Here is a 470,926-nt window from a genome sequence, read left to right on the forward strand (position 1 = left end):
TTAGCTGTTGCCCATCAAGTTTTCATCAGGTGGCGATGAACGGCAAAGAAAACATGTCTGCGGGAATTGATGAATTTGAAACTGGTATACTTCTCGGAAACTACCTGATAGAAAGCTTCCAAAGGGATGATTGAAAACGTTCGTCACGCGAATATTAGTTATTTCAGCGCTATGGATAGAGTGAAATAAGCGAAAATGTGGACATTAATCATAATTCACGAATTTATCATCAAGAGTATGCAAATTTATTTTTTGGGTCTTGTTGACGCTAACTCCTTGCAAATAATAAGGGATTTTTAATTTTCTTTGCGGTGATAAATTATGGATTTTGCTCCGCGAATGATTGATTAAGCTATGGACAAAACGCATTCCCATTAGTCAAACGCCAACAGACTTTGCCAAAGCACATGCCTCATTTGTTCATTATCGCTGTTTATTCTCGTTACCAAGCGCCCCCTTTAAGCCAGAAACTTTTATTGCGGGGTAGTTGACAGATGAAAAATTTAGCATATAATGAAGCGCAGACAGCTCGTTTGAGAGAAGTGAAGAGTGAAAATTAATGTGGAGTATTTTTGCAGCAATGCAACTCAGAATTGCAGATGAAGTGGTACTAAAATATTGCATGACTATTGCATAGATGCACAGGTGGAATTTAATCATAAAATTTGCCCCAGTAATCTGGTTTTCTTAACTCTCCAAGAGACAGCAACCTATCTTATGCCCTCGTTAATTAAAAAGTAACCAAAGAATGTGCAACACTGTAATTCCTTTAAACGAAAAAAGGTAAATAATTACACAATTAATAAGATACACTGAAGATACCTGCTCTAATTTCAGCAAATGTAAAAAGTCAATTATTTTTAATGAGCTTATTCCTCTAATGAATACGTATACCAATGGAATACTAAACCTAGAGCATACATGTATTTTTACAGATATCCGCCGGGGACTTTCATCATTCACCAATTATATTATAACTACATAAAATAATTTAATATAAATATAATAATAGATAATTATTACTATTATGATTAAAACATTTTTTCGAATTGGCCAATTTTTCCGAATGTGACAAATAAAATTGCATCTAAATGTTTTTAAAATAAAAAGAAAAAATAAAGGAATAAAAATAGGAATAAGAAGACAAAGTTACAGTATCTCTCGTTAAAAATTTCTTAAAGCTATTCCCAGTTTTTGGGAAGGGATCGAAAAGTTTTGCTGATATATCGTTCGATTCAAGTACGGTTCTATTCGAGAACGAAAACATTTTATTATCCGTTCTTTGCGACCGGAACTTTATCTTGAACTGGTGATCAATTTTCCCCACAGTATTTCAATTTGTCCTTCCCAATTTATTCCCATGCTTTTTCCCCACTGATTACGACTAGGAAAAACTTTTTTTTAAGAAACCTACCTCAGTCATCTTTTCCGAAATAAATCAAGAAATTTCAAAAGAAATAGGTATTATAAGCAAACGCTGAAAAGTACCTCAGGTTGACACCCAAGCTTCAGTCCTTGTCATACTTCGTGAGCCTATTGTTGAATATCATGACATTTCATAATCATATACTACTGTAAGGACACCATAGATACTGAAATACGTAGATATCGTCAATGAATAATATCTAAAATATGCCATAAGCATACACGAGTAAAACAAATAGTGGATGCTTAACTAGACATATAAAGGGCTAAAGTCGAATTTCGCTTCGCATAAACCTTAAGGTTTCACAAATTTCGCTTAGCCATTTCTAAATCAAAACAAATCACCACCGCATGCTTATCGATTCCGGGTTTTAGATTAAGAGGTTGCAGGCACCAGACGACTCGACTCCAATATTGGGCACCGACAATACAAAAACAACGCAGATACTTTTTCAATAATTTAATATGATATTTTTTTTAGTTTAAATCACTAACAAAAGGATTTATCGTTTCCTTAGCGCAGAGTTTCGCGTGATGTAATGAAAGGTCTAGGATGGGAAAAGGCCAAATCACTACTCGAGTCGTAAATCAGGATACTATGTGATTAAAGGAAAAAAAGTAATACCAGCTTAAGGTTTTACGGCAGAAATAACGACCTCTTTTAACTTCACTAGTGCCATAGACGATGAAACAGGGCTCGCCCACAAGGGCGCACTAAATACTGCACGCGACCAGGAGAAGCGAGCATAGAAATTCCGCTCAAAAGCCGTCTAACCACGGGAGGGCACGCAGTACAATATTTCGTATCCCTATTGATAAAGCTAAAATAGAAAAAAAACGGTGGCAATATGGTGCCATTACATCAGCTACCAAAAGAAAAAGCCTTCATTTCAATTCGAAATAAAGTATTATAATGATAACAACAATTTTTTTTCTCTGATCCTTCCATAACCATAAAATTCCGCACAGTCATTCCCAACTTTCTCTTCTCCCTTTCAAATGAATGACTTTGACTTCATTACAAATCTGTACGCGGTCAGATTATGATCTTCCTATTCCTTTCAAGCCGGGAAATAACGCATGGAACGCGAAATTAGAATACGAAAGAAGCGTAAGTACTGGTGATTAGTATAATCAAAAAGCACGCCAGCGGAAATAAAAGCAATGATCCCATAGAGGAAATGAGCTAATCAGTTTGTTCGATTCCGACTGATTCTTTCAAACACTTTTTAAACTCAATTTATCCGTCTCAATGGGAACGCGGATCCCATAGTAGATTTGATACATCGAATTCTGTAGAGTATAAATCCATTTACTGATGGCAACCCTATCGATACAATAAAATCAGAGCAATTGGAAATGCTATCAGTAAATAATATATAAGGTAATCTGGTACTATTGCTAAATAAGTTTTTAATTCAGGTTCTACGGGTATGGGTAATCTTAGCATTCCTTAAATTCCATTATTTGGAACTTCATCGCATTAAAAAAAATTTACTTAAGTGGTAATTTTGGTAAATCATCGGAAAAAATGGATTGATGCCTTTAAACTTCTTTTCGTTGGACTCAACAACTCCAAAACCATCATTAATGAAAATTGCAAAACCATCACTGATGCATTAATTTTGTCCACCTAAGCTAAAACGGTTCACAATGCACTTTTAACTATAGAGCACAAAGCATTTATTTACGAAAAAAAATTAGAATATTATCTGCACTCAAATAGGTTGCTGGAAGAATGTACATGATTTCATACAGAACGATATAGTTCGATGAAATGCTGACTTCCAGAACTGTGCTTTTATTATATCATTTCATACACAAGCCATCAACTATAAAAGCGTTTTAAGAAATGTATCTCGAGGTAAACTGAATCACAAATCACATGGCGAGATAAAACGAACTTCGAAGCGTTTTCCGCGATTAAATCCATTTTGCAAAGCATGTAGGAGCGCGGAAATGAGAGAGATCTCGAGGTTTTTAAACCACCTGCAGTAATTACTCTAAGATACGCTCATGAATTGCGCCGCTCGGTGGGCATCCGGTTCCAAAATCCTTTCCACGCCACGAAATATGTTTGTTTCCTTTTTTACATTTCTGTGGCATTCTCACCTTTTTTCTTCTCTTAGACGCTCGACTACAGAGGTCATTTGCACCTCAGGCAGATGAGATGCATGCTAAAAAGGAGAAAAGGCCAAAAATGGAGGGAAACTTGGCGTTTGAGGTGACCTAGTTCCGACGGCAGTCACACCACATGAGTATCTCCGAGCAAACGGACCAGAAAATGAAACCGCGGTCATGGAGTTCCCGGTCGTTTATATTTAGACTGCGAGTCACCGCTCGGATTTCAGTTGATGCTCGCAGTAGTAGCCGATTGCTGTCCTACAGTTGGCGATCGTTAATTACCCGCATCACTGAATTCCGTCGGACTTCATCGGTGGCAAAGAGTACGGCTGAAGTTCCACGGACGGCATCGGGAGAATTCCTGACTGAATTATTCGCTGAAAATTGGCTCTCATATCTTCTCTTCAAATTAACAATTTTTGCTGCCGAAAAAATAAATTATTTCACACCACCTGATGTCAATATTTTTGTCAAAAATCCTTAAGTTATTCCCGATTGTCAATTCTCGCCAAAATTTTCTCGGTTTGAAAAAAGGCAGTCATATTCTGACATTGTCACAAGGGAATAGTAGAGGATAGTGAACGAGCTAACGCAATTTACCGATGGTAAAAACGATAATCCATATGAAAAATCCAATGAGAAAAATCTATTCTACGCATTACATATTTTTTCGTCCAAGTTCTTGAAATGGTAGAAATTTTAAGACTTACCTGAAAACGTGGACAATATTGTTTCAGCAAATTTTTCGCAAATATTTTGAAACTTTCGAGTAATGGACTCTCATTACAGATTTCTCAGGTAATAACGTTAATTTTCCGTAGTTTTAGAAAAAATACTTGCCTCTCAAAAAGATCTCAGCTGCAAATTTATTAGAAATAAATAATATCATCATTATCTGGCTTAGTTATTTCCATACGCCACAATAAAAGGTGATACTGGAAGAACTGCGTTACTATAAGATACTAATTGTAACAATCAATTTCGTGTTTTATTTGAGTTGAGTCGGAGAATGTTGATGTGACAATTGGTGGGAGAGGAACAATGAGGCAAGTGTTGGTGGACGGAGATTGTTGTGGACGGCAAGGAGGAGTAGGCATGGGCGGTCCTTAAAAATGTACCGGTATTTTTGTGATGAGTATTAAAAAGCAATAATAGTACTCTCCCGGTAGTACCGGCGAAAAAATACCGGTACACCGGTACTTTCTTAATTGATAAAATATGTTAATAAGTTGAGATTTAACGCTTGTCTTACCCTAATTATCCGGTATTTCGGCAAATTAGCGTAACATACAGAAAGAATACACTGAAAAAATTATTAACTGGATTTTTTTACGAAAATTTATCGGAAAAATACATGAAGGCTAGATTCTCTAATAGTGAGAAGGGTGATAGCGATGAAGTTTTATTTCTTGGAAATGGCCTATTTTGTTTGATATATTATCAAAACTCAATTGTTTAAGTAGCTGGGTAGGTAGTTGATTGATAACACATAAGATGGCAGAGCCGTCGAAGTACCGGTATTTCTAGTACCGATACTCCGGTAGTACCGCCAAAAAAATACTGGCCGGTACTACCGAAGTAGAAAAAAAATAGTACTCGGTACTACCGAATACCGGTATTTTTTGCCCATGCCTAAAGAGGAGGAGTTGGATTGTAATCGTCACGGTGTGCAAATGTGTTTTGGCTCCCGAGTTTCAAATGATAAAACATGTTATACAGTGTAATAACAATAAGACATTAAACATTTGTAAGACATTAAAGTGAAGATAATAATTAAAACGTTACATAATATTAGCGAGCAAGTCAGAAAAACATCCACTCTCCTACACGATAGCTTTTACAGCAATTCATTTTTGTACCCCTTTTGGCCTATCTTTAAGGATCTTAGGCGATAGAGGAATCTTCCTCACAATTTTATTTTCGCAAAATTTCAGTATCTCACGGCCTAAGACCTTGATTCTAATTAATCATAGCCCTAAAAATTCAAGTTAAAAACTACATTATCCATTTAATAATTATTATTCTTGCTTTTATTTACAAAGATTTTCAACGAACACCACACACCACTATTTGCAATAGATTTTAACTATGTAACGTGCGTATAACGAACGTCAGTTCAATTTTCTTCAGATGAATTGACGAAGAAAATTTTTGATACTATTTTCCCCAAAAAGAACTGATGACGTTGACTCAACGCTCTCCGACGATTCCCTTTTTTAGTTTTTTCCTCAATTTTGTGTTTCTTTAGGATTCAATTCAGCAGCCATCATATTTCGTTTCTTCGCTGAACTCTAAAAACGCTTCATCATTAGGGGGAACCTTATGCTCCTTCTTGAACTTACACGCGAAAATATAGCTTAATTTCAAATGTTCCTTTAAAACTTTTTGAATTTTTTTAGTGTAATCCTTCTTCTGGCCTATTCGCATTTTCCGTAAGTTTTAATACTTCCTATGGTACCGCTAAATCCATTGAGTCACAGACATCATGGAAGAGAAGCGCGTCAATATAGTTCGCACACCTTTATAGCCACTCGAGAGGCCTCTTCATAGACCGTAGGCTCCTTGCCTACGATCTCGGATCTAAAAATATTTCATCACTTCTCTAAAAGTTGGTAACATCGATTTGTTTAACACCTACGAGACGCCAAATAAGGACCAAGTCTTCTCACTAAGCATTCTTTTTTACCTTCTACCATGTACCAATTTATACTATCAAAGATGAACGCCCTCCTAGCAGCACACGCAGGATGTATTTTGCTGTATTGGAGGCGTGGTAGGGAGAGAAGCGAACGGGGAGGGGACTGGATCGGCCCGCCGCTCTTCTATCCGCGACGGTGCGTGGGCGTTGGAATTTTTCTTCGCGGACGCGGACTCAAATTTGGCATTTTTGGCATAACTATGGCAGATACGTCAAAAAGCACGAAATATTTGAACTAGAAGGAAAGTAACTCGGCAAAATTTATAGGGAATGACCTTAAAATATTAAATTTTTCGAATTTTTAACCCTTTCCCCCCCCCCCCCCCAAAGTGGCATTTGAGCGAGGATCAGGGGTTCACCTAGAGGTCTCAATTTTTTCAGGCCTTATTTTTGATTAGTCCCACAACTTTTTTTCATAGCGCCAAACGGATTTGAAAAAATCGATTTTTCCGATCCACCCTACTGCATATAGGAGGACCAATCCTTCCCATAGAAGGCTAACTTCTGTTTCCAATTCGGTCGCATTTTAATCTTTTCAGAGATTTCCGCAGCATGGTGATGAGGGCATTGCGATCCACTTTTTTATATTTTGCAGTACAAATTTTGCACCTGCGAGGAATAGTATTGAGCTTTTGTGAATTTGATAGACCACATCATCATGTATATAAATTTCGATTAAAACCACTGATTATACCTTATTTCCCCATGAAACTCGGATCAATTTATCCGTCGGCGACGCGAGTGGCGACTTTTTTAAACCAATTTAAATGCGCGGTGGTTGACAACGCATTTAGAGACCGACTTGAGGATCCTCTTTTGTAATATTCGTGCCCAATTCATTCAAAACTTCGTCATTTCGAAGCATAATATCACTGGTAGCGAAATAAACATCAGCGTGAGCAGCCTTTCAATAGAGAGCAAAATGCAAACCCAGACTCATATACGTGAAATCACTGCACGCAAATCTCGAGGCGCAAATACCTGTATCTATTTCACATATTTTATTTTCCATGTGTCACTTAATTACCTGCTTTAGACCTTTGTGTGTTAGAGACTACAATTAAATGAAAGTTATTTTTGCCTACTCGTCACCTAATCCTTAGAATAGACCGTTGCACGTAAGCAACGCTGAGCAGTCAAGAAGTCAACTTGACGCAAGATAATTTTCGTCCCTTTTTGAATTGGTACCTACCTAAATTTTTTCTTTGCAGTCTATATTTTTCGTTGTGAAAATTGAGAAACAGAGATATTTATAAATAGAGAACAAAAGTGATTGATTAAAATTAAAGTAAATAGACAACTAGAACGTGATTAAGTACTCTTAGTAACAAAAAACAAAGGAAAGATATAAAGCAATAAATTATAATAAGAGGCAATAGGGTAGTTTCCTTCATCAAAGAAAACGAAAGGCATTGATAGCGATTCGTTACCCACCATTAGTGTATTCATAATATACAAATTATTTGGTTTTAGAAATACCGCTTTAGACGAATGGCAATGGTCAATTTTTATTCTAATTTGAAAACGGCCAGATTGGCGCCCATGCGATGCCACTCCACGTGACGTCACAGGGACCTAGTTTCTATACGAGTAGATAGGAGTTCTACATCGTCTGAGTTTACCAGTGCATGCATGAGGCACAGAGCTCAGGGAAACATGTCTTAATAATCACTTATTAAAACTGGCTAAGGTCGGAAAGTTTTCTTCGTTTGATAAGGTATTAATAATCCTTATTTAAGCCAAGCGCTACCAGCTAGCTTGGTACTCTGCTACTTGCTAGCATCCTGCGTCGTATCAGCGCTCAAAGCCTCGCCCCAAGGTCACCTCACTTGCGGCAGCGGGAACCAGAACGACGTCACACGGAGTTTTCCCGGCATTCATACTTAGCCGTCGCGTTTTCGCGCGCTTGAATATTTTCATTTTTCATTTAATCACGAAAAAATAGATATCGTCATTTAAAAATCTAAAAGAGTGAAATACGTTCTCCAGGAGTAAAAATCTTTCCATTTAGGCAATAAAAAAATAATAGGAAACCACCCTATTGTAGTTAAATAAAAAATATCAGATCCATCTCACACGGAATAGGCTTTTAAGGCATTATACCCTTCAAAGCACTAGACGGTAATGCAACGAAAAGGAAAATCTAGTTTCTCTCTAAAGAATAAAAGTTCGGAAAAATACGAACTTGGCGCACGGCGATAGCGGAGAACATCCTGTGGCTCAACCGAACATCCCCGGGCAGAGTCAGTCTCTCCACGCATCTACATTCACCTTCCATTCAGTCCAACCCTATTTCCCTTTTAACATCATGCGGGCGGGCGAATTAATATTCTACAGTCCCAGAAAAGAACACGGCCCGCAGAAGGGGAATGGATCCGGGAGGGGTGGAAACGGGAAGTGTTCGACCGTTTCCGTTACAACAAAATAATAGAGAAAAAAAGAGGAACGAGATATCAAACTCACCGCTAGCAACGCCGTTTCCCGCATAGCGTTCCATTTTCACCCCGCAAACTCGTGGGGTTGAAAATGTTATCGTGAAATTGATGGCACTCCTCCCATCCGAAGGAAAAGAGTAGCAACAGAAAATATCAGATCATACTCGCATACAAGCACGATTTGAAGCGTGAATGATATGATATATCTGTCGAAAAAAAAACGTTAGAGTAAGCTTGATTTGACAGAAAATAAATCTAAAAATTACTTTTGGGCATCCAACTATATTTCATTCGTGATTACCACATTAAGGCAATTCCGGAAAAGCTATGTAAAACATTTCACATCGCAAATTTTCTCTAGGCACATAAATGGTATCGAAATAATGTGATATAGGAGTCATCATTTTCTTAAGAATGATCTAAGTAGGTATCAACGAATGAAAAGAGGATAGCAAGAACGGAAAATGAATGTTTTGAATAGAATATATGGAACGCAAGGTATGATAAGAGAGAGAACTATATGTGAAAAATTAACTAATTAAAGAACTGATTGGAGACCTTCATCAAACTACCTATATTTGGATTGAAAGACCGGTGATGATGATCTGAGTAGTAATATGTCTTGGTGATGAAGTAACCACGGTATATCAGCATTTTCTAAGGCGTTGACTAGATAATATATAAATACAATCCATATGTTAGATTTAAAATTAAACACTAAGTATTTAGAGCTACTTCGCAGGCAGCTGGCTCATGGCAAACTGGTTTCGCCTCATATTGTCTCCTCATAATTTAGCCTTAATGACCTACTTAACTACATGAAGGTACAAATGACCCCATAATTAGGGTGCCTCTAGAATAATCAAACCAATCAAGCTGTCCGCCATGGCATGCTTCAGCTGATATGGCGATACGTACTGTTTCACGATTGGATACCTGTGAAGGCAGCTGAATGATAAGATCATGTGAACTAGTGAGGAGGGAAGGTCGGTAAGGGATGTGATGCAATTGGAGCACAGAAAATCAAATTCAGCATTCAACTATTCCACCAAGGATATCGCGGTATTATAATCCGACTAAAACTTTATACCGGAGGAGAAGTTTGGAAATCTACTAAAATTTAAATAAAAAACCCGACTCTCGGCCTTGTGATCAACTTGGTGCATACAAAAAGAAAGGTAATAGCACAGTTATTATTCAATGCACGTAGCAGCCGGTTAATCAAAACGGGTGCCGAATTATTTCGCATCCACAGCCTTCTTTTTAATAACAAACGTGCTAAACTTTTCACTTATCTCACTCACTGATTCCACCTGAAAGTTGGTTAGAATAGTTAAGGGTAGAGCTCACCTCGAAATAACCCACTTGATTGTGAGTTTCAAGGTAGGGGGTAGTTCCTTTCCCTGGATCACCTATCAAATCCAGGTTTTTGTTTGGGGGTGTCACCTGGGATTCGTACCAGGGAGTACCCCTCGATCAGCAGGTAAGACCTATACCCATTTGGTTACCACGCTCTCCTTATTTAGTCTAATCTTTCTCTTTTATTTGAATTATCCTCCTGATTCTTGAAACCCATCCCAAAAGCTTAATTCGTTTGTTATAAGTGGGCCTTCATTTTTCTCTGAGAAATTGAGTCCATCCTTATCTTTTTCGGTAATAAAATGACTTAAATTAATCAATAAGACCTAGTTCCTTCGTCTTATTTCAATATGAATCCGCATTAAATTTATATCCGTGCTTTAAACATGCGGCATGCATGTGCAATATCAACGCCCTTCTTTAACTTAGAAAAATTATTGTTTACATAATCACTCTTATTCAACAAAATATCAATCAATAGGAGTGATATCAAATTCAACCTTTAAATTACTGTTGTAAGAATCCTCTTCAAAATCATTTCCATTGTCATAATAAAAACCCAAGCACCTGAATCTGAGAAAAGAAATCCAGCGAATTTTTCATCGTGCAGTTCCGACCTCCGACGTTGAAATTGTATTTTGATAACAATTCTCTGAGGGATAATTATTTTTTAAACATTATATCAATAAGGATGCCATGTTTTAGTGCCAAATTCTTTCACCACTAATGCTACTGCTGCGACCTGTTATCAAGAGAAAATTATCACTTTTAGTTAACGAATGCTACTAGCTATCGGACATAATTGTACACAAGGTAGCAGCATTGTACACAATTTGAGCCACAGTCCAGCAGGATAGAACTTAAAACATGCGATACATGCCCTTGTAAAAATCCCAGGATTTTAGAGCCCACTGAATTGTATGTATGAGACTATAGTTGCCTCGTCAAACACCCTGCTGGTATCGAAACTGTAGAACTCGAAAAATGAACGCGGACACGACCAACGTGAAACATTCCTCATACCTGCTCAATGTATGTAATGCTTGCCTTAGGGCATTCTCGTCCTTATTCAGGCGACATTGAACAGATAATAGGAGTTTCTAAGAAGATTAAGAGAAAAGAAAAGTCTTCTAAAACCCATAAGAAGAAGACGGGACAACACACCTGGCCGCATCATGAGGTGTGATAGACTGATGGAAACATGGATGAAAGACGGGATCAAGAGCAAGACACAACCCCGATTTAGTAATACAGGACATGTTATTAGGGGTGTAACAGAGAATAAATACGTCACTATCAAAAGGCTGGCTGATAAGAGATCGGAATGGAGAACTGCGTCAAACCAGTCTTAAAATTGTTGGTATTATGATGATGGTAATGGACAGCTATCATGGAGACTACTTAACTCAAAATTATCCTTGGTGTGTGTCGTGTGAAATGGACTTGAAGATATCACATCGAAAACGTTGTTAGCAAGTGGTTGATGGATGCTGCGTTTAGCTTATAGTAGCTAAACTAGGGCTGCATGCCTTGACAATTTTCCCATCTCCTCTCCATGTAAAAGTTAGAACACCGATTTGTCACTATCAATAACTCGAAAATAAGGAAACAAATCACAACTGGAAAAATATTTCTATAATTTTCACACTCTATAGGATAATATGGCAAAATCTTTATGAAATAACCCTTCCAAACCTTCTACTCCATAGTATCGAATAATCCCTGGATTTGAAGGTGGATACAGCTTTATACAAGTCTCAAGGGACCAAAAATAGATAACACGGGCTACTTTACCTACTTTTCTGCTCCAATATCAAGGTTTTAGCCGTCTCTCTTTACTCGCTCTATTTAGGTTTTTTATCATTTTTAGTATCAGCTTATAAATTTCACTTGCAAATGTATCAATTCAAGTTCCCTTTCTTATTCTCATCTGTCGTATAATAATATGAAAAATATCAGCAAATAATGACCTCAGAATAGGCTTGTAAGCCGCCGCACCGCACCAGTTACGACAATTTAAATCGTTGCGAACAAGGCCGAAGGGTTAGAGAGAGGAGAGAAAGAAGAGAAAGAGGGCAAAGGGGTCGTCTGTCGATCGAATACTCTTCACGACTGCTCTCTCTCCCCCTCCTTCCGCTTTCTCCCTTCGGCCCAATTCTGGCGAGGAGGCGGCCGCCGCCGTACAAGGAAGGAAGGAGGCGGCGGCGGCTGCGGTGGTGACTTCGGCGGGGGCGGCAAAGCAAGTGGCGGCGGCGAGAGGGGACGGCATCGCATCGACACTAAGCGGCCTTTCCCTTCACAGCTCCTCGCGAATCCTCCTTACCACATCCTGACGCCATGTCCTCCTCTCCCGAAGGATCATTCCCAAAACCACGAATATTACAAAAGAGTGGACCTTCAAGTCGGCCTCTAAATTTGTAGTCAGCCACCGCGCATTAAAATGGGTTTCAAAAGTCGCCACTCGCGTCGCTGACGGACAAAGTGATCCGAGTTGCAAAGAAAAATAAGGCATAATTAGTGGGTTTTAACCAAAATTTATCTACATGATGATGTGATCTATCAAGTTCATAAAAGCTCAATGCTATTCCTCGAAATAACAAACATTATACTGAAAAATAATAGAAAAAAGTGATTTGCATTGCACTCATCACCTCGCCACGAACATTGTTGAAAACCGATTAAAATGGGACCGAAGAGGCAACAGAAATCAGCCTTCTATGAGATGGAATTGAGCCTCCTCCACGCAGTCCCCTTGCTTAAAACGGTGATCTGCTGCGAGATAGGTACCCAAAGAAGTTTTTTTTTCATAAAATAAAAGGAATCAAGCATGATGGAGTGGAATTTTTCAATATTGAAATTATCATTATAGTATTATTCCGATTAAGGTAGGTTTCCATGGAGTACTTAAAAAGTATTCTGTCAACCTCCCCTTCCTCCACTTACTTCCCTCTTCAAGTCACAATAGGGCCTAGTCTCTTTCATCTTATCTAAAAATCCTTTTCTCTTCCTTCCTCTCCCTAGCTTACCTAACGTTCAACCCTCGAACACTGTTTTCTAAATCCCCTTCACGCAAACTACTCCCTCCATCCATACCTTATGTCTCCTCCGTACCTCATGTAAAACCTCCCTCTCCTCACCCACCATGCCCAGCACTTCGTCGTTTCTCCTCTTTTCCGTCCACTTCCCCTTCTCCATTCTTCGCCACAACCACATTCCAAACGCCTCCAGTCTTCTCTCATCACATTTAAATAAACACTTGCAATTTTCCACGATTATAAACATTCATTCCGACCCAAGATTCGATGTTGCTACATCATCTTCAAGGTACAAATAGTGCGTAGTTCATTCGGTGGTGGAAAGAAGGGGAGAGAGGTGAGGGAGGAGATGCAACAATCTGCAGAAGAAAGTGAACGAAATAGAGAGGAGAATAAGAGAGGGAAGATGATGCCTGTAAAATCCGTAGAAAGAGGTGTTGGGGTTTAGTAAAAGCGGAGGCACGGGAAATGCAGGGTTTTTTACATTAATTCTCCGAAAAATTACTACGGCTCCAGTATCCTCAAAAATTATCCGAGCGCTTATAATAACAATAAAAAAATCCATCTTAATTGTGCGAGATTGGGACTAGACAGTCCCATCCTCGATCTAACCCCTAGTCACACATTGAGATATTATCAGAGGAATAAATTGCCAAGTTACCCTTCAAATTAAATGAAGTGAGATTAGTACAGCTCCTCAAAAACAGGTATGGATTTTTTATAGCGATAGTTTCAGTTCAAAATAATTTAAAGCGTTATCCCTTGTGCATCAGGCACGGCTCCTAAATAGGCTTAAAAACCTCTGTTGCTTTCTCGTGCTGTTTCAGGTAACACTGAAGGGCTATCATGTAGTAGCTAGTATACTCAAATTTTTCCTTGATCGAGAGTTGTGTGAAATGGCCTTTAAGGGCAAATTGATGCTCAATCTTTGGTGAATTTCTAAAAACCGCCGTCAATTCCGCGATTTTTCTTTTTTTCTCTCAGTCTCCGTATCAATGCTATGCAGATAACGCCAATAATACACCAAAAATATGGTCTTAATCACAAAACCAACTTAGAAATTTTTAGAGTAAACAATATTTCAGCAAATTATTTCCACTAAGGTGTATTTAGATATACCTTGACTATGGCATTCATTCGCTGAAACCCGGGCTGGTTGTTTACATTCATTGCGAACATTTTCAAGATATTTTAGCGATAGTGATTGCTTCACATTTCCATAAGTTAGCGCCTGAAACCTCACAATTTGATCCAAAAAATATAAGCCCCAGCCAATAACCGAACGGATGGTCCAAACACCAAAAAAGGCCCATCACTATCACTCGAATCAAGTACGAGTGAGTCATCATCATCAAAGACTAATAACCAAAAGTTATGACCTCAAAGTCGAAGCGCCAGCATTTTTATGATTGCACGAGCACCGAAACTAATTTCGTCCAAAAGAATCACCTTGATTGCTTTCCTTCGGATGGCGTGATTTATGATCTTTTAGATAAGTAAATGTATATGGAAGCCTGATTTGGTAAAGAAGAGGGTTGCGTTTGAAATTCGATTCATTCCGCAATTAATTATTTTAAAGAGATATTTCAGCAGACGCCCACATTCTTTATTTTTAACTTTCTCAAACATACAAGACGCCAGCAATTCTTACACCACAGGAAAGTGCAAAAATTATCTGAGCGCTTATAATAATAATTCGTCTTTATTGGGCGATATTGGGACGAGAAAGCCCTCCATCTCCTCCTCCGCCTCCAGCTCCTCCACCTCCAAGGGACTAGAAAATCTTCCATCTAACCCCTCGTCATACATTAAATAGTAGCAGAGGAATGCTTTGTAAAGTTACTCTTGACATTAAATGAAGTCAATTCATAACAATAGAGGCAAAGAAGTATGCTAAAACGAAAAAAAATCAAAAGTGAACAAACTTTCATTTATCAAGTGTAAAAAGATGTGAAAAACTTGGGAAAAACCTAAGGGAATTGACTTTCGTCCTTATTGGTAAAAAACCCACAGCAGGAAAACGCCCACTCAAGAAAGGGGGGGTGAAAAACCAGCGAAAACCTTAATGCGCAACGCTAACAAGCCATGGCTTAAAAGTTACTCTACTCCGATTCATTTACAATCATTACCTGTACTTGTGTAGTCTATTTTTTAGTTTACTGCTCCGTGAAAAGAACTTTTATTGCCCAAAGTTTCGTTCTACGCAGCAGTAAACCTGAAAATGGATTACACTTGTGCAACTAAAGGCTGCGAAAATCTCAAAACAAAAATTACCTTTACTGTTAGTTGTTCATTCTAATAGCCTTGAAGAGGTGGCAAAACTGCGCACTGAAAGCTGAACCAACGCCAGTGAGGCCACTGAATACTGAGGGGCAGAATTTCTGCTATGATTACGCTAAAATATTAAAGCGAAAAAATACTATTTTTAAGCACTCAATTCCTGTCTAAGATGAAATCCGCTATGAATTAGACACATTTCTTTATTTGTGATCCCTATGTATGTGGTACATTTAATTTTATTCAGACACGCTCCTACGAAATCTAGAAGCAGCAAAAGATTAACTACACGGAATTACAGAAACTGGCGCCCACAAATATAAGTACAAAATACCAAGCTTCTTATTCATCATTATGTTAAACAAAGGAGTTCTATTCACCACTTTTGATGGCTATATACCCGAAATATTTTTATTGTAATTCGCAAATCACACATTTATAACGGAATAATTGTACAATAATTCAATAAACTTATGTATAAATTGTACAGCTATTTTTATCAAACGCAATAACGGCGACTATTTTTGTGATATAACGCAGTTCGATACATGCAAATTCCTGAAAATCTGTCCGTAATATCTTCATTGCCCGTAGACTTATTATGCAAAAAATTTCCTAATGGCATTATTCAAGGAAAAACCGCAGATTAGTCAGCAGTTGCTTTTTTACAGAGATACCAGCAAGTACACATTAAATTGCAGAGATTCTAAGAAAAAAACCAGGATTCAGAATATCCGAGTTCAAATTCCGGCCAAGAAAAATAAGTTTTTCTCTGTGGAATTGCTGCACATTTCAAAAAGCACTAATAAGCATTTGGAAATCGGCCAAAAATAAGTGCACGATTAATACCACCACTAACTAGCACTCTAATTCAAATCATAGTGATTCACAACCACGGCGAAATGCAATAAATGAGTAGAACTCTGCGTAATATTAAGTAATTAAAATACTTAATAGCCTTACGGAATATTTCTCCGTTTCCTCTGGGTGGTAACTGAACCAATTAGTCCTCCAAGCAAACCGTTTTCCTGAACTGTAAGTCCTAAATTCGACTTGAAGACGCTAACTTGATGACCCACTGAAAATCTAATTTCCTCAATTATTAAATCGCTATCTTGATAGCCCCTCCTCAGACCCACAAGGAAAAATCAACGAATCAACGCCGCGGAAAACTCTGAGCCAATGGAAAATTGAGGGGATGTTGATTGATTGTTCAGAAAAAATAAAAGGAAAAAACTGGAGTAGATATTGCGGAGAAGTAGACGCTCCATCGCTAGGGTGACATAAATGAGGCCAAAAGTTCTTATTATACAAGTTCAACAGAGTTTAACTTCGATGCTATCTTTCCAATAAGAGAAAGAGGGCTGATAAAATGTATCCAAAATATTATCAGAAAATATAAATACAGATTGCTCTATTAACGAAGGCTACGGCAACCACAGTTCTATTTTTACATGAGGACCAAAACCGTATTAGATCAAGTATCTTTATAAAATATGTAGTCTCATTGAGGGAATGCCAATGAAACTCGCCAGAGCTATATCACAGATAATGAAGACAACAAGCAGCGATGATGCTACCAAATTCAATCCGGAAGGATAATACTTCACAAACAACTAATTAGTTATTTTCCTCGCTATTGACAATACCAATTCAATTGTCAAACCGTGTACTAAACAATCAACTACGGGTTTTGGTCTGATTTCCCGCGGACTTATGCAAAATTAGATAGGCTTAATATCAACTCCAATACATGCAATCATTTGGATGGATACCATTCCTACCCGAGACCCTGACACTAATGCACATTTATTTGGGTTGTTGTGACTGCTAGGGTTCTGGCTATCCTCTTATTAGGCCATGACTCGTATTTTAGACCTCCCAACTGCATTCTGTGATCTTTTCTGGGACATCACGTTTAAAGCTCCATCCTCTCTCACCATCCGCCTGATGAGACGTAAAAAAGTAACTGTTGGGACTGGTTGGGACCTTCTGGCAAAAGGGATATTCTTTAGACACTTGTCTCCTTTCATCATTCTTTTCCTCCAAAAGTAACTCTATATTTCTCATGCTTACTACCCAAACCTATTTGGGTGCTCTGCGGAAAGCACTTTGGGAGGAATACAGCGCCCATGTGGAATGGGACGTAAAAAGTTTAAGACCCACTGACGCCTATCGTAAAGACCGCACCATAGTTGGCGCCGGGTTTCACTCAACTCCTCTGACCCAATTTCCCAAATAATCTTTCCCTTACCATCTTGCGGGCAAATTATAACGACGCAAAAGGCCAAGTATTACGGTCGTCTCCCTCAACAGCTGAACAATATCCTGCCGCATTATCTTCCCTTGACTCCATTCCCACCCATGCACTCGTTTCAAATTAAGACTTCACTTAGACCCGAAAGCACAATTCATTAAAAGAATATAGATGGAAGAGGAAGATAAGTTACGACGTAAGAAAATAATCCTCATGCTTCTGAAGTGGTAAATCATTTTTAGCGCAAGTAATGCGTTTAATAAAATATTACTCAAAACTCATTGTGGTAAGTTCCCCATATTTTCTCTGTTATATATTTCATTGGGCTATAGCCTTATTGATATTGTATGAAGATTAGGAGCATTTGTTCATTAATATATATTTCAACCTGTTTTCGCATTTATAGCTGTGCACTACATTACTTATGGGAAAAGTTCGGTAAAACTATTTAGAAAGGAAATACAAAACAGAGTACATATAGGGAATCTACCGCAAATAGCTTCGAGTAATCTATTGTTAAACGTAATACCAGTGCTAAAAATATTTTACCACTTTAGAAACTTTTTGCACACTTCTTGTGCCCGTGCCCTTGTGCCTTCTTTTGGTCATACGGCTGAAAAAAAAACGCCGTTGAAAATGAAATTGGTGATATCTTTACTGATTTGGATTAGAATCACACTTTCCACTCACGTTGAAAACATGATTATATTTCAGCAATACGATCAGCACTGGCTAACTAAGAAAAATTAAACTAATTCATGAACCAATTCTCATAGGAAACCCTAAAACAGATTTGCAATATCCTGCCGCTCTGTCCTCTCTATGTCTCAGATCTATTTTTGATTTCTCAATACCTAAGGCAGTGCAAACAGATGGAAAAAATCTAGTACCAAAATGTATAGTGGCACATAAATAAAGATGAATCTACATAATAATTTCGAAATCTCCCTATCTAACGCAGTTTCTTCAACCCTTATCCTCTCCACAGGGAAAATCACACGGAAGGGGAACACAGAGGAGATACCGAGAGGTAGGTACGCAACTTCAAAAACAAGCGCACTTTATTTCCATTTCTCTTATTTTATGGCTATTCAATGTATGGCCATTCTAGCTATTTCTATTCTAGCATTTACATCCGTATCAGTCCATTTCTACCTGTTTCTGTCCATTTTTGCCCTTTTCATAAGTCTGCTTCAAATTTCCATTTCAGTCGATTCCAATCCCTTTCTATCCGTTTTTGGCCATTTCACAAGTTTACACCGCACATCCATTTCTGTCTGTTTCCTAACGTTTAATCAACGTACTCCGACAATCAGAGATGCACAGTATATTATGCAAACGCTTATCAACTCACAACGTTCATCAGAGATGTATAGTATGCATTGCAATATGCATGCAATGCATGCTATACATCTCTGATGAACGGTGTGCGTTGAGAGATACCGAAGAGGACATGATAGTTAAAGGGAGAGAAATGAGCACGAGAGAACTTACGTGTTCGTCATCGTATATATGTTTTTTATGCACGTGTACGAAGGGATAGGATGTGACGTCTGGTGACGTCCTTGCCTTTCGTTTTCGGCTCCGTTTTCCGCTCGTGAGAGTGTGAAGCCTAGAAGGAGCTGAAAATAGTCACCCGATGACCGAGGCTCGTGTTTCCCTTTGAATCACCAGGTGGAAAGAAAACAAGGGGTGCTAAAAAAATAAAAAGACGGTCTAAAAATTCGACGGTGGTCTTTCTTCCTGGCGGGTTCTCCCTTAAGCTCTATGGGGACACGACCACCACGATGTCACCGTCAACTACCGCCAAACCGAAAACGAGCATATTTTTCGGCGCGTGCCAGTCCCTATTTTCCGCGTGTCGCGACGTTTACAAAAGCCACAACCCCACGCCTACCATCCAGTGGCCGCGAAACGTGTATGCATACAAAATAAAAGTCAATGGATACGTATGTAAGTAACAAGGCGAAGAGAGAGGGAAGGATAGTCGCAATGGGATTTAGCGGTTGAAATTCCCCGCAACAAAAAAGACGCACTGCAGAAAAACGCCCACGTCACACACACAGGAGGTGTCAGGCGGGAAAAAATGTAATATTTTAAAAACTTATGAAAATACGACAACGCGATAAAAGCAAGGGTTTGAATTTTTCACAAAAATGACCTCCTCTCGCACCTACAAGTAAAAAATGTATACTTCCATCTTCAAGAGCATGACAGTGAAAAAAAACAGAAACTAAATACATGAGCAATGGCATTTTAATAAAATTCATAACAGAAGTATCCGTTCCTCTTATGTCTAAAAAAGGATTATAAATAGTACGTCAATGAACAAAGGATACCAATAAATACATGGAGTACAAATCAATAGGATGCGAAAAAATGAAGAATAAGTACGAGCTCAAAATTGTATCTGATACAAAAATAAATTCCTGGCAGAAACAGAAATGAATATACAAGTAAAAACGCCCTAGTTTTATAATTTCTCCGGAAAATGACGTCGATAAAGAAAGATTTTTAATAATAACTATGAAATATAGTTTTCGTGAAAGAATTTGTGCCTAAGCACGCTTAAAAAGGTCACAAAAAGATTGGATTCGGACAAAGGAAAGAAGTTATCAAATGAGATGGAAATATATGGAAAAATGACACGAAATATATCAACGTAAAAATACCCAATCAATCAAAGCAACAAAGCCAACGCTGTGGCTAAAATAATAAAGTAAGCCTATCCATGCGAGAGAAAGGGGTAGTAACTAAGAAAAACGATGCCGATGAGTAAAGACAAATAACAAAAATAATCATCAAAATGAGAGGATACTAAAATAAAATGGGAAATAGCGAGAAGTCAGATAGAGTGCGGGGGTGACGTTCCTCGAGAGAGGGTTCAGAGTGGGGAAGGAGAGCCGGTCGTGTGAGGAGCGAGTGAGTGAGCGAACGCTGGAATATAAAAGGGCACACTCCGCATATATGTGCCTATATATATACTCACCAACACACATGCACATGCGAGGGGTAGAAGAGGAGGAGTGTGGTAGGCATCTAGGGGGCTCTCGTCCGGGGGGGAAGGGGTTCCTGGGCGTCAGGGGCGGCGAGGCAAGCGGGGAGCAAATCAATAAGACTGGCGGCGGGGGAGTGAGGGGAATTGGGAGAAGGGGGAGGTGGTGGTATACGAGCCCTGCCACGCGGAGGGGAGGGGCTGCAGCAGCTAGGATTCGGGTCGTACCCGCGACGAAGTGGGGGGGCGGGGGGTGGAGAGAGGAGAAGGGGTCACGTGGGGGGGGGGGGGGGTAGGGTTTGAGATGGGAGGGGAAAGGAAAAACCCCACTCCCTACTATAGTTGTGCTTAAGGGGCGTTGTCGCAGGGAGGGTTTGAATCGTCTCCTTAGTCCCTCCTCTTCTCCTTCCCTTTTGGCCTTGCATGAAGAAGAACCAGAAGGAGGAGGAGGAGGAAAACCTTGCCTTCTCCTCCACCATCATCTCCTCCGCAACTCCTTTCCTCCGTGTGAGGGTCGGGGTGTGAGTCCGGGGCCAAGTCGGAGAGAGGGAACAGGAGATAGGGGAAGGGGTGAGAAATAAAGGGGGAAACTTTACAGCGAGGAGGGTGGAAGGGGGCTAAAAATCAGCCCTGCCACCTTCTAAACGCGAAACTCGCAGTAAATAAAACTAAAACGCACACGAGGAGAGAATTGACGTGCTGACGGGTTTGCAGGTGGGTTTCCTCGACAAAAGACACCCGCACCGCGACGAATTTCGACTGAATCGCTCCCGAGTTCGATCGGTCCCGGTGACGCAGTTAGTCGATGACCGGAGACATCTTCGAGAAGTTGGGGATTACGTCAAGGTACGCGAGTGGGTGAGCCCCGTCTTTACTCTTCGTACCTCAGCGTCTTGAAAAGGTTTGCGTTCGAGTGTAGTCGGTGACGCATATCAACGTAGGGAGCGCGCGGAGCCACCTCTTCCCGTTTCCTGAGACACGGAGGCTGTTCATATCTTGAGGTTGCGAGGATGATGATACCGGAGGGTTGGCAGGCCCGCGGACGGAGGATGGGGCAATGAGGAGGGCATCAGAGGGGCAGGGCGCCCCTCCTCCCGCACCCCCCGCCCCGCGCCTCCCCCCCGCCGCCGCTGCCAACATGGCGGACACGGAGTTCGAGGAATTTCGGAGATTCTTCGACAGGCTGCCCCAGCACATCAAAGCACCGGCCCACATCTACACGTAAGCGCAAACAGCCGTTCTGTCTCCTCATAGTGTTTATCATTCCGTAACCTCGTTGTCCCCTTTTCCCCACCCAATATCCCCTCCATATATATAACCCTCCTCCCTACCTGACACGTTCTGAAGAACTGGATATATATATATAAAAAGAAATCCCTACCATACATCCCTCGTTTTTGTCCTTGTGTTTAGAGTGAGTGTGTACGGAAAAAACCCAACCATATATATCAGGGGAGAGATTTTATATTCCTCCCTAGCCGAGGGCTAAGAATAATAGTGCGCTGGATTATCTTTAGTAAGGTTTGTGTTGTTTTGGAGAGGATACTAGGGTTACGTGTGTGAGTGAGTGTGTGCGCGCGCGAGAGTGTGTAACTGGGAAAGGGATCCAGGGGTGGACAAAGGGGGAAAGGGACAGCTAAAGGGAACGTGTGCTGTGCCGTTTCCCCGAGTCGGGTTTTTTCCCGGATTCGGGGACGGCGTGATGGCACCGGTGTGGGCCGCGGGATCCGTTGGGTCCCCATACGCCCCCAGGTACTGCATCCCTGCCGAGCACCAAGGCTGCGGCGGCGGCGGAGGTGGCGGAGGCAGTAGGAGGGTCGTGGTCAACGGGGGTCGGGACACCCAGGCCTACGGTGCCAACGAATACGCGCCGTGGAGGAACGTAACCTGGAACCATTACGAGCGAAGAACGGAGCATGAAGTCGGGCTGGCCACCACACTCGATAACGCGAATTCCAAACGGTACGGCAAAATTTAACGAAATGAATATGAATGAATAACAATTTTTTTGGTGCAATACCCACAGAGTCATTGTGTTTGAACGTAGTGCCGATCTCATTCACTTCCCTAATAATGCTGACTGTCGTTGGATTGATTCTCATGGATGAGTTTCGCGAGGAAGGAAGGGGATAGTCCACTAATTATCTTCTCTCTTCTTTTTTGAATCATCTCCTTCATTTTGAATAAAGCATCGTCATTTTTGTCTCTCACATACTATACCTTGGCCTCAATCACATCACTGCCAATTCATGGCACTCTTTTAAGTAAGGAGGAAAAATCTATACAGTCCCTCGTGAGCACGTGAGGTGCTTGCGATGGATGAATGTTATTCTTTGACACTTACTGTCTCCATATCTGTCGAGTTAAATTAGGGAGAATCGGTCATACTTGTTCTTAATCATGTCTCTATATTTTTTCTGCAAAAATTATTCTCTACTCTGAGTGTTTTTGCTCTTCTTTTCTCTCTCTCTTCTTTATATTATAAGTAACTTTGTTTCTTTCTTTTTCTTCTCATTTTTATATGGATCTGTATTCGGTGCATCTCTGACAGCATGACATTAAGCGAGCATCCTCTACATATTCATTGCGACTTGACAATTTATTTTAAAATAGCATGGTTTTTACGGACAATGCTTTACGCTGACTTTTCCTGCATTTTCTGGAGTACTTATTCTTTTCAGCCTACGTTCCATCACTTTCAAGCCTACAACGTTAACATGCCAATCACTAGAAGAGCACAAAATGAAGACAAGAGCAACTGTGACCACATTAAGGCCTGTTTACACGGTATATTAACCGTTCAAGTCAACATCTAAATGTATGAACGCGTGAGTGGACACATAAATGCACCGTGTGACCACCCAACTTGTGCGAATGCATGTACAGGAAATAGAGCCTATTCTAATGTAGTTCATGCATTCGTACATGTTCCGTTCCGATCCACAAAATTCGTTCATGCAAACAGACATTAACTCGTACGTGATAATGTATCGTGTAAACAGGTCTTTACAGACCCATTTTCTTTCGTGCTTGCCCTATTTTTCAGCTGATTTCGCACGGTTTCGGGGGAATAGTACGGGTTGAACTTGGAAACCCGCTCCCAATAATCGGCAGTCTGACAGTTTAGAGAAGCCTTTCTTTTCCTTTCCTGGAAGGGTTGAGGGCAAATCCTAAAAAAAAATAGGAATAAACGTGTTGCATGAGGCGTAAAATCACGGAATGGCGGGATCGTTACGATCTCTTCCCCCCGTTCCGTATCAAGACGTTCGTTCCGAAAAAGGAAGAAATACAGTGACTGATCAATAGCCCTACTCCACGCTGCCTTCTTTTTTCCTCAATGGCGAAGGATTTTTCAGACAGGCGAGGTAGGGCGGAAGCTGGACACGGATGGTAGAGGAAAAAAAATCAGACGAGTGTTTACGCAAATCGCGCGAGGCCTCCGTTTTGGGTGGGGGGTGACTCATCTCGATCCGTGAACTGGAGATGGACATATTGACGGAAGGATGCCACTTGCAACCGTCGTGTTCCGATGACGGTTTAATTTACCGACGGGTCAATTTGACACTCCGGACTCATTCGCCCGCGTAGCTACGTGGAATACAGGCCCGACGCCGACGTCACCAGAACTGCATTCATTGAAAAGGGACCAGACGCAAGTCATACGCGCATTGCGTACACTCGTCTTGACCCGAATCGAAAACGGCAAACCAGGGCTCGCCAAGTATCGATAATTCCACCCATCACCCATACTTAAGGCCGAATTCTCTAACGGCAAAGAATAGTTCCAATTTTGAGCACAAATAATGTACTAAGAACGTATCAGGAGAAGAACAGAGTGAAGTGAGTGAATAATAAATACCGATTCTTCACAAAGGCAGTAATCTTAAGGATTTGATTTCAAAGCATATGGAATTTTACTTACCATAAACGAGCGGGTAAAACGAGATTGATAAATCGTAGTATATGGAGTTAAAATCTACAGAACCCATTTAATTACCATTGCAGCAGTCCAATACAATGACAGTGAAGAGCAATCCTGGAAACATTGGCTTCTAAAACACACATATTCATAGGAAGCATGAGCCAAGAAAAGTAACAAAACGTTTTGTTTGTGAATGTTTTACTACTTTCATGCATGAAACTACCTTGCGCTTGTTTACCTCACCTACAACTATATTACCCAAATGCATAACATGACTAATGATGGATTTTACCTTATTTATAGGCTGGTGCATGATGTGTACCTCGACGACGACGAAGAGGGAGAAAGGGACAACCAAGCCATGGATTCCTCCTCCGTGGAATTTAAGACAATAAACAACAACAACAGCAACAATAACAACGGTCAAAACAACAATGGGCAGAACAACAATAACAATGACCAACATATAATAGAAGACTTGTGTAATATAGAGACATTCTCCATGGGAATTAAAGGCCAAATGAGGAAGGACATTGAGCAGCCCTCTGGGGCAATGTCAATTGACTCGGCAATAGGAAGCATGGACGAGGGGAAAACTGACATGACAATTGATTATCCCAGTTTGTATGGTGCGGAAAAAAGCCTCGCAGAGAGTGAACCAGGACCCGATACAGAGATGGAATCATCATCTGCAATTACCTCGTCATCTTCATCCTCGCACTCGGCCACTTCCACAACTACGGTGATGCAGATGGACCAGGATGCTCCAACCGCTCAGGCACCAGCCACCTGCTCACAACCGATGCTCTGGAGGAGTGACCTGGGCAACTCGGTGGTTGTGGCAACGGCAGTGGAGCCACCAACCCAAAGGCCACAACTGACAGGAACTGGGGAGAGGAGGAGACGGAAACTTCCTGAGATACCAAAGACAAAAAAAGGTGAAGTCATTCTTTATTGCTATTTACTTGAATGAAGTTGTGTTGCTTCTCTGATTACAATATAGTGACCTTAATATACATTAATGTTGAAGACATTCTGGAAGAAACTCATCTTCAAAGACATTTCACTAAATTAGCCTTCACCATCATATCTCTTTTGTTCAAAGAAAAATTTTACAAAATTAAAAGAGATAAAACAACAACAAGCCCTTTCCACTAAAAAAATTAAATATTCACCAAATTCCTAAATAAATCTGAATAATTTAAATAATATTAAGAAACATCTTGCTAACGCAGGAAATTTTGTGGAAGATTTTAAAGCTCTGGATGGAATTACTCAAAGAATTATTCGCATAATTTTTCCATTATTAAGAGATAGCACGTGATAAGTACACATAAGATGCATCACTTATCACTGAGGATTTTTTCTAGATTGCAAACTTGATCTCTAAAGTAATGATCATTCATTTTCCTGATTTTTATTAGTTTTGGTCAATCTGTACTATTAAGTATTTCATTGCAATCAAGGAAATATCTCATCAAAATTTTCCATAGCTATGAAAGACGATAAATTACCATAGGTTTCCTGAAATATAGGTGTAATTACTGGGGGTTCCACAAATCTACAACTTCATTGATAATATGGATACCTTGAATAAATAAGAAGGAAATTTAATGATACATTTGAGGAGTTCACAATACGTCAAATACATGATAAATAGCATGATATGATAGCTTTTCCATAGGAATAACACTCACATCATCAACAAAATGTCTAGTTTGTCAGGTGGGAAATAGGCTTAATATTTATTTGCTTATGGATGATTTCTTCCCTAATGCCATATCTAATTTCTAGCGATGAGATAAATGAAAACTATTCAATAGTTTTAAGTGGTAAAGTAAGAAGATGCACATTTTTTTATTCCCTTCAGTTTAAGCACCTCCGCCTATTCCTCATAGAAACTTCCCTTCCACATTTTCCATCATCATGTTCTTAATAAATTACTTTCATCTCAACCGGTGCCTAAATCACCCCTTTATTCCCTAATGAACTGCATTCCGCATATATAGATCCTGCTCCTCTTACTCAGCCACAATTTTGGATCACAATTGATTTTTACTAATCAGTACATTTGATCTGCAGAATCCTTCTTGACCACCATGCCTAGATGAAATCTATTACCCTTTTGCCTTATGTTCATACTGAAAGCCAAGATAAATACTATGCCAATATATGCTTTTACAACTCACAGCTTGTGCATTATTTCCATTAACCCTCCCTAGCTTCATTAGAAAAAATAGTCAATATTATATCCAATAAATAATGTCTCTCCAACATCATTATCTTCTGCTATTTACCACTTTTTCTCGTGATTTCAAAAATTTCAACTCCATAAGAAAAGGTGATATTTTTGACAAATGCTCCAGACAATAAAATGCTACATTGTGCTGTAAGTTGTAAGTTGTGAAGATTAATTTTAATGACATGTATTAATAGTGTAAGCACCAGCGTTAATTATTTGCTAAAACTGCTATACATATACTATTTTTCTGATATTTATTTGATATATGCTATACAAATATTTAATTTTAAATTCAGAAGAAATCAAAATATAAAATTGAATGTGCAATTCTTAATGACTAAAACATTTCCAAAAAAAGGTAAGGAATTAACTTGACAGTTGCTCTGCACGAATCACATGATTCTTCTGAAGCTTTTGTTTCTCATTTAGTGTCTGTGTTTCATAAAAAATAACATTTCATGTTTGAAGGATTGAAACTGAAAAAGAATTGTATTTTTTATTGGAATAAAAGTACAGATTTTCATACTAAAATGTTAAAGTAGTACAGTAGACAATTTTAATTAAGAAGCACTCAATGAAAGATTCCAATGAGGAAAAAACTGATTTCATGCTTAAACTGAAACTTATATGATCAAAGGGTTGCACTCTGCAAATGTAATATCTTGCACAAATCCACTTAGGAGCAGTACAAGAAGTATAGAAATATTGAGGTTCTCTTTCAGGGTATTTTTCCCATTATCATAAAAAGTTCTATAGTATTCAAACAATAAATGATCATCCAACTCCCTTGAATCCATCAAGATTAACATCCAATTATTTTGCTCTTGATTTTAATATGCTGATTGGTTTTAATATGAAAATTTCCTTTTTTACACCCAACAATCAGAAGCGTTGACTTGACTTCTAGTATAACTTAAAATAGTAATATAATAATCCATATTAGATTATTTAGAAAGCACATCAATTTTGCAGTTAATATACCACAAATCCACTCCTATGCCATTTCCATTTTAACCTCGTAGCCATCACAGCCAGCCCACTGTGCTATTAAAAGTAGCTAAGTGTCAGCATATACTTCATATACTTTTCTCCTTTTTATTTATGATAGATTAATAGTGTCTACAAATATGAAATTTTTGTTAAACAAATGGCATACCACAAGTCTGAGTTTTGTATGAGTAGGGTGGCCATAGATGAATACTATGAAGATAAGGGAATAGGGTAGTTTCCTTCAACAAAGAAAACGAAAGGTATTGATTGCTATTCGTTACTCACCATTAGTGTATTCATATTATATAAATTATTTGGTTTTAGAAATCCCAGTTTAGACGAATAGCAATGGTCAATTTTAACCGCATTCGAAAAAGTCCAGATTGGCACCCATGCGATGCCACTCCACGTGAAGTCACAGGGACCTAGTTTCTGTACGAGTAGTTAGGAGTTATACATCGTCTGAGGTTACCAATGCATGCATGAGGCACAGAGCTCAGGGAAACATCTCTTAATAATCACCTATTAAAACTGCCCAATGTCGGAAAGTTTTCTTCGTTTGATAAGGTATTAATAATCTTTATTTAAGCCAAGTGCTACCTGTTAGCAGAGCACTCTGCTACCTTCTAGCAGCCTGCATTGTATCAGCACTCACAGCCTCGCCCCAAGGTCAACATACGGTTATCATAATGGTGAAATTCACTTAAAATACCAAGGTCTAACCAAGATAGGACACTTTTGCACCTCATCTTTCTCTATTGAGATAGAACTCCAACATAAATAACATTAAACCTAATATAAATATTGAATTGGTGGTGCTTGGTATTGAATGTCAAGGATTGGGTATTTTCATGAAACTTTCACCCCCCCCCCCCCTGGGCACCCATTTTTATTCAATATTCCTTGAAAACACCAACCTTGAAGCTTTGACTGAGAGATTAAATGCAACATTGCAAGGAAGTGGTAGCAATTGCGGTGAAGTTAGAGTGAACTTCTTTGGACTCAAGTTACATATCAGATATTGAAGTAAACCTGACAATACTTCACCAATCCTATTTTAAATTCTACCTAGAAATAGGTCACTTTCTGCTATTTGTAGTCACAAAATTCAAGACAAAAGTTGGATTAGTTGTAGTTACCGCGGAAGTTTACTAAAGAGAGCGCCAGTTCCTGTTGCTATTCCAGATAGTGGGAAATTGAATTTTCTGATGAAGAACATTTTCATTCAGATATTAACCTGAAATACAAAGTCTTGCATCCAAAATCATATTGATGATGAATAAAAATGTCAAAAGCAGTAACGTAAGCATAATGTCACAACTGATCAGCATGTAACATTCCTTATTTTATCTGGCAACAAACAACCCTAAGTAAACTGAAATATCCACTATGCATAATGGGGATTACAAAAAATAGATCAGTAATAAAGCATTAGGAAAAATAAATTACATCATCACAAATTTAAATCATCAAAGACAGTCCTCATTACTCAAATTTTCACTTTTGTTTTAAATCATGAAATTTAACTTAAAGTAAAATATTTTTTTTCTTAAATCAAATTACTGAAGAAATGCTAGTTCTTCATTAGTGAAAGCAAAATCTGAGGGTAGGTAGGGTGCTTTCTTGCACTGATAGTGGACCTGAAGAATCATCTGATACTCAACATGATTTTTGATGAGATAGTTTAACTTCATAGGGGGAATCACTCATAACCATCACTTAACAAGTGGGTCACCCCATGTAACCCATTCAAATAGATACTGATAAAAGATACTAACAGACACAATACTTAACATGGTTTTATGGATCACCTTAAGTTATTTTTTGGCAGTATTGAAAATATATATTTCCTCTTTATACAATGCTAATGATGATACATGGGGAGATCGAAGGACAGACACATAAAAATGTATGGATGGATGGAATAAATATAGCAACAGAAACCAAACCAAATAATACAGCAGTCTTCATTGCTGAGTTAATTACCAAAGGTAGTCCAAAAGGCACATTTACTCCAGAATCACAAGTTCCAATCTCCATCACATTGCCTGCTTGGCAAAAATCAATTTGCACCCAAGCATCATTGATTAGGAATGTGCTTCAAGTTGAAAATCTAAAAAAAAATCCATTTCTTCCACATTTAACAGAAATTAAATGAGTGATAGTTATCCCATGGTTGCAAGACGCTGCCTTTTTCTCAGATTTGTTCTTCCCTGATTAATTCATTTTTATTTTTCTATTTTTATGCTATCATATTCATCTCTGGTAAACAATGACAGCCTGGAATAGAGGCTGTACCAGTGGGGGGCTGTCACTAGCTGAAGAGCTAGGAGAGGCACTCGGTGGAGCAGTAGGAGGAATGAGTTACACAACTTCATTCAAGAACCTCACAGGGATGGGGACATCCCAACATTCTAGCCACTATGACATGGTAATGATGACTGGTTACCACTCACAAGGGTCAATGCAAGGACCTGCTTACTTCAAAAGCAGCTCTTCCAGTATGTATTTAAAGGGTGAGTACTGATCGATGCACTTCTACGCTGCAAATCATAGTTAAATAGTAATTAGGAAAAGAGCCTACCCAACTAGCACAGAGTAAGTCGTCAATGTAAGCCAGTGGCGAATCTAGGATAGGGACAAGGGGGGGCTAAGTTGGGGTTAAAATTTCAGCGTAGGTGGGGGTTGGAAAAAAATTACCATTCTATCTAGTGTAAATTGGATACCCAAGGGGGGGAAAAGCTATAGCCCCCTTAGCCTCCTCCCCAATAGATCCGCCCTATTGAAAATCTCAGTGGGATTTCGTTTTCCAATAGTAATTTGACAATGGGAAATGATTTTTCCTACAGGAAACTTTTATATTCCTATAGGAAACTTCTATGTTCCTATAGGAAAATTATATGTTTTTATAGGAAATTCAAATTTTCCTCTAGGAACATGATTCCTATAGGAAATTTTTGTTCCTATAGGAAAATTTGATTTTCCGATAGGAACATAACATTTTTTTATAGGAACATAATATTTTCCTATAGGAACAAAAAAATTTCCTATAGGAACAAACGTTTCCCATTGTCAAATTACTATAGGAAAACGAAACCCCATAGAGATTTTCAATAGGGCGCCACTGATGTAAGCTCCAAGGATGAAATAGATTAGCTGCTCACAGATTATGTGTCTTAATTTCTTAGATCAATGATTTTAAACGTAAGAATAATGGCACAAAGCATGCCTGAATTTCTGCACCTATAGCAGTACATACTGCAATTATTCTATCACTTCATAGAATTTAGAAGATTTTTTCGACAAATATTGTTTCCATTCTTGGGATATTTCTGTTTTGAAATCAATTAGCTATATGAGATCCTAATTTCAAAAGCATTTGCATACTGATCAGTAGAAGCCAGGGTTGCAGGAAAAGAGAACATACTCAAATGAATAGCAATGTACACATGATGGAAAACTATGTCACAAATATGAACTCTAATTTACACAGTTAACTTATAAAATATACTGTGATAAGATTAAATAAATTAAGCAATAGCTTAATTTGTTTGGTTAAATGTGCACTATAAAATAAGGAAAATGGGTAACAATACCCTAAACATCTCATTAGCAATGGTGGCATAGAAGTAATTCATTCAGCTAATTACCAAGACCACACATTTGTAACTCATGTAGGCACTCAATTTTTTCTTACTCTATTTCACATAAAAATCATTTTTTCCCTTGCTTTGTATCTAAAAATACAGGCTTTCTGGATTGTTGAAGAGTTAAACTAGTAATAAAAATAAAAATCAGTTTCGAGCTGTTAAGCTGTGATAAAGGTTTACTTATTTTTTTCAGAAAACTTACATTTAAGTATCATTGCATCGTGCATTGAGCTATTGTGATTCCAGAAAATTTTCACAATTTATTAAAACTTTAGCACAAACAGCTACCCATATCAGGTATCATAAGCAGATATTAACTCTCAGAGGCTCATGACAAAAACACAGGAGGGTAAAAATACTGTAATTAATGAAATTTGCATGCACAGATGTCTGAAACATCAACAAAAAATGTTACCAAAAAACATTTTGGCCTTTAAATAGCATCAAGGACTACAGGACTCTAAACTTTGAGATGGATTGAAAATGGTTTACATTTTGAAATTTATATTCAAAATACATAGGTAATTAAATTTCTATTGCACATTCCAAATTTAATTTACAGCATATGGAGAACAGTGTTGTCAAACCTTTACCTGATCGTCCCAGCTTTAAACAACAACAGAGCATTGAAATTGCCTTTTACCATTATCTCACTAAAAATTGGTTAAAATTTGTGATTGACTCACCAATTTCAACCAAAGTATGTAATAATTACTGACATATTAGTATTAACAGCCATAAAAACTTTTCCTTTTCTATTTCAGATGAAGATAGCTCACCTGAGTCTGAACTTTCACGTAGTTGCTTTGCAATGGGTGAAGACTCTGGGAATTCAACAGCACACTCTCCAGATGGTCTCAGATCAAACTCCCCACCAGGAATGATTTTCCAGACCCAATTTCTTGGTTGTCCAAGTGAAGGTATCATATCTCCAAGAGCTAGAGTTGGAATGGACAGCCGTGAGTATATTTCGGTATTATTTGCTGACCAGCTTAAAAAAACCAACTTCAACCTAATAAACCTATCAAATTTGCTCATAATTTTTACTAATAAGCATTAATATATTAAAGTAATTGCTTGCACAGCAGAATTATGTCATAATGAATATAATAAAGACCAAATATCGATCATAGTAGATAAAATTCATTGCAGCTGATATAAGTATTAATTTCCTATTGTAATTCACAATGCAACATCTGTACTTCACACACATTACACTCTGGGAAGGACCTGAACCTATTGTGGAGGGATGGGGAGATCATGTGACTCCTGTGAACTATAGAGGGTAATTGAAAGGAGTAGGAGGAATGGGCAGGGGTGATTCTTGAATGGCTTTATGTAAGCCTACCTTATCCATTACAATTCATAAATAACAATTAAACATTGTGCAAAAGGTGGTAATTCTCTGACATTCAGACAGTAGAAACTAAAATAATTTTGCCTCTATACTACAAATCACAATGATTTAATGGCCTGCTTGAAATAGTAATTACAAGGAGGAAGAAGTGAATAATTGATCTCTCTACAGCACAGTGAGGTGAAGCAAGATCAGATGTTCTGTAGATGTGTCTCAGCACTGAGAATAGAGATTCACTCAGCCTCAGGAACACAATCGAATATAGAGTTTGACTCCCACAGTAATAGTTAACAGCTTTTATCATACATGTAGTTGAGGTAATAGGACCCTTCAAGCATTCCTAGAGATCATTCTGGACAATGAATCTGAAAATCCAATAACAGGAAGATACATTCGCCCAAGCAATATGGCGTATGTAAGAAGCCATTGCAAATAGATGATTTCTGAGTATTTTTCCATATGAGTAAACAAACAACCATTGTAAAAAAAATCATTAGACAAAATATTTTTGAAGGCTGTAGACGATGAATTTTACTATCCAACGAACTCCTTTCGACATGCAACCTTGCACAACATGGGTGAGTAGCAAGAAGCATGCCATTAAGGATACATTTTGGTGAAATCAATTACGTATGTAGGTATGTATTTCCAGTCCGACCTTGACCCGAAGTCAGCTTGTAAAAAAGTTATAAAAAATCCAAGAGACTTCGACATCTAGAGTCAAATAATTCAAACTAAACTATAATATATTCTTACTGGGTATCATAATAGGTTAATATATGTGCAATGACCAATTTTTCACATGAAGACTTTTCCATAATCCATAGGACTGATGATGCCAATGCACTAAGCATTATAAGTTAGGTAAAGTTTCTCCTTCAGGTAGGTCTTAATGGCATTACAGTTGGAACAAACGAATGGACCTAGTTAAAATCCCTATATATTCAAAAGGAAAGCCTTGAGTCTTTCATCAATTTAAATGAGATTGCAAATCAAAATCAGAGCAGCCAATAAACTGCTTCATTAGAATAAGCTTGCATACATAACAAGAAAAAACACCATACTATTTTTTAAGGTAATAAAAAAAGATAAATGAAGTTTTCTGCACAGTCAACACTATATAATTAGGGGTCTTAGCGCATATCTATTAGGAATTCACAGAGAATAGTGCTGTATCTAGACCAGAGCATAATCATTAATTATAAACCTCTAATTGATTTGCATATAACAGGGGTGTTACATTAATCAAAACAAATTCAAATAAAATCATTTTCACTTATATTATTTCCCATAGCTACATACCTTGATAATCCAGTGCTGGTTCTGTCTTCAGGTTGAGATAACATCTATAATATAGTCAATATATTAATATCTCGGGTTTCTTTTCACAGTTTCTCCTCCAATTTCTCCAACATCATCTTGCTTGTCGGTAGGAAGCACAGATGCTGGATTTAGTCTTGGAATGAATAGTGACAGCCAAAGAATCATAACAGGAGGAGGAGTCATACCACAGTCACGGCTCAAATTACTGGAGCCAACTCACAGAGGTCTGCACAAATTTCTTCCCAGGCATCATGATGAAATAGAGGTAGAAATTGGGGATCCCATATATGTGCAGAAAGAAGCAGATGACCTATGGTGTGAAGGTGAGTGAGAAGTCAATAAAAAAATCATGTACATGATGAAAAAAGTAGTTCATATTTGATTAATTGGTATTAGTTCCCCTCTTCATTAAAACTCTTACTATATCGCTACACATGGTGGAGAAAAATCGTGTAATGAAATTTCAACCTTGTATAGCTGATGCCAGTAGGAACCAAAATTACCAATGATATTTTGGTCGAAAATGCACCATTTTTAAACCACAGAAATTGAGCCAATTTCTCCACTTGGCCGCGAGTTTGCTCCGTTGTTGGATGCCCTGGATACATAGCGATCTCCGGCAGGTAAAGAATTCGCAGTCATAAGTGGTCCAGGTTTTAAAATGGTGTGTTTTCCACATAAACATCATTAATAAATTTGGTCTATACAGACATCAGCTATCAAGGGTTGAAATTTTGCGACAAAATGTTTCTCCACCCTATATACCTAATTTGGTTGGTAGAGTAACTGATTATTACTGTAAAAGCCTTAAGTATGTACACTGAGAGCTTCTACTATGAGTGTTGAGGTTAAGAAGGAAGAACAAGCTTTTTCTGGTTTCTCTTATTCCTTTTATGTAAAATAATGCATGTATGCAAAAAATACTTTTCCAATATTACATGCTTTCACCACAAAACAGTAAATGCTGAAAAACACAAAGTAACGCTCATGTTTTCATTAAGATTAGGTAACTAGGTATTGAAATAATTCATAGGATTTAATAATATACCAATCTTAACCTAATTTATTACTGAGGTTTTGAGAAAAATTGAAAGTTTTTTTTTTTTGCTTTTAAAGGTATCAACCTCAGGACAGGGAGGAAAGGTATATTTCCCTCAGCCCATGTTGTGGATGTGGAGTATGCTGACTTTGACCCATCAGCTCCAAAGGTACCTTCTATTCAACACCTATGTCAGTAAATCAAGAAAGACATAGTCTCAGTGAAATTCATTATAAATGTCCAAGATTATAATGCTTGAGATTCACCATGGTATCTCAAGCATCTCAAGCTTGAGATACCATGGTGAATCTCAAACCACTTGATACTGTTGACAGCATTTTTTATCCATTTAAAAATCCACTACACCATATCTGCTGGCTCATACTACAACAATTTATACCAGAGTTTTAATAATCAAGATAAAACATAATGGGATTTTGAGTGGTCTATACTATTGCAATAAGAACACCTAATTTTTTTGCACCAAAAATCCAGAAAGAGACAAGAACAAAATATAGATTTAAATTTAAGTATGACAGAAGACACTAAATAATTATATTTCTAAAAAAAGTTTTCATTGACCACTTGGGAAGTAAATTTGCACAGTACCATCACAAGATAAATAAGCCCAAAATATATTATTCTTCCTAAAAAACATCAGAAGATTAACTTATACACATTCATCAATAATGCTACATAAATTTTTGGAATTCATAACTCTTAATACTTAAAATGGAATAAAATATAATTTTCCATATTTTTGTCATTAGTTGCTCAGTGACCATGAAAGAATGAATATATATTTTATAGTTTTCGTATGCATTAAAATTTGGCTCATATTTTTCCTTTTTGAAAAACATCCTCAGGAGAAATATTATGTCCGCATATGAATATTTTGTTAGTTCTACATAACCCTTAGTTGGGTGAGTGCACTGTGAACTTTTGACGCCATATCGCAAACTTGAGATTGTTTTCTTCCATTGCCTACATGGGTTTCCCTCTTTGAAGACACCACAAAAAACATGTATCTTCATATCTGAAAATGAGTGAAGATAAAAAAAATAAGTCATTATCTCTTTAAGCCCTAAGGTAAAAAATTTGACTTTGCTGAAATACAAATTTTTTCATCATTTAGACTTGTAAGTGTTTCATTTTAACAAAGTTATTGAAATAAGTTGTTCCGCTAAACATTTTTCTATTTTTTAAGAATTATTTTGTCATCATGTATTGATGACACTCGCATCTAAGAAAATTAATAAGCTGCGGCATAAGCATTTTTACTCTAAGTATTTTTACGTAGATCACTTATACATGAATATTCATAATGTATAATTACACTGAAGTACAGCTGTATTACATGGTAAATGCATGGTACATTTCTGCAGTACGGATATACAGTGATACATCATGTATTTTCTGATAACGGAAATACACCTGTATTGCATTAAAAAATACATATTGTAAAATATACATGAACGATGCATCATGCATGCCACAAATTGTGATGTGTGAGGCAGCACAGCTATGGTATGTGGGTCCTCTGTAAACCCTACAATCATTGGGGCATTGAACCATTTGGTTCCAGGCCTGTGGTAACTTACCCCACTCTCAACAGCCCTGACTATATCCAACAGATTATATATTAACTTATTTACTTATTAGCATTTATAGCTATTTGTTCACTGCTACTCATAGCTACATTTTAATTATAAGAAGGAGCAATATTGATTTTTTTATCTAATTGTACTTGACAATTAGTTGCCTATACACTAACTGCTGAGCTCGAAACAGTTAGTTCCTCTCATCTCTTTCTACTTCAAGAATTAACCTTCACTCTAAATTATGGAGAATGGATCTATAAACCTGGGATTATCAATATTGCAAAATAATGATCCCTTTTTACAAAAAGATTTATGCATTATATTTGATGAAATTTCATCACCTATTTGGAATATGGACCGAAAATGAAACTGGTCAGTTCTTATAACAATTGCAGCATTTTATTACTTAAATATTTGTGTAGATAATACTGTTACCTACCCATTCAAAATTGCAATACATTTTTCTCATTCTCAACAGATTCGCCGCGAAAGGTATTTACTCGGATACCTTGGAAGTGTTGAAGCACTGGCCCATAAAGGAAATCGAGTTTTACGGCAAGCTGTGAATAAAATAGTTAGTAATGGGTTGAACAAGAAGGGTGAGCAGTCTGGGGAAGCAGCATACCAAAGGAGACCACAATCCTGTATACTCGAGGTCTCAGACCAAGGGATTCGCATGGTAGACAAGAGTAAACCCAGAGTAAGTGCCCTTATTGCAAACCTACAACAAATACAAACAGAACCCAACCATACTTGTAATAACATGTACACAAATAAATATGATACTGATACAATTGAGAAATGAAAATCCTCAAAGAAACCCATGAAGAACATAAATTTTCACAGGTCATCATTTTTCAAAACAATACCTAACACAGTAAACTGATTCAAGAGGATTGAATCACAAATTGGAGTTGAAGATTGAATAGTAAATACATAAGTACAGTCTTCAAGAACAAGAGCTGCATACAAAGAACCATTATGACCAGGGATATGCGAGTACTCAAATATTCGAGTCGAGTTGAGTGGTTGGTACTCGAGTATTTCAAGTAGTATAACGAATGTCAAGTCGAGTGGAGTAATTTCGGTGACCGAGCTGTCGAGGCCAGTAAGTTCATTTATCTGCCGACAGGAGTCACTATCAGAAAATTCATATAATAACACCATTTTTAAGGTCGATAAGTCGCTCTTGTCCCTTAGCCTATGAGATTCAGCTTGTTGTGTACCTATCAATCAACCACCATAGTAGTCGACACCCGCAGCGAATACTTTTTTGTCAGATGCAGTGGCCGACCATCTTCTGACCTGGCGGCGTAATCGGAGTGGACTGCTGTACCGCTCATATTTTCTTATGCGATACTTTTGTTTCCTATCATTCTTTCTTTGCTTTGCTAATTCTGACAAGATTTACATCAAAGTTCCTCATTATATTTTCCTTTTTACATAAAGCTAAGCATTTAGAATACAATGTGCGCTAGGGGATTGGAAAAAAAGAGAATATGCTGGACCATGCATTACTGTATTGCCTGGTCCAGAAATTACCATACTCGACTTGACTCGATACACAAGAGTAGTTTTCAACTCAACTCGAGATCAAAAAGTGCTACTCGCACATCCCTAAATATGACATTGCATCTTTTTTCATCTATCGAAATCACCATGGGAAATAAGAGACCTTGGTGGCACTGTAGTTTTAGTCATTAGTACAGTTATCCCAAGATGTTTCTATCTTCATTATAGACTGATTCACAAATTCTGAACAGTGAAATTAGTTCATAGCTCAAACCAGTGGCGTAGCCATGGGGGGATGAGGGGATAGATCCCCCCCAAAAGCCCAAGAGATGTATTTTAAAGTATACATACTAATATTTTCCCTGTTGAGATGATATCCCACGGAATTACTAGTGAAACCCAAATTTTAAGTGCCAAAATGATGTAAAATGCATTTCCAGGCATGCCATTTTTCAAAAATTTTCCTCTGCTCCCCCGGTTGGCTGGGGAGAGGGGGTTGCCCCCCCCCCCCCCCAGACCTCCCATCCCCCCACAAAGCATATTCCTAATAACAACACTGGCTCGAACTATATTTTGGATAAACATATTTTGCAAATGAAATATTGGATAATTTCTGCTGACCATTGCCTTAATGGCTTCTTAAGCAACCCAACTTACGGAGCCCGAGGAATTTGCAGAGCCCATAACTCAGAAGGGACCCCCGACAGCCTTCACCAACTGCTCTATCTGGGAGAGAGTTATAATTGAATGAAACTATTTTACTGAACAACTAAGCCCTAAGGGTTTCTATTCATAGACCAAATAGTGATGTCAACCAAGAATTTTGAGTTTGTTGGCCATCGTGATCAAAAAGACCTCAACACATTCCATAACTTTCAATGAATGAAATCTACATTACATGGTCAATAGTTGTTTGGCCCTTGTGGCCCTACCATTATAGCAACACAAGGGAATATAGGTATCTAACATTTAGCACCTTGAATTGAATTAAATCAAGGAATCAGGATAGCATATCCTACATGTGGTCCATGCAGTGACATGAAAAGTCAAAGGTCCATGTTTTGATTCCCACCCTAGGAGAACATTTTCCCAGGGCAATTAATGTGGAGAAAGAGTTCCATCATTTTGTCCTCTAAAGCCCACAAAAAATTGCAGATGAGCAAGATGCCTTGGGTTTTTAAGCAGTAGAATACCTGGCACAAATTCAGAAGATATGGGTCAGAATTCCAGTCAAGGCTAACAAATTTTTCTCTCTTGAATTTTCTCACAGAATGTGCATGGCGCACTTTTGGGTGACTGAATTAACTATTCCATCACCTTTTCTCACACTAAGCCATAGACACCATGCTGACTAGTCCACCATAATTTCCTTGAGCAAAGAGTAAGTCCATCTATTCCGAGATTTTGGAAAGGATTCAACATTTTGACTATAGCTCTCTCTCTCTGAGCATCCAAGGCTTTCTTAAAACTTTTCAGCAAGTCAAAACAGCAATAGCAATTTTGGAGCCTGATGAGTGAAAATACAAGAACATTTTATAATTATTTTGAATTAATAACTGCTCGTTCATTGTACTGAGGTATTTATCATGCAAAGAAAAGTCAAGGAAATAGTCAAAACTCAACCATTTTTTCATCTTTGCCTGGAAAAACACTGCAGAAAGCATCAATAGGACATCATCAGCTGTACAAAAGATATTTCTCCTCTTGATTTCATAACCAAAATGCTAATCTCTTACAAATGGAAGGGATTATCAATGATCATTGGCTTTTTTCTCTTTTTGATAGGAATAAACTTCTGAACTGAAAATAATTCATTGTTACACACATAGTAGTAATTAATATGTAATTCTACATTGCTTAAACAGCTCCTACTATATGGGCAACTCTGAGGAATAAATTGAATTGCAAAGTGACCTTCATCTCTATGTACATTTACAAAATTTTTTTGATCGATACACTGGTCCTAGAGTACATCCAAGAAAGAAAAATACGAATTAAATACTACATATGTATTAGCAAAGGAACTAAATGGCTAACCATTATACGTTGTTATGTAAGCAATGTTTGTGAGTCACCTGGTGGCATTATAACTATCGTCTAACCTACAAATACAACTTCTAAAATAAAACAAAGCTTATATTCATGATACTACGTATGATTAATACGTAATTTTTATCTCGTTACAGCCTCATCAGAAGCCATGCCACGACTACTTCTATTCACTGAAACATGTCTCATACTGTGGTTACCTGCCCTCTGACCCTCGCTACCTGGGATTTATCACAAAGCATCCGCGTCTTTACCGCTTTGCCTGTCACGTCTTCCTAGCAGATCAGTCCACAAGGCCTGTTGCTGAGGCAGTTGGGTAAGGAAATCAAAATACCAAAAAGAACTAGTGAAAGCAGTATAAAATTAATATAAATTTTACTTCTTTACCAATGCAGTATACAATTGAAAAATATTTAAATCAGAATATGCATAATGCATTGATTGATAAAGCAAGTGCTCTTTGACAGAGAAACTTGAAGATTCTTAATAACATCACACAGCATTGAAAAGTGAAAAGTTACATTTTTAACCATTAACGTTGACTTTTATAACTAAAACCTCTTGAATTAGAGCTGAATGAAAACTGAACCAATCGATGATAATCAATTTCCAAATATGTAACTAGGAAATATTAACATAATCTGAATAATGAAGAGCATAAAAATATCATTCCTTACATTTCAGGAGGGCATTCCAGAGGTTTTACCAGAAATTCATTGAGACTGCATATCCTATTGAAGATATTTACTTGGAATGAATGTAATTTCAAAGCTATTATTCCTTCAAGTTCTTCAAATCCCTACTTACATTCTTGGTCTATTATACTAAAATTCATCACTATACCCATAACAGTCATCATTTTTCATATGTGGTCAAGAGTCAATGGTGCTGATAAAGAAGTCAATTTGGATCTGGTAACAGTTTCCAAAACTGGCTCAAAGGATCCGGGTATGTTTGTTACTCTTCTGTCAATGAAAATGGATACTGTGTCATGAACATTTTGAGACGACAAGCAATCATCAAAAGCACTCAAGAATTCCTGCTTCAATAATCTCGTTATTTGTAGTAAAGATCCTCTGTCAGCACGTAAATGCTACAGACAAAACGTGGTACTACAAAATTAACTATTATACTCAATAAAATATCATATCCTCTCAGCTTAAAGGAGCCTGCTTCTTGTAGTATTTATTACCTTTTTATATCTTTTGCCAACACAAAAATCACCAATGCTATTTAAACATTACCTAATCCTCACCCTGGAACAGTGATGGTTTTGTAATAGCATTACCACTGTGTAAAATTATCAGCATGTGCACAAATCAAAATATTCAGGCCAAACAATGCAGCTCATACCAAAAGAAACAAATCAACTCTGAATTAACATATGTGTAGCCATTTCTGTTTTCCAATCAATATGTGCTGCCAGAAAGAAAAAAAAGTATAGAAACAGACACATAAGAAGACCGGTGAGTATCTCCATACCAAAAGAAGTTATTGCATTCACTGGGTGAGCTTAAGGATGATATGAGAGGCTGGCAACAGCCAAAAATATTTTGTTTTAATATCTTGTAAATTGAATGCCCATTTAATGATATGAATAAAAAGAAGGGGTAAACAACATTTAACCTAAATTTCTGTACAGTTTGTTGAGCAGAATTGTTTTGGGGGCTTGGGAAGATGGTACAGACACACCCCAAATGCCCATCTGCTACCTCCTGCTTACATCTAACTATAATTCATGAGCTCACCAAGACTCAGAGGCATTGAAGGTGAGAGAGGGCAACACAGCATACAGGCTGATTTCCGACTAAAATAAATACAGGCTGATTTCCGACTTAAGTATCACTGATGGTTAACTAGTTAAAGAGCAATTAGCATATCGTTTTTATCACAAGCAAATTATTTTACAAACCTCCTCAGTGTATAGGGATTGACTTTTAGGGTCCAATGGTCTAGATTACTCACTTAGAATCCTTCTGCTTCCCCACTTTACAAGATTTCCGATATGGAAAGCACCTATTGTGAAAAAAAATAAGGGGTTCAAGAAGTTTTTTTTTGGGTCATCCACTCGGTCAGGGCATCCATTTGGGCCAATGTTTCCATGCTTGATTCAAGGATAATTTTCAAGGAAGGAAGGACGAATGTCATCCCTGGAATTCCAGTCTTACATAGGTGCCCTCACAAGTCAAGTGAGTCATGATCATCATTGGAGGAAAGCATGCCAAAGGAGCCCCCTGAATGGCAGACATTATTCAGCCTGTTTTCCATTCTTCTCTTCTCAATCTCTCTCAGCACCATATTCCAGGTGCTGTTTAGGGTGTAGCCTGAATCCCTGTTTGTGTTTTTCTTTCACATATGAATTTCATTGGCTTCTTTGTAGACTCATGGTCCCACTACCCAGCAGGGTGGGTGAGTTTTCAGGCATCATCAAGGTTTGATGCACTGATCCCTAGTGAGGCTGTACTCAGCAATTGCTGATTTTCCAATCTGCCCCGGTGTAAAAGGGTTTCTTGAGCTCCTTTAAGGGGTTCTTGATGGTCTCACCAGTCTTCTCCACTCCACATTCACATGGCATCTCACAAATGCAAGGAGCCTTTAAGCAAGAGACGCTTAAATTGCATTATTACTTTAATATTTGCATCTTAAACAAAATCTATGGCTTTCACTCATAACCATCACTGAAAACAATGATTTACAAAGTTAAACAAAAAGCCACTAATGTTGTTAAGATAATGTCAGTGTCGGTATGTGTTCAGTTTTGGCGATAGAGTAGAAACTTTGCAAGAGCTTAACATCACGGAAAAGAGGGATTTTGCAAGCTGGATGAAAAGCTTTTCCCCAAAAGTGCTGGGATTCTCTGAGGATAAGACCAAATCTGTGCTAGCTGAGTAAATAACTTAATTGAAGACAAACTCATTGACTCAAAAGGTTTCGGAACCATACCCTAAAAGAATAAGAACTACATATTGCTTCATGTTAAGGCTGCCTACAGTTTTTCCTGCTCAACATTCATGATGAATTCAGCTTATTGAACAAGATAGCCATCCGCTGAATTTGATCCTTTACTTAATGTGAAATAGATATGCTATGATAAATTTAGAATAATATTGAATGAAGAAATTTCATAATAATAGCACTTTATTGAAAACAGACCTCAACATGTCAAATATCATCCAAAAAAGACATATGCAAAGCACAACCCAACAAGCAAACACTAAACGACAGCGGGCTTACAATGCATATGAAAATATTGTGATCTAAACCAAAATAACCGCATTACTGACTATCAAACACATTCAATGTTATAACATTATTAACTCATGATAAAGAGAAGTACAAATATATCAAAGTGGTTGCTGAATATTAAATAATTGCTGCACAAGTATGTACAAGGAAAACTAATTGTTCCTGTCATAAGTTACTTTTTAAAAATCATATCCACTTAAATAATGAAAAACCACTTCAAATATCCATAATTTACTCACAGAAGAATAACTTTTAAAAATCACCATTAAATTTTCATATATTTCAGCATATGGCTCAAGAATTGCCATGTATACATTTGCTTTGCATATCAAGCTACGATTAGGTAACCATGTTCGATCATTTGTCAGGCAATTCATGAATTCAGACTGCTATTTCAATGCAGTCAATTACATTTACAATAAATAGACATCCTTAAGAGTGTCATGAACAATAGATTATTACACAAAAGTGTAAAATTGTCACTGTAGTATATTGCTCAAAATCCTGGTTATGGATATAAGAGGCTACGATAAGATTCCACACGTCACATAACTTATCAAAACTACATCCTACCTCCTGCTCCCAGCCAATATATTTATCAGAATGGATGGAAAAAGCAAGTAACTAAATGTCACCTTAGTGAGTAGCGACGAAAAAACTGAAGTTCAAGTCAATCCCCCATCTTCAGAAACAGAATAACACCAACAACTGCAGCACAGAACAAAACAATGATTGAGACCATCCAATAACTGGTCCACCATTTCCCCTCGTCTCCAGACTCTTCAAATTCTCGCCTCCTACGACCCCTCCCTCGCTTGCCCTCCATTTTCAACTTGTACTTCTCCAACTCCTCTGCATTTCTCCTCTCCTCTTCAGCCCTCTTTCTCTCAAGGGAGGCCTCCCTCGCCTGATAAAAAATTGAATATTGCAAGTTAAAATGGAGTTGGTCCACCATATGACAAGAATAAAATGGACAGATTGGAGACAGAAAAAGTATCAATGGAAATACCAAGTATTAGCCTAGATCAGAACAGCTGTCTACATAGGATTTGAATAAAAAGTTTGAAACCAAAATGTTCGAGTGCTATTTGACCGCAAAAAAATTCACTCCTGCATTAGAGGTTGAAAATGAAGTGAGCCATAGCAGTGATCGTATGGAATGAAACACAAGAATAATGATTGCATAACTCTAGGTTTTTCGCTTCCAATCTGTAGGTAGGGAAAATATAAGGGGAATTAAGCCAGGTCAGGACAACAAAAAAACTGGAAAGACTGGAAAACTATAAATGGAGAGTGAAAAGGAAATATATACATACATAGTTAGAAAATAAAATACAGATTCGAATAAATCAAGAGCATACAGAGCAGTAAAAAATTATTTGTATACATACAAATGAGAAGCGAATGGAAGTATTCCAGTAGGATCGACTCAATACAACTGCACAAATTTGATAACAAACCATGTTCTAAGTTCTTTAGAGGAATCTATATTAATGTCAGAAAGGTCTAAAAGTTCAATGGTTTCACAATCTTTTTCTTGTCAAATTATGAGATTCCTTTTAAAAGGTGTACAAAGATAATGTCGCAAAAATATTTTTCTTCAGAGCTTGAATTTATATAAAAAATTCCAGGAGAAAGAGACAATACCTATTAAATGGAATAATAAAAACACCTGATGGTAATAATTTGATGCAATAACACTCGATGAAAAATGTATTCATACCACAAAATTGTAGTATCATGTCTTTCAACACTACATAATATGCCTGAAAAGTTTTGCCAGTTACAACAGCAGATAATTCATGATCATTGCACCAAAGATGCTGGTGATCAGATACCACTTTCTTCTGAGATAGTCCCCCCCAATTTTTGAGGACTCAATTTTGGAAAAAAATAAAAGTTTGCATGCACCCTATTAGAGTACCCCAATTACTTTTGTCAGAGTGCTTTTGGGCAAAAAGGGGAACATCTATTCCAAAAAATAGCGTATTAAGCACTAATTACAAAAATACTAATTGATTGAGGAGTTTGAAACATCACCACTCATGTTTTAAATGTCCCTATTTATAAAATAACACTTTTAAAAATTTGATGATTTTTGATGGACAAAATGATTAGTTAAATTCATTATTATGTTTAATATTATAAAAAAATTTACCCTTATAAACTGGGTTTTACAAAAAATAATATTTAGAGCTAAGTATTTGTACTTGGGACAGGCAACTTACCCTTGATTCTTCATCCACACGGAGTTTACATTCCTCATCACACTTGAGCAACACCAAAGTTTTAGGGCCTTTTCCATCCTTCGCTTGAACATTATGGTCAGAAGGAGCAACATCTTTGCAAATCCTTCTTTGCTTGATTCGCCCACAGGGACAAGTAACTCGCACTTTTTGAACACAGCCAGCGTTTTTTCCAGTGGCCACCTCCTCACTTTGAGAATCTGCAGGACAAGTTCCCGAGTGGCAAATTGCTTCACATCGATGACCACACGATAGCTAGAGGGAGGTAATATAGAATAAATGCACTTCTGGTGACACAAGTGGAATCTTACCGCATTTCATATCAAGACTATGTTAATTAAAATTATGAACATTTAACGCTATATTCAATCACTAAAACGGCATGTCTCCAAGGAACCACATAAAGCACAATCAAGGTAAAGGCCATTGTGGGGAGCATTGATGCCAAGTGATTGGATGAGGCTGAAAACAAAGTTGATTAATTTAAAATGTATTGATTTCAAATGAAAAACTATTATTACTCAGAAATATACACCTATATTAGATACAATATAGATAGATAAGTCAGGTTAGAGTCATGCCATTTCATTTTTCACACACTTTTTTGAACCAGCTTTTTTTTTTCTAAACAAAAGTGGAACCATTTCCATGAAAAGCTAACAGAAGAAGCATCACATGAAAAAAGTAAAAAGTTGGTAATTTCCTCAACATATCCTTTCAAGATGTTTGGCATGACTCAATTGAAATCTGTGTATATACAAAAAACATTTCGCAGAAATTAACGTCGTGGAAATCAAATTCGAGATAAAATTATTTATAGCCTTACCAATTTTGGGCATTGATTTGAGCATGAGAGAAGCACTTCAACATTACTCCCAACTTTTCCAGGGGAATTCTCTTTATCGGTTATGTTATCCTCCCTCAAGGCAGCAGTCCAGCGACGACATTCAATGAATATAGAAGGTGTAAGGCCACAGTGACACTTCTGTTTCACTGTCTGTTTGCAGGGTGGGCATTCACCCCGGTGACAACATTGTGTCCCACAGGGGTGAGGACAACCATATGGTCTAGTCTTCAAGCAAGGATGATTGCATTGCTCACAATTCCTACCAGCAGGACTCTATATAAAAATACATCAAGAAATGAGTTAATTCTTCGACATAAGCCCATCTAGCCTAGGTATGTTAGTTTTAGTTAATAAATAGTGGACTTAACTCCTAGTTAACTCACTCCCCACCATGAATCAATACGACAAAGGAGGCAGCAATTAATTATTCTAGGGATGTGCGATTACTCAAAAATTTGAGTCTAGCCATTGGTACTAGACTTGAGTGCTTCAAGTACTGTTATGACTGAATCCATCCTACTAGTTTTGGTTATGGAGCTGTGGAGGCCTGTATTTACAGAAATCTACCAATATGAAGCTCAATAATCAAATTCCTGTACAAATCCTTTGCAAAGTTAATAGATTGTTTACTTTCCTTGTCTTGGGTATTTCAGTTACTTAAAAAAGAAGCTAATAAGGAAAGATCCGGTCCACTGAAAATATCAAATTTTACATGATTCATCTTTTTTGTAATTGTGCAAATGTCTTTACTCTGGACTCTTCCTAGGAGTTTGGATTAATAGTATAATTACATTGTCAAAAAATTACATGAGATAAATTCATTTCAACTGTCCAATTGGAACTGTTCAGGACACATTCATTTTCATTCCTCAACTAATTCTGACACAATCAATGTTCACCTTTGTCATCACATTTTCCACTTTACATTAGGCCAAGTGTTCAAGAAAAAATGCACCAGGTGTTTGAAAAATTTTTAATATGTTCATGCATGCATTATTATATTGTCTAGTCCAGAAATTACTGTAGACCATATGATTCAAGTTGACTTAGACCCACTACTAATGAGTAGATAAAACTCAAGATCAAAAACTACTACTCCAGGGTTCCCACTCTACCTGACCAATGAAATTCACGGCTTTTTCCAGGTTTTCACGGTAATTTTTCACGTTTTCACGGTTTTTTTCAGGTTTTCACGGTCACAATTTCGCTAAATTCACGGTCAGTTAATAAGCCAACAATAAGAAAATCACTGGCCGTATATCAACAGAAAATTAACGTACGCGGCAAACGCTGTGAATGTTAACGCCGCAATAAAAAGTGATATCTGTTATGACGTGATCTATCGTTAGCAAAATTCAGGCCCGACAAAAGGACCAGCCCAACCGCGCTCCTGCCTGGACGCCGAATACCCTTCGGACCTCCTTCCGTCCGGACACCCGAGGTCCTTTTTTAATTCCTCGCCGAGAGATTGTTTTTTGCGCACGTTGTTATTACTGCACAGTAACCGAATTTCTCCCACCCCAATCTTTCTTATTTAACGGAAAATATTTTATTTAAATTGTTTATAGAATATAATAAATTAATTCTTTCTTATTTAACGGAAAATATTTTATGAAAATTGTGTATAAAACATAATAAATCGAAAAACACTTTCATACACCATATTAGCACGAATCTAAGACGAACACGATTCTAAGACTACCCTCCTTTTTTGGAACTCCACTAGGGGAAATTTTATTTCCTAATAACGATACGATTATAAAATGAATGCGGAAAAACGATCAATGCTTTATATTTTTGCTACGTTGCCTATGTCCCAGGAAACGCAGGATTTTGGCGAGTAATTAAGATATTCATTAAAGGTTTCAAACTATATTTTAGATAATAACAGGAATAGTAGTACTTTATCAAGACACATAGGTCATATTGTTGATCGACCCATGTCTCTTTCGAAATTCTGAATGTTTGCTCTCCACTCGGCATTTACACTGCTATTATGGATTTCAGTCAGATGTAAAAATTCTTATCCATCAAACACCATTTCCAGTACACGTATTCACGAGAGCAATGTGCATGTTGTGCCTAAAACAACCGCATTCGCCAGTGCAGTGACTGGTTGTGAGATGGATCACGAAGGCCAAAAATAGTCAATTACTTGAATTGTTCCTGTCCAATGAATATATTTTTAATACAATTGAGGTAGTGTGTAAAGCGTGAACAATGTTGCGTTAATCGTCAGCGGCACGCCCACCTGGATCTTCGCCTTCATATCTCTACTTGTTTTCTCCAGGTAGCTCACTCTACCCCCACCCCTACCATCATGTGCTAGCGGACAACCCAAGGCGCTCAGCAATATTCACGCGCATCTAGCCCGGATTCTTTTCTTCGTGTTCAATTATTTTCAGTCCATCTCTTAAAGTTCTCAATAGTTTCTTCGGAGTGGCCAAGGTCCGAAGACGAATAAAATTAAACTAGTGAAAATGAAACCTGACTTTATTAAACCCACATGGAAAGCACTCGGTGGTTCGAAGTCCAGCCACCCTCGAAAGTAGGGAACCACTCGTACGAGGTGAAGTTCAGAACTGATGCTATCGCGTACGGGGGTACGCAGAGCATACTGCAGAGGGCGAAGCGTGACCATATGACTGCGCCATCAAATTTTTTACCCTAAAGATACCCATTCTTTTCTAACTATCGTAGCGCCAGATGAGCGGATGAATTCGGATTGTTAGTAGGGAGAAACAAAAATCCTGAGAAGATATCCCTTCGTCAGTAACTCTGACAAGTGAGACTTATAGTATAGCTCGTAAATTGATAACTGATAACAACCTGATATCATGTTTCCGAAACAAAATGCCGAATTAACTGCCGAGAAGCTCAGCTACGACAATATCGCGTTTCGCCAAAAAGCACCATTGTATTTTTTCATCTATTTCCTTGCTTAAAATACGTCGTGTTTGGTCTCGTTTTTCTTTTAATTACGTGCAAATGACTAACATTTCAATCTAATAAAAGCATAATAGCAAAAGCTGAATATCATTGTTAGATACCTTTTGGGCTGATAGGGGACTCATGCAGCAGTTGACCTCCAGGAACTGGGAACTTTGAAGGAGTTAGGCTGAAAAAGGTCAGTGGGTGAGAAGAGGGGGGAGCGCGAAACACGTTTCTATTGTTCTCGTGTAACTCGATATTTTTTTCGAAGCTAAGGTAATACAATCCCTGCGCGAGCTGGGGCCTTTTTTTATTTTGAAGAAGAGGAAAGCGTCAGAAGGGGGGAGGCGAATGGAGGGGGATAACGGATCTTGGGAAATGCGCTAATGTTACTTTCCCACGGCACTGAGCTTCTCCCAATGGTAGTTCCATCTCTTGGGGAAGATTCCAACTATCTGCTTTTCGTTATTAGCCAAAAATTAGACATTGTATTTATTTCGTCTCATTTTCGTCTAACGATGGATGCGGGAAAATTATGCGTCGGAACCACGATCTTCAAACGATCAATGCAAGAAACGATACTTCGGGGAACGATAGATGCGGGAAAAAATTACTTTGTCTATAAGGAACTTTATTTGGGATCAGAAACGGCGAACAATCAATGCGGGAACGATAGATCGAGGTTCCACCGTATAACTTTTCTTTTGAAAGCGGCAGTGCAAACTTCTCTGCTACCGTAATACTCTGAAACCAAAACTGAATCGATCTCTCTAATCAGAGGCAAATCATGTTCCCTTCATACTGTTGTTCTGGGAAAAATGGAACGACTTTGTAGCAGTTTATATCGCGACGGCATTGAAGCTTTAACGTTACGATCCTAGGCGGATCTAGGGAGGGGCAAGGGGGCACATACCCCCCAGTCACTTAAAAAATATGCAAGATTTTGAATGCGGTCACATTATCATTGCGCTCGTTTTGTATCATGAGGTATCCTTGTGCCCCCCCAGAACAAAATCCTGGATACGGCTTTGCTTGTGCTCCCCACTCCCCAGAAAGAAATCCTGGATCCGCCTCTGGTTAAAATTTAGGTAAATTGTAATCAATCACACAAAAATTTTGTAAGTTGATCAAGCTCTAACTTGAATGGAGCCGAACCCAGGGGGAAAGCAGGCGATCTCGCGGACACGGCAGAAGTGCACCCGGCGATTGATTGGCACGCACGCTTTACCTGCTGCCTAAAATGGCAATAGTTTTTCACTTAAACACAAAATTAAATAAGCTAAATTACTGTTAAGTTATTTTTGACGTTGATTTTTCATTGTATAGCTATATATATTAGGTTGCAACCTCAGGTATCGATAATTTTTTCCGACGAAAATTATGCAACCCGATTGACGTCGAGAATTTTGCATTCGATTGTAAGTTCTCTTTTCTGCAGGAGTTAGGAGGAAAAAAAAACTTGTCTTAGATAGGTGCAAATAGGTACATTATAATTCACTTGGTTTGAAATACATATATAAAGACATAATAAATACCTGCTGAAACATGTTATTTTCATTTTCACTTTACTTTATCACTCGTCCAATATTTCCACACAAACTTTACGGTTGCGACGTAAAACTGGCAAGGCCCAGGTCGACGCATGCGAAGATCGTGTAATGCTGTGTTGCCATAAGCGGAAATCTTCTCTCGTTTTCAGGCCGCAACGCGCGAGAATTAGTAACGTCGCGTCGCGCCGAAAGGTCGCTGTCGCCCGGTTCAAACGCAAGGAGCATAGTGTCCACAGCGCATAGCAGGTTGTCCAGGTTAGCGGTCTTCCAATCACAGGTTTGAGGGTGTTGAATAAACGTTCAAATTTTTCGAAACAAATGCCATCTAGATTTAGTTTTGAAAGTGGTCGCTGCAGCCAGTGGGAAGCCTAATTGGGTGGAAGGGGACTAAGCAGTGACCGAGGGAGGGGAAACCAAGCCAGTCGAGGAAAGTAAACAAGCTGATGAGAAGTGGTGTCATATTTCAGGAGGGGGGAGAGAAAAGGCCTGCGCTGGGAAAAGATGTTTTTTTTCTTCAGGCAACATTCGTTCCCACGCTTTTCTGACCCATGCGACGATGCTCGCCACAATTAATAGAAGTGCGCTCGCCACGAACGAAGTTGAAAATTTCTGGGAAGGTATTATTATCAAGATTGAGAGATTTTTAAGGTTATAGGACGAAATTCACGGCTTTTTCCAGGTTTTTTCACGGTAGACGAAATTCACGGCTAATTCACGGTTTTAAGGTTTTCACGGTTGAGTGGGAACCCTGTACTCACACATACCTAAATTATTCATTTTCAAAAGGCTATACACCGGTTACCTTTACTCTGTTATCAATTTAAGAGGAGTTTTTAAGAAAATATATACATGAAATAAACACTATGTGGTTGGAAAGCAAATTAAGAATTATTAAGGAGAAGTGATGTAAACCCAAGCTCCACCAATATTCCATTCCCGACCACCAAATGATCCTAAGTATGTGGATCAATAATGGTCCATTTTATCACGTAAACACTTCAAATTTGACATTCACAAGGTTTGAATTGGTTTAAATGATAGAATGAAAATGGAAATATCAATAATATCATCATCAATTTCCACATGCACTTCAAGCTCATATATATAATTGAAAACACAGCTATCAAAATAAAATAGGTATTACTAACATGTCCACTGATGCTCGAATCTTGTAAGGTGGATGACCCTTTGACATGATGGCAAGGAAATGTGCAGAAGTGTGATTCACAGGGGAGCACACGCCCACACTCCCGTCCACAGGAGTAAGGGGCAGCAGAATGGCATGGCTGTGAGCTTCTTTCATGCCCACCCAGGCAATCAACTTCAACACCAGCCTGAAAATTGCAAAAGAAAATTGCAAATACAACACGGAAATAAGTATGTATGTATAAGATGGATTAACATAGTAAAAAAACATTATTTACTTCATGCATTGATTTAAATGCATTGAGATTAGGATGCTTGGATAAATAATTTCATAGCATTCCATATCTTGAAAAATGAAAGCATGGTTTAGAAAGAAATGCGATTTTTTAGATAAACTGTATGCATTTGTTTATGTTTACTTATTATTAAAAATATAGTGTTTCAAAGTTAAATTTTAATGCTTATTTAAGTATTTCTGTTCTTAGTTATTGATGTAACATAACATATCATAGTAAAACCAATATAAATCAAACCCCCACACAAAGAAATTTTAGGAAAACCTTCTTTTTTCGTAGTCATAGCCTGATTCCGGACCCTTCCAATGGTCAATGTAAAAAAACCTTCTGTAACAAACATCTCTAAATACAAAAATTCTACATATGACTGTGAAAGTTAAGTAGATTTTTTTGAATGAGTGTCCGGAGATCGGCAGCTTGCACCAGGAGTAGGCAACCCGCTACTCACCTATTTTGAATAAGAATGTTTTTTCTCAAATTTGCCATACGTGGTATTTGATGTTAAGTAATTATTGCTTATATTCACTACAGGAAGGTTTTCCATGGTGAATGAATCAAGATCACCTAACTTGCATTGTATAACATTCAGAATACTTGTAAGCCTCTGGTAAGATGCAACCCACATATCACCTCCATACAACAAAAGCCCCCGCAACAAAGTAATGATTCTTCCAATCCCAATAAATTCATTACATGGTGATTTTACTATACATACAGTAGTAGTGTTGCTCTTTACCAAAACATTTCATCCACCACCCTCTCGTCAAATCACTTCCTCCAACCTTATAAAGAGGCTCTCAAGGTAAGTAATAATTGCAGCGAGTGCAGACAAAAATATTTGCATACAAATGAGATAATGTAAGTCAGCATATTCTAGTTCTCTAATACATCCTGAAGATGAATTTGAGTTGGTATATGCTATGTACTATAAAAATATAATCGGTATTTGTTCACTTTGAAGCAACAACTAGATACAAAAACATTACGCCCTCTAAAAAAACGATAAAATAAGTGGTATAACTAAAGCTATCCAACCAAGATACCTTATTATGCCCTCTTTTGACAACTTACAGTGCAAGGAGGACATGGAAGGCACTTCTTCACCATCTTTGGCTCTGGTGGTTTTTCCCACGGCCCCTCAGGCTTCTTCTTCGGACCAACATCCTCCTTAACCCACACAGAGGTGTGACAAATGGCAGTGCATGCATGGCTACATCCTTCCTTTCTGACAATGTTGCACATCTCACGGCATGGAGGGCAATCTCCAGAGTGACAACTGTGGGGCTTCCGGGGATGCTGACATTCAGATGGCCTCCTGAATTTGGAGTCACACATTATGAGCCATCCAAAACAAAAAATTAGTGCAAAAGAATTCATAACAACCACAGAATTCTAACACTTTTAGCTAGAAGCTGCGACCAGTTTTGACATTTAACTCACTGTCAAGCAACTAAATTTTAGTTGATAGGATTTGTAATATACTCATGTCAAGGAATTAGGAGGTCAAGGAGTTGAATATTCATCAACTTCACAAAACTCACATTTTTTCATGCATTAGGAGTTGAAAAGACTTAAATGAAATTATCAAAATCAATATTGGCTCCAATGAAACTTTAAGAAATTAGAATTGATTAGATATAGAATATATCATACAAGTAGAGCAGATATGAAAATTCATTAGTGATTTCCTAAACTGACAGAATCAAAGCATGGTTCCATATGATTCCACTGTAAATTTTCACTACTGTGAAGCTTATTAGACTACATCAAATATATAAATATGCACATGTTATAATCGAATTTCTATTATTGATCAGAGCAATTCGTCTTTTCAAACAATAATTCTTTGTTCAGAAAAAGAAAACAAAAATATAACTTTCTACTAAAAAAAACATGTCTTAACTTTCTATTTAAAAATCAGTCTTATATTTGAATCAAAATGTCAACTAAGGTTGGTTTTAAAACACCTTTTGGGAAAATTCATTGTATCAAAAGTATTAATACTAAGAAATTTCAATAAAAATTAATGCAAAGGAAGTAACAACAGCTGTATCCAAAGGTTTTTGACACTAGCATTAAGTTGGTAAAGTAGCTTCTACATGGAAAGGTATAGATTGGCATAGAGGGTCATGCTCCACTTAGCTTCCTCTTCTGCATTTACCGCCGATATTAAAGTGAAATACAGTTATATTTCTATCTCCATTTTTACCCTCTGATTCATAGCTTTTTCCATCTACCACAACACTGCATCAATACCAAGGAGTATCATCAAATGAGTTTTCAAAAGTCATGTTACAGCTTCAAATTCCAGCAAATGTTACATCTTCAACACTCACAGTTACACTCAACATTTTAGTTACAGTGGCTCTACCACCCTAATTGACTCTAAAGTCTCTGTTAGTGCAGAATCATTTCCAAATAGTAATTTTATTAACTTCTTACATGTATGCTAATTATAAAAAAGAAATTTTTTTCTAAATCCAGTAATATCTTCCACAAATTATAAGGAATAATTATGGTTTTTTAGACATTTTTCATTCGGGAGTATTTGCATGAATTGAAGTGATTCTGCATGGCAATCAAAAGGCTTTAATAAATCCATGTCAAAATGATTTACAACAATGTTAAAAGACAGAAGAGTTTCATTCTGTCATGAAGAGTAAACCTACTTGCATGGCTTCCGGCACTTAACCACAACACCTCTTCCCCTTTTGGCATCGCCCTTGATTCGACGTTCCTGGCCACATGGAACTTTTACAGAAGTAGCCTGGCAGGGGCATGAAATTGCCACCATCAATGGGCACGGGTAACATGGTCCACGGTGGCATGGAGCTTGGCAACGATGTTGCCCGCAGGATAAAGTTCGCGAGCAGATTTTGTCACAAGGTGGGCAGCGGCCATCACAACACTATAGAAACCACTAAATTATGTAGTAACTGGAGTCTTAATAAGTAGCAGCAACAATTAAATGAAATATCCAAAATTAAATAGCAAAAGATAGAATGAACTACCCATTTCAACCAAAAAGTAAGTCCACTAATTTTTCACAGCATAGAGCTTTTCCCTAAAGCAGGGTTTCATGTTCTTTATTTTCACTTTGCATTCATTATAATTCATTACATGTTAGCTACACTTTTACATAAACGTAGTGAAATTGATAATAATGATGCTAACAACTCCAGGGGTTTTTATTTTCGTTCAGTTTCCATTTTCCAAAATAAAAACCAGTTGAACCAAGAACTCAGTCAGCTTAAATAGTAATTTCTAATGATGAACTTTGATTTAAATAAAAAAAACAGGTTTTTAAAAAGAATATAGCATTTACATACAGCAAAGTAAAATTACAAGCTAACTACAAAAAATGCCCTATGCCAGATCTGCAAAGTATTATCCTACATTATAAAAAAGCACCTAGTTATAAATTACTAAAAAATTACACACAATAATAAATATGAAGGATGGAATGACTTTCTGATAAATACAAACCTTTCGGCTGCAAGGATGACGTAAGCAGTTCCTTGTTCTTCTACACTTGTTTTCACAAAGAAATTCTTTTTGGCAAGGAAGCTCCTTTGAATATTGGCCGCAACGACATGTCTGAACTCTCATTTGCAAGCACTATGAATTAGGAAAGAATGATAGACAAGACATTTTTCAATTTATTTTCACTCTAAAAGTACAACCATAATTACAGGTGATATACAGAGGAAGTTGTAGGACCAATGCTCAGGGTTTACTTAATGGAAGTTATGTTAACCCTAGATATCATTTTCCAATAAGTAAGCCTTTTTCCTCCATTCCCCACTCAAGTGCAAAAGAGGGGTTACACCATACAGCATGGCTTCAAATATCTGACCTAATGGAGGGGAAAGCCCACATGGATAATTAAATGAGATACAATCCAATCATGATTATTTTCTAGGAAATTTTTTCTTTGGTTCCTGTGTCATGCTTCCTCTGCACCTTTTGCCACCATTTAATTGCTTTATAAGTACAAATATATGTTATATTTAGCTAACATCAAACTAATTGTTATTTACATGCATTTTATAAAATACATTCAAGATTTAGTGAAACATATAGGCAACCAAAACTAATCATTTTAACATCAGTGAATCACTTTTAATCATTTTAAAGACAAATCGAATGCAGTTTTACCAATAAAATATAGTACATTATCCCACCACGATTAATAAATCATTTTTTTTAATACATATATGAAATATATTTGTACTTTTTTTCTGTAAAAGGTTGAGTTAAACACTAGAAGAAAAATCAATGAAAACAGTTTATCTGCTTGGCTCCTAAATGATACAAGGTAACTCTACAAGGCGACTCCCGAACATATGAGGAATGACGACATCAAATTCCACATCAAAAGACGAGAAGGAAGGGGAAAGTTGGGAAGAGTATTTAAATACATGCTCCATTGTGGAGAGAGGCATCCCTAGTGTGTCCATTGAATAATCCTCAGTCACTTCTGTGCCAGCATTGGAGACGACAAGATATCTATGAGCTAGGCCAGAATTTTCATCATGGAAACCTTGTAATGCAATCACGACAATGTAGGCTGCATTTTCTGTGTTTCACCGCGTCGTGGTTGTGTGAAACCCAGAACAACCACACAACCACAATGCGATGAAACCCGGAAAATGCAGCCTACATTACCAGCGCACCGCAGAAGCCTTTGCAGCAACATAATCAGGACAGCTAGACTAGGCCTAAATTGACACATAAATTTCTTGTTTTTACTTTTTGGGCATGTGCTAGAAATGGCCTATATTTATACGTGCCATTTTTGTGTGTCCATTATTAGTAGGCCCTTTGCCGAGGGCAAAGCCCAGATCTCAAAAATTCAAGACTTGCAGAGCCCCTACATAGCAGAGAGATTTCGCTCACCGAGTGATTCAACCAATAGGTTGGATTGGATAGGGGAGGGTGGAGCTCACCCTGATATAAGCCTAGGGAATGTGAATTTCACATGCTTGGGCTGAGTGGGCCACCTCATAATTGGAGGATGTTCGTTTGGGGATAACCGAAGGGTTCACCAAAGATTTGACCCAGTGACCTCCGGTAGGATCACCAGCTAAGATCTCTACCCAATAGGCCACCGTACTCCCAATAAATGTAATTATAATTGCTATTTTTATACTAAAATACAGCAAAAACAAGAATAGGTGAGGTTGCCAGAAACAGCTGAAGTAGTTGATAGTAACTGTAATATTTAACTGGGATATTTAAAATATGGTCATTCTATTAAACTAAAAGAACTTACAGCTCCACAATCATCTCTATGACACCGTCGTGCACATGTGTGCACTGCGCAAGAGAGCATTCGTCCGCAAGTATCACCACAAGTAGGGACTGGCTCCGATGACTGAAAAGAGAAATAGTGAAATAAATATTTACTTCAAAATATTAATTTAAAACTATTTTCAGTATAACAAATGTAATTCTTTATGGTTTTCCAAAATAAAATTAAGAAATGCTTAGTATTTTATTTGAAATTTTCATTTTGAATCAAGTCAGGATTTTTTAATAAACCACAAAAATCTGAAAAATAAAAAAACTATTTCACCAATTGACATAGATAACACGCTGGATCCTAACCTCAACTTCCAACAACAGCAAGCTCGATTCTAGCTGCAGATTGACTTGCACACTAGATTTAAAAGGTGGATTCTAACCACAATCTAGCTTGCCTTGTTATGTGGACATATTACCACATGGTTAAGTTAGGGATTTGAAATAAAGATTCTCATGAGAGTTGTAATTGAAAGAAAAGTTAATGAAAACCATTCCCACCCTTCTACTGGTTACCTTGATCGATCTAACCTTATACACAATCTTTCAATGATGACACATGCCCATCAATAATACACAAGAAATTTCAATTGAAAAAAAAACACAGTGATCATCTTATCCATTCATAAACATACATTTCATTTATTCAAAGAAATAATTGCACCCAATGTACAGCATAATGTAAATACATATGTACATACATTCATTAACAAATACATAGAAATATTCCTTGATTACAGTGGAACCCCGATCTATCGTTCCCACATTCATCATTCGCCTTTTCTGGTCCCAAATAAAGTTCCATAAAGACAATGTAATTTTTTCCCGCATCCATCGTTCCCCGAAGTATCATTTTCCCGCATTGATCGTTTGAAGATCGCAGTCCAGTCCTATAATTTTCCCACATCCATCGTTTGACGAAAATGAGACGAAGTGTTTACAACGTGTTATTTGTGGCTAATAACAACAGACACTTAGTTTGAATCTTCCCGAGGAGATTGAAATACTATAGGGAGAAGCTGAGTGCCATGGGATAGTTACATTAGCGCATTTCCCAAGATCCGCTATCCCCCTCCATTCAGCACTTGCCTCCCCCCTCTGAAGCTTTCCTCTTCTCGGAAACAAAAAAAAGGTCCCAGCTCGCACAGGGATCGTTCTACGAAGACCTTAGCTTCGAAAGAAATTATTATCAAGTTACACGAGAACAATAGAATCGTGTTTCACGTCTCTCCGATTCTCGCCCACAGAATTTTTTCAGCCTATGAATCACCTACAGTGCAACCTCGATATAACGACACCCCACGGTGCACTAATAAACACTCGCTATAGCGAATTGTCGCTTTACCGGAGGTGGAGCAAATAATAGCCAATATACCTGTTGCGAACAGATATACAGGAACAGGAGTGGTGCGGCGACAGATAAACATCTATCCGATAAACGTAAGCATAAATCCAGACGAAAGGCGATTTTTTTTTGCATCACTAAATTTCCTTACTCAAATAACGACTAACTATTCAAACAATTTATAAGCGCCGCACTGAATAAAAATCATGCAAAGCATTGTTTTGTCAATCATTATATTTACCGAACGACAGTTTACCACATAAATTTGAGACTGAGCACTCCATTAACTTCATTTCTAACCGATCGCTAGCAATTACAGAGGTTAAGGAGTCTTGATGAAAGTCTTCCGGCGGTGAAACCCTCGCTATGGCGAGAGCCAACACCGAAAGGGTCTCGTAAAAACGAATTTTTTAACACGCTTATTATAGGGTCAATTGACGGTGCATCGGCTATCTCTCGTAATAGCGGGGGTGTCGCTATAGCCCGTACTCGCTTTAACGAGGTTCCACTGTATTTGTCTAACAATGAATTTCGGCAATTGGTATTATACTTTTATTAGATTGAAATATTAGTAATATACACGTGATTCAAAAAAGAATGAGACCAAACACGACGTATTTCTGATGTTATTTAAGCAAGGAAATAGTTGGAATAATACGATGGTGATTTCTGGCCAATCTCGATATCCTCGCAGCTGATTGTGAGCTTCTCAGCAATTGACGCGGCATTTTTTTCTAAAACAGGGCATCAGGTGACAATTTACGAGTTATGCTACAAGTCTCACTTGTCAGAGTTGCTAACAAAGCGATGCCTTCTCATGATATTTTGTTTCTCCCGACTAGCTATCTGAATTCATCTGCTCATCTAGAGCTACGGTACTAATTGATAGAAATTAGTGGGTAAATTGCCTTCTCTATAGGACAAAAAATTTCATTGCGCAGTCATATGGTCATGCTCCACCCTCTGCAGTAAACTCTGCTTACGCCTTATGAGATTCAGTTCCGAACTTCACCTCGTATGAGTGGTTCCATACTTTCCAGGGTGAGTTGACTTAAAATAAGCGAGTGTTTTCTGTATGGGTTCAATAAAGTCCGGTTTCACTTTTTATAAGTTTTATTTTTGTTCATCTTCGGACCATGGCCCTTCCATAGAAACAAGTGATAACTTTAAAAGATGGACTGAAAATAATTGAAGATGAAGAAAATAATCTGGGATAGAAGCACGTGAATATTGCAGAGAGCCTCGGGTTGTCCGCTAGCACATGACGGCAGGGGTGGGGGTAGAGCAAGATACCTGGCAAAAATAGTAAGTGGGATGAAGCCGAGGATCAGGTGGGCGTGCCGCTGACAATTAATGCAACATTGTTAATGCTTTATACATTGCCTCAATCATATTAAAAATTTAATTGTTAGAAAGGAACATTTCAAATAATTAACTATTTTTGGCCTTTTTGATCTCCATCTCACAACCAATCACTGGGTCGGCGAAAGCGGTTGTTTTCGGCATAACATGCACATTGCTCTCGTAAATACGTGTACTTGAAATGGCATTTGATGTATAAGAATTTTTAAGTCAGACAGAAATCCATAATAGCAGTGAAAATTCCAAGTGGAGTGCAAACATTTTTTAGCAAGGTGGCGTGTTCCTCTAGGATATTTGAAAGAGATATAAGACGAATCAACAATATGACCTAAGTGTTTCTATAAAGTAATACAGTAAACTCTTGATTTTACGAAGCAGGATTTTACGAAGTTTTCGATTATACGAAGTGATATTGCGGTCCCGGCGAAAAGCCTATGCTAAATACATGGCGCTATTCGATTACACGAAGTTTCGATTATACGAAATTTTTTGAATTTACGAACCTCGGCTCGGTCCCTAGGAGCAAATGGCATTCGTTTATACGAACTACGGCGAAAAATTTGTCAACAAAACTAGTTACGCCGGCGTAAGTAGCTAAAAAATCAGCGCTTTCAACTGTGGTCCATCAAAAGTGCGAAATCGTAAATGATAATGCAACTTTGGAGAGAAATGGGTCGCCAAAAACCTCACTGTGGGAATTTAGGGGGAGTAGGAGTTCAGTTAAAATAACGCGGCTGACATTATGCCCCTATTTACGTGCCTGTTCGTAAACATAGCATCGACAATAATTCGTAGTTTAACATGTCAGGAAGGTCGCGCGGAGTATTTCGTACACCCCTAATTAACCCTTTGCACTGCTGTGAACGTACTTCGAAGACTACTTGACTACTTTTCGCCGAAGCACTTCGAAGGGTCCCTAATCCGGGACCCTTTCCTCGACGAGCTCACCCTCGCTGGCCCCTGAAACTGGGCTATTTTTTAATGCATTACCTGACGCAACCCTGGGTTTCAAAGGGAAATGGTGCCATGGGGGGAAAAAGAGTAAAGTGCGTGTTACTGTGGGGCTGTGCGTCAACCAAACGGGCACGGACAAAATAAGCAAATAATGTCATTGGGAAATTTGAAAGGCCACGGTGCTTAAAACATGTAAAATTGGAAGCCCTCCCAGCTTTTTACCATGCAAATAAAAACAGCTGGATGACCCGAGAAATTTTCCAGCAAATGGTTATACGTCTACAGAGAAAAATTGCTGGAGAGAACCGCAAAATTGTTTTAATAATGGATAATGCCACCGTCCATAAATTCGTGGAAGATCTAAAATTGGCTAATGTTCGAGTCCTCTTTTTACCCCCGAACTCGACTAGCAAGTCCCAGCCCTTGGACCAAGGCATTATCCAGGATTTTAAAATCCTGTACCGGAAGAAGCTTGTGCGGTATTACTTGCGATGGATCGGTATGTATACATTCATCTATTTTGCTCATGTGCGTTTGGATATCGATTTAGATATTTTTATTCATGATTATCATTCTTTCAAATCTATTTGCTACTTTTATAAATGGGAACAGAAATTTATAACATCCCAAAATGGACGTTGATACATGCAATCCGCGCCATAATATCTTTTCGTGTATATATTGGCCTTTGTGAATAAACGACTTAAATATCTTAAGTATTGGGCTCTATTTACCGCCAATTTATATTTCAAGCTTCTCGTAATGAAGACGCACTTCCAAGTCTAACCATGAACTTTCTTCTCACGCGCTTCCCCGTTCTCCCATGCTGGGGTTCTTTCTTTCCAAAGCCATTGTTTACTCCCTCCTGCAGCCTTTGGCTGATCTTGCTGACACCCACCTTATGCTTCCCAAACCCCTCCTTCCCCAGCATTTCCCATTCACTCCCTCCCTAAGGTGACTGAGCTTGTGTGCGTCGCAAAAAAATACGGCCCCCAAAAGTAGACTGAGGCAGAGCTCAAGGCCATTTCCCCACCCTTCTTTCTCCTGCCCCCTTCACCAGTCCTTATGCTGACCACACTTCTTCCCTCAGGCAATCCCCATCCCACTCTTATTCACCCCACCCACTGGGAACGTTCCCCGATTGTGGAGAAGGGCATGGTTCATCTTTACCTGCAATGGGGGGGAAGTTATTAACCGGAGAGAGACTGAAGAAGTATCTTCCACTATCGGGAAAATGGTGCCACGCTTATAATTGTCTCTCTTCTTTTCAGCTGACTTTTCAATTGAAATTATTTTCTTTGCTCTTTCCACACTATATTTATTTACGATTATGGCGCGACTATTTTTTAGTGCTAAAACTAAGAAAATCTTTTCTCTATGTCAATGATCCTTTGCATAACTTTCAATACGGCGGAGAAAGGAACACGAAAACTAAATGAGGTGACGGTACAGCTTTTGCATGTCATTTTTTGGGAATTCACGCTAGTGAACTAATACTTAACCACGTTGAGAAATGATAAAACGTCTCTTGAAGGAAAACAATCAATGTGGATAATAACGTTTCTATCTCTATTTCTCCGATACTGTAAGATGTTTCTCCTGTCATTTTCCGGTTGGAACCTTGCTCCAGTCGGCATAAAAGGAGAGAAACATACTATATGAACAGGTCACCTCACACCCGGTATGAAGAATATGGTCCTGATGAAGAATTAAGTCTTTTATGGCAACGTCTGCGAAGATGATGGAACACAGTAGTCGGACGGAGAACTCAAACAGAATTTACTTCAAATATTCGCCGGAAGCGATAATCACATCCTACGCTATTTACGATCGTAATTGAATCTCAGTGGAAATAAGAGCACATTCTGCTGAAAATACGAAGTAACTCGAAATATTAACTTACGAAGGTTATTTTGGAAACGGGGTAAGACCCTTGTTTTTCTTTTTTTCTCGTCACTGAGCGATAGAGGGCGACATAAATGGCGGTAAGGCCGGCTGCCGCTAAAATTCCGTGGGTGTCAGAAACAAATATCTATCTTTTGCATACTTAATAGTAGCTATTGGCTCCTAACCACAAATTTATAACATTAAATTCTTATAATAAACATTGCAGTTCATTATTTGAGTACGTTTTCTAAACTGGTCGGGAATTTCTTTAGCGATCGTGGATGTTGAAGTATGATCAAGAAATGGGAATGTTATGGTGGTATATGGTGGTATTTAACGATTTATCACATAAATCGATAGCAAAAAGCCTTTTCTATGAATTATACCGAGAATAACCACCGAAAACAGTTAAATAAGACAACTAAAGACAAAAAACGGCGGAAGAAACAAAAGCGAACATTTTTTTCGTGACTTATGAAAAAGGTTTGAATTTACGAAACTCGATTTTACGAAGTGCCAATTTTCCGGTCCCACTGACTTCGTAAAATCAAGAGTTTACTGTAATATACTTGTAATCAGCTAAAATCTTGTTTGAATCCATTAATGAATATCATAATTCGCAAAAATCCAGCATTTCCTGGGACATAGGCAACCCGGTCAAACATTCCCGCATTTATCGTTTTTTTTTCGTCAATCCCCCTGAAAAAACGATAGATCAAAGTTCCACTGTATTTGACAAGAATGGAGGTAAATTCCTCAAATTCCTTACACAATTTCTTCTCAATCTCTCTCTTTTTGTACTTATCAAGATCTAATAAGGGTAATGAGCGTTGATTTTATTGCTAACCGCAGGATCTCACTCCTCAAAGCCGAGGTGGAGTGAGCCTTCACGTCTCTTCTTTTGTTCAGTATCGCGGAATTTTTTAAAATATTGTTCAATGGATTCCTCTCCCAACAATTAAAGAAGAGACAGGACTTGGAAAAATAAAGAATTCCTTTTATATGAGAAAATTAATGCAATAAGGTTACTAACCTTATCATCTCCTATCCCTGGACCACAAGTAAGGCCAGGAAATGTTGCTTTTCCACAGGCACAGTGTCTAGGAAGACGCCTAGGACAGGGTTCACACCCACTCTTGGAATTGTGGCACACGACACTGCATTTGTGCTGCCCACAATCCAAGGTTTTTCCACAAACCTAAATGGAACAAAGAACAATGGTTGAATGTGTTTTGTGCATAGTTCACTGGAGATACATATATACTTATTTTCTCAATAAATGACTGTACACTGTGCATTCTAGATGTTAATTAAATCTCTCTTTTTTTGAACTGTCTAGAGTGTGTTGGTGAATTTCTGTATGTAAACTGCGTCATTTCTGGTGTGGTGTTAGAATATTTTTTGGTTTGCATTCAGCACGATGGGTGAGTGCAGCTTAATTTATAATTTTTCTAGCATTCTTCATTTCAACAACTTAAAATGTAATCAGGAGTGGAATTAATATACTACAATAATCAGGATGATTGTTTAACATTTGGAGTTGGCCTAAGAGCACTGAATGCAATGACTATTATTTTTCTCAGATATGGCAAATGACATCATTTCAAAGGCTAAAAAGAAAAGTGGCAATCCTATAAACCCAAAGTTCACTCAGTTTTTATGTCCCGGTAATGGTTTTCGAGGAATAAAATATTTTAGCATCAAATGTGGCCACATGCTCCCTTTAACTGCTGCACCGAGTGCTTGCGAGTTGCTCACGTGGTCAGCTGATTGGTCCTATACCCCCCATTACCCTACACCCCTCCTAGCAACCTATCTGCCAAGGGCCAAAGAATTGATTTTGCAAGGGGAAGCAGGCAACAAAAGCAGAATGTCAGTTATCTGCAAAACATTGGTCACTCCAACAGTTCTAATTTAATCACGTGCATATTAAAGTCATGAGCCTTTACAAATTTGCTCTCAAGATAAATGCTCAAGAAAGTGTTTCAATGAGTAGGTCACACTTCTAAAATTTCCTTTTTTTCTTAACTTACTTGTAAAATTTATTTGGTAACGAATTGCTAATTTTTGCAACACATATATACAAATACTTATACATATTTTAAAAGAAAAACATTTCGCATATTTGCAAAAGCATTGTTTACTAGAGTAGCAGCAGTGCATTTCATAAGCCACAAGACCACTTCAGAAATGCGGCACAGGAACGGAAGTAATGGATTTTTAAAAATCTTTTTTCTTTTCTCAAATAATCATTTCCCAATTTTAATCTTTGTAGATAATTACATTGAAAACATAAATGCAAACATATAAACATAGCCGATTATGAAAAGTAAATAAATAAATTATTTAACAATTTCTTCGGAATTTGGACATTTTGCAAAACAAAACTAAAAACTTATTTGGTTTTTATTTTTTTATTCCATAAGGAATCAATATCCAAAGACAAAGACAATATTTTACTGACGACATTTGTTTCTAAACCTAGATGATGCTTTCACATACTAGTAGACAGTTAACTGTGACTATTGTGATTTTTGAAAGAAATATACAAAAATTTCCTTAAAGTACTATTGAAAATTTTGGACTTGAATTTGACAAAAGTCTGGGGGTGAAAGAGTTATAGATCCCCAAAATGAGGGCATGATCTTAAAAATCATGAACCCCCAATTTGAAAGACAATGCAGGACTTAAGGAAGGTATAAAGGGAATTTCTGGATGTACATGTGAATGCAGGGATGAGATGTTACACTTTAACAAACAGTCCAAGTTAAAAATAGTCCAGCTACAATAATGAAAGTCCTCAATAAATACCTTATCACACTTCCAGTTTGAACTGGAACAAGGTCTCACAGTTGTAGATCTACCACAGTCACATGGCTGGTTGCTTTCCTTTGGGCATGGAGGGCATGGGCCGACATGGCATATTTCCATACACAAGTGAACCTCACTATCACCACCAACTTGACCCTTGTGGACATCAAGTTCCTTAAATAACTTTCCACGGCCCCTTCCTACTGAAGAAGGCTCCCTGAAAAAAAGTTAAAGTTCAAATCGCAGGCACTGTTATATCCCAAAATATGGGAGACTGAATCTAAAATACTAATTTTAGATTTACAAGAACCATGTTCATGTGGAGATCACGAAAAGCATGCCTCAGACAGTGGCGGCTTGCCCATAAGGATTCTCAGATGCCACCCCTCCCATAGATTTGAAAAAGGAAAAAAATTAAATACCCATTCAATTAACCAAAGTGTTATACATCTTCTTAACCAAAGTGTTTTTCAATCGCATACATCGAAAACGTAGGAAAAACACGCAAAATTAGTGCGAGAAGTTCGCATTTGTAGCCGCGGATGTCACTGGCCAGAACATCCCAATCCATCACCATGAAGTTACATGAAGAGTGGTAGTGGTGGGGACTGCTGGTGCTATGACGCGTCTAAGCTTGTGCCTTATGGAAGTCTTGGGATGCTGCCCGAGCATGCGCAGAGCGACGTATCTAGTTAGTTGACATCGCTGCACCAGCAGGCGGCCGTATAATCTTGGTGCTGCAGTGTTGCAGAATACCTTGTTTTGGTGACTAGTTGACTTATTATGTGTAAATTGTTTTAATGTAAATAGGCTTAGTTGTAGTTGAGTTATTCGAGTCAGTTATTGTTAGTGTTTTTGTGTTAGCGATTGTTTTGTGTATTACTGAGTCATAATGGTCTCTAGATTCCTTTAAAAACTCTCTAAAATTTACAAAATTTTCAAAAATGTTGACCACCCAGTGGAGTGTGCCCCTCCCAGCATTTGACTCACAAGCCACCACTGGCCTCAAGGGAAACAACAGCTCTGCACCCACACCACTCGCAGTGCATTCAGCAAAAGCAATAAATGACATTTTTTGTGACAGTGAGTGGCTGAGGATGGACAAGCTCCGAGACAGAGAAGGCTGAATCCTCAACAGGATATCAGAGCACAAAAAATTGAGGAGTGCATGACTCACTAAGCACAGAGGCATATACTGAGAGGAAATTGCAATTGAACAGTTCTCTACACCCATTGGCGAATTTAGGGGAGGCGCATATAACCACACAGGCACTTAAAAAATAGACAAGATTTTTAGTATGGTTATAATTATGTTCATTTTGTTTTGTATATTATGTAGCCTTAATAATTTCATTTCATATTAATAACTTTCATATAAAAATAAAGACAATATTTCATGCAGCAACATTTGTATGTTGTTTGAAAAGAAGAAAAATGAGAAGTCCATTTGCTTGCCACAGACCCTTGTGGCCTCCCAAGAAAAAAAATCCTGGATCCGCCCTTGTGTACACGCCAGCACATTTTAAAAGGGTGAGGAATACAGCATAAAGATGTCTATCACCCAAGTGCTCACCTCAGAGATGGGCCACTGCATGGAAGGACTTTCCTACATGGCTGACCACAGGACCATACTTTAGCACTGCAACGCACAGTCCGCTCTGGTTGACATCCACACTGACAGCTAGCAGACACTTGACGAGGGCATGGTGGGCAAGGACCTTCAAGAAAAAGAAAATAATAAGTTTCAAGATAAATTTGCAACACAACAAATATCTTTAAGTATTAGCTCAAAAAAGTTGGTTGAACCTTGAAATCAAATAAAATCTTTCAAAATATGGATATGTATTAATAATTGGTACCCTGTGGAAAAAACTTTGAATACAAACAGCTATAAAATTTAGGCCAGTTAAAGTTTGCGTAACTTTTTTTTTTTATCACACTCCCCGTAAACAGCACATAACGGCCTTTTACAACGAGGGTTTCCAATATTAACAAATTACAACACAAACATCCATGCCCTGGATAGGGATCACCTACCCAGGCGGGATTCGAACCCACGACCTACGGTTTGGCATGCGAGGACTTTACCCCACCGCCACCGAGGCCGGCATAATTTTGATAATTAGTATTAGAAGATACAATCACCGGCATTGTTAACAACAGCTAAGTCAACGTTTAGAAATAGAGAAATTATGCATCACCCTTTTCTGCAAATGCATTCAAATCAGGGTTTCCACCTACATAAAAAAATATATGTATTTGCAAAACTCATAGATATAAATCTAACAAAAACATAAAATACAACATAGAGCACAATTATTTTTATTGCCACTTAACCCTTAGATGCCCAGGGTCCCAAATTATTGGCTTGCAGTATTTTCCTTAAAACACTCAAGGGGCTGATATATCGATCCTGTGTTTAATCCCACATAAAAATGTTTGTTTATAATATTTTGAATTAGTTTCACTTTTTTACTAGATATTATATACATTTTTCTCCTGATTAAATGGTATACATATCTTCAACAGTACTTAGTGTTCTATATAAACAAAAGAATTTTTTCTGTCGCATTTTTTACTCAAGCTTGAGCTTTCTGGAAGTGAAAATGAGTCATTCCATGTCAAACAGGGTCCCATGCCCACCATCTTAGATTTTGATCATTTTTTCCCTGTAGTTAGTTTCAACCTTATTTAATAAAAATCCAAAATATTAAAGACCCATTGCAAGTATTTTCAAAGACATGAGTGTTTGAAGTCAATGAGGCACAGACAAAAATTCTGCCCACCGGTCAAATTATTCAAAACTACCACATTTGTGCCCCTGTAAAACCTAAACCAAATGAGCCAAGCTAATAAAAGTTTTAGAGGCTATAAACACACTGCTTTAGTTTTCAAAAATGTTATCAAAATGATTTTCACTTGAAAACTTTTTTTTCATAAATGTTCAAAAATTACTCATTTGACTAAAAAGTGACATTTTCAAACACATGAATCACATGAAAGCCATATAACAATCCCTGTAAACATGGTAAAGACCACCAACTTTAAAATTGTGATTTTTTTGGCAATTTTGTATTTATTTGTTGATAAATCTTATGATAATGATCATTCCGCTAATGTTTTTGTTGAAAAATGCCACTTTTTTCAACTTCTAATAACAGAAAAGGGACACCAATTAGGTGACTGAGTTTTTAATATAACTTGCACTAACTTGCTCTTTCAGGAAAATTAAATCTGAAGTTGCTCCCATGATTGATAACGCTTCTACGATTTCTTTTAGTGATGGTTGTAAAATGGTGGGCTACAGCACTTATGTTTCAGGGCTTCCCCCAAAAGGTGAGTTGAATTTGAGTTTTGAGGTTCCTGTAAACTCTAAATTGAAAAATGCGGAGCAAGGTACGTGGTCTCCCCTTGTCGATAAATAATCCAATCAGTCATAAAACAAAAGTATACGCAAGTATGAGTGTGTATAGTAGGAAGAGAATATTGGCATCGTGGACCTAAATTGGCATAAAATGAAAAATAATACAATGAATAAAAACAACAAATTCCAAATAAAAAGCAACAACAGCCATTTTCTATTGCAGAACCTTGAGTATATTGCAGTTCAGCAGTCATGAAAAGCTATCGAAACAGTCAGATTAGGAAATGATTATTCATTAATAATACTAATTTCCATTTCTTCACAAACATAAACTAACATTAAACTGTGACTCTAAAATGGTTGGTTGTTTCCTGGTTATAACCAAAATATCTTTCAGTAACTTCCTTCTTTATAATGAATATAAATATCTTTCATCAGTAAGAAAGCCTAGATTTCAAAAATAGCTCATACATTTTTATTTGAAAATATGTTGATCTTATTCTATAACTATTGGGTTGATACTGAACAACTCGTCCTTGGTGGCAGTGGGGAAAAATCCTTCCCAGCCAACACATAGGTCACAGGTTTGAGTAGAGCCTGGGTAAAGGATTTTCCCAACCACGACTTTGAAGTTGAAATTTGAGACCCTCAATGAGGATATTTCCCAGAGCAATGAAAATGAACAAAACAAAAACCTTCAACACAATAGAAAAAATCAATATTTGTCACAGAAAATTAGGATACCATACTAAAGAAACACCAAAGGGTGTCATCAAGGAGAAAATACCAACCAGGATGACAAAGAAGGATGCATTTATGTCCACAATCAGGCTTGAGTTCATGATTACAGTTTTCCCCACAAGAATGAGGTATATTCCATCCATTGTATTTAGGAGGGTCCTCCTCCTTCCCGCAAAAACATACATATCGAACAGGAATCTCTGACTCAGCATAGCTATGTCGACATTTTGGGCTGGAAAATAATTATATAATATCAATATACATAATTCCCCAACCATTTACCACAGCACATCCAAGTAAAAATTAAATAGCCAAGAAAATAGTAATTACAAGGGCCAATATATTTGTTGTGACAATTATTACACCTTGTATACTATTTTAAAATCTGAAAAGAAAACTTAACAATGGAAGTATCTTTCCCTTTGTACAGTTTTTTTTTCTAAACTTCAATAACTGGCTTCTATCAAAGAAGAAAATTACCTATAATGCTCCTTTATCAAAAACTTTGATGCCATAAACCAATACTTATGAATAAAAACAATTGAATCTTGCTCACCAGCTCCAGTTGAAATCAGGAGTAGTATTCAAAGGTTGTTCCTCCAAGGCTCTCTTCTGGTGAGCAATACTCTCCTGAGCCCATCTCTGAAGACAGTTGAGGTGGAAAAAACAGAAGCACAGTCCACAACTCCAAATCTGCAAAAAAAAATAAATTTGGTGAAACAGAATACTTCACATCACAGATGTTCATGCCTGATATCTCATGAATATCATTAATTTTATTCTTTTTTTCAAATTGCATTTCTGGTTAAGCAGTATGTATTTGAGTATGCTAAAGTACTTTAAGTACTAATTGCAGAAGGAAAAATTAGTTCTTTTATAGTTAAATTCTAGTCTAGCATGTCTACCTGTGGCAGATTAAGACTTCTGACTATGACTAAGCTTAAGAAACCAACACCTTTCCTATTGTTCCTTTAACTTTGTCAATGAAATGGATTCCAAGGCTTGAGATTGGGCGATTGAAAGCAGAAAAACAAAATTTGAAATGAGCAGACATGCACAAATACACAGATATAAAAAAAATACATGATTAAAGGGCTTTCCTAGAACATTTCCACTGGATTCCACCAAGGTTTCTCAAGTGTTGCAACTGTCATCAATTCAAAACATGCAATTACAGTGAGAACCAAAAAATAAGGAGTTCACCTATTATTCCCACATAGCCCATTGTTCAAAGTGTTATGTATTTTTCATGTACTACAACATCGTAAAGTGGTTTAATTTGCAACCTCAAATTCTAATAAGGAATAGGGAGAGGGGACCAATGTGAGGAACCAATAAGTAATAACCAGGCAAAATCTTGAAGCTTTAATGAAAAAAATAATAATTTCCAAAATCTTGGCTTAGTAATTGATAAGTCATTTAAATATGGACCCATAATCAGATAGGAGTTTGTTTTGTGAGGGATAAAGCAGTTATATTGGAGCTTCTTGTTCGAAGCACCACCACTAGGGATTGCCAACTGGATGAGCAAAGACACCGGGGTACGGGAAGCTTAGTGCCAGGAAGGCACCACAGAGACTAACGAATAACAGCTGAGCGAGAGAGGACTTTCTCCCATGTGAGACGACCAGTAGTGCATTGAGACTTATCAGACTGTATCACTCACCATCAATTAAGTGTGGTATGACTTCACTTCAATTATTTCATTGAAGCAAGGTTAATTACTGTCCTAATCTAACCGCTTCAGTGGTATTTGGTACTTAAGTAAGTAAATTGGTAATTTCAACCAAACGTTTTGGTGTCTACACAGCAACAAGAATATGTGAGAACCATTTAGGAAAAAGCAATCTACTGTGATAGATGCATGACAGTATACTGAACCTGAAGAAGTTATACGAAGAAGCTACTGGTACTACACCTCAAAAATCCCCGACTGAGGGCAGAGAGGAGGGCACTTTGAGAACAGAGCTGGGCAATGGGTTTACAAGTACTGCAATCTGTGAAACAGCAATCGTGTACATCATGTATTACTTTTCAATTCTTTTTCTAATTCTTTAACCTGATGGTAATTAAAGAGGCTGAGCAAATGTCAGCTAATTTTCCACTCTGTTATCATTTTCTTTTAATACTTTCCGTTGTTTTGACTTTGACTTTCTTAAACTGTACAATGCATTGCCCAATGAATTGAAATGCATTAATAGTTCTTCTATATTTAAGACCATAATCAAGGAAATTTTACCCATAAAATCTACTACAAAGTTGATGATCTCATTAATGACCGAATATAATATTGTTTAGGAGTTTTTTTCATTCTTGCAATTTTGTTAATTAAACTGTAACATGTCTACCCAAGAAAGCCTAGACAAAAACTTGTTGATGGGCTGTGCATAGTGTGTATGAAATTTGAAAACAAAAGAACCTTATAATGGTTGAAAATTATACATACAGCATCATTTTTTCCTACGCTGGAAATACAAATTAAGCACGTTGCAGAGCCAGACTGGAATATCTCCTCCAAAAACAAACGGGTTCTACCCAGATCTGCAGATGAACCAGCAAAAGTGGAGTACGACTGAAGAACATTGTCTGGAATGAGGATGAGAATAAGTCTACGAGTAGTGGCACGAATAACGAACATCATAACCTATAGAAATAGCAAAATAATGATTAAAAATACACAGGAATGAATTATTCATAAGAATACCTAAAATTTTTCCACAGTTATTATCGTCATCTTCGTCTTCTGATGACGAGTAGTTCCGTGATAAGGCAACTTCTGGTAGAGGTTTAGCAGACGGTTTGGGAATTACGGAAGGAACCACAGAATGCGTGGCAACACTTGGGCCACTCGGACGATTCCATGGGTTTCCACGCTTTCCTCGACCCCTGCCTGCCATGGCTGCAGGAACTCCTTTTTGCCTAACAATATACGAAGTGGCCGGATGGAGGGCTGGGGCAAACTAACATTTGTCATCTGAAATAAATCCATGAAATAACAATATAACGCTACAAACCACAATCAAGAGTGCATTAGTGATAGAAAAAAGGATCGCCGATTTGAAATGGTTTCATAGTCATCGAGAATGAAATTATTAAAAAGGTAAATGTACCTTCCACGTAAACACTTCCAACTCCTGCCACTCTTGAAACGGCGAAAGTCATCGAGGACCGCTTCTTATGGTAAACCTAACGGTAATTACTAAGATAAATATACGGTTAAATGAGCTAACGCCTGAAATAATATACTGTAGAGCCGTTAACCCCTTCAGCTGTATATAAAAAGACAAACAAGTGGGAGAAGATGTTATTCAAAATTTAATGCGGCCAAAATGCAACCTCGCACTGTAACAAATGAGTACCAACAAGCGATTTTTCCGCGGGAGCGTTTGAATCATTTCTTTTGATGCACTCTGAAACAAAACAACTTCGAGTTTAAGAACGATGAAATGAGTATGAGTAGAAATGAGTAATCGAAAACATTATAATACATTAGAATTATTTTTTTTCGCAAATCCTGTTAGGATCGGTCACCCTCATTCGTTCCACGTACCAACTAAACCAAAAATACACCCTTATTCATAGGATCCTACCCTAGTATCACACTCCCAAAACGTCCCCAATGCTTTCCCAACGATGCCTACCAAAAAACAACGTTGGGCCAACAGACTTTGTTGCTAGGGTAGAAGGCCAGATCTCTTTTTAAAAAATGTCATTCCGGCACCTAAGGAGGGAAATTAATATATGATATTTCTTGATTTTTTTCATCCTTCCCCAATTAGTGTGGTGCGTTGATCCGAATCCAGTCCCTACAGATTCAATATCAGAGATATTTGTCAGAGATCATTCTCCTAATTTTGTGGGGCATAAAAATCTTTCTTTATGATAGGTGTATCAGTCGAAATCGGAAGGCATACAGTGGCGGATCCAGAGAGGGGCTCTTGACCCCCTGGAGACGTCACAGGCATGGTGTGTGTTGAGTACATGGCTAATTAAGTTCAAATTTGAACCATGGGCATACCCAGAAACAAAACTAGTTTTGGTCGTTCAAGGTGTACCTTTTTTGCACAGAAAAAGGTTAATGAAACCAAAATTTTAAGGTTCCATATCTTATACCAATATCATTTTCCTTCAAAAGGAAAATTTGTTTATAAGATTTGTTCTGAACTTAATTTATTTTCGCTTCTAGGGGGGCACCTGCTGGGTGTGCTTATGATTTGAACAAAGAAAAGGTTGAAATAAGAATTATCTACATGCAGCAAAAATATATCAAGTTATAAAGAAGATTTTAGTAAGAAATAATTTGATATAATTATCAAAGGGGAAATCAACCAGAGGACAAATATGGGTTTAAATATGAATTTTATTTAGGCTGATGATTTTATTTAGGAAAATCAACTGATTTGGGCGTTACTCGGTGGAACAATGAAATGTTCATGGTGAAACAAAACTCAGTACTGTTCCACAAACTTTTTATTATTAGCTGTCAACTAGTTTCGACGTTTATAGCATCATTACCAAAACTAACTTTCTGTTAGTCTTGATAATGATATGGTATAAACATCGAAACTAGTTGACAGCTAATAACATAAAGCTTGTGAAACAGTACTGGGTTTTGTTTCACCATGATCAGCCTAAATATTTTTTTAATAAATTTTAGGAGTGCTGATGCACTTAAGCTTCTTAACCTTTATCGTCCCTGCAGTCCCAAAAGGGACCACCTAATGTTTTCGTTTATGGCCTTGCAGTCCCTTTAGGGACCACTGAGACACACTTGGGTTAAAATAGGCTTATAATGAGTTTCATAGCTCAAGAGTTAACTGGAGAGCTGCTTATATTTTAAACCTAGGCCCAGTAGCCTAGCCAGGAATTTCGTTCAGGAAGGTCCAAAACCAGGGGGAAATGTTTTTGAAAAACAGAGTACTAAGTAATGGGTTTTTAACTACCTAATTTTAACTCTTTTCATAATCGAAAAAACTTCACTTCCTACAGAAATATTTAGTAAATTCCTGATTTTTCAATATTTTGTTTCCTTTTATGAAGGAAAATAATTCGGGGGGTTTCGGAAGGTTTGTATATTTTGGAGGGGGTCCGGACCCCCTGAACTCCCCCCTGGCTTCACCACTGCCTAGGCCAATTTAATGCCTGGCCATGCAGTGATACACAAAGCCATCCTTTAAAGGTTAATCTGATTGCGGTAGAGAAAGAGGAATTGAGGATCATGGGACAGCCACCACTTGGATCCACTGCAGTAAAGTAATACTCCAGGGGCTCTCTGCTGAGGTACTGCGAGTACAGTGGTTCTACAATACACTGCACCCACATGTTCACCACTAAGTTTTTTTAATACATCGCCATCTGATCATCAGACTTAAGCTGGTGCCAGATGGAGTCACCTAGACTACAGGAGTGGATTAAGGTTGCCATTTTGGGAGTAGGGGATTCACTACTTACCACAGTGCCTGAGTGGTATGCAATGCCTCACAACAATAATGCTTCTTTCTCATTGGCGTAACTAGGAATATGCCTTGAGGGGGGATAGAAGGGGCAACAACCCCCCTTCAGGCAACGAGGGGGGCCCCAGGGGTTAGTCACCAGTTGGTATTCAGTGGCTCGTCTCACTGCCAAAATATTAATCAATTGATCTTTAACTTTAAGCAGATGCAGTTATTATACAGAGCACGTTCCGAAAGTAATGCAATTGAATTTCCTGTACCACTCCAATTGGTCGGAGTGGGATTCAACCACTTGGAGATAGGTGGAGTCAACGCTAAGCTTTTCAACAAAACCAGTTTGTGCTCTTCAAGCTATGAAAGCAGCAGGACGTCAGTTATTGTATACTTCTGTACGTAACCTGTGTCACAAAAAGAATGGAATCAACAATCGAGTAAAATTTATGTTTTGTGCAAAACTGAAAAAATCTCTTAAGGAGACAAAAAAATGATTCATGAGGCTTACAGGGACTCTGCTCTGTCCTCACAAGTTTTGAGGTGGTTAAAAGCCTCAAACAAGGGTCAGGAAGAGGTATATTCCCAAAATGGCAAGAATGAGCAAATCAAAAGTGAAATCAGTGCTCATTGTCTTTTTAGACAGCAAAGGAGTGGTCTCTAGTTATTTGTGGAAATGTTTTAAAGTTGGTTACAATGACGATGGTTCTCGTATGCAAACTTTACATTTCACTTGGTCAACAATGTTTGAAGATATGTAATTGGAGATCTTAAAGCTGCTTGTGCAGGGAGAGCAGTGGCAGAGGAGATAGTTCCCCCCCCCCTCCCCCCCCCCCAAGGCCGCAGAGTAATAAAAAAATATTTAAAACTATTGTCTAGTTTTGACATACAGGGTGCATTCCATAGTAATGCAATTTATTTTTTTTAGAGAAATTTATTGAACATATTTGCACAATCACTTTAAATTCTTCCAAGTACATACTGCCCTTGTACTTCTACATATGTATTTTTTCCAGTGACTCTGTCATGACCCGTATGCACCCAGGAAAGCTTTAAAAATTTAAGAGGCATAATATGCGTACGAGGGTTGTAACAAAAGTAAGGTTCCCATATTTTTTACAAATAAAAAACTTTTTTTATTGATATTAATTTTCACATCGTTGAAAAGCTTACTTTAGCCTATTTTTCAACGCAGTCTCCATTTATTTCGGCACACTTTTAAAGTCAGTGCCCCAGCTTTTTTATCCCTAAGTTGAAGAAGTCTCCCGCCAACCCATTGAGGAAGTGTGTGACCTCTGCTCGGACTTCATCGTTGCTCTTGAAGCGTTTGCCACCAAAGAGTTTTGTTCCAGGGATATAATTAAATATGTACCCACGCTTCATCTCTGGTGACAGTAAAGACCAACAACTTCTCCTTGTTGCCCCCCATGTAAAAAATTGTTGAGGAAATTTGCGAGCTCATGTGTCAAGGCGTTGCTCCATGAGTCCGTCAGTCAGCATCTGGGGGACCCAGCAAGCACACATCTTGCAATAACCCAACGTTTCTGTTAAAGTTCTTTCAATTGTGCCGTGATAAGCTTCAGAAATGCGTTCAACAAATTCACGGACAGTGACCCTCCGATCTTTGAGCAGCCCACTGTTGACGTTATGGAAGATCCAAAAGCGGCGGTCTTCCACTCCGTTCTTCATCATGAACTTCCGTGCAGCCCTCAGCAAAAGCCCTGCAACATTTGCATATGTGCTGCATGGACATCCACTCTTCACCATAAAGTTCAGTCAGCTGCTGATTAATCTCCGATGGCGGTAACTTCCTTGCAAGGAGAAATCGGATCCTCACACTTGGCGGGAACAGGGATCATCACTTTCATTGTTGACGGTGAATCCCGGACGGGCGGACTCGGAGAGTAGGGGAACCACTGCGCACGGTAATGCTGTGGGATTTAGCCTAGCACCTTTGCTCAACATTGTAGCTCATTGGGAACCTTACTTTTGTTGCAACCCTTGTACTAATGTATACATATGCCTCCTGACCAAGAGAGAACACCATATTCTTTCTCCAATTCTCTGTTGCAGATTATGGTGCTGGAGTTTTGAATTTTGTCTTAGAAAAGGACATTCTTTTCCATGCTGTTATTTGCCAACTATCAATAAAAATTTCAACTTTGATTTATACGAATTCATTTCTTAAGGTGAGAGACATGTGATGGCCAAGTTTCAGAGCAGCAAGAATATTCACTGTAATCACAGTTGCCTCAGTGAAAGAAGTCTGACGACAACTAGAAAGTAGGAGGATGGGTGAGGATGCATCTTTGCCAGTTATTGTTGTAATGTGAAAATTAATATTTTGTAGGGTTTTGCATTTTTACGTTCAAGGTGATGATGAATGTTTGTTTTGTTTTTTATTTACGTTGCCAATATCAAAGTGATTGTTGTGCGGCCTAGGGATATAGAAGACGAATAAAATAGTTTTTTGAAACGAAGACGTAAAGAAGACTTTTTTCGTTTTTGACAGTTATCTCGTATAAGCAAAGGTATTTATGGTCAGTAACTCATAAAGAGACTTAAGAGAGAAAGTTATGCGGCAATATGTGACAATGCCAGGTTCGGCAAGCGGATGATGTGGTGAAGGGGCTTGACTATACCATTGTGCCACGTAAACAGCAGTGAAATTACATAAATTGCCACAGGAAAAAAATTCCCTTGGATCAGGATTGTAACTCTGAACCATTGGTATTCCAAGGCCCTCATTGCCATTCCACTCACAAAATTACAATTGGAATCAAGGATCAACTTGAATAGCATAATGGTCTGCCCAGTGACCCAGAAAGACACATGTTCATGGTTTGATTCACGGTCCACAGAAAATGTTGAAATACATGTCAGAATGATAGTCAGAATAGAGAGTAACAATACAAGGAGCAGAGGGAGGGATTAAATGGATTGGCAAAGAAAGGTATAATTAAGTTAGCTAGTCAAGAGCACAAATCAATGCAGGACTTGGCAAAGATTCCTCCCCGATGCAGAATGTCATTACAAAAAATAAACAGTAAGGTTGTGTGCAGAGATAGAATCCAAGACAGAGGATTTATGCACCATTACGCACTACTATTAAAGAGCAAGTCCTCATAAGAACAAATAATGATGTAAATTAGGTCTAACAAGGGGATTGGGTGGCTAGAGTGTCGGATTCCCACCTGGTCCGTCTGGGCACAAATCTCTTAGGTGGTAGAGATTTTTCAGAGGCTGCCCGATCCCAGCATGAGTGCCTATGGGAGGGCACTTCCAAGTGCAGCACTTCATCTGTTGGATGGAATGTTAAGGTCCTCTTGGTGCCTTCCACTAAGAGGAGGCCAAGTTTCTCTCCACCATTCCTTCATGGTGCAAATGACCTGGGATGTTGGTTGCCTCCTTCAAGAACCATACCGTAGTTAGGTCAAACAATTACTATAAATATTGGCGTTTGACTTACATTCAATAATGACCAGCCATAAATGCAATGACCAGTAATAATTGCAGTGGTTCAGTGCAGGTTTTCCAGAGCATCAGCACATGTTATGAAGGCAAAGTATTTGCACGTAGAGATGTTTTCCATTAACAGCAGACATACATGGATTTGATCAATTCTTTTAATATAGTTTACAGCAAAAAAAATATTTCGCTACACTGAGCCTAAAACTCAAAATACAATACTGTGAATATACGTGATGTGAATTCATATAATTTTATTATTTGCACTGGAGTATGTCAAACCAAAAGAAAAGAATTGATGAGAAAACTTAACCAAGAATATTCTGGTAGTAAATCAACAGGTCATGATAAATAATTCATACTCGATTTCGCCCTTTCAAGATCATGAAGGAATGCATAAAACTGGGGCAAAGTCATTTCAAACTGAAGCTCTTTGTCGCCTCCGTCACCTTGATAAACTAGTTTCATGTGCAGATATGTTTTTCCAACCACTTTCATTTCGCTGCTAGCAGCCGTCACTGTAAAGATGTTCAAAATCTATTATCAGCATTTCGCCATTTCTTGTACAAGAAAGCCAATACTAGGGCATATAAATAAATTAGATGTATTTTAATACCGTCATTGATACTCTATGAAAAGTATTGATACGGTTAAATTATAGACATTTCACTATCAACAAAATAATTTATCATGATGCTATTTTGAGAATAATTCTATTTTTAACGATTTTTCCTACTTCACTGCACCGGCTACTGGTTTCTACAACACTTTTTTGCGGGGTAAATCACAATTGTAACCCTCCAAAGCCAACTTATATAAGAGCACAAACCTCCAAAATTCCATTCGACGTCCACTACTTTCGGAGTCGCCACGAGGTCCTGCATCATTTAAATATTGTGGTCACAATACAGACATGCAATTACGAACTTAAGTATGTATCTCCTACGTAGGAGATAGGATATGTTTATCAACACCACATCACACACAGAAAAAGTTAATTAATTGTCAAGCACTCTGATTGCTATGAAGAGACACATAGGAGATTCACAACCTTCAGCATTCAAGCTTAAATCTATTCAATCTTTGAACAAGGCGAAATATAATGCTAACAAAATATCACACCTCTACCCTCGAAGCTTATCTTGCGAACTAACTGAAAAAAGTTATAACCCACAGAACCGAGGTAATAACTCCAAACCGACCTCAAATCGTGGTCAGAAATACTGCAAATGCTGTGTGGAACAAAGAGATAAAATCTCATAAACTCTATGGAGGGCTTAGCTCAATCTACGACATCACACATCACGGGTTACAATCGGTTCCACTTCCACTGTCTGCTGCATTCCACTCGATTCCACTGGCTTCCTAACGCGGGTATCGCTCGTCATCTTCACAACATGCATATCGAGGGCGGACCCCGAATTATAATATCCATGGCCTTTTCCTCGCAATCTCGACCACCACAGTCCTATTTTTCAAATTTGGTGCAGTCAATCAATCGAACATTGGTCCCCCTGTTTAAACTCAGTATAACCTATTCGGTAATTTAATGAGCGCTAACCTATGGATTTTATGTCCAGATCTCGTCTTCTTGTATAATGAAAAAAATATTTAAAAAACTTAGTATAAAAATTTATCAAGGCTGATATCATCCGACCTTGGAGGTCTTGTTTCCTCATTACGGCATACTAGCACTGAAATTCCTGATTTTTGTACAACATAATTATGGCAGTCAGTAATGACATATTAATTATTCGAGCAACTTCAATCTGCCCTCGAATATTTAGATATCGATTTCAAGCCCAACGGTAAAAAGGGTGGATTTTTTAAAGAAATACTTAAGAATTTCGCATTTATGAATGAAAAATTAATAAATAACAAAAATATAAACCACCGTTACTAGCAGACGAAACTTTTGGCATGTCAAAATGTTGCGCAGATCCCGCGTCAGTTGTTCGAGTCACCTTCCTTTGCCCTTTGCCTTGTTCGCCTGCCTGAATCCTTCTATAAGGTCAATCATTCCAGTGAAGAGACTCATCAGTGCTGGTGTGAGATTAAGGTTGGTATTGAATAGAAGTAGCTTGTTGTAAACTTTATAATTGATTAGCTTCATCGTCGATTGGAGTATTTCTTATTATAGTAGTATACCATTCTTTTGAAGCGTCTTTCATGGAAATTTCACTTTCACTTGAAAAACACCGGCTCACCCGAAAAACTCTATCATTGAACGCCGGATTGCTTTATGTTATCCAATTATGTTTATACTGTTTCCTAATGTCGTTATCGATTTCCATTTCAAATGCCGCATGAAGGTTATTATCTCAATTTTTGGACATTTCTCCATAACCTTTCGCGAAATTTTCATACTTTGCTCCTTTAGTCGTTTGGTAGACGCCTGAACGGGCCGTATGGGTCGTAGTCTTTTATGCGAGTAATTTGTATCTTTAATTGAAATAGGGTATATTATAACAACCATCTCCGATGAGGATTGAGACGCCTCGTTATGAAGTTTCCGTTGACCACCTAAGTGGGGGGTACATTTTGGTCGTTTCTTTTTTACTTCGGATTAAAACTCTCTGGGAAATCTCATGCACTGCGTGTTTAGTTAAAAAAAAGCATGATATAGTAACAGAACAATAGTGGTAGAACAGCGATAATTGTTTTTGTCGTGAGGGGGTAATTGTCTCCTGATAGATGCTGAATGACCTTAAACTAACCTTTTAAATGCTAGTGCTTCTTTCTCTCTCAGGTGTGCCCTTTTCAAAGTTCTCTCTCAACTCCTCAGAACTACTGAAAAGTCGTAATTTTCTTCGTCGTCACACCCGCGCTAATCCGTAGATTTTTAAGGAATGCTCGTGGCCGACTTTTTCCTGCTCAATTTACTATCGAATTCCTTTTTCTCAAATAATTTTAGGTTGATACGTATGGCCCTGTGAAAAATGAAGAAAACGCTATTGGAAGCCCGCTAAGACTCCGCAGGCACTTTCGTTGCTTGCGAATTGTTCAATTTCTTTTGTGACGTAAGCCACCACATATATTGATTTAGGCGAAGTTGAGGAATTATTTTTAGCCAGGTTTGAAGTCTTATCCACTTTTCATTCAATAAAATCTTTTTCTAGAGGTCCCTATGAACTTGACCTTGAATGACCTTGTTGAATCCGTGAAAATCTCTCCTTGCGACTGCTTTTGACAGTTCTATTGAATTCTACTGCTGTATCAGGGGTTCATAATTTAATATTTAATTCATTTTTCCATTTAGAAGGCGGAAAATTGACTGCCCTATCTTAAATTTTAGAATAAGACGTTGCTATTCGTGACGAGGAGTCATTCGGTCATCTCAGTATCGAGGTCATCGTGTTACCCTTTTGCGCTATGGGGTGACATTGACCGCTTGACTTTATTTCCGTGATAAATTTTTATGAGAGTTGTCTTCAACATGAATCTCCGCACTTCTGCCGGTATAGGTCCGGTGGAGAGGAATTGAGGATATATGTTGGTTTTAGTAGCCACCAATTTGCACACTCCCCATGTACACTTGCGTAGCTCAACTGAACTGTTTCCTAAAAGAATTTTTAATTATTTATTTTTGCTGTTACAGATAATTTATGCTAATGCTAATTTTTATCCATGATAAATTACATTTTACTCTGGGTAATTTAACATGCATATGGATTAGTGTGTTTGTTGCTAATTTTTTTCTTGAATTTGCAGCAATAGCCTGTCCAAAATGCCCATTCAGAAGATTCATGCCCGCCAAATCTTTGATTCCCGTGGAAACCCCACTGTGGAAGTTGATCTCATAACTGAGAAGGGACTTTTTAGAGCAGCTGTTCCTTCTGGTGCCAGTACTGGAATCTATGAGGCACTGGAACTGCGGGATGGTGACAAGGCCAACTACCATGGGAAGAGTGTGCTGAAGGCTATTGATCATGTGAACAAAGGAATTGCTCCAGAACTGCTGAAAAAGGTTAATTAAATCCACTAAACAATTAATTGAAGCCAATAATTTTTTTGTCGGGGTAGCTTGTACATTTATTATTTAATTACATTCTGCATGGTATTACTCTACCTTCACTTCAAATCCATACATATTCTGATGTGAAATTTTCTTCGGCTTTGCAAACACCATCAATGCTTTTCATGGAAGCCATCTACGTGTGTGTACCTGAGAAAATCAAGGGGTGGAAAATATATACTTTTTCTTGCTTAAAGTGTGAAAGCCATACAGTAATTCTTGTTTGATCTTAAATTGTTATGAATTTGCCTTTAATTTATATGTAATGCTATGACTTTTCTATATTGAAATATTTTCAAGGAAATCTAGAAGTGAATCTCACTGAAGAAGTGTCCGTAACCATGTAATTCCCTCTCTTGCACCTCTTTTTCTTACTTGGCAAAGTCTTGTATTTGTTGTTATTATTTTGTCCATGGAACTGGCAAGTTTTTCTTTGGTTTTTTACATTGCCCCCCCTGCATAATACATTTTTTAGTGAATACAGAGTGATTTATAAGAGAGCATGTAGTGATTAGTTCAACTAGAGTGAAGAATTTCTGATAGAACAAACTGACTAATGGATAATTAATGTATTTTAGTTTTCAAAATAAAAATCTGAGGCTGTTGTCAATAAGCTGAAGGCCAGTATACATGGTGAGTGATCATGCAAATAAAATCATTCGCTGTGAATAACGGACAAATTCGCAAATGAACTGTCATTCAATGAAAATAAGAACATTTTCTATTTTGCTCGCATGATCCCGTGAATGATAGCATGATCATTCAGTGTTTAGTGGCCGAAAGATACACAGTGGTCACTTGAAAGAAGGATGATGGCAAGGTGAGGAAATATGAATCGATGCCCATTTTGTAGTAAGCAAGCCTTACTTATCCATAAAGGATATTAAGCTCTTGAAAGTCATCATTAACATCAGTAATATATTTGATTTCTTTTTGGGTGGTCTTGATAGGTTGGCTTGTCAGCCATCACTATTGTTTAGTTTATTTTGGTAAAAAAACATATTTTTTGAGGGTTTAAGGTAGAGAAAGATGGGAATAATGGGTTTAAAAAGAGGTCATCTCAAATTTGAGAGATTGGAGGAGGTAGTATTAGTGACTCAACAGAGGTTGGGAAGAGCAGGGTATAAAGTCTAATTGAGAGTGGTGAAGAATTCACCTTCTTTTTCTTCATTGTTTTGTTAACTGGAAATAGAATTTCAAACATTTGAGTTATAAGTAATAGTAGCTGTGATAGTTGGTGTGACTTGGTGAAAATCCTGTATAGTGGGGCTTGAAGAAAGAAAACTTTTAAAGTGAAGTTTTTATTCCTTCAACTCCTGCTATAGAAGCAGCAATTTTAAGAGTCTGATCACTGAATAGTGTGTGGCTGACTGTGCACATATATTGCTCCAACAATGTGTGTAAGGGTAGAATGTTTAGTTTTGGTGGCACATGTATCTTGCTTACTCCTTGATTTTTTTTCCTTATCCATTAATTTTTATGAATATCCATAAACTACTTATTCCGCGATACAGTAGACTCTCGTTCTTAAAGAGTTCTCGGGACTGAGAAACCAGAGGTTCATAATAACGAAGTTCGTATGAACGTTTCCTTTGGGAATCGTCGGAAAAAACCGTTTACAATATAGGCGATTAAATTACGCGCAAATATATAAACAAGAAATTCGTTTCATTTTCTCAATAGAAGAATGCAGCATGACGCAATCCAGGTTTGATATTTTCTCAAATACAGTAAGTCCTCGATATACGAACTAGATGTGTTCAGAGACCTTGTTCATAAGTTGATAAACCTACAGTCCGGCCGCCAAGAGTTTTCCATTGATAGGCAGAATGGTCTAGATCGGGGAAGGTGGCAAGGTTGCCAGGTAAGAAAGGGAAGCGCCTACTTCACTTGTAAACAAAAGGGTTCCGTGAAGAAAGAAGCCGAAAGGGACGACGAGCCTGAAGGACCCAAAGGAAGAATCACTTGTTCTGGTGATGTGAAGAAAGGGCTTGTTTTAGTGGATCAGGCTTATTTCGGTGCTCCATATGCATTTGACAACGTTGTATGACGAGGCGAGGATGTGAGTTGCGTTTGGGGAACAGTGATTGGCTGCAAATCGTGCTGGCGCAGGGTTTTCCGTCCCTCCTATTGGGCTGTCATCGGACAACTTTCGCCGGCCGGATTGCATGTAAGACATTGAGGAGTACGGTTATCCTGCAGAATGCAACACTGCAACACAATTTAGCGCTAACTCACGATTGTGACGAACTGATTTGGCTGGGCGTGCAACCCTGCCGGAGTCGAAAATAATCGCTCTCCGCGGAAAGGGCGAAACGCTGAACAGTTCCCAACTTCACACCGGATTCAATGATACTTCGTTCAGTTTATGTCCAATGTGCGAGTTCCTCTACGCCGCACCGCGTAGCATCGGCCGAATCGAAAGGCGCCAAATTTGAAATGCCGGTATCTCTGAAAGTTCGTAAATCGAACGTGCGTAGAAAGAGTACGTCCAATTTACGAGGGTTTATGAGTGGGTAACCATGATTCCTCCGGAATGAAGCTTACTATATGATGTTGCGTGTATGGTGAAGAAAGAACCATAATTGATGCTCCTGGGAACAGTACACGAGGAGAACTTAAACGTGGCGCAATTGTTTAAACTTAGCGTTGTATATATCCACCCAAATGCCGTTGCATATTCGTGGAACTTCGTTATAAAGTTCATTTTGTAACTGTCGGACCGGGACTGAGGTTCTTAATTTTGTAATAACGTGTCTTTTACTATATATTGGATAGGCCTTTTCGCCAGGACCAAAGATTTTATTCGTAATAACGAAGACTTCGTAATAACGTTGTTCGTATTAACGAGAGTCTACTCAATGAATTTTATAATGTTCATGTGTCTAAAATTTGTAATAAAAATAGGCATTTCTTTTTTATTTTTTTCGTGACAGAGTTTTGAGCCTACCCAGCAGAAGGAAATTGATGAATTCATGCTGCAGCTTGATGGTACTGAAAACAAGTCAAAGTTTGGAGCTAATGCTATTTTGGGTGTATCTCTTGCTGTGTGCAAGGCCGGCGCTGCCCATAAAGGAATTCCACTGTACAAGTGAGAAAAAATATCAGTATTCCATTTGTAATTATGGTATGGTTACATATCTATCATTTAAAAAGTTAGTGTTTCATTCTTACGTATTACCATACCTTGTTGTTAATTTGTAATTATGCTAAGTTGATTTTATTACTGAAGCAAGACTGGACACTTATCTTTGCCTAGTGTATTTTACTGTACTGCTGTCAACAACCTGTTCAACTGCTTCTATATTTGGCATCTATTGTCCTTGGTTGAACTGTGCCCAAGCATAGTGTATGGGTGAAATTAGATTTTAGACTTCATTGATCCCAAATACGGCTTTTTTCTTACCATACTCATTGGCCTTTGACCATACTGAACTTAACAATTTCCACATTATTTTTATTTCATTATCATAGAGATAAATATGTCTGTGACCTACTTGTGTTATCAAAGGTTTCACAGGGTTAGTTTCAACCACCTAGTTACTACTGGTAAAACCATATATGGGGCAATCACCTTTCACTCCAAGCATTTTTATCGTGGGCAGGATTAAAGCAAGAATCTACTCATTTTTATTTAGCCATGCAAAAAAAATATGTGAGAATAAGATGAAGGCCTCGGGAATTCATTGGGACATGGAAGAAAATTGTTTAGGTTTTATCAAAAGTGAGTGAAGGAAGGATATTTTTTTACTACTCTGCGATATGTAGAGTGGTTACGTAATGCTCGCAAGAGAATAAAGAATGTTATGTCGTCAAGAAATGAAATACTAAGTAGTATATTGTGTCAATCATTTCAGATTGCTTTGAAACCTTCATTTAATAAAGGTCCATACTTTTTTCATCTAATTTTTAGGCACATTGCTGACCTCGCAGGAAACAAAAATATCATTCTGCCTGTACCAGCATTTAACGTAATCAACGGTGGATCACACGCTGGTAACAAGTTGGCCATGCAAGAATTCATGATCTTGCCTACAGGTAAATAATGGGGGCTTTTTTGCCATGAATATCCCATCTTTTCCTTACCTCATAATCTGATATCAAAGAATGTTTTCTACAGTCAAGGTATCTGATAGTTATTCCTTCAGTGATTTAATCTTAGCTGTGCACTAGTTTAACCATTGATGCCCATTGTTTCAGTGTCAATTTAAAGTATACTTCAGAGTGAAAACTGAATCTAATTTATTCTCTCATTTTTAATCTCAGTCGGTGGCGGATCCAGGATAGGGAAAAGAGGGGCTAAGTGAGGGTCACAAAAACTACCATTCTATCTAGTGTAAATTGGATACCAAATGGGCTGTAACCCCAAGTTCTAAGGTCTCCTACCCACCATACCGTACAATTAGAGTTTGAAATATCTCCCATGGACCTTACTTCTCCTGCATGCTTTGTCTGTATTCCTCTCTAGAGAAGATTTCACGTGCCATGGTCTCATTGCTATCAATAACCAATTATTGATAAGTATAACAAATACATTACATATCCCATGCTCAGCCATTTATTCATGTGTCATCATTTAGTCTTTTTCTCTGTTACATGAACTCTCAAACTGTAGAATAGGAGTGTTATAAACACTACTGTTGTACTATAAAAAATCGTTTACATCATTATGAGCATTGTTGGAATATTTTTATATTGTTTGGTGATAAGAAATTTTTGGGGATGTTGCAGCCCTGTAAGAGTATGCATGAGAGTAAGAGTTGCAGCCCAATGGAAGTAAAAAATGCTTTGGGGCATCATATTAGATATAATTTTTAATGTTTTTTAGCATCCCCCAAAAGGGATGAGAAATGCATTTTCTCATCCCTTCATAGTCTCATTGAAGAGAATCCACTTGCATATTTTTGGTGGATGAACACATGTATTTCCTTAACCCCAATATGGGTTTGCACCTAACAGTAATGCTAGCATTTTTTTGTAATAATTGTGCATAATAAGTGTTAATTCCTTTTCTTCTATTTTCTAGGAGCTGCCTCTTTCACTGATGCAATGAAAATGGGATCAGAGGTGTATCACCATCTCAAGGCAATTATCAAGTCACGGTTTGGCCTTGATTCAACGGCAGTTGGAGATGAAGGTGGCTTTGCTCCCAGACTCCTAGACAATAAGGAAGGTGTGTGTGTAACCTTTTCTAAGAATAACCAGTGATGGAAATTTTGTTCGCTAAAATGTGTATACTATTATTCTTTATTACCTGATATATATTCAGGAAAAAAAATTCTACCAAGTATGCTATTGGTTTACTAAAGTTTTGTAAAGTCTGTTGTGGTAGGTTTCTCTATACCTCTAATTCACCTCTCCAATACTTTAAAAGGATCATTGTTAAATGAATGAAATATCGCATGCATCTATTTGGATAAATGCCTATAGTGCCTGGGAATGTCTGCCTTTGATAACCACTTTTTTCATTTCCTGATTACTTAGAAAAATCACGAAAATTTTTGTCCCATTCCATCTGACATAGAGAATGGTTTTCCTACTTGTCCCTTATAATTATGATTTTGAATCTCAAGGATGAGTACTTGTGTTCAATGCACATAAGAATGAAGTATAATCTCATTAAACATTTTATCTCACGGTATTCAATGAAAATCTCTGTAATTTCTCAAATGAGTGATCTGTTTTGGCACTGTTTTCAGTAATTTAAGTTAAACATCATCACTGTCATTATTTACCATTTCTTCCTTTGTAGCACTTATCCTTATATCTGATGCCATTGCTGCTGCTGGTTATACTGGAAAGGTTGACATTGGAATGGATGTTGCTGCCTCTGAATTTTACAAGTAAGTACTTTTATACCAGTCTGTAAATGTAACTTTATTGATTCTTCTACTCATAATCTTTTCATGGTTGTAGTGATTGTGCGATATGAAATTTTATTCTTTTTGATCATATTTTGTAGATGAAGTTCATGAACGAAAGGTATATGTCTATCATAAAATAATAAAAGGAGCAATAATAATGACTAGCACTCAATACAGTTAATAAGACATTTTTGGTATATTCATATTAGTAATTTTAATGCTTGTGCAAGGATATTGGAAGTAAGCTAGAGCCGACGAAAAGGCCTATCTAAGCTATAGGAAAAGAAACGTTTTTACGAAATTACGATCCTCAGTCCCGATCCCGGAGGTTACAAAGTGAACTTTATTACAAAGTTCTACGCATAAGCTATGCCATTTAGATGGATATTCACTACGCTACGCTTTAATTATCACGCCGCGTTTAAGTTCTCCTCGTGTATTGTAACCAAGAGCGTCATATATGGTTCTTTCTTCACTATGCACACAACGTCATATAACAAGCTTCATTCCTGGGGAATCATGGTGACAGACTCATTACAGCGCGTAAATTTGAAGTACAGTTAGTTCTCTTCCTACGCACTTTCGATTTACGAAATTTCAGAGATGACAGCATTCAAAAATTTCAAATTTCGAATTTGGTGCGTTTTGATTTGGCCGTTGCTACGTGTTGCGGCGTAGAGGAACACGTACGCTGGGCATAATCTGAACTACGTATCATTGAATCCAGTGTGAAGTTAGGAACTGTTTAGCGTTTCGCCTGTTGTTCCTTGCCGCGGAGCGATTTTATTTTGGGTTCCGGCTGCGTTGCACGCCCAGCTAGATCAGTTAGCCGCAATCGTGAGTTAGCGCACAATTGTTATGAAGTGTTGCATTCCGTAGGATAACCGTACTCCTCGATGCTTTGCGTACAGGCCGGCCAGCGAGTTTTCTGATAACGGCACAATAGGAGGTGCGGATAACCCTGTGCCAGCACATTAATAATGAAATACACTTTGTTACTTCCTCAAAATTATGTGGAAGTAACAAAGTGTATTTCATTATTAATATGGAGACCTTCCACCACGTAAAAGCTTCAAGTTTTGATTTAATTACTGTGCCAGCACGGTATGCAGCCAATCTCTGTCCCCCAAAAGCACCTTAAACCATCTCCTAGTCATACAACGTTGTCAAATGCATAAAGAGCAGCGAAATAAGCCTGACCTACTAAAGCATGCCCTATCTTCGAATCCCCAAAACAAGGGATTCTTCCACTGGGTCCTTCACGCTCGTCTTCCTTTCCGTCTCCTTTCTTCACGGAGCCCTTTGAAGGCATTTCACTTTCTTACCTGGCAACGCTGCCCCAACCTAGACCATTCTGCCTGTCCTCGGACAACTCTCGGCGGCCGGACCGTAGGTTTATCAACTTAGGAACAAGGTCTTGGAACGCATCTAGTTCGTAAATCGGATTTTCTGTACTTGGGAAGATATCAACCCTCAATTACGTCATGCCAGATGCCGAAACTGAAACGAATTTTCCTGTTTATACATATTTCCGCGCAATGTAATCGCGTTTATCACATACGGTTTTTTCCGACGATTCCTCAAAGAAATGTTCATTCTAACTTCGTTATTACGAACCTCCATTTTTTCGGTCCCATGAACTTCGTAATAATGAGGGTCTAGTGTAAAGGCCGTTTTACACGGGGCATGGAATTGCGCAGGTTAGAGCTGCATTAATTTCTAAAATGGCGTGGAATGCATGAACGAAATTAGAACGGGCTATTTTGCCGTCTCGCATCCACGTATGTGTTCTAGCAATTCACCGCTTTACACGACACAATTTTGATTGAGCCTTCGCACGTACGTCAGATTGCGCAATACGTGTAAAATGGCCTTAATACTTTGTTTGTCTTGCATTTACAGCATCTTATTTGAAATTGGAGTCTTTATAGCCAGTGGAAAATGAATAAATGCTGTGCACTGCCCGTGGTGTTGAGGCTATTATATGTTAATCATATAGATGGATGTGTACAGCATGCAGAAATTTACTCTGCTTTCCCATTATTAAACTGAGATATTGAAATTGTTTGTAAGTGCTAAATGAAAAGTTCCCAAAATTTATTCTGAGCTATGTGCGTCATTATTTTACTTTGTAATAGTTGATCGTTTATCATTTTGATATCGATATGTATATTATGACCAATTTTACATTCATATTTTTTTACATAGGGATGGTGTGTATGATTTGGACTTCAAATCTTCTGACTCAGACAAGAGCTTGTGGATTGATGGAGACAAACTAACTGATCTTTACAAGGAATATGTTAAGGACTTCCCAATTGTTTCCATTGAGGATCCATTTGACCAAGATCATTGGGACGCATGGTCAAACATGACTGCCACTACCTCAATCCAGGTTAGAGGCCCTATTGTTTTTCACACACAAGAATAATTTTGGTGGGGGAAATTTTATCTTAAATGATAAATATCTACATTGTTCTACAGATTGTTGGAGACGATCTTACTGTTACAAACCCTAAAAGAATCCAGACAGCAGTGGAAAAGAAGGCATGCAATTGCCTGCTGCTGAAAGTTAACCAAATTGGTAGCGTAACGGAAGCCATTTCAGCTCACCTTCTGGCTAAGGAAAATGGATGGGGCACCATGGTCTCTCACCGCTCCGGAGAAACTGAGGACACATTCATTGCTGATCTTGTTGTGGGACTTAGCACTGGACAGGTAAGCCATTGATGACAACCAGGGACAAAATGTGATGTATCATAAAATCAGTATGGGTCATTACTCTAATGCAGGGGTCTCCAATTTACTAGGCCACGAGGGCCACATTCCAAGTTCCGAATCGCCCCGCGGGCCGGATAGCAATTTTGCCGATGACTGAAGTTTTCAATTGTAACGTCTACTGAAGTATACGGTGGCGTATTTCTTATTTACGAGCAATTGAAGGCGACTTTGACGTGTAGTACAGCGCTGCAATGCTCCTAGCGGCGTCTCACAGAGTTATACGAGCGAGAATTACGCACTACTTGATACGAGTGTGCGGGCCGTAGTTTGGAGACCCCTGCTCTAATGTGAATGTTTCGTGTTGAAGTTGCCTGATTAGATTGTGTATATAATGACAATAATGTTCTAAGGCTCCATTTGAAATGTAATATAATTTCAACTCAGAGTGAATTACAATATCATTATCTTCGTATTTTTGATAATATGCATATGTTTTTGTCTGATTGAATGAGAGATTACCCTCAGTTTATGCTCATTTATTAGCTGGTTACTCTATACTAACAAACCAATAATGCCCATAGTCGTTGTGTTTAGGCTCGGTGAAATGGATAATAACACTTTACTAGTTTATTGCTGTGTTTGTAAGTATTGATTATCCATCATGATTCATGATATATGAAGGAACTGAAATCCAATTTTTAGGAACATTCAATATTCTTTCGCTATGTATTTTTTGCTTGAATTCATTTAATTCATAATCAATGGCTATGTAGTTGCTGTCTGCTGATATGTCTCTATTAGTTGGACCGGTAATGTACCCGGGCATGTATTTGAAAGTTTATGTACATATTATAATCATTTGAAAGAAGTGGTCATTGGAAAGTTTTCTATTGCTGTATTTCTGAAAAAACATTGCTGTCAAATTATTACGTTGAGGCAATATCCTCAAGATTGCAAGAGAAATATCTTATGAACTTCTATTATCTATCATAATGGATTTTATTTTTCTCCCTTAGATCAAGACGGGAGCTCCTTGCCGCTCTGAACGTTTGGCTAAGTACAACCAGATTCTCCGTATTGAGGAAGAGTTGGGTGCAGCTGCAAAGTATGCTGGCAAGAACTTTGCTCATCCTCAGTAGTCAAAAGTGGAAGGAAGAATTGAGTCTTGCTAACTGTCTTTTGGTTAAAACCTGCACCATAACTTTTAATGTGGGATGTCTTTAGACTGTTAATGGCATTTAATGGTTTATTCTTTTTGCATTGCTTCCCTGTTAAAATTTTAAAAGCAAATGTTAAGAATTGGTGTATTGTAGGACCTCTGAAATTGAGTTGTTGAAATTATCGCAATGTGAACAAATCTAAAGTCATTAGTGTGAATTCGTCTGTCTTGTGCAATAAATGTTCTTCCTTTCTGTTTATTTTTTATTTTGAATTTATTTTGAACATGAAAAATTGATGTTTAAAAAATTATTCATTCAGATATCTGATATCACATTCCTCTATCAAAAATAATTTCAAAAATCTCTCAGATCTTCAAGGGCAGAATTACAAGTCCTTGCAAGGTAGTAATAGCTCAGCAGACTGGTCTTAGTGAGAAAATTATCAAATTTTGGCAAGGGGTGACATAACATAATCAAATTTTACATTGGTGATGGAGCATACATTTCCATCACGCTATGAACATTTTACTTTGTAATGAGCTAATAAATGAAGAAATGTGATATTCCCCTTGAAAAACTATGTATGTATCCCTAAATTACACTATGTGACCATTCTTTGAGGGGAATAATAATGAAGTTTTTTAATGTGCACTGGATAGAGATGGGTCGAATAGCAGATTTCTCGAATTCGAGCACTAAATCATTGCTCGAATACTTCAAATACTAAACGATGAATGTGGGAATGTTTGACTCGGTAGCCTATGCAGCAGGAAACACAAGATTTTGGCGAGTAGTTGTGATTTCCTTTAAAGGATTCAAACAGGAATTTAGCTGATTAATGGAATATTTTAATTTTATGGAAACAATTGGGCTTGTAGTTGATTCAACTAACATCTCTTTCAAATATTATAAGAGGACTCACCACCTCTCGAAAAAATGATTGCATGCCGTCTCGGCATTTACACTGCTATGATGGATTTTTATATGATGTATACATTCTAATCGGCCAAATGCCATTTCAGCGGCACGCCCATTTGATACTCGGCTTCATCTAATTTCTTATTTTATAACAGATAGCTCGCTTAACCCCCACTCCTGCTGTCAAGTGCTAGCAAACAATCAGAGGCGTTTTGCAAAATACACGTGCTTCTCCACCGGATTTTCTTCTTCAATTATTTACAGTCTATCTTTGGAAGTTCTCACGAGATATACGATGAATTGGAATTGCTAGCAGGGAGAAACCAAATATCCAGAGAGAATATCCCTTCATCTGTGACAACAAAGGTTTACAGCATAACTCATAAATTTTAACTTGATACATGTTTTCGGAAAAAAATACCCCATCAACTTCTGAGAAGCTCAGTAGCGAGGACATCGAGTTTCGTCAAAATTCTAAGTCTCCGTCGTATTTTGACATTTATTTCCTGCGTAAAATGCTGGAGTAAAGTCAGAAATATGTCGTGTTTGGTCTTATTCTTTTTTAAATGACGCGCACATTACTAATATTTCAATTCAATAAAGGTGTAATATCAATTGCCGAAAGTCATTGCTAGACATCTTTTGGACTTGTAGATGACTGATGCAGCAGTTGACCTCCATAAATGGGGAACTTCAAAGCAGGTAGGAAGAAAAAGGTCAGTGGGGGAGAAAGAGGGAAGGGTGAAACTCGATTCTATTATTCTCCTGTAACTTGATATTTTCTTTTGAAGCTTTTGATTTATGGTCTTCATAACACAAACCCTGCCCGAGCTGGGGCCTTTTCTTTGATTTTGGAGAAGAGGAAATCATCAGAGGAGGGGACGAAGGCTGATGGATGGAGGGGGTAGCGGATTTTGGTAATTGTGCTGCGTAGTTACTATCCTACGGCACTGAGGTTCTCCTGGTGGAGGAAACCGGGTATTTTCGGATTTATTCACTCGGTCATTTTCGGTTCCCCACATCGAACTCTTTTACCCACTCTAATCCGCGAATTTGATGTAGTTCGTCAACTTACCTATAACAGCACTACATGCACTGAACGACTAGAGTTCTTTACATTTTTCTGAGTCAACTACCAACGACATGCGTGCGACAGTGTATGGCTCAAAATTCAAAGTATTCGAGGTATTTGAGATCTCAAATACTATCTAGTATTCGCACATATCTAGCACTGGATATTGAAGTACATGATGGATTACTAAAATCATCTACCATTCAAATCCTCCAATAAGTAGGCAGTTAGCTAACTACTAAAAAGGAAAAGGTTTTCTTTGGTCAGATGCCTAAGCTTATAATTTTTATTACATTTTTCTGTCATTTCATTTTGATTCAGTTGAATATTTACTCAAGAAGGTTTCCATAAAAATCTAATTGAAGATTTTTCAATACTTAACCCTCAAGTAATTATTTCCTGTCTCTAATTCATTGATAATTTTGAAGACAATGCTACCTAGAGAGTATTGGAGGTTGGGGATATATTTAGTTTTTATGATGCAAATATCCATATCCATACGTGCTAAAATTGAGTTGCACACTAAGGCACCAATTTTCTGAACCATACCCTTCACTCTGACTAGAGACGTTGAAGTTTCCTTCATCAAAGAAAACGAAAGGCATTGATTGCGATTCCTTACCCACCATTAGTGTATTCATAATATACTAATTATTTGGTTTTAGAAATCCCAGTTTAGACAAATGGCAATGGTCAATTTTAACCTCACTTGAAAAAGGCACCCATGCGATTCCACTCCATGTGACGTCACAGGGACCTAGTTTCTATATGAGTAGATAGGAGTTTTACATTGTCTGAGATTACCAATGCATGCATGAGGCTCAGAGCTCAGGGAAACATCTCTTAATAATCACCCATTAAAATTACCTAAGTTTGGAAAGTTTCCTTGGTTTGATAGGGTAATAATTATCCTTCTTTAAGCCAAGCGCTACCTGCTAGCAGGGTACTCTGCTCCCTGCTAGCAGCCTGCATCGTATCAGCGCTCAAGCCTCACCCCAAGGTCACCTCGTACGGCAATTGCTGGATCCAGAAATACGGTACACGGGCTTTTCCCAGCATTCCTCCTTAGCCGTCGATTTTTCGCGCTCTTGAAAATTTTCACTTTTCGTTTAATCGCGAAAAATAGATATCGTCATTCGAAAATCTAAGAGAGTGAAATGCGTACTTCAGGAGTAATAATCTTTCGATTTAGGCAATAAAAAAGTAATAGGAAGCCACCCTATTGAGATTGATTTGAGGGGTGAGGGTAATGCTGTTCCCCTTCTTCAGCGATTGGCTATTTACCATTGGCAGTCAAACGTTTACCAACCAAGCAGAGATCAGTATAGTACATAGCTGACTCCGGGTTGGTAAATGTAGCCGTCAAAATGGACTTCTAAGAGAGGGCCAAATAAGCTCACTTTAAAAACCAGTCTGCAATCTTGGCTCGCGCCAACCTGGGCCAGTCTGAGTGCGAAACACATAAAGCTCCATCCAGCTCAGTTGCACACACGGATTGTCTATGGTCCAAACTTTCCTTTGAAAAGGCACAACATATTTTTTTAGCAGAATCGTCCATGGCATGCACTTGAGTTCTATTGGAGGGTGGCTTTGGTCATTCGACACTTACTTATCCAATAATTTTTATTGAAATTGTGTGCAATAGCCACTTCCCACCAATGACCACTCCAGACTTACAATATTTCGGAGTTCTCATCATATGCTCCCACGAAGAGCACATGGTGAATCTTCTATTGAGATTCCCTATAAAAGGCAAATAATCTCTGCCGGCATTGCCTTTTCATTCTATTCACTAGCACCTTATATTGTTTTAAATTTGCCATTTAAAGTGCCTGGCTAATGATGTAAAGAAAATGAGAGGAGTAGGAAAGACTTACAGAGAGATGCAAGCACACAGGATGAAGGCTAATGGAAGGACATCAGAGTCAATGGGTGAAGATTCGTGCCAAATCTATGATGGAAAAAACAGCCAGTCTGCTCACTTTCTTTTTTCAGATAAAATGGTAAATGTAGTAAATCAAACGACTAACACTGACGGGCTGATATACCATATTTCTCCAAATATAGAACCCCCCCCCCCCCCCCATAATTTTGAGACTTCAGTTTCAGGGAATAATTTGAAAAATGCATTTGAATATACTCCTCCCTTTACTTTTAACACGGACATTTTTGGAAAAAAGGGGGGACTATATTCAGACATATACGTTATTACTAGTTGTTTTCAGAGAACATTATCACCATGAGGAAGAGTATCTTAATCGTAAAATAAAAAACAACCTTCTTCAGGAGAATATGGCTTATTTAAAAAAAAGTAACAATAAAATATGTTGAAAAATAAACAGATTTGGTGACAGGCACAGTCTGGTGAGCAAAATGAAAATTTTTAAGTTTCACTCCAACAAATTGTGAATCAAGGTGAAGACACAGAAAAATTTTTGTTACATGATAATAAATTTAGCAGATTATAACAAGGTAAATTTCAACTTTCTTTGGTAAAGTTGAAATTATGTAAACCTAAGGTGCACTTTTTAAAAGAGCTATAAATAAGTTATAACAGATTCAATAACATAACAAAGTATTCAAACAAATGCACATGTTAGTATGCCACAGATAAAGTAATTAAAGATACCAATTGAGTATTTTACTGGGCTGAGTACACTCTTGGACTATAAGATATAATATCAATTATCACTTTTCTCCAGGATTCTTTTAAAAACCATAAAACCAGTGCAGCCAAATCCCACTGAACTAATTCCTTTTCCTAATGAGGTATGAAATGTATCATGCTCTTAGCAAGAAAAATGATAGCCTTGAGGTAAAAACTCATGGCAAAAGCTTTCTGACATCACAGCTTACTGGAAATGTGTGTGGATAGTCAGACTGCAAGCTTCTTCTGCAAATTTTCAGCAAGCTTGTCCATAAATGCAAACGTATCCAGATAATCACCCTTCTTCACACTGCAATCAAAATAATCAAGATTAATAAAATATCATGCAAGAAATAATAATCCTTTGCCTTCAATTGAATACAGATTGCAATCAGCAAATATTTCCCAGCAAAGCATACTTAGGAGAAACAGACAAAAAGTACACAAAATTCAAGTGAGGAAAACATAGTATATTGGATGAAAATTAATTTGAAGAGTTAAGGTTGCAACTGGCATGAAATGCTCACATTCTATTTCACACTTAGCACTATCAGTGATGTATTGAATACACTATATAAAATTTAACCCTATGATGAGGCAATAAAATTCCAGGAATGTGTATGACATCCCACAGAAGTAAATATTTAATTCATTACAGGACAGATTCACTAAATATGAACGTAACAACTACATCAACATTCAGGGCTCCAATTAGCTGAACTGGGCACTTAGAAATGTATTTATGGGCATAGTACCCAGGCCCTACATATGCCCTTATAAGGAACATTCACAAAGTGTTTCCCACATATTCTTTTTTCCGAAATTTGCAGAATGGTAATGTACCGTGACAAATGAACAAAGGCAAAATTTCCCCTGCCATTGTGACCAAGGAGCCAAGGTACTCTCATGCCCACAATAAGGCAGCAAGTCCCGGGGGTAATGCTACCAGGCGGGCAAGGCCCTGATGATATGAACAAAATAGGTGCAAAGTTTCTGTTGATATAAAGGATGACAATGTAGCGTATTCTAAATTTGAATGCAATCAGAGGTGGACACTTCAAGAAAGTTCCTCATTAGTCAAACAATCACAGCAGCCCAGGCTCCTAAGGGATTCTGCCTGGCATGGGCCTCTCAACATGATAAAAATAATAAATATTTTGCAGAAATATATCTCAATAAACCAAAATAACTCACTTTGCCATTCCCTTGATGCAAATAGCCAGGTCTTTTGTCATAAATCCTGACTCTATTGTTTCGATACACACTTGTTCCAGAACTTCAGCAAATCTTTTCAGAGGTTCATTATTATCCAGTTTTGCTCGGTGTAACAATCCACGAGTCCATGCAAATATGGAAGCTGAAATGGGAATTAAAATTTATACTAAGTAGAAATGAAGTCAGATTATATTCCATGAATCCAGAGATTAGTTGATTTTCAAAAACATTATGCCTCTTTCTTGATTTTCTGTTAAAGGAATACAACCCATCGAACTCCCCATCTATCTTATTTTAGATTACCTCAATCATGACATGCAATTAACATGAAAGATGTATACTTTTTGACAACTAAAGCTTTATGTGACACATTTCAATTTTAACAATACCAGTGATAAAAGGTCAAGTTCATACCCAAACAATCAACTACAGAAATTAACTCACCAATAGGATTAGTGGATGTTTCACCACCCTTCTGATGAACTCGATAATGCCTCGTCACAGTACCGTGAGCAGCCTCTGCTTCAACAGTTTTTCCATCAGGACATATTAAAACAGAAGTCATCAAACCAAGAGAACCTGAAAAAGAGAATTTTTTATTGATGACCCCAAAACTTTATTATATTATTAAACAGTAGAAACCTGATTTAAGGTTTTTTTTCTGGTGGGACAATATTTTTAACACTAAATGAGGACCATCCAATTTTTTGAGGGTTTCGAGCCAGTAATAATAGGAACAGCTCATAAATAAAAATGTAATTTACGTCACCAAAAGATGTCACAAGCAAATACAAAATTTTCATCAATTTAATGGTGATATTTTATGAGAATTAAATTACCTATCAGTCAAATTAAAAACATAACCACTCAGAATGCTATTGTGGACGGTATTCAACAGCAATAACTTTATTTTTTGCATTTTCCTATGAACCTGATGCATGTTTACAATTTTATTCCGAGAAAAGTGAGAAAATTATAGAGCCTATGAACTCAAAAAATCATCATCATTGCATTATCAAAGACGAGCAATTATAATCCTGAACTACAGAATATCTGTTAAATGGAAGATTTCCTAGAATTTTGCCAGCTTAATGTTTTTCTGTTGGCATATGTTGAACATGTTTCTCATATAAGTCATGTAAATTCCACCTCTTTTCAGCAGCCACCTCCTTCATTGACCAGCGGCCACATTATTTTCAGCCATCTCAATGCTTAAAACACCTCCTAACCTTTATTTTAACAAAATACTTCATCTTTTGCATGGGAATTTCTCCCCTCTAAGCCAAAGACTACATTCTATCAGAATGAATTTAGGCAATTACTTTAATCTTGTCAAAACTCTACATTCTAGTCAGTGTCTAGGGAGAGGTACATATTTAATTTCCGCTCATTCTGTTTCCAACGTAACTATGGTCAACCCCAAAATGCTGCTTTGTAGACATTGAAGTAAACTAAATTGGTGTTCTGATTGCATTTCAAAATACATTAGCACATTGACTGCCATCGTATTTTAGTATCTACTTCCTGTGAGGCCATGGATGTTTTATTATCAGATTCATATTATTGGCTCATAGCATGTAGAAATATTGCAATTTAAACAATAATTAATTTTTCTCTTTTCTGAAGTACTGCAGAATGAGCTCTTGGTCACAATCCATTTCTAAGCAATTGATTCTGATCACCAGTAGGGTCCAAAATCCACTGAAATTTAGTGTCACCGTGGCCGGTTAGTATGACCAGCATGGCATGGTAGAAACTTTCATTGATGGTCACTATGGCCAGCATGGCAGTCAACACGTTAATGCCTTACATTAACTCTAATCATTCCTGTAAGCCTTACATCTCTAATTTATATTCTGCACACACTCCTTAAGTGGCTACCATACTTTCCAGCTCAGTGGCTGCTAAATAGAGGTTTAATAATCAAAATTCATTACCATAGCCTTGAGCAACAGAGTCAGACTGCACATCACCATCATAATTCTTGCAGGCCCACACAAAACCACCTTCAGATTTCATTGCATAAGCAACCATGTCATCAATCAACCTGTGCTCATACCAGATGTTCTTTGCTTCAAACTGCTTCCGGTACTTCCTTAAATATCAAACAAAAAACAAAGCTGAAACTAAACTACAAGTGAACCACTTGTCTTAAGTAAAAAAATATTTAGAATACACTATTTGTACATAATTATCAACCAAAAATTTGTCACAGTGAGAAAATTTTTAGCTCACAAACTAAAGGCCTTTAATTCCTAGGACCACCTCTCATACCAGTAAGATACTACATACATTACATTTAACACATTGTAATTATATAAAATGTACTTCATATGCGGATAATCACACGCTTTCAGCTTCAACCTTTTTCGACCCCTCCCAGCGAGGACTCCGCATTATCTCGGACTCCGAGGGTAGTTGTGCTCCCTCCTTTCTGGGTTTACGACCATACTTGTGGCATTGGTTCACGGTCAACTTATGGATATCTTACATGTATTTGACACATGGATAATTGTTGCTTGCATGTAAATTGCAGACTTTGAATTGAATTCCTCATTTTCTCCGAGCACTGTCAACTTTTAAACAAAGTTCTAAAATCAATATTAATGCATTTAATGCTGCAACAATTTACATGTTGATGTTTACACAGAACTCGAGATATAAGTTAATATTTATCGTAGAATTTAGTTTAAAAATTGTAAATGCTGCTCAAAAGACAAAGAATTCAATTCTTAGTTTATATTTCTTGAAAAAAGAACAAATATTTTAAAAGCTGACTGGATAAATAATTGGATGACCGCGGTCCCTTACCTCTAAGACGGGTAATAAAAGACGAGGGGTCAGGGTACCTGCTCCTGGATTCCGAGGATAAAGCCTGAACCCTGCAGTATTGGGTCCCGAAACAAAGATGTCGTACACCCGTGACCGTCGTAAAAGGGGGAGAGCTAGGAAACATATACATTCCACATTCTTTCACTTGTGTAAGAAAATCTCAGACGAAAATATATGGCTTTCGTCTCCCAGGTCAAGAAACATCCACACGTATATTTACGTCTTTAGTAGGGAAAAGGTTAAATCAATGAACCATTAATTTTTTACAAGGAGACTGCAGGCATGACTTAATTGAATAAAATTTTTCTACCCAAACCCATGAGATTGTTTAATTTTTTATACAAATTACTCACTTTTCATAAATATCCTGGAATATATCCTTGAATCGACCATCATAGGCCTTCAAAATAGTATTCTTGGTGCTAAGGTACAATGGATATCCTCTATCTAAGGCAAAAGTGAATGATGACTCAGCAAAAGCCCTGAAAATAAGAAATAAATTATCAATTAAATGAACAATCATATTCCTCGATGAATGCAGCTTTGTGATAATTTATCAACACAATGCCATCCAATTAAATACAATTTCAAATTAAAAATGAATAAAACCCACGCGGGTATAATGATTATTCAAGTAACAATATCTTTGATATTGTACTTCATAAATATTTATGATTAGACAGGGAAGATCTAGCCAACCAAGCTGAATAATTGATTGGGTGAATTATGAGGTCTCCCAAATCGTTTATTGATCCCAGTTTATCCCTATTATAATAATTACTTTTGGTTTGGCATGTAATTAATGACACCTTGAAGAAGAAAAATCCTGCAAAAGAAAATCCTAGAAAAGAAGAAACCTGCAAAGAGGCAAAAATGATTAATTTGCTTAATAAATTACAAACAATACATAAATTCTAACTTCAACAAGAAATTAAAATTTTTAAATAGGTACTTTCCAATCAACTCCTCAAATTTCTGTTTCACCACTGGCAGATATAGGTCATAACTTAGGGGAGGGGACGACACAAAGGAAAACAAGCAGCCAAAAGCCATATGTATGTTACCTTGATCGTTTGGCCATAGCCATATCGGAGGACAGAGGTGGCTGTGTAACACCTCCTTTGGCTCAAAAGTTACACTAAGTTACACATAAGAGAAATAATTTTGGAGTACCATTATGTACAAGTATTTCGTAATACTTTTAGGCAATTATTTATGATAACAAACTGAATCACCAATTAACTTTAAAATTATAATAAAAAGTTTCTGTCTTTAACATCACTGTTTTTTTAATCTCGGTCTATGATGGTCTCAATTAATCTTTTTCTGATGTAGTGAACTAAAACCTCTAATGTACAAACATATATAGATTTGAAACTTACGCTATTGATTCATCCGTATTAAACATAGCCAATGCAACTCCAGGCCCTTTAAAAACATTCACCACTCGCTGGATATTATCTCCAGATTCATTCTTCCATATTACTTCCAACGTTCCTGCCCCTGGCACCACAAAATCAGTTGCCTTGTACTGGAAAATACGAATAATGACATAGTTATCAGAAAAATTATTAAGTTCACATGACAAACCCTACTCACAGAAACTTCAGGGAATGATGTCTGGATGACACAAGTATTATCAGTATATTTTACAAACTATTCTTTATTATATGTGAGATAAATGTAACATCTATCCAAAATAACATAATAAGCCATTTCAAAACTACAGCAGTAATTTTTTCCCAAATCATTTACTATCAAGGCATAATCAAGTGACTTCCCCTATCTATATAACCTATTTTTACATTTTGTTTCCATGACTAATGACACAGAAAAACTTGCCTTAATCAGATTATTTACTGTAGGAATGTAAAAAGGCACACATGTGCTACAGGTTGTCAAGAGCATGCACAGATTTTAGTCATTTAATTAGTGAAAAATGGGGATGAGGTTTGAGGTTTTAATGCAAATACTTTTCATACATGATGTCTCTTTTACATACAAATATTTTCACAGAACAAACCAATTAATGGCAATTTTGCCCTCTTTAAACTTTAAGACAAAAATTCTGACAAGATATTGATTGATTTGGGAAAAAAACGTATTTCTAATTTTGATAAGAATCGGCAAGTTTAGCTAGGCATTGCAATTCTCTTGGAGAAAAAAATGGCAAAACTAGACACTCAAAATAAGAATAAGAAATGCTGGCCTGGAAAGCAGGTGTTTTTTTTGGGGGTCAACATTTTTTCACAGGTTCATAGCTCACCAGCCATCCACAAGAATTCATCCGAACACCTAACCTGAGGTCCAACCTATCCAAGAAAACTCCAGTAAATGACCAACGCCCTTCCACAATTTCACCCGCACTTCAACTGCAATGAATATTCAAATTAAAAAATCCAATTTTTTTGCCGTCTTCAACCTCATTAACTGATAAGACTTAACTCATTGACAAACAGAAGCCTCCACATAAGAGACAGTATCCATCTGGGACCGGAGACAATGCTTCATGGATTCAAAAAAAGATGATGCAAAAGATAGTGGGATACTCCACACCCAACCATTATGCCTCCACCCTTCTCTCCCTCTACCCAAAAATACCCATTCCCACCTTAAGGTTTTACCCGTCGCACCCTATTCCTTCCCACTGCATAAGGTATTAATGCCACACATGAGATTGAGCAAACCAGACACAAAATGATACAAGGTATCTAAAACTAGCCTTCCCACAAAATTAGTTTTTTTTAAGTGGAAAGTTACATTTTTTCAACAGAAGTATTTAATGGGTTTCATTTAAGAGAACAAATGAATTAATTGAGTTTGCCTGAGCCTTTTCAACTTACTTAGCTAAAAAAACTACAGTTGCAAACACATGTAAATACCCTATATATTTGTTATACATGACAAAATGCTCTCTTTATAAAAATTTGCAATTCTACCTGGTCAGCATGTGCATGACGGCCAATAATGATTGGTTTATCCCAGCCAGTGACAAGTCGAGGAATGTTTTTACAAATAATAGCCTCTCGAAAGACTGTTCCACCAAGAATATTTCTAATGGTTCCATTGGGTGATTTCCACATTTGGGACAAGTTGAATTCTGCAGAGGAAAAGAAAATTTAAGTTTCAAAATATGGTTTAATAAATTTTAAAGTCTAAAAATATGTTTATAACACTCATTGGTTGCTAAAAAAAATTATATGCCCATAATTAAACATTACCTTCCACTCTCTTCTCATCTGGAGTGATTGTAGCACACTTAATGCCAACATTATACTTTTTTATAGCTTCTGCACAGTCAATTGTAACTTGATCCTTTGTTTTTTCCCTGTGTTCAATACCCAGGTCGTAGGTTTTAAGCTCTATGTCCAAGAAGGGGAGAATTAGTTTCTCTTTGATGAGGTCCCATATTATCCTAAAGTGGAAATAATGAAGATAAATGGTAAATTAATGTTAAAGCTCATTGTTCTATACAAAAGACATCAAATTTTAAAATAAAAAGCTATGGAAGGGACTTTATGAAATATGAATGATACCATTAAAAGTGGAAAGGCCCATTCAACCTTTTATTTCTCTGGTCATCCACTGTAGAAAAGACCATGAAAACATTTTAGATACTTTTACTATTTTGTTATATTACTTTTCAGATCTAGGTTTTCAAGGTTCAAACTCAATTGTTCGTTTTTCTACACAATATTTAAGTCACAAACAGCAAAATTAACACTAACTGCAACAGTTAATACTTTAGACATACATAATGCAGAAAATAAAAAATGACAATAAATTACTGGGGGAAATTGAAACTAATTTTCAATGAATTGCTGGCCCAACGAGAGCCACAGCAGACACCAAGACAAATTAATGTTGAGTACTTTTGTCCTCCATGACAGGCCCAGAACTAGGTGCAGAAGGAGCACTTTTCCCAGATTTCAGGGGACGAAAAATTTGAAAAGTTTATTTTAAAAAGTTATTTAATTTTTCTAATTAAATTATTTAAAAATAGTTATTAATTTATAAATTATTAAACATCTAATACGTATAAAACTTCTTAATAGCAAACATATGGAATGTAATTTCAGCTACAAGACCTAAAAAAATTGCTTATGGAGGTTTTCTTTTATAGTGGTAGGGAAGAGGAAAGGAGGGAGCGTTGGGGGATCAGGAGAGGACTGATCTTTGCCCCCCTGAAAAAAGTCCTAATTTCGGCCCTGATCCGTACGCCGCAACAATCCTTATATCTCCGGCCCTTAAAATTTTTACCCCCGCCCCTTCTCCATTTCCCCCCTAACCTCGGCGGGCATGATTCATCACAGTTGGTTTGAAAGCTTCCAAATTTTTTAAAAACTATCTAGGCACCTCGGTTACGTTCACGCATGTAAAAGCTAAAACTTACGTAGGTTTACTTAATGACATTTGGTTTCTTTATAAATAAAAAAATAATGAATTACATGAAACATTGAGTCTTCCAAAACTTTTTTACGGCATTGTAAAAATACTTCATTTACGTGATTCGACAAAATAATAGCGGCAATTATAAGTTCTATAACAATAACAACTAAAATCAAGCATCGAGTTCAAATTCACAGGCTAACATAACGGTTGTAAATTTTAACGTGAAAGTGGATATTTCCAAGGGCTCAGCTAGAAGTGGCCATTCGATTTCTCTGCTAATTGACGACGCAACAATAGACGCGTCCATTGCCGTAGCCGCATTTTCAAAGTCGTCGGGCGTTTTTTTTTTTTTGCCGTGGCATCCTTACTGATCATCATCATATTTCTGTTATTGTCTTTCCATCAATTGTTAGACATATAGACGCTGACATGTCATAATTCGAATTCTTAACATGCCTTTGAGGTTGGGTATAAAGTGATTCTACGAAAGAGTGACGCATGTTTAAGTTCTCTTATAGAGATTACTTGAAATCTTGGCAGCATAATCGCGCCTAAAATTGATATCAGTTGAAATAAACATTAAAAAATTATTTTGTAACCAAAACGAATATAATTCTATGATTTATCATGGCACATAAGTACCCGAAATTCTCACGCAACGTAATAAATTTGAACTTTTTCGGCACAGCTATAAAACAGCTCTTCTGGTAACTTACCTCTCCTTCAGAGGTCCCTATTTTTTTTAGACCGGTTTCGATAGTAAACAAAAACCTCTAATTTATCGGGAACATTTACAAGTAGAGAGAGGATTTCAAAAATTCCTGTTTTCTTTTCCAAGTCTTACAAGTTTTGTCTTGGTAAAACAAGAATTTGAGGACTAACAGCCTCGAATATTCGACAGTTATAAGCACAACAACATGGTTCAAATCTGAAAGATATTCATGATATGATAGAAAGTTTACCGCATTGTAGCGTTTCAAAATTCAACTCATACCGGACGAATATACCGGAAGAGTATATGATGAAAACGTGGCACGCATCTCGAATGGTTAGGTACAGGGGACCACCATCGTAGCCAGCAGAGGTAGAGGGGAATGAAGTGGAGGTGGAGTGAAGCATCCTCCCAGACATTTTGTTGAGGAAGCAGTATTACCTGAAAACCCCCCAGAAACACCCCAAATAGCACTTCCCTCCGATTTGAACCATCATAAATACATTATTTAGTCTTAGAATCCATATGATCACGTCAACATTTAACTATATATTACAAATGTGTAATTCGATCCCTCAGAGAAAAAAATAAGGAAAAATTTTCGTATTTAAGACAGGAAAATATTGACAAGGGTACACTCTATGCATCCGGAAAAATTAAAGATAACAGCGTTCATTTTAATATGATGCGGGAATGATGCATCCTCTTAAGGGTGAAGAATGATGCATCCTCTTAATACGACACCGCGATCCTCTTTTCTAAGTCCAGAGTTATGTATCTATGGGAGTCCTATTTTCCAGCAAATATCGCTCTTTCACATTATAGTTATCATTTACATTTTTGACGGTTTAAAATTTCCGCCCAACATCTCGGAAGAATGCTATCTAAAGTTAGTAAAAAAAACTTGATATGAAAATGTTCGCGATCTCTCCGATAATAACACATTCCCTTGAGGGTCGTGCCAATCTTAAGACACTATTTCTCACCCACCACCTCGGAATAACCTGGAAATGATTAAAGTTTGATGCCACTCATTTCTTCCGATTACATACCTCTATAACGATTATACGATCAGAAATCTGCCACCTTTGGGAATAATACCTCACATTTCTCCTATTTTTTTAACATCGCCACCCAAATCGGTACATTTTGTTCATTTGCTTCCATTTCTTCTCACTTTTCCACATTTCTTTCATAGGTAGATAATCATCCCAATCATCGCCAATTTATGTCAATAATGACCATGTCTTGGTATTTATACCATTTCGCTCACTACTTGTCCCTGCAACACAGCCAGGGGGGGGGGGGCTTCAGCTCCAATCCCCAATTTTTTCCCTTGCGGCGACTGCCCCCATAAATCCCCTATGCAGACACCATCCCCTAAGACTTTGATAGACGCAGCGAAAATGACCTCTGCACATATCGCGTAGAAATTGAGGGCAGTACAGTGTCATGAGCTCACAACCACTGCAAACTCGAACATCGGAATGCAATCCGCCGGGGATTTCGTTTTAAAAATTTGTCCCACGGCATTCACTGAACACAGCCTTCTTTCGTGCTAGTTTTTTATTATTTTATTTTTTACTTTTTAGCCCAGGAGCACTTATCCTCTGACTTAAAACTCTTTTAACTATCAAGAGCTGTGGACTGACAATGAGATAATAACCACGGCCGTATTGGCTCAAACCGACGACGACTATAATTTTCAGCTTATTTACGAAACGACGAAATAACTTATTTCACGAAAATTATAATTTTCCCCGTGTGGAAACCGACAAAAAATACCAGTATAAACTACTCGCATACCAACCCCGAAACAAAATTGTGCCTGATTTCTACATCATATTTTCAAAATGTCTACTCGAATTGCATCATTTCTTCGAGTTGAATACCCCACGGTTCACTATAGTCAAGAAGGACTGTTTACTTCTAATTGCTTAACAGTGATAAAATATAGTTCCCTTCTAGATAAAGATACCACTCCCTTCTGTCGATGTGATGCCTATATCACACTGACACATTTATTTTTAACGGCTAAACAACATAGATCGTAAGGATCGCAGAGCATGACCTCTGTACATATTGCGTAGATATATTGAGGGCACTACTGCGTCACAAACATCGCAAACTCGAACATTGTAATGCAATCCGCCGGATATTTCATTCGACGGATTTGACCCACGACATTCACTGAGTAAAACCTTTTTTCGAAAGCAAAGGAGATAATTCTAAGGCACATGCAGGGAGCTGTCATTTTCAGAAGCGCATCAAGGAGAGGGGTTTGTAGGGTTAACCCCCCCCCCCCCCCCCCAGAGCTCAGAGAAATTTTTTAATCCATTTTACTTAAGTGGATTGATATTACTAACAGAATAGTGTAAGGATTTATTTATAGATCTCGTACCTATCGCTTATCCTGGTGGGTATTCCATACTCCACACACCCCGGTATTAGTTGCACCTAAACCCCCCTCAGCCTTAATTCCTAGCTGCGCCCCTGGTCATTTTCACCCAAGAGGCACTGACAGACAACCTTGATGGAGTAGCAAGCGATGAAAAAGATGCGCACCGCCGCTCTAGTAACTGAATATGCGCATATTTTAACTACAGCTATACAATCAACATACGGCCTAAACCCGATTTATACCTTGAATTCAGTCTGCAACATTGGATTTTGGTATATATATCGTCATATGAAGGCAAAGAATAAGGAAAAGATTAATAGTGGTCACTAGTTACTCCATCAATATTTAAATATAAGTTTTTCCATTGTTCAAGCAATTCACCTAAGCAAGGATCAAATATTTATCTATGTAAAGCAAGTCAAAACGCCGATGTTAAAGTATGGAGCGAGTCAATAACGACCTAAATACATGAATAGTAGCTTCCTTCGTCTACAGAACTCACGAAGGGGATTTAAACATAATCAAATCTCGCTCTCACGCTGACTATAGCTACTAAGGGAGGGGAACGAATAAGTATGAAGAAAAATATTAAATTAATTTACCTATGCCGATATATTTACATAGATTGCCGACGAAATTCAACCGTAAGCGAAATCGTTTCCTCTTGCTAGATTGCATCTGATAGCCACAAAAAAACCGCACAAAATATTTAATGACTTCCGAGCGTATTAACTCTGATTGTTTTAACATTTTTAACTCACCGACTAAGGAGAATAGAGGGAGTTTGAGGGGAAGAGAGAGAGAAAATTCATACGATACGGGGCAACGACGTCTTATAAGCGCAACAGCAACACGCGGAACTTCATAGGTTAGGAAAAAAATAGCGACCTCACCATTAAAGGCACCCGCTCTTTTTTCACGAACCCTACAGCTAAAATTAATTCTTCCTCCGCATACCACCTGCCGTGAATCCTGGTGGGAGGTTCAAAACAAATTTTAACAACTCCTCGAATATTTCAATTGGCTCGAGCAGAATTCTGTAGTTCTTAAGCAACCATTGATGCCACGAACTCCTTGTTAGAATCTCAGGTTAAAATACGTCAAACGATTGACAAACAATAATATATTCGCGAGAGCAAACACGAAGACTGTAAGTATACATACATCCGCTTAAGCTATACTTAATTAGACTTAGTTCACATCACATCGATGACTTTTAAATTAGCCAATATACCACTAATCGAAATTTACGGAGATTGCAGGTCAAACGGGTAAAGTCTGGTAACTTATTTTCTAGGGTAAGTATCAAAATCATGTAATACGTATGTTTTTGACCTGCATATGATTAATTGAATGTTCACAAATATTCTTAGAATGCTTATTAATAATGCCAACGCCCTAATATCCTCCATTAGCACTCTTAGATCCCTGGAACAAGGCAATGAAAATGGAAAACTATAAAAGTAATTACACATTACATTTTTCCTTGAATGTACTCGGTAATTAAAAGAAAAAAAAACATCTGAAACTACGGAGCCATGAAATGAACGAAGAAAAAAAATCATTGATCACGTGCACATTATTCTTCGACAGCTTATTAAAATATTACATCCCGATGGGCCTCATATTGCTATAGCTAGCTTACTTTTTCCAATAACGGCGTCTAGGAAATGGCTTTGAAGGAAAAAGAAAGGGAGGTTATTTTAGAAATAACGTAAGTGAATTTGTAAATTTCTGAGCATTTAATAGGTTCGTCAAAGACCCTTAACTTCATTTTATTCAATTCGTCCAATTCAATTTTATCCAAAGAAATTTTCTGTCATCATTATTGCCTCACAACCGAGCGTCACTTGAATAGGGGATAACCTCAGAGTAAGGATTGGGGTAGAGGGCGCTTTCAGGCTGCGCAGTAGCAGATTCTGTGGTCAACATGGTTACCACGTGATCGTGGGAAGAAGTGCGGGAGTCCTTACTTTTCTTGTGGGAAGAAGTGCGGGAGTCCTTACTTTTCTTGTGGGAAGAAGTGCGGGAAGTGTGGGATGTAAGTGCGGGATCTTGACTACATGCGCAGTAGCCAAAGCGCACTCTCCCCCATCCTTACTCTGAGGGGATAACCAGTAACCACTCCCTTTCCCTAACGACGGCCACAGCATTACGTCACTTAAAACTATAAGAAGCAGGACTATCAGAACGTAAACAGTACGATCACTATCGAAACTGTGAATGCATCCCTGTATCTTCCAATTCACAAGTCCTCCTGGAAGTCGATAGATCGAAGCGAACATTGATAAAATGAAAAAAAAAAAATCTTTTGAAAAATTCAAGGGATTACAATCAGAAGATAATACCACAAAGAATATAGGGTACTTCACTAGGGGAAAAGCCCAATATTCTGAAAATACTAAAAGTAATTTAATAGCAAATTCATCGCATCATCGCCCATAGTTTTAAGGTAAACGGATATTTCACCTTCCTACATGGTAATTAGGAATAAATAAAAACAAATCTAGTCTCGAAAAAGTCGGAGTAAAAAACTTAACAATGAAATACTACAATCAGGAGTGTTACTTCAAATAACAAAACAGTACAGCTGAAATGAAATAACCTTAAAAAACGTAATTTAACAGCTATTGAGCAGATATTTCGAGGGAAAAGACAAAAACTAAAAGTTGCAACTTATAATCGACATGTAATCGTCATACAGACAACCTATCATACAGAAATATTAATTTTAGAGAAATATCTGAAGTCAATTCAAAGAGAGAGTAATTTCCTCAGTAGGAATTTTGGAAGAAACGTTCATGAAACATGAACGTACACAATCATAGGTAAACGAATGAAAACTAAAACGCCAGGTCCCTAAGAGTGGAAAATAAAGCCCGGGACTAAAACCCGCGACCCTGACACTGGTACACTCGGACCTAACCCCACCGTAGCAGGGATCTGCTTAATACCACCAATTCCGATTTTGATGCATGCACCACACGGCCAAAAGTCGAATTTTCTGACTAACGCCAACCCACCCGCCATAAATAAATCCCTAGATTGGTTGTTACCTATAAATTATTTCATACTGAATCCCGTGATGGCTGCCTTGCCCCCATTGAAGAGGAAAAAATAAGCGCGTCTAATTCACAAAATCGTTAGCCTCAAAAGCTTTCCATTACCAATCATGGCAATCGCCATAGCGCCCAGTGGATGGATGTACTTGTGTCTCTAGAAGTCGATACGGTTATTCGAAAGCTTATCTCAGCCGAAGCGCACAAACACCATAAGCATTCCGGATAGCCTTGACGATAAATGGTGAGCGGAAAGTGGTTTGGATTGCTCGACGTACGCATCGAGGCGAAAGCCACACGGGGAAGAAGGGGGGGAGGAGAGCTAATAAAAACAGCGAAAAAGCGAGATAGATTACTATAACGAATGAGTTGCATTTAACCTTGCGGGATAAAATGCTCACCTAATGATATGTACAGCACCGTGTGAATAAAATACCTTTAGAGAACGCATCTCTTTCGCTCGCCCTGTCGTATATAATCCTTCATATTGTGACGCATTGCCAGAAAAAAAACCTACGCTAATGAAATATTCAGAGTAAACGAGCAAACCCTTACAATATTTTCACAGTATCACAATGATATTAATATTACTTTCGAGAAAATATGAGGTTGATTTTCGCATTTAACATACAGGAAAACGTTGTATACTCCTTCGCACTCAGAAATTTTCAATATGACAGCTAGAGTTTTAAATTAGTAAAACGAGACGAAAAAAAGATCGGTCCAGCGGGAGTGATGCGTTCATCTTAGCTCTCAACACGTGAAAGTATCAACACTCAACGGGAAGAGTGTACAATTAGAGCGGTCTCTTCCCTTGAGAACCGAGTATTTTCCAAATATACCCACACGTTCAATGGAACTAACAATACGATAACTCCGAAATTTTCGAACCGCGAAATGCAAATCAAACATAACGAAAATACCTTAAATCGCCTAAGTCGCGGTATGCTATTTTCACGGACGACACGTAATAATTAGCAAGTCCAGCTTCCGAGCACGAGAGTCGCGCGTAAGGTATGAGGAGATCGCAGACAAACAAGAGGAGTGGGAATGGGGCGGCATTTGAAAGTTAAAAAATTAGATTGAGATAAAACATAAGTTTCTATTTTAGAGCGGATTACAAATTCATATTTCAAAACATCTGAAGCGCTCCTTTAAATGGGAAGTTGTGGTTTGTATCATTAAAAAATGCTCTGGCTTGGGCATAAAAAATTCGCATCTATTCACATTTTCTCAAAACCTTCAGGGTATGTTTTTGCCATGCAAAAGACATACAAACGAAGAAACATGCAAAAGACAATATACAAAACTGAAGTGCCGGCGGCCATGTGAGTAAAGGGCGTAAAGATATACACTGCCGTACTTTATGGTACAATGCATGGTTAAATTTTCAGTTTTCGTATGCATCATCGGAAGCTGACTAGAAATACCCCCGTGTACGTAAGCCCTACACACATACTATAGGTCATGTCATCCCGATTAAATATTGGAGGAAATTAAGGCCACTTTTCATTATAATGTGCATCATGTTTATCATAAAAAATTAATTGGTTGTGGTCCACACAACAAATACGTATTTTAAAAAAATTGCAAACTTCCACTAAGTTAAGCCGGAACTAATTACTTACACATCATGCTTTCAAGAAATGGTGCCAAAAGGTAGGTGCGTATTAATTCTCTCTTGTTACAGGGTCTAGATAGAGTGGTTCTTTATCGAACGTAGTTTTCATTAAATATAGCATATTCGTAAGGTTATGATTTCTATCAAAATTTAAATACCGTAATGATAGTGATTACGAATTCGCCGTACTTAGTTTGATAATTAAGTTAATGGATAAGTAAATAAGTTATCCCAAAACCTTCCTCATTTTCTACCACATTAACTTTGGACTTTCATCCAGCACCAAAAATGCAGCGCATTGATTTTTGCCATTCCGTTCAAATGCAGCGAGTAATGAGTTAAGCGCTAACATTTTCTATCAGGCGATGAACAGGCGTCTCTTAGTCGTCACATGTTATTTACTCTCAAAGTCGGATATACACCTATGGCTGATCCTATTTTACGCGGTCTGTCACCTAACCAGAGTGACATAAAATATGATCCGTCGATATATCTCCGTCTTAGGGCAAATAGAATGTGACGACAAAGAGCCGCATACAGCGCAGAAGTGGGTGGTGCGTGTTTATCAAGAAGATTATCAGTTAAGCTAGCGACAGCCGCGACACTTCAACAGCCATCAGACATTTATACCTCTCTAAGGCTCAAAGATCTGGTTGGATAGACTATTGAATACTATATGCCTTCATACCGAGGGCGCATTCGCAGGATATTCGAAGAAACAATTCTTCGCCACCAATAATAATATCGAAATAATTTTCGCTAAAACTAATGCCGAAACTATTTCGAAAATGTTACTCATGCGATTCACCTTGTTTCATCTGTATTTACCCAGAAACAAAAAAACAAGGGGAAGGTCTGACAGTAATCTAAAATGGCAAAACGAGTAATTAAAAAATCCCATTACAATAATTTCATATAGGTATTACAATACTGAGAGGGCACTGAAAAATATAAAATTAAATAACCATACGATTAATTTTTATTGCAGTCACGTTAAGTGTTGCCGTAATTCAATAATTAATTATAACAGCATCGGAATAAAGATGGTCCGAAAATGATAACGATATCAGTTCTCTTTACCAAATCTTTAAAAATGCATTTTCAAAATGTTTTACTAAGTACATTATTTTTTTTTACATTCACTGCGATTCTATAAGAGCGGAATATATACTTAACCTCAGAGTAATTAACACTAATAATAAATGAATATCTAAAAATCACCATGAGATAACTGTTACCTTATCAACGATGATTATGGTGAAAAAAGAAGCTGGATGCGACGTGAGATGACATCATTTCAGGATTATCGAGAGATAATATCTGCATAGCCAGTTCAGTAATAATAGGCATAACACGCATAAATTTACAAAAAGAATACTTCCGTGTAAAAACGACGTGTCAGACGTAATGGGTATTGATTTCTAAACAACTAACACCTGATAAATTTATGAAAATTTATTACTAAATATCGATCTAGGCTTCACTGTTAAGCATGATTATAACTACACATTCGCCATTCGAAGTCTAATATACAGCACTAATATATACGATTCGAATGAAACACACACACAATAATTATGTTTCATTATCCTCAAGACAGGGTACCAAGGAATATATTCAGCTCTTTGTAATGGACTGAATATTTATGGGTATAAGCGGATGATTAACATAACGTCAGCATGGTCGCACGTGTCTCTCCCGCAACCTTTATATGGCCAGGACTTCCGAGGTCAGAGTAGCCATAGAAAATTCAGGTCGGTGGAGACAACTTAAAACTTGGTCATCCACTAAGCACTGCATTTTAGCCAAGGTCGTATTAAAACACACAATAGTACTTCGACCATGAGAGCAACATCCCCTTTGTCTCTGGCCTTACCTTTATTATTCACCGCAGATGCCATTTGAAAAGCATGGCGGTATAACAAGTTAAACATTAGGATTTCCGCATAAGTACAACTGATTCAGGGGTATATTGTATATCGACAAATTGAAATAAAATGAATTTGCACTTTTCCACAATAATGCAATTTGTACGACGAGTTTCGTCTCAAGACCAAAGGATGGCTCCGTGAGCCGAAACGCGTCGTACGAATTAAATTATTGTGGAAAAGTGCAAATTAATTTCATTTCAATATTCGGATTTCCCAAAATCCTTGACTAAAACTGCCGAGCTAAAGTAACAAGCTATTCTGAACAAATGAAGACGGTAATGTAAGGGGCAGAGTAAAAATGAGCGGCACAATATCAAATGACGACTTGAGCGGCGGTCTTCGCCGGACAAACCGTAGGTCGTAGGTTCGAATCCCGCATGGGTAAGCGGTCCATTTCCAGGGTATGATTGTCTCTGTTGTTCTTTGATAATCCTCCGTTGTAAAGGCCTTAATGTGCGGTTTACAGGGAAGTTGGAAATAAATTTTAAAAATAAAATATAAAATAAAAACGATTCTCACAATGTGCGCTGGAAATAGGAAACACTATACGCAGTAAGCACGCAAGTAAGTCATTGAATCCGGTGGTTTAGTTCACCTAAATCCTCAGCAAACTTTGCAAGGCAACTCTATGGTGTTCAGTTCATGAATAAATTGAATTCTGACGGAAAGACGCTCATCATGAAGACGCAACAACAAAAAATAATGTGACACGATTGCGGAAGCAAATACTACGCAAATAAAAGATAAAGAAGATGAACCCAAGAAAACATTCACGAACTCATTGAGGCGAGCATGCAACGCAAGAAAGACTCGATAACCTTGAGGAGAAGGAAGGAGACGTTTGGAGAGTGAGGAATGGCAGAAAAATTAATCAAGAGCCTTTCGCTTCTGGCTTTACAAACATTTCATCACGCGTAACATTAAAACGCCATCAATTATCAGAGTAGGTTTGCATAAAGCCGATCCATATGAATTAGAGCAGCTGTGAGATGTATTTTCCACATTGGTGGATTTAGAATAAAGTATTTGGAGACAAACCCATATCGGAGGGATCAATAATCAATATCCACTAGTATGATATGTTACCGGGTGAGGAAGGGGTATGGATACCATATAGAATGTTATAGGCACCAAGGGAGGCGATCTTTTTCGTGTATGGGAGGAGTTGCCCAGGATCCGCCTCTGGTCTTCTAAAGGTTCTTCAGCCTAGAATGCGCATTGCTTCGTAATCCCTTCCATAGAGGATTTCATATTCCTTTTGCACGCCCGCATACCAAACACAACTCCTTTCATCACGCATTCCAGCATCTCTTAGCACTTTGCTATCTCCTCTAACCCCGTACTCAAGTTCCGAGCTATCTATCTTGTCACAGGAGTCTCCACCTACCGACTAAGGAGAAGCATATGGTGCATATCTCCCTACCATACACTCTTATCTAATTTAACTTTTGCAAACGAAACTCTTACTTAACTTATTTACGAAACTTATTTCTTTCGTTTCGCTCAGTTATTCTCTCCTAGCTGGTGAGAAAACAGAAATATAAACGCAGAAAAATATTTACAGACTTCGTTAAAACTTTCGCGGGTGCTCGTCAGTATGAATAAAAACTTTTGGGCTATGTCGCCGCGTTAATTCTTGGGTGGCCCCTACGTTTCCAGACCGATGCTGGTCGTTTTTTCAAGGGATTATGATCACATAAAAACTTTTGGGCTATGTCGCCGCGTCAATTCTTGGGTGGCCCCTACGTTTCCTGATCGATGCCGGTCGCTTTTTCAAGGGATTATGATCCCATAATGATATTTACAGACGTCCCATAATGATATTTACATGATTCATCATGATATTTACAGGCGTTAAAATTTGAAGTAAATAACTATAAAATTTTGATTGAAATACGCCGGGATACTTGTTAGAAGTAAAGAACGTACGAAGATCACCGAGAATACATGAAAAGAGCTACTTCGGATAATGACAATAGCCTCCAAAACTATCATTACACTAAGCCCAGAAGAAAGAATAGAATTTTAAGAGTACGTTTTTTCATTTCTCCCATGAGATAATTTAATTCCTTTAGAGTTCACATTTGGTAGGTTCACCATCTTTTAGGGGATGGAACAGGCGTGCAGGCCATAATTTGTTGTCCTTCCATTCCGTGGGCGTGGATTAAAAACCCGTCTGTGTCAGAGGTTTTTCAGGGGTAACGGATCCCAAATCAGTGTTTTGTGGAGGGGTATTTCAAGTTCATCTCTCCAACCGTCGAATGGGAATTCCAGTGGTCCCGTTGACATCTTTTGTGGCGAGTAGGTTAATGCTGCCACACGGTTGCTCTCCACCCCACCTCAACGACCCTTCCAAAATATCGCATATAACCTTGGTCTTTAGTCGCCGCCTCTAAATACCAACACTAATCATTAATTGTCCACATATTTACATCAATTTTGAATATAAATTATACCACTATTACTTCTGGATAAATTACTTTATAATAATTATTAATTAATTAATCGGACACTCAGTGTAATATTTGCATGTGAGTTTGCAGTTTCTTTTTTTTCATAATAAAAGATATATTACCATTATAGTGAAAACTAGTTAATTCTTGCGACGAGATAATATCCCACTCCACTCAGAGGAAAACCTCGGGAAGAAGCAGCACGATTTCGAACCTCGGTGAGAAGCCATTCAAGTGCAATGTAAGTTGACCACTTCCATTCTCCAACACTCCTCAGCCATATAAAAACATCCTTAAAATATGGTTGAACTCCTTGCACTTGTTCTGCACTCAAAAAGAAAATTTTAATTCTTTACTCTACCACGTACCTCCACATAAGTTGGCATTATAGATGTATCTTTATATTTTCGGACTCAGTATTTTATTTGTAACATGTAATTTGGATCATTAATTGTAAGTAAAGGCAATCATATCCGAGAAATCAAACAGAAATGATTAAGATAATACCTTTCTGGCCAAAAATTCAGTTTATTTCACAAAAATTCGTTAAAATAAATAAATTGTGATACCACAATTAACATCTTCAACAAATTAAATATGTACCCTATAAGATGATTTTACATGGCTCCTACGTATGACTACTGACACTGAAAGAGATTTCCTAATGTAGTTCGCACAAAAAATATAGTAAATCTCGATCGTTTAGCACTCCAGCGGCTTCTCGCAAAACATGGCACTTCCATGACAGAAAACTAAACAGGAAATAGTCACATGATACAAACAGCAATCGCATTCCGAAGTAGCACAGGGACTGTCTAATACTGCACGACAATACAAGTGTTTACCATAAAATTATGATATTATTCCTACCAACAGCCATTTGAATAGGCATAAGCCGATGAGCGATGCGATGGAACCACACAAAACGTGAGAGATCGGGTGTACGTATACATATACCTTCTAATATGTACAATTCCCATACCCGTGGTGAACACGCATTTTCTTCGCGAATTTTCACAATAAGAATTATTCCACTCATAAGGATGAGAACTTTTCGCACGGGCGAAATACTATAAGAGCATAATACCTGCCGAATTCAAGTTTACCTCATGAAACCACTTTCAGATACGAGAGGGGTGTCAGCAAATCTTCCACTCTGCTCCTAACTATATCAGCCGAAATGTTAAAACCATCGATTGGAAATTTTTCACCATACAAATTTATTAATTTATTGTATAATTTAAATTATAAAAATTCCATGAACGACAAAATTTTAATATCTCACAACGATGTGAAAGTACGCTATTCACTACAGAATTGCAAATTGAAGAACTGGAACGTCAATAACTTAATACATTCATCACCCGAATTAAAAGTATCAAAAATAAACAGCCGATATGGATGGACAACCCGTCTAAAACCTGACCGCAACCAGTAAAGTATGTAGAAGTAGAAGTCATTTTTACTCCCTATATCTGATGTCACAAGAGGCACATTAAGTTCAACAACGAAGTCAATTAATATTGCCAGACAGGAAATCATACAAGAGCGCCGATGGCCTAATGTTCGCCAAAAATGGTAAGGGAAAAAAACTAGGGGTCGCACGGCACGGACTCTGAAGCCAATCTAGCGACGGGACATTCGAAGTCCTCGCACTCAAATACCACGCCCCCGTGCCCCGCCTACATCTCGGTGGTCCTAAGAGCTTTGATGCTAATGCTCCCACAGGCCGTTCGAGTTATATGGAAACATTGCAATTCCATTATAATTTGTATCACATGTAAACCACCAGTGGCAGTCTCACACGAAACACCACACTAATTTTACTCTTCACATGGCCTGCCCTCATCCCCACAAATAATATCCCTCTCTAGCTCGACATAACTATCAGTGCATTTCATTCCATCCATGAACTCGGTTCTTTTCCACATGTTTACCCACTTATCCAATATCCTTCCCTCTATTAATGCTTTCAGGACCATATCACAAATCAGTATCCGCTCCATCTTCGCCCTTTGTCTCCTTATCTCCTCTTGGAAGTTTCCTCTCTTCACTCATCACGTCATGAGCTTTCTCGTTCCACACCCACCCCTTCAATTTCAAATTTCCCATTCTTCTCCACACCCACACCTCCAACTTCTCAAAATTATCCACGTCCGCTTACCTCTGCGTCCACGTTTCCGCCCCATGGAGTTCTATTCTCTTGATACGACTTTCGTTTGTGATTTCTTTACACTCTTACATATCGACTAGGTCAAAAACCTCTTCCAATTCATTATCGCTTTCTCTGACAACACCATTCTTTTCCTGATAGCCTCACGGAGCGACCGTTTTCCTCTACTATGCGGCCCAAATATTGAAATTTTGCCTCAATTAAAATACTTAAATCTAAGAAAGCAAACAGATATGATTAAGATATTATCCAACTAGCTAAAACTTCAGCTACATGATCATACAACGAAATAGCATCAAAAATTAAAGATCGCATAAGATGGGATGATTTCATTGGGTTCCTACCTGTGCCTGAAAGACATTTTCTAAAAAGTTATCTCATCGTACTCTTCACTAGTACATCGAAACTTCCATGATTTCACATACTGCACCACGAAATAATGGCAAAAATACTCCCAAATCCACGAATCCAAATGCTAACATGAATCCATGAATTGCAATTTTAAAATTTTAGGATAATATTCACTCTAGCTGTGTCGTGATAAGCAACTATTCAAAATATTAGGGATGATATAAAAAAAAGGAGGCATGATGGTATACAACTGCAGTCTTAATGCGTCTCAAGACCTCTGGAATCAAAAAGAATTACCTTTTCAATATGTACTTGGTACCGCAGTAATGGTAAGTGTCAATAAAGGATCAAAATCGCTCATTTCTTTGTTTACGTATCTCTAACACATGTGATTCTTTACATAAGAACTTTAAATACAACATTTAGACAAACAAGCAAGTACGATTCAGGTGGCCTTAGGAAAATTTTCGGAAAAATGGTAGCGCAGATGAATAAGAGAGGTTGATTTAATACACAATATTTTTCACTTCATAGCAAACATGATAAAATGATAGGCGTGAAAGCGAAACCTAGTTAGTAAAATCAAGAGCCGCTATCGAACACTATTTTTTCAATGACAAAAACGTATACTACGCGTTTTTGTTTCGAATCAAATATCGTTTTAACATATTACGAGACGCCGTGGGATAACTTACTATTAAATCACGCGTAAACTTAATCATTTATTTACTCACACAATAGCATTCATAAGGTAGAGCTCAATACAAAGCTCTTCAAACCACAGCAACACAAAGAAAGTCACCCAGTTACATGATAAAGGCGCTTCTTATCGCTAGGTGACTGACTCAATTCTCAGATAACGAAAGCCGGCGGGTGATAATAGGGTCGGGTGTCATAAGTAACAGACCTCTGCGAGAGAATCTGTCGAGAGACGCAAGTGCCTAAGGAAACAAATCCGATCACCTGTTCCGAGAGAAACATTCATGAAGTCACTCGAAAGTAATTTTTCGGTGAAATCAATTTATTCAGTTTCACTTCTAAAAGCAAACGATTCAACTGAATACGACGTAACTCACAGGAAAGCTTCCCATGAAAACAAGGATGCAAGCAAAAAGTCGACTAGCTCGTTACCTTCGCCAAGCAGCCTGTTGGCAGCGGATGGAGAGGGATCCAGGGGTATCCCCAGAAATGTAAACATGTACACACTAAATTTGAGTGAGCGACTGACTGTCATAAGCCCAAGAGAAAATGTAGCCTGGATTAAAATTTATAGCTTATTATACATCTTAAGGCATTAAATTTCCCGCGAAGGAAGAGATATGTGCAATACGTATTCCAATGAAAATTACCTTCTTTGCTACTACCACATAAAAGTCACTCGCCGAAAAATTAAGTTCAGTTAGCGGTGTCCAGTTTCAAAGTAGATATCTTAGTTTCTCCGAGAAGTGCGATACTATAAGCCAATTCAAGTATTTTTTCTGTTACTCACATAAAAAATGGCAATAAAATACGTGCGGAGTTTACAATTGTGTTTTATAAAGAAGACTAACTTCTACAAATTACCTCCTGAGGCGATTTCTTATATTATATATGATAATGCAATAGTCTGTATGTCTAGCGCAGCTTTTCAATGAGAATCGTTCGGAAATTATAGACAGATTTTGCTCTATTGCGGATTTTTACATGTTAAACATCTATGTTGGAAGCTATTTCTTAATACAAGTGCAAAACATGATGATCAACTAACAATCAGGAATATTCATGATCGCAGCTATGAATGCAAGCGAAGTAATGCGCTGGTAATTATATACGTTATGAGTTAAAATTTTCCAACTAGGTACATTTTCTGTAGTTTTTTAGGATTGACCAAAACGAAAAAAATCAGAAAAGGCAAATAAATAAAGGAGAGATCAACAGAACTGAAAACTTATAATTTACCATAAATTTTATCTAAATAATATTTTAATGGCTGGTTGTACTTGTGTAACCGTATAGTATTGTATGGGCCGTTATAGTAAACGTGAATATTATACAATTTCACCCTTAATTTGAGATTATTTGAAGTTATAGTAAACTATTATAGTTCAGATTAACGATTAATTCCATTGGTGTAATGAAAAATTAAATCCGATTTTCCGACTGATAAAAATATTTAATAGACATAACCAATTATTACTTTTATTTAGCCGGCCGTAATGGTACAATGGAAATTTTCGCACTTTACGATATGGCTCGTTAAGGTGATTATAAATGCAATGGTTACGTATATGGGTTCCACATTTGGTTGCCAACATAGTTCGCATGACTATGCTTCTGAGGGGATTCTTTCTCCTAGATGATCTCTATAGGCCACCCAATGCGTAGTCGACAAATCATAAAATACAGCAAGTTGCGCTCTACAACATAATAGATAGAAGACACGCCACTTAATTGAAAGATAATTTTTTTCCATAAAGTTAATTTTAAAAAATATAATTTTTTCACTATTTCCTAATACGAAAGCGGCTGTTTCGATTTTTTCTTCTTTGCTCGTTTTCCGCTTACTGCTTTTCTTCACTGAATTGAAACTCTCACCAAGTTACTAGAATCCTCTTCTGCATTGTGAAATATCATTGATAAATTGAGAAGAAATTTTTTATACGTAAGTAAATGAATAATTTTGTTAGGTAAAAAGTAGTCGCCTACTAACTGACGATTACTACGATTTAGGTTTTACATATGCCACTTATGAAATCGGGAGAAAACTATGAATTGATTTTGTTTTTTTTTATATCATAAATTTATCTCAATTCGGGACGCTCCCCGGGGCAGCACGTCAGAAAATGAGAATGGCAATTACAACACACATTATTTTTAGTAAATCCTTATTTTGATAGCACATTATCAAAATTTTCCCTGTAGTCAGCATCATACATTTGTTTTAAACTCTACCGATAAATGCGCATGGAATACAAGCTATAGCAACCTCTGCATTACGAAGTTACAAGATATATAATGCAATTGGAACAGAATTCATTTCTTGAGTAGGCACCTTAAGTTTCCGCTGTGGTAATTCTCGCTTTGGAAGGGGGCGTCACGAACAAAGACGGTGGATCTCGAAAAAGTTGCGTCGCCGAATACATAACGCAACCATAGAGTATTTATGCACGAAACCATACAAATAGATTTAACAGCAGTGTTGTCGCAGGCAATGTTGCTTGTATCTACCAATTATCGCCAAGCGTGGAAGTAGCTTAGTGGCACTGTGGAACGAAACAACGAGCGTCAAAATTCCTGGATGAATTCACCTGGAGACCACTAAGGTTAGTCATTCAAAAAATATCACAGCGTCAAAAAAAACTTACGGAGGTAAAACCACCGGATTTCCATAATAGGTCACCACTTCCAGGACTTACGAAATTTTTCTCTTAGCTTATTGAGTAAACAGGTAAAAAAAATACTCTAAAGGAGAAATAACAACATGAATAATCAGACGGTCATTTAAAATATTAAATCTTTTACGATCGAGTCAGCCTAGCGGGAAAGAAAACTGAAGGTCAAACCATGAAGTTCCGGGATGATATGTCGCGGCAGATATTGAGAAAATGAGATCTCATATTACGGCCAACAAACCTCAAACAAGCCAAACGGAACGATTTTGTGATTAGGTACACGAAGCAGGGCTGGAACTTGAAGTTTTGTCAGGGGGAGGGGGTAGAGATCATTCCTCCTCCCCTGACTCCCCCTCGCTCCCTCCCTCTCTAACCTGTAAAATATAATACATCCGTAAACTATTTTTTTAACGATGTGGTAGTTGAACTTACACACCGTATGTTTAATATTAAGGTTTATTAATATTATTACTTTGCTTTACAATTTTACAATTATTGTTAAATAATTTAATTAAATAGTTTTAATTAGATAATTAAATTAAATAGTTTTTTTTTACAATTCAAATGTTACCGCCCCCTGAAATCTGGCGCCAGGGGAACATGCCCCCTCCGCCCCGCCCTAGTTCCGGGCCTGACATGAAGCACACATGAGTAGGAGAAAACTAACAACTAAGCGACACGTCCTGTCGATTGTTTTACACCGCTTTAGGAAGAGTCTTCATCTAACGCAATCATCAGAATCAGATTCGCTGAGGATAACACAAAAATAGACAAAAATTTTAATACGGTTATCATTAAGTTCGTTTTGTTTTGTGTTTTACAGAGCCTCAATTATATAACTTCATAAAAATAAATAGAATATTACGTGCAGTAATTGTGGTACCACATATATTTTTTTAATCTCAAGTATTAGATTGTCGTTTGCCTGTCAGATCCTTGTACCCCCCAAAAAAAATCCTGGATTCGCCCTTGAACACAATCATAGATGATTTACGCGCGTGTTGGCTACATTCAATGAATATCCGTCTACAAACACACGAAATAAGGATTAGATGGAGGAACCCTTAACTAGTTAGTGGAATCAGGGGTTAAGAACGAAATTTTTGGGGAAACACTGCCCTACATGGTACAAACGACCATGGAAGTGACGGTGGCATGAGGAGAATGTGGGTGGGTAGAATCAGAACGGGGGTACGACGAGTCTTTTAATGCCACCAAAATAAAGTTATCACGAATATAAATGCATAAAAAATGAGAATTTTGGAGTGAAAGTAGTTGAAAAGCTGATTTATTTTGGTAAGATTCGCTGAGGATAACAAAAAATCATTAACAGAAAAAATATGTGGATACAATATACACAAAATATGGTAAAAGCTGTATGATGATTAAATGTAATATGTATAAATCACGTTGATTCCATAGGGAATAGAAGCTCATGGCGTTTACTAATAATTGAAGGGGAACCAAAGAAAAACAAGATTATATGGTCATTAAGCTGAAAGAGAAGAGTAGAAGTGGAGGTAAGAGTAGAATGTGGCTAAATACGATAAGAGCCTTCAGTCATGAAAAGAATAATAAAGCTTGATGCTAAGGGAAACGTTATACGATGCTGAAACGAGGGAATTAGATACGTGAGTGTGGAGGAAAATGGAGGAGCCACGGAGGGAAGAGAGAACTGACGAGGCGTGACAAAGTGAGGAAAAAGACTAAGTAGTCGGTGGGGAAATCCAAGAAGTCGTTTTGAGACTAAATAGTAGAACTTCCGACCAGCTAGAAGGAGCACCACATATTTAAGCAGATTTCTTCATGAATAAACCCAAAACAGATGCGTGATAAATGTCTACTTCTTCGATTTATTTGCACTACCGAAAATCCACAGGGTTGGCATCTATCTATGACTGCATCCTAATGCATCTAGATAAATCTCGGGCTTGCGGTAAGCAGCCCACCGCTCTACCGCAACTATTACTCTACCCACTCCACCAAACCGACCGATATCCACAGTGACATCGAATTCACTCCGGCACACACAGATTTAAATGAATACCGTTAGGGCGTCCCAAGGCAGACTGGCTTAGTATCCTCTCTCGCGTGAATTAAGGTGAAGTGAGGGGTGCTAACGGTGCTTCCAGGTAAGAATGGAAAATATGAGGACTTCACTGAAGGAAGTTACGACGGATAAGTAGCGAACAGCGAGATCCAAGGTTTGAGAATAGACGCACATTCCACCACATCGTTGCACCGTCGAATCTCTAATTCCACGCATTCCAGACCTTGGAACTAATGATACAGAAATTTTTTTTTTCGTAAGCTCGCAAATGAGAAATGAGACGGTTGTTCCACATATTTATTTCTAATCATTACCGCTAATAATAAATTCCATTTAGATTCGTTAAAAACGAAGCAGTCACAAAAAATTCAGAATGGTGAAAAAAATATTTTTTCGTTGCTAGAAAAGCCTGACGCAACTAGCCAGAGGAATCAAAACCCATGAAATGAATTTCTTCCCTTCCCAAAGTAAATTTATATGTAACGCATACGGGAGCATATGTGAAGAATACTTCATCTTCCTTGAAATTCATTCTTAGAATTGAAGTCTGCGCTCCGAGCCTAATTTTTCATCGTGAAACTAGACATCAATCAGGGAGACTGGAAATGCATGATATAGTATAACTGTCAACTCTGGACATAGTGGGTGTACACTCTTCTTAGTTTGATGAGGTAGCGCACCCACCGCAGCTATTAAGTATGAAGGCAATGCTCAATATAAGTTAAAATGAAAAATTAAGACTACTCTGCAAAAATCGATAAATATATATTGAAAAAAGCTTCTACATATCAAAACGACAAAGCAATATAGGGTTCTCACGGACAAAAACCAGAGTCTAGGTTTGATAGGCGACGGCCGTACTCAACCCGGAATAATCAAAAATGAATTTTCAACATTCCGGATTGGTAAGTCTGATCCTTGGGCAAGGAATAGTGCATTACTGTGAACAGTGGCAGATCCAGAGAGGAGCTGTAGCCTTCCCCCTTTGGGTATCCAATTTACACTAGATAAAATAGAAATTTTGACGGACCCCCACTACTGCTGTGAGGCTACCCCCCAAGACCCTGCACCTAGCCTCCCCTTGTCCCTATCCTGCATCCGGGGCTGATCTATGAGTGAGGTTTCTGTTGCGCCTGGTGTTATTTGACAATTGGAAGATTAAAAGGAGAGGCTTTTTACTACGGAGATTCACAAAGGCGCTAGCTGGATTTGAACGCAATACCAAAGGAGTTGCCAGGGTCCACACAACACTACTGCAATGGAAGGGGACAAATTCAAGTGTAAAGCCATGTCAAGCAGATGTGGAATGAAAGAACATCCGTTTCAGGGGACTGCCGTTCCCCCGTCCTCATTGGCCACTTAAATTCCAAATTAGCAAGGCTCTCTACAAAAATGACCACCACGCTGCCAAAAGTAAAAATTAAAACGAAAGAAAATTTTCAGCCCTACATCCCCCGTTATACAAAAAGTCATACGTGACGGCAGCGGGGTGAAAGCGATTCCATCACTCAAAAAATAACAGCATGAAGGGAAAAACTCGACTCAGAGAACGTCCTCATTGACAAGGTGTTGAAACAGGTTGTCTTCAAATCGCAGTAGAAAAGCCACAACAATATTAGCTCTAACGTCTAATGAAACTGAAGATAACACACATTACATTAACTTTTCCGTAAAGCCTCGCATAGGCAAATGTTAGGAGGCATTTTAGGTAATCACATGGCAAACTCCAACATTGTGATGAAGTTAGCAAGATTTAAATGTTACGCTAAAATGCTGATTCTGCCATCTATCGACGTAAACTGCATCATCATGACATAGCCATTTTTCAAGGCTATTAATCGCGAAATATGAAATGCTCATTGGATGCCCGCAATACGTACACCAGCTCCACCGCAAGTATATATACTTAAAATCAACCCTTTCAGTGGGATGCAAAGAAAACATCAACACTACGCATGGTAAGGAGAATGTTAATCCTTGAATTATGCTCCGGATTTTAATCGTCAAAAACTTAATCATTAAATAAGTCCGACAGCTATACACGACAAAACAAAAATAATACTAGGCAGAACGTGTATAAGACGTCTGTATTTAAACTCAATGTGACAATCGTGCAGCAAAGTACGGCCGTTAAGATTGTTGGGAAAAAACTGTGGGCCAAGGTAACACAAGTCAACCAAATGCATTGTTTGAGGTTCACAAGAAATTCAATACCACTAAGTATTTCGCCGGAATACAAAATGTGTACACATCGCTCACTACGTGAAATAAATACACCTACAATAAGATGAAAATGCTCGTAAATTGTCAGCAATTCTTCAGTAATAATAATGTAGTAATTCTTCATGTTGGAATGGCATGTCGGCATAGTTGGTTTAGCACGATTAATCCATGAAGACGGCAATGCAAGAAATAGAATACGATAGCAACACGAATGAATACAACGATAGGCAGACTATACTTATAGGAAGAGAAAGAAAATAAGATAAAAGCTCTATGCAACGAAAGCCTTTCATTTGCTGCGTTCGATTACCCGTAGCACTCCTCATCAAAAAATGTTAAATGATGTGCATCTACAGCTGACTGAGGTATGTAATTCGGTATATAACTACTGCTCATGAATTGCAGGACTTACCTGGTCATTTCATCTCCAAGAATGTCCACAACTGGTCCAGCTACAGAAGAAAATTTAAGTTAATTTATATGTTGATAAATAATACCAAATTTATATAGAAATGATTTTTAAGTCTAAGCGAGTTGGCACAACTATAAAATAACAGGACTGACACTCGTAAAATAAAGATATATAGCATAAGAATGGAAGTACACAACAGGCAGAAAGAAATTGTCATGCTGAGAGAAAATTATTGTAGCTCCAGAAATAACTCATACCTTTAATTTTCATCTTGAAAATGCCTCAAAGGAAACAATTTTATAATTAAAAACCGTACAAAAGATATGATTGCACAAAGAATAACTTTCAACCGACGCACTCAAAGCCTCAACTGCATTAGGCAACGCACAATTTTGCTCTAAGACAGCCAGCCGACCACCACGTACCAATAACGTTCACAATCGAACGAGTCGTTCGTTTGAATTTTTTTGAACGGGTCATTTTGTTGATCGCTATTCGCGTTTCAGTTGACTCCCTCATAACAATTCTTGCAAGTCTAACTTGTTTAACCGTAAAAAATGACAAAAAAATCTATACATCAATGGACTAATCATACGTATTAATTGGGATAGGACATACACAGATTGTTCTTATCAGCCTAGCTCCAAATACGGAAACATTAAACAAGAACTAGCTGACATTGAATGAACCGTTCATTGGGTGAAGAACGACCTATTTCACCATCGCTATTCACATTTCAATTGCCGCTTAGTTGAAATATCATTTAGTCCAGCAGAACTTGTCCAAATCAATTTTTTCCGTGCCCATTGCTTAAATGCATTATAACAGCACAGAAAATTATCCAGAACACTAATATTGATTTGTAACAATGACAATATATGTATTGGACTCATTTGCCAATTGAATGTAACCTGAAATTCTAAATATAATATTGAAAGCATATTTTTAATAGCATAGATTTAGGATCATTGGCTGAGATATTCCTCATCAATGCATGGCAAGTTTTTTTTCTCCTTTATATGTTAGAATTTCTTCTTAATCATAGTGCCACGAATGTAGGCTGATTCAACGGTAATTTCACCAGTTTCATTGGATAGGAAGGAATTGGAGTCTTTACTGTTGGCCTATGATTGTCTTAAAATCATAAATGCGAGTTAACAGCAATGTTCTCAGAAGCAGGTTTGCTTTTCAAGAGTTTTTTTTCTGTGACTAGAGAAAGATACTCCATGAAATGCAGCAAACATACTACCAAATGCAACAAAAAAATTAGAACTGGGTGAAGAAATGTTTGAGATTACTTTAACTATCACATAACCACCTAAGTACTCAACTTTGGCAAACTGTAAGAGCCAAATTTCAGTGGAGTAAAGAGTTTTTACTCGCATATCAAGGAGTGGTATTTAAGGAGTTATGTTAAAAAATGTGACTTCTAAGGTACCTCTTCATATGCCCCCCTCTTACAAAACATGGGTATGTATAACTTCCAATGGCCTAAATAGTAAAAATCCATTTAACCAAAGACATATTTAAAGTATTTAACCAACCATGCAAATCGAAAATTTACTGCTGAAATCAATACATTTCTCTTGATTCAATCCATTGATCATTTAACTAAATGTGAAATATACCTCATATCTCTCCCTTCATATTGTCTACTTCTAACCATTGAGGCTAAAATTCTGTCAATAACTGAATCTCATACCCAAACAAACATATCTAATGCTCCCACACACATGGGACCAAAAATCCTCCAGCAGTTTCTCTGCAGTAAAATTATGACTAGACGATTGAAACAAAATGCCTGCATGAAAGAAAAACAACGAAAATGGGCCAAATAAATACAAATTTTTAAACCTAACTACGGGTAATAATATGTCTAATCATTGTCTTAAAAGATGGTATGCCCAAGTAACTCCTTACAATAAAGAGGATTAGACGGTAAAGTGCACAATTATAAACAAAAATATTTCATTCAATAAACTTAAGAATGTATTATCACAACAACAATAAAAAATCTAATTTACATATTTATGCAACATAATTCTCCTTTCCTGTAGAGAATCTATTATCAGACAGAGGAGTTGTTTCAGACTGAATTTGGTATCTTAGCAAGCTTAATTTCATGCTAATTATACATTCTGTACCCTTCTCCATCGGTCCATTTGTATAACTGATAAGGAAATGGGCACACAGTGGATGCATATTGGCTGGTAGAGAAACTCCCACCATCCCTGTAAAATGAGTTTAGCTTAAAAGTGATGATATTCATGGCTTGGTGATATGCAACTGCAAGATAATTTTGCCTGAGGTAAGAAGAAAGAAGTCTTGGCCACAATCATTTGTACAGGTGACACTGAAGATGGTGTAACACTCCAGATGACACAACCACAGCCAAAATGAAACTTGTAATTAACACACACAAGTCAAATTTGTCACAAGAAAGGAGCACAGAGCTTATTTTTCCAACCATGCAATCATCAAAACACATTACTATTAAACAGTATTATACAAAGCAGTTCCACACAGCCGGGACCCGCCTGGCGTGCATGTGGGCAGCCGCAGAGGGTGTGTCCTCGATCCCAAGGCAGCAGCACTCGATGACTCATCCCCAGAGGACGCTGGTGATCGCCCAAGGCTAGACTTTCTTGGTGGCACAGCAGGGGGAGGAACTTTGCGTCCCTGTTCCCCCTCTGACAACACCCTCCGCCTAGGTGGGGGAGGGGAGGGACGGGGGAGCTCTTCAGGTAAAGGCGGTACCAGCCGCCGACGGCCCACTTCAAACCTATCCACCAGTGATCGTACTGAGAGATCCTCGGGGGAACATGTTGCCTCAGGGGATGAAGGCAAACTGCGTACCCTCTCATTATTTGACTGGGTGCCTCGGGGAACCTCTCCTTGACGTGCCTCAAACTCCTTCCTCAAGCTTCGAACCATACCAGCCTCAGAGCGCTCGTTGGACCCTCGAGTCGTGTCCGAGGGAGGGCGAGGGCAGGGCTCGTGGGTTGCAGCTGAATGTCGGGAGAGAGAACTAGGAGGAGGAGGATTGCGATGGGGGGATCGAGGTGCTTCGCTGATACGCCGAGGGTTCCTGGCCAGCAGGAGAGCTTGGAGGGCCAGGTGGGTGCCACCTCCCCTGGGATTGCTGAATGATGATGGAGCAGGGGATGAAGATTCACTAGAGGTCGACTGCTCACGGGGTGATGGGCAACGGGGCAGAGGTGGAGTGTCCGGGGGTTGAGGGGGTGCCAGCCTCGAGTCGACCTCCGGCCTCACCCTCTTTGCCCCTGCTGGGGCCTCACTTAGTGTCCAAACACTGCCATTCGTGGGGCCACCAACCTCTTCCAGCCTCTGTTTGGTGCGCTTAACAGTTCCTGGGTGCCATGGTATTGCCTCCCTATCATATGAAAAGGATGACCTAAGAACATTCTCCTCCCCCTTACGATTCTGAGTCCGTATATCACAAGAGCCCCAGGAACCATTTCTCGAGGGAGGGATAGGCCCTCGAACCCACCTTGCGTCGCCAGAGCCCCATGAACTCTGCCGTGAAGGAGTCTCACCATGGGCTTCGCCTTGGAAACCCAAGACAACAGCACTATCGAAAGAACTCCAAGAACCCTGCCGAGAGGGGCAGTCACCACCTATGCTTAAAACTTGTGTCTCAGAGCGACTTTGCTTCCGTTCCTCCCTATCGAAGACTTGGTCTAGTCTAGCAGAAAATGGATCATCACGTCGTGGTGGAGTACTAGTCTCACTCCGACATGACCAAGACACTTCACCACGAGAAATAATTTCACTGGGTAATGACCTAGAACTTTCGAGTTCCCCAGAGCCTTCTTTCCTGAGGGGCGAAGGACGAGGGCCACGAGTACTCGGCTGAGTTTCACTGACTGGTTGCTGCTGCTGATCCTCCCAATCTCTACACCCAATTCCCCCACTATCATTATTGCCCTCTTCAGGGGAGAGGGGGGGTTCAGGAACTGGTATTTTGGGGCATCCTTCACGTTCCCTGGCAGCTCGGCGAACAGCAGCTGCCACAGCATGCTTCCTTGCTTCCAGCTCAGTGACTCTTCTCCGGACAGAGGCAACACCCTCGGGTGGGTGAGGGGGTGAAGACTGAGAAGAACAGGGAAGGTGCACCACTTTGTTTTGAGAAACACTATACGCTTGTCCATTGTCACACGGCATGCGGACATTCAAATTGAGTCGAGAGTCATCCCGGCGTTCCCTTCTGACAGAAGATGAACTACTAGAAGTACTCAGCCGCTCCAGAGAGGCAGTCATTGGGACTGAAAAGAGATAAGACATGTTTTCATATAAAAAGGGAAAAGACTAGGCAAGAATTTCTAATTATAAGAGATATCAATATTTTTAAAAACTTAGAGAACAAAAAGTGAGGCTCAAATGGTAACCTTCACACAAGGTGCTCAAATGAAGTTAGTTTAGATCAAGTTGATTTTACAGGTTAAAAAAAAACTGCAATGCAAATGGAGTAAAAATTTAAAAAAGTGGGACATGCATGCAAAACTGAGTTATGCCTGATAAACATTTGTAGTAGCAGTGACTAAGGAAATGACATTACTACCCACTAATCCACACATCATCATCCCAATCATTTAGAGGGACCTCAATTTTCTCAATAGCCACATTACAGGAAATATCAAACATAACACAATTTAAACGAAGTATATACCTGAAAACAGATGTTAATAAAAACATATGAACCTAACACAGCAAACACAGTTCCTGAAAATGCCCACTCATGACAAGCATTTGGGTGAAAATAAAATGTTGACTTTTTTCTGTTTCCGACATATGTATATCCTTATTTCCTTGAAACATAAACTTATATAAAATAAAAGACAATATATTTTTCAAATTAAAACGTAACATTAGATGATGTTATAAATTACACTTAAAATTTTCTCAAAATGTAGCTGTTAAAAATTCAATACACCCATGTCTCGTATAGCGCAATTTCGATTAGCGCAATTTCGATATAGCGCAAAGTCGTTCCTCCAGGAAACATTGCAACGCAGTGTAGCCTAATCAAAAATCTTAAACGCTCTCGTGATAAAACGTGAACTTGCGCTAAGTACACACGAAATTTCTATCATTTTACGCATATTAATATTATTGCTTGCCTCAAATCTTCTTTTTTGTTTATATATTAATCGAAATCCATTGCTGTGCAATAGCCAAAAGTATTACTCGTCATTGGGTCCAGATAGCCGGCCTACCGAAGTAATTTATCTCGTCTCCTTAACAGAATGAGTTAATTTAGATCATTAATTAAGCGTGGGGCTAGTGGTGATTTCAATAGAGCCATGTGGAGCAAAAACCAAGAGAAAATGGCAAAAAATAGGAATGCGGGTAGAAAAATCGAGAACTTATCAAGAAAAACCATAAACCTTGAAGAGAAATTGATATGGGTCAATTGCTTTGAAAATGGAGAACGTCAAAGCGATATTGTGCGGAAGTTTAAACGCACGATGCCTTATTCTGAATAAAGACGAAGTTAAAACATCAGTGACCTCAGCCGCACCAACTTCAACCAAGTGGTCTACACATACGGAAAGTTCATAGTGAATCAGTACAAAAAGACGAGAGTGGTAATCGCTCCGAGACATTTAGTGAAAGCTCCGGTTGGTTCCAGAATTTAAACGGCAAGCAGGTATTTTCAGTGCGGCGATATCAGGTGAATCTGCAAGTGTTGATAGCGCAGTCACCGCAACATTTTCTGATGAACTCCAAGCTGTGATTGAAAGTGGCTCCTTTCCCCCTCAACTAGTTTTTAGTGTTGACGAGACGATATTCTTTGGGAAAAGAATGCATTTTCGTTCATTCATTTTCAGGGAAGAAAAACCTGGGTCAGGTTTCAAGGCATTTAAAGACTGTTTCACGTAGCTGCTAATGACTCGGAGGACTTCAAATTAAAATGATTTATCATTCTTAAACTCCGCTAGCTACGAAATGGCATTCAAAGTAGCATTTGCCTGTCATTTCAATGAGCGACAAAAGGGCCTGGGTGACACAATAGATGTTTTTAGACTGGTTTGAAAAATCGTCAACTGCCGGTAATGCATTACGAACCCCTGAGATAGCAGATGTTAGCCCACCCGCACGACAGGAGGGAATTTCAAAAGCACGTAAGAATTTTTTTTAACGTGAATAAAAGTCTTCAAATGCGTGCATACTATCTTTAAAGATGTTTTAAACTATAAACATTTATATAATTAATGTTTTCTAAGGCTATTTATGGGAATATATATGTTTTAGAGGAAATTCAATACCCAAGACCTATGCTACCAGGAACGCATCCCTATCTTCTCAATGTTAAAATGCTCTCGTATAACGCAAATTCGTATAGCGCAAAGACCCCAAGGAACGCATCCCTTGCGCTATACGAGACATGGGTGTATCTTCAATCAAAAACAGATTTATCAACTTTTAGATATGGATATATCATATATATTCCCTTTAATTACAAAAAAGTCCTCCTTAAAAAAAACTAAACACAGTTATGCTATCAATAATCTATGCAGAAAATAAAATTATCACCAACTCTCATAACATTCATATGGTATACTAGACTTATCAATGTTTTTTTATGTCATTATTACTCAATGTAACCACTCTGAAATCAACCTGATATTTCTGGAAATTACCAGAAACTCCAGACTATTTTCAAAAATTTCCAGGCAATTTTATAATAAGTATTTTACAAAAAATTCAATTTCATGTGAGATAAAATATGAATAAACGTAGAAAAATTATAACCTCATCACAAAATAAGCAGATTCAAAATATAAAAGTCAATTTTAAAGCTTTTGTAGATCATCTGAGGGACATTTTGGGATAAGGATGGTCAGATATTGAAGAAGTACTTTTGACTAATAGAATGAGTAAAAAATTTTCCACTTATTTCAAATGTTACCTCACATTACATAAATTTCCCTGCCTTCCCTGTTTTTCCAGAGTGGAGGCCAATCTGTATTTGGGGCAGATATTTTAAAGAACAAAGTACCTTCCACATCCTGCCTTCTCCCACCCATGGAGGAGATCCGGTCTTCATCTGATGCCCTCCTTGAGCCAAGGTCAGGAACAGATGAAACAGATGGAGGTCCATCATCTGGTGACCATGAACGAGGACGACCACGGTTTCCAGTGGATGGACGTCGGTGAACAAAGTTATCCTCTGCTGTGACTCCTGATCGGCCACGATTCCCATTGCTAGGGGGGCAGCCAACAGGTGTCTCCTCAGGAGGCATGGTGGGTAAGGGTTCAGTGCCTGAACCCTCTTCCGACGGAACACGTCGAGTATTATTGCTCCCTCCTCCATCTGCCAGAGTGATTGAACTTGGAGACTTGAGATTTGTTTCAGACTTGGAACGCTGCAACTTTTCACGGTTCTTCATAGCATCCAGGATGCCCTGAGAATACAAAGAATCAATATTTATAACAAATTATAAAAAAACAAAGTGCATTTACTACTTAAATAGTATCAAGGTTAGCAGAATAAATACCTTTTCTTTGGAAATCTCCATTATTTTGTGATAGGTCATATACTGGGGTTTAAGATATAAACAGGGAAAATGAACACACATAGCTTATGTTACTAGTAGGAAAAACTTTTATTTCAGTCAAAAGCTAATATGGTACGCTGATGTTAATATGACGGAATAAAATGTCATTGTGGCTCAGTAAAACAACACAATATTTTACCTATTCAGATCCTTAGCAATACATGTATTACTATTAATATTATTATTAAGGAATATCCAATAAAATTGACTTTTTATCAAACACATTTCACTTTTATTTAAAAATTAAATTTTAATCCTGAATAAATAAATGCTCCTTTAGTTTTGTAGAACCTCTACAGCCAAAATGATCCAGTTGGAAACTTCCACCAACCCCTCTACCTTAGTTACAGGAACCAAAAATTTGCAGTGGAATAACTGTTAGTTTTTTCATTTGAGGCTAACTCATCTAAAATGTAAATGAATATAATTTAAGAGTATTCTTCAGGATTCCATTAAATTGCAGTTTTCATAGGAAAAAATTATAAGTACAGCAGACTCCCCACTATCCGGCTGTGGTATACCCGTGTTGCGGTTTATCCTTGCATGATTTTCACTCTCGCTCAATATTTTCTGCAATCTTTATAAAAAAAAATCAGATGCAAAATCACCAGAATTACTGCATTAACGCTAGGATACACTGAGCTTATTATTTCCATTAGAAACCCCTTCGTAAAACGGAAGCGATCGCACACTAGCAGCATTCATGGGAGCACCGTGTTCCTGTTTTCCAAGCCTTGCAGCACATGACCGCGCTCCGTGATCACGGATACTCGTTCCGCAGCAGTTGCAGCCCGGGAAACTTGTGCGAGAGGCGACTACGTGGTGTGGTGCCTGACAGAGTAGTGTCCGACGTCGAGCATTGGTTTTGAAGCATTAGTGCAAACCACTTTTCTGTATCCGTGATCACTAAGCCGCGTATGAGCGGTTTTCGAAACCAGGCCTTACTTGGAGCATTACCAATACAAGTACAAACATGTTATCGCCGCTAAAAAGATCGCGAACTGGGGAAGAAAGCTCTCAATGAGTCCTGGAAGCACTCTAAAATAACAATATAACTGTATAAATAATAATATATTGTTTGTTTTACATAAATTATGAACATTGCAAGACAATGTAGTAAAAGTTTGGGTTATCCCTGTTTTCTGATTATTCGTGCCGTCTATCCCCATCATTAGCCCACATAATCGGGAGTGTGCTGTACATACATTTGGCATAACAGCTTAACAATTTTCACTTTCGAAAAGCCATAATTCTAAAATCATCGAGAGATTCTCAATGATAATAAGTAACTGACCTGATAAGTTTCTAACTGAGCCATGAAGGCAGCATTTGGTTTTATGCAACTTCGCTTTTGTTTCACATGCTCAACAGCAGTTTTGAGATCCCAATCATATGCCTTCATAGCATATGCAATGACAACGGATGCCGAACGTGATACTCCCATTTTACAGTGCACGAGGACCTTGGATCCATCTTTCCTGAAAAACAAGAAGAAAATTTTTTAAATGTAGTGGAAAAAAATTGCAGCTACCCACCTAATAATCACTAAACTCATGTGGACTTCGGCCTTTGTCATGATATGATGTCCTAGAAGCTACTCGAAACAAATTTCCCCAACCTATGTATCCAAAAGATAAACAAAACAACAATTCAAGGTACAACAGAAGAATTTTTTCTATACATATACTTAGCATTGGGTTTAGCCTCCACGCAACATATTTTCATATTAAGTTCCTTTGGACTGAAATATTGATGAATACGGTAATGATGCCAAGAGTAAAAATCTGGTCAAATTAAGCAACATCAGGGAAAATGGCAAGTAACTTTTAGAACTCAATTCTACAACAACTTGCACTATAAATTTATATTTCAGTAATAAAAAACTAGCTGAAGAATTACTTTCACCCTAATTACATTTGTACAATTATGTATACATACATATATTTTCGCAGAAAATTATGATTACAAAGTAAAAAAAAAAGGACAAATCATTCTTGGCTATTCACTAAAATATTTTAAAAAGTTAGCTATTTTATTCACTTAAGACTTACTTAGCTCGGGAGATATATCGAAAGGTGTTGTCCCAATGCTTGAGCAGGTCTGTCTTCTCATCATCATACACACGAACATTTAAATAATCAAAAACACCAGGAAAAAAGTTATCTATTTCTCTAGTAACATTGAGTATGTGTCCAATTCTGAAAAACAAATGAAATGAAAACTTGAACATTACAATTCATAAAAGAGAGAGCCTTACAAATAATAATCACTTCAGTCAATTTATCGATTGATTTGAGGGTGCACAAGTAGAAGACAGATATTGAAAAACAAAATTAAGTGTCACAAGAGTAGTAATGAGTATAAATAACTTTTCATTTTTGAGTTTGAGAGTCTTAGAGGCAGCAAGAGACCAATGGCTATCCAATATTTTCTTTCTCCCTTACTTTTTAAGTTGGCAGTACCAAAACATTGAGATTCCAGCAATTTCAAGGAGTGGTGAGAAAAGTTGCTGACATCGCTTGGTACTCAATTCATTGATATTCAATTTACAAATGTGCCACCCAAAATCAATTCCCTTTGCTCAATTTCTCTTGGATTAATGAGGCCATCACAAAATTTTCAAAATTAAAATAACATTGGCAGTACAAAATTTAAAAGTTAAAAACTTCCTAGTTAAGAATAGTTAATAAAAAAGTCAATCAGTCACTTCAGTCAATCAGTGTAAACTGGATTGAGGTCAAAGTAAACAACTCTATCAAAAATCATGAGCATAACAAAGGTTGAAGAACTCACCCATTTTTTTGAAGTTCTTCTAAATTAGAGGCATTCCACTCTGAGCCCAGGTACACATGATCAAACACAGGAGTGGCAGCATCCATTTGGCCCAAAATGGTTAACATCTCCTCATCTATAAAAGCCTTGTACTCACTAAGGTGCACACCAAGCATTTCTTCAAGACGGCCTCTCAGCCATTTGCAAGTTACTTCATCTAAATCAACAGACATCATTATCTCCTTCAAAGCTGTGCGAATAACCCTTTCCGTCTCTTCTCTTTCCCGTGGCCTTAAATTAATAGGAATGAATTATGGTTAAGTTTTTTTCAGAACAAATTATGGATGGTAAAATTGAGTATAGATGGGCAAATTTACACAGAACAAGCCCAGTTATAACACCCATGAGACTATCACTACGGTCCAGTCGGCGAGAGTCGTCCAATGACGGTTCAGAACAAGGGGCAGAGAACCCTGCGGCAGCAAGGTTTGCAGCCAATCGCTATCCCCCAAACGCATCTCACACCCTTGCCTAGTCATACAATGTTGTCACATGCATATGAAGCATTGAAACAAGTCATTTCTTAGAATCATCAAAATGAAGGATTCTTTCTTTGGGTCCTTCACATGTTCATTGTCCCTTTGGGCTCCTTTCTTCAAGGAACCCTTTTTTTCACATGTGAGGTGGGTGTTTCCCTTTCTTAACTGGCAACCTTGCCCCTACCCCGAGCTAGACTCTTCTGTCTGTCATCAGACATCTCTTCGCGACTGCACTGTACTAAAGTCCAACATATTTTCAACTTATTTCTAGAATATGATAGTTACCCCTAGGGCATATTTTTTTGAGTATCTAAGAAACAGAACAAAGTAACATAATCAAAATAGTTACCATTGCACCAAAATTTCTTCTTAAGGATTATAAGGTATTCAGGTTTCAAAATTTACTGAGTTTCTGAACTATATCAGTAATTTTGAGAAATTTTTACTCCACTACATTCCCACAAACCTTTTAGTGACACTGATTCTAGCAGAAATTCGAACCTGGGAGAATCATGTGAGAAAGGATTGCACATTTATTTTGGGAGTCCACTACATGTTTTTTTAATATGGGCCCTCCATTTTTGACAAAATGTCACCCAAAAAATGAGGAAGTGAGGGTATTCACTGACCATATGAAAACCAATGCCAATGTTTCACTGTGAATATATATCCAAAATCAAATAGGAAATCAGGGAATTATAGGAAGAAGTACTAATGGCTGAAAAAGCAAATGTCCAGTATATAATTCAAGCAATTATAAAACTGTGCCACTCAAAGTGAATTTTGGCAAAGAACCAAAATTGGCATAAAAAAGGAAAAATATTACTATCAATAGGAACAGATTAATGCGACGAAATTCTTTGAGATTTCAAATTTTTTTGCAGAGCTGAATTTTGGCTAGACAGTCCACTACCTGCACCCAACCAGTCAAAAGTTCTGAACCAGAATCATAACAACCGCTCCACTTGCCAAAGCATGCTGCATGATTCACACTTTTTAAAGGCCTGTGGACAGCAGGCAATAATGCTACTGCTACGGCAGACAACAAGATTAGCTCTGGAGGCTGTGAGACAATCTCTGGAGCATCCAAACTCCTCAGTTAAGGAAACCCACCACAAGTAATTAATCGGCAATAACTACAACATATTTTTTGGGCAAGAATTCTTGCGTATTAGGTTCAATTATAACATTAGAATGTTTCAATTTTTTACTGACTACATGGTATTACAGATACATATCCTTGACTTCTAGCAGACCTCTACAATTCACTCACATTTCCAGGTTCTTATGATGCTTACAAACACTGTTACTCATTCAACATCTCTACAGCCAGTTATTGTTATTATCCAAGTATTCTACCGATTAAGGTAGGTTACTAAGGAGTACTTAAGAAGCATTCTGGCAGCCTCCTATTCCTTCATGTATCACAATTCAAAATAAGACCTATACAAACCATAGGATGTAACTTACACATTATAAGGGTAGAAATCTATACAGGATTGGAAGAAACTTACTTCGTTCGTACAGCATCGGGAGATGGAGGTCGGCGGGATTCAAGAGAATCCATGGCATGCCACTCATTGAGGCACGACTGATCAGAGTCAACGCGGCTCTCATAGTAGCCCACCCAGTCCAGCTGTGGCAGTGAGGAGGAGTCAGATGTATCACGGATTGCAGGAGAGGATAGAAAATGAGTGCCCCTTTCCCTAGCTCTCTGACTAACACGATGCAATGTCTGAAGAGCAGACCTGAAAACAAAGGGTTTTTCATAATTATTATTCCATAATAAAATATGCACAAAATAATAATAGTATTAAAACAACACAAGCACTTTCATTATCTCTATTTCTATTGAATAATTTGCCACTCTCATATCTATGGGGGGATCCCTTTACCCTCAACCTTGTGTGATCACTTTTGCAGTGTTACTAACTCCTAAAAAAATTCCCCTAAGAAAAAGACTATTTTTTCAACTTTTACTATTTTGCAATGTTTATTCTGTTATACCGGGCCAAGATGAATCCAAAAAACCAAATACCATTAAAAACAGTACAGCCGTTCTCAAGTTTTACGTGGCATAACTAACACAATTTTTTACTTTCTTTTATACAGTGCAACCTCGATATAACGACACCCCACGGTGCACTAATAAACACTCGCTATAGCGAATTGTCACTCTACCGGAGGTGGAGCAAATAATAGCCAATATACCTGTTGCGAACTGATATACAGGAACAGGAGTGGTGCGGCGACAGATAAACATCTATTCGATAAACGTAAGCATAAATCCAGACGAAAGGCGATGTTTTTTTGCATCACTAAATTTCCTTACTCAAACAACGACTAACTATTCAAACAATTTATAAGCGCCGCACTGAATAAAAATCATGGAATGCATTGTTTCGTCAATCATTATGCCAATGCACAACCGACGAAGCCATTTTTCTATGCACTTAATTAGTTCATTTACGTGATCATTCTATTATTTTGGTATTTTCCACTGAAAATTCAAAAATTAACTGATAAAACAGTATCGCGGTTATTTAATGCCTCAAATGTTTCCATTGGTGTATGCTTATTGTTTCTGTACGTTAAGCAGCAGTGAAGTGAAATAATGCATTACATTTGTTTCTACAGGCGAAAACGGTGGAAGGTTGTATAAAGTTCACGCCTTGGAAGACTTTTTTTATCAAATAATGTAATATCTACATCATCTATGGTAAAAAGTTTGCTAAGCTTGAAAAATGATGTGATTAAAATTGCCGTTGTTGAAAAAAAGTTTCTTTTTGAGTGTTATGCTCGCAACGTATTTGAAATAATACACCGAGTTTACCACGGCACTGCAAACGAGAGTTAGTTGTTCTATGAGTTCTTCCAGCGGCCACCAGGAGATGCTCGGCTACCCACGTGACAGAAGAAAGCACCAGTACGACTCCGACCACTGACGCGAATAGTTCACCCTTGTAAATCCGCAACGGAGAATAAATACGTCCATCCGGACAATTCACGCTGAGTATCATTGCTTCGTACATCCTACATCATCTCTAAGGCGCACTACTTACCTTTAGAGGCATCATTGCAAGAAATACCTCATACTGCAAGGGTTTTGTCGGGGAGTTGTATGTAAAAAAGTTCCAATTCGTCTATGTTATATGACGCGGGGAATACTTCTAAAGATACTTATGATCGGAGTCCTTTCTTCCACGACTTCGGGTTTACATCGGAGGCATCACCAGCAATTATGAGGGGAGATAACGCTTTGGTGCTTCGCAGTGGTATAATCAACCTTCTGCACTCTTAAAATTCTCGATTCGCAATCTATTCCTGAAATATTACGCTTTAGGCTTGGGCGTAGCCCCTTTCTCAGAAGTTCCCGCAGATTTGAATGGGCAAAACCACCCGAACAAAGCTCCTTATAACTATTCATCGTCTGCATTCCTTGGGCGCTTCTGTTTTTTTTAATTTTGCAGAGCGAATAGGAAGATAAATTAATTTCGACACCCTCATATTACTCCTTTATTTTTATTTTCCCGCTTAGACGTGTTTGGTGTTTTTTTGGCCATGGTGACTGCCATCAAATGCTTTCTATTCACGCAACTCACGGACGTGCGGGTATGCTGCCGACTGCTTTCTGCCGCCCGAGGAACAAAAGAAGATGAAGCATTCGCGAATGCTAATGCCACAATATTTTCACCAAAATTAACTTACTTATTTATCGAACGACAGTTTACCACATAAATTTGAGACTGAGCACTCCATTAACTTCATTTCTAACAGATCGCTAGCAATTACAGAGGTTAAGGAGTCTTGATGAAAGTCTTCCGGCGGTGAAACCCTCGCTATGGCGAGAGCCAACACCAAAAGGGTCTCGTAAAAACGAATTTTTTAACACGCTTATTATAGGGTCAATTGACGGTGCATTGACTATGTCTCGTTATAGCGGGAGTGTCGCTATAGCCCGTACTCACTTTAACGAAGTTCCACTGTATATCATAAGTAGATACCATATTAAACATACCCATTTGGTCAGGACCATGACTTGACTTTGTAACAATGGAAACATCATGATAAATCTATTTGTACAAACTGGAGTCTAGATTATGTTTCACCCAAGAGACAAAATTTGCACTATCCAATCAATCTTGAGGTTGGCCATTTTTTCACAAATACAGTAGAACCTCACTTATGAAACTTTCAGCGGAAAACCAAAAAAAGTCTCATAAGTGAGGAAGTTTCATATGTGAGGTTTTTTGGTATTTAGCATGAAATCCTTTCCTATAGGGGCTGGTTTGTCTCCAGGATGCAATTACTCATTTGGAGGCAAGAAATTGAAGCCTAATGATCTTATTTTCTCAAAAGTAACACCCGAGATGATGTGTTACTTTAAGAGAAATATAATTTTACATTCCTGAACAACTTTACCGACGGTTGAACAACTAGCATTTCTGGTACTAAGCTGCAAGGCTATCACACTGGAGAGATTTCGGAATGATGACACTAAATGTTCACAGAGAAGCCAATTTTTTTAAAAAGTTGACTCATAAAAAGCAGTTTTCAGGAAATTCATTTTACCACCTATAGGCAAACCCCAGATTGGAGATTGAAGAAATGAAATACCTGAGGAAAGTCATCCAAATTAACCCCGTAATTATACCATTTTTCTGAACTGACGGCGGCTGACCTTGAGCGTGCTCGCAACCCACCCACTCTTCTAGCCAATCACAGAAGAGCGACAGGAGAAAGTGTGGAAGAGCCCGCAGTCTCTCTCCGAACTCCGAGCAGTGCACATCGCTCTCCAGCTAGCAGTGTTGCCAAGCCGAATCTTTGGAGATCGCACAGCACTCGTTCTGCCGCCCCCAAAAGTACCGTTATTCCCAAGGATGGCAACGCCGGTCGGCCAGATGGAGGGGAGTGGAGGGGAAAAGGGAAGGGGATGGAGGGGTGGAAGGGGCAGCGCTTCTCATTGGCTAGTTTCTATTTTCCACCCAGCCGCCGTCAGTTCGGAAAAATGGTATAGGGAGCAAAATTTCACTAATGCATCACGAAGGCTTCACACCCTATGGACCCGGGTTAATGGCAGAGGCAGAAAGTTTTCAGAGATGGCTCTATCCCTGCTTGAGAGTAGTGTGGACGGAACTTCCAGTGCAACACACTGTCGGGCAGATGGGACATTAAGCCCTGGTTAAGCCTATCGTTACAACCTGGCTAATTCCAACACAGGGTTTCTATACTCCCTCTCTTACCTCATGGCGCAAATGACCCCAGCTGTCAGTTTTCTCCCTCTAAATACCATGCCATAGATAATATGGAGCACCTGGCAGTGGCATAATTATGGTTGGGGGATGAGGGGATGGATCCCACTCCAAAGCCTCAGAGAAATTTTAAAAAAATTTAAACACAAGTCTAGCTTTGATAAACAGCAACTGCATCTACTTAAAGTTATTTTATGTGCCAAAATGATGTAGAACATATTTACAGGCATGCCATTTTTTTAAATTTTACGGGAATCCCCATTGCTTCCGAGGGGTGGGGGGTGAAGCCGCCCCCCAGGTACTACCGTCACCCCCAAAGCATATTCCTAGTTACGCCACTGGTACCCCGGATATTCCGTGACTAAGTTCACTTTTCCGGTGCTTAGAAAACTTTTAAGTGAGCATTTGAAATAATCGCACAACTGCTGTCAGTGATGAATGGACAAAAACAGATTAAGAGCCCGGAAAAATCTCCCCTCTCAATAATGTTTACGCACTAAAAAAGAATTTTCCCATGACATTTTAGTAATAATAGATTGAATCTACCGGGTATAGCTTCTCTGCCGGCATTCTTCCGCGAATTCAGCGCCGGGAACTTCGACTCACAAGCCGTGTGACTCATCTTCACGTAATATTTTGCTTCCCCATATCTGAAAACAACACCACACTGTTTTTGTACTTCGATATAATGCTTATAAGTCATTCCTGAGTCGAAAGGAACTGCCTTCTCTCTCGCGTTTTGAATTTGACTTTAATGATTACGTTACTACTGACGACGCAAGTTATTCTCCGAGGGCTTTCGTACTAACTCTCGTTCAGTTACAAAATAAACGCTTGCCACCAGGCAGTCAAGGTCAAACTATATTTCATTTAAACCCGCAGATACAAGTTGGGTCAGTTTTGATCTGCGCGCCGCGTAAGCAACTTTCCTCCGGCTCAATTCGTCCCGCGGATGAGGGATTAGCCCGCGGAATGAGTCCACGCATGCTGTTTTCGCCATCGTGTTGAATCACCAACGGCTTACGTCCATACTACAAATTCGATAATCTTTTTTGGATGACCTTGGAAGCCAAAATTTTGATACGCGAGGATTTTTAACGGCTCATTTAGGTGTTATTTCGCTGGGCGACGGGAAGCATAACCTTGGAAAATTCTACACAATCTTCCGTTAGAGATAGATATTCCGGATTAACGATCATCTACTGCAGTTAAAATTAATATCTAATAAACAGCATAGCTCATAATTAAAACTTATTATTCTTCATTGACATATCTATGCAATGAGCGCATACTACCCCCGCTCCTGTGACTAAAATCGGCGCGCCTACCGCAATCTTCTCATAGATCAGTTCTCTGACAAGTCGTATAAGTGAGGTATTTTATCACATTGGACTGGAAAAATGCGTTTCATAACGGAGGTCGTCGTATAGGTGAAGAGTTTCATAACTGAGGTTGGAAATACATGGGTTCATATGGGGTTATTCACCGGACCAAAAAAAATCGGCGTATAAGTGAGGTCATCGTATAACTGAGGGTCGTATAACCGAGGTTCTACTGTATATTTTGCATGCAAAACACGGCTTAGCCATAAATTACCAACAAAAATTCTTTTACTGACTGGCAAGACCAATAAAACCTACAAGGGTACCTATTCATGGCAATGAGAGAATAGAAAAATGTCACTAAATTTTATTAGACTCACCACATTGCTTGCACTGAGACTGGTTTGAAAATGTGCTGCCTCCCACATACATTCACGCCAAAACCCCTGCAGATGGGTAATAAGCAAAAATGTAAGTTTTGAATAAAATAACATGGAAACCAAATGTTATATGTATGAATTAACCCTTTTAGTGTCTATCTATCGGCCCGAGGGGTATGTGCGAAGAATGCCACGGGCCGATCTATCAGCCGGGTGTATTTAAATTAATTTAAAAAATTAAATATTTTTCCCAAATTGTACAGAAGAGATAACAACATAGGTGAAATTTTTAATCAATGACGTAAGTATTAGAAGTTTAAATAAAAAAAATTGTCTTCAACACATTCATATTAGAATTTTTATAAAATTTTAAGTAAAATCGTGCAAATTCATCAAAAGAGCCCTGGCATTCTTCTCGTATACCAGGTAAAAATGGCTGGCACTAAAAGGTTTAAGGAATAAATAAATTCACCAGAAGAATATGTAGCAACAAGAGGCTTTAAAAATTTTCACCCCATTGAAAAGTAGAATTTAAAAGAAAAAACTAATGATGCCAGAACCAATTTCATGAAGCCCATACTTCTATGCAAGTAAAATTTTTTTCATCTAGGACATAGAATTAAAAGAAATAACCAAAAGCTTGATTTTTATACTGTGACACATTATGGAATTAAGAAATATTAATGCAAACATAACAACCAACCTAGTACCATCAATGGGTATGTGACTTCAATGACTTCTATTACAAATCAGATTCTATTAAGCAACAAAAAATGGTACACGCTTCAGGAGGAATAAAATTATACTCATTGAATCAAGATATTTTACAAAAAGAAATTCAAAATTGTTTATCAGGTTTCTTCAAACTTTTCCGAGGATCTCGTGATTTTTTTCAAATTTCAAATTATGTACTTTTAAACCATATTTCTCATCAATATGCTTTCATGAGTATCATTGAATTGCTAGTTAAATCTTCTGAATGGGCAAAATGAAGAAATTTAGTGCACTAGAGCAGTCTGCAAATGCAAAAAGAGGTGAGTGGGGAAGGATTGGAAGGTATAAATGGGAGGAAAGGGAATGGTGAGAGAGAATGATTTAGGGTTGCATTGTGAAATGAATGTCAGGGCCTCGCGTCAAGAAGGGAGGGATATTTAGGGTTAGCTCTGAATGCACAATGCAGCTCAAGATAATCCAATTGTACAGTAACCATTACGGACAGTCTGATTGGATACATTAGATTCAAAATTCCACAGATATTGAATCTCCCCAGATAATGAAATTGGATCCGGTATTTTATACTAATACCTCCATGGGAATAGCATCTCATGAGAGGAAGAACAAAGATCCAATTCTTTCATGCAACAACACATTGGCTTTCTTCTCCTTCTTGTACAAATATTTGTCTCTATTGGGACTATTATATGTATTTAAAAATACAGTAAAACCTCAATACAACTAACCACCATACAGCAAAATTTTAGGGAAACCTCCCTATTTTGACGTCACAACCTCCTATAACGAAGTTGTAGGTTTTATATAGTGCTATTTTAATTAACACTCAAAATACCAAAATGAATCACCTCATGGCAATAATTAAGAAATGGGTGGAAGTAACAAGGAATTCCCAACTCAAGAGTGAAATTCTTTGGCTTTATCAACTGGGTAAATATCATGCACTTTGTTAGCACTCCACCTATAATAGCACATTACAAACACTCTACCCAAAGCGAACCATAGTTATCTAAAAAAAAAACTGAAAATTCATAAGAAATTCTTTCGAAATTCAATCTTAAATCAGATCATATTTTTACTCCATAAGAACTTCATCACTTTTTATTTCAATGACAACTACATTAAAAAGAAATAACCATAACCCTGGATTTATTGAGATGCATGAGGTAAGGATCATGTAAGTGTAAAACTGATTCAACAAATTATAACTACAGAATTTTTTAGAACCTAAGATTGATAAGCTGTATGAAATACACCCATGTCTCGTATAGCGCAGTTTTGATTAGCGCAATTTCGATATAGCGCAAATATGTTCCTCGAGGAAACATTGCAACACAGTGTAGCCTAATCAAAAATCTTAAACGCTCTCCTGATAAAACGTGAACTTAAGTTCGCAAGCGCGCAATTGCGCGAATTACACACGAAATTTCTATCATTTTACGCATATTAATATTATTACTTGCTCAAAGCTTCTTTTTTGCTTATATATTAATCGAAATCCATTGCTGTGCAATGGCCAAAATTATTACTCGTCATTGGGTCCAGATGGCCGGCCTACCGAAGTAATTTATCTCGTCTCCTTAACAGAATGATAATAAATAATTTAGATCGTTAATTAAGCGTGGGGCTAGTGGAAATGAGTTTTTTTTCAGCAATACGGTTTGAGACGTATTTTTGCCGTCATAGGTTATCGGGCGATTGACTTCCAGGTAGAGGGTCTACGCTAGAGCCTTTAAGGTCATCGGTATGCACGGGGGAGAAATGGAGCGGTGGCTGAGTTGCGCATGAATAGCATCAACACATAAAGGGTCCGCTATAGAGACTCAAACACAATGGCTTCGTTCCCTCCCCGCAGTCGTAGGCCTTCTGCATCTCAGGAATACAGTTCAGCAGTGGAAGGTGATTTAGATAGAGCCATACAGAGTAAAAACCAAAAGAATATGGCAAAAAATAGGAATGCATGTAGAAAAATCAAGAATTTATCAAGAAAAACTATAAACCTAGAAGAGGAATTGAAAGAGGTCAATTGCTTTGAAAATGGAGAGCGTCAAAGCGATATTGCGCGGAAGTTTAAACGCACGATGCCTTATTCTGAATAAAGACGAAATTAAAACATCAGTGACCTCAGCCGCACCAACTTCAACCAAGCAGTCAACACATACGGAAAGTTCATTGAGAATCAGTACAAAAAGACGAGAGTGGTAATCGCTCCGAGACATTTAGTGAAAGCTCCGGTTGGTTTCAGAATTTAAACGGCAAGCAGGTATTTTCAGTGCGGCGATATCAGGTGAATATGCAAGTGTTGATAGCGCAGTCACCGCAACATTTTCTGATGAACTCCAAGCTGTGATTGAAAGTGGCTCCTTTCCCCCTCAACCAGTTTTTAGTGTTGACGAGACGATATTCTTTTGGAAAAGAATGCAATCTCGTTCATTCATTTTCAGGGAAGGAAAACCTGGGTCAGGTTTCAAGGCATTTAAAGACTGTTTCACGCAGCTGCTAATGACTCGGAGGACTTCAAATTAAAATGATTTATCATTCATAAACTCCGCTAGCTATGAAATGGCATTCAAAGTAGCATTTTCCTGTCATTTCGATGAGCGACAAAAGGGCCTGGGTGACACAATAGTTGTTTTTAGACTAGTTTGAAAAATCGTCAACTGGCGGCAACGCATTACGTTCCCCTGAGATAGCAGATGTTAGCCCACCCGCACGACAGGAGGGAATTTCAAAAGCACGTAAGAATTTTTTTTAACGTGAATAAAAGTCTTTGAATGCATGCATACTATCTTTATAGATGTTTTAAACTATAAAAAATTATATAAATAATGTTTTCTAAGGCTATTTATGGGAATATATATTTTTTAGAGGAAATTGAATACCCAAGACCTATGCTACCAGGAACTCAACCCTATCTTCCCAATGTTAAAACGCTCTCGTATAATGCAAATCCGTATAGTGCAAAGACCCCAAGGAACCCATCCCTTGCGCTATACAAGACATGGGTGTAGAAGGAAAACATTGAAGAGAATGAATTATTTTCAGCTAGAATTCCAGCCTTTTCTTTGGACCAGAATAGCATCTAAAAAAACGTTACCTTCATTTTCACCATCAGCCAGTATGAAACTCAAAAACATGAGTATGTACATTGGTTGTATGCTTTCTGTTGTGTTTTTCAACTAAATTATCCCATTTGAAATGAATTACTTTTCCTCCTTCAGAATATATAAATTTCACTTCATCAGACTTAAATTATACACAATTATTGCATTTTTATCCTCTGATTTCTAATAATGAGGAGTAAAATAATGCCAACATTTAGCCATGTCTAAAGGTAGAGATGATGACATTTCTGAACTTTTAAAATTTAGGGTCACCTCAATGTATACTAATATGAAATGGCACTAATTGATTAAATAAATACCGAATAGCTGTACTTTAAATTCTTTTCAAGAGCATCTAATGTTTAACCTCCATATCGAATGAAATCAAGCAATTTAAAACCTCCCTCCTCCCCAAATAGATATTTGAGAAAGATATGATATTATAGTGGAAACAGAGAACTAGATATAATGCTAGGTGTTAACTTAGGGAATCATACATTGACACCTGAGAATGAGATTGCATACAAAGTCATTTGTTTATCCAGCTTTTTGAAAACATCAATACTCAAATAACATTTCAATGGAACAAGATGTTCATAGCAAGTGAAAGCAAATGAGATTAAATATAGAGCAATGATTAAGTGCATAAAATTGGAATGAAACAAGAATAAAAAGAACACACAAATTTGGTTTACAATTAACTGAAAATAATGATTAGTAGTAATATAAATCACAAAAAACATGAGTCGATAAGATCCCGATGAATAAAAATTATGCCAAGCGGAATCACAGTGCAGGTATCAGAGAACAATTCACATATTTATATTAACTTAGAATCGTGCTCATTTAAAAAGAATTTTGCAAATTTAACTGAGCTACATATGTTAAATCCTTACCAATTGTGCAAAAGTGTTTTTAATGCAGAAGAAAATAAAAGTGACAACTTGTTACAATATGACTTTAAAGTAAAATATATCTGTTACCTAATTTCTTGAAAAAAAAACACTTAGCATCAATTTAAAAAATCCCATACATGTTAATATAATTTTGGTTGGAAAAAATGGATCCTTGACACATAACAATGAGTAATTATTCAATGATAAACATGCTAAGTGATTGGAACACAATTACATACCCGTCTCCATCCAAGGAAATGGTGGTGTCAGATAAAACTCTAAGCACCAAGCCAATAGTTGTGTGCTCATTGCAGTCAATGCCTAAAAGGCAACTCTCCTCTTCACCAGATGATGATACACCATCTCGAAGTCCAACAATCCTTGACACAACCACTAAATAACGCGTCCTTCCTGGATGAACACTTTCCAGCTTCACAGCCTAAAATATGAATTACATCACAATTATAATCAGAGACTTAACTGGCGCTTCCACTTGTAAGTACTTCATAAATTCAACATTCAAATTCTATGAAATATATCATGAATGGATGAAGAATAAATAATATTAATTAAAAACATATCACCTATTGCCATTTATTTTGGGAAATTATCATTACAAACAAGTATCATTCCCACTGATACCTGGAAAGAGACTATATTTCAGAATAAATAATTCCTCAATAACTAATATGTATTACATACTTCTTAAGGAAGGTATGGTGCCCCTTATCATATAGAAGGATAAAACTTTAGAGAGTAATTATACAATGCAAATGCAAATGGCAGGCCAATGAGAGAAAAAGACTATGATCACAGAGGCAAAGTCTAAGACAATGGAAAAGAAAGTCACACTTTGACATTACCAGCTAGTGCTTTCACGCTAGCAGGTATACAAATAGTATAACCAGCATATCAAAAAAGTATTCCAAAAATTGGTGGATGAAATTCAGCTTAAGGAAAATTAGATATGTTCAAAAACAAATTCACTTATGGTGACATATATATGTATTAGAATAAAACAGCAAAATCACTGATAGCGGCCATTTCGACTAAGAATAATGCAACGGGCGTTTCACACATTGTAATGCTTTGTATGGCATTCACATTTACATTAATTGATGGCCAGTCATATCAAGGAGTCTTAAATTATTCTAAATTATAATTAAATTCAAATTAATGGCAGTATAAAATTGAAATTGTATAAAACTACAAAGTATTTGATTACATAAAAAATGCATTTTTATTAATATTGCGGAAAAGATATGTTCTTACGAAGTTCCTTAATACAACCCCCTGAATTTTAGGCCCAGTGAACTTTGTAATAACAAGAGTCCACTGTAATCATTTCTCACTACACATACTTATTTCAAGATAAAATGAAATTGCACTTGACATTTTAGGTATTCTAGTTGTTAAGGAAAATAAATTGGTTATCTTCCAAAATTTATGCTTCAAGATATTGTGAGAAAACTACATTTGGACAAAATGGATATATTCTAACACATGATGGTTAACAATGAATACAACAGGTGAAAACTGGCATTTTGTTCAATCCATACTGCTGAGCTAACTCAGCACCAATAATGTTGCACCAAGGCAACAGTTGAGTGAATGATTTGCTACTCCAATAATTATGGGTCAAGTATGACAGTTATTAAATCATGCAGGCCTTTAAGCATTAGTAAGCACCAAAACTCAATCCAACCAATGCAACAGTCTCCAATAGAATGATTTGATTTGAACTAGGAGTAAAATCCATTTCATACATGTTCCCACCATAGTTAGCAGCAAGTAAAACTTACAAATAAGACTACCATAATTTTTTTCATGCTCACTTTCCACGCAATCAACATTTGTTTTTATTATCAAAGGGAGAGGAATTAACAACCAATTATTCTCAGCACAAAATATTGTTACACGGAAAAAAATGTTTTACTAAAATTTTTTACTAAAATTTTTTTTTCAAGCCCAAGAACATATTAATTTTACTCAATTGTACAATTTACAGGTTTCACTGCAACTTCTGAAGGCTTCCTGATCTAACATGTACATAATAAGAAGATTGATTTTTTAACACACTGACCTCAATGCCATTCACAGGACAATGACTGCCCACAGAATGACTAAATCCTGGTAGATTTCTGTCAAAATGTATTAAAGTGTCCCGATAGATTGTTCAGACACAGATTGTAACCAAAGTGGTCATTATGACAATGCTATCGCAACATGTTATGAACCAATAATATGCTACTCATAAAAAAACACTGATGGTGTCACAGGAAAAATATACACTAAAACACCAAGATGATCACTATGTTAATAAAAAACTTGAGTACATATTTATGTCCCCAATATTACAGATAAAACGTATTTTTAAAGCTTTTCCTTTATTTCCTAAAAGCTTTTACTGCCAAGGATTTATTACAAATTAGGAAAGTTTTGATTTAGAAGAATTACCGATAATGAAGAAATGAGGAGCATTGATAAATTAAAGAGAAATGATCACCACAAATTGAGTTAAGTATAAAAAACGTTTGAGCAATATTAAGAGGAGCAGAAAGAACAGGGAACAAAAATCAATATTTTATATTCAACGACGATTTTGAAAGCTTTCAAAATATTTATTTTAGAGAGTGTGTAACTTAGACAACAATATAGTATTCCTCCGAATATAGTCCCCCTCTGAATATAGTCCCCCCCCCCCCTAATATTGAGGCTTGAGTTTCGGGAAAAAATTAAAAAAATGGGTTTGAATATAGTCCCCCCCCCCCCCATAACTTTTATCACGGGCATTTTTGGAAAAAAAGGGGGGGGGCTATATTCAGACATATACGGTAGTTACTTTAGCCAGCCATTTTATTGTGTATCAAAGAGTCAGATCAAAGATTTTAAAAAACATCCAAATATATTAATATGTTACATAGTAAACATTCATGATAAAATCCCCAATGAAGTTCATTAAAGAAAGGAACACATTAAAGGAATTTTTAAAATAGATATTACAAGTAACATCAGTAAAAGAGTTTTGATAAGGTGAAATGAAAACCATTTAGAATAATAAATGAATTTTCCAATAGATTCACAATATATAGTTTTGGTGATCATTGATTATGATCTCAAATTGAAGTGCATAATGTGCACTTAATAAAAGTGGAAAATTTTGAAATGGTTAAATAAAACAGAAAGGAAGACATAAAAAAATCCCCAAGTCCTAACATTTAAATGCAGACTGGCAGCTTTGATTGGCAAACTCACCATCTTCAACGTCTCCTCAGGCCGTAAGAGATAGAACATAGAACGCAGATGGCGTTGGATGTCAGAAGACATTCCAGCCGTCCCCCTACGACCCGCTGCTGGCACTCCACCCCCGACAATGGGCTCCTCCTTTCTGAGGGTGCGACCCAACACCACCACTTCATCCTCCTTCCACTCCCTCCCACCCCCCTCCCCACCCTTCCGCCCTCCCCTCTGACCTGGACCCAACCCCGGCAATGACCTACCCTTCCCACCCCCATTCAGGGTCCCTACGTCCACGGTTACATGTTTAGGAGGTGGTGCACTGATGGACAGGTGACATGGCAGGGATGAAGCTGACGAACTCCCCTTTGCTGCAAAATAGCATTCGCCAAGGCTGCACGACGGAGAGAGGGAGATAGAAAGAGAGAAGAATGCCTCTTAACAAAAAGGGAAAAATGTAAAATGCAAGAGCAATAGCCCATACAAATGATCATGATGAAAAATCATTACTAGAAGTTAAAAAGGTGGCAAGGAAACATTTTGTCCTTGGACGCAATGAAGAATGGAAAAGCTTGCACTTACACAGAGGTACATTGCAGCAAAATTAGATTATCCCAGAGACTTGCAAAAAGCACAGGAAACATGTTAGCCTGGGTTATTTGAAAGACATTAAAGCAAATAAGCTGCTAAGCACACATGTGGAATAAAGAATGAGGACGGCAAAATAAATTCTTGAGAAATAACTGAAAGGCACAGCTATAACACCAGATAAACATCTTAAAGATAGCAGTTTTCCAGAACCAATCACAACTACCAATAATTAATTAGTATGCAACCAAAATAATAACTTGCTATTTCATTTATTTTGTCTTGCCTTCATACATTCACATTCCAAAGCACACTGTCATAAAATATGGGTAAAATAGTAAACATTTAATAAGTGCCAAGCAGTCTCCTAACTTAACCAGGAAAGGCAAAGATATGGGCTCAAAACAGCTACATAGTTAAGGGCTGAAACCATTCATAAAACTTGATGTGAAGCAGAAGGAACCATAATAACTAATAAGAAAGAAAATTCTGCAGAAAATTCTAATACCTGCTGATGCTGCATGATACACTAGAGATTTTTCCGCTGTTCCATAACCATTGCTGATCACTTATTCATAGAAATGAATAAGTGACCAGCAATTGGTACATCAATTTTGTCATCATATGCCACGAAAGCTTCAATAAGGAAATAGGATGATTAAGGCTTTTACAGACAAATATGGACTAACCTTCTACCAGGAGAGCGACTAGGGGGAGTAGTTTCCTCTTCATCCACAGAAGCTCCAGCTCCAGAATCCTGCAAAGAATATTCAGACAAGGTTCTCATGAATGCATATGAGATGGGCTTGGAGTAAAATATGAATAAATAAAATGACTTTTCCTGAGTTTATCAACTGCTGTACTACAGCATCGCATTATAACAATATAAGTAGAACATGGAATTAAGCCTTTAACCCTTTCAATGCAGCACCGTAAGATGATAACTTTGTCAGTACATATCTCAAAGTTTTTATCAGCTGTAGCAGAAAATAATGACCTTTACAGTCCCCGCAACATGCCAGGCATTGTGATTCTTATTTTCATCCACGATTCAATTCCTGTTGAATGTCAAGTCATGATAGTTATTTCTGCAGCTAAGAAATCCAAAGTGATCCCATGACTATCAATAAATATTCACTGCATATAAGAGTTGAGCGGAAAAAAATAAAATTTACAAAAACGTCCCACTTGCATCATTTTTCTTTGTATTCATCCACAGTGAAAGGCAGTGTGAATCAAATTCAAGGTTCAGATTAAAATAATTATCAATTTATAAGCAAAGGTCCTGCAAAAAAAAGTCATGAGTCCGATTTTCGTGAAGTACGAGTACATGAGAAATTTCCTCCCTTCAAATGATGAGATGAAGATTCCCTTTAATAATATAAAATATTCATTCCTGTTATGATATAACATCCGGTTTTGAAATGTACCCTTTGTGGCCTCTGATTACAAGAAATGTAATATATATAATAGTGTGCCTTGGCCCATACAGTTATTTTAAAAATTCTCTCTTTCTTCTCTTTACCTTTACTCAAATATGTACTCCTTATAGTAGTCCCGAAATGCTCCTGAAATCAGTGGTACGAGGGTTCACATTTGCATGATGACTAATTATGTATTTCTTACTCTGGGAGCCATTTCCTCGTCCAACGTTCCAAGAAGAACCGTGGGGTTCCTACCCCACCCCCCAAGCCTTTCCCTGCTTGGTCGAAGGCATGTTGGGACGACATAAATCGCTGCCTCGACCTCATACCCTGGGGTATCCTTACTTCTATGTCTGTGGTCTTTCTTTACTCTATCCTTGAGAGTGTGGTCAAAGATTTTGTGCCCATTGTGATACCTAAGTCAAAAAATTCCCCTCTTGGTTCAAAGCAGATACCATTCACTCACTTGGAAACAAGAATCGTGCTTGGTATCTATACAAATCTTTCCCAAACGAGGAAACTCGAACTACATTCACTAACCTTCGTCGCTGTTCCAAAACGCTAATTCGCCGTGATCACAAGGAGTATGTACAGGGCATGTGTTCATCCATTTCTTCCAACCCAAGAAAATTCTGGTCCCTCGTGAATAGCCGCCGAAAGTCTCCACGCATCCCCCTTAATGTGACCTATCACAATCTCGAGGCTGGGGGCCCAGATAGACCTAACTTATTCAATAAATTCTTTCCAGATTGCTTAGCTCCTTCATCTATTCTCTCTAATAAAATTGATCACTTCCCCACGCAAATTCGTGACCATTGTCTATCTAACATTATCACAGATCCCAGAGAAGTATTTGAGTATCTCTGCAAAATCCCTCTCCATCGTGCCCCTGGTCCCGATGGTTTGAGCCCCAAACTAATTAGACAATGGAAACGAAACCCTTGGGTCGGGTTCGCGGGATACACTCCTGGGGCGAGGACTATAAGCGATTAGCTTTTCTCCTCTGCCCCCAGAAGGGGAAGGACGGGAAGGAACAAGGAAAGGAGGCGCCGCCGCAATAGGAGCCCGACGACGCCTCCAAGGAAAGGACGGGGAAGGAAGGAAGGGACGAGGAATCCTGCACCGTCACAAGGCGGGCAGGTCCTACTATCAGCGAAACCATGCATACGCAATTGATATTCTAACAACCTTGGAGGATTATTCTATGAGGAAGAATAATCCAACGATCAAATCGTTAGATAAACTAATTAGACAATGAAAACGAAACCCTTGGGTCGGGTTCGCTGGATACACTCCTGAGGCGAGGACTATAAGCGATCAGCTTTTCTCCTCGACCCCAGAAGGGGAAGGACAGAAAGGAACAAGGAAAAGGAGGCACCGCCGCGATAGGAGCCCGGGGACGCCTCCAAGGAAAGGACGGGGAAGGAAGGAAGGGACGAGGAATCCTGCACCGTCACAAAGGCGGGCAGGTCCTACTACTAACGAAACCAAGCAATACGCAATTAATATGCTACCAATTTTAGTAGATTTTCCTACGAGGAAGAAAAATCTATCGATCAAATCGGTAGATAACTAAAAAAATCCATTTTCCGCCAGTTCTCAAAATTCATTCCCTAATATGGCATTAAAAATTCAGTGGAGTTCGCGAGGGATCTCTCAAGTGAAATACTCCCCCCTAAATGTCTCCTAGTGTCTTTTGATGTTGTGAATCTGTTCACTAGCGTTCCCAAATCTGCAGCCTTACATCTAGCCGAAATTGCTCTAGTGAAAGCCAAATCACCACCCCTTGTAATTGCCGAGTTGTGCCACCTACTGAAAGTGTGTGTTAACCAAAACTATTTCCAATTCAACAATACGATATATGAACAACCTGACGGCCTCGCCATGGGATCCCCGCTGTCTCCACTCCTTGCTGACATATATATGGACAGCTACGAAGAATGTGTTTTCAATTCTAATAGCACCCTTGTGAAAAATGTTTTTCGGTGGTATCGATACGTCGACGACATTTTCTGCGTGTGGAATGGCTCACTAAGACAGTTAGAAAACTTCGTGTCATTTTTAAATTCTTTGGACAAAAACATCAAAATCACTAGTGAAGTTGAATGTAAAGGAAGGTTGAATTACTTAGATTTAACCATTCAAAATGTAAACCAAAAATGTGAATTCTCGATTTTCAGAAAAAATTGTTACACTGACCAAATAATACACCGCAATTCACGACACCACTTCTCTCACAAACTATCAGCAATACATTGTATGCTTCACAGACTATGTATGATTCCATTGTCGAATTACAACAGGATGAAGGAGCTAAACACAATCAAACTAATTGCATCCAATAATGGGTACTCCGAAGCTCTCATTGATAAACTGTACCACCAAAAACAAAAACGACTCGCACTCAACCTTATTTACACAGATAGAGGGAAAGATGATGACACGAAATGGCGTAGAATTCCCTATCTCGGTCGTATATCCAACAAAACTGGAAAATTACTACCTAAAGATCAAGTGAAGGCTGCCTTCTACAGTAGAAATACACTGGGCAAACTGTTGGGCAGTGCCAAGGACAAAATTAGTGCCGGAGAACACAGCGGAGTATATAAACTCCGTTGCAATGACTGCAATTCCTGTTACATAGGAAAAACTGGACGGAATTTCAACATCCGGGCCAAGGAACATCGTTCATGTTTTATTAACAACAAAGAAACCTCACACTTTGCCAAACACCTCTTGGATTCCGACCACACAAGCGATTTCGAACCGATAATCCTACATAAAGAAAACAACGGCCCAAGGCTTGACGCACTCGAGCAGTTGGAAATTTTAGTGGGCCAAACCTCACCCAATATAACATTAGTTAACGAGCAGTTGTATTCTCACCATTCACCACTTTTCAATGTTTTTTCTGAGAAACCATTACGGATGACACTCACCACTCCATAACACCCCTTCCGGTATTTCGTCATCATACACCAACCCTCGGCTACACCGTGCAGTGACCCATCAGCGACGTACTTCCCAAACCTACCTTCCCTTCCCTTACCCCCTCCACCAAATAATACACCGCAATTCAAGACACCACTTCTCTCACAAACTATCAGCAATACATTGTATGCTTCACAGATTATAATTGATTCCATTGTCGAATTACAACAGGATGAAGGAGCTAAACACAATCAAACTAATTGCATCCAATAATGGGTACTCCGAAGTTCCCCCCTTTCTCCACCTCCACTCTACCACCCCTCTAACGCCTTCAAGGGTATAAATTCTGTGTACTGATACTTGTAATTGCCAGATGATGATACGCTGTATCGAAACCGGTCGCAATATATTTTATTTTGTGAAACAGCTAAGTGTTTTCTTAACCTTTGTGCATCGGTAGATAACTAATTAGACAATGGATACGAAACCCTTGGGCGGGCTCGCGGGGTTACTCTCCTGGGCCGAGGTCTGAAGCGTTAGCTTATCACCTCTGCACCGCAGAAGGGGGAGGACTGGAAGGAACAAGGAAGGAGGCGCCGCCGCGATAGGAGCCCGACGACGCCTCCAAGGAAAGGACGGGGAAGGAAGGACGGGACGAGGAATCCTGCACCGTCACAAAGGCGGGCAGGTCCTACTACTAACGAAACCAAGCTATACGCAATTAATATGCTACCAATTTTAGTAGATTTTCCTATAAGGAAGAAAAATCTATCGATCAAATCGGTAGATTAACTAATTAGACACTGTGCCTCCTCCCTCTCTCTTCCATTGAGCCTCCTACTGAACTGTTGCTTTTCCCTCAGCACCTTCCCCTCCGAATGGAAAACTGCCAACATCATTCCCATACATAAAAATGGCCCTAAAGATGAAGTCTCAAACTACCGCCCAATATCATTACTTCCGATACTATCTTCAGTTTGTGAAAGGATTATTCTTAACAGGCTCTGCTACTTCACTTCTCCTTTTTTATCAAATAATCAGCATGGTTTCCTTCCGGGACACTCTTGCCTGACCAACTTAGCTCTTTTTCAGCATCATGCAGTCGTTTCCATCTCCAATACAGCTCAACTTGACGCAATATTCGTAGATTTCTCGAAAGCCTTCGACTCTCTAGACCACCCTCTTCTCCTTCACAAACTCTCTCATCGCTTTAACCTGCATGGAAATTTTCTAAACCTAGTAGACTCTTTCCTCAACAATAGATTCCAGCGTGTAATACTTCCTGGCTGCTCATCCCAATGGTTACCCACAACATCCGGAGTACCTCAGGGAAGTGTTCTCGAGCCATATTAATTTAATCTTTTCATTGATGATCTGGCCTCCCTTGTACATCCCTCTCAAGCCCATGCCCTTTTTTACGCTGATGACTGCAAATTTTTTAAGCAAATTAACAATGTCGCAGACTGCCATAACCTACAGGATGCCTTGAACAAGGTATCAGAGAGGTCCAACACCTGGAAACTCCGCCTAAACGCTAATAAATGCAACATAATTTCCATTTCGCAAAAAATTCCCCTTATGATTTCAAGTACAGTTTAAACTCCCTTTCCCTCAGACGAGTCTCCACCATCAAAGACTTAGGTGTTTTAATGGATCAAAAATTAAATTACTGTGAGCATATTACAAAAATTAAAAATACAGCTACATATGTCTCTTCTTGGCCTCCTCTACCGCTTCTCAGAAATCGCAGACCCGATAGCATTATGCGCTTATTTTTCAACTACTTTTTTCCCGTTATAATGTATTGCTCCCTCATTTGGACCATCTCAACCCCATATAATACTTTGGCTCTTAAAAGTGTGCCAATTTTTTCACTGATATAGTTAAGTGCAGAGCCCCTCGTCTTCGTAACATGTCCGCTGATACTGTTTTGCACACACTCTCTATATCTAATATTCCAAATTTAATCCTCAAATCTGATTTAAAACTAATAAATAGCATTCTAAACTCTACCATAGACTGTCTCAATCTCGTCTCCAATTTAACTTTTAAAGTTCCATGTAGACCCACTCGCTCCTCCATATGCCCACTCCCAGATTGTCACTAACCAAACGTTCCATCCTCTCCCGCCTCTCTTCCCTCATAAATTCCCTTCCAGATCACATTGACCCGTTCTCCTTTCCAAACCGTGCTCTTTCCAACCTTAATAGAAACTCTTGAGGTCAATGAGTTTACTTTCAATGTATTGTTATTTATTTAAACTTATTATGCTTGATCGTGTTTGTACTTTTTAAGTTTGTTATACTGTGCCACTATGAAATGGCAAACTACGCTGTATGTGGACAATTTGATAAATAAATAAATAAATTATCATATACTATAGTGACATAATGCGTGCAATGCTGGACTCATAGTTTCTTTCCAAGGACCTTTGCTCATACATTGATGATTATTTTAAACTGCATTTAATGAGTCTATATTCGCATGTCTTTCTTTGAGGATATACATATACAGTACAACTGCCTCTTGTGTGACAGGCAGGACCTTCAACTTCTCCCATAATATTTCACAGTTTCTATCAGTGAGATCACGAAGGATAATTCCATTTGCAGATCCACGACTTAGCAGCATATCAAAGAGTAGCATTAATAAAATCCTCAACAAATTTATTATTACATGGCTTTAGAATACAATAGGTAAGTAACAGAAAAATCAAAATATAAAACCTTCACCAGGTCATATTTTTAACCACACCTATTTGTTCTCTGCATGAAATCATAGTGGCTGATAATGATGCAGTATCTCATTTCAAATTGAAAATTATGTATAGCTACATTTTTTATCGTTTTCTGTGAATCAGCCATCAAGATATCTACCATCTACCATTTTTAAAGCTATTATTTAAATTAAGTAGATAACATCAAAAGATGGAGGTATAGGAGAAGAGTGGAAAACATGCTAAGCTTCCCTGCAGTGGAAGTAGAGGTGAAGTTGTTAACGGATGGCAAAAGATGGCAATGAAATAAGGCTAAGAATGGAAGGATATTAAAGAAATAAGAAGAGGTCAGGATTAGGCAAATGTAATACACGGACGATCTATATGAAAGCAGAAGCAGGCTAGAGAAATTGAACATAGCAGGGGGGACAGAGGAGGAGGAGAATACTCACAGGGATCTTGGATTGGAAACCAAGAGAGAAGGAGGGATCTAAGGTTTTCCCAGCGAATAGACTGGAGGAAGAGTTCTCGGATTTCAAGCCGGGTCCAGGGGTTTTTCAGCACCGACGTTTCAAGGGCGAAGTCTGCCATCGTCTTCAGGGTGAAAAGCATTCACCCTCAAGACGATGGCAAACTTCGCCCTTGAAACGTTGGTGCTGAAAAACCCCTGGACCCAGCTGTAAACCCGAGAACTCTTCCTCCAAGAGAGGAGTCATTCATGGAATGAAGGCAAGTAAAGCAATTGGCATGGATACTATTCTATTTGAGCTTAAGAAGAATTAAGGGAATATGAGGATATAGGTTTTTCAAAGTTGTAAATAGGATCCATGGGGAGGGGTCTTGTCCATAGGATTTCATGGAGACATTACTAATTCCATTGCCAAAAATGAAGAAGATTAATATGTTGAAAATATAGGACTACAAAGTAATCCAAAAATTGTGATACTTTAAGGAGAAGATGGGAAAACTTAGTTGGCCACATTATGAGACATGATTGCATGATGAGACTATCATAGAAGGACAGGTGGAAGGGAAGAAGGGCAAGGGATGGCCCTGAATGAGTTACATAGGACATGTTGTAACGGAAGTAAAAGAGAAGAAATATGTCACTATGAAAAGGCTGGTGGATAGAAGAGAGGAATGGAGAGCTACTTCAAACCAATCTTAGGATTGTTGACTAATCTGTTGATGACGACTGAGGGTTTTGAATAGATGATTGAAGGCAATGATAACTGATTATTTGGGTGATGACCAGTTTGATTTCAGGTCAACCCACAATGGATTAGCAGTAATGCAACTTCTAGTAAGAATCCTTGAATGCAACCAGAACATGTATACTTCCTTCATGAATTTTGAGAATGCCTTTGATAGAGTGGGGTGAAGTTTATGGGCATGCTTAAGAAAGTAGGCATAGATTGGAGGGATACCCAACTCATTTGTCACCTGTATATTGCCCAGATGAACAAGTGAGTGGGTTACCGGAGGAGCATCAGAGTGGGCAAATATTGACTGAGGTATGACACTAGGATGTCTAATTCTGCCTTGGCTGTTTTAATGAGATAAAATGCAGATGCAGAGAAAATTATGAGAGATTTATATGATCTATTATATATTAAAACAAAGGAGTCGAGCAAGATAGAACAGGTTTCGTCTGTCTGCATTGGAATATTGATGTACAATTTTACACAAAAAACAACATTTAATTCATGCCAGGTTTAATCCCAGTCGAAAGGAAGAAGAAATGGATGTTCATACCATAGAGGTTTGCAGATAATAACACATTGATTAGGTAGTCTGATAAAGAGGGTTGCAGGCCCTAGTTCACCAGTTTAGTAAATGGTGTGAGGAATATGGCATGACTAGTAATGACAAGAACACTAAGAGTGGCTTTTTAAAGCAATGCAGGCAAGGAATGTAAGGCCCAAGATGTACAGTCTGGCCACCGAGAGTTGTCCGTTGACGGCTAGAAGGGGTAGAGGGCAAGGTTGCCAGGTAAGAAAGGGAAACACCCACATCACATGTAAACAAAAGGGTTCCGTGAAGAAAGAAGCCAGAAGGGACGACGAGAGTGAAGGATCCAAAGGAAGAATCCTTTGTCATGGCGATTCGCAGAAAGGGCTTGTTTTGGTGGTTCAGGCTTGTTTTAGTGCTTCATATGCATGTGACAATGTTGTATGACCAGGCAAGGGTGTAAGGTGCATTTGGGGGACAGTAATTGGTTGCAAACCATGTTGGCACAGGGTTCTCCGCCCCTCCTTTTAAAGTGTCATCGGACAACTCTCGCCAGCTAGACTGTAAGTAGGTGATCACATGGTAGAACAGGAGAGGCAGTTCAACTATTCGGGTGCTCTAATACAGGATAACAGACACATTAAGAAGGGAATCAAGAAGAGAACTGTGTCACAAAGAGGATGTGTGGATGAATAGGAAGGAACTAATCGATTATCATCAAGCAAATAAAAGGCTAGTGAAGAGACTGATCTGGAGTGCAGCTCAATACAGCGTGGAAATGTAGACTCTTAGAAAATAGGATGAGAAAAGACTAGAGACATTTGAGATGAGGCTGTGGAGGAAAGAGGAAAAGGTGAAATGGACAGTGAAGAAATGGAATGATGTAGAGAAGAACAAAGTGGGGTAGGAGAGGAAACCTCTTGTTGAGATACAAGGTGAGATATAGGGTCTGGAAGGAGTGAATAGTTGGGGAGAGAGGTTACTAAACACCAAGCTAAAGGGAAGAATGTTAGGTAAGCAGGGAAAGGGGAGGATTATGATAGGATTTTCAGACTGAATGAATGAAAGTACATCTTATTGAGAGCCAAAACATTTGGATGTGCAAAAATCTGTGTAAACCTGCCAAAACTCGCAGAATACCTTCATAATTATTATTTGAAAGATAAATATACAAGCAATATGGTAAACAGAGAAAGAACATTCTTTTAATCCCTCCAAACTTGGCTCTCAATAAGATGAACCACAAAAAAACGTAAGGTAAATATGCGAAGGTAGAATAATTTAAGAAAATCTAAAGAGAAGGAATAATTTCTAATAGGAAAAAATTAAATGATAGAAACCATTAGGATATGATGAGAAGGTGGTTTTTGAGGTAATAAGGGTAGGAAATTTTTTTAAGTAAGTAAAAATTCATACATGGCCATAATTTTGAAACAGAGAAGAAATATAAGTTTGAGAGCAGGTGCACACCAGCAAAAAAGGCTAAAAATATTTTGTTGGCCATGAAAAAATATTTTATAAAAAGTGATTACATCAAAATCAACTGGTCAAATTTTAGGGGTGTATAGGCGATGACAAACAAGGAATAAAATACTCTTTTCTATAAAATGAAAACAATGATAACAGTAGAGTACTTACTCTACTAGTACTATTTCACACTTCTGTCAAACAAAACTGCCGACCTTATAAATTGCCCTAAATTGTAATCTGACTAAGCAATCAATCACGATTGCAATTAGTTAAGTAACTTAAGTACCTTTATTGCAATTTATGACACTACCAATCTGGTACTACTGTCATAAGTTATTCATTCGTGACTTTACGAACTAAATTCATTTTTTGCTAAAATACTTAAATTAAGATTGATAACAAGCACAATACGTATACTAAAATGTTAAAATGACACTTTCAAACCAAAAAGTCTTCATCACGTTTGGACTTAAAATGAACGCTGACAATAAAGTGTAAATAACCAGTCACCAACAACATCGTCTAATAAGCTAAGGGCATTAAGTAATTATTGAAAAGGGAGACGTGGAGAGCGTTCAAACAATTATAAGAACATCAATATCAATCATAAGCAATAATGTTAAATCCCGTGAGTATTGATGAAGAATGCGATGCACTAAAAATTGAGCTAATTCTAACTTTTTAAATAACACAAACATAACTAATTGTACACTTTTCCCCCAAAAATGGTAATATTAATACATACTCATTAATCCCAAAAAGGAGATTACAAGCTGTAACAAATCCGCCACTAAAAACTGTAGAACAGCGAGATTATATGAAATGACTATTAATATCTTGATTTCACAGGGTCAATAATGAATTTCTGCATCAGTTTCTGACAACAGCTAGTAACTCGATGGCTTATGACATAAGGCCTTTTAAATAAAAAATAAGCATTTTCATGGACTCTTAAACCTTTAAAAATACTCATACAGCAAAGACAATCATGCGCGAACATTAAAAAGGCTTTCATTTTAACTTAGGACAGAATAAAAGTAATGATGCATAAATGGGTGGATTCATTGTCGTTCACTATGCCTTACTAGGGCACGGTGTGAGCAGACTTCAGAGAACACTTTAAGACTATTATGAGCTAAAATTCGATAAATTACCGTTTTTGCTTTACAGACAAGAAGAAATATTCACCTAAGTACTCTTAACAGAAAATATTACAGCAAAACAGTTGACTGTTTCACTTACAGAACTGCTGGTGCTTGGTGACCTTTGCACGGTAACGAGGGCCATAACTATCCCTTCCAGCAATATAAAGCGGGAAACGAATGAAGAAACATCGTCCATTTACACTATTGTTGCATCCTAACTTCCACATGATAAATATAATACTTTCTTCTGGGTAAAATACCACACAGAATAATGCATGAAACCATTGCCAATTTCCTTTTCCATTCGTAAACAACTGCACCTCAAGTAGCGCCAAGATTATTATGAGTATGAGAATGTTACAAGTCAAGATAGTTTTTTATCATATCAATACTTGTAAATTAAGCTGATATTTTGGCTCGGACGGACAAAAAAATCTAACTGCGTCTATATTACACTCTATTTGGATTAATATGTGACACCCAAAGGATTTTTATGTAAAATAATGTCGAATGCGAAAGGTGCAATTCGGATGTTCGCATGATACCTGGAGCTTCACAACATTAAGGTTATTTTTGTGTTCGATTTCCAAATTAAGGCAAGATATGGAGTGGAACTTCACAAATGGCTCGCCACTTCCGCCTCGTTGCGAAAAAAAATTGTCAAGGAGTTTAGAGAATGATCAAGGAGTTAGATAATGGTTGTAAAATAGACTCCGTATGTGGACGTTTAATTTATCCTGTATTGATTGACATGCTAAATTTCTAATATTATTATTGCTCTAGCGATATGCCTTATATGAGACCTTGGTACGCTTTTATCATAAAAGGAGTAAACTCCTAACGTGATGATGCTTCAATGTGATTTTTTTTCTCAAACAGCTTATTTGTATCCTTGTTTTTCAAAATTGTGAGTATTAAGTTCTATTCATTTCCCTTCCCATAGATGGTAAGCCCAGCGCAAGGGTCCCAGTGATACGTTGTAGCTAATTCCCGCTATCACTCCCTTTTTATTTTCTTAAATTCAAGTGTTTCAGGTACTCGTGTCGTATTGAAAAATTTTTTGGCGTAGCTATGTAAGTCTCCATCTACCGTGCAACTGGCGTTGTCCACTTAAAACATTTTCATTTGTCTATATTGCTTTTCAACTTTACGCCTGTAAATTTTGGATTCCTAGTAGCAGTCGCTGTAATTCAATCTATTTCGTGCAAACGAGGGGCGAGGAAAACTCCAGTTTGAGATAGAGGAAGTCTAGTTGATGATCTGTGTGCCTGGTGGTTTTATCTGTCATAAATTGAGATCAATTCGCCAAGTGTCCATTATTTTATCTCTCTTTCTGAGGAGAATATTAGTGATCCGTCAGCAACAGTTACATCTTGCTAACATTGTTTCGAGGTCCTGTACTCACATCCAATGATGGTATCTGATTTCATCAATTATCACCCGAATTACTTAGCTTCCCTAGGGTCATCCCGCTGTACACTGTTCCATCTTCATTCCAATTCCTTCTACTCAAGATGTTGGTTGGCATCTCTTAACTATTGGAATTCATGCCTGCAAAGGGTTGAATTTTGCTTTTGATACAGTCTTTCACTCTTCAATTTCCTTAATTTATTCTTTGATTTATGATCTGTGTCCAGTACCAGATACAGTATCATACTGCTTAAGACAGAAAAGGTGTCGCAAAGCAAGTTGAGGAATTTGGAGTTCTCCAAAGCTAAGAAACAGTGTGAAATTCTTGAGGTAAAGTCAGGTTGGGAAGGTTCATAGATCCATGGCACACTTCATTAGATGTATAGATTGCTATTACAGGAGTTGTCCACTGTAATCAGTCATTTAACTAGAAATTGGCTTTGGGTGGTGTGCAGGGTGCTTGTACTGATATTTTGTTAACATTTTGCTGAAAGTGAAATTCTTCATCCATAATTGACAGACATAAAGAAATGAAGCCACACATCTCCTAGGTAGATGTATGGTATGGAGTCGCCACAAGGGGAAAATATTTCATGGTACACTGAAGCCCCCTCCTTCTGGCTACATGACTGTAATGATTTTCAGACTGCCGGATCCTAATCTGTAGTTAGAAGTTGCTTTTATCTATTTAAAGTGATAACCATAAATTTATGTGTGATGTCATGTGTCTTCATTAAAAGGTTTTATCAAAACTGATGGAAAAAAATTTAACCTGGTAAATAAGATAGCATACATGTGTATACACAGTTGTATAAAACTTGACTTCAAAAATGGGTCAATTTTTTGTTCATGTGGCTTAATTTCCAGTACCCAATTCAACTAATGATTATAACACCAAAAAAATTGGAATTCTTTCAAATTTCTGTCCGTTACTTTTGGGTCCGTCCTGGTATTACTCCTACTTCTTCAGTTGGTTACTAGACACGAATAATTAAAGAAATTCAGTAAAAAGATTATTGAGTTTTAAGTTGTCAGAACATGGTGTTGTAAGTATCAACCCTTTACCACCAAATGACCATCTTTTCCAAATCCCTAGCCTGAGGCTTGTGGTGTGGAAGACTATTCTTTTGGAGAAGGCGATAAAAATGGTCTTCATTACTGCCAATCCTTAAACCCAACAGAGATTGAAACTAATAATCAATTTGTAACAATAAAATGATACATAAGATCCCTTGGTACCAGTCTTTGACCATTTCGTTAATACTAACGCTGGATTTTTATCAACCCTCTCCTGCCATGTTACTCTCTTTAACAAATCCCTAAACTTAAAAATGTTGTCATCCATAAAAAGTATACCAATTCCGAACTTCTATTGAACTCACAACCATAAAAAGTATGTAATGCAATTACAGTGAATTAATGGTGATTTGAATCCTGTAAATAAATACAAAATGAGTGAATGAGCAGAGAAAAAATTTTAACTTAAGTATCTCATGACATAGACCCAATCCATCAACCATCACATTCATCTCAGCACATGTTCTCTAGACCACCGCAGCTACTTGCACTACAACTCATATAATATTTAAAAAGATCAAAGTGACCAGGGAACGTACACAGTATATTCACACGAAATAATCATTATCCAACAAAAATGGAAACGATAAATTTGCCATAATGAAGTTCTTCCTTTGAGTGCATAAATATTTATGCACAAGTATTTTAGGTGAGAACCAAGAACAGCAAATGGAGTTAGGGTAACTATATTTCCTTCAGAAGCAGAATTAGTACCACAAACTTGGTTCTAAAACTTTTGAAAGTGACTGTACATTAGGCCGGCCCTTATTTTTCAGAATTGAGAGAAGTTATGTTTTCCTAGTCTCAAAATAATCCAAATGAGGTTTATATTCACGTGTTAAAATTTGGTTACTTTAAAATAACGGGAACCCGTGCAAATAGGAGCAAAGACTTTGCTGACGGAGGGGAGGGGGTGTAGGGGAAGTCTCTAGTAAGTGGTGCGGGCTGTACGTCAGCGGCGCCGCAGTGCGGGGTAGCGCCTTATAGGGTGGATTACATTACGACACACAATCTCGTAAACGATTAGAGATAGGTCAAAACAAACAAAAAATCGGCCCTAAAGATCTTTACTTTTACGTTTTACATAGGAATAGCACCTTTTCGGCCCCAAAAAACTCAGTTGAGGGTCCTCAGTACTTAGGGCCCTTGGGGCACGGGTTCCCGTTATTTTAAAGTAACCAAATTTTAACATGTGAATACAAACCTCATTTGGATCATTTTGAGACTAGGAAAACATAACTTTTCTCAATTCTAAAAAATAAGGGCCGGCCTACTGTACATGTGTATCAAAACCGAGATCAATAATAACGTGACCCAAAGAGTCAAAATCATAGAAAACCTGAAGTATCCACAAGACTTGGTAAGTAAATCCAAATTAAAAGTATTACATCATGCATACATATATAACCTGCTGGGTATGTAAACAGCTGATTAGCAACGGAACGCTGTTCAAGATTAAAACAATATTTGAATAGAAAAAATGAGACAATGTTGCATATGAATATGTAATTACAGTATAATATTACGAATGTATTAAGCATTCATTTTCCATATTTCTGAGGTGCCAACACAACCTATCAAGCCATAACTCTTCACCACGCTGAATTGCTGAGAAGATAACCCTACACAGCATTTATCAGTATACATCAAGTAATGTAGTACTAAATTAACAAAGCAGAAGTTTTTATATGGTACTTTTATTGCCATTGTATACATAAATATGTTGAATATGCTGATAATTATGCAAAGGAACTTGCTTTGAGACTTAAAGAATAAAAATTAGTATGACTACTTTCCACAGATAATTATTTTAAATTTTCAGGATTACATATATGCTTGACAAAACTTTTATAAAAATTTCATAGGTATGACAGGCATTAAGGATCAAGCAAGCATGGATTAAGGGTATCCCAAGAGTGCAGTACTGTTAAACACAACAGAAATTTTCCAGTTGAAATATCAAGCCAATAAACTCCATTATAATTGCTTAGTTATTGGTCAGCAGAAATTCTCACACATTTTTGCAGATAGTGCCCGAGACGAGTACCTAAGTACATTATTCTCCTTTTATCAGTCATATTCAACATTTTCTTAGCTAGGATCATCATTGAATTTTACCCTTTATACATGGTTTTCTTGCTATTTACAATCAAGAATCCCTGGTCCCCCAAAAACATAACGAAGCTTCTTGAGCCAAAACCATGGAATACCAGAAGTATCCATTGATGTAAGTGGAATAATCCACATCATTATTAATATACTAATAAATCTTGTATAAATAGACAACACATGAGCTTGCTGATGGGCATTAGAATGCACTTCAGAATAAAAAAATATACATCACAAAAAAATGAAGAGAGATGTTATATAATGTGGATGATCAAATTTCATTTATATATTTTATGAAATAAATTATTTCGCAAAATAACATGGATTCCAGCCACAAACTTCTATATATAGAATATTTCAGAGTAAGAAAGGACATTTTCATAATCAAACATTTGATTGATTATAATATGAGGCTCACATTTAAGAAATTTCATACCATAAATATCACAAAAAATGATGAGTTGCAACCAATAAATATTCCACAATCTTGTTCCCTTTTCAGAAACAAGTAAATTTGACAGTTAAATGTGGGAGAGCATAGCAGCATGCATGATAAAAGATCAAGAATTACAGGACATTATGCACTTACCAAACCACAGCCCATTCATAAACAACAGCTCTAAATCAAACACATGGATGTGCTAGATACTTTTATCTATTATGCATTTATAAGTCTTAATACTGATGTATTAACCTTTAAACTAGTAAACAAATGCATAGGAGGCCATATTACGTTGATAAGTATAGTCTGTGGTAGTCATTGGCACCAAAAGCAGCATTACACTTGGGACACTTTCTTTGACGAGTTTCATATCTAGTTCGTAAACAATCATAACAGAACACATGAAAGCATTTACTAAGCACAGCATCCTTCCTCTTAACTTTACATGAGGGGCATGTAAGTGTCTCTTTGTATTCTCTGATTTCCTCTGCCATCACTTCATCTGCAGTTCCAGCCATTTCTATCTTCTTCATTCGCTCCACTTTTCTCCTCAACTGAGCAATTTCTTCCTGTAATATAAAATAATGGGTTCTTTGGTGAGCATAAAAGATGATATCGTGGGCGGATTTAGAAGGGGGCACATGCCCCCCCTCACCCCCCAGATGCTTAAAAAAATAGACATGATTTTAATACAAGTATTAGCAAATGTTTTAATTTAAAATACAAGTTATTAATATAATCAGCGCACACTGTGCATGTTGGATTCGTGAGCGGTGGAAGTCGGACTCCATGCGGACTCTTTCCACATACGTTTTCCATGAGAGGCTCATCGCACAAGGGAGCACATGGCACTTTTTGCTGGTAACCCACTGCTCACCTTTTCACGTCGCTTGAAAGATTCTCCTGATTCACCTGACTCTAAAGAACCTCAAAAGACCCTTATTATAATTCTATCCCCTGCATTTTCCATGCATTGTGAAAGAAAAAGGGTTGAAGATGCTCATGAAAAAATTTTCCTCAACTGAAAATTTATGAAAATAATACGAGACAAAAATGAAAAATTATTCTAACACAAACAACTAAGACCAATCGAAGAAATTAATTATGAATTGTTACCATGATCATGTAGTTTGGAAGAGAATATTTTGTTACAACAGAATTTTTTAAATTGTCATCTCTAAGCACAGGAGACAGAATACATTTTCAGTCTTCCATGAAAGATACAATGTATTGGCAGAAATGGTTCCTAAGTTATATCACCTGTTAAGGGTTGTGACTACGCGATACGTGATTGATTTGAAATCCATTTTTAAAATTGCGATCTAGGAAATGTTGCATTTTAAATGTTCGTTCAGAAATCTCCTCGCTCACCACCTTCCCCTCTTCACCATTCTTCCACTCTCCTCTTCCCCCTCACCTCAACCCAGAAACGCTTTGCTGAGTTGCACTGTGTGAGTGGAAAAAGAGTTGTTTAAGCTATCACTACTCAGACCCTGGTGCCCCTGGAGAAAAAAATCCTGGATTCGTCCTTGAATAATATATAGCAGAAATAATAGGATTATTAAATTCTCAACGGGAAACTTAGAAGTAATTAGGGCTAGGAATCCTCATACCAAGTCAGAAAAATTCTCAAATGCCTAATATCAGCCTATGGTCCATCAGAAATTAAAGAGCAAAAAACAGCAAATATTTCCCTTTTTAAGAACATTAGCATCATTGCATTGTCAGGAAATAAAATGTTATTTGATATTATAGCTCAAAATAGGGTGGTTTCCTATTATTTTTTTATTACCTAAATCAAAAGATTATTCCTCTAGAGTACGTATTTCACGCATTTAGATTTTTAAATGACTATATCTATTTTTCGTGATTCAATGAAAAGTGAAAATTTTCAATCATGCGAAAACGCAACGGGTAAGTATGAATGCCGGGAAATCTCTCCGTGTGACGTATTTCTCGTTCCCGCTGCCGCCTTGTGAGGTGACCTTGAGGGAGGCTTGAGCGCTGATACGACGCAGGCTGCTAGCAGGTAGCCGAGTACCCTGCTAGCTGGTAGCGCTTGGCTTAAATAAGGATTATTAATACCTTATCAAACGAAGAAAACTTTCCGACCTTAGCCAGTTTTAATAAGTGATTATTAAGACATGTTTCCCTGAGCTCTGCGCCTCATGCATGCATTGGTAATCTCAGACGATGTATAACTCCTATCTACTCGTATAGAAACTAGGTCCCTGTGACGTCACGTGGAGTGGCATCGCTTGGGCGCCAATCTGGCCGTTTTCAAATGAGGATAAAAATGGACCATTGCCATTCGTCTAAACCGGTATTTCTAAAACGAAATACTTTGTATATTATGAATACACTAATGGTGGGTAACGAATCGCAATCAATGCCTTTCGTTTTCTTTGATGAAGGAAACTACCCTATTCTTGATTCTAGGCTCAAATTACCAACAGTTCTTAACTGTAAATATTTCCTTATTTAATTGAGACCCTGCTGTGAATTTCACACTTCTAAATTTACCTCTAGTGCCTCACTAGGTGCCCCACTACCTATGAATCATAAATACAAGGTGTGATAAAAAAAAGCGGACTGATTTTATTATGTGCAAACCATTCCACGGATCGAAATGAAACAAAGTGCGCCATGTTGCGACAAATCTGAAGACTAAATCGAGAGGTATTGCATTTCTTTACATTGAGTCGTTACTTAACAGCTGCAGTACATGTCTTAACCTGTTTGTCACCGTGGGCAACAGCAGCAATGAAGGAGAGATAGAGGAACAGCGTGTGTGTGCGCAAAATTTTATTTCAAACTTGGCGAAAGTGCTATGGAGACGTTTGGAATGATTCAGTAAGCCTTTGTCATTGAAACTATGAGTCAAAGCTAGTGTTTTGAGTGGTACAGTCGTTTTGATTTGGACAAAACCTCGATAGATGAAGATTCGCGAGTGGGACGGCCTTCCACATCCACAGACCCCAACCATGTCAAATTGGTGAACGAATCGGTGCAGGAAAATCACAGTTTAAACGTTAGGGAGGAAGCCAAAGAAGTGAACATTAGTTTTGGATCCTATCAGACAATTTTGATAGACTTTTCTTGATCTTTTTTTGATCACACCTTGTATACACCAAAAAACTGTTTATTGTTAGTGCATTTTTAATTTATTTGCAATTTTTCTATGATACATAATTTATAAATATATAGATATTTGTGAATGTTAATAATTACTATTAATATCATGTTGCCAAACGGGGCCACGCCAAGCTAGTGCCTGCTACCAGGAAGCAAAGTTTCGCATGCAAGGCGTGGCAACGCAGCATTCGTTCCCTCCGGTGTATTTTTTTAACGCCCATATGTAATCTATACTACATAAAAATCATGTATTTTCGGATCATAGGAAAATTACAAATAAATTAAGAAGTGTTTCTATTAATTTTATTTTTTCTTTTGGGGTAAACTGTAGGACTAGATAGTACGGATGGTCGGATCGGATACCATGGATCCAAATATCTGCGGATATTGCCCTTCATCAGATACATTGGATCCTAAGTCACGGAAGACATTGGATCTGGACCCGAAATTTTAAATAATAGCTTCAGGGAATGCAACCCCCCATAAGGGTGGAAAGAGTTCTGATTCTCTCTTCTAATGTGCCATTGCATGTGATTCTTGTCCTACTCATGAACTGTTTAGTTTGAAAGCTCTCGCAGAGGTTACGTAGTAGAATTTCAGGTGTGGAAATTAAAAAAGGCAAAATACGACTAGTACAGTGTGTGACTCTTGCCAAGAGATTGAACAATCATCGGCGGAATCTCAGCATCGTAGGATAATAACCACGTCACAAGTAACTACGTCGCAGATTTGAGAAAAACGCGTAGGCCGTCCATTAGCCTGTGCCTGTGTTGTTTTTCTGTTTCCAAAATCACTCAGACCATAAATCAGTTTCTTCTAAGGAAAATATCAAATTACATGAGAACAATTGAAGTGTGTTTCATCCCTACCACGTCTAACCAACTGACCTTTTTTGGCCTTCCTGCTTCAATTCTCCGTTTCAAGACGACAAATGGTGAGTGACTTTCTGGGCCCGAAGATTTAAAAAAGACTTAGACCAAACGCAACGCATTCTTGACGATATTTCTGTTTATTTTTCAGCTCTTTCTGATTGCCACTAAGTTTTCTACTTACAATTAGACTAAAATAATATGCAACATTGTCCAAACAGCACAATTTTCAAAGAAACAAGTGCAGCATTAACCCCTCAAAGAATCCCTCATTTGTAGCCTTGTTGCTTGAAATACGGAGGGAGTGCGCTCCTTCTCCTCCACCTCTCCTTTATGCGCTTCTGCTGCCCATCCCTTCCTCATGCTGAGCAGTCGAGCACCTCGTCGCACGTGACGTTAATGCTGTTTTAAATACTGTTAATTGTGTCACTGAATGCACAGTGGCTATTTAATTTAATGATATACTGATAAAAATGTCTTTCATTGTGAAGAAACATTTCTATTGAGATAAGGAGAACCAATGTATGCCATGTGCGTGCACTGTGTGTGAAATTATCGCAGCGTAGAGCTAAATCCACCTCACCATACTGAAGCATTTTCAGGTGAAACACAAGTTGGTATGCAATGAGAAAGTGTCAAAATTCGGGGAAAACGTGCGAGAGGAAAATTTGAATTCAGTTGATGGCAGTGGGGTAGCCAGGAATTTTGTTGGGGGGGGGATCCAAAACCAGGGGGGAAAATTTTAAAACAACAGGGTACAAAGTAGAGGGTCTCAAACTAATTTTAACACCCTTAATAATAATAAAAAAATACTTCATTTTTCAAGGAAATCTATTGTAAATTCACGATTTTTCAATATTTTGTTTCCTTTTAAGAAGGAAAGTAATTGTGTTTTTATATTTCGGGGGGTTCGGACCCCCCGGACTTCCCCCTCTTGCTATGCCACTGTCAGTGGTTTATCCGAAGATTTTTCCTATTTTCATTTCCAAACCCAAGCGTAACAGTTTAAGTCCTGAGCGTGTAAAGATGCTTTTAAAAAACAACTTGAAAGCCTGTAAAAATGATTTTTAATTCATAAAATACTAAAATGTGTATGAAAATCTAAAAAAACATTCCTTTGATTGTATGTACCCAGATTAAACTTGAATAATTACTTCATTTTATAGCAGGAAATTGAAAATTCATTTGGATCGGAAAATATCCAATCGGAAAGGTCCGGCTACGAAAATCAAAGATCCAATCCGCATCCGGATCCAAAAAAAATCCTGGATTCGTCCATCCCTACTAGATAGTGTTTAAACATATTTGTTATGTTGCAATAAAATATGCATTCTAAAAATATGCAAAAGCCATTTTATTAATTTAAATTAATGTTTGCAACTTATTGTAAAAGATGAATGTTGTGGACGTAGTAGTTTTCCCTACGTTGAGTTACAAAGTTCATTAAGTTGACAAAACGGCTAATTTCATGGTGCGCCGAGTCATTTATTGAACTGGCATGTCTTAAATTTTCATAAAACAAAAACTAAACCAGAATTGAGAATAAAATTTACTTTAAAATGACATATAATTCATTATTATGGCATGCACTGAAGTCCAGATATAAATTTGCAAAGTACAGCAGCACATTATTTTGACGCCGACAGTAAGAACATTTTTCTTATGTTTAAAAACAGAAATAGGCCAACAACTCAATGCAGTAAATTTTGACTTTATTACCTGCTTTATAAGACCACAATGTCTAAAATTTCAAAAATTAAGACAAAAATTAAAAAATTCATTGAAAAAAAATCTGTGTATATGTGCCCCGTTCTACCCTATGTAGATTGAATAAAGAAAATGTCTTTCTAACCAGCCATTGTAATACTCATTTTTGAAGTTTTATTGATTTTTTCTTATTTTATTACCAGTAAAAAATTATTAAAATCGGCACAGCCACTGTTGATTTATAAATAGACTGTTCATTGATTATTAGGTGGTATGAAGTTCACCGGGTCAGCTAGTATAATACATATATGATAAATGTAGACTAAAAATAGCAAAATTATGGAGAACCTTGAAAATACATAATCCACAGGCATTAATTTTGGCGATCCTTCGACTTCAGGTATCATTATCACTGATCAACAACCATAAGATTGGTTAGACGCATTTCAGATATGTATAAACTGAAATAAGCGATGAAGCGTAAGAGGTTTTATGGTGATTGAAACAAGAATGAGACACCTACTTGATTTGTATCATATATCATTTTCAACACTAGACCTTTCAGAAAATTAGCTTAATTCATGTCAGTGAACAAGATAAAATGATTTTACTTATGTTAATTTTAAAAAAATTACTTAAATGCCATCACCAACACTCTTTAACAGAAAGCATCTCTGTGCAAAAAACACAATAGATTAGAGCTATAAAAATCAAACAAATTGTGGCTTCATTGTGCGGATGAGTAAAATAACATAGAAGGTGTCCTTATTTAAAACCAACCTGTTTATCTTTTTTTTAACTTTTACTTTTTTACTTTATACTTTTACTGATAACTAATAATATTTAAAACTATGCAGGTATCTTTGCTTCGTACACCAAAATTAAGAAACTATCCCCTTCACATACACACCTGAAGTCTTTTTGTTTTATATGCCTCTGCTTCAAGTGCACTTGTTTTTTCAGCTACCACACATTGAGCTTCCTTCATTTGGGCATGATATTTTTCTGTGGAATAAAATATGGTTAAAAATCTTTTATTAAATGAGATTATTCATGCGAGCTCATGAGATTATTTTAAAAGTTAAAGCACAGATATTTGCTCTTAACCCTAACTATTAAAGCTAAAATCTTGTCCGTGCACATAATGGAAGTAGAGCAGGACTCATGAAGAAAGTAAGTAGCATTAATGAATGTATGACTAAACCTTCATTAATTGAAGTATGTGCATGCACCTCAATACAATATTGCTTTTTTGACCAAAATCACAGAATAAATGACGATAAAGTATGTATAGGTCCTTTCCCAGCACATTTTTTTCCCCGAAAACTTACAGGATTCCTTGACTTAACCCAGCTTCCCTAATTATCATCACCCGGTAACTGATGAGATCTAAGGGAAGAAAGCTTTTATACGCACCGATATTTATTGAAAGAGCAAGGATCAAATTAAGACAAGGATTACTTTCTAACAAGCAAGCAAATGAGAGTGAATTTTGAAAAAGCAAGATTTTCATTCAGACTGAAAACATGGAGGCACTAAAGTAAAATACCCCTCATCTGTTTCTTTCCTAATTGCTTATTTTATTTTCCAACTGCTTCCTTCAAATATATATCAGAATAGCTTATTTTTGAAGATGATGACAAAGAATGTTGAATATATATATCTGCAGCAAGAAATATACAGCAGACTCCCGATTATTTGACTACGGTTTATACGGGTTGCAGATTATTCGTGCATGATTTTCACTCTCGCTCAATTTTTTTTGTGATTTTTATAAAAAAATAAAATGAAATCAGTCGCAAAATCATCGGAATGACTACATTAATGCTAGGATACACCGGGCTTATTATTTCCGTTAGAATCCCCTTTGTAAAACGGAAGCAATCGCACACTAGCTGCATTCATGGGAGCACCATGTTCCTGTTTTCCAAGCCTTGCAGCACACGACCGCACTACGTGATCACAGATACATGTCCCGCAGCATTTGCAACCTATGCAACTTCTTTCATTGATACCATGTTGAAAGATTTCATTGATTCCGGGAAGCACTCTAAAATAACAGAATAACTGCATAAATAATAATATATTGTTTTTTTTAGGTAAATTATGAACATTGCAAGTGAAAGTTTGAGTAATCTGTGTTTTCCAATTATGTATTCATGCCGTCTCTCCCCATCATTAGCCCGGATAATCGGGAGTGTACTGTATTAAGGTTGCTTTATCCCTCTAATTTCTAATCACCAACTTAATCAAACCACATAATATTTAAAAAACCATAAGACTGTCAAATGCAGCCCAATCTATAACAACTGCATCAATGCTTTAATTGAACAAAACAATACTGGACACAAAAAAAACTGGATCCCAAGAAATTTAACCCTTACCCAAATGCAATTTTAAATCTGCAGCTGACTGAGCACTTTCAATCGCCTTCCTCTTGTGCACTTCCATAGCTTGCTGCCTTAGTGCAAGCTCTTTCTCAACAGTGGCAACAGAATTTTGTAATATTCTTTCCTTTTCTTCAAGTTTACGAACTACTTGATTTTGAGCTTCAACTTGAGTGGCTAGGGTCACAACCTGAAACCAAAAGATACTCTTTACATTAAAATAAAATCTAGCGACAATAAACCATAAATCTTCCCTGAAAATTGAATCGCAATGAAATTACCTCTGCACTATATTTTCAAGCAATTAACTTCAATCAAGAGGTTCATCAATATTAAAAAGAAGATGAAATATCAAACTTCAATGTCAGACTAGACAATGCCTAAAACGATCAGTTTTATTCCCAACAAAAATCACTTGCATACTAAAAAAAAACTTTATAGAGATTTACATGAATTCATGTATCAGCTTTACAGTAATAACACAATAAAATATAAAGAAATCGGAAGTCAATCAGTAATACTTGTAATTGCATGTACAGTGAAACCTCTCTTAAACGAAACTCAAGGGACCTAAATTTTGCCGTTACATTGATCGGGAGTCCGTTCCCCAGAGGTGATTCGCACGTTGCATAATCCTAGGGGCACAAAAATTGAAGCAAGTCTGCATGCATTACCTTCATTCAACCTTCACAAACTTCAATACCTTGGAAAAACAATGCTGATTCCTTCAACTACAAAGAAAATCGTGGGCAATAGACCATATTAAGGACTCCTCAATTCATATTATTCCATCACTTTGAGTGTTTTTCAATCTGTTTTCAAAAATGTGCGCAGCATTGTGATGAGAGCGAGATGATCCTATTATTCTCAATATCTGAAATAGAGTACATGTACTTGCGCAGTTTACAATGAAAAATTATGAATTCGACAGATTTTACCATCACTAATATAAATTTAAGTCAACAGCACCAATTATAGCTTCATCCCCAGGAAAGTCAGATCACTCTACCATAACGACGCAAGTTGCGACTTTTGTCCACCCTTTAAAATGCACAGTAGGTGGCAGCATTTCTTTATAGTAGTCGAATCAAGAGAACTCTATTGTAAAATTAGCGGTCGTGGGCTTCGTAAATAATAAATTGTATTAGCATCATTTCCTTCGTACTCCTGATAGACAACAGCCGATTAGGAAGCAGCTTGAATGGCCTCATGCAGGAGTTCTTGAATTAAAATAAGTCAGGACTTGAATGAGTTTCCCAGAAATTATTTCCACAATCCACTGTTCACCGGCTGTGCAGGAAATTAAATTTGAGTCTACTCTGGCGAACTCATCAAACGACCCTTCAATATTCATGTCTTTTGAGCAACCATTCCAGAATTCACTGAAGCCATCACTCTCCATTGCATGGTCGTAGGTTTCACTGTTGCCTGCAAACCCGGCTTTTTGAAAATAATTATACATGGTGACAGGGGAGACACACAAAGCTGCTGCATTACGTAAAAATGGCCTGCTTCAAATTTTGCCAATACCTTACACCCATTTGGTAAACCAAAAATTCCACTTAAATGCGACGGTAATGCCACTTCGTCACAGAAATGATCTAAGACTTATTGTACATCGTCTCCAAGAGGACTCACTCCTATTTCCGCTAGTGACTCGACTGTTGCAACTTCTAGTCTAAAATTAACATGCAGCTTATCTCGCAAAAGATTCCTTGTAAACCTTCCTAGACCAGTAGATATTACTTAAAAAACAGTCCAATACAAGGACTATAAGTAGAAATGGGAAGATAATCCCAATCAACCAGGAACCAGTGAGTTAACCACCAATTTTTTGTACATTTTACGACAGTTATTCTGTAAAGTTGTAATTCACAATTCAAAAAAAGGCTATTTAAACATACTAATAAAAAATAATGATATTAATAACTTTTTCCAATCCCTAGTTGTAAGCTGAATTTGTATTTTTGAAGCAAACTATAGCAATGCAGAGGATGCACAAAGGTTAAGAAAAGACTTAGCTGTTTCACAAAATAATTATTATTGTAATAATAATTGTATCTGTTTCACAAAATAATTATTATTGTAATAATAATTATTTTGTGAAACAGCTAAGTCTTTTCTTAACCTTTGTGCATCATGAAGGAGTTTCACCATGTTACGCCAACCACCATCGCATTTAATGCAGAGGATGTTTTTTTGATAACTTATCCCCTTTGAAAGGGAGAGGGACCTTTGAAAGCATCGAAGGATATGGATAGCATCCAATAGAACAGGAAAACCTTTAATTTGAGGCTGTTTTGCAAGAGGTAGTAAGTAGTGTTTTATGGTTTCCCTTACTTTGTATTCTTCGATATTTTTTTTGATAAAGGTGCGTTGAAAATCCATCCAAAGAAATGAAAAAGACAAGAAGTTGAAGATGACTGAGAGATACCTAGTGATCATACCAGGTCATTCGAAGATCGATAATTCCTAAGAGGATAAGGGGAAAGCAAAATTTGCATAGCACGGTTACACTTGTCAGCCTTGTTAATTGGGATGGATCAGCAATGAGGAAATAGGAATGATCTCTTACAATAAGCTACATTAGATTAGGCAATATTCACTATTATTGCGTGATTAAATAATTAAATTTAGGCAGTCAAAAATAATAAAAACACCAGTTGCCAACAGGTAATTCAGAAGGCCAATTGCTGGTGATTGCCTCAAGTGGGACCAATGGCATTTGTTCTTACATCAGTTTTTTGTACAGTCAGAGTTTGTAAGGCAGAGGCTTTACTCAATATGAAAAATATATCAAAGATAGTAGTAAAGATTCTGGAGTTTAGCCTGAGAGGACATGTATTGATTGAACATGCATGTGTGAAAACTTTGAATAAATTACCATGAGAAAAAGATCACCTGGACTGAGAATCAAAAACAGACCTTAAGGTTTCCAAGCTAATGTACAGGATCATTGAACTACACAGGTTCCTTGATTCTCATGGCAATTTTAGAGGCAATTCCACAGACCTAGCTGCTGTCCTTGCAGTTCACCATTATGGCATAGCAAGGGGAAAGCAGGAGTTGAAGAATCCCCCCAACCAATTCCTGAAAAAGTTGATGGGAGCTGAATTAACTTTGTGAAAGACTATACTCACTATGATGAAGAACAACAGCTATATTGCTGAGAAAATGAAAAAAAAAATTTACTTAAATAAATTGGTGGAATAAAAAAATATTTTTTCATTTTATCATTAAGATGAACTTCCACAAAGTTGAGCCTGAGATGATGTAGATAGGCTATTTTACTATTCACCCTTGTTTTAAAGCAGTTTGGATACAGTTTTCACTCAACTATGTATTAAAAATTGCATAACTGAGTAGTTAAATAAGCGTGGAAAATAGGAAATAAAAGTCTTTTTCTTATTCATCATATCACCTCTTCTAGGTCCATCAGTTTGTCTTGAATTACATAGGTCAAGGTCACACCAGCCCAAATTTCAAACATACAAGTTCATTCTACTCTGAGGGAAACTTATCAAATATAAAAGAGCAGCATCATTTTGGCACTCCCTTAGAGATCACAAATAGCTTGATTCATGAGACTCACAGTAATAGAGGTAAAGGTTTTTCTTCAACCTCTGATGGGCCATGAAAAGGAGACGAAGTGAATGATGAAAATTACTTCATAGCTAAAAATTATGCATAAGAACTTGTGGCTACTTTTGGATGTATTTACCTCAATGATTGAGACATAGGTTATACCTGTTGGCAAGCTATACAATTCCCTCTTCATAGAATGTAGCCCCAAATGAATAAGTTCCCCTGTTGACCTGATGCTCATCAACCATTTGAAAATGCTGCCTTCCTAGCCACATCTCCAGCAAAAAGAAGGAAGTCAATAGGTCAGAATTAAGGACTTCCATTGCCAGAGATTATAGGAATTCCAGAAATAGGCATATCTCTTCTTTTGTTTTGAATGGCTCTTGCCATTATCATAATTTTCTGCACCATATAGCAGTATACAGTGGAACCTCGTTAAAGCGAGTACGGGCTATTGCGAGACCCCCGTCATAACGAGATATAGCCAAGGCACCGTCATTTGACCCTATAATAAGCATGTAAAAAAAAATTCATTTTTACGAGGCCCTTTTGGTGCCGGCACTCGCCATAGCGAGAGTTTCCATCGCCGGAAAACTTTCACCAAGAGTGAAGAAAGATCTGAGGTTTTCCCGGCATATGATGATGTTGAAGTTGTTGCGGGTTTCGTTTCCCAGCGGATGAGGTTCTCCATCTCTGCCGACGTTTCGGTGGTTGTGTCGTTCATCGTTATCAGGGCTTGTCTTCGAGTTGAGTGATCCGACTTATATAGTATGGGCTCCTGGTCAGGTGACTTGTGATTGGTCCGGCTTTTCCCACCTTTTTTCCCAGGCCTCACTGATGTAATTAAGCACCGGTTTCCAGGAGTTGCTAAGGGCGTAACCAGCATCACGATTCATGGTGTTAGTCGTCGTCCAAATTTCAATTGCTTCCTTGGTCAGCCTTTCGCAGAAATTGTCCACACGGCACAGGACCTTCGTGTTCTCCCAGCGAATGGCATGGTCGCGCGATATGCTGTGCTAAGCCACGGCGGATTTTTTCAGTTGGCCAAGCCTGAAATGCCGTTGGTATTCTTTTATCCTGGTAGCAATAGTCCTTCCTGTCTCACTGACACATACCTGGCCACATTCACATGGAATCTGGTAGACCCCTGGTGTCATAAGGCCACAGGGATCCTTGGCCGTCACGAGTTGGTTTCTCAGTTTTGCAGGTGGGCAAAAATATGTTTTAATATCATGCCTCTTGAGTATTCAAGCTATTTTACAGTTACTAGTATGTTTCTTCTTCTATTTCCCTTAATGAATGTATAAATAAAAAGGTATAGAGTGGAACCTCAATCTATTGTTTTTCAAGGGGATGGACGAAAAAAAAAACGATGAATGCAGGAATGTTTGACAGGGTTGCCTATGCAGCAGTACAACTCAGGATTTAGGCGAGTAATTGTGATTTCCTTTAAAGGATTCAAACAGGAACTAAGCTGATTAATGGAATATTTTAATTTTATGGAAACAGTTTGGGCATATAGTTGATTCAACTAACATCTCTCTCAAATATCCTAAGGGGACACACCACCTTGCAAAAAAATGATTTCATGCCGTCTCGGCATTTACACTGCTACGATGGATTTCTGTCTGATGTATACATTCTTATCTACCAAACGCCATTTTAGCAGCACAAGGCAGCCATAATTGACCATAATTTTGATATGTGGAAGTGGAGTTTGTGGAATGTAAATAGAATCCTTATTATATCAATATTCTGCATTTCAATAATAAAGTTACAACAATCAACTTCTGCATTATAATATCTCAGCACAAACAATTTTCTGTGGTCCTGACAAAATTTGCATGCAAAAGCATAGGCAAGCTTCGTCATTACCAAATTTCAGGATTACCAGTGATGTCTATCTGAGTCAGTTTTTATATCAATTGTACAAGCTGTACATTATAGCAAAATGTGGAGGGAAAAGTACAACTAGGGAATGCCACTTAGAGAGGAACACAAACCTAGGTCAGTGCTCCATCTAAGCCCTCAACAGGTCCAAGCCACAACATCACTGCCCCAAACTATATCGTGAATCCCACCAAATTTACTCATTCAAGGATGAGCACTTGTTATTTCATCCTTATTTTGAACTTCATAAGGATTGGAACTCAATTTTCAATTTCCAATAACCAATTTGTGATGGGAAACCATCGGAAAGGAAGCTGGTGCACTAGGGATGTGCGAGTAGTACTTTTTGACCTTGAGTCGAGTATCGAGTCGAGTATGATAATTCTTGAACTAGGCAATACAGCAATGCATGCTCCAACACATTCTCATTTCTTTCAATCCCCTAACGAATTCTCTATTTCGAATGCTTAGCTTGAGGTAGAAAGGAAAATATAACAGCGAACGTTGATGATAATTGAGTCACAATCAGGAGATGAATGAAAATTAATGTGTCTAAAACAGTTCCGTAACCACAATTGAAATGAATTACCCTCTAGTAATATTTCGTCAATGTATGTATCTAAACTGCTCAGATGAACAAAGATACTTGTACAATTTTAATTAAGATTGTATATGTAAGTGTATCATGCAATATTTGATCCTTTCAAATTCTCATGCAGAAAAACCAATTGTTCTACATGCTCAGGCAGTAGGTTTTGACGTCTCCATGTTACATTATTACTGCCTGGAAAAAAATGTCTTTTGCAACTCACTTGTGTAACTGGACAAGTACTTTGTTTCCAAAGTACCAAAGTTTGGGAACCTTGGGAATTTTGATTAAAAGTTATATCAACGATTTATATGGATCTTGAATATTAAAGGTAATTTTAGTGGACGAAGCGAACAAACTATAGAACTTAGCTTTAGCTTTATGCATCAAAAAAAGACGTTTCCTTTATTTCTCACTTCGTTTAGTCAACCATAGCATCTATATTCTTTTATTTCAAGAGGGAAAATAAACACAACAAAGGAATAAACGAAAATTAACATGGGACGTTTTAGTGCTCATAAAGGCTAAAAGATGGCATCAATTATGATGTCAAACACTGGGAAAAACCGGCATTGCCCGCTGAAACGTAAAAGTTGCATTTTTTCCATAGAAATCCTAGCAATTTTTACATATTCACTCGGCATTTGAATAAAGAAAGTATGGTAGGGCATAAAAGTATCGAATAAGAAAGTATGAGCGATGCTGTGGTCCACTATGATTACTCCGAATACGCCACCTGGGTGGAAGACGGTCGGACGCCTCGGCTGATGAAAAAGTATTCGGCACCTAGGTCGACTACTGTAGTGGTTGACTGCTACGTAGCTGTAACTCCTAGGCCAAGGCATTAGAACGACTTAATAAACGATAGTACCACACGAGTTTCATGATAGCACCTACTGTCAGCAGATTTCTGAACTTACTGCCCTCGAATGCTCTGTAACCTAAACTACTCGACTTGATTCGACATTCGTAATACTACTCAAATCACCGGAGCCTAGTACCAACTACTCGACTCGATTTGAATTTTCGAGTACTCGCAAATCCCTATGGTGCACTGCTCTACTCGGTAAAAATAACCCCATTAGCCACCACCATCGAATTCTACACTCATAACACATATCATAACAGCACTGAACAAGTGTCGAAATGACACAATAATTGTCCTACCAGTGAGCTTGGAGTCTTCTTTGATCCTCAGGTTATTTTTGAGATGATAAGTGCCATAACTTCACATTAGAAAAAGATTCAAGACTACTTGCTGAGCTGTCTGGCACTGTATCAATTAGCAACAAGAGCTTATGGAAGCCGTGAGCTAGAATTTTTGGCGCCACAATAAGGAAATTGCATGAATTCATGCCTACATTGAACGATGTTTTGGACTTCGGCATGATTTCCAATTTTTCACTGGCATGAAGGAAAGCTTGGGAATAACCAAGAAGGTTGTCAATTACATTCAGGTTTGTCAGAAGCTGGAGTTAGACCTAAAGCCTCTCCTTTTCATGCAAAGTCCCTGCTGGTCGGCAGCCCACTTGCATGACTGCATACCAATTGACAAGTCGGGAGCTCTGTGCTATAGGTTTTCAAGCATTGAGGATGTAGACTTGAGATTCTTTGTAATGGAAAAATTTAACATCTCACCTAGAATTCTGGAAATTTCTATGTGAGACATTAAAAATTTATCAACATATTTATGTGACGCCATGAAATGAAATTTTTTTCTTCTTGTAATAATAAGGTGGATAAGCCTAGATGGTAAAATTAAGTTTTTTGGTTTAAACATCTATCACGGAAAAACTAAAATGTATTAAACTCTAACCACTCTTACTAATAGTACTTGTAAACTTATTATGCTTATTGTCACAAAAAATACCTGTTCATTTAAAACTTCCTTTTCTTCTCTAGCTAACTTGTGTAATTGATTAGATTTTATCCTCTCAGACATCAGCTTGAAGTTTGCATCATCCTTCTCCCTAAGTTGTTGGATCAGTCGAGAATTTTGCTCCTGCATGTCTTCAAATGCTTGACCAGTAACCTCCATTTCATTCAAAAGAGCTTCCTCCTCCTACAAAAACAGAAATATGCCAGTTATTAATGGCATGTATTTGTACATCCAATACTAATGGAACACTTCCACAGAAAAGAGTTATGAAAAGTTAGTACATTCCATAAAACATATACCTTAAAAAATTAAAATTAATTAATTAATTTTTTCCAAAAATAAGCTGAAAAATATTTAAGAATAAATAATTCAAAGAAAAAATCCAAAATTGAAAATCAATAGTATATCCACAGCTGATAAAACACCACAGAAACCACATGCAATGTCATTGCATATCCCAAAAACCATAAATGCACACCACATCAACATACACAAAATTTAGTAATGTGAAAGCTGCATTCAGTGCTTATTAGGCATTAAAGCAAAACAAATTAAAATGCACCAGGAAAAATAATAAGACTTGCATTGCATAAAAATAATCACAAAAATGGACATCCATACATCTTGCCAGAATTGAATAAAAACTTTTTTTACTATCTACTTTCGTCTTGCCGTAGGATTTTGCACACAGCCAACATATCATATAGCAGCATTTTAAATCTTGTACAAAAGCATAAATAAACTATGGCAAAGGCTAAAACATTCAAGGTAATTAACTAAATATATCTAGTCAAATGACCTTAAGGTATATACCTGGAAAATGTGAAAAATAAGAATGGCAATAGGAAAAATAGTGAAACCTAAATACTAAGGATGGGTTCAATAACTCTTTTTTGATGATTATGATTTCGAGACAACAGAATCCAATCAAGTATAATAGAAGCTATATCAGGTTTGAGGTTTTTTTTTTGACTCGATAACAACTGAAAGCATGATACCCACAAAAAGTTATTACTTACCTAACCTAGATATACATAGAAGTATCAATATTTCTCAGTTGACCCTCTAAGGTCTTGCTGGAGACGATCACTTGTTATTGCACTTTGCATTGTATTTGGGTCAATGTGTCATACATAAGCTAGGTTAGCATTATGATTCATCGCAAAATACATACACAGTAGACTCCCGATTATCCGGGATAATGATGGGGATGGACGGCATGAATAATCGCAAAACACAGATAACCCAAACTAAGTCTTGAAATGTTCATAATTTACGTAAAAAAAACAAGATATTATTATTTTTGCCGTTATTCTGCTATTTTCGAGTGCTTCCTGTACTCAATGAGAGCTTTCTTTGCCAGTACGTGATCTTTTTAGCGACGATAACATGGTTTTACTCGTATTATTGCTCAATGTACGGCCTAGTTTCAAAAACCACATATCCGTGGCTTTGTGATCACGGATACAGAAATGTGGTTTGCACAAATGCTTCAAAACCACTGCCTGACATTGGAAACTAGATTGTCAGGCACCACGTAACGCAGTCGCATCTCGCACAAGTTGCCCGGGTTGCAACTGCTGCCGGATGTGTATCCGTGATCACGGAGCACGGTCGTGCACTGCGAGGCTTGGAAAACACTAACATTGTGCTCCCGTGAATGCAGATAGCGCGCGATCCCTTCCGTTTTACAAAGGGGATTCTGATGGAAATGATAAGTGCGGTGCATCCTAGCATTAATGCAGTGATTCCGATGATTTCGCGTACGATTTAATTGTTTTATAAAGATCACGTCAAAAATTGAGCGAGAGTGAAAATCATGCACGGATAATCCGAAACCCGGATAAACCACAGCCGGATAATCGGGAGTCTGCTGTAACTGAAATAATATTAAATGTAGTTACATTCTATCTAATTGATTATAGCTTTCGCAGATCAATGATTATAACATAAACTTCATTTCTGGTTGTTTTTCAAGTATGTACAAACATCGACGTGAGGTTCGACATCGACGACAGTTTTCCTCATCAACTATGAGGAAAACACCATAAAACAAAGTTTATTTCTAATGCTATACCTCTTTCCTAAAGTGGATCAACCTACTTCATGCCCTCCATATTAAAATCAGGAAGCTTGTCCTAGTTCAACACTATTGTGTAAACTATAAAATCGAAAATTAGTCGCTCTTTGGCTTTATTTGAGCTATCACTAAGCTGTTACAGATTGCTCATTGGGAGAGCACTATGCCAACACATGGCAGTATTGAATTAACGTATAAGCGCGTGTAAGAGGCGCACCTTTTTTCCCAGAAATTAAAGCTGAAAATGGGGGAGTGCCTAATACACAAACTTCTTATCTTCCCCTCCCCATCACCACGCGCAAGTCCAAGGGGAACCGAGTGGCCTTGGTTTTCAGCATGAGTCAGTCATCTGAAACGTAGGTCAAAAACGAGTGGCAAGCAGGTGAGTTTCTCCCTTAGTGACATTTTTAAAATGCTGTTTGTTTTTCTTACTTGTAAGCATCGCGCCTTCACGTTGGTAGCTTAGAGGTATACATGGAAAAGATCGCGCAGGGTTTATTTGTATGGAGGGTGAACTAAATTTTCTGCCACGAGTGGGTATCCCGCGCCATTTATACTGCAATTACTAATCGTATATTAAACGTATCGCTGTTATGAGGATTATTGCAACTGAAAATTATACTGGTGTCAAAACCTGCAGTTTAAAAACTCGAACGAGTGAGTACATTGTTGAACTAAATGGTGGATGGAAGAAATCGGAAATGCTTATAAGTGAAGAGCGCTGAAGGAGAGGGAGAAGGAGGACGTTGTTGCCTTCAAAGCGAAGGCGTAGCAATGTGATATACGCAGTTTGTGTTGCCTTAACCTTCCAGTCCGTCTCCTCTTGTTTGAATGTGCTCATGCTACGCTTGTTTCTTCCGAAATGGTCCTGTTTGGACTATGTTGAATATTAGTAGCCTTGTTGCGACTATAAATCTTTGGGTAAATAAATTTAATAAAATTAGAGCTAAAAAAACTAAAATTCTGTCAGATATGCATCACCTTAGGTCTCATACTTCTTTGAACCTCGTGCCCATCATACAATTGCTGAAAGCTATGGAGATATCTTCGAGCTCAGTAGGTGACTCACCTAGCATTTGGTCTCCAGAAACTGGGAGAATTGAACCTGGTAGACCGAAAAAGGTCAGTTGGTGAGATGGGGTAGGGATGAAACACGTTTCCATTATTCCCGTGTTACTTGATATTTTCCTTTGAGACCAGTGATTTATGGTCCGTGGAGTCACGGAAAGGAAAAAAAACGGCAGAGGCATTGCTGATGGAGGGTCGATTGTGGTTCCGTGAACTCTACAACATGGTTATAATCCTACGATGCTGAGATTCCCCCGATTGTGGTTCAATCTGGGAGGGTTCATGCAATGTGCCTGTCGTGTTTTGCCTTAAAATGTTCCACAGCAGCAATTCTATTACAATACTCCGATGAGAGCTTAAACAAAATTGTTCGTGAGTAGGACAAGCATCACACAGCAACGACATATGTGAAGAGAGGATTAGAACTCTTTCTACTCCCTCTTATGGGACATTGCATTCTCGAAAGCATTGATTTAAAATTTAGGATTCAAATTCAATTTCTTCGATGAATTTGGATCCAGAGTATAAGGTGAAGGGCACTATCCGTGGGTCTGTGGGATCCAAGGTATCCGATCCAACCATCCCTAGTAAGCATCATAAGGTTAAGACTACAAGTGAATACCTACATATCTCTGAGCACCATACATATCGTGTAAATTTAGCTGAAAAAATTCTGCGTTAATTTTTAGTATTGAAAGAGGAAATTTGGATAACTATCGAAAGTCCAGGCATAAGTATGCAACACCGCATGATAAATTTTAAAAAATGCCGCAAGTTTTTTCTTCTTTAGCTTCGATGCTGAAAGTAGGGGTGTGTCTGTTACACATGTGTGGCTCTTACACTTGCTTATACGGTATTACTAGTGTCTTTACTTATTCCTTGGCTTGTTTTTAAACGAATGCCTCAGTTGGGATAGTCACATTGATTATCTTGCCTTGGGTGTTATTTGATCAGAAGGATGATAATACTAACAAATACCGACACAGCCATTAGTTTATACTATGCATATCTTTATAGCAGATTGAAACATGGCATGGGAAAATTGCCCTGAATCTCAAAGAATTGTTGAACTTCAAAATTGGGCGATAAGAATCATTTGTAAGGCGAGACAATAAGAGTTGTAGAGATCAATTTAAAAAAATTGAGATCATGCCTTTATCTTAAATCAATATGTACGAATCAATATCACTAGTAAAAACTTTAAAAGGTAAATTTAACTTGAAGACAAATAAAAGTGTTCATAACCATGACACATGAAAAAAATCCAATTGTGTAACCAGCACACACAATCTTACTCTGTTCAGCAAAGGGCCTACATAGACAGAGTGCAAATGGGGAACTTGCATGGGTCGTCAATTGCTCTAAAAACTATTTTGAATAAGTAAAATGGATATATTAGCTCGCAAAAATACCTTTAGTTTCTCCATTCAACATCAAAAGAAATAAAAAAATTGCATTTAAAATCGAGAAAAATTTCTCTGAGCCGACCACTGCACGAAGACACCCGAACATTGCCTAGGCCAGGCGTGACGTCATAGGGACTAAAAAACCATAGGGAGTTGGGAAATACGCTGAGCGCATGCTGTAAAATTTGTTTTGAGGGAGTATTTAGCCGCTCATCGTTGCTTTATTATGTTCTGTTATTCTTGGGCAAGTGTTCCTATTGCTATTGTGCTACGATTATAACTTGGGATATTAATAATGCGACATCGGGATGATGAAGTACAAGCGTTTCACTTCGTATGTTTTAGTTATCAGAAAAATGGATGATAATGTTGCCGCTCTTTCAAATAGTACACCTGAAATTCATCTACATCTACATAATACCCCGCAAGCCGCCTAAAAGGCGTGTGGCATGGGGTGTTGGGACACCAGCATTTTATTTAGGACACCAAAAATTGATGCCACGACCCTCATGGAATTTGTTTTGACAAACGTCAGCGGCAAATCAAGATGTAAAAAAACTTGTAATACTGGAGGATAACGATCGTAAGCTGTGCTGTTGACAGTAGAGTAAGCTGTGCTGTTGAATTTGGCAACGCCGAATTAGCGGAGAAGGTAGTCCTATCCTACGTTATGAATCCACAGCAAAACAGTCTGCACACAATCCACATGTGAGATCGCGAATCGGTTCCGCTGCCAACACACACACAAGCTACAACCTATTTCGATGATATAGGTAAATCCATAAACAATATACTAGCATATACCATAAAAATATAGTGGGAAATAGGCAAATACTCTTATCAAAAACTGGAAGTCACTGTCACATTTTTATATTCATCACCTACAACTTACAATAACAGAGCACGTTATGATGAAAACAACTATTTATTCCCTGATTTAAAGCCTTAAATTAGCCCACACAAGTGACACAGGTGACTTTTCTCACTAGTATTCGTTGAATAAATGGAATAACAAACTTCACACACAGTTTTTATTTCAATAGCTTGATCATGAAATATCATATCTACGGTGAACAACGGAGGTTAATACGACACTGACAATTTTTACACTATTGTTAGACATTTATCGTAGCGTAATATCACTTTTTACAATTCAATCACGATGGAACACTGATAACTCTTGGCCGATATTTTTCAACCTAGTCAAACTTTGTGCATTACCACTGGCAACTGTGATTATTAGCATTAGCTTAACAGGATATGTCACATTGAAAATAACATTATTTTGGCACAAAAATATTCCTAGATGTCTCCAATCAGTGAGCAAAAGTTGCATTGACTGGAATTCACCTCATAATACAAGCACTAAACGACGAATTCTACGGTACCTAGAAATATGAAGTTATTGTATTAAAGCTAAGCGGACAATAGTAAACATCAAAATCGTTCTAATTACATACTTAAATGAATGATATGCCGTCGATAACATCAACTTACAATTAACATATCCCCCTTCCAACGGACGTGGCTCAGACTCCTACAACGATGTTATTTAGGTAAAATTTTTGGTTTAACTGCTTAAGTTTTATATTTTATGCCCTTACTCAGATATTAATAATATAAATAATACAAAATATGAGGGCTTCCGAGCATCTATCGTTGGATATTTATCTTTAAATAGAAAATAATCAACACGTCTAACAAACGAAGCTCTCACAACTGCTGGCAACTATTACAAACAATCACAACAATAGCTTCTTGTGATGTTTAGGCACCTTTGACGTCATCGAGGCTTCGTTGGCAGTGGCTTGGGGGTGAGGGTGTTTTTCCCGCGCTTTAAAATTTGTTATATTTATCATTGAATATCTCACGAAGGAAAACTCAGATATACATGCAGTTTTCTTGGTTGTATTCAGAAAATAATTTTCTGTCCGCATGTGAAATAAAAAAAATTCATGCAAGTTCCCCATTATTGAACAATTTACCAGTTGAAATAAAAAAAGCCAAGACTGGTTTGTTTTAAAATTAAATTGAAAAAATAATTCCTTGACAACTGTTTTTTACAGTGTAAGAGAATTCTTGTCAAATGATTGATAATATGTATTTCTGTATGCTGTTCAACAATTCAAATATGCAAAGCCATTTTATTGTATACTACCTTTTTTCATTGAGTGAAGGGGCCTATAAATGTTATAACATATCAACAGGACCAATAAATCCATCCATCTATAATTTGTCTGGCAAGTCAGCCAAACAGCTCTCCTCACCTAATGGCTCCTCTTTCCTACCTGCTGCTTGTCTGTCACTCGTCCAGGATGTGACCAATAACTGTTGCTTCTTTGAATGGTAACCTAAGTTAGAAGTATATACAGAATTCTCATGTGGAATAGAAAATTTCCATGAGAGGTAAAAATGAACCCCTTCTACCAGAAATTAAATGATCACAAGGAAACTGATACAGCAGCCAAAAGAGAATAAAACTACATATCAGAACATTAAGACCCTTTTCATGAGAACTAATTATTTGGATCCATAACATCAATAAATTTGAAAAATTACAGTGATTTACCTAAAATTACCTCAATAAAACAAGACCCCAAGGTCCTCAAATAAACACTCGCAATAGAGATTTGTCACATTACCGGAGGTGGAGCAAATAATAGCAAAAAAGCCTATTGTCAACACTTGTACAGGTACAGGACTTGCAGCGCTGCACACTAGGGCGGATCGGAAAAATCATTTTTTTTTTCAAATCCATCTGGCCCAATGAAAAAAAGTTGTGGGACCGATCAAAAATAAGGCCTTAAAACTTTGAGACCTCTAGGTGAACCCCAGACCCTTGCTAAAATGCAATTTAGGGGGGGAATGTCAAAATTCGAAAAATATAATATTTTATGGTCATTTCTTATACATTTTGCCGAGTTACTGCCCTTAGGGCAAAAATTTCGTGCATTTTGACGTATCTACCACCGTTTAGCCACAAAATGCCTAATTTGAGTCCGCACCCGCGAAGAGAATATTACAACGCCCACACAGTGTCGCGGATACAAGAGCGGCCGGCCGATCCCGTCCCCTCCCCACTCAGTTCTCCCCCTCCCACACCTCGAATACAGCAAAATTCACCGCAACCCCCTGCACCAATGCCTTTTTGGTCTCGTAACAGCTCCGCCGTTCCTCGTTAGAAGGCAGCTTTGCCGCGCAGGGGCAGAGGTAGCCCCCATGCAGCTGCTCCACAATGTTCTCGGAACGGCTTCACCGTTCCTCGTAAGAGGGCAGCTTCGCCGCCCAAGGGTTACCAGAGACCACCGCGCCCACGACTACTCACAATGGCCTTGCCGTTTCTCGATTAGAGGGTTTTCACTCCTCACCAAGCTGTGTGTACTACCACCGGTCACCTGTGTTGGACAATAATTCTGAAGCGATTAGTGCAAGAGGTAGGAAAATGCGATGGAATGGTGAACAATAGTACCCAAAAACGCGACTCATTAGCTTATTTTAATTTTTTGAGGGGAGTCCAGGGGGTTACCGCGGGTTCTTATGTGTGTATTGCCTGCGGTCACTACTGTCCACATGAATTCCGTAGCAATGAATCATAGTGGTAGGGTATAGCGGCGGAATTGAGGCGAAAATAACCCCAAAATGGTGACTTTTTAGAAAATTATATGTTTTGAGGGTTTTCAAGGAAGCGATTGGAGGTTTTACATGTGTTTTCCTGTATGTTATTGGTTATCCCGCCCACAGTTAAAATTCCAGCTCTCTAGCTTTAGTAGAACCATGAATTTTCGACGACTACTAACATTTAGATTACAAATTCCACCTTCTCCACGTAGCAGTGCACAGGCGTACTAATAAGGCATCACTCACGTGAATTTCGTGGCAGTACCTTGTGGGGAAGTGCTTTAAAAAAATTCATGTTGAAGTGTCCGTGTGCTAGAACTCTCTAACTCATTATGAAGATTTCATTTCCAAATGCTAGCATAACAGTTTAAGACCCTGACGGCCGTATTCATAGTTTCCTTAGTAAGCTACTAACGCCTAAGTAGCGTTCTAAGTAGTAGCATAATAGCACAATGGTATTCATAGATCGTTAGTAAGGGCTACTAAGCTTAGTATGCTACTATCTTAGTAGCTGGCTCTGAGTCGCCCTCCGGCCTTATCTAAGGGAGCTACTAAATATGGCGGACCGTTGTGGATGATCAAACTCCGGTTTTATTTGTATACTGTCATAGAGCTTTTACGCATTTGTGCCAAAATGGAATACGAGAATCCATTCTTCAAGTAAGGCAGGCAACCTATGTAGTGTAATTGTTGACAGGAATTGAAAGTTTTTTGTCGCTGCGAGGAAGCTACGACTTGCAGTGAACTTGTGCCTCTAGTGTAAGTGAACACAATTTGTGCATTCAATGCGCCCCTAAGTGAATTGATTGCATATAGACGATGAAGTAAAGAGTGAAGCGACAAGTGAAGTGATTTGTGAGTGTATGAGCTTCGACAAAATTATTTATTTCTTGCATACTGGTTTAATCATTTCGATCAAAGGTATCTACTAGCTGTTGCGAAGGGGATATGTTTCATATTTGAAGCAGTTGTTCTTTAGGGATACAGCAAATGATTATAAATTTCCATTCGTTTGTGCGCTTTTAATTTGTGTTTGATTATATTACTTATTCTAGTAACTTTATCGTGAGCTTTCGGCAGTGTTTACATTCCGCGTATTTCGTTGCGCTGTTGTTTTTGTTTTGAGAGTGAGATTGGAAGTTTCTTGATGTTACAATTTCTAGTTTAAAAATTTGTTTCAGCCTATTTATTTCATTGTCTACGTAATGGTAATGTGAAATAACATCATTAACTGATTCTAAATCATTAGTGATGAGTGGGAAGTGAGATGTGAAGAATTCTTTCGATCGTCAACGAGTACGAATTCTTTTGGTGTGTGCAGAGTGATTGGAAAACTAATTATCATGCTTTACTAGAGTTACGTTATAGTGTTTTAAATTAAGAATGAGTCAAGTTTTTCATTGAACCAGTTGATTCGGAATGTACGGATTATAAGTGTCATACAGACAGCTCGTGAAATGTGAAGTGAAATGTTGTGTGCGTTGTAGTGCTATTTGAGATATGATCAGCAATAAATAAGTAACATAAGTTCCGTTAATTATGCTTTGTTTTTACATTAACCACCTCTAGTAAACTATATGCCGTATATTTCCGCACACTGTCAATATTTGAAATATTTAAATGTAGCGAAGCAGATTGTTGTTTCCTTGACTAACATTTTAGGAGTTGCAAACATATGTTACTAATTGCTCGCACGTAGGTGTTTGTAACGTAATCAATGTGTATCATTCACACATTTATCTTAACGCTTTTTTCTTAAAGATTCATTTCTGCATTGCAAAACTTTTCGTTTCTACTCCGCTATTGAGGTGTATCTCTGCTTTCCGAATACAAATGTGTATAATACTGACGTTGCTAGTTATATTTTTCCATACTAATCACACATACACTAATGGAAACAACTATCGGAAGTGCAATAAATATGCAATGCATACGGTCAATGAATACACGGCCGTTTGTACAACAATAACTGCATCTCAAACATACAAATGCTTCGGTAGTACTCATAAATTACCCTTTCCCAATGGTATTGCATAATTGTTGTGTACAGCAATCAAAAAATGTCTGCGATGCGATATCATATCGAATTATCCATTATGAAGTAGAAATTTCAATGCATTTTGCTGAATCATTTTCTTTTGTTCGATAGTTTTACGAATTTTCCGCGCCACGGAGGATTCAGATGCAGTGTTGTCAAGCGTAGCCAGGCGGGTTGAACCGAAATCGCTACCGAGTATCGGCTGCCGAGCTGGCTAGTAGCATACTGAGTTAGTAGCTCTTAGTAGCTCACTTAATAGAATCCGTGAATACCATATCTTAGAAGGCGACTAAAAGATCTTAGCAGCCGACTAAGTTAGTCGCCCTACTAGTGTGTTTTAGCGGAAATCTATGAATACGGCCGTGAGTGTGTAAAGATTTTATCATTTAAAAAAATAATTTGAAAGCTTATAATAATGATTTTTAATCAGTAAAAATATAAAAATTAGTACGTAAATCTAAAAAGCATTCCTTTAATTGTAGGTGGCTGCTGGTAATCTTCCACTGCAGGCACAGAACTGTGCAGAATGGGCATCAAGGGACATGTGTGCAGAGTGCCACAGTGCCAAGTGAGTGCCCAAGCAATATACCATGGTAGGATACATGCTCAGTAACGTTTCTGGTGGAAGTTCAAATGAAATTGCAGAATATGGAACCATCACAGGCAAAAAGGAAAAGGAGAAAATATCTCTTGACAAGAAGATTGAAATTATTGAAGAGCTGATTGAGAAAAAGTTCTGTTGCAGCCAATTATGGAATCCTGCCGTTGATTATGTCAAATATTCTCACCGGCAATGGGGATCTCACCGTAAAAGTGGAGTCAGGCTTATCACTGAAGAGAAAAATACCTTCACCCTGCCAAATCCTCCCACATGGAAGAGAAGCTCTACTTCACCTTTTGTAAGTACTAAGAGCAAAATTGCCATTCAGTGGGCCAATATTGCAAGAAAAGGCAGATATAGTTCTGTATGCAAAACCATGGAAGCCATTGCACCAAGGCCGATAATGTCTTTCAAAAGAAAATTAATAATTGTAAATGTTTAAATGCCTGGTTGACAAACTTTCAAGCCAGATTTAATATTGTTTCATTGAATAAAGTAGAGAGGAAGCTCAGTGGGACAGTCAAATTTTAGATAGGTGGTATATCGATAATGGCAATAAACCGTATAAGCACGTGTAAGAGGCGCACTTTTTTCCCCAGAAATTGTAGCCGAAAATGAGGGTGCGCCTCTTACACAAACTTCTTATCTTCCCCCCTCCCCTTCACCGGTCGCAAGTCTAAGGGGAACTGAGTGGCCTTGATTTTCAGCGTGAGTCAGTCATCTGAAACCCTGGGTCAAAATCAAGCGGCAGGCAGGAGAGTTTCTCCCATAGTGACGTATTTTTAAAATGCTCCAGTTTGAATTTCTTGCAAGCATCGCGCCGTCACGTCGGTACCCCAGAGGTAAACATTGAAAAGATCGCGAGGGGTGATTCGCTCCGGAGCGCGCGCTAAATTTATTGCCACGAGTGGGCATCCCGCGGCATTTATACTGCATATAGTAATATTGGTGCCAAAACCTGCTGTTGAAAAAATTCGAACGAGTGCGCTCATTGTTGGACTTAATGGTGGATTGAATAAATCGGAAATGCTTATAAGTGAAGAGCGCTGAAGGAGAGATTGAGGGGAAGAGGGCTCCCACCCTTCCGTATTTAAAGCTACGAGCGAAGGAGCAAGGGAAGAACACGTCCGATCTTGCATGTGACGTCGTTGCCTTTAAAGCGAAGGGGCGAAGGCGCAGCAATGTGATATACGCAGTTTGCGTTGCCTGAGTTTCCAGTCCGTCTCGTCTTGTTTGAATGCGCTTATGCTACGCTTGTTTCTTCCGAAATTGTGCTGTTTGGACTATGTTGAATATTAGTAGCCTTATTTTAGCTATAAATCTTTGTGTCAAACAATTAGAGCTCAAAAAACTTAAATGCTGTAAGATATACGTCGCGTTAGGTCTAATTCTTTTTAGAACCTCGTGCGTGTCATACAATTGCTGAAAGATATCGAGATATCTTTGAGCTCAGAAGGTGACTCACGTAGCATTTGGCCTCCAGAAACTTGGGGAATTGAACCTGGTAGACCGAAAAAGGTTAGTTGGTGGAATAGGGTAGGGATGAAACACGTTTCCATTGTTCCCCTGTAACTTGGTATTTTCCTGTGGAGTCTCGGAAAGGAAAAAAACGGCAGAGGCATTAGCTGATGGAGAGCCGAGTGTTGTTCCGTTAGGCCCCTTGCACACACACCGATTTTGGACGGCCGGTAAAATATTGGCCGATATTTTACCGGCAAAGCGATGCTTGCACACACGCCGGATTTTTACAGGTCAAACGATACGTTGCTAAGTTTTTGAGCCGGCGTCGGCGATCCACAGTGACAATAGCCGGCAGCTAACCAGCATTTTGCCGGTGCCGGCGTGTGGTCGGTACATGTACAAGCTCCAATGCTCTCCCATTGTTCACTATTGGAATGTGGACGGCCGATATTTTACCGGCCGTCCAAAATCGGTGCGTGTGCAAGGGGCCTTAAATCTACGACGTGGTTATTATCCTACGGCGCTGAGATTGCCCCGATTGTTGTTCAATCTCTTGGGAAAGCTCATGCCATTTGCCTGTCGTGTTTTGCCTAAAAAATTTCCACGGCTGCCATTCTATTGCAATACTCCTGCGAGAGCTTTTAAACAAAATTGTTCGTGAGTAGGACAAGCAACGTAGAGCGATGGCGTATGCAAAGAGAGGATCGAAACTCTTTCTACTCCCTCTTACGCCGCCACAGTTATCAAAATTTCCTCTTTCAAATAGTACTGAAAGAGGACATTTCGATAACTGTCGAAATTCCAGGCATACGTCTGCAACACCGCACGATAGGATAAAAAAAATGTCGCAAAATTTTTTTTCTTTATAGCTTCGATCCTCAAAATAGGGGTGCGCCTCTTACACAAGCTTATACGGTATTAAATGAATTATCCCAAAGGACCCTTACAATTTAGATAGGACTAGCTCATTTTTCAATGCACCACCTTAGACTTTTAAGTACAGAGGTGCCACCGTGGCAAAAAAAATACAAATTGAGTTTGACAGTGAGACAGCAGTATGTGTGAATCATACTGGCACCGATAAAATTAAGAATGGAGTGAGGAGGGTTTATGAGTATATTAATCGACAAACATCTTCAAATTTTTAATTCATCGCCTGATGATGCGACCTGCAATGGCAGCTAAATCTTTCGTGACGAGATGCAATACGCAGCTGCTCCCAAAAGCCATTGACACCAATGAATCTTGCAGCAAAAGCGTACGTTTCAAAATTAAGTAAGCTGTAACTGGGAAATTTGAAAGACCACGGAGCCTGAAAAATATAAAACAAGGAAAGCCTTCCTGTTTCTACCATTCAAATCCAAACAGGTTAATGACCCGTGTAATATCCCAGCAAAATATTACATGCCTGCAAATAAAAATGGCTAGAGAAAATAGAACCATTTTTCTAATAATGGATAATGCCACCGTACAGGAACACCTTGATTACTTAAAATTAGCTAGCGTACAAGTATTTACCCCGTTTATTGCCCTTTTAATGCCAGTGGTGCACGAGGTTTATTTCCAGTTCTACTAAATATGATAAAGAAAATTTTTGAGTAATCATTATCATGTATATTATCATCAGTTTATTTTTGTCGTGGCTAATAAATAGAATCACATGAAATGATTGAAAACATGACCTGAGGAAGAATCCCATTCCTCTGCTTCTTTTCATCTGCCAATACAAATATGATAAGTTTTCGGAAATGGCATCAATGAAACATGATTGCCTCGCCACTACATATAAACTATAACAACCAAAGGAAACAGTAAAATAGAAAAAACAAGGTGAAATTGAATTTTACGTGATCCTGATTATATAATGTAACGGTCAAATGTCAAACGGTGATGCAATATGCATTTAGATTTATAATTTATACAGTAAACTCTCGATTTTACGAAGCAGGATTTTACGAAGTTTTCGATTATACGAAGTGATAGTGCGGTCCCGGCGAAAAGCCTATGGTAAATACATGGTGCTATTCGATTATACGAAGTTTCGATTATACGAAATGTCTCGAATTTACGAACCTCGGATCGGTCCCCAGGAGCAGAAGGCATTCGTTTATACGAACTATGGCGAAATATTTGTCAACAAAACTAGTTACGCCGGCGTAAGTAACTAAAAAAAATCAGCGCCTCCAACTATGGTTCATCAAAAGTGTGAAATCGTAAATGACAGTGCAACTTTGGAGAGAAAGGGTTCGCCTAAAACCTCACGGTGGGAATTTAGGGGAAGTAGGACTTAATTAAAATATCGCGACTGATATAATGCCCCTATTTACGTGCCTATTCGTAAACATCGCATCGACAATATTTCGTAGTTTAACATGTCAGGAAGGTCGAGCGGGGTATTTTGTACACTCCTAATTAACCCTTTGCACTGCTGTGAACGTACCTGGTACATTCGCAAGGCAGGCTGCTGTGAACGTACTTTGAAGACTACTTGACTACTTTTCGCCGAAGCACTTTGAAGGGTCCCTAATCCGGGACCCTTTCCTCGACGAGCTAACCCTCGCTGTCCCCCCTCTTCGACCCTCCGAGCGTGGGGCCTTTTCTCCCCAAAAGTGACCGCTCTGACTGCATTTTGAAAATCTATCAATCAATGCCATCATCAAAAATAATTGTTTGCATCGCACTCCTGCCTATCAGGCATTCAAGTACGTCTCTGAACCATGTTTCTGCGATGAGGAATAACGACTTTGTTAACTTTGCTAAAATGGCCAAGTTAATAAAATTGTCTTTTTCATCGCAGAAACACGGTTCAAAGACGTACTTTATTTCCTCCACTAAAATCGCAAATTGCTGGAAATCGGCCGGATTCCCTTTGATATCGCATCATGAGCATGTTCTCGAGGTTGGTAATTGATACAACTAGCCTACTAGTAATTCTACTGCTATAATATCACGGCTATGGTTGATTCGTTACGTTATACATTCAGGAAGCAGCAGCGGATAAAATCGCGGAGGATATTAGAGGCTTAAAAGATGATTTTGAAAAATTCTTGGAAAAAGCAGGAAGAGCACAGCGCGCAACATCAAACGATTATATTGCCCTTGACGATGATCTCAGGGCTTGCGACAATGGGACGCCGGTACATGCGTCGGAAGAAGCAGCGGCCGGGACTAGTCATAATAGCAGTGACGACGAAGATGAAAGTGAAGCAATTTCACCAAATAAAAAAGAAGTACCCGCTGCCCTCCAAACATTAAGATATATTGATCTGGCTAACGAGTTAGGTCCTCAATTTTATTCCCATTTACGCAAGTGAGAAACCATGGTGGAAGCGGCGATGGAGAAGGGCAAAAAGGAAAAAAATAATTGATATTTTAGTAGTATCTTTTAGTGTATATAATAGCCTTCCTGAATAAACAACTTAAATATCTTAAGTATTGGGCTCTATTAACCACCAACTTATTTTTCAGTCTACTCGTAATGAAGACACACTTCTAACCGTGAACTTTTTTCTCGCGCGTCTCCCCGTTTTCCCATGCCGAGAGATCTTTCTTTCCAAAGTCTTTGTTTACCTCCTCCCGCGACCTTCTGCTGATCTTGCCGACACCCATCTTACGCATCCCAAACCCCTCCTTCCCCAGCATTTCCCATTCACTCCCTCCCCCCTAAGGTGACAGAGGTCGAGTGCGTCGCAAAAAATACGGCCCCCAAACGTAGACTGAGGCAGAGCTGAAGGCCATTTCCCCACCCTTCTTTCTCCTGCCCCCTTCGCCACTGTTCACCACTCCTTTGTGCTGACCACACTTCTTTCCTCAGGCAATCCCCATCCCACTCTTATTCACCCCACCCACTGGGAACGTTCCCCGATTGTGGAGAAGTGCATGGTTCATCTTTACCTGCAACGGGGGTAAGTTATTAACCGGAGAGAGGCTGAAGAAGTATCTTCCACTATCAGGGAAATGGTGCCGCGCTTATAATTCCCTCTCTTCTTCTCTGCTGACGTTTCAATTGAAATTATTTTCTTTGCTCTTTCCTCACTATATTTATTTACGATTATTGCGCGACTATTTTTAGTGCTAAAGCTAAGAAAATCTTTTCTCTACGTCAATGATTCTTTGCATAACTTTCAATACGGAGGAGAAAGGGACACGAAAAGTAAATGAGTTGAATGTACAGGTTTTTGCGTGTCATTTTTGGGAATTCACGCAAGTGAACCAATACTTCACACACGTTGAGAAATGATGAAACATCTCTTGTAGAAAAACAATCAATGCGGATAATAACGTTTCCCTTTTTATATCTCCGATAATGGAAGATGTTTCTCCTGTCGTTTTCCGGTTGGAACCTTGCTCCTGTCGGCATAAAAGAAGAGAGAGAAATACTGTATGAACATAGCACTTCACACCAGGTATGAAGAATATGGTCCGGATGAAGAATAAAGTCTTTCGTAGCAACGTCTGCGAAGATGATGGAGCACAGTATCCGGACGGAGAGCTCAAACAGAATTTACTTCAAATATTTGCCAGAGGATAATCATATCCTACGAAATTTAGAATCGTAACTGAATCTCAACACAAATAACCAATGGAAAAGATAGCACATTCAACTGAATATACAGAGTAACTCGAAATATTAACTTACGAAGGTTATTTAGGAAACGGGTGGAGGCCCTCGTTTTTCTTTTTTTTTCTCGTCACTGAGCGATAGAGGGCGACATAAATGGCGGTTAGGCCGGCTGCCGCTAACATTCCGTGGGTGCTGGAAACTAATATCTATCTTACGCGAACTTAATAGTTGTTACAGTAAACTCTTGATTTTACGAAGCAGGATTTTACGAAGTTTTCGATTATACGAAGTGATATTGCGGTCCCGGTGAAAAGCCTATGCTAAATACATGGCGCTATTCGATTATACGAAGTTTCGATTATACGAAATTTTTTGAATTTACGAACCTCGGCTCGGTCCCTAGGAGCAAATGGCATTCATTTATACGAACTACGGCAAAAAATTTGTCAACAAAACTAGTTACGCCGGCGTAAGTAGCTAAAAAATCAGCGCTTCCAACTGTGGTCCATCAAAAGTGCGAAATCTTAAATGATAATGCAACTTTGGAGAGAAATGGGTCGCCAAAAATCTCACTGTGGGAATTTAGGGGGAGTAGGAGTTCAGTTAAAATATCGCGGCTGACATTATGCCCCTATTTACGTGCCTGTTCGTAAACATAGCATCGACAATAATTCGTAGTTTAACATGTCAGGAAGGTCGCGCGGAGTATTTCGTACACCCCTAATTAACCCTTTGCACTGCTGTGAACGTACTTCGAAGACTACTTGACTACTTTTCGCCGAAGCACTTCGAAGGGTCCCTAATCCGGGACCCTTTCCTCGACGAGCTCACCCTCGCTGGCCCCTGAAACTGGGCTATTTTTTAATGCATTACCTGACGCAACCCTGGGTTTCAAAGGGCAAAGGTGCAATGGGGGGAAAAAGAGTAAAGTGCGTGTTACTGTGGGGCTGTGCGTCAACCAAACGGGCACGGACAAAATAAGCCCGTTGTCATTGGGAAATTTGAAAGGCCACGGTGCTTAAAACATGTAAAATTGGAAGCCCTCCCCGTTTTTTACCATGCAAATAAAAACAGCTGGATGACCCGAGAAATTTTCCAGCAAACGGTTATACGTCTACAGAGAAAAATTGCTGGAGAGAACAGCAAAATTGTTTTAATAATGGATAATGCCACCGTTCATAAATACGTGGAAGATCTAAAATTGGCTAATGTTCGAGTCCTCTTTTTACCCCCGAACTCGACTAGCAAGTCCCAGCTCTTGGACCAAGGCATTATCCAGGATTTTAAAGTCCTATACCGGAAGAAGCTTGAGCGGTATTACTTGCGATGGATCGGTATGTATACATTCATCTATTTTGCTCATGTGCGTTTGGATATCGATTTAGATATTATTATTCATGATTATCATTCTTTCAAATCTATTTGCTACTTTTATAAATGGGAACAGAAATTAATAACATCCCGAAATGGACGTTGATACATGCAATCCGCGCCATAATATCTTTTCGTGTATATATTGGCCTTTGTGAATGAACAACTTAAATATCTTAAGTACTGGGCTCTATTTACCGCCAATTTATACTTCAGGCTTCTCGTAATGAAGACGCACTTCCAAGTCTAACCATGAACTTTCTTCTCACGCGCTTCCCCGTTCTCCCATGCTGGGGTTCTGTCTTTCCAAAGCCGTCCCTTCCCTCCTGCCGCCTTTGGCTGATCTTGCTGACACCCACCTTACGCATCCCAAACCCCTCCTTCCCCAGCATTTCCCATTCACTCCCTCCCTAAGGAGACTGAGCTTGTGTGCGTCGCAAAAAAATACGGCCCCCAAAAGTAGACTGAGGCAGAGCTGAAGGCCATTTCCCCACCCTTCTTTGTCCTGCCCCCTTCACCAGTCCTTGTGCTGACCACACTTCTTCCCTCAGGCAATCCCCATCCCACTCTTATTCACCCCACCCACTGGGAACGTTCCCCGATTGTGGAGAAGGGCATGGTTCATCTTTACCTGCAACGGGGGAAGTTATTAACCGGAGAGAGGCGGAAGAAGTATCTTCCACTATCGGGAAAATGGTGCCGCGCTTATAATTGTCTCTCTTCTTCTCAGCTGACTTTTCAATTGAAATTAATTTCTTTGCTCTTTCCACACTATATTTATTTACGATTATGGCGCGACTATTTTTTAGTGCTAAAACTAAGAAAATCTTTTCTCTACGTCAATGATCCTTTGCCTAACTTTCAATACGGCGGAGAAAGGTACACGAAAACTAAATGAGGTGACGGTACTGGTTTTTGCGTGTCATTTTTTGGGAATTCACGCTAGCGAACCAATACTTAACCACGTTGAGAAATGATAAAACGTCTCTTGTAGGAAAACAATCAATGTGGATAATAACGTTTCCATCTATATTTCTCCGATACTGTAAGATGTTTCTCCTGTCGTTTTCCGGTTGGAACCTTGCTCCTGTCGGCATAAAAGGAGAGAAACATACCATATGAACAGGTCACCTCACACCTGGTATGAAGAATACAGTCCTGATGAAGAATTAAGTCTTTTATGGCAACGTCTGCGAAGATGATGGAACACAGTAGTCGGACGGAGAACTCAAACAGAATTTACTTCTAATATTCGCTAGAAGATAATCACATTCTACGTTATTTATGATCGTAATTGAATCTCAGTGAAAATAGAGCACATTCTGCTGAAAATACGAAGTAACTCGAAATATTAACTTACGAAGGTTATTTTGGAAACGGGCTAAGACCCTTGTTTTTCTTTTTTTCTCGTCACTGAGCGATAGAGGGCGACATAAATGGCGGTTAGGCCGGCTGCCGCTAAAATTCCGTGGGTGTCAGAAACAAATATCTATCTTTTGCATACTTAATAGTAGCTATTGGCTCCTAACCACACATTTATTACTGTTAATTCTTTTAATAAACATTTCAATTCATTATTTGATTACGTTTTCTAAACTGGTCGGGAATTTCTTTAGCGATCGTTGATGTTGAAGTATGAACAAGAAATGGGAATTTTATGGTGGTATAATTATTTAACGATTTTTCACATCATAAATCGATAGCAAAAAGCCTTTTCTATGAATTATACCGAGAATAACCACCGAAAACATTTAAATAAGACCACTAAAGACAAAAAACGGCGGAAGAAACAAAAGCGAACATTTTTTTCGTGACTTATGAAAAAGGTTTGAATTTACGAAACTCGATTTTACGAAGTGCCAATTTTCCGGTCCCACTGACTTCGTAAAATCAAGAGTTTACTGTATTCGCTCCTAACCATAAATTTATAGCATTAAATTCTTATAATAAACTTTGCAATTCATTGTTTGATTACGTTTTCTAAACTGGTCGGGAATTTCTTAAGCGATCGTTGATGTTGAAGTATGAACAAGAAATGGGAATTTTATGGTGGTATAATTATTTAACGATTTTTCACATCATAAATCGATAACAAAAAGCCTTTTCTATAAATTATACAGAGAATAACCACCAAAAACATTTAAATAAGACCACTAAAGACAAAAAACGGCGGAAGAAACAAAAGCGAACATTTTTTTCGTGACTTATGAAAAAGGTTTGAATTTACGAAACTCGATTTTACGAAGTGCCGATTTTCCGGTCCCACTGACTTCGTAAAATCAAGAGTTTACTGTATATAGTATTGCTTGATTAGTTGAGCATTGAAATAAAGACAGGCATTGCTATAATTTCTGTACACAGCCACTTGAACAGGTGTAAAGTTAAATACCACAAAGGATGAAGTTCGCCTTGAAAAAATATTTGGTTTACTTATTGGAAGCACTTCCACCAACAAACCAACCTGGCTCCTACAAAGGTGTTGACAATAGGTTCCATGGACATTATTTGCTTCACCCCCAGTAATTCACCATTGTGAGGATTTATATAGGCACCGTGGGATATCGCTTACTAGTTTCCACTGAAGTTGATGAAGGAGGAAAATCGGGGCCTTATTTTATTTTGCAGAATAGAATTTCCTGGCACTTAGGTTTGTTGTAAAGAGGTTTGAAAGAAACTGATTTTTAATACAATTGGGACAGGAATTTCCTTTAATAATTTTTAGCTCAAAGTACTTCATAATACTGCTTACTTTACCCACTTAGTGTACTAATTTAGTATGGATCACTAACAAGCAATAAGGAAAACTTTTAATAATGTTATTTGTATTAAGGAGAGTACTGCATGATTTTAACAGTGATGAATAACAAGAAATAAAAAGAACAAGGACCATACTTCTTAAGTTCTAAGCATCAGCCACTAGCTCAGCCCACTCCAGAAAAAATTGTTCTGGTAATAGATGTATTTATTAACTACCTGCCCAATATCAACAGAAGTGACTTATTGTTAGACATAAGACTTTAATATTATGTTTTATTAATTGGAAAAAATGCACAACAAATTCTTAAGGAAAAACTAAACAAGAAGTCCTAATCACATGCATTACCAACTTGAGAAATGGTGTATTTTCTAACTAATGCATGAAATTTGAATGGAAAGAAATGAAATCGAAGAAGCTAATACAAATGCAAAATAAAAATTCTAAATAACTAGGAATATTGGCCAAAAAGCAAGATTTATTAATTTTCTAATCGGAGCGGTAGAAAGAGAAAAAATATTAGGCAAAAGAATGCATTACAACTGTGGATAATACTTTTTAAAATTTTGAATTTTAATAGATGCTAATAACACCAACAGAAGGAATTTTTACAGTCACTTCAAACCTTGAACTTCTCCCTATACATAACCGAATCATAATTTTCAGTCACATGAATTTAACTCCAATTCATCTACCCCGAGACAAAAACAAAGGAAATTAGTTTAATCGGGTGTTAAAATAAACTCTCCAGCATAATTCGTTTGACTCACTATTTTAATGTTAGATCAATAAAAAATGCAACCAGCATGTCTAAATTCTAACATACCAGTAGTAATAACAAATCAATAATACTTTCCAACTCCAAAAACCACACATGACATGCAAAACCAAGGTGGTTAGTGAATAGGATGTTGTAAGTGGTCTAATCATAAAACCCCAGGGGGACACTTCTATTATGGACAAACCTAAATGCAAGATCTAATTTGAGTGTTTCACCTGATTCCTTTCCATGTCATTCTCTCTCTCTTAAATTTCAGAACAATTCATCCTAGACAACTTGGACCCGACTCATTTAAATTAATTCTTTACATTTGCCAAATTCAAGGACGGCAACAAATGGAATCAGGTAGGTAAGTAGCAGCCAGGTGGATAAGGCAACAGATGGAGGATTGAAGAGAAGGCCAGGTTTACTCGGGGAAGAAGGTGATGGTACTCTTGGCAATGTTGTCCCCCCAGAGAGACAACCACTTACGAAAGGTCTCATGAGGTTAGAGCTGCTGAGTGAGGACGTCCAACAGCCCACATCTACCTGTTTCTGGGCAGCCACCTGTCTCTGTAGCTGGTATGCCTGCTCCTCCAACTGCTTTATCTTTCGGAGGGCATCATCATCCGCCAATCGCTTACGTTCCTCCCTTTTGTTCTCCTACAAGATACAAGAAAATAATATTTTTTTGGATGCTCATAAAGAGAATTCAAAAAAAGCAACAACATTGTTATAAACATGAATAAGAGGAACAGACCATTTTTTTTAAGCAGATAAGTTTGAGAAAAAAATGTTCAAGGGTTTTACTTAATCCTACTGCTAGGCTGTGGGGTTGGTTAGACTGAGTTCTAACTGCAACCACATTTGTTTAGAGAGAAAATGATTTTGACACATTACTGTAATATTATGTATGAAACATTATATCAAATTTAGCATTACTAGATTTACACGTTGAGTGCCATGTCAGTCATCGGTGACTGACAGTACAAAATATGATAATAAAGGCAAAAATTAAACATTTTTTCAGAAAACTTTAATGGATTTTATTATAACAAGGTAAACTTGTAGGATGAATGCCCCGATAAGTATTCCCTTTCGAACAGAAATGCCTTCCACTACGATAAGAAACGATGGCCCTAATACGTTTAAAGATTTCCATCGAGTAAATTCTAATTTGCCAGTATTGCACTTCGCATTACTGTACCACGTAACCAGCACGCGCAAATTTCATAGACCTAGGAAGTTAAGTTTTTTGTTTTTTATACTTTGCAGAGCACCCGGGCCATACAGCTATCCCAGGGACTTGTGATAGAGGAGGCAGTCTGTGAAATCCTATACGAAGGGCACCCTGTACACTGTGATGTTATGACAAAACCGTGTCTTTCACAAAAGAGTATCTGTCATAATAAAATTAACTATTTAGCATCTTGGAGTTGCAAAGTTTAAAGCAAATGTCTAAATCAGTCATTGCACCTATATCCAGTGTCCCTGCTTCTCCTATTTCCTCACTGTGTCTTGGTTAAGCTCTGGATCTCTTCTAGGTCAATGGAATATTTTCGAACAGAGACAGTAATACTGTGTGGCCAATGTAGAAAATGTCCCTCTTAATCAAATTTGCAAATAATGTCAATTTGGACAAAAACTGATTCAGTGCATGTTTTACTCATTGCACAGTGGAATGCATTTCATTGCATATTCTAACTGATTATTAAATACCTTCATACCAATTAGTTTCAAATTATTCAAAATTTGTAATTATAATTCTGATGGCACTATGACATAAGAACTGTATAAAAATACAAAACATTTGATGACCAACTCATAAAAAATGTGAATGCTAATTCAAACTTGACTCAACATCCCACAACCCTTTTTCCACAATAATAAATCATCTGATCATACGAGAAAAAACAACTGAATTGATTCATAACTAGTTTTTTTAGGAGACGGATGATCCCATGAAAACAACTTAGATAACAAATAATCCATAGTTAAAATTTTGTTCACCTGCATCTTCCTCAGCTGCAGTCTTAAATCCTCAAGCTCTGCTCTTATCTTCTTTTCAGCAGCCATCAATTGAACTTTATCCCTTTGCTCTTTACTCACACCTTTGTACATATCCAATAAGAGTTTCATCTCCTTCTGGTCATTCAAGGCTTTCCTGAGTGATAAAATAAAAAGTCACAAAACACTCCCAAAAATTAAAAACTATTGATTTATATGAATGAATTCTTTGCAGGATTCCCACCAGGTGAGGCATCCTATGTATTAGAGCCGACATTTCAATGGATAACTCTGCCATTATCCTCAATGCCCTGAGGCCATTTTATTTTGTTTGGAAGTGTTACCCATTGAAATGTCGGCTCTATTAGAACAGCTCACCTGGTAAGAATCCCCCAAAGCATTCATCTACACCGTTGGCAATGAAAGCACCAAGTCTTATAACCATGGACACTTATTTATCACTCCAAATTAATACTTTAAAGTTTAGCACAATATGTTATCCAAGAAAGAATCATTATGGACTTATTACATATCACAAAATAAATAAATCCAGCATAAGGAACACATTACCACCATCTGCATGCACAAAACTAATAATTACTGCTTGAGGCATTTGGAGATCTGCTTTAGCTCAAGTAGCTGAGAGTTTTAGCTATGAAGTTAGGATGGAGAGATGATTTTTGGCACCCATGTGTAATTTGGCAGCTGAACATGAATCTGAGGTTTTCCTACAAAATTCTCTCGTGGGAATTTATGGAAATCTCCTGGGAAATTGCTTTTTTTTTGTAAAAATGTCAAAAAATATCAATGATTTCTCAGTTTTTTATCTGCAATTTATTTCTGGCGAAAGTAATGGAAACAGCAAATGCACATTTGAAATCTAGATAAGATTTCCAACAACACCAATTCCATTCATTTTCTTGCTATATGAACAGAAAGAAAACTTAATTACGCTTAAAAACCAAGACTTCAAACTGCTTCCACTTCTTCCTTCCTGTCGTCACACTGCTGCCAGCACAGAGAGAATGCAACACTTGCATAAGAGTTTTACTTTTTGAAGATATGCAGGATAATTTAAAGAAATCAACATTTGATTTAATCCACCAGAAGCCATTTTATGGATTTTTAGTAACTCCTATCACATGTGAATGACTTATCCCTTTCCCTAGTAAAGACGTAAATATGCATCTGAACGTTCCTTGACCCGGGAGACAAAAGCCACATATTTTAGTCTGAGATTTTCCTACACAGGTGAACTAATTCCAAATATATATATATGTTTCCTAGCTCTCCCCCTGTTATGACGGTCCCGGGTGTACGATGTCTTTGTTTCGGGACCCAACACCACGGGGCTTAGGCCGTACCCACTAAATCTGGGAACAGGTGCCCCGACCTCTCGTCTTATATTACCCCTCCTAGCAGTAAGGGACCACAGTCATACAATTGTTTATCCAGTAATTTCACGAAATAAATATTTCTTCCTTTCTCAAAAAATATAAACTAAGAATTGAATTATTTGTCTTTTGAGCAGCATTTACAATTTTTAAACGAAATTCTACGATAAATATTAACTTATATCTCGAGTTCTGTATAAACATCAGTATGGAAATTGTTGTTGCATAAAATGTGTCAATATCGGAGATTGAGAGTCCGAGATGATGTAGAGTTCCCGCTAGGAAGGGTCGAAAAAGGTTGGTCTTAAGAGTGTGTGATTATCCGTGACACCCTTCTTCATGAATGTCCTGCAAATATATTCCATACAGCGGAGACGGAAGAATCTCTCGGGGCTCAGTACAGCAGTCACGCTAACGTGACACGTAGTGACAATAGACATGTCTTTTCTCCGTGCAGTTATGCTGTACACTAAAAATTCATTCCTCCCCTCCTCTTTGGTATACCTTTTAGGAGGCATCCTTTAATTACATGAGGCATTTATGGGTCTCATTCTATCTGCATTGAAGATAATTTTAGATGCATCTAAGGCATGCTCTTTTCTTAATCCAACTACCTCACCTTCCTGGATCACCCTTGATAACTGGGAGGGTGCTGTATACCCTATTTTCGACCTGACGGCGGCTGGGTGGAAAATAGCAAGTAGCCAATCAGAAGCACTGCCCCTCCCACATCTCTTTTCCCCTCCACTCCCCTCCATCCGGCCGACCGGCGTTGCCAGCCTTGGGAATAACGGCACTTTTGAATTTTGGTTGGTTCTTTTCCAAGCTTTTGTTAACTCAGCGGGTGAATTTTATTGCCAGTGCTAATAACATTTGATATGTTTTCTTTCTCTGAAACATGCGTTTCGGGAATATTGATGCTATTGTCCAGCATTACCACTCCTAAGCTTACTTTCTTGTGAATACTTTTGCAATGCAGATTGGCTCCACAGCGGCTATGGGGCAAAATGTATGTACAGATGCATCTCAGTGAAAGGTATGTGAGGAAAATGGGATAAAATTATGGGATTAAAAAAGAAAAATCGAAGGGTGGCTACATGATCCAAAATAAATTTAAATATGTTATAAACTTTGGTACGTAATTAACTTTAAAAAACTTATCATCTTTCTCGAGTCAAGGCCTTTAAAATGAGACATTGTATGTAATTTATCTTCCTTATTGACGGTGATATGGCATCTGCTGAGAACAGCCAGATTTCTTTCTGAAATGAAATATTAACTACACCAAATTTTTTTTAACTTGTACAGGAGAATTGTGTCTACAATACATAAAAAATTAGAACATTCAAAGGGGTACCTACATTGTCAAAAAAAAGATTCAAAATTTAACAAGTCATAAACAATATTTAATTGTTTAAATTTACTAATACAGTAAAACCTCTCTTAAACGAAACTCAAGGGACCGAAATTTTGCCGTTTCGTTGATCGGGAGTTCGTTCCCCAGAGGTGATGCGCACGTTGCATCATTCTAGGGGCTCGGAAATTGAAGCAAGTCTGCATGCGTTATCTTCATTCTACCTTCGCATACTTCAAAACAGTGCTTATGTCTTCAGCTGCATTGCAAATCGCGGGCAATAGACCACATTTAGGAAGCCTCAGTTCGTATTATTCAATCACTTCGCGTGCTTTTTCATCGGTTTTCAAAAATGTATGCAACGTAGCGGTGAGTGCGAGGCCATCCCTTTATTCTCAATATTTGAAATAGAGTACATGTATTCGCGAAGTTTACACTGAAAAATTAAGAATTCGATAGATTTGACCATTACTAATATAAAGTTAAAGTAACAGCGCCAATTATAGCTTCATCATGAAATTAAGATCGCTCTACCATAACGGTGCGAGTGCGACTTTCGTCGACCCATTAAAGCTCAGTGGGTGGCAGCATTTCTTTATAGTAGTCGAATCCAGAATACTCCATAGCAATATTTGCGGTCGCGGTCTTCGTAAATAATTCATTGTACTAGCATCATTTCCATCGCATTCCGGATAGACAACTGCCGATAAGAAAACATCTTGAAAGGCCCTATGCAGGAGTTCTCGAAGTAAAATACGTCACGATTTTGAAAAATGAGTTTTCGAGAAATTATATTCTTTAACCCTCAGTTCGCTGGCTTCGCGGATTACGAAATTTGAGTCTATTCTAGTGAACTCATCAAACGACCCTTCAATATTCATGACTTTTGAGAGACCCTGCCAGGATTCACGGCTTTCGTCATCACTCTCCATCGCGTGGTCGCAGTTGACTGCAAACCGGATTGACAACTCCCGATAAGAAAACAGCTTGGAAGGCCTCATGCAGGAGTTCTTGAAGTAAAATAAGTCACGATAATGATGCTGTTGACTGCAAACCCGGTTTTTGCAAAATAACTAAATATGGTGACAGGTGCGACATGCTTCCAAGCTTTGCAAAGCCGCTGCATTACCTGCAAAATGGTCCTCCTCAATTTTGCCGACCCCTTACATCCATTCGACAAACCAAAAACTCCACTAAAATCCGACGGTAATGCCGCTTTGCCGCAGAAATGACCCCTCGGTCGAGAGGTCGCAACTTAGCTATTGCAGTTGGGGGGAAGAAAATAACACGCACATTTTTTATTGTTAGTCCTATGTTTGGGCCCGTGCAGCGATCGAGGAAGAAATCTACTTTCCCCATGAGTGCATCAACTCCCGCCAACCACCGCTGAATTAATCCCGCTGTCATTCATGGATTTATGCTGCTACCACAGGGGTGAGGCATCACCATTGGCCCAGTCTAAATATGGCATGTTTAGACTGTGTCGTCTTCTTCATGCAACAATTGACGGGCGTCGCAAACCTTTTTCTCAGAAGAAAATCAACACCGCTTCACATCACATTAAGACATCGCTACAATCGCCGACAGACAGAGACTTACCTTTAGTATAAAGCACTCAATTCAAGTAACGTCTAGATCAATGGGAAATGTTGGCTTTCGTGTCTTAAGTGCAAATATTTTTTATCCAAGATTGCGGCAAATGCAAAAGTTTCTCCTATTTTTTAGATGATGTTGAAATAAACAATGTGAATGAAACAAGAGTAACTACTGAGTCATATATTAAAGATAATCAAGAGTTGCAAATTTCGGCTTTCATCTTCTAGCGCGCACATTGTATCTTCCGTAATTTAGTTAAATTTTAAAGAAGTTATCCAAGATGGCGGCCAGTGAAAAAAAAATGCTTCTCGGAATTTACGCGTTGTAATTCTATAAAGTATCTTAAACAACCGTCAAAAGAATGCGTTCGAAGTACATAGCTCTAGATATCATATATTTGAGCGTGTAAATATTGGGACATTGAGTTATTTACGAAAGTCAGCATTAACATTTTTCACAATTCGCCGCGAGTTGGGGTCGGCGGAAACACGACGGAAGGCTATGGTTACAGTTAATAATAATAATGATAATAATGACGATTCTGATTGGCTTATTCAGTGGAAGTCTCTGATTTGCCCTCCAACGCTACGAATATTAAATTATTCATATGAAAATAAAAATTTAACCGGAAAAATTGGTTATTGGGAGGTGAATTTCACTCGATCGCGCCGAAATTTCATTTCGTTGATCGGGAGTTTTCGTAAAAGAGGAGTTCGTTCATCGGGGTTTTTCACTAATGTGTTTACATAGGCAATTGGCCGGACCAATAGCATTTGTTCGTTGAACGGAGTTCTTCGTTTAGCGGGAGTTCGTTAAGGTGAGGTTTTACTGTACCATCCATTAAAATATTTTCAATTCAAGGCCTATAACATGAGAGCCAAAAATACAATTAGGTACCATATATCATCTCTCCATCACAATTTCACACATATACCCATATTTTAACCATGGTTGCTTTGGACTACTTAGGGAAGAGAGAAATGATGCCTAGGGCTAATGAATGGCAAGATATGGTGGAATGGAGGGATGAGAGTATGAAGTGCAGGCATAAAATTTATGAGCAGTAGTCCAACATGGCTTCCACCCAAGGTAGGAAAATGGGAAGAGTATCTAAGGGGTGCGTAAACTTCTCATTTAAGGAGGTTCATCCACTGCTAGAGACAGTTTGAGATGATATACTTAGGGGATTTTTCCTTATTATGCTTAGGATTCAAAAGCTTCAAATGACAACTACACGAAAAATTACAATATGCATACGTCCCAAAAATCATTAATATTAAACACACCCAGGGTGTTTACCTTCAGGTGAATTTCGAATTATTCATTAGTTTTGGTCAAAATCTATGACCCTCAGAGACCATAAACTGAGGTGGAATTACCTACAGTGCAACCTCGATAAAACGACACCCCACGGTGCACCAATAAACACTCGCTATAGCGAATTGTCGCTTTACCGGAGGTGGAGCAAATAATAGCCAATATACCTGTTGCGAACAGTTATACAGGAACAGGAGTGGTGCGGCGACAAAGAAGTTTCTATCCGATAAACGTAAGCATAAATCCAGACGAAAGACGATGTTTTTCTTGCATCACTAAATTTCCTTACTCAAACAACGACTAACTATTCAAACAATTTATAAGCACCGTATTGAATAAAAATCATGCAAAGCATGGTTTTGTCAATTATTATGCCAATGCACAACCGACGAAGCCGTTTTTCTATGCACTTAATCAGTGCATCTACGTAACCATTCTATTATTTTGGTATTTTCCACTGAAAATTCAAAAATTAACTAATAAAACCGTACTGTGGTTATTTAGTACCTCAAATGTTTCCATTGGTGTATTTTATTGATGTATATTATTATGTATTGGTGATTCTTCCACGACTTCAGGTTTACACCGCTGCCATCACCAGCAATTATGACAAGAGATAACGCTTTGGTGCTTTGCATTAGTATAATCAACCTTCCTCACTCTTGAAATTCCTGATTCGCAATCTATCCTTAAATACTTTGCTTTAGGCTTAGGCGTAGCCCCTTTCTCAGAAGTTCCCGCAGATTGAAGTGGGCAAAACCACCCGAACAAAGCTTCTTATAACACTACATAGTCTGCATTCCTTGGGCGCTTTTGTTTTTCTTAAATCGTGAAGAGCGAATAGGAAGATAAATTAATTTCAACACTCTCATATTACTCCTTTATTTTTATTTTCTCGCTTAGACGTGTTTGTTGTTTTTTTGGCCATGGTGTCTGCCATCAAATGCTTTCTATTCACGCAACTCACGAACGTGCGGATACGCTGCCGACTGCTTTCTGCTGCCCGAGGAACAAAAGAAGATCAAGAATTCGCGAATGCTAATGCCACAATATTATCACAAAATTAACTACTTATTTATCGAACGACAGTTTACCACATAAATTTGAGACTGAGCACTCCATTAACTTCATTTCGAACAGATCGCTAGCAATTACAGAGATGAAGGAGTGTTGATGTAAATTTTTTCGGGCGGTGAAACCCTCGCTATGGCGAGAGCCAACACCAAAAGGGCCTCGTAAAAACGAATTTTTTAACATGCATATTATAGGGTCAATTGACGGTGCATCGGCTTATCTCTCGTAATGGCGGGGGTCTCGCTATAGCCCGTACTCGCTTTAACGAGGTTCCACTGTATATTTTGCAAGCAAAATTGGTACCACAGAGAAAATCTCCCATTACAACAATAACTCCGAAACTCATTTTCTAATACAAACATGGGATAGAAGAAGCAGCACTCACTTGAGTTGGGCACGGAGGTCACGCACTAACTCAGGTTCACCACCCTTGGCCTCTTTCACGCCAGGACACTTGTGACCTGGATCCCTATGGCCTCCCTCGCCTCCTCTAGGCTCCTTTTTCACCACAGCCTCTCTCTTTGGTTCCTTTTTAATTGGAGAGCCTTTGCTATCATTCCCATCTCGCTCCACCAACTCTTCACTCTAAAATTGATCAAAAATATAACAAAACTGAATTTAAAAATACACACATTATTCACAAAATAAAATATTTATACAAAAAGGCCCAATTATAAGGGATGTCCGAAAAACCAAACAAATTTTTGGCCGACACATCTGGGTTGCCACTCAAATGTCAACCAGCAATCCCAGACTTTTCCAGACTATTTGATAGTAAGCACATTCCAGGATATTCACCTCTGCTGGAGATAAAAATGTGATTAATGGCAGATAAATAATTATAAAAAATTAAAAACAAGAAAATTTATGGTTACGAATGAATAAATACAGGAATAGATATTCACATATCAATCTGGCATGCCAATCTAGAGCCCATCTGCTCTATGAATTGTACTAGTCTACAAACTCTGCCACCGATTTTTCAGAAAGCATCACGCACTAATACCTCACTTCATACCTTCCCGAAACCAAAGAGCTCAAGATGAATGTCACACAACAAAAAGTCAAACCATTTATAAGTGGACAAAGACATGATCCTCATTTTACTGTAGTGATTTGTGATTGGAATAGCATCTGAATCCTTATCAGTGCAAGTTTTAAAGAGAATATAGCAAACTCCCGATCATCCGGGCTAATTGTGGGGAAAGAAGGCAAGAATAAGCATAAAACACAAATAATCCAAACTTTCACTTTAATTTCTTGTAATTTTCATAATTTATTTAAATTAGTAAAAAAGTTTTCCGGAGTCATTGAGATCTTTCTTTTCCTATTGCGATCTGTTTAGTGGCAATAACGTGATTGCACTTGTATTCTTGATACCTGGCACCGTGTAAACCTCACATCCATGGCTGCGAGATCATGGAGTCAGGAATGCTTCAAAATCACTGAGGGACATCAGAAACTACACTGCTAGGTACCACGCAGCATCTCATACAAGTTGCCACGGATGCAGCTGCTGCGGGACCCAGATCTGTGATCAGCGAGCGCGATCATATACCGCGTTGCTTAGGAAACAGGAACATGGAACTCCCACGTTGGAAACTGGCGCGCAATCACCCCATCGCCCAGCAGTGGTTATATGAAACTAGGGCTTATTGCAAACTGTCGATACAAGCAAGTGCCTGGCTATGACTCATGCTATCTCTACTTCCAATTCCCTTGCTGCCTTCACGTCTATTATTACCTTCCTTTCCAGCTTGACCTTGACTAGTCACAGAGTAAACATGCCCGAATGCAACGAAATCCCCGGTACCCTTGGGCCATATTCAACCGCATGCAAGTCCACGGCTATAATTGCACATTTGTGATATGATGATGATGATCGTAGATAACATTTTTCTAAATTTAAGATTGGCTAACCATTGAAGAATATTTTCCTGCCGATGATCGTCGCCTGTAATGCATGCTCTGCATTACGTCGTCTGTAATTAGACATCCAGGTAAACTTGAAACATTCCTTGTTAGTGAGTAAATACAATAATTCCGTTATACGAAGGGAATTCTAATGGAAATAATAGACCCGGTGAAACCATGCATTAAAATGTAAATTTCGTCTAAATGCTTTCAGGTCCTATTTTAATTTTTTTTAAAAGATCCTGGAAAACATCGGAGGAGTGTGAATTCATGCATAGATGATCCACAACATGGATAAACCGCACCCGGATAGTCTGGACTCTGCTGTATTTAAATTTTAATATCACTGAAAACCAGACTCCTCAGAGAAAATATTCTAAATGCATCCAGTTTTAGCTTTAACTGGTGTGTCAAAAAGCATATAACATTTTCTTAATGGCTAAATTTTCAGTAATATGAAGTACAATTGAACTTAGGAATATTTCTATCTGATTATCTGATTGCCGCTTCATCTTAAATTTCCTTGTGCCGCAGTCCTAAACTAACAAGACTTGCATAATGCTGCGTCAAACCATCATTCTCCATAAAGAGTAAACACACTTTGATTTGTTATGAGATACCAAAAGTGCTACTTCCTTCACCAACTGCATAAAAAACTACGCACAAAATAATACAGCAATATATGTAATCACCTCCATGTCCTCATCTCCTTCTTTCTTTATAACAACACCAGGCTCTTCCTTAGTTTGACACTGAATTATTGCAGCATTTGTGCTGCTACCTCCCACTCCACCACTGGCACTGTCCTCTTCCCTGCATAATGATTCAGACGAGGAACCCTCTTTTCCCTCTGCAGACAGAGCTATTTGCCGAGCAGCAAGCTCTTCATATTCTTTCTTCAGCTGAAAGAAAAAAAAATCATTTCAAATTATAAAACATCAATAAAGAAGGCATGGTTTCAATATGCCATGGAAGTTTGCCTGAAACCCTTCAACTCAACCCTAACCCCTGACAGCAGACAACTTATACCTCATCAAATGGTGATTTCTTAAAACATGATTCTCACACTGAAAATCAACCCCAGCAGAAAATACCTACTTAGTTTACCACTGCACCATTCCCTCTCTTCCCTTAAGATTCAAGCTCAAGATGACCACCTTTTTACATTTGTTCACTTGTATTTCAATTGGTTCTATTTTTTCTTTCGAAGTGAACTACAGGACTAGATAATGTTTAAACATTTTTGTTAATAAAAAACAAAATATGCATTCTTAAAATACACAATAGCCATTTTATTGATCTACAATAATGTATGCACCTTACTGTGGGAGATGAATACTGTAGACATAGTAGTTTTCCCGAGGGAGAGTTGCAAAGTTAATGAAGTTGACAAAACAGCTAATTTTACAGTGAGCTGTCATTTATTGCACTGGTGCCTCTACAGTTTTTAGTTTTTCATAGGACAAAAAACAAATCATTTTATCTTTGAAGGTGAGCTGGTGTGGCTAAAGCAAGTGAGGGGAGGTGAGGGAGGGTGATGGGAGGGAATGTTTCTTGACACATGACTTTCCTTTTGCCAATAATCAGACAGCAGGTGTGGCCTAGCACTTTGGAAATTCAGTCACTCTCAGAACTCTGAAGTGTTAACATCGTGAGTCTTTACTGCTGGTGGAGCAGTTTTGCAAAACCTCACGCATTCTCCATCTATATCTTTAACCCTTTCAGTGCGGATGGCATAGCATTGATGCCCAGCATAGGTCCTGCCAACGGGCGGGTGGCATCACATTGATGCCATGCCGACCTATGTCCTTCAATCGCCTTCTACGCTCCTCCGCTCTGTTCTTTCTACTCTCACGATGGTTTCCCGCACGCACATTGGATTAGGCTACCTTGATATGCCTTCCGTTTTTGAAAAAAAGTTTATATTTTTTTAGTACATTTTTTTACATTTATGGAGTACTTTTTAATTTTTAAGATTTTTCGCCATTACAAAAAAATTAAAATGTGATATTTTCTTTACTCTTCTGAATATTTGTACTAAATGTTGCCAGATTTGAAGGTTATTATCCCCGTTTTAGTCGTATTAAAATTTTTGTAAACAATATTTAGTCATAGTCTTCCTTTCATCTCACTGACGAAAAATATTTTCGTATTTCAAAATACAGTCAAAATACACAAGCTAAAGACAGTTGCATAATATTTTTCTCTTTTTATTATTGTTTAAACTTAATATTTACATAATGCCGTTTTAACTCATAACATTCTTCCATAACATATTTGCAACTCATTTTCTGAACGATCCTTTCAATAGGGGTTTGATTATATTGGTTTCGGAAAAAGAAATAGATTTTTTCTTATTTATTTCGTTTGAGTTTGTTAAAGTTACTAGGCTCGAATAATTACGCCCACCAATTCGTTATTCACGGGAAATATCGAAGGTTCTAGGAAAACTTTTATATTTATTTCATTTTGAATGAGAAATTAGAATTGGGGAAATCTTTGGGGAAAAATGATCAAATTTCGGGGCTCAAAAAAAAAAAGTCGTTTTATGTCACCGCGGAATAGACTACAAGTTTTTGCCATTCTTATGAGAAATGCATGCAAATGCAAAGTATTCTCTTATGTGCATGTGGTGGAGAAGGTGAGCTCTTCCTGCCCAGTTTTTTCGACTCTCGCCATTAGTACAGTCTCTACTTCGGACATCTTTCGATTGCGTGCATTTTCACTCCCCTACAAAGATTTTATTTTTTTATAATATTACCGTACAGCCTTTTTCTGTTGGAAATTTCAGTACTTTACATATATTTAGCCACTTACGTGGAATATGGAAAAAAACCTTTATTTTTAATTTTATTCCTATTCTCAAACCCCAAGGACCGTTTATGTATCAGCCTTTGGTGAACTAGGCTTAGAATATCTCCTCGCAATTTAACTACCTCTGGCACAATTTACTCAAGTATATGCATGGAAAACTGCATTGGGTCTTCTCCGCGAAGGATTTTTTAACTTTGTAGCAATTTACATATTTTACTTCAACCAAATAGAGCTATTATAATTAGAAAAGACCGAGCATAGGGATCTTACTCGTGGGGAATGGGAGATATTTTTAATCTGGTATACCTAATGTATGATTGTATTAAGTATTACAAGATGGCCATCCATTCCAGATTATTGGAAAATGTAAGAAAATATCTTCGATGTTTCTTGTCTTCACACCACTTTTTCCCGAGACCGATTTCAACTAATTTTCCGTTGCATGCATTTTGGCAGGGACCCTGGAGTAGATGATCCGATACCAAGAGACCCCTTGCATAAAATTTGACCCCTTTTGAAATTATTCACTCAAAGAATGAAATAAATTTACTATCCGGGTAAAGAACTCTGCTTCATGTGTCCATGTTGCTTTGGCGCCACAAACACGGCATAACATTATATATGCTTTCAGGGCCTAATGGCGTCTTGCAAGATGCTATAATTTACACAGGGGCGAAGGATCCTGATGTCGGAGGCAGATGACATGCAAACAAAGTCGTGCGAAAATTAATCGATAGATTTCATCTCTGTGGACACAGTTTATACAGTCGCGAAGCCACGATTTTGAAATGAGGAGTTTTTGCCGGAGATTTTAGGGCCCTTCCGGAGGGTGCGGGGGCCATCTTACCCGTTTTTGGCGCCTCAACGGGGGTTGTAACCCATAACTCTCCCTTCCGTGGCAACACTGCTGAGTTTACGCATGGAAAATTATAATAATCTCTTGAAATATCTATTGAGTTACTCAAAAAAGACACACCTCTGAAACTCTAAGGACAAACAGAAAAATAATACTCCTCACGTTCTAAGAACGACTAAAAAGTGGTTCTGATGATATATGATGCGCAGAAGCTCCAGGGCTGCGTTTGAAGCCTTTTTTCAAAGAATTCCTCAATTATTAGTTAGTTTTTATAGCATTAACGCAAATAAAAATGTCAAAAAGATAAAATAACTTTCATATGTTTGCATGCAAATCTAAGTTACTGGTAAATTTAAAAATTTATAAATGTGAAAATTAAACTTTGAATACTTTTATTTTCCCAAAATTTGATGCATGGAAAGTGGATGATAACTGAGAATATATTTATCTTCTTTTATAATTCAATTCCGCCATCATTTCAGAAATTATTTTAAGCTTCTTAGTTGCTACGTAAAGATTAGTTGCCCGTCGTCACCTAATGTTTGTGTAACGGGTTGCATAAATATCCGGAGCATTTTTTCACATGGGTGCGGATGGCATCACTGTGATGCCATTAACAAATTGTTTAATAAATAGTGAAATGAATATAAATATCTTTTTTGTATTGAAATTGTTTACATATTTTCGAAAAACAAAGTGAATGAAGTGAAAAGAAATTCTCCGCCAATGTGAAACAACTCTGAGAAAATGTTACGCAATGAAAGGGTTAAGTAAGCCTTTCACTGCAGTGCCACATTCAGCGTGAAAGCTGACAATGCCCTGGGATTCCGTGAAGGGATTAACTTCAATATCATCCAAATAAGTAGGTATATTGTCTACACACTGAGCCCAAAATACTTGTGGCCACCCACGACTCACGTTTTCAGTAACAAATTAAGGTGGCTAGATACATTTGGCAACAGTAAGTTTGCTCTTGCTCTCTCTCTCCATACTACCCCTTCCCCATCAGCAAAGCCCTCCCAGAATGTCCAGGCTCTCACGAAAGCTCACCCACAAACATAAAGTGAACAGATAAAAGAAATTATAAGCCCTATGTTTATGAATGCTTTCCACCTACCAAGTAGATACACAAAAATATATTTTAAAATAAATTTAAAAATAATAAAATAATCATAAACTCTTAATGACATAGGCAATTCACAAAAAAAGGGCTACTCCATTGCGGTAAAAAAAGTACACTTACCCTGGGTATTTCCGCATTAGCTTCTTTGTATTTGCGTTTGTAGCGATGCACCTCTCCTTTCAGTTGCTGGTTATGGTTCTGGAGAGATGTTATAAGATGACGCATCTCCCTATTGATAGGCCCAGTCTGCTCATTTGCAGCCAAGTTCTGCTCAAATTCAATCCGTAGCATTTCATACTCTTTCCTCACCTGAGCCAAAACATCCTCCAACCGGATCACTTCAGAGCGTAATTTCTTTTGGGCCATGAGCTCATCACTCTAAAAAACAAGGTGAAGCAAAGAAATTTACTTTATGTTATGACATTCCATTTACTCCGTAACTTCACAATTCTCATAAAAACAAAATGCAAACACTTTTTAAAAGTACTTCAGTCCGGCAAAAACATATGGAACAACCATGCATACACCCGAACGCAATTACTTTCATTATAATACTCGATTCCTTGATCCACGTTGTCAACAAGAATTGTCATCTATTATTGTCGGACTCTATTGTTTTTCTCCCATCGTGACAGAGATTTTTACCATGTGCATATACGGTAAAAAATATAATCTCATGAGCAGTACAATTTTCACTACATTCAAAAAGATTGATAGCAGCAGACAAGTGGCCTGATGATGTCACAACAATGCCATGCTTCCTTACATCTAATAAGTCAATCTTCCTCTACACGGTTAATTATACTATGCACATAGTCAATGGTGAAGGAATTCATAAGCTTACTACAAAATTGCCACAGTAACCTGAAGCCCCATTTAACCTTATGACTTCACCCACAAGGTATTTCCATGTTTCATATTTAATAAAATTAATAAAAATCTGCATTAAAATATTAAATCTACAAAAGATGAGAACAAGAAGTCATAAAATATGTGGAAGAAAAATATATATCAACAGAAATTTACCTCCATTTGCTCAATGTGCCTTAGGTGAGTGTTTTTGCTGGTCTGCAGCTGCTGACGAGTCTCGTCAAGCTGGGTCTTTAATTGCATGGATTCATTGTAAAGAACAGAAAATTGAGACTGCAAGCATTTATACTCGGTTGTTTCCACAATGACAGACTCTGGAAGTTGACGTATCTAGGAATAAAATATTATAAAAATTAAATTTCATAAAATCTCTGGTTACTAACAAAAGGAACTGATTAAAATAAGAGTGGAATAAGATCAATCCTATAAATTATTATCAATAAATAAATCATGCTTTAGTATGGCTGTCAGATTAGATAATCTGGCCATTTAACACGTTGACCGCCATGATGTCTTTAGTAGATATGTCCTCTGACACCATTAGTGTTTTTCATTCCATTAACTATTCCCAGATCATAAAACATTAAATGTGTCTTTGTACTTTCCTTTAAACTAAATACAGTGGAACTTGTTTAGTACGTTTCTGAAGGGACCACAAAAAATGAACGTACTAACCAGGAAAACGTGCTAACGAGGAAAGTAAAAAATAGCAGTCGGGGTAATTGCAATCTGTGGAAAAGTCGTCATAATTACAATTACTATCGGTAGTTCTCGTAGGATCGCCTTCCTGAACTCTTTTCACCTTTAAAATAAAGAAAATGGGCGCTAGATTGAAAAACAATACCATGTGAATAAAATCACAATGTTTCATAGATTTCCCGAAGACAATTACATGAAAACGGCGTCTTTCTCCCGTGATTTAACCTATATGTATTTATAGAAAGAGGACAAGTAAAGCTAAGTCATTTCTTTTTTGTCACAGCATACTCGGAGAATATAACAACCACCCTGAGTATGTCAACAGGTTGTTTTTAAACATCATAAAAATTGGACAAAATTATATTAACCTTAAATTACGGCAACAGCCGTACACATTCGCTTCTGGAATAAAGCCATATCGATTGTTATATCGATCGATATATCGAATAATAACACGCAAGATTATTAGATTACGGCGTAATTACAAGAAGATTTTACATTATACAGTTGAAATTTACTTTAAAAATTTGTTTAATGACGTCTGCTTTCGTGCCGAGATCAAGTATTTTTAATCTAAGCTTCGCGTGGAGATCCAGAGCATCGTCTGCTCCCGCAGCAGCAGTCAAATACGTAGTCCTTAGCATTGACGTCGTGCAGTACTGCTTTAGATAAAGTGGGAATTGGATAAGACTCATTTCTTCATCATGATAACTCGTGCAATAGCAACAATTGCCCACTTGCCCAAAACGTACTAAGGAGGAACGTACTAACCAAGTTCCACTGTATTTATATTCTGACGCCACAACGGTCATGGCCCATTCGTTAGCAAGAGATTCCAGTCATTCCGGCATCAGAAATCCTCTTTGAAACAATCGCTCGGAGGCCGGTCAGTATGATCGGCATGGCGTGATGGGAGCCACTCGACTCCGGTCATTATGACCGGCATGGCAGTCAACTTGTTAAACCTACAACTAATGGGGAGTGCAAATCATGAGCTCCTTTATTTGAGGCAGAATGGTGTGATATTTTCAGAGACTTAAACTTAATATATATAATAATATAGATAATATATTGTTTTTCATAAAACCTGATGAAAACTTAAGGTCCTATATTTGTTTTGTAAGGGATCCCTCCGGTACCTCACCCCACTTTATCCGACCAGCATCTAAGGTCTTCACTGAATGCTTGACTTGTTAACAGCTAAATGATCTAACTCTGTCGACTCACTATAATACATAGCTCGTGGTTATACCCATCTCAGGCAGCTTTTGATTAAGTTTACCTGTTTGTAGGGTTACACAAACATAAATGCCAATGCTACAGTGGGATCAATAATTACAGTGACTCGAGTACTCAATAATCAAGTAGCCTCAGGGATCAATGTCGTAGAATATGTTGATCCATAGCAACCATATCTTTACCAACAAGTAGAGACCATATACCTTGCTCCACCTTTTTCAATGCCGTATTCTTTGTGGCATTCAGAATGCCGAACGCTTCTCGGTATGGGTAGTGGTTCCAATGAATTGGCCTTGGTTTGGTTGTAATTAATTATTTTCCATGAGATACTTTCATCTCAGGGATGCTGAGTCCTCGCTCACTAACCTATGGTTGATTGTAATTTTACCATCTTGGTAATAACTGTGATTTTCCCACATTGCATCAGCTGACGATGTATTGATCAAACTACATTCCTTTGCATAAATGAAATATTAAAATATGCATCACCGGATAGCATGAAGTGAAAGGTAACGTTGCCATAGCTTTCCATAAGTCGAAAGTCAATGCAAGGGTGCCGATATAACTACCACAATGTTGCACTTTCCACTTCCATACCTAACACGGGAAAAGATGAAGGGGGATTCACTACAATGTAAGTTCATGTGCTTAAGAATTAGCCTATTAGAGATGAAGCCAGCCAAATAGGATGGGGGATCTAACTCCCTCTCCCACTGTCATCTTCCTCCCATTCCCCTCGCACAGATAACTGGACCAAACAAAAGAAGAATGCAATATGGGAGCACGAAAAGCGTACTCAAGGTGGTAAATCACATATAAGTGCTTGGACATAACTGGCTTTAGGAGTTGTAGACCTGACACACATCTTGTATTTTTAGTTTAATAAACTGATGATACAAAATATAATACATTAGAACCTCGGTTATACGACCCTCAGTTATACGATGACCTCACTTATACGCCGATTTTTTTTGGTCCGGTGAATAACCCCATATGAACCCATGTATTTCCAACCTCAGTTATGAAACTCTTCACCTATACGACGACCTCGGTTAAGAAACGTATTTTTCCAGTCCAATGTGATAAAATACCTCACTTGTACGACTTGTCAGCGAACTGATCTACTAGAAGATTGCGGTAGGCGCGCCGATTTTAGTCACAGGAGCGGGGGTAGTATGCGCTCATTACATAGATATGTCAATGAAGAATAATAAGTTTCAATTATGAGCAATGCTGTTTATTAGATATTGATTTTAACTGCAGTAGATGATCGTTAATCCGGAATATCTATCACTACCGGAAGATTGTCTAGAATTTTCCAGGGTTATGCTTCCCGTCGCCCAGCGAAATAACACCTAAATGAGCCGTTAAAAATCCTCGCGTACCAAAATTTTGGCTTCCAAGGTCATCCAAAAAAGATTAACGTATTTGTAGTATGGACGTAAGCCGTTGGTGATTCAACACGATGGCAAAAACAGCATACGTGGACTCATTCCGCGGGCTAATCCCTCATCCGCTGGACGAATTGAGCCAGAGGAAAGTTGCTTACGCGGCGCGCAGATCAAAACTGACCCAACTTGTATCTGCGGGTTTAAATGAAATATAGTTTGACCTTGACTGCTGGTGGCAAGCGTTTATTTTTTAAGTGAACGAGAGCTAGTACGAATGCCCTCGGAGAATAACTCGCGTCGTCAGTAGTAACGTAATCATTTAAGTCAAATTCAAAAACGTGAAAGATAAGGCAGTTCCCTTCGACTCAGGAATGACTTATAACCATTATATCGAAGTACAAAAACAGTCTGGTGTTGTTTTCAGATATGGGGAAGCAAAATATTACGTGAAGATGATTCACACGGCTTGTGAGTCGAAGTTCCAGGCGCTGAATTCGCGGAAGAATGCCGGCAGAGAAGCTATACCCGGTAGATTCAATATATTATTACTAAAATGTCATTGGAAAATTCTTTTTTAGTGCGTAAACATTATTGAGAGGGGAGATTTTTCCGGGCTCTTAATCTATTTTTGTCCATTCAGCACTGACAGCAGTTGCGCGATTATTTCAAATGCTCACTTAAAAGTTTTCTAAGCACCGGAAAAGTGAACTTAGTCACGGAATATCCGGAGTACCAGTGGCGTAACTAGGAATATGCTTTGGGGGTGACGGTAGTACCTGGTGGTGGCTTCACCCCCCACCCCTCTGAGGCAATGGGGATTCCCGTAAAATTAAAAAAAATGGCATGACTGTAAATATATTCTACATCATTTTGGCACATAAAATTTAACTTTAAGTAGATGCAGTTGCTGTTTATCAAAGCTAGACTTGTGTTTAATTTTTTTTTTAATTTCTCTGAGGCTTTGGAGAGGGATCCATCCCCTCATCCCCCAACCATAATTACGCCACTGCCAGGTGCTCCATATTATCTATGGCATGGTATTTAGAGGGAGAAAACTGACAGCTGGGGTCATTTGCGCCATGAGGTAAGATAGGGAGTATAGAAACTCTGTGTTGGAATTAGCCAGGTTGTAACGATAGGCTTAACCAGGGCTTAATGTCCCATCTGCCGGACAGTGAGTTGCACTGGAAGTTCCGTCCACACTACTCTCAAGCAGGGATAGAGCCATCTCTGAAAACTTTCTGCCTCTGCCATTAACCCGGGACCATAAGGTGTGAAGCCTTTGTGATGCATTAGTGAAATTTTGCTCCCTATAATTACGGGGTTAATTTGGATGACTTTCCTCAGGTATTTCATTTCTTCAATCTCCAATCTGGGGTTTGCATATACAGTAGACTCTCGTTATTACGAAGTTCGCGGGACCGAAAAGCCGGAGGTTCGTAATAACGAAGTTCGTATCAACGTTTCTTTTAGGAATCATCGGGAAAAAATCCGTATTTAATAAAAACGATTTAATTTCGCGGAAATTTGTTTAAACAGGAAAATTCATTCCAGTTTCTCAGCAGAAGAATGCGGCACGACGTAATCGAGGGTTGATATCTTCCCGAATACAGTAAGTCCGATATACGCACTGGTTGCGTTCCTAGACCTTGTTCCTAAGTTGATAAACCTACAGCACGGCCACTGAGAGTTGTCCGATGACACACAGAATGGTCTAGGTCGGGGTAGGGACAGGGTTGCCAGCTAAGAAGAGGAAACGCCTACAAAGGGTTCCACGAAGAAAGGATGCGGAAGGGACGCCGCGTGTGATGGACCCAGAGGAAGAATCACTTGTTTTGGTGATTCGAAGAAAGGATTTTTTTGATGATCAGCCATATTTGGGTGCGCCTTATGCAGTTGACGACGTTGAGAGACAAGGCGAGGGTGTGTTTGGAGGACAGCGATTGACTGTAAACCGTGCTGGCGTAGGGTTATCCGCCCCTCCTATTGTGCCGTCATTCGCTACTGTCGCCGGCCGGACTGTATGAAATTGCATCATGAGAAATACGGTCATCCTACAAAATGCAACACTGAATCACAATCGTGCTCTAGCTCACGATATTACGAACTGATCTAGCTGGGCGTGCAACGCAGCCGAAGCCGAAAAAAATCACTACTCGCGGTAAAGATGAACGGGCGAAACGCTGAACAGTTCCAAAATTCACACCGGATTCAATGATACTTTGTTCAGATTGTGCCCTAAGAGAGAGTTCGTCTACGCCAAGCCAAACCGCGAAGCATCGGCCAAATCGAAAGGCGCCAAATTCGAAATTTGAAAATTTTGAATGCTCATATCTCTGAAAATTCGTAAATCGAATGCGAGTAGGAAGAGGACTTACTGTACGTCCAATTTGCGAGCGGTTACGAGTGGGTCACCATGGCTCCACAGGAATGAAACTTATTACATGATGTTGCGTGTACACTGAAGAAAGAGCCATAATTGACGCTCTTGGGCATAGTTCACGAGAAGAACTTAAACGCGGCGCGATTATTACAACTCAGCTTAGTGAATATGCACCTAAATGCCGTTGCTTATGCGGGGAACTTCGTAATAAAGTTCATTTTATAGCCGCCAGGACCGGGACTGAGGTTCGTAATTTCGTAAAAACGAAAATCTCGCAATAACGTTTCTTTTACTATAGCTAGCAGATGCCTTTTCGTCGGGACCAACGATTTGCTTCGTAATAACGAGAACTTCGTAATAACGTTGTTCGTATTAAGGAGAGTCTACTGTAGGTGGTAAAATGAATTTCCTGAAAACCGCTTTTAATGAGTCAACTTTTTTTTTAAATTGGCTTCTCTGTGAACATTTAGTGTCATCATTCCGAAATCTCTCCAGTGTGATAGCCTTGCAGCTTAGTACCAGAAATGCTAGTTGTTCAACCGTCGGTAAAGTTGTTCAGGAATGTAAAATTATATTTCTCTTAAAGTAACACATCATCTGGGGTGTTACTTTTGAGAAAATAAGATCATTAGGCTTCAATTTCTTGCCTCCAAATGAGTAATTGCATCCTGGAAACAAACCAGCCCCTATAGGAAAGGATTTCATGCTAAATACCAAAAAACCTCACATATGAAACTTCCTCACTTATGAAACTTTTTTTGGTTTTCCGCTGAAAGTTTCATAAGTGAGGTTCTACTGTAGTTAATGCTTGCTCAGCGGCACACCGCCCTTGAGAAATGTCTGTGGTAATACCAAGCGTACCCAGTGGAAGGAACGTTTGACCTCACTAAATCAGATTTATTTTACATTTAAAACAAAGGCCGTTTGGTGGTACAAAGACTATCACTCAATAAAATGTGACATTCGTAACATGTCATACTTGCTAAACTGGGCTTCCACTGTATCTCTTTTACCAACTTACATTTATCTAAAATGAAATGTTCACATCTATGGAAACATTCCCAAGTAGGACTAGAAAGATTGAAGGGGAACAGGATATTTCTCATTTTGAAACATGATCAAAAGTAGAGGAATAAGGATTAAAATATCCAAATTAAAAATCTAAACCTCACATATAAAACACAAACAGGATAAATAACTAGATAACAAAAAAATTAAGAAAAACAAAAATACTATACTACTTACATCCATCTTGAGCTTTTCCACTTCTTTCAAACAATCTCGGTGCTGTTGATGTATGCGATCCAATTCAATCAACCGGTTGTGTGCCAATTCCCTCTGCTCTTCCAATTCCTTCTGCAATTCTTCCATCTACATGATAATGAAACAAATAATTGTTAGCATTTAAAAATGAAGAGATGAGACTGTTTTCTAAGAATTATATCATTCACAGTAAAAGAAGATCAATGAAAGCTAGAACAGAGAAGCATTGGGAGAGCAACATTGCATGGCCATGAATCTACACCATCAAATTTACGCTAAGAAAAGACTAAAGCCATGCAGTACTCATTGAAGACTGCAACGTGAACCCATATATATACATAGGATACGTTAATAAGGGGTTCTAAAACTTGGATGGCCTTGATTTCACTTTCCTTCTCTTTTAGCATACACATGTCTCATCAGTGTTCTCATATCATAGCATTTGTATTTAAACACGATGAAAGACTAGATAGATAAAAGAAAAAATAATATGACAAAAAATGAATCCTCTTTTTATCATATTATTTATTCTTCAACAAATTTTCATTTTCCTGGCACATTTTTCTATGAAGTGAAGCCTGAAAATATATATTTTTGTTTCTAAGAGGGGATATTTTAAGATATTAGTAAAAAGAGAATTGAATGAAATACATTATTATCTTTTTTACACATGCAATAAACGCATGAATGAAGGTGGTTGAAATGAAATTTTTTGAGTGAGCCAGAAATTGTCACGAAGAGGACTCTTACACATAAATGAGAGAAAAACAAACTCAATATTTTACACTGACACAAAAGCCAATTTTGCATTCACCAGTGGTAGCAATTGACTCATTCAACCCAATGATGGTGAAATCATCAATTCAGCAAGTACTGACCACACCTTTTGGTTATATACTCAAAGGCCTGATTTACTGATCTTCCATAAGACAGAAATTGTTGTTATATGTCACAATGAGGAAACAGAATCCATTGGTTAATATAGATACATAAAAACAAAATCCAATTTGGGCCACTTTTTGAGTCATAGACCTAGCCCTGCAGTAATAAGAGCAAAACTTGCCCTGCAAGGAGTACTGAAGCAAGAGTAAGAGGACATTCACACAACACCTCCGCAGGTACGTCAGTGAGTACAACAATCCACAATTAGCCAAGTAATTGGTATCACTTCAAAATCATGATTTGACCTTGCTTATTTTGAACAAGGGAATTTAGAGACAGCAGAAAAAAAGATCCCCCGCAAAGTACACTAAAGGAACTAAATGTGAGAAAACCTATCGCTGGAGTAATTATTCTGCAGGATAGAAAAAGTGATTGTATAATTCAGGCTTTATTTTTCTTGTGAAACGGAATGATGAAATTTATTGAGAAAATTACAGTAGAACCTCGATCTGTCGTTTTTCAGGGGGATGGATGAAAAAAACGATGAATGACGGATTGTTTGTCCGGGTTGCCTATGTTCCAGGATCCGCTGGATTTTTGCGAATTATGACATTCATTCATGGATTCAAACGAGATTTCAGCTGATTACAGGAATATTAATACTTTATCGAAACACTTAGGTCATATTGTTGATTCAACTTATCTCTCTTTCTATAATCCTTAAGGAACAAGCCGCCTTGCTAAAAAATGTTTGCACCCCACTCGGAATTTTCACGGCTATTATGCATTTCTGTCTGATGTAAAAATTCTTATCCATCAAATGCCATTTCAGGTACACGTATTTACGAGAGAAATGTGCGTGTTATGCCTCAAACAACTGATAGCGCCGTCGCAGTGATTGGTTATGAAATGGATCAAGAAGGCCAAAAATAGTTTATTATTTGAAATGTTCCTTTCTAGCAATTAAATTTTTAATATGATTGAGGCAATGTGGCGTTAATCGTCAGCGGCATGCCCACCTGATTCTCGGCTTCATCCCACTTCTTGTTTTCACCAGGTATCTCGCTCTACTCCCACCCCTGCCGTCATGTGCTACCGGTCATACCGTGGCGTTCTGCAATATTCCTTTATTTCTAGCCCGGATTCTTTTCTTCATCATCAATTATTTTCAGTACATCTTTTAAAGTTCTCACTTGTGTCTTCGGAAGGGCCATGGTCCGAAGACGAATAAGAATAAAAATGAAACAGGACTCCATTGAACCCACACGGAAAACACTCGCTGGTTTTAAGTCAACCCACCCCGGAAAGTACGGAACCACTCGTACGAGGTGAAGTTCGGCACTAATGCTATCACATACGGCGTAGGCAGAGCTTACTGCAGAGGGTGAAGCATGACCATATGACTGCGCAATGAAATTTTTTATCCTATAGAGAAGGCAACTTACCCACTCATTTCTAACAATAAGTAGCGTAGCTCTAGATGAGCAGATGAATTCAGATTGCTAGTAGAGAGAAACAAAATATCCTGAGAAGACATCCCTTCGTTAGCAACTCAGACAAGTGAGACTTGTAGCATAACTCGTAAATTGTAACCAGACGCCCTGTTTTCGAAAAAAAATCGCATCAACTGCCGTGAAGCTCACTATTAGCTGCGAGGATATCATTATTCGCCAGAAATCACCATCGTATTATTCCAACTATTTCCTTGCTTAAAATGCCTAAATAACGTTAGAAATACGTCGTGTTTGGTATCAATCTTTACTGAATTACGTGCACATCACTAATATCTCAATATAATAAAAGTATAATACCAATTGCCGAAATTCATTTATAGATACCTTTTGGGCTAATTGGTGATTCATGCAGCAGTTGACCTTCACCTTTAAAGCGAGTCGGCAAAAAAAAAGGCAGCAGTCGAGAGAGGGGGAGGCGTGAAAAAGGTTTCTTTTGTTCTCGAGTAACTTGATATTTTCTTTCGAAGCTAAGGTCGTCGTAATACGATCCCTGCTCGAGCTGGGACCTTTTTTTTATTTCGGAGAAGAAGAAAGCTTCAACCGGGGGGAGGGGAGTGCTGAATGGAGGGGGATACCGGATCTTGGGAAATGCGCTAACTATCCCACGGCACTCTGCTTCTCCCTATCGCGTTTCAATCTCCTGGGGAAGATTCAAACTATGTGTCTATTGTTAATAGCCATAAATAACACGTTGTAAACACTTCGTCTCATTTTTATTAAACGATGAATGCGGGAAAATTATTCCACGGGACCGCGATCTCCAAACGATCAATGCGGGAAAACGATACTTCGGGAAACGATAGATGCGGGAAAAAAATTACATTGTCTTTATGGAACTTAATTTGGGACCAGGAGTGGCGAACGATGAATGCGGGAAAACGATGAATGCGGGAACGATAAATCGGGGTTCCACTGTATACAGAGGAGTTGTTGATTAATCGTTCATCAATGGATTTCATCATTGCATAGAATCAAGGAATGACACTCAAGAGACTCAACCATTTTCAAGAACATTTTTTCAAATTCTCGAATCATTTTCCGCACACTTTCCACAGATGAGGAAAGAACTATTTTAGTCATCATTTTCAATACCACAGAGTCATTGGTATTGTATGTGGGCTCATCATTTTGGGACCTATTACTCTGTGTTCTTACTATTTTTATTAATAGGTGGCAACAAAATACTTTTGGCGTACATATTTCATACCAAATGAATGGCAGTGAAATCCAATTTGATTGTTAAGAAAAAGTTCCGCTGGAGAGAGAATCAAACCACAGACTTAAGGCTTTCCTTGGCTACTGAGCAGACCGCTACCCTAACCAGGTTTCATGAAGTGAATCAAGGTGCAGCAGACTCCCGATTATCCGGCTGCGGTATATCTGTGTTGCAGATTATCCGTGCATGATTTTCACTCTCATTCATATATTCCATATTTTCCACGATCTTTATAAAAAACTACAATCGGACGCAAAATCACTGGAATGAATGCATTAATGCTAGGATACACCGGGCTCATTATTTACATGAGAATCCCCTTCGTAAAATGGAAGCGATCGAGCACTAGCTTCACGGGAACACTGTGTTCCTGTTTTCCAAGTCTCACAGTGCGTGACCATGCTTCATGATCACGGATGCAAGTCCCACAGCAGTTGCAACCTCGGCAAATTGTGCAAGACACGACTACGTGGCGTGGTGCCTGACAGTGTAGTTTCTGATGTCGAGCAGTGGCTTTGAAACATTCCTTCAAACCACTTTTCTGAATCCATGATCACTTAGCCACAGATGCGTGGTTTTCGAAACCAGGCCTTACAAAAAACACTAACAATACGAGTACAACAATGTTATCACCACTAAAAAGATCGCGAACTGGCGAAGTAATATCTATGAGTCCGCGAAGCACTCCAAAATAACAGAATAACTGCATAAATACTAAATAAATTGTCTGTATGGCATAAATTATGAACATTACAAGACTTTAAAGCAAAAGTTAGGGTTATCCGTGTTTTCTGATTATTCCTGCCGTCTCTTTCCATCATTAGCCCAGATAATTGGGTAGTTTCCTTCATCAAAGAAAACGAAAGGCATTGATTGCGATTCGTTACCCACCATTGGTGTATTCATAATACACAAATTATTTGGTTTTTGAAATACCGGTTTAGACGAATGGCAAGGGTCAAATTTTATCCTCATTTGAAAAAGGCCAGATTGGCGCCCATGCGATTCCACTCCACATGACGTCACAGGGACCTAGTTTCTACACGAGAGGATAGGAGTTATACATCGTCTGAGGTTACCATTGCATGCATGAGGCACAGAGCTCAGGGAAACATGTCTTTATAATCACCTATTAAAACTGGCTAAGGTCGGAAAGTTTTCTTCGTTTGATAAATAAACCTTATAAATATTTATACTTTATTAATAAACCTTTTTTAAGCCAAGCGCTACCATCCAGCAAGGTACTCAGCTACCCCCTAGCAGCCTGCGACGTATCACCGTTAAGCCTTGCCTCAAGGTCACCTCACCGGGTGGGAGGGGGAACCAGAAATACAACGTACGGAGATATTTCTTAAGCGTCGCGTTTTTGCGCGCTTGAAAATTTTCACTTTTCATTTAATCGCAAAAAATAGATATTGTCATTTAAAAATCTAAAAGTGTGAAATACGTACTCCAGGAGTAATAATCTTTCGATTAAGGCAATAAAAAAATAATAGGAAACCACCCTATTGGGTATGTGGCATAATTAGAAAATCTCCCAATGCAGAGGCCCAAGAAGTCTATAGTGCATGGCTTCATTCTCATTCTAGGGTAACTATCCTCTACTGCCATAAATGTAAACATAATACATACATGTTGACTGCCATGCAATAATTGGCAGTGTGAATGGTAATGGCTGTATGAGTGCCTCATTAACTATGAAAAAAAGGAATGATTCTTATTACTGCTGCTATCACTGAAAATAAGTGGAATAATTTGACAAAAATGCTTGAGCAGTCATTGCTGCTACCAGTGGCATAGCCAGGGGGGAGGGGGGACCCATGGGGTCTGGACCCCCCCCCCCCTCCCCAAAATATAAAAGCAAAATTATTTTCCTTAATAAAAGAAAACAAATTATTGAAAAATCAAGAATTTACAAAGTATTTTTTTATCAAATGAAGTTTTTTTGATTGTGAAATGTGTTAAAATTAGTCTAAAACCCATAACTTAGTACCCTATTTTTTAAAAATTTTCCCCCCTGGTTTTGGACCCCCCCGAACAAAATTCCTGGCTACGCCACTGGCTGCTACGGTTGGCTTGGCATAGGAAAAATAAACCACCTCGGATGAGAAAAAGAGGAGAAACAGAGGACAGAACAGCCAGAGGACTGGATGAAACAAGAGGCTCCATAAAATAAGTAGCCAAATGGGATATGATGACGGAAACACAAATACATGTGGAAAAGAGAATACGTGAGAGAGTTGGAGGCAAAAATAAGTGTATGATTACTAAGAAGAAAATGCTCAGAAATAATACAAGGAATACCTTTTTCTGTGAAACACTGGTGATTGGTTTAGGAGTCGGAAGTTTGTCATCACCATGAATCTGTTGGTAGGCCTTAAGTTTTTCCAAAGCCTCTGCCAGATGATGCTCCAGCTTGTCACTCCTCAAGCGTGTCTTGGAAAATTCATATCGCAGATCATCAATTTGATTCCTTAATTCAGCCGCTTCTGTGTCCTTTTCAATAACTGCATCCTGCAACTCAGCCATCTAAATGAAAGTATTAAATGAAAATTAATTATACTGTCATACATTAGGAAGCAAGATACGTAGAAATTCAGTGGAACCGAATCATATTTTTCGTTACCTTCAGTGAAATGGTGTGGTACTTCTCGTGAAGTGCTGTATTCAAAGCCTGCAAATTCCGATTCTCCGCTTGTATCTCAATGTTGGCTTGTCTTATTGTCTCATCCATATTTGGAACCTCATCCACTACGTATTTTCAAGGAACGAAACATCGTTATTTATGCGTCAGTAGAGTAGCAATCGTAGAGTGACCGATTAACTAACAGTGCACACTCACCTCCTTCCAACTCTCCTTTGAGAGCGAGCGTTATTTTCTCATTCCTCTGCATTAAGCGATCGAAAGCTTGGATTACTTTAGCCACAGCTCGCTTTGAAACCTGCACTCTATTGGCCAGTTTCTCATCAAGTTCCTCCTTATCCCATGTCGACAGCTGCATAAGAAATGATGTTGTAGCTTCGTTCTCATCTAAAAGTAATAAAATGAAACATATTATTATACATCTTAAGTTCAACCAAGCTCATCACCAATAATTATATTAAAATTAACTCACTCCTATTTTCCGACTCATCCGCCGTCTCTGCATCAAACCTCTGCAACAGTACTCTTATGTCCTCATTGAGTTGGTTCCAATATCGATTTACGACATTTAAAACGGCATCGTCTTGAGTTTGACGCTTCTCTAATTGCTCGATACGCTCCCTCAACTCCTTCTCCAACCGGTGCCTCTGTTCTAAACGCTAAAATCATGACAATTCAGTGTAAGCCGCCAAGTACTACCATATCAATGAAATACGTAAATAATGTAGTAACACCCTAACGAAATATCAAAGACACAATAACCATTGACAAACCTGAGCTAGCTTTTTATTTTGGAAATGAAGCACTTTCATGTCCATTTCCTCCAGGGTTGAGATGGGGCCAATTCGCATTGGCTCAAACTGAACCTTCTTAAAAGGAGGCTGCCCGCTGGAACTGGATTCATTATCTGCAGGTCTTTTAGACATCTTGGCTGAACTAATTCTCTTCCTGTAAAAAGTCTCATTTATAGTAATTTAAACATCACAAGAAACCAACAACCTCAAAACGCCTTATGAGGCCACCCAAGTCTGAGAGCTTACCGGGTTATCCAACTGCTGAGGAACGCACGTACCTCTTCCTAGTACGAACAACGCTTTCGTGAGGCCTTCGGCTCTAAATCGAGCAAAATTTAAGAAAAACTCATTCAAAATTTTCAAATAGATACATACGTCAAAAACAAATATTAATGGCGGTAAAAAAAAATCACTGAACACCGAACTTCCTCAAGTAAGGCAGATTCAATCAAATATAGGGTATACTTGATTTATTGGAATTCTAGACGTGATTAAAATGAGCATGTTAAATCTCTCGTTAGCATTGCTTATTTAACCAGCATCTTTCCAATCAAACCAAACGTCCAAATACGTCCAAACATCGCCATTGTCACATATTCTCCAATCGGTTGTTGTGCAGTAATCGATAGGTTGACACGACGATAGCACGATAGATCGATAGGGTGAGAGGTCGAAAGGTATCGCAGGTGCACCACACCACAATGATTATCCCATTCCAATAGAGTATGTGCACTCGGGAGGAATACGATTGAAATGCAGTTTATTCGATAAAGTGTATCGTAAATATCATTACTTTCGATTAACAGCATTCATTGTTGCTTAGTTTGTTTAATAATTACTATTTAATATGCATTGTTTTCGAAACGATATTAGGCAGACGAAAACGCTCATCTATTGGCTCCTCGGTATGTGACGTCATTCTGGTCTATCTCATCAGCGTGCAAGGTGTTTATCGTGTTATGATCGTGTTTATGATTCAATAAACTACGTGTGCATTGGAAAAAGTTGGTGGATCTGATCTGTGTAAAGGGAAATACGTTTAAGTGCTTATCATGGAATCAGGTTTCGTGAGGGTTTCTTCAAATAATATCCCGAAGGTGGATGCTTCAATGATTGACCGTGCTGATTATGTTGGACTATACCTACATGCCTCGGCACGAGGTTGTAATGTTGAACTGGAGCTTTTTTGTTGTCTTGTCTCATTCATAATAAAGAGAAATGGACGAAAAACCTCATCGGAAATTAGGTCTAACATAAGTGAATTAAGTAAGATTGTTTACAGTAGGTAATTGGCCAAAAGTTTGTTAGCACGATTCGAAGGTTTACGGAAGTAAAAGTGCCGGTAGGTAGATAACTATCGATATTTGTATTATTGTCATTTCAAATACCGATCATAATTTAATTTATCTATTTTCTATTCTATTATTATTTAACCTACTGACTCGCGAAAAATAATTTTTCATATTCAGTTATGGCCCGTGGTGACTGGATGAATATCCATAGTTAATTATTAAATTGCCGTTACTGAGCTGGGTTCTTCTTCTTCTTCTGGGCTATTTAAGGTTTTAAACGTAAGCACAAATAACTGAAGTTACATTTTGGTCCAGTTTAAGCAGTAATCTGATCTTAATTTCTAAAAAAAACGCAATTTTAGTCGACGTATTTGTTCTTTCGTAGAATTAATGTATTCAAAAGCAGAGTTCTGATTATCTCAATGTTTCTACAAGTTATTTTCAGTTCGCTAACATAGATATGTCAGTCAGATGTACATTTGCTTGGTTGAGGTTTATGAATAGCATTTGTGAGGTATATCTAAAAATTGGTTATTGAAAACTTGGTCCAGAGGAATGACGGAAATCTCTCGGGCTGGAAATCAAATGTTTGATAGTTAGATCAGACGATTACTTTTCATTCATTCGGTTTCAATATGCTTCTCGAAGCATTTGTTAGCACAATTTAATAATTGGTTCATTTTATATTTCTTCACAGCATTAGTTTATTGGTTTTAAAGGTACAAGTGTCTTGTTATGACCGGTTATGACTATCCAGTATCCATTAATCGAGGAATCCCTGCGCGCGGTGCATTTCCAAAAAGTAGTCCCGACTTGTGATACGTAATAATGAGCTTATTTCACATCCGATTTGGAAAATATTAGCATCACTGTGTTTGAAATTAAATTACAAACATTTTGAATACCCAAACTATTACTTTTAATCGAAAATTAATTTTCCGTTTTTTAGTTAGTAGTACGGGTACAGTTACTAAGTTAGTTACTAATTAGTGACTTAGTTTTCACGAATTAAGTCGTACTATTTTCAAGGATCATCACTGTTTAAGTTTCTCTTAATTTTAATGTCACTATAAATCTGCAAACGAACGCAAATGCGAGAACCGAGGAGTAAGAAATACGATTAGGTAGTTCGAGGTAGAGAAGTTGATAGAGTCTTGTCGTCAGCGTAACCGAGAAACAAATGAACTAAAAGATGTAGATGATGGCATGTACACACTTTAAATCTAGTTCATAAGGCATTCCATGGCTTCTTTCCAAACTCAGTATACGCTGTAGAGGGGCTCACCCTAAAGAACAAGGAATGCCTGAGAACACGTCGAACAAAATTACGTCACAGCCTTGAGAATATGGCCGACTGGTGTTTCAGCGCATCATTAATTTTGCTAATTTTAATAATTAATATCTCGCTTAAAAAGTACCTCTCTATTCTCAGACTCGGAATTTAGCCTAATTGAGGTGTAAATTCTTTTTTAAGATCACTTCCCAAAAATGCGCACATACTCTATTATCCAATGAGTGCTTCGAAAAATTTCTTGGTTGGCAATGCTTTCGAATCGAAAACGCGGGATACCATCGTTACCATGGCTACTATGGAGTGGGATGAAATTTTATAGTATCCGGAACTTCGCTGAAATTCACTTCTGCGCTTGTGAGATTTGAGTGAGAATTTTAAGGAAAAGAGACTGCTCTCTGGAAATACTCCTAAAATTATTTCATCATGTCTGAAGCTGTTCCTCCCCCTCCACCACGGTTTATTCTTCAAGAATGGTATTTAAACTACAATAAACGCATTCAAAATGCTGACCATGAGCAAAAAATATCCGATAGAGTAAAAAGTGAAGCATGCCGTCTTGCTGAGGATGCAGAGGATAGGGCTAGAGCCAATAAGGATGAAGTTAATAAAGAAATAGGTGTGAGAATTGATGATTTAAAACAATTGATTCAAGAGCTAGAGAAGTCAAAAAAGGAAATAGAAAGTGATGAAGCTGATCTTTCAACTTTTGAGAAAAGGTTGCTCAATTCATTATCAGCTACTGAAATACCACTGGAATTGGCAAAAAAGTGCTTAGTGCTGAGGTAAGAAGTGGACTCGCAATTTTACTTTCAAATTTCTGAGATTATTAAAATCATCACTATGTACAATTTAAATCTTCTAGCATAGCATTACAAGCAAAATTGCATTACAGAGAGGGAAGATTGGGCATTGATATGGTCAGAGATGATGTAGAGCTAGAATTGGAACAGGAAATACAAGTTATCATAAATCACCAAGCTTCTCTGAAACGTGCCTTAGAACAGTGCAAGGAGCAATCAAGGTTACTCCGATCTACAGTGTATTTCCTAGAAAAAGATTTACTTGATAAAGAAATAGCTCTAGGAATTGACCAAAGATGTGCTAATCTATGTGAAACTAGTCTAGGCATCTCAATTTACACAGGAAAGATGCCATTAGATTTGGGGTATGTATGACATGATTATCACCAAATTTAGTTTTAAATACTGTCATGTTATCAATTATTATTTTACTATGTACAAATGCATACTTCCTTCTACATAGTGACTTATTCCAAAGGTTAACATTTTGAAATACTTAGATTGTCCCATTCGCACAAACTTCCCGAACACAAACATAGCAGACTGCCTTGTCTGACAATAGGCTTTATTTTGCAATTGTTGAGTTTCAGCAGCAGGATTTGAACTGAATATGATGATTTGATATTTGGTCAACCACTACGCTTATCATAACATGGTACCCAAACAGGGATTATTAAACCACCATTGATGAAAAGTGAAGACTAAATTTGGGTTTCAGGGCAGCTAAGTGTCTCCCCAACTCAAGCCAAACGGTTTTGAAATGTAACGCCAACATACATATACATAACGCCAATAATAATGTTCATAGAACTTTGACAACATACCAATTGTATATGTTAGTCACTGAATTAGTTTTCTTTTTGAATTTCTTATTTTTTCTTCAAAAGGAGACACCAATTTACTTGTTGCTTGTATTATAAATGCTAATGTGTCAATAAATTATTATTATCATTATTATAAATTTTTAAAATCAAGTTTTTCCATGGCTTCCCACAGAAGTAGTTAAAGCTGTATTCTTATACTACTTCTTGAGGATACATTAATGATGCCTAAACCTTATTGGGTATTGAAATCAAATTTCAATACCCAATAACCAATTGCTGATCAATGCACCTAAAGTAAAAATAAGTTGTAATCAATGTAATAAGTTATTGATCAAAAACCTGATAGCCACAATGTAGTAGATGAATGATACAGCTTCATTGTAGATTCATTAGACATCTAGGTAGTAATATGAGCTAGCAGAAAAAAGTAAAAATCTATATGAATTTGGTATGTTGAGAATAATACTTTCAACGCAGAAAGGACAAGAAAAATAAATTGATTTCATGATTTCATTTTCACAAGGGTGACAACTGAAGATGGCTGGAATCAGTACTCATTAAACAATTTGAAACGATCTGCTAAGGAAATAAATAATGCCAAAATTTTAAAGTCCTACTTGGATTTGCTAATAAAACAAACTTGTGAAGATTTGAACAAGAAGTTTGCCAAAACCAACATGGCATTTAAGTTACGCATAGATGAAATCAAAGAAGCAAAAAAGAAATTGGAGGATGAGCATCATAAGGTAATCATCATTTTGTTACAAATAAATCCAAAACGCAATCATTATATAACACGATATAAATTTTTTACAGGTAGTCAGTGAGGCTAATATTATGACTAACAACATTTTGCACCTAGAAAAGGAGTTAGCTGCCAAAGAGAAATATGTTGCACTGGCACATACAAGACTGGGGTTGAGATCACAGAGGCCTAACGTAGAACACTGCAGGTAAAATGAACGACCATTTTCTACTGACAGACTACCTACCTATTACATATTTATGTTAATCAGTCAGTCAATGACCTGTAGTTAACCCTTTCCTGCCGGTGCCAACGAGAAGAAAACATTTTCCTTGCTATGAGTAGCATTAGAGTATTTTAAACCTCTCTGTACAGAGCTATTTTTGGGTGAAGAGTTATCCTGGTATTCCTGTCCCTCAGATTTAGGACCCAACTCAACCCAGCCCAGCCCTTACCCCGGCCATTGGGTTAGACCTACTAACCCTATCTTAGCACTAATCCATGATGATCAACTTACTATGTTACCAGTGTCTTTTTAAACCAAATGTTACCTTTGATTTTCAATAATTTACTTTTCTATAAGAATTACTAATATTTTCTAGCATAGATAAGAGCAAAGTTAATGAACATAAGGTACTGAGACTATAAGTCCAGAAGTCTGTTATTTGTAATGCTAAAATTTCGTTTAAAAATTGCTAAGCCACGGAAAAAACTGAAGAATTCACTTCAAAGTATTAAAAAATTGTAGTATGCAACAAAATGTATCATTGCAAGAGCCAGTGACAACATAACCACTTCACAACAGATTACTGCAGCGAGGATAATCATAAATGAATGGGAGGGTTGGGCTTCATTTTCGAAGAGTGGTCCTAAGGTCTTGCTAAGCTGGGTCTCAGGCAGGTTATCAATACATCTGACAATTGCTACCTCAGCGGTCACTTCCCTTCCCGTGTCGGCTACAGCCAACATCTGGTCATTTGCATTGAAAAATCCACGCCAATCTATACCATGTTAAGTCTTCTGTGAATGAAAACGCTCGTTGGCTTCACCCAACGCTTAGCGCGAAAAGTTTAAATACTCCTATAGAATATCAATCCAACTTAGGAAATTGAAGGGCACATTTGCACAAGGAGAGACATAATGAGGAGAATTATTTACAAGGAACAAAATAGTATAATTAACATTGAAGAAGTCACTTATCTCTTCAGTTTTATGCAAAAAATAAATTGACTGTTTTAATGGCAAATATGTGTAGTGTAGGTGCAGAAAGTTTCCTAAGGCAGATAAATCTAAAAGAAAATCCCTTTCATCAGAATTAGAAAAAACCTCATACCCAAGTATAATATCTAAACCAAACTCAAAACCGAAGGTATAGATATTGTTTTCTCCACGCCTCATATAGGTCGTTAGAAAACCATCACATCAAATGTTGCAATGGTTGGGCAATGTTTGACATTTGTCGTGGTGGTATAGTGGTTAAGATGGTAGGAATAGTGTTTATAGTGGTATGGTACTACAAATGAAAGCCGTAGGCATTTATGATTCTTCTGAAAGCTATACATAATTAACTTCAGTACTGCCCAGGTTATCTATTATTCTTACCAATGGGTTGATTTTTCTTATTTTATAAACAAGGCTTATATTGAAGAATTAGGTACTTTAAAATATGTGAATGTCAAGGACAAAATGGAAGATGATGAAGACGTATACAAACGGTGGAAGGTCTGGAATTAAGATAATCGAATGCAATGTCCTCTCACAAAGGTCCAGGGCACATTCATATTCATACTCAAAAGCTTAAATCTTCAAAGCAGTTTAAATCATGAAAATCGCACATATAAAAACAAAAACCTAGAAATGAGAGCAATAGTAGCAAAAATAGGAAATGCATGCATAATACTATAACTATAAAAGATGTCATATATGAAAAAGACAGATGGAATACTAAAAATGAACCTTACTAAGCATATACTTAAGCACACTATCCTAACAGAGGAAGAAATTGTGGTGGTTAGCATGCTAAAATACCAGTTCAAGGGTTGCAGATTTGATTCCTCAAGCCACCAATAAATTATTTTTGAATTTTATAAAAAAATATCAAGAAGACATTTTCTCGGAATTTCAAGAGGTTACAAGCTTTTTTGAGTATACCGGGACTAGCCACGGTGATAACTTTACGGGAGTCACCCGCAATGCACAAATTGTGCGAAAAATCCACAAGGAAAAAATCATTCGCCTTGACCGGGATTCGAACCCGGATCCCTCGATTTCCGGCCGAGTGCTTTAGCCAGTTAAGCTACCGAGGCGTCATTATTCCCTATGGAAATTTTTGGACTATACCGGACATGGTGGTATGGACTGCCGAGCATATTATGCGACGAGCAGTCCAAATCGTGCGCATGGCGCCACAGCCGGAGAGTAAAGCCCGAACTTTGAACACAAGGGGTGTTCTCTCTTGACGAATTTAAGTATACCGGGACTAGCCACGGTGATAACTTTACGGGAGTCACCCGCAATGCACAAATTGTGCGAAAAATCCACAAGGAAAAAAATCATTCGCCTTGGATCCGGGTTCGAATCCCGGTCAAGGCGAATGATTTTTTCCTTGTGGATTTTTCAGGTAACAAGCTGTCTCTATCTTCTCGACTTCACTGGTGAGAGGCAACAGTTTCACCAGAAGGCATTGATGGTGAAGACCCAGAGTATCAGTCTGGTATTCTTCCCGTTAAAATATTCTGAAGGTAAAATAGAATCCCAATCAGATCTCTGGTTGGGGACTACTTGAAAGGATACACCAGCGAAAATAGTCATGCATAGCATTGGGATATGTGACAAGATATCATGAGACGGGGTGTGAGGGAAACTGAGGACTTGAAGATGGAGATGAGCAGGCTAGATTTGGACATCATAGGATGATTGAGATCAAGTTGATGGGAGCAGACGACTTCTGGAGTGATGGGTATGGTGCTAAATACTCAGGCGATGACCAGAAGATGGCAGGGGTAGGTGAAATCCTAAAGAAGGAATGGGGAAGAAAGGTGAAGGCACACTGGCAGTAAGGATAATTATCATCAAGATAAAAGGGGAACCAACAGACACAGTGATAGAGCACGTGTCAAGCCAATGTCGAGCCATTCAGATGAAGAAATTGAATAAATGTACAAGCAACTGGAAGAAGTCCTGGCCACATTCAAAGGGAAGGAAAACCTGGCAGTAACTGGAGATAGGATTACAGAGGTTAGAGAGGAGAAAGATAAGAGCACAGTAGGAGAGTTCAGGCAAGGAGAAAACAATGAAAGAGGAGAAAGGCTGGTAGGGTTCAGCAATGAGAAGCAATTGGTGGTGGCATACACCCTTTTCACATAACATCGACAAGTAGGACGTACATGGAAGATGCCAGATCGACTACATTATGGGATAAAAAGTACAAGGAGGTGAAGTTATGCAAGACTCATCTGGGAGTACATATAAACAGTGGCCACAACCTAGTGGCGACAGAAAGTTAGCTGAGATACAGAAGGTGAGAAGGACAGAATGGGAGCATAGGTGGAATCTGAAGCCACTAGAAGAAGAGGAAAATAGAAGAAGGTTCACAGCCTCCATTGATAATGAGCAGGAAATAGAAAGGGAGGCAAGCCTAGGTGAGGAAGAGAAATGGAATAGCTATAAGAATACCATCACAGAGGTAGCAAAGGATCACCTTGGAAGTAGGCCAGTCAAAATCAAAGAACCACTGATTACTGATCACATCATATCTCTTGTTGAGGAAAAGAGGAAGTAAAGAACACAAAAAATGAAAATGAAGAAAACTTAACAATAGTGTGAGGAACAAGTCATCTGAGAGTTGAGAAAGGTCAAAGAGAAATGGATCAAAAGGTGGTGAAATTACATTAAGGAAAATATGATGAAGGGGAACTCAGGAAATACATACAGCCTAATCAAGAGATACTTCAGAGACAGGAAACAAAGATGCAAAAAACTAGAGATTTCAAAGGGAAACTTGAGGGATGATACAGGCATGGGTAATGTATGGAAAAAGTGTACAAGAACTACATATACTCAGGCCCAAAACCCCTTGATGAATTAGCACCGGATGACCAAGTGGAGGAAGACAACCGTAGTCCAGGTATACATATGTACTAAGAAGAGAATTTGAGAAAGTCATAAGAGACTTAAGGAATAGATAAGCCTTGGAGGTGATAAAATCAACGGAGAAATAGTCAAAGCACTAGGTGAGAAATTGCCTGACATGGAATAATTCCAGACTGCTATGAATCCAGGAAGCTGCCAGAATACTTCATGGCCATACCAAAAAAGGTAAAGGCAAAGAGCTGAAAAATGTTAGGACCACCAAACCCTGTGCCAAGTACCACATGCCTCCAAAATCCTCAATTGGATAATAGAAAGGTGAATCGAAGAAAACTTGATTGTTGTAAAACTAATTTGGATTTAGGAAGAATAGCCTATGTAGCCTTGGAAAAGGTATTCAATAATATTGAGTGGAATAAGATGTTAAATACAATGGAGAAACTAGGACTAGACTACAATTATAGAAGGATCATCTACCAGCTCTACAGGTACCTGGTAGCCAATATGAGCTTGCAAGGAGAAAGGAATATAGAGGCAAAAATTAACTGAGGGATCAGGCAAGGATGTAACCTATCACCGATTCTCTTTAGTATGAACAAGGGGGAAGCAAAAAAAGTCATACACGAACAAGGAATCAAGAAGGATGAAAATGAATGGAAATAAAGGCGTAAGCATGCTATGATTTGCAAATGACATAACAATCACCACAAACAATGAGGAAGACCTACAGGACTCAATGACCGAAACTGATGAAGTTATTCTGGAGAACAAAATGAAAATAAAAAGGACAAAAACCAAGATACTTGTATGCTGAAGACAGAAAACTGTGGCTGACATTCACCTTAGAGGAGAGAGATTGGTGCAAGTGGAGTCATTCACCTACCATGGAAGCACCATAACCTGGGATGGTAAAAGCATGGTAGACATCAAGCATCGAATAGCCCAACCTAGGGTGACATTCATGGCTGAGGTGCTGCTGAGGGGTGCTACTATTCCCTAAGAGCATAAGAGTGGAGATCAGGAAACTAAGTGAAAACATTCCTGTGAACAGTGGAGCTCTATGGCTCAGAAGCTTGTACTATCAGAGAAAGCAATCAGAAAATAATAGAGGCCTTCTACACCTGGACCTGGAGGAGGATGCTAAGGGAGAACGGATAGGATGAGGAATAAGGGTATATAGATGAATAAGAGAACAAGGACATTATGGATTATGCACACCAAAGGAGAACACGCTGGATTGGCCATGTAATGAGACAGCAGTTTTGTGGGAAATAATGGAAGGAAAAATTAACGGAACTTCTTGTAAAAATTTTTGCTTCGCGCCAGCGATAAAATTCATCCACAGGTGGTCTACTTGCAATTTTATGCAACAATTTCCACTATCTTAGGCTCCAATTTCCTCTACATATGTAAATCAACATATCAATGGCAAAGTTCTAACAACATGTATCTCAAATTCCTGTTTGAGACAGGTATCTTAAACAAAGTGTAATAACATTAAAAAAGTAAAATACAAGCAAATATTAACTCTTTGTATGCAAATGAATGCTTCTTTTTTCAGTTTGATGAACTTTTGGTTTGTAATTTCAGTGTACAAGTAAAGCAAATTAATCGTTTTTTCGCTCTCCTGAAAAGTTGCTATTTTTGAGATACGTGTTGTTAGAACATAGCCATCGATATGGAGTATTAATATTTATTACCATATATCATTATGTAATAAGCAGCTATCTGCTCTAATCATGAGCTTTTGACTATCAACATGGCTATTGTTTACCTTTATACATTTTTTTTAGAGATGCAGTGGAAATAGCATTGGCAAAAGAACTGTCAGACTTGAGAATCATTGTTCAGGATTTACAACAGAAACTAGCTGAGGTAAGACAAATTTTTAATTTACAATTTGTCTCAAAAAGAAAATTTCATTGAAACCAAAAATTATTTATGTTCACTTTCATTGTAAAATTAGAGGGTAATACTAAAAGCTTCATTCTTTCAGTCTCATGCAGCCTTACGGTATTTGCTACAAACCCAAGTCCAATTGGAAGAGGATATCAACATAAAAACTAATACTATAGCAATTGATGAATCAAAATGCATGGCGATCCGTCAGAGTATTCATTTTGAGGAATATTGATTTACAAGTAAAACAACACTTAGGATCCAGAGAAGTTACAACATTTTTTCATCTAATTTTAAAAGCACCAGCTAAAAATTCCACTCCAAAAATAAAAGCTGTCTCAAAGCCAGATTGAATCCAAAAATTTTAATTTCAACTATTTTGCCACTATACGCAATAATTAAACACAAAATTAGGATTGTTCCTCATTTTTTGAATGAATGTAGCTGCACTGTGCATCTAAGAGAGGACACCCACTTGGATGGTTGGTGTGGAACCAACATGGCCTTGACTTCCAATGAGATTTTACCTGTCGTTCAGATACATTTTTCTTCATACTGAAATGATTATTTTGCAGATTGCCTTTGAAATGTGGCCTCCTAAAGGTAACCATCCCTCCAGAAACTTTGAAAATGAAATGGTTATTCTTCAGGAGGGTCTGAAGACCTCCACACTCATTCTTCAACTTTTCCAAAAGATGAGATGGAATCAATTTGGCTAATGTTTCAAGTGGCACAGTACGACCACAGTCCCAACCCTCTTCATACGTATGTGACTCCTCAGGACCTGTAAGAAGCTCAGCAGCCACAATAGATACTACCTCCGTAATTACATGGGGGTCAACTTTGGTACAGTTGCGAACCCTTTCTTTAGATGGGCGTGGGACAAACAAAGCATGTCCATTCTCCGGTGAGTGCAACTCCTCAGGAAGAGAACAATTACTATATCCAAGAACATTCACTAAGAAGTTGTGCGGAGTGGTGTGTTTGTATCCTTCGGTGGAACACTCTTCTAATCTCTTGCTTCCAATAATGCAAACCCTTTTGGTAGAGGGGATCCTCAATCTATCAACACTTGTAGCAAATTTACATAACGTCTCACTAACATCTCTTTGAACAAACTCTAAATATTCCTGATAGACACTCTTTCCAGGATTTTTCCTCCCATATCGGCCAAAGAAATCATGTGGACAGCATGGGAGAACAAAGTATCTGGATCCTGGAATCATTGCAGCAAAGACAGGAATCCATGGAGTTAGTTCATCAGAGTGGTTACCGATGAGCCAATCCACAGCTGGGAATGGAATTTGTTCAGATGGATGTATGGTACAGACCTGAGAAAAGTTCATAACAAAAAAATTTAGCTTGCAAGTTTCAGTTCTTGAAATCAAAATGAGTAGGATAAGGATTACTGAAGTAATAGATTTCAAAGATTACATGAAATAGACCTCTGACTGCAGAAAAATTAAATGACTACTCTAATAATCTCATTAGTTTTGGCCATTATGTATTGATCATTCAAAAATAAGAAGTTAAGGATGTACTTAACAATAAATATAATAAAAAGTTTTAGCAAATATAAACCAGTTGCTGCACTGGAATTTTATTCTTGACTGCATAAGAATGATAATACAATATGTTTATCATGCCAAAGAGAAACAAGTACCCTTTGCCAACACACACTCATTATACACAGTGAAAGGCTTAAGCACTACGAAGACAAGACTTTCCTACAAGCCAGAAGGAGGGGCAGAAGCCATGAAATTTTCTACCTTCAAATGGTTAACATTTTTCCTTGAGTAACTTGAATTGTTTAGGGCATACTGTAAACCCTTAAACTTTCACTTTAATTTCTTATAATGTTCATAATTTACATATAAAAAATAATGTATATGTAATCTTATAGGAGATGTGTCGAATAGCAGATTTCTCGAACTTGAATATCGAATTTGAATATTAAATCATTGCTTGAATATTCGAATACCTCAAATACTAAACAATGAATGCGGGAATGTTTGACTCGGTTGCCTATGCAGCAGGAAACACAAGATTTTGAGGAGTAAGTTTGAATTCCTTTAAAGGATTCGAACAGGAATTTAGCTGATTAATGGAATATTTTAATTTTATGGAAACAATTGGGCACATAGTTGATTCAACTAACATCTCTTCCAATACAGTAAAACCTCTCTTAAACGAAACTCAAGGGACCGAATTTTGCCGTTTCGTTGATCGGGGGTTCGTTCCCCGGAGGTGATACGCACATTGCATCATCCTAGGGGCTCGGAAATTGAAGCAAGTCTGCATGCGTTATCTTCATTCTACCTTTGCATATTTCAAAACAGTGCTGATTTCTTCAGCTGCAATGCAAATCGCGGGCAATAGACCACATTTAGGAAGCCTCAGCTCGTATTATTCAATCACTTCGCGTGCTTTTTCATTGGCTTTCAAAAATGTATGCAACGTAGCGGTGAGCGCGAGGCCATCCCTTTATTCTCAATATTTGAAATAGAGTACATGTATTCGCGAAGTTTACACTGAAAAATTAAGAATTCGATAGATTTGACCATTACTAATATAAATTTAAGGTAACAGCGCCAATTATAGCTTCATCATGAAATTTAGATCGCTCTACCATAACGGCGTGAGTTGCGACTTTCGTCGACCCATTAAAGCGCAGTGGGTGGCAGTATTTCTTTAAAGTAGTCGAATCCAGAATACTCCATAGCACTATTTTCGGTCGCGGGCTTCGTAAATAATTCATTGTACTAGCATCATTTCCATCGCATTCCGGATAGACAACTGCCGATAATAAAACATCTTATCAAAGGCCTTATGCAGGAGCTCTCGGAGTAAAATACGTCACGATTTTGAAAAATGAGTTTTCGAGAAATTACCTATATTCTGCAACCCTCAGTTCGCTGGCTTCGCGGATAGCGAAATTTGAGTCTATTAAGGTGAACTCATCAAACAACCCTTCAATATTCATGTCTTTTGAGAGAACCTGCCAGGTTTCACGGCTTTCGTCATCACTCTCCATCACGTGGTTGCAGTTGACTGCGGGCCGGAAAGACAACTGCCGATAAGAAAACAGCTTGAAAGGCCTCATGCATGAGTTCTCAAAGTAAAATAAGTCACGATGATGATGCTGTTGACTGCAAACCCGGTTTATGCAAAATAACTAAATATGGTGACAGGTGCGACACGCTTCCAAGCTTTGCAAAGCCACTGCATTACCTGCAAAATGGTCCTCTTCAATTTCGCCGATTCCTTACATCAATTCGACAAACCAAAAACTCCACTAAAATCCGTTAAGTCGGTAATGCCGCTTTGCCGCAGAAATGACCCCTCGGTTGAGAGGTCGCAACTTAGCTGGTGCAGTTGGGGGGAAGAAAATAACGTGCACATTTCTTATTGTTAGTCCTATGTTGGGGCCCGTGCAGCAATCGAGGAAGAAATCTACTTTTCCCATGAGTGCATCAACTCCCGCCAACCGCTGAATTAATCCCGCTGTCATTCATGGATTTTTGCTGCTACCACAGGGGTGAGGCATCACTATCACCAGTGGCCCAGTCTAAACATGGTATGGTTAGACTGTGCCAGTGGCGTAGCCAGGGGGGAAGTCTGGGGGGTACAAAATATTCATTTGAAAAATGAAACTTTTTCGATTATGAAAAGTGTTAAAATTGGTTTAATACTCTCTCCTTAGTAGTACAAAGTTAGTACCCTGTTTTTCAAAAATTCGCCCCCATATTTTGGACCCCCCCCGAACGAAATTCCTGCATACACCCCTGACTCTATCATTCTTAAAACAGCGGGGGTTCACGTACTTCCCCACTAAAAACGGAGATAACTTCTCCGAGCCATCACTATTGGTGCTTAGGAGTACTATATAACTTTCTTTGCTCATTTTTCCCCCGCGGCCCGCCCATTCCTTTAGAGTACGGTCAGGGAGCAAATTATAAAAAAAGCGCTTCGTGAGCATTAAATGTGTCCTTGAAACTGTTTCTATTCAGCTATCCATTCCCAACTTCTTGCTTGCTCCTGCATGATGGGCCCTGAAATGGGGATCAGCTCCAGAAAGATAGTTGAAGACATTTGTCCATCGACATTGGTAATGGAGCGTTTTCGGTTAGGCCCCTGGGACGCAGCGTTAACATTTTCCGACCGTTATGCAAGAATTGTCTACAGTATTATGACCGAATGTCATACTTAATTGCGACTGTCGTCTTCTTCATGCAACAATTGACGGCCGTCGCAAACCTTTTCCTCTGGTGAAAATCAACACCGCTTCACATCACGTTAGGACATCGCTACAATCACCGACAGACAGAGACCGACCTTTAGTATAAAGCACTCAATTCAAGTAACGTCTAGATCAATGAGAAATGTTGGCATTCGTCTCTTAAGTGGGAATATTTTTTATCCATGATTGCGGGAAATGCAAAAGTTTCTCCTATTTTTTAGATAATATTGAAATAAACAATGTGAATGAACCAAGAGTAACTACTGAGTCATATATTCAAGATAATTAAGAGAGGCAAATTTTGGCTTTCATCTTCTAGCGCGCACATTGTATCTTCCGTAATTTAGTTAAATTTTAAAGAAGTTATCCAAGATGGTGGCGAGTGAAAAAAATGCTTCTCGGAATTTACGCGTTGTAATTCTGTAAAGTATCTTAAACAATCGTCAAAAGAATGCGATCGAAGTACATAGCTCTAGATATCATATCTTTGAGCGTGTAAATATTGGGACTTTGAGTTATTTACGAAAGTCAGCATTAACGTTTTTCGCAATTCGCTGCGAGCCGCGAGTAGGGGTCGGCGGAAACACACCACGGAAGGCTATGGTTACCGTTAATAACGACGATTCTGATTGGCTTATTCAGTGGAAGTCTCTGATTGGCCCTCCAACGCTACGAATATTAAATTATTCATATGAAAATGAAAATTTAACCGGAAAAATTGGTTATTGAGAGGTGAATTTCACTCGATCGCGCCGAAATTTCATTTCGTTGATCTGGAGTTTTCGTAAAAGAGGAGTTCGTTCATCGGGGTTTTTCACTACTATGTTTACATAGGCAATTGGCCGGACCAATAGCATTTGTTAGTTGAACGGAGTTCTTCGTTTAGCGGAAGTTCGTTAAGTTGAGGTTTTACTGTATTCTAAGGGGACACACCACCTCGCGAAAAATGATAGCATGCCGTCTCGGCATTTACACTGCTACGATGGATTTCTGTCTGATGTATACATTCTTATCTACCAAACGCCATTTCAGCGGCACATCCATCTGATACTCCGCTTCATCCAACTTCTTATTTTCAACAGGTAGCTCGCTTTACCCCCACTCCTGCTGTCAAGTGCTAACGGACAATCTGAGGCATTTTGCACAATACACGCGCTTCTCCACCGGATTTGCTTCAATTATTTTCAGTCCATCTTTGGAAGTTCTCACGAGATAAGAAGATGCATTCGAATTGCTAGCAGGGAGAAACTAAATATCCTGAGAAAATATCCCTTCGCCTGTGACTGTAACAATAGAGATTTATAGCACAACTCATAAATTGTAACTTGATGTATGTTTTCGGAAAAGAATACCGCATCAACTTCAGAGAAGCTCTGCTGCTCATATCGAGTCTCGCCAGAATGCTAAGTCTCCGTCGTATTTTGATATTTATTTCCTTGCGTAAAATGCTTAATTAAAGTCAGAAATGCGTAGTGTTTGGTCTTATTCTTTTTTTAAATTACGCGCAAATTACTAATATTTCAATCCAATAAAGGTGTAATATCAATTGCCGAAAGTGATTGTTAGACACCTTTTGGGCTAATAGGTGATTCATGCAGCAGTTGACCTCCAGAAATGAGGAACTTCAAAGCAGGTAGCCAGAAAAAGGTCAGTGGGTGAGAAAAGGGGAGGGCGTGAAACACGTTTTTATTGTTGTCGTGTAACTTGATATTTTTTTTCGAAGCTAAGGCCTTCGTAATGCGATCCCTGTGCAAGCTGGGACCTTTTGTTTGATTTCGGAGAAGGGGAAAGGGTCAGAGTGGGTGAGGCGAGTGCTGAATGGAGGGGGATAGCGGATTGTGGGAAATGCCCTAATGTTGCTATCCCACGGCACTGAGGTTCTCCTGGTGGGGGAAACTGGGGATTTTCAGATTTTTTTACCCAATCATTTTCGGTTCCCCAGGTCAAACTCTTTTCACCGCTCTAATCTGCGAATTTGATGTAGTTCGTCAAATTGCCTATAACGGCGCTGCATGCACTAAACGGCTAGAGTTCTTTACAATTTTCCGAGTCAACTACCAACGACAGTGTACGGCGCAAAATTCAAAGTATTCGAAGTATTTGAGAGTGTACCTTTAGCATAATTATTCAAGACCTCGAATATCGAATACTTTCTAGTAATCGAGGTACATATTCAAGTATTCGCGGATACTATTCGCACATCTCTAATTCTTATTTATACACACAATCTACTATTTACCACATCCATGAAAGCAAAATTCTTTTTAACAAAATAAACCAAAAGCATTTCAATTGCATGTAAATAAGGAATGTTATATACTCTGCATTGAAAGACATACATCAAAACAAACAAATATTGAAAACTGCATTGTTTTAAATGTAGATGTTTATGAACTGACAGCTTTTAAGGTAGCACATTGCTAATTAAATTACGTCTTGCCAAAATTCAGAAGCTGCTACTTTCAGAATGCATGGTTTGTGGAATTCTATCGTAAAAAATCAGTCTGTTTATTCACTGCCTTGAATTGGAACATGAAGGCAAGTAGTGAGATGGTGTGAGTGGCGATGTAGACTCAGATTTCTACAGATGTGATGCGATGAGATTTAAACGATTTCGCCTTTTTTGCAAACTGTCATTCAAAAATTTATAACTTTCATGATATACTGTCCGTATTTTTTTAAATTTTTGTAAACCTGCATAAAATAATGCATTACTATGAGAGTAAACTTAAAAGTAAGGTCTCCAATTAATTGGTCATTGAATATGACATTTATTTACATTGTTGGATTCATCGCTGGAAAGGCCACGGCTTCAGCTATTTTTCGATGCAGTCCCGGTTCTTGAAGACTTTCCTCATCTGCATGATGAACTTTTCAATCCTGTCACCATACCAGCTTCCATCCACGTTGTGAAGACAGGTGTTGACCTCCTCTTAAACCTCATCCTCGATCCCTTGATATTTCATCAGAGCGAGGAACCTGGTGAAATCATTGGATGCCACGTCCGGGCTGTGCGGAGGGTACCAGATTACTTTCTACCCAAACTTCGAGATCAGTTCCTGCATCTAGCTGCGACTAGCAGTATGCAGGCGTGTGTTGTTGTCAACCTCCTTCGTCAGCATTCCTGGATTTTTGTTCTTGATGGTGTATAGAAGCTTTACAAGTGTTTCGCAAAATCTTTCCATATTGATAGTGGTTCTCAAGGAAAAGAAATCCACCAACAATACTCCCTTTCAGTCTCAAAACACTGATGCCATGGCTTTCTTGGCTGACAGAGTTTGTTTGACCTTTCTGGTTTCGGGGACGTTGGGTGGCTCCATTGTTCAGACTGTGGCTTCATCTCGGGGGCATAATGGTGAACCCAGGTTTTATCACCCACTACGATAGAGTCCAAATAATCGTCTCCTTTATCTTAAAAACGGCACATAACTTCTTCCACACGCCTTCCCTAATAGTCTTCAGTGAGCTGTTTGGGCACCCTTTTGGCAGCAGCCGGAAAGAAACTTGTAGCACCACTTACAAACATTTATAAGATGCATACATTTTTCACCATAAACTTCAACCAACTGGCGATGAATGCCCAGAGGCCTTTTTTGACGTCAAAATTCAAATTACAGACTGAATTTCAAACCTGGATGGAAACATGAGGGGAAGCTCCATGGAAATGGCTGCTATGCTAAAAAAGAGCAGTCGACAATGATTCGCAGTGGTCGAGAGTGGTAGTGGATGAACCAAGGAACACGGTGGTGTTGGCGGATTGCACCTAGTGCTTCATGCGGCAATGCAACGACTTAGGAGACCTTATTTTTAAGTTTACCCTTGTACATGTTAACTTTTTCTAAATGATACACTAATTAGTTTTAATTTGAAATGTAATACCTGACAAAGAAAAATTATGGAGTTGGAGTACGTATGATGGTGGCATACAAAATTTAAATAGTGCATACTGGGTACACAAGACGGTGTTGAGGGGTTGATGCTTTCATCAAAAAACATATGACAAGAGTTCAAAAGCACGGAGCATTAAAACTATCCAGAGGATAAAATCTAATGAATAAACATGTAAAGCATTAAAACACATGGTAGATTCATCAGTCTTTAGACTTACCTTAAGTTTGGTGGAGGGAGGGTAAATATCCCAAATTTTACGACTACGGATATCAATTCCAAGACCAGGATGACCCTCTTCTGTCAGAATGTAAACAAGAAGTCCATTGCCACAGCCAATGTCAACAAATGACTGCCTTTCCTCCGAACCTCTCTCACATCTTTCTTGCTCCCAGAGTAACAGAAGGTAAGCTGCAATACCAAGATCTTCATGGATAAATTTTTGCGGGTCTGTGTTTTCAGGCCACAGCTGCAATAAAAAAGTTTTGCCCATGAACATCATTGCATAACCATGGAGGGTAGCAAAAATTAAATCACCGGTCCATTTTTGATAAATTATAATTTGGAATGACTACCCACATACATAAATAGTTTCCTATCTTCTACCTCCGACAATTATACCATGGAATTAAAATAAATCTTTGGGTTACTATAATGGTGATAATTTCAAGCTATGAAAATCACCCAACTGATGATTGAATTCTCCATTTTCTTGTAATACATGCCCAGCTTTCTTTAATCGTTCTACTCATCCCCTAGTCAAAAGGACAATCACTTTAAAAAATTTCCTCCCTGAAAACCAACTGAACTACTAGACTCATCATGGCCCAAATAGAATTATATGAAACATTTAAGCACAGCATTTATTTCTCATGTAGAAAGTACACAAATCCATTATTAATGATTAGCAAGTTCATCATTCATAAGTGGCTAACTGAGCCATTGACTGAACAACAGTGAAAAATGCTTTTACTGCAGCTTTGGGGAGAGTAGGGCCGGTTTAAGCAGTAAGCAAAATATGCAGCCGCATAGGGTGGAAAGCGGAGGGGACACCTAAGGGCTCTGTCCAATGGTCAGTAGTAACCAAACAAGGAGATCAAAGGTTGGGGGGGGGGGGGCAGAATGTTGTTTGCTTACACTAGAAAAATGTCTGGAGCTGGCCCTGGGGGGGAGAGTCAGATTTTCCAATATTGACCATATCACTTACATCCATTAACTTCGCAGCATATTTATTTTTCAAAGACTGGTAAAGAGCTCCATAATTTGCCACAGATATAAGCTTCAATGAACCACTGGATACATTTGATGGTGTGACAGCCCACTTGCTAAACTTGGGAAGCAGAATAGTCTTTAACCACAATATGCTTTTTTCTTCAGCACCACTGAATGGAGCCACTGTGGGATCTCCTTTTTCCCAGACTTTGAGCTCCAAAAAAAATGACTCATCAACCTTAACCAAGGTCAACTTATACGGAAAAGGAGGAGATGGATGGGCTCCAAGTTTTGAAGTAGTTAATGTCGCATATGTTACCGCATCAACATCGTGCTCTGAAAGAGAAAAAAAAATCATATTAACATGAATTCAACCTGAGGAAGTCAGGAACAATACACACTTTGTATACCACTGCTTGTACGCAAAACAAAACTGAAACCATAAGAAAGAATAAAAATTTGAACACGGTTACAAAATTTTGTAAAATCAAAAAATAAAATTTTATCCATTAGCTTCCTCTTATGTTACTTAGGGAACACTGCTGATAGGTAAATTGAGACCAGCGTGCCTCTTGAAGAAACCAGTGATGAAGGAAGGCAATTTGTTAGAAAAAAGACTGCTATGTGGCTAAGTTAGCTGTCGCATATTCTGAATGACCCCAATAGCTACTTTGAGGCAATAAACAGTATTCATTATTAGGGATGTGCGAGTACTCAAAAATTCGAGTTCAGTCATTTGTACTCAACTCAAGTGTTTAAAGTAGCATTACGAAAGTCGAGTCGAGAAGTTTTGGTTACAGAGCTGTACGTCGAGGTAAGTAAGTTCAGAAATTTGCCTACAGGAAGTGCCATCATGAAACTCATTTAATAATATTTATTTCTTTCCATTGCCCTGAAAACAGCTCATTTAAGGCCTTTTACATCGGGGATATAACATGACACAAGGACTATCACATACAACCATTCCCTAAGTAGGGGCTACCTACCCAGGCGGGACTCGAACCCGCGACCTTCGGTTTGGCAGGCGAGAACTTATCCCCGCCGCCACCGAGGCCGGCAAATTATTTTTTAAATTGATAAGCCACTCTCATGCCTTGGCCTGAGAATTTCAGCTTGCTGCAAACATAGCAATCAACCACTATAGCAGTCGACGACGTGGGCACTGAACACTTTTCATCAGTGGTGGCAGCCGACTGCCTTTGCACTCGGCAGCGCATTTGACGTAATCAGAGTAGACCGCTGCATCGCTCATACTTTTTTATGCATTATTTTTGTACCCTACTCTATTTTCTTTATTCAAATGCCAAGATAATACGCATAAATTCTTAAGATTTCTAAGAAAAAATATGTAACTTTTAGGTTTTAGCAGACAATGCCGGTTTTTTCCGGTGTTTGATATCACTAATGCCATATTTTAGTCTTTCTAATTTGTAGGTACATCTTATATTAATTTTCGTTTATTCCTTTGCTGATTTATTTTCCCCTTGAACTTACAAAACAAGAGTTGCTAAGGTTGATTAAATGAAGTGAGAAATTAATAACTTTTTTCCGTCTGCAAAACTTAAGCTATGTTCTATATTCTGAATGCTTCGTCCACTAAAATTGCAAGAAGATTCAAAGATCCATAAAAAATGTTGATAAAATTTTTAATGAAAATTCCCAAGGTTCTCAAATTTTGCTAGAAAGTACTTGTCCAGCCACACAAGTGTGTAGTAAAAGGCAATATTCTGAAGGCAGTAGTACTGTAAAATGGAGATGTAAAAATCTGCAGCCTGAACATATAGAAACAAATGGTTTTCTGAATGAGAATTTGAATGGATCAAATATTACATGATCTATCTACGAATTTTTATTACAATTGTGTAAATACCTTTACTCAGGACTTCCTAGCAGTTTGGATACTTATATTAATTAAATTTTAAACATATTACTCGTGGTTAATTCATTTCAATTGTGCTCATTGAAACCGTTTAAAGGCCTGTTTACACGGTACATTAACACGTATGGGTTAATGTCTAAATGTATGCATGCAAGAATGAATGCCAAAATGCACCGTGTAAACACCCAACTTGAGCATGCACAGAAAATAGAACCTGTTCTAATTTGGTTCATGCATTCATACATGCTCCGTTCCGGTCCACAAAAATCATTCATGCAAACACGACATTAACTCATACGTGCTAATGTATCGTGTAAACAGGCCTTAAGACACTTTTATTTTCATTCATTTCCTAATTCTGACACAATTACCATCAATATTCCTCATTTACGAGTTTCCTTTTTACATCATTATAAGCATTAAGAATAGAATAATTACGATAGGATTGGAAAAATGAGAATATTCTATGCATATTTGTTGGAACATGCATTGTTGTATTTCCTGGTCCAGACTAGACTCGAGATCAAAAATTACTACTCGCACATTCCTATTCATAATAATTTCCGAATCAAAGTGATCAATAGTGAGGCCCAGTCCCCTATTGAAAATGGTGCTCAGTTTGTCAATTCCGTGGACACCACATTATCAAAAATCACAAATAACAGGTGTGATGCCTTAGCACTACTCAATAAACACCTGATATCCCCTCCAAAATTTCAGTGGCAATGGATTAGTACGAGGGATATTTTCAATGTAGTAAAAAAATTTAAAAACTCCACCAGTCGTGACATCAATGGGCTTTCCAATGATCTGATTAAGTCCATAATACATATTATAGCTCATCCTCTATCTATTATTATTAATGCCTGTTTTTCCACTGGATACTTCCCAGACTCCTTAAAATATTCCAAGGTCATACCTGTCTTCAAAAAAGGAGACACTACTCTTCCCAACAGCTATAGGCCCATCACCATTATATCAGTGATCGCTAAAATAATAGAAACTATTGCCTATACACAAATTCTAGTACACTTTGAGAAACACAATCTCTTCACCCCTTCCCAGTTTGGATTTCGCCCTGGGAAATCCACTGAATTGGCAGTTGAGTCAGTGGTAAAAAATTTATCAAGGGCATTTGAAGACAAGCAATGTGTCTCACTCACACTTTGTGATTTAACCTCTGCCTTTGACTGCGTCAATCATGCTACCCTCCTGCAAAAACTCCAATACTACGGCTTTCATAACAGTGAGCTGAAATTCATGACCTCTTACCTCACTGATCGAAAGCAGATGGTACAAGTAAATTGTAACCAATCTGATTTTCTTCCGGTGAAACATGGAGTTCCTCAGGGGTCCGTCCTTGGTCCTCTCTTGTTCATTATTCTAATCAACGACCTACCTTACAATCTTTCTATGGACTGCATGATATATGCAGATGACACCACTCTGGTGCAGAAATGCAATACTCCTAGCCAAGTCAGACTTCTTACAAAAAAGGCAATAGAAGAATCTCAACTCTGGTTTACAGCCAATAATCTCTTTCTGAACAATGGCAAGACACAACATCTTACATGCTGTCTTAAAAGCACTGAGCTAAACAATGATCCTGTCAGGCTTCTAGGCTTTAATATTGACGCTTAATTGACATGGAATTCACATGTTTTCCTAGTCAGCAAAAAACTCTCTAGGGTTTTGTACTTATTGAGGAAACTTAAAACCTGTGTCAATGAAAAGTACATGAGATTAGCCTATTTTGCTTTTTTTCATAGTATTCTTGCCTATGGTGTTCGACTCTGGGGACATGCAAATGAAACTAAAGAAATTCTAAAACTGCAAAAAAAGCAGTGAGGATTCTGAGTGGTGCTGGGCCCCGTGACCACTGCAGGCCAATTTTTAAAAACTTTCATATCCTCACCATCTACAGCCTCATTGTGTTTCGCAGCATTATGCACATTAAAGATAACTTAGATACCTACCCCATACGATCCACCATCCACTCTCATGACACTAGGGCTAAAAATAGCCTAAATATTAATTACTGTAGGCTGTTTAAGACCAACAACCAGTCTGACAATTTGGGAGTAAAATTATTTAATAAATTACCCAGCAAAGCCAGATCAGTGAGCATCACTAGACTGAAAAATGTGCTGGAAAAGTGGCTGTGCAATTATCCACTGTACTCAATTCATGAATATTTTGAGCTGGACTTTTCTTCTCTTTTATTTTAAATGTAATCTTTGTAATGTATGTGTTTCTAATGTTTTGATCCAATGTACATGTTTTGTATGTTTCGTATAAAATCATGGCTCTACAACACTTTAGAATTGAAAAAGAAAGAATTATATGATTTAAGGCACTTAGTTGAAAAAAATGTACCACAATTAAAATACAAAAATTCTTTAATCAAAAACGGGTTTCTGGATATTTATAGTTTGAGGTGATTATAAACCCAAATAGAAATTTTCATCACAATTTGAAACTGAGGCAAACATTTGTTGGCTTGAGGTGTAATGACCTTACTGATCCTCACTGAGAAACAATGCATTCAAGAGGTGGATGCATATGCATTTCAAATATGTAAGCACATAAAGGAGGGTATTGGCATATTTTGAATTGAAACTGGGGAGATGACATCGATAATTAGACTTAAGACTTACCCAAAATTTCCAACTCTAAGGATGGGGCATGATGATTGGGATTCTTGGGCATCAACTTCTTAAGAATAACATCAACATTAGAGTTTACATGGTCTTCTTTAAAGGGGGGAAAGTAAGTTCCTAAAGTATTCAGCATAGAAAAAGCTTCCTCCCATTTCCCTACAATGAGAGGATTTTCCTTTCTGGCCTTTAAAATTGCAGCCTTGAAATTTAACCCATCGGGATCAGTCGCAATTTCTTCATGAAACAAAACTTCAACACCCGCCAAACGCCTGTTAACGACGTGAGGAACTCTGTCCCACACTTCAACAGCTCTCCAAAAGTCTTCACTTGCGAAGCAAACAGGGGTCTTCTCAATCACTACCCAAGGCATTTTCTAACGTGTGTATGAAATATAACTACGGATTACGTCTTCTCTGACAGCTGTTTGTCATCAAGCAGGAGACTTCTTCGTATACTGCAAGTCAACATATATGTTGTAACTTTCAGGCCCTTAGTTAACATCATAATTTAACTTTGATACACACTAATTAGAGTGAATTTTAACTTACCTTGTTTACTACCCATTTACCATCTTGCATTGCTCTATCAATTATTTCCTTAATTCTTTCGGGATCTGACTCCGAAACGTGCTGCTTGAAACTCTAGAATTAAAACAAATTACACAGGATATATTTGACAGCTAACTACGAAAAGTCATTACTAAAATTTAACATTAGCTTCATTCGATAATAGGGATTCGAACCCAGGTGAAAATACCTACAAGAGTCTACAGCCTACCTACTAGATTCAACTGGACTTAAGTAGCCAGAAAATGGAATTTATTACACTAGCGTTATCAGTTCATAGAAGTACAGTTATTTTGACATTAACGGGGAGTATCTAAGCAGTCAAAATTGAAGACATTTGGCCAAAACGTAGTTTGTTATAGCTGAATGCTGGATGAATTCTTTCATAACTTGTGTATTCCATTTGCTTGCAACTATATTAAACACGGAAGGTAAAGGATTGAAAAAAGACTGACTAATGCTCAGCTATTTCACTACCCATGAATTTAGATAGTAAATATCAGATGATTACACAGTAAACAGTTATAACCGCAAAAGTTGTATCCGAAAGGATTACTATAATTTTAGACACACCTGCCGAATATGATGTCTATAATACTCCTTGGCTCCCTGGGGAAGTTTGGCACATTCCCTCATAAGGTGTTTATAAAGAGCTTTCGGCGTAATAGCTTGAGAGGACGCCAATATTCGACTAATACATACCATTTCACTACCGGATCGGATAACGTCAAGCTAAGATAAATTCTTAATTGTTCTCAATCTTCACACCTACAAATTAACACAATAACATCATAACATTGCTCAAGACATCTGCAACTCGAAACGGCAGCCCTCGCTCACAATAGAGTAGAATGATGTTGCAGTAGCGTTATGCAGTTAAAGATTAAATAATTTTTTGGTGCATATGCATGCGAAATACCAGATGTGATAGATCACCGATTTTCTACACCAACGTTGTTCCACAGTACGTAATGAACGTGCGAATTTGTACGAACGTACGAATGTAAACAAGACGCAAGCAACGACTCGCCTTGCGCAAGTTGTTGACACCAGTCCACCAGTTGACACCACTTTAAAAGAGGGAAAAGAGTAATCATACAAGTCCATACAAGTAAAGCCTGCATATAGCTGACCCGTCCACTAAATAACTCATGAGGTAAAGACTGCAGTTTAACCAAAAGTTCAAGTTTTTAGATTTTCCAATGCAAATTCATTATTCTTCAACTTTTCGATTGTAGTAGCGGTAGCTTCATCTCGGCTAACGGTTTGAATATTTTGATTCAAAATTTCACCGCAGGAAAAGTTTTAATTTAGTTGTATCTAATTGGTATTTATTTAATATAATTTACTTTATCTCTGTGACATCAGTAAATTCTCGAAACTATCGAATTATACACGAATTACAGTGTAAATATGACGTATGCCATTATTGAAATTTTGTATTCGTTACATACGAAAATGGATTACCCCGGTGGAAATATCTTAGTGAAGAGTGAATTCTGAATAATATCCATCAGCGTATCAACTGAATTTAAATCGATCTAAGCATGCGAAGCAGCTAGAAAATGGATGCATGTGGATAACCTGTCTTCAATTAGATACTTATGTATTTTATTATAATCAATATCCAAATACCGCTTGAATTATATACGGTAGTTAGGAGAAGGTGTTTATTCTCTCATTGCTCGAATTCAAAGAATGCCTAAATTTTGCCTGTAAATAAAAGTACCTGATTATTGTGTTCCATTTGATTGGTGATCGTGTTAAAACTGGTTAAAACGGTTTCAACCGTTTCAACGGTTTCAACCTTGAAAAATTTCCCCTAGTTTGAATGCGACGAAACCCCGTGCGTTGTGAATAAATCCTTCGAACGTGGATAAATACTCTCGTCAGTAGTCAATCCTAGTGGTTGGAGGTGGTGAGATAGTTGATTTAAGGATTTACGCGTTTAAAAATTCTGGGATGAATTTAGAGCTGTACCTTTATATTTTCTTCTTCTCTTAAAGTTTGGCTATTTCCTTGGTTGATTGTGTTATTGGACTTATAACATGATGTCGTCGTCAGTTTGGAAACCTTTGCCAGACAAAGAAAATCCTGTCTTTGTAGTTAAACAGCCGTCATCAGGTAAACCGTCTGCTCCATTACTTGTGTACTCGAGATTTATCCCGAAAGGATATAATCACAAATGCTTATCCGTTTCAGTGCGAGCTGGTGGAGCCATTAAAATTTCCGACAGAGGTGCAATCCCCAAAAAGCAAGTTTTTGGAGACCGGAAAAATACTATTCAAAATTTAAAGGCTGATAATGAAGAGAATGCAGTTCTTAAAAATTCCAAGTCATGTTGCCCTGATTTGCTTTCTGATGTAAAGCTAAGGGATGAAGATTGGCCAAAACCTGACATTTTACCATCGATGGATTATGATCCAGGTAACGTTTTTAAGACAAACTCACCGAGTCCTATTAATTGCATTCAGGGAGAATTGACATGTACAATGTTAGGATAACATTCTCTGTTAAAGTGGAATTCCCATATTACGCTTTGTTTCTAGAGCTTCAATTAATTGGCGACTAAACCAAATTCCTGTCAAATACGGATGCCCACTATCATTAGAAATAGTAGTATACTGAAGTGGCACTACTAGATAGCAATCAATGCTCATTGCAACAAGTTAAGTTTTACTTAACAGGTAATAAACGGGTACATTGATAGTGATGGTCAAATTAAATTTAAAGGAGTTTCTCGTTATTCCATCTCATTCATCAGAATGTTCTATTAGTTCTCACCAGACCTTGTTAAATCTAATTTTAGGTGTACATATCTGTTCATGAGATAGGGGTTTGGAAGATATTTTTAAGCAATCCGATTCAAAATTGGTTGGATTAAAATTCTCGTACCACAGGAGTTAATAAAGGTAAAACTAATGGGTATTTTCTTTTTAAGCACTTTATGAAAACAAGTATTAAGGAAAATAGGTTACAATTTAGATATATATTACGTTCCAGCACTGGGGAAAGATAGTGCTGTTGCTGGGAAGATACTCTCCTCTCACTCAAGGCACCATTACATGTGTATCATCACAAGGGAATGTGTCTCTTTGGCAATGATCACTCAATATTTTTAGCGGCAGTGCTTTTAGTGACAAATTAGGATAAATTAACCAGGACTGTAAACTACATCCTCTTTCTACCACTGTTAATGGCAATCGGTAACGTCCCTTCGGTTTATTTATACCAATGACTCTTTTGGGACACTGCTTCCTAAATTCCTCTTATTGTATAAGGAAGTTTTATTCAGCACTTCCTCATTACTCACCTTGTTGGTCCATTTCCACTTCATCATTCTTTGGCGGTACCATAATTTTGAATGCTTCCACTCTGATTTTTGTCTAAAGGCCTGGTTTCATGGTATATTAACACGTACAAGTTAATGTACGTTTGCTTGAATGATTTTGGTAGATCGGAACGGAATATGTATGAATGCATGAACCAAATTAGAGCAGGTTCTATTTTCTGTGCATGTATTCGCACAAGTTGGGTGGTTACACGGTGCATTTCATTCTCGTATTCACTCATTTAGACATTAAACCGTACGTGTTAATGCAATGTGTCAACAGGCTAAGTCTCGCTCCCATAGATAAACATGTTCCATGCATAGCATTATATGCGTTGTTTCCTTACTTCTCTACTTTCACTCTCGACTGCAAGTAGATTCTTCTTTTTGTGGAAAGCCCTCTTTGCCTTTACTATTTACTATTTCCCTCTTGCTTTGTCCATTGTTGGTCATTTGGCTTCCTAGTTAACAAAACTTTTTCACTTATTTAAGTGTTTGTTTTTGTGGTTTAATGTTTGTCCTAGCTTCCTCTCTTTTACTGGATACTTATATCGTAGACTTCTTTTTTTTCAGTTGATTGTCCATTGTCCTTTATATTTGTCGAAGTCTTCTTCAAATGACAAAAAATATTTTGCATTTGAAAATTTTCAACAAGTTTAATCAGTTATAATGAGCCTTTTTTAAAGGATGGAAACAATCTGATGGCAGAGCCATAAAATCAGTTTCCTTTTGAGCACTGTTCGCCATCAACTTGGATACTTATACTTTGTATATTTTTCATCTAATTACGTTCAGCATTTTATCAATATAGATTTTTTATTTAAAATAGAATCCAAAAAAGAATAATCTGTGGGGCTGGATAGCATTTTAACACAAAATGATTTGCTTGGGAGGCCCTGCCATTGTACAATCTGAACTAATCTGGAAAATTAAACGAATCACCATTATGCTACACAAGGCAGAACTTTTAAGGCATCAAAGTGAGGTTGTGGCAAAAAAATCCTTGTATCAATTTGGTTTATTTGAATCTTCAAGTTGAGGAGGAATAACTTCCATTCTTCACTTAAAGATGTGCTGAATGAATTAATTTTTTAGGTGTTTTATAAAAATCTAATTCCCTGCTTATTGCCTCCTTTGGATTTTGATGGCCATTTTTGGGACTTATCTCCGTATGTCATTTTAATTTCTGAATATTCATTCAGCTAAGTAAGAGAGTTGTTCTATTTGGCAGTATTGTTTTGAAAATAAAGCATCATAACCTCAATTTGGGCTACTTATCAGGCAAATATGATCGTTGCTTTTACCAATGCCTATCATAAACTAAAACTTTTCATTAAAACTGAACTCCGTATGTCAGCACACAACTAAGCATGATAAGGGTTATTTTACTGTTGATTATAATATTTTTATTCCTGAAATATTTCCTCTTTAAGTGATGAATATGTTATCAATAGATTGTAGGCATGAAATTATTAATGGGTTTTGTTTTTTTATTTGTTGTCAGACTTGCCACTACTTTTTCAAACAATATTTCCCCTTTATAATACACAGAGAAAGAAGAGTCACTAATACATAGATTAAGGAATTCATGATGAATATTTTCTTCCTCACACTCACTGTAAATATGCCAAGTTAACACAGGCTTTAAATTTAACATGAAGTTATTGTCACTGAAAAAAAGTACGTAGTAAATAGTAGTAACTGATGAAAGTAGTATAATAATATACAAATGTCAGCATAAATCATAGCATCGAAAAATCTCATTTCTACACAAATATAAAAGAGATATGTTCAGATTTTTGAATTTTCATTCTGTACTCATGGTAGATAGTTATTATAAGGCACAGTATGCTGTGGTTATGGAAATTTTCTCTTCGATAATTTATTTTTAATTTTCCTTGTTTTGTATCTTTGACTGCATTACAATATTGGATATTTTAACCTTTTCGCGCCGGGCTCCTTCACGGGAAGTTGCTTTTGGCTGTACGAAGGCTTTGAGCATTTCTTTTTCGCCCCGTACGGAGTTGTTTCTTGGCAAGGAATCGTCCAGGTAGTCGCTCGCTCCACTTAATGACCTTTTCTAGCGGGGTGCCGGACCCTTTCCTTGACAACTGGGCAAATATAATCCTCGACCCTTTTCCCCGAAGGCAGCCCATCACGGTGTACTTTTGCGGTCAGTTTATTGTTACTAGTTCAATTTTAAGTTTTTTAAATTGTTACTATTGCATTAAATGTCAGTTCATCAGTGTATACCTTTAATTTTGCAATGCCTTTAGAACTTTTAAACGAAGTTCTACGGTTATTTTTAGGGTTTTCAGCAAAAGGGCATTAGATCATAGACCAAAAAATACTATAAAGGGAATGAAATCTTTTAATGTTCCTAGCATATTTCTAGGTATTTACGATTTATGATATCAACATATTTTATATCCATGATGCCCAAATCCACACTCCTCATTCGCGTCTGCTCTCCACGAGTTCTCTGAAAACATGGGAATGAAACAATTCGAATTTTTTTAGAAGAATATTTTCCCGAAAAATTCTCATAAAACTACTTGAATCAAGCAAATTTGTTGTTTGAAATTGCAAAATTATATTTATAAAGCACTTTCACTTAGATAAATATAAATTCATATTACGCACGAAATAAGAAAAATTACAAAACACTGTTTCTAGAGTCACTATCCTCATCTTCATTATCACGTCTGGTGAGTATTTCCAGGATCGATTGATCCGTAATTAGCCTGGACATTTTCCCAGTGCAAGGAAATTCCCGTCCAGCAAATTTGCCTAGTGCTCCACTCGTCCAAGTAACTCTGATCACGTCGAGAACGTATGCAAAACTAACGAAAGCTCTAAGGAACCATCGAAAGGCACTTCAAGAAAAAAATCCTGGCTGTATAATTCCAAGAAAAAATGTAATTCCACTGAAACATCATTTGAAAAAGAATCCTTGCAGGAGTAGGAAAAGGAATGCGAACAGAGAATTAACGGCTATATTTGAATACACGTCAACAAATGTTTGAAAAGAAAATGAGTAATTCCGAGAAGAGTGAGGTTATTTTCTTCCACAGATTTAAGTAGGAGGCTACTTGCACCAATCTACTCTTAGATGTGCCAGTTGGAGGGTAATAAGTTTTTCCAAGAAAACATAAATGCGCTAATGTGTCCCGAAGTAAGCCTGTGAGGTGTACAGGGCAGACCACCTAAATGCAACCTGACCAGAGAAGCAAGATATGAGAGTAATTACCTGGGTACAGCAGTTCTTATTCCTGCAATGATATGGAATGCTTCTCACAACATATGTCTACGTAAAACATTCCCTATTGGTACATTAAATTTACGAATTTTTAGGATATGCATTAATCAGTATTTATAGCGAAATTCGTTTATAATACCTTTGTATTCAAAGGTTGGTAAGAGGTTATTAAAAATAGTCGCTGTAATTTCGGCTCACGACAAAGAACTGACAGAATCATATTTTATTACATTACGAGGGCTTTTTTCATTGGAGTTAAATCGGATATTTTATCGAATTTCACCGCAAATGTACACTTAATATGTGGCAAACAGAGTAACGTATATCTTTAGATGTAAATCATTACAATATCGCTCCTATACATTTGCTAGTAATTTTAAAAAATAGTAACTAAACATCTAACCTTAGCGTCTCCAAAATTTGTTCTAGGTGATGATAAACTCCGTTAATATGAACGCTAGAGTTCCGTTTAAAATTTGGAACCGATCAGCAAAACATCCAGAATGTAATTCTTGGCATTGATTTTCATAAAATTCAACATTTACGTTTTTAGTTATTCCACCTTATAAACAAATAAGTGACCATGAGCACCTTCCTTGAGTGGGTCACCAAGTGCCGGAATGGGCCGAGATAATCCTCACGCGGACAATAGGAAAGGGTCGGACCTCTCGCGCCGAGGGACCCTAATGGCGGTTGGGACCCACTTGGCATGCTTGACCGCGAAACCGTGAAAACACGGCATTTGGCCTTTTGCTTCGAAAAATTCAAGCCGTGAAAAGCCGGCCTTCCTTCCTTAGCATCAGAAAATTCAGGCCATGAAATAATGCCCTGCGTAGGGAACAGGTTAAGCTTATATTTATCAATGTAGTTTAATACTATAGAGCTCTCAGTTTCTGAACACTGAAGGGTGACATTAAGCTTATACATTGTATTGCTTGTATGTACATCCCTTACTTCTAATTCATGGTTCAAACTGAATAACTGTAATTTGAATACATAATGAGTGCATAACATCTGATTAATTGCAGCCAAAAAATAGTGTTTTCTGATTAAATTTCAATGCATAGCCACCATTCCTAGTTTCATTTGCTGAATTGTTTTGAATTTTGAATCATGGTTGATCACAGTGACGTGGGATTAGGGGATAGATCCCCCCCCCTCAAAAGCCTCGGAGAAATAAAAAAAAATATCCAAAACTATTGTCTAGTTTTGGCATATAATAACTGCACCGGCTAAAAGTTAAATTTTAAGTGCCAAAATGATATAAAATGTATTTCCAGGCATGTAATTTTTCAAAACTTAAAAAAAACGCCCCCTCAGGCCCTCTTAATCCCCCCTCAAAGCATATTCGTAGTTATGCCGCTGGTTGATCAACACTAATGGCTATTTCATAGCCTTAACTTCAGCTGTCTTTTAACCAATTTATTGTATCTTCCCTTTAAGGATGTTATTAGCAGTTTCTTAATGTATTTTATCATAGGTGACTATGAAGACCATTTGCTGCCAGGTTTAATGTTTTCAAAATTAGACTTAGAAGAAATTTGTGATACATTTGGAAAAACTAGAAAACCTCATCCGAAGAATGTTGAGTTTGACAGCCCTATACCTTTGCCTCAAGTAAAAGGTAAGAATATTTCAGAAGTCTTAAAATGAATTTATTACTGTTATTGTTTGAATATTGAAATAATTTCTAATTTCAGGGAGGATACACCTGGAAATGAGGCTAGAATTTCCTGAAGATATTATGTATGAAATACCTCCTGTCTGGGTTGATGATGATTGATTCCAGTGTTTTAGTAATACCTGATGATCATAGAGTAGCTTTGTGATATTCTTAATTCATTCAAAATTTTCAATTTATTTATTAAATACATTTTTAAGCATGTAACATGCTGGTTTTGTTTTTTTGAAGGAATTATAATAGAACAATTTGCGCCAAAGAGAAAGAATCCTTATGGAAAGTGAACTTATGTGCTCTGGCAAGAAATTGGTCAATAGGGTAGTTTCCTATTATTTTTTTATTGCCTAAATCGAAAGATTATTACTCCTGGAGTAAGTATTTCACGCTTTTTGATTTTTAAATGGCGATATCTATTTTTCGTGATTAAATGAAAAGTGAAAATTTTCAAGCATTCGAAAATGCGACGGCTAAGTATGAATGCTGGGAAAACTCCGTGTGACGTCGTTCTGGTTCCTGCTGCCGCAAGTGAGGTGACCTTGGGGCGAGGGTATGAGCGCTGATATGACACAGGATGTTAGCAGGTAGCAGAGTACCCTGCTAGCTGGTAGTGCTTGGCTTAAATAAGGATTATTAATACCTTATCAAACGAAAATTTTCCTACCTTAGCCATAACAGGTGATTATTAAGTCATGTTTCCCTGAGCTCTGTGCCTCATGCATGCATTGGTAACGTCAGACGATGTAAAACTCCTATCTACTCTTATAGAAACTAGGTCCCTGTGACTTCACGCGGAGTGGCATTGCATGGGCGCCAATCTGGCCTTTTTCAAATTAGGATAAAATCGACCCTTGCCAATCGTCAAAACCGGTATTTCTATAACCAAATAATTAGTATATTATGAATACACTAATGGTGGGTAACGAATCGCAATCAGTGCAATCCGTTTTCTTTGATGAAGGAAACTACCCTTTGCATATGAATTTCACCGTTGGTAGCTAGTGAAGCACTAGTACTTTTTCTTGAGCATAAACATTAATATCTTTTATTTTAGCCTGGTGGCTTTTTAATTTGTACACGATTAAAGCCTGTTTGGAGGAGCAGTAGAAAATGAATCAAAAGTAGAAATCAAAGAGAAAAAAAGTAGAAAATAGGCTAATGCCACCATACCAAGGCAGGGGAACCCAGTATAGGGAACGATTCTCAGACTGTACAACAGGCTGTTTTCCTTTGTTATCAAAATGGATGGAGTCCCAGGAAATTAGAGAGGATGAAGGAGGGCTTTTGATAAAATATATTCTTGAAAATTGACTCTGCCAGATGGAGAAAGGTTCACGGGCAATTAGCATTTGAGCAGGAATCAGAAAATAGCAGTCTTATTGAATCCTCTTGAAAACATTGTCAAAGTCTCGTATGTTGGCCCATCATCAGGGAATAACACCATGATTTCCACAGCAGTTGCAGCTTTCTCATCTCTTCTATTAAGAGGAAGGTTGCCTCTGGCTTGTAGTGATAATAATGGAAGAATTCTCATTTTCATCATTCATTCTTAAGTCTTCCAATTTTCTACTCACAATTTCAGCTAACAAGTATTGTAAGTATTTCTCCGGATGTGTAATAAAGAGTCAGTGGCTTACCATGGCTGAACACCATTTTTATGTTCTTCACCGAAATGTGGTTTTGATTATACACTATGAGAATCTGAGAGCAAATATCAATTAATGCGATTCTCAGATGAAACGTTAGGGTGGTCCAGTATTTGCAAGTTCTTAAGCCAATGAAAATGGCGAAGGTTAAATATAGGATGGAAGGGGTGCAGTCCTTCAAAAATTGTGAAAGGAGGGGAATCATGTGGCAGCTCGCTCTCCTGTATTATTTTAATTTTTTATTACTGTTCTAACTAACTCTAACGTCCAGCCTCATTATGAGCTAAGTTCGGGTCTATTATGCCACAAAGCAAATTTATCCAAAAATTCATTATTATTATTCAAGAAAGATTGTAATTTGGCTGCATTGATAAGGGCTACAATATACTCAGAGGAGTAACCCGCCAATGGATAACAAAATTTAATTTAAATATGTGAATATATTTTAGCCGTCATGGAAATTGATTGACGGATTTAATTCCTCGGTACTCGAGTTGTCACTCTAAAAGGCCTCCTTGAAACTATGTGGCAACACGGCTACAACTGTCTAAGCAACTGTGGCAACGTCGCGAACATGTGATAGGTGAGCGCAATACAGCGAAACAACATAATATGATAATATCAAGTGTTGTCCAGCATCTCAACTAGCTTGTTGCACGGAGAAGAACAGCCGGCTTGGATGTGGTTCGTGGAAAGAAATGAGTATGGATCGTTGTTTTGAACGATAGTTTTGGGGTATTCATTTGTACTTTTGTATATGTGGGCGATGATGTAATTCATTACTCTTTCGTGGAATCCGTTTATGCTGCCCCGAGTTCAGCAAAATTTCTTCCAGCCGTGAATATTTATGAGTTACGTCATATTCTTAAGGAAGATATTTGTTAGTAATTATCAACGAAGGGTCTAACGTAATAGGCGAGGAAGATTGACCATCATCTTAATTTGGTTGTAGTTCTATGGGCGAACAAGGTTGAGAGAGAAACGAGTTATGTCGGCGTCTAACGGTGGTGTTCAAAATATGGAATGTGAAACGTTCTTTACAACTAAACAAAAGCCCTTTCCAAAGGTGACATCGGAAGGAAAGATAGAGACGATTCCCTTCCTTGAAGCGGCGAAAGGTGTCGTAGCCCTTGTGGGTAAGAACCTCTTGTGTCATCCTCTTATGTTGATATTTACCTTGATGAGTTCGCCTAGTTAAGTAAATCTAGCGGTAAACTACTGCTAGGATGGGTACCAAAATGATTTCATCTTAATGAACTACATTTACAATAGAATAATATTATTTTCAGAGATTTTTGGTCCTGCTTTCGTGCCAGTCAAAAATGATATTATGGGAAATATACAGGTATAAATAATTAGCATGCGAGATGTTTCTCTATAGCTTCAGACGAAATGCGTCTGATTTGATTTTTTTATTTCAGAAACTTAGAAGGAAATACGAGGAAGATAAAAGCAGATTTATATACTTGAACGACATGATCTTAGCAGAGAAGGATCAAGGAGAATATATGGCGATAGGTGCCTTACTGTGGCTGCGAAGGTATTTAATGGTAGTAATATTGACATAAACGTCAATTAAATTTTTTACTGAACCCTTTTAAAATTTTTATCAGGGGCTTGGAGCTGTTCTATGTGTTCTTCACTCTTGTGGTTCAACAAACTGAAGCTGGGAATGCTTCAGAAGATTTAAGGCCTCTTCTGCAGCAAGCGTATCAAGAGACTTTGGAAAAATACCATGGATGGATGTCCAAGCAGCTTTTCAAGGTTGGTAATTTTTTTTTTCTCCTTTAATCCCAATGTAAGTGAGCGCAAGATTTATAACGTTAGCCATCCCCTTCTCGAGGCCGGATCCAGAATTATTTTGGGGAGGCACAAGGGCCTTGCAGGCAAACAGTCTTCTTACATTTGAGATAACAAACAACATGCAGCAGTTACTGTGCAAAATATTATCTTTATTTTAATATTAAAGTTATCAATAAGATTTTTTTTTGTATGATGTTAGGCACGATGTGGTGGAAGTTCGTAATATTGTTGAAATGACACATTGCAATATTTCCACTTATAGATTTATTTTACACTACGCGTTTCGTCGTTACAGCGACATTTTCAAGTGTGAAAAAAGTCTTAAAGATTTTCCTTATATATCATGGTGCTTGAAGGGGGGGGAGTAAGATGGAGAATGGGGTTTGGGTGACGAGAAGTGAGCATATTGAGGGCTGTGGGGGGGGGGGGGGGGTTGGAGGGTCGTTTTTAGGGTCTCGAACTGAAGGAGGGTGAGGGGGAAGGAAAGACAGGTTCTAGGATGGGTGAGGGTACCCCGCACTCGTTCACTGTCTTCTTTCGGGTTGTGGTTGTCAGGATAGCGTCCTCGCCCAGATGATCTTCTCCTCCTGGGTAGTTGACCTCGTGTCCTTCTTCTACTGTTCTTCTGCGGTGTGAAAGTGGGGGTGTAGTGTGGAAAGGGTTTGTACAAAATTTTTTTTAAAAAACCTTTGGATATAGTAACGTATTTTTTCGGGGTCATTAGAAGATAAGAAGTTAAAACAGAGGAACATTCCATTGATGAACGAAAATCTTTTTCATTACCCCTCGCCGTTACTGGCGATACAATATCAAAAACACAGACACATACAAAATACAGATCTCCCATGAAATGCCAAAAGTCATTCCCAGCCACCCCCCCCCTTTTTTCTTGACACATGTTTGGACCCTAGATTCCCAACCGTCACAGTTGACCCCGAAAAAATACGTTCTCTTCACCCAAACCCCATTCTCCATCTTACTCCCCCCCCTTCAAGCACCATGATATATAAGGAAAATCTTTAAGACTTTTTTCACACTTGAAAATGTCGCTGTAACAACGAAATGCGTAGTGTAAAATAAATCTATAAGTGGAAATATTGCAATGTGTCATTTCAACAATTATCAATAAGAAATTAAATGAGTAAGGCCACGTAATATACATAACAAAACAAATTTAACGATAACTGTGCTCGGAATCTTGTCTATTTTTTGAAGCGTCTAGGGGAGGGGGAAATGTGCCCCCGTACCCTCCCTGAATCCACCAATGCCCTTGCTCATCATTTTTTAATGTACCAACCACCTTATTTTAATGCATGGGACATTGGTGAGGCACTGTTGACGTGTAGATCCTGGTGGAAAGATAATCCCTACAATCTAGGACTATTTTTAAAATCCATTAAGCAAGTACATATACTTGTTCTGATTGTTTTCAATTCCTGACTGCTTTCACATTGAAGGTTTATTTCCCAGATTGAATCCAAACTGGTCTGATACAATATTAGGCTTCTAGTTTTATGCACACCTTATTCTGCAGCTTTACCTTTTTCAATTATGGAACTGTCTTCACTAAACCATCAATCTAATACCCATACTCTCTTGTCATAGTGATTCATAAACCTCTCAACATTACCAATGATCTTAAAAAAGTTAGATGAGATGTCCTTTGCTAATTTCATTATATGCAAAAGGTCCTTCCTACGTTGGTTGCAAATTCTTCAACCACCTGCCTTCGAATATTAAAGGTGTTAACTGCCTCCTAGATTTTAAAGTAAAGTTGAAAAGGTATTTGATATCTAATGCCTTTTATTCTGTAAACGAATTTCTTTCAATGTAATGCGTTTTCATTGTATTCTCTTCTTTATTTTATTTTGTTTATTTCTTTGACTTGTCCTATACATGTATAAGTGTCCTGGGATGATTAAAATTATTTTTATTATTATTACATACTTTCCTTGTCTTCATATCCCTGCGAGTCCTTACTATTTCTACGTCTCAAGTTCCAGGGCTGAGATTACTCTCATTCACTCCACCTTCTTCCCCTAATTTAGAGAGGCCTTTTAGTATGTGCACTGGAGCTATCCCTGGGAAATGATGGGAAAAGTGTTCATGTGTATAGGCCGTGATGGCTTGGTCTTTCACCCTTTTAGTGTGGCGCGCCGATATATCAGCTTTTACGTTATTGTTGTTAAATTTGAGGACATTGAAATAAAAAACTTATATATCAGTAAACGTATAAAAATGTTTTGATTATTCTCCAATTTAATCTCATTAATTAAAAAAAATGCTTAAAGATATCTAAAAAATTAACTATTTTTTTATTTTTCCTAGTTGCTACATTTTATTAAAATACCCTCTGCATTTTTCGACTGTACCCCAGGAAGAAGGATAGCACCAAAAGGGTTAAGGATCAGTTCCAGTGCCTCGGAAACTCGTCTATGATGAGTTTCTGAGGTGGTTTTGATAATGCTCCCATATTTTTAGAGAAGAGATAGTCGGTAGGGATTGTCAATCCATTCGGATAATGTTTTTAACGTGGCTCCTAGCTTTTGACATAACTAACATGGGTGGTTCTTTTGAGAGATATTGAGAATTACGGCGTTGCATAAATAGGGATTAATGGAATGTGCTTTACCACAGCAAAAAGGGTTTTTTGCAGTCCATGGGAAAGGAAATTTCTATCTCCTTATGTATCACCTTAAAATTTTTATAGCTCAGTTTTTTCAGTTAGCCAATGCACTTAAAGTATTACCTACTCTTTGGCATATCTCTTACTCTAAGGGTTAATGAAATCACTCATTCTAGGTTGTCTTCCCATATTGGTGTATCCTGAATATTACAATAATTTTATCCATTCCTTAGGGTATGAACTCTTTTGGGATCAGGTTTGTGTTGTGGCTACTGTGTTGACTTTCCATCTCATGGGTCTGGGTTCAAATCAGTGCTGCAGCAAAGATATTAATTTATTTATTGCTACCACTTGGAGATCAGTACAATAATGCCTCTTACATTTGGGGAATACAATGGAAGATCTCTAACATCTAAGTTGTCCTGGATAGGGACAACCTACCCAGGCGAGTCTCAAACGTGGGACCAATTGTTTGTCTGGTGAAGACTACCCCACCATCACCAGACTAGCTAAACATAGGCCTTCCTGCTCACCTACCCAAACCAATCTTCAGGTTGAATCTTTGAGTGAGTTACTCTTTTTAACTTGATTCTATTTGCTTCTCTTAATCTCCTGATCAAACCAAATGGTCGTTGTTTTACCAAAAGTGTTCTATAACTTAGTAGAATAATGCAAAGGTTCAGTCCTGGGTCTGTTGAACAATTTTTACACAACTGTATATGACTGAAATATGTAATTACAAATGTATAAACTGACAAAAAAGAGATTATTTATATACGGGCCATAGAATCAAATTCAGTAGTATCAGTTCCATATGAGCACATATACTTAAAGAGAGTAATACTTCCTAGTATAGTCTCACCCTATTTTGTGCCTGAAAATTTATTTGGTTAAATTTTCTCGTGTTTTTTCCTTAATATAGCAATCCTTGCTGTGTGGAAAGCACTTTTAGTATACTTATACATATCTTTCAGGTATAAGTGTACTAAAGGGATTTCAAGCGATGGTCCTCATGGTAATCCTAGTTAAGAATAAGCTAATGCTGATTCTAGGTTTCTCTCCTCCCTTCTCTCTTCCCTACCCTTCTCTCATCGTGCAAATGACCTTACAATTCAGTCACTCCCCGCAAATACCAATACCAAGGTAGAGGTTTTACAGTGATATTACGTGGAAAAGGTCCCACCCATTGCTTTTTTTATCATTGAGCACAATCATGTTTTTCTGTCCATGAAAACATCATATACAGTGCAACCTCGATATAACGACACCCCACGGTGCACTAATTAACACTCGCTATAGCGAATTGTCGCTTTACCTGAGGTGGAGCAGAAAATAGCCAATATACCTGTTGCGAACAGATACACAGGAACAGGAGTGGTGCGGCGACAGATTAACATCTATCCGATAAACGTAATCATAAATCCAGACGAAAGGCGATGTTTTTTTGCATCACTAAATTTCCTTACTCAAATAACGACCAACTATTCAAACAATTTATAAGCGCCGCACTGAATAAAAATCATGCAAAGCATTGTTTCGTCAATCATTATATTTATCGAACGACAGTTTACCACATAAATTTGAGACAAATGCACTCCATTAACTTCATTTCTAACAGATCGCTAGCAATTACAGAGGTTAAGGAGTCTTGATGAAAGTCTTCCGGCGGTGAAACCCTCGCTATGGCGAGAGCCAACACCGAAAGGGTCTCGTAAAAACGAATTTTTTAACACGCCTATTACAGGGTCAATTGACGGTGCATCGGCTATCTCTCGTAATAGCGGGGGTGTTGCTATAGCCCGTACTCGCTTTAACGAGGTTCCACTGTAATCTATCAGAGCATGAAGATACGTTGAGATGTTGTGACCAAGTGTTCAGCTTCCAATGGAGCGAGTTTTAAATATTGAGGAGACAGCAAAAATGATGTGAAATGGGTTTGTTGAAAATTATTATGTGATCAAGCTATCATATTGTGGGTGAAAGTCCATGTAAATATATCCCTGAGTTTACGTAGGTAATTCCTTGATTCAAGCGTAATCACAATGGCATGCAAATATAAACGTTTGGTTTGGCTTATTAGACAAGTAATACAATCTACTGCAAAAAGTCTTTTCCCTCCATTTTTTCCTTATTCAATGGTTACTCAACATATTATTGTTATCTTCTGCTGAAAATTTTCATTTCGTTGAGTAAACTATGTTTAAATGAGCTTTGTACAGCATCATCGTAACTGGCTTATTTTCCACATCATAGTGAGATAAATTTTATTCCTTTACTTTTCTAAATTTCTTAATCATAACCAATGATCATTAATTTACCTATGTGTTATAACTATATAGGAATGGGATTCACGGGTTAATTTGTAGTGTAGGTGAAATTTTGTTTAACTGCTATGTATCAGAGTATTTTGAGTGGACTATTGATTGACTGATGAAAATCTGGAATTGTTTTTATTTCTTTTTTAATAGTTGGTGTGTCAGATGTCCCCTTGCCGCAAGGATTTCATGTTAGCCTTGGCTCTTGGCCAGGAAGGCAGAGAAAGCTCTGTGATTAGTCATATTTCTTCCTTTGTTGTGGATCTCAGACATAACACAGGAGCTGTATACAAGTTGTATGAAGATAATGGTATAGATCTGGAAGCCAAATCTTGAAACTTAAATGATTATGTATCTGCAGGCCGTAGAATCAAATTCAACATTACTCAGTACCTGATGAACAACTATGATGAGTTATACTTGAAGAGAGTATTTAAGCAATAATACCTGGTGCAGTCTCATCAGTTGCTGTGCCTGAGAATTTATCTGGATGTTATTAATTCAATGGTGCTTATTCTTATAGTGGCTAATGCTCATTGGTGGTGATGTCCTAAGTTATGGTACATTGTGGCCATTTTCAATTTTATTTGTTATATTCTGTATTAGTTTATGAATCAATATTTCATGAATGCACTTTGTAATGGTATTCATTCATATGGTGAAACTTAGGCAGATTATAAGAATATTTTATTTATCGAGAGTATGATGACAATTTCAAGTTGTTCTTTAGAAGTATTGACCTATTTTCTGAATTCACAGAAAGAGATTATGTTATTAGACTGAAAAAGAGTTATATGTGATATGCTGATTGAAAAGAATCTTTGGTAACATTGTAGTTTATTTCATCTTTATTGCAAGGAAAAATACCAATACTTTCAGTTAGTTAGTAGTTAGGTGGCAGGATTGTTTCTGATATTATAAATTGAAATAACATAGGCTTTATTGGCATACTAGTTGAAGGAATTATGAGTGGTGCTATTAGTTTTTCATTTAGTGACTAAAATTGGTGGTATCTTGTCTAACTGTTTGGTATTGTCTAATTATGATTATTGGTAGCACTAATAACTTCTGGGCAAACCTATTATTGTAGACAGATGTATGTTAATCCTATCAAGCAGAACTATGCATTAGTGTTCTTCAGGAAACAATCAATTTCTCCTCCTCGGTTCAGGATCTTTAAGAGTGACAATTTCAGTAAGTGTGCTGGTAATGATTTTCTCTTCCTTCTTCACAAAAATTAGTTAAAATGGAGTGGACATTCTCTTTGTGGGCGTAACAGTTTGTAATAAGTTGGCTTCAAATAGATTTCATTTGGTGCTTATGAAATCCATCTGGTACAAAAGCCTGTAACAGAAAAAATTAAAGGATTGAGGACTATGATCAGCTGGAAAGAGGGTATATTTATCAGGGTTCATACCAGTCAGGAAAAAACTCCATAGGTGCAGCAAAAAAGGTAAACATCATGGTTGAGTAGGCAGAGTATTGGTACATTCAAGTTGCAAGGGGGGCATTTTGTTTTGTTTGCATTTAGAAAGAGACGGAAGAAGGCAGAGAAGAGGTCAGTGGTGCAAAATTTGCTGACCCTAAAGTGAAGAAGTGAAGAGGGCTAAGTAAGCGACTAAAAAGACAGCGAAAATAAGTAAAATGGATGACCAGGTTGCTGCAATAATGGCAAGATTAGGATAAGTTTCATTTTTTTCTGTGATTTTTAACAATTCTTATTTAAAGGAAGACTGCTAAGATTTTACATTTCATTTTTTTCATTTTGACTGGAATATTACTTGATCACATAATTAGTTTTTTCAAAGTTGCTGCATTTTTCTGTGAAATACCAGCATGAGACTGCTTTGCCATTGACATAGAGTCAAGGAAATTGAACATTGAAAGTTGGTATACACCTTGTGTATGGGTAGTTAATTGACTTAAAACTCAATATCCTTAACATTTAGGTAGGGTTTGAACCAGTCCCTTTGGATTATACTGTTACAGCCCCTTGGTAAGTTCTCTTTAGCCCCTCACCCAGACACACTGATCAGCCCATCTAATCAATATCTCCCCACAACACTTTCATCATTTTGTCCCTAAGATCAGTGTTCCTGAAGCGTCACCCTGTTGCACTCCTGGTACATTCATAGTCACAGGTGTGCTCCGAATCTTAAGGTCTACAAGTCGAACCTGTGCTCTGATTCAGCAAGCATCCACTCACAATATGCTACAGCATGACCGTAGCGATCTGGTCGTATAGGAGTTGACAAACAGCCAGAATCCCATGCCTCCACAGCACTTCAGCAAAATGCGCTGCTTAGAAATTTTTGTTAAATTTTTTTCCCTGCTTTCTCTAAACCATAAAAATATGGGTTAAGCTTGCGTGCATAACAGGTGTTACGGAAATCATATAAGGTTATGTCTCAAAGGATACACTTAAGCTTTGCCTCTGTTAATTACTGTATCCTCTCACTGTAGTTCTGCAGCCCTTCAATACTTCAGTACTCACATTTGAACAGTCTATTGGTTTCCTTTAATTACTGTTCGTCTCTCTTAATAGTCCTTTATTCTTATGGAAATTCTTTCCAGCAAGAAACTTGCATTGAATTGTCAGGTGACCTTTTTTGGTTTAAAATTACTAATTTCATCATTTTTATGAATTTGTACAGGACACTTACTCATGTTGATCTGATTTCCCTGTCCAAAGACATAATATGGGTATCATGTTGAGGATGCAATGTAGCCCATTAATAATCATGCAAGTAGAAAAAATAATATCCTTGATAATAAATTGAGTGTTTTACTGAAAAATTGCTGTATGCAAAGCTTGCTTTTATCCTGTCAGGCCTTGTAATCATGTGTGGTTTTGTGAAATACATAGTTCTTTCAGAGTCTTGAAGTGCCAGTAACTTACAATAAAAATTTTTTAGGCTATATTTTGTTCAGGAGTAACATGTGCCTTGGATAGTAGTTAGAACTCTGGAATTTATGTGTTCTGAAATACATATTTTATGAATAACTTTTTATCAATGTTCATGGTGGATTTTGCAATGTATATGTGCATGTAAAATCTAGCTAAATGCATGCAGTGCATAATGTTATCACACTAATGTTGGAAGTTAAAAGTGACGAAAGAGATCTTTTTTTACAAGTCAAATTTACTGTTTTTGTTGGAATACAGTTCTCCCTTTTTCTCCTAAAATGCCCATGGTAAAAGTAAAGGGGGAGCTATATTCAAACACATTTTTACAATTTTTTCCAAAAGGGAAGCCTCAAAATTAGGGGGGGGGAGGACTACATTCAGAGGAGGACGATATTTAGAGAATATTTGCCAATTATACGCATTTATCTTTTGAATTTTGTATCAGATCTATTGCCTGAATTTTTTGCTCATTTGAAGGAGGTTTTTAAACTTTATCCCCAAAAAAGTTTGAGTTTAGAAATCTTGACTCCCCTCTCTGGCTACGGTCTTGGTTGGTATGGCAAATGAAGTATTTCTTCAAAAGATGCATATTTCTGCAGTATAGTAGTGTATGCCCGCTATCATGGAAATAATTAGTTTTAGTCATTGCTCTTCATGCCATTCCAGTAAATAAAGTTTACATGGCCCAAATAGCTTATTCTTAATACATTTAAAAAGCTGTATGGAAATAAAATTACAGCGGACTCCTGATTATCTGGCTGCAGCATATGTGTTGCGGATTATCTGTGAATTATTATTATTCCACTCTCGTTCATTGTTTTCCGCGATCTTCGTAAAAAATAAAATCGGACTCAAAATTACCAGAATGACTGCATTTGAATGTTAGGATACACCAGGCTTAATGTTTTTATTAGGATCCCCTTTCGTAAAATGGATGTGATCGTATACTAGCTGCATTCACGGAAGCTCTGTGTTCCTTTTTCCAAGCCTCATATTTCCAGGTCTTATATGAGGCAGTAGAAACACAAGTACAATCATGTTATCCATGATGTTATCATGGATAAAAAGATAGCGATCTCACGAAGAAAGCTCTTAGTGAACCCGAAAGCAATCTAAAAGAACAGAAAATGTGCGTAAATAATAATAAATTGTTCAATTTACCTTAATTCTGAACATTAAAAAAATGGATGTGTAAGTTTGGATTATCCGTGTTTTCTGATTATTCGTGCCGTCTCTCTCCATCATTAACCCGGATAATCGGGAGTGTGCTGTATATCACAAACTTTGTAACCATTAATCATATTTTTATCTTTACCTTGGTAATTATTAGGTTTGTGTCATTTTTATTTGAATTTTGATTGGTTTGAAGAAAACCATATGTGAACTTATGTGTGAAAGCAAGATTAATTGTGCTCTCAATTTTTCGAGTGTATGTAATCTATCAGTCATCATTCCTCCTGGTTATTATTTGAGATAATGTCAGAGTTTCTCATTAAATTACTCAGATGAATAACATTAATTTTGGGAAAATTTTTTCACCAAGTGGCATTTATCATGCTTTAAATGTTGTGCTACACATGGATTTTGGGCATTATTGTTCATTTCACAGTTGAAAGTATCTTCATCCTTTTGGATTTATCTTCATAATAAATTTTTCTTTGAGTTTTTCAATCAATTTAACAAATTTCAATTCTATGGACATGACATTATGAGCCCATGTAATGTATTGTTAATGGGTCCAAAGTTAAATTCATTGTGATTAATGATGGATTGGTTCCATTTCTTTGTTGAGTGGCATTTGTTTTCAGTACTGCGTCTAAATTATTTTTAATCAAGTGTGTAATTTTGATTGCTTACTTATAGAAAACTACATGTGATTTTTTTCTATGAAAATTAGTGTAATTGAACTAGTTTTCAGAAAACTAGTATAAATAACACATTTAGTTATCTCGAAAGAAATTTTTTCCATAGCATCACCCTATTTAAGGTATTAATGTAAATGATGCCTGGTAAAGAGTTTTTACTATGAAATTTGCGCAAATCATTTCAGTAGTGATTCTTTTTCACTTCCGATTCTAAGCTGAAAAACTGGTAGAACTGCAAACTGAAGAACCAAACCAACCCATCTGTAGTTGTGATAAGCGCTGAAAGGCATGTGTACCCTACATTTTGCTACTATGATAGCTGCTTTGGAACCACTGCTACTTAGTGATGATTCTGAGGGTTATGCCATTACCAATCCCACTGTGTTCTGCCTTAGTCACTTAAATTGGTGCTTCTGTTACTTGTCTGCATTGAGGCTGTTTCTAGTGACACTTTTCTGCAAGTGGTGTGACTCAATGCAGCTTACGTTAGCCTGAGCAACTGAGTACATATTTGAATAAATTTCTCTGGCAGTCAGGGAATAATGAAATTGTACAATTGAAGCGTATACTAAGTGAGAAACATTTTAGTGATCAATGGAAAGAGAAAAAGTGGTATTTTGTATCTCTGCTTCCAAGATAAATCTGACTATGAACAGATTATATTTTGATGGGGAGACATGTCTCCTCTTGTGTATGACCCGAGTGAAACTTGTCATCTAAAGCCATCTGTACAAAACTCAATATTTCATATTTTACATCCAATGACTTGTAAATGGATTAATAAGTCGCAGCTGAAGAGATCTATAGCCATAAAGTCTCTAAAATTATTTTTTTTGTAGTTTCTGTATTTGGTATATGTATTACATGTTTTTTATACATCATTTTTAGGCATATGGCTTATTTTATTGTTTTTAATCGTATTTGTTTTTCATAAGAAGCTGTTTTCTAATGTTTGGTGAAAGTTGGTGCTTTTATTTGTTTGGTAGCAATGTGAGATCATAACATATATGTAGATATTTGGCTGATGCATGTTAGGCTTATTTCATATAAATGGTATGATGAAAAGGCCCTAGATGAAACATCTAAAGGTGATAATCTAACCCTCCACTTTTATATTGTATGCCAATGATAATATGTTGAATCATTCTCAATGCAAGTTCAAGGTCTTTTGGAGATATTATTTAAATAAGCATTTTCTTATTCGATTGCATTATGATTTTAAGGTTGCCAAATCATTTAGTAGGAGCGAGAAACATTTCTTAATATAGATAACTCATTTATGTTGAGTTAATCTACAGATTTCATTGGTGTGTATTTGAAATGATAACGAAGTTATTATTTCCTGTTAATGTCTTTTAGAGGTTTTTATAGGTTATTGTTGTATCAGTGTGTTTTGCTGATTTGTGTAATTCATATTTTTGAAACCTTAATAAAATATAGATATTTTAATTAAACGTTGACCAATTTTTGAACCCCCACTTTAACTCATGTTTCCAACTCATTCAATGCCTCTCTCACCATCTGCTCAGAATGCACATTAAAAAGCAATGGCAATAGAGGACAGGGAGAGCCATATGAAATTTTTTTCTGATAAACATTCTAATTTTGATTTCAGGTCTACTATGCTATATATGTATCTATATCTACTTCGGGTAAATTTTATGGTCGACTTGCATCAATATCCATACAGGCACTGATGCTTCCTCATACATTGAAGACACTAGAAATTAAAAGCCCATGAAAATAGATGTAATTTTTATCTTTATTTTAAATGTTACTCAGGTAAACTCAAGGTACAGTCTTCAAGCAGAGATAAAAATGCCATTGACAGCATTATCAATACATATACCAAGTACATAGTAGATAAGGCACTGATTGGTTGAGGAATAAAAAGAGTATGTGAAGCAGAAAACAATGACACTTCTGTGAAAGTATTTAGTTTAATTTCAAAGACCTGGATAATCTTTGCAAAATGGTATTAAAAAATTGCAGTTAAGTACAAGAAAATTGAATGAATAGTTCTACAAAATGGAGTTCAATGAACAGTTCTGTGAAGCTGTACATGGAAAAGTGTAAAATTCAGATAACATATTATGTATTTGGCTAGTTAACAAATTAAAGCAATTCAACTCATTCCCAAAAATGCTACATAATGAGAACCTTTATACATGCCACATTTGGGAGCAATACAGGTGTGCAATCCAAGAGAACACATTCCAGAGCAGGCATTTAACAATACGCAAACAGATAAATAGGTAATCATACATTAGTCACAACACTGGTTGAAATGGGCAAAAGTAACATTTATAGCAACAAATGTACCAGGCCAAGGAAAAGGAGAGTCACTTAACAGTGTTTACCACAAAATGGAGTTTTTAAGTAAATAAACCTCGGCATAAAGGCTGCATACATCAGCCCCGCCTTCAGATGCATAATACATATATGTATATATATATTTAAAAATAAAAAATTAGTATACACTCATGCCACATCACCAGTACAACCTGCTATACCATAACTGCAGCAGGTTAGCTAAGATGAAATAAAAAAGGGTGTTAATAAGCCAACAAAAACAATCTTGTTGTGAGTCAATCATGGAGGAAACAAGTCTGATGACAATAATAATGTTTGCAAAGAGATACGATAACTAACGAGTCCTGATGGGTTCTTTTAGATATTACTGCAACCCATCAAGGTTATGCAAATGAACCCTGTGGGCCACCAACCTAATACTTCTCCGCTGTATAAATTTTCAGAAGAAATTAATTACCACCTCCATTGATGTTCTCAATAAGAATAAATTTGAGGAAACTTTCAAATCGCCTCCAGTGATTGTATGAGTAATAAAAGATTAATAATAAGTAATAAATGACTCAGACTAGTACCAATTATCTTCATTACAAGTAACGAATGACAATACCCCTTGTACACTCAAGATTCAAAAACATATTCCTCAGAGACAAATTGTAATAAACCTCATTCCTAGCCTCTGCATTACAAATTAGAAAAACTCAGTATTGTGGATAATATACCAAGCTCTGAAGGAGTCATGGCAGCCATTCGTCAAAATCACAGGAAAAAGGCATTCTAAAGAAAAGGGTTTAAGGTACCCAAGGTGGACCATCTGAAGAAAATTGTAAAATATCAACAAAGACACAATAGAAAGGAATAAGTTAAGAAATGTATAAAGTAGAATGGATGGTGAAGTGAACTAGATAGAAATGCACACATGAGCAGATGAGATTTTTTGTGATAAATAGATACATACATATTGCTTTCATCCCATGAACTCTATGATATGAAGGAGATTCTGCTCGTACATTAATAGTACGTACTAGTCTATTATCAGCAGGCAGTAAGAATAAAAATTCATAGATAATCGACAGGGTAATTTTTTTCTTTCATAACAAAGGAGAATCATAGCAAAAAATTATCAGCAATCTTTCATCGAAAGATTTATGGTATATATTGCAAGCTTTTCAATTAAATTTCTTTTTCAGGAATGATGAAATTTGTAACTATGGACTTATTATGCAACTACAACCCAAATATTTAATATTTCCAAAATATGCAGTGAAAAGTAGAGAGTATAGTGAAGGAAGTTACGTAGGATATTTTGAGGACCCCAATAATGTTAATTTTATCCTTTTTTTAAATGGTAGTTAGAAGACATCTAGGAATGATATAAAAGCAAAATTACCAAAATACTAATTGTATACCCTGCATACCCTGGCCATTGGTCAAACATGATTGGTAACAGCTGTTGCAAATAAAATTATTAAACAAATTTCTCTTAAAAATTCAGTCTTATTAAACATTTTGCTCAAACGTAACTAAATTCAACAATTTTATGCAAATCCAAAGACATGCTGAAAGGTTAATGTTAATTATTGCATTTAAATTGCAGATCAATCTATTTTCAGTAAAGAGTTCAAAAATAAAAAAATAAATAAAGCTCTAAAATAATGAGTTTGAAAATTCTGTCAGTAAAAATGCATGACAAATTTGTACATCAGTTACTACTATGACATGGGACATCAAGATCCACTACCTCAAAAGATGATTAAAAACATTATTTTCAATGAAAGTGAAGGACCTTTTATTTTCCCATACTTCACTATTTAACTGACAAGAGGTTATTAACAAAATTACTTTATACGTATCTTCTGGTTGCCCAATACAGATGCAATACTATGATCATACTCAAATCTTATGCACAATTAATTAATTTATTTATTAATTAGGTATCAATTCCACTTTGCTCAGCTAACCTGGAGCCATAGTTTGAAATTTCGGTGAATAATGAGATCACCTTTACAGAATAGATGCTGAAGTGTAAAACAAGCCTCAGTCAAAGAATTATTAACTTAAACTGAGCTTTATAACACAACAAATGATCAAGCAGGAGTAACTGTGAGCCACCAAGGCATAAGAAATGGATAGGGAATACAAAATGCAATAGTAATTCAACTAAAAGCAAAATTAGCAGAAATTTGTAAAGGTAATCCTCAAGAAGACAAAAAATATCAGATTAAAAAATAGTTCCAAAAACTACTAGATGAAATTTTACAGATGAAAAGGCTTCATTCAATGGTGATTTTAGGAACTAACGCAGTATTCAAAGTCAACAAAGGAATTAAAATATAACAAAGAGAAGATTAAAAATAGTTTCAAAAACCACTGGATGAAATTTTACAGATGAAAATGCTTCATTCAATGGTGGTTTTAGATACTAAAGCAATATTCAAAGTCAACAAAGAAATTAAAATATAACAGAGAGAAGTTATAAAAGATTTCAATAACTACCAGAAGAAAGTAGATGAATACACTAAAAATTCTTCCTAAAGATTTCTTGGAGGAAGGATGGAGAGAAATCCAAGTGAAGAAAATTACTGGGGTTTCGACGATCGAGGGTTTCTTTTAAGCTATGCAGAAGATCTTGTTAAGGAATTATCCAACAACTAATAAACAAAAAATGACTCAACTTTTGGTAACTCTTCTCTCCCTTCAGAGTAAACAAACCAGAAACAACTGCAAAATGTTTTTCTGCGTTCTTGATAAACATAAATACTTGGTAAAATAAGTTCAATACATGGAATACCCTCAGGCTATATGCCAGTAGAGGGCCGTAATGAAAGATGGCTGAAAGTGACTAGCTAAATCTCAGAGATTGGAGAGGTGATATGTACTTTGATCCCATACTGTTTCCCATACTTAAACAGCTAATTTCAATTGTGTAAGTGGGTAAGCTCTTCTTTAGTTTTAGACCTATCACTCAAGTATAAACTGAACGGATTCAGGTGTCACTTGAATTAACTGCATGATTAAGTAAATACAAGTAATTGTTTGCTCCAAAATATAATATTGAATCCACTTTAGACCCTGAAACTAAAGTTCAGTGAATTAAATTTTACTGTATGGAACATACAAAGAATTTTTTAAAATTTAATTTACACTGACTCTAAATCAACAATTCCGTCTCCCATATCTAATACTTCAATTCAATCTTAAAAGCTGCTGATTCTGAGGTACTTTCACTCTCACCACTATGTAGAGTGAAAATGAAATGAACGAATGTTACATTGATATCAGAACGTGACTGGTATTATGGCACTTCTGGGTACCAAGTTTAAACAGAATTAATCACTTTTCACAATTTGAAACAATTGTTTCCTGTGCTGAATCTACACCTTGAATAATAAAGTCAATGAATTAAGTCAACTCATGGCTACAAAATACCTCTGAGGTACCAAAATTTGTTCCTTTTATTCAACAAGTCATGTAAGAACTATTTTATTCAAAACTTCAGAATGTACCACTCAGAGTCTATAAGTATAAGGTGAAATAGTAACAAAATTTCACCTTTAATAGGAAAAACATTTATCTGACAAGCACTAAGCCTATGCAAACGGTAGTTTTTCCTGGTTTCTCAAAATCCTGTCATCACTGAAAACTAGTTTTGCCATTGGTCTCCCAATCTACTGTAGTACTTGCAATAATTAAAATAACAACCATATTAAATCAACAATTATTGCAATAACACCAGGGAAAAAGCACATTTCACCGAAAACTTCATTTCAACAGGTTATTCACCAAAATTTCCCAGTTTTCCACATTCTAGAGGGTAAATATGCATCTCTACGTATCATAAATTCAACAAAAGACAAATAAATGAAAATGTATCATATTTTAATGTACATAATTCAAACACATACTGAAAAAAATTACGCGAAGTGTTGGAACCTAACATGAGTTACAGTTACTATGAGATGTACATACATATGAGATACACATATGATGCAAGGGTAGATACAAAATTTTTCATGGACAAATTCTTCAACCACAGCAAAAGGGTTAGAAAGAAAGGCAAAGATGAGATTAATTATTGGAAGCTCTAGCAGTTACTAGAGGTGCTATAACTGCATTATGTTCCCAAAAACTCTTTAAGGACTAAATAAATAGTAACTGCAAACTCTGATCACAGTTAGAAAAAGGTTTTCATGCCACCTGTAGTAGAAATGACTTCACCAGCCACTGATCTACTTCTATTTACCAATGGTATGAGTGTTATGAGGCTAAGTTAATTATAATTTTACTAAAGCTTAGATGTGTTTGAAAACTATGACAGCACAGCATAAAAAATCATTAGAACCAGGACCCTTTAAAAATATATAAAAACAAGTCAGGACTTCAACTTTAAATTCTTCATTTCATTGTGACTTTAAGAATGGAAGCTTTGGTTAACTGGTAACATAATGGGCTCATTCACTCAAACCTACAATCGCAATTTATTAAAAGAATTCGGTGGATTAAAGGGAGAGATAAGTGTCGGCAAAAAAACTATCGTCCCCTTTCAGCCATTTGCTTGTTAGTGTACAATAAAAAAGCAACAAAGCTGCGACCCACCCCTCATGAGTTGGTTATGCCATAAGCAGTGGTGTAACTAAGAATATGCTAGGGGGGTGGGATGACCTGGGGTGGCAACAAGGTCCAGGAAAAATGACATGCCTGGATATACATTTTATACCATTTTAGCACTAAAAATTTAAATTTAATCAGATACAGTTATTAAATTTCAAAACTAGACAATAGTTTTAACCCTTTTACTGCCAGCCTATTTCAGATGGGATGTACGAAGACTGCCAAGTCTATTTTCCGGATTTAGCAACATTTCAGGTTAAAAAATTTTCAGCTACTTAATTTTATTTAATATGTCTAGATTTTTTCCCAATTATTAAGATATATTTATATCTTATATCCATATACAGATTATGGGGGTTTACTTAAATTACAGCCGTTGAAAAGGCCACAATCACGAAAAAAGGTGAAATAATTCGTGCCGATAAATCGGCCCCTGGCAGTTTTCACTCAACCAGCAAGGGCCGATATATCGGCCTGGTGACAGTAAAAGGGTTAAACAACTTTTTTATTTCTCAGAGGTTTTTGGGGGGGGTTGGGGGGGAGGGATCTATTCTCTCATTCCCTCCTAGTTACACCACTGGCCGCAAGAGTTTCACGCTCAATAACATGTTTTGTGAAAGTGGTTCATTGAGGGAAGGAATAACAAGTTTGTACACAATACTGTACCATGCAAGGATGATGCGCAAAGCCTCGGTGTACCAGAGATGCAGTGACAGGCTTGGCATGAGTTCATGATGTCATTAACTTGTCTGAAAAAGCATTTAGGCTGTCAAATTTTTACCATGAATATCTCAAGTAGGCAACAGATAGAAAAATGGAAAAATACTGGTCTCTTTATTCAAATTCTTATCATAATTATCAAAGAAGAAAATTGGTGAAAAAGCCCATTGTAATTCATTGACAAGAAGTAATAGATAATATACATATTCTGTATCTAGGAAAAGTCCTTCTCAAAAGGCTTATAATTATGGAAAAAGGGATCCCAAAATATCTTCATTTTAGGAGACAAATGCTGTTTGCGCATTGGAAGTAATTATCCTGAAAAAAGTACAATGTGTATTTCGTTCATGATCTTCATGTGGATGGTGTTTGGAGTGTAGGTAGAGATAATTTAGATTTATAGTTATCAAAAATTGTTATAAAAATAGCCACATTATCAAAAAAGGCCAAACTTTAAAAAAATATTTTCGAAGCAGTTGAATATTAATTACTGCATGAGAAAGCTAATCACTACACTGATAGGACATCCTTATTAATTATTAATAATAATGATCTTATGGAAGATGAATTAAGAACATTCATGAGGTGGAATGTTAGACAAATTAAGCATTTATACATAATTAGTTGCTTCTTTTAAGAATAGCATGCTAATTTATAATTGGATATTTAGAAATAAATCAATTCCACAGGAAATGACAACCCATCTCCCACCACAACATTTTTAAATGAAAGTAAATAAAACTGAATGGCATTGTAAAGATAATTACAAAAAAATGTTGAAATATCAGATATTACAATACCATAACGATGAAATAAATTTGTTCAAATGCATTCAATTTTTTTCATAATGGCCCATGAATTTGAAGCAATGAAAAGTCCATAATTTTTTTCTCACTAAAAACAGTTACAAAGAGAGAACAAGAGACTGCTGACATCGAGGACAATCCACTAAATCATCCACACTGATGGAAAATGATTTTAATAGGTATGGTATGTATGACTTAATATTTTCACCAACTATTACACATTTCCTTTTTTCCTATCAAATTCAAATTTTCAAAACCAATACAACAAATCCAGAAGGAACTCAATGCAAAATTAAACAGATTCCTCAAATAACTCTGACCTCCAGACAACAGTCTCTCATCACAAGTTATTAATATGTCAAAAATATATAAATGTACCCATTATAAATACATTCACTAACATAAAAATTAAAGTTTTCAACTTTAAAGAGTTTTGACAGACATATTGCTGTGTATGCCAGAAAAAAAAAACAATAAAAAAGATAATTGCTGGTACTAATACTTTCCAGAAAGCTTTTCATATTAAAATGCCATAAATAGTAAAACATTGTGCAAAATTGACACGAGAATACATTTATATAAAAATGTACAAGAATTATACTAACGATGCATTCTTAAAAATTGTATTATTTATAAAGGCACCCAAAATTTGACTTGATTTTCATCAATGTTTTAAAAACGATGAACTTATCATTCACAGCCACCGCATTTCCTTCTGGTAACCAGAGCCGACTGCTTGTTGGATAAACCTATGGAATACATATTTAAATAATTACAATAAGTATTATGCAGAATAAGAAAATGAAATTAATTTGAATTAAGGATGTGGTCTTTTTTTTCAGTTCTGATTACAGTTTGGATCCTGACAACAGTTCTCAGTTCTGGTTTTCTATCAAGTGTTTCATTTCATTTGATCTATTTTAAAAAAAACATCAATAATTTTTTTTGGGTTATTATACAGGCTACAGGCTATACAGGCTAATACAACACATCTTTTCAAAAGCTAATTGCATTCATAAAATCACCCTTTTCAAAGACTTTTAAGTAAATTTTGGTTTGCAAAATTTTTAAATGTGAATTGACACAAATTATTTCCATACCAATTCTTTTTGGATTTGGTTCTAATTCTGTTTTGAAACTCAAGAACCAAGGTATCCAAGAACCGAATTGACACATGTCTAAATTGAATACTCCTTCCAATAATGAAATAAGTTTGGAAAAAACTTAGTACCTCCATGAATCATAAAAGAAGAAACAATCTTGATGTACTGGAAAAAATATTAAAATGATGATTATGTGACATTCAAGTCTACTGTCTGCAGAAAAATTATGTGCAACCGAATTTAGATATGAATACCTAAGTCAAAAAGACAGCATAAAACAAGTAACTTTGAATGCAGTCACGTGCACAGGGGCACATATAAACCCAGAATAAAATCTGCCAAAAAACTACGTAACTAGTACCACATCTGATTGGCAATTGGGAGATTCAGATTTCTCAATCCTACACAAGCAATTCCTACACCCAAGGTCATCATACATAATGAGTGGGAGTTTAGGGGTTCAAACAACCCCATTCCCCTAAAATTTAACCACTCGGGTGAATCTAGAAAACAATTTTCTATTTTCCTGGCTATGGCCATGCCTACACCCATATCCTGGTGAACTATGAAACTTAAAAGCAAGATTGCGTAACATAGGTAATACATATTACTTTTCCTTTGGGTTGACTAGTGATTTATGCCTTTTCGGTGTAACCGTAAATCAGAGCCTTTAGGTCACTTCAGCCCTGTCAGATCACAATCCTGAATATAAGATAGACGTTTAGATTAAAAGTAATAATTCAAAATATAAGTTAAATGACCAAGCCCTAAAATATTGAACCAAGAGACAAAAACAAAACTGACAATCTACATATCAGCCTCAAAGATAATTACTTACAGACTAGATCAGAGGATCCAATTTTTTCGGTTTCACTGATGGTACTGTTGTTAGCCTCATTTTCAACAGTTGCATCAAATGCAAGAGCAGCTAGACGAAGGAAGAATGGGGCAACTCCATCACCAGTACGGGAAGAAACAGCCCAATACTCCACACCAAGAGTACGAGCCACTCTTACTGCCTGAGATTCCACCTCCGCATATGCTGCCTCAGACTGGGAATCAGAGAAGAAAAAAGAAAATTCTATGAATAATTAAGGAAAAATTGAAGAATAAGAAGGAAATGTTTCTCATATATACTGAAATTTGATTTAACATAATTTGCTGGATTCCCACCCAATATGTCCACGTTCAAATTACGGCAATAGCAGAGATTTTCCAAAGACTGAAGGATCACTTTTTGAGTCCGTTGTAGAGGGCACTTCAAGTACAGCACTCTGTCTGTCAGAAAAGACATTAAACCATGGTCCCCTTGCCACCTTTCCTAAAGAGCAGGCTACTGCTAACCCAGGGGTTTTCTCTACCCTTCCCTCATAATTCTTCCTTCATGCACAAATGACCTCACCAGTTGGTTGCAATACTATACCATACCAGGAATGGCAGTGGGCCCTGTATATACTGCAAACCCTCTATATTATGAACCTCTACAATGACAAAATCAATTTAAAAGTTATTTTGCTGGACTCAAGCATTAGCAATATATAAGCACATGCTGCTTAGTCTCATTGCACATTTTTCCAATAGGACACCAGGATACCTATGAATATGATACCCTTGCTTCACAGCGTAATGAAATACTTTTATTTGAATAGAGAACTTAATTTTCTTACATATATTTTATTAGAATCATTGTCTAAGGAATTATATAAATAAGAATCGCATCTCAGAATCTCAATTAAATGCAAGCGAAGCGGCAACCAAACGTAGTTGGCAACTTTTTACAGCTATTACTTTCTCAAACTGGTTTGTGTAGTCTTACTGACCCATTTCATAGTAAAAATTTCTTCAACAGTAACTTTGGGTGCCTTACTAAGTACCAAACTACACATGTTCCACCTCAATTCAGAGTTTTGAGTGTATATGTATTACTGTCCATCAGATTAAAAATAAGAAAACTTTGCTCTAAAAAAAAAGGAGTAAACGTAAGATGATGTTCACAATTCCAGAAATGATGAAAACTTACCAATAAGTCTTTCTTTGTTCCAACAAGAAACATTTTTGGGGTCCCAGAATTAGCACTCAAGGCTTCCTCCAGCCACTTATGACAATGCATTAACGTCATTAGTGACGTTAAATCGAAGACTACCACCACAACTGGAAAATTAATAAAACGATAATGACTGATAGTGAACTAACAAAGTTATTTATCAACATTATTTTCATACTCAGCGGCTCGATCAGATTGGTACGACATTAATTGCCAATTATAATGAGGCTCAGGCATGGACACAGCCAGCATATATGTTAGGTCTCCCCACTAATGCTAAACCTATATTTGTATTTGTGCACTCAATTAAGAGTCATGTGTGTAAGCAACATCAACCTTTAAAAAGGTGACTCCTTTCTTGGCTCAAGCCAAAGTTTGGATAAAAGCTTAAAGAAAGGTTTATTTAACAGAGTTTAAAAAAAAATTAGGTCAATGATGATTTTCACCATATTTTTACATCATAGAATCACCGCAGCCTTTACATGCTAAGAGAAACTAAAGCATAAAATTTACTATTTTAATTATATAGATTGAAATGGCCAAGGTGAGTGTACATTGACAGGTTCACTTGGAACATTGTCTTCCTCAGATTGTATCCTTCCATCTTTAGCTTTAATTTCTGACATGGTTTGCCCTCTTTCATCATCATCACTGGTCAACAATCCTAGGATTGGTTTGACGCAGCTCTCCACTCAGTTCTCCTATCAGCTAATCTTTTCACACCTACGTATTTCTTCTCTTTCACATCCCTCTTTACTTGTTCCATATATTTTGTTCGAGGTCTTCCTTATCCATTCTTGCCTTCCACTTGTCCTTCGACGATTGTCTTCATCAGGCCATCATGTCTCAAGATGTGGCCTATAAGGTTGTTCCGTCTTCTTATTAAGGTTTTCATGATTGCCCTCTTTAACCAGACAAAAGTGATCTCACCTAGGCATACACCACGCCCACCTCTCATTCCTTCTGAAGCTTTTCCATTTCCTCACACTGTCTTTTATATCAAGCCTTCCCTTACCCTCTTTGTTTCCAACTGTAATCCATTACACCATACTCCCAATTATCCGGCTGTGGTTTATCCATACATGAGTTTCTCACACCATCTATGCTTTCCGCGACCTTTATAGAAAACAAATCTGACAGAAAAGCACCAGGATTTTTGAATTTTAATGCAAGGTTACAACGCGCATATTATTTCATCGGAATTCCCTTCCTACAACGGAATTATTTAATTTTCTTGCTGACAAGGAATGTTTCAGGATTGCTTGTGTAGGATGTCTGCTCTAACATTACAGAAAACGATGAGTGGCGGGATAAAACTCTAGATTAATTTCAGAAGATTCTTCAATTGCCAACAAAAGGTAAATGAAGAAAATTTTAATCTGCGATCTTTAAAAGTATTATTTATACCACAAATGCATAATTATTGCTGTGGCCTCGCATGCGGTTGAATAGAGCACAAGAGAACCGGATATATTATCGCACTCGGTCATGTTTATGCCGCGACCCATCAAGTTCAAACTGGAGAGGAAGGGAATTGTAGGAGTGAAGGTAGTGCGGGAAGTGGAAGCAGAGACGACGTAGATACAGACTGCATGAGTCACAGTCAGGTATTTGCCTTTGTAGACAGATTGCATTAGCCCTGATCTTTCTGATTTTCCTCAGTGTTGTGAATCTTATGTTACATCTCATAAGCACTAGGTTGTGATATGAATCTAAATTTGGTACAAGGAAGCTCCATGATTTTTTCACACTATTTCTAATCCTCTGCATAATCATGATTTAGTTAACATAATAACTACGTATCCCCAGGACCCTTCCAAGTGTAACTCCACCCCTAAAAATGAATGAACCATTTGTTTGTGATGAATTTAGATATTTCCTTGATTAGCTGCCCTCATCATTGTCTGAAAATTCCATGTCTCTTAGTTAATTTCTGTCTTCTTCTTCCCCATCTCCTAAAGTCTCATTTTCTTCTTTCTTGGATGCTGCAGCAGATGATTAGTTCTTGTTAGGGTTTCGCATGATGGCACCCTTGAGGACCTTGCCAACCTATACCCTTTTTCTGAACTGACAGCGGCTGACCTTGCGTACTCGAGACCCACCCACTCTTCTAGCCAATCACAGAAGAGTGACAGGAGAGAGTGTGTAGGAGGCCGCAGTCTCTCTGCGACTTCCGTGCAGTGCAGATCGCTCTCCAGTTAGCAGTGTTGCCAAACAGAATCTGTAGAGGTTGCATAGCGTTAGTCTGACGCCCCTGAAAGTACAGTTATTTCCAAGGGCTGGCAATGCTGGTCGGCCAGACGGAGGGGAGCAGAGGGGAAAAGGGAAGGGGATTGAGGGAGATAGTGAGGTGAAAGGGGCAGCGCTTCTGATTGGCTACTTGCTCTCTACCACCCAGCCACCGTCAGTTCGGAAAAAGGTTATAGCTGACGTGAACGACACCCACCCTTTGTGGATGGGTCCTGTTCAGTGAGTTTCCGAGGCTTATTTGATTATACTTGATCTTTCCAGGGAAGAGATAGTTGGTGGGGTTTTCCACATCAATTCCAACAGTTTTTTTTTTTTACCCAACACCATCATGTGAACTACCTTCCATTTAGCTTAGTGCAGAACCCTTTTACCTATCCAGGGACGCAGCTAAGAATTAAGGCTGGGAGGATTTTAGGCACAACTAATACTTAAGGTTGTAAGGGTATTGCATACCCGCCAGGGTAAGCGGGATTTGCGGGGGGCCTCCTCCAGAAAAAATTTAAGACTAATGGTTCAAAATGGTGAGTTTTATGGCTTTCTGAGGGATATTTGATTAAACCTAACACTATTCTATACGAAATACTAACCCAATTAAGTAAAATGGATTAAACATAAATATTTTTCTGACCTCTGGGGGGGGGTTTAATCCCCCAAAACCCCCCTCGCTGCGCCACTGGACCTATCTATCGTGGGTGTCCCTTACAGCAGTAAATGAGAATTACTCCCACCAGTGCAGCTCTATGGGCCATAGGAATGCACACACCTTTCCACCATAACAAGGTTGTAGACCTCTAGAAAGGCCAAATTTACTGATGCCAGGAAAATAACTATGCATAATTAACACAAGTGAATTTCCATTACAATTACTAGATGTTTGAAGCGGAAAATAAAATTAACTTACCATGAGCACCTCGGTAATAAGATGATGCTATGCATTTAAATCTCTCTTGGCCTGCAGTATCCCAACTGTAAAGGTATTGACAGTGCAAACATCAGTCAAGTATAGCAAATTTCAACATTTGCCCTAAATTACAAAATTATGAATAATCTATTTTAAACCAAAAACAATGTGGATGACCACTTCTTCAAGGTTAGCTACTACATCAATACAAAAATTTAGCTCTCATTCCATCCAGAATCCTTGAAATAAAATTACAGTAAATATTGGAATTTAAAATCCCAGTGAGCCTTCAATGCTGTACGCTCACAATTATACAATCTTTCACCACAACCGGAGTTTACAATAAAATTTGAATAGCCTCAGAAAAAAGTATTTACTTTGCGACCAAATCCTTGCATTTTAAAAACTAATGAATGGAAGTGAAGTGAGAAAAATGATCAAATATTCTCCTTCTTTCTCCCAGATATGTAATAGGTTTTTTTCTATTGACATAATGAGTATTAATAAAAATTATATTTCTTCAAACATCAAATGACTGAGTAGGTATGCAATGCACAGATATAAAACACACTGTCAACACGGCATGGACACTAAGAATATCTTCTCATAGAAAGAATGGATTTTTAGATAAGTTTTGCTGCAAATACAGCTCATTTTTGCCAATCCCTTTCAGAGCAACAGGACTTTCAAAATATGTCAGATGTAAACATGTATGTATTTGCATTTAAGTACGATATATCTCCTTCAAATAATTTAATAACTGTTCAAGTGGTCACTGGCCAGAGAAATTTATGATTTCAGCGATAATGAATGAAAATTCCAAGACAGTCATGATTATATCCAATGATTTGTTCCAAGCATGTATAAGCCAAGCTTATAAGCATGGATCATTTACTTGCTAAAGAAAAAATGAATAAAAAAACACAATAAATAACTCAGCTAGTTTCAAAAATTTATATGCAATGAATGAATCTCTGAAAATCATATATAATGCATTTCAACAAAAATATACTCAAATAAACTAAAAAAGTAAATAGCATCTGATATAAAAATTCCAAAAGCAGATTTTTTGGTTGACATAATAAACCATCTAAGAGGTGAAGAATGTACATTAATCTAATAAAAGGCTGGGTAATAATTTTTTAATTCAGGCTTTCAACAGTACCACATATTCTGCTCCCAATGATTGATTGATTAATGAATGAATGAATGATACAATTGCTGAGCCAACAAATAAATTGTTTCTGAGATTTTATTTACACTTAAATTAACATTCCAAACTCCCACAATTAGAAACAAAAATTTAAAGTCAATTCGCAGTTTACCTAGACTCATAAATAACCTTTCTCCATATACCCAAAGCCATGAAACAATGCAATTTTAAAAAAGTCATAATGCGCTTTGACAGCAAGCATAAAATTATCTGGCTATGCTAAGAGTCATTGATAACATTCATATAAGTATGTATATAATAAAATAAATGTGAGTGCTACTATTAAAAAGAATTTTCAATTACTGATTTGTGATTTGGCTTTAATAATAAACTATGTATACTTACATTTGCAGGTTAAATGGAACATCTAAAATATCAAAGCACTCCACCTCGAAGTCCACACCTATTGTAGCCTTATAGTTGCTATCAAAAACATGGTGACAAAACCTGAAAATTAACCAAGAGTTCTTATTAAAAGTTTCTCAAGACTTCTTCCCTCCAAGTAAAATAACTAATGAAGCACATATACTGAATTTGATGACTGAACCTAGCATTAGAGTCAAGATTCAATGAGTAGATACATATTTTGTCGTGTTCGCAGTCACAGTTGTTTGAATTACACTTGCATACGTACAAGATACGTATATCAAAACTAAGGCAGAGATGGTTCAACACCATGGCTTAGAATGAACAGCATTGAAACCTGAAACCACGTGAGTGAGAGCAGAGCGAGAGCTTCCACAGAAGAGGGGAGGGCTATCCATTGCCACGCCAACCTTGTTCCCTCAAAGAGAATCACACTGTAGAAGATTAACTCGAGCAGAACCGTATTTAGGATGAGGGTGGCCGGGGACCCATTTTGATGGGAGGCTGGGAGACCAACCGTTTCAAGGTGTTGAAATTTGTAATGTAATAACAGAAAATGCAAGTGACAGCAATTTTTTTCAACAATTTACCAAACTGAACACTTTGCCTTCCTAAATAAATGCAAAGAGCTGCGTGCACAACTCTTTGTTTCCAACAACACCGCTTGGCGTGCCACTGGTTGCGTTCAGAGATACATGAACAATGCCATTTTATCATTACTAACTCTCGTTCGATCCATTTAATCCTCATCATCCTTCTGTAGCAAAACATTTGGAATGGCTCTATCCAAAATTTAACGAAATTATATCAGCTGTTGCCGTGAAAGATTTGAAATTGAAACTTACAAAATCAATAGCAAAAAATCTACATCAATCCATAATTCAATTTTGGTTGCAAATAGAATGACTTGTTCCCAAGCTTTGGATTACCATATTTGGAGATTTACTGAAATACCATCAAGAAATGGTACTTTTTTCATTATATGTATCTGTGATGATAACTATTAAAACGCATTTCTTATTTAATTATTCATATCAAAACCCAAGAACACAAAATTCCCACTGACACGGTCAAGAGTTAAAGGTTCTAGAAAATATATGCATTGGAGTCAACATATTTTGAATTATAATTTTGAAATCATTGGGCATATTTTTGGGTCACATCTGCATCTGCCTCATTGAGATGGCTATGATTCCTCTACAACATGGTAGGTGTAATAAGGCCAGGCTGACACTGCCATCAGTAGAGCAGACGCATTCTGACAACACAATGTGGCAAGCACAGACGAAATTCAAGAACCTAAGAAACAAGTTTACCACAAGGCAATGACAAACTTTAACCAGAAACTTTTTTCTCCATTATAGGGAGTTTTATATTACTACACAATCAAAAAAGTATGCTTTTAATATTATTCATTTGAGATAGAAAACTGACTTACCTATTAACTAGGCAGGTTTTCCCAACAGCAACATCTCCTAGAAATATTGCCTTCGATATTTTAACTCCAGCACCTGGAGATTTATTTGCTGCAAAACATGCATCTTTGATGTCAGAGTCGAAATCTACATTTAGATAAGGGGTAGCATCCAATCGATAAGGGGGAGGGAAAGAATTTATTTGCCTCTCTTTCTCAGCTTTATCTTTCAGCATTTTTACAGGAAGGAAGGTATTGCTCCACAATCAGCAGCAGTCATTCCTGAGAAAAAAGTGATCATAGCATTATGTAGTAAATGTAAAAAATACAAAAAATTAAACAGCGTATCCAGCCAAGCAAAGCAGAAAAATTCATGCATAATTCCAGGTTTTTTCAGGGAAATTTGACAAAATTCCAGATTGATCTTACTTGATTGTGATGGATAAGAATTTTAAAACACCCAAAATTACTTCCATACTTTTAATTTATGAAAACCTCACTTGTCACCTCAAGACATTCATCATAATTTAAAGAGTTGCATAGATAAATATATTTTCTCATAAAGTGCAATTAGAAATCATTACACTGTGAAGTATACATATACATGAAATTGTCTCCAATAACTTCTTGTTGAATGTTAAGAATACTAGGCTAAATGCAAGGAAAAAAGACTCTTCTCTATGTGACCACCCAACAAGCCTCAGATCCCAGATCATGCCTGCTCGCACAAGTTTCATGTTACGAAGGCCAAAAATCGTTAGATTTGAATAAAATATCAAGTTACACGAGAACATTAGAAACACGTTTTCTCCCCAACTGACCTTTTTCAGTCTATCTGCTTCAAATCTCCTAGTTTCTCAACTGCAGACCAACAGCTGCATGAGTCAACTATTGGGCCCAAAGGTGTATAAAAATGACTTTCAGGAAATGGTAAGGTATCTTGATTGTATTGAAATATTCGTATTGCGCACATAATTCAAAATAAAATTAGACCAAACACAATGCATTTCTGACATTTTGTAAGCATGATGAACAAGGGAGAAGTTTCCCCATAGAAATTGGAGATGAAATCATATGGAGATGGAGAAAGATCCACTGGCATAGTCAGTGAATATTTCTCCATCTCCATATGATTTCAAGATTAGTAGAGTGCGTCAAACATAAAAAATAATGAGTCCAACATGATGCATTTGTGACATTATTTAAGTTTGTTAATCATGGTATCATAACTTCAATTTATTGATTTATCCACTATCATGAGTTCCTATATCAGACCGCACCCAAAAAGCGCTAAGAAGTTTTCACTACAAAAACATCATTTTTGTTTTCCCTTATTGATGTCCTATGATCATAAATTACTATTTTTATTTCCCCCATGACATAGTTCATGAAGCATGTTAATCCTCTCTTCAAATTACGAGTGACAGAGTAGAAACCCAAACTGCATAAATCACTTGGCTCACACTTTTCTGCCTTGAAACGACATCATAAAATTGCAATATCAGACATATTTGTCCCTCCACTCCCGTTTGTAACCTCTCAACAATTCTCCAAGCCTCGTTGCTACGAAGACAGAGAGCATACTCCTTCCCCTCCATGGCCCGTCTTCCTTCTCTTGCTCACCCCTTTCTCTCACTGAGCAGCTGAGTCAATGTAATTCTCCCAACTCGCCGCAGGCGACGCCCTCCGAGGGGTCTCGTTTTGGACATTCTAATTATTATTTTATAGCTTAATGCATGCATATATCTCAGTTTCAAAACTTATAATTGACTATTAACATAGCTAAAATTATTTTGTTCAAATTGTTTTTCTCAGAAAGCATTACATTCAGTAAATTCCAACATGTCCAACTTCCAATTTATGTCAATTTGGATATGATAGCTAATATATATGCAGTGAATTTCAAATATCAGTGAAGATTTCATGCCGATAGTTTCATAATCATCACTTATATTAGAAAAATTATTAACCAGGCAACTATATTTTGCCTCAAGACAATTTTATCAACTGTCAAATATCGGGCAGAATCAAGCGAGCATTTTGGGCCAGTCGCGCAAGCTGGCTAGAAATGTGTCGCTGCAACTGAAGCTACTTTGTTCAATCATTTCAAGAGAGAAAGAAACAATCATTTCAACGTGGGTTTAAATCTCAGATCCATACTTCAAAGCTGCAGCTGTAAGTGTTTTTGGAACTAGTTCCACAGCCACTGTGGAACTAGCTGCAGCTGTTTGTTGAGTATGCAATGTGTTATGGTATGTCAAGGAATATGCGGTAGTTAGAATACCATGGGGACTGTTTATGTAACTATCGTGTTCAAGAAGGTCGACAAGAAATTTAATGTCTTGGAAAGCTTCTCAATCCTGACTATACCCATCCACCAAATTACTGCTGTCTTCACCAATTTTGTGTTGTGTTCCTGTCCCTTTCTTTATCCTCTGAATCTGCATACTAAATTATCAATATACACATCAACCCTTGGCCTAGTGTGCCTTGAAACCTTTGGAAAAAGTTAGAAACATAATAGGGAAATGGCTGATGATGGAGGTCACAGATAACACACACCATTATTTGATGAAACTGATATAAACATTGGAAATATCGGATGGAAGTCTTCAGATAATAACACCTTATTGGAATATATTAAGGAACCATTATCAGCCAAGCTGATACCATTTACAGAATCAAAATAAGACAATGCAGCAAAATTAGAAAGGAAGCAAAGGAAAAGTATTAATAGAACAGAAAGAAAAGAAATTTAAAGGTCTTACTGTGCAAAAGTTGTCTGATACTGATTTGGCACATGTGATACAGATAAGGCCAGAGCATTTGAACCTTGCAAAGTCCCGCAGACGATATTCAAAAATAAAAGCATAACAAATCAAATTCAGTTCATGAAGAAGTTACTCTGCATGAAGCTTAATTCAACATGAGAAAAATGAGATGCTCACCAGCTCAGTTTTGATCAAGCAATTTACGATTTTTAGGCAGCAGGAAACACAATAGATGCACTGAGAATGTACAAAGCAAAGAATTAACTAAAGTAAAAACTTAATAAATTAAAGTCTAATGAATGAAGAAATTAGCAAGGAAAACAAAACCAAAATTTGATGACCATCAGTATTTTGTTGATGCTTAAGCAAAAGGAAACAAGTCAGAAAATGAAAATTATCTTCGAGGAAATAAGCAAGTATATACAAGGGATTAAGAAATGGAATGATTTTCTGCAGATAGGAAAACATCAGCCTTGTGTTTCACTTATCATATGTTTAGGACTTAAGCGGGTACTTCGCTATAAGTATGTGCATTAGATTATGCATTGCATTTTTCAAGAAATACTTGTCATGAATCAGTTGAGTGTTTGGCTAAACAAGAATGAGCAGAGATTAATTAAATTTGAGAATATGTGTTCGTTAGAAGAGTCATAAGGTTTTGTTCGATGGGTAGTTTTTTAATGCACATACTGTCAAACGATCGGTGTTGAGCATACAAATTGATGGATTATATACTGTTTAGGAAACAATGTTGACTACTTAAAATTAATTCTCTGTTCAAGAAGGTTAACTTCAAATGTAATGTCTTGGAAAACGTATAAATTATCAATTTATTATTATCAACAAGGTTTTCTTGCATGAAAATTTGGCAAGGTTTTTCGAACGGTTTAAGTGCCGACGAAAAATTTGTTGCAACAAATCTCGTTTTTTGAGTTTTTTAAGGTAATGAAGTCACGCGAATCGCCAGTCTTCATTTCTCCGACGAGTTTTTACCAAAGAACACAAAAATTAATAATTTGAGGTAGCACAGCTGTTTAAAAATACTGTAAAGACGTCCATACAGCAAAAACTTACATATTATTAAAAACCATCAAAATTTTGGGGCAAAAGGATTATATACTTCGAAATCACTACATGATAACGAGCCAATTTAATGAAAGGAAATGACAACAAATACATCCAGAATTTCCAAACATAGAGGAAATTAATTTATATAATTTCCGTTACATAAGCCCTTACCGATATAAACAATTGATCAGTTTCGCCTCTTCGAAGTTGACATGACAATTCAATGCAGTTGTAGTAGAAAAAATTGAAAAATCTAACAGAAAAACGTCATATTGTCGCTTAAACACCGCAAAAACTCTCCTTTACACTATTCATATCATTTCAAAAACTTATGAACGATTCGTACAGCACAACAACTTTCTACTTGTCATTACCAACACGCTAATTTTTAATTTTAAAGGAGTTGCGCAAGAATTTACTTAAAATTTTATGAACAACAATAACAAACGCAGAAAACTATGCGAGGCGAATATTTTGCGTAAAATATTCGATAAAAATGAATATTCGATCTAACAGTGAGTTTCCGCATTTATTCAGATTAGAGAATTCGAATTCGTATCCAATCATTGCCATCATAAAATTGGTGAATTTGGCTAACTTGCTCGCTTGGTAGAGCCATCTACAATTCAGAGAAAACCGGGAAAGCCAGAGAAAACAAATGAATTAATTCCATCAACGTGTTTCAGTTTGGTTTCCGGCCTTCATCAAAATGGCTCCCAAGGCGAAACCTGCGGCGAAACCAGGTAAAACCTTTGTATTTGAGAAATATACCGTCAGAAATCATATTCAACACATATTCTGAGTAATTTTGTTTCTTTAAAGTATTTTTGTTAATCATATATTTGAATCTAGTGCATGTTTGCTCTTTGAATGGGTAGCACGAGGTTTCATGAAAACGTGGTCGTCACGTCGTGCCTGTGATACTTTGTTCCCGTGTGTATTTGTACTTAAGCAATCCTTTTTTCTCATTCGCTCAATTTTCTTAAGCCGCCAAGGAGGAAAAGAAGAAGCCAGCCGCCGGATCATCGAAAACGCCGGCTAAGGCTCCAGCTGCAGGAGTTCAGAAGAAGAAAACCGCGGCTGCGAAACCAGTTGCCAAGTCAGTTGCGAAGGTTGCTGCGAAAACCGCCCCTAAGGGCACTAAGCCGACAGTGAAGTCGACTCCAGCAAAGAAAACGGACGCAACTAAACCGAAGAAAGATGCCCCCAAACCCGCTAAAGCCGCGAAATCCCCTAAGGTTGCAGTTCAGCGTGCGAAGAAAATCCAGAAGAAGGTAATTATTATTAATGTTGCCAATAATTTTTTAAATATTTTATTTTTTTGCGTTTGGTTTTTACGTATGTTTTTAACCCATGTTTCAGGTTATCAAGGGAACTCATGGCACCAGAGTGAGGAAGATCAGGACATCGGTTCAATTCCGTCGTCCGAAGACTTTCAGGCCTCCACGGAATCCCAAATATCCAAGGAAGTCTGTCCCTAGAAGGAATCGGTAAATATTTTCTTTCCAGTTTCGTAATGTTTAGTTTAATTTTATTATCATCGAAGTTAAAGTTGCAATGATGAAATTATGGGAATCTCTTTGATGCTATAGTGAAAAGCATATTAATTACTGACTATAATTTGTCATTCATTTTGTTGAAGATTTTTATTTCTCGGAATGAAATAAGTATTTCCTGCTTTTCAGTATGGACGCCTTTAATATCATTAAATTTCCCCTGACAACTGAAGCGGCAATGAAGAAAATTGAGGACAACAACACTTTGGTTTTTATTGTGCACACGAAGGCTAATAAGCACCACATTAAGGCGGCTGTTAAGAAATTATATGACATTGACGTTGCCAAAGTGAACACCCTTATTAGGTACGTATGAATCCAAGATGCCTGTAACTCCTTCCCATACGGAAGTGTCGTACTTACTCCCGTGTTGACTGTTTGAAAGTATCAAATTGGCCGTCGCAATAAGGATATATTAAGTCTCTTGCTGCATGGTGATATTAATCCATCAACTATATTACTGTGTTTGGTATGGAATTAAAAACATTTTGAGTAATCACACGACTAAATTTTTTAAAAAGATTTCCCGTATTTTGGCTAATTTTCCGGATTCTCCGCCACAGATATCTTCGTATGCAGGGCATTGTTTTCAGTGTCTTATTAACAACCAATTTGCCGAAAGACTCGTCATAGAATGGTTGAATTACCCAACGCAGTCTTTTATTGCAGTCATGAGTTCTATGGTTTGGATAGTTCTCTTTCTATGGTTTGTTGTTTTTTTGCAGAATTTTAATAAAAATTTCATCATGTAGTCATACAGAATTCAGAAGTATGAACTCACGTCCAGGAAATAGCAGTAGTTCTAATTTCCTTCATCTATGCGACCGCATATTCTCGTGCATTATGGCTCGTAGTTCATATTTTTAATCACCTGGAAATGTATTCTTGTTAATGCGATATTTTGATACAAAGTGATTCGCTTCATTACTTGAGAGGACTATTGTGAAGAGTACTAAATAAGGATGGCCACAGTTAATCCACTGGTAACCGATGCTTGTGCCAGTTAGCATAATAGCTATCTTGAACTGTGAGCTGAAATATGACGTGCATGCATATTGTTGGCTATTCAAGATAATTAAGTGTGATGCATGTCTCACTATTTTTCATATATTTTCTGCGGAGGTTTCACAAACTTGCCTGATGTAACATTTGCACAATATGTATTCACTGAAAGTGACCGTCATGTTTTTTTTCCTTTCAGGCCCGATGGAAAGAAGAAGGCGTATGTTAGGTTAGCCAGGGATTATGATGCCTTGGATGTGGCCAACAAAATTGGTATTATATAAAAAGTTTTCCATTGTATGTTGCTTTGGCAATAAAATGTGGGAGAAAAGTGTTTTCTTTACTTACTGTAATTTATTTGTCGGTCTTATTTGACTAATGAGCATAGGTTTCATTAATCACATTACCGATCAAATGCCATTGAAGAGTATAAATTTTACCTTCTCCTAAGCTTACTTAGTACTGAATTATACAAGTGAAGAAGTTGAGAGCCTTATGCCTTGGGAGGCATGTTCAAATTGATGTGTGGTGAAATGGGGAGTAGGATGGTCATAAGGTTTATGGGATTTAGTGACAAATTTTTTGTGTAACCCCCAAAATTTGCAGTCGTGTGATGGCAGCTGTACAGCATTTAGAGGTGATTGGTATCATGTGCATTTAAGTTGTCCTTGAGGGTTTGCAACATGTCCATGTAGTTGTTACTTTGGAATGCTAATTACAGCCAAATGTCAGTTTAACCCTTTTGCTGCTGTTCAATCTCCGAAAACCTTCTCCTCACATGCAGTGAAAAGGTTAGAATGCGTTTCGTGGGTCCATGGAGCAGGTACTTCAATAATGGGTGTGGTACACCTTCCAAAGGGTTGCTAATCTGGGACCCTATCCTCAACGAGCTCACCCGCCCAGTATCTTGTATGATGTTGGGCACGACATGGTGGAAGTTCGTAATATTATTAAAATGAGACATTGCAATATTTCCATTTAGTTTTATTTAGGATGGGGTTTGGGTGATGAAAAGTGAGGATATTGAGGGCTGTGGGGGGGAAGGGTTGTTTTTTAGGGTCCTGAAGAGAAGCAGGGTGGGGGGAGGAAAGAAAGGTTCCAGGATGGGTGAGGGTACCACGCATGCCTTCATGGTCTTCTTTCGTGTTGTGGTCTTCCGGATGGAGTCCTTGTCCATATGATCTTCTCCTGGGTAGTAGACCCCGTGTCCTTCTTCTATGGTGTGAAAGGGGGGGGGGGGGTGTTGTAGTGTAGGAAGGGTTTGTACAAAATTAAAAAACCTTTGGATACTAAAGAATTCTTTTCGGGGTCAACTGGGACGGTTGGGAATCTAGGGCCCAAACTCAGGTGTGTCAAGAAAGGTGGCTGGGAATGGCTTTTATCATTTCATGGAAGAATATCTATTCTGTGTGTGTCTGTTCTTGATATTGACAATCAATCAAGTATGTCTTTGAACTGTTTCTGTGATGAAAAATTTTGTTAACGATTGAAAACGATTTTGTTAACTTTGCTAAAAACATGGCTGCGGACCACTGGAAAATGACTAATTTAGCAAAGTTAACAAAATCGTTATTTTTCATCGCAGAAACACGGTTCAAAGACGTGCTTGATTGGCAGGAGTGCGATGAAAATGATCATTTTTTGATGATCAGATGATTGATTTTCAAATTGCAGTCAGAGCGGTCACTTTTCGTGAGGGAGGCCCCAAGCTGGTAGGGTTGATGAGACGGTCCTGCGTGGGTGAGCTCGTTGAGGAAAGAGTCCCGGATTTGGGACCCTTCGAAGTGCTTTTGCGAAAGTGCATGGCAAGGAGGAAGAAAGTACGTTCACAGCAGTGAAAGAGTTAATGAAAGGTGTGCATTGATAACACTTGAATGAACCATTTAATGGTGCAAGAGTGCCTTTATGTAAACTTTTCTTGTTATATATTGCTTAAATTCATGTTGTTTTACAACAATACCCTCAGTGAGACGTGTTAACACCATCATGTTGCGTTGAGACTATGTCCTTTAACCACTTGGCATCATTAAGGAGGGTGTAGGGGTTTTCAACCTTAATTAATGCAATGACCAAAAATCGATTTCACATTGCCCAGAGGGCTATAATGCTTCTTGACCACGGCATCAATAAAATTAAAGAAAAATATTCAATTTCTGATTTCAGTGATATTTATTGGTTAAAAAGTTCATCCTATCATTGTGATTTTTGACGAGTGTTTTGATATGTATATTTTATAGTGTTGCAGGATATAATGATATTTTCTATAGTCTCAAGGGGCCACAAGAAATTAGTCACCGGTCTGCCTGTTGAAGACTCATGGTTTGGCAGGTGATACGAATCAAGCATTGATTTTTTGTGACCACCTTGATGGGGAACCAAGAAATTTCTATGGTGAGATTTCACGGGGTAGCATAGGGGAACTTACAAAATTCATGGATGAACCATAAAAGATGGTTACTTATAATATTGTGTGGTGCAAGTATGAATCCAAGGGTTGGAAACATTTTTATGCATCATAATTGGAAGTAATCTGTTTAAGTGCTGTTCATTCTGCATATTCACTTGACACAATATATCCTTTTGTTGTGTTTGACCTTGTTCCAAATGGATTTTGTTTGAAGGGTGGCCACTTGGTGGTAGTGCAAATCGGGTTGCCTTGGAATTTCATGGCCTAGATGACCATGGTATGTCGGAGACAATTACACAAAAGCTAGGAATAGCCCTACTGTAATAGTCACTTCTGTAACTTTTTTCCAGCATTCTCTTGTGGATGATTATCTTAGACATCAGAGAGTGCTTTGAATTTTCAAATATGACAAATGTTATGGGCAAGAGTCTAGTGTTAACATGCATATTGCCTTCCTTGCAAGCCTAATAGAGATATCTCGCTCGAGGTAGCTGCTACACACCATATCCATCCCCCATCTCTTGAGGGGGGCTATGACTCTGGACCTTCACCTGCAGCTGTCTTTCATTGTGATGGAAAATGCTAGAATGTTAACCTTTTTCTTTTCAATCTGTTAGACATCCAAAAATTGATGTGAATCTACTAACTAATTCAGTTAGGGATGTGTTTTTGTTTCCCATGTTAAATAAACTTGTTATGATTAAAATTAAGGTACATATTGTTGAAGACATTAGTAAATCCAAATTAGGGTCGTGAACACACTATTCACTGCAAATGCCTTCTGTTAAAAATGTTCCATATTCAATTGAATATCTTTTCTAGCTATGGCCATCTGCTTTTCAACAAACTTACACGACTACTGTCTCACTTCATTACTTGTTACTAAAGCTCTTAAAACCTATGAAACACTACTTCTGGGATAAGTGATAGACATCCTACATGGGACACCTTAACAGAATGTCTATATCTGATGCCATAATTTCATATAACTTTTGGTTGTTAAGTTTCCATTGATGTTACAGCCTGTTAGCCCTTAATGAAATACCTTGGAAAATGAATTTTTACCTGTTAATTTGTATGGATTTTTCATAAATTTAAAACATTTCTTGGTGTTGGACAAAAAAAATTGTTTAGTTTTACATTGATCATCTCTGTGGTGAGTATGATGTAGTTGCATAATTTTTAAATTACTTAAACTATGAATTTGGCTCATGTTAGCTACAACCTATGCGTCTACTCAAACCTCAAGTAGTCTCTGCTCTCAACTTTCCTATGTTCTTCTAACTTGGTCCTGCCATCTCAGATGAGGTTGTCCAAGTGGTCACCTTCCTCCTACACCATTCATAGCATTGAGCCCATTCTCTCTTTACGCAAACTCTTCAAACGTATCAGGCTCCTACTTTCTCTTTGGGCTATTATATCTGGTGCTTTATCAGTTCCCTAAGCTCATTGTTTGCCGTGATCGCCCAACTCTATTTTCAGCTATAGCTAAGAATATTACCTTAATCAGGATTATTATTATGGTAAACAATTATGACAGGTCTTTTTCTCTGAGAAAGTGCAAGTAGCAGTAGCTCGAAGGTACAGAAGGAAATCTGACATGTGTGCGAAGGCGCAATGAAAATTGTGTCATGTAAAGCGGTGAATTGCTAGAACACATTCGAGACGTCAAAATAGCCCATTCTAATTTCGTTCATGCATTCGCGAAATTCCGCACCATTTTAGAAATGAATGCAACTCTAACCTGCGCAATTCCGAGCCTCGTGTAAAACGGCCTTTAGAGTTGCTGTATCAGCATTTTTCTCCAGACTCAATTCAGAAAATTGTTAATTATAGTCTTCTTTCATTAAGGCCATAGAAAACTGAAGAGAGTGGGCTGTTTTCTATCAGTCAAGTCTGGTAACTTTCTGACACAAGTATGTTGAAGTAATTTGAGAGACTTGCCTATTTTAATTGTGATATTTTTGGCAAAATAAAGGGCTTTTTCCCATTTTCTAGTTATTTGGCATTAGCCTATGACTTTCATAATTGTCATCTCACTGATTGTTATCTATGGTACCAATAACTCATGTGGTACTGTAGTTTAGTAGGGGTGGTGGAGCATGTTTGCTTTATCTAGCATATCTTTTGTTCAGTGAAAAAGCCGGACTGTAAATAGGGTAATGGGTGGTGCTTGATATTTTACTGTGGTGAGTCTAGACGTCTTCCTCATAATATTGGCTACGTAGGTAGTGCACTTACCATGGGTATTGCCTTAATGCAGAGCAATTGATTATAATCTTATAACCCGCTAATTAATAAGCATAGCTTTGCATAATTATATTGTAAATTGAATACATATTCTAATTCTTGTTTTTGCTGGGTGGGGAAATTTCAATATTAAGTGCCATCATGGAAGAAAACAAAATCCCCTACACTGCTATAAATGGAGGGAAGAAAAGAGCATGATCATGTTTAAAAATGATGTAACATCCTCAAAACTTGTTGCTGTTGATATAAGTTTTTAAGTGGTACCTGCTTTTCTGCACCTGTTGATCTTAGTGAAAGAGTAACACCACATCTCACCTGTAACTAAGTTTTACCAGAAACAGGTTGTTTAAAATGTAGTTATTATTTACCACCATTTCATTGATTTGACTCCTGAACTACAATAAGCAAAAATCACTGCACTCATCTCAATTTTTGGGGTGAAGTAATGGCAAGTTTTTAATTTATTTGCCCAGAGATCTAGTACATTAAATATAATGGCCCAGATATAAAGCACGTCAAATCTTACAATATATACATATAAATACCAACATAACAAACAATATATTTCCCTGTACACATATTTACAGTAAAGTGTTAAAAGAGCATCATCTAGATATTCATCAAACGAACAATACATTTTTCTCAGTAAAAGTTTTTTTCAACTCACCGTCTATGTCTGAATATAGGTAGTCTCCCCTTTTTTTCCAAAAATGCCCATGATTAAAGTTAAGGGGGGGTCTATATTCAAACCTATTTTAAAATTTTTTTTCCCAGAACTCAAGCCTCAAAATTAGGGGGGGTGACTAGATTAGGAGGAATGCGGTATTTTTAAACAAAATATCATCATTCACATTTTTACGCCCATTTCTCTGGGCCCCCTTTTGGCAACATTTGTTCATACAGAATTATGAAGTATATCACAATGAGATTTTGTATAGTGACTATGTACATTATTATTCAAAGTAAATTCGGTTGTTCTTAACATACATAATAGTTAACAGTATATATACACACGGAATCGTGAGGATGACCATGTCATTAAAGATTGGTCTGCTGGGAGATTTGTAACCTTTATGTGCAATAATTCTTATGGCACGTTTTTGTAAATGAAAAATTTTGATAAAATGATGAGTTCATCCCCAAAAAATTACACTGTAAGTGAGTCACCCCAAAGACCAAGATAGTGCAGTGATTTATTTTAACTGCGGAAGCTTTTATTTTAGAATCAATGAAATTTTTATGACATTATACATAATTGAAAGTTGTATGATTCTGATTAATTGCCATTAATAGTTTTCCATCCAGAAACCATTACAATCCTTGGTTGAAGGTAAACAAAATTTCATTCAGTTTCTTTTATTTAGATGATCAATACCTCGGTTGTTAACAGGTTAACCTTTACAGGTCATAACTTCCCTTAGTGGAGCACTGAAGCTGGGTGTGAAACGAGGTTGACTGCTGCACGTGTATGTGAGATAATAAATCCCAAAATCTGACTACTGAATTTCACACATATATTTTAAAAGTGTTCCCGATCGTATGACAGCTTCTTGACAATGAATTAATGAACACCCTTAGAGATGGGTGTTCCCTGGAAATTCTTATTAACAAGATTGTCAAGAGTAAATTTTAAGATCCTTACATAGGGAAATATTGGTACTGTGGATCAAGTCTTGCCCAAGGCAGTATGGTACACCACTGAGATGGGAGGGGAAACGGACTAACCCTTTGTAAGCCTTTTCTTACGAACATATTAGTGCATCAGAGGGGGTTGTGTTGGCTAAGGCAGTGTGTGAATACTTAACGGAAAGTGAGCACAATTACCTTACTAATCCTAGTCATGCACTCAGCTGTGCATAGGTCACAGTTGTAAAGGAGAAACATTTTGTGGGCTTCTTAGACTTTTGCCCCCTCTCATAGAACCAGTGTAGAGAAGCAAACAGTCTAGGGGGTATTCTTCCTGATATTTTCAAGGAGAGTCCACGTAAATTAAGAGGCAGGTAGGAGGATTTTATTGCCCAGGAGTCACAGCAACATTTCTCAGGAAAAGTATAGAAGAAGATAATTTGTGGTAGGCCTATAACTAAATGAGGCTATTTTGGTAGCAGGAGTTAGCCATGGTCATGTAGCCAATGCTTAAGAGTTGAGTAAATAACATTTCCTTAACTCTATCAAGGCTGTTTACGAATATGGCAAATTTTTCATTCCTGTTGATTCTAGAATGTATCAGCATGATCTCTTCTAAGCCAGTAAGAAATGCCACATTTTAAAACGTTGTAGTGGTCAGGCAGACAAAGTGTGAGGTACACCAACGACCTTTGTTAATGGAGTTAAAAGGCTGAATGTGTAATCCGTTCGGGATCATTTTCCTAATACTTCAAGATCTTTGTTTTTGTGCAGTGCTTTTTCTGATTTCTGTAGTAAAAAATAGGTGCAAGTTCAATGCAACTATATTGTAGGCTTGAGCTTGGCCCATGTAAGCAAGACCCAAAAAAGTAGGGTTGGGGAGTATAAAAAAATGAAGAGGATAAGGGTACCAATCGGGTATATTTTTAGTACATATGTCAAAGATCACAAAAGCTGTGAGTGACAACTGAAATTAGTGATTACAGTTACGTGACATTTAAATTTTATTAGTGCATACATCAAATTAAGTACATAATACCATTACGAATAGGATTGCTTTCATCGGCACTAGTGCCATTGAGATCTGCAGATGACCGAAGTCTTCTATCCCCCTTCATTTTTGATGGACTAAAGAAAATGCATGGATCAATTACTGTTCATGAAAAAATTGGAGCCTAACAATGTTACTGGTAATTAATGTCAAATCTGCAGAGATAATTTCATGAGGTGTTTGTTTAGTTTATACTCAGAGATTTTTTCCATGCACCTAAATTTAAGCGAACCAAACATTTATTTTGAAATGTCGCATTAAAAATTTCCTCCTAATTCCAGTATTCTTCTCAGATTGCTTGTCCTCTTAGATAAGGTTTGTTCAGAGATGTTTTGTGTTCAGAAGTATATACCTCAACATATGGGAGAATTATGTAGCTCAAGGCTGCCACAGAGAACAACAGGATGGCATACAATATAACATTTTTCTTAACAAATTGTGATAATATTGGGGAGGCATTAAAGAAGATAAAAATGTCACTCAGAGGGTAGCACTTTAATTCAATGAATACATTCACATTTTAAAAATGTCCTTGAGACTTGTAAGACCAACAAAATAAATAATAAAAATATTAAATACACTTGAAAGAGATAGCCATGGAGACAGATATTCGAGAGATCAATTGTGCACAGCAAAAGGTTGATCACAAGGTGCCATACCTTCACTGATATGCATAGTGTTAAAGGAATGTTTTGAGGCACAGCCTTATATTTTCATGCATTCTTTGAAGCAACCCACAGCAGAAATTTACATTCATCAGTTTTTTCATTAAATTAATTTAGTTAAAACAAAATCAACATGTATATACACTTCCACAGGAATTACTGTTAAACAGGTTGAAAACAAATGGAAAAAAATATGCATAGCATTAATTTTCATCTCACTTCCATCATCAGTTGCAGGATTCATTAACTGCATTCACATTTTCACAGTTCCCAGTTTCTACAGTAGCAGTACCTGAAATACAAGTGCAAATGTTTTTACAAAGTATAATAGGGTCTTATAGAGTTAAGCCTAATTTGGTTTAGTATATACTGTAAAACCTCTATACCACCATTCAGCAAAATTTTTAGGAAACCTTATTTTGCAGTAATCAGTCCTGGACCCGTCCATGCACAATGCCTACAAGAAAACCTCCCTTATTTAAACTCTCTACTTATGATAACTCCCCTACAACAAAGTCTGCACTTGGACCCAAAATATAGGTAGAGCCCCAGTAAAACAAATTATTGAGAAAAAAGTAGTTATTTTACATTTACAGGTAATTCTTTTCGTAATAAGGAGAAAGAAGAGCTGCAACAGAAGGATCATTATACACGATTACTTAAGGAGGATAATAAAAAACTTACAGTTTAATGTATGACATGTTTTACATGCTGCTATCTCTCCTTTGCTTGTAGTTATCGTCATCACATTGTACTTGGTACAAAGAAATTATTAACTCCATTGTATCTACAATTTCCTACTCTTGATGCAGTCTCACTTCATTATGTACTGACATGCTATACAAAGCCATCAACTTCAAAAAGTATTATGCTCTGAAGAGTATCTTCCTATATTAAGATAAAAATTCTCATGCAAGATACTGATTGAGAAAGGAATACATAAATGCCTTCAGAAAATGGCAGGAACAAAGAAGAACCAGCTCAATTTTTTTATGCATACAAGGCATTTTTTATGCCTCCCCATGATTCTATTTTTTCTGTCGAAAGTTTTCCCTCTTCACACAGTCAGACTTAATTACAGGATTTGGTAAGGACATTGAACAGAGGACAATCAAGGAAAGGAGGGCAAAAAATACTAAATTTTAAACAGTTAGAAACTACAATTGGAATAAACGACAAACCAAACCCATAACCTATCAGCTACCTGCACCAGCCCTACCTATTATCCTGACTTTAACAAAAGAGGCATACAGATCACTTGGTATTGATGGTCTTGGTAATGATGTTCAAGAACTTACTTTCATTCACCGAAGGCAGGAATGCAGACGGCTGATTGGAGGCACAATTCTGGCATGAATTCCTCAAGGGTAAATGCCTAAGGTCATGGCTTGACTGATGAGGGACTGGAGGCTGACGAGGAGATGACTCCTCTCCAGTTGCACTTGTCGATGAACTGTGGAAAATAAGCCAACCAGAGCAAGACAATAAATGTCATTGCCAAGTATGCATTGGCTTCCTAATTTTATTTATAATAATTCACCTCCATCAAGATTAACTACACTTATAAGGGTAATCCAGAAAATATTCGTGAATATGGGTTATATTTTTACAGACAATATCCAGTGACCTCAATACATTTCATATACAGAAAAATAAAGTTTGATATCTCTTTCTCGTAGACGCTTCCCAATAGGTCCATTTGGTGACGGTTTCTTTTACACCCTAGTCACTTTTGTAAAGCTCTCCAGGTAATCCCCCCTTTATTTTGGTGAAAAGATGAAATCCTGAAGAAGCCACGTTAGGACTCTAAGATGGACAAGTCAGAACATCCCCACCAAATCGACCTCAAAGTTCCATAGAGGAATGAATGGCATGACGTCATACATTATTATGGAGAAGGCAACCACCAGAGGTGAACGATTATCGTCCCCTGTTATGGATGGTCCGATGAAGCTTCTTAACGAGTCAAGAGCCATTAATTACTTCTCCTTGAGGCAAAAAAAAAATCAGTCAGGAGAATCCCTTTCTGGTTCCAGAAAACAATAGCCCATGATCTTCCTGGAGAACTTGACACCTTTGAATTTATTGCACTTAGGGAGGTGCAGTTCCACATACAAAAACAAGCTGTTGATGAATTTCAACCGATCTGATACAACGGCCATGAAGAACTTGAATCTGCTCACAACAGCTTGACATGGAACAGCCACTGAGATGGCAGGACGTGACACCATTTCCACAACTTGCTTTGACTGTTTTTTTAAATGCTACTGCAGCCCTTCAAATCCCATTCTATTCTGACGGTTCTCCTTTTTTGTGCACTGCAATCACATTCCGCTAAAAATTGACCCTATCAACCTACAGACCATAATAGAATTTATTTTCTGGATAATCCTCATAGTCAAATTTTTATAATGTCATATTTAAATAAAAGTCTACAATTTCAAGAAAGCCACCTCAATATTTCAAATTAAGCCACAAAAAATACAGAAACTTAAAGATACTAACTAACAAACTACTCTTCCAGCCTCTAGCCTGGCATTTAGGGAGAAAAAGGTAGATGAACTTCCACTTTGGGAAACCTCCCATTTTGTTGATTTATGAAGTAAGCAGGTAGTCTCTAAAAGGTATTAACCACCTCTTATTCACAAAGTACAGAAGGCTAACGGTAATTTTTAACAACAACAAGGACTTTCCATACTTAAATACAGCCAAAACAAGTTCGGTTCCCACCCTTGATCACATAAATTGATGTGAAAAATTTTAAACCACTATTTTAAATAATTTTGAAAGACAAAAAAATAGCCTACTGGAATCATGTGGCATAGAATCAAGAAAAGCCTACTGCTTCACCACAAGGCATTACAAATAAATTGGGAGGGAGTGAAGTTTGAACCCCAAGGCCCCCTGCAATCTAACGCCTAGATGCTTTAAGAAAAAAAACTTTTAATTAGCCACTATTTGAAACATTAAACTCAATTCTAACATTTTATGTTTTTGACTCGGTTCATAATAGAAATTTTAATACACAGTGGTACATAAAGATACAAGTGCCCTAACATACGAAATTTAGGAGATATGAGCCATCCAGTGAGCAAAGTTTTGCTTTGAAATACGAGCAAAATACACCCATGTCTCGTATAGCGCAATTTCGATTAGCGCAATTTCGGTTAGCGCAATTTCGATATAGCGCAAATTCGCGGGGAAACATTGCAACGCAGTGTAGCCTAATCAAAAATCTTAAACGCTCTCATGATAAAACGTGAACTTGCGCTAAGTACACACGAAATTTCTATCATTTTACGCATATTAATATTATTGCTTGCCTCAAATCTTCTTTTTTGTTTATATATTAATCGAAATCCATTGCTGTGCAATGTCCAAAAGTATTACTCGTCATTGGGTCTAGATAGCCGGTCTACCGAAGTAATTTATCCCGTCTCCTTAACAAATGATAATAAATAATTTAGATCGTTAATTATGCGAGGGGCTAGTGGAAATGATTTTTTTTCAGCAATACGGTTTGAGACGTATTTTTTCCGTCATAGGTTATCGGGCGGTTGACTTCCAGGTAAAGGGTCTACGCTAAAGCCTTCAAGGTCATCGGTATTCACGGGGGAGAAATGGAGCGGTGGCCGAGTTGCGCATGAATAGCATCAACACATAAAAGGGTCCGCTATAGTGTCTCAAACACAATGGCTTCGTTCCCTCCCCGCAGTCTTAGGCCTTGTGCGTCTCAGGAATACAGTTCAGCAGTGGAAGGTGATTTAGATAGAGCCATACAGAGTAAAAACCAAGAGAATATGGCAAAAAATAGGAATGCGTGTAGAAAAATCAAGAATTTATCTAGAAAAACTATAAACCTAGAAGAGGAATGGAAAGAGGTCAATTGCTCTGAAACTGGAGAGCGTCAAAGCGATATTGCGCGGAAGTTTAAACGCACGATGCCTTATTCTGAATAAAGACGAAGTTAAAACATCAGTGACCTCAGCCGCACCAACTTCAACCATGCGGTCTACACATACGGAAAGTTCATAGTGAATCAGTACAAAAAGACGAGAGTGGTAATCGCTCCGAGACATTTAGTGAAAACTCCGGTTGGTTCCAGAATTTAAACGGCAAGCAGGTATTTTCAGTGCGGCGATATCAGGTGAATCTGCAAGTGTTGATAGCGCAGTCACCGCAACATTTTCTGATGAACTACAAGCTGTAATTGAAAGTGGCTCCTTTCCCCCTCAACCAGTTTTTAGTGTAGATGAGACGATATTCTTTTGGAAAAGAATGCAATCTCGTTCATTCATTTTCAGGGAAGGAAAACCTGGGTCAGGTTTCAAGGTATTTAAAGACTGTTTCACGTAGCTGCCAATGTCTCGGAGGACTTCAAATTAAAATGATTTATCATTCATAAACTCCGCTAGCTATGAAATGGCATTCAAAGTAGCATTTTCCTGTCATTTCGATGAGCGACAAAAGGGCCTGGGTGACGCAATAGTTGTTTTTAGACTAGTTTGAAAAATCGTCAACTGCTGGCAACGCATTACGATCCCCTGAGATAGCAGATGTTAGCCCACCCGCACGACAGGAGGGAATTTCAAAAGCACGTAAGAATTTTTTTTTAACGTGAATAAAAGTCTTCGAATGCGTGCATATTATCTTTAAAGATGTTTTTAACTATAAAAATTTATATAAGTAATGTTTTATAAGGCTTTTTATGGGAATATAGATGTTTTAGAGGAAATTCAATACCCAAGACCTATGCTACCAGGAACGCATCCCTATCTTCCCAATGTTAAAATGCTCTCGTATAACGCAAATTCGTATAGCGCAAAGACCCCAAGGAACGCATCCCTTGCGCTATACGAGACATGGGTGTATGAGATACGAGGAATGCCCAACTGCAGTGCTGTGCATGGCTAAAAAGGCAAAGACCAGTGAAGAGAAAAGCAGACAATAATATTAAGCATGCAGTAACATTTAAGTTGTGTGCAAGTTGCATTACGTTACCAAAATACAAATATACTTTAAACAACCTTTTTTTTGGAAATAAAGGAATAAAACTTTGTAAGGTTCACTATTAATATCATAGCGACCCTTACAAGGTTTTATTCCTTTATTTCCAACATTGAGAGGTTTCACAAAGTAAAGCCTGAAGTTATCAGTTTTAACCTTTATTTGCTTTACATTCCCTAATATTATGTTTTTATACAATATTTGTCATTCATAAATACATTTTTCTTAATCAAAAAATGTAAAAAAACAATTAGGGCAGGAATGGATTAATGGCACTTCAATTAATTTAAATGGGGAAAATTGCTTTGAGATAGGAGCCAATTGACATACGAGTAAGGTTATAGAACAAATTAAACTCATATCTCGAGGTATCACTGTAATTTTTTAATTTAGGGGAGACTATTTTAATTACTAATAATAAACTAAGATGCTAAATTGATCAAGCAATGATTAAACATAAAATTGCTGCCTACTCACGCTAATCCTTCATGGGCAGTTCTAACTTGGGAGGGTGACACGCTTGCACCCTCCAAATCATCAGAGGCACATGACATTTTGAAATTCAGACCATCCCCCTACAGGGAAAGAGTAGATAGCAATGAGAGACTTATTCCATAATATAAACAAAGAAAATAAATTTTGGATACAGGGATGCAAAATTACCTCAATGTTAGAGTGACCTACATTAACTTTCCTTTTTGCTACGAAAGCCATTTCAACAGGACCACTTTCATCTAGTTCTGTTGTGGTCACTCGATTGAATAAAGTACCATGTAGTGTTGGTGATGAAGCTAGAAGAAAGAAAATACAAAACACTATAGCAACATTTAGATATGGTGATGATCACTAAGCATTCAAAAACCTACAAAGGACTAGCTCATTAAATCTAGATATTATATCAGTCAGGAACAAAAATCTCAACAAAAGAGGCACCTAACAAAAAAAATTCACTCATTAACTTAAGGTTATTCCAACTTGTTCTTTGAAAAATAAGAAAGGGCATTTAACTAATGAGTTAAGAGTTTGTTTTAAAAGTACCTCCTTTGATGACTTTCTTTTCAGTTTAAAGGTACACATATTCCGTGAACACTTGTCTGAATATTATAGTTGAAAAATTGATAAGGTTAGCACTCAGCACAGTTGAAAATATAACAAGGAATTTGAATGTTAATTTATCAATGTTCAGATAAGCATTAACCCTTCAGTGGGCACATGAAATTTTGTTACGTGAATGGGTGCAGGGGCCGAACCGGTGACCCAAACTCAATTTTTTTATTTCCTTAAGTTTTCAACATTTTGTAAAAATTATTTTACAAACAAATAAATTTAGACTTATTATTACTTTGTTTATTGTTTAGTGAACTTTTTTCACTAGGGAGATGCATTTATAATTAACAGTGGAACAAAATACACCCGTACCCCCACTCCTCTACGAAGGAGGCAAGAAAGCAGGCCATTTGCTGAGGTACCCATGAAAGCAGTGGTGGATACAGAGGGGGAGCATGCACCCCCCATTGCGGGGCCGCCCGCATAGCCTAACATTGCAGAACCACAATAGTAACTATTTTATATCATTAGATGGCATTGTCTTGTACAGTAGATTCCAGTTAATTGGGACATATTGAGACTTGTGCACCTTGCTCCAATTAAGCGAACTATCCTGCATATGGGCATAAACAAACGTTGAAATGATAGAAAGAAGACTAAAGAATGTTTATAATGCAATATAAGTTTATTAAAATATTAATTTGATTAATAAATCAGCGAGTTTGTTTAATTTATTATAATTTTTAAAAATTATAACAATTTAGTTAAAAATATTTTTCACAGCCTCGGGCGACGCCAAATGAATGTCTTTTTTCTTAAGTCCAATTAAAGAAAAGTACTATCCTCTTGAGGATATTATAACAACAAGGGCTCTCAAAATAGGGCAAGAATAGGAACATTTGTGAAAAGTAAGAGTAAATCAAAGAAGGAAAATATAAAAAATGGTACTCGGAAAACAAAAAATTTTAATTTTGTTGCGAGTATAGAGTCTATGTCACTGACTCATGGCCCAATAAAGCGGCATGCTGTCCCAATTAAGCAGAGAATACTCTGGGACATTCCTCTATTGGGTTTTGTTCTTCAAGATTTGACCCAATTAAGTGGCTGCCCCAAGTAACCGGTGGACCCATTAAACGGAATCTACTGTATAAGTGTATAATCAGTTTAAATAAAACTTTCTTCAAGTTTGCATGTGACAATAAGATTTTTCATTACGATATGACTTTTTTCTGTATCCACTACCGCATGTATGTATCATAAACATTCCAAACATTGTTAGCACGTCAAAGCAGACAAATATTATACAAAATTTGCTGCACAGCTAATAAGTGATGCTGACAGAAAAATGCTACACAGGCACATAGGCCAAATACGTGGTCCAGTCACGCCCGCTTCCATTCAAGAGCTATTTATCGCTAATCTTGAGCCGACTACTAAAAAACAACTATGTGAGGCTTTAAAAGGCCTGAATGACGTGCGGCTAATAAAAGTCACATGTATATTATGCCATCATAAGAAAAACTGCACACGAATGAAACACTATGGGCCACCCACGTGCCTACTGAAGGGTTCGCTAAAAAAATTTATATCAAATTGATGTTAATCACAAGGACATATGCACCATCTGAATGACATGCTGCAAATGAGAATTTCAAACACAAAAGATATTCCTAAATGAGCAAAAAATGCTATGCATAAAAATAAAGAATTTTAGGGTATATACAACTTTCCAGATTTATTTCCTCATTTCACAGGCAAAACTTGACTTCCCCAATAACATGAAAAAATTGAATAGTCTCAGATACTTCTAAAAACTGATTATTTAATTTAATAACTGAATCTCGTAAAAATGTCCAATGATTGGCATTCGTAGAATCTGTCGTACTTCCTATGGACATGTATTGTTCTCTGAGGAAAAACATGATGTATAACAAAAACTATATAAACTATTTCCTTTGAATGAAATTAGGGGACAAGGTGCCTCCATGATTTCAACCTTTCCCGATTTAAAATTTGATAAGAATAAAAATAATTAATTAATTTTTCATATATTCTTAGGATATGCTTGGGTTGGAGATGAATTAACATGATCTCTTTGGAAGTAACTAGTTAAATTGATTGAAATTTTATCCTCCGTGCACTGGGAGGGGAGTGTATGGGATACATTCACCTCGGTTAAAGTTAAATACTCAAAACCTGGAAAAGTCTATTTTAATTATTTATTTTTTCATATTGAAATGGATATTTTTGTCTATGAAATTGTATAGTATTAATATTTATAGACCAAGCAACACACTTATGAGACAAGGAAAGGCTTGTAAGGCACAACACCAGGAAGAGTTTTCAGAAGAGAAATACAAGTCCATGTCTTCAAGAAATGCAACTTCAGACTTCAAAAGCTAGACAAATCTCATTCAAACTCTTATGCATAATTATGCAAATGATTAACAGCTACCAGGGAGTGCTTGCACTATTCATGTATACACTTGAGTAAACAACCTTCATCAGCAATTTTGGATGAGGAATCCAGGAAATCACTTAAATCACATCCATAATCAGATGTTGGCAGAGGAGATGGACCACCAGCTTCAACATGAGCATTAGACAAGCTATGGTAATGACTGGGACGAGAACGATTACAGGCAAAGGTATATCTGAAACAGAAAAACACTCTTCATGCACACTAGAATCATACAATGCAAGACGTTAAGGATGGAAAATATATATAATACATAGATAAAGATGTCAAAAAATATGTTAAATGACTCGCTAGTAAGAGTATTTGATTACTGTAGCAATTATAAAATTACCAATAAGCTTGTTATGATTATAATAGCATATAAGGAACTCCATTTCATCTTAAAAAATAGGTTGATAACACATGAGTTAAAATGCACACACAATCTACACATTTGCCAAACACTCACATGCATTTTGCTTGAAGACTATAATTATGAACTTAATTTACTAGCATTGTTGATGGAGATTATTAGTAGACGCTGTATTGTGGTCTCTTAAATCCCGGCTTTTGCCGCCATTGTAGGCTGCAGTTATATAAATATGATGCACCCTATAATTGCCATGAAAGTTGGAATTTTTATTGGAGCACACAATGAAGCAGAACCTTAAAGTCTTCAACAACAAACCCACCAATTGAAAAAACTTGACATCCATACCAGAAATTTTCATATAAGAACTGAAAATATTTGTGCAATGACAATTTGAGTTAGCTCATACTTCAAGGCAAAATAGGAAATACGTAGTCTTAAACGAAGAATGAAACAAGTAAGGTTAAAATTATCCAAGAATATTTCCATCTGTTCATAAATATATTTACTAGGGATGTGCTAGTAGCACTATTTGAGCTCGAGTCGAGTGTCGTGTCGAATTGAAAATTACTTGCAAGTATCGAGTCGAGTATCGTCATTCTGGTCGACCCACCATTCACAAACCAATGGAGACACTCCGAGACATTAAGCTCAGCCGCATGTACGCATTCAGGCATACTCTATTTCCAGCATGTCAGATGCGTTCACTTATTCCCTTACGACAAAACAATCTCATTCAATATTACATGAGGGCTAAGACATAATAAGCAAAAAATTGAGGATTAACTCACAATAGGCACATAAAGCAGTAACATATAAGGAATTGATGGAAAACTGTAGCAACGTATAGTGTGTCAAGCAGTAGCAGAAATGCAAGCAGCACCAAGATGACGCTACCCCACACCACCAACCAGGATGGAAATGAAACATAGCCACACTTAGCAAGTTAAGCAGTGATTTCATCTTTTTCGTGTTACTCCCAGTTTTTTCCAGTCCAAAATATAATTTCCCTGACATTTCCGTGACTTGCAGTCCCAACTTATTCCCAAACAGGTATGAACCCTATTAAATAGAGAACATCCACTAGGGCTCCTGCAATAATTATTTGCATTATTTTATAGTGACACATTCAACTTATCCCTGGTGAGTTAGGAAATAAATAAAATACAAATGAAAGCTATTTAAAAATCACAAATATCAAATGAGAATGTAATGATGATCATAGAAGAGTCAAAGTTTGATAAACATAACATCTGTGCATAATGCAGTTCTCAGAGGATGGGGTTTACCCATGACATCAGTAACTGGTGTAATTATGGAAAACAAAGAATAAACCTCTAAAAATGACTTTAACCACAAATTTATTTGCATTGTGAAATTTAAAAATGATATTTAGGTTAAACCCTTTCGCTGCAGCACACTCTACGAAAACCTACCCGTCACATGCGGCGAAAGCGCTAAGCGCATGGCAGGCAGGAAGAAAAGGTACATTCACAGCAGCGAAAGGGTTAAGCTATCTATTTCATTGGAAGTAACTTAACTAATCTGATATGTATTTTATTTTTACACAATAGTTGATACATAGCTGTTTTAGCTATCAACTGTTGCGCTATCAATTCACTAGCTGATTCCTTAACTTTGAGATGAAATCAAACATTTAACTAAAGCTGCTTGAACCCAGTAGAAATATAAAGGTACTTGACATACCACAGCAGTGAAAACATGAATATTGCTGGTGCAGATCAATTTTGTGGGTGCACAACTGAGTTTTCCGATTCTGACCACTGAATGAATGTTGGTCTAACACTGAATAGACTTGAATATATTGCCGACCTTGATGACCGCTTGACATTGTACATGGATAGGTATAGGCGGCACGTAGGGAAAAATTTTAACAAAAAGTTACCCACATGTAGCTACCATATGAATTTGGGTGACAAAGTAAGACTTCCATTTAGAGGGGTGTGCTATAGGAGATTTTTTTTTGTATCTCCAAATATCAGTAATGAATATTTATAGCAACAATCAAATTGGATGAATTCTGTGTGAAATTGTTATAACATAAACTAAACATTACATGTGCATTGGAAACGGGAATCCAGGGCAGGCTTGTGGGGATACACCTCTGTATGGGAACCAAATCAAGAGACTTAAACGCTTATGTACCCATGGAAGAAGGGGAGAACAGCGGGAATAGGGAAAGGGGGCACCACCACAATGAGATCCCCATGATGCCTACATGAGTAAGGATAGGGGTGAAAGAATAGGAGATGGAAAAATCTTGATGCCATGGTGAAGGCAATGTGAGCTACCACTATCGAAACCAAATTTGCTGTGCCTAAAGAAATGCAAGATTATTCAATAAAAAAGAATAATTCAGTGACTTTTCTCGAGATTCCTATAAATATACAGGGGGAATGCTAAAATAAACCCTCAAAACAAAAACACTGCATGATTAAACACAATAGGAGTTAAAACCGTTTAAAAATAATCACACCAAGCACATAATGATTACTTGTTAAGAAAACAAGAAGACTCAAGAAGGAATGAGTTTCAAACCTTTGAAGTGATGCACTAGTAGGAGTTGAACACACCCACGATGATGACTTGCGGAACTTGACCCTATTTACACCGTTGCCTGCAACAGAATGACAATTAATTCAAGCTTTTCATTCAACTGATCCAAAGTAATACATTCACATTTCACTTAAATATTAGGATACATGTGGTTTCCAAGTTCCATTAATAAATATTATCACACATACATATACTGTGGCATGAGAAAAAGAAATTATAACAGAAAAGATTATTTTTTAGGGAAAAGTTTAGCATGCCATTACTGAAAAAATAATAAAAATGAATAGTGAATAACAAGGAAAACAAAAGAACAACAACTAAAATTTTCAATGATGTTCACCATTAAAATTATCTCAAATAATGAATGAAATCTAGATTTTAACAAAGAGATGAACATTAATTTTCCAGAGAGAACTTCTTCCAACACTATCTTCAAATGTATTTCAAACACTCACTTGCATTCTGAGCAGAGACGGGAGATTCTTGCAGAATTCTAAAACGAAGAGGAGATGATGATAGATACATCACCTCATCACTACTACCATCCTCACTTGGGTCATGTGATACAACCTGAAATATTAAAGTAACCTTTCACCCACATGTAACCATCAACACATACAATTACTAACAATTTTATGATTTTATTAAATTTCCAGCAAAAAAATTTCTACTGAAAATAAATACTTAATCTCTGACTAATCGTTACAGTAAATTTAAATAAAATGCTTGAGTAGGTAATACTAACATCACTATCGTCATCCAAGGAATCAAAAATTTCTGCAATCCGAGAAGATCCTGACTTGAAAGACTCTGAGTTGGATTTTATTGAGAAATGCCCAGTTTCTGCATCAGAATTTGCATTTGACTCTCTAATAGGTTCTTCACTACAAATCTGACTTTCTCTCCTGGGCTGCCTTTGTGTAATAGGGCCTGATCTGTCACTTGTAGCATCTGAAGCCACATTGGAGCTCATGTTGAAACCATCATCTTTCCCTCTTTTCTGTAATAATCGAGAAATGCATGAAAATTCTAAAAAAAGAGACAACACGAAACCAAATTTATTCAGATACAAAAATGAATAGGGCATGAAAATTGTTATTAAAGGATGGGAAGAAATTCCTCAAACGACTGAATGAATGTGCTCCTAAAAATTGTATACAACTACTTCACAATCATGCTTTAAGTCCAGGTAATCAGAAAACCAAGTGGAAGGTAAGAATGGAAAAGGAAGACCTCGAACAAAATATATGGAACAAGTGAAGAGAGATGTGAAAGAGAAGAAATACGTAGGTGTGAAAAGATTAGCTGAAAGGAGAATAGAGTGGAGAGCTGCGTCAAACCAATCCTAGTATTGTTGACCAATGATGAATCAGAAAACAAGCATTCACAAAGATAGTAGCCACATAAAATAAGATTAAATGTGAAATGATAAATACATTTTATACTTGAACCTATGAATGAACAAATTAATGAACTGCTGTAAATCTATTTTTGTTCATTTCTCAAAATTACTCAGAAAAAAGGGTCAATGTACTCGCAAAATGTGGGAATAGGAAATAAGAGTTTTCATACCTGTATTGACAATCATAATTGAGGAATAATAGCAGGGTGTCAAAACATTACATTCAATCATAATCACAAGTAAAATGTTTTACATTTCCACTTCATATTAACATTAGTTTATTCACTATCAAATGTGATGTTTTTCAAGCATTTACATATTTAACCCTCGAGCAGGCGCACCTGATACTTTTACACGACCGGGCGCGTGGTGCACTTTATCCACTGTATATGCATTTATATGATAACACTCGATTTTTGATAAAATTCATCTTCACATGTAGAAATTAGTTCAAGCTTGTACATTTATAGGTGATATATAAAGGTGCACTGGTGGTACAGGTGGTACAAAGCCAGTCGTACGGCGTAATTTATATGTCATGGGTGTCAGGTTCCTCTTGCCGATCTCAAAAAAGTTGATAGAATATTATGTGCTTTAAAAACTCATGCTATAGACAGTCAAAATGACGTTGTAATAATACAAGAGGCCATTCAAGGAAAGCAAAGCACAAGGTACACGGCCAGTCGCACGGCGTACTTAGTACGCCATGAGTGTCAGTTACTCTTGCCTATCTAAAAATAAATTAGCTATGATACTTCGAGCTTTGACAACTCGCACTATAGACAGTCAAGTACATTGTAAGAATACATCTTCTCCTCTCACTGGATTTTCCTCTCCTATGGCAGATGAAGGCAAGACTATTTCCAGCTCTATCTCATTTCTCCTGCAAGCACCTGAGCATATACCCCAATTTGCCTTACTGATGAGAGACATGTTATTTCACCTATAACTGCCCTCTGCCAACTCTTCTCAAGACAGAGTGTAATGCAAACATTGTATACTTGCAAATTTTTATGCAGCTCTAGAGCAAGCTGCTAAAACCCCTTGACCTGGAGTGAAGGGACCAGGGTCCAGGGGACCTTTGAAGGTGACTTTTTTATGTTTTTCATGAATAGCTCTAAAAATGAGACAAGGATGAAGAGCTATCTCCCATCCAGGACCTTGATTTCAATGATGATTCACTCCATCAAGTTTCAATGTTACTCATTTCTCATTTTTTTGCCGGCCTCGGTGGCGGTGGGGTAAAGTCCTCGTCTGCCAAACCGAAGGTCGTGGGTTCGAATCCCGCCTGGGTAGGTGATCCCTATCCAGGGCATGGATGTTTGTGTTGTACTTTGTTAAAGTTCGAAACCCTCGTTGTAAGAGGCCATTATGTGCTGTTTACGGGGGATGTGATAAATAAATAAATAAATAAAAATTGATGCTAGTGTTTTTTTTATATTATAACTGGAATCTGTGCCCACTATTTCCCCATTGCGATATACAGTAAAACTTTGATTTTACGCAGTTGGAGGGACCGAAATATGGGCACTGTGTAAAATCAAAGTGTGTAAAATCAAGAGTTGGTATTGAGGAGGAGTATAGTTTTCAGGATAACACTAGCTCATTATTGCTCGGAAAATGAAGCCTAATAATCTTATTTACTCAAAAGCAACACCACAGATGACGTGTTACCCTAAGAGAAATATCTTTGCATTCCTGAACAGTGTTTCCCATGGTTGAACAAAATGGTTGAAATGCCAGCATTTCTGGCACTAAGATTACTTCTGTTACCCAGGAGAAATTTCGGAATGGTGATACTAAATGGTCACAGAGAAGCTAATTTTCGAAAATATTCTCATTAAAAGCAGTTTTCAGGATATCCGTTTAACCACCAGCAGACAAACAAAGATTGGAGATTGAAGAAATGAGATACCTGAGGATAGTCATCCAAATTAACCCCATTAACAGGGAGCAAAATTTTGCTAATACATCACAAAGGCTTTACACCCTGTGGGCCTGGGTTCAAGTCCTGGCAGTAGCAAAGACTTATCAGAGATGGCCTTATCCCTACTTGAGTCTAATGTGGAGGGTCTGTGCACCACTATGTCCATCAGATGGGAAGTTAAGTCCTGGTCCCTTTTGAGCTTATCATTACAACCTGGCTAATGCCAACATAGGGTTCCTATCCCCCCAGCCCTTACTTCACGGCGCTAATGACCCCAGTAGTTGGTTACCTCCAAATAGCATACCATAGATAATACGGAGCACACAGGACCCGGGATATTCGGAAATTCAGATTTTTCCGGTGCTAAGATCACTTTTTTTGAAGTGAGCTATTTAAATGACCGCGCAACTGCCGTCATGCCGCCCGTGATGAATAAAAAATGACTAATAGTCCTGAAAATTTTTCCTTCTCTATAATTAATACGCATTAAAAAAGCATTTCCCCATGAAATTTTAGCATTAGTAGATTGACTCTTCCGGGAATAGCTTCTCTGTCGGCATTCTTCCGCAAATTCAGCGCCGGGACCTTCGACTCACAAGCCGTGTGACTCAGCTTCACGTAATATTTTGCTTCCCCATATCTGATAACAACACTGGACACTTTTTGTATTTCGATTGTATGGTACTAAGCCATTCCTGAGTTTAAAGGGACTGCCTTATCACTCACGTCTTGAATTTGACTTCAATGATTACATGACGATTGACGACGCGAGTTATTCTCCGAGGGCATTAACTCCCGTTCCGTTAAAACGCTTGCCACCTAGCGGAGTTAAGCTAATAGCTATTCAAGTTCCAACCATGTTAAACTTAAACCGTCTGACAATGAGATACAAGTTGAGTCGGTTCTGATAAGCGTGCAGCGCAAGCAATTTTCCCTCGCCTCCATTTGTCCCGCAGATGTGGGGTTAGCCCGGGAATGAGACAATGCATGCTGCTTTTACCATCGTGTTGAATCACCATCGACTTACGTCAATACTAGAAGTACGACTATCTTTTTTAGATCACCTTGGAAGCCAAAATTTTGGCACGGGAGTATTTTTAACGACTCATTTCGCCGTTATATTTCGCTGGGGCGACGGAAAACATAGCGTTGGCAAAATTCTAGAAAGCCTTGCGTTGGGGATACATATTCCGTAGCTCATAATTCTGGATATAAACAGCGTCGATCAATAAGTCGAATAATAAACGAAAGGTGATAATGTTAATATCTCCAGCGATCATGTCTTAATCAAAAGTAGTTACGCATACACGGCGATTGCCGTGTGTTTTAGGTTTCGATATCCTTCTACGGCGAATTTGAACTAAGAGCGACATTCGCGTTCGTAATGGAGCCTGAAATATTACTGAGAGGGCTCACGGGGAAGCAATAATTAGATTCGCGATGTATTTAGTTTCACGTTCAACAGCGCGATGTCATTTCAACCGTTCCTGTATTCATTTTTGCAACTCATTGAGACGAAATAATAACCTAACTGCATATTGCTCTAGTCGGATTTTCAAAACAAGCCGAAAGACAACTGCGTAAAATCAAGATTAGCGACCTCTTAGGGGCTGGGGTTATGCTGCGCAAAATCGAAAAACTGCGTAAAATCAAGAAAAGATGTAAAATCGAAGTTTCACCATTGCAATTCCCTATGCTTTCCGGCCGGACTTGAGTGCCGCTGCGTAAAAACGAGACTTGATGTAAAATCGAAGTGCGTAAAATCGAAGTGCGTAAAATCGAAGTTTTACTGTATTCTGATTCCACTGTGGCAAGTCAGATAGAGAGAAGTCCATGATTTTTTCCTATTATTGCTCAATTATAGCAAGGGGAGAGGTAATTTGAAACTAAATTTGAGAATTGTAATTCTAAAAAAAAATCACATACCTCCTTTAATTCATTAATTTGAGCTGAATATTGAGCTTCCAGGGCTTGCAGTTGACTTATATACCACTCTTGGTCTCGACACTTTTGAAAATAGGTCGGTGCTCGAACGTGAAATCTAAGGAAAAGAAGTAGATAATGCCATCATATGAAATCCAAGTATGACAATATATTTCTTCATACAATTTGTAACTACCACAAAAAACTTACAATCGAGAGAAAATAAATCAACAGGTAAAACAATGCAATAGTCATTGGAACATGCAACAACCTATGGTTATCCTCTTTCAGTTGTGTTCTCATTGTTTCTGTTTCCTGATAGCAATTCTTAGGTCACATCCAAACCGAATTTAGGTAAATGTTCTTTTCAACTAAGAAAATTTTATGAATAAAGAGGAGGGGGCTAATTTCAAGGACAATCACATCACACATCAATAATGAATGAATGCTGTCTAAAATGCATAGGAATTTTTATTTTTCCAATGCATTTTATCAATATATTGAAATGACACTCTTTCACCTTCTTTTCGGACTGGATAATTTTGCATATCTTATGGATTGCCCTAAAGAAAATCTTAGCTAGTTGAGTGGTGTGTCATTAAGCGATGCCTTGAAACTTACATGGGTCAATAATACAGCTATGTGAAGAATAATATATACACACAACATTCATATGTTTTATTCTATTGTACCCACCAACAAAAGAACTTCACAAAATGGGCATCATTTTTATTCCACCATTATTCCAAGCAGACACAAAGGCTTGCAATCCATTAAAAACTTAGCAAGTTCAAGGGGTTTATATAATTAAAAATAAGGTTCATAAGTTTTAGGTACTCTGAAGATACATTAAAAAATATATATTGTAATGGTCAGTCCCATTACACAGGCATGCTCCCTGGTTTTTTCCCTTTCCTAACTTTCCTTAACACCCAACCTCACCCTTCCTCCCCACCCCTCTGCCTCGGGTCGTAGAAGTGGATGAGTGATGTGTGCATGAGGGAGTATTTAAGAGTCAAAGTGGTGAAAGTATCAAATGCTAGTGAAGTTACATCCTTTAGACTTGAAGCAAATTTCCCCTCAGTGCCCTTTCCTACTCAAAGCCCCCTCTACCATAGACGTGAACCGTGGGCGGAAGCTCTGCCCAACGAACGAACGATGATCAATTTGCACATGGGAGACGAGAGGAACACAGAAGTGAGCAGAAGGAGAGTTGCTGGCAGCAAGTTATTTGTACGCAGATTTTGTGTACCGGTGCCTGAGAAGGACTATTTTGTCCCCCAATTTCTATATAATCAACAGGCTGGTGGAGAATCTGGAGCACAGCGGACACGACACTTCTCCCAACCCGAAAGAGAAGGAGCAGAACGTCGGAAGATTTTGGTGCAGAGGTATCTCCGGGCTGTCACTGTCTCAAGAGCCGACATGTAAGATTGTCATCACCCGACAGTAATTATCCCTCAAAATCCCCCCAAAAAAAGGAAATCTTCAGCTGCAAGGCAAACTTCTCATCAAAACCTTTCCCTGCCCAGTGAGTGCAAATTGAATTATTATTGTAGTCATTGAGGACGAGTGTGCGAAACAAACGGGAAAGACTAGTCCATACCTCCCTGAAATCACTGAGAATATTTGAAATTGTTGCTTTTTCTTATTGTATGCCTTCAGCAGTGTTCATTTCTATATTTTTCGTTATATCATCTCTCAGGCACTTGTTATGATTACAGTCGGATCCGGATTTAAGGTCTTCGCATTTAACGTTTTTCCGCATTTAGCGTTTATTTTTTTGGGTCCCGATTCATTCCCTATTAGGACAATGTAAAAATTATCCGTATTTAGTGTTTCCGCATTTTGCGTTTTTCCGCATTTATGGTCGTAAAAATTTGTACCGCTCAAGATTTTTTTGCCCGATTTAACGTTTTTTCATGACGGTTCATCCAAATCTTCGAATTTATGCTCATCAACAAGAACAGTCTCATGAAAGTTTACCAAGAGTCGATTGAATCTACCGGGGAACGCTTCTTCAACTGCTTTCTTCCGCGAGCGCAGCGCTGCGACCTTCAACTCGCAAGTTGGGTGATTTGTCTTCTCGTAACGTTTCGCTCCCCTTCTGATCCAAACACCAGGCACTTTTTGTATCAGATCCGATCTAATCGAGCAAAGTCATCCCTTAATAACCTCGAACTACCTTATCCTTCACATCTTGAACTTGACTTCGATGATACGTGACGACTGATGACACGAGTTATCCTCCGAGGGCCGCTACAATAATGGTATTCTCGTTATGTTTTCAATTGATGGCTTATGCCCCTTTCAACTCTACTCCCTACGGGCAGTCGATTATTAGCCCAATATTTTTTCAGTCAGCTACTTTCTCTGTTCAAAAGAGGAGGCCCAATATCAATGGCGCAGTTCACCAGAAGATTCTTTCTGTAATCCATTCCAAGGTCAGTTTCCACGGAGGAACAGCGAAAGAACAGAGGAAGTGTTTCCCCTGTCATGACCGTGAGTGAGAGCATTCTTTCCCTACGGAACAACATTATTTTACATCGTAATTTAGATATCCCGGAGCCACTTTATCGACATGCGGCTGGTTAATATCGCTGTCGATTCAAAAATATTTATCTGGTGCTAATTAATGTCAAAAGAGAATGACAATCGGAGTTTTGACGAACTATCACGGTCCATGACTCTAAATAAATCGCTCATGCTGGAAAAAAAATCACCGCATACTCACGGTAGAATAGATGAGCGCGGAAAAATACGAAAATCCGGCAGGTATCCCTTGGTGGTTGACTTCGACATCATAACCCTGACGAAATTGCCAAACTCCAGAGCCACTGACAATTTTTCGGATGAAATCCAGTTCTGTTGAAGATTAAACCTTTTCACTTAACAGAGTTTAGCTAATCGTTATTCAAGGTCCAACCAAATTTTATTAAAAGCTGCCGAGAAACAAGGCGAGTCGGAGTCAAGGTGATCAGCGCGCCGCGTAAGCAACTCTCCCGGCTCCATTCGACCTGCATAAGGCCGCGGATATATGACAACGAATCTGGTGTTATCATCGAGTTGAATCACCATCGACTTGTACGCATACTAAAATAAGATTCTACTTTTTTGGATGACCTCAAAATCCAAATTGTGCGCATAGGAGGCTTTTTAAAGGCTCATAAATCCCTTGTTTCGCCGAGGCAACAGAAAACGTTAAGTTGGCAAAATTCCAGAAAACCTCCCTTTTACTAGATATTCGGTAGTTGAGAATTCGGGATTAGCGATCTTCTGCTGTCCCTTTATTACACTCATTCCTCATGATTTTTCGAGTACCTACTTACACCTTTTCTTATTGTATTAGAAATGCTATAGTCACCTACATATCACTTTTACAGAAAAAATTCTAAATTTCATCAAGACCACTGAAATATGCATAAAAATGGAATCACTAATGCCCATACTAATAATCTGTGTGGGAATGCTTTTAAGTTGATGTTCATTAAAATTTTCATATAATATTTCATTAAAACAATTGTCATCCTCTCATTACTTATTTTTACTACCCATTTTTTTAGCTGATTCCTGAAAAAGTATTATCCAACCTTCATAGGGCAGAGAACATTTCATTAAAGAAGTTTTTGCTGCATTCAGCACCTTTTAGTTACTTAAAATAATATTTTTTATTCATAAATAGCCATTCCAATCATTACAGACCCTAAAACCTGAAAAAAATGGCAGGTCCTCATTTAGTGTTTTTCCGCATTTAGTGTTTTAAATTTTGTCCCCCCTGAAAAACCTTAAATCAGGATTCTACTGTATTTTCTTTATCATTTGTGTTTCATTATCCATCCATTCCACAGTTAGCTAGTAAGAGGGTTCTTATTTCAAGTAATATTTATGCCAATTTTTCCAATAATAATCTGTGGTTGAATGAACAAAATAGTGCGTGTCATTCGCCTTACGAGTTGAGGAGACGAGGCTCCCAATCAACCCTGGTCATACCTTTCCCTGACATCAGAGGCACTTTTCTGGCGGTAAAGCCCAGTAGCATGAGGGATTGGGGTCACTCAGGGAACCCCCACTCGCATGTCTTCTCCTGATGAGACTTTTTAATTTTTATTGTTGTGTGTTAAGTGGAGTGGCTTTTTCCTGTTTTCTCTTATGGGAGAAGTTAGTGGTATTTCAAATTATTTTTTTTATTGTTCGCGTTTCTGTCGGCCCAAAAATAATCCAGGCAGGTAATGGACCATAACAATATATACAATGAAATTTTACCGTTTGCAAGATTCCTCATCATAATTTCAAATGAGCCTTCATTAATTTTTCCAGCAAATTTATTTCGGCTTTGCATTAGATTCACAGATCAGATGTTATAAGATGTAATTGGGAAGAAACGAAAAAAAGATAAGCTGATAGGAGATTTAACTGAAAGATTATTACAAAAAGGTTGTATTTCAATGCAGCCATAATCAATAAGACTCTTTATGACTTTGTTGGGTCTCTCAGGATCATTAGCTATTGATGACTGTCATATCGATGATGACCTGAATTTTTAAATGTCCGAAGAGCATATTATTTTTAGGCCAAATGCATGCAATTTTAAAATAAACAAAGTACAAAGCTTACCTTAATTCCAGAGTGCCATTAGAACTGTCCATATAGCCTTCTCGTGTCAATAAATCCAATCGGAAAAATCGGTTGTATCCCCAACACTCTCCAACCTCAAAATCTGAAGCAAATTCTCTCACTATACTTCTTTGTTGGTCACGTGTTACCTGATGAATCATTTCAATACGGTATCCATACCTACAAGAAAATGAAATCACAACATTACTCACATACATTGAATGAAATAGTGGAAAATTCCTCATAACTATTGAGATACTGGGAGATATGCTTCGAAAGACTTCAGTAGAGCAACAGGTATGTAAAGTAGAACCTCGATCAATCGTGACTACATTGATTCTTTTCCCACATCTATAGTTTACAGTACCCAATCCTGAATGAAGTCCCATGCAGGTAATGCTATTAATTCCCACATCCTCAATGCATCGGTTTCTCCCATCGATCATCTCCAAATCACGGTCCGCCCTCTGCTATTCCAACATTCAACATTTGAAAAAGACAAAACAAAGTATTAACACCTATGAAGCACTGGAATGTTTTTATGCCCTGCGGTTCATCATGGCAGTTAATCACCACAAGATACACAGGCAATTCTTCATCATTTCATAAAATTAATACCTAATGTATTTTTCAAGAATATTTTTCTCATAAGTGGCTGGGAATTCAATGGAAACATAGCACACCCAAATACTCAATCACAATACTGGTGCTCTCAACAGTTGTCATATTCCTCTATGCACCATGAAAAGTAGGGGGAAGTAGGGACCCTGTGACTCTCCTGGAACCAGCCAGTGTGCGAGAGGCGCGGCTTATCACCTGAGAATGGAGTGAATTCAGCTGGTCCCTGATCATCATAATTTTATCTTTGTGGACCTATAGCTGTGAAACCTTATATGCTCTTTCTACAGGATTTTTTTCCTTGGCCTGTTTTCCAGTTTTAGGTTTTTAAGTTGGTATGTTTTTGACTACTTTTCTTCTGTAACGTAAAAATTATAATAACATTTTGGACTCTTCTGGACAGCTATCGATTACGCAGAGGTACCCACAATTTTTTTGTCAGAGTGGAAGTCTTTAGTGTGGCCAAGTACTTTAACGCCTTTGTGAGATGTGGGCCTGAATTGGCATGGTATCAATTCTTATTTAGCCTCTGCTACCCATCAAAATGATTTACTCTAAAGGAATAACAATACTTTTACATGCCACCCTAACCACCAATGTCAAAATTTTTAATTTTAACCTTATTTCTAGCTCTTTCCTCTCCCAACTATGATACAGACATATATGATATGGAGATAACCAGCTACCTCTATATTACAAATAGTATAGGGTGCTTTCATATAGCAGTCTTTCCTGGGCACCACTCCTCCATCAGCTGTACCACGCAAACCGCGATTTAAGTGTACATTCTCCCCCATGAATTGTATTCACGCTTGCCATCTTCAGGAATATTTGAGACAAATAAATTTCTAACCATGGGTATCTCGATACATCCTTGTACAAGCAAGAGATGACCTTTAAAAAGCACCAGAAAATTTTCAGGTTTGTTTAACAGTGAAGTCTATACGTATGTTACCCATCAGAAAGAGGAAAAAAGCAGATTGGGAGGAGGAGGAAGGAGGGGGATGGCTCTCTGGGCAGGGATTTATAAACTTTCATCATCATACAAAAGATGATTGAAATGCTCATGGTGAAATGAAAATTTTCAAATTCATTGAACTAATGCCTGAATCACACCATCATTGTTTTTCTACAATCATACATCAATTTTTCCATCACTGAAAATGTCACTATGACTGTATATCAGCCAATCAGAACACATGGCCACGTAAAAAGATTGCAGTGTAGCATTTGACAATTGTGGGAACAACACAGGTAAACGTGAAAGACAAGCTAGTGATGGAAATACTGACCGCGTGATTCAAAAAGTGATGCATTTCCCTTACCCCCACACACCCCGGTATTAGTTGCACCTAAACCCCCCAGCCATGATTCCTGGCTGCGCCCCTGGTTTGGGTTGCATCCGATAAAAACACTCATTTTTTTGCATAAGTTTCCTCATAAACCTCAAAAATATGTAAATGAAAGCCAACAAAAGGGAATTAGAGTACAATTGATAAACCGACTGAGGGGGCTTCCAGGAGTAATGAAAATTCAAACATTGGAAAACATTACAATAACTAAGCATAGTTACAATATAAGTTGGAAAAAGTCAAACGGAACAAAACACCTCTTGGTGTTTCTCATGCATATAAATAAATCTCAAAAATCATTCTACCACTAAATATTCAACATTTCATAGCGTACCTGATGATGCTGAAAAGCGAAACCGGTAGTATTAATAAATGTAAAATTGTGGAAATTGCTCCTGCTTTTTCATTTTCATTCAACATTTCAGATACAAAAAGATTAGAGAAACCTAAAGCTCAGTCTTCAAGAGTACCTACAGTGACTCTTGTAAAAGCTAGTCGTAATTATCATTTTCCATTAACATTTGTAAAATAACAATGACCAGTGGCTTGTTATTTACAAAGAGATTTACTTCTTCCTAGGCATGTATAACTTATTTGACCCTTGGCAAAAAAAAGCTTTAACTTAAATTTTTATACAAATATACTCATATGAGTATAAGAACTAAACAAACAAGATTTTATAAACTGCGCTAAGAGTAAACCAAATTTACGTGATTTTGTACAGCAAGGAATCTGAGGCTTAAGATAAAAGTAGGTGGTCACAAACTTGAGTAGGTGGAAAAATTTGGGCTGCACACCAGAGAAAAAAGCAGTAACGATATCAGGCAGAAAATTGCATTTGCAAAGGAGGCATTCATGAAAAGGAGAGATTTGATGAGAGGATCATTCTGTAGGAATTTGAAAAAAAAGTCTGGAGAGTAGCGATTAACTGTGCAGAAATGCGGATGTTGAGGAAGGAGGTGAAGAAGAGACCAGAAGCGTTCAAAAAGTGGGAGTGGAGGAGAATGGAGTAAATGAAGTGGATGGAGAGGAATAAAGAAGTGTTATACATAGTGTAGAGAGAAAGCTTCTAGATAGACCACAGATATTAACTGTAACAAGTAAACAAGGCTAAGTGATGACGTCAGACAGTCATTTTTTTTAGAAATGCATAAAATGCCCCCAAAACATTGATAACAGAGTAATCACAAGTACAGTAATCCATAGTTTCATTTTACTTACAAGGGCTACAAACTTCCAGATAATTCACCATATTGCTATCATCTTGAGTCAACTTCACCTACATTCCATGAGGTAAAACTATCTTCTACAGAGGATATTATTCAATCACTACGTTTACCAACCGAACTGAAATCGAATAGGGTAGTTTCCTTCATCAAAGAAAACAAAAGGCATTGATGGCGATTCGTTACCCACCATTAGTGTATTCATAATACACAAATTATTTGGTTTTAGAAATACCGGTTTAGACAAATGGCAAGGGTCAAATTTTATCCTCATTTGAAAAAGGCCAGATTGGCGCCCATGCGATACCACTCCACGTGACGTCACAGGGACCTAGTTTCTACACGAGAGGATAGGAGTTATGCATCGTCAGAGGCTACCAATGCATGCATGAGTCACAGAGCTCAGGGAAACATGTCTTAATAATCACCTATTAAAACTGGCTAAGGTCGGAAAGTTTTCTTCGCTTGATAAGGTATTAATAACCTTATTTAAGCCATGCGCTACCAGACAGGAAGGTACTCAGCTACCCGTTAGCATCCTGCGTCCTATCAGCGCTCAGAGCCTCGATCAAGGTCACCTACCAGGCGGGAGGGGGAACCAGAAATGCGTCGTACGGACTTTTTCCCTTCATTCCTACTTACGCGTCGCGTTTTCGCGCGCTTGAAATTTTTCACTTTTCATTTGATCGCGAAAAATAGATATCGTCATTTAAAAATCTAAAAGCGTGAAATACGTACTCCAGGAGTAATAATCTTTCGATTTAGGCAATAAAAAAATAATAGGAAACCACCCTATTGGTTGACAAGGTTGTGGTTGGTAAACAGAGCAGTCTGACTAGACGGGTAGGAGAACAGGCCGAGTAAGCTCACTTTTAAAACCAGACTGAAATCTCAGCTTGGGCCGAGTCTGAATTTTAAACACTTCAAGTAGGTATATGTAATGAATGAAATATCAGAGGCATGGATTGGAACCAAGCGGAGGGTTTCACAGTGATCGCAGTAATTACCACGTTGCACCAAAAACTAAACACATCACCAGCAAAGAATGGCTTTAAGTCTCGAAACATTAAAAAAATAATAAAAAGGAAAGGTAACTTACTTAGAAGACTCTGGTAGTCCTGCTGTGAGCTCCAAAAATACTGAGAGATAAAGGCCTCTGACAATACCATTTCCATTTGGATACACTTTAAGCCTCCAGCAGAGGCCATGAACATGAAGAGGAGGAGAATACACCGCATCTGCTTTCGCTTGCAATCTCCCAAAATTTTGTATCACAAATGTCCCAGAATCATAAGGGGGGACAATTTCACTGGAAAAAGATTAAAATTTAGTAAATGCCAGAGTCCATGGAGAAGTGAGAAACACCAAGAAAAAGTACACAGACGAGATATGATTATGCATAAAGAGATATGATAAATGAGGGAAAACCCAAATGAATAATCAATATGGACAGATAGTGCATTCATGACGTATTTGGAAAGTTTTAGTTTGGCTAATCATTAAGAATATGCCAGATTCTATATAAGTAAAAGTAAAATACTCCAAGAAGTAGCACAGACAGTGGGGTTTCCATTATTCAAACTAAAGTTGGGGAAAACCCATAGAGATAAAAAATTGATTTTTACATTTTTTGAAATCCTTACTTTGGTATCTCTCTCATGCTGTCCCCACATATTTTGCAACCATCCATTGAAAAACTAATTGTTTTAAGGTGGGTGAGGTTGGAAATGATGAAAAGAGCAGGGAGAAAAAGAGAGAGCTCAGAGAATTATAAAGATAATATTTGAAAAAGTAGCAAGTTTGCTGTACATTATGCTTCGAAAAGCCAAAATGTGAAGTGATGCCTATCGCAGCCAGGCCTTTTGCGTGATATGCAGGTTGCCCACTCCGGAAATTAGATGCTCAATGTAACGCATTGCAAAACCATAAAATTCTTAAGATAAACTTTAAACTTTGTAAATATAATGATGAAAGCTATGTTAAGAGGTGTTTGAAAACATTTTTTTCTCAAATTTGTTGATTTGAAAACCAAATTGTGTTGTTTAGAGATTTTATTGTTTCCCAAAATCCCCTGCAAGGAAAGAGTTTAAAGAGACTGCGGCATGGAAATAAAAATAATTTGAGATATTACTCCATAGAATTTTATCATTATAAACAAAAAGTGCAATTAACACTTAAGGGAAAATGCTTTCACACCTGCAGATAAAAAATACATGATATTTAGGATATAGGACTACGCCTTTTAGCACAATAGATACTAGAATAAACAAAATTTCTTTATAAAGAATTGTTTGAGAACATTATAGATCTATTCTTTACACGATTAAGGAGGTTAGCAGAAATATAATGGAGACTGTCCAATTCCTTGGGGAAGAAAAATGGCAAAAAGTTAAGATGCATTGATGCAGAATTTCACTACTCTGTATTTTTTTATGTGAAAGTTATATTCACCTGTAACTTTATACATAAAAATGCACAACCACATAAAAGTAAACTGAAGAATGAAAAGGAAAGAAAGAAAAAATAGAAGAAATTAGTTTTTACTTTTAGTAAAAACCTTTAAGCACCCTTCAACTCCTTTTAAATCCCTTGTAGTAAAAAGTAAAACACCTTTTAAATTCCCCAAGTATTGGGGCTGCAACTAAATGAGTTAATGGTCTACGTTGGGTGGCTTTGATATTATCCAAAATATCCTTAGACTGGCGAATCAGCTCGGCATGAGAGCAAGTAGATATCTTGTGCTCCACATCATTGATTACTGCATCCAGTTTATCAGATTCTTGCACTAATAGCCCTTTCCGGCCTGTGAGAGTCAAAATATTGGAGCGCAACTGAGAATCCAGATGTAATATCATTGACTCAACTGCACGGTGTACTTCATTAACTTTATCATCACGTGCTTCACGAACAGCTTCCACATTGTGTTCCTGAAAATGAAAAAAATATTACCAGACCTTACAAGAAGCACTGAATATATTTATTTAATTCTTAATAAATTTTAAGCTTTCCTATATGGGCATAGAAATGATATAGTACTGCCCACTTAATTTTATTTCACTACTCTGCTACACCATCAAGTGAGGATGATGGTAAGCCAATTGAAACGCGTACAGTAGAGTTGTGAAATAAAATTAAAATGGGCAGTACAATATCTTTTTTTCATCATTTGCAATGCTTTTCCACAAAATCTCACCGGAAAAAGTTGACTTATTCTAAAGAGACAAAATTTTTTTGAGTGTTTACATTATGGGTAAATTCATACTTGAAAAAATAATAGCAAAAAAATAAGCGGACATATTTCTCCTCTGTTATTTCATTTTCCATCAAATATGCTTGCAGCTGATTTGTTATTATGGATTTGAATGCAGAGAAGAAAACTTACTAAAATGTAAATAGAATATATCAAAAGCATCATCGATGAAAAATCAAGGTAACTTTGTAAACCACTTGACCAAAATAGTTAAGAGATAAATTCTTACAACTTTCACCATCACATTGGCTAGTTTCAATTGGCGTTGCTGGAGTTCCGAAACTTCAGCCTTGATTCTCTGCACATGCTGCTCGTAGACCTCGGCAATTGGCTTAAATGAGTGACCAGCATGGGCAGTCCCACCCCATAAGGCACATCGGTGGCAGATGCACTTGGAGCATGACTCACAAAATACAGTCATATGCTCACCAGGGTGGTCAGGACACCTTAAGAATAGAAATCATGAGACCACTTACATTAGCTAAAATATTTTATGACCACCAAACATACACTGGAATCATACATACATGTAATGAACCTCCATAAAGGAAGTATGTATTAACAAAAATGTCCTCATAATGAAGTCATGGCACTGGTGCCATACCATTCCCACATATAAAGCAGGGCGAAAAACCTCCTATAACTAGCCTCTATTTATAATAAATCGCCCAATAGCACCAAATAAAGAAAACTTCTAGGAGGAAGATACATTTATCATACTTCATAGTAAAACATTGGAATAGCATTAACCTCCTAAATGAGGTGGAAATAATAAAGAAAATATTCAATACGTAAAATATACCCTGTTTGTCAAGGTCAAATACATAGAACTGATTTTATTAATGAACAGGATGAAAATGAACGGTTGATCAAAATTAAGTTTAACCTTCCTCTACTTAGCTTTGCTACTAACCTCTCTGATGCAGGTATGTCATCATTTCCAGAACCCCCAGGGCCTTCACTCTCTGACTTAGCTGCACTTAGGCTTTCTAACTTCTGGGTGACATCTTCGACCCACCGACAGTTGACTAATTCAAAGAGAAATAATGTTGCCCGGCAATGAGGACACTGAGATCTTTGCTCCGTCAACCAACGGCGAATACATGCAAAACAGCAGAGCTTGGAGCAATGAGGGCAAAGATGTGCATCTTGCAGTTTTTCCATGCATATGAAACATCGGAAGACCTCCGTCAATGTCTGTTTAAAAAAAAAGTAAAATTAACAGAGAGAAAATTTAATATAGCATAATTCATTAAGGTACTTTTCAAACTCTTCCCATGATAATATTATCTTTATTAGCAACTCACAATCTATCACAGGTATTATCGCTATGATGTTAACTGTCAGTGCTATTAGGTTCACAAGATGAGGTGAATGACAAGATAGCTGTGGCATAGATTTCAGCTAAATGTAAATATAGATGCCTGGAAACCGCTGTTCAAAATCTTATAGAAATAAAAACTATATACACTTCACATGACTCCAATTTAAACATCAATCATGGTTTTGCCAAATTATGAAATGCTCAAGGCTGAATTGAAGCCATGGTTAGTTTGTGAAATAAAAGTGCAATAGTGTGATTGGTTAGAAATTAGTTGCATATTTATAACTTCATTTACCAGCATTAAAATCCCAATTTAAATTTTTTTAATCCCATACTTATTAAACACTCATTAATCAAAGGGAATAGTGGACACCCCTTTCTAACACCTTGAACAAACTTTCAGAGTTATTTTCATATTAAGTCCTGGATCAAGAGGATTCTTAATGATTCTGTGAACTATAATTCAAATTTCACCAAGTTTCAGCATTACTTATGGAGTAAAACAGTGAACCAATGAATTGTACTAACTTTCATTAAAATCCGAGTAGGAGGGGTGCCAGGGTGTAGTTAAAATGGCATGGAGTAACCCATGGGTGAAATTCACAGATTTTCCACCAAATGACAAGGCTAATAAACACAAGGACTTGAGCTTAACAAATTCACTCTCAAGTTCTCCATATGCACTTCAAACACAAATTTACATTTTAAAAGACCCTTCCTAAGTGTTAGTCCATTAAAAAAAAACAATAATACCGTATTTCTCCGAATATAGTCCCCCCCCCCCTAATTTTGAGGCTTCAGTTTTGGGAAAAGTTAAAAAAATGTGTTTGAATATTGTCCCCCCCTTTTTTTTACCTTGGGCATTTTCGGAAAAAAAGGGGTGACTATATTCAGACATATACGGTAATACTTTTTTAAACTTCCTGGATATTATATCATGGGCAAATTAGTCATCTACAGTACACTCCCGATTATCCGGAACAATGATGGGGAGAGGTGGCACGAATAATCGGAAAACACGGATAATCCAAACTTAACATTAATATCTTGCAATTTTCATAATTGACGTGAATCAAACAATCTATTATTACTTATGCACACTGTCTATAATTTTATATTGCTTTCCGGAATCGTTAAGGGCTTTCTCTTCCCGACCACAATCTTTTTCGCGGTTATAACATGATTGTGTGTACTCGTATTCCTACTGCTACAAGTAATATAGTGGAACCCCGATCTATCGTTCCCACATTGATCGTTTTCCTGCATTCATTATTCACTGTTCATGGTCCCAAATAAAGTTCCATAAAGGCAATGAATTTTTTTCCTCATCTATCATTCCCCAAAGTATCGTTTTCCCGCATCCATCGTTTGACAAACATGAGTTGAACTGTTAACAATGTGTTATTTATGGCTAATAACGACAGGCATACAGTTTCAATCTTCCCCAGGAGATTGAACTACCATAGCGAGAAGCTCAGTGCCGTGGGATAGTGATATTAGCGTATTTCCCAAGATCCGCTATCCCTCTCCATTTAGCACTCGCCTCCCCCCTCTGACGCTTTCCTCTTCTCCGAAATCAAACAAAAGGACCCAGCTCACGCAGGGATCATATTATGAAGACCTTAGCTTCGAAAGACAATATCAAGTTACTCAAGAACAAAAGAAACCTTTTTCACGCCTCCCCCTTTCTTGCCCGCTGGCTTTTTTTTAGCTGACTAGCTTCAAAGTTCCCAGTTTCTGGAGGTCAACTGCTGTATGAATCACCTAATGGCCCTAAAGGAGTCTAAAAATGATTTTTGGCAATTGCTATTATACTTTAATTAGATTGAAATATTAGTAATGTGCACGTAATTCAAAAGAGAACGATACCAAACACGACGTATTTCTAATGTTATTTAAGCAAGGAAATTGTTGGAAAAATACAATGGTGATTTCTCGTGAAACTCGATATCCTTGCAGCTGAGCTTCTCGGCAGTTGATACAGCATTTTTTTCCGAAAACAGGACATCAGGTTTAAATTTACGAGTTATACTATAAGTCTCACTTGTCAGAGTTACTGACGAAGCGATATCTTCTCAGGATATTTTGTTTCTCCCTGCTAGCAATCCGAATTCATCTGCTCATCTGGCGCAACACTATTTAGAAATGAGTGGGTAATTTGCCTTCCCTTCAGGACAAAAAATTTCATGGCGCAGTCATATGGTCATGCTTAACCCTCTGCAGTATGCTCACGGTACGCGATAGCATCAGTTCCGAACTTCACCTCGTAAGAGTGGTTCCATACTTTCTAGGATGGGTTGACTTCAAACCAGCGAGTGTTTTCCGTGTGGGTTTAATAAAGTCAGATTTCATTTTTAAATGTCTTCGGACCATGGCCCTTCCAAAGAAACAAGTGAGAACTTTAAAAGATGGACTGAAAATAATTGAAGATGAAGAAAAGAATTCGCGCTAGAGGCCCATGAGTATGGCAGAACGCCTTGGGTTGTCCGCTAGTACATGACGGTAGGGGTGTGGGTAGAGCGAGCTACTTGGTGAAAACAAAAAGTGGGATGAAGCCAAGGATCAGGTGGGCGTGCCGCGGATGATTATCGCAACGTTGTTCATGCTTTACACATTGCCTCAATTATATTAAAAATATATATTTATTACAAAGGAACATTTCAAACAACAGACTATTTTTGGCCTTTGTGATCCATCTCACAACCAATCATTGCGCCGGCGACAGCGGTTCTTTTAGGCATACAATGCTCATTGCTCTTGTAAATACGTGCACATACTAGAAGTAGCATTTGATGGATAAGAATTTTTACATCAGACAGAAATCCATAGTAGCAGTGCAAATGCCAGGTGGAGTGCAAACATTTTTTAGCAAGGTGGCGTGTTCCTGAAAGATATATCAGTTGAATCAGCAATATGACCCAAGTGTTTTGATAAAGTACTAATATTCCTGTAATCAGCTAAATCTTGTTTGAATCCATTAGTGAATATGCGCAAAAAATCCAGCGTTTCCTGGGATATAGGCAACCTAGTTAAACATTCCTGCATTGATCGTTTTTGTCATCCATCCCCCTCAAAAATGATAGACCGCAGTTCCACTGTACATGATTTCCGAAAACCACGCACCCGTGACTGCGAGGTCAAATACTCAGAAAGGTAGCTTGCACGAATGCTTTGAACCCACTGCGCAACGTCGGAAACCACACAGACAGGCATGCCGAGTAGTCGCATCCCGCACAAGTTGCCCGGGATGTAACTGCTAACGGATGCGGATCCGTAATCACTGACCCCACCGCGGTGCTTAAAAGAGGCGCATGAAACTTCCGTGAAGGCAATAGGTGCGCAATTACACTATCGTGCGGTAGCAGTTATAGGAAACCAGGACTTCAGGCAAATTGTCTACGCAGGCGAGTGCCTGGCTGTGACTCATGCTATCTCTACTTCCCCCACTTCTTTCATTTCTAATATTCCCTTCCTCTCCAGTTTAGCTTTGACTGGTAACTTCATAAACGTGTCCGAGTGCGACGAAATCTCCTGTTCCTTTGGACCTTATTCGACCACATGCGAGGCCACTGCAATATTTGCAATATGAAATATACAATTAATGATCATAAGTAACATTTACCTCAATTTTACAATTGGTTAACCATTAAAAAATCATCTAAAATTAATCAAGAATTTTTCCCATCGCTGATCTTCGTCTACAATTCTAGAGCAGACGTCCAAGTAAACTTGAAACATATCTTGTTGGCAAGTAGATAAAATAATTCCACTATTGGAAGGGGATTCTTGCGGAAATAATTAGCCCAGTGAAGCATTCTATTTAAAAATGCAAATATCATGGTGCTTTCACGCCCGACTTTATTTTTATTATAAAGATCGAATAAAACTTAGAAGGATCATGAACTCATGCACGGATAATCCACAACCCGGATAATTGAGAGTCTGCTGTATAGTGTTTTTAAAGAAAAAAATATCATGTTGGACTGGGGAGAAAGTCAAAGTAATACAGGAGATGCCCTTATACCTCAAGAACGATGACCTGCAGCTCATACATTAAGTATTGTGTTTCATATTATCAGCTCATTCAACTAAAAATACAAGATTTGCGCCATATCATTAATACCCAGTATGTCCCAGTTTGCCCAGTACTCCCCTTTTTCATTCTTCTTTTGCTAACTGACAAGGGAGGAAGATAAACAAGAAGACACACATTGAGCCAATGAGTGTATTCAGCCCTTGAAGCAGTTTTGAGTAAACTCGAGCACTCACTGAAATTATTTGGCAATTTCTTTCTGATGGGAAGAATCCCCAAGTAACAAAAAATATGATGGAAATTTAACTGTTGCAACAAGGGCAAGATTAAGAACTCAGGAGGAATGCATTCCTACAACAAGAACGCAGAGGAAAAGGGAATGGATAACCATGAATAGGGGAGGAAGTTGCCATGCCACGTTGATGAGACGCTCAAGCTGAGACACGATGGAAAAAAATGTAGCAGCAGAACTACTGCACTCACAGTCAGATTGCAGAAACCTATGCATAGAAACCAATTCTAAAGAATCTTCATTACCTCCTCTTTATGCCCTCAAAAATTCTGTACGATTCACAGTTTCACATTTTATTAGCAAAACAGTAATGTACTTAGGAAAAATTCCTTAAATGTGTTTTTAAATAAATGGTAAATGAAGGTTCTGGTTACCTTCGATGTATCCTTCTATAGGGCCTAAACATTCAGAAAAATCAAAAAGATTGAAAAACTCGAACTACGTCATCAACTGGATGTGCCAATCACATGGCAGTATAGAGTTGTATGAATAAGGAGCAGAGTTAACTTAGTAGGAGGGGCAGAGTTATCTGATTTGAAGTAAAAACTGATGCTTTCCCGGCGAATATATTCGAAAAAGGCTATTCGGGCTTCCAGCCAGGTGGTCTCCCTTCATTCTGCCGACATTTCGGAACACGAGTCGTGTTAGCTCTGAGGATGGAACCTGACATGTGTTCCGAAACATTGGCAGAATGGAGGGAGACCACCCGGCAGGAAGCCCGAATAGCCTTTTTCGATTATCTCATGTGGTTAGCTCGGCAGCGTCATGTCCAGGAAACGTGTTCAGCTTGGGGAACATCCACAAATGGAATCTACAATATTCAAGTGGCTTGGCCAGAAAAGGTCAGCAGAACTGCCCATAAACAGTTCTACTCCAAAGGTGAAAGCAAACTATATTACCACTGGCCATAGAATCAAGAAATCACATTTGGATAGATGGCTTGCTTTTTCCAACCAGAGAAAGAGTCATAAAGTGTGAATCTAAAAGCCATGGAAAACTGGGATCCAGTCCTCTAATGCTTTGCACTCCGAATTATGCAGACCCTATTCCAGTGGTCTACTTGGAATTTAATTTTTTAAATACATTGAATGGATAATTGTACCTATCAAGAGTTTTGAGACATGGGATTTGGTAATGAGCAAGGAAGACACCCTTCACTTGACACCCGAGTGGGAAAAGGTTACAGTTACCTAAGTACATACGAACCCTGCTCTATAATGCTGGCAAGGCTGCTCTACTATAAAACCTCTTGCCAAGCACACCTCTTGCAGTTTGAGGGGATCCTTGCAAAGGCACAAAAATGAGTAAGGAGAGATTAACAGTATTGCTTTGTACACATACAGATGACTCATGTAAGGTAAAACTAGATATTGTAGGGAAAATATGCCCATCCCATATGTTTCAGGGATAAAAAATTACTGTGCACCTAAATTCACAATAATAATGCTTGGATAACATTGGAGTTATGCACTCAATGACTTGGGACATTAGATGCAAGAACCTGGGGGAAAATTGTACGGTTGTGCTGTTAACTGATAATTGCCAGGCATATTCAAATGTTGCACTTGTGAATAAAAAATAGCATTTTACAACCAAATTCTATATGTGTTTTACAAACTGTAGATCAAGGTGTAGTAAAACTCAGGACAATAGCAGGGGCTAATTGGGGAACTACTGCGTGTCATGCCTTCCAAAAAAAGACAAAGAGAATCAGCAGTTCCCATTATTTTTTTCCTTCAGTACCCCTCTATATATGTATGTAACTAATATTTTACCACCAATAAATGTAGCATGCACATTTTATTATATAATTTCACTACAAGGAGGAGAAATTTCATAAATGGAAACTTTGCCTAAAATACCCAATATAACATGCATACATATTTTCTGATTAAAAGATACATAGTTCCTGGCATCCGCCATTTCCGATTATTTTCGGTATACCGCCTATGGGTATGCGTACCACCGGTTGGGAACCACTGTGCTGGTTAATAAGAGAGTGGTTGCCATTAGCTGGGGAAAGATTTGCAGTAATGCTTCTCTTGATGAACTAAAAAAACTGACTGAACTTGAAGGATTGTGCTTTGTTTGGTATATTTTCACCATGGAGTAAAAATTGAGACTATTTTGGCAATTATGTTATAGATGTTAAGTGTTTGTGATATAGGTCCTCTAATTTTTGTAAGTTGTCTAGGATATCATTAGCAAACGTATAATTTATTTCTAAGTCCTTGTATATTCATGTGAATATTGTTAATTCTTGCACACTTTTATTTTTTCTCACATACAATTCCAAGCTTAGAGAGGGAAGAAAATTAAAAGTCAAGGTGTTCAGCATGTTTTTATTTTCTTTAGTGATTCCTTATTTTACAGGATATTATTGTATTACGAGGGAATTAACGTATTCACAACTGTTTACATAAAATCAAGCAACAATGATCTCTGGCGGTTATTCGGTGTTATTATTAATCTGAAAACGTTTATTTGGATTGAAGTTGACGCATGGTTCACATTAATAACTAGAAGTAACGCTCTACTGGCATCTAGATGACGGACGACGATTACTGTCGTGTGACCTGATAGACAGTGAGTTTAATACACAGTAAAGACATTTTCCTTTCGCACTATTTTGCGCTTTTATTGACGCACGTCACTGTATCCAAGACATTAATAAATGCAAATAAATTTCAAGCACACGATTGCTTTACGCGAAGGCGCTGCCTTCTTACACCAGTCAATTAAAACATATTTACCTCAACACTGCTACTACAGAGTTTTTTATTCACACTGCTCTTTCCAGCCATACTGTATTTACAACCTAGGAAAGAATCGTAAAGAAGAAAATTTATCTCAACACGATAAATGTAGATATGGAACAACCGTAAATACGTATTCACGAACACTAGAGTTGACATGCTACGTAGCTTAAGTAATCCAAAGAAACTGAGTCCAAAGGTATGTCAAACAGCCAAAGAGAATACACACCAATTACAATTGTTTCAGAATTTTACGTCGATCGTTCATACTCTCAAATTTAATGCTTTTCAGCTTCTGCTTAAATTTTATCAGATGGAAGGGATGACAGCGAGCATGGTTAACACACATCACAATCACGTATTAACCACATATTCTGTTCTCCATGGCAGCGAGGATGCGGTTCTCGATTTACAATTGTTTTCCTATCGAAGTGCACCATGGGGCCGTAATGTCTACTGCTCAGCAGTCGTTTATTATTGAATGTGATAATTTACATATTTTGACGAAGTGAGGGGTAAACTCGAGTTGAAAATCATATGTACCAAGATATGCAGACTAGAGAAAAAATATAAAAACACCCTGATTGCCTTTTCAACCGTTTGAATTTCATGATAGAATTGCCTCATCAGCGAACAAGGTGTCACTACAGTCGAAAATGGCTTCCAACCAATCGTGAGACATTTGCAACGAAGTGCTGCAGAAGCGGTGACGCCATTTTCCAAAATATAAAGGCGGGGAAGTCAGTGAAAAATGTTTTCGAGAGCCGTCAGCAATCTATGGTTCTAAGTTTTGCAGTGATTCTCTTATGTCTGGATCAGCATTAGTGTTTTATACTCTCAAGTAAGTAGTTGTTTATTATTCGAGTATGATCCTCCATCTTTTCCCTGAGAAACCATTTTGGTCACAAAGGTAGAGAATAACGCAGAAAATAATTAGGTATTTATACTGTCTGATTCTGAATATAGCTCGTATTCTGGTTATTTTATTTCCATAAACTGCCTGTATACCATGTTAAGTTCATGTTTTGATGGTTAGTCTTGATATACGAGGTCAGTCCTGACGATTGTTAGTACAGAGAACTGTGAGAGGGTAACAACGTTTTCATTCATCATTGGTCCATTGCAGCGTAGCTCTGTTATCATGTTAATTGTAATTTCATCTAATCCCTTTTAAGCTAAGGTGATGAAGTTTTGCATGACTCAGTGTATTCGTCTGTATCCGACGAATTAGCGTTGTAGGCTTATGTTTTGTGTATAATATAAACCGATATTTTTTCTCTATAAGATACCTGTGTGTCGTCGTCATCGGTTTCATTTTCTGGTCTTAAATTGTTAAGGTTACTTGCATTTATGTATTTTAGTTTTTCCCTGTGTCCAAAAGTTGTTATTGCTGTGTTTATTGTTGCTCATGTATCATGATTGTTTCATGTTCAACTACTCTTATTGTTTTTATGTCATTTAGTAGATTTTATGTGCTACATTCTCTCATTTAATGGCAATAATAAAACTTTTAACAAATCCTATTCCTCGACCAGTCTAAAGAAATTCTCGGTTTATCAGTTTTAATTCCGGGTATTATATTGTAATTTCATTGATTATAAGTTTTTTGGTATTGAATTGTTATCTTCTATCGTTGGAAATGTAATTACCTCGTCATGTTAATGGTTTTATTTGTATTTCAGGAGGCTCTCGTTTTAATTTGGAAGTTAAATATTGGCGATGGAAGATGGTAATGCCGATGGCGTAGTAACATCAACGGACAAGGACGATGCGGTGGAAGTCGCGGATATATCAAATGTGAGAATTAGTAGCCCTGTGTGTGAGAAGAATATAAACCTCAAAAATGAAGAAGAAACTGTTAAACCTGTAGATTCTGAGAATATAATGGGCCCAGAAGCTCTTGAAAAGTTAAAGATATCTGATCAAGATGAAAATCATTCGGAAAAGTCTGAATGTCTAGATGGTGATAGCAAAAATGAAGACGTTGAGTCCTTGTCTTTGAAACCTACCGAGTTAAACGGTGAATTAGACGTGTCTGAGGTTACACCCTCGGAGGAATTACAGAATGATGGGGGATTACAGTCGTCTTTGCCATCGAATGACGGCGAATACAGTGGATGTGATATTGTGAGAAGAAGTATCCGTAACCGCAAATCTACCGATAACACAGTCACTCTTACTGTGAAACAACATAAATCCTCTAAAGAAAGTGCAGGGAAAAAGGCGAAGAAGTCAATATCCATTGTTGGTACAAACAATGAGACAAATAAGAAAATGACTGCACAAGTAGAAAGCTCCAAAATTGGTGTTATAGGTGGTATGAGAGCCAGAAAAAAGGCACAAAGAAAGAGAGATAGGAAGCCAGGTTGCACACTACGAATGGTTGGTAGTTCTCGTGCTGAGACATCATCCCGACCATTGACCGTGGCAGCTCCTCTGACCTGTACTGAGTATTTACAGTGTTTAGGATTACAGCCAGCAGTAAAATTCAAGTGCCACAAATGTGGAGAAACTAATTTTGCATCTGTAGGGATGCTGCGTGAGCATCAGGTGGCATGCCCTGGTGTGGTTGGAGGAGTTACTTCTGAAGAGGCAGCTGCATGTGCTACCTTGGCAACATCAGGTTCAAACCTACACATCACTCAGAAGTTAATTTTATGCTCAGCCTGTGACACGTACTTTGAAAGCTGGGATCTGTTCCTGCACATGCAATCAGTTCATCGTAGGCATATTTGTCTATTCTGTCTTGCAATGTTCTCTCGTGCTGAAAGGTTAGCAGTTCATCTTGGATCATCTCATGGAGCCACAGAATCTTCCCACTCATCGGCAGATGCCTTCCGTTCTTCCCGCCAAAGTCCCTGTCTGCTTGTATGCTGTACTTGCGAACAAATATTCTCCGATGGTGATGATTTTTTTGATCACAGCTGCCATAGTGGTGAGTTTCCCTCAGCCAGCGGGGAAAGTAATGGCAATATTACAGGGGGAGGGAATGGTGAAGGACAGGATTCTTTCCCAGAACAAAGACAATTAGGTGATAATGTGGGTCATAATAATGAGTTTTCATCAGGAGCATCTGCATTGGATTGCTCAAGAGTCTCCAATTCCAAACAAGCATCTGATGCTGATGGTGATTGTAATATCAATAATGCAGCTAATTTATGCCAAGTGCATATCCGTGTTGCTGCAAAGAAATCACTGAAGCGGAAGGACAATGTGCTGGTTGTTATTTTTGAAAAAGATGACCCTGATGGTGAACAGTTCATGATGAGAGTGGAGAGTAAGGACTCATTGGAATCCACCCCTGAAGAAAATGAGGCAGACACTAGTGATGTTATCGCCTCAGTTATTAAAAATTCTTCTGAGGATTCATTGTCATGCGAAAGTAATGTTAAGGACTCTGTAGATGAAACACTTAGCGTTGAGAAAGATGAAAGTGAACAGTTGCCACAACAATCATCAGTTCCTGAGGCGAAACAATTGGAGGAACCCACAGTGGAAATGAGTGAGCATATATCCAATAGGGAAAGTAAACAGAAAAGTGAGACTGAAGAGAGTAGTTCTGATGAATCAGATAGAGTAGAAGATTTGGCTAAAATAGAGCGATTGGACAAAACAGATGATTTGGAAGTAACAGAAGACTTGGATAAAGGAGAGGATGTGGGTAAAACTGAAGACGTGGTTGAAACTGATGTGGTTAAAACAGAGGAATTGGATAAAATGGAAGAGAATGTATCCAAGTCTCCAGAAGGTGTTATGGACCAGAGTACTACAAATGATGATGAGAATTTGGGCGATGCTGATGCTGAGATGGAAAGTGATGAGGAGGATCGAGATATAAACATGGATCTCACACTCTCTGATGCTTCTGACGAATCCCAAACTGGAGCCAGAGAAGAGCCTCTAGCCACGGAGGAATCTGAGGAAAAACCTGAAATTACTCAAAATGCTTTAGAAGATGTGTCTAACCAACCTGTTGGTATAGAAGAAAACACTCCTCATGCTGACAGTTGTAATTTGAACGGTAATGATTATTCATCGGATTCACCAAAGTCATCAGCTAATGAGTCGAATGAAGAAGCTTTACCAGCAGAGGAAGAGAAAAGGGAGGATGTATTGTCACCCACATTTGATGATGACAAGGATGCAGAAGTTGATAAACCTGAAACTAGTGTTCAAGTAGATGAACCTGAGGTATCTTCACAAAATGGCATTAAAAATAGCCCAGAAGAAACCCATGAATCAACAATATTTAATGATTTACCTGATGATTCCAGTGGTATCCAACTGGCTGGTGAAGAGGTTTCAGTCACAATTATCCCATTGGAAAAGAACATGGATTGTTATCGAATACAAGATTTATTGAAAGAAGCAGTCAAAGTTGCATGTTTTTCATGTGTATATTGTACACATGCCAAAAAAATTGCAGTGAATGGGAAGCAGTTAGCATTACACTTGCTAGCAGAGCATAGGTTTCAACCTGAAGTTTATCCATCAGTTAAGAAAGATAACTATGATGATGACAGGTTGTGTGTGTCAGAAATGTATCAGGGTGGTACTGAACGAATTTCCAGCGGTTCTGATATGCCTGAAGGTAGTAATTTGATAAAGAGTGATGTTTCAGAAACTCAGGTTGATAGATTGGCAGCTAGTAAATTTGTGGAAATACTGAAGAATTCCTTGAATGTTCTGGATAAATCTTGCTTCAACTGTGACTCTTATGATAATGCAGACACTTCATCCTCACATGTGTTTTCAAAGACTTACGAATGTTTTCAGTGTCGTTTTTCCACTGGACTTCACAAAGAGTTGTATATTCACAATAGGAAAATGCATCAAAAAACTAATTTGCTTTGCATAATGTGTAAATGCAATTTTTACAGCTACAGTGAACTCTTATGCCACCTTTGTCCTGGTGTTTATGTTCCAAATGAAAGACCTAACTTCCGGTGCTGTTTCTGCTCAGCAGATAATTTACCATCAGCTTTTCGCTTTATGGTTCATTTACGAAAACGTCACCATGCTTGTGATGTTTGTCTTGAAGTCACTGGTGATCAGCAAAGGCTATCTGGACATGTATGGAAACACAAATTGAATCACCTATGCTATAGGTGTGACATTGCATATCGCAACAAGCCAGATATCACCAAGCATTTGTTTTGGAAACATGGCACTGAGAGTGTTCTTTGCAAGAGGTGCCTGCAGAAGAAATGGCCTCATGTCTATCATTTTTGTGTTCCTCCTGCTATATTTACGTGTGAAGAATGCAGTTCTACTTTCAGTCGTGCTGTTGCTCTCAGAGTACATCGTAGACTTCACTTGGGAGAGGCACCTCATGCATGCCCTGAATGTGGTCAGCACTTCATTTCAAAAAGGCTTGTCGTTAGGCATCAGGAACTGAAACATGGAGACCCTAACACCAAACCTGTGGAAGATAACCTCAGTGACAATGAAAATGTTGCTGTCGATTCCAGAGCATCACCCAATGATAGGTATCATGGTAGTCATAGTAATAACAAAATTAAAAGTCGTAAAGATAACCTGCATGGGAAAAATAACAGAATGGAAGGAAGTACCAATGAGGAGGACAAAGGTATCACTTCGAAGGATAGATCCTCCCCTTTAAAGCAAGATTCAGCTGAGGACGCACCAAATAAAGAGTCTACTGGAGGTGCTGATAAAGTTGATGACTCTATTCTAGGCAAAGACCAAAAGCCAATCAAGAAGGTCGTAGATGTAATGGATTTGCCACCTCTCAATTTATCCTCTGAGAGTGATGACTCTGATGATGAAGTGCCACCCTCTCAGCAGAATGCTCCTGGTGGTTCTCAGCAAACTGGTGAACCATGTGATGATGTTGAGAAGCAAGATGTAAGTGCAAGTAGCCCAGTTCATGAAGATGAGGTAAAGCCAGTAGAATTTGTGGATGGGATTTGGGATAATTTTAAGACTTACACAGCAAATTTAGAGGAGCCAAAAAATGCAGGTGAATCATCATCAGAGTCTGCCAAACGTGCTTTGCAGGCAGAAGATATTGGATTAATGGCACGCATTATAAAAGCAGAACATGATTACTGTTTTTATCAAGATCCTACAGAAGAAACTAAAAAGCCAGGTGAGGAGCAAGAGGACCTCAAGGAGTCCAAAAATGTTGATGAGGTTAATAATCAAGAACCTGATGATGGTTTTGACCATAATTACTGCTCAAACACCGCAGAGGGAAGGAAATCAGCTGAAATTGATACAAATCCTTCAGAAATGCAGGAATCATCCCCAAAAAAGCATCCGAAGAGTCCTAAAAAGAGGAAGAAGGCTGGTAGTGGCAGCTCTTCATCAGATACTAGTGACTCAAGTGATAGCGATAGTAGTAGCTGTAGCTGCGGTACTAATTGCAGCTGTTCTAGCCCTAGTAGTAGCTCTGGTTCTTCATCGAGTGGGAGTGATTCTGACAGTTCTGTCACTTCTGGCAGAGGGGCTAATAGGTCTGCTCGGAGAGACAAACGAAAAGAGGGGAAGCGGAGGAGACACATGGGGAATAACAGTCGACAGGATGACAAGGCTGCAAGTGGAGGGGATGGTGGAATTCATTCTCCAAGTAGTGCTCATGAAGGGGGTGCTCGGGTTGACACAATAATTGCTAAAGAAGAAACTCCCCCTCTTCGTGAAGTGATGATTCGGGAGTCAGATTTAGAAACTGATGAATCTGAAACAGATGAAGACTTCTATGATGAGCAGCCCAGAAAGTTTCACAACAATGCAGCTGCTGCTTTGGCTCTGGCCAGCAGGATACCTCCCGGAAACTCGCCATCAGCTGCTACCATCGAAGATGTGTCGTTACCCTCTCCTGCCACATCCGTACAGTCACCAGCCTCCCGCCCTGCTTCACCAACCACATCGCGACAGTGGCAGCCTGCTTTGACTCAGCCACCTATTACTCAGCCAACCTTAACTCAGCCCACCATTGCCCCACTACTTCCAATGGCTGCTACTCCTCCTCCTCCTCCCCCACCTGCTCCACCTGCATTAGTTCCTGCAGCAATTCCTCCAGTTATTCCATTAGCACCTTCACCACCTCAACCTGAAATTCGAAATCCATTGGATAACATCTCAGAAGGATTCACTCCGTTAATTCAACCAAAGAAAAGAGGTAGGAAAAGAAAACGGCCTCACCTCATCTCTAAAGTGGGAAGGAAGCAGGCAGACAATGATAGGTTCCTGTCTGATCAAATTCGCACTCCCACCCCAAAAATGAGCAAAGCTGCCAGGAGGATGAGGGTAGAATCAGTCCAACAACCTTACAAGCTGACGCCACCAGTACAAGTTCATAACATTCACAATTCAGCTGGCGCATTGCTCAATTCATCTGTTATACACAGCACTAGTGCTCCCACCACCCCAACCTCAGTCATGGAAGGTGATGATGGTTTAAGACTATCTAAGCGCAAGAGAGTGCCAAAACGATTTTATGGTGATTCCAGTGATGAAGAAAATGAAGGTGGAAGCGGCGCTGCCTCTTCTGGTTCTATACCAGCAAGCAGTGGGGGTGGAAAACTCACCATTGTGTTGAACCAAAGTGGCAAATTTCCTAAAAGAAAAAAGTCCAGTGTTGGCCCTGGGAGTTCAATTGCCTATGTAGCGGAGCCTGCTAGTCGTGCCAGCATGGATGGCATGTCATCCCTTCATCATTCTGTGTATCAGTCTCGTGCTGAGGTGGAGAATCAAGATGTTGGTATGTAGTTTTTGAGCTATTTATTTTTATAAATTTTTCTTTACCTTGAACTGTTTAGCATTTGGTGAAAAAAAAATTTCAGAACTTATTTGAAGTTTCTTGTAATCAATAGGTTGGAAGTCTTTTTGGTATTGGTATTGTGCAATCGATTAATTATTTTTTGTTGCAAATAGGTAATACTACATCATAGAGCTATAAAATGAAATTTGTGAGATGTGACTTAGGTAAATGTTAATATTCTGATTTACCTTGTAGTTTTACTGAAAAACTGTATGTCAGACTATTGCGTTGTTTGATTCCTTGGCTAGAATTTCGTTTTATAGACGTTAAGGTTGCTTTGGTGGCAATCTTTGGTGCAATCTCTGGTATAGTTCTGGAATTAATTGAGCATGAATGCATCAGCATTTTTAAGTGCACAGCCCATTATTATCTATTTATTATTAATAGCCAAATGGCTATGTAGTTTCAATGAGCACAGAGCTCTGAGTGGTAAACCTTCAAATATGCTTTAGGAAATGCATATCACAGAACCCCTTCTCATTTTCTCAATCAGTAGAAACAATGAAAACAACTGCATAGCATTTCATTTTAAATCACTGAAATCATGATTATTTCTATGTTCAAAGAGAATCAGAATGGGATGTCTTTTTTCTTAGTCATAATGACTACCTTTTGGCCCTCTGATGAAGCATTGGTAACAATAGCAACCTTGCTGACATGAACATCTGTAACCATTTATTCTATGTCTACATATTTGAGTCGGTTATCTTTCGGGTAATGGGCATCTATACCCCACTCTATCTTCTTAGTATGCTCCTGGATCAAGTATTCTGCTTTATTGATGGCAAATGGTAGTGACAACTTGATTCATGCTGTAGAGTCACCAAATTTTTCAGTCACTAATCCAGGCAGAAATCCTTTTCAGTACTTTTCAATCAGCTGCATTCACAAGCAGATCTTAGGATAATTCAGTAGACTCTCGTTATTACAAAGTTTAAGGGACCAAAAAACCGGAGGATCGTAATAATGAAGTTAGTATGAATGTTTCTTTTTGGAATCATCGCAAAAAAAATTTATTCTCTTTTCAATATCCGGTACTTATAGCCGCACTGTGAAATAGCTTCAGTTGTATGTATAGTATACACAATTAAATTACTTGCAAATATATAAAAACAAGAATATTCATTTGGTTTTATCAATAGAAGAATGCAGCATGATATAATCAAAGGTTGATGTCTTCATGAATGCAGTAGGTCCTCGGTATACGAACGAGATGCATTCCCATGCCTTTTTTGTAAGTTGATAAACCTTTGCAAGGCATCAAAACATGCAGTTATCCTGCAGAATGCAATGCTAAATTACAACTGTGTGTTAACTCACGATTATTACGAGCTAATCTAGCTATGCGTGCGATATAGCTGGAGCCGAAAAAAATCTACTGCGGGAAGGAAGAACGGGTGAAATGGTGAACAGTTCCTGACTTCACTAAAGATTAAATGATACTTTGTTCAGATTATGCCCAAGTGCGAGTCCCTCTACGCCACACCTCGTCACATCAGCCAACTCCAAAGGTGCCAAATTTGAAATTTCAGGCATGCTTGAATTTTGTGAATGTTCACATCTCTGAAAGTTCGTAAATCGAATGTTCGTAAGAAGAGGACTTAATGTACGTCCAATTTACGAGTGAGTTACCATGATTCCACAGGAATGAAGCTTATAATATGATGTTGCGTGCATACTGAAGAAAGAACCATAATTGACACTCTTGAGCACAGTACATGAGGAGAACTTAAACGTGGTGCAATGATTATAATGTATCGTCGAGTATATTCTCCAAAATGCCTTTGCTTACCCATGGAACTTTGTAATAAAGTTCTTTTTGACTGCCAGGCCTGTGACTGAGGTTTGTAATTTCGTAAAAACGTTTCTTTTACTATGGATTGGATTGGCTTTTCGTCGGGACCAACAATTTGCTTCATAAGAACGTTGTTCGTATTAATGAGTCTTCTTTATCTGCTCTAATTGAATATGTTATGAAAGAATAATTGATATGATCGAATAAGATACAGTTTTTTAGCATATATCTCAAGATATTTTTTTAATCACTCCTTTAATTGACTTGTTGATGTACTTAAAATTTCCTTCTCAAGTACACCATTCAGAGCATTTTTTTTTTCAAACATTTAGGTGTTTGAACTTCCTCATTTTGTAAACACAACAGTACCTACTCTTCTGTCTCACCTCAACTCTGAATTATTCCTCTTGCCATAATTATCAATGAGGTGGGGAATGAAAATGATGAATAACAACATAAAATTACCTGTGCAAGGAATTGGGAAAGTAATAGGTTAGTTACCTTCATCAGAGAAAACGAAAGGCTAACTGTGTGTTCATAATATACAAATTATTTGGTTTTAGAAATCCCAGTTTTGACGAATGGCAATGGTCAATTTTAACAGCATTTGAAAAAGGCCAGATTGGCGCCCATACGATGCCACTCCACATGACGTCACAGGGACCTAGTTTCTATACGAGTAGATAGGAGTTTTACATTGTCTGAGATATCCAATGCATGCATGAGGCACAGAGCTCAGGGAAACATCTCTTAATAATCACCTATTAAAACTGTCTATGGTCGGAAAGTTTTCTTCGTTTGATAAGGTATTAATAATCCTTATTTAAGCCAAGCGCTACCTACTAGAAGCCTGCATCGTGTCAGCACTCAAAGCCTCGCCCCAAGGTCACCTCACACGGCAACAGCGGGAACCAGAATAACGTCACACGGTGTTTTCCCATCATTCATACTTAGCCGTCGTGTTTTCGCACGCTTGAAATTTTTTACTTTTAATTTAATAGCAAAAAATAGATGTCGAGATTAAAAAATCTTAAAGCGTGAAATGCGTACTGCAGGAGTAATAATCTTTCGATTTAGATAATAAAAAATAATAGGACACCACCCTATTGTTGCATTTGTTAAGTTTTCTTAGAGTTAATTTCATAAAAATGGTGGATGTATTTTTCACGTTATGAATGACAATCAATCCTGTCTTTATTTTATGTTTACATCCAGAAAGTTAGCTATGAAGTCAAAAGGCCATTTTACACGGGGCACGGAATTGCGCAGGTTAGAACTACATTAATTTCTAAAATGGCGTGGTATTGCAAGAATGCATGAATGAAATTAGATTAGGGGCTATTTTGCCATCTCATGTCCACGCATTCCTGCATGTGTTCTGGCAATTCACTGCTTTTCACGACGCAATTTTGCCTGTGCTTTCGTACACACGTCAGATTGTGCAAGTACGTCCCCCGTGTAAAATGGTCTAAAGAGAGACTAGTTGAAATTGTCACTATTTTGCATTGAACTGACAAGGAATGGACCAAAAGTATAGTAAAGAACACCAAAATTTACAAGTCATAAGAAAGGTGACACCTTTGATTGAATAAGTTTGCTCTGTCTGCAAGATATTTTTGAGCTTGACAAGTATGAATATTTAATTTGCATTACATAGGCAAAACTTAAACGTTATCCCTCTATTTACCTTCTATATAACCATACTACCATTTTATATCCACCCGTATTCCCATAGAAGGTGCAACCAACAGGGGTTACCGAGCATGTTCCTGATAAAAACATGTAAGATCTGAAAGAGTTATGTAGTTGTACAAGTGCACCCTACGCATACACTTCTTCCAACAATAACAGCACAAAAACATATACATATTTTATCTATGGAGATTCAATATCTTTTATAAACTTACAGATGGCTCTTCTCCACTTACATTTTTCAAAAGTATTTCCCTTATTGTTATTCTCAATGAAATCCGTCCCCTCCAGAATCTATATCATTCTTCGCATCTCACTTGCCCAACTTCCCATATCTTTAAAATGTTTCCTTACTCATCAGAACCAAACAAAGGCCTGAATTTTAAATCAATGAATTTGGTCCAGGTCTCAAAAAAAATTTAGACAGCAATTATCTTCACCTGGGTAAGAGAAATTACCTTGTATCCATACTTGCAGCAGCCCATTATCATAATCTTATGACTCCACAAGTCAAACTTATTATGGAATTCTCTCCTTCTATTCTTCTAAGGAAGGACTAAGAAAGCAAAAACTCTGATTTTAAAGACTTTCTCCCTAGCCAAAATTTAGCATTTATGGCTCCTCTGGGTGACTATCTTTTCCTTCGGTTAAGATGCCTTGCAGCTCCATTATTCTCCAGCCTGTAGGGAATGTATAACTCTTATTGTATTCACTCATCCTTACTCGGTAAACTACAAACTATTACAAAATGGCAGTATTTATCTGGAAATGCAAAGAAAATTTGACGTCATTTGAAGAAAATTTGTAACCTGTGGGAATAAATCCAGTTGGTCATTTTCAGCATCCAGACCCTGAATATGCCTGCCACATCAAGCTTTGTTGTGAAATACCTTCGAATGAAACCCTTTTGCGAGCTATAGCCTGCAATGAATTAAGATTTAGAATCACTTGCATGGGAACACATTCTTTATCACTCCCTTCTTACTATGCACTCCTGAGCGGTACCAACTATGTTTAAATTCTTCCACTGCTGTATATAGAAAACATGTAGCCATAGGGATAATCTACCAATAGGTACACCAATAAAAAAAAGTCCTGTACCCGGATATTTCTCTAGCCTTCATTTTTTTCAGCTTTATTCCACACCCGGGGTGATCCAATTTTATTTGATTTCCTGTGCTTCCTTAGCTTCATTCTGCAATAAATTAAGATTAGATTCAGACAAATGGAAACAGTTGTAAAATCATTTGCCGAGAGAATCCTCTCATACCATTGTGCAACCAGGAAATCCTTCTAATGTTCATATAAGTAGAATCCTTTACTTGGAGAATCCATTGTAATAATTATTATAGTAGCATTTTTTGCCATGGTAACAAGAACCACAGGACTCCTAGTGGCCAAACCATCGAATATGCATGAGAAAATGCATATCACAGCAGACGTCAAGCTTTTAGTAATCATATTTTCTTATCCCTAGCAAGGCTCAAGTCATGTCTGAGATTTTATAATCAGCGTAGGGTGTGACAAGTCAGCCAGTAAATGTCAGTTCATGGAGAGTACAACCATCAACGTTGATTTAAACAGTAGTTGTCAGATGACAGTGTTATTTTTCATACAGAAGTGTCTAGTGATGAAATATACCTTTGCTATATATAAATATTATCAATCCTTATTGTAATTGCTTCCAAGAAGTATATGAGGCAATTGTTTCAAGAAATAAATCTCAGGCATTCTGCAAAACATGGACTTGCAAAAATTTTTTTTTTAAGTGGATCGCAACTCTGACACATTCTCTTCTCTCTACCATCAATTTTTTTTTGCAACTAGTGCTTTACTTGGGTGCTGAAAATCATCCCTCTAACCATCCTGTAACTGTGACCTGGGAATAATTTTTGATGGCATTCATAATGTCCGTTAACACATCATGATGATTGTGCAAAAGATGATAGGTGGTACACAGTACACAATCACTCTCCTATAGTGCCGAACGATTCTCAAAATAGGGTTTTATGATTTTATTCTATCTAGTTCTATTTCGAATTATTGCTCTCCAATTTTGTCTACTCCCTGCCCTACTACCCTAATGCTCAGTCAACTCTTTGGTAAGGAAATTTAAAAATTGTCTTGTTAATATCTGAAATAAATGAATGAATAAGATTAAATTAGTTGGAAATTAGACATACATATCTCTTATTTGTAGCAATATGTCCTGACTGACTTATCCACTTACTCTTCAATTCATGACCCTAACTACTGAAAAGACATTTTTGGGGTAGAAACAAAGAAATTTTTGCTTTAGTTCACATCCCGTTAATGTTAACTTTTTCATTCCTATTAGAGTTTCATTTTATCCCTTGGGTCATTCCATGTCAGTTCACCCAGGCATGGCACCCACCGACTCGGATTTTTATGAAATTTTTGTCACTAGCTACTATCACCTATCTAATGACCCATGTAAAATATTTCTTCTCTCACTCTCATAGTTTGCAAGATATGAGGAGTCAAAGTTTGAGATGTTTGCTCAGAAGTGGCGCTAGTGGGAGTCAAATTCCAGAGTGCAGGGCACAGGGTAAAAATTCATAACTCAGAAACCACATAACATATTTGAATGAAATTTTGACCCCTTGTCTATCCAAGTACATAGCTTCCATAGTAATGTCTTTTATTTCCCTTGCATTGTTATGTTGGCCAAAATGATGTCAACAGTTGTTAATTAACCGATTTTTTTAGCTCAAAAACATTACTTCATATTTTCAGAATTATCACCAAAAGGCAGAGCAGTTAACTCATCCAATTTTTTTTTAAATTGAAGGTTAATATGTGCTCCAATATACTGTGAAATAAAAATGGTGGTGTTTTGACTGCCACTATGAGTATTTCAGTTTTTACTTTTTTTTCTGCCCCTGTGAGAGGGATTTTGGACACGTACTGTAAGATAATAAGTATAAGTGTATCCATACCTTCATGAGGATATATTTGAAATATTGGTCAGTAAATCTAAGACCAAACATGTAGTCTAGTGAATGTGGCTCTTGTTCATACAATTTTTTTTAATAGCAATACTTGGCTTGTGGCAGCTGAGGGTAAAAAAATCCAAATGGCTCAGAAATGTGAAATGATGCTTTTTTCCTGGAATTTACCCATTTTTCAAGTGTTTAGTTTATGGAAAAATTGGTATCAAAATACATTAGGCTCTTACTGTGCATTAGAGGATAAATGGAAATACTAATTTAAATAAAATTATTTAAATAATACACTTCAATGTGTTTAAGGCATCTCCCGAACATCTCTGGAGGCTCTCTCGGGCAACTAAATGCTTTACAATACCACCAATTCCATCACATGGGGATTTTCCATATGGGTGCATAAATTTCACTTTCACATCATGTTCTTCCTCGTGTTTAGAAATAACTAGTCAAAAAAACCAGTGGTCATCATAAGCACATGCAATGTTCAAGTTTGTTAAGATCTGTGAAAAAGTGATTAAATGAGTCCCGCTGAACTGGAGTTGTACAAATTTAGCCTCACTTTCACAGAAGAAGTATGGTCTTCCAAACCCTCAGTGATGGAAGAGCTGGCACAGCAAATGGTATTACTTATAGATATGTAGCAGGTTGTCACCAATATCCACATTCCTTGATGGCTACTGGAGTATTAAATTTCTATTTCACTGGGAGAGATAATGCTGACATTATGTGCCACATTGTTTTCTCCCCTGCCTCACATACATTATTACTGTACATACATTATTACATACTGCCTGTATTACATGACAAACTTGAGAAGGTAATACAATCCCACCTATTCAGCCTCACTTTTCAGTGTTATTACATCTCCCCAAGGAATAAGAGAATTAAGTGCAACCTCTAGGAAGAATAAAGTGTTACAATGTATCACAGTGAGGGCATGATAAATCAAAATAGATTCTAGGGTACCACTATTAGTCTTCTGCCAAGTCTTCTTGTGTAAAGATGCTCCCTGGGTGTCCAAGTTTATTCTGTGTGTACGATCAGTGTATTTTTACCTGTACATTAATTGTGTGTGCTATGAGTTAAGCAAAGCTGCTCATTGTGAACTTCGACATTAAAAAAGGTTAGTGTCTCCACTATGCTTCAAAATGAGCAAATTGTTGAACTGTGCAGCATTGGAAAAGTAACTGCATCTGATTGCCTCAAAAAAAGCTACACACCAGTGGTGCAACTGAACAAAATTGAGATCATGAGTATGCTTGAAAAACAGCTGTTATCTCTCAGAAGTGGTGTACCTGGGGAAGTCCTATCCAATGTCTGCGAACATCACAGAATATACTATTTGAAAAAGTATGAAACCTACCAAATATATTGTCTTGATCCTTTTAAGAGCCACAAGAAGAAAATATCAAAGTCACTGAGAAATGTAAGTCTTGAATTTGCAGAAAAGGCCTGTAAAATCCCAACTCTTCGGAAATTAGTGCCAGGAATGAAAGTATGCCAGCCATGTAGGGAGGAAGTACAGAAACACTCCAGGTTTGGAAATGAGCTTTCTGATGTTGAAGCAGTAGATAGTGACAGCAATGATAGTATTTTGAATTTTGAAACAACAGTATCCCAAGAAAAATCAACTAAGCTACTTAACAGAACGCTGCAAGATATAGAGGAGTCACCTTTAAAATTTCATGGCATATCATCTCACAGAAGGTCAACCTACGCTAAAAGGAAAGTAGAGTCAGCATGCAGTAATTTTAAAAGGAAAGTTAAAAGACTTCTTGATAAAGAATTATCTCCAGAAAAGGATGACCCAAAACTGCCAAAAGAACTACTTCAGAAAGTTCATGATATAGATGTGCTCATAGACTTAACCCGTCAACGCCCACGCCATAGGGCACCCAGTGCAGTGCTGAGCCAATGCTCCGGCAATGTATTTAATATGTGAATTTTAGCATACCTTTCAGTGCACATACTTAGTAGAAGGTTTCCTCCATTATTCAGTCAGTTTGAATTGTGTTCTTTGTGTGAAGTTAATAAGTATCATATTTTTTTAAAGTGAAATATGCGTGAATTTAAAAAAAACTTTGGACGCTGACGGGTTAATCAAACAAAAAGTTGACACATCAAGCACCCAACACAGAAAGGTACATCTGTTATCATTGGTACCAACTTTATGGAGCAGGAAGAAAGTAATGGAAGAGTTTCATGTGAGTGAGTACACTGCCCGCCAAGCAAGAGAACTTTTCAGAGACAATGGAAAATTAGCTGCACCTGAATTGAGAAAAGGGAAGGCAAAAATAAAACATTACAATTAGTTAGGACTTTCTATGAAAGTGATGAGTACTCAAGAATGATGCCTGGAAAGAAAGATTCCATAAGTATCTCCAAAAATGTACATGTTCAGAAGAGATTATTACTTGCTAACTTGAAGGAATTGTATTCCACTTTTAAATTTGACTTCCCCAGAATTAAAATTGGCTTTTCTAAATTCTGCAACCTAGGTCCAAAATGGTTTGTGGTAGCAGGATGTCCTGGAACGCATTCAGTGTGTTTTTGCACAATTCATTAAAATGTCAACCTACTGCTTAGTGCCTGTAATATAGAGGAAACAAGCCAGGACCTAATTGGTTATTTTGTGTGCTCTAGAAATAATAGGGACTGTATACTGCGACATTGCTCTCAGTGTCCTTCACGTGAAAAATTGAAAAGCTTACTGCAGAAAAAGTTTGAAGAATGTGACCCCGGAGATGAAGTTTCATACAGTCAGTGGGTTTCCAGTGACAGATATCAACTGGTGAAGTTCACGGTGACATTTGATGAGTACCTATCAATTTAAATTAAAAGAGTGGAAAAACTGGTGCCCCATTCATTTATTACGAAGGTACAGGCAAACTACCTTAAGAAAATGAAAGAAAATCTTGGACCCCATGAAGCAGCTGTTCTCTTTGACTTCAGTGAGAGCTACTCATATGTTATCCAGGATGAGGCACAAGGGAATCACTGGACAAGTGATAGTTGTACGGTACACCCTGTTGTGATTTATACTCTAGATCACCTGACTAAACAGCTTATTATTTCCAGTTCATGCATCTTGTCAGATGATTTGGAGCATGATGTAGCTTTTGTTTATGAAACCTAAAGAATAATATTTTGCTTTGTTAAGGAAAATTTTACTTTAGTCAAAAAATTGAGTTACTTTAGTGATGGTTGTGCAGGACGGTACAAGAACTGCAAAATATTTCTCAATCTTTGCAAGCATTACCAGGATTTCTCCTTAATGGCATCATGGACATTCTTTGCTACAAGCAATGGAATATCCCCATGTGATGGAATTGGTGGTATTGTAAAGCATTTAGTTGCCCGAGAGAGCCTCCAGAGATGTTCGGGAGATGCCTTAAACACATTGAAGTGTATTATTTAAATAATTTTATTTAAATTAGTATTTCCATTTATCCTCTAATGCACAGTAAGAGCCTAATGTATTTTGATACCAATTTTTCCATAAACTAAACACTTGAAAAATGGGTAAATTCCAGGAAAAAAGCATCATTTCACATTTCTGAGCCATTTGGATTTTTTTACCCTCAGCTGCCACAAGCCAAGTATTGCTATTAAAAAAAATTGTATGAACAAGAGCCACATTCACTAGACTACATGTTTGGTCTTAGATTTACTGACCAATATTTCAAATATATCCTCATGAAGGTATGGATACACTTATACTTATTATCTTACAGTACGTGTCCAAAATCCCTCTCACAGGGGCAGAAAAAAAAGTAAAACCTGAAATACTCATAGTGGCAGTCAAAACACCACCATTTTTATTTCACAGTATATTGGAGCACATATTAACCTTCAATTTAAAAAAAAATTGGATGAGTTAACTGCTCTGCCTTTTGGTGATAATTCTGAAAATATGAAGTAATGTTTTTGAGCTAAAAAAATCGGTTAATTAACAACTGTTGACATCATTTTGGCCAACATAACAATGCAAGGGAAATAAAAGACATTACTATGGAAGCTATGTACTTGGATAGACAAGGGGTCAAAATTTCATTCAAATATGTTATGTGGTTTCTGAGTTATGAATTTTTACCCTGTGCCCTGCACTCTGGAATTTGACTCCCACTAGCGCCACTTCTGAGCAAACATCTCAAACTTTGACTCCTCATATCTTGCAAACTATGAGAGTGAGAGAAGAAATATTTTACATGGGTCATTAGATAGGTGATAGTAGCTAGTGACAAAAATTTCATAAAAATCCGAGTCGGTGGGTGTCATTTTGAAAATTTCTGGGTGATTTGACGTGGAATGACCCCCTTGCAGTCCTTTTTTTATTTTGTATTTAATTACTTCGACTCGAAATATTGAGTGGAAATATTTATCTTTCGACTGGAAAGGGATCCAATATTTAATGCTTCCTATTTTTATATAAGATTTATTTTCCTCTAATCATTGTAAAGGTACTCCCTGACTTAATGAATATGATACTTTTTGAAGACTTAGTTGTAGGTTGGATTGGACGTAAGTTGAAAATGACATGTATGTATACATTGTTCAGATACTAAATTCCTGACTAAAATCTAGCCTGAAATATTGCTATGCTGACTTAAGTAGATATGCTCTGAGAAGTTCTCATGCTTTTTCATAACCGCTGCTGAGAACAATGTTATAGAAAGACATGCATGTGAGAGGAAGCAATTCAAAGTTTTCACTATTGCAATTAGAAATGTAAGGTATTGCTCATGATATTATAGTATCTACTGAAACTAACTTGTGCTGTGATATTTCAGATTCAGAACTAGAGTTACTAAATCACTCTAATTATAGGTTGGGTCATGATACATACACCAGCACGAAGAAATGTGGTGGTGAGTTTTAATTGCAATGCGAAAAATATTTCCTTTTTTCTGAGTTTCGTTTTGTGTTCACAATGTGGAACATCAACACATCATTTTTGTAAAAATCGATATTGGCACATCCCTTATTTTTTGGTTGGTGCGGTAAACTTCCTTCTAAAATATTCTTGTGATGTATACTTGCCCTTCATTGAGTCTGGAAAAAATTGCTAGCATAATTACTGATTCATTTCTAATGGTTATATTTGGTGATTTTAATCTACCAGGAATGAATTGGGATTATACTTACTTCTCTTCTAAATGAGTGATTCAACCCACTGCTCAAATTTTATGTGATCTATGAATGTTCCAGCATTTGAAATGGGTTAACAAAATATTAAACAACATAAATGTCGACCTACATATCTTCTTTCCGTCACCTGATGTACATGGAAGTTATTTTTTATATTGAAAATGTCCACATGACAAACATATTACCAATTTACAGTGGCACATTAACAAGCAGATTCATAAAATATAATGAGAATGAAGTACATAAAAATGCGGGAGACAATTTAGAAAATACCATTATCCAGGTTAATGATGGGGAGGGATGGCACGAATAATCGGAAAACATGGATAACCCAAACTTTCACTTAAATGCAGGGTTGATTGATTTAAATCACTTTGATTTAAATCATGATTTAAATCACGATTTAAATCACTTGATTTTTATTTTAAACAATCAGGTGATTCAAATCATAATGTGATCTATATGTTTGATTTTTAAAGAGTCAAGAAAAGGAAGCTGTAAGTGTATAATTTTGATTTTTATTTCTTAATTAATACAATGAATCGACAGTTATCAGCACAATGGTGGCTCTTAAATATAAATGATACCGTAGGAATGCATGTAACATGAAAATAAAAAAAAATGGCTTTGGTTAGAATACTATAGTATAGGGCTTAGATAAATTTTAAAGTTAAATCCATTTCTTTTAATTTGATTAATATTACTTATAGAATATGTGTGTGCGATCAATAAAATATCCCTCAGAAAGCCATAAAACTCTCCATTTTGAGACATTTATCTGAAAATTATTCTAGGGGAGGGCCCTTGCATATCCCACTTACCCTAGCGGGTATTCCAGACCCTCAGACCCCCCAGTGCTAGTTGCGCCTAAAACCATTGATTCCTGGCTGCTCCCCTGGAGCACAATGTATTCACTAATTATGTTCACGTATGTTTGAATGGAATTAAAGAAATGTCTATCATTCCCATTAATATCCAAAAGTCAATATAAAATTAACATCATTACAATATCCACACAATATTACTTTTGGATATTATGCTTTTTCATAAAGCCAGCACATATCAATATCCTCACAATATCTATACAATATTACTTTTAGATATAATGCTTATTGAATATTGGTAACCATCTATGGATATTATATGGATATCCATTTCTACTAGGGTAGTGTATCCGTTGAAAAAAAATTGTTTTCTGATTTAACTTCTAAGCGTAGGCACCATACAAAGTTGCAATTACAGAATTTTTCTAAACTTCATATGCTTTAGAACCGCATAATATAGTACATAGTACACTTCCAATGGCAATTTTATATTATGCTGGTGCAATTTTTAATTTGATACCATTGGCATTTCCATAGTTCTCTCCCCTGATTGACTAAATGTTGTATTAAGTTTAGAGTATGTTGCCTCTTATTGTTTCTGCAAACGATCATTCTCCAATATGCTGCCCAAATAGCTAGTTTTGCAAATAACTGAATTTTTGATGAATGGAGAATCATAAAAATCTCATTTAAATCAATAAAATCAGATTTAAATTTTAAAAAATCAACAAAAATGATTTTTTTGAAAAAAATCATGATTTTTATCAGCCCTGCTTAAATGCCTTGGAATGTTCATAATTTACCTAAAACAAACAGTATATTATTATTTATGGAGTTATTCTGTTATTTTAGAGTGCTTCCCGGACTCAATGAGAGCTTTCTTCGCCAGTTGGCGATCTTTTTAGCGGCGATAACATGGTTGTATTCGTATTATTAATGCTCCATGTAAGGCCTGGTTTCGAAAACCACACATCCGTGGCTGCGTGATCACGGATACAGTAAAGTGGTTTGCACAAATGCTTCAAAACCACTGCTCTACATCGGAAACTACACTGTCTGGCACCATGTCATGTCTCGCACAAGTTGCCCAGGTTGCAACTGCTGCAGGACGCTCCCGTGAATGCAGCTAGCGTGCGTTCGCATCTGTTTTACAAAGGGGATTTTAACGGAAATAATAAGCCCAAAGTATCCTAGCATTAATACAGTAATTCCGATGATTTTGCGTCCGATGTTTTAAAATAAAGATCGCGGAAAAAATTGAGTGAGAGTGAAAATCATTCACGGATAATCCGCAACCCAGATAAACCGCAGCCGGATAATCGGGAGTCTGCTGTACGGAGAATTGGAGCAAAAATAAGAAAAAGTGTTGGAAGTGATGCTATTGATGATCTTAGGGGTAAGGTTTAGCCAAGTTTGTGAAGACGGATGGGGATTTGAGAGAAAAGGGATCAATATGCAAGGGAAGGAAATTAAGAAGTGAAGGGAGGCAGAAAAAATGTGAATGAGTGTTAATCTGGGAAAAAATGTGAAATAGTGTGTGATATGAGTGTTAATCTGGAAACTGATATGTGGGTCATGGAGTGGGTGTGTGTAGGGCAGGAGGGAACTTGGAATTTAAGAAAATCACTTGTGAAAATTTTGCTGTCATCAGCGTATAATAGCATGTGAGCTTTGGAGGTAAGAATTTGGGAGGCTTAGTCGTCAATGTAATAATTAAATAGGTATGGTCTTAGAACAATGCCTTGAGGAACTCCTGATTTTACCGGGGACGAGTGAGATGAGATGCCAGAAACAATAAGGTGCTGATTTCTATCACTTATGAAGCTAAACAAGGGGCTGAAAAATTCACCATGTATATTAAACCATTGTTGAGAAAGAAGAGGCTAAGATTTCTCTGATAAGACAATCACAATAAGTGACTTTTTGGTATATTTTGCTTTTACTCTCCCAGCAAGAGAATAATCGATCCTTATAGCCCTAAAACATATATGGCCGTATTCAAAGATTTCCACTAAAACATGCTAGTGGGGTGACTAACGTAATCCGCAACTAAAACCTTTAAATTGCCTGCTAAGGATATGCAGTATTCATGGTATTCTATTAAGTGAACTACTATCTTTGTAAGCTACTAGCAAGCTCAGCAGCCGATACTCTGTAACGATTTGTGTTCAACCCGTTAGGCTACATTTGGCAACATTGCATCTGACTCCTTTGCGGCACGGAAAATTTGTAAAACTATCAAAGAAAAGACATAGATTAATCAATATGCATCGAAATTTTTACTTGATAATGTATGAATCGATGTAAATCCATAACAGATTATTTATTGATTCATCATCACTGGTCAACAATCCTAGGATTGGTTTGACGCAGCTCTCCACTCAGTTCTCCTATCAGCTAATCTTTTCACACCTACGTATTTCTTCTCTTTCACATCCTTCTTTACTTGTTCCATGTATTTTGTTTGAGGTCTTCCTTTTCCGTTCTCGCCTTCCACTTGTCCCTCGACGATTGTCTTCATCAGGCCAAGTCATGTCTCATGATGTGGCCTATAAGGTTGTTCCGTCTTCTTGTTAAGGTTTTCATGAGGCTTCTCTTCTCTCCTACTCTTCTTAGGACTTCCTCGTTACTAACTCGGTCGATCCATTTGATGATGTATGTATGTTTTGCACTTCGGACATTAATTTTCATTGGTGCATGCGTGATGAGTATGAAGAAACATAATTAGCAACGTCACTATTATACACACTTCTATTCGAAAAGCAGTAAATAAGGAAAAATTATAAAACTTTTACGATGCAGAAAAGAATCATAAGAAAATAACGCTAAGATAAATGTGTGAGTGATATGAGTGAGTGAAATGTGTGACATTTATTACATTACAAATACCTATGAGCAAGGAATTATTAACATATGTTTTCAACTCCTAAAATGTTATAGTTAAGGAAAGAATGCAATCTGCCTCGCCATGATTGAATTTTTCAAATATCGACATCGTACGAGTGCGGAAACATAGGGTGAGTATTTTATTAGAGGTGGTTGGTATAAAGAAACAGAGCATCATTAATCTTGTTGTACTTATTTATTTACTGATTATATCACAAATAGCACTACAAGGCAGGCAACATTTCACGAGCTGTCTTTTTGATATTTATAACCAGTATATTCTAAATCAACTGATTCAATGAAAAACTTGGCTCACAATTAATGGTAAACGCTATTACTTAACACTAATTAAACTTGATACATAATCAGTTTTCCAATCACTCAGTACTCATTGAAAGAATTTGAACCCATTGAAGTTCAAAAGGATTCTTCACATCTCACTTCTCACTCATCACTTATGATTTAGAATCAGTTTATGGTATTTCACATTGCCATTATGCAGACAATGAAATTAACAAGCTGAAACAAATTGCTAAACCAGTTGTAATATCAACAAATGTCAAATTTCACTATCACTCTTATCATAAGATAGTAGAATACTAAGCTTAGTAGCCCTAAGTAACAATCTATGAATACGATTGTGCTAGTATGCTACTACATACTTAGAATGCTACTTAGGCGTTAGTAGCTCCAAGTTACAGCGAAATGAGAGAAAATAAGGTTGAACCTGTAAATTCAAGTTTGAGAAACCATGCAATCTAGCTCCTAGAATCACTTTTCAAACCAATTATAATTTCTTGATTACTAAGGAAACTGCCGGTAGCTTTCTGGGTATGTTTTTCCTATCCTACTCCGTAGAGTGCTGAAATTTCAACCAATAAAGCCATCCAATTAGAAAAATACACTTGAATTATAAGAATCATTGTCATTAATCAGCAACCATATGATTGGTTCGACATAGTTCTCCAATGCTCTCTCTTATTGGCTATTCTTTTCATGTTGACTTATTTCTTCTCTTTTCCTTCCTTTATAACTTGTCCTTAGTAGCTCATTCGGGGCCGTCCCTTGCCTTTCCTCCCCTCCACCTGTCCTACCATTGTTTACATCAGGTTATCATGCCTCATAATGTGACCAACTACATAAGTTGTCCCGTTTTCTTAAGGTTTTTAGAAGACTTATCGTTTCTTCCACTCTTCTTGGTACTTCCTCATTATTTACTTGGTCAATCCACTTTGTCTTCATCATTCTTTGGTGGCACCACATTTCAAATGCTTCCACTCTTGACTTCTCTGCTGCTGTCAATGTCCAGTCATCGCTTCCATAGAGAAACGTACTCCACTGCAGCATCTGAAGAATTGTTGCCTTACTTCTATGCTTTTATTCTCAGCTGTAAGAGGATTCTTCTTTTTTTAGAAAGCCCTTTTTGCCTGAGCTATTTTACTGATTATTTCTTTCTAGCTCCTCTAAAAGCCCACTTTTGATATTTTTCCAGCAATTCTCCCCTGATATCTCAGTCTGTTCTAATCCTAACTTGTTCTCCACTACTTCCTGAAAGGCCTGTTGATTTTTCTCCCCTTCAGTTTCTGTAAATGTCATGCATTCTTCGCTGATTTCTTTAATTTCTTGAATGTTGGGTGGCATTTCATTACCACTAGATAATGATCTTTGTCGATATCTGACCTCGAATCACTATTCCAGTCCTTTATCTGATTCCTAAGTCGAGTTGAAATCTTCTTTTGTCTCCTTGCATTTTTCATGTATATTCTTTGCATTTGATTTATTAACAGTGTGTTGGCAACCACTAATTTGTGTTTTCTACAGAATTCCAGCAGCCTTTCTCATCTTTCATTTCCATTTCCTTATCCATATTTTCTGATTATTCTTCAATCCTGATCTTTGCTGACTATAGCATTACAATCACCTATAACAATAAGGTTGCCTAAAACAATAATTGTAGGAATAGGAGTGCAGAATATCATATTGCTTATTAAAGAAAACCAAGGAAATGTGTAATCATAATAATGCGTCATGTTGCGACGCAGACATAACACAAATCAAAGTAGGCTTCTGTGTGAAAAAATGGCAAAATTAAATTAAAATAAAATTTTCAATGAAAATAATGGAGTTAATGTTGAAACGCAGGCTTTTGTAAAATAGAAAAGAATTATGAAAATGTGAAGTGACAAATGTGAGACTTGATCTTGGGACATTCACATGGCAACGGGGCCTTAATGACTGGACTATGACAAGATACCATTTAAGGCTGTTCTGAAGCAAATACATTTGAGCCTTAAAGTAATTAAATATTATTAAATTATTATTATAGCCATTATTATTATTATTAAAGAAGCTGGAATTTGTCAAGTGTGTTGCAGGAGGTCCTTTTCATAAGAAAGGAAAAGAGAGGTATTACTTCACACTTGTCGTATTGCCTCTTGAATATGCATCAACCGCATGGGGTCCCATATTAGAAAAATTTAAATTGTGAAATGGATACAATACATAGGAAAGAAATTGATTCCTTACGCACTGTCATGAGTAAATGAAGCATTTTACTCAGCGTCTGTTGGACCCTGCCCAAATATGTGCAAAAGGGAGGGGATTCTTTTCTCCTTCCGCTATTTTAACCCAGGTTTGAAAAATACAACAGTGACTATGATCTTTACGTATTGTAATACACATAAAAACAATATCTCAAGAACAATACATGTATATCTTTTTCAAAGAGGTGTTCCATTTTTCGAACACCAGGCAAATGACTACTACCAAAACATAATTAAATTAACTCACCAATGAGAGCTATTGTAGGTGAAAATTTATTATTTCAGTATTTATTTCATTTTTTTACATCTGTTAGTACATATTTTGTGGAATCAGTAGTACATATTTTGTGGCATTGGGCAAAGCAAGTTTTGCTTGTCTTGCTTTACCTATAATCGATTATTTTGGATGAATATCATGTGACAGCGTTTGAGGACTTGGAGGATCATGGCATGAATCAAGGTTGCATCTTTAAAATGATTTCTCTTTCGTGCCAGCCTCAGTGGTAGTACCATAAGTCTCAATATAGTGATATGGCAACAAGATTCAAGTAAATACATTAGCTTCACCTTGCTTACTTAATGTGATTTTCTAGCATTTTGGTTTACCAATTCAAAGCAGAAAGCAGTGTAGTATCACTTCTTTCCAAGGATATGATGTCAATATTATCATCATCTGTGTCTGCCTCTCCCATGTACTGATTTTGATTCTCAATCGAATTTGGCTTAGTTACTTGTATCTTCTTTTCATATTTTTGATATGAGTGACTTACATGCAGCAAAAGATTGACTGACATGTGAAGCAATAGTCACAGCGCTGTTATTTATTTATCTTCATCACCCCAAAAACAGCTCATTGAAGGCCTTTACTGTAGGTGAAACATAAGGGTTAACAATTTGGGACAATCACAAACATCCAAGCCCAGAAAAGAGATAATCCACCCACATGGGACTTACACATGGACCTTTGGTTTGGGAGGCAAGGACTTAACCTGGCCACCACCGAGGTTACTATGATAGCTGCAAACAATAATGCCTTTTCCATCTATTTGGAAATCAAATGTGCCTCCTCTCTTTTTACTTTATGTATCAGATTGTGCAAGTTGATCTGATTGTAAGCAATTATTTATCTCTGTATTTGCTTTCACTTTAATTTCTTGTAATTTTCATAATTTAGGTAAATCGAACAATCAACTATTAACTAAGCACATTGTCTATTATGTTAGATCTCTTTCTGAAATCATCTAGTGCTTTCTTTTCTCGACTGTGATCTTTTTAGCAGCGATGACGTTATTTTACTTGTATCCCTATTACTCCATGTTATAACTGGTTTTCGAAAACTGCACAATTGTGTCTGCGAGGTCACGGATGCCGAAAGTTGTTTTGCATGGATGCTTCAAAACCGCTGTGCAACGTCAGAAACTACACTGTCAGACGTAGTTGCAGCTTGCCCAAGTTGTCCGGTATGCAACTGCTGCGGGATGTGGTTCCGTGATCACTGAACCGTGACCGATCACGCACTGTTATGTTTATATAACATGAACACGGAGCATCCGTGAAGGTAATGGTAGTGTGATTACCCCGTCAGGCAGCAGCGGTTATAGGAAACCACGACTTTTGGCTATTTGTCTACACAGGCGAGTGCCCGGCTATGACTTAACGCTGATTTACTTCCAATTTCCCTGTTGCCTTCACTTCTATTATTCCCTTCCTCTCCAGGTTTACCTTGATTAGTCACTGCCGTAATATGTCCGAGTACGATGAAATCTCTGGTTCCTTAGGGCCGTATTCTTGGGAATGAGAGGCCATGGTCATATTAAGCATTTGCGAAATGAAATATACAATTATAGACCATGGACAACATATCTCTTAATTTGCAATTAGTTAACCATTGCAGATTCTTCTAAAATTAATCAAGAGATTTTTTTCCGCCACTGATCGTCGTCTGCATTCTAGAGCAGACGTCCAAGTTAGCTCGAAACATTCCTTGTCAAAAAGTAAAGAAAATAATTCCCTTTTACATAGAGGATTCTAATGGAAATAATAAGCCCAGTGTAGCCTTGCATTAAAATGCAAATATCCTGGTGCTTATGCATCCAATAAATTATTTTATAAAGATCAAGGAAAACATCGATGAAGTGTAAAAATGGATAAGCCGCGACACGGATAAACCGCTGCCGGATAATCGGTAGTCTGCTGTATTTTCAAATGACTTCTCTTGATCCATTTGATCTCATCATTCTTCTGTGGCACCTCATCTCAAGTGATGCACACTTGATTTCTTTTCTTTCATCATCCAATTCTCGCTGCTATGAAGAAGGGCACTAAATGTTATAGAGTTAGTTTTAATAGGAATAACTTCCTTACTTCAATGTTTATATTCCCAGGCATGGGTAGAATCCTCATTATGAAGAATGATCTATTCGAGGTGGCTGTTCTACTGACTACATGATTCCTTTTTCTTATTATGGCAAACTTCATGTTAACTATTTGCATTTGTTACTTGGATACCCAGGTATCATAACTCCTTCTTAGTAACCTAGTTCATCATTGATCTTCGCCTCTTTTCTGATTTTGATGGTTAATATTTGGTTTTTCTTAATTTTTTTCTGCTTAAACCTAGACATTGTCCCTTCCAGATTTTCTCGAAGTCTCTACGGATCCCTCTTCGTCTTTGCTATGACTGCTACGTGATCGGCCTGTCACAGCATTCTAATTTTCATTGTGGATATTAAATGCTGGCTCTTCCTCTTTGATTACTGTGAGAGCTTTTCCTAACATAAAATTGAAAGGTACAGGGGACAGAGCGCAACGTTGTCTCACTCCTTTCCTTATTCTTCAGAAGGACTTCTTTGTAGCTGAGTACAAATTTAATCTCAGTTCTTCGGTATTTTTTATAAATTGGATAATAGGGTGGTTTTCTATTATTTTTTTATTGCCTAAATCGAAAGATTATTACTCCTGGAGTACGTATTTCACGCTTTTAGATTTTTAAATGACGATATCTATTTTTCGCGATCAAATGAAAAGTGAAAAATTTCAAGCGCGCGAAAACGCGACGGCTAAGTAGGAATGAAGGGAAAAAGTCCGTGCGACGCATTTCTGGTTCCCCCTCCTCCCTGGTAGGTGACCTTGATCGAGGCTCTGAGCGCTGATAGGACGCAGGATGCTAACGGGTAGCTGAGTACCTTCCTGTCTGGTAGCGCATGGCTTAAAAAAGGTTTATTAATACCTTATCAAGCGAAGAAAACTTTCCGACCTTAGCCAGTTTTAATAGGTGATTATTAAGACATGTTTCCCTGAGCTCTGTGCCTCATGCATGCATTGGTAGCCTCTGACGATGCATAACTCCTATCCTCTCGTGTAGAAACTAGGTCCCTGTGACGTCACGTGGAGTGGAATCGCTTGGGCGCCAATCTGGCCTTTTTCAAATGAGGTTAAAATTTGACCCTTGCCATTCGTCTAAACCGGTATTTCAAAAACCAAATAATTTGTGTATTATGAATACACTAATGGTGGGTAACGAATCGCCATCAATGCCTTTTGTTTTCTTTGATGAAGGAAACTACCCTATTCTCCATTCATTGTAGAGCACCAATTTATTTCAGTATGGCAAGCATTGTATTATAATACATGCTATCAAAAGCCTTATCTAGGGCCATAAACATCATGAATGTCAGTTTCCCCTTCTCTTGGAGCTAGATAAGGGCCAGTATAGCTTATTTTGTGCTCTTGCTTTTCCTAAATATGAAATTTTCTTAATCCAAAAAGTCTCCTGCTTTCCACTTTCTTCTCCTACAGATGATCCTTGTTATCTTCAAAGCATATGACATCAGGGTTATGTTCCTAAAATCTTCACACATCCCCCTCTCTTCTTTTTGAGAATAGATTCCATAATGATCCCCTCTAACTCCCTAAGTATATTTCATGTTGGGAACACGTTGCAGGTGGTTTTGCAGGGCTAAGGTGTTACCTTTCCCCTAAATTTGTATTAACTTTGCAGGAATATCGTCAATACAAGATATTTTTTCCTTTTCACCTTTTCTGCAGCATCAATTTGGATCTTAAAATTGAAGCTCCGTTATCAACCCTTTAACCTCACATTCCTCTTCAATTACTTTGGATATGAATTTAATTCCATTATATTGCTCTGCAACTATAAATACCTTCCAATTTCCTACAGTTTGTCTTTTTGAATCAGAAAATCTTCATTCTTGTTCCTCATGACAAGGATCTTACGCTCTTTCATTTGTTGAAGTTGTTCGTCTCTATTTTATAGGTAAATTCCACTATGTTGTGAAAAGATTGTTTTGTGCGTTTTTGCTATTATTCTTCATTCATTTTCCTCTTTCTCTCCCTTGAAGTTTATTTTGTTCTGCTTTTATGTTTTTAAGTTGTTATTCTTCCTTCCTCACATATTTATAATTGCTTCTGTCTTCAATGTGGTATAAGACTTCATGCAGCTTTAATTCCAGCAAGACCTTTTTTTTTAGCTTCCATTAGTCCACTTTTAATGTTTTTCCAGCCCTTTTTTTTTTGTTGCAACCAATTTCTTCTCCTTATTTCTTCAGGGAGATCCTGTTTTCTGGTTATTTCAAATTTAAAAGGTCACCATTTACAAATGCCAAATACCTAATATTGAAAAACCATTTTTATGTATCCAGTTGATGCAAGTACGCAAATTTACATTGAAATTTATGAACAATAATTAACATAAAAATCTATGAATAATTGGTATCAATTTAAAAGAAATAATACTACAATATGAAAAATATTATAAAAAACCTTATGTTAAAAATAATAAAACGATGGGACCTTAAGTTATTGAAAATTTCAAATATGCTTGATGAAAAAGTTAAAATAAGTGTTAGCATTTCAGGTATCAAAAATGAAAAACGTGGTGCACATGTAAGATCATAAAATCAATACCTGCTGGTCAAAAGGTATTGTCCTTGTCTCTTAGCAAAAACGAATAGAATCTTTCATGTGCGCTATGTTTTTAAAATGTATTGTAACTTCTTCATCAAATATAGTTGAAATATTTAGTTATATAATATTTTCTTCTTATTAATAAAACTTTTTTAATGTTTGAGAGTTAATGAAACTACATAGATAGGGCAAAAGTTTTAAGAAAATACGAAAATTTCACTCAGCAAAATACAATTGTCAGGGCAAATTATAGAAGGAATGGTAAATCGCAGGCTTCTGTTTAAGATAGACAACAAAAATATGATGGAAAAAGAGAGCCTCAATCCTGTCTCCCTCATTCAGGAGTCGCCAATTGTAACATCTGGGCTGCAACGGATATCGGTGTGCTTGTGTTCTCAAGGTTAATTAAGACTTAATTACACTTGTAATGATTGCAGTGCCTCCATGGGATTTTGGTGGCCATTTTTTTAATAATTGCCGTATAATAATAATGGTAGTTTATTGACACATTACACTTACAATTCATAGCATCATATATTTCTGCATGTAAATTGGCGTCTCTTCAAAAAGTATAATTACAAAAATATAAGTAAAAAACATAATATCTTGCTTAAAATTATGCATAAAAAACATATGTTCATTACATACATAAACAGTCATTCAGAAACTCATTCACAGTATAATGACTTTTTTCAATCAATATAGATTTTATTTAACTTATGTGTCCTTTGCCAGTGCAAGTGTCCAGTGCCTCTTATTTATATTATTTTTTTCCCATCTTACAGTTGTGAATTTTTACTCCCATGCAATATGGGGAGCTTCCATCAGCTTTCAGTCAGTGAGCTGGTGTATCATATAGATGCTTTCTCCCTGAGTTATGATCATGTTTGATTTTGTGTATGTATATAAAGTATGAACATTGCATGATGATCCAGTACTAAGCTATCCCAAAAATTTCAGTGCCCTAGCTAATCAGAAAGTGGTCAAAATTAGATTTGCAAGATTTTGCCTGGAAGGACAAGCATAAACTAACAAGGAAGCCAATAAAATATAATGTGTTAAAAAATAATGTTCTTCAGTTACCAATTTACAATGAATGTTCCTGCATTTTTCAGGAGATTACACGACCCATTTAGATTTTACAAACACCCCCATATTTTAAGGAAAAAAATCAAATTTCAAATTTAGTATTAAAGTATTCTGGCAGTCTTCCCTCCCTTCATATGTGTACCTGTTCAATTCAACTTAAGTCCCTTTCATGTTATCTAAAAATCCTATTGTATTTCCTCTGTCTCACTTACCCTCTGGTACTGTTTTCAACATCCCCTATCCTCTCAGTACTCCATCCATTCATGTCTTAGTATCTCATCTAGAAGATGCCTCCCCTCACCCTCCGTGTCTAGCACTTCGACAATCCTCCTCTCCATTAATGAGGAAAATCCAACCATATATGTATTACTCCCACTTGTTTGCTTCTACTGTAAGTGCAGAAGTTCTGTGCACCAGAGTTTAGGTACCATTTACTAAAAGGAAACCCTGGAAAAGTTAGTTGCATCAAATCTTCATTGCATCATTTTAGACTTCAGTTCCAGAAACATTTTTCTGTTTCTGTCATCTCAGTTGTATGGAAAATGGTACCTGGTTTTTTTTAGCGTTAGAGTGCACCACTGAATTTGAAAAGCTATAACTCAGAAAGAAGTCAAATTATTACAATTGGAGTTGAATACTCATCAGATAGAAATATTTATCAGTAAAAAGCTACAATAATTAGCTTTTCTCAATTCAATAGAAACAAAAATATTTGAATAATGCATTATAGATGCATTGTTAGCTGTGTAGTCTGCATGTTCACAACTTATCAATTGATAATTGTACAAATTGAAGTAAGTGTTTTCACCTTCCAATTCTAATGGTGCTAAGATAATGTTACACATTGGTTTCCCCAAAGGATCAAATCTCTGCCTCAATAGTAGCTCTGCCCCTATCCGCAATTACTAATGGCTATCTATAAGTATTTTCCCTAAGGGAATATCAAAGATGACTGCTTATGAAGTGTTGAATTTTACTTGAAACAGAGTTCACACCCTCTCTTTCCCTTTTCCCTTCCTGCTCAAGGGCACTTATGTTTCTACCCCTCAGGGCTCTATTCAGTGAAACTTTTTACTGATACAGTAGCCACTCTCTGCAATTTTACATGTAAATCTCTCTGAAGCTAAGGTAAACAATTTAAATATATGTTTTATATTTTTACCCTCTGATTTCTGGCTTTTTTCCATCTACCACAGCACCGTTGTCCTCGTCCTTTTTCCATTATAAGTTCCTATCCCTTTCTTGCCTTGCCTGGTAGTTTTATATAAAGAAAATACGAGAGTGATGCGCCCGCTCCCAGTGGGCTTCCCCCGCTCTTTTCAATGCAGGTCCACAGCGGGATAGGAGCGTTTCTAATTTTAAAATGTAGAAAAAAAAGGCAGGGTCTTATGTACAAATTTAATTGGAATGTTCATGTACAAATTGAGGTCAGAGGACCTCTTTGAACACAACATTGGAAGTAATTACACTATCCTCTGTTAATACTTGTTTAGCGTTTTCCTTAATATTTACAAAAATATTTTGAAAAGATCTTACCCTAGAGAATGCTACATAAAGTTGGCCATGAGAGAATACAGGGTCTGGCAGGAATAAGCCAGCTCTTTGCAAAGTCTGACTCTGAGCCTTGTTAATAGTCATCGCATAGGCAACCTTAATGGGAAATTGTCTGCGAGTCAAATTAAAAGGTATGGTGGGATCCGACGGCGTTAACTGTATTCTTGGGATGAGGACAATCTTGCCCGAATCGATTATTTTTTTTAATCGATTGTTTTTTTTATTTTTAAAAACCAATTTTAGGAAACAAGATTAATATTTAGGAAGTAAGATATGCCGTCGCATGTTCTCTGATAAATTCTGTGCATTTTGGTTCCTCATTTGTAGAGTTTGGTTGCGTATAAGTTGAGAAAAATGTATCTATGCAGTAGAAATAATATAGAGAATTAAGTAGAGATAATGAAATCAAATCTATAGGATTTCTTCCAATTAGTCAGTTGCGTCACTTGGTTATTCACATTTGGTAGCAGTTTTCTTACCATTCAAAGAAAATTTCCTTTTATTCAGTTAGAGTTATGTGGTTTCAAAACTAAGAAGCTATTGGTTCTATTCCTATAGGTTTGTCTAAAACTACTCCCTGCTAAAATATGGGCAAAACAGGATGTCCTAAAGTGAGGCTTTTTTTTTCAGACACATCAAGTGAGCGAGAGGAAAATGAAAGTCAGAATGGTAGGAGCGAAGGCGATTCAGAAGACTGGAGTGGAGATGAGGAGCAGAGTGAAGGACCGTCATGCCCATTGCCATCGGCTTCCCTCCGCACCACTGGCCAAGTTCCAGGAGATAGTGTTGGTGGGGCTAATACAGGCAGCCTGTATTGCTACTGCCAGTGTCCCTATGATGAGGTGTCGGAAATGATTGCCTGTGATGGCAAGAAATGTGCCATAGAGTGGTTTCACTTTGAGTGTGTGGGGATTATGGTGCCTCCCAAGGGGAAGTGGTACTGCCCTGATTGCAGAAAACGTTGTGGTAGTTCTGGAAGAACAACTGATCACATGTCAGGGACATGAGGTGAAATTTACCGTGTGGACAGGGTCCGTTTTCAAACATACAAATCCATAGGACTCCTTACCATTTTGAGCCTGCTGAAGCCTTATACCTCTTGCTATAATGAATGCTGTGATGTAAATACTGTATAGATAAACTGAACTTGTCTTTGACAAAAGTAATGATCATTTAAAAGTAGACCTATTGAGCAAATGAATGTTTGCAGTCGAATAGAACTGAATGAATGAATGTTTTAAAATGAGTGAATGGGCATCGTTTTCATTTTTGGGTATGTTTGCAACGTGTGCACCGAGTCTTTGTAAATTTTGCTGTTTGTAGACATATTCCTCGTAAATGATGTGTTGTTCTTTTGATTTAAGTTTTCTAATTGGCATAGTCAAGGTAGGCCAATACAAATGGTTTACACAATGTAATTATTTGGTTATTAGGATCTGAAATGATTTATATAAAAATAATGTGATACTAAAAGTAGTTGTATTCTTAAATATTTTTTTATTTCTCCTTGAGACCATGAAACCTGAGAAGCATTTTTAGAATGAATAAATGTTATTGTTGGCTCTTCAGGACTTACTGGTGAATACAAGTAATTTTAAGTTTTATGTACCATATTTTAATGCTGTACAGCCAGTAAATATACATTTCAGCATTGTTACTTTTCACCTTCCTTTTCCATGTTCTTTATTCCTAAGAGAGCATCTTCAATAATATTTTGAGTTAGTTCCTGTAAAATAAAAATAGCTATATGACCATTGCTGAACTAAGTTCATTGATTTTGTCACAGTTCATTTCCATTTCTGACCTCAGGAAGTTGCAAAACATTTTCTTCCAACATATGGTTTTCATCCAAAATCCCATCTTGAAGCAGAATTTTCATGCAAATTTTTAGTTCATCAGTGGACATATTTTCACCTGTTGGAGTAGCCAGGTTTAAATTGAATTTATATCTTTTGTCATTTTAGTCATCTTTGAGTTGAAAGAACTAAGTGCTGGTTAATATGTACATAATCAAGGATTAAATCTGATTCAGTATAAATAAAGGTAGCGTAATGGAATTTCATCTCACATTTTGGGCCTTTTGATATTATTTCATCATACCTGCCTAATTTATAATTCATATATTTTTGTATTTAGCTCTTCCATATACTCTCAAGATTCTAATGACATTCATGTGCGCTTCCTATATGTAATTACATCTGCTTTTTCTACCTTTCATCATCATTGTTTCCAGTTATGCCATGAAGTAATTATTGAGAGTAAATGTCATGTTATTGGTACATGCTATGAAATTTCTGAATTATTGATATAAGTTTCAAGTTAGCATTATTATTATTATTATTATTATTATTAGATAGGATAGGTTAAGGAGTCGTATGTCTCAAATAAATACTCATCATCAACAAAATGTTATGATGGACCTTAATTTTTATTTAGCTAGCTATGCTGTGCTTCCTTACTTCTGAACTGGAAATTAGTTAACAGTCTATGTGAAGGTAACAATTATCTATTTAAAATAAGCAATTTGAAGCATTTTTATGTTATTGTTAGGGCATATTACTCACCACTATTTGTTAGCACGTGCAATAGTTTTTCTGTTGGGATTGTGAATTCTCCTTCACTTAAAGTTTTGAAATGTTTCGTTAGATCATTAAAAGTAATTCCCTTAGCTGATCTATGATTTAGAAATAAGCAAATGAAGTCTTCAAATTCAATTTCATTCCTTTTCCGTTTTGTCCGTATGGAAATTTCATTCATTACTTCATGCAGCATGGACTGGATCTAAATTAGGAGAATAGTATGATTTGACATCATAACTAACATTAATATTCATATATTTGTCATAAATTCAATCATGGCCCATAAGTTTCTTGCAAAAATTAAAAAAGTTTTTTGGGGGTGCTAATGTGTAGTAGTGGAGAATGACTGGCGATCCCACGGGAGTGATCTCTTTTTGTGACTGATTACTTGTTTATGACTAATGATTAGAGATGCGTGAAAATTGCAAATGCGATATAGATGCGATGTGCGCAAATAAATGCGACATATATGCGATGACTGGAATTTTATGATATTTTTACGCAAATTTGCCTTTTCGACGGCAACATTTGTTCATTTTGTGCCGAGCAGAGTTTAAATGCTCCACCGACACTCACTGCTTTAAAGCATGTGAGCGGCTGGCCAGCTGCTAGTTGGCTGGCTGACTCTACGTGGCCGCGAACTTCAAGTGGGTGCAGGCAAGCTACTACACCGCCTCTATATTTCTTATTCCTTAATTTATTATTGTTCTGCAACATAATCATTTAAAATATTCTGTATTTTGTCATATGACCGTGTTTCACTACATTTTATCGTCATTACCTCATTATGGAACTAAAAAAATAGACGCTACAAAATGCGATGAACTGTTATTTAAAGTGCGATAAAGTAAAAATGAAAGTGCGATTTTCACGTATCTCTACTAATGATATTATCTTGAATTCTTCAAGGCGTATAGGGTAAACCCATGCCAGCATTTACCTGCATTTTAAATAGGATAATTTTGTCACTGTTTATTCTCAGACAGTTTATGCTACATGCCCTTATAATTTCAAGACGATAGAGTAAGTTTAAAACAAATAATACACTGTGGAAAATTGGAAAATAGGAATGGTCGAGGGGGAGTGTAGCATCTTCTTAAGCATACAGCTTCAGTGAGTGTTAATTCATAGTTGCTTTTTGATTCTATTTTTCTTAATTTTGCACATTCATGGCAGACAATCTCACTAACATCATATTGCTTGCTTGGAGAGCAAGATAATGATAAATGGAATAATCTCACTCTTCAAATAGGACACAAGTGTTACGTGGAGACACTCTGAGAAAACAGGTCACTTTCATTTAGCTAACATGTGATTTAGTATGATACTGCTTCGAAATAAATAGTGTGAAATGATGATTTATTTCAACTACGGTTGTCATTGAAACTAAGAGAGAGTTTGTGAGATTTTTGTACGATTGCGCTGCTACCCTTAAAATATCTGTTGTAATGACCTCTTCAATGCAGTTAAATTTTTGTTAAGTATTCCATTACATTTGCCCGAGCTTAATTTTGAAGAACTTTCTTGTTGGTATCATTGTATGTATCGTAAGTACCAGATTTATGGACAATGTAACTTATGACATTTTCCTAGTTTCATTCATCTTCATGAATGAAACTGTTGGAAAGCTATATTTGTGCGAGGAGTGGGCAGACAGGAGGAAAACTATCTCGAAAGTAAAGATGGTTGTAATAATTTTTACAAAGAGTCAATATATGTAACCTAAAAGTGAAAGTGAGGCTGCTAATATCAATTTAGCTGCAGGAATTCTCTGCTGAATGCATTACTATTTAAGAATGTATTAATCTAAGAGATACTCTCTGGCATTATGTTTTCCATGACATGGTGACTAATACCAATGTTGTATAAATTGTCTGCATGATGTAAACAAAACTATTAGAGTATCTTTTCACAGCAAAGCAAATTAATAACATAAAATTAACCCTGAATGATGCTTAATGGTCATAAAAGCTACTTTTTCTTATCAATTTTGACCAAAAGGGTTGAATTTCATTTTTTCCAGGACTTCTGTCGTCATTTAATATTACAGTAGTATCTGTTGAAAGTGCATTTAGTAGTATATTTTAAAAATTTCTGGGTGAGTTTACAAAGGTTGTGAGCTATAATTATGCCTAAGTGCTTGATGTGCATACTCTAAAGTACTGAAACTTGCTCTCTCCAAGGGATCCAACAGTTCAAGAATTCTGCCACGTCTTTTTAAAATTAGCAGCTGTAATAGAGTAATGCGGTCTATGCATAAAGACTATCTCTTAATTCTTCAAGAAAATTTCCTGAATCAATGGTATTCCTCTGATTTATATGGACTTTTAAAACCTTAAGCAAGTTTAAAGATCACAACTTAGAAATGCAGTTGAGGAAGTAGAATTACTCCTTAGGGTAACAGTGTGTAGAACATGAAAAAACTTAGCTCAGAAAGGAGTTTCATTTACATGCTATCATGGCTGCTTAACTGGAGGCAGGCACTGCATAGTAAAACTGGTAAATAGTTAAGTTGCCTGTGTACGATGGATGGTTCTCTTAAGGGTTATCCTCCGAGTTTCATTTTGCACACCTTACCTTGAGCTTTTTCTACCGAAGTGGGGATCTATCGTTGTTGAAAATAACTGTTAAAATACAAATATAGTCTGAGGTTTCAGGCGAGATGGAGTGGAAACGTGACATAATGAAAATGAAAAAGCAGGAGCAATTTCCACAATTTTACATTTATTGATACGACCGGTTTCGCTTTTCAGCATCATCAGGTACAAAAATATCAAGTGCGCTGTGCTTAAATAGGAAGGTAGGAGGGGGTGGTGGGCGGTAAGGTGGGGGAAGGGGATGGAGGGAGGGTGTACAGTCACGGGGCTTGGGAAAACTGAGGATGGGGTAACTTATTTATATTTATTTAAAATTTAGGTATAGGTATTTAAAATTAAATAGGTATTTAAAATTGTGGAAATTGCTCCTGTTAAAATACATTTCTTCATACTGCATTGACTAAGAATGTGGATTGCGATTGATTTTCTAACATTTATGCCTTGAATAAGACCAATGAATTCCATTCACTCTTCCATTTCTAGAGTAAACCTAGTAGATGTCAGTGACTTAATATGTTTTTATCAAACCCATCAAAAAAGTAATGACTGACCTCCTTCTTAGTTGCAAAGTATCCTAAGCTTTGCATAATAGGTGGAAGTTCACATGTTTTGATGGCACGAGATATTACATGTTCATCCTTCCACAGGTGACCTTCGTGTAGTAATTGAGCCAGGTAAAAGTAATCCAATGCTTGCTTGAATAGCCATCCATTTTCACCATCCTCAAACATACAGTACATAGGTTTTAAACCATCTCCACCTTCATTGCAGAGAGTGTCCATGGCACTTAGGTGTGATGTTGCCAGCCAGGGGTGAGAGAAAAAATAATGAAAGAAGTTGATTTAATGATTGAGAGATTATTTACTTTTATGTAAATTTGACAATATTATAATCCAGAAAGTACAGCTAATTTTCAATTCCTCAAGAATCAATTGCATATACATAATACTAAAATGGAATATCTAGTCCAAGCTAACTGTACTGCTTTAAATTGCTTTACAGACATTGAAAGAAACGGTTTTTAATTCCTGTTCATAATAATGTCCATGTTCTCAAATGCTAATCGCATTTACATGGAAAATTGCTTTAATTTCTTTAACCTCATCCTGTAGAATAAGGTGATCTTGCTGGGTTGGTTGACCAGCAATGGTATATGGCCCTAGCTGGGGAGGCAGCTTAAGGCTACCCCAGTATGAATGATCCTTGTTAGCCATCTTGATTGTATGTATTTCCAAAATAATACGGCCCCCAAATTTGTTTCCTTCCAAGGGCTTCCTGATTGCTCCTGATTTTGATCTTCCAGTCAGTTAGGATTCAGGTTTTTCTTACCCTTGTTTCAAACCAACTTGAGAACATTTAATTGAGAATTATCCTGATTAGCACACAAAATGGTATGAATGCGTGTATGATCTTCAAACAGAAATAGAAACTGCTCTAATTCGATTTCAACCATATAATTTTGATGTATCCTTTCAATAGAATATATTTTTTATCCACTTCCAATAATTTACACCATTTGAATGAATAATTAATGAGCCTGCATTTATTTTTTAGAATTATTGAGTCCACTGTTTAATGCTAAAGCAGAAACAAGTACATAATATGCTGCAGAGGAGGTGCTTCTTAGGATTTTTTTTCAGGAGGAGGGAACGATTTTGAAAGTATCACCAGTAAAATAAGCTAACTGTATTGTACAACCACAGGCCAGTAACTACCTGGGATTAAACCTCAACTGGCCATACAGGAGCATGAAAGAATGTACACACCTGAGAGAGAATAAGGTAACTTTCATGCTATTGTATGTACTACATAAGTATATGATTTTCCCTCACAGAAAATTAATGTATTCACAGATTTTTCTCATTTATTTGTGATGAAAGCCTTCGCATATATTTAATTGCTGACCCAGTGAATGGAATTTTGTATGAACAGAGGGATGTGAGTTTGAATCATTTGAGGTCAATTCTGATGCATAATCAAGGCCTAAAGCATTTCATAAAGTTCTGAGTGTTTGGGATAATCCTATGCCAATATCAACTTAAAGTAATTCTAATACAGCCTTGCCTGGAACTATGCATGGTAGCAGAGCCGGAGCAAATGCCTGGATAAAATGTGAAAAAATATTGCAGCTAAGTGGGACATTGACTTATGTGTTTTGTGAGGAAAACATTGTACTCATTCAGTATAAACTCAAAAAAAAATTCCAAAATCTTTTTGGAAGAAATTTTTGCACATATTAACCTACATTGAAAACATGCCTCTGATGAAAAAATCTGCATAATATATGCAAAAATGTAACAGCGTGATGCACAGAAACGAGAGTTCCATGATTTTCACTGATGAAGAAGACACAAATTTGCACTTTTAAATAATTAGAGAAAAGACTGACAGTTATGTACCTTTAGCATTGGCTGCCTAAAGATACAGATAAAGGCATGAAAATGTGAAATATTGAGTTTCTCTCTCTTACAGGTACATTTTGAATGTTATCATTCCATATACTAATAAATAATAATAGTTATGTATGCACCTCATGTTTGTGTGCCACTTCACAATGTATGTTTCATCCTTTCCCAGTGAAAATACAGTTTGGTGATCTTGGGAAGGAATGACTGCTGTCAATTCAACTGGGTTAGCCAACACCCCCATGACTTTATATGGATTGCCATCAAATGGAAGCTTCAGCAATCCAATCAATGTGGATGTTGCAAAGAGCATAGCTTCACTTGAATCTGATTGCAGCGTCTAAAAATAGATGGTATATCTTTCAAGAAAAGGTAGTTACCGATTCCTTATGATTCATATCTGATTTGAATTGCCAATGTTTGAGTCATCAGCTAAAATATATATTTATATACTAGGTATAAAGAAGTCTGACATTTTTTATACAAGTCATGTAAATGTTAGTTAAACAATGACTGAAATCAGTGACATATCAAGAGAGTGAGCAACTGGGGGCAACCCTTCACTCCATTCTAGCTATGCTACTGATTCAAATATCCTAATTGTACTTATTTACGCAACTACTTACATGGAGGCATGAAATGGGGGAATCATAGGATATGGTTAGGCATGTCTGACGTAAATCTTTGGTGTCCAAATTGTAAAGCTTGCACTTGAACTAGGGAGTAAATTCCATATTAATCTGCAATCACAATTATAAAAGCTCCACATACATTGCTTTCATGCATTATAATTTATTTCAAAGTTGATATTAATTGGTTAGATATTTACACTTATTTCATACCTCTGAATTTGTTATCAGCAAGTATCTCTTGTCCGAAGAATGGTCTATCCAACTTATGTGTAAAGGATATGCGCTTTGCTCAATGCGATCCCTAGAGAGTATGCAAAGACCCTCCCTCTTCCTGTATAAAAAAAATGGGAACTTCTGAAATACATTCATGAAATAAATTAAACGCTGCTGCTATCATTTGGTACCCACACATGTAAAACAAAAAAATATACCCATTAACTGAAATAAGTCATTTTATTATAACTGAGAATATTAAATAGACAAAGTCTACTACCTAGTAATTTTATTCATTTTTCAGGTTTATGGTTTAATACCAAGTACAACTGTTAACAAAAATTACTCTTCGAGTCAAGTTGTATCTTAACTGGAAGCAAAGGCTTAGGCCCTGAGTAAAAAGGTGATGGAATGTGCAAAAACTAAATCCTGACATGGTAGTCAATGATGCCATCCTGCAACTGTGCCCGGAGCTTTAACCTTTCACCCTGAACGTCAGGGGGAGCCGACGGACATTTTCACACGCAGAAGACCAAAAATTGGTTAGAGTTGTCGTGGATTTTCTAACAGAAACGACCAGACGTTGACTACAGATGATGTGGGGTAAGGAAAGGTACTGCTGAGGTGTCAATGGTCAGTCACATTCAGGCCCTGCCTGAGACCCAGCTTGCGAAACCTTAGGGCCCCTTCTCGGCAATTTAGCCCGCCACTCCCACTCATTTATGAACCTTCTCGCTGCAGGAATCCGATGTGAAGTGGTTATATTGTCAACTGTTTTTGCAATGATATATTTTGTTGCATACTGCAATTTATTTATACTTTGAAATACATACATTCAAATTCCAATTTGCAATCATATACAGTGTTGTTCACATTAGCTACATTCGGCTGCTTATGTATGTCAAGTCCAAAGTTTTGGAAAAAATATGGACACTTCTGTCTTGATTTTGAATGAATTACATTTTCAATGCTAAGTTTTGATTGGAGTTAAGGAATATCAATACATCCACTGCACAAACGCTCAACAATCGCCCACCGAATCAAATCAGCTCATCTAGTAGCCCTAATAGTACTAGATGAGCGGATTTGGTTTGGTGGGAAATTGTTGAGCATTTGTGCAGTGGAGGTATCGATATTCTCAACCAGAAAAAATATCTTTAACCCTTAGAGTGCGGGAATGTTTTTATACATTTTGCACTCTGACTGCAGTGTTTACCCTAAATGTCTCATTGCCTGGATATCTTGCACTTGGTCTCTTGCCCTCATCATAAGGATCGCTAAGGGGCTTAACTCTACCAGACCAGCCCTCGTGGCAGGGGGTGCCTCCTGCACTGGGGGTCTCTCTTGCACTGGCTGGCAGCTAAAATCGTGAACTCCTGCAGCCTAAGGGTTAATAGCTAGTAATTTAAAGTGAACCCATTTTTACCTACACTTGCCATGGAGATGCTCTTGAATTAAATCACAGTTTTATTGCCACATTTGGGAAGGATTCTCAAAACTTTAAAACTAATTTGATAAATAATATGAGTTTAAAACTAATAATGATCCTTAGGTTCTATCTCTATAATTGTTTCTGGAATGTAATGGTGAATATGCACTTATTTTGCTTCATTAACAAAAAACCCATAGGCTGCTCTATCTCCCTCATATAAAAATTCATCCCTTCTATCATATTTTGCTTTGGGTGATTTCTTGTTACAGTAACTGAGAAGGAGATATGGGAATGAAGAAAGTGCTCTCTCATGATGGGCTACATTCCCTGGTGCAGAAAATGGTCTGGATGTCAGAGCATAATTTAGGTGAGACAAAAACTTTGGCGAGAGACAATATTCTCATCCCATTCTTTGTCATTGACATTTTGTTTTCTGCTGTAACCTCTATCCCTAAGAATTACGCTTTACCTTGTCCTGCCATCAAAACGTCCTACCTTTTTTCCCCCTATTTCAGTGTAGGTACATAACAATCCATGAAAAGGTGGACGTAATTGCTTTACCAATGTGAAACCATAATGCAATTTTTAGTCAGACTGAAAGAAATCAGAATTTCATCATGACTGAGGGATGTTTCACCAAAATTTTTCTAATTTTGGAAAAATTGGAAGCATTTGATGAAAATTTGTTGATTTTGTTTGAATTTAATTGTATGATACAATTTCAATCTAATTCGTAGTAATATCTCAATAATATATACATGTAACTCTGACGTCATACCTTAGTTCCAGGGTATACTCCACTAAAGAGCAGTCATTTCCAACTGACAGGAGCCTATTTTTCATTCTTGGATATGGGTCAAATGTCAAATAATTTACTACACCACTATGAGGGTAAACACGTCCACAGTAAATCCACTCTGGTCCATCCCCCTTTGTTATATTCTGAGAACCATACAAAGTGACAGTATCCTGTCCATCCTATAGGAAAAAAATTATTGGTGTGTTTTAATCTCTTCGACACTGATTTTACGTAATTGTAAGCCAAATTTGATTTTGTAGTATCCCAAATTGTCTTTAACTGTGGTGGAAACTAAGAATGTTGGCTTCCATGAAAAAATTCTGACACAAAATTTAGGAAAAAGATGACTACTAAGTGGTAGCCTAAAGAGAACAAACAATTGTTTTGTATATACATATCACAATTTAAATGATAAAGTTTTCAGAATTTATTTGGTTGGTAATTGGATTTCCTTCATTGTATAATTTTGGAAAGAGCAATAGTTAACCTTGAGCTCAGTGCTAGCACAGTGGTAGGTGGGCGATACATCACCATTTCCAAAATACAACCAGTGAAGAACTCAGAAAACCAGCCTATTGAATCCTGTAAACAACGCATTAGATAGGAAGAAAACATTAACCTTCATTTTGAAGATACCTGCTGCCCTAATTCATTGCAGGCCATTCTCTTTGCATGTGTCTCCACCTTGTTGTTTGTTTTTATGGATTTAGTTTCCCCCCTACAACTATACATGATCAAAATATACCTCTGGAGAATCCAGGATACATTAATGGACTTACAAGTGAATATCCACCAAGTACAATAAGAAAATGCTTTAGCATAATACTTTCGTTGTGGCAGCTATATAATTGTTTGGTTTTACTATATATGTACCATATAAAAATAAATGTTTTACATGTTCATCTTATTTGGTGAACCTGGACAACTGACATGGTCCTCATATTGGTGAGTTTGAGTGTCCTTCATTCTTTGCAAAAAAACACCTGTACGAGTAAATGTGAATGACTTGTTTTCACATGATTTTACTAAGAATAAATCTCTTACCGGCTTACAAAATCAATTGAATAACTATGATTGTGCGCAACATGTTGCCAAAGTTTGGGGGCAACGATGTGACAAAAGCAGCATCAAAACATTTGCTCCTTTTACCTTGTAATTGATTGAAAATATTATGAAATTGCTGATTTCAACTTGCTGTTGTCCCTGAACATACACAACACACAAATCACTTCATGATACATATTTGCATGGTATATGAGCATAACCGGTCAATGTGACACTAAATGGATTTAAGGTGAGCTGATTAGAAAACAATTCCTACAAGGAATTTTTTTTCAACAAGGCTGGGATCCATTTATATTTGTGACCTTTAGTCTGTTTTGAACTCTGGTTTGGCCTGTTTCAGACATGAAAAAAAAGTTGGACCCATACCTGGGAGTAGTTTGAAAACTTTTGTTCTGCGTTTAAAATGTGCACAGAATGCCTACCTTGTCATACATAATTTTTATCGCTAGTTCAATTATTACTTTATTACAATTATTATGTTATGCTTGACATAAAAAATCGTTCTCTGTTGGCTTTGAGGAACAAAAACTTTCACTCACAATATGAGCCATATATGAATCATCTGGTGAGAAGCATATTTTAGCTATTGGGCTTCTAGAAACATGGAATGGCTTCTTCATTTTTGGCAAATAAAGGCAGGAGTCAACGAAAAGTAACTCTCCAGATCTCATACCAACAGCAATATAGTTTCCTGTTAAATTATGATTGAAGTCTGAATTAGCAATGGATTATGTAAACTTTTAGGTAAAAATGACAAAACTTAATATTAATCATAACCTTTTATTTGCTTAATTAGTGTAACACACAATGAAATTGAAACACATTAGTAAGAGGTTGATAGGAAGGGAAAGGATGGTTTAAAAAAGGGCACACAAAATCGGTTAACAGTCACAAAAATAAGATAACAAGCACTCAGAACCTCTCCAAATATTTGCTTGAGATGTATGGATGGTTTTATTGTAACTGGGATTTTGCAATTTCAGAGCTTAAAACCTTACGTGACTTCTTAGAGCAGTGAGCTACCTTTGGTGCCATGGATTGGAACTTCATTTGGTCCTATGTTAAAAGGGCTTTTCTTTTGATTAAATTCCTTCCTAAATCATGGCCTAATGTCCGGATAGTATATCCGACTGAGCACTCAGTGCAAAATCTGAAGGTTCTGAGTTAGAGTTATATGAATTAACAGATGAGGGTAGAAGGTATAAGATCACATAACAGGAAATGAATTAGGATAACAGTGATGAGGAAGATGGTGGAAACCAAAGGGTAAAAATGTGGCCTGAACCCCTCCTGAAGATGTGTTGGGTGCTTCACCAATTGCTCTTTCAGGACTCTTTAATTCACTATGATTTTGACGGAGATTAATTCAACAGAATGCCCATGACGCCTAGGCCCAAAGGAGTGACCAATTGATGGCACCAGGAAAGCTCACCACTCATCAATGGAAGAATAGGAAGCATATACAAGGAGGAAAACAAAGATACAGACATTCACATTGATAATAGGAAAAAACAACATGTATTTAAAGGCACACGGAGCCCAAGTGCAATGAGTAAATATGGCCATTTGTAGCTGGGGAAAGTAGGGATAAAAACTTATATCACAAAATGGAAGATGACAATGGTGACGTGGAAGGCAGAAATCAGAGGATAAAAGTGAAGTAAATGACTACATAATAGGAATTTATTATTTCCATAAAAATCAGAGTGATTGGCAAGGCAGTAATAAAATAACCATTTTTAAGCACTGCTTGGTAAAATGTATCTCAGTTTTTGCAGAATTGATCATATAAAATGCAAATTAAAAAATATTTTATTTATGGTTCATCTGTTAGACATAGATAAGCAAATTATAAACATCACTAAAAACATCCCCTTCCTTTACGAGTAATGCATCAAAATGTACTAAAATACTTTTTACATACCTAGACTTGAGTATTTAATGCAGCTGATGACCTCTTCATCAGAATTTAGAAATTCAACAATTGATTTGATGTATGTATATTGACAGCTGATGTAATTAACCATACTAATCTCCCCTTTTCTATTTGCGATTGAAATTATCTCACTGATAAGGAAAAATAAAAATAGAGGATATTTTATATTCCGAATATGGTGTTCATACAACAAATAGGTACATATATACTGCAATTTAATTAAGTAAAATGGTACTGCAAAAATTCTAACATTTTTCTCACACAATTGTTTAGAAGTATTATAGGTGTATTAGCCTGAGAATAAAATTTGTGATGCATATAACTAATTTTGATGCATGTATCAATTCCAGACATCTCCCACATAGTCCAGACATAGTCTCCTTGGGTTTTGCACTATGGGGCCCACACTAAGATTGGATGGGTTACTATTCACACTTTAACTATGTACAGTTTATTATTTGCAAGTGACTTGTTGGATAGCACTATGGATCATGAAAGGTATATGTGTCAGGGCACCTTCTGAAGGCTCCCTCTGCATTTCAGCGTGGGTACATACATGGCCATCACTAAATTTTTCTGTACATAATAAAAATTAACTGTTGTTTTTTTCTAGATAATAGGTCTGGATTATGCCAAAAGAAAACAACCATAGAAATACAAAATGATTGAGTATAATGAGTTACATATGTGGGCATGTATACTGAATGATATAAAAATTTACCCAATATCAATTGTCATAAGCCATTTCGACAATTATAACATAAAAGTTCTGGGTCATTACCTTTCTGGATGAACATCAAAACAAGTAATTACATTACTTTCACATTCAAGGAGGATGTAAGGCTTTCTATTGATAGCATCAATGAGGTAAGCACATCCATGGCCATCAACTGTAAAATAAGATCACCAATTTGCTAGAAAAATAGTTAAATACTAAATAAAATGAATAAAACATTATATGTATTAAGTTGATCATCCATCAATTGGCTTAAGTGAAAACTTCCGAAGACAGGAAAATTAAAACTTCCATTGTAATTACATGTATTCCCATAAATGAGGATATTCATGTCTTCAAATAATTCCAAATACATACTAAAATTTGGACATAAAATAAGGAGAGGTAGGAAATATTCTTTTTGGGTAGTCTCTACCTAACAGAGCAAGATGGTGGGTGATGCATATTCAGGACAGGTTAAGAGCCTGCATCACCTCATAGTGTCTGCATTATCCAGTGCCTCATGGGAGCTCATATTAAATGTAATACTATCTCCCCAAGCAAAATTAAAACAGTGAAAGCACTAGACTTATGCTGAAATTCTTTATCTATATATAGAATTTCAGCAGTCCAGTACTTCATCGCTCCTCCTCCTCTCTGTCCATTTCATCTGCTCCATTTTTCTCCACCCCGACATCTTGAACGCCTCCACTCATCTCTCGTCCTTCTTCCAAAGTGTCCACATTTCTGCACTGTATAGAGCTTCACTCCGGATCAAACTCTTTCCTAACCTTTTCTTTAAAATCTTACGTAACGATCCTCTCATGAGCTCCTTCCTGTTCATGAATGCTTCCTTTGTTTATGCAATTCTCTTCCTGACGTTCTTAATGAATAACAGGAATCAGAACCCTTTTAATGAAATCCTCAGGCCAACATAACTCCTTATAGATTCTGTGTACTAGTTCGAATAACCTTCTCTTACCACCCCTCCCTAGATTCTTTAGAAGAAGAAGATTCTTTCACATGGGATATTGTTCACGCCCACTACTTTCCTAGTCTTCACGTCATGAAGGGCTCTCTCGATTTCTGCATCTAAGATCCCCGGCCCAAGATTATCCTCCTCCTTTGCACTTTCCTCTAAAGTCAATCTCTCCGGTCTGTTCCTTCCATCATAAAGATCCTCCACGTATTCCTTCCATCTACTCTGTCCTTCTTCTAGCTTGGTTAGCATCTTTCCATCCTTAGCCTTAATTTTAGACATGGGTTGTCCTCTTTTGCCGCCCAATAGTGTAACGGTCCACGCCCCACCCGGATTTTATTTGACAGACAGAAACATGTACAATAAAAAATAATACGAATTCCCACTAACTCCTCCCACACGAGACTATAGGAAAAATCTGTGACACCAAACACAACAACAAAAATAAAGAGTCTCATCAGGAGAAGGTATGCAAGTGGGGTGTCCCAGAGTGACCCCAATCCTTCATGGTCCCAGGCTTTACCGCTGGAGAAGTGCACCTCGATGTCGGGGAAAGGTATGACCAGGGTTGATTGGGAACCTCGTCTCCTCAACTTGTAAGGCGAATGACACACTCACACTATTTCATTCATTCAACCACAGATTATTATTGGAAAACTTAGCATAAATATTACATGAAATAAGATCCAGGGATTGAGGGATGAGCAATGAAACATAAATGATAAAGAAAATGATCATAACAAATGCGTAAGAAAAGAAACGAACACTGCTGAGGGTGTATAATAAAAAAGCAACAATTCAAAATATTCTCAATGATTTCAGGGAGGTATTGACTAGTCCTTCCCATTTGTTTAGCAAAATCGTCCTTAATGACGACAATAATAATTCAATTTGCACTTTCACAGGGCAGGGAACACTTTTGATGAGAAGTTAGCACTGCAGCTGAAGCATTCCTTTTTTTGGGGGCGTTTTAAGGGATAATTACTGTCAGGTGATTTCTCCGCCAGGCTGTTGATTCTGTAGAAATTAGGGGACGAATGGTCCTTCTTCAGGCACCAGTACGCCAAATCTGCGTACAAATAACTTTCTGCCAACAACTCTCCTTCTGCTCACATCTGCGTTCCGTTTGTCTCCTCCACACAAATTGATTGTTGCTCGTTCGTCGGGCAGAGCTTCTGCCCACGGATCATGTCTATCTTAGTCAATCCTCCAGCACTCCACATCGCCATGGTCTTTGCCCACCCTTTGCTGACGATAGGGGGGCCTTTGAGGAGGAAGGGGCACTGAGGGGAAATTTGCTTCAAGTCTAAAGGATGTAACTTAACTAGCATTTGATATGTTCACCCTTTTGACATTTAAACTCTCCCTCACACACACATCAATCGTCCACTTCCACGAGCCAAAGCTGAGGGGAGGGGAGGAAGGGTGTTAAGGAAAAGTAGGAAAGGGAAAAGGTAAGTAAACCCAGGGAGCATGCCTGTGTAATGGGACCGACCATTACAATAGCGACTTAAATTTGACATACAATGCACCTATCTCTCCTTCCTTCTGAAACTTTTCCATTTCCACACAGTCTTTTCCACCAAGCCTCCCTCATCCTCTTAGTTTCACACTGTAATTGGTTATTAATTTTCCTATACATACATCCTTTTCCCTGGTCTGTGCCCAAGTTCTTCAACTTCCTTCTCTTCTAAATTTCTTTAATCATTTCCTCCATAATCCACGGCTTTTAAATTCTTCTAATGTCAATGTTGCCAATTGAATTCTCGGCTGCTTTTACTATTCCCGTTTTAATATTGTATAACCCTTCCTCTACTTTCTGTGAATTTTCAATCTCCCACATACGTACTATTTTCCACTATTTTCTGATATTCTCTCCTCACACTCTCTTTCAGAGCTTCTACATTCCATTTCCTTGTCTTTCTTATTTTAATTTTTCATTTTCAAAGTCTTTTGAATATTACGCTGCATTTCATAAGCACTAGGTTGTGGTTTGAATCTGCATCTGTGGGGGAAGCTGCACAAGTTTTTCACTACTTATTCCTATACATGCTTCTATCTCACAATGATGTAGTCTATCTGATATCTTCCGACTTTTCCATGTGTACCTTTGCCGTACATGATGATTGAACCATGTGTTTGTGATGAATAACTTGTTTCTCCAACAAAATTCTTTTAAAAAAACTTTCTCTCCTCTAATGTTCTGCATTCCTAGTCCAAATTCTCCTATTTCATTTCATCTCTCACTTCCTTGAATGAGGCATTTAAGTCAAGTTCAATTACAGTGGAACTTGGTTAGTACGTTTCTGAAGGGACCACGAAAAATGAACGTACTAACCAGGAAAACGTACTAACGAGGAAAGTAAATAATAGCAGTCGGGGTTATTGCAATCAGTAAAAAAGTCGTCATAATTACAATTACTATCGGTAGTTCTCATAGGATCGCCTTCCTGAACTCTTTTCACATTTAAAATCAAGAAAACGAGCGCTACCATGAAAAACAATACCATGTGAATAAAAATCGCAATTTTTCATGGACATCCCGGGGACGATTTCATGATTACGGCGTCTATCTCCCGTGATTTATCCTATATATATTTACAGAACGAGGACGAGTGAAGCTCAGACAAGCGAAGACAAGTCATTTTTCTTTCTCACAGCGTACTCGGAGAATATAACAACAACCCGGAGTAAGTCAACTGGTTTTTTAAACATCATAAAAATTGGGCAAAATTATATTGACTTTCAAATTACGGCAACAGCCGTAGACATTCGCTTCTGGAATGATACCATTTCGATTGTAAAATCGATCGATATATCGACTGATGACACGCAAGATTATTAGATTACGACGTAATTACAAGAAAATTTTATATTAAACAGTTGAAATTTACTTTCAACATTTGTCTAATGTCGTCTGCTTTCGTTCCGAGATCAATTATTTTTTAGCTAAGCTTCGCGTGGAGATCCTGAGGATCGTCTGCTCCCGCAACAGTAGTAAAGTAAATACGCACGACGTCGAGTTTATGGAACAGTACTGCTTTAGATAATGTGGAAATTGTCTGACTCATTTCTTCATCATGATAACTCGTGCAATAGCAACAATTGCCCACTCACGAACTTTGTGCGCAGCAGTGGGCACTCCCAAGCGCTCCAAAGGCAACAGAAGGTGAGGAGCTCGGGGTGGGGAAAATTGGGGCTTCTTATTGGTTGTAGTTTTTCATAGTCAGACATTCCCGAAAAATGGCCGCATTTTATTATTCAGCACGTCACAAGAATTCAGAAATGCATTTGGATATATTACGGTAGAAGAAAGAGATGTGGAATGAATGGAAGAATGTTTATGACTAATGATAATAAATAAAATCATGAATTCAGACGTTTGCGACCCTTAAGAAGACACCAGAGAACGAATTGCGGGTTGCGTCACGGCAAGCAATTGAGCGTACTAACCAGGAAAGTGCAATTTTTTCAAACGTACTAACCAAATTCTTTTACCTGTATTTTGTTCGGATGGTACCGGGACCGAGGGAAATCGCCGTACTAAGGAGGAAAACGTACTAAGGAGGAACGTACTAACCAAGTTCCACTGTATTTCCTCAAGCTGTTCATTCACCTCATCTACTTCTTCTTCCCTATGATTGCTATTGGGTATGTAAACTCGAACCACCACGAGGTTGGTGGGTCGACCTCAATTTCTACCACCAGTATCCTATTGCTTACCTGATCTATACCTACTACTCTCTTACCAAGGTTCCCATTTACGTAATATCAAAGTTAACCCTCCTTGACTTTCCTCCTCACCACAGCATATATAACCCAGTACCCATCACTGCAGAAGTACCCACTATCCTTCCACCTCACTTTGGGTAAACCCAAGATATCTATCCTTCCTTTCTGCATTTCTCTTCTTATATTTTCGAGCTTACCCGCCCTCATCATTGTCCTCGCATTCCATGTCCCTACATTCATTGATGCCTTCTTCTTCTCCATCTTCTTGGTCTGCTTATCCTCATCCTTGATTGCTGCTGATGCTGAAAATGATGATGATGATAAGTCTTTGCAAGTATTTAGCATGATTCAGACCTCAAGAACCTTGCCAACCTTATTGCCACCTACGACACCCGCCCTTAAGGGTCAGGTCCCGTGATTTCATCCGAGGCTCGTTAGATCAAACTCCATATTTTCAGGGAAGAGATAGTTGGTAGGGTTTCCCACTTCCATTTCAACAGTGTTTTTACATGACACCATCACGTGGACTACCTTTCATCTGGCTCTTACCCTTCCACCTATCTGGCATGGATAGCCCAACTAGGAATACATAATTGCAAATTAATCCTGCCATTGCACCTCTACGGGTCATAGGAATGTGCAAGCCTTTCAACCGCAACAAGGTTGCAGCCCAAGGGAAAGGAGTATGTACACAGTAAAACGTATTACCATCTAGTTTATGAATTTGAAGGACCTAGTATGTTTGTGAAATACAGAAAATAAAAGATTTTCATACACAAATCAAATGCATTCAATTCATGTGAGTCGCTGTTCAGAAATGCACAGTGTACAGGGTTTACAATAAATTTAAATTAATTCGTAGTATATACCTATTTAGAAGTGATTGAACACTCGATTAATACTTTCAATAAATTCTACCATTGGCGCGTTCACTATGAGAAGGTTTTCTTCCTCATTGATGAGTCACAAATTGATTGAGGTTTTGTACTTTCCATTTTTTAAATTATCACTGGACCCCGACCGGTTTCAATCCCTTAACATCATTCAAGAGGCCCTTAAAACCTAATGAGTGTTCAGAAATTAATAAAGGCATACAGTACACTCCCGATTATCCAAGCTAATGATGGGGAGAGGCGACACGAATAATCGGCAAGGACAGATAATCCAAACTTTACTTTAATTTCTTGTAATTTTCATAATTTTCTTAAGTCAAACAATCTAATATAACTTACGCACTTTGTCTATTATTTAAGATTGCTTTCCGAAGTTGTTAAGAGCTTCATCTTCCCAACCACGATCTTTTTTGTGGTGGTAATGTGACTGTACTCGTATTCTTAATGCTACATGTAATACCTGGTATGTAAAACCACGCACCCATGGCTGCGAGGTCACGGATTCAGAAAAGTGGTCTGCATGAATGCTTCGAAACCACTGCGTGATGCCAGACCCTAAGCACCATGACGAACAGTTGCGTCTTGCACAAGTTGCCCGGGATGCAACTGCTGTGGGACGCGGCTCCATAATCACTGAGCCCTATACCGCACTGATATTGCTCGGAAAAGAGGATCACGGAACTGCCACGAAGGTAATGGGCGCACAATTACGCCGTCGCGTAGTAGTGGTTATAGGAAACCGGGATTTATGGCAAATTGCCTACGCAGGCAAGTGCCTCGCTATGACTCATGCGATCTCTACTTCCACTTCTACTATTCCTTTCCTCTCCAGTCTCCTTGACTGGTAACGGCTTAAATATACCCGAGTGCGACGAAATCTCCAGTTCCCTAGGGGCGTATACAACTGCATGCGAGGCCACTGCAATAATTGCACATTTGCGATATGAAATATACAATTAAAGATCGTAAGTTACACTCCTCTGAATTTACGAATGATTAACCATTGAAAATCCTTCTAAGAGTAATCAAGAGTTTTTCCCACTGCCGAACGTTGTCTACCATGGCAGAGCAGACATCCAAGTAAACTTGAAACATTTCTCGTCAGCAAGTAGATGAAATAATTCTGATTTAAGAAGGGGATTTTCATGGAAATAATTAGCCCGGTGTACCAATATATTTTTTTAAAATGCCAATATCAAGGTGCTTTTGCATCCAATTTTATTTATTTCTAAAGATCGCAGACAACTTTGTAAGACCGTAAAGTCATGCACGGATAATCTCCATCCCGGATAAACCGAAGCCAGATAATCAGGAGTCTGCTGCACTGCTATAATTTAATAATAATATATTTATTTAACGGGTTAATAGAAAACCCTTTATATCGTTGTACATTGATTACAAGTATTCGAAATAGAAAGAAAAAAAAGAAACATCAAGGGTATAAAGGAAAAACTTCAAATAAAAATGTCACGAAAATAGTAACAACTGAAATAAGAAAAAAATTAAGGAGGAATATAGATATTACATAACATAAAATAAGGCAAAACAGTCAAGAAAGATTGCTTCTCACATATCTTTTGCAGGAGCTTGAAGAGGAGACAAAAAAGTCAATGTCCCTTCTAAAATTTGACTAAGGTGCTGAGCTTAACTCACCTACAATGAAATCTTTGGGCAGATGAACACTTCTTTTGCTGCTTTTATCCATGTGATGACTTCCGTGAAAGCTGATACCTAAAGAGGCTAAATCACGTCCAGCTTCTTTAGACTCGTAGGTAGACCTATTTCTGAACAAGGTAGAACCTGAAATACATATTAAGATATCCCAACAAAAACTGAAGTTAACAGAGCCATGTAGTACAAAAATAATAAAAATAAACATGTCACATATTTATTCAAGTTATTACTAAATGGAGGCAACTTGTAAAGTGATTGGAAAGGGACAAATTTCATTTTTAGGAACTACCTTTCCGCGGTTTCAAGCACAAGTGATCCTTATATTATTTTCAAAAGGGAAACACATAATGCACATTCCAAGAATGTTTTAAAATCTTATTGGGTATTCATTGGTAGTTATTCTCGTAGCAAATCTTCATTTTAAAAAGTATTTCCCTTCTATAAATAGCATGACAACCACGCTTTAAACTTGACAGTTAATAAAAAAAATCTTCAAAGCGTGAGATGGCCCAGGGAAAGGAACTGGCGTAATTTCGGAAATATAAAAAAGGAACTATTTATCTTTCTGAATGCGATGTAGCACACATCTGAAGTTTACTCTGCAGTGAGCTCTACCCTTACACACACAAACAATCTAAGGGTTGAATCACTCATGACTCAAGTGAGTGACTTATTTCAAACAGACATCTTTCTGAATCATTTCAATTTTCGAGAAAAATTGTGGTACGTTACCATTTAAATTCGCAGCACTCTTTTCATTAGTGTCAGCTGCTTGCTGCAGATGAAATTCCACCTGCCTCAGATTTGTTGGATTTCCAGGGAAATTTATACAGTGAATAAGAAATAGCATCTGGTTAAAAAATCTAATGATGCCGGAAGAATCTCCTGTGATGACAAACCTATTGAGGTGATTGAATAGAAAATTTTTATGAAATATCAAGGATCACAGTTTGATAATAGGTGAATCGTTACATGACCTTCAAGTTTTTCCATGAATATTTTTGAATTATCACTCAATATTATTCCAGGAAATCACCACTGGCTACATAGCAGTATACCTTGAAGGAGTACCCACAAATGCACGTGAAGTGTCAAAATTCCAGAGAGGAAAAATCACATGCTTTGACCGAGAATTCAAACCCAGATCTTTCAAATTTGCACCAGGTACTCTATCACTCGAACTAACAAGGCATCTTCATCTCCTTAGGAATTTTGTTGGGTTTAGAGGACAAGATTGCTAATGCTGCCAGGCATAAGATTCCACAAGGCTGCAACCTTGCAGCATAAATTCTCAGCAGAGGAATTTTTGCACTTAGTGTGCACTTGCAAGTGACTGCATAGGATTTATTGCTGGTTAGTCACTGGTATTTTATTAAAAACATAAAACCTAGATGAAATCGAAATTACCTACATGAATACGGAGTAGTTAACTTAATATCGCATGCATGTACTCAAGACTATTTTCAGGGTAAATACCTACTAAGATACATAAAATTAATTACGTTTAAATCGGCTACATGTAATGCAATAATGCATGTAATTGCAGAAGTCACAGGCAAAATGTCTTATTAACATAGACATAAAAAAATTTACGCCATAATGCACTTTTATCCATTCAAAAAGTAGCAGACTTTTTAAATTGATGACAAATACTCACTTGAAATTTAAGGAGTAGCAGATTATGAGTGAATTAAACTGATGAACTTCACATACGTGAACCAATGATGCAGACTTGAAAATTATTCAATGGCTGGCATTACATGCATTTCTATTAATAATTAATGGATTCTGCGATCGGTACAAAGGAAGTCCTAAAGTAAATTCTCCTCACAGTCTCCATTGTTGTATGCAGGTAATTCCACCTTTTTGCAAATGAATCCATTTTTCGAGAACTTTTTCCCAGGTTGATGGTGTATTTCCTCTTTTCCACGAGGTATGAATGCTATCATTCCAAATTAAGACGTGGCCTATGGAATTAAATTGTATATATTGATCATACAAAATATAAGATTTTATAATTTTAGAGGACATGGCTCCAAGCTCACCATCGCTGGTATATGTCATGCTTCTATGGTGCCTATTCAAGTAAATCGATTCACACAATTTGCCACGATATTTCCAACTAAGTGGAGCTGGAATATAAACTTGTGGATCTTCAGGTTTTGGAGCGTCATAATGCTGTAAAGAATAAAATATTTACAGAATTGTGAACAAATTTTGAGCTACCAGCTCTCTTAATGTGACATGTGACCCAATAACTATAAAAATTTGATGTGTGTTGTGATGCATGACTATTACATAGTTTTCTTTGCTGTGAGTAAATATATTTTTTGATCTGCTCATTGAAATAAGGACCTTCATTTAATTAAGGCTAGGACACAGCTCAAGTAATTATTAGATTTATTGCCCTTTTAATACAAAAATATGAACTTAATACTGACCAAAGTTTTAAGCAAATATTGACTTCATGACTGAAGAAAAATGAATGGGAATACTTTCAACAACTATTGATAGCAATGTTTTCTCCTATTATTGAAAATTTTCAGGCAAGCTGGTAATTTTTCCAGTGAAGCCAGAGAAATGACATTGATGCTAATCTTTTGACATCATGAATCTTTTATCTGCAGATATTCAGGGCCAATATCTCCAAATGCTAGGCGCTCTGTTCTGACAGAGTTAAATATCATCAGAGAATAATGGTTTCCCAACCTAATGACTGCTTGTTTCTCTATTAAGCATGTCTTTGAGTAAGACTTCATTTGGTTTATGAGGCAAAAAAAAAAGAAATTGTTGAGAAACATATAGATGGCATAAGTAGGCCATGACAATGAATGAAATATGTACCCTTTCTGTGAAACATACAAGAAACATCAGCTTGCCATTGCATAATGGTATATTTAAAATTTATAGCTTTTAAGTCACCAAAACCACTGTTCAGTGAGAAAGGACTTCATCGCAATATTTTTTAGCCAGAAGTATCAAGCCCAATTTTAGCATCATCTGTAATCTTACCCATTTAAAAAAAATTACAGTACTTTCTGTGGTCAGCATGAATTCCATTGATGCACTTGAGCTGAAAGCCACATCATTCACTCTTCCTAAGTCCTCAAAAATCTTATGAGTCCCTGTTACCAAGAGATATTTAAACAAAATATCACAATTAGTTCAATCAATAACAATAGTGGAAATCTCAGAAATTGGTGGTTAAACAAATAAGGTTTAGCCTCATGGTCATCACAATTGTTATCACTGTGGGGAGGTGGAAGAGGGGTGGAGACCTTGAAAAGTGTTATATTTCAAAGGTTAGCATTTGAAGTTGTCTTTTGTTTTCCCGCCCGTCTCCCAGAGGTAATGTAAGTGGCAAAGAGATGTAATAAAGATGGCTGCGTTGTGAATGAAACTTGGTTCTCTCTTGAGTTTTTATTTGAATTAAAGGTGACTTCACAAGTAACCTCTCAGAGTAAAGAGGAAACAACAAACAAAGAACTGAAATATAACAAAGAAGTCCCCACATTTTTACTTCACCGGGAGGGGGAGGAGTCTGTTTCACTTGAAGGCTGAAAGGGTCCACGTCATATTTTGGGAGGAGCCTTCACCTTGTCCTTCCGATGTCTCTGTTCAATTTAAAGCATGATCAAGGTTAGCATTTAATGCAGTGTTTTGAACTGATAGTTAGCAGACCTTGGGAGTGGCTTGTACAGTACATTAAGTTGACGATAAAGAGCCATACAAAAGCAATGAATGAGGTGGGGGTAATATGAGCCTTAAGCAATTCTAGGTACAGTAGACCTTTGCTTTATAATATCAATCTGTTCCAGAGGATCGATTGTGAAGCAAATTACATTTTATGTTTAATAGGTATTATTTCCAGATACGGAATCAGTTTAAGAGCATTGAGGCATGTAAATATGTATTGCTAAGATAAAAAGTTATTTTCAGAAATCCCATCATACAAGTTGAACCCATGGTGAAGCAGAGATCATCTGTATGATCTAGAGAATTTTTTTGTTCCACTAAATTTGAAAATGTGTTCTGTTACAGTTTCCTTAAAATGTTGGTTTCATTCACCTTTTCCATGCTTAAATCTTACCTATAACTTGAACAACCATGTCTTGCCCTCCCCCCCTAGTTTTGATCCTGGGTACACCCTTGCTTGATCATACAGCAATGCAAATGCAATAATTGCACCAAGAATAACTATAGGCCAATAAATAAAGATACATACAAATGTGTTCAACAAAATACTTGCATTCTGCATTTCGTCTCTCTTTATGTAACATCCAGAGGGAGCAAACTGTGTAGCCCGGTTCAGTAGAAAGAGAAATCACATATTCTCCACTAGAGCTAATTCTTGTCATATATGTCCTTGATGATGGTTGAAAAGTGAACACTGGACGCCTAGAAAAATGCTCCCAATTTATACCAAAAACTTGCTTCCAAATTATTATAACTAATATCAAACATAAAATAACCTTACAGAGTTTCTGTTCTCCATACAATTATGTAGTTATCATCACCTGTATCAGACGATACCAAAAAATTGCCATGTTGATCCGAAGACAAGGATGTGATTTTATTCTTCTGAAATAATACTTTAGCTGTTAATGGGAATCAAGCATAATTGAATAAATCTAGTAAATACAGTTAAATTGCATGCCTTACATGACCATATAAAAAATTGTGCTCTTGAGCTTCGTAATAAAACACGACGACGAAATGAGAACAAGAATATGCAATAACTTTCCTAGGGCCTGAAGTCAAATTAATGATGGGCACATCTAAACTTCGTCCAATAACATTGGAAACACACTGAAGGGAGAAATTATACACACAATGAACATTCATCAATTCAAGAAAATTATTTTTCAGAATTTAAAGATTGGAAGTAATCACTGCTCACCAGTGGCATGGTATCATGCATAGATGTCTCAACACTATCATCACGATTGGATCTAACTTCTTCCGTAAAATCACCAAGAGAGGAACTGTAGTTTTCGAGGGTCTTTAATTCATTCATTTCTCACAGTAGACTAACGTTGCGGCTTGAATATTAAATTAATTTTTTTCAAAGATATCTGTAATTCAATAACAGCAATATAATGGTGCTCAAATTTGCTTGCAGCAAAACATTTACTTAAGGAGAGGCATATCTATAAAATAGACTAATTCAGTTTCCGTAAAGCTTTCCATCACATAAGTACGTTATACATATCATGGTGGGTGAGCAAACACTTCATGGTTACTAGATATGCATAGCAGTGTGTGCCTTACTTGGTCAAGTGATAGCATTAAGAGAGTAGCTTAGAGGATCAGAGGATTGATGAATGGTATATTGTTCCCTTTGAGGTTTACTATTGTGTATCTGTGAACTGGCTGCAAGAATCGATAGCACAATGCCCATGCGTTTCCTTTCTGATGTCAATAAGTGGGCTAGAATTCAACTCAATGACCAACTCAGTGTCTGGAACAGCATTGCATTGCACTAATCTTCTTAAATAACCAGTAAATGCTCATGAACTGAAAAATACAATTTTCTTTATCACCTGCAAAATACTGAGGGATTGAGCATTTGCAGAAAACAAAACAATTATACGCTCTTCATAGAGCAAAATTAAAATAGTTTTGAATTGATTTAACAAGGCATATTATTCACATCCTTTCCCTTGGGCTACAACCTTGTTGCGGTGGAAAGGCTTGCATGTTCCTATGGCCCCTAGAGCTGCACTGGCAGGATTAATTCTAAATCATTCCCGGTAGGGCCGCCCATGCCAGATAGGTTGAAGGATTGGAGCCAGACAAAAGGTAGTACTCGCGATGGTGTCACGTGAAAAACACTGTTGGAATGGAAGTGGGAAACCCTACCAACTATCTCTTCCCTGAAAACATTGAGTACAACTAAATGAGCCTCGGAATCTCATCGACCGGGACCCGTCCGGAAAGGGTGGGTGTCGGTCACGGCAGCGAGATCGGCAAGGTCCTTGGGGTCGTCAACATGTGAAATCCTTGCAGAGACTTATCATCATCACCAGCAACAATGAAGAAAAGAAGACCAAGAAGATAGAGATGATGAAGCTGGTTATAAATGTAGGGACATGGAATGTGAGGACAATGATGAGGGTGGGGAAGTTAGAAAATATCAAAAGGGAAATGGATAAAGGGAGGATAGATATCTTAGGATTATGCGAGGTGAGGTGGAGGGATGGGGGGACTATTCGTTGTAGTGAAGATTATAGGGCTATACACAGACTGTCCCAAGGGTCGTCCCAAGGGGTAGCTTTAATATTAAATGGGAAGATGGGTAAGCATGTGGCAGGTATAGACCAGGTTAGCGATAGGATGCTAGTGGTAGAAATTGAGGTGCGGCCCACCAACTTGTGGTGGTTCAAGTTTACATGCCCACAAGCAATCATAGGGAGGAAGAAGTAGATGAGGTGTATGAACAGCTCAAGGAAATAATTAGAGACACTCCGGGTAAGAAAAATCTGGTAGTGATGGGGGACTGGAATGCCTCAGTCTGGGAAGGGAGGGATGGACATGAAATAGGAGAGTTTGGACTAGGAATACGGAACGACAGGGGAGAGAAAGCAGCAGAATTTTGTAGGAGAAACAAATTATTCATAACAAACACGTGGTTCAATCATCATAAAGGGCGAAGGTACACATGGAAAATTCCAGGGGGCGTGGAGAGATATCAAATAGATCACATTATGGTAAGACAGAGGTTTAGGAATAGTGTGAAAAACTCGCGCAGCTTCCCTGCAGCAGATGCGGATTCAGACCACAACCTAGTGCTCATGAATTGCAACGTAAGATTCAAAAAACTTAAAGAGAAAGTTAAGAAGGCGAGGAAATTGAATGTAGAAGTGCGGAATGGGGCTATGCGGAGAGAATATCAGGAACTAGTGGACAATAGTATCCGGGAGATTGGAAGTACACAGACTGTAGAGGAAGGGTAGCATGATATTAAAACGGGAATAGTCAAAGCAGCGGAGAAGTCAATTAGCAACATTGACAGCAGAAGGATAAAGAAGCCTTGGGTTACGAATGCATTGAAGGAAAGACGGAGAAATGGAGGAGAGAAGGAAGTGGAAGAACGTGGACATAGAACAGAGCAAAAGAATTTATAGGGAACTAAATAATCGATAATGACGTGAAAATAAGATGGCATTGGAGGCTTGGTGAAAAAGGCAGTGTGAGGAAATGGAAAAGTTCCAGAAGGATGGAGTTGTACACCAAAGTTAAGTCGCAATCGGGCGGCAAAAGAGGACAAGCCACGTTTAAAATAAAGGCTAGAGATGGGAGGATGCTAACCGAGTGAGAAGAGGTACAGAGAAGATGGAAGGAATAAGTGGAGGATCTGTATGATGGAAGAAACAGGCCGGAGAGATTGACTTTAGAGGAGGAAAGTGCAGTGGAGGAGGATAATCTTGGGCTGGGGATATAAGATTCGAAATCGAGAGAGCACTTTGTGATACGATGCTAGGGAAGCAGTAGGCGTGGACAATATCCCGTGTGAGCTTGTGAAGAATCTAGGGAAGGATAGTAAGAAAAGGTTTTTCAGACTAGTACGCAGGATCTATGAGGGGGGATGTTGGCTGGAGGATTTTGTGACGACGGTTTTAATTCTGCTACCGAAAAAGAAGAAAGCTGTGGAATGAGGAGATTATAGGACTATCAGCCTAATATCGCATGCGGCGAAAGTGGTACTGAGGATATTGAACAGACAAATGAAGGCGAGGGCAAATGAGCATCTGAGCGGAGATTAGTTTGGTTTTAGAAAAGGGAAGTCAACTTGTGATGCAATTGCAATAATGAGGTCCCTCGTGGAGAGGAACCTAGAATATGACCAGGACTTATATGCCTGTTTCGTGGATTTTGAAAAAGAATTTGATAGGGTGAACTGGTAAAGTTAATGGATATCCTCAAGAGAACAGGTGTAGATTGGAGGGATAGATGACTAATTCGTAATCTGTATATGGCCCAGACTGTGCAAGTGAGGGTAGCGGATGGAGAATCTGAGTGGGCAAGCATTGGCTGAGGTGTGAGGCAAGGCTGTCCTCTATTGCCGCTGCTTTTTAACGTATACGCTGAGGAGATGGTAAGAGAAGCGTGGGACGAGTTGGAAGCTGGAGTGAAAGTGGGAGGAATGATGTTTAAATCGGTAAGGTTCACAGATGATCAGGCGCTGATTAGCCAGTCAGCAAGGGGACTGCAGGCTCTAGTGGATGTATTAGACAAGAGGTGCGAGGAGTACGGGATGAGGATTAATCACAAGAAGACTAAGGTAATGCGGTTTTGTAAAGCATCACGAGCAAGGAATGTGAGACTCAAGATAAAAGTAGGTGGGGAAAAACTTGAGCAGGTTGAGCAATTCAGCTATTTAGGCAGTAAGTTAGAGGAAAACGGATACAGTAGTAAGGACATCAGGAGGAGAATAGCATTAGCAAAGGAAAAGTTCATGAACAGGAAGGAGCTTCTGAGAGGATCATTATGTAAGAGTTTAAAGAAAATGTTAGTGGAGAGTTTGATCTGGAGTGTAGCTCTCTATGGGGCAGAAATGTGGACACCGAGGAAAGAAGATGAGAGAAGATTGGAGGCATTTGAGATGTGAGTATAGAGGAGAATGGAGAAGGTGAAATGGACGGAGAGGAAAAGGAACGACAAAGTGCGGGATATGGTTGGCGAGGAGAGGCAGCTTTTATATGAGATACAGAGGTATGGATTGGAGGAGTATTTAGCGGGGAGGGGATGTTGAAAATGGTGTTAGAGGGTAGAATGTTAGGGAAATGAGGGAGGGGAAGGAATAGGAAAATTGGTATTTCTTGTCTCCAAAGTACCAAGACACTGGTTGCCTACGTGATCAGTCTCTCCTTAAAAGGTTTCTTCTACTAACATTTCTTCTGAGGTAACTTTCTACCCATGAAAAATAATTATCCTCATACTTACTTATACTTCAGTTGGAAGTTTTCCTTGATGATTTTACACAAAATTAGATGAGACCTGAGAAATACCATGGGCAAAAATCTCTATTTTACATTAACCTCAAATTTGCATTTTTAAGGCAGTCCTACAAAAGTGTTAAATAGACATTTTACTTCATAGTGGAGACATCTGATAATGGCACTCAAAGTAACTCATCTAGCTAGCACTGAATTAACCAAGAAAGTCATCCACTGTGGTAACTTAAATAAGGCACTTGAATGGCATGAATTCAATTGGATTACTATGGTAGGTAGGAAACCATAAGTTACTATAAAAAGCATAAAAAAGTTATTAATGGAGTGTGACTTAAGGTAGAACAGCTGTCATACCGATCCTACTTAAGTAATCAAGTGTGACCGTGCTTTCACCCATGTTCCCCAATACGTGGCCTTAATAGATTCTTGTCATTACATAAGAGATACCTATAATTATCAAAATGACTGATAATACTAAATTTAACTTCGTATTTGGATTTCATAAGGATATATACAGTGATAGAATTCCGTAAAAACAGTATATATAGAGCAGTGGTAATTATATACTGCTCACAAACTACCCAAACAATGAAGGGGTGACTGCTGTTCTACCTTAAGTCAAACTTCCATTAATAACATCACTATGCTTTTTTAGTAACTTTCCTACGTACCTACCATAGTAATCCAATTGAATTCACGCTATTCAAGTACCTTATTTAAGTTACCACACTGATTGACTTTCTTGGTTAATTCAATGCTAGGTAGATGAAGGGGTATTGTCTTATTACTACTACATCCATATACTCCTAGGAACATTTTATGTTATTCTCACGAAAGATAAAATGTATGGGGTGCGTTTCCTATGGGCAGGACTGTCTAGGAGTAATCCAAACGGGTCACTTTGCCCTAAGCCTCCAAAGACTTACATTATGTTTTTGAACCTTGCCCACCAATGGCCAATTGCAGTACATTTTGGTTTCAATGTTCATGCATTTGCAGGAGTTGGCATTTAATGTCTGGATTCCCAGGTATTCAATTTCCAAATGAAGAAGCAGTAATTTTGATAACCAGATTAATTATCCAATCACATACTGTCAGTTTCAAACTGTGAGTACGCAAGTGAAACACCTTAATCAGCCCTTCTTTCATCAGAAAATTACCCCCATCATAATGATAGGAATGCAATTTATACTTTTGTGAAATTGCACCGCCATGCCCACTTGCGAGTTATTTTGGCAGGTCCACCAGAGGGTTTAAGGTGGCGTAAAGGGTAATGAAGCCCAAAAGAGCAGAGAAAAGAGTAATAATAATTATTACTCTCTCTCTCAGCTCTTAGTAATAAATACCTATTTCACACTCCAAGTACTGAACGGTATGAGGAAGTTGGGTGTACTGTTTGCTCTAAGGAGGATAGAGAGCGGGCTATGCTCCAACTCAGCAAGCTTGGAATCAGCTGGTATCAGTGAAGTTATTTATATATAACATCACAATCCACTCCGGTAAAATAAAATCAGCCAATATGAAGCAGGAGTCAGCTGATGACAGAATATGTATGGTTAATCTGTTAAATCGATTTAGGGCAGAATGAAATAATCAGGCATTGGTGACTTGAAATTACTGACGGCAGCGTAATTACCGCCGTGGTATTATTGAAAAGAAAGGCATTTCCCCCGAAAACTTTCATAAAGCAAATAAACATTAAAGGAAACTCAAAATTTAAAATACTAGATTCATATAAAGTATACATTCAAACTATCAGTAATGTTTATTTTCAATGAAGTTTTTTTCATGCTGGTTTTGTTGGATAGCACATATACCTCTTCATTATGACACTGCTTCGATCACATTTTAAAATGAAAGATTTCGTCTTGAAATGATAGCACATATACCTCTTCATTATGACCGATTATGACACTGCTTCGATCACATTTAAGAGATGATGAAAAAATATTCAGCGAATGTGAAAATTACATTTACCAAGTACTTACGATACAGTGAGAGTGAGAAGTACACCGAGTATGAAAAAAATGATTGGAATGATTTTATAAAATTTCCCTTTTCATTATGCATGTTGGTGGGCATGGATAATACATTATATTTGGTGTAATGTATTAATCACGTTGGTAGGTATTATTGATGCAAATAAAAAGTTAGGTCCATAGGCGTACCTTAAGAGAATGGTCTCAATTGGAAAAAATTAACCAATATTAAAACGTTAACGACAATATTATTCACTATATGCGGTCCTTGGTTTGCATTATATCATTCAAATTTCCAAAAGATGCTTTCCATTTCCATCAGATGATAATTGGTGGATTCGTCGTCAGAGTTCGCCACTTACCTGCTGCGAAAAAGAGGCTGATTGAGCTGGTGGGTGCTTCATCAATAGTTGTTTTGAGTTTTTGTATACGTGATTCGAGCACCACAGCTTTTAGAAGCTGTGGTGCCCATAATTTAGTGATATGATGTCTAGATCAGTTCGTGCTGAAACTAGGAGTAGAGCCAAAGATGACATTAAACGTGTAATGCAGGTGGTTGATAAAGTGAGACACTGGTAAGAGTCAGCTTCACCGTAGCCATTGTTAGCTCTTGTGTCATGGCCCATATGGGCTTCATATTATTAGTATTTTGTTCTTTTCTATTATTTATTTTTGGTAAAAGCAATATTAAGCATATTTTTTGGTTGCCGGATCCGCGGTATTTTCGCTTACCCTTGTAAAATCTAGATTTAAATCCGCTTTTAGGCCCTTCGAAATCCATAACAATTTTTATTATGTATGTACCCTAATGGTTTCCACTCATTTAATTTTTCCACCGTGGGCGCTGGCCGAGGACATTATATTTGTTTAGTATGTTGATCTATTGGGGTTCTTGTTTGTGGGTAATAACAGGGAATTCATTTTTTAGGGAGAAAAAATGGGTTACCATCGGAGAAACTACTATGAAAATTTACAAGTGGGTTCCTGTTTCCAGTAGTGAGCAGAAAAAGAAGGGAAAGGATGTGTCGAACAAAGAAAATACTCCAGCAAGGAAGTCAACATTAGACTCGTCTAATTCCAATTTTGGATTAGCGGAAGATTCCAATACTTGTGAGTATTTTTTATTTAATCTCCTGTCATGAATGGATGCTATCGGGAAATTGGGATTGCTATCTACATTTTTTATTTCCGAAAGCAACCAGTATATTACAAATATTTCATGCTAACCTCGTACAATATTGACGTAGGTTGTATGCTATATTAGAATTAACTAAGATTACGGATCATTGGCATACGCTGTCATAGTAAAATTCCTCAGGGTTTATTCTACTGACAGCTATCTTACTCAGCGCCTTATGACCAGCTGTTTTACCATTTGGCCCTGCAGAAATCGAAGTGGAGATTTTAAAAATCGATCCTTTATTTTATCTTCTGCCCTTAGTTGGGGTCATTAATGGCCACAAATAGAAAGAATTAGAATTGAAAGATACAGCAGAAACGTTTTAGAATTGCTCTTCCATTACAATTTTGTAGTAGCTGAAGAACAAAGGCTTTCTGTCAAATTTCAAAGATTAAACATTAATTTGTGATCCCAGCACCCCTCCTCAATTCAGTCATACATTTCTCTTGGCTCAAAATTAAGATGCCTTTAACTTAAATTTTCTTTCTATGTAACAACTTTTAAAAATTAAAAAGAAATCCCTACAAGCTTCTCAGTGCGATGAATTTGGGATCTGACAGGTGGAGGTTTTCTACCTGATCTTCTGAACACTCATGTTCAGCACTGATAATATCTCAGACAATGTGAGATTCCTTGACTGTAGCTCCAATGGAATGTATATCTATACTCAGCTTATCAAATTTTAGAAATGATTAACTAATAAGCCAAATCTTTCAAGCTATTTTCCCGGAGGTATTTAGAAATTAGAAGTTAGTTAAGCTGGTCTCCCCTCCAACCCAGACTTCACTTGATTCTTTTAATGGTGCGAGATATTTTCAAAGTATGGCATAAAAAATAGCATTTTGATGATGTGGATCCTTAAAAAAGTAGGTAATTTGATTAAGTTTTTATGTGAAAAAATAGCTTTGGTAAAACATAGGTTAAACATTTTTCCCATTAAGGCTTATGGGCTGAAATGAAAATGCTATAGCCTAAATAATGAACAAATTCTATTTGAAATATTTATTTTTTTCACAAAGAGTTAGAATAGGTGTATAACCTTAATTTAACTTTCTTAATTTTCAGCAATAGAGCTAATTTAGCTCAATGCAATTTTAATAAAATTTACCCTCTGGTGAGAACTAGTGATGGGAAAAAACTTCCTTTCAGGTTTGAAGTTTTAAAGTTCAGATAAAAAAGTTTTTTTTCATAATCTTTTCCTCTGTTGAGTTTTATTTTTATGTGGGGAGTAATGGTACTTAATTATTCTTGTTGATATACTCCTGAGCTCTAGAGACTGATCACATTCCACAAACGTATTTCCTTTTCCAAGGATAATTTTTGAAAAGAAAAAAATCTATATGTGTAGTGAAATTATTACATTCACTGAGGAATATGAGGTCTGTAAAATCACTTGTCAATCCTCAGATTAAGTTTTCTTGAACATGTAAATCTCAGGAACTCATTAAAGCGAAGAACTAAATAAGGACTTGAAGCAATGAAGTCATACAGGTGGTCCCCGACTTTCGTACACAATGCGTTCCCGAAAACTTGCACGAAAGTCGAACCATTGACTTCCATACTAATTAGGGGTTACGTTCCAAAAGAGCGGAATATACATACTAAAACCTTCTTTTTCACGGAATTCATTTCAATTGACTTAATTTTAATAATATGTTAATAAAACCCCTCAAATCATCTAATTTCTTTCGAAAATATGCAGAAAATGCAAATAAAAGTTTAAAAAACAAGAACTCCGTTGGCTATCGAGTGAAACTTCCTCTTGGCGTTTAAGTTGACATTCCACTTATTACGTCCACTATAAATAAAAAGGCATATCAAGAAACATAACAAAATGTAGTTGTTGAACCCGCACTCTGGATACCTTTTAATTTTTACACAAAAATTCGACATTTGGCAGGTGACGTTTGTGATCGCGTATATTTCGCATGTTATTCAAAAAAGACAAACGGAATTCGGGTGATATTTCGTGCAATATAGTTGCTGAAGGTGTACATGAATTAAACAGCACTCAAACGAAAAAACACAATTAGAAAGAAGATCTTACTAGTTTTATTGAAAGCTATTTGATGATGTCTAGTCAACTTCTTTTGAAAAATATCTTCAATGAAGGCTTTCTTCTTCTCTTGATAAAGGAGCCTATAGCAGGCCATCTCTCTCCCAAATAAATCACCTAGATTAGAGTCAACTACCAACAATTCCCTTCATTATATACGTTGGTATTGTTCGCATATACTGCCATTTGAAACAATTGAATGTTGGGATGCGCAATAAACACCGCAGGAATTTTAAAAAAATTACAGACCAACGTCCGAAAGTCCGAATTTAGCGTACGAAAGTCAAGTAAAAGGTGTCAATTTTGAACGTACGAAAGTGCGAATTGTACAAAAGTCGAGTGTACGAAAGTCGAGGACCGCCTGTATTATACAAAAGGTATTGCAAGTATCTCCGGGAGCCATAAATATTTTACAGTCCAGATGGCGTGAGTTGTCTGATGACATTGCAAAAGGAGGGGTAGAAAACCCTGTGCCAGCACGGTTTGCAGCCAATTTCTGTCCCCCAAACGCACCTCACACCCTCGCCATTCCCGTCGTACAACGTTGTCACATACATATGAACCACCAAAACAAGCCCTTTCTTCAAATCACCGAAACAAGACATCTCCAATTTTTATAGTACTTGAAATGCTTGCATATTTTCTGACTAGAATAATTTTCTGTCTTTCATTTCTTCCATCTAGTCTCTGTGGTTTGTGATGGTTTATAGGGAGTCCCCCTCAGGTCAGCCAGTTGCCACCGACCTGGCCCCTATAATCCTTTCATTCAAACACTCCATGACAGTACATAGGCTCTGAGGCAGGGTTGAGCCCTGGAAATCTGGCGTCTCCATAATAATAGCTAGTTTATAAAATACACTACATAGGAGTTAGTCACAGCTTATATTAATATCCTCGTTGAATGACGATAGCTCTAGTTTTTTTATTGATGTTCTACAATTAATTTTAGCCAGTCATTGGTTTTCAGCAAAATTTTTCTGTTTTCTTCCCCAAAATGTTGATGCAGTAAACAAGATTTACGTTGAATTTTATGTATGTAGGAATCAGAACTACTTCTGACAGATAAATACATTCTTACTCATGCAATAACAGGTATTAAGGCATTTATTCCATCAACTATTAATTTCTAATACAATTGATTGTTTGAGGCGTAACTTGGTGAAAGCGATTCATAATTAACATTAAAAAGAAGAACTTTGTACTTTCACATTAATATATCATTTCACATAATAATCAATATTATTGTAAAAGTACCAAGTTCTTCTTTTTAATGTTAACTTCTAATTCGTTTAATTTAAAAATCTAACCTCACTGAATGGTTTTTGACAAAATCTGAATTATTTTCAAGTATAACTTTACATGGACCAAATTTAAGATATGAATTTTTCATCCTAAAGAAATTTGGTATCATATGATATTATGTTGTGACGGTGGATAAAATTCCAAGTGACTCCATTCATTGATCATTTAACTTTGTTCATATTCAGCCACTACACTTATACATGATCGCCTTCTATGAATTACTTGACTATGAATGTTGCGAGTTTTTTATGTCCGATTTCTCACAATGACTCAGACTCATGTTTTGCATTGCATGGCCTTAACTGTAGTGGCTGCATTGTTGTCATGATGAACCCAGCATTGACAGATTTTTTGAAAGACCTAAAAAAAAATAGACTATAATGATATGATCATGTATAAAAATTAAGAATGACTGTTGTGGACAGTTGTAGCATGACAATTCTAGCATGAAGAAGAAGCATATTATGTATTTTGCTCTCCTACTTAGGTATTTTCATTCCTTATCCCCTCCTTTTCCCAAAAAGATTTGTTTGCTGCCCTAGCGAATGTACCAAGATGCAGGTGGAGTGGGTGCTATGATGTCACCTCCATACTTTTTGGGAGAAGTTCCGCCTGTCACCATGAATGTGCCTCATTTTCTTTTGTCTGGAACTGAAAAATTCATCAACTGAAAACTCATCTTTCCTAATTAGTTAACTGAAAGCTCAAAGTCATTTATCATTTATGTTAGACTTACCAAGGTGCATATGAGCATCATATGCACATGCTGGAAATGCCTCCCATTGTTTGTAGATCACCGTCAGGGATGGATTCAGCATCAAATTTGAGTGGGGTCATGATGTGGGTCTGGGGATTATGAAATACCCCTGAGGAGATAGGGTTCAGTAGTTATAGATATGTCACAGTAGGGCTGCTACTCCCTATGATAAATACTACGTGAACTTATCTCATATTTGGGACTTGTAGCCATGCATTTGCATGTACAGTCTTTTAATTCCTTAACAAGGGTACAAAAACTATTAAACCAATGAAAATTAAAAATTTTTGATGAAATTCCTGACCCCTGTTACCCCCTCCTAAATCAACCCCTGATGACCATGCTTAACTAATCTGACTTATTCGTGCATAGGTTTCCGCGGCGTTGTTCACGATGACTGCTAATTTTCGGGTTCTCCAGCCGCGTCTGTCGTTTATGTTTGACAACAGTGTCGAAAGCCATCCTGCTTTCGTCTTCAGGTCGAAGGTGAGAAGTTTTGATTTTTTGCTGCCTTATATAGCACTGGCTACCCAATCAGCAACGTGTGGAAGAGAGTACTGACCAATCAGTTCACAGGGGAGATCGGCCAGTGCTATATAAGGCGGCAAAAATCAAAACTTCTCACCTTCAACCTGAAGACGAAAGCAGGATGGCTTTCGAAACTGTTGTCAACCATAAACGACAGACGCGGCTAGAGAACCCGAAAATTAGCAGTCATAATCTGACTTATTGGAAGTATATGAGCATAGTCTCATTAGTTGATAATAATTAAAGTTACATTTAAGTTGGGTTCTAGGCACATAGGAGCAAAAATAATGAGTATAACTGGCAGATCATTTTTGCCTAAGGTCATTTTGTACTGCATGGATAACAGGCAGCTTGGTCATTTCAACCTTTTGAACTTCAATGGGTTCCATTTCTGTAATAGGTAACACTTGGTAAAAAAATTGTGTTGGCAATTCCTGCAATTTTTGAGAAAGGGCAAAGCCTTACCCATAGCCAAGCTACTGGTTCGTGTAAGATTGACAAAGCTAAGCAAGTTTGGCCCAAATGAGAGTTGAGTGGTTTACCATAAGTACCTTAAACTTGGTGCTCTTGTTTCCTATCTACAAGTTTGTCAGGTGGGGTTAAATATTGGGTCGGCAAAATGGTACAAGAAAGGTGTTAGTGCCATGGCGACTATAGAAGGCCTTCTCCAAACATTCAATCTATCTGGAGTTCTGGTATTTCTAGTGTAATTCAGATTACTTTGAGTGTTTGCTGGTATTTCTAGTGTAATTAGGATTACTTGGGAGTGTTTGTATTAGCCTTGTATAGGACTTTGTCTGCCCTTTGAGATTGTCTGTTGCTTTGTATTGTTGTTAAGCAAGGACATTTGATTGGTGCTATAAGAATGCCAATGAATGTTCAAATTATGGCATTTAAAATTTTGAAAAATATTTTAACCAATGAATTTTTTTAAGCATATGAAATATTTTGTATTAATGGTGAAGCAAAAACCCAGTACTGTTCCACAAACTTTTATAGGATGTCAACTAGTTTCAATGGCTATAGAGACATTCTCAAGACAAACAGAGGTTCAAGCATTCAATATTTTGTATTTATGCATATCTCATTGTCTCTGTGGCTAGAGACTGTTTGTTGCAATTCATTTGATTTGGGCCGCATATATTTAAAAAAAAGACATGTACATCTTTTCAGTAATCCAAGCCTTTTTCATTTAAAAAAATACTGAAACTAATTGCAGGTTTCTCCATGGTGAGTGACTCACAAGGCCCTACTGACTTCTCAGCCCAGCTTGCATTCTCTGAAGATTCTAACTCTCAGGGAAGTGAACCAGCTGCAAAGCGTCTCAAAACAACTGACTGAATCCTGGTGTCACTGTATCTTGTGATACTTATGTACATAAATGGAAGCACAACCCTTACAAGGGAGACATTTACGTCACTTTGTGACAGAGTGCTGCTTTATAAGTGGTTCTCATTCTTTTAAATGATGCAGAAGTTGAATTCTGCATATTTAACTAGCTCAGTAAGTGAGCATTTGTGTGTAATGTGTTGTCAGAGATCTATGTGATTGGACTGCAATCAATCGGTGATTTATCTGGATAAGTGGCTGGAATGTTCTTCCAATTTTTGAGAAATTATGTGAAACTAAGCCCCAACTTGTGACGTGTTAAGGTTAAATGTGTAGTATTTATTTTTAATAATATTTGTTTTGGTTGGGCTTTTGTGTTCAACTTACTAAGGCAGTTAAAATTTGAGGTATTGGTTGTGAAGTTGGGAAATGAATCATGAATGCCTGCCTAGTTGGTGAATGCATCTCAAAATTTCAGTCAAAGAATTATAAACAAAAATTGAGAGTGATATAATTGTGAAAACATTTTTTCACTTTCAACAAGTCGTATATGTAACAATAGGGATTTGTATGCTCTAATAAATTCCATTGTTGCCGATACAATTTTTAATTATAATAACCATGAATCATTATTGATGTGGAATGTATAGTGGTGTTTAGAATGCATGCTACATAAGATAATTAAAATAAATTTCTTGCTTTTTTACCAGTATTGTCTGAAATTTCCTATGCATATAACAGTCATCCAAGAACAACTGAATTCTGAACGAAATGCGGGAATAATAAAAAAAAAGGAGTCTGATCTACCGTGAGTGGGGATAAAAGTGTGATTGTGATGTATGTATATTGGACAACTAATTGTTGATTGTGAGGGATGTTATGTTGGATATATGGGAAAAAAATGTTACCCGTTCATGGTAATTTTCCAAGAACTTAAAACACTGATTTCAATACCATGGTTTTCTCTTGCATTTTCCAACAGAAGACTAATTTGCATAGAATTTCATCCATTGGCCCATTTGTCTTCAAATTCATTTCTTCAATTTGTCCTTTAGCCACAAAAAAATATTCGGTAGCAGTGCCTTGCATTTCATATTGGGCTATGCTGATTGAACAATTTTTTTCACTTTTTCAATCACTGTCTCATTCCAAAGTAATGGGAACGACTAATTTTCATCAAAGGAGTTCTCTAACCCTTAGTACATACTCACTTCAGTATTAGTGTTGAACGGTGATCTTGTGGGTAGTGTTTGACTAATGGTAGGCAGTACTGGATTCAAATCCAGGTGAAGTCTTAGAGCATCCACAAACAAAAATATAAGCTGACAGGTGGTGCAGGGAAAGAACTATGACTCCTATCCCATTACTCTATTTATTTCATACACTCGAACAATGTAAGAGCAGTAGAACTTCAAAGAAGCACAATCTGCTCATAAGTATATGTATCAAAACCAACTTAACCCTATCCTTCTGGCACCAATGAGAGGAAAATGTTTTCCATACTACGAGTAACATGAGAATATTTTAAACCTCTCTGTATGTACCTCTTTTTTGGGGGAGGAGTTGCTGTGGTCTTTTTGTCTCTCTGATTTGGAACTCCACTTAGCAGGGTGACCCAACATTACCCCGGCCACTAGACTAGACTCTCTAACCCTTTCTTATCATGAGTCCATGGTCAACTTATTGTATTACCAGTGTATTTTAAACCATATATCTATTGCTTTTGATTTCAAGTAATTTGCACTTCTAAAGGAACAACTAACATTTTTTTAAGCATTGTGGAATTTTAAACTGATTCCTTGCATTGATAATAACAAAGTTAGTAAACACTGGGTACTAAGATTTTAAATACAGAATTCCCTTATTACGTCAAAATTGTTTCAAAATTGCTTACGCACAGGACAAAACGAAGAATTCACTTAAAAGTATAAAAATTTGGAGAATGCAACAAATTTTTCTTTGCAAAAATCATTGCCAATTCAACCAGTTCAGCCTGGATTCCTCCTGTGAGGAAGATCATAGATGAGTGGGAGGGTCAGGCTTAATTGCCGACGAGTGGCACTAGGGTCTCACTAAGCTGAGTCTCAGGCAGGGCCTGAATACCACCAACCATAGCTACCTCAACGGTCACTTCCCTTATGACAGCAATAGATGACATCCGGTCATTAGTATTGAAGAATTCATGCCTGCTATACCTGACATTAAGTCTTCTACGAATGAAAATGGTCGTCAGCTCCACCCGATGTTTGGCACGAAAGGGGTAAACTAGTGAATACCCAAAGGGCTTTTCTAAATTGTATTGTTTTTTTTTTGTAGTTGCAAAATCTATAGAAAACTGTCAGCAACAGAGGATTCAAAATTATGGACAAGCAGATAGCTGGCATAATTCTCAGCTATCTACCAGAGACATTCCAATGTTATGTAAAGTCATGAGAGATAGAAATTTTTAACTTCACAAAAATTCTCTGGAAATCAAAGCTGTTGATGCCAAAATAGAAACCTGGACTACAAGGGACCGGAGGAAAACCTTTAGCCTTTCAAACACAGACTATGAACAAGAAAGGAAAGACTTATAATGAGGGTGGGAGGGAAAAGTGCAATTCAAGGGAAGAATAATGATGACAACTCAACTTAACCAACCAATGACTGTGTTGGTGTTATGCTTCAGGAGAAGGCCACATTTCACGTAATTACCCAATAAGAAGGAAGCTGAAAAAAAAGTCAAAAACAGAAAAAGGCTATGGCATCAATCATGTTGAGAGAATTAGTTTTCCTCGGCACTATGTGTGATGCACCCAATTGCCAGGGAAATGGCTATTAGATAATGGGATGTCAAATCAAAGATATATTCTCCTCATTTGCCCTGATGTGCAGAGAAGAGGAGGTTGTTGATGATGCACCATAATGAATGGGAGAATGAGGGAATATATTCCTGCATGTGTCCTAAGAATGTGGAGGTAAAGATGTGGTGCTGAAGGTATTCCCCCTAAGTACCTGAACTCCAAGATAATTTAACATCACTTTGGCAAATAGAAGAAAAGGGATGCTGAGTTGAGGCATTCCGACGAACAGCCAATGCTACTGCAATAGGAATATCAGTGTTTAAGTCCCTCAGAGTTTCTCGCCTATGATACATGTCCACCTAGGGAGGCATCAGTGAGGAAGAGATACAAAACTTGAGAAATGGAGCAAATGGGGATCAAGCCATTTACCAACTGGCATTGTAGACTCTGACATCTGAATGTACAAGCAATGAAGAAAATTGGACCTGCTCCAGGTAGATCACTCAAAGAAACACTGTCGCCTTTCTTTTATCCTGGCCAATAAAAGAGAATTTACCATAGGGGGAGGGGAGGAAGCAGGCCCATGCTGGGCCACTGGAACACATCCCGGTGCACCCTCCAGCCAGGAAATCTTTGGCACCCCCTGGTAGACCCCTTCATAGTGATGGTGCCCTCTGGCCATGGCCATCCACCGCCCTAAGAGGGGGTCCAGCACGGGAGTGAGAGGAAGGCTACCCAGACACATGAAAGTGTTCGTACAGATGACATGGTCCCCATCACTTCAGATTCCTTGGCAAAATGTAGGTTCATGTCTACCTTCATTGATGAATGTTCCTGGTTTACTGTTAAGGCCTGTTTACACTGTGCATTAACACGTACGGGTTAATGTATAAATGTATGAACGCCAAAATGCACTGTGTAACCACCCAACTTGCGCGGATGCATGCACAGAAAATAGAACCTGTTCTAATTTGGTTCATGCATTCGTACATGTTCCGTTCCGGTCCACAAAAATCATTCACGCAAACGCAAATTAACTCGTATGTGTCAATGTATCGTGTAAACAGGCCTTTACACAAACCAATGAACACAAAAGGAATGTTCTCCAGGAGTTCAGTAAATATGTACCATCTAGAAGTTGAGTTGTGGAAGGATAGACAGATCAAAGAGTTTCCAAGTGATCAGGGAGGAGAGCACCCAGGAGAAGCATTCCATAATTACTTGCAGGAACAAAGTGTACTTCACATCAAGTCTGTCTGCTGGACACTACAGCAAAATGGCCTGGCTGAGTGCTACAACCTGAAAAATGTTACCTGGTGTACGCGGATCGAATGTAGAATGCCTAACTATTTTTGGGGGAGGGTATTGTCTCATAGGTCACTGTGAACTTGGGAATACCCTTAGAGGTATGGAAGGGGAGAGGATGTATCTAGATTACCTAAGAACCTTGGATTGCCAAGCATGGGCATGGGTCAGCCAAGGATCAACGTAATATAAAGTTGGGTCCTCAGGCAAGGAGATGTGCATTTCTGGGCTATGAGGTGGGTCTCATAGAGGTAAAATGATTATGAGCAGAGATGTTAGATTCAAGGAACATGTTTTCCCCCATATAAGTGCCCAGATGCAGCTATGCACCAAGGCCAAGAATGGTAGAACTGCTTAGAACCATAGGTTACCATTATTGTAAATGTGAGTTCTATTTGAGAATTCTATCATTTCTTTTTTACAAATAAAGCAATTCCTTTTTGAAGGGTAAGCTGCATGATTTCCCCATAACTCTAGCCAACACTTCTGCTGATACTATAAATGCAATTTGACAAGCAAAGCACCAACAAAAGTTCAGAGCTAGAGTTAAATTGTTCAGCATGCCATCATTATTATTCAATGCAACATGTACTACATAATATCATTCAAGGGAACCTATAAGTGTTGGAGCTTGCACGTAAATAAAAAAACAATAAAAATTCAATATTTAATTCAAATTCTATCAGCATGATATGGAGGCAAATACAAAAACACAGAATCATAACAACAGGTATAGGTAGTATAAATTCTGAATATTTACACTGGGAATCAACCTGACCACAAAGAATTAATAATGACTATACAATGTTTTAAAAAAATTCTCACCTATAGAGATTCATCACACCAAAGAAACCTGAGAATAAATGATTATACAATTCAATGATGCAGGAGCATGAAACTACATACACTATAATGTTGAGCAATAGGTATGTAGCTGGATAACTCTTCCTTCAGGTGATTTTTATTCCAAGAACACTCAGTGTTTTAAAAAAATAGACTTGTTCCTTTTTGCTAAGAATACCTCTGTGTAGTGATAAAACTTCCAATAAGGGATCAAGGGGTTCAAAACCAAGCCAACGAAAGAAGAAAGAAATGCATAGCTTGATTCATGTGGGTGGTTGAAGCTAACTGTCAAGAGAGGTAACCCAATATGAAGCTTAAGACTGGACTACACTACACAATTTTTGACCAGGAATTCTAAAAAGGTCCGCAAATAAACTGAGGCGGTACTTCCATCATCATAAGGCATGCCATGAATCAAGTAGATGCAAAATGGGCAGCAGTCATGTCTCAGTGAAGCTGGCTAACCACAAATTGCCACTAATATATTCTAAAAATCCCTGAGCTCATTAGAGTTATAACCAATGCTGACATATGCAGAAGAGGTTGAGTGAAAGTGAAGTAATCGAAAAGCTATTCTTGATGCCGATTCACGGCTGACTTTGTTCACCAAGGGAGCTCTTGGCCATCGAATTGAATGAATTGTCCATTATGCCTAGCTTCAAGGGAAGATAAAGTTTGAAGAATTTTTGACACACTTTCCTGAACAGTGAGAGGCGCTTTAGGACCACCCATATCTGTTTTAACCCAGCCTGGATGGAGAGAGAGAGCAATGATTCCATCATCTTTCACCTCCAAGCTTAGAGAACGGGTGATGGCATTCAGCGCAGACTGAAACAAAACAGACAAACACCTTAACTAACTTCCAACTTAAGTACATACAACTGATAACTTCAGGATTTCATGAGCAATAACTTTCCACTATGGAAGATAAAAGAATAACATTGTACGGTCCATTTACGCATTTTAGTAGGTAGGGCCCGGGTATCTTAACAAGACTACATCTTCAAGCCGTAGTCAGTCACCTGAACATGTTATACCCAGGTCGTACCTCTTAAAATTCGTTACGACACCTTAAAAAGTGTTCTTTTATTTTCCAGGTAAGCACGTAAAAGATTAGCTAGCAAAGGATGATCCAGTAAGACATGGGGGATTATTTACTTTGCTTGCTCTGTATGGATAAAGGCCTCCAGTGGTATTTGATGAGATTGATCCAAGTATGGAACTCATATTGACAATCAGTCCCTTAGATAAACCTGGCGGTGAGGATGAACGTGACGCAGCTACTTTTATGAGCGGAAGTAGGGCCTGCAAAAATTACATAATGTATCACTCATACCGACACTCACATAACAGTATAATAACATTACCGACCTTAGTTAACATCGTGGGTGCGATGGTGTTCACTAAAAAATGCTCCTCTAACTGTTCGGCTTTCAGATACTGCAGTCTCGCAAATTTTGACGATATTCCTGCACTATTAAGCAAAACATTAAGTCCATCGTCTCCCACGATTTCCCCCACTTCTTTAGAAAGTGGTTTGTAACTTTTCAAGTCTTTCAAATCTGAAACCAAATGGACCATTAACAAAAAGCATTGACGCAAAAGAATCATAAACAGCCACACAAGACCCTTAGACAACCACTGAAAACGTACCAATTTGTAGTATGTGAATGCTCTTGTTGGCACTAGCCAATTCCTGAAGTTCCTAATAAAAACAACCCATTGTTTACATGAGTGCATATCACCACGTAAGTACGAAAAAATTAGGTTGACAGCCAAATAAAATGGTATAAAGGTTGGAATGGAATCGGGTAAGTGACCGATTTTTTAGATAAATACCTTAGCTTTATCAGGCTGCCGTACAGTCGCTAAAACGTGCTGAGGCGGCTTACTTAATGCAACCAATTGTTTAATGAGTTCAAGTCCAATACCGCGGTTACAACCAGTTACAAGGATTGATTTCATTTTTGGCACGATTAGGCAGAGAGAGATTCAGTTGAGCTGGAGTGGAGCTACTGGTTCACATCAAAACGCAGATACACAACTTTTTTTGCTCATACGACCATCCCGAATATTACCCGAGAATGAACTATTGAAAAGGTAGTTGCTGCGCTTCGCTGGAAATGCAAGAAAGATGCGCCCCGATTTTTACACGAATGTACCCTGAAAGAGAAAACAACATAACTTTCTCCTATTCATATCACTTTCTCCAGCCTCCTACTTTTTAAGTACGTAGTGCAGGAAATACGAAATACTTTAATGGTACGCAGTTCAATTGGCAGTCGCGGTCGAGAATGAATGTGATTGGATCTAGCACACGGACGAGTGCTGCATGTTTGTTTTCGAAAATATTGACTTCTCCTCGGGCAAGAATAAAAATTTCGTGGGATATTGTTTGCTCGAAGCATTCTGGATTAGGTGATTCCATATGCTATCTTTTAGTATTAAGTTTTCAGTGGATAACCCCTTTATAAGTGTTGCCCTGCACCTGTATTTACTTCAATATGGCTTTGGGTACTTTCGCTACCAGATTGACAATATGTAAAATATGGGCAATGTAATGATGAATTGTGTACCAAACCGGAAAATTGTGTTCCTTATGTACCTATTTTGTGACCTTTCCTCCAAATTTAATCCATAGCTTAAAGGTAAGAAGTTTTAAGTTTGAAATTTGTATTCGGATATTTAGCCTTACATGATGCAATTCTACCTCTGGATTACTTTAATGCAATACTTCGATATTTGGTACACTACTGCGGAGCATATCATTATCTATCATCATGTTTGAGGAGTCGTCTGCAGATCAAAGTCTGGCGTATACTGATGTTGTTTTATAGCTTGTTATCGAAATGCATGCAAATGTTATGAATTTTGTGTTTATTATAACTTCTGTAAGTCATTTCTGCATCACTACATGTTCAGGAAGCAGGCAGTATGAATACGATCTCGTCGTTATTGGTGGAGGATCCGGAGGCTTGGCATGCGCGAAAGAATCTGCTCTACTTGGAGCAAAAGTTGCAGTGCTGGATTTTGTTACTCCGACCCCGTTAGGAACTTATTGGGGAATCGGTGGGACATGTGTGAACGTCGGATGTATTCCCAAAAAGTTGATGCACCAAGCATCTCTCTTGGGAGAGGCTGTAAGGGTAAGTCGTGTGGAATGATTTGTCACTGTACCCGCATTAGTTCAATAATTCAAATTCAAAGATTAATAGTAAGTGCCTCTCTAGCCTGGTACGATGCAGGGTGATAATACTTTAACTGCGTTAAATGTCTGCATATGCTGATGCCATTGTTAGATATTGAGATTATTGACTTTACTTCTTTCCAAATCTTTTTGAGTTTTTTTTTTGCATGAAGCTGGAATTCACTTACCGTGAGCATTATTTTATTTTTTACATCTTCAGGAAGCAAGATCATTTGGTTGGCAAATCCCAGATAAAGTATGGTGTGATTGGTCTAGACTAAGGGAAGCTGTTCAAGACCATGTGAAGTCTGTAAATTGGGTGACCAGAGTGCAATTGAAGGAGAAGTGAGTATTTAAAGGATGTTACTTTGCATCTGATGTTAATGGGACAGAATTTAATATTGATGAATCGAAAATTTATGATGATTTTCCGATGCTGCAGTAGGAACAACACCCTTAGAATATGGTTTTATACTAGACTGACCGTGTCATCTGTTAAAATATTTTATAATTGCTTTGGTTTTTAGTGTTGTTGTGTTCAGACATGGTCACATGGTACTTAATAACTGTTTATTAACCAATGTTACTTTACACTCTTACATCTTACATTGCGCGCCGTACTACTCACTTATTTGCAGTGCTACCAACATAGAGATAGTACACCTCCCTCCTTGCAAAAAAAAAAAGAAAAACCTTAATGTCATACCTTCAAACAAAATTTGGTTACAAATACAAGCATAAACAAAAATTAAAGTCACAAATCAAACACTATCTTGGGTTTCTTCACTCTTTGACTACGTCTGAGTGAAATTTGGGTAGTCCCACCTTCAGGAGTTTTAGGGGTCACTAGATCACTTTGGGAGCTCTTACATTCAGAATCCATACATGAATCAGCCTGTGTTATTGATGTATCCATGCATTCCTTGAAACCACTATCACCAGCTGATGGCTGTGGACTCACAGCCGATTTGAGTAGATGTTCACAACCTAAATCTATAACTCCATCCCCTTTTAGATAGTTCTCACGATCTGAAACCTGACTTCCACTAGTATGAGCAGTCTTTGAGTCTATTAAGTTCTTCATAGGGGTTCTACCGTCACCTTCCTCTCTGGAGAGGATCTGTTTTAAATTCCTAACACAATATACATCTTCACTAGTACATATTACATACATCTTATTACCAATGGGTTTCACAACCACTCCATTTATCCATTTGTCCCCTTTTCCATAGTTTAAGATGTTCACTAAATCACCAGGATGATATACTTTATAAGTACATACATCTGTGTGTTTCTTATTACTCAATACCTCAGAGAAACTTTGTTTCAACATAGTTAATTTTGTTCGAAGTTGTCTCCCCACTTGCAATTCTGCAGGTGGTTTCCCAGTGAAACAGTGTGGGGTAGAACGATACTTGAGAAGCCATCTCTGCAGCTTCTGATTATTTGACCCTTTATCATTAGTTGCTGCAGTGAGAGCCTTTTTGAAAGTTTGCACCCCTCTTTCAGCCAATCCATTGGAGGATGGATTATAAGGTGCTGTAAATAAATGACGAATACCATTTTCATGACAAAATTTCTTAAATTCACTGGAAGTTAGCTGAGGCCCATTATCAGTGACAATAGTTTTTGGAATGCCCCACCTAGCAATGAGTGTGTGCAGTACATCTATTGTGCTATCTGTTGTTATATTTTTCATCTTAAACACTTCAGGCCACTTGGAATGCGCATCAATGACAATTAAATACATACTACCCTGGAAAGGACCTGCAAAATCCAAATGCCATCTTATTCCAGGATATTCTGGCCATTCCCAGTGATGTTTTTTTGAGTAACTCGGAGAATTTTGCGTGATTTGACAACCTGTGCATGTTTTTGTAATATTCTCTAAGTCTTTTCTAAGCTCAGGCCACCATACAAAATCTCTTGCTACCGCTTTCATTTTCACTACCCCCATATGCCCCTCATGTAATTCATTCAAAATTTTGCCCTGTAATACTTTTGGAATTACAGTTTTTCCATGCATTGTAATACAACCATCTATTATTGAGTAATTATGCTTATTCCTGGCATAAGGTTTAGTTTCCTCTGAAATGGTCTCAGGCCATCCCGAAATAACATAATGGAATATTTTGGACAATACCCTGTCTTTCTTAGTTTCCCTATTAATTTCCTCACAGGTTACAGGACTTAAATCCATTTCCAACAGATTTACTTTACACATGTCCTCAACATCACAATTAATATCATCCTCCTCATCCATTGCTGGTAACCTCGATGGCCCATCTGCATTGGCGTGTTTGTGTGTTGGTTTGTATTTCACACTGTAATCATAGTTGGCTAGAAACAATGCCCACCTCTGCAGCCTGTCTGCCGCAATGGTAGAAGCAGCTTTAGCAGGATTAAACATAGAAGCAAGCGGTTTGCTATCTGTTACAATTGTAAAGTGCCTACCTCTGAGGTAGCGATCATATTTTTTTATCGCCCATATGATGGCCAAAGCCTCCTTATGAATGTGGGCATATTTTTTTTCACTGTCACTTAGTAACCTTGATGCAAAAGAGATGGGTTTATCGTCCCCTGATTCAAATACATGCGATAATGTCCCTGAAATTCCATAACTTGAGGCATCACATGCTAATTCTACATTTAAATTTGGGTTGTAGTGTACTAAAACTTTGTCAGATGCCACCAATTGTTTTGCCTTCTTAAAAGCCTTATCACATTCATGAGACCAATGCCATTTGGTTCCTTTTTTTAAGAGTTTATACATGGGAGTCAAAACCTCTGCAATTTTAGGCAGAAATCTATTGTAGTAGTTAACAAAACCACAAAATGCTTTTACCTCTGATACATTCTGTGGTCGAGGACAATCTGTTACTGATTTGATTCTTTTATTTGTTTTGTGTATCCCCTTGGCATCGATAATGTGTCCACAGTATTCTACAGACTCAGCCATAAAAATACATTTGTTTCTGTTTATGGTCAATCCCTTTTCTAGTAGTCTTTGAAAGAGTAACTCTAAATTTTTCAAGTGCTCAGAATCGGAACTACCAGTTATTAATATATCATCTTGAAAACAGAAACAATTCGGTATCCCTGTAAGTATCTGATCCATACATTGTTGCCATATGGCAGGAGCAGAAGCAATACCAAACGCTAGCCTTGTATACTGATACAGTCCTTTGTGGGTTGCGATTGTTAGAATTTCTTGTGAATCCTTGTTCATCTTTAGATGATGATATGCTGAGTTTAGATCTAACTTGGTAAACTTCTTCCCACCCTCAAGATGACTGAAAATGTCCTCTATTCTTGGTAATGGATATTGGGGAACCACTAAATTTGGGTTAACAGTTACCTTAAAATCCCCACATATTCTTACTCTATCCACTCCCTTAGGTCTTGGAACAATTGGGGTAGCCCATTCACTGTTATCTACTTTCACTAAGATGTTCTGTTTTACCATTAGATCTATTTCTTTTTCAATGAGGGGTTTGTACGCATAGGGTGGATGTCTGAACTTCATTGCTTTTGGTTTGGCATCCTCTTTTAGCCAGAGTTTCCCCTCAATACCTTTTAAAACCCCTGGTTTGATGTCAAACAATGTTTCATACTCTTCCAGCAATGAAGCCAGATTGTTTCCAACCCTCTCAATTTTCTTTACCTTTCCTTGCACTATTTCCCATTCCACAGGAATTTCTTTTAACCAATCTCTACCCACAATGGGTTTACAATCATTTTCTACAACATATAGCATTAGGGTTTTCTTGATATTTTTAACTCTAACATCTACCAGACATTCCCCCACAAGAATTATTCTTTCTCCTGTGTAGGTTTTCAGATGCACATTACTGTGTTTCAAGAGTTTGTCAGGAAATGTTTCATAAAACTGAGAGTTTGACATTAGGGTAACTGCGGAACCAGTATCAATTTCAAATGGAACATGCTTTCCCTCAACAATTATGGTTAGATACCACGCATCCTTTTGTTTAATTTTCCGTTTATATCGATTTCGAATGTTTGGATTTACCTTACTTTCAGAAACAAGACCAACCTTGGAAGCTTTACAGCAATTAGAAATACCTTTCACGTGGTTTCCTTTTGAAGTGGTTTTCTTATTACCAGAACTAGTTACCACCACATAATCACAAAATAAGCTGTCCTTGTCATCTTCTTCTGAATCCGAACTTCCTTGTTCCTCCAGGGAGTTCACTATCGCCTTATTGTTCCGGGTATCGTTGCGATCATAGCACACCTTAGAAATGTGACCTTTTTTCCCACACTTTTCACAGGTAGATTTCCTCTTGGGACATCTAGGTCTGGTATGCCCCTTTTCACCACAACAATAACACGTCAGTTGATTGATCATAGTTGCAGCCTTCTCACGTACCACTCCATCTTGCCGTCGAGCGGCTGACTTAGGTTTAAATTGAACTTTATTCACACTTTGGTTCTGATTCACTTCAGAAGCATATCTCACTGCTGCTTCCACGGAAAGTGCTATCTCAGAAGCCCTGGCCCAGCTCAAATTATCACCTTCTTCAAACAATCTCTGCCTGATACGTTCTGACTTCAAACCTACCACCAACTGATCTCTGAGGCGATCTTCTAAAGTTTCATTGAACTTACAATGCTTAGTCAACACTTTTAAAGCGCTTATGTATTCCATTACTGTTTCCCCCTGTTGCTGCATCCTCTGACCAAACACCGTTCGAGAACGAATTGAAGATGGTTCGGGTTCCAATCTGCGCCCCAACTCACGACATAACTCGTCAAATGTTCTCGTACCTGGTTCTACTGGATGTAAAATATTTATCAGCGACTCCACAGTGTTAAATCCTACATGTCCAAGGAATAAATCCACTTGCTTCTCTGGAGGAACATTTTGCGCGCGAAACTGATGTTTTAGTACCGTAACATAAGTTGACCATGACACTTCAGATTCATTAAAAGGCTTAATGTTGATGGAAAACTTTTGATTAGCCATTACAGTTAATGAATCGTTGTTCATCCCATCCTCGTCGCCACTGTTGTGTTCAGACATGGTCACATGGTACTTAATAACTGTTTATTAACCAATGTTACTTTACACTCTTACATCTTACATTGCGCGCCGTACTACTCACTTATTTGCAGTGCTACCAACATAGAGATAGTACAAGTGTGATATTACTTTGTGATTAATTGCTTGTAAAAAATTAGAAGTCTTTTATATTGCATCAATTGGGCCCAGGATTCATTTAGTGTTTAAACATTTGGCAAATTTCAATTATAAAATAGAGTTGTCCTATGATTGTCATTATTTTTTTGTAATTTATTTATTTGACAGGAAGGTGACTTACATTAATGCCCGTGGATATTTCAAGGAGCCTCATGTCATTGGTTGTGTGTCTAAGGATGGGAAAGAAAAGACAATAACTGCTGAAAAAGTCCTCATTGCTGTGGGAGGGAGACCAAACTACCCCCAAATTCCTGGAGCAGTTGACCTGGGAATCACTAGTGATGACATTTTCAGTTTAAAATATCCTCCGGAGAAAACTCTTGTGGTTGGTGGTGGATGTATCCTTTTTAGATGACGAAATGGTTGTGTTAGTCTCCAACTGAGCTGTGATGAATCATGAATATTCTTACGTTCAATGGTGTCAGGCTCAACTTTGTGGAAGTTGAAGTTCACAAATGAAAAAACAACTTCGTTTTCTTCCACTAGTTTATTTTGACGGTACGACATGTTTCGACCTTGAGCGGATTCTTCTGTCCTATCCCTAATCGTAAGAACTTTTTAGATAAGATTTAGATAAAATTTTAGATAAAAAAAATTCAACTTGAAGAATCCGCGGTATAAAAATTATGGTTATGAAAGAGATTTCTAAGGTAGATGGTTTTTAACACTTTCCCTGCCGCTGATTTTTAGGGGAATAGGGTAGTTTCCTTCATCAAAGAAAACGAAAGGCATTGATTGCGATTCGTTACCCACCATTACTGTATTCATAATATACAAATTATTTCGTTTTAGAAATACCGGTTTAGACGAATGGCTATGGTCCATTTTTATCCTCATTTGAAAAGGGCCAGATTGGCGCCCATGCGATGCCACTCCACGTGACGTCACCGGGACCTAGTTTCTATACGAGAAGATAGGAGTTATACATCGTCTGAGGTTACCAATGCATGCATGAGGCGCAGAGCTCAGGGAAACATGTCTTAATAATCACTTATTAAAACTGGCTAAGATCGGAAAGTTTTCTTCATTTGATAAGGTATTAATAATCCTTATTTAGGCCAAGCGCTACCAGCCAGGAGGGTACTCAGCTACCCGCTAGCAGCCTGCGTCGTATCAGCGCTCATCTCGCCTCAAGGTCACCTCACAGGGCGGCAGCGTGAACCAGAAATACGGCACACGGAGAAATTTCCCGGCATTCATACTTACGCGTCGCGTTTTCGCGCGCTTGAAAATTTTCACTTTTCATTTAATAGCGAGAAATAGATATCGTGATTTAAAAATCTAAAAGCGTTAAATACGTACTCCAGGAGTAATAATCTTTCGATTTAGGCAATAAAAAAATAATAGGAAACCACCCTATTTACTCATTGCACCAAACTTTTTCTTTTTCCTTTCGCTTCAATACTTGGAAACTTTCCATTTGAGTTTTTGTGTCATTCAAGTATGTGTGCCGCAGCAGTCACATGAAGTTAGTGGTACCAAAGTAGCTGTAACCAACGGTATGCTATGAGAGGCCAAAATGGTGACACATTCTTTGGCCATTATGATTGAAACGGCGTGAAGGTGAAGCATGTATTTCATTTATTGTAACTGAAGCAGCAGTGATCAAGTTAATCAAGGGGATATTTCAGTAATCAAGGGGTATGCGGTAGTGATAAATAAATTGCAGCATGCTATTTCACAATTGAAGTGTGTACTAGGTATTTGATTCTTACAAATGCCTTAATATGAAAACTAATATTGTTCAATTGTCATAAATTACATATTACCAGATATTAACATTGAGTGACTGGATGTCATAACATTTTTATTTTATTAGAAAACATCATTTATTTAACAATTACGTTTTTCAGTAATTACTAATGATATTTGAAGTTGAAGTAAACACGAAGGTTGAATTTTATTGTGAGATTCAGGGTATTATTTTCTTGAATGATGGACTTCAATTGCTTGATTGGTCGGCTTTTATAACTTAGGATTAATCCTTTCGGTCTATTGTGCTTCTTTGTGTGGAGTTGCTTACCTGTCATATTTTACTCAAATCCTGATGAGAGTGAAGGTTGGTCAATATTTGTGCTTATGAACATTTAAAAAAATAGTAGCTATATAAATTTTTCTCTGTTTTTCATGAATTCAGCTTTGTTTGAATGGTAAGGCTATGTATGATTAATAGAGGCAAAGATTATCGGTGAATAAAAACTGTGAATTTCGTCATAAAAATCTGTCAATTTCGGTTTAAAATTTCGTCATAAAACTGCAATTTCGTCATAAAAAAATACAGTTTCGTCATAAAAATTCACTCATCACAAATATTGTTTTTTATCCCAAGAACAATAATCACCAATAAAAATGCTTATTGGCATCTTAAATATATTTTTAATGGTAAAAACCATGACAAAGAAGGGTCAAAGCAAATGCTAAAGGAATAAGTTAAGCATTTGTTACATACACATCATAAACACTTTTTGCTATGTATGTATGTATTTCAACCGCATACCGCTTGACAAATGCGGGATTTATATATATGGGGAATATTTTTGATTGGTCTAAATTTCATTGTCTCATTGGCCTGCATGATGTAAAAAACTTATAGTTTTTACTTAACAAATTGATAACAAAAGTCATTAAGGTCTTACACAAAAAATATAATATCAACACATGCAATTACATATGTGTTTGTCAATTATCTATATTTTTTTAATATGCCCTCTGAGATTATTCACACTCTGGAATTTAAAATTGGCTGAATCCTTATTTTACTAGAATTGAGATCCATTGGTCAAACTTGACTTTAATTATACATTTTTGGAAGTTTAGTGGTTCTTTTATTTATATTTCCATGCATGGAAAATCCTCTTCCTGCATCTACATTTGCCACAGGTATTCACAGGGTTTTCACAAAATTTTCTACAAAATGGGGAAAAATCATTTTAAAGGGCAAGAATTAGTGGAAGTACTGAAAATTCTTTTCCTTCTTCCTGAACTGATATAACGGAATCCTTCAAAGCAGAATAGCCAAAAAGTTCTTGAGTTTCTGTTAATGATTATATGAGGACATAAGCAACAATTGTGTCTAAGTCCTTCACATCAGTTGTCAATATACACCTTGAGTTAAATAATCTTCCCATGGCTGTAATAATGCTCCTCCCTGGGTCACTATACAAGGAATGACAACTTGATATTAGTCTTTATCCTATTTGCTTCAGGACCTCACACATGGAAAGTTTCACAGATTTTTTGAGACTATTAAGCGAAGATTCATTTTCTTTTCCAAACTGTGCATTGCTGACTAGGGTAAAGGAATTCTATAAATTAAGGTTGATTCGGTTCTTAAATTTTTTCAGCTCTCGGTACCGTTCTGGTTCTCCCCCATCAGTTCTCGATACTCGGTTCCAAGGATGAACTCTATTTAAATTTGCCATTAATTCAGGTAATTAAACAACCACAAGAAGTGAATGAAAATAATTTCACGAAAAATGTTAATTAACAAGAAAGGTCTGTTAAGAAAACTCAAGATCGCCTCCATAATTTTATTTACCAAGTAAAAAAGTTAAATAACACATTGTTAAGAATGCATGATCGACCAACATGTCTCATTACATCAGGCAGCCACTGGTTCTTTCTCCAGGTTTTTTTTGTAACTTCTAAGTGAGATTAAAATACATTCTGTGATGTAACTAGCTTAAATTGTTACTTAAATTGACAACTGATTTGCATGCTTCACTCTCGCAGTTCTTTTAACCTCAACAATAAACTGCTCAACACGCCGGTACAGCGACAACATTCATAAAATAAGCGGCCATGAATTAACGTAAAATTGTAATGCGGGGTTGCATTCTGCAGGATAACCACACGTCTCGACGGCTTGCATAGGTTTATCAACTTACGAATAGGCTCTCGAAACGCATCTTGCTCGTATATCGCAGAATTGCTGTATATGTACATGAATCAATCTTAACACCACTCTCAGACGAAACGATTTCCCGCTGGTGCCGTTCACGGCACAGCACACGGCGCTGCAGAAAGTCGTTTCGTCTGAAAGCCGCCCGAATTTCACGTGAACGGCGGCCGGTGAAAAGTCGTTTCGTCTGAAAGCGGCCTCAATGTAGCATAGCCTATATTTCACGCCGTAGACGGAGCCGTCAACGCAACGGTGTGATTCGACTCGTTTGAAGACATCCATAGATCTATAGTATGTTGAAAGAACGTCACCGTGCCGTAGCCGGCTGCAGGCGAAAAGTCAGCTTGTTTGAAAGCGGCCTACGTGGCAGCAACTACAGAATGTTACAATTTTGGCGAGAGCGACAAATTGACGACCCCTTAAATGCGCGTGCTAGGGAGCAACTCTCAAAAGAAGAAAGACATTGACGCCATGCAATCGGAAAGTAATATATGCGTTTTCAAAACTTTTTTTTTTACTTTTTGGCCTTGAATACGCTGCGAACCATTTCGGATTTGGGCGCCAAATTCAAATCCTCGCAACAGTTCCGAGCCGGTTCCAAAGCACCGACTTTATGCGCTCGGTTCTTGATACCGGTTTTTTAAGAAAACTTAAAGTAACCGGGTATTTTTTACCGGCAACGGTGGAAAATATCGCGCCAAATTCGCAGAAAAAGTGCTTAAACGCGAAATTTCGTGGAACCAAGTGAATTTCGCGTTATATTTCGCGTTTCGCGGTTCGCGAAAATTCGGTGCCCCTAATGATTAATAATTGAATGGTGAAAAATAATGTGTTTTACAGGGTAAAAAATGTGACCTATTCATGTTAATGTTCTTTCAATTTCCAAAATATTTAATGCATGAGAGTATGTGTTTTAGAGAACTAGCCTATGCATGAAATTTTTAAATGCATATCTATTCATTTTGCCTTGACTTTGCGTGAAGATGTGGGCTTGGAGTGTGCTGGCTTCTTAAGTGGTTTAGGTTTTGATGTTACTGTAATGCTCCGTTCTATAGCTTTACGTGGTTTTGATCAGCAAATGGCCACACTAATCAGAGAGGATATGGAAAGGAGAGGCATTAAATTTATTGATGAGTGCATTCCAACAAATATGCAAAAAGTTGGGAAAGGAAAGCTGGAGGTATGGAAAGATAAAATATTTATCTAAGTTTGATTTAGTAGAAATTCATTTGTAGAGTTGTTACATTGGTTGCTTTGAATGATGATGAACTTGTCTTTTGAAGTGCTTACCAAATAGTTACCAGAGAAACATTTTTTCTCCTTTCTCTTATTGAGCTATTCAAGGGCAGTAGAGATTATTTTTTAGGATTGCCCTTTGTCATCAGTATTGATATTTTGTCATTTTTTGAAACTAGGTGTCATTCAAGTCTGTGAAGGAAAAACAAGAAGTGTCAAAAGCTGTTTTTAAAACAGTGTTGTTTGCCATTGGGCGCAAACCAGCTACTGAGCAACTTCAACTTCAAAATGCAGGAGTTGACTACAATCCGGAGACTGGAAAAATCTCTGTTACGGATGAGGCAACTAATTCCAACGGTGTATATGCTGTGGGAGATGTTCTGGAGGTAGGCTGTGGTGTACATATGTGGTAAATGTCTTGTTGAACATTTTTGGAAAAAAATAGTGGTTGAATTACATGAAAACAGTTACATAATTCGTGTCAGATAAGTCGTACGTATATGAAGATATGAAGTTCTTAAGTGCCTTATAACCCCATTTATGTTAGTGCATCTACATTAAAATGCTGCAGAAAACAGACTTTTTTGGAACTCTGATGCCTCCACTAGAATTGTGGTAAACCAGTCTGGAAATATAATGCAAGAAGAATTTCATCAAATATCAAATTTCCTACCATGCTGGAATTTGATTGAAAATTATACTTTTTACATCTACATAATACCCTGCGAGCCACCTCTAGGGTGTTTGGCTGGGGGTGATCAATCACCAGCATGCAGCATGCAATTGGTCTCCCACATGCACTCCTCACAGTCCAAAAAACGTCATGCATACTCAGGGCCGGCCTTAGGGCGGGGCGACCGCCCCGGGCCCTGCGCTTTGGAGGGCCCCTCGTTCGTGAAAAAAAAAAATTAAAATTTACGATATTTTTGAAAATGTAATTTCAACTATTGCTGTATTGTTAAGTCCCTGCTAGACAAAAAATAATATTATGAAAAAGGAATAATAATGCAGTAATTTTTATTGTGCAATTGCGTTTGTCAGTATTTTTTGAACTCAACTGCGTGATGGTATCATAACGGCGTAATTACGAAGTCTGAATTTGGGAGGGGAACACATACTTAGCCAGAGAGTGGTAGGGATTCAAAATGCTTGAGTTTGTAGATGGGGTATAGAGTTTAATATTTTAAGTGAAGGGCTCCGCACTGAAGGTTCGCCCCTAGCCCCACACCTGCTAGGGCTGGCCCTGTGCATACTAACAAATTATACTACCATATTCTATTAGAAATATGTAATAATAAAATTAAGAAACATGCATTAAGTTTTACATAAGTTAGTAGGCTACACTTCAAGTCATCTAATCTATTTATGAGTTCTATTGCTGCCGTTATAATCTCTTATTGATTGTTGAAAAAAAGACATTCTGAATCTGTCTGTTCTACAGTCTATCTCTCTTATTTTATTTATATGATCTGATCCTCCATAGTATGTTTACGCCCGTAAGATATGGCTAACTTCGTTAGAAAAGACACTGCTCTTGAATTTATCTAAAAGATTTAGTCTATTTTTCAATTGACAGTGTGACAGAGATTCCCATCCGAGTTTATCTAAGAAGTCAGTTACACTTACAAGACTATCGTAGCGACCTATCAAATACCTGGCAGCTCTTCTTTGCACACGTTTTAACTCTGTTATTAAGCGTTTTTCACGAGGATCCCAAACACTGGCAGTGTATTCTAAATGGGGTCTAACGAGGGAAAAGTAGATAATTTCTCTCACTTTGTCGTCGCACTTTCCTAATATGTATTCTCATAACAAAACACATTTTACGATTAGCTTGAGCGGTTATTTCCTGAATATGTTTATTCCATGATAGATCATTATTGAGTCTAACTCCTAGATATTTCACGGATTCAACTACCTTTAATTGGGTGCCCCTAATTATATAGCTATGTTGTAGGGAGTTGTGGAGTTTATGGAATTATTAAAAGTTGGTTGGAGGAAAACCTGATTGTTACTCCATGCTCTTCTTATATTGATTTGAAGAGCAATCATGTACTTTTTGAAGTAATGTGTTTTAATATGGAAAGGCTGTAATGTTTATATTTCCTCGTAACTTCACAAATCTAGGTAATACACTTCTTATAAACACTTTTTATAAGTTCTTCCTGCAAAAACATCGGAAGCGATGATGCGCGTTCTTGAACTCTCAGTACCATATTCCTTTATTCTTGGTTCCGAACCGTCAACAACAATTTTAATTTCTTATAGTTTTGTTGTCCATTATCGCATGACTCATTGTTTTTCTACCATTGTCAACATTAATTGTTGCAAGGCATTGCAATCAATTAATTGCAAAATATTTGGTAAATGACCTATTGTGTGACAGTTGTTATCTGTTTTTCATATTGTATGAGCGCATAAAGTATTACAGGCATCCCCCGAGTTACGTAAGAGATGCGTTCCGGCAGACTATGCGTGAGTCGAAATTTACGTAAGTCGAACCTTTGCGTTGGCGCTTCAGATATTGCTGTATAACAAGTTGTATCGTACAGGAATGAGCGCAACCACATATGCCACCACATCCATCGCTAGAACTGCAAATTTTCACGTTGATTGCTGACTTGGGATTTATAAGCGATTTTTCTACAGAAATTAATGAAATTTCCTTCGAGGAATGACAAAAATGGGTCACTTTGTTATTTTTAGCACGTAAAAAACTCGATAACTATTCGATATTTTTTCTACCATAGGTTGTACGAGCGAATATCTACTTCTTCGCGCTCGCATTCGAAAATGAACGTAATCATTTGAAATACGGTTATCGCTTACGTAAGTACGGATTTACGTAAGTCGAGACATACGTAACTCGGGGGATGCCTGTATTAACTTGTTAATTCTCTAATTGTCTGCTCTTATAACACATTTTGGATCATTGAGTTTAGGTCAGGAGAAAGGAAGCTTGTATTAAAATTTTTGGGACAGATGAGTAAGGTCTTGGCAAATTACTAACAATTGGTGGTATTGGATTATCAGTTCTGTTTTGGAAAAAGTGGTTTTGGTCAAAGTCTATCTATAAATAATGAACTACTTATATGCTATAAGATTTGATAGGGAATATGAATTTGGTATTTGCGAAAGAAACTTTGTTGATATTCCCTTTGAAGATAGTATTTTATATTTGTATAATCTTTCATCTACCTTAATACTATGCCAGTAGAATGTGCATTTGCAGTTTAAATTAAACGCAAGAATAAAAATGATAAAAACCCTTCATAGCAAACCTTCATTTAGTGAAATTTTTCAAAATCCTCTTAATGATGAAGTCATTGCCCATTTTTTGTGAACTTTCAGCTTTGGTCAGTGTGATGTAATTTTAATTTTCTGCTAGATTGTTTATTCTGACTATTATTCTAGGAAAAATGTTCATGGAAATTAAAAAAAAAATAGAAAGCTGAATAGTTATTGCAGTTATCAAAAAATGAAATGCTGTACATATGATTTGAAACTTTCTGTCTTGTTTCAGGGAAAACCAGAGCTCACGCCTGTTGCCATTCAAGCTGGAAAATTGCTGGCTAGAAGGTTATTTTCGGGATCAAACAAAAGAATGGATTACAGTAATGTTGCGACAACAGTGTTCACTCCTATTGAATATGGCTGTGTTGGTTTAAGTGAAGAAGTGGCAAAGAAAGAATTTTCTGACAACCTTGAGGTAAAATTTGCCATATGTGTATGTTACACCATATTTCTACATAACTGGGTGCCCTCTTTTTGCCCATAATATGTGGGAAGAAAGGAATTGAAGACTTCTGTAGTGAGCATGTGGCTGTGGTAATCTGAATGCCATATTCCGGGCAATAACTTCCATCTCATTTGATTATATTATGCATGATTCCTTTTTTTTTTATAGCCTTCATCAGATTTTTAGTTTTTAATTGGAAAATTTAATTAGTTTCTGCCAAGTTTGGGTGCAATCCACCAATCACGGAGGGATGTATTCACAAAACAAAAGCATGTGTTTATGACAATGCTTTAGCTTCTGCATAAGGAAGAATGTTTGCCAGCTACATTTTCATAAAAGTTCATTACAGTTTGAGCAGTTCCTCAAACTCTTTTAAGTCCTTTTTTAAGCCGTCATTTCTTTTTTGCATTTTCAATTGAAATCTCAGACCCAGTTGTGTGACACTCCCCTTCTAAGTTATAAGATTTTTTTCCTTATTTCTTTTGACCAGCACATTCAGCAGTAAGACACCATGGTAGAATGATAGTAAGAAGTTACATTAGGCCACTTTTTCTCAATTTTCCTGATATTATGTCAATCCTACCAATTTTTGGTAGTGATGGCTTATTGGGCAAATGAATGAGGAACATAATGCCTATGTACTTTGCAATTTAATCTGCAGTATTTTATTTCTTAAAAATCCTGCTCTGTATAATTGAAGGGTAGGCGTGACTGCAGCAACTATGGAGAAAATTGATCTTAGTCTAAAATCAATTTAAAATATTGTTCTGCTTCTGTTGGTTTTTATGTTTTTAATTTTGAGCTTTTTGGCCATGGAATTATTAACCTGGTAATACATAAATTTTTAAGGTCACTGGGAGAAATATAGTTATTAATATCTGTTAGTACCTAAGTAAGTAATTTATCGCTTTGAAAAGCTAAATAGATAAATAAATTTGTATACTGGATCAAGTACTGTACATGGATGCAAGGTTGCCCTAACTCAGGGCGTGGCCAGGAATTTCGTTCGGGGGGGCTCCAAAACCAGGGGGGAAAATTTGTGAAAAATGGGGTACTAATTATTGGGTTTTAAACTAATTTAATCGCTTTTCATAATCGATAAAACTTCATTTGTTAAAGAAATATTTTGTTAATTAATGATTTTTCAATATTTTGTTTTCTTTTATGAAGAAAAATTTTTGGGTTTTTATATTTCGGGGGAGGTCCGAACCCCCTGGACCCCCCTTGGCTACGCCACCGCCCTAACTGGAGGAACTGTGATCAGGCAGCCTTCTTAAGTTTATTCTCAATGGTAACATTTTCAAAAGAACTTGCAGTTGATGCCTAAGTAGAGTACATATGGTATATATACAGTGGAACCCCGATTTATCGTTCCCGCATTCATCGTTTTCCCACATTCATCGTTCGCCGCTCCTGGTCCCAAATTAAGTTCCATAAAGACAATGTAATTTTTTCCCGCATCTATCGTTCCCCGAAGTATTGTTTTCCCGCATTGATCGTTTGCAGATTGCGGTTCCGTCGAATAATTTTCCCGCATTCATCGTTTGATAAAAATGAGACGAAGTGTTTACAACATGTTATTTATGGCTAATAACAACAGACACATAGTTTGAATCTTCCCAAGGAGATTGAAATGCGATAGGGAGAAGCAGAGTGCCGTGGGATAGTTACATTAGCGCATTTCCCAAGATCCGGTATCCCCCTCCATTCAGCACTCGCCTCCCCCCGGTTGAAGCTTTCTTCTTCTCCGAAATGAAAGAAGGTCCCAGCTCGAGCAGGGATCGTATTACGAAGACCTTAGCTTCGAAAGAAAATATCAAGTTACTCGAGAACAAAAGAAACCTTTTTCACGCCTCCCCCTTTCTCGACTGCTGACTTTTTTTTAGATGACTCACTTCAAAGATCCCCACCTCTGGAGGTCAACTACTGCATGAATCACCGATTAGCCCGAAAGGTGTGTAAAAATGAATTTCGGCAATTGGTATTATACTTTTATTATATTGAGATATTAGTGATGTGCACGTAATTCAAAAAAGATTGATACCAAACACGACGTATTTCTAACGTTATTTAACCATTTTAAGCAAGGAAATAGTGGGAATAATACGATGGTGATTTCTGGCGAATATCGATATCCTCGCAGCTGATAGTGAGCTTCACGGCAGTAGATGCGGATTTTTTTCTGGTTACAATTTACGAGTTATGCTACAAGTCTCACTTGTCTGAGGTGCTAACGAAGCGATATCTTCTCAGGATATTTTGTTTCTCCCTACTAGCAATCTGAATTCATCTGCTCATCTAGAGCTACGCTACTTATTGTTAGAAATGAGTGGGTAAGTTGCCTTCTCTTTAGGATAAAAAATTTCATTGCGCAGTCATATGGTCATGCTTCACCCTCTGCAGTAAGCGCTGCCTACGCCGTACGCGATAGCATTAGTGCCGAACTTCACCTCGTACGAGTGGTTCCGTACTTTCCCGGGTGGATTGACTTAAAACTAGCGGGTGTTTTCCGTGTGGGTTCAATGGAGTCCGGTTTCATTTTCATTAGTTTTATTCTTATTCGTCTTCGGACCATGGCTCTTCCGAATACACAAGTGAGAACTTTAAAAGTTGGACTGAAAATAATTGATGATGAAGAAAAGAATCCGGGCTAGAAATACGTGAATATTGCAGAATGCCTCGGTATGTACGGTAGCACATGACGGCAGGGGTGGGGTTAGAGCGAGATCCCTGATGAAAACAAGAAGTGGGATGAAGCCGAGGATCAGGTGGGCGTGCCGCTGACGATTAACGCCACATTGCCTCAATCATATTAAAAATTTAATTGCTAGAAAGGAACATTTCAAATAATAAACTATTTTTGGCCTTCTTGATCCATCTCATAACCAATCACTGCGATGGCGAAATCAGTTGTTTGAGGCATAACATGCACATTTCTCTCGTAAATGTGTGTACTTGAAATGGCATTTGATGGATAAGAATTTTTACATCAGACAGAAATGCATAATAGCAGTGAAAATTTCGAGTGTAGTGCAAACATTTTTTAGCGAGGCGGCTTGTTCCTTTAGGATATTAGAAAGAGAGATAAGTCGAATCAACAATTTTACCTTAGTGTTTCGATAAAGTAATAATATTCCTGTAATCAGCTAAAATCTCATTTGAATCCATTAATGAATATCATAATTCGCAAAAATCCAGCGGATCCTGGGACATAGGCAACCCGTACAAACAATCCCGCATCGATTGTTTTCCCGCATTCATCGTTATTTTCATCCACCCCCCTGAAAAATGACAGATCGAGGTTCCACTGTATATTCCTCTTAGTGACTTGGCATTTTTTTATGTTACATATGTATATGGTTTTTAAAAAACTGAGATACTTACGTATCTCTATCTGATATACTCGAGATGTGTTTGTAATGTATTGCCTTTATAGGTTTTAAGTAAAGAAACAAAAATATCAGCAAAGGCCTATAAGATGATAACTTTTTTTGCCTTCAGGTGTACCATGCTTTTTACAAGCCCACTGAGTTCACCGTTCCTCAGAAGGATACTTCTTCATGTTATTTAAAAGTTTTGTGTTTAATGAAGGAGCCACGCACAATAGTTGGAATGCATTTCATTGGGCCCCAGGCCGGAGAAGTGATACAGGGTTTTGCTGCTGCCATGAAGTGAGTATGATTACTTTCTACTGCTATCTTGTTTGGTGTGATTATGAAGCTGGAAAATGTTGTTACCCAGCTAGCTCTTAAACTGGTCATTGCCTGAGTATTGATGGCTACCAAAAGGCAATGGCTGAGGATGTGTCTTGCCTCCTTGCCTCACTGATGCCTTGAACATGGCATCAGTGAGGAAGCAACAGACTGCTAATTAGCTTGTCATCAGCTTCCCTCTCTAGCTGAGTGCTTTGGTAGGGGTTTTTGATTATTTAGCAATTTAGTTGATATTTAGTTGGTAACTCAGCACGGCTATCTGAACTCCCCATAATCAGCAGTCAGTGCTCAGGCATGTTGCAGTCCAAAAACTACTCCGGAAAATGACTAAGGGTGCAAATTGTACTTCTATGGAGTGGTCACTGTAACTGGGAAATTCTATAGCTGGACCTCTCACTCCCCTTGAATGTGCCCATTTTTAGTTCGGAAAATATTATATCCCTCTTCCCTTAGAACTCTCCCTGAGCAGGAGAGCAGGCAACTGTGTGGCATATTTCAGCTTCTCTGAATGGAGAAGTTGATTTATCACAATTTAGGCGCTTAAAGATCATCTAGCAGCACAACATAGGCCGCCTAGAACTAATACTTGAATTTCCAGCAACAACAGCATGTAATGGTTAAAAAGAGACTCCTAAAAAAATGGTATTCGAAATTTAAATTTTTTGAAGTTTCAAAGTTTCATTGGGTAAATGATAACTGCAACTCATATTTAGGTAAAGCAATGTTTCCAATTAGGTAATGCAATGTTTCCAATTAGGTAATGCAATGTTTCCATTTCTCATGAAAAATATACAGTGAGTCCTCGTTCTACGTCACCCCGTTTAACGTCATTTCGCGATAACGTCACGAAAATTTTGAGACCGTCATTCGTTTATCGCACCTTTGCTTCGCGATAACGTCAGGTCTGGTCAGGTCTTTTAAATTTCGCACGAGAAAAAATGCGAAGCGGCGGGCGTTGCAGGTTGTTCGTTTTGTGGGCGGTAATACAGTCAGTCTAAACGAAGTGTAAAACGGTGTGTTTATTGTCAATTTCGATTACGTTTATAGCAAATTTTCTGCAAAATGAATTCTTAGGTAGGTGCGCAAATGTTAAGTGCGTAAATGTCAAGTAAAGTTTTAGCAAATTTTACTTGACATAACGATTTTCTGGAACCTGAAAAGTGATTTCTAGGAATTTTTCCGGGTAGAACTCGGAGTATTTGTCGTCACTTTTTTGCCGTGTTCTCAATAATCTTGGTTCCTGTAACTGCGACGATGTTTCAGCGATGATGATGCCCAGGTGACCACCATAGCGAAGCCGAAAAAACAAACGCGGGAAGATACAAAAATGGAGAAGGATGTACGTCGCTGCTGGTATTGCCGTCAATGAAGACAGGGACTCGTGTTTATGCCATAGTTTGGCATTCCCATCGTAAGAAATGGCACAAATATGATACGCTAAAATTTTTTCGCGTAGGAATTGTGAGGTCCAGGAGCCGATATTCACTTTTTACATTGTTTCTTATGGGACATTGTGCTTCGATTAACGTCATTTCGTTTAACGTCACATTTTTCAGGAACGGTAAGTGACGTTAAACGAGGACTCACTGTACTATGGAGATACAAACACAGATGTCGTTACCATATAAGCGCGTGTAAGAGGCACACATGTGTAAGAGATGCACCCCTATTTTGAGCATCGGTGCTAAAGAAAAAAAATTTTGCGGCACTTTTTTCTCATCGCGTGGTGTTGCAGACGTATGTCTGGATTTTCGACAGGTACAAATTTTCCTCTTTCAACACTAAATATTTACGCGTAATTTTTTCAGCTAAATTTACATGATAAGTATGGTGCTCGGACATAAGAAGGTATTCACTTGTAGCCTTATCCTTGTGATGCTTACTAGTATGGTCGGATCGGGTACCTCGGATCCAAATATGTATCCACGGATATTGCCCTTCACCTAATACTTTGCATCCAAATTCGTCGAAGAAATTGAATCTGAATCCAAAATTTTAAATTAATGCTTTTGGGAATGCAACGTACAATTAGAATGAGTAGAAAGAGTTCCGATCCTCTCTTTGCATAAGCCGTTGCTCTACGATGCTTGTCCTACTCACGAACAATTTTGTTTAAAAGCTCTCGTAGGAGTATTGCAATAGAATTGCTGGCGTGGAAATTTTTAAGGCAAAACACAACAGGCACATAACATGAACCTTCCCAAGAGATTGAACTTCAATCGGGGAAATCTCAGTACCATGGGATAATAACAGCATCGTAGATTTCACGGAACCCCACTTGGCCCTCCATCAGCCAATGCCTCTGCCTTTTTTTTCCTTTCCGAGACACCACAAACCATAAATCACTTGCCTCAAAGGAAAATATCAAGTTACACAGCAACGATGGAAACATGTTCCCCACCCTGTCTCACCAACTGACCTTTTTCGGTCTACTAGATTCAATTCTCCCAGTTTCAGGAGGCCAAATGCTAGGTGACTCACCTACTGAGCTCGAAGATATCTCAATAGCTTTCCGCAATTGTAAGATTGTATGAAACGCATGAGGTTCAAAAAAGAATGAAACCTAACACGATGCATATCTGACAGCATTTAAGTTTTTTAAGCGTAGCATGGGCGCATTCAAGCAAGGCGAGACGGACTGGAAACTTCCGCCAACGCAAACTGCATATATCACATTGCTGCACCTTCGCCCCTTTGCTTTGAAGGCAACTATGTCACATGCAAGATTGGACGTGATCTTCCCTTGCTACTTCGCTCATAGCTTGAAAGACAGAGGGAGTGCGCTCCTTCCCCTCGACCTCTCCTTTCGCGCTCTTCACTGATAAGCATTTCCAATTTCTTATATCCCCATTTTCAGCTGCTATTTCTGGGAAAAAAAGGTGCGCATCTTACACGTGCTTTTACGGTAAATGCACCATCAGACAAAAGATAGCAGTGGGGTCACGTAATTATTAATTAAGGATTTATTTCACTCTCTTATTCGGCAGATATTTTGTCGCAAATGGGACGGCAACTCTAACCCCTTCACTCTCAGGACAATTTGTGTTTTCATACCAAGAAAGCTCAAGCCTGATACAAGAATACGTCAGGCAGTCTTCAATTTAGTGTTCCATATTATCAAATTCCTTTGTTTATATAGGCCACTAAATACAAGTACTTCGGAATAAATACCATTTCATTCGGAGTCATAAATATTTATACAATCTCCTATTGAAAAGTGAAACTAACTCAAAATATTATAAATATTTTTACATGGGAATAAATACAGGGCCATTGTATCGGCACCTTGAACATTTTAAGGCGAAAACTAAAAGCCAATAGTATATCAGCACCGTGGGCATAAAAGGCTTAATATCAGGTATTTGCATGCTTATCAAAGTAGAACATAAAGAATATAATATTTTTTCCTCAAAATATCATGTTTAACTTTTAAAAAATGAGAAATGTTGTGCAAAATATCACATTAACCCTTTCTAACTCACAAGGGGAGACCACGTACCTTGCTCCACCTTTTTCAATGCCATATTTTTTATGGCCTTCGGAATGGTGAACACATCTCTGAACTTGTAGTGGTTCCGTTCCGTTATCAAACCATATATAATTCCAAAATTTCGCATTACTCAGCAGACGGGTCAGGTGGGGTAGTGGTAGCGTACGTGATTCCCACCCGGGGGGTCAGGGTTCAGGCCTTCGTCATGGCAGTTAATTTTGTTGTCTTCGTTGTGATCATACGGCGTCAAGTGTTTCGTTAATTTTAATTGCAGCAAGAATGGACATGAGACAATTTTTTTTATCAGCATAATGGCGTTTACGTATTTAAGCAGTGTTATTTCAAACGTGGAGATACAACGACTACACTAGCAAGGGTTGGTGTGCGCTAAAATATAGAGTCCATTGAACCAATATTTGGTACATGTAAAATGAGATTGTGATGTCTTATGTAGTATCCAAGTTGCATAATGGCTATTAGATACAGAAAGATGTTCCTACTCTCCTGCAAAGACAAATCATTTTTTAAAACCATGAGTATGATGAAAGAGGTGCAATTATTTTAGACCAGCAATAGGATTTCTATTTGGTGCCTGTATTTGTAAAATTGTATCTCTTTAGACTTCTCAGCCAAATGCATCTATATTAATTAATAAATTATAGAGGCCTGTAATGATGTCTTCTCTTGTCAGTGTTTTCTCAATATGCTTAGTAATTACATATTTGATTTTTATTTCACGATATTTTGCAGGGCTGGGATTACCATGGAGCAATTACAAGATACTATAGGTATCCATCCTACTACTGCAGAGGAGTTCACCAGAATATTCATAACCAAGAGGTCTGGTTTAGATCCTTCTGTACAGAGTTGTTGCAGTTAGGTGGGTGTAATTGCTATTTTAAAGGACAATTGACCTTGTAATGTATTGTATGCTATGAATTGTATGACATTCTTGATGCCAGTAATAAATTATGATTATTTAAACTGCTATCTACTGCTGTCAATTTCATTAGGAATTTAATCAATTCTGTTTTTAAACATGGCCATCTTACTTATACCCTCTTGTTTTTTTTTGCCTTTTAATGCAGTGAATAGTAGACTGTTTTCTTTTCCTTGAAGTAAATATGCATCTTATTGAAATACATTACCAAGTTCAAACTCATAAGATGTTTCCCTGGTACGAAAACCATCTCACTCTGAAGGAATTGGCAATAATTAGTGTATGGGCTGCAAATTCATGTAATTCATTCCTCCGCAATTTTGGTTTACCATGTGTTGTCATTGAAACTATTAAAGTGATAAGATATTCTTTTTTCTTTCAGTAGATCATTAACACTTGAATTTGAACTAACACTGAACTAGTAGAGAAAACCTAATGTCTTTGGTTGTTTTTGCCAATATTTTGGTATTAGATCAATTTTCTATATGTTGGAGATTGTTTGAATCAAGAATGCTGGAAGAGGTCAGGTGACTCATCTTTTTGAGACAGAAAGCTTTGGTATGCAGTTTAAATTTAATTTTATAGAAACTTTGACTTTCAGAATTAAAAAATAAGGATCGAATGAGATTGTCCACTACTGTGGAAAATTGCAAAAAAATTGGTTGTAAATTAGAGTTGGAAGTCTCATTTCACTGTAATTCCAATTTCTAAGGTCAAGGAGCCCATTGTAGGCTCATAGTGCATCTCACAAAAATGTAAAATTTTAAAGGCTGTGAAAACGGGAGACAAAGCGAAAATTTACCTTGATGTCAGTAGGCAGCACATAAATATTTAGAATCGCTGTTAGGGCATGCCCACTGGTTTCAGTCTATGAAAAAAAGGCAAAGTCATGGGCAGTGGCATAGCAAGAGGGGGGTCCTGGTGGTCTGGTCCCCTCCCGAAATATAAAAACATATATTCATTGCTTCATAAAAGAAAATAAAATATTTGAAAAATCATGAATTTACTAATGATTTCTTAGAAAAATGAAGTTTTTTCGATAGTGAATGGTGTTAAAATAAGTTTAAAACCCTCTAATTGGTACCATGTTTTTAAAAAAGTTTCCATCCTGGTTTTAGACCCCCAACAAAATTCCTGGCCACACCACTGGTTATGGGCATATGTATTCCTTTGGATGCTATTACAATCACTGAAGAGGGCTCTGATGAATATTATTTTCTTTAGGCCATTATAAGAATCCATTTAAATCCTTCGGGAATTTTTTTGGGTTGTGGATATATTTTCATTCTTGAAATCTCAGTTGTAAATATATTCATTTCAGTCTGGGAGGAACGGGCTAATTGCTATAATTGTATTGAATCTCAAAGTTTGCAACACAGCGACTTTCATGTATCCATTTCCGATGGGTTGCCACCCTTGTTGGATCGATACATGTCATAGACAAATCTGTGAGCCTAAAATTTGTATAGTGTTAACCTCAGTGACCGTAATTGGAGATAAATGAATGTTCATGATGCTTGGGTGTCGTGCATTAATATGGCCTTTATTGAGGTCAATTGACGAGGAGCCTTAAAATAATCGCCATCAAATCATTTGTATCACTGACAATGGCATCATTATCTTCGCGGCATATAAATTTCAGAAGATAGTCAGAAGGTACCTACTATCCTGGAGGCTGCTATTTGGAACTGATTGGAAATTATGTTGAACATTTGGAACTCATCAGGCACATCATACACGCATCAGTCAATATAGTAGAATTGTTAACTAAATTCCTTAACATGGGCGCAGCTAAGAATTAAAACTAGGGGGGGTATGGAATACCCACCAGGGTAAGCTGGCGATGCTGCCCTCCCCCAGAAAATTTTTAAGATAAATGGTTCAAAATGGTGAGTTTTACGGCCCTCTGAAAGATATTTAATTAATCCTTACACTATTCTTTAAGTAATATCAACCCAATTAAGTATAAACTTAAAAATTTCTGCGAGCTCTGGGGGGGTTTCACCCACAACCCCCCTCGCTGCGGTACTGCCTTAACATACAGTTCTAAATTATTTTATTCCATTGACTCCAGTAAATATGCCATTAGGTCATGAAACATCGAATTTGAAGTCAACTTAGAAATAAGTTTTCAAATGATACGTGTGAGGAAGTACTTGGTCATTCATGCATATGTTTCTAGGCACGTAACAGATTAGGTTACAGGTTGAGTTCGACCGCGAAACCTTAGTAGACATTTATATTATCCTTCTCCTTTCTCAAAGTTTTTACGGTCAGGCAAGGGCAATGATATCCATTTTACCTATTCCGCAGTTTCATCATGACGAGCGGAAAGCCCTTTCCTTTCCAAGTGACGAAACTTCGTATTATTCGGTCCCGGAAATTCTCATCCTGGCGTCGACATGAATGGAGAAGAATACTAAGCCTCGATGAAGGATGGGAATGCCCAAAAGGTTCTCATTTTTTCTCTCTCTATTTCAGTAAGTTAAGCGAACTGGAAACGCAGGCTGGAGGGGGAAAGGGATAGGGCGTTTATCCAAATCCATGCGAGGGTGCTCATTCATTTTTTTTAAGAAAGAAAGCTTTTCCTCCCTCCAGAGGATGTAACAGGTGGTTCTGCCGGGCGATTGACATGTTTCAGGTTATTAATGGAGATTTCGCGGTCGGAAACCATCGCTGCGCGATGAGCGTGTGGTATTTCCCCTCGCCAGTGCAATGGAAATGGGCCGTTCTTGATTGTTCCGATGAATAATTACGAGGATGACGCGAAATTTGTCACGTTTGACGCCGATGGCTGCTGCAAATCGAATGGTTCATTCTCCTACCATTGAAAACGGCGGAATTAAAAAAAAAACTATTGGGGTGATTTGAGGGTAGTTGAGGAATGTGATTGGTGGTTAAAGATGCGTGGAAGCGTAATCTTCTTTGGGGGCGTACATTAATTAAGTGAGGTGATTTTGATATTTTTTGTACCTCTCCTCCCCCTTAGGGAGATATCGTGCGATTTGCCTCAACCCCCTCCCTCTAATCTCTGGTAAGATCGTTCAAAATGCGTATTGTCAGTGTAAATACGTTAATTATTTTTCATTGCTTTGGATTGATATGAAAAAAGATTTTGTTTTATTTATTTTTTAAATTTTAGATTAGTTAAGACTAGTTTTTAAGATCGTTGTCTAGAATCACATTTTACACTGTTTATTGCAGAAAAAGAATTACGTGATACATTTAATGGTTTCCGGCTCAACTTTGTGGAAGTTGAAGTTCACAAATGATGAAACAATTTGGTTTTTCCGCGGATTTATTTTCTTGGTACAGCATGTTTCAACCTCAAATGACCTCTTGAGGTTGAGACATGTAGCAAAAAAATAAATTTGTGGAAGAAAACGAAGTCGTTTTATCATTTGTGAATTACGTGATACTTGCCAGCACCCAAGTGAGATTAGGTGAGAATCGGCTTTACCTCCCTCACCCCCCTAAACGCCTCACGCAATTAATGGATGCCCCTGTATATTTTTGGCCTCGGGAGCACTATCGTAGAATGATCTCGCGCCTGCACCCTTCACCTCTGGTGCGTTCCTGCGGCATCTGATCTTTGTCGCGATCTTACCGCTTCAATAGCCTCACTCACTTCGTCGTAATCTATAGGTATCAGTCTCAGGATTTTAACCATTCCATTCCATGGGACTGATGGCAATGATAAGTTTATTAGATGGGATGTGCTCGCCATTGGTATTCGATGGGCTCCGATTTCTATGCTGGAATCGAAAAATATTTGGTATTGAAAGACAGCCGGTAAAAAAGTTTCAAATTCTACCGAAATGTCACCAGACCTTAAATTTCTTATCCGCTGGTGAACCTGAGAAGATTTAACTCATGTTTCGCGAGGAAAGTGTAAAAACATGTATTAGAAGATGTTGTTTAGTCGTTATCTATCAATGTTCAGTGGCAATCTCCGTTTCATAGTGCTACAGTACTAATGGTTTGTATACTGCAGTCTTCCATTTCTCCATGTCCCAAACTAGTTCTTTCAGGTTCCAAATGTTATTTTTTTTCCACGGATTCTTCTTCAAATGACTCAAAATGGGTGAGTTTGCGCTTTCGTTTAATTAAGGTCAAAGCGATTGTTTCAAACAATTATAATAGTACATTTTCGTCTAACAATAAGGTCCTTATTGATATAGATGTTATTTAATTATTTAATGTCCTTAAAAATCCAGATTATTAAATGAAATGTCGAAAAGGCTGGATACGCCAGAAGAACTGTTTTCATGGTAACTGATAAGTGCATCCAAAATAATGTTTGCGTTGCCATAGCTCAGTAACAGTTGCGACCTCATGTTTATGGACAGATGCGTAAAATTTTCTTCCCTTCCACCTCATGAAGTATTGCAGATTACTTCCGAAACACCCTGTATAAATCCTAATTCCTGTTTGTACGCAGTCCGTGGCTTATCGGTTTGTGCCATTAAAGTTCAATGAAGCGTAGAAATTTCAACCCATTAACGTCTTTAATTTAGAATTGGCTCGTATCCCGTGGGACTGATGCTACTAATCATTAAATCATCTGAAAATTCCCTCATTTCACTTGCTGTAATGTTGTGTAATTGACCATTACGCTGTCTCGCCATTTTACGTTGTAACATTCATAGGATAGTGCCATTATCACATTTCTCTTGCATCGGATTGCACCGCCGCGCCGCGGTGTTCACTCTCATCGAGGTCTTTTCAACGTAGATAAAATGTTTTTTTTAAGCGTTTAATGGTTCATTGCGTTGTTACAATGAAAAACAAAGTACTATAATTAGCTGTAATTCCAAACATTATTTTCTCACAGTTTGAAAATGTTGTACTTGGTTTATCTTTTTTCTAATTATATTTTGTTCAAAACATGCAGTCAAAATTTCGCAATTTCCTCGTAGTTTCCTCTTTTTATGGGCAAAATAATTACTTTATTTTATATGTCACGTGATTAGAAGATTCGATTGAACCTGTCGTTGTTTTAGCCTTGGATTGAATAAATGACATTAAAATACCTTACTTCCCTTCTCTGTTGTTCTAGAGCTGTGATATTTTAGAGCATCGGCATTCTAAGCCAACATTTTCCGGCCCTGATTCAGTTACTTTCTGTCGTTCCAACCATTCTAACATTGCTTGGTTTGGGTCTGATGCTACTCCTTCCTCTTCTTCCCTTAGGGTATCATCCATAAACAAAATGTTATAACTGGACTTATTTGCTCTGGATTTAGCTAAAAAATCATTTTAATTTAAATATTACTGCGAGGTGTTTGGCCAAAGAGTTACAGGAGGGATAAAAACAATGAAGCATTTATTTATAGCTATTGAAATACATAATTTCCCTAACAAATTTAATATATCAAATAAAGTCTCATATTTTATGTTGAAATTTTGATTTAATTCAATTAAAGCTTAATTTATTTTGATTTAAAATCGAACTTAATAAAAATTTTATTTTCAAAATTAATTTTTAGGGAGGTTTTGGTTAATAACCTATTAATGGCATCTCTTTGTGGAATGGCCAGTTTTATTTTTTTAGCTTTTTATATGTATCATTTACGATATATTCATACGTTGTTATTCGTCTCATATGTGCACACTGTTTATCTATAGTGTACATTCGACAAAATCGCTTCAGTGACGCATTAAGATCGCTGCAATGTTTAGATTCATGTATATTTTTTCACTAGTGGAGTAAACTGTATGGTCAAGAAGGCTTTCTGCAAGCGAGATTTGAAATGGCGTTCCTTGGAACGAGTGGCAGGTAAAAAAAGTATTCAACTGCTCATTTTACTCTCTCAAATCGTCCCTCGCAGACTCCCTGGCTCGACATATCTGGACCACACATCGTTTGAACTTGCTCCAGAGATTCATACATATTCTATGACCTTTTTCAAAGTCTCCCATTTTCAGACACAGTCTTTGGCCAAGCTTATTTCTTTATCATTTTATTTACATTTTTTTCCACAAAGAATCCTGCAGTACTACGCAACCTGCTATCATGTGGATTTAATTCCAGTTGATTTACGTGAAACTAAATGTATGTCCTCTCAAGTGTTCCCCTGTGTTTGATGAAAATTGAATAGGCCATTTGACAAACATATCTTGTCCACCAAGATTTAGGGGAACACTTAGTGGTATGGATCAGGACTATAAGAAAATGAAGTACAATAAATTTCAGACAATTGCGGCCCACTTCAGTATCTTCTGAAAATAGTGAACTTTAAAGTACTTTCCATTTTATGCAACCTACTAGAAGAGGTTGAAGACAAAATTTACTAAAAGATTGACGGAGGAGAATGGAGAAGGTGACATGGACGGAGAGGGAGAAAAATGACGAAGTGCTGGATGTGGTGGGCGAGGAGAGGCAGCACCAAGATGAAATACGGAGGAGACAAAAGATTTGGATGGAGAGAGTACTTAGCGCGGAGGGGATGTTAAAAACCGTGGCATAGGGAAGAGTGCTAGGTATTTGGGGTAGAGAAGGAGAAGAAAAGGATTAAAGATGGAATGGTAGGGAATAGGCCTTATAGTGAATTAAAGAGTGAAATCTAAGATGGAAGGGTAGACGGCCGAAATAATTCGCAAATGCTCCATGCAAACCTACCTTAACAGTGGTGTTATTTGGAGGAGGCGACCGACACCTAAGGTCGCGAGGAAAGGGTAGGGAGGGAAGGGTGGAGAGAAACCCGGCGTCGGTATAAGCCTCCTCCTAACGAAAGGCGCCAAGGGGATCACGGCTTAACTTCCCATCCGACGGACGGAGTACTACACTGAAAGTGCCCTTCACCAGGAACTCAAGCAGGAATGGGGCAGCCCCAGAAAAATCTGTCAATGCTGGTATTTGAACACGGACCGACTGAGTGGGAAGCTAGTACTCTAGCCACCATACCATCCCTATTCCCCCTAACCGGTAGTATACTTTAATCACGTGCCGTCCAAGCTGTGAATAAGTGTGTAAAGGAATAGCAAAGAGCGGGGTGTGGCGTGAATTTAGTTTGAGTGTAGGATATGCGTAAGACCCTGGGGGTTCGTCGTGGGGCTCAGACCAGGGTGGGCCGGGGTTGTGTAACTGTTTCTTTATGAGTTCTTCGGCAGTGGATGCGGAAACAAGGAAGATCGTTGGTTAAAAGAGTCCTTTTACCTTGCACTATAATAGTAAGTACTTTCCCGATGTCCTTTCGCGTACTTTTCGTATTCTTTCCTCTCTTGAGTGCGAAATCGCTCCATTGACATTCGAAAGAGTTTGTGGGTTGCGAGCTCATGTCCGTCACATCTTGAATTATTCAGCCTTTCTCTCTATTTTATGGTAATTTCTGTTATTCAACGCGGAGCAGATGTAGGATCTCGACTATTGCCTTTCTTGAAGAGTTTTCAGTGATAGTTAAGGTGAAGTAGTTGTTTGAATGTGCCCATAACTTCATAAAAGATGTGAAATTATGCTTATGTTGTAAAGTTGATGGCTCTCTTGTTAGGAATCTGCTCATTCAATAACATAATATCCTTTCGTTTCCAAAGCAGTAGCATTATGCCGTCCGTGAGGAGGACGAGTTGAAGTTCGTAAATCAATCATGACACGTCCATTTTAGTTCACTAGCCTTTTCTCTCTTTTAATTAAATTAAATTTTGTTTCCTAAATTTTTCTCTAATGAGTAAGCAATAGCAAATAAGTTATTCGATCCTCTTGAGCAACTAGTAATCAATAAAATGAAGCCTTATATTCAGCTGTATGAGGTTCATTATTATATGTATTAATTAATCAAAGTGTCTCGCTACCTTTGACCTCTTGTTTTTAGCTTGAGTCGGAAAAGATTTCATTAAGGTTTTTTTGCAACTGTCAAGCTAAACCTTTGAGATTGTTCCGAAAAATATGAAAGTCTTTTTCTAGCGAGAGGTCTGCGCGTTTTCTTATATAAGGGCCACTTTCGGACGAAGACATTTTATTTATCGCTTTTCATTCTTTTTATATTTTTCCTTACTTTCTTCGCCTTTTTGTTCCTTGCCAGACCTTCAAGCCGTCCTTATCGTGGGTGAAAGACGACGGGCCATCGTTTCTAGATTAAGGACTCGGAGAAAAAATTACGTCCCTTGCCGGTTGCAGAACAAGGGGTAGCAATTTTTTGCGTCCCGCCGAGCCTCGGGCGATCGTTATTTTTTACCCGCCATAATGGAGGAAGGACGTTTGAATGAGGTGATAACTTTTTCACATTTCTTCTTTTTATTTCCTCGCACTTTCCTTGGGCATAGTTTGCACGTTTTCTGACCAGTGAGACAATCGCTTCTAGGGAATTCGTCGCGGAGTGTTACTTTCATATTTATTGGCCCGTCGTGACTGGAAGACTGAGAGTGGACATCGGTAAAAATTATTTGGCCTTGCTTTCCGGATGTGAGCTCTTAGATTAGATAAGGTTACACCTGACACATGGACGGTGTGTACGTATACCAGACAAATTAAATCGAAACTTGAAGCACTTACGTGGTGGAAGGGCTCCATATTAATAATGAAAGACATTTTGTTTCTTCCTCAAATTTATAAAGATTTCTATTTTATTACCGGTTTCGGCTATTACACCATTATCAAATACCAAATATCACCGATAGATGGTATTTGATAATGGTGTAATAGCCAAAACCGGTAATAAAATAGAAATTATTATAAACTTGTGGAAGAAACTAAGTGCCTTTCATTATGAATATACCAGACCAATTTGAGAGACGGCATTCAGAAGAGCCTCCGAGGATGAAGAGCAAGTCGTTCTTCGAAATTTCGGTAGACATGGAGCTAATTACCCAATGGAAATCACGACAATCTTTTCTGCACTTGCTTTCAGGAGTTCTATGAAATAAAAATCACGATGGAACAGTGGCGAATCTCTGAGAGTCATTTTCCACCTGTTGGCAAGATGAGTATTCTTATTGACATAATATTGTGTACTGCAACGCATCTATTTATTATTATTATGTGAGCGAAGACTGTTATTCCGCAAGAAAGTTATTTGTTGCCGGTTTCGACTTTTTCGCTTATAACTAGGTCTATTTACGATCTGTTTCTGACTCAATCATTTATTTAAAGTATTTTTTACCGTGAATTACGCCATGCTGGAGTGCGTTAATAATCGTAGCGTTCTTTATTGTTCGTGAAATTCGGGGTTTATGGAGAGATTCAATTACATTAACGTAGACCTAAGTTTTTGAGTGAAAATCGTCTTCTCTGAAAAATTATTTGGTTATGACGGAAGGCTGTATAATCAGAGCGATCGAGGTACAAGCCAGGGTGGTTCACAGAATACCCGCAATACCCACCATAACCGGTAGAATGCTTTAAATAATATTGAAGCAGGGGTTGGTACATTAGTCTTCTTACTATGATCCCATTCATTGTTTCGATAATCATTTGCTCTGTGTGACGCGTATTAACCTCTGCACTAAGTTGAGCGAGTGAAAAATTGATGACATTTCAGAACGGGATATTTCGATGACTGTCAGTCAATAATTTTTCATCACGGCTCATTTTTTCTTCTGCATTTTCATCTAAGTGGCATTTTCCGCTACTTGATATAACTTAAAATAACTAAAATAGTTCTTACGTCATGACATCCCTTATAAAATACTTCATTACCATGAGTATATTCCACGCGCATTTTATCTGTAATTATAAGAGGTTCATTGCCAAAATCCTATACGGTTTGAGATTTGACATTAAAGTAAGATTCCTTGAAGATTTATAGAATTTTTTTTAGCTCCATTTTGAAAACTGTGTACGCCTATTTGTTGGTGTGGTGTTCTAATTACATGTCATGATTACGATTTGGTCATACGATAATTTATTTAGTCGAAATTTCTCAGATTTTTGTTTGTGAATGCACAAGCCTCGTGAAGGTTCCTTTTTGGGGGTGTCATTGCAATAATGTCCTCTCGTTGCTCAACAATTACCTTTATTCCACAGGCGATACCTGCGCTACCTGCTTATAGTTTGAGCTGTCCCTCTGCACATGCATCTTTCATGCGTCATCAAATTATGCCCCGGCTCATCCTCGGTGCGTTTGGCCGGCTTAACGAGAATGCGTGAATAATTTATGACCGTGCGTGCTTCTCCCTTGGGTCTAACGACCAGACCGTGTGGAGTAGAGGGTTTTTCCGTCGGTGCTGGAGTCCACCATAAACGTTACCATACGTTCCCTTGTCCGGCGCATTTTCTTTCTCGAGATAAAGGTGTATCGGGATGTTTCCGTTGCCTTTATGCTGTTTCATGTGACAGGACATTGTGCGACAGAGGATCTAGAGAGGCGCACAGAAAGGTGTTGCGAGATTATTCATGGTTGTCATGGTGTTGTGCGCGAGGAAAGCTACGGATTAACCGAGAGCCACTGTTACTCCATATTCAGAGTGCTTTCCACTTCCTAGCCTTTTTAAGTCGCAGGACAGACTCGGAGGATATTTTGAAGAATTTTCAGTAGGAAATGCTGAGAGTGAATTCGTTTCATTTGTATAGTTTTGTGCATCAGTGAGATTTATAACGTCGGTCATCAAAACCTATATCAATGTTTATTGATATGAAAGATCCGCACAAATATCCTAATGCTTCTGCATTTTTATTACCTAAAAAAACAACAAATTAAATTTTTTAACTTCACTGCTACTGCGAGACGAACTTGCCATTATTCCTTTTGTTCTTACTGCAAAAAGTACCAACTTGCAATTTCTGTCACATTTTATTCAACGGGTGACAAAAGGTACGCACTGTGACCTTCGTTTCGTTTTATTTGTTTAGTTGTATGCACCAGTGAGATTCAGAAAGCTGGTCATCAAAACCAATATCTATGAATGTTGGAATGAAATATCCGAACATCTAGGTATCCCAACTCTAGTGCATATTCGAAGAGGGGGTCGCCGTACCTCGCCTACATTTTTTTGAGGTTTACAAAAATTTTCGAACAACGTAACTACATTCCGAGTCAAAAAAACATTTACCATCATAGTAATTGATATTAAATTTGCATTAAACTCATTTATGGCGAAGCTTGCTAAAATTCGGTCTCAGTCAATTGAATTTGTTTGGAAAAGTATCAGTTAAATTTGTTGTCTTCAAGTATTCAAAGGGAAATATTGATTCGTATTCGATTTGTCGATTGGCCGATTGGTAGGGTCAACGTAAAATGCGCCATTTTTGCGCAAGTGTATTTAATGTTTTCTCGGGATTGCACTTGGGTAAGATTTTCTTGGACCTCCGACGTTTACGGTCCCGACTCGTTACCTATTACCTCGGATACAGTTTTTTAGGCTTTCACTTCACTATATTCTGTACAAGTGGTTTGAGTTATTACCAAGAGTTCAAATACGGGCAAAACCTGCAGAAATTCCTTAGGAAAATCGTTGATGGGAGAATTTGTTATTTTTAGGGTTTAAAAAACTAAACTTGGCCCAATCTTGGGATTGTCACACGCTGTGCGGAAGTGTATACTTATAGTATGAGGTATTCATTCGCATCAAGAATGCATACAGAATTATTTTACATGAATATTAATTTTTAGATAAGGTTGATGAACTTGGTTAAAATGAGGCTGTGAGCTACTTTCCCGCACAGTTTCAAAATATTTATTCTCCTAATTTGTTTTTTTCTTTTCCGACCTAAATTTTCTATATCAACACCCTCTTAACAGCCGGAAAGCGTCCAATATGCATCGTTACTTCACGCCATGGATTATTAGCTAATTCTCGTGTCTTCATGACTAATCTTCTCTCCTTTACCGCATTTCATGTCACTTCTTCGCTACTCCACCTCTGAATCCAATTTACGACATTCATCGTTGTCCAATCCGATTTTTTGTTTGGAACTCTCTCCCTTGGAAATCCGATTTTTCTTTGAATTGATTACGGCGACAAGTTGCCGGACTTACAGACGCAAAGAAACTCAATCACTCCTTTTAAGTAAAAGTTATGCGGCGAAGTAGAAGTTTGTGATCATTCGTTCTCCAAAGACATAAGTGTGACATACGTAACTTTGGCTAATTTGAGTAATTACGTGTTGAGTTTAGATCTTAGGGCCCTGGGAGCAACTAAAATTTAGTCGACTAACTATGAGATGCAGGTAGGTGTTAAATAAGAGTGATTTATATTGTAGTAACTTCTGCGATTGGAATGATTCCTTTGGCTGTCAGTCGTAGATCATTCTCTGTGAGAATTACTTCATTTCCATTTATTTTTAACTCTTTTTCAGTGTAATAAGGGCATTGATCTCAAGCAGAGATGCCTCCCCATTTTTTTCAGGAGGAACAAGCCTTGCTTCTATGGCGCAACGACAATGGATACCTTAATATCATTTTATAGGGTTGCGCGCGAGTAGAGGGCGTATTTTTGAAATTCATTAGCATTCTACCACCACCATTTTCGCGATCCGAACCGAGCCATGTCGTCGCAGCTATGACTTATCCTTATCCGTCTGTGTTAATATGTATTTTGGCCCAATTTTTTTGGCAGTGTGGTGTACGCTGAGATTCACTGACATTACATGAAAAGCTTTTATGAGTTATGTGAAAGATATTTTTAGGTGCCATAGTTACTGTCGTCCTACCTTGCAAATTTATTGTATTGTGCTCTATTTTATTACTATATTCCCGCAGTTTTGTATCTGTATCCTCCCATTTTCCTCCTATTATGGCCATTTTGGAAAATCACTTCAAA

General features: G+C 37.5%; 18 protein-coding genes and 1 long non-coding RNA gene across 34 annotated transcripts; 9 read left to right on the forward strand and 10 right to left on the reverse strand.

Annotated features, from left to right (window-relative positions):
• Positions 1-21,245: 21,245 nt before the first annotated feature.
• LOC124159322 (JNK-interacting protein 1) lies at positions 21,246-41,454 on the forward strand. Of its 2 annotated transcripts, none has more exons than XM_046535066.1 (9): positions 21,246-21,826; positions 24,831-25,465; positions 30,039-30,275; positions 32,174-32,368; positions 34,158-34,412; positions 35,206-35,297; positions 37,208-37,429; positions 40,428-40,606; positions 40,975-41,454. In XM_046535066.1, exons 1-9 carry the CDS (start codon positions 21,663-21,665, stop codon positions 41,045-41,047), a joined length of 2,052 nt encoding a protein of 683 aa, XP_046391022.1. In that variant the 5' UTR covers positions 21,246-21,662; the 3' UTR covers positions 41,048-41,454. The 2 variants fall into 2 exon arrangements, with proteins under 2 accessions (XP_046391022.1, XP_046391021.1); XM_046535065.1 differs by lacking the exon at positions 21,246-21,826 and adding an exon at positions 21,833-22,567.
• A 1,956-nt stretch (positions 41,455-43,410) lies between these two features.
• Positions 43,411-73,665, reverse strand: LOC124159324 (NF-X1-type zinc finger protein NFXL1-like). The gene is made up of 16 exons (XM_046535067.1): positions 73,431-73,665; positions 73,025-73,294; positions 72,767-72,906; positions 70,877-71,013; positions 70,371-70,552; positions 67,789-67,933; positions 66,216-66,432; positions 64,438-64,602; positions 57,828-57,929; positions 56,039-56,170; positions 55,222-55,460; positions 53,624-53,867; positions 52,259-52,444; positions 46,609-46,902; positions 45,765-46,037; positions 43,411-44,443 (listed from the first exon to the last, which is right to left on the reverse strand). The coding sequence occupies exons 2-16, from the start codon at positions 73,215-73,217 to the stop codon at positions 44,207-44,209; spliced, it is 2,886 nt and encodes a 961-aa protein (XP_046391023.1). The 5' UTR covers positions 73,218-73,294; positions 73,431-73,665; the 3' UTR covers positions 43,411-44,206.
• Positions 73,666-79,372: 5,707 nt separating this feature from the next.
• On the reverse strand, positions 79,373-80,226 carry LOC124159326. The gene is made up of 2 exons (XR_006864946.1): positions 80,062-80,226; positions 79,373-79,750 (listed from the first exon to the last, which is right to left on the reverse strand). It is a non-coding gene; the product is annotated as an uncharacterized LOC124159326 (long non-coding RNA).
• Positions 80,227-81,184: 958 nt separating this feature from the next.
• Positions 81,185-93,250, forward strand: LOC124159325 (enolase). The gene is made up of 9 exons (XM_046535068.1): positions 81,185-81,291; positions 82,944-83,199; positions 86,184-86,338; positions 87,161-87,285; positions 88,274-88,420; positions 89,000-89,090; positions 91,320-91,506; positions 91,596-91,829; positions 92,849-93,250. The coding sequence occupies exons 2-9, from the start codon at positions 82,960-82,962 to the stop codon at positions 92,969-92,971; spliced, it is 1,302 nt and encodes a 433-aa protein (XP_046391024.1). The 5' UTR covers positions 81,185-81,291; positions 82,944-82,959; the 3' UTR covers positions 92,972-93,250.
• Positions 93,251-97,263: 4,013 nt separating this feature from the next.
• LOC124159328 (isocitrate dehydrogenase [NADP] cytoplasmic) lies at positions 97,264-129,246 on the reverse strand. Its single transcript, XM_046535071.1, has 10 exons — positions 129,083-129,246; positions 128,826-128,865; positions 104,898-105,091; positions 104,616-104,776; positions 103,059-103,207; positions 102,030-102,158; positions 100,782-100,939; positions 99,289-99,423; positions 98,824-98,986; positions 97,264-97,939 (listed from the first exon to the last, which is right to left on the reverse strand). Exons 1-10 carry the CDS (start codon positions 129,093-129,095, stop codon positions 97,858-97,860), a joined length of 1,224 nt encoding a protein of 407 aa, XP_046391027.1. The 5' UTR covers positions 129,096-129,246; the 3' UTR covers positions 97,264-97,857.
• A 1,545-nt stretch (positions 129,247-130,791) lies between these two features.
• On the reverse strand, positions 130,792-166,977 carry LOC124159327 (protein phosphatase Slingshot). Its single transcript, XM_046535069.1, has 11 exons — positions 166,745-166,977; positions 155,920-155,987; positions 154,661-155,036; positions 151,645-151,844; positions 146,674-146,739; positions 141,234-141,467; positions 139,202-139,471; positions 138,460-138,606; positions 137,703-137,886; positions 135,850-136,255; positions 130,792-133,111 (listed from the first exon to the last, which is right to left on the reverse strand). The coding sequence occupies exons 1-11, from the start codon at positions 166,841-166,843 to the stop codon at positions 131,319-131,321; spliced, it is 3,843 nt and encodes a 1,280-aa protein (XP_046391025.1). The 5' UTR covers positions 166,844-166,977; the 3' UTR covers positions 130,792-131,318.
• A 3,838-nt stretch (positions 166,978-170,815) lies between these two features.
• Positions 170,816-240,423, reverse strand: LOC124159329 (E3 ubiquitin-protein ligase Bre1). 2 transcript variants are annotated; one of them, XM_046535072.1, is made up of 18 exons: positions 240,168-240,423; positions 240,039-240,076; positions 239,772-239,946; positions 239,471-239,657; positions 239,197-239,385; positions 238,981-239,105; positions 238,659-238,883; positions 232,725-232,850; positions 225,924-226,097; positions 225,018-225,275; positions 220,797-221,006; positions 218,576-218,775; positions 211,459-211,612; positions 209,941-210,111; positions 187,718-187,909; positions 179,781-179,973; positions 178,307-178,401; positions 170,816-172,254 (listed from the first exon to the last, which is right to left on the reverse strand). In XM_046535072.1, the coding sequence occupies exons 3-18, from the start codon at positions 239,922-239,924 to the stop codon at positions 171,973-171,975; spliced, it is 2,934 nt and encodes a 977-aa protein (XP_046391028.1). In that variant the 5' UTR covers positions 239,925-239,946; positions 240,039-240,076; positions 240,168-240,423; the 3' UTR covers positions 170,816-171,972. The 2 variants fall into 2 exon arrangements, with proteins under 2 accessions (XP_046391028.1, XP_046391029.1); XM_046535073.1 differs by having other exon boundaries at positions 209,998-210,111; positions 240,039-240,422.
• A 2,075-nt stretch (positions 240,424-242,498) lies between these two features.
• LOC124159331 (tektin-1) lies at positions 242,499-250,970 on the forward strand. Its single transcript, XM_046535078.1, has 6 exons — positions 242,499-243,160; positions 243,271-243,543; positions 244,526-244,748; positions 244,819-244,955; positions 250,630-250,711; positions 250,833-250,970. The coding sequence occupies exons 1-6, from the start codon at positions 242,802-242,804 to the stop codon at positions 250,968-250,970; spliced, it is 1,212 nt and encodes a 403-aa protein (XP_046391034.1). The 5' UTR covers positions 242,499-242,801.
• A 114-nt stretch (positions 250,971-251,084) lies between these two features.
• On the reverse strand, positions 251,085-266,931 carry LOC124159330 (probable tRNA (uracil-O(2)-)-methyltransferase). Of its 4 annotated transcripts, none has more exons than XM_046535075.1 (7): positions 266,100-266,178; positions 265,754-265,948; positions 265,163-265,255; positions 264,612-265,068; positions 260,071-260,411; positions 259,084-259,332; positions 251,085-252,066 (listed from the first exon to the last, which is right to left on the reverse strand). In XM_046535075.1, exons 4-7 carry the CDS (start codon positions 264,982-264,984, stop codon positions 251,146-251,148), a joined length of 1,884 nt encoding a protein of 627 aa, XP_046391031.1. In that variant the 5' UTR covers positions 264,985-265,068; positions 265,163-265,255; positions 265,754-265,948; positions 266,100-266,178; the 3' UTR covers positions 251,085-251,145. The 4 variants fall into 4 exon arrangements, with proteins under 4 accessions (XP_046391031.1, XP_046391032.1, XP_046391033.1 ...); XM_046535076.1 differs by having other exon boundaries at positions 266,021-266,165; XM_046535077.1 differs by lacking the exons at positions 265,754-265,948; positions 266,100-266,178 and adding an exon at positions 266,910-266,931.
• On the forward strand, positions 266,212-273,658 carry LOC124159333. Of its 4 annotated transcripts, none has more exons than XM_046535079.1 (5): positions 266,212-266,336; positions 267,187-267,304; positions 267,383-267,607; positions 273,251-273,394; positions 273,471-273,658. In XM_046535079.1, exons 2-5 carry the CDS (start codon positions 267,229-267,231, stop codon positions 273,551-273,553), a joined length of 528 nt encoding a protein of 175 aa, XP_046391035.1. In that variant the 5' UTR covers positions 266,212-266,336; positions 267,187-267,228; the 3' UTR covers positions 273,554-273,658. The 4 variants fall into 4 exon arrangements, with proteins under 4 accessions (XP_046391035.1, XP_046391036.1, XP_046391038.1 ...); XM_046535080.1 differs by lacking the exon at positions 266,212-266,336 and adding an exon at positions 267,007-267,098; XM_046535082.1 differs by lacking the exon at positions 266,212-266,336 and adding an exon at positions 267,074-267,095.
• Positions 273,659-275,687: 2,029 nt separating this feature from the next.
• LOC124159334 (glycolipid transfer protein-like) lies at positions 275,688-285,922 on the forward strand. 2 transcript variants are annotated; one of them, XM_046535084.1, is made up of 6 exons: positions 275,688-275,796; positions 276,047-276,230; positions 276,384-276,439; positions 276,516-276,634; positions 276,708-276,858; positions 281,992-285,922. In XM_046535084.1, the coding sequence occupies exons 2-6, from the start codon at positions 276,083-276,085 to the stop codon at positions 282,172-282,174; spliced, it is 657 nt and encodes a 218-aa protein (XP_046391040.1). In that variant the 5' UTR covers positions 275,688-275,796; positions 276,047-276,082; the 3' UTR covers positions 282,175-285,922. The 2 variants fall into 2 exon arrangements, with proteins under 2 accessions (XP_046391040.1, XP_046391041.1); XM_046535085.1 differs by having other exon boundaries at positions 275,689-275,796; positions 276,161-276,230.
• An 8,419-nt stretch (positions 285,923-294,341) lies between these two features.
• LOC124159335 (ras-related protein Rab-36-like) lies at positions 294,342-308,729 on the reverse strand. 3 transcript variants are annotated; one of them, XM_046535088.1, is made up of 8 exons: positions 308,360-308,729; positions 305,171-305,237; positions 304,374-304,631; positions 302,915-303,016; positions 301,357-301,421; positions 298,182-298,312; positions 297,000-297,213; positions 294,342-295,807 (listed from the first exon to the last, which is right to left on the reverse strand). In XM_046535088.1, the coding sequence occupies exons 3-8, from the start codon at positions 304,583-304,585 to the stop codon at positions 295,749-295,751; spliced, it is 783 nt and encodes a 260-aa protein (XP_046391044.1). In that variant the 5' UTR covers positions 304,586-304,631; positions 305,171-305,237; positions 308,360-308,729; the 3' UTR covers positions 294,342-295,748. The 3 variants fall into 3 exon arrangements, with proteins under 3 accessions (XP_046391044.1, XP_046391043.1, XP_046391042.1); XM_046535087.1 differs by lacking the exon at positions 305,171-305,237 and adding an exon at positions 307,298-307,357; XM_046535086.1 differs by lacking the exon at positions 305,171-305,237.
• Positions 308,730-308,822: 93 nt separating this feature from the next.
• Positions 308,823-311,089, forward strand: LOC124159336 (60S ribosomal protein L23a). Its single transcript, XM_046535089.1, has 5 exons — positions 308,823-308,931; positions 309,176-309,462; positions 309,551-309,678; positions 309,874-310,050; positions 310,946-311,089. The coding sequence occupies exons 1-5, from the start codon at positions 308,898-308,900 to the stop codon at positions 311,028-311,030; spliced, it is 711 nt and encodes a 236-aa protein (XP_046391045.1). The 5' UTR covers positions 308,823-308,897; the 3' UTR covers positions 311,031-311,089.
• Positions 311,090-318,560: 7,471 nt separating this feature from the next.
• On the reverse strand, positions 318,561-355,296 carry LOC124159339 (E3 ubiquitin-protein ligase TRIM37-like). Of its 3 annotated transcripts, XR_006864947.1 has the most exons (17): positions 355,151-355,296; positions 354,919-354,983; positions 347,430-347,713; positions 346,746-346,962; positions 345,877-346,193; positions 344,366-344,575; positions 340,071-340,250; positions 335,460-335,574; positions 330,950-331,204; positions 330,660-330,774; positions 330,187-330,265; positions 327,299-327,453; positions 324,416-324,543; positions 324,230-324,327; positions 320,044-320,198; positions 319,430-319,633; positions 318,854-319,037 (listed from the first exon to the last, which is right to left on the reverse strand). XR_006864947.1 is itself a non-coding variant. In XM_046535094.1 (16 exons), exons 2-16 carry the CDS (start codon positions 354,967-354,969, stop codon positions 318,973-318,975), a joined length of 2,424 nt encoding a protein of 807 aa, XP_046391050.1. In that variant the 5' UTR covers positions 354,970-354,983; positions 355,151-355,294; the 3' UTR covers positions 318,561-318,972. The 3 variants fall into 3 exon arrangements, 2 of the variants coding, with proteins under 2 accessions (XP_046391050.1, XP_046391051.1); XM_046535094.1 differs by lacking the exon at positions 319,430-319,633 and having other exon boundaries at positions 318,561-319,037; positions 355,151-355,294; XM_046535095.1 differs by lacking the exons at positions 319,430-319,633; positions 330,950-331,204 and having other exon boundaries at positions 318,561-319,037; positions 355,151-355,294.
• A 125-nt stretch (positions 355,297-355,421) lies between these two features.
• Positions 355,422-390,202, forward strand: LOC124159337. Its single transcript, XM_046535090.1, has 3 exons — positions 355,422-355,762; positions 356,604-362,647; positions 388,764-390,202. The coding sequence occupies exons 2-3, from the start codon at positions 356,641-356,643 to the stop codon at positions 389,138-389,140; spliced, it is 6,384 nt and encodes a 2,127-aa protein (XP_046391046.1). The 5' UTR covers positions 355,422-355,762; positions 356,604-356,640; the 3' UTR covers positions 389,141-390,202.
• LOC124159338 (cilia- and flagella-associated protein 251-like) lies at positions 389,738-420,991 on the reverse strand. Of its 3 annotated transcripts, none has more exons than XM_046535091.1 (21): positions 420,910-420,991; positions 414,685-414,859; positions 414,447-414,593; positions 414,262-414,365; positions 414,034-414,182; positions 412,797-412,909; positions 411,830-411,962; positions 411,616-411,751; positions 410,517-410,683; positions 409,764-409,910; positions 402,573-402,681; positions 401,780-401,922; positions 400,395-400,546; positions 398,770-398,969; positions 396,557-396,677; positions 396,341-396,430; positions 395,840-396,054; positions 393,861-394,095; positions 390,698-390,914; positions 389,938-390,047; positions 389,738-389,859 (listed from the first exon to the last, which is right to left on the reverse strand). In XM_046535091.1, exons 2-21 carry the CDS (start codon positions 414,799-414,801, stop codon positions 389,788-389,790), a joined length of 2,877 nt encoding a protein of 958 aa, XP_046391047.1. In that variant the 5' UTR covers positions 414,802-414,859; positions 420,910-420,991; the 3' UTR covers positions 389,738-389,787. The 3 variants fall into 3 exon arrangements, with proteins under 3 accessions (XP_046391047.1, XP_046391048.1, XP_046391049.1); XM_046535092.1 differs by lacking the exon at positions 420,910-420,991 and adding an exon at positions 420,088-420,351; XM_046535093.1 differs by lacking the exons at positions 414,447-414,593; positions 414,685-414,859.
• A 94-nt stretch (positions 420,992-421,085) lies between these two features.
• On the forward strand, positions 421,086-428,578 carry LOC124159340 (B-cell CLL/lymphoma 7 protein family member B). Its single transcript, XM_046535096.1, has 3 exons — positions 421,086-421,295; positions 421,649-421,830; positions 427,763-428,578. The coding sequence occupies exons 1-3, from the start codon at positions 421,204-421,206 to the stop codon at positions 427,882-427,884; spliced, it is 396 nt and encodes a 131-aa protein (XP_046391052.1). The 5' UTR covers positions 421,086-421,203; the 3' UTR covers positions 427,885-428,578.
• A 4,035-nt stretch (positions 428,579-432,613) lies between these two features.
• On the reverse strand, positions 432,614-434,937 carry LOC124159342 (C-factor). The gene is made up of 5 exons (XM_046535098.1): positions 434,643-434,937; positions 434,457-434,508; positions 434,175-434,365; positions 433,962-434,108; positions 432,614-433,631 (listed from the first exon to the last, which is right to left on the reverse strand). The coding sequence occupies exons 1-5, from the start codon at positions 434,766-434,768 to the stop codon at positions 433,407-433,409; spliced, it is 741 nt and encodes a 246-aa protein (XP_046391054.1). The 5' UTR covers positions 434,769-434,937; the 3' UTR covers positions 432,614-433,406.
• Positions 434,938-435,094: 157 nt separating this feature from the next.
• LOC124159341 (thioredoxin reductase 1, mitochondrial) lies at positions 435,095-458,280 on the forward strand. Its single transcript, XM_046535097.1, has 9 exons — positions 435,095-435,221; positions 435,726-435,949; positions 436,211-436,335; positions 441,320-441,549; positions 446,096-446,292; positions 446,528-446,734; positions 449,872-450,057; positions 453,589-453,758; positions 458,041-458,280. The coding sequence occupies exons 1-9, from the start codon at positions 435,098-435,100 to the stop codon at positions 458,168-458,170; spliced, it is 1,593 nt and encodes a 530-aa protein (XP_046391053.1). The 5' UTR covers positions 435,095-435,097; the 3' UTR covers positions 458,171-458,280.
• The last annotated feature ends 12,646 nt before the right edge of the window (positions 458,281-470,926 follow it).

Source organism: Ischnura elegans, chromosome 5 (genome assembly GCF_921293095.1).
Source record: "Ischnura elegans chromosome 5, ioIscEleg1.1, whole genome shotgun sequence".
NCBI lineage: Eukaryota > Metazoa > Arthropoda > Insecta > Odonata > Coenagrionidae > Ischnura > Ischnura elegans.

Coding starts and splice junctions, on each gene's coding strand:
- LOC124159322 (XM_046535065.1), top strand. CDS start 22,308: ATGGCACCGGTGTGGGCCGCGGGATCCGTTGGGTCCCCATACGCCCCC. Junction 22,568..24,830: donor GATAACGCGAATTCCAAACG/GTACGGCAAAAT, acceptor CCTTATTTATAG/GCTGGTGCATGATGTGTACC. Junction 35,298..37,207: donor TTGACCCATCAGCTCCAAAG/GTACCTTCTATT, acceptor CATTCTCAACAG/ATTCGCCGCGAAAGGTATTT.
- LOC124159341 (XM_046535097.1), top strand. CDS start 435,098: ATGAATGTGATTGGATCTAGCACACGGACGAGTGCTGCATGTTTGTTT. Junction 441,550..446,095: donor TCTTGTGGTTGGTGGTGGAT/GTATCCTTTTTA, acceptor CTTTGCGTGAAG/ATGTGGGCTTGGAGTGTGCT. Junction 453,759..458,040: donor GGTTTTGCTGCTGCCATGAA/GTGAGTATGATT, acceptor GATATTTTGCAG/GGCTGGGATTACCATGGAGC.
- LOC124159329 (XM_046535072.1), bottom strand. CDS start 239,924: ATGTCTAAAAGACCTGCAGATAATGAATCCAGTTCCAGCGGGCAGCCT. Junction 238,884..238,980: donor ACCACACCATTTCACTGAAG/GTAACGAAAAAT, acceptor ACTTTCATTTAG/ATGGCTGAGTTGCAGGATGC. Junction 211,613..218,575: donor GACCTCCGTGCCCAACTCAA/GTGAGTGCTGCT, acceptor TTTATCACTCAG/GAAAGCCTTGAATGACCAGA.
- LOC124159336 (XM_046535089.1), top strand. CDS start 308,898: ATGGCTCCCAAGGCGAAACCTGCGGCGAAACCAG. Junction 309,463..309,550: donor CGAAGAAAATCCAGAAGAAG/GTAATTATTATT, acceptor CCCATGTTTCAG/GTTATCAAGGGAACTCATGG. Junction 310,051..310,945: donor AAAGTGAACACCCTTATTAG/GTACGTATGAAT, acceptor TTTTCCTTTCAG/GCCCGATGGAAAGAAGAAGG.
- LOC124159335 (XM_046535086.1), bottom strand. CDS start 304,585: ATGCTGAAAGATAAAGCTGAGAAAGAGAGGCAAATAAATTCTTTCCCT. Junction 301,422..302,914: donor GTTCCATTTAACCTGCAAAT/GTAAGTATACAT, acceptor ATACCTTTACAG/TTGGGATACTGCAGGCCAAG. Junction 298,313..301,356: donor TTATTACCGAGGTGCTCATG/GTAAGTTAATTT, acceptor TTAATTTTCCAG/TTGTGGTGGTAGTCTTCGAT.
- LOC124159338 (XM_046535091.1), bottom strand. CDS start 414,801: ATGAATGAATTAAAGACCCTCGAAAACTACAGTTCCTCTCTTGGTGAT. Junction 400,547..401,779: donor CATTAAATACTCAAGTCTAG/GTATGTAAAAAG, acceptor ATAATTTAACAG/GAAACTATATTGCTGTTGGT. Junction 390,915..393,860: donor ACTTTGCAACTAAGAAGGAG/GTCAGTCATTAC, acceptor CTCCTAATTTAG/ATCCAGTCCATGCTGCATGA.
- LOC124159330 (XM_046535077.1), bottom strand. CDS start 264,984: ATGCCTTGGGTAGTGATTGAGAAGACCCCTGTTTGCTTCGCAAGTGAA. Junction 260,412..264,611: donor CTTAGAGTTGGAAATTTTGG/GTAAGTCTTAAG, acceptor TTTCTCTTTCAG/AGCACGATGTTGATGCGGTA. Junction 252,067..259,083: donor CTCCCTCCACCAAACTTAAG/GTAAGTCTAAAG, acceptor AACTTTTCTCAG/GTCTGTACCATACATCCATC.
- LOC124159342 (XM_046535098.1), bottom strand. CDS start 434,768: ATGAAATCAATCCTTGTAACTGGTTGTAACCGCGGTATTGGACTTGAA. Junction 434,509..434,642: donor GGCAGCCTGATAAAGCTAAG/GTATTTATCTAA, acceptor TGTTTTTATTAG/GAACTTCAGGAATTGGCTAG. Junction 433,632..433,961: donor ATCCATACAGAGCAAGCAAA/GTAAATAATCCC, acceptor GTTTTGTTTCAG/TCTGCGCTGAATGCCATCAC.
- LOC124159333 (XM_046535079.1), top strand. CDS start 267,229: ATGATGTCGTCGTCAGTTTGGAAACCTTTGCCAGACAAAGAAAATCCT. Junction 267,305..267,382: donor AGTTAAACAGCCGTCATCAG/GTAAACCGTCTG, acceptor TATCCGTTTCAG/TGCGAGCTGGTGGAGCCATT. Junction 267,608..273,250: donor ATCGATGGATTATGATCCAG/GTAACGTTTTTA, acceptor ATTTTATCATAG/GTGACTATGAAGACCATTTG.
- LOC124159327 (XM_046535069.1), bottom strand. CDS start 166,843: ATGGACGATGTTTCTTCATTCGTTTCCCGCTTTATATTGCTGGAAGGG. Junction 155,988..166,744: donor CACCAAGCACCAGCAGTTCT/GTAAGTGAAACA, acceptor TATTCTTTGCAG/GATTCTGGAGCTGGAGCTTC. Junction 138,607..139,201: donor GAAGAACTTCAAAAAAATGG/GTGAGTTCTTCA, acceptor TTTGTTTTTCAG/AATTGGACACATACTCAATG.
- LOC124159334 (XM_046535084.1), top strand. CDS start 276,083: ATGTCGGCGTCTAACGGTGGTGTTCAAAATATGGAATGTGAAACGTTC. Junction 276,231..276,383: donor AGGTGTCGTAGCCCTTGTGG/GTAAGAACCTCT, acceptor TATTATTTTCAG/AGATTTTTGGTCCTGCTTTC. Junction 276,440..276,515: donor ATATTATGGGAAATATACAG/GTATAAATAATT, acceptor TTTTTATTTCAG/AAACTTAGAAGGAAATACGA.
- LOC124159331 (XM_046535078.1), top strand. CDS start 242,802: ATGTCTGAAGCTGTTCCTCCCCCTCCACCACGGTTTATTCTTCAAGAA. Junction 243,544..244,525: donor AAGATGCCATTAGATTTGGG/GTATGTATGACA, acceptor CATTTTCACAAG/GGTGACAACTGAAGATGGCT. Junction 244,956..250,629: donor CCTAACGTAGAACACTGCAG/GTAAAATGAACG, acceptor CATTTTTTTTAG/AGATGCAGTGGAAATAGCAT.
- LOC124159328 (XM_046535071.1), bottom strand. Junction 105,092..128,825: donor CTTGGAGATGAAATGACCAG/GTAAGTCCTGCA, acceptor TTTCCACTTTAG/GATAATATGGGACCTCATCA. Junction 97,940..98,823: donor TGCATCAAGGGAATGGCAAA/GTGAGTTATTTT, acceptor TTTTGATTGCAG/TGTGAAGAAGGGTGATTATC.
- LOC124159337 (XM_046535090.1), top strand. CDS start 356,641: ATGGAAGATGGTAATGCCGATGGCGTAGTAACATCAACGGACAAGGAC. Junction 362,648..388,763: donor GGTGGAGAATCAAGATGTTG/GTATGTAGTTTT, acceptor TTTTTTTTTCAG/ACACATCAAGTGAGCGAGAG.
- LOC124159340 (XM_046535096.1), top strand. CDS start 421,204: ATGATGTCTAGATCAGTTCGTGCTGAAACTAGGAGTAGAGCCAAAGAT. Junction 421,296..421,648: donor GTTGATAAAGTGAGACACTG/GTAAGAGTCAGC, acceptor TTCATTTTTTAG/GGAGAAAAAATGGGTTACCA. Junction 421,831..427,762: donor AGCGGAAGATTCCAATACTT/GTGAGTATTTTT, acceptor AACTAATTGCAG/GTTTCTCCATGGTGAGTGAC.
- LOC124159325 (XM_046535068.1), top strand. CDS start 82,960: ATGCCCATTCAGAAGATTCATGCCCGCCAAATCTTTGATTCCCGTGGA. Junction 88,421..88,999: donor ACTCCTAGACAATAAGGAAG/GTGTGTGTGTAA, acceptor CTTCCTTTGTAG/CACTTATCCTTATATCTGAT. Junction 89,091..91,319: donor GCTGCCTCTGAATTTTACAA/GTAAGTACTTTT, acceptor TTTTTTACATAG/GGATGGTGTGTATGATTTGG.
- LOC124159324 (XM_046535067.1), bottom strand. CDS start 73,217: ATGGCAGGCAGGGGTCGAGGAAAGCGTGGAAACCCATGGAATCGTCCG. Junction 70,553..70,876: donor CCTGATTTCAACTGGAGCTG/GTGAGCAAGATT, acceptor ATTATTTTCCAG/CCCAAAATGTCGACATAGCT. Junction 56,171..57,827: donor ATAGAGATGATTGTGGAGCT/GTAAGTTCTTTT, acceptor CCTAATTCATAG/TGCTTGCAAATGAGAGTTCA.
- LOC124159339 (XM_046535094.1), bottom strand. CDS start 354,969: ATGGCTGGAAAGAGCAGTGTGAATAAAAAACTCTGTAGTAGCAGTGTT. Junction 340,251..344,365: donor GGACTACCAGAGTCTTCTAA/GTAAGTTACCTT, acceptor ATTTTCTTGTAG/GTATGGATACCGTATTGAAA. Junction 335,575..340,070: donor AATGGCACTCTGGAATTAAG/GTAAGCTTTGTA, acceptor TCTTTTCCTTAG/ATTTCACGTTCGAGCACCGA.